Source organism: Pleurodeles waltl, chromosome 1_2 (genome assembly GCF_031143425.1).
Source record: "Pleurodeles waltl isolate 20211129_DDA chromosome 1_2, aPleWal1.hap1.20221129, whole genome shotgun sequence".
Lineage (NCBI taxonomy): Eukaryota > Metazoa > Chordata > Amphibia > Caudata > Salamandridae > Pleurodeles > Pleurodeles waltl.
In genome coordinates this window covers 260,457,117-261,033,832 of record NC_090437.1, presented here as the reverse complement: position 1 = coordinate 261,033,832, position 576,716 = coordinate 260,457,117, and positions in this window count along the sequence as shown.

Genomic DNA, 576,716 nt, shown 5'->3' with positions numbered 1-576,716 from the left:
ATAATTTCAAGAATTTTGTGTTTTTCTAAAATTCTGAAGTGACTAAATTATGCTGGTTCTCGTAGTTGTATGTTGTTTGCAGTAAAAGTTTACTACAATTGCGAGTTAGGCAAACAGGCAGAATGTGAGCTACTTTTTCTCTATCCAGTTGATTTTTTGTGCTTTTTTAACAATGAAGTGCATCACGAGGTCAAAAGTGATGCAAGGACAACTTTCTTGTTAAGTGACAGTTCTAAATGGCAGATTTGCATTTAATGTAATCATTAGTAATTTCCCATAATTTTCCTGAAACTTTGCATAATTATGGAAAAACAAATTACATGAATATCACACACTCTAAATGTTAGAGCAAATTTGGTAGCAAGTGTTCCACAGATCTCAAAGGTGGTCCAATACAGGCAATCGAGCTTCTGGTGACAAAGGAGGTCATTTATGACCAGCGGCTGCTCCTCTGCTATGGCGGAGAACCGTCGCCCCTGCCAGAAGCAGCAACTGCAAAACTTAAAAAATAACACAATAATAGACAATGTTTATTATTGTTTTATTGTCAGTAGCATGAGAGCAACATTAGGATTGGCCGCAGGAAAGACTGGTGCTTGTGCCTTCAGTGAAGGCCCTGAAGATCGATGGTGCAGCCTGGCACGGCGGGGAGTCAGGCAAGTTTTTTTTTTTATGTCATTTTTAGGGTTGAGCCTGTGTCGCATGCGCTTGCGCATGTGTTTCGCTTGCGAGACGCTTTAGGAGTTAGGAAAGAGCTCGGAGCCCCGTCCACTTCAAGTCAGTGTCTTTCATTGCTGGTTTGTGGGCTTGCCTATTAAAATCCGCTTGCTTTCATTTGTGGAAGACATGCATATGGCATACCTTTTCTGGTGGTTAGCCCTCCTCGAGCGCAGCGACCTAGTATTGAAAACATGCAATGCTTGCTGTTTCCCGTCAGGTTTGTGGACTACTTTTTATCTTTTGTTCACAGCACGATCTCGCTTGCCAGAAGTCGAGCGCTTTGTATAACATCGACCCTGTTACATAGTTAATTGCACTTTTGCTGGTTACGTAGATAATTGCACTTTTGCCGACAGGTTTCACTACAAGTGAACTGTAGCAGATTGATCGCGCTTTTTTTTTTTTCCATTCAATGTGGCAATAAAAATTCACTTGGGAGTTTACAACTGCTAATAGCTGTAACTCGGAGAAATGTGAGACCCTATTGCATTGCAAATGCTTGATTTGTTTTGTCACCTCCCTCCCATGCACCGCCTGACCACTTTAGCATGCCATGAGCCGTGACTGTTTAGAGCTGAGACATAGTGAGAATGTAAATGATGTTTGGTCTTCTACTTCATCATATCAGCATCAACCTCTTATATTGTTACTCTCGATGGATGAAGGGAATACCACCTGGCTATTGCCTAGGCAACCATTATAATAAGTCAGTGTCCTGAATCAGGATTAGTTCCTAGATCTGTCTAGTTATTAACCTGCAAGATTTACCAATACCAATCTAACCTTATTAAATACTGGCTGAGGTGATCTATAAACCAGGCCATAAGTAGTGCAAGACAATCAGCAACTCACAAGGAATAGCGCAATCAAGTAATGCCATAAGAATTATAGCAGACATGTATAAACTGAGAAAACAAAGAAAAAAGTAGGACCATGAAAACTGAACAGGAAGATTTAAAAAATACAGACAAATAAATAAAAGTACCAGCGATTGACCTTGACAACAAACCCATAAGCACACCCCTCAGAATTAATTACTGATGATATACCAACATGAATTATGCCATGCAGTGGCATCATTTTACTTCTGAGTGTGGGAGCCAAGAGTTTTACGAAAGTTCTTGACAACAGGTTTCTTTCACTTTACTTTATTAATTAAAGGGCATAATAGTTAAAATTTTAAAATTCACAGTGCAAATTTCAAAAGATGCCATAAAATCATGGAAAAAAATATTTTACAATACAAAATCTAATACTAGATGAAATCCATAAAAACACATAAACTTTTTACAATGCAAAATCCTTTCTGGGTATAAGTATAAGATAGCCAAGCTTTACCTATAACCATAAAACCTGTCCTCTAATATTGATTTGTGTAAAATATACTTGACCAATAACTTTGATTAAAAACCATAAACTATAAAAGGCAGGTACCAAGCAGCTACAACCTTATTGCCTTCAGCCCATGTGATTTTGTATATAATAGGTTAACATACCGCAAGGCCTCAGCCTCATACCCTACCCTCAATTTAGTTCACCTTACTTTGGGCATCCAGTTTTATGGAGACCTGACTTAAAAATGTTATTCATCTAGCATTTAAAATAATGTCAGTTGACTTAAAACTAGTGATTACTGCTTGCCTACACATATGTATATTCCTCAGGTTAAAAGCATCCTTAAGATATCTTCTGTGATCTTGCTTTAAGCCTTGGCATATGCAGATCCAGTGTATAAGGTTCCTAACGACACACCCACATAGAATTCAAGGGGAATTTAAACCAGAGCCTTCTCAGGGGGTAGTAGCAGAACCTCCTGGGAGAAGGCCAAATCGATATTTAATGAATAGATCTTTTTCTTTCTGTGACCATCCCAACTCCAGATACAGCTAGTATTTCATGGTTTTATACTCATTTATTATTACCCCGGAGTGGGATCTGACAGCTAAAAAGACCCTAATCCATACCCAAAGCCTTTTCCTTAATAATACGATTAATAATTTTTAAAAAAGTATTGTGAGCTAGATTCTCGTCTCACAGAGAATTGGCCCCCAAAGTATCTAAGGCTTGGTCTAGATAGACCCTTTTCCATTTGCCTGTTGAACATGTTTTCAGATTTTAATATAGGCACCCTGTCTTGCAAATAATTGATTCATATACCTAAATTCCAGCCTAATTTGGCCCTGAGATGCATTACCTGGGAGATGAAAAATTGCTCTAAATGCCAATTATCCCATTCAGGGTAGCTGCATCTCTACCCCTCAATGCTTCACTACCATAAGAGATACTAGGAACTAGTTTGGCGGATATCACCTGAAGAAGAGAATGATAGCTAGGACTGTCTAGTTATCTTTGCACGGTACGGAAAGCAAACAATAGCGCATTCCCTTTTTGCGTTAAATTGGTTTTCATGGGAGTAAAAGACCACCTCTCATCGCATATTACCCCCAAGTATCTATAGAGTTTTACTTGCTCAAGTTCATGACTTTGAAGGTACAACTTATACGTTTTGTGTATTCTTTTACTTATTTCCATATTTTTTGTTTTCTTCTCGTTTGTTACCATTCCATTTTCCTTCGGCAAATTCTGCTATTTTCACTATGAATTGCTGTAATCCTAACTTGGTATGATTTAGAAGGATTACATCATCCACATAGAGCAAGTTTGAGATATATAGGTTCCCAATCTTTGGAGGGTGCACATTTACCTCATTTAGCATAGTGGTCAGATCAGATACAAAAAGACAAAAAGATTAAAAAGATAGGGCACAAGCACACAACCCTGTTTAAGACTGTGTTCATTAATATATAACTGCGATTTAATATGTCACGTGGACCCCTGGTCTGATATCTTGGAGAGAAAATTATATTATTTCTACCCCCGGGCAAACCCGCTGGTAACCTTCTATTATGGTATCCTGGCTGACTTCACGGAATTGTCCATGCTGGGTTTTCTTAAAGTTAAGTAGGGTCCTCTCCCTATTAGTCCAAGCTCTATAGGGGATGCCTCTGCTGTGGGAGATATATTTTAAAAAACATTATCAGTTAGCATCGCCCTAAGATTCCTCCTTTGTCCCTCTTCTGTCGAGAATTCAGTTTTGGTCCCTTGTTTTTGATCTCTACAGCTGACGTCCTGGTCTACTTGGGACTTTATTTTTCCGTGACCTGGGCTTTCGCTATTTAAAATAGCCACTATCTCCCCAGAGCTGGAATTAGCCTCCGGATGGCCTAAAGCAACATTCCTCACTTTTTGAGTATTAAATGAAGGAAAGAACTTGGATGTTGGTTGACTGCTCTTATTACTTGTTTTGTTCTTTAAACTACTTCCTTTCTTGTTATTGATACTCAAGGGAATTGTAGTGTTAGTCATAATTTCACAGGATGCCCATGAGACACCCTTCAACTTTTTTCTGCAGTTAAGTCTGCCAGTTTTTGATCAATCCCGGAAACTGATTGAGCCATCATTTTTAGTAAATCTGCCTTCAAGTCCATTTTTGTAGACTGGTAAGATAAGGCGCCCAAAGTCAATTGTGATGTTTTGAAAAAAATGTCGCACACCTTACTTTAAGGAATTCTGTATAGGTTTAGGGCGCTTACTACGTTCTCCTTAACTGGAAACGTTTAATAATTGGGCTTGAGATAAAGCAGTACCTCCTAGAAGTGGCACATTTGTATGGCTATTCAATGTGCTGACCTGCGCTACATGAAATGTACCCTTGAACTGAGATGAATCACCATCTTTAAGGACACTAGGAAAACACTTACTTGAGCTGGGAAGGCGTGGTACCTGTTACCTATACATCCACTGTCCATATTTGGGGTGGGGGCCACACTCTCAAGGGCTTAAGTAGTAATCAATGAGTAAATGTTGCTGCAATGTACCCCCCCAACTTCTTGGTTTGTCATCCTGTTTAGGTTTTCCACAGCCTTCTTTATGGTGACATTCACCTCTAGAGGAATCAGGGTTCGTCTCTCAGTGGGGCCTTTAGGCATTGTGGGAGATGGCGATACAGAAGGCGATCTTAAAGTGAGTAATTCCAAACCGGTAATAAAACACCAAGCATTTTCTATGGATGGTTAATGGGAGTACCCAGGAAGCTTTTCTGCCGCTCCCCCTCATCTTCTAATCCAATTTGGCTCCTATATTGATATTTCAAATTGCTCTTGCTTACTTCACATTTATTTGGGGACGATTGGATTTGAGGAGCACCTTGGGCCATCGAAATGGAGGGGACTGTAGACTCGCTTAGGGCACTTACCAACTCACCTTGCACCACTGACCCAATTTTATCCCCTTTTAAATATAATAAGCTACTTTCACTCTTTATTGGGAAAATGGGTTGAGGAAGGGATGTTTGAACCTTGGTGGTAGAGAATATCGCCTCTACTGGGTTCAGCAGGAAATCTTTACTGCCTTACCAAACATACAAGCAATGGGGGAAATCAAGGTCTGACGTTCTGTCTCAATATTTTTCGACCGCTTTGACTTTGCTGATTGCAAGGTTGGAGATTTTTGTTTCCTCTTGTTTCTATTTGCTAATGGATGAGATGACTTCTTTTTTCCATGAGCGCATTCTCCCGTTTAAGGAGAGTTAATTCCTTAGAGAATGTGATTACTGCCTTAGATGGCTTTCAAGCTGGTAGTCTCTAGGAAAAGTCGTGATTGCAGGTTGCACTAAAATGCTCCGCCTGACCTCAAAAAGTCGAGGGGCACGAGCATGCAGGGGACGTAAGTGGAAGGGGATGGGGTGTAGGTGTAGGAAAGTTATGAAGATATTACCACCTCTAGAAACCCTTCGGTCGCAAGCTGTACCATTTGGATTAGAGCCGTTTCCGGAACCACAACCTCAGGAGCTTGACGCCTACCCCCTCCACACTTCACACACTTTGCACAACCTGTGAAAACCTTTAAACCCTATCAATCCACAAACACAGCCGAAATTAGGCTCAGCGCAGGCAGAACAGTTGATTTGCTGTAAACTCTGTGGTCTCTGTGGTCTATCACTCCACACGCACCACACTTCCTCCTCCTCAGGCCCACTGCTTACCTGAGTTACTGCATGTCAGGGAGGCCCCAAAGACCCATGCGGGCACCTGCAGATGCAGTTATGTATCAGTGAGCCGGTGCTAGACAAGGAGGTGGGTGGGGGTGGATAGGGGGCACCTGCAAAAATTACCAATACTTTTCCAGATCTGCTTCAAGACTTATTTGGCGTACTGGTGTTGGCACCTGCTCCTCCCCATCTTCCCATCTGCGTCCTCCCAGCAGTAGTAAAGCAGGTGATTACGTAGTTTGGGCAGGATACAATACTGCCGATACTGATGATATTGTGGCCGCTGTGGTGCTGTGGTACCACGTTTAATCAAACCACTCCAGCGGTGCAAATCATGTGAATTGGACCTGTATGGCGAGTGGGTGGACCAGGTGGGGAGCGGAAAACAGGCAAACAGGCAGGAGTCGGTGGGAGCGGGGGCAAACCTGGGCTGGGCTGGTTAAAGTTTGGCCCCCTAAAAAGCCTCACCCAGCCGCTGGTAGCGTGACCGACCGGTTGCAGCTGGTTGTAAGAGGGCCACGCTCTCCTCTCAGCCGCGCTTTCACCCCAGCCGCCTCAGCATCACCTCAGCTGTGGCTCAAATCCCAGTCAATACAGCACCGGAAAGCCACATCGGCAGCCCGACAACTCAACGGCTTGGCAACATGACAGCCGGGCCGCTTGCTCCTTGCTCCCTCCTCTGCTCTCACCCTCCTCTGCCACTCCTTCTCCTCTGTAGAGCTTCCACTTCTGGATTATGCAACAGGTTCCCCAATTAAAAAAAATAAAAATAAAAACAAAAGCAGGTTTCTCTCAACTGTGTCTTTATTGATCAAATCTGAATAATCATTTTTGGGCCACACAGATCCAATCAACCTCACTTATGTTGGCATGCCTATAATTGTAACTGTGTGAGTCTTAGCTTTGTGGCCTTTTACTGGCAAGTGTGCTGGCGTAAAAAAAATCCCAATTGTCTTTTAAAGAAAACAAGGTGGTGGTTTTCTTTGCAGCACAATCATATACTAACATAAATGAAGAAAGAAATGAAAAATTAGAGAAAAAGATATGCCAACTAAATGTAAAGGGTATGTGCTTCAATAAAAAAATAAAAAAGTTTCACACTAGTCTGCCATATTGGAACAATAAACAAATTATATAGTATATAGAATGTAATTTCAAGATGATGGCAGGGTTTTGAAGCTTGTAGCAGTGATGCCCGGTGCTCTGCATGAGAAAGTTGTGAATCAGTAGCAATGGTAGCAATGCTGCTGGTACTCTTATTACTCAATAAGCACTAGTCTGCAGTTAGAGGTGTACTGCTGGGGGATGAACTAAAGAAATTTTTTCCTGAAGTCAAGCTCCCGTAGATGCAAAGCAACACAGAGTAAGTAATCAAAACAATGGTTGTAACTCAAACTACCTGACATCCTAAAGACAGCGGTTGTATACAAGGCAGGGTCAAACATTAGCAACACAGCCAATGGCTGAAAAGGGCTGATCCACTCCCCAACTGTGTGAATGTTATTCTTACGGGCTGACCCAATACATAAATGAGTCTGTCTGAAGTGGCTAATCCAATGCTCAATTTCCCTTAGTAAGATTATCTATTATTTTTCAGAATACACGAGGCTAGTTAAATAGCTAAAGCAATCTTTTCTTCAGACCTAAAACACATAGAAATAGATAGAACACAGGGAGCAGGAGTGCAGTGGGTCCTTGGCTCACTTGCATGCGACATACAGCCCTGATCAAGAGCATAAATATCTTCCCTAAAATACATAGAAAAAGGGTTTCTGCAATGCCAATGTATGTTTCATTTAAAGGCATAGAACAAGTGTTGTACTGCAGTGGTAGCCACTCCAAGCTTCCTTCAAAGACATGGAGCAAGTGTTGCACTGGACAGCACCATTTAACACCTTCATTAGTTACAGTGAATAAGCAGTATTTTAGACATGGAACAAGTGTAACGAACAGGAGTCAGTTGCCTGAGTGCAAGTTTCACTCACATGCATAACAAGATTTTCACACCCAAAACAGGTACACCACCAGGCAAGACTACTCACTTCCCTCACACTCATAGAACATATACTGTCCTGGTCAGAAACAATGCAAATTTTCCTCAAATGCCACTTTAATAAGGAGCAGCGTATACTAATCATTTCAGGCTCAGGAATGGGAGAGATAACATATAAAGTGCTACCAAGAATTCCTTCCTAGCCTATGTCATTTTTGCACTGAATTAATCCAGAATAAACATTGGTCCAACAATATTCAGAGAGTTATTTTTTATTTCTGTACAAAACTATCTTTGTTGTCTTTATATTTCTTTTATCAACTTAGCAGTAAAAACATAACAGTAGTGAATTTCTCAACATAACAATACAACTCATAACTTGAGCAGTTTACTAAAAATATAATACTTAAACATCCGAAAACACCAGGCCTTTCTCTCATTCACACCACACACCCAAAATCCCACACATTCAACCAAATAGGGACATTCATCTGCCCCCAGTAATTTTTAGGTGTGATAAATTGGTAGAGACCACCTTCTTCAGGACCTATGCTCAATTGTTTTTTTCACAACACAACAAAATACAAGGAGTCTGCTATTTACAAATCACACACTTACAGTATCTCTTAGTATCTTTTACTCTGTATTTGCTTGTTTCTTCTAATTTATGAATGCCTGCATATCCCTCAATACCCTGTGGTGAATTGCTAGAGACTATATTTAACCAGTTCTTCCATAGTACAGGACTTCAGTCGATTGTGTCCTTGCTCACATTTCTTCATGGAACCACATTTCAAGGCACCACAACCTGCTGATAATAAGTGCTCTTTCTAAAAGGCTATAGCGACCTGCAACTTTTAGACACTTAATTCAGGGATCGACCTTCATCTGCCCCATCACTGAATCAAGAACAGCTTCCCTCACATGCAGAGAGCATTGACAGCATCTGCAACAGCAATCCAAGTTTGTGTGTAAACACATACACACACACAGGTCCAGACTTATCATACTTTCATGCAACACAACCTAGCAAGACAACTTGCTGTTTGAAAGGGAAAGGGCAGGAATGTGCCGTATTTAACATTATATGGCACATTCTTGTCCTGTCGTTGTGCTGGATCATAATGTGCTGCCTTGTACCGGCCCTCGCGCCATGGTCCAAGGGTGCCTGTGCTGTAAGGCAGTATTGTTTTTGTGCAGGAAGGGGCACCTTCCACTTCAAAAACAATCCTCAGAGTCATTTCCCTCTTGTGTGCTGCAGAATATAACACACTTAGACAGAGGAAAAAAGAGAATAAATAAGGATAATTCTCATTCTGCCCCCCCAGGAAAGGTGAAGAATTTTGGCCTATTCAAGTTTAACAGTATTGGTAAATCCTGCAATGCATTCAATTCCCATGCTCCACCCATGAAATGCCTCCCCAGGGCAGAGTAATGCAAGGCAGCAACTTGCACTGCCTTGTGGTACTCCAGACTTATCAAGCAATGCAGGGCCACACAGGTGACCTTGTATTGCTAGGTAAAGCTGATTGACGGATTGCATTGCCCTTGTGACACCCTGCATGACTCAAGGGCATTAAAATTCCTTGATAAATCCGGCACACAATGTGCAGCATTTGGCATCAGTGTAAGTTCCCCTTACAGATAGCACAAATACAAGATGGTCAGCAGCAATGCAAGCTAAGATATTCTCATTTGCAAAGCATGCATCACACTGGAAGCAGCATAAATGCTTATTGCAGTAACAGAAAGCCCAGAGTAAAATATATATATAGAAGTGGGTGAGCCACTGAAGTCTGCAGTCAGATGCAAGGTTCTGGTTCAGCCAAAGGCCCTCATGAGCCCTCAATCACAATATTAACTGAGCTTTCATGCACAAAGAATGACAGGCAAATATTACATTTTGATGGCAAACAGGAGCAAGAAAGGGATACCATTCTAGTTGCTGATTCGCACAGTGTGAAATCAGAAAATCTAGGATCAGACATGGTTTGATCACTTGACCAAATTGTGTGATCCTAGATGTTAGACCTGAGAGCCTTAGGGTGGTCACCCCTAACTTGGTGCCTGCCTCCCTCCACTTTTTGGACACAGTTTTTGCTGGTTTAGGACTCTGTGCACTTTACCACTGCTAACCAGTGCTAAAGTGCATATGCTCTCTCCCTTAAAACATGGTGACATTGGTTAATACCTACTTGGCATATTTAATCTACTTGTAAGACCCCAGTAAAGAGCACTACATGTGCCCAGGACCTGTAGATTAAATGCTACCAGTGGGCCTGCAGCACTGATTGTGCCACCCACATAAGTAGCCTATTAACCATGCCCCGGGCCTACCATTGCAAGGCCTGGGTGTGCAGTTTCACTGCCACTTTGACTTGGCATTTAAAAGTACTTGCCACGCCTTAAACTCTACTTTGTCTACACATATGTCACCCCTAATATAGCCCTAAGGTAGGCCCTAGATAAGCCATAGGGCAGGGTGCTATGTAGATACAAGGCAGGACATGCACCTGTGTAGTTTATACGTACTGGTAGTGTAAAACTCCTAAATTCGTTTTTACACTACTGTGAGGCCTGCTCCTTTCATAAGCTCACATTAGGGCTACCCTCACATACTGTTTGAGTGGAAGATTCTGATCTGAAAGGACTAACAAGGTCATATTTAGTATGGCCAGAATGGTAATACAAAATCCTGCTGACTGGTGAAGTTGGATTTAACATTTTAGAAATGCCACTTTTAGAAAGTGAGCATTTCTCTGTACTTAAGCCCTTCTGTGCCTTACAATCCACATCTGGCTGGGTTAGTTGACAGCTCCCTTTTGCATTCCACTCAGACGAACCCCACACACAGGATGCTCTGTCACACTTGCATACATCTGCATATTGAATGGGTCTTCCTGGGCTGGGAGGGTGGAGGGCCTGACACTGACATGTCAAAGGACAGTAGCCTGCCCTCGCACAAAGGACTGCCACACTCCCTACTGGGACCATGGCAGACAGTATGGAACTGAAAGGGGACCTTGTGCACTTCTAAGCCACTCTTTGAAGTCTCTTTCACTTCAAAGGCACATTTGGGTATTTAAGCAGGGTCTCTGACCCTACCAACTCAGACACCTCTGGACAAGATACAACTGGTGAAGAATCCCTGAACCAGAACCTGCAACCTGCCTAGAAGAACTGCCTGGCTGCCCAAAGGACTCACCTGACTGCTTTTCCGCAAAGGACCGCTGCCCTGCTGCCTTGCTGTCCTCTGGCTCTGCTGAGAAGTGCTCTCCAAGGGCTTGGATAGAGCTTGCCTCTTGTTCCCTGAAGTCTCAGGACCAAAAACACTTAATTTCTGCAAAAGAACTCCTTGTGAGACAAAAATCGACACACAGCCTGCAAGAAATGACACACAGCCTGCACTGCGGTGAGAAAAGCAGTGCACGCCGAACCGGATCGACGCAGCCTGACTGCCCGAAGAGGAAAATGACACAGCGCCAGCGTTGTGACCGTAAATTTCGCACACGGACCACTGGATTGACTCAAAGCCATGCCGGAATGATGCAGCCCGACTTTCTGAGAGGAATCGACGCTGCACCTGCCATGCAGCAGAAATATCCATGCAACGCCCACCGGATCGACGCAGCCCCTGTGATTTTGTCCTGCACGCCCAGGATTTCAATGTATCATCCCGAGGCGTCCGAAAACCCCACAACCCAAAGAAGATCCCAGCCTACACGCCCGAAATCGACGCATAGCCTGCCCTGCGTGAAAACTCCACAACACATCACCTGTGTGCGTTGGAAAAATCAACGCACACCTCCCCGTTTTCCACGCGCTGCGGTCTCTTGCGGAGAATATGAACGTAAACCAGGTCTTTTGTGCTTGCAAGAGACAATTGTTGCTTTTTAAAAGACTAAAGACACTTTATATAATTTTTACAATGATATCTCAACGTATACTTATTGAATCTTGATCGTTTTGTCCTGCATCTTACCAAATAAATATTAAATATTTTTCTAAACACTGTGTCGTGTATTTTTGTGGTGCTCTCCTGTCTTATTGTATGATTTACCGCACAAATACTTTACATATTGCCTTCTAAGTTAAGCCTGACTTCTCTCTGCCAAGCTACCAGAGGGTGGGCACAGTCTAATTTGGATTGTGTGTGACTTACACTGACTAGAGTGAGGGTCATTGCTTGGACAGGGGGTAAAGTGACTGCCAAACAAATACCCCATTTCTAACACTAGATAATAATTTTCATTGTGCATAAGAATGTGTGCTGTACAAAAATCTCTTGTGTTTGACTTAATGAACTATAATGTAGCTTCATGCAAAATAAGAGAGTAGTCCAAATATAGGGTGCACATGACAACTGACGTCTTGCCTCTTAATTCACTAATGGTATTGTTGTTGTGGTGAGGACACACATGTGTCTAAGTTCTTGTTTAATAACTAGCACGTTTACTAATAGCCTCTAAATGCAGTAATATAATCTGATGTATTTAGGTGAAACACCTGTTAAAGAAGTTCACTTTCTTGAATTGGGAGGACACTTTATCATATTTCTACGTAATATTTGTTGTATGATTTCCATGACAAATGATCCCATATTTCAGCACATGTCTGGGCTATTAGAGCAAAAGTGGCTACTTAGAGCCAAGGCAGGCTATTAAAGCCAAGGCAAACATTTGCCTCAGCTCTCTCTGGCAATTTGTTGGCTCACCCACCTCTGCTACAGTACTGTATATACAAGGGTTCCTCATCAGTACCTCGCTCCGGAGAACAATGTTATTTTTTCCAAGATGCTGGCTGGCTTCCAGGTGTCTCAGAAGGATAACTATTCCTAATTCCAGTTTTGATAGGGTGAGTTGTGCCCTAATAAGTAGTTTTAAAGTTACCTGCACTTTTTAGCATAAAATGACCGAAACAAACAACATTAAGGGGCATATTTATACTCTGTTTGCGCCGGAATTGCGTAATTTTTTTTGACGCAATTCCGACGCAAACCTAACTCCATATTTATACTTTGGCGTTAGATGCGTCTAGCGCCAAAGTCCATGGAGTTTGCGTCATTTTTTAGCGTGGACACCTACTTTGCGTTAATGATATGCAAGGTAGGCGTTCCCGTCTAAAAAAGTGACTCCGAGGCATGTGCGCTGTATTTACACTCCCTGGCAAAATTCACGCCCGGGAGTGGGCGAGTCAAAAAAATGACGTCCAGCCGCTTTTGTGCCATTTTTTAGCGCCTGGACAAGGCAGGCGTTAAGGGACCTGTGGGCTCGGAAGGAGCCCAGAGGTGCCCTCCCATGCCCCCAGGGACCCCCCCTGTCACCCTTGCCCACCCCAGGAGGACACCCAAGGATGGAGGGACCCATCCCAGGGACATTAAGGTAAGTTCAGGTAAGTATTTTTTTTTAAAAAAATTGTGGCAAAGGGGGGCCAGATTTGTGCCCCCCTACATGCCACTATGCCCAATGACCATGCCCAGGGGACAGAAGTCCCCTGGGCATGGCCATTGGGCAAGGGGGCATGACTCCTGTCTTTGCTAAGACAGGAGTCATTTTGATGGGGGTTGGGAGTCGAAATAAATGGCGCAAATCGGGTTGAGGCAATAATTTTGCCTCAGCCTGACTTGACCCATTTTTTGGCGCCCAAGCTCCATATTCCCCTACGCCGGCGCTGCCTGGTGTACGTCATTTTTTTCCACTCACACCAGGCAGCGCCGGCGGCTAACGCCGGCTAACGTCATTGAATAAATACGGCGCTTCAGAATGGCGTTAGCCGGCGCCAATTTTTTTGACGCAAATCTGCGTTAGCGCAGTTTTGCGTCAAAAAGTATATATATGGCCCTAAATGAATTCCGTTTTCCACTTGCAGCACTTTGTCTTAAGTAAGTCTCTGTTGTTTTACTAACTGCCATTGTATACCCTCCACCTGTTAAAGCAAAGACAAGGATTAAGGACACTGTCTTGTCTTCAGAAGAGACTCAGAAGCATGGCTTTGGGCATACCCCTTCTTCGGCCTCTAGTTGTGGCAGGCAGCCAGGGCTGAATAGTACACTCTGCATTCCTGAAGCAATACACAAAGAACAAGATTTGTAAATGAACCACACCCATTTAGTTGGGCATTTGTACAGATATAATATGTAGCTGGTGTTGCATTTAGGAGCACACTGAAACAAATACATTACTGAAGCATAGTGTGGTATCACACAGTCATTTACAGACAGTAACATTTCACAGCTGTCACATGTTGAGGAGATTCCCAACGATGAAGCATACCGCAGTTGGTAGGTGAGGGAATTTGTCTTTAAAAAAGGACATTTCCATGATATTGAGGTTAGCTATTTATTTCACCCTTTTTGGGTGGTTTGAACAGACCCAGGTGTTTTTCGTTTCTTACATGGTTGTTTTATGACTGTGGCCACCTGCTTGGTCTTTAAATCTCCCTCTGCCCATTTGGTGGTTTTGTTGAAACAGGCACCACCAACATCTCAAAAGAGAACAACAATCAAAGGGAACAAGGAGCTCAGCAACAGTTATGGGTGTTTATGGTCCCAATAGGGTTAGATTAGGAATAGAGAGAAAAAAGGCTGGATGTGATGTTCCACGTAGAAGTGGTGCTTATTGTTGAGTTTAACTAGTTTTTTGAGATGCGTGACCAAGAGGTGACAAGTGGGCAAGAGTTGCAGCATGCAGGGGAAACTTGGTTTAACATACAGCTTCAAAAAGAATGGAAAATCTGACAGTTGATGTAAAAATATCAGTGATAGGGGCAATATAGGAGAGGGGCCTGGAAAGTCTTGGTCTTAAATAAAATGTGTCATTCTTGCTGCCAATTACTAAGTGAATGGTTGGCTATAGGAATGTCTCAACATTGCTGTTGTCTCCAAGGAACCTGACTGTGTCTGAGAGTGTCCAGGGCCATTCTGTTCGCCTAGTGGTGAGTACTGCAGAGGATGTGTGTGAGTCTGGTGTGTTAGTTCTTGCAGAATGTGTTCACACCATATGAGATACAAACACACACCTCCATGTACAGCAATCATTCTGTTTGCTGTTCAGGGGATTCTTGTGTCTACTGCATGTACCCCTTTTACCCATAAGCAGGTTGTTGTTGAAGGGACAAGTGAGAAAATGTCCAATGTCCATGGAAGGACATCCAGTAAATCGACTGGCTATATCCACAAGGGCCCTGATGTTTTAGATAAAATGCCACACATTCCACTGGCAAGTGGCATCGTATGGAGGTGGTAGCAATTGCAAGACATGAGCACTGTAATAATTGCCTTTTCATAGTACCTACATGTCCCTTTGTTGAGTTAAACATGAGGTAGGCAGTCCATAGTTATCTAGGTTATGAACCCATCAGTTAATTGCCATGTTGTTGAAATGAGGCATGTCTCTATAGACCCAGTCACTACAGATTAGCTAGATCTTTAAATATGTCAGAATGAAGTCCTTGATCGACTCGGTCAGCTTTTTTTTTTTTCATCATTTGCTCTTGATCCCTACGTTCCTCTGCGTTTTTTTCATTTTAGGCTGAGATAGGGGCACTCCTAATTTCAGATTTTTTGCTCTCAATAAACACTGTTGTCGTAATTTAGTACAGGGGAAAAACCTTAAACTAGTTTTGGCAATCTGCATTCTCAATGGTGTACCCCTTGCCCCTTTTACTGGTATCCTCCAATGGTGCTCACTGTGCCACTGGAATCAAGCTACACCTGACTGAAGTACCCCAATCAATTCAACACTTTCCTGGGTTGCTTATGTTCCAGTTCAGGGAGGACCTGGCTTATCGATAGTGGACTTTCCATTGTGGTTGTTGTCCTAAGAATCTACTTGGGTTCTAGTGACTTTGTTGTATTCCTGTGGCCATCTTTGATCTTCATTTGTTAACTCTCTTCATGGTCACTATTTTTGATAGTTCACTATTTGCACACTATGGGTGATTCTGTGGGCTTCTGGCTTTATAACTCGTGTTCTTGAATTTTTGATTTTTCAAGCATTTTTTGTGTGTTTAACATATCTTGGCTTTCTGGGTCTTGACCTTTTTTCACGATGGCTCATTTTCTTGGCCACTCGGTCTATAGTACCAATAGACATTTTACATATTTTACACACCATTGATGTGTTTCTGGTGTGGGGATTGGCATTAATTTCAGAACAGTTATAATTATGTTTTGCTTATGTACATTATTCAATATTGTATTTTTGCAGCCTAGAAAAAGTCATCTTCAATGAAATACATGTTGGCTGCATGCTTCTTTTAGAATAGAACATTTTCTTCTATACTGGACTGATGTACTTACTGGACTGACTGGATGCTCCTTCTCCATTGTGAGACTAATGTAACCTGCTGTAGGTGCACTTTATGCCTAGTCTTGAGTTTCTTTTATTCTGGTATGAGAAGGTCCTGACCAGCTCGTTTGGCTAGACCATTCCTATTGGAGCTGTGCCAAGACTGATTTGCATGTGACTAGGTCCAAACCGAAGTGGCATGGTGTGCAAAATTATGATGGATTGGCATATGGGCCCAAGTAACTACCAGTGCCTAAGATTAATTTAAGGATTTTTTTGTGTTCTGTTTACTTTTGTGTACACTTATTGTTGAAGAGACAGAGGTTTCATAGCCAAGATAATAGGGAAGTGACAGATGAATCAAGGGAATGGCAGCCTGAGAAGAATTTTGGGGCACAGATTTAACCTACATCCAATCCAGCACCATTCACAGATGAATAGAAGTGTGCCCTGAATGCTCACCCAAAGATTAAAAAGAGACCCTAGCAAAGTCCGTCACATACACCACAAAATTAGAACAAATGTGTTCAAATATTGAATTGCAAAGTATGACACAGCATGCATTCCAGTTACTAAATAGAGATTCTTACTATTCCCTATTTTTAGATAACGATTCGTTGTTTGCAATTCATTTTAATCTTGAATAGCGAATCGGTGTTTACAAATTCCGAACATCACAGTATCTGCAAATGATGACATCACAGATCCATGAACTGTTCCAGCAGCACTAATTAAACGCCTGAAAGAGGATCCGATTTTTAGAGCCTTTAAAACAGTCAAAGGGGAGAAAATGTATATATAGGAGGCACAGGGGGACGTTAGCAGAAAAAAAAGAAAAGTTAATGACAAGGAGTTGGAAATCTTTATCGAGGAGTGTGTAGTAGAGAATGAGTTCCAGAATCAATCAAAAAATAAACCTGAAGTCAAATCCAGCCAAAATACATGCTGTTGCGGTGACTAATCAAAGTCTGGAGGAGAATAACATATGGTTTAGAACAAAAGAAAAAGTATCCACCAGGAGACAGGAGGCAGTTACAACAGGTGGAGGACCCGGCACATCGAAAACACCATCAGTTTTGGAGCAACTCATCGAGTCAACTCTCCATTCTCAAGCAGTGTCAGGAATTTCTAATATTGACTCTTGAACTCCAAGAAAGAAAACTGCAGGCATATATATTTTAAATGCTTTATTTTTTTTTAAAATTTATCAATAACGTAGAAATGACATAACTTACAAAAAAACAAAAGACCTTGTCGAATTTTACAAAAGCCTTTAACAGAGAATTTTCTGTAATGTTTTCCATGTTTTTTCCTGAAGCTTAACATTAAAAAATAATTTTCAATGCACGCAAATAAAAATGCAAGCACCCATAAGATGCAGAATATTGCGTTACATAATTCAAAAATAAGAATGCAATTCAATATAATACATTAAATAAATGTATATGTATCTTATTTTGAATTAAATATTAAATTAATTTAAGTATAATGAATTAGATAAGGCCACGAAAAGTAAAATGTTTAGACTTATTGTGTATTATTAATCACAGACAGTTATTTATAGACATAATTTGAATTTATATTATATGAATTACATTTATTTTTTTATTGAAAAAGTTAGCAAAATATTTTACAATACATTTTTTATTTATTTATTAAAAAATATTACCAGTAAATTGCATTTATATATAATCTTTAAAAGTCAAGACAAATTAGTTTGTTTTAACATTATTTCCCATGGTGTACTATTTAGAATCCCTGCATCCACCATTTCAATATGAGGTTGTGATGCCAGACTTACTCCAGGTCTGAGCTAGCGTCCATTTACTACTATTTTGACTCTTTTTGACTTGACTGATGAAGTGCAGGCTGTGAGTAGCGATTGGCTTACTTATTTGTGGCAGGATGTCTGTCCCTTCTTAAACCCCTCCCCAGTGCCTCCTTACTCTTCACTGAACCCCTCCTATTTAGTAGTAGGTATTCCTCTCTTCCAGCCACTATACTGGTGTCCCCCACATTCATTGTTAAGTAGTAAACTTAAATGTGCACGGTGCTCCCCTAGAAAAGATAGGAGCTGCATTAGGAGCTGTGGAGTGGGGGATTTATACTCAAATTCTTGTGAATTGCAGTTTTCTAGTAAATACGTAGTGCTCCTGTAGTAATACTTAGGTACTACAAAATTCTGTTTGTGAATCAGGCACTAGGTTGCCTACTAATAATGAATCTGAAGTGAGTCCATAGACCTGTTCCCAATGTTTCAGCTGTAGAAATTGCTACATATACAACTAAAGATCAATATGAGATAGAGTAGAGACACTAGACAAACAGGGTCTGCATTAGTAGCACACATACCAGTATGGACTCCAACTGCATCACAATATCATGTCCTTGAAAAAGCAATAGTAACATTTAAAAAAACATAGGGCAACATGTAAGCTTAGTAAAATGTTTAACAAAATGAACAAACTGTATGAGTGCAATAACACTCACATATTAATCAGGCAGTAATGATCTCTAGCATGCCATTACATTGGAGCAAAAAACAGGCATAGGCAAATGCATAGTTATATGCACCTATAGGCTTTAAGTCTCTCAGTTAAAAAGTTGGCATATGCTACAATGACAAATTGTAGATGCACCTCTATTATGTAAGTATAACGTTATGTCAGAGTAGTGATGTAGCAATACTTCTGACACAAATATTACATAGACTTGAAGAAATACAGACTAACAAAAGGTTCATGCAATGCAGTGCATCAGCCAACATTGCTGCACTGTGTTTCATAAAAGGGAGAGAGCAGACCAGTGAATCAACTAAGATATGGCACTGTTTTTCTCTCTGCACTAGTGCACATTTGGCTGCCAGGTGCCAATACACACCATTGTCCCACAGTGCAAGGTTGTGTGCACTCTGTAAGGAATTGTTGTAAAGTGCCCTTTTTGAATGGTAACACCCTCACTTTTTGCTGCTTGATGCAGTTGTTTTTGAGGCCTGCTAACTAGACCTCAGTAAGTACGCAGTAGGTCGAATTGCAAAGGCCAATTTTTCATAGACTTTAACATCCCTGTATCTCCCTAGTAATCGGTACCAGTGGCACTCAGGGCAATAGCTGTAAAGGGGTCACCAGGGCTGCAGCATTTAAAATGTAATGCTACCACGAGTAACCAGTGTTCCATAAGATAACATAGACTAGCATATGGGCACTTCCCAGATGTCCTTCTTTGTGATGGCCTAGCCGATTCCCCCTATGTTTGGTATCAAACATCCTGCTTTTTAACCGTGAGCATGATGCCCATGCTCATGATAAACTAGTGTGTGTCCAGGTGGCACCCTTAGAGGGTGCCCACCAAGTTACCAAGCCTTCTGCTGTTTTGGCAGCTGTCTCTCTAGCCTCTGCCACCACAGAAAATAGTCTGTCCTCCTGCTGGTTATGCTAGCATAGTCCACAGAATGGAGACAAAGGGCCTGGGCAGGCAGAAGGTCACATCTTCTCACTCCCAGGCTAGCTAGTGTGAAAAGGTAATCAAGGCAGTGAGCCTTGAATTCTAATTACTTCTTCCCCAGAGGAGGACAAAGACCTGTCCAGCCCGACAGGTGGGGAAATTAGCTATGGAGGAGACATACACCCCCAAAAAGCTAGCCACACATTTAGGGTAGGCTAGGAGTTCTGTACAGCCAAGGAAGGGTTCTGCTATCTTGACAACCCTGGCACCAGAAAGTTAGTTCCATTTTGTAAAGAAGAAGAGGCACAAAGAAGATGTCTTCACTGACAACAGGACCTGGGCTCCAGCTGCAGCTCTAAAAGAGGACACAAAAGTGACCTAAGGAGACCACCACTGGAACTGAGAGACCAACATGTGCCCGAGGAGAAAGCTCAGTAGTCCCAGCAAGAGGGACCCCAGTGAACATGAGAAGCCAAGAAAGACTACCCTGTCTGGTGGTACCAGTCCCCTGTAAAGTGCTGAAGTAAATGCCATGCTGAAGTCAAAGAAACTCAGTGTCCAGCATCCATAGAGTGGGAGAGAGAGGTCTCTGCCAACTTTCAAGCCTCTGCTCCCCCCTGGATGACCTCCAACCGACAAAGTACCAGTGGACCACCTTTGCAGCTACAAAGGCTTGTTTGTGACCAAACTGGAAACTGAGAGCCACTTGGACATCACTGACTCCAAAGCAGACCCCAAGCATAGAGACCAATGTCAGCAACGACCCCTCCCTGGTGGTTCTGCACCCTGAAGAGACTAACCTTGAGAGGAGCAGCAAAGCATCTTTGGCTTGACCTGCTCCCGTGATTGACAGCTAGAAGCCACCACTGCACCCAGAGCCCCTGGATGTGGTGGTGACATTCCAACTGTGAGCACACCCATGTACCCGTTTGCCAAGTGGTGCAAATAAGCTAGCAGCCGCGAACCCAGTCAGCACCAAGGACAGCAAAACCACCTCTGCACCCAGGATCCCTGAGCAAGGCAATAAGAAACTGACTGTTGACCCTTGGTCTAGGGCCCCACAGAACCTTGAGTCCAGGTGGGTTTCCTGTTACTTTACCTTAGGCCGTGAGTTATAATTAATTGAAATAACTCTAACTATATTTCTGGAATTTGTGTGAGTAAATTCAGAACTTAACTATAACATCTGTGTAAAATGTGGTTTCTTCAGTGAATTTCTACTTTTTTTAGTATAAATTAATTTTCATTACTAGACTTTAATCCAAACACTGCCACACATGGCTTTTGGTCATGTGCAGCGGGCGTTGAATGTAGGGCCTGGCCTGTGGCTAGTCCTTGCAGCCAACCCCCTAACCACCCAACCCAATGCGGCCCATGGCCTTTGTCCATGTGCAGTAGGAGCTGGCCACAGAGCCTAGATCTCTGGGTGTGAGAATAGGTGTGAGAGGGTGTCTGCTATGAGAGTGCAAGTGAAGTGTCAGTCTTGGTGTTAGAATGGGTGTGAGAGGGTGTGTGTGGATGTGAGAGTGTCTGTCTGGGTGTATGAGTAGGTGTAAGAGGGTGTCTCTGGGTGTGACAGTGGGTGTGGAAGTGCCACTGAGTGGGTATGTGATTGGGTGTGAATGTATGAGTGAGTCTCTGAGAGAATGCATGAGTGTCAAAGTGAGCCTATGAGTGAATGTGTGGTGTGAATGGTTCTGTGAGTGGGTGCGTAAGTGTCTGAGTGGGTCCGTGAGGGGGTGGGTGAGTGTGGAAGTTGGTTTGTGAGTGGATGTGTGAGTATCAGAGCATGTCTGTGTGGGTGTGTCAGTATTTATGTGAATGACTCTACCATAAAGAAACCTCACCTGCCCTTTTCTCCAACTAGAGTCCACAGCTTTGCAGGAAATATCTACTCAAGTGGAGTTCTTTCTGTCTCCTTGGGTAAATGTCTAGTATGTATTCTACACGACAGCTGCATAATGGAGCACAAGGAAATGTCACTAGTGACCTTCTATGCAATTGGAAATGTGATTGTTCCACCTTCAAAGATGTAAATCTCCACCAAATCAGGGTCCTTCTTCTTAACTATATGAAGTAAGTGATTCTGTGTTTTGTGACAATGTCCTCATCTTCCTTGGCATCAAGAACATGCCATCAAAATCAGTGGGAAATGCACTGGGGCCCTTTCGGAAGCTGTTCATCATCCTGGGTGAAGACATATGCATACTTCTATGGTTGACGTGTGGGGCCAGGTGGGTGCAGTTTCCAGCTGATTTGCACATTTGCATACTCAGAGCAACTTAAGGAGAGAACCATAAGAGAGGGGGCCTAGCAGCCCCCCTCACCCAGCCATTTTCAGACCCCGAGGACCCCAACTCACGGGACCCACTTCTATTCAAAGGTTAAGGGGGTCTCATACCTTGCAGGGCACCCAGTGTGCAATGGCAGCAGGGGAGCCTGAAGGCCCTTGCGTTCCCAGCCAGATCCCAGCCTCCAGTAGGAGCCGACATTGCTTTTGCACACAGGAAACTGCTAAACATGCAGCTCCCTCTCTGCAAAAGGAATTGTTTCCTCTGTTTCCCTACCTGCATCTCTGCATAGAAAACCTATGCTTCCAGCAGGCAAGAGCACTTTGACAGCCTTCGCCCCTGTAAGCAGAGTGTTTGATCTGACTTGGTCAGAGCTGTCAAAGCTTCTGCCAATTTAGAGCAAACATTTATGTCTTGGGGTGTGTACCCCAGGACATAGCAGGAGCTGGCCTTGGGGGAGTGGTGGTCCCCAAGGCCACTATTGACTCCATGAGGGGGCCTTGCAGCCCCCTCCGATGTTAAACAGCCCCAGGGAGGTAGTGTTCCCCATGGCTGGGGGTCCACGACGGGCCCCCTTCCTAATTCTTTTTCAGCCCTGGGGAGGTGGAGTTCTCCGGGACTGTGCAGGGCCATGCGGGTCCCCTGCATTCATATCACATTTAGCCCCGGGTAGGTTACTGTCCTTCGGGCTCTTGGGGGGGCCATATGGGCCTCTCCATATCAAATTATATTGTGGCCCCTGCACATTTGTCTGTGATCACCCAGGGGAGGTGGTGGTCCCCAGGTCTAATACAAGCCCTAAGTGTGCCCTTTTCTTAATCTATTCACAGATTTTCCCAAGATTTTGTTTTTTAAACAATTGCTTTTAACCTTGTGAGGTCTGTGGGGGACCCCTAGACCAAGGCTAGAGGCTCAGAGTGACCCTACCCTGGTTCTTTTTTTTTTTTTTTTTTTTGGGAGACTCGGCTGAGTCCCAAGATGTCTGCCTACACTTCCTTGTTCAGTGTTGGCAGCCAATTAGATATCAGCACTGGGACAGTTGGATCCCCGGATTATCCACGTTACCTAGATATATATATATTTTAAAACTCTAATATCTCAAAAACTATTCAATGGATTTACACCAAATCACATAACCTCTCTTTGTGGACTACGAGCTTGGTTTCTGCCAAATTTGGTTTAATTCTGTTCTGCGGTTCGGGGTGTAGTCGTGTGCAAACATTTGAAAAATCCAATTGACACAGAATGGGGAACAAGTGTTTTGTGATCCCCCTTATTCTTGATTCCCGTTTGACAGATCACCCCAAAACTTCCAACACAGCAGCTGAACCAACCGAAGCATACTTTTTGAAGATTTCGTGAAGATTCGTCAAACAGCATCAAAGTTATTGGCAAAACAAAAATCACTCTGTCTATGGAAAAAATGGTCCTAACTAGAACTAGCTACTTGCAACCACTATATATATATATATATATATATATATATATATATATATATATATATACATGTATATATACGTGTATATACTGTATATATACATATATATATATATACATATATATATATATAAGTGTATATATATGACCTTATGTTTATTTTCTCTAATATTTATATATAATATAAAAGTGTTCATTTATACTAAGATGTAAATGACACATGTTGTGTTCTATCTATCTATCTATCTATCTATCTATCTATCTATCTATCTATCTATCTATCTATCTATCTATCTAAAATATATCTAAATGTTTATATATGTAAAACAGCTATGTAGATATACCTTGCAACAATGCTTATGGGCACCTGTGTCCTCTAATGCATAAAGGCATCTTATTTATCTGTGTGGTGCCATGCTCTGCTCAGGCAAATGTTTGTTTTTTTAAGTCACTGTATGCTACTCACAAAATAAATGCACTTTTAGCATCAGAGAGGGCAGGAATTCTATATATTTATTAATTTATCAAGATATGTCACATTCCTGCTCTCTCCCTACAATGGTGCACTGAGTTCTGCCTAATATGCCAATGCAGACACCTTTGCACCAAAGTGCAAGGGTGCCACATTACACTGAACCCTGAATTTTTTTTGTGCAGGAAGGGTACATTTCTCCACAAAAAAGCAATCCTTATGGGCAAGAAGGACAGCAAGAACCCTTGATAAATCTGGATCCTAGGAGTAGTGGTGCATGGTGTCAGCCTGATAGGGAAAGTGTTGCACAGTAGGAGTGGAGTGGACGTCAGGTGAATAAACTGCCTGGATTAAGTTCCAGTGTGAGCAAGTCAGGTGCTTGGTACTTGATTGGGCTGATTTAAGAAGGGAGGCTGAATCCTGTTTTTGAAAAGTAGTTTATTAGTAAGGACAGGTAGGTACCCACACTTAATAATACTTAATTATAGTATAATAACTCCACAATCACAGATAAGGTTCAGTTAAGGTCTCAATCAATAAATTAACCCTTGCTCAGACCTTGGTAGATTGGCTCACAAGCAGTCAGGCTTAGTTTCGGAAACAGGTGTGTAAAGGATTTAACATAAAGAAAACAGTAAATAAGTAAGACACAACACACAATAAAAATCCAACTCCAAATTATAAAAATAGGAAATATCTTTATTTTTAAAATGACACAGAAACAACAAAATTCCAATGTAGGGAACCAGAGATAATATTTTTTAAAGATTAAATGTAAAAAGATTTCTAGTGGCTAAAAGCAAAAACTACCAACCACAGATATCTGGTTGCGCTTGACCAGAGCAAAGTCAAAGTTTGAGGCTGACCGCGATGGAGCCCACGTCGGATATACTGAGCGGTAGGCCTTGGTCAAATATTTATCTTCCGACTTAGGGCCACATTTAGAAGTAGGTGGATGGAACACGTCATCACAAATGTGACAGATATCCCGTCCACCGCATTATCATCCCGTCAAGACATAATGGGATCGGCAGACGGGATATCCGTCACTTTGTGAAGGAGTATTACCCTCTACCAACTTCTAAATCAGGCCCTTTTTGTCTCATCGTCAATCGAAGCTCCTCTTCAGTTCAGCTTGCGAGATTATCGGCTTGGTCCTGGTCAACTCCTGGAAGTCTCATCAATGAAGAAAATGAACACCAACAAGCAAGGAGGCATGGACAACAAAGAACACATGCAGGCCTATGGACACTGGCTACACAAAATGGCCGCCAGCCACATGGCATGGAGAACAAAGACAAAATGGTGACAACACACATGCACTGGCCAGACAAAAGGATGGGCACTAGACCTGCAAATAAAAGGAGGTATGGTAAACAAAGAATAAAACACTACCATAAATTAATCAATGCCAAAAATAAAAATTGTCCAGCAGCACACATCTACCTAAAACATAAAAAATACCTTTAACACGTTGTAGAGAAACATGAAATATGAAAAACACACTTTGCAATTAATCCAAGGCCATCCTTATATCCTAAATGATTGAAAACAACATATACCACAGAAACTGTTGCTTTATAATACCCGTAACTTAGTACTGGCCCGATGGCCCATGGGCAGGCTAGGTCATATGGTAAAATGAGTAATCAATGAATCAATCAATCATTTGTAAAGCACCACTCTATCACCACTTGGGGAATCAGGGTGCTGAGGGTACTGCATCTGCATCGAGAAGCCAGGTCTTGAGTTGCTTTCTGAAGACTGCTAGGGAGGGCGCCATTCAGAGATTGAGGGGGAGGTCATTCCAGGCTTAGGCGGTGATGAAGGAAAAAGTAGGGGCCCTGCTGCAACTGCAATGCATGCGGGGGACTTGTGCGAGGCAGAATGAGAAAAAGCGCAGCTGTCTCAAGGGAAGATGGAAGGCCTGATGAAGGCTGATTTTAGGATGGTCCCAGTTTGTGAAGGGCTTTGTAGGCGTGTGCGTGTCTTGAACTGGCATCTTTGTGGACAGGGAGCTAGTGGAGTTTCCTGAGGTTAAGAGTGATGGGAGTACACTTGGAGAGTCCCAGGATGAGTCTGGCTGTTGTATTTTGTATTTTATTGACTCTTCTGAGGAGCTGGGAGGGGATGCAGGTGTAAAACGCATTGCGGTAGTCGAGGAGGCTGGTGACGAGGCTTGTGTGATGAGATTTCCGTTGTGTATTGGGATCCATCTAAAGATCTTGCAGAGCATGCGGAGGGTGTGGAAACAGGGGGAGGTGACTGTGTTGATTTGTTGTTTTATGGTCAACTGGTTGTCCAAGATTATACCGAGGTTGTGAGCATGGTCACTAGGTGTGGGAGTGGGTTCAAGTTCTTCCAGCCACCAGTTGTCGTCCCAAGAGGAGGTGTTCTTTTCAAAGATCAGTACCTAAGTTTTGTCAGAGTTCAATTTGAAGCAGCTCCCTCATCCAGTCGTCTACATTGGTCATAGCATTGCTAAGTGGGTTTTGACATTAGAGGGGTCTTTGGTGAGCGAGAGGATGAGCTGGATGTTGTCAGTGTAGGAGTTGAAGCAGAGTCTGTGGGTTCTGATAATGTCTGCAAGGGGGAGTCATGTAGATGTTGAACAGCATGGGGACAAGCCATGATCCTTGGGGCACACCGCATATGATGCTCTTGGGAGTGGAGGGGAATTGAGGTAGGCAGACACTCTGGGTGCATCCTGAGAGGAAAGGGGTGATCCACTTGAGGGCTTGTTGTTGAATGGCAGTGTTGGGGATTCTGTCGATGAGTAAGTGGTGGGCGACTGTGTTGAATGCTGCCAACAGGTTGAAGAGAATCCAAACCACTGTTTGTCTTTGGTTGAGGAGGGTTCTGATGTCGTCTGTTGTGGTGATGAGCTCAGTCTTGGTGCTTTGGTTGGCCTGGAAACCTGATTGTGATGCTTCGAGAAGGTGGTTCAACTCTAGGTGGTTGGTGAACTATCGGCTGATGGCCTTCTCAAATACTTTGGCTGGATATGCGAGTAAGGAGATTGGCCGGTAGTTCTTGAGGTTGCTGGGGTCAGCTGAGGGCTTCTTTAGGAGGGGTCTGATCACTGGGTGCTTCCATCCATCTGGGAAGGATGTGTGTATATGGAAATGCTGAGTAGGTCAGTGAGTTCTGTACTGATTATTTTGGATCCAAGGTTGAAGAGATGGTGGGGCAGAGCTCGGTAGGTGCCCAGCAGTGGATGGAGGACATGATGGTAGTGGTGGTCTTGATGTTGAGTGGAGACCAAGTGGTTGTGGCTGGGAAGGGGTTTGCCAGTTTTTTTAGGTTGTTGAGTCTGGGCAAAGTGGGTTGGGGGTTAAAGTTGTTGTAGATATTAGCAATGTGGAAGTAGTCGAATAGTGAGTCGCAGGGTTGTTGGGAGGGGTGTACTGTGTTTTCTGTGGCAGGCGGGTTGGAGAATTCCTTGGTGATCTTGCATAGTTCCTTGGTGTGGTTGGTTGTGGCGTCAATGCGGTTGGTGATGGCTGTTTTCTTGGCCTCCTTGATGCGGGGTAGTAGTCATTGAGTGCTGATTTGTATGCGACCCTGCCAGAGGGGTCCTTGGATATGCACCAAATTTCACAAACATGGAGAAAAGTTGCTTAACTGGGCAACCTTTTTACCTAATGAAAACTAAAAAAGTGATTCAAAAAATTAGGCCCGTACTGCAATTCCTGGCTACCCATAATCAGATTTAAATACTGAATAAAAAAAATAAAAAGGTACAAGGGCTAGTTTATGCCCTCTATCAAACAACAACCTTAGCCAAAAGTTTTTAATTTACTAGATTGACAAAAACAAAATCTTAAAAATCCAGTGGTATAAACTCCAGGAATTGTAGACAAGGAGAGTGATCCTTTGACCTCAAAATTTAAAAGAAAAGTGACTTGTGGGTGGACAATGCACTGGAAGGGGCCTTGTGGACACAAAAAGGGTGTGGGAGTCTCTGTGGCACTTCCTTCCTGTTAAAAAAAGTAAATAAAAAAGTGTGCTTAGTGCTAAAAAAGCACCTGAACTGTCCATTAAGGTATAATATATCCACTCTGAAATGTATGTTTGATTTGATTTAGCTGTTTCTTAATATGGAAAATCTAGAGAAGCGGTCTGACCACCCACTACCTCCTGCATTAATAAAATGTAGCCAGGAGGCTCCCTGGCAACTGGAAATCATACAAGGGGCCATCAAATCTCACTCTCGCAAGCTCACTTTATTGAGTCTCGCATTTTTACCCATTGTCAATGCATTGCTCAAATGGGAGTAAAATTCCTCTCCTACGTGCAGCCTTGCAGTAATTGCAGAATTTTAGGCAAAACTCTGTGTTAAAGAGTAACATGGAGGGACCAAAAGTCTGCAAATTCCACAAGCAGAATGACATTTTCCACCCACCCTTAGAAAAAATAAAAATATTATAGTATGAAATAAAAATTTCAGTTCACAGTCTCATTATTTGACCATTGAAAATTATATATTTTCAACTGTTGTTTATGGTAACGAAATGCAATTAAATTTAAAATATAATAGTAAAACATTATTTGCAAGAATAAATAAGGTGTTGGTTTGTTCTACCTAAAAAATTATCGTAAATTACAATAATTGAACATTGCTAACCCTCAACGTATATTTATATGGAAAAAATATGTATCTATATATTATAAATTATCACAATTGTATAATAACAAATGATTGATACATTATAAATGTGTACTTACGAAGCAACCATCCATCTGCAAACATTTCTTTAGCTAGGTGTTTATTTTATGTACAATAATTAAAAACATGGGAATTATGGATTCTTCCTGGAAATAGAACTACAATATCTGTTATGAGACAAGAGGCTTTACAAACCACCTGGATATTTAGGGACTGGTCACATTTTCTATTGTAGTCATATTCTGCTGGTGGATACATGAGGTTTTCTGATTAATATTTCTAACTACAGATTCTTCATAGTTAGAATATCCACAGGCCCCAGACTGGACCCGGAAGATTTAAACAACATTGCTCCAGCGTTCTGGTAGGTTACTTCATGCAGCTCAGTACCCACTTCGCTATACCTTGGAAGTGGCAAATGGAGCTGCATATAAGTGCCACACCTACATGATGATTTCAGTTCCTTTCTTTCTGAATTTTTGAATACTCATTGCCAATTTTTCCTTATCAGTTGATTTTTTTCTTTTTTTGTGGAAAAGCTTATTTTATCCAGCGTGTAAGGGAACTATGTTCCTCCTAAAACTGCAGGGTCCAAGGTTTGTAGTGACTGTCACAAACACATGTCTATGACAGATCTCTACAAGGTGTACCACTGATGTTTGGGTTCGGTGCATGATTCCAAGTCCTGTGTGAGGTGAAGCATTAGGAATCCAAGGACAATAAGGGAATGTGAAGCAAGCTGTACATCACTGAGCACTGACTAAAGTCTCAGAAGTCCTACTTCTGTTTGATATCATGGGTGTGGACCAGTTCCCTATCTCAAGAAGCTCCTGCATCAGTTTGTAGTCAAAGTCTATGTCTTCCACTAAGTCGAAATAAAGTGGAAGCACAAGAAGACCAAGCAAGATTCATCCCAATCCCACTGGTCTCGGCTTGAGAAGTGGCCAGTACATCAGGGTGTCTTGCAGTCTTGCTCTTGGTCCCTTGAAAAAGAGTTTATTCTGCAAATGACCCCAATGCATTGTGAGCTTCTGGGTGAATCTGCAATGGTGCAACAAATTGAGGGCTGTAAGGTGCCCACTGGCATTTGTCACTCCTTTGGGCCCCAAGGACTCACAGAGGCCCCCAGGCAGCATACTACAAGTGGCCACCATTGGCACCATCTGTGCCTTCTGCTCTGATGCCAGTGCTGACTTCCATTCTTGCACCGAAATCCATGCCGGTCCCTGCAACACTGATACCAGTACCAACACTGTCAGTACCAAAGACGACCCCCTTCCCATCATCCACTCAGAGTCACAGTCAAATCCATCTTGAGACGACCGAGGCTGTGTCTTAACACTGTACGACGCATCCCGCCCCAATTCGTCCTGAGTCAAGCAGGATCATGCCTTTGTGCTGGAATCATGCCACATCATTCCAAAAACGTTTCGGTTCAGACTTTGATTGAAGCCTATCAGCCTTTTGGGATGAAAATTATGATGTGGGGGAGTTGTTTTCCAACATCTTGGTGATGACAATTTAAATCAGATTTACAAGATGCCAGTGGTTCGGACATTTCCCTGGACACTGGATTACATTCTGCCGCTGGCCCACCAATAGAAGAAAGCACCTACTTTGACATTGCAATGAGAGGTTTGTGTCTTACAGCTGCAAATTGAGGAAATCAAAACCAAAGTACTTACAAAGTTTTACCAGTAGGACAAACTTTGTGAGAACCATTACGTCTGTTTAATGAAGCCCTAACACCCTTATCGGTTCCTGGACCAAGCCCTGTTCCTGTCCTCCAGTGAACAGACAGAAAGCCAGACTTCACAGGAAACCCTGAAGTTTTGATGCAGCGTCCTACACAAGTGTGTTTAGTGGTTCAAGTTTCCACCAGTAGGGTGAAATCCAATTCTTTTCCAATGACTTCTACAGCTTCAACTGGACATTAATGACTATTTGGGCAGAGCAGTTGGCACTAGTGTGGTGCTTTGGTTGCTCACTTAGATGAGATCCATGGGCTTCTCTGAAGACGTAGAAGCCTCTTTAATGGACATGCCATTCAATGGTTCGCATAGTTTTGGTGTGAAGGCCGATTCGGCCCTGGAATGCATTCAAGAAAGCCAGGCCAGGGGTGTTTCTGAGGCCTTTCTATGTCTGCAAGAGAATATCCTCAAAGGTTTACCTCTTTTGACACTAGTCCAGAGGATTGGTGTACAACCCACACCAATGCTCTCCATTCCTGCAACAGCCACCCTGTCCTTTCAGGGACAGGGCTGGGGATCAAGCAGACAATGCCCAGGTCATCAGAAACAGCAAATTTCTCAGTCTCTCACTTCTCTGACGTCCACCTCCAAACCACTTTAGTTTGCCCTTTGTGTAACATGACCACCATGTGGGATGCAGGAAAAATTATTTCCACCACAGGTGGTAAACCATTACATTGGACATGTGGATTCTCCAGATCATCCAATGAGGCTCTTCTCTGCTGTTTCTTTTTGACACACTGTGTAATCCACCCACATCAGAGAATCTCTTAGAGACACACTTGTCTATTTTGCACCAAATGAGTCACTGGGAGGGTTTTTGGTTGTTAATCCTGATATATCCTCATACTGAAAAAGGATTGAGGCCTTTATCTAATTTTAGATCTCTGCCCTCTGAATACTTTCTTGCGGGTTGACAAATTTAAAATGCTTATGCTGTCCCAGGTTCAGTCTGCCCTGGATGATGCCCTGGGTGAGTGGATAATGGATTTGGACCAGCACAGTACTTACTTTCATTTGTCCTCCCTGCAGTCCCACCAACACTACTTGCAGTTCAAAGTGGACCAGGAACATTTTCCATTTGCTGTCCTCCCCTTCAACTCACCTGTGCTCTTTGGGTGTTCATGAAAGTAATGTTGGCGTTCACAGCACATTGTTAGAGGTTGGGGATCCCAGTTTTCCCCTACCTTGACGAATGGTTAATTAAGGTAGGCTTGCCACAGTCCAATGTATACCATCACCAGATGACACCAAACCTACTGACATCACTGGGTTCATGATCAATGTGCTATGGTCATACCTGGTTCCTTCAAAGGAACTTGTTTTTATTGATGCCATTCTGGATATAGTGCAGTTGTGGTTCTTCTCTCTACCACCACATGTCCAGGACCTTTGGCCTATGATCTTGATGTTGCAACCTCTGTCCTGTAGCTAAAGAAAGTTGCATTCTGCATCCTACTTGTCAGCTGTGCCAGGTGGCACATGCTGGCTGTCCAGTGGAACTTGAAGTCTCGGTGGGCCCAGCATGAGGGTAACCTATCCGATTCCATCCAGGTTTCAGAGGAGAATGCAAATAACCTGCAGTATTGAATTAACCACAATTGATCCAATGGCATACCACCCTCTCTGCCACGCCCATAGCTGATGGTAGAGACCGATGAATCACTGCTGGGATGGTGACATCATCTTATACAGGGAGTTGTAGCCGGCACCGTGATCTACTGTTACAATTTGAGGAGAATCCCAATGATGAAGGTTGCCACCTCTGGTGGGTGAGGGATTTTGTCCTTAAAAAGGATTAATTTTGTTCAGCTAGGTCTCTAATCTTTTCTTAGACCCGGGAATTTCTTTGTGTGAAACACTTGATCATCTGTACGATCCACACACCCAATTACATTTGGGAAATTTGCAATAGTATTAAAAGGCCCATTTGTGTGTTGCAATTCAGCTGGGATTCGAGGAAAAAAATATGCAAACTCACTTTGTAAAACACAGCATCTAGAAATTTCTCAAATATTCTCAAATGTGATATGTCCCCAACAAAGGCTGCTGTGAGCTGAGAAGGCTCAGATGCAAGGAGGTAAATGCTACATAAAAGTTGAATGTGTGGAGGGATAGCCACACTACTCTGGGTGGACTTCCTAAACAGTCCACAACCTAGATGTTGAATGTTTCTTACGTTTAATTTGAAATTCAGTAAATGAGATTTGCAAGTTATGAATTGCATGGTACGAAAACTGAAAATCTTTGGTTTGTTATTCAATTGTAGATAAACTTCATTTTACAAGTCATGTTTAATCAAAGACGGCCTATTTAACAGTTTCTTAAACCTTTGTGTAGCTGATCCTCAGGTACCTGAGAGAATGGAAACGTTCAGTTCCTGTGACTATTATTCATGTAGTTGATCTGAAGGTTCAATTGGTTGTCTCTGTTTCTTTGTCCATCCACTCCGGATCACCATCAGACCCCTGCCTACACCACATCTTTAACAAAGCAGACACGGCCATCGCACCACACCTAGGGAAAGCCATCAACATCTCCTTCGAAACTGCAAGATTCCCGGACAGCTGGAAACACAGCAAAATCAACGCCCTTCTCAAGAAACCAAAGGCGGACCCCAAGGACCTGAAAAACTTCCAGCCCATCTCTCTGCTCCCGTTCCCGGGGAAGGTCATCGAGAAAATCATCAACACTCAGCTCACTCGGTACCTTGAAGACAACAACATCCTCGACCCCTCCCAGTCCGGCTTCAGATGCAACCACAGCACCGAAACCACCCTCCTCACCGCCACAGATGACATCAGAAGCCACCTCGACAATGAAGAAACATCAGCCCTCATCCTCCTAGACCAATCAGCCGTCTTTGACACCGTATGTCACCACACCCTAAAATCCCGCCTCCACGCAGCAGGAATCTAGGACCAGGCCCTCGAATAGACCGCATCCTTCCTCGCCGGGGGACCCCAAAGAGTCCGCCTCCCCCGTACCAACCCAAAGCCTTCAACATCATCTGCGGCGTACCCCAGGGCTCATCCCTCAGCCCGACGATGTTCAACATCTACATGGCCCCCCTTGCACAAGTGGCCCGTCAGCACAACCTCAACATCATCTCCTACACCGACGACACCCAACTCATCCTCTCCCTCATCAAGGACCCGCACACCGCCAAAACTAACCTCCACAAGGGACTAAAAGCCATCGCCGACTGGATGAGACAGACGGCTAAAACTGAACTCGGACAAAACAGAGGTCCTCATACTTGGGCGCACCCCCTCCGCCTGGGACAACTCATGGTGGCCGTCCACGCTGGGTCCCCCACCGACGCCCACCGACAGCGCACAAAACCTCGGCTTCACCCTCGACTCCTCACTCTCCATGTCAAAGCAGGTCAGCGCCATCTCCTCCTCCTGCTACCACACCCTCCGCATGCTTCACAGAATTTACAAATGGATCCCAACAGAAACAAGAAAAACAGTAACCCAGGCCCTCGTCAGCAGCAGACTCCACTACGGCAATGCCCTCTACACAGGTATCTCATCCAAACTCCTCCAACGCATCCAAAACGCCTCCGCCCGACTCATCCTCAACATCCCTCGCCACTGCCACATCACCCCCCACCTAAGAGACCTTCACTGGCTCCCCGTCAACAAGAGGATCACCTTCAAGCTCCTCATCCACGCACACAAGGCACTCCACAACACCGGACCATCATACCTGAACAACAGACTCAGCTTCTACACCCCCACCCGGCATCTCCGCTCCGCTAACTTCGCCATCGCCTCCGTCCCTCGCATCCAACGCAAATCTTCCGGCGGCAGATTATTCTCGTACCTCGCCGCCAAGTCCTGGAACACCCTCCCGCCAGATCTACGATTGACCGAGGACCTTCTTTCCTTAAGAAAACTACTCAAGACTAGGCTCTTCGAGCAGTAGCAGCACTCCCCCCCCCCAGCACCTTGAAACCCTCATGGGTATGTAGCGCGCTTTACAAATTAATTGATTGATTGATTGATTGATTGATTTATCCCCAGACTAAATTGTCTACATGCTTGATCATCACCTGACTTTGCCCTGTCCAATATTTTCCATTGATCATGATATTCAGAGACTACTTCTGTAATCCGCCATGATGCCTAAAGAACATTCTTTTTTTCATCTGTGGTGTGTATAGAAGCAACATGATCTTAGAGAATGAAAATCTCGTCTTTTGGAGTCTCTTTTGGAGTCTCTCCATGTTTCCAGGAGACAAACTTTCTCTTTTGCCAGCAACTATTGCCACAGCCACACTGAAAACATGCTCAGAGAATAGGCTGGCTACAAGGCATGACAGAAATTGTATTGCCAGCCTCCTGTGTTCTGATCACTGTCCCAATTTCCCATAAATATATATACATGTCTCACGATTTAGTGAGAAACGTGTTTGGTCATCCTAGTACTCCTATGACATCTTCCCTATTATCATAGTGGAAATAATATACCTCTATAGTATCCTGCATATCTGTGCTTGATGTAAGTCCCGGAGCTTGTAAAAACTGATCAAACATACATGATCTTTCACCTGATGCTTGTGATATTGAATTTTCCTGCCCGAGGGTAGAGCTCCAAAAGATTATTTTAACAGTGGATTTTGCTGTTGTGAACCAGAACTACTATAGATGATCTTGACAGTGGTTTTGCTACATGCTAATGAGGCACCAACACAGATTGTTGAGTTAAATGAAGAGAGCACTTGAGTTCTCCTTTATTCTAGATTTTGCAGTGTTTTAATCCTGAAGTTGAGAAACTTTCTTGAAGATCTAACTCATATAAATAGAGCCTCCCTGTGCCAAACAGAGAGTGAGACAGTCCCTTTCTATGATAGATCTAGTATAGTGGCACTGATGTGCTCTTCAAAGTACATTATCTCTTGTTGCAGCCTGGTATTTGTCTCCAGATAAATGTGTAAGCTGTTGATCTAGTACCTTCAACATTAACATAGTTAAATATTTTTCCTCCTTACGTATTTTGATCTGCAGCAAGTACAGCAATGGGATGACTTGGTTCATTGTACAGTGTTACCTATTGAATTCCAGTGTCAAACCTCATGGATCAAAGCCTTTTGATGCAACACTCTATTACCCCCAGTTTGTCAACTTCCAATGGCATGAATATGACATTCTACTTTGGACATTAGACGATGTATGTATGAGTGTCATGCACTAGGTGTTAGGTTTTTAAAATGTAGATACAATTTGCCAGAAACAGAAAAGAACTGGATGCTGACATTATTGGTTATATTCAAGATCTACAGAAGTCAAGTAGAACCTATAAGTTACACAAGATAACGCATAATTAGAATCACACAGAGTTTCTTAGTATAATATAATTTTAGATTTAAGGAATTACCAGTTTATATCAAACATCAGAAATGTGGTTATGCAGGGAATAGTGACAAGGTATAACTATTCACCGTTAGAACTCAGCATAAATATTTTTGTTGACAAATTATTTAAGAGATCTCATTATCTTTTAGCTATCCACAATATCCTATTGACATTCATGACCAAAACAAGTGACGATTCAGAGTGATGGAGTCCTGGGTTGTGTTTCTATTTTCTCTCTTGTCCAATTTCCTCACTTCTATCACTGCCCCTCATATTCTTATGTGTGTGGTCAGTGATCTGAGTGCTGAGCACAAGCATGCCTCTTAGTGATACAGCAGGTGCAATGGCCACAGGGTCCCCGGTGTCAGGCGCCCCAGCATGTTTTGACCAGCTGCATTTATTGAAGAAGCCCACTATTTTTCATTTTTATCAGTCTGCCTGGGGCCCAGATCTCCGTTTACACTTCTCGGTGGACTAGAAGGGACAAGAATAGCTCTGTGAGGTGGGCAGGGTGGGAGAATAAATGGGGAGTGCAGAATGGATAAAACAAAAAAAGAGAACATAGAAAAAGGATAGATGCAAGAGGAATCCACAAAAGATTTAAAAAAAAGAATAAAAATATAAAAATATATAAAATATAAAAAGAAAGCAAAAGGAAGGGAGAGCAAGAGGACATGAGAGCGAGGAAGGAAATATGCCAACAAAAATGATAACTCAAGAGGGGAGATTCACTGTAGAGCGAGAAAGGGAAAGAAAAATGTGAAAGGTCAGAGAAAGATAAAGACAAATATAAAAAAAGGGAACATATAGAGGTTATAGGAAGGAGGATAAAGTAGAATGGACATAAGAAAATGAAAAAAGAGAAGAAATGGAGGAAAACATTGTAGTGTAAAAGATACTAGGGAAAGTAAAAAGTGAATGAAAAGTGGTAAGGGTCAGAAAGATACAGAAAGGTGATGAGGACAAGCAAGAGAGCTTGGAGAGTAGAAAGAAACAGTCTGTAATAACAGGAGGAAGGAAATGAATGAATGAGAGAGAAGTGAAAATAAGTTATACATCTGAGAGAGTAGGAGTGGGAGGACAAGGAGGTTAAAAAGAGCTGAGGAGAAAAAGGGTACAGCTTAAATAGGAGAGAAAGAAAGGACTATGATGGAGAAGGAAGTGTAGGAGATGAATAGGGAAAAGAAGTGGGTAAAGTGGACCAAAGAGAGAAGAAGAAGTGAGAAAGGGAGGAAGGAAATAAGAACATGTAAAAGAAGAGGGTGTAGAAGTGACCGAGAAACTGATTAAATTTAAGGCATATTCATATGTGGGCATACTGTGTCGCCAAAACAATGCCTCTGACTTGTGCCTCATCACATACATCTGGCAATTATGAGTTAATCCACAGGGGATGGGGAATAACCATGTGGAGCCTGTTTCTCTCAGTCAAATTCAACACATAGTGCACAATTCCATGTGGATTGCTGTGAGCTTCTAGCACCTGCTCTGAACAAGTGGTACATGGAAGTGTGGAGGCCAGCATGAGGTAGGTTTGGACTCAGCCTGTGGTGAGGAGATCAGAGAACTGGAGGCACTTTAGAGGAGACCGTTATGTCTTCCCATGTGCTCTAGGAAGGGATCAGGCAAGGGCCTGGTTCGAGCTGCTCTTGCAGCTCAGGTTTCATGTGAATAAACTGGCTGGATTTCCAGCCGGTAACATTCAGGCCCTGCGTTCCCACACACATGAACTCCAGGTATGGAGAAACAGAGTCCGTTATAATCTGGTAGCGGTGTATCCCACCAAGTGTTACTGCTCCGTCCTCCTTGCAATCAGAGCCCAAGGTGAAAGAGATGAGGAAGGAGGTAAAAGATTCAAAGAAAAGATGCCATGAACATTTTTTTATGTACGAAGCAGGTTTTTCCCGAGATCAGGAGTGTGTGCAATATTGCATTTTAGGTTATTTATTGTGTAGCTCTGTGTCAACATACACTCAAATATGTCGATACATTCGGTCCCAGATTTACTATGAGCTCAAACTATGCAGGACAGCAAGCAAAGTTGCTGCTCGTAAATTGGTGAAAGCAGAACTGTGCCATAATTACAAAAGAACTGGTGCAATTCTGGTTTCTGCATGTCCTGGAGCACTTTCTGCAGCCATGCACCAACACAGACAGCCTTGCGCCATTATGCAAGGGTATCTGCGTTGTCTGCAGAACAAAAACTATACTTTAAGACTATTTCTCTATATGTATGTGCTGCAGAATTTAGAAAGCATTCAAAGAGGAAAAAAAAGAAATAAAGACATTTCTCCTTGTTACATCAGTCTCCGATAAGAGCAAGATTTTAGCATCCACCCATGTCTACAAGTCTTCGAAGATTTGGATTTGCATTAAAATACATTGGTGGATGCAGAGGAAAAACACATGCATCACCCACATTACGCCTTCCTAATAAAAGGTAGCCCACTGTGTTAGGCTATTTTTTGTTGCAAACCAACACAAATCTTCATTTATTTTGGGTGATAAATCCAGCACAGGATTTAGCATTAGGTCTATGTTAAAAAAGTATGGAAAACTGAATACAAAAGCTTTGTAAATCTGGGTCGCAATCTACTGGGTTTTTTGAGTGGCTCAAATGTTCTTAAAACATAATAATTTGAGTGTGTACGTTTTGTCCTTTCTAGAATATACCTATATTACTGTTGAAAATTATGTTACATTGGATGATTTAGGTAACCTGTTAACCAACACTTGAAATTAACTATTTATCCGAGGGTATCTTTTACATACAAAGCAAAAATTATTGGCTTCGCTCACATACTAATATGCTTCCATTTTATTGTATTGTACAGCATGAGCCAAAAACAACACTTTTTTTCTTCTCACAGGTCCTACTCTTTGTCTTTCGAAATATAGCTCTATTTTTGTAGCTGCTGCCTCTGCAACTATGAGTGTTTCTATCCAGTCACCCAGTCCCTGTCTTTTACAACTAAAAACCTACTTCCTCTAAGAGCTTCCATTCTACAAAAAAACCTCTATTTTCATCCCCAAAATTTTTTCGCCTTCACTCAGATAGCTGAAAAGCTTTCTCACCGATCATGGGATGGACATCAGACAAAATCGTCCCATATATGGTTTTTGGACCTTATTTAAAGAAGGATGATAAAAAAAAAAAAGTAACGATAATTAAATTACCTCCATAGATATAACTTGCATTGCAGGTTTCTCCCCTGGAAGAATTACCACAGCCTTAGTGATCGTTCTGTCAGCGAAGAATTTTCTTGAAATTATGTTTATGCAAGACGTTACATTTTCACACTTTTCCCATGAATATACATTATCACGATTCTCTAAATCACGATTCCTTATTTTAGCATCAATCATTTCATCCTTGGATATTAATGGGTTCCTTCTCGGTTATATGTTTTTGCTGAAATGTATAAAATAACAACACGACTGGGGATTATTCAGGTAAGAACCAATATAACACGATGTGGTGAGAAGCAAACTAATCCTGAGCTTAAACAGGTCAGTATTTGGTGAAGCGAACATTGCAAATCATGTCTCAAGTACCACTGATGTGATTTATTCACGCAAAATGCCAGACAAAGGAAATGCTATGCTTCCAAGACAATTTATGAAATTCGTTCCTTGGCACACAGGCCTTTTCTCTCGTTGGCCTATTTGTAAGGAATTTCTAACATCCCAGGGGATAGTAGAACGTGTGTTCATGCAATGCATCAATGTGCAGCATTACTAGTTAACAAATCTACTGAACAACGAACATTTCATTTCTTGGCATGTTTCACGACGTTGTTCTATCGACAGGGTAATGTGCTCTTTGGCCAGAGGATAATTAGTTAAGACTGAAATTTTGTGGACACCCGATAAATATTCAACATGGACTTCATTAAGAGATCATTTTTCTATCTATGTCACTTTAAATACTGATTAAATACGCACATACTTTACTTCCTTCAAGGCAAGAATTGAATACATCGAATGACTTTTGAATTTTTGAAGACAAAGGAATTCAGGAACGGGACGGCCATACTGCCACTCTGGCAGTTCCCTGTACGCTGCAGGTAGTGGACTGCTTTCAGAGGACGATGGGCTGCCTTGACCCAACAATGCCCTCAATGCACCTGTTGGAAAATGGGTTATTGGTAGGGCAGGTAGGTACCTACACCTAGCAACAAGCCACAAACCTCCACAAAAGTACAGTTAGGTCTCAGTAAATTAATCCCAGCTCTACCCTTGGTAGCTTGGCATCGAGCGTCAAGGCTTAACTTAGGAGACAAAGTGTAAAGCATTCAAATATCACAAAACAGTAATTAAATAAAACACAGGAAACAGTTTAAAAATCCAAAACCAATTTATAAAAATAGCTTATATTTTTATCTTTAAAATGACACAAAAACGATTAAAATCGGTTCAGGGGAACCGGAGATATGAATTTTTAAAGTATTATTATTTTCTAGCGCTTAGAAACAAAAAGCGCCAATCGGGTCATCTGGTTGCACCAGGACCGGGACAAAGTCGAACTTTCAGGCCGACCGCGATGGAGCCCTGCTCGGCTACAGGTCGCGGGAGGCCTCGGTTAAAAAGTTACCTTCTGACTTAGTCTTTATTTTGAAGTTTTTCTTCACCGGGACGAACCTGCCAGTTGGATCCGACCTCCTGGAGCCCTTGTCCGGATACGCGAAGTCGGTTTCCTCGGTGGTGATTTTTACCTTCGGACTTAGTCGTTTTTTCGAGATGAAAATCCTTCGACCGGGGTAAACCTGGATCTTGATCCGACGTCCGTGGAGCCCTTCTCGGATACGATGGCTGGAAGGTCCCGGTCAACTTTTTACATTCGGACTTAGTCTCTTTTTTGGATGTTTTTCTTTACCGGGACGAACCACGAAGTCAGGCCGGGTCGCGGTTGAGGCAAGCCGGCTAGAATTTCCGCGTCGGGTCGGTCACTTTATGGAGCTTTTTTTCCAAAAATTCTCCAATCTTTTCCAAACTTCTGGGGCTTCACCCAGATGTTCTTTTAAGGTTCTTTTGGGGTCCACAGCTCACCCCAAGGGTCCAGAAGTTCTGTGATGGTCCTTGGGAAGTGCGGACTTCAACTCCCAGAATGCACCTGGCGCAAACTCCTTTTTGGCCACTGGACAGTGGTCAGCTGGTCACTTTTTCAGGAGTTGGTGCAGGGGACTCTGGTTAGCAATTTTTCACCTGTAGCAAACAGGGAGTCCCTCCTTGAACCAGTGGAAGCCAGGCAAAGTCCTTCTTGTGGTGAAGCCCAAGTGTGCAGCTGGTGCAGTCTTTCTGAGTGCAGGGTCCAGGTGCAGGCCAGGGGTCCAGCAGGGCAGTCCTTCTTCTCCTTGTAGTTCTTTCTTCTCGAAATTTGGTGGGGATCTCAGGCGTGGGTGCAGGTCTGCCAGTTTTATCCTTGCTCCTGGGTGAAAAGCAGGGGGGCCCTGGTCCTCCAATCAGGGACAGGGTCGTCCCCCTGTGATGACCACTTCCTGGGAAGTGTGGCAAAAATCCATCCCAGAAGGCAACAGTCTCTAAAAATCCAAAATGGATGAATCTGATTTTTAGAGGAGAGATCTGGCTGAGCCCACCCACTGGTGTGGCTAAAAATCATAAACACACCCCTCTCCTGCCCTCTCCTAATCTAATCAAGGGGGCACCTAGCTGTCTGGGGTTGCAGGATGTGGGGGTGTTTCTGGGTGCTCCAGATGTCCTTCTCTGCCTTTGAAGACCAGTTTGGCAGCCCTCCCCCTTCCTGCTTCCCCATCTGCTGAGGGGAGATTCTCTCCCCCAAGCACATTCCTTTGTGTGAAGTCAGGCCACTTCACACCTCATTAAAGTAGCCTGGCAGAAGCTGCTGCAGGCTGGCCAATCAGAGCACAGCAGCAAAAACAATGCAGAGCTGAAATTGGCAACTTTTTAGGTAAAGTCTAAACTTTTTACCTGCACTAGTTATATTAAATCCAACAACTGGAAGTTGTGGGATTTATTATAACAATCAATTTGATACCAAATTCTTGGTATGTAACATTTAAGGAGACTTTAAAATTTAAAATAAAGTCTGCCCATTCTAGCCTATGAAGGCCATTTACTTCAATGAGGGAAAAACGAATTTGGCTGTTTTTACCTCACCAGGGCTTATAAATCTATTTTTATAAAGTCCCTGCTTATAGTTACATGGCACCCAGCCCTAGGGGCACATAGGGCACACCTTAGGGGTGACTTATATGTAAAAATAAGGTAGTTTAAGACTTTGGAAGTACCTTTAATTCCAAAGTCGAATTTGCATATAACTTTAATTTAAAAGCAGCCAGCAAGGCAGGCTTGCTTTTAAAATGACACTGGGCACCTCAGCAATGCACCTAGGTGTGCACCACCTATGCTGTGGTCCCTAAACCTACATGCCCTACCATATACTAGGGACTTATAGGTAGGTTAACTTAGCCAATTATAATTAGCCTAATTTGCATATCCATTTTACACAGAGCACAGGCCCTGGGACTGGTTAGCAGTACCCAGGGCACCATCAGAGTCAGGAAAACACCAGCATAAAGTGGAAAATGGGGGCAAAAAGTTAGGGGGCCTCTGCAATCAGCCCCAGTTTCTCACAGCACCATTCTAAGCACAGCTTCTTGTTAACAGTTTTGCCAGAAATTATTTTTGGTTTCAAATCCGAACGTGATGGAACGTCTACGGAGATGGCCTTGAGTGGTAGTGCATCCTTCTTTCATTTTCTTTGCACTGCTTCTGTGAAACCCACAGGATGCTTTCCAGTGGCCGAGAACAACCCCATCACTTTAGCCTATCACTACTAATCATGCCTAGGATCAGAGGAAATAACCACTACAGACCACATGTGCAGTTTGATCTATTTCATTCTTTTCATTTGACAAATGTGAAGAGGAATGCTTAGTGAGGTAAGTAAGAACGGTCGAGTCCACATCAAAGGTAAGTTAAGTAGCTTTATTGGTAAGCACGACCTAGCGTCCAGCCATTCTGGAGAAACAGGTTCAACTGTCATCTCCGGAATGCTCAGATCGCTTGCATTCTGGAGAACGCGCCAAGAACCCACACACAACATATCCTCTTGCCTTCACATAAATAATATAGTAAAGGAAATAACTAACATAAAACTTAAAACAGAGAACAAATTGTTACGTCATAACAGAGTCTTTCAAATAATTAAACACTTGTGAGACATAATCACTTCAAAATAGAATCTTTAAAATAACTAGGACACTTGGGAGTCCTCATCAAATGGTCACGAACAACTCCCTTTGTTTGAGAATTCTCTCTCTCTTGAGTTGCACTGGTACTTTGTGATTTGCCCTCTCCAGCCTCAGAAAAGGTACCGTGACTCACACCAGAAGTAGATCCTCCTTCATTGCTCCTTCCAGCATCAGAATCAGTACTGTGACTCACATCAGAAGTAGACCCCCCATCATCACTCCAGAAGAAAGAGCTAGGACCTTCATCCTCCATCTGACTCAAAACACCCTTTCCCTCCTTCTGATACAGGGCCTCATTTCTCACATTCCACTTCTCCCCTCCTTCAACCTCAACTTGAAATTTCCCCACCTTCTTCACACAAAAAGGGCCTCTGAATCTTGAAACACCCGCCCTTACTTTACCTGACCTGACTTTGACCCAGTCCCCCACCATCAATCCGTGTTTATGCTGACAGGGCACACCTGTCTTACCACCACCACCCGAAGCAACCTACTCTTGAAAACAAGAAGGAATCAATTTCGACCCCATCGGTCTCCCTCTCATCATTCGGAAAGGAGACACACCGGTAGCACTATGAATCGTGAAGCGATATGCTCGCACCACATCAATTATCATTTTCTGCACACTACAATGATTAGCCAAAGCTAATTGTATAGTTCCCTTGATTACTCTGTTAATTCTCTCAACAATTCCATTACCCTGTGGGTAGTATAGAGACGTCCTGGTGTGTCACACTCCACAATTCTTCAAAAACAAACACATCTCATTAGAAGTTAATTGAGTGCCCTTGTCCGTGATAAGGACCCTGGGGATACCTTCCTCCATGAAAATATCCTCTAAAACTTTTATAGTTGTGGTCGTGGTGACATCACGTACAAACCTAACCACTAACCATCTTGAGTGTACATCCACAACTACAACTGCGAAACGCATTTGAAAGGGAACTTCCAATAAAGGACCCATGAAATCCAAACAAATTGTGTGCCAAGGTTTCTCCGGATCTTCAATATGTCCTTCCACCCTCCCAACTCCTACTTTCAACCTCTTCTCACTCTCTTTGCATAGTTTACACTGTTCCACCCAACACTTAACCTGTCCATCCAAACCTGGCCACCAAACAATTTTCTTTCAATCTTCTACTTGTCATCCCCTGACCCAAATGACCCTCATGAGCTAAGGAAAATAACTTAAACCTCAACCCAACCGGTGGAACGAAACGATCCCCCGCATCAACATGCTGTCCCCACAACACGACACCTCATCCAACACATCCAAAAAAGGCCTAACAGACAGCGGAAGAGTACTCTCCCTACGAATCCCTAAGGAGACTAGTCTAAAAACGCATTTAAGACAATCATCAGCTGCCATCTCATTCTTCCATTCGTCCAGTGTAAATGTACCTAAACCCCATTCAACAACATTACAGATAGAAGCCACGGCATCATCCGTATCACAAGACTTGACCGACTGAGCATCCACCTTTTCCCAGTCAATGGACAACTTGGACAGACAATCTGCCTGAACATTTTTCCAACCCTGAACATACTCAACAAGATACAGATACTCCTGCAACCTTGCAGATAGTCTTGCTAACCTCGCTGACCCCCTCCCCGCACCACCAGCAGATAATATTCTTAATAAGGGATTGTCATCACTCCTCAAAGTAAACTCCAACCCCCTCAAATACGTTCTGAAATATTCCGTGCCCCAGACAGCGGCTAAAGCCTCATGCTCAGTGACAGAATAGTTTCGCTCCGTTTGTGTCAGGGTACGAGAAGCAAACATGACTGTCTTCTCTTGTTTTCCATGTACCTGTGATAATACAACTCCTAAACCAGTGCCACTGGCATCCACAGTCAAGATAGAGCGTAAATTAATATCAAAAGCTGTCAAAATACCTGCATCACAAATCTCATCCTTAATTCGATGAAAACAACTCATCTGTTCATCAGACGAAACAAACTTACTCCCCTTCCTCAACAACTTCCTCAAATTCTCAGTCTTGCTTGCAAATTTATTTACAAACTTGGAGTAGTACTCCACCAGTCCTAAAAAGGACCTCAACTGATCTTTGTCAGCTGGTTCAGGTGCAAATTTGGTGGCATCTAAAAGACTTTTCTTAGGTTTAATACTACCTTTAACAATAGAATGCCTGAGGTAGTCAATTTCCTCAACCAAGAAAATAAATTTTTCCTTATTTAAGCTGAGACCAGATTCTCCAATGATCTTGAGTACTTTTCTGAGAGTGACATTGTGCTCATCAACTGTTTCCCCCATCACAAGTATATCATCTTGAAAAAATAATACATCCTTCATACTACCAAACATCTGACCCATCAATCGCTGAAACACACTCGCTGCGGAAGCCAGACCAAAAGGCATACGAGTAAATTGGAAAGTACCTTCCGGAGTGACAAATGCAGTGACATGCTTAGAATCAGGATGAAGCCTAATCTGATGGTAAGTACTCCTCAAATCTAATTTGGAGAAAAACTTGCCATTTTTTACGCAGATAATACCTCATTTATATTGGGTAAAGGGTAGGTATCAACCACAATGTTCTGATTCACAGACCTCAAGTCTACACACAACCTAACCTTCCCATCCGATTTCCGGGTAATAACAACCGGAGAAATCCATGGAGAAACTTCAATGGGTTTAATGGTTCCCTCCACCAACATGTTATTAATCACGTTCTTGACTTCCTCTCTTACTACAAATAGTATCTTGCAAACTTTATGCTGAATAGGGTGAGCATCCTCCCTCAACACTATCTTATGCACATAACCTTTTAAACATCCTTATTCTTTTTTAAATACGTCCCCAGCCCCCTCCAAAATGTCTTCCAAATGTATGTTTTCCACCAACAAAACCTGATTGGGCGCTCTGGGACTGATGACAATGTTGAGATCATATTGATGCATCCAACCCAATATAGGTGGACCCTCAACAGACACATAGATTTTTCCAAGAACTTCCCTTCCACCAAAATGAATTTCCTTCAACATATAACCCAACAAATGAATTTCCACCCCTTGATATCCACCCGGGGATATATCTTTCGGTAACAAGTCTTCTTTCCTCAAAAAACGCTTAAAAAAGCTCTCAGGGATTATGGTGTACAACGAGCCAGAGTCCACCATGAGATTTAGTTGAACTTCCCCAATTAAGAAAGAAGCTGTAGGCCTAGAGCATCGACGATCACTCCCACTCACCCTCACAGTGGCATCTTTTCCAACAACAAGTACCCTGTCCTCACAAGGAGATTCACAGCATTCCTCAACCAAATGTATGCTTGATCTAGATTCTTTAGCACCACAGTTATTTTCTCTGCACACACGGGCATAATGTCCTCTGCGACCACACTTACGACACTCCTTATTGACAGCAAAACATTTCTTGGAGTCCCCCAAATGCAAAGTACTACCACACCTAAAGCACTCCCTCCCCTTACTGCTGACAAACACATTTTTTTTGTTGTAGTTCCAGTTTCTGGCCGTAACATTGTAGAATCATTTGATAAAGCCATAACTTCCACAGTTTTCTCTTTCCTTTCTAATTCCTTAATATTCCTCCATTACTTTTGCCAAGTCAATCGCTTCTTATAGCATGGGATTGTTTGCTGCCCATATAACCTCTCCTGTATCTTTTTATCGCGGCACTGCACAATGAGTTGACAACATATTAATTCATCTGTCATGGTGCCAAACTTGCACTTAACAGATAATTCCCTCAACCGCGACACCAAATCATCAATAGACTCGTGATGATCTTGAGTATAAAATTTGTACCTAGCTAAAACTAAATTAGTCTCTTTTGCGAACCTGTTCACATACCTTTTAATCGCTTCTTTATACACATAATCCATAGGTTGACCATTAGGCCCCATATAAGGAGGAAGATATTTAAAAATCCTTTGGCCCTCACACCCCAAAGTACTCAAAAGGATAGCTTTTTTCCTTTGAGGTGAGTAACCCTGACCATCCAAGCAACAATATAATTCTCAAGCATTTCTATCCAATACTCCCAAGGAAGAATTGGCACACCTGGAACAGGTAGAAATAAAGGTGGTGGAGAAATATTGGAGTTAGAAGCCATCACAACTATGATCAAACAAGTACTAAAACAGAAAGAACAAAGTAATACAGTGAACAGAATAGCTGTGCTATTAAAATGTGGTATTTGTGCTGGTATTTGGTATGTGGTATCTGTGCTATTTCACAATGCGGCCATTACATGTACATTAGAAAAACCAGTACAAAGTTCTCACAGTATTTTATTTTATTTTCCTTGTGTCTTTCGAAGTGCCCTTCATCCAGCCAGCAATTCCAAAGTAACAACCTGTAGCCAGCAACTTCAAAGTGGCAGCCTGTCTCTATGGAACAAGCAGAGCAGAAAAAACTGCCCCACCTCCAACGAAGCGCGTCGATGCAGTGAAAGGCAAGAATACTTCCGGGTACCTCCCAGAAATCCACTTCCTGCACCAGGAGTTCCGGTTTTAGCAAGTTGTTGCACCGGCTCCCAGGGCGCCTGTACTTATCAGGAGATGACATGCCGGTGACACCCGATAACTGCGCCGGCTCAAAAATGAAAGGTGACGCGTCGGCATTGATCCGCCGACATTCCGTCAACGTCGTTGACACACGCGACACCGTCCGCTCCTCCAGGAAAAAAACACGTTGATCCGTCAGCTCCTCGAAAACACCACGCCCTCCTTCAACTCTGCTCGTCACTGGCACACGGGACGGTGGTGATCCACACAGCAGGAACCGGCGGCAGTAACAGGATCAGGACCCCAAAAGCGAAAAGCAGGAACTGGATGTAGGGCTGACCTAGGTTGCGCTAAGCTCCTCGTCGCCAAACTGAGGTAAGTAAGAACGGTCGAGTCCACATCAAAGGTAAGTTAAGTAGCTTTATTGGTAAGCGCGACCTAGCATCCAGCCATTCCGGAGAAACAGGTTCAACTGTCATCTCCAGAATGCTCAGATCGCTTGCATTCTGGAGAACGCACCAAGAACTCACACACAACACTTAGCTGCCGTGAAAATTCAGATAAAGGACCCCCTAAGGCCTCCTCCATCCATGGCCTTCTGAGTTTTGCCAAGCAAATTATTATGTCTGTTTTGGGCACTCTGAGTCATAATCATGAGGGTGTCTATTAGCACTGCAGAGACCTGCAAGTCTATCCGCCAGAAACGTGCAGGACTTATTTGGGAATGCAGGACCTGCAGATACACAAACAAGTTTTAGTGTATATGACTGGACGACTGGAAATGAAACAAAAATGCTTATAGGACCCACACACTGGGGGAAGGGATTGTTGGCAAAAATATAGTGGGGTCTTGAAGAATATAGCAGAGAGATGGGATGTCATTAGAAGTTGGGTAAGTGATGGTCATCTTAAGGTCTCTCAGTAAAAACCTAATAGTAAAGGCTTCTGCCTGACTTCATTAATCAAATCAGTCCACATAGTAAGATAATTTTGAGTATTAAGATAGCTACTGTGGTCACCTATGCATATCCTGCATTCATCAGGGCCTGAGTATGGTGAATTAGTTGGATGGTTTATTCCGGTGGTTCCCAACCTTTTGACTTCTGTGGACCCCCACTTTAACATTACTAGAACCCTGGAACTCCCACTGAATCATTATTGGAACTAGGGGACCCCTCCACTGAGTCATTACTGAAAGCTAGGGACCATAATGTTGCAAAATTATTTAATTTTCTAAGCAGTCATGGACCGATTAAGGAGTCTTAATGGACACCCAGGGGTCCATGGACCACAGGCTGGGAACCACTGGTTTATGCACTTCCTGCAGATGCCTAAATAAAGCTTTTTATCTCAGTTCTTAATGCTCATAAATTAGTTGAAAATGCTAAGTGGCTGTGTGGGCATGTGACCTCCTAAAGTAAGCTTAAGTGACATGTTATAGGGCAGTGACAACTACTACCCTCAGAAGTCGACTTGAATCTTTTGACTCATTCAGGAGAAATAGGATCATCAAATCAAACAATAAGAACCAATAGCTGTGAGAAAACTGGGCTGATTGCAGAGGCCCACAAACTTTTTGGCCCCATTTTCCACTTTTTGCTGGTGTTTTCCTGACTCTGATGGTGCCCTGGGTACTGCTAACCAGTCACAGGGCCTGTGGTCTGTGTAAAATCAATATGCAAATTAGGCTTCTTATAATTGGCGACGTCAACCAAGTCCCTAGTATATGGTAGGGCATGTAGGTTTAGGGACCCCAGCATAGGTAGTGCACCTATAGGTGCACTGCTGAGGTGCCCAGTGTCATTTTAAAGGCAGGCCTGCCTTGCTGGCTGCTTTTAAATTAAGGTTCTATGCAAATTCGACTTTGGAATTAAAAGTAGTTCCAAAGTCTTAAACTACCTTATTTTTACATATAAGTCACCCCTAAGGTGTGCCCTATGTGCCCCTAGGGCTGGGTGCCATGTAACTATAAGCAGGGACCTTATAAAAATAGTTTTATAAGCCCTGGTGAGGTACAAACAGCCACATTAGTTTTTCCCTCATTGTAGTGAATGGCCTTCATAGGCCAAAATGGGGAGACTTTATTTTAATTTTAAAAGTCCCCTTAAGTGACAGATACAACGAGTTTGGTATCATATTAATTGTTATAATAAATCCCACAACTTCCAGTTGTTGGATTTAATATAACTTGTTCAGGTAAAGAGTTTTAAACTTTACCTGAAAAGTTGCCAATTTCAGACCTGCATTGTTTTTGCTGCTGTGCTCTGATTGACCAGCCCCTGGCAGACTGGCCAGGCTGCCTTGATGAGGTGTGAAGTGGCCTGGCTTCACACAAAGAGATGTGCCTGTGGGAGTGGATCTCCCCTCAGCAGATGGTGAGGCAGGAAGGGGGAGGGCTGTCAAACTGGTCTTCAAAGGCAGAGAAGGACATTTGGAGCAACCCAGCAACACCCCCACATCCTGCAACCCCAGACAGCCAGGCACCCCCTTGATTAGATTAGGAGAGGGCAGGAGAGGGGTGTGTTTATGCTTTTTAGCCACACCAGTGGGTGGGCTCAGCCAGATGTAACCTCCAAAAATCAGATTCAGCCATGATGGATTTTTGAGGAATGTTGCCTCCTGGGATTGATTTTTGCCACACTTCCCAGGAAGTGGTCATCACTAGGTGAAGGACCCTGCACCTGAATGGAGAACCAAGACCCCTTTGCTTTTCACCCAGGAGCAAGGATACAACTGGCAGACCTGCACCCACACCTCAGATCCCCATCAGATTCCAACAAGGAAGAACCGAAGGAGAAGAAAGGCTGCCCTGCTGGACCCCTGGCCTGCACCTGGACCCTGCACTCTGGAGGACTGCACCAGCTGCACACTTAGGCTTCACCAGAAGAAGGAATTTGCCTGGCTTCAACTAGTTCAAGGAGGGACTCCCTGTTTGCTACAGGTGACAAATTACTAACCAGAGTCCCCTGCACCAGCTCCTGCCCAGTGGCCAAAAAGGAGTTTGTGCCAGGTGTATTCTGGGAGTTGTAGCCCACACCCCCAAGGATCACCTCAGAGCCTCTGGACTCTTGGGGTGAGCTGTGGACCCCAAAAGAACCTTAAAGGAACATCTGGGAGAAGATCCAGAATTTGGAGAAGTTTGGAAAACTTTTGAAAAAAAGCTCCATAGAGGGACCGACCTGCCGCGGCAACTCTAGCCGGCTTGCCTCAACCGCGACCCGGCCTGATTTGCAGGTTCGTCCTGATGAAGAAAATCTCCATAAAAGAGACTAAGGTGGTCATTCTGACCGCGGCGGGCGGCGGTCGCCACCCGCCATGCGGTTACCGCCGAATGACCGCAGCGGCCATTCCAACTTTCCCGCTGGGCCGGCGGGCGACCGCCAAAAGGCCGCCCGCCAGCCCAGCGGGAAAGCCCCTGCAACGAGGAAGCCGGCTCCGAATGGAGCCGGTGGAGTTGCAGGGGTGCGACGGGTGCAGTGGCACCCGTCGCGATTTTCACTGTCTGCAAAGCAGACAGTGAAAATCTGTATGGGGCCCTGTGAGGGGGCCCCTGATTGCCCATGCCAGTGGCATGGGCAGTGCGGGGGCCCCCAGGGGCCCCACGACACCCGTTCCCGCCATCCTGGTCGGTGAAAACCGCCAGAAACAGGCTGGCGGGAAGGTGGTCGGAATCCCCATGGCGGCGGTGCAAGCACCGCCGCCATGGAGGATTCCCTGGGCCAGGGGAAAACTGGCGGGAAACCGCTTGTTCCCCAATTCTGACCGCGGCTTTACCGCCGCGGTCAGAATAGCCCAGGAAGCACCGCCAGCCTGTTGGCGGTGCTTCCGTGGTCCCCGGCCCTGGTGGTCATGGGCCGCCACGGTCGGAATGACCCCCTAAGTCCGAATGTACAAAGTTGACTGGGACCTCCCAGTCAGCATATCCGAGGAGGGCTCCAAGGACGTCGGATCAAGATCCTAATTTACCCCGGTCGAAGGATTTTCACCTCGAAAAAATGACTACGTCCGAAGGTAAAAATCTCCACTGAGGATTCCCGCGACGCATATCCGGAGAAGGGTTCCAGGAGGTCAGATTGGACTGGCAGGTTCGTCCCGCTGAAGAAAATCTTCCGAAAAACGACTAAGTGCGAAGGTAAACATTTGACCGAGGCCTCCCATCGAGAGACTTTGCCCCGGTCGAGGTGCAACCAGTTGACCCGATTGGCGCTAAATGTTTCTAGTCGCTAAAAAAAACAATAATTCTTTAAAAATTCATATTTCCGGTTCCACTTATCTGATTTTATTCGTTTTTGTATCATTTTAAAGATAAAAATATAATCTATTTTTATAAATTGGTTTTGGATTTTTAAACTGTTTCCTGTGTTTTATTTAATTACTGTTTTGTGATATTTGAATGCTTTACACTCTGTCTCCTAAGTTAAGCCTTGTAGCTCATTGCCAAGCTACCAAGAGTTGAGCTGGGTTTAATTTACTGAGACCTAACTGGACCTAAGTGGAGGTTAGTGGCCTATTGCCAAGTGTAGGTACCTACCTGCCCTTACCAATAACCCATTTTCCAACAATAGCCATTTACAACAACAATGTGCAAATCATAGTCAGTAATTTCCACACACTATGACCTATGTGGCCATGAATTACCATACCAATTTAGTAAAGTTTAAACAGTTATTGCCCTTAAATTAAGAATGCTAATGTCATATAAATAATACGCAAAACCAGATTATAATTAGTACAGAAACAACACGGGTTGCCCAAAACGTCTAAGGAGTCTTAGTCTGATAAAAGCAATCCCCATTAAACAACCCATTAAACACTCCAAAACAATTATACAGAATAACAACAGAATTATTTGTGAAATAGCAACAGATTTCATTCGTTGAGCAGTTGAATCAGTCATAATCAATTAATAAACAAACATTTTAAAATATTGGGTCAGACATCCTTGCTACCAAATTCTAATTCGAAAAGCATTTGTGGGGCTGGTCTTTGACACATGCAAAAATCAAAATAAGACTACAATTAATTTGGAAAGCATCTCAACTATGGCTTTAACAGAAATATGCAGTTGGGTTTCTAAGGGAAAACCTGCAAAAGAAAAACAAATGGACATTGGTTGTACCTCTCTTTTAGAGACAGCAGTTAGCAGAGTGTTTGTCAGCAGGTCTTCAGCATTTTCAGGAACATGGAAAGGTCAACAGTTCAGTAAAGTTAAACTTGAAGTATTTGAACTGTTTCAGTCATAAGTCATCTATATGGAACTGAGCATAACGCTACATAACTGCATCTGAACATAACTGGAAGAATTCTGAACAGCATCATCTAGAACTTTGCCTAATTAGAGTCCCAAACATTACTAACTAGACTCCTACTGGACAAGACTATGCTGTTTGACAGTGAACAACCAATTGAATTTCATTTCTTCTTCAGTTTGTAACTTTCCTCATGGCTTCCTCAAGATCCGCCCATGTTGACGCTCCTTTCCAGTCGCCAGTTTTGGCAGAAAAAATAACATTGTAGAAAACAGCACAGAACATGAAACTTTAGCTAATATTACTTCTTACCGGAAACTAAAACCAATTGTGAAAACCTTTTCACTAGTCATCACAAGGAAGTACATAATGAACAGAGTGAAAAAGGAGTAGATTTCCACTGTGAGCTTTCAATGGAGCAGCTAATAAACAATGTTTGCAAAACAACTTCCATGTAGTCAGCATAACATCTCAACACTACGCTTGTAGAAAAATACTAAAGCTTAGGCCTTTTAACTAATGCTACACATGAAGAATAAAATAATTGTAATAGTCACACCATATTTAGTACATTATTTAACTAATCAATAATAATTGTAAATCATTAGTTTTGATCATCAATAATAATCATCAAGTACAAATGGTTGTGCTTCATCAAAATATATTTTCAAAGTTATTTATTGCTTCACATAGAACTCAAGATGGTGGATATTATGTCAGCCATATTTCAAACATGCACATTTTACTTTTCTAGCACAAGTTTCTCTGATTAGGCTTTTTACACTTTTCATATAATGTGTTTATTCATATTTTATTAATAATGTTTGCTCTCTAACAGCTATTACAAACCTTTTCATGAAACCTGCATGTCACAAGCTCATATCCCAATTAGATTTCTCATTCTGTCAGTTTCTGACAGAGATTCTGGTTTAACATGCAGGTCTGTATACCAAGTTGCCCAAAAATACCTTAGTGGGTTACTTGCTCCCTGCAAACATCTGAATACAACCTGCAAGGCAACGATTTGAATTCCTGCTTTTGTCACACAATGAAAACATGAATACCATAAAGTTGACTAGTAAACCAAACCTATAATTGAGTTCCAAAATCAAAATCCATTTACATATAGTGTGCCTTATAAATCAACATTATAATGTCATTGCCGAGACAGATTTACATGCCTGATGTAATGCAGTGCTTGGGACACTAAAACTCATTCATTATTTGATTTATCTCACAGATACCTTGTGAAATGACGTGTAATGCACCTCTTTCTTTCCCTAGACAGGCTATTGAATCTAGAGGCAAGACTGAAGTGCACTGACATATATGTTGGTAAGATGTAAACTGCCTTTGGCATTCACAACTATCAAATAATAACAAAAGATTATGTTTCATTTTAAATGTTGTCAAAACCTTAAGGTAGTTCACTCCCTCCCATATACACTTCAATTCACCTAAAATACTGACATGGCAATTGCACCTTATTTTCACAATGTATAAATGTAAACATTGTCTGTTATGTCACGGAGAGAATTACATATACTAGCTGATCACTCTTCTCTATAGTATTTGATTGTAATGTCTAAGGTTATAGCCACCAAATATCCCAAAAAACTATGTTTTGTTGTGACAGATTCAGAAAGTTCCCAAAAAAATCAAGTGTTATTTTTTGTTTTATTTTTTTTCACAGAACTGACTCCGAAGCATCACTGACAGGTGGAACAGCTGCAAATATGCTATCTTCTTCCTCTGGGAACAAAGAAACATACGGCTTTTGTGAGGCCTTTGTCAAATGTAGAAAGAATTGTGACTTTATCACGACACGTTCCATCTGCTTTGAAAGTAAGGAGCAACTAAGTGAAAAAAGTTTATTTTTGTGTTTTATGACAAGTTGCACTTTTATAATGTTCCAAATAATAAATGCTAGGCAATAAAGAAACTGTAGACCTTAACCTTTCCATTATGTACTTAGAGATCAGTATTCTTATCGAAGCTACACCATCACCATGTTTTTAAGAAAAGCTTCACTTTCTCATCAGCTGTAAAGAATGTTTTTCGTTAGAACATTATGACTCATTCTGTAGAGGTGTCGTTTGTCGGCTGTTATGGAACATGCAGGCAGGAGCTGCGTGTACAGATCAGCTACAAAGAGCGCCACTGAAACACATTACTGAAAAAAAAATACATGGAAAGCTGAAGTGCCTATGTACATGCAACTCCACGCAAAATGTAGTAGAGCGACAGTACAATGGCGCAGATTTACAAATGTTTTGCACTATTTTTTTTACCAGCGCAAAGCTTGTTTTTCTTTGAAAAGCTGCCTGAAAGTAACTCAAAGCACGGGGTATCCCATGGATAGAATATGGGCGTTGCCATGCGACCACTCATGGTTTTTAACACAAACCCTATCTACTAAGAATAGTAGACAGGGTTTTGCAGCAAAAATGTCACTTTGTAAGAGGCGCTTCGAGGGGAAATGCTTTTATTTCTTTCCACTTTGCCTTTGTGGTGCACTGTACAGCACACATCCGAAGTGAGAAAAGTTTTAAAGTTAGCCTAAACATAGAGTTTTGTAATAGAAAGGCACCCTTCTAGTACAAAACCTACTCAACACTCACACAGACAACATAAAACTGTGGTGCAAAGTTGTGTGCATGGTGCTTGGCTGCTTGATTGTGAGCCGTTACTAGGGAGAGAGAAGGAGAGTGCAATATGAAGCTTTCATTCTCCCTCCCCCACACAAGCAGCAACTTTGAATGCTCAGTTTTGTTCCATGACATCTTCCTGAAATATAAATTGAAAACTCAAAACTGTGATTCACAGAGCACTATGGCCACCTGCTGCCCTCTAACTCCCCCACACACTAACATGAGTTACAGGGTTAAATTCAAGTATTCCAATTTAAATATTTTTTATCAATCTGCTATAGTGCAAATCGGCAGGGTCAAATATAATTTTGGGCATTTGCCAATTCCCAAAAAAGATTTGTGCGAGGGTGAAATGTGCAGCGTGTTTGCAAATTGCCTTTACACACATATGTGTCTCAATACAAAATCTGCAGTCCCGGGTCTTCCAGGAACTCTGGAAGGCACAGTTTTTTAAGAGAACTCTCCATGCACCAGAGGATGTACTGGCATCTTTTCCTAGTGCACCTCTTGATACTCAGTAGTAGAACTGAAATATCACGGGGCTGATGCAACAGAGGGGACTGCAAACACAATTTGGAAATGTCTTATGGTTGCGTCATAAATCAAATGTTTGATTGCTGGACTGTAGAAATATGGGGCTTCATTGTAAAAGAAGCTAGTTGCAGTGCAGGTTTTCCTTTGTGCTTTTGCAATGCTCTCCTTTTAAATTCAATTGATGCAGAAAGTCTGTTATTTGCGTGTTTTATTAATCTGAACTCTGCCTTTGACCGTGTGCCTAGAACTCGCTTTTAGGAAAACTTGAAGGGTTGGGGCCTTCCCTGGAGTCTAATGAACACACTGATGGACTTATATTGTCTAAGGACCCCGCCAGCGCCAAGACCAACCTACAAGAGGGTATGAAGGACGTCGCAGATTGGATGAGGCTCAGCCGCCTAAAGCTGAACTCTGAAAAAACGGAAGTCCTCATCCTCGGCAACACCCCGTCCACCTGGGACGACTCCTGGTGGCCCACGGCCCTCGGCACCGCACCGACCCCCACAGACCACGCCCGCAACCTCGGCTTCATCTTGGACCCTCTTCTCACCATGACCAAGCAAGTCAACGCCGTGTCCTCCGCCTGCTTCCTCACCCTCCGCATGCTCTGCAAGATCTTCCGCTGGATCCCCGCTGACACCAGAAAAACCGTGACCCATGCCCTCGTCACGAGCCGCCTGGACTACGGCAACACCCTCTACGCCGGGACCACAGCCAAACTCCAAAATCGCCTGCAACGCATTCAAAACGCCTCGGCCCGCCTCATCCTCAACGTACCCCGCAACAGCCACATCTCCGCACACCTGAGACACCTGCATTGGCTCCCAGTCAGCAAAAGGATCACCTTCCGACTTCTCACCCACGCACACAAAGCCCTCCACGACAAGGGACCGGAATACCTCAACAGACGCCTCAGCTTCTACGTCCCCACCCACCTCCTCCGCTCCTCTGGCCTCGCACTCGCTGCTGTCCCTCGCATCCGCCGCTCCACGGCGGGTGGGAGATCTTCCTCCTTCCTGGCGGCCAAGACCTGGAACTCCCTCCCCACCAGCCTCAGGACCACCCAGGACCACTTCGCTTTCCGGAGACTCCTAGAGACCTGGCTGTTCGAGCAGCGATAACCCCCCCTTTTCCCCTAGCGCCTTGAGACCCGCACGGGTGAGTAGCGCGCTTTATAAATGTTAATGATTTGATTTGATTTGATTTGATATTCGGGTACTTGGGCGCAAGGAAAAATTGGAGAGGGTAGCCAAGTCACCATTAGATTTCAAACCGCAAATGGATTAAAACAAGGATGTGTACTAACTCCTATGCTGTTTAATTTATACCTTGCAGACTTGGCCCACGCCCTTGCACCCCTAAATAGTCATCTGCCAATTTTGGCCAGGGAAGGAATAGCATGGCTACAGTATGCAGATGACATAGTTTTACTCAGTCAAACATCAGTCGGACTACCGCACTGCATTCAAGCACTTAGTATATATATTACTAAGCAAGATCTGTCATTGAACTTGAGCAAAACTAAGGTTGTCCCTTTGGTTGATACGAAGTTCAAATCTTTTGCGTGGTTCATTAATGGAACACAGATGGAGGTTGTCCCCATATACAAATACTTGGCTTTCACCGTGGATCATCTCTTGACCTTTAAACTGCAGCTTGCTGCAGTTCAAGCTAAGGCCCACTCCTTGACCTACAGATTAAAATTATTAAAATTAAAGCTGAGTTGCCCGTCATGTAATCATCTGCTTTCTGTTATGGCAGCTCGGCTAATGCCCACTGTTACTTATGAGAAAGAATTAATGCTGTGTAAGGAAGCAACTTTCTATAACCAAGTTCAAACGAAGGCTAACAAATCAGTATTTCATATCCCACGTTCAGTATCCCCTGCTTAGGTACGCTCAGAATTTGGTCTGAAAAATTATGAATATCAGAGTAAATAGTCCCATTTTAAATTTTGTTGGAGATTGCGAGCAGCAGAGACTGGTACCATCAACAACCTATGCTGGATTGAAATTGAGGAGCAACAGCGTTGTAACAATAAAGGCACATGGGGTTATCACTTCAACAACTCTATTAAGGAACTAGGCTTGCAAGAAGCATGGGCCATGAGCCTGGGTAAAGTGGAGTTTTACCGGAAGGCAAATACTGCCACTTGGTTGAGGTCCTCAATCACTGACAAACACATGCTCTCAAGAAGACGACATGCCTGGACCATATTGACATCATTCAAATCTCTACAGGCTCAGGATTCTCTAGCAGTACCATTTACCCAGACATTGAAACATAAATTTATGCTTTTGCGATTTGGTATAATGGAAACCAAGACATGGTCCCTTCATGGAGACAGCGAGCACAGTCACATTCTTGTTGACTTTGCGGGTACAAGCAAGAGCCACTTGTACATGTTTTTGTATGTGCCCTGCGTTGTCAGAATATAGGAGAATGTACTTGAAAAATATTTTTAGGTCACTGAACATACGCTCATGCAGGCTGGCTGTTGTCATTTGGTTAAGTGGTATTTTAATCCCGTTTTCTTGGGGGATTAAATTCATGGTTCAGGCCCATAAAGAAATTGAGAAAATAGCTGAGTAGATAGTGGTGCCTGGCATTGTCGACATGTCTCCATTCTGATGAGTACCTAAATGGTAAATCTTAGTATATTCGTCAGTTATTCGTTATTAGTAAATTAGTTTACATTTTGTATCATCTTCCTTTATGAATTCAACTGTGTTTTTATTTTAGTAAATAGGATGCACTGTCACTTTTTCATGGATGCAAGTGCTTGAACTTAAGACCAACAAAGCAAAGATGAAACTAGTTGAGTAGGTCTATTTATGCCTGTAAGCATTTTTAAGCCTAATATTTAAAAAAATGATTTAGTATTAGGAACAAACCAAATTTTGTATGTGTATTCATATTTTAACTCAAGAGCATGTTTGAGTGTTTATAATATACGAATATATGATTAGCGTTAGTTTTAATTAACTTGGCTAGTAAATTATTTAAGAACTTGGTTATTTACGATTTATGATGCAGAAAGTCTTTGTATTGCAGCAAATTGCCAGCCTCATTAATGTTAATGAACTGTAAGTATTTTTGTCATTGCTACGACCTTTTAGAAATCTGTGATGGAGGCCTGAAATTTGAATTTTTTTCCCTTCTTTGTCCCTCAAAAGTCCAGAGGCTACAAACACAAAATAAATATACATTCTGTTAATAGCATCGGGGGATGATGCAGTTGTCTACTCGGCACCCCACTCGGGCAATGCCCCAAGATCTGCGTCCACATTTGCAAAGTGGAAGCTGTACAAAAGGAATGGTGTTTGCTTGATTGATTAGAGGAAACTGTTTGAGGGGCAGAAAAACAGCTTGTCGTACACCCCCTATGTTTATTGCATCAAAGGCTCAAAGGGCAAGATGGCATCCACAGTGGTCTTCAGTGACTGACATTAGGCTGCTCTATCAAGATCCTATGCCGTTTTTACCTCAGCCGGTGGTTTGTAGAAGTAGAGATAGAACATGTGGAAACCTAGCTCAGTGAACACCACAATTGAAACAGGGGAAATATCCATTGTCATATCCCTGTGCATAAGCTAAGCAAGGAGGGAGGGAAGGGAGGTTGACAATAATATAGGCTAAAAAATCTGAAACACTCCCTTTGGAGTTAACAAGGTCAAAAATGTTGCACAGTACTTATATCGAACACTGTTACATAGAATCTGAGGATTGGTTGAAACTCTTCAATATTTTTGAAGACTTAGGTAAGAGAGTAACACAGAACATCAATTATGTCTTGCTTGCAACTGACACCTCCGTTGCAACATCCACAGTCCATTATAGCTACACCTCACCATTACATACATACATTCCACACTCAGCTCTACCTCCACACATTCCATTTACATTCTGCAAGAATAGCACAAAACTCTATCAAACTCTTGAAAAACTGAAGAGCAGTCATCATTGGTGATGCATATTAAAGGCCCGTCCACTTAGAAGTGCTTTCATGTCTGGAGGAAATGGACTGTACACACAGTCCACACACAGAGTGCCACATGTTCATAATAGAGTTTGACAACCTAATGGTTCTTAGGTCTCTGGAGGAACTGTGGTAGTAAAGTGCTAACCACATAATGGGCTTCATGGTGTTTTATGAGTCTATTCTGGCCTTTCTGACCCAAAAGAGATTCCTCTAGGACTTCCCCACAAGGGCTAGGGTTCATGGTATCACCATATTGGCCACTTTTGCCCTTTTCATTTTCAGCACTTAAGGACTGAATTCTAGAGTCTTATAAATGTGTCAGCTGCATTTTTCTTTATAAGGAAACCTCCAATCAGGTCATTCGGTCCCACCCTACCCCTGAGTTAACAGACAATCAAATTTTTTTGTAATTTTTTCCTACAGGACTCTGCAGTAACAGATAGCTATACATTTTGAATTTTGACTTCTCAAAAATGTCTGGCCAGACTTATGCAAAATCAAAAAAGCATGCTTTCTAGGTAAAGATTCAGCGTTCTTCCAGTCTGTGTAATTCTGTTAATCAATGTTGCTGTAGATTTGTGGCCACTAGGGCACCCACGGTAAAAGAAATGTAAAGTAATAGTTTATTATCCTACCTAAGTAGGTCAAACATGTGCCATGAAAGGCAATCCTGCAAAAGCACACTGTGGGCCTCATTTACGAGGCCTGTGGTGCAGGGCGGCACAGCACATGGCCTACTGCATCACCCTGTGCTACTGGGAAAGGGCAGAAATGCCCGGTATCTACAAGATACAGCCCATTTCTGTCCTCTTTTCCTGTGCTGGTGCACAAATTGGTGCCTAGCACCAACGCAGGCACCCTTGCACCATGGTGCAAGGATGCCTGCATTGTGGGGATGATTGTTTTTGTGCTGGATGGGACACCTTCCTGCACAAAAAATAATCACAAGAGGTGTTTTCTGCTTTCTGGGTAAAGATTAAGCTTTTAGCCTATTGGTATAATTATATTCATCCAATTTTGCTATAGGTTTCTGGACACCGGGGCACCCACAGCAAAAGAAAAATGGCTAGCTCTCATTGGTATCCAGAATGGGTGCTGGCTGGGGAGCCAGTAGAAGCTGTGGGGGCCTTGAGAACCACCCTTAAATACCCTGTAAGGGCTTTTAAATTATATTTTCTGATTTCTGTTGTCCCCTAGAAGGTCCCTAAAGTAACTATAACTCATACCCTCACTATGCACTGCTTGTTACCCCACACATTACATCACTCTTGACATGTACTATGACATCACTGCTAACATCAGTGCGACATCTGAAATGACATAATAGATAACACTGCCCATGGCAGAGTACCAAGTTAGGGCACAAGTTATATTTACTTGAGGTCACTATATCTGCTGAAATTCAGTGGTTTTGTTAGTTAAAAACATTATGTTGTAGCTTACATTTTCGCGTAATTGTAGCTTTCCTTTAACTTTTTTTTCAGTGAATTTTACCACACTTCAATACACTATATTTTAGAGAGTGGATATATTAGACTGTGCATTCTGTCCACCTGGGTAAAATTTATTTTTTGGTTTCACCCCCGTTTTCTCATTACATAGTAATGTAGTTTAGTTTAAGTTAAGTTTTTCCTATGTATATTTTTTTTTATATAAAAAAGAGCAGAGAAATATTTTAAAGAAGTGATAATCCAAGAGCACATAATTTGTTGAAGATGAGGCCTGATTCACAAACTGCACTTTGCAGCAGATTAGTTCTATTAAAGTAGTGATACAAAACTTACTACAAAGTGCTGTTCACAAATTGCATTTTTGTAGAAACTTACACTTTTGAGTAAATTTACAACTTTTCTGTATTCATGAGTTGTGCGTTTGTAGTAACTTACACTTTTCTGTTAAATCCATACCAGCATTACTTTCTATGCAGGGTATTTTATTACCAGTAATGAGCTATGTGTAGTGCTGGACTTACTACAAAAATTCAAGTTACTATAAAAGTGCAAGTTACTGAACAAGTGCAGTTCGTGAATACCAAACAGTAGTAAACCTTTTCAAAAACTTAAAGTTACTCAAAAGTATAAATTGAATGTTATGAAAAGACCGGAGGCTCCTATTATGCAGTAGTCTTTTCTTTATTTTTAGTAGCAGCTCCAGTCAAGAACAACTACAAATCCCATAAGGCAAACACAAATTACCCAATGGGAAAACAAAAGTACCGTAGTTTATAAGAATGCACCAATCACAGACAGTTCCATGTAATAATACCTATCCTGACTGAAAACAGCCCTCTTTTCTTGCTGCTCTTCAGTCCTGATCCTGAACTGTCCTGCGGCGCTCAGTGCCTCTGATTCAGTTCTTCACAGCTGAGACCGTTTTTCTTTCTCTTCAGCTCTCTGAGCTTTCTACTCGGATTAGCGAGTTCAGCCCTGCCCGTAGGCGGAGCCGGGCAGCACTTTTTTATAACCCTTGCCTGCCCCATTATAAGATTTTGCTGGATTGTGCTGTCACCATGAACAGCGCTCAGTCCCATTTCTCTCAAGATGAGGAGGAAGACGTCCTGAAGGAAAATATGAATGATTTTATTCAAACTTCTGTTGATCAGGCTATGGCTGCCTCTTGGCAAAAACTCTCAAAAAAATTAGAGAACTCTGTGGTAAATCTGGTGTCCAAGACCATGCTGGCCCTTTCTGCGGGGAAAAGCAGAAAGCATCCAGTCTCTTAAAAAATTTAAAAATGATGCTAACTGGAAGTGACAAAGTTTCACACATGGCAGAGGACGTGATTCCTCAAGGGCCTCCTAACAAGAAGGGGTTAATATCTAAGTCTGTCCGAAAATGCATGGTAAAATCCAAACACCTAGCTTCCCCTATTAAAATAACAAAGATTTTGGACACAGACGATGAGATGAACGACCCTGACTCGGATGTGGATAGTTCCGACAAGGACGTTGGAGAGCTTTTCTCCCCTCCTCCACACAAAAAATTCAAACATTCTTCAGGGTCCAACACGATTCTTGATTCGGAAGGGGTACCTATGTTTGACCCATGTGATATTGAACACCCAAATTCCACAGAGTGGGTCCCCCTCAGATCATGTGGCGGACTACGTGACTCCCAGACTTCGAACCCCTCTGGATAAACAGGTTGGGGCAAAACTGAAGTCAGAATGTACCCGACCCGCTTTATCATCAAAAATTACGGTGACACCTGCGATTGACACCTCACTGATTACGTTCTTCACTAAATATAGCAAGGACCCCGTAAAGGGGTAGATAAAGCTTGGTCCACGTGCCAAGATAAATTCTTGGACATTGTGGGTCCCCTGACCCGCATATTTGATATGGCGGAATCAGCCCGGCTGGAACATGTGACCATTGACCCAGAGAAGCTCTCTTTATGGGCACAACGTGCAGTTTGCTTGTTGGGGAACGCTAATTCCTCCATCACTCATGTATAGAGAAAAGGACTCCTGCTCAAGCTGGATCCAAAACTGGTCAACCTAGCAGGTTCGGATCCAGGTGTAAAAGCGGAAGGCTTGCTGTTTGGTGATTAGTTCATAAAAGAGCTCAGCTAGTATGTGGCAACCTTCTCCTCGCTAGACAAGGCGCAGCAATCTTTAAAAAAGATGTTTGCTTATCGGGTTTGCACCAGGGCTGGCAGAGGTAGGAACCGCTTTGCCTGCCGGTCCTACGCCAACCAAGGTTCCCGTGGTCCCTACCCTAACAACACCTTTCAGGACTACAGGCCACAGTTCTACCTCCAAAAAAGCAGGGGCTTCAGGGCTAAAGGAAACTGCAACACCAGATACGCAGCAGGGGTCGCATTGCTCAATGCCTGTTAAAATGGGAGGATCCTACAAGAGATCCTTGAGTTTTAAATACAGTGCAAGGTTATGTTATAAAACTCTTTTCAAAACCTTTTCTAGAGAGTTTCCCTCCTCCTCCTCAGTTTTCGCTTCAAATGACAGATTTAATTTAGTTAGAAATCCAATCTCTTCTGCAAAAGCAGGCAATTGTTCCTTGCTCACTAGATTCCTCAGGCTTTCTCAGCTCAGTTTTTCTAGTTCAGAAAAAGAACAAAAAGATGCGCCCAGTCATCAATCTGAAACAGTTCAATCAGTTTGTTCTATATCGTCATTTCAAGATGGACACCATTCTTCATTTCAGAGATACACTACTCCAAGGAGATTGGTTGGTAAGTTTGGATCTTCAAGATGCATATCTTTTGGTTCCCAGGAATTTCTTCAATTCCTATGGGCAGGTCAGTATTTTTGTTTCACTTCTCTTCCCTTCGGCCTTTCTTCTGCCCGTGGTGTTTCACAAAACTAATGAAGCCGGTAGCGGCCTTTCTCAGAGCTCGAGGCATTTGTCTGGTGATTTACTTAGACGACATTATGATCATGAGTCAGTGTCGCACTTTGCTGCTGACTCAGGTTCACCTTGCTTGCACTCTGTTAGAGGGTCTGGGTTTTATAATAAATTACGAAAAATCTTCCTTGAATCTGATTTAAAAAATCGAGTTTCCAGGTTTTTTAGTGGATTCCGTATCAGCTACTCTCCTTCTACCATCATCAAAAATCAAATCCATAAAGTCCGAAATTCTCCTGATCCTACGCAGTTCTCATTTATCCCTCAGATCTTTAGAAAGGATTGGAGGTCGGCTCTCTTCTTCAATCCAAGCGATCTTCCTGGGTCCTCTGCATTACGGCGCGTTACAAAGACTAAAAATCCATCACCTACAAAATGGTCTAGCTTATTCAGATGTTATCGCTCTAGACCAAGATTCACGTGCAGAACTCCAGTGGTGGATAGACCATTCAGACGCCTGGAACGGCAGGACTATCTTTGCATCAGCCCCAGATCTTGTATTAGAGTCAGATGCAAGTCTGTCGGGATGGGGAGCCTGGTGTGGTACAATCTCGACTGGAGGCTCATGGTCTCTAGAGGAGTCAAAACTGCACATAAACGGTTTAGAGATGCTTGCTGGCTCCTTTGCAATCAGGAGCCTCGCAAGAGACAACATTTCTTGTTCAGTACTGCTTAGAATGGACAACATTTCAGCGGTGCGCTACATCAATCGGCTGGGAGGCACAAAATCCAAACCTTTAGCGGAATTAGCAAAAGGGTTTTGGGAGTTCTGTCTTCAAAACAAAATCTCTGTTCAAGCCGAGTATCTTCCGGGCAACCTCAATGTAGTAGTGGACTGGTACTCCTGTTATTTCCGGGATTCCAGTGACTGGATGCTCAACTCGCAGGTGTTCAACATCCTGCTCCACAAGTGGGGCCCCTTCCATATAGATCTTTTTGCATCACGTCGCAATGCTCAACTTCACTTCCACGATTCTTCAGCTGGCATCCGGATCCCCTAGCTCTGGCCTTCGATGCGTTTACTCAGGATTGGTCATCTTCCCTCAATAACGCCTTTCCTCCTTTTATCTTGGTTCCCAGAGTATTGGCACAAGTCAGACGTCAACGACCTTCCATAGTCCTCATAGTCCCTTACTGGCACTCCCAGGTGTGGTTCCCTTCCCTCCTGGAACTGTCAATCGAAACCCCGCTCCTGATACCCTCCTTTCCAGATATCCTGTCCAACCCCCAAGGCCTCCGTCACAGTCTCATTCTTCAAGAGTCGCTGGTCTTATCGGCTTGGAAAATTTCGGGGAATCCCGATCTAGCGTTTCTATTTCGGCAGAAGCTGCAACCTTTATTGACCGGGCAACAGCTCCTGGGACAAAGAAAGCTTATAGATCAGCTTGGTCTCTCTGGCGTGGCTGGTGTTTGGGAAGACAAGTTGATCCCTTTACAGCGGATGTGTCTATGATGGTCAACTTTCTGGCGGCGGAAGCCAGTAAGGGTAAGTCCTTCCGCACTATTAATTTATATAGGTCAGCGATTTCTTCTGCTCACGATTACTTTCAAGGAAAGCCTGTCGGTGAACACCCTTTGGTCTGCCGTCTTTTAAAGGGAGTAAAATGTTCTAATCCACCAAACCTAAATACAGTTCTTTATGGGATGTTAATGCTGTGCTAAAACTGTTTGTTTCTTGGCCTGATAATTCTTTGCTATCTTTAAAACAGTTGTCGTCTAAGCTGGCCATGCTTTTATGTTTAGTATCTTTCAAACGCTTATCTGATGTTAGAGCCCTAGATGTTACCACTCGTTATTTTACTCCCTCTGGAGTTATGTTTAATGTGTTGAGACGTACAAAAACTAACATCTCTTCAGTTTTTTATCCCTTTTTTCCCGATCATCCAAAACTCTGTGTGGGTCAATGTTTAAAAGTTTATGAACAATGGACAGCCGATCTGAGAAACTCCTCCTCTACCCAATTGCTAATCTCCTTCAGAAAACCTTACAATCCTGTGTCCTCTCCTACTTTGGCTTGCGGAGTCCGCTGGATTATGTCCTTAGCTGGTATTGATACCTCTGCGTTCGGAGCGCATTCAGCTAGAGGAGCCATGGCGTCCAAAGCTTTTTGGGCCGGTTCTCGTTTGGAGGATATTCTCAGGTCGGCTGACTGGTCTAATGATAATATTTTTTACTTTTTTATTGTAAACCGATTCAACATACCTCTTTAAATGATATTGATACGCTTTAAAATTGCATAAAAGGAGCCTCCGGTCTTGTCATAAAATGTAGATTTTCCTAGTAATTTATGAAAGAAAGTCTTAATTTTATTAAAGACACGGAGGCGAGTATTATCCTGCCACCACAAATTCTAACTCTGTGATTTTGTTACCCTTCCTTTTAGCTTCTACATCAACACAGCAAACTTCCTCCTAGAGACCCTTTATGTACGGTGTCCTCTTCAGCGTTCCCTCTCAAGGACTTTCAAGGGATGGATCGTCACAACCTTCCGGTCTTCCTCCAGAGACTTTTGTTCTACTTACAAGAAATGTTATCGCTCTGTTTGGCGTTTTGTATTTTTTGTTCTATTTTTCCATTGTTTACTTCTCATTGAGTTTCGCACAAGAAAAGAGGGCTGTTGTCAGTCAAGATTATTAGTACATGGAACTGTCCGTGATTGGTGCATTCTTATAAACTTCTTTTGTTTTCCCATTGGCTATTTTCTGTTTGCCTAATGGGATTTCTAGTTGTTCTTGACTGGAGCTGCTATTAAAAATAAAGAAATGACTACTGCATAATACTCGCCTCCATGTCTTTAATAAAATTAAGACTTTCCTTCATAAATTACTAGGAAAATCTACATTTTGTGACTCAGACACTAAGGGCCTGATTTACAGATTGGAAAATGATGTAACTCCATCACAAATGTGACGGATATCCTGTCCACCGTCTTACAATTTCATTATTTTCTATGGAGATTGTATTATGGTGGATGGGATATCTGTCATGTTTGTAATGGAATAACCTGTCGGCCAAAGTCTAAATCAGGCCCCAAGTCTTCTAGTGCCATGGCTACAACTGTCTGGCTGTCTCATGTATAGTGGTGCAGGGTGTATGTTTTGGTCCGACTTAGTGAACAAGACATGTTGTTGGGGGGGGGTCTTTGTCACTGATTTTTCTTATAGCACTCGCTACCTTAAGAGAGCCTATTTCTAAGCACTCCAATGGTGCCTGATTTACAAAGGTAAGGTACACTTTTGAGTATGTTTACATTTTGTAGTACATTTTCTACATTATGGTCAAGATTCACAAAATGCACTTTGTAGTATGTTTTGTAGCAATAAAGTAGTACTACAAAACTTACAATAAAGTGCTATTCATAAAGAGCAGTTTTGTCATAGCTTACACTTTTGAGTAACTTTACTATTTTTCCACATTCACAAATTGCAGTTTTGTAGTAATTTGTACTTTTGTAGGTACTCTCTACCCCCTGAGGCGGGGCTTAGCAAGATGGCCACATAGAGGCATCCCACCGAAGCTCCCATCCCAATCAGAAAATTCCACTATAATCGTGACCCCATAGCCTATAATATTAAAAAAACATCGGACGAAGAGCCTGAAGCCCCCCATGGAACCTGAGTCGATTCCCGCCCTCTCCTGATCTGCGAACAACACCCTTGGGCCGACGAAGATCGTGCAGACCCAGGGGGTGACCAATGAGAAGGGAGAGAACAATGAGGAGCGGCGGCCAGAGTCCAAACCCGGTCAGGCTGGTTATTTTGGTGCCAGCCTTCAGTGGAGAGCGATACGCCCGGCTGTGAAACACAGGTTGGGTGACTGCGGAAGGAGAGATGAGGCTGCTTGGAAGCCTTGTGATGGGGAACGTGCACAGCAGCAGGCTCAGTACATCCTGAGGCCTGAATGTAGGTGGGGTCCCAGCAGCGCCTACCAGCCCCGACACAAATGATCAAGACTTCACCATAACAGAGTTTTGGGCTGGAGCAAATACAGAAGTCCTTGCCTAAAAAGGAGACTCTGGCCCAAATCCCAGTGCTCCTGGTGTTATATAAAAGAAAATATGCAGTGGGGCCCTGTCGAACTGCATGGCAATCATAAGGTGAACAGCGATGGGTAAAGCTGTAGTTCTTATGGGTGATAGTAGAGGGACACAAACACTTTTTCTTGAACAGACACATGTTCTCTGTGAGGGCTGAACAATAGTGAAAAAGGATCACTGCAGCGGATGCTTGAGGGGGTGAGGAGAACTGTGTGCAACCAAAGGTAGAGCTTTCCGGGAGGGGGGGGTAGATTAACTGAGTGGACTTGCAGGAAAAGTGGATAAGTGCTTGGAAGAATGACGCGAGGGCTATGAGAACTGACCTACCCTCCTCAAAGGAAAACATTCCCTCACTAGGAAACACAGCAGCACATGTTTCCTGCACCGAAATGCTGAATCTTTCTCTACCCTGTCTAGCGGTGCAGGGGAAGTGGTAGTGAAGACAGGGCCCCTCTTATGGTTCGCCACACTCAGGCTATGGTTCCTGGGCTTTGGGGCTGCCATCGGAGATGGGAGCTCTGGTGTGATGCCCAGGCGATGACCTGAGACATCCTAGATGACAACACAGTGAGAAGAAAAAGGGGGAAAAAAATAAACATTTATGCGTTGTGACGCAGTGATGGTTCAGGTGAGGTGAGGAGCACGCCCCCGATTTGGCATGGAGCTCCCAACATGGGCGAAGAAAAAACAACCAAGGGAGCTCAATCAAATAAGATCATGCAGTCCACTACCCCTGTGCTTGGACCGGGCACTGTGAGAGGGCAGGGGCCCCCAACCCAACTGGTACCCTCATAAGACACTGCCAAAATGCTAGAGGCGATCAAGGGGACCCGAGAGGCACTTGAAAATAAAATGGACACTATGGCAATGGACATAAATCACCTCCGACTAGACCACCATAAAGTAGCAGAGAGAGTTACACACGTGGAGGGGGAGGTGACTACACTGTGAGCCACAGTTCAAGAGTTGCAAACAGTGGTACCCAAACTGAAAAAAGAGGAGGGTGGAAGATGCGGAAGGCAGGTCACGCTGTAATAACCTTTCACTGGTGGAGTTTCCAGAACGAGCGCAGGGACCATCTGTGGAACTATGTCTCGAAGACTGGATTGTCACTGCCCTGCAGCCTATACACTCTAAATTTTTCATGGTGGAGAGAGCACACAGAGCACTGGTCCTGGTCCTGAGACATGGTGCGCCACTGCTTGCAGCTTTAGTGCGCTAATTTAACTACTGAGATAGGGATCTCATCTTACAGCATGTAAGATCCCGATGCCCCCCTAACTTTGAGGGTTTACCCATACTTATGTTTCTGAATTACACAAGGAGAGCTAAGGAGCTCCAGGGATATTTGCTGGTTGTCAAAAAGAGATTGAGATAGAATAATATCAACTACAGTCTCCTTTTCCTAGAAAAACGGAGGGTACAATATGGTAAGAAGTGAACTTCTTTGAGAATCTGGTTGGAGATAACCTAAGCGGTGGAGGGCTTGGCAGCCTTCCTGTTCCTCTCAGAGAACTGAAAGCCAAGACCGAGTACCACCAGATACTGAGGTATCTGAGTACAGAGTACTGATAACAGAGGATGGAAAATGTTCTATTGAAAATTACATTGAAATGATCCCGGACCTCTTCTTCACTTTGACTCATCTTTCAGACACTCAAAACACAGATTGTTTGCCCGGATAACCACTATGGGGGAGGATTTGACTTAACTTACCTGACTCCTCCTATGGGGGCTACACTGTTTGCAATAACATAATTACCTTTTCTGAGATTCCTGTATGGTATATATACAAGGGCATCTGGGGGATGACATATAAAATGTTTGGGATGGGACAGTTCAGGACTGGAGTGCCCCAGACTTGCTGAGCTCTGGTTGGGCTTGCAACGAAGGGACACTAGTGGTGTTGGACAGATTTTTTAATAACATATGCTTTCTATTGCATAGTTACAGTTCAAGGAGGGACACTTGGGGTGGGGCTTCTGATCCTCTAGGTAATTGGTACACCGGGAGGGTTCTGCAGCTACTGCCTGTTGGTGGGGGAATTGTGGGACGGGAAGGGAGTTTTCATCTTCAGAGATGTTAAGGGTTTATACTGCTCTTTGTTAACAGATGCAGGATGGTTCCTTTTGTTATTACCAGACCAGGCATGGTACAGCTTTGCATCCATTGAGGGAGACTACCCATTGGACCAATCTGCACCCTCTCCTCCTCCCTGTGTACCCCACACAGAGAGGGAACCCACACTACTACCTAACTACACATGACAAACTTAGGAACTACCTATACAATCTTGACATGGAATGTGTGAGGTCTTAATAACCCCACTAAGTGAAGTAGGATCTATGCCTTTCTGAGGCAGTATGGGGTAGCTGTAGCTCTCTTACAAGAGACACACCTCTGGGGAGGCTGTCTTAAATACTTGCAGAAAAGGTGTTGAGGCCAGATTTTCACCATGTCATATTCAGTATGTGCAAGGGGAGCCCTCATCTGGGTTGCACAAGGAATCCCCTTTAAACCATGCAGATCACTATTAGATGAGGGGCAATGCTATGTCATACTGGAATGATTGTTAAATGCTCATCATATATGCATTGTTAATGTTTATGAGCCAAATACCGATGATGGAGAATTTTGGGGCTCACTGTTAAGGGCAGCCCAGATTCTGTCCTCAACTGAAATAATTATGTTGGGAGACTATATCTGCGTGCTCAATGGCAATATGGACAGATCATCCTCTAAAACTAATACTAAACCTTGTCTGACCGCCTCACTTCACTAGATCATACACACACACTTGGATTGACAAATGTGTGGTGCCAATATTACACGCACACAAGAGCCTATTCCCCCCCAACAATGTCGTACAGTCGCCTAGATTACTTATTTATTAGTGCAACATCTGCTCATTCCATAACATATGTGCATTAGCTTGCGAGGTACCTCTCTGATCACTCCCCACTCCATGCTACCTATACACTAAAGAAACAGCCCCCTAGGATGCCCCTTTGGTGATTACAACTTGAAGCACTAACAGACAACGCCTTTCAAGCAACAGTCCAAGAGATATTAACACAATATTTCTTTGAAAAAATAATAAAAATTGTTTGTTGGGCCACCTACCAGATACCCCCCCAAAAAAATCACTAGACGCCATACGATCCTAGGTCTAGTGGTCGCTAAAAGACACATTGCTCATTCCTCATCCCTGGATGAACATGACCTGGAGAAATCATCTCCTGCACTGGGAGGGGGAGGCACACCTGAGTAAAACTAGAACTGATTCAAAGGGAGAGGAGGCATTGATGGCCTGGGTAGCCGTGACACAAGCACTATTACATATCCAACTCACAAGGCCAGGATGCCACACTGGAATTAGACTCAGGCAGTGATTAACTACTGAAGATGCCCAGTTAGATTTCCATGTGTTAAGGCTCACACCTTCTCAATAATTAAGACATTCAGCGGGGAAAGTGGTAGTTGCCTCTCCTAGGACACAAAATAGTCAAGATTGCGGGGTCAGGAGGGGGACTGAGTACTGCAAAGTACATGTAATGCTGTGGTCTGGTGTTATCAAGTTTGAGATTTCTTCAAGTGTCATGAAATAATAGTTTTTCCTATACATAGCCAATCCCAATACATTATTTGTAATGAAATTATAAATGTCAATAAAGATTTATTTTTTTTAAGCTGTCAACTGCCATTATTTTCTATGGTAGGTTATTGTAGTACCAGTGGTTGGCTGTGTGTTGTGTTGGATTTACTACAAAAGTGGAAGTTACAACAAAAGTGCAATTTGTGAACATTAAAAAGTAGTAAAGTTACTCAAAAGGATAAAGACCCCTCCTTGACATTGCTTTAACCACTATTGTCCTCCCTAATCCCATCCCTTTAGTAGTAATTCTGCTTGTTGTCCCTCCTACTCTCCTGTATCCCTCCTATGTTTTCTACTACAATCCAAACTTATATGAGAAGAGGCTCCACAGTTGGGGCAGGGAATTCCACACACATAAGTACTACAAAGCTAAATTTGTGAATCAGGTCCAACATGTGTACAGATGAGAGACTAAATCATAAGGAGAGTGAGAGGCCAAAGATTCTATGTAATTCCAATCCAATAATTAAGTTACTTTCTTCGTACACATGACTCTCTAAAAATGGCAATAGTAAGCTGAGCAGTTTACCCAATGGTGTGGTTGAGAGAGGGGGACTCAAATACAGCTTAAAACAGTACTGTCAAATATGTGACTTTCCTGGAGACTAACAGATTATTTTAGAGGGCAGAATAGAATGAAACAGTCAAAATAACTTCATGACTCACTGTTCACATCATGTATATGCTTTGCTTCCCCCACACCCACCTTCCCCGCCTCCTGCCCGTGACACTCAAACCTGCTTACATCAGTACCACCCTCGGTCAGACAATACTTTTTGGCTCCTTGGAAAATGTTTGTGAACACCCCTGAGCTATGTGGAGCTTTGGACATTATTTTCAGGGTTTGGTGGGGCTGGGGGGGAATCATCATCCAGGCTTCTGTTTCCTAAAAGTTTGAATTGTTACTGGTGACCATGTGTTTGTTTTTCTCAAGTTATTTTGTGTAAGGTAAGGAGGCAAGAATATGGCAGGGCTTACTGCAATGGTCCTCTCTCCCTATTACTAATTTGCCTTCATCTGCCTTGCAGGTTCCCTTTAGTTTCTATTGTAAGGATACTAAGAGCACAGATCACATTCACAATGCAGACTACTTCTTTTGCCATGGTTAGGTTCAATTGCAGTTTATGCTGCATTACATTTTGTCCCACAATCAGATTGATTTATGATACAAACAACAACTTTGTGTATTCAGTGTATTAGGAAAAACATGCATACCATGCTATTTCACCCTATTTTCATGCTTTGATGTAGGAACCACCCAAAGAGACAAACTTGATATTGCAGTGTTAAATAGTGCCTTTTAAATGTAATACTACTGTAACATAGTTGTGTTGTTGTCATATATTAAAAAGACAAATGGCTGTGCTTATTCACATTGGTCTCCTAAGTAAGAACACAGTCAGAGTGTATCTCCGTTTTGCTGCTCTCCTGGGCCAGGAATTTCCCCGGTGGACGGAGGCCCTTGAAGGCTGTTTTTAACACCAAGGCCCCTCTGGGTGCCTCTGTTATGTTCTGCAGCTCCCCAAGGATAATTGAACAGGCACAATGAAGCTTCAAGAGGAAGAGAAAGAAAGGGACGGAAGGGATTGTAGAGAGGAAGTGATCAGAGAGGCGAAGATGGAGAGGAGAGAAGGACAGAGATAATGGATGAATAGAAAGAGAGAGATTTTGCATGGAGATGAATCAAGTGGGGATGGTTTGAGCATTTTTTTGCCTAGGCTGCTTTTGGTTCCCCAGTTGATTCCTGCTGCTGTCCTTCAGTCACATTTAATATGGAAAAAAAACTGTAGGAAAACATTCTGTTAAGAGGAATCTGGCTTACTAAAAGCCATATGATGTCACTTCCTCAAAGCCTATTTTACATGTATCCTCTATCTGTTCATGTAACAAAGGGGATAAATTACAGTATAAGGTATGCCTGTCAAGCTGCATTAAAGGCTGTCTTCAGTTACACAAGCCCAGAAGAGGCTACCCCACCATATTTAAACTTGGCCCGCCCTATTAGTTGAAAATGTAGCCAAAAACACTCCTATTGACAAAGCAGGTGCATTTCTAGCTAATATGAACTGCTTGGGCCCCTTCTTTTGTTTCATACAATCAAATACCCAACGTATAATTTTTTACTGCATTGCAGAACAATAAGATATGATCCTCACTCACAGCGAGACTTCTTTCAGCATGCGATGGTCATTGTTTGTTTGCACGTTGATGACCACTGTGCCTTTCATAAAAGAATATAGGAAGCCCACCATAAACAGGCTAGGACAACCAATTCTACATGGGTGGCCGGGTGGCTGATGAACCACTGGCAAATTATTTTTGACGACATAGTCAGCTGTGTCTTACTATTGAAAGTAAAGTTGTTCTCATTATTCTAAATGAGACAGAAGAGCTGGAAAAAAAATTGAACAGAAAATCCCCCAGTTTAGGAAAGATATCCACTTCCACTCACCCCTAGTTGAACCACAGAGTGTCCTGACAGACCAATATATATATATTCTCTTCTAAATTTATCTCACATATGTGGCTTAACTACATGCATACATTGTGCCTGAAATGAAAATTCTGAATTTTAACGGCTGTGGGGGAGCATTCCCGTGAATCCTATTATTAACATCTCTTCTGATTTGCAATGCCAATGGGTGAATGAAACCCATTTAGGCAGCTGAGGTGTGGGTCTCCTGGGTCTAGGATGTTTGGCACCTGCCAGAAACATATCCCTACTCAGGGTAAGCTGGCAACTGACCTTGTAAGACTAAGGTACTCTTCAGTGTCGACCAGCTCATGGAGCCTCTGTGAGAGCTGGTTAAAACTTGTTCAGATACCTGGGGATATGGTCCCTCACTGACCAGAGCCACCACACTTACCCTGGGCAGGCTGGCGCTCTGTGAATAGTTGGTTGGTGAAGTCTGCAAGGGTTCCTGGTGCCCCCTTCCATAGAAAGGCATCTGGGAATCGGCCAGATCCACCTTCCCTACTGTGTTCAGACTTTCACTACCTCCTGGGTTTGCCCAGTTTAAATATATCCACCTCTTATATATTGTCAGCTTTGACATTTCACTCTCTTGGTAGATCCTGTCAATGATGAGATGAGTTGTGCGTGTGCCTACTCTGTGTCCTGCTTATCAGCTGCCTGTTCTTGTGGTCTTTTATACAAAATGTCACCAGCCAGGCAGATTGTCAAGGCCCAACGGAGAAATGTAAAAGACAAGTCACAAAATGTGTGTATAATTACTTGCAGAAGTCGATTACAACCTAAGAGAAAGATGAAATCTAAAGAGAGAAGGGGAAAATAGTATCAGGGGAATTCCAAGATGGCTGATACAATACATTCCCCAGTGCCACTCTTGTTGTTCCTGTCGTCAGTGAAGAATAGAATCTTAGGCTTGTGCTAACCATGTAACTCTAGACGTTAGTGAGGAGATATGGTCAAGCGCACCTTTCCAAATGTGTCCACGTCCCAAGATTAGTTAGGGTAGTGCTGTCATCATATCTGGCTTTGTTTTGTTAGTTCATTTTTGATTTCCCTTTTTCCGGCATTGACAGGCATGGGCGAAGTCAGATGACGTAGTGTCTCAGCTTGGAGTCGGAGTTAAAACAGAGCAGTGCTTCTTCTTTACACCTCCTCATGTGCACCAGAGATGCTTGCCAACAGTCATGAAAAGCTGATATTGAGGAAGTTGGAGAGATTACTGTCTCTCAACTAACAGAAGTCTTCTGTGCCGTTTCTAGGAGAACAGCAAGTCTTGTGAACTTACAAAATATGAAAAGACACTTACCAGGGAATGCTTTTGAAGTATTCTTCCTTGTGGCTCCTGCAACTTGCCAAGTGATCACACAAGTACCCCCCACAACGGAAAAAATAGTGATAATTAAAATTAGTGCATAAATGAAGTTGTAGTTGAGTCGTATACCTTAAAATGTAACTGCATAGAGAATTACTAGAAGGTTTAAATAACCAGTTCAACACTCAGATATATCAAAAGCAGAAGAGGAGCGATAGCTTTAGACTTCTGGGCTAAATAGTAGATAAACTGCTACAATAGAAGTGGAAATATTATTAGCAACCGTAGATAGGAAGATTGAAAACTCTTATAATAATGTATTTTCTCTTGTAGTTCCAGGCTCTTGCAAAAGAATGCAAGTCATTATATTGATGCAAGAAATAGGAGAGTGAATACAACTAAAAGAGAGAAGAACAAAACCAGAAGACAGGATAGCCTGTCTCTTTTTCCCCATCTCCTTTCCTCCTTGGGAGTCTCCTGTTATCCGGAATATTGTGGAGTGTAGTGAGATTCCTGAAGTGCCATTGGGACTAGTCAACATTCTGCTCCAGTGTAAATTGTAAGTAAGAACTTTAGTTTCCTGACAGAGTACAGTACCCATGTTAAATCTTGCACCCAAGCAGAATGGCGGTAGGTTTTGATTAAAAAAATATGGGATGAATTCTAGAAGCCATACAAAAAGAATTAGTGACAGAGAGCAAAATAAAAACCTCGGAGAAGAGTTAGTAGCCTGAAGGAGAAAAACATCAGATTTGGCTATAAAAATGAGTGGAATAATTTATCGGACTAGTTTCTGGTAAACATCATCAGTACTGGAAGGTTCTGGTTCTACTTATAACTCTGTACCTGGAGTTACCACACAATTTGTTCACTCCTCCCTAGTGATACCCTTAGCTCCTCCCAAATGTTTAGTGTGGATCTTCAGAAGGCACAAATCATTTTGACCCAATGTTCTCTTTATTTTATGTGTCATTCTTCAATTTTTCCAGATGCACAACCTCGAGTGGCCTTTATACTCTCATATCTAAGCAGAGATGCAGCATCATTGTCTATGCCATTAGTTTCAAAAGATGATTCTGTACAGACATAACACAAGCAGAAGAGGAGCAATAACCTTAGTCTTCTGCGGTATGTAGTAGATAAGCTGTTACAATAGAAGTAAATATATTATTAGCAATAGTAGATAGGAAGAATGAAAATGCTTATATTAATCCTCTTGTGGTTTCAGGCTCTTGCAAAATAATGCTTGCAAATATATTAGTGCAAGAAATAGGAGAGTGAATACATCTAAGTGAGAGAAGAATAAAACCAAAAGATCAGATAGGCTGTCTCTTCTTTTCCTCATCCCATTTGCCCCTTTGGGAGTCTTCTGGTGTCCAATGTACTGTAGAGTGCAGAGAGGTTCCCGGAGGAGCCTAGGGACTAGCCAATTCTAAGTAAGAGCTTTGGTTTCCTGACACAGTTAATTCATTTTTCACACCTCTACCAATATTCAAGGACATGAAAATGCAGTAGGTCACCTCTTGATTCCTTCCTTCTCTTCTAAAGTTGTGAGAAAAAAAATCCCTGTAGGAAGAGCAATTGTAAGAGGAATTACGCTTCACCGACTCCTTCATGGAACAATTTTCTTTGGAAACGTGGAGTTTACTGCATCATCCAAGCATCAGTCTTCGGTGAATTTTTAGGTCTAGCCTAGAGAAACCTTTTTTATAATAAATTAAAAACATAATAATAATAATAATAATACCAAATACATGAACGTATGGTCAGGTTCTTTCAGCTATTTCTCTATTGGAGTGTCATTTAGGTTTAGTCTAAGCCCACAGGTCAGCTTAAAGAGCAGCATACACATTAGATTTTGGGTCATATGCCTGAGGCCATTAGCTTTGTTGACAGTGTCATTCATATTTTAGACCAGCCTTTAGGAGAGGTATTAGGAAATTGTAATGGTAGTCATTCTGGGATGACAGCATCCCTCTTGTACAAGTAAATGTGGGCATGTGAAATGAGTGAGGCAAATGCAATCCTCTGAGACTGAATATTGGGCTGCCTACAAAGCCAACAGCAGCTGCTGTGTGGCTCACCCCAGGCATCATTGGAGTCGATATAAAAAAAAGGAGTAGCAGTGCCAATCAGCAACCCTGATAGCTACAAAGGAGAACGTGTCAATGCAGCTACAACTCTGGTTTTCTCTTTCTCCATTACTAGCAGCATGATGTGACAGCCAGGTCAATGCTACCTGCTGGAACTGTCCTTGGCTTCTTTATGTCACTATCCTGAAAGGAGTCTGACACAGGCATTGCAGTTAGCAGTAGCACCACAGCTGCCAAAGCAGCATGGGCCTTTTGCTGACTCACTTCAAATGACCAGAAGTGCAATGGTATCCCACAGTGTACAGCCCTTCTTTAAGAGCCAAATATTTTTCAAAAATATATTTTACAGTACTTATATTACATTTTCTTTGCACTTTGTGGATTAAGTCTTGGGTGACATTTTCTTGCTTTGAAATGTTCACATATCACTAATTTTGGACTTTGGGTTGATACGCAAGTGTATAGAGGGCTTCAAGGCAGCTGTGGGATTGAGCGCGGTCTCTGTCCATTAAGCAAGGCACAGTTGTTGCTGGGGTCCCTCTGGTCTCAAGTCACTGCTCGGTCTGAGCTGCCTCTGTAGCCATCATCAGATGTTACTTCCAAATTACACTCATAAAGTTTCCTGCTACTGATAGCTACCTCTTGCCTCCTTCCTAACAGCACTATTATCTAGTGCATATCTTTACTAATACAGTGCGGGGCAGGCTCTGTGATAAAATACATATAAAACAAATTCATAGAAACCTCATGGAAGACAAAATCCGGCGCACCAGTCAAAGGTAAAAGCACCCCAGGGACTTGAGCACATTGTGGCTATAGGAAACACTTTTCCAACCCACGTTAGCCACATGGTTTAAGGTATTGATAGCTCAATGACTCTAAAGTTCTCATTGAGGGTTAAGGGCTAAGGTTAATTCCCTGTACAAAACGTTTGCACATGGTTCAGATTTTTACGAGATGTGTGATAACTATATAACCCTTGCAGTTTCGTCTTGATAATTTCTGGTTAATCAAGCCTGATTATGTTTATTGAGAGGAAAAGCCCAGAAAAGGCAAAAACATGCAGAATTAAATGTGTTAAACACTTTGGCATGTAATGCCTTATTTTCCTGTTGAAAACTCCGAATAGGAGGTAATTTCCATAGAAGTTGAATATCTCACCCTTGGTTAATGGTAATAAAAGAGGTATTTTCTACCCTGTCATTGTACGTCCATTGTGATTCTTGCTAGTCCTTGTACATTTAAAACATTTAAAGGTAGCGGTTAGCACTGACATACTTCTCTAGTATTAACGTTTTGTGTGTAGAAGGGATTACTTTTTCGTTAGCTAGGATAAAGCACTGACTTGATATTGATTTAGTAAATGATATTTTGGAACATTGCACTCTGATTGTGTAAGTCTCATTATCTTCCTATAAAACCTTGGACTGCTCTGCCTAGCTATGACCAGGGTTAAGTTCCAAAGGAGTATACTCAGGGTTCAGTTTTCAATGTAACAGAAGATAGACTCCAGGACAACAGTGGAAAGTGAATTGATACAACAGGAGCACAGTAGACATGTTTGCCCTGTTGCTCACAAATAGTACCCATACAGACAGTCATAAATAACGTTCCAACTGTAAAATACACACTTGCTGGCTAGAGAGAGCTTCTATGAGACAACATACTGTTCATTCACTCTACAGATTCTACTGTCTGACCTCATCTGAGCCTCTTGCTGATATTTATCTTTATCTGTATTCACACAGCTGCAGATGGAGAGGGATTGAGAGAGCTCTTAAAAATCAGACATCTTTAGGTTTAGACAGTTAAGCTCTGTAATATTGGTTTAAGAGTTAGCCAGCAAGGTAGTACCTGAAACTGAAACTATCAAATAAAGGTTTGCTTCTTGGAGTATTCACTTTTATTCAGAAAACTCAGATTTCCAGGGTCATACGTTTTGCTTTCCTTCTGGACAGCTACAAAACAGAAGACCCTAGAATGTTGCAAATCACATATCTTTTCTCCTAATTACTCCTGTTTATCAAACTTTTAACATTTTGTTTCTGTTTGGCCCATTTCTGCTGGTAGTAGCCAGAGATTTATTATTTTATCTGTAAGGCTTTATTATGACATTACTTTGGCCCACTCATTATACAATCAACAGAAAGTCTACAGGCTCTCTTTATAGCAGAGGTTTTCGTTATGCACTGTTGACAAATATTTTCACACATTATGCTGATGTTTAGTATTCTGCTGCTACCAGCATTCATGCATTTGCTGAAAGTGTTTGTGTACTTGTAATTGCAGTAGGAACAGAATAACCAAAGAACTGTAATCAACTAGCACCATTTAGCACTATTTTTCCGAAACTTGACTAGGGAACGGCGCAATTGGTTATCTTTTAAACTTTGTGTTAAATAAGTGCTATTAGGATGAGGCCTATGGAACTGTTTCAGTGTGTTTTTAGAATACACCATTTGCTACCACTAACTGAAAACTCCCAGTAGCTAAACTTAAAATTCGACATCCTGTTAGGTCTCCAAACTCAATGTGTCTAAGAGTGCCAGATTTGTATTTTTTTCTTCTGAAATGTCTTGTATGTCACATGTTGTTCAGAAAAATAGCACCACATTTAACTCAATGCACCAAAACAGAGAAGATTGCCCACAAATACTTTTGACTTGGGCATTGAAGTTGGGTCTGCAGCTACTGGTCAAAGTGATAGTCCACTCCTCCCGAAGTTAGAGCCTGGTTGCGCTCCCGAGTGCAGAGCAATACTACACAATAGTATGCAATGCAACATTACTATGCAATATTATATTATACAGTGCAACAATACTCTGTAGTCAAACATTATAAACCACAATATTGCACAATACACTAATATACAGCAATGTTGATTTACTGTACCATTTTAACTTTACAATATTATGTAATTGTATTATAGAAAGTGTTACCATGCATTGCAAAGCACCATGCAATACAACAATGATATTCACTGCAATTCTAAACAATGCAGTATAGTATACTAGGCAACTATACCACCCGCAACCACATTATAGACTGCAATATTACTATGCCATACCATGCTATGCATTTCAATGTTGTAAAACAGTATAATACAGTGTAATGTAGTGCAATATAATGCAGTAAGAAACAATATACCAGTCCAGATGTAATTTTTGTATTGACACAATAGTGCCAAATCTTGCCTTTCTCACATAACAACTGATGTCTGAGGGCTCAGCCTATAGTAGAGATGTAACCTGTCTGCACCCGCCAATCTATTCATTCACTCATCCATTCATCCTGCCATCCTCCCATATCACTCACTTCTCATCCATACACTCACCCATTCATGAGCTTAACCATTTATTAATAATTTACTCATGAAGTAACTCATTATTCTCATCTTCTCCCAGTCACAAGTCCAACAACACAAACATATTTGCAAAGTAAAAGATTTGCTTATAAAATAAACATAACTAATAGCTTTGCCGATGCTTGCTCTTACTTTGTTTATATGTCTTTTACTCTCTTTTTAATCTAGCTGTTTCTAGTTGGTTTCAAAGGAGTTTGATGAGGTCTTCAAAACGTGCCCTAAATTTAGTTTCCTTTCTACAAGCCGTATTGTGCCAATTGTGGGGCTCCATTCATTTTGCTGTGTTGTGGTTAAGTACCTTAAAAAAAGGGTGCCATCATTTGGTTGATGTCTTTCAAATATATAATTTGATATTTTCATATTGACTTTCAGGTTGACAAATTCTCTCCAAATCTGTCACAACTGTTGCCAGCATATTGTGGCCTAGGTATTTTCTAGCATATTATGACCTAAATATCATTTTCAAATATATTGCATCATTAGAGGTAATAATAGACCATCATTACCCAATGGAGAGGTATTTTTGTAAACAATATTTAAGCCACAATATATGTCAGACAATAGTTTTGTTCTCAACATTCTGACGTACAACCATGTACATTCACAATGGGCTGAGAAATCATAATTTTATATACTCCATTCAATGGTTTTGAGGTTGTTACTAATCTATAGCTTGACTTCTCCAATAGAACTGCAGACAATAGCAATATTTGCCCAGTAATTCCTCGGGTCCAATACTATTAATATGTAGCCTTCATCACTTTCTAGCGCAGATTCAACCCCAATGTCACAAATTATATATCAAGCTTCATTGCTATTAGCTGAATATTCAAATGAAATTTACATAATTGATGGAAACACATTGCTCAAGAAAGAATATCTTGAACTACCAAATACATTCATATTCTTGATGCACACCCTTTGTTATAATCCTATGACTCCAAGCATGCATGATTAAATGTGGAAAATCACAAATAAATGTTCTCTATAAAATACTGAAGAAATCAGCCTATCTCTAAAAATAAATGCTTCTTCCTTTATCTTTCCAAGATATACTCTTTCTCATGTAATCCTCTTTTGATGGAGGCATCTCAGATTTAAAATTCTGGTCTATCAGTCACTTTTGGCCAAATGAACATCTGGTGCCCCCACCAATGGGGCCATGGCTGAGAGAAGTGTAATCTTGTGCTAAGAGCGAGTACATTTTCCCCCCATAGCAGGAACATATAGTTTTATTTAGATTTCCCATCACTCACATACATGATGGGTTATTGCCTGCATTTAAGACCCCAGACAAAAAGAGGCTAGCATATCTACCATTGTTACATGCCACTGCAAAATTGGAACCCTCGTAGAGAGTGAAAGAACTCAGCACTGAATGGCAGAAATACACCTTGCTGGCTGTCCTTCATCACTAAGCCAGGAGCTCTGTCTCTTCCAACCCCAAATAAGTGCAAAGTAGGTTATCACTTGAGAAATTATTAATGTTCACTGACCTCACCCCTTAAGCTAACATGACAAGACCTGGCCTGGTCTGTTGTATAGTATTGTTTGGTTTCATTTTGTCGATTTGCACACACAAATGGTCATTGAGTTTGTAAGCATGGAACATTTACCCTCACATTTCTTGAACTGATGGCCACAAGCCATTAATACTGTGCTTAATATGTACTCCATATCCAGGTACTTTCTCTTAATTGATAACAATAATAATGGTTTTAAGCAAAATAATTTGTTTTAAAAAATAACAATAAAAGATGGAGATCAACAAAGTTCCTTCAGCTGACAGAGGTAATCCAGGATGAAGCCAAGCAATATGATATCTATTCCAGGGGAAATGTCACAAAGTGTGATTTTATTAATGATATGTAACTCTTGTACCTACAAGGATCCATTCATTGAACATCATGTCTTTCCAATCCATAAACATCTTGAGCACTCTTTTTACGTTGGAAAAAAACATTTGATCTCTTGTAGGTGATCTACATTTTTGATTGTCTAAATATATCATTTTGTTTTTTGACAAGATCAGATTAGACCAGCACTGTGAATCTTCAACCATAGATAGGTAAGTACTATAGAAACCCTTCAATGCAATACAGTTACAGATTAGGGTGTATTTCTTAGTTTGCTCTTTGCCCGTCTATAGCAAATATATTTAACCCACCTATCTCCTACCAGAGTGAACATTCTCATTTTTTATTCCAAAATGTATTTAAATGAGTCCACCAAATTTAAATTTGTTACCCTTTCCAAACTCTACAAAAACTATTGAGCATATATATAAAATCACCTTTAGTACTGTAGCTCCAATTTCTCTTGAGGTGAGACATTCCCAAGCAGCATTAATTGATCCTATTAGTGAATGTCCCCAACATTCCCAATTCTGAGAGCCAAGTAATTTAGAAGCAATAGAGGATTGATTCAACCAAATTGCAAAAACATTCATATTGTGCTTTTGAATGCATCCACTTCCAAAACCTGCAACAGATATGACATCCCACTTAGGAATCTAACTTTCTAACTAGGAATCTTTACTTTCTTGAACAACTTAAAACCACTGGCTTTTCCGGGAGTACTGAAAAAATGTAGAGTTCGTTTTTCGACCACATAATAATGTTCTACCTGAATGTGGGATTCTATCTTCAAAACTTTCAGGACTGGGTCTATCAAACCAATATAATTCCATGGTTCCAGATCGGGTTCTTTAAAAACACCAGGACTGCGGATAACACCACTGGCTCTCCAAATCCACTCAACATTGCTTTAAAGTCTATAAAATGCTTTTGATAGCATTGATAGGTCAAGGATGTGGCAGAAACTAAGCAATTGGGGTCTTCCAAAAAAAATACTCAAAACTATCATGGCCCCTTCTTCGAACAATTGGGTGCAAGTTAAACTTAGTGAAGAAGGCACCTTGTCTAAAAAGGTTCCCAATAATAAAGGGCTAAAACAGTTATGTGTTTTGGTCTCCATTGCTTTCAATATATTAACTGCAGACATAGCATCCGCTCTGACCAAGAACCGCCACACTCGCATTGACTCTCAGACCGCTGCACTCTAGACGGTCCGACCGCCCAATTACAACTTAGGCAGGCGGACCTGTCTAATGACCGCCGTCTCTGCCAGGATCATAGATCCCGACGAGGTGATGGTGGTCAGGCTTGTAAACAGCCATTGTAGCATTGAACTCAGCCCACTTTCTGGCAGCCTTTTCATGGTGGGGACCCCACCATTAAAAGGTTGGTGGAATGCCAGCGCTGGGGGTCGCAGGGGAGGCCCTGCACTGCCCATGCCTTTGGCATGAACAGTGCAGGCCCTCCCACCCATTTGGTTGGAATGCTCACTGCTTGCTTTGCAGTCAGCGCACATTCTGAGGGTACTGGAGTGCTAGGATATGGACCACAACTCCTTTAAAGGGGCCGAGGCCAATATCCAAGCACTGTTCCCACGTATTCCAATGTTCCTGCCAGTGGGAACTAATACACATGGGGGGGCGCCACTGCCATGGTTGTAGCATCCTCCCCATGGCTTTGGTGGTCCCATGGTGGGACTGCCAAGTTGTAATCAGGGCCTTAATAACCAACCGTTCTATGTCATGCAGTATGCTGACAATACAGTTCTGTTAGAGTTTTCAGCCATCGGATTACAATTCCCACTTAACAGTTTAGCTGTCTACTGCAATGGCAACAGTTAGAAATAAAATCCAGGAAAAAGCTAAATAGTCATGTTTACAATGCTACATAAGCATCAGTCTTGGTTGTGGTAATTTGGAGACCACATCATCAATACCATAACCTTATATAAATTCCTTGGCATTAAGCTTTGGGCCTCAGGTGTATCTAGTCTTCATAAAGAAACTGCAAAAATGAGCCGCAGGGACAGCCGTCGATCTGCCCTTACAAGCCCCTCATTGTTGCCTTGTTTACAAGTAATAAAAGATATGATTTTAACTTTCCGTGTATATGGCCTGGAAGTGTTCCCTGACAAATATGGCATAGTGGCTAAATTAGCAGTGTTGGAAAATGGGTTATTGGTAAGGGCAGGTAAGTACCTACACTTAGCAATAGGCCACTAACCTCCACTTAGGTCCAGTTAGATCTCAATAAATTAAACCCAACTCAACCCTTGGTAGCTTGGCAACGAGGGACATGGCTTAACTTAGGAGAAAAATATATAAAACATTTAAAAATCACAAAACAGTAACTAGGCAAAACGCAATAAAAATCCAACACCACTTTAGAAAAATAGGCTATATTTTTATTTTTAAAATGACACCAAAACTAATATAAATGCATAAGGGGAACAGGAGATATGTATTTTTAAAGAATAACAGTTTTTTAGCACATAGAAATGAAAAGCGCCAATCGGGTCATCTGGTTGCACCTCAACCGGGGCAAAGTCAAAGTTTAAGGCCGACCGCAATGGAGCCCTGCTCAGCTACAGCCCACGGGCAGCCTCGGTCAAAAGTTTACCTTCGGACTTAGTCGTTTTCTTGAAGATTTTCTTCAGCAGGACCAAGTCGCCATTCCAATCCGACCTCCTGGATCTCTTATGCGTCGCGGGAGCCCTCAGTGGAGATTTTTACCTTCGGATTTCGGGGCATATTTATACTTGTTTTGCACCGAATTAGCTTTTTTTTTTACGTACATTTGGTGCACCTTTAAAAGGGCCGAGGCCAATATCCAAGCACTGTTCCCACGTATTCCAATGTTCCTGCCTGCGGGAACTAATACGCATGGGGGAGCGCCACTGCCATGGTTGTAGCTTCCTCCCCATGGCGCCTTAAAAACCAACTGTTATATGTCATGCAGTATGCTGACAATACAGTTCTGTTAGAGTTTTCAGCCATTGGATTACAATCCCCACTTAACAGTTTAGCTGTCTACTGCAATGGCAACAGTTAGAAATAAATCCAGGAAAAAGCTAAATAGTCATTTTTACAAGACTACATAAGCATCAGTCTTGGTTGTGGTAATTTGGAGACCAAATCATCAATAACATAACCGTATATAAATTCCTTGGCATTAAGCTTTGGGCCTCAGGTGTATCTAGTCTTCATAAAGAAACTGCAAAAATGAGCCGCAGGGACAGCCGTCGATCTGCCCTTACAAGCCCCTCATTGTTGCATTGTTTGCAAGTTATAAAAGTTATGATTTTAACATTACGTGTATATGGCCTGGAAGTTTTCCCTGACAAAAATGCCATAGTGGCTAAATTAGCAGTGTTGGAAAATGGGTTATTGGTAAGGGCAGGTAATTACCTACACTTAGCAAAAGGCCACTAACCTCCACTTAGGTCCAGTTAGATCTCAATAAATTAAACCCAACTCAGCCCTTGGTAGCTTGGCAACGAGCGACAAGGCTCAACTTAGGAGAAAAATATATAAAGCATTTAAAAATCACAAAACAGTAACTAGGTAAAACACAAAACACAATAAAAATCCAACACCACTTTAGGAAAATAGGTTATATTTTTATCTTTAAAATGACACCAAAACTAATAAAAATGGAGAAGGGGAACCAGAGATATGTATTTTTAAAGAATCACTGTTTTCTAGCACATAGAAACGAAAAGCGCCAATCTTGTCATCTGGTCGCATCTCAACCGGGGCAAAGTCAAAGTTTAAGGCCGACCGCAATGGAGCCCTGCTCAGCTACAGCCCATGGGCATCCTCGGTCAAAAGTTTAACTTCGGACTTAGTCGTTTTCTTGAAGATTTTCTTCAGCAGGACCAAGTCGCCAGTCCAATCCGCCCTCCTGCAACTCTTATGCGTCGCGGGAGCCCTCAGTGAAGATTTTTACCTTCGGATTTCGGGGCATATTTATACTTGTTTTGTGCCGAATTAGCATTTTTTTAACGTAAATTTGGTGCAAAACTAACACCATAGTTATACTTTGGCGCTAGACCGGTCTAGCCCCAAATTTATGGAGTTAGTCATTTTTTGGACGTGGAAACCTACTTTGCGTAAATGAGATGCAAAGTAGGCGTTCCTGTGCAAAAAATGACTCTATGGCCCTAGTACCATATTTATTCCCTGTGCTAAAATCACGCATGGGGGTGGAGGGGTCGAATAATGGTGCAAAGCGTGCTTTAACGCCTGGATCAGGGTAGGAGTTAGGGGACCTTTGGGCCTATTTCCATGTGGAACACCATGGAATAAGCCCACAGGAGCCCTGCCCAGGACCCAGGATCAACCCCACCCACACCAGAAGGACAGCAGACAAACCTGTAAGTCAGGCTGGGTTGCGGTTGGGGCAAGCCAGCTAGAGTTGCTGCGGCGGGTCGGTCCCTTTGTGAAGCTTTTTTTAAAAAGTTCTCCAAACTTCTCCAAATGTCTGGATCTTACCCCTGATGTTCTTTTAAGGTTCTTTAGAGGTGCACAGATCACCTCAAGGTTCCAGAAGCTCTGAGAAGCTCCTTGAGGGTACGGACTACAACTCCCAGAATTCACCTGGCTCAAACTCCAATTTGGCAAATGGACAGTGGTCAGCTGGTCAGTTTTTTCAGGAGTTGAAACAGGGGACCCTGGTTAGCAATTTTTCACCTGTAGTAAATAGGGAGTCCCTACTTGAACCAGTTAAAGCCAGGCAAAGTTCTTCTTGTGGTAAAGCCCAAGTGTGCAGCTGGTGCAGTCTTCCATAGTGCAGTGTCCAGGTGCAGGTCAGAGGTCCAGTAGGGCAGTCCTTCTTCTCCTGTAGTTCTTTCTTGTAGGGATCTGGTAGGGAACTGAGGTGTGGGTGCTGCTCTGCCATATTTATCCTTGCTTCTGGGTGAAAAACAGGGGGATCCAATCAGGTGCAGGGTCCTTCCCTCTTTGATGACCACTTCCTGGGAAGTTTGGCAAAAATGAATCCCATGGAGCAACATTCCTCAAAAATCCATCATGGCTGAAACTGATTTTTGGAGGCTACATCTGGCTGAGCCTGCCCACTGGTGTGACTAAATATCTAAAAGATACCCTTCTCCTGCCCTCTCCTAATCTAATCAGGGGGGCACCTAATTGCTTGGGTTTGCAGGATGTGAGGGAGGTGCTGGGTTGCTCCAAATGCCTTCCCTGCCTTTAAAGAACAGTTTGGCAGCCATCCCCCCTTCCTGCTTCCCCAGCTATTGAGAGATGTTCTCCTACCCCAGGCACATTCCTTTGGGTTCAGCCCAGGCTACTTCACACCACATCAAGGCAGCCTGGCCAGGCTGCCAGAGGCTAGCCAATCAGAGCAGAGTAATATAGGGCTTAAGTTGGCAACTTTTTAGATAGAGTTTAAAACTCTTTACCTGAACAAGCTATATTAAATTCAATAATTGTAAATAGTGGGATCTATTGTAACAAGTAATTTGATACCAAACTTGAGGATTTGACACTTAAGGGAAAAATATAAATTAAAACAAAGGGCTCATTATGAACCCAGCGGTTCAGACCGCCAATATTATAAACACAGGGAGGGCCGCCTGTGGGTGCCCTCTGCTACCGCCAGGCTACTGCTGACAGGCATCCTGACGATGACGGATATCACTATCCGACAGGGCAGCACTGCCCTCTGCATTATGAACCCTGCTTCCCCCAGCTTTTCTCTAGCGGGTTCCCCCATGCACTTCAGATGGGTAGTGCAGGGGCCCCCGCGCAGTGCCCCGTCATGCAGGTCACTGCCTGATTTATCGGCAGTGATCTGCGTGACAGGTGCTGCTGCACCTGCCACACTGAGGCATTGACGACAGGTCCATGTGGAGCCATTGGCAATGTCCCAGCCCTGCATTCTGCTGGGCCAGCGGGGGGAAACACTGTTTACGCCCGCAGACCCAGCTGAATGTTTGTTATGTGGCCAGTGGGGTCTCAAGGGGCCTGGCGGTCTATGAAAAGACCGCCAGCATGAACACGGCGGGGTTTCCCGCCATGTTCATAATGAGTCCCAAAGTCTCCCCATTCTAGCCTATGGAGGCCATTCACTACAATGAGGGAAACACAAATTTGGTAGTTTTACCTCACCAGGGCATATAAAACTATTTTTATAAGGTACCTGCTTATAGTTACATGGCACCGAACCAAAGGGGCACATAGGGAAGACCTTAGGGGTGACATATATAAAAATACGGTAGTTCAAGACTTTGGAAGTACTTTTAATTCCAAAGTCGAATTTGGATATAACTTTAACTTAAAAGCAGCCAGCAAGGAAGGCCTGCCTTTAAAATGACCCAGGGCACCTCAGCAGTGCACCTACTGGAGCACTACCTATGCTGGGGTACCTAAACCTACATGCTCTACCATATACTAGGGACTTATAGGTAGGTTGAAATAGCCAATTATAATTAGTCTAATTTGCATACTTATTTTGTACAGAGCACAGGCCCTGGAACTGGATAGCAGTACCCAGGGTAACATCAAAGTCAGGAAAACACCTGCAAAAAAGAAAAAAATGAGGGCAAAAAGTTAGGGGGCCTCTGCAAACAGCCCTGTTTTCTCATGTGCAGCAATTGAAGCTTTTTCATCCAATATATGACTGCCTAAATACTCTAGGAAACCACAGTTGTCTTTACAATTGGCTTCATACTCCAATTATTGGCACAGAGGGTGACACTTCTGAAATTGAGGTTCAGACTAAAGCAAGCAGACGCTGGTACTTTCAAATTCCATTTAGGTGAAGAGATATTCAAACTATTTGTATCACCCTGGCAAAAAGTGATTGCAACATATCAAACCAACTTATAAATGACAACTCCTTGAGCTTTGAATATCTCTTATGTCTCATTTAAAAGCCTTTTATAGAAGGCCATTAAAAACCAGTCAAGAAAAAATTAAATCCTTACACTGAAATCCAAGTCTCACAACTGGTTTATAGCAAGACCTATGGGGAGGTGAATCTGCAACCTTAACTGTGACTCTCCAGGGCAAAAGCATACAAATTAAAGTTTTTACTACTGGCTTGTTCCATGTGGGGTAAATAGCCCAAAGCTGGAAATTTACACGGGCAGGAGATTCCTGTTGCTTCTGCCCTTACTAGAAGGTATCAGTGGCTCACAAAATGGGCTCCTGCTCCAGATTTGAATAGCAAAGGCAATTGTGCCTTAAGACATTATTTCGGGAACTGAATGTTCACTTATGACAGGTATCAACTGAGCATTATTTTCAGGGGAGGGATTGCAGGTTGACAGTTAGCATTTTGTGAAGTTCATAAATGCTGGGGCTGCCTGAAGCACCCTATTAGCAAACTGGTTGATTCCTCAAATACAGTACACCAGTGACTCCTGATAAAATGTACATAACCATGCAACTTGGTCAACATTTTAGAATTGTATTCTTTATGTTTTAACTGTTCGACACATACTTGGCTTACATTAATTGTTTGTGCCAGAGGTATGAACTCTATGTGTTTTAAAGGTGTGAATGTTTTTAAATAACTATCAAATACAGATATGATTTATTATTATTATTATTTTAGTATTAGTAGTAGTAGTAGTAGTAGTAGTAGTGTAGCAATAGTAGTAGTAGTAATACTAGTGGCAGGAGTAGTATTGTTATTAATATTATTATTGCCATTTTTATTATTATTGATGTTGTTGTTATCACTGTTATTATATTATTACTGTGATGTTGGATTTACCATAATATCCTCTGAGGGTAGACAGTAATCACCTGTAATACTCCAATGTGTCCCAAAATGGTTGAAAGGTCAACACAACCAATCCCATTGCAGAGACACACAAAATTGCTAAATTGTTTTAAAAAAAGCATTACATAATAAGTAATATACTGGAACAGGTCCAATCATTGGACCAATTTTGATCATTCTAGACAACCATCAGTGGATAATGTATGGTTTGACTCTTTTCCCCATCAGCCTTAGGGTGGACTTCTACTAAACATTTTGCCTTCCCCCTCTTATGTTTGCTGAATTCGTTTTTGCTGAAGTTAGGACTCTGGGTACGTTACCTCTGCAAACCAGTGCTAAAGTGCATATGCTCACTTCATAAAGCATGAAAACATTGTCTTATAGCCAATTGACATATTAATGTATTTATAAATCCATAGTAAAGTGGCACTACCTGTGCCCAGGGCCTCTTAATTAAATACTACTAGTGAGTCTGCACTGATTGTGCAACCTATTAATTATAGCACGCAAAACATGTCTCATGCCTGCCATTGCAGCCTGTGTGTACAGTTTTAAACTGCTATTTTGATAAGGTGTATTAAACCTTTTTGCTATTTCCAAACCGTCCCTTTCAATACATATGACCCCCAGGGTAGGACCGAGCAGAATTATGATTCCTCGACGAATTGGCAGAATGTAGTAACTCAGCATTATGTTTGTAACGCAGAGTTCCTGCCAAATTCTGCCAATCGGTGTGTGGTGGAATAATTCTGTCATTTGTGCCTTACGATGTTCAGAGGAACAACACAAGGCTCCATAATGCATGCTTGCTAGCGCAACTGAGAACTGGCAGCCCCTGGTGTGATTTCTAATTGACATGGAGCCTTCCATTGCCATTTTGTAACACTAGCAGTCGCAAGCAGTCCTGGCTGCTTTTCAAGTAGATTTTTGACTCAAGAAGCAGTTAAATCAACTCAAAAACATCTTTTTGAGTTAATATTCTACTCAAGCGGATAGTTCAGGTAGCTTTTTTTGTGCAAAAAGCATTTTTATTTTCAACAGAATGGAAGTGCCACAAAGAGTCCAACTTTCTCTTACTGTTCAGAAGTCTCCTTGGATTTTAAGGAAATTGTTTTTGTGACATCACAACAAATAAGTTAAAAAACTTTTGGATGAGTGTGTTGTTTGGTAGAGGGCATGCACCAGTATATATGTGTACCTTTTATTCAATTTTTTATTTGATTGTGGTTTAGTGGGTGGCCTGGATTTTCATTCAGTTCTGTAGCTTTTATAAGGGAAAAAGATTCTATGGTTAAATACATATTCTCAATGTTTGTGAAATTTGCAATATTATTTATTTTACTATGTGGTTTAATCTGCCCATGGGCCATTCAAGCCAGTACTAGGCACTGGGTACAGTAAACAACTGTATCTGTCGTATATGGTGTTTTAAAACTTACATGATTTAGTTCAGGAATGGTACTGAAATACGTGCAAAATGTTTTTGTTTTGTATTTCACATTTTCTTTCTACAAAAAATGTACTTCATTGGGACATTAATATTGTGATGCCTTGGGAGGATGTGTGTTTTTATAGCTGACTTAATTTTCATTTTTGGCATTGCTGAATTGATGGTAGTGTTTTCTTCATAGTTTACTGTGCCTCAGTTGTCTGGTCAGTGTATGTGTGTATGCCATAGGCTACCATTTTGACTTTCATCTCCAAGCCATGTGGCCAGCCACAATTTTGTGTAGAGAGTGTCCATAGGCCTGCATGTGCTTTTTGTTGTCAATGCATCCGTGCTTGTGACCGATTGAACCTGTGACCAGCGGCCATTTTATGTAGCCAGACAGTGTGCTTTTGCCGTAGGTTTCTATGTGTTCTTTGTTGTCAATGCCTTCTTGCTTTTGTTTGTACAGGTTGCTGAAGGCCATTTTGTGAAACCAGCAGCGTGTTAAATCATTTTATTCTAGTTTTCAAAGCCACTTTCTAGGGAAATTGATAGAAGAGGGCTGTGCCTTTTTGGTTTGTTTTTACATTTGTTTTACTTTTTTCCAGTTATCCCTTTAAGGCACTCGAGAATCATTGTAGTATTTTGGATAGTGTTTATATCATATTAATTGCATTTTTGCATTTTCCCCTACACCTTCATGGCTCCCAAAGGATTTCTCATAGTCCCTAGTGGGACACCAACAATTACCTTTTTTTGCATTATTAGATTTTTCCCTACACCCCTACCATAGTTTTCCTAGGCTATGGGTGGCCACCAGAATTCACTTTTTGAAGGGTTATTCCATTTTGTCCTGCACCTCCTAACTGTCAAAGGTCTCTTAGGCCATATATGCACACTAGCCTCTCAATTTTAAGGATTATGAAATTTTCCCCTGCAACCCCTGCCTACCATATCTGCACACAAGCATTCATGTTTTTTTAAAGATTATTCAATTTTCCCCTATACCCCTTATGTGCCATAGGTCTCTTGGGTCATAGGCACACACCAGCATCAATTTCTTTAAGGATTATTCCATTTTATTTGCACCCCCTCCCTGTCATAGATCTCTTAGGCCATAGGCACATCCACCTGCCTGCCATTAGTGCCTCACCTTAGCGGTACATAAAGCAAACTTTGAAATCTGTATGCTGTTGTTAATCTAATTGATATATTATGTTATGCTTGGATTAGAATGGATGCACTATTGTTGTTAATTATTTGAGATAACCTCACTAAATTGTATCGTCTGTATGATTAATTCCAACAGCAAAAATGTCATGCTTCACTGAATAGTCTTGTTTGTTTGCCTTTGGTGCACAAGATACATAACCCACAGTACTGCTAGAAAGAAGGCCAGCACAAAGTAACACCACACCACACCATCTAAGTCCTTCTCTGCCTGCAGTTAAGTGCCAACTGACAAAGCTTGAAGGTGGGCCTAAAGAAAGTTATTCCTGCCACAAAAGTGGCCAGTAAGGAGGAAAAGAAGAAGCAGATGGCCACACCTGGTGTGCCACTCTCAACCTTTTTCAGGAAACATGGAGTGCCTGCAGCACCATCTTCTAGGCAACAAGCTGGGAGCATCACTCCTGCATCAAATGCATCACCTCAACCTAAGTACACGTTGATGTCTGTCAGCAAGGCAACCACTCAAATCATGGTAGTGAATCTGAACTGGATTTGTCTCAGCTGGAAAGCCCCCAATCATTGTGGGAAACTGAGTAATGTAGAGAACAGGAGCCACAGCCATCAACAGTTATTCCTGAATTAGTAGCAGAACAGGAGGTTGAGTTGTCTGCTGAGCAAGATGTAGCTCTTGAACAATTGGCTTCCCACTCATCAAAAGAGAAAAAGAAAGGGTAAATAATTATTTTCTTCAAGCCCCTTTTCTGATGATCTGGACATGGATTGAATCCTGGGTGAATTTGAAACCCACCACAAGAGACAAGGGATACCCTTGAAGTCAGCAAGGATGGCAGTATGATGAGCCAAGCAATACTGTTGTTGCATCTAATACAGGACCAGTTAAAAAAAGGTGTTGCAAAGGTTCGGTGGTGTGAACAAAGAAGCATATAGTTGTTTCAGAGGTTAGGGCCAGATGTATCAAGCTCCTGGTTTGCATTTCTTAAATAGCTAATTTTAGGAAATCGCTATTTGAGAAATGCAAAATGAGATGTATGAAAGTTGGGATTTGGTAATAGAGATTTCTTAAAAATCGCAATAGCTATTAGCGAATCGCAATTAGGGAAAGGAACTCCATTCACCCTATGAGCCTGTAGGCCAAAAGGTGAATGGTTTTGCATTTCTGAGTTTGCAGATTCCTGTTAGAAATTTGCAAATTGGGTAATGCAAATCCCAGGGTGCTGGGGACCTAATGCCCCCTTTAATGCACCTCCAAAAAATTGTGTGGACATGTAAAGCGCACACATTCCCTACTGGCATGTGTGCGCTACATGTCATTTTTAAAAATCCATTTGTAATGCATTTGAAAAAATTGCACATACTTACCGCCAAACATCGATTCATGGTAATTGCATTTCCTAAATGGCAAATTCATATTTAGGAAGTGCATGATACATGTGCACTGGTAATCGCAAATAGGTATTTTCTATTTGCGATTCTCTATTTAGGGAATCGCAATTTGAAATTTCCAAAATGGAATCGCAATTTAAGGGAATCCCTATTTTAGCGATTCCTAGAAATTGTACTGCGAATGCCTTTCCTACATTCTGAAAGGCATTTTTGCATTTGAAATGCAAAAAGGTTTGATACATCTCGCCCTTAAATCTTTACTTGGTTGTTAATACAAGGCTGCAAAGTGAGATTCTGGCCTACAACAAGTAATTCTGTATCGCAATACTTGAGCCACTTTACAAAACAATACTGGACGCTTTCATTTCTTTTTCAGAAGAGGCTAGGTCACAATCCAAGATGTGGATTGTTCAGCAATCAAGAGACCTTGAAGAAGAACGCCTGAAGTTAGGCAGAAGCTCTGGTGTGTAAACTTCATCTTCCAGGGAGGACAGTGCTGTTGTCTCAGAGCAGCCAGCACCAGCAACAACACCAGAAACAGAATTCGATCCAACCTCTGAAAAAGCTCAGTTTCAATAGGCATGGCATAAATCAAGTGCAGAGTGGAAGGCAACAGAGGTTGAGCAAGTGGCAACACTAATGACCATTCAGAGGATGGTCCAAGACTATCTACATGACCCAAAAAAGGTCTACGTGGATCAAAACTAATTAGTCTATTGGTATGGGAAAATGTGCCAATGATCAGAGCATACCAGGCTGGAAGTAAAATATCAAGCTTGTCCGGTAGCCAGTGTGTCTGATGAGTATGTGTTTAGTGCAACAGGCACAGTTGTCACAGTCAAAAGGACCAGTCTCTTACCACAAAATGCAGAAACATTGACCATGATTAAAATAAACCAACAATTCATACCAGAAGATTAGAATATTCCTGAAAGAACATAGGAGGAGAAAGAGGAAGATTGGTCAGATTCAAGTGTCTTAGCTGATCAATGTCCGGGCGAACCTGAGTTTGAGGATGAACTGTACTTCCCTGACTGAGTAGGTTACAATAGATTTTTCACATTATCATCAAAGTGTTTCAAAAAATAAATGGATATTGTTAGAAGAACACTTATTTGCTGGTGTCTGACTTAAGTAGTCACACCATTGATTTGCATGTATAGACTGGATTGGAGTTGGACCAGTGTGCACAGAGGAAACCTCCCCAATTCACTTAAGGTACAGCAAGACAATGCCTCATATTCCCATCCTTATTTTTTATTCCCTAGCTAGTCTGTCCCAGTAAAGATCATTAATTTATAAGAATGCCATTATTTGTTGCTTCCATAGGAAAAGAGGAGGGACAATAGAAAAATCTATACTACCCTGCTTGGATCAGGTAGCTATTGTACCAACAAGTGATATATATTGAATGACTGAGTGATGATGTTTAATGTGGTGGCAGTCAAGGGTGTCATTCAACTTATTTGTAAGTGTGATTGCAACAATGTAGATTTTCCTAGTAATTTATGAAGGAAAGTCTTAATTTGACTAAAGACACAGAGGCGAGTTTTATGCTTTTCTTTTGTTGCTTTAATTCAACAGCAGCAGTCAATAACAATACATAAACTACAAATCCCAGGTGGCGAAATATATGTGAAGCGAAACGTTGTCCTTAAGTGATAACCAATCATTGTAGTGTGTACAGTATAATGACATCACTTGACTGCGAACAGCCCTAATTTATTGCACAAGAAGTTAAAAAGAATGAACTAAAGGTAAAATAGATAATAAAATTAATAGAGCCATAATGAGAGAAAGACGCTCATGACAAAAATTAATCAATCCTGGAAATGGTAAGTTGCCTGGAAGGGTGGAATGAACAGGATTCCCCAGGAAACTTGAAGAGGAAGCAGCTCCATGAGAAGAACCAACCTGAGAATCAGTAGAGTTATGAGGCCGGTTGAAATGGAGTCGGAGTCACTGTAAGGGTGGGAAAAACAATGAAGTTAAAAGATTGTGGAGGGATAATACCCGCCTCCGTGTCTTTAATAATATTAAGACTTTCCTTCATAAATTACTAGATAAATGTACATTTTATGTCAAAACTAGAGGCTCCTATTATTCTTTTTTAAAGCGTATTAATTACAGAAGAAGCATTGTCCACAGGTTTACAATAAAATACTATAAATACATTGTCATTAGACCAATCAGCTGATCTAAGAATGTCCTCTAAATGGGAACCAGCCCAGAAAGCCTTGGAGGCCATGGCTCCCCTGGAGGAGTGGGCCCCAAAAGCGGAAGTATCAATACCGGCAAGGGACATGAGCCATCTGACCCAACGAGCCACAGTAGGGGAAGACACAGGTTTGTAAGGTTTTCTAAAAGAGATTATGAGTTGAGAAACAGAGGACATTCTTAAATCGACAGTTTTGTGTTCATAAACTTTTAAACATTGCCCAACACACACTTTGGGATGATCAGGAATATAGGGATAAAACAGAGACGTGAGGTTAGTTTTGGTACGCAGATTCATAGTGAATAAAACACCTGTTGGAGTAAATAGACGATTAGAAATATCTAAAGCTCTAACATCAGATAGCCTTTTGATCGAAATGAGACAAAACAACATTGTTAGTTTTGCAGAACACATCTTTAATGAAAGAAGAGATTTATCAGGCCATGACAAAAACAAATTCAAAACAATATTGACATCCCATAATTGACTGTATCTGGAGGGAGGGGGATTAGAGAATTTTACTCCCTTCAAAAGTTGGCAAATGAGAGGATGTTCTCCCACTGGTTTTGCATTGATATTATGAAGGTTTGGAGAGATTGCTACCTATAGAGATTGATAGTGCGAAAAGATTTTCCTCTGCTAGCTATTGCTGCAAGGAAGCTAATAACAAAGATTACATCTGTTGAATGGAGATTGATATCTTTTCCCAGACACCAGCTGTGCCATGAAGACCAAGCGGACTTGTAAGCTTTTGTAGCACTTGGACCCAGAACTGTTTGATATATCCTGAAGCTTCTGATGAAATGAGAGGGAAAGATTGGTTATTCTGGAAATCTTCCACACAGAAAGAGTAAGAAGATGATTTAACACTAGGTTGTGAGGTCGATTAAGGGGGTCCAAAAGTAGATGGGGAAAGAAAGGGGTGAGAAAGGGAAAGTCTATGGACAACTCTAGAAGGGTTGGGAACCATACCTGGGACTGCCAAAACAGAGCTATGAGCACTAGTGTTGCCTGTTGATGCCTTACCTGCGCGACTAATCTGCTGATCATGAGGAAAGGAGGAAATTCATAATTTAGGGAAGGAGACCAATGCTGTAAAAAGGCATCTAAGGCTAACGCTAATGGACCTGGGTGCCAACTGTAAAATTGAGGAAGTTGGGATGAACAGCAAACAGATCTCTTATCAGCGGACCCCATTTGTCTTGAATTGACTGGGAAATCGAGGGATGGAGTTTCCAATCGATTGAACCCCAAAAATGCAGTGAGTGCTAATCCGCTAAAGTATTGAGATTGCCTGGAAGATATTCTGCTTGAACAAAAACTTGGTATAAGAGGCAATATTCCCAGAAGGGTTTGGCTAGCTCCGCTAAAGGTTTGGATTTTGTCCCCCAAAATGGGTTATATACTTTACTGCTGAGATGTTGTCGATCCTGAGGATGATAGCACAACGAGCCCTGTTCTTTGCAAGGCTTCTGATTGCAAAGGATCCGGCAAGCATCTCTAAACAATTGATTTGGAACCTTGACTCCTCTAGTGACCATGTACCTCCAGTCGATATTGGACCACAGCGGGCCCCCCAAGCTGTGCGGCTTGCATATGATTCTAATCCAAGATCTGTGGCTGATGCTAAGATTGTTTTGCCGTTCCAGGCATCTAAATGGTGATTCCACCAATGAAGTTCTACGCAAGAGCCGTGATCTAGAGAAATGGATTCTGAATACGTAAGACACTTCATAGATCTTGGATTTTTAATCCCTGCAGAGCCCGATAATGCAAAGGACCTGGAATGATGGCTTGGCTAGAAGAGAAGACCTACTATTCAAGCAAGAGATCTGAGAGAAATGAAAGAACTGCGTAGAATCTGAAGAATTTCTGATTTTATAGATTTTACCTGAAGACAACCCCCTATAGGAGAAAGGCCAGAATGTACACTCACCTGTTTGGTTAGAGTATCTGGAACCTCTGCCACATAAACCCCTGCCTCTTTGTTGGTAGAATTGAGGCTCGTATTCGAGCAAGAGATCTGAGAGAAATGAAAGAACTGCATAGAATCTGAAGAATTTCTGATTTTATAGATTTTACATTTGCCAATGGGAGATGCAGAGTGGCAGAAACCAAATTTATTTCGATCCCAAAAATTCTATCTGTTGGGTTGGAGACAGAAAAGATTTTTCTTTGTTGAGTATGACTCCTGGATCTTCTAAAAGAGAGCAGGTAAGGGAGATGTGGGATTGAAGGGAGAGAATAGTCTGGTTCACTATGAGTATATTGTCTAGATAAATTATGAGTCTGACACCCTGAGCTCTGAGAAGAGCTAACACAGGTTTCATTAACTTTGTAAAACACCAAGGTGCTGAAGAGAGACCGAATAGAAGGGATGCAAAATGAAAGTATTGGTATAGCCACTGAAATCGAAGAAATTGCCCGTAATTCGGATGTATAGGAACAGTGAGATATGCGTGTTGCAAATCCGAATGAACCATCTAATCATTTTGAAGAAGGGTGTTTCTGAGATGAATAATCATTTCCATTTTGAAATGGCGATAAACTACAAATTGGTTGAATTATCTGAGGTTGATTACCGGCTGCATCTTTTTGTCTTTCTTCTGAACTAAGGAGATGGAGCTGGGAAAACCTGAGGAGTCAGGTTGCCAACGGGCAATAGCTTGTTTTTGGAGAAGAGACTGTACTTCTAGCGAAATGAGGTTGAACTTTTCTGTTGAGAACCTTGGCGGAAGAGGATGGGAAGACTGAAAAGGTTCTGAGTAAAGCTCGATAACATAACCATGAGCTGTGTTTAAGACCCAAGGGTCTGCTGTGATTGATAACCATTTTGGAAGAAAAAAGTGAAGACAACCCCCTAAAGGAGAAAGGCCAGAATGTACACTCACCTGTTTGGTTAGAGTATCTGGAACCTCTGCCACAGAAACCCCTGCCTCTTTGTGGGTAGAATTGAGGCTTGTATCCCTGGTAGGAGGTATTATAGCACTCTCTGGAACCCTGGTTGTTGTGACCACGGCTGGCAAAGCGGTACCTTCCTCTGCCAGCCCTGGCAAAAACCCATTAGGAAAGCATTTTCTTCTGGGATTACTGGCCTTTATCCAATGAAGCGAAGGTGGAAACGTATTTGCTCAACTCTTTTACAAAAGAGTCATCGAAAAGAAGGCCTTTCTCCTTGATACCTTGATCCTCTGCGAGGTTAACCAGTTCCGAGTCTAATTTGAGCAAGAGTCCTTTTCCGCGTTCATATGTGAGAGCAGAATTAGCATTACCCAGTAAGCAAAATTAATGTTGGACCCAAAGCAAAAGTTCTGCAGGATCGATGGAAATGTTCTTCAATCTAGTGGCCTCTGCTAGGTCAAAAAATCAAGTAAGTGAGACAACCACATCCAAAGGTTTGTCCTGACCAGAGGACCATGCTTTGTCCACACCCTTGTGAGGGTCTTTGTCAAATGTGATAAAAAAAAATAAAAGAGATTGATTAATGGTATGGGTAACAGCGATCTTTTGAGGGAGAGAAGGACTAGGGCTTTCAGATTTTAACTTGGACCTGGTTTGTTTGTCTATGGGAGAACGTAATATGGAAGATATGTATTCACCAAAGTGATCTGCAGGTATCCACTCAGTAGAGTTCAGTTGGTGGATATGACTGGGATCAAACATAGGGACTCCATCCTACTCCATGACAACCTTAGGTTGAGAAATATCATGATGTGATATTTAAGATTTCTTTTTTGGAGGTGGAGATATCAATCCTCCATTATCATTGTCAGATAAGTCATCATCTGAATCTACATCAGGCAAATCATCATCCATATCCGGAATAGAGGAGACCAAAATAAGGGGTTGAAATGTGTTTCGCTTTTGCTGTACATTCGGCAGACATTTTTTCTTTTTCATGTATATTACCCTACTTGGAAGGAGGCCTGTGAGGAGCCACGACATCTGCCTTGCGTGAGGAAACATCACCAACCAATAGCGCCAAGTTATGATGTTTGTTAGATTATAAACTGGCTAACAGGCGCTTTCTGCTTTCTCCAGCAGATTTGGCCAAAATTGTCTTAGACATCATACTGCAAACAGATTTTTCCAAATTTTGTGCTATTTTGTTCATAGAAGCAGAAACTGCCTGTTGTACAGATGCTTGAATAACATTATTCAACTCATCTTTAATATTATTCTCCTCCTCTGGAGCATCCTGAATTAAAGGAGAACTGTCAATTTCCATTGTAAAGTAGAGTGTTAATGAAATGTAGAAAATCAGCAGGGAAAGGGTTAAAAACTCAAAGGAGTGGACTGAAGAGGCTAAGCTCCATCTATGGGCCATGATAAAGAGGAGTTGAATAGGCATGGTTGAACAAGCTCTCGCTGCCAGCCTGAGGCAGAAACCTCAATATGAGGGATAAAATGGAGGAAAACCTGGGGAAAGTGCACCAACACTGGAAACCTGGCGAGTGTGGTAAGTAATAGAAGTTTGTTCATCAGAAGCAGCATAAAATGGCAACTGCTGTCTGAGGAACGAAATAAACAATCTAAAACAGATGAGCGCGAGGAAGAGAGTGCTCAGGACAGTGCAGCATTGTGCCGTCTAGGCAAAGGAAAAGGCAATAAAAAGACGGTGGGCCTCGTGCACCAGCTAAATTACAGCTAACTCTAAATAATTAAATTTACAATAGTGATTACAATAAGTATCATAAAAACACAAGGTGAAGTACTTAACTTGACTACGAGCAGCAAGAAAAGATGGCTGTTCGCAGTCAAGTGATGTCACTATGCTGCACACACTACGATGGTTGGCTATCACTTAAGGACTACATTTCTCTTCCCATTGGCTTATATATTTCTCCACCTAGGATTTGTAGTTTATTTATTGTTATTGACTGCTGCTGTTGAATTAAAGCAAGAAAATAAAAGTATAATACGAACTTCTGGTTTTGACATAAAATTTGCAATGTTTGGGGACCTATAGGTAAACCTGCCTTAATGTGATTAGCCCATTCACACTTAGCTAGACCTTTTTGCATAGTCCACTCCTTGCTGTAAATGTTTTGGGGGTTCTTCAGGGACCAGACCTGTCACTTTAGTTAGCAAATGTGCACAACATGCTCAAATTATTTTTTTCTCATTAGTGGTCAATAAGAGATACAGAAGGTAGAACAATGATATTAACTATATTAACTGGTATGCTATACAGCATCATTATTAGATTGCTGGGTCCTGCAAAACTTCATCAACTGAAGTTTTCTGTTCCCAGAGTAGTGCCATACTGATGCAGGGTATAGTTACTTGCTAGACTGCAGAAAGAGGTAAGCAATTTACTGAAGAATACATACAGGGCAACAGACTTCAGGTAGGGAGATTCTAGGGGGTAAAGTCAATGTATAATGCGTGACAATGTGAGAGGGCAGCTTCTTCTTGTGTCAAAACCTCAATGCTTACTATGACAACTATCAAAGAAAAGACAGATAATGACAGAGAAACAAATGTAAAGATGATTCATTATTTATATTTTTAAAACTTTCCTTCAATACCCACAAAAGGACCACCCCCTCCTCAAGAATACAAAGTCCCTTTCACCTTTGCCCCAACCTCCCTCCTTTTCTACCCTCTCAAATCACAATATGCCCTCCCACCAAAACAAAAAATCTATAAAAAGGGCTTTGAAGTCACCCAGATCAGTGGAGATGTTGGCTATTTCATGAGCCAAGTTCTACTGCCCAACCCGGAGCAATGCCGCCCTGTGCCTCAGATGCACCAATTCAGGTAGGGCATTGTGAAGGAAACATGATAATGATGAGTCCAACAAGGGGTTTAGGTAGGGGGAAATGGGGGCAGTGGGCCCAGCTCATCCTCCCCTTCCTGTAGGACCACCAGCTGACAATGGTCAGCAGCCATTGCTTCCAAATTCTGCTGACACAGCCAGGGGGCTATCTACTGCTGTGATGGTACCGGCGGTTGCTGCTTATTGCAAATGCTAACAGCTGGAGAATATATATCAAGAAAGTAAGAAGAACAACAAAGACACGAATTGTGATGCTCAGATCAAACACTTGTTTATACTGTCTATAGTGGCACAGAACAGAACAGTAGCAGAACATTGCTGGTCTTCTATGACCACTAAAATCTCATTTGGATGTGATGATATTGATTAGTCACACAGTCTGTGCCAGAGTTTTCCCATTCATGCATCACATCATAGCACTGACTGCACAGGATTAAGCCAGAACACCAACATAATCAAAACATGATTTTTGTTTAGAGTATTTCATACTGAAACAGAAAAAGCAATTTATGTGTGTTAATAAATTAATTGCCTGGCATTAATAAACATGCCATATAGATATATCTATATCTGTATCTATCTATATCTATTGATCAATCTATATATGTCTTTATATCTATATCTATATCATCTCTATATCTATACGTGTATCTAAATATCTATATATATAGTTATATACATCTATCTATATATCTAAATCTATCTATATATAGTCGCCTGTAGCTTGTTATAGTTAGGACCATTTTTTCCACATACAGAGTGATTTTTTGTTTTGCCAATAACTGTGGCACTGCTTGACAAATCTTTGCAAAATTTAAAAAACATATGCTTTAGTCGATTCAGGCTCTGTGTTGAAAGTCTCAGAATGGTCCCTCAAGTGGGGGGTGAGAAGAAGGGGGTCCCAAGACACTTTTTCCCCATTCTATGTCAATGGGATTTTTCAAACTTTTTAACACAAATCCAATTAAAGCAGATTTGGCAGAAAGGTAGCTCTTGGACCAGAAAGCATGCTTTTTGTGATTTGGTGTAAATATGTTCAGTATTTTTTGAGTAATAATGGTTCTGATATCTGATTGGCTGCCAACACTTCCTTCAGGGGAGTCCCACAAAAAAAATTAAAAAATGAAAAGGGGCCAGAGTAGGGTAACACGAAGGCCCTAGCATTGGCCTAGGGGTCCATCATGGACCCCGCTGGGGCCAAAAAGCATTTTTTTTCCCAAAAAATCGATCTGCAGATATTTCTGAGATTTTGTTTAAAGTAAAAAGGGAAGTCTCCTGCCCCTTTCTTTTACTTTTCCCAAGGGTGGGCCAGATCCCAGGTCATTGGGGGCTTCAAAAAGGAGGGGAGCATATGGGGTCCCACTCATAAGGCTTGCATTAGCCCCATAGACCACCACCTCCCCAGGGCGATCAGAGATAAAAAAGTGGGGGGCTGCTGCCCCACAGACAAGGGGTAGCCACCTCCCCAGGACATATAGTGAATGAGATGCAGGGGGCCGTGCCCTTGGGACACAGCTGGTTGCTAACAGCTCCAACCCAGCAAAAGCTAATATATCTCTGCTTTCTTCAAGTGCAGAAATCGGAGTTTTCAGCTGGTTCCCTACAGGCAAATATGTGTACAGGGTATCAGATGAAAACATTGCTTTCAAAATCAGGGAACTGCTATTTTAAGCAGCTCCCTGCTTGCAGAAGCAATTCTGGGTCCTGTATGACACGGATAGCCAGTTAGGATCATGGGGGTCTTCAAGTGAGGGCAGTGGGGGTTGGGTGGCTTTAGGGGTTGGCCATAGGGCCTGGCTGCAGGCCATGCAGTCAACCTCCGCTGCGCCGAAGACTTGCGCGGCTGTGGTTAGATTCACATATACTACTTAAAATTACTTTACATTAAATAAACCTTCAAAATTCACCTAAAAAAACAAAGGTTACAGAGATGATTTAATTCGGTGCTGAATTTACTCGCACAAAATCAGAAAAATTCAGCAGTTATAGTTAGAGTTATTTCAAGTAACTATAACTCGCGTCCTAAGATAACTATAACTCGCACCCTCGCCATACACTGCTAATTACCCCACAAATTACAGCACTCATGACATCTATGATAACAACATTGATAATGTCACTGTAACATCTGAAGTAAAATTATTGATCAGACAACTGTGCATGGTGGGGGCGCAAGTTATACGTATCTTAGGACATAAGTTATAATTGCTTGTAATAACTATACCTGCTGAATTTCCATAGTTTTCTGTGAGTAAGGATCAGAACCTAACTATGAAATCCCTGTAACCTTTGTTTTTTTTCTGTGAATATATATATATATATATATATATATATATATGTATATATATATATATATATATATATATATATATATATATATATATATATATATATATATATATATATATTTATGTATATATATATATTCCAACTCCCCAGGGCATTAAAGTGATTATGTGTGGGGGGTGCGTTTGTGTAATTATGTACATTTTGTGTAAAAACATACAGATTATGCCCAGGGGACCACCACTTCCCTGAGGTATTTACGTAATTATAAGCCTGGTAGCCATGCTCCCCCCACATCCCTGGGGAACACCACTTCCCCAGTGCATTTAAGTAATTATGTATGGGGGCCGTGCAGCTCCCCCCACAGCCCCAGGCGCCACCACTTTCCTGGGGTTAAAAAGGTTGCTCGAGGTGGCCATGCAACCCCCTCAAGGAGCCATTATTGGCCCTTGGGACTGCCACCCCCAGGGCCAGCTTCTACTATGTTCCAGGGTGCCCACCCCCCAGGACGGAGCTGTCTGCTGTGGCTTGGCAGAAGCTTTACAACTGCCATCAAGTCATAAAACACACTCTGCTCACTGCCAGGGAGAGATGTCAATCAGCTCTCCCTTGCTGCAAACAGAGACTTCATCTGTCTCCCTGCCAGTGGAGATGCAGACTGGGACACAGAGTAAACATTGCTCTCACAGAGAGGGAGCTGCTTTAGCAGTTTCCTTCCTGTGATAGCAATGCTTTCTCTAGCAGGAGGGTGGGATCCAGTTGGGACCATAATGGCCTTCAGGCTTCTCCCACAGACCCCAACATTGAGGATGGGTGAGACACAGCCAAAGGCCATGCACCGTGGTGGTTGGATTAAGGTAGAGTAATGAAAATTACATTAAAAACATCTATGAAAACAGCAATGTAATATTTGCAGTAACATTTTCTGTAATATTTTCAGTCAAATTTTTGCTGAAAAAACTTTGCATGGGGGGACACAAGCTGTGACCATGGGGGCCTTGACGCTCCCCACAGTTACATTGCACATAGGGGTGCACCCAGGAGACATGGCCAGACCCCGCGGGATATGGTCCCTGGGACAGAAATAAGCCTGGGGAGCGGGGGCCAAGCAGTCACCTCTCCCACTGTATTATGGTGGGGCCCAGGGAATGGGGTCCCCGTTAATAAACTTGGTTGTGGGAGGGAAGCAACATTGCCCCCCCCTCACCCACTGAATTATGGTGCATCCTTGGGGGATTGGGTCTCTGGGGCCAAAATTGGCTGTGTGGCCCCCTCCCCATTGAAGTGTGGTGGGTCCTGGGGGGATTGGGTCCCCAGGACTGATATTGGCCTGGGAGAGGGGCCGCCCTCCCCCACTAAATTGGCCCCATCACCTTAGTAATATGCAAAGATCTTCCTACCTTTTGCCAGGATGATGGACAGCTTACCAAAGGGTGCCCAAGTGGGTTTCCTGTCGATTTTGGTGGTGCATTCTTAATGCTGAGGGATATGAGGGCATCCCCACCAATCAAAGAAGCACATACCTCATATAGCTAAAAGGAAGATCCCTGGTTTGGTGGAGACTCAAGTCTTTGTATTCTTGTTGTCCTCTCTATAGGAGGATTCATGTTATCACAGACGTCTGGAGAAATATGCTTGAGGAACAATCACATTGACAAATGCACACAAGGTAGATAGAGACATTTCATCGTGGTCCAATAGGCAGCTGTAGTGTACAATATATACTTAACATTTACCCAACAAGGTAGGACTTACTAACTAACCAGTAGAAAGTACTCCCATTAGGTAGACATATTGTGCAAAATTGCAAACTCTCTTTGCATAATTGTGTAGGTGAGCTTCCATCCTGGTCATCATGTTAATTTCACAGATTTCACTCTGCCAAATCAATTGGGAACACCCTGCGCACACATATTAGGTCTATAGTGAAGGGCGCCTTCTATAACCTAAAACTCCTCAACAAAATCAAGCCTATTCTCTCCCCAATAACCTAAAAATCGCCATACAAGCACTGGTTCTATCCGGTCTAGACTATGGGAATGCTGCCCTCACAGGCGCACCAAACACATTCTTAGCCCCCCTGAGGAACTCTAAACTCAGTAGTTGGAATGGTCACTGGAGCAAAGAGATACTTTCACATCTCCCCATCTCTGAAAAATCTAAAGTAGCTAGCAATCGAAGCATACTGCTGCTTCAAAACTGCTTGTCTCACTCACAAAGTTCCATACACTTGCAAACCAAACTACCTCACATCTAAAATCAATAAAGCAGCCCAAATGGAAACATAAGAAGCTTCAACACACTTCTCATTATCCCTAAAACATAAACAGAAAGCCTTTTCTCACTCTTTCTTGAGCAATGCACCCAAAATCTGGAATTCTCTCCCAGTTCATAGCAAAACTAACCCCTCCTTCATGAGCTTCGAAAGTCAATTAAAATAATTACTCCACAATAAGCACATTATTCATATTTATGAGAACTCTTAACACATAAAGCATAGCAACAATATTATGCCCATTTCTCTTCTGAGGTCCTTACAATGTCTCAATGCTTGTCACTACAATTGTACTGCATTATTTCTTTTGGACTGATCATGATTGGACTCATAAAACTACAATCATAATGTATTCTGAATGACTGTTATGGAATAACTTGTGATTCTGAAAAGTACTCCAATACCTTCAGGTCTGCCAGCACTATATAAAACACTTAAAATAAAAATAAAACAGAAATTAAACCACAACAGAAAACACCTTACAAATTTAAATGTAGTAGATGTCCCGGTTGACGCTCTACTTCTGGAAAGGACAAATTATCATAACTCCTGGACATGATGAAGGCAAGCAACTGTGTGTTCTCAGTGAGTCCATATTGAAAAACAATCTGAAATTCTTCATGCAGGTGAATGCAGCTTTGATCTATTGGAGCATAATCTGTATGTGACTGTGACAAGTGGGTTCTTTCTTGTCCTCTCATAGTGTGAGTAGAGTCAGCGGTTCTCCTTCTAAATTGCTACTAGGATGCAAATGTGTTAATCACTATGAAGATTTGCCCGCTTGGCCCCGCCCTGCTCACATTAGTAGTATGCAAAGTAGTAGTACGTGACACTCTGGTGGTGCTAAGCACTGCTCAATATTTACAAGGAGGTGTGACTCCACTTTTTTGTGGCGTTATGACTCCTTGTAAATATGGGCCCCTCCTGCAGTTTTACGCATCAGAAGGGTGTGCAATGGGTGTTGAGATCAGTGTTCCACCGCAACACCCATTGCTTTTGACGCTGCCTCAGATTTACGAGTTGTCATAAACCTGAGGCAGCGCCCAAAACTAACGCCACCGCAGGGCTGGCATTAGCTTGGCAAAGCGAGGAGGAATGCTTTTATTCCTGCCTGTTTTTTGCTTTTTCTATGTGTGCTGCATTGTGCAGCACACATGCAAGAAGCAAAATGCCATGAACGATTGTTAGCATGCAGGAAGGGACACCTTCTCGTACATAAACAATCATTCAAAATTACACTTTCGTACTTTTATGTGTGCTGCATTTTACAGCACACAGAGAAGTGCTAAATCCCCATTATAGATTGAAGGGACACATTCCTGCACATACGCAATCTATCCCCTCAATGCAGACACCCTTGCACTATGGTGCAAGGATGTCTATGTTGGCACTAGGCAGCTTAATTTAGCACCAGTGAAGGGGGAATCATAGGGGTACGCCACATTCCTCTAAATGCAGCACACTTCTGCAATTCTAAAGTGGTGCATCACTGCTATTTTTGGTGCAGACTCATGCTGTGACACCACTTGAACATAAATCTGGGCCTTAGTATGCAAAGGTCTTTCCACCTTTTGCCAGGATGATGGACATCTTACCAAAGGGCCCCCCAGTGCATTTCCTGACGATTTTGGTGTTGCCTTCTTGTTACCGAGGAAAAAGAGGATATCCCCACCAAGCAAAGAGCACTTACATTCCATAGCTAAGAGGAAGGACCTTGGTTTTGGGGAGGTTTACATCTTTGTAATCTTGTTGGCCTCTCTATAGGAGGATTCATGTTATCACAGAATTCTGAAGAAAGATGCACAAGGAACAATCATATTGCGAATCGCACACAAGGTCGCTGGAGACATTTCCTCGACGTCCATTATGAAGCTGTAGTGTTTAAAATTCACTGTACATTTACCCAACGAGGTAGCACTTACTAACTAACCAGTAGAAAGTACTTTATTGGAGAAGACATTTTGTGCAAAATTGTGGACTCCTGTTGGAATAACGGGCAGGTGACTTTCCATTGTGGCCAGGTCACTCATGCAGGTACTGACACACCCACACAGGCAATCACACACTGACTCACAGATGCTCTCAGGCACTCACTCAGACGCTCATGCATTTACTCACAGACCCACTCAGAGACTAATGTCTTCACTCACAGACCCGTGCGGACACCCACACACTCACTCAAAGACCCACTTAGAAACTCATGCACCCACTCACAGACCCACTCAGACATTCACGCTCCCATTCACAAACCCTCTCAGACATTCATGCATTTTCTCCCAGACCTACTCAGGCTCACACACCCAGTCACAGACCAACTTTGAGACTCATGCACTCACAGATCCACTCAGAAACTCATGCACTCACCCACAGACCCACTCAGAGAGTCATTTAGCCAATCAAAGACCTACTCAGACACTCAGGCACTCACTCCCAAACCCACTTAGACACCTACACACACATTCACGGACCCACTCAGAGACTCATGCACCCAATCACAGACCTACTTAGATACTCAAAGACCTACAGCCAGACCCACTCAGACACTCTCACACCCACTCACAGACCTACTGAGACAGGTATGCACTCACTCACTTTCAAGGTTTAATGGTTACAGTTAGGAAAATAAAATTAAAACAACATTAAAGATTCACTGAAAAAAATAAATATTTCAGGGACATTATACTTAGGCTCACATTTCACTTGTACAAAACCAGTGAAATACAAACGTTATAGTTACCAGAGCAAACTATAATAAATTATGTCCCTGCAATGCACTGCTTATGACCTCACATATTACATCACTCATGACATGGTCAGTGACATCACTGATGACATCAATGATAACATCATGCAGTGAGTGTGATTGTTTTCTAAAAGTTATGAGTGTTAAGCATATATTCCAAGATACTACGAAAATGGTACACTTTCTGTACTACTAAACAGTGAAACCATATATTATATGAGTAGCTGTGTGACTGCATGTATCTGTGTGTGAGTGGGTGTCTGAATGCCTGTATGGATGTGTGAGTGGGTGTGTGAGTGCCTTTATGGGTGTATATGTATGCAGAAAGGTAGATCTTGGTCAGAAGGATCTCCTTTTGTGCTTTCATGCAAAGCCATTCTGTAGTTTTGGAGTTGTTGAAGTGCGGGCAGTCATTTTTGGACACAGACTAAGATGAGTCCAAAGAAACAAGTAAAATAAAAAAACTGGTGGGGGGTGGGGTTTGGATACCCCTACCAACTAGGTCTGGTGGAGTGGTCTCATAGAGACCCCGCCAGGTGCCAAGACTTTTTTTAATTTCTGCTGTAGATCAACAAATCTGCACCAAACAAATTCTAAAAATATCCAGCTCTCCATGCTGCAGCATTGTTCTTGCTCTTGGCATCTCCTCATTTCCCTTATTCTCACTGCTTTTTTCCATGCCCACTCCCTGCTTTTCCCTCAGTTTCAATCCAAAGTGCTTTGTCCTTCTTTTTCACTCGTTTTCACTGCTTTCTCCAAGTTTTTCTTCCATTTTTTCTGTGCCCTCCTCTTTCTTTTCCCTCATTTTTCACTGCTTTCTCCTTCCTTTTCACCCACTTTTTGTGTGCCTTCTCCTTGCTTTTCCCTTGTTTTCACTGCTTTCTCCTTGCTTCTTCCCCCATTTATTTAATCATCTTCTCCTTGTTTTTCCTTTCATTTTCTCTGCTTTCACCCTGCTTTTTCCCTCTTTATTTGTGTACTTTCTCCTTGCTTTTCCCTGCTTCTCACTTCTTTCTCCTTGCGTTCTCCCCCATTTTTTGTGTGCCTTCTACTTGCTTTTCCTTAGTTTTCACTGCTTTCTCTTTGATTTTTCCCCCGTTTTAGTTTTGCCTTCTCCTTGTTTTTTCCTCACTTTCACTGCTTTTTCCTTGCTCTTTTTCCTGTTATGTGAGTGCCTTCTGTTTGTATTTACTTTGTGGCGTGTGCCAGGCCCTGCCACCAACCCTCTGCTATACACAGCCAAAGGCTGTGTGCTGCGTGGGGTGGGATGCATGTGAAGGGTCAATCTCCCACTGCACTATGCCGAAGGTTGTTGATGAAAAACTGTGAATGATGGTGGGGTGAGCTTACCTTAGGGCATGAGTTATAGTTACTTGAAATAAATCTAACTATAAAAGCTGAATTTCTATCGTCATGTGCATGTAAATTGACTGCCAACACTTTAACCAGGAGCAGTTGGCAGTCATTTTTTGGGACTCTGTATCAGCCAAGCCCCCCAAAAAATTAATAAAACAAAGAAAGGGGATGAGTAGGATAACCCTGAAGCCCTAAGTCTGGTGATGGGGTCCCCCAGGGACCTCATCAGGGCCAAAGATTTTTTTTTTTTTCAGTGAAACTGAGGATACCAGGAAATAAAAAAATAAAAAATCAATTGCCCATGCTCATAGCGCCCCCCTCTTCCCAGGGTTGTTTTGGGCCCCTGAGACAGCAATCTCCCGGGGGCCAGGCCGACGTATAATTGTTTGGAAGGGGGCATGTGGTCCCTCTTTATAAGCCTTTTTAGGGCCCCTCTTTTGTCCCTTTATGGTCCTGTTGACCATCACCTCCCCAAGGCCACAGCAAATTTAAAAAGGGGTGGAGCAATGCTGCCCCCTGCCCTAAGCTATATTCGCCCATGGGGCCACCACCTCCCTGGAGCATGGTCAAATTATAACTAGAAGGGGGGGCATGCAGCTCCCCTCCCAGGCCATTTTTGCACCCGCTGAACACCACCTAACTGGGCCATCCCTACAAACAGAAAGGAGAGGGGGAGGGAGGAGCACAGCTCCCCTCATGGAACCAGTAATAGCCCTGGAGATAGCCAACCTCCAGTGCCTGCTCCTTATGTCTCGAGGTGCCCACCTTTGGGACATAGTAGTTTACTGTTGCTTGATGAGAGCTATAAAAGCTCCTGTTAAGCGGTAACAAACTGTAAGTCTGCCCCCTGCAGGAAGGAGCATGAAAACTGATGGAAGAAGACTTTTCATCTGTTTTCAGTGGCCAGAAAACAGATGAAACAATTTCTCCTGCACACAGGGAGCAGCATTTCTTGCAGCTCCATACAAGTGGGAGCAATTGGACTGTGGGGGAAATAAGGCACCCTAGCAGTCCAGAAAAGTGCACACTGGGTGCCCTGGGTGGGTCCAGGGCACTCAGTAAGAAATGACTGGGCCCTGAGAGATTGGATCCCTGGTGCCAAAATCGGCCTAGGGAGAGGGGCCATGTGCCTCACCCTCCTCTTTGTTTTTCAAATTGGCCAGACCCTTGGGTTGTCATCCCCTGTACCCAATTTCACCAAGGGAGAGGGGACGATTGCCCCCCCAACCTTAATGAATTGGCCAGGTACTGGGGGAAGGGGTCACTGGGGCCAACATTAGCCCAGAGAGGGGGACCATGCAGCCCCCACTCCGTCCAATAATTGGCCAGGCCCCAGGGTATGGTGTCCTCAAGACCAAAATCAACCCAGGGAGAGGGGCTACATGCCCGGCTCCTCTTTTTCAATTTTGGATTGGCCGTGCCCCAGGGGATGGATTTCCACGGGCCAAAAATCATCCTGGGGAGGGGGTCCACACACCCACTCCCCTTTTAGTAAGGCAGGAGTGGGTGCATAAGGGGGCTTGTCTGCAGGGCCAATGGCCATGTGTGGCATGGGTTTGGGTGCCCTCAAGCTGCAATAGCTGCCCACAGTCCCCAAGCCCCCCCCATGCACAGCGTAGTGTTGGATTACAATATGGTAATTTTATATTGAAAAAGCTTAGATCAGAGGGATTTTATAGTTAGGAAATATAATTCTATAAAACCTTAAGAATTCACTCAAAAGTCAAAGGTTAGGGGAATGTTATAGTTAGGGTCAGATTTTGCACACACAAAACTGTAGAAATTCAATAATATTCAATAGATAGTTATACTTATCTCATGACGCTATAACTTGTGCTCTACGGTAACTATAACTTGCAAAATCGCCGTGCACTGCTACTTACCCCCATATGGCATCACGATTGCCTCAATATTGACATCTTATATGACATCATTTAGAATATAACTCCTACATGTTTAAAACACATTATTGATGAGAAAATAGGAGCTCAAGTTTTTAGGCAACAAAAATATAATTTGCTCACTGAGCCCTGCAACCTCAAAACCCAGCAGGTCAACCTGGTCATACTCCCATTGAGGACTTATACCCAGTGGGGCATCAACTGCTGTTGAGTGCACTGGATCCCTGTGCTTCAGCTGACCTGGTAGGCCTAAGGCAAGCAAAACTACACTTTAAGCCAGATTTCCCTCATGTGTATAAAGTTCTGACACTGCAGATAAACCAGTAAACCCTACTGACCTTACCTACAAGAGATCACTAATATTATAAACCCTATTCCAAGTCAATGTCTAATTTACCATGTGATTAATGTGGCTATAGTACAAGTAGTGAAACTTGCTCACAGGAAAAAGTCCAAAACCAATTGCCAAAAAAAAAACAATCTGGACATACTAAATGGGTGGAACCCATCTTCAACAGAACCCTAAAGAAATACCTAAACCCCCTCGTTCTAACTTGACCAGTAGGAGACATGGATTTTGAAAGGGACTAATCTGTTTCCTATCAGTAGAGAAATACCAAAATGACATTCATGTATAAATAGCCCTTTCTGGTTCTTAAGAGATCCTGACTGACCACTATCTACTGATATCCACTGAATGGACAGCTAATAAAGACAGCATAGAGGAATTGAGTTGACAATACTAATTAATTTGTCTCTCAATAGGCAAATGTTCCCTCTCTCAGTACCATAAATTACAAAAAAGTGACTGAAACTTTATGTTTTAGTGATTTATTTATATATATTATTCTCAATTAAGACATTTTTGCACGAGGGTGCAAAAACAGACAATACTAGGGAAATTAGTTGAAGAGGTAACTTTCCAAACCTCTGCAGATTAGTGCATAACTGGGCAAGCGATGCAGGTCTAAACTCAAAGAATGCATCTAAACAACCTACTAATGCACTTGGCTCATTTAAAATGTAGGACCTTGAGCTAAAATGAGCCTTAGACTTAAAGATCTTCCCAGGTAATAACTAACCATCAGATTAGCCTGAAACCTTGGATCCTGAATCCTTGGATCTGTCTAATGAAAGCTTTGTTCACCACAATAAATACTTACATCAAAAATGGTACATCACTGGAAGCCACTGGAAGCCAGTTGAGACACACTCATGTAAAGTCCACATACTAGTCTAAAGCCATTTTTATTGGTTGCTATAGAACTTAGATCAATGGGTTAAATGGTTTTGGAATTTTCCAAAGGTGATCCAACAAGGTACTTATGAATGTGGCTTGCATAAAGGTGGACAGAAAATGAAGAACATGAAGAACATTATGTACCATATTGTGTTCCATAAAGATAAATGCTCAAATGATTTACACCTGGGCCCTTAAGGGAATATCTTGATTGAGAACCAGACCCATGTCATGTTTAACTGAAGAAACAGTGATGAGAAGCAGACCAAGCTGAGTGGACCAGTATCTGGGTCACAAATAAAACATATCTCTGACAATAACCAGAACCTCAGGGTTTTGTTGCTGGTAAATTACAAAAACGTTTTAAAAAAATAGTCAGTTATTTGTCAGAAGAGTCTAAAAGTTCTATGCATTCCTAATCCATGTATTTACTTGGGATAAAAAACAAATGTATTTAATTGTAAAAAGTAGTGCCGGTTTACCTGATATAATACCATTTCAGCATTGGAAAAAACAATGAGTTTAACTGTTTCATTTCACAATCTATAGAATGAAGCAGTGACGATGCTATGGCCCATACTCTTACTTCTCTTCTTGTGATGGAACTTTTTGGGGCTATTTTGGGATAAAAGAGAGTTAAAACAAACCCTTCAAATCCATCTACAGTGTAACCTATTTGGCCACACATTAAATCCAGCCAGACTGATGTAAATGAATCTCAGAAACATGTTATATAAGCACAGAACCATCGAAGGCAAGGTGAAACTTTGAATGATATTAAATCGTACAAGCATAAGGCATACAAGAATTTCATTTGAAGAAATATAAAAGATCAGAAACAAAATCTGATGATCAGAATAGAAGTTGAGGTCCTTTTGCCTAACCATTGGAGAAACTAGGTTATTCTAAATACCCTAAACTAAGCTCAAGAGAAATCATAACTAAGTCCCAGGAAATATAGAAAAGTGTCAGATAGAAAAGTGTCAGCATCACAAAAACATCAGTAGAAGTAATGATAGACAGGTGGTGTACGGCATAAAGCTACACAAAGTATTAACCAGTAGAAAGGTCTTTACCCCTCCAAATGTCGAGGGAATCTGCTCTCGTATAACTAGGTGAATACCAATTAAACCTACAGAACCCAGAGGAAGTCCACATCATCAACACCAGTAGTTTTCCATCTTCCTTGTACAGTTGAAATTAACAACTCCTCTCGACTCTCACATCACGCAAACTGGGCATCAGGACATCCTTGAGTGTCTCTCAGTGTCTGGTACACAAACAGGAGACTCTTCTTCTCGGTTTGTTAGCGCTTCTTTGTCCTTGCCAAAGTATCCTCTGGTACCCCACTATATTCAGCAAACAACATGACTTTCATTAACTGTAGTCTCTCACAAACACACCTGCAAAGAAAAGATATGGTAAAATGAGCAAAACTCTACACTGAAGGTTAGACACAAAATCAAATATGTCAGGTTTTTGTTTATGCTAACTTTATAAGGTATTAATGCACATTCAAAATACATGATTATAAGTCCATCTTCAAATTATAAATGGAGACAGGAATAATAAATGAAACATTATCATATGCAGTTATAACACATTACATAATTAGAGTACATGAGTATAAATGTATGTATCAACATGTTAAAATCAAAACTTTAGTACACACACATATATATAAACTTCTAGTCCTCTACTCTGAACACACCTTCAATATTACAATTTAGATGTTCTACTTGGCATTAGTAACGTTAAAGCACGCAATATATGTATTGTTGAATATATTATTATGTCATTCCTTTAATGCATGATGGTGCAACCAAAATTATTAGTTAACGATCCCCCCTCTGATGACAAATTAAGTCATCACAACCATGATAAAACCTTCTAAGGTGTCCGACTATAACCTTGTAGTTTTCTTCAGTTTCCATCTAGACTCTTCCAAATGCTTCATGTCATCAGAAAATTTACACCAATTCTCTTCCAGCTCAACATCCGCTCTCTTTCCCTTCTTTGCCTGTCTAAATTTCATCATCTGAAAAATTCTACAACCCACAACTGTGACTATTGCACAATTGGCAATAACCAACAGCGATTTCAAAATAGAACACACAATTCCAGTTCTCAAGATTCCAAACCATCTGTCTACTGTAGCACATCCATCTATGATAGCTTTCCGTGGACCTGTTGCTTCCAATTCATTCAAATACTTTGTCAACCCAGAAATGTTCTGAATGTGGTTCTCTAAATCCTTACTTTCATCTGGGATATAAATACAGCATTGCTGGACTTTTAGAATCCAGCAACCTTCACCCTCTTTTGTAAGAAGAAAGTCTAACGCATCTGTTCTGCACAACCACAGATCTTATTGCTACCATCTCAGTATTTATAAACAGCAAGGAATTGGCTGTACTTATTGCCAATACATCCACTATGGTAGATCATTTTCTAATTTTCAAATCATTCAGAATTATACCTGCAGACAGAATCAATGCACCACTTCTCCAGCACTAGCACCTCTTCTAGTTTTAGGTTTTGTTTCCCATTCAGGATCATCAAAAAGTTCCACATAATAAATCTTCGGAAATACTATACCTAAATAACATGTACCATACCATCCATTGAGCAACATAAAATATACATCCTTTCCTCAAGTGAAGTATACTCCAGGAATCAAAGGACCACATACATCAAAGACTGCCCTTATCGCTGCCACCGACGACATCAGGAGCAGGGTCAACAAAGGGGAAACCGTTGTCCTCATCCTCCTCGACCTCTCCGCAGCCTTTGACGCCGTCTGTCACCACACACTTCGCACATACCTCCACAACACTGGAATCCACCACAAAGCCCTGGACTGGCTCACATCCTTCCTCTCTGGCAGAACCCAAAGAGTCTGCCTCCCCCCATTCCTGTCAAAAGCCACCAAGACCATCTACGGAGTCCCCCAGGGATCCTCACTCAGCCCCACCCTCTTCAATGTCTACATGGCACCGCTCACAAACATCGTCCGATCCCACGGCCACAACATCATCTCCTACGTGTACGACACTCAGCTGATCCTCTCTCTCACGAAGGACCCGCAACCACCAAGAACAACCTCCAAAACAGACTTCATGCCATCGCCAACTGGATGGAGGCAAGCCACTTCAAACTGAACTCGGAGAAGACTGAGATCATCATCTTCGGCTCTAACAAATCAGCATGGGATGACTCCTGGTGGCCTGCCACTCTGGGAGGCGCCCCAATTCTCACCACCCACTCACGCAACCGCTGCTTCATACTGGACTCATTGCTCACTATGACCCAGCAAGTCAACGCCATCCCATCCTCATGTTTTAACACCCTTTGCATGCTTCGCAAGACCTTTAGATGGATCCCCATTGAAACCAGAAGAATCTTTACCCACGCCCTCGTCAGCAGCAGACTGGACTACGGTAACGCTCTCTACGCGGGAACAACGGCCAAGCTCCAGAGAAAACTTCAGCGTATCCAGAACACCTCTGCACGACTCATCCTCAACCTCCCTCACCACGAACACATCTCAGCACACCTCAGAGACCTCCACTTGCTCCCCGTCAACAAAAGGATCATCTTCAAACTCCTAACCCACGCTCACAAAGCTCTCCACGACACCGGACCTCTCTACCTCAACGAGTGTCTCAACTTCTACATTCCGACTCATCAGCTCAGCTCCACCAACCTCGCCCTCGCCACCGTCCCCTGCGTCCACAGCACCACAGCCGGCGGCAGATCCTTCTCCCACCTTGCCGCCAAAACCTGGAAATCCCTCCCCGTCAACCTACGTCTGACCCAGGACCTCCTGACCTTCAGGAAGCACCTCAAGACCTGGCTATTCGAGCAGTAACACCCCCTTCCAGCGCCTTGAGACCCGACCGGGTGAGTAGCGCGCTTAACAAATTACTGATCGATTGATTGATTGAAGGATCCTTTTGGTCTAAAATTAATTCACTCTTTCCTCTAACCTCAAAGGTGTGTTCACATTCACTTTTTTACATTAACAATGGATCTCAATAACTTTTGTCTGTGAATATGCACAACTTTCCATTATGCTGCCAATCTAAAGCTAATGCTGGTTGGTTTCTCTTCACCTGATGCTCAATTTATTTTCTATTCCACCTATGATGTCTCTTAAGGTCCTTATCTGATTTAGAGTTTGGTGAATGGCGTTTACTCCATCACAAGCATGACGGAGATTCTTTCCGTCATATTAGGATTTCATCATAACCTTTGGGAATCATAATATGGCATAATATGGCAGAAAGGATATCTGTCACATTTATGATGGAGTAACCCATCCACTAACCTCTAAATCAGGCCCTTAGATTTTAAAGATAAAAATGTCTTCCCTACTTCTGTTATGTCACAAGTCAAATTATGTCTATGGGGGTCATTCTGACCCCGGCGGGCGGCGGGAGCCGCCCGCCTGGAGGGAACCGCCAGAAGACCGTACCACGGTCAAAAGACCGCAGCGGTCATTCTGGGTTTCCCACTGGGCTGGCGGGCGACCGCCAAAAGGCCGCCCGCCAGCCCAGTGGGAAACAGCCCTCCATGAGGATGCCGGCTCCGAATGGAGCCGGCGGAGTGGAGGATGTGCGACGGGTGCAGTGGCACCCGTCGCGTATTTCAGTGTCTGCAATGCAGACACTGAAATACAAAGTGGGGCCCTCTTACGGGGGCCCCTGCAGTGCCCATGCCATTGGCATGGGCACTGCAGGGGCCCCCAGGGGCCCCACGACACCCCTCACCACCATCCTGTTCCTGGCGGGCGGAACCGCCATGAACAGGATGGCGGTGAGGGGGTCGGAATCCCCCATGGCGGCGCAGCAAGCTGCGCCGCCATGGGGGATTCCCAGGGCAGCGGAAAACCGGCGGGAGACCGCCGGTTTTCCTGTTCTGACCGCGGCCGAACCGCCGCGGTCAGAATGCCCAAAGGAGCACCGCCAGCCTGTTGGCGGTGCTCCCGCGGTCCCCGGCCCTGGCGGTATTTACCGCCAGGGTCGGAATGACCCCCTATGTGTGTATGCTATGTCTAATGCTGAGAGAGATACAACACATTTAGCTGCAATTTCTGCACCTTTAAAATAAGGATTTTTCTTCAGATGTTTAAACAGAAGAACTTTTGGAGGAACTATATAATAGTTTGAAAAATAATATTGAAGGCTACCCTTTCTATAAAATATGTTCAATAAAACACTACAGAAAACTCCATAGGTCAAGGGAATGTGATGATAAGTGATGACGATGACTTCTGATATGGAAGCAGGTGCTTGTGTACAAACGTAGCAATCCCTTGCACCCATAGTGTCAATGTACTAATAAACTAACTTATAAAAAACATTTGCTGAAAGATGTCCTCTAGTAGTGTCCATGTGCAAATCATTTTCATTTAGTGGCACACACACACCTGTGACACAAAGTTTGAGCCATCAATCTCAACATGGGATTAAACCATGTTTGCCTAAACAATAGAAGCATAACATCTTTACCAACATGAGCTGGATCATGGAAATGCATAGCCATTGGAGGCAACAAACTATTTGGCAACACAGGTCTTCCATCCATTGAATTCCAACTATCATGATTTTATTATCAGTAGGATATAGGGTCTATGGGGCACTTGTAGATCTAATGTTATCTATACTAGAATGTGTAGGTAAGCTCAGTCCCATAAGCAAAATGATTATTACTATAAATGTTCCAACAAACACTTCTTTCAGTATGTATCTACGTATAGTAGTGTTAATGTTTCCAGTTCCATGATTTCTCTAAATTCAGGCCTGTTATAATAAAATGCAGCAGCAGTAATAAGGACTACTTGGCAAAGCAGAAAAATCAAAGTCTATATTATGAAATGCAATAAATGTATTTACTAGGTCTTCATGAGTCTTCCTTATCCCTACTCCATTTTCTTCTAAAGGACAACCCTCTCTTCTTCTGCAGACTCGGGGCACGGTACTCTTCTTAATTCCCTAGCAACATTAATGCAAAGTCTCTAAATCAGGCACAGTTCAAATTCACTAATAATCACATCCAGAGTGAAATGCCTCTGTCTATCCAACAGCACAGAAAACTCAAAGTAGAATTTTAGCACAATATTCAGTTCAAGGAAGATCAATTTGATCTGCAGCGTTACCCCAAAACTCCCAAAAACCTGTCTCTCTCTCTGTCATTTGCAGCAAAGTATGTCTATTCTGGTGAAGAATACCTCCAACATGTCCCTATAGTTCCCCTTACATCTTCTCAGTGCCAATCCTTTGTTTTAACTTTCACTCAGATCAGAGATCTCAGCATCTTCATGAATTGTTTGAGGCACACACACTTTGGGTAGATTCAATTCCTCTCTATCTTGCTTTCCAGGCCAAAGGTTTCCAGATTTCTCTCATTTTCACAGCACTAGGTCCTTCAGAGTCTGAATCTGAAGTTGACTCATTCGTCACTACAGGACAAAGCTCTTCTGTTTCATTTCCAACTGTGACTCTCTCCAGAACCCCCTGAAACCACGCATGTGCTGTTCAGGTTCTGTTTGAGTCCCAACAGCTTGACTAACCTGCTTCTGTTGTCTCTCTGTCACCACTGGCACTTCTAGGACAGGTGCTGTCACATAAAGGGGACACTCAACTCTGCAAGTATGGAAAGCATGTATCCAGTTGGGGAGTCCTAAAATGTTTAGCAGCTGTTGTTGTCCCCAAGATGACTTGATATGACCCACGCCAATGAGGCTCCAAACACTTCTTCCATACAAGTTTCTTCACCAAGACGCATTTGCTGGATCTGGGGTCATGGCACTGTTCCTGATGTAGCAAGGCTGTTGCTGCTCTGACCTGATGAGACAGAATGTGTCACATCAGCTAGTCCTCTCCAGTAATCAAGGATCATATCATCTGTAATGTTCACAAGTGCATTTGCAGGAATAGTTGGCAATTTCATAGACCTGCCCATGAAGATCTCGTGGGGAGACTGCCCTGTCTTCCAGTCAGGTACACTGTGAAGATTCAACAACACAAGAGGCAAAGCATCAGGCCAATTCAAAGATGTCAAAGCACATACTTTTGCCAGTCTTGATATCAGTGTCTCATTAAACTGTTCAAAAGGACCTTAAGCCTCAGGCCTATAGCTGCTCTGTAGTCTCTGTTCCACTTGCATTGCTGAGCATAACTATCCCTGGAACTCATTATTAACTAGAGTGTCTTGCTCTGACTAGAGAACTCAGGAACCCAAACCTCAGAATCAGTTCTCTTTACAACTATTTTGCTACTGTGAGACTCTTATTTCTTCTAGTTGGGTAAACTTCAACCTAATGCAAGAAAAGACACACAACCACCAAGACATATCTCAGCCTGTTACACACAGGCATCTCAATAAAGTCCTTTTGATCTTCCTCTGTGACTTCATGTTATTGCACCTCTCTTCTCAACATTGTTCTGCTGGCACACAACACATCTGTGACACAATGCTTCAGCCATCAGTCTGAACATGGGATTGAACTACGTTTGCCTAAACAATAGAAACATAACATCTCTACCAACATGAGCTGTGACATGGAAATACATAGCCATTGGAGGCAACAAACTGTTTGGCAATACAGGTCTTTCATTCATTGAAACCCAACTATCATGATCCTCTATCTTCACATAATCTGCTCTGACTCAAATCTGCTCTTCCTCCTGTGACACCTCTTCCAGAAGCCTCTTTTCCCACGTGTCTGCAGTTGTTAACAAAAAGTTGTTATTGATCTTATCCATTAGCTCATTGGTATATTCTCCATTAAAGATACAGACATCGTGTGCTCAGTACTTTGGGACCTCATTAGCATATTTATTGCCCAATACTACATGATGATTTCCACTATGGTGTGCTGGACACTTCACCACTGCAACCTGTTCTGGCATCTGTAGCACCTCAACAATATTTCTCATATATTTACCATTCAGGTTTGGGGATCCGGAAGACATCATAAACCCCCTTTGGGACCATACCTGTCTAAAGTGATGTACAACACCAAAGCTGTACTGACGATTGGCAAAAATTGGCACTTTCAGCTGGTCTGAAACAAAGCATGGTCTAGTATGAGCAATTGATCCAGCTACTTGCAAGGAAAATATTCCTTGAAGCCAAGAAACTTCAACAACTCCTCAAATTGTACAGACTGCAAAGGAAGCTCTCAAACGTCTTCCATTATCTTGTACACATTAGCCAACCACATACAGCACAGAATCAGACTCAGGTAGTGGCTCATTTCATATATTTGATTTCTGCGGCTTGCATTGTTCAGTGACATCAAGTTAGTCTTGCTCCACTTCACAATCATCATTTTCATTGTCTGGTACAGGCAACAGTGTAGCACGATTTAGAATAGCACAGTGCTTGACAGACACATTTTACTGGCAGCACAGAAGCTATGGAATCAAGAGTAGCAGAGAAATAGTACACAGGCCTTGTGGCATTTCTGTGTAACTGTGTAAGCACCAAGATAGTGCAATCCTAATCCTACATCTCACTGCAGAAAAGTACAAATGACTTATTGTAATCAGACATTCCAAATGCTGGGGCACAACAGAGACTTCCCCTCAGCTCTAGGAAGGCAATCAGGCAATAGTTATCCCAGGGTGTTCTTGTGTGTCAACCACTGCAATGGCTAGGCCAATTTGGAAAAGTTGGGTTTCCCCTGTTGATAGTAGCCCACCATTGACATAAACATCCTGACTTCTCTCTGGGTATTTGGCAGATTCATTTTCACAATTGCCGAAATCCTCTCTTGTGACACTTTCCTTGCTCCTTTCTCAATGTGATGACTGAGATACTGGGCCTAGTTCTCACAGTATTGCAACTTGTTTGGGGTCACTTTAAGTCCATTCTCAGCTAAGTGGTTCAACAACGCAATAATATCTTGCTTACAGGCTTTTTTAGAATTTAACGCCACCAGTAGGTCGTCGATATATATTGACCAGGAAAGAGTTGCAAGGCATGACCAAGGACTTTAGATTCTTCTTGAGAATCTGATTGAAGTTGAAGAGACTCTTGTGGGACTCTGCACCATGCCAAAACATGACTACTGAGGTAAAATACAACGAGGAACTGTATGTCCTAGTGCAAGGGTATAGAAACAAAAGCCTGACACATATTGATAACCTAACCATTCAGCCTCACATGGAGTCTGAAACACAATCCTTGCTGATTTTCGTGCCACTAGACAACAGGGAAATACAATGTTGTTCACCTTCCTCAAGTCTTGGACGATGCAATATTTCACACTTGGCTTCTGTAAGCCCATAATGGGTGAATTGCATGTACTCTCCATAATCTCTTTCAGATCAACTTGTTGGATCATAGATTCATTTACTGAGGTAATCCCAGCAATCGTTTACAGGTTCAAGTATATTGGGGTGTGCTTTGGTTCTCTGCATTCTTTCACTGTGATTTTAATGGGTTCAACTCCTTTGATCAACCCGATGTCCTTTCCTGAAAAATCCCAAACCTCAAACTGACTGCATCCTAAGGTCTGGAGGCAAGTCATCAATCGCCAACATGTTAAACAATGCAGTTTAGGAATTATCATTCAGTTTGAAGGTGGCATCCTCATCATGAGTTTGTATTTCTACACCTTTTGGTGTACAATTGATGGCACAGTTAAGCTTGCAAAGGAGATCTCTCCCTAAGAGCCTCACTGTACAAGAACCACATAACACAAACCAGTGATTCTCCCTACAGGACCCTATTTTCAAGGGCACTTCTGATATTTCTAGGGTTGTTATTTTTTTATTCGCAACTCATTTAACTTAGATCATTTTTCTCAAGAGGGGGTAGGTCTGGGACTTCTACTGTCTTAGAGTGGAGCGGGTAGCACTAGTGTCAACCAAGAATGACACAGGGTGGGCATCCACTTCACCATCTATGAATGGTCTACCACCAAGACTGTGCCAAAAATGCAATCTTTCTCTCCCCTCAGGCACTATCAGGCTGACTGATCGGAGCCATAGTTCTAGCATGTCGTGAACATTGGAAACTGTTGGAAGGGTATTTTATTTTAAAATGCATTCAGATTCATGTTGGGAACTTGATTAGAATTCAATCTGGGGCCATTCACAATTTGCTGTAGCTTCGGTGTTGTAGAACCTGCATTACAGGAGCTTGTTGTACATTCAAATTCAGCCCTCTCTGTCCCTGCACATTTTGTAGCTATACAGGATTACCACTCTAGGGCTGTTCAAACCCTGAATTCTGGAGTTGATCAGCTAGTTGAAGATGACATTCCCTCTTCTAATGCCCCAACGTGTTGCAAAACTGCCAAGGGTTGGTCTTCTTCTTATAGCCACATCCATCCCTGTACTAGGGTCAATTGGAACTCCCAGACCTCTTTCCTGCACCACAGTTGTTCCCTGCTGACACGTTTCTTGCATACCACCAACATTCCCTACAAAAGGTTGAATCTGACTACTTCTCTGAGAAACCTTCATCTGAGCAACATTTAACTTCTCCTTCAGTTACTTCTGTTTCATTTCTATTTCTTTACACATCTCAAAATTATATCAACTGATTTATTCCGCCAACAAATCACATGATGCTGAATCATCATGCTAATTTCAGGTCTCAATCCGATCACAAACCTCAAAATAAAATGCCCAATATCCATTGGATCTAGCATCACCATTCCATTGTACTGCTTGAACACCTGCAACAATATCTCATATTAAGCATGAATTGACTCTTTAGGTTCTTGAGTCGTTCTGTCAATTTTGTTCCAATCAATATCTTTGGGTGACATCTTTGACTTTAAAAATGTCATCACCTGCTGATACTTTTTAATCACCAACAATGAAGGGCCTTTCATCACTAGGCTCCTCAGAAGTTCTGACTCAGGCCATTCAACAGCTATCTTACATTCTGCCCACAAATCACTTGGAACCACAATGTTAAACAGATTATTCAAATCAACCCACAACACTTGTGAAATGTTCACAAAGCTCTCAAGCTGCTTTTACAACTCTATTGCCTTTTCGCTCAGCTTTGGAAGGTCATTATTGAATGATGAATGATGTAAGATGACTTCTACTGCAAGGCACATGAGCATAACCTCTACCAGGTACTTCTCTCAACAGGACATTTGTGCTCACAACCCCTCTTACATGAGAAGGTGGTACTCCTGTTTGTTTCCTTAGTTCTTTCTTGCTTGCACATTGACTTTGCCATTTATCTAGATCATTCAATTTTTTAATATTTTGAATTAGCTTATAATTTGATTTTCATCCCTGAAGTTCGCTATGTCTTTCTCATTAAAGCATACACAATAACTCTTCTGCAAGGCCTTGGTTTTGTTCAACTCCATCTCATATCTTTGAACCAACTCAGATTGTTTGACAAATTACACATGCATACAAGTTTGTTTTCTTGGTAAGATTCTAAACAAGACATTTCAAGATACCCACTAATCATCTCATCCAATTCTAACTTTCATTTATGCACATCCTTCAAGTTCTCTGTCACAGGTAACTGAATCATTCCTGGGCTTAACATCATACGAAGGAGTATCAGCATTAGAAGCCTTCACCCACTAGCCTATCTACTTAGCACTGGGACTCCAAGACACTACGGGCCTTAGACATATTCCCATTGCCACAGGTTCTGTTACTGGCATTTAAAGGCTCTTCCCATATGGGTGCCCCAGAAGTTGTCAGTCTCTGAATGCCCTAATGGAACCGTACACTGTATGATTCAAAGTTGAATCAGCACCCGTCAAACATGGAGAGCTTATTGATATTAGAGAAACATATCTTATTGTATCAGAACTTGCTGCAGTATTGCCTGAACCACGTGCCGCACCAGGAACAGCCAAATTATAAGTTGTCTTTCCTGGTAAACCGGGCTTGTATATGGGAACCACAGAACCAATAGTAACTGAGACAGTAAGAGCATCACTGAGGCTTAAAGAGTACACTCTTCAAAGGCAAGTCCCAAAAGCTCCAAAAGGAGATGCAAAGAATCCAGAATGCCACCACTAGAATTATCCTGGACATCCCTCACCACAGCCACATCTCTGAGCACCTAAGAGACCTACACTGGCTCCTGACCAACACAAGAATCACCTTCAAGCTCCTCATGCACACCTACAAGGCCCTCCACAACATTGGAAAGGCATAACTCAACAACCTCCTTGCCTCTCACACGCCCACTAGACAACTCAACTATGCTCACCTGGCCTTGGCCACATCTCACAGATCCACAAGACTACAGCCGGAGGAAGATCCTTCTACTTCACTGATAAAACCTAGAGCTCTCTTCCTCTTTATCTCAGGCAATCTCGCACTCTGTCTCCATTCAGGAAGGACCTCAAGACCTGGCTGTTTTACTGAATTGGCCATCCAGCTCTTCGACTAAGCCGCAGATCCTCCCCACCCCCACACTAGTACCTTGAGACCTGAATGGGTGATTAGCCACGGTCTACAAGAACCCGGATTGATTGCTTGATCAGCAGTGTTTGGGATAGGAGGGTTAGCAGAAAAACACATTTCTGTACTTTCGCTCATCAGTTCACAATGTGCACTTTGCGGAGCAACCCCCACTGAACCAGAATTCACATTTATTGGATCTTATTATACATGGTAGACGTCCTTCCAAAAATACATCTGAAAGGCTATCACCAGAAGTATTGTTACTGATCTCTCTCATATCATCTGCTTTTTTTCACTTTCCATTCTTCACCTTCTTTTCCTTTTCTTTTCCTTCTGTCTTTCAAATGTGTCACTGATTAAGGCTGGGCACAATCTAACTCCTCCAATCATATCAGTTCTCCACTTCTTTTGTTCAGCGTCCCATCTAGCATTGGCATATATACACACTGCCTTTTGAGCTCTTCACTGATACTTCTCTTTCTCTCTAACATGAGCAGCATGTTCCCAAGCATTTAGTGCCTCATATTAAGCAGATCTAGGAGGTGGTTTCATCTCACGTTATACTCTCCTCAAGTTTTCAATAATTTCCAGATTAAATGTGCCATAATGTGGAAATCTCAATGCACCTTCTTTTTTGCGATCTTGTGCCAGTGACCTAGCCAAATACATGCGTGGAGCTCTACAATTATTTCCATACAATGACCTGGGGTATCTTTGGGAGGTGCCTCTTCTCCTTCTGTACTAGGTACAGGCACATATCCTCTAACCAAAATCTCTCATGGCTGTAAAACAATTCATTTTTCAATCAAAATTCAGATTGAACTTTGTACTGAACCAGGAAATAACTTTTATCCACAATTCTCGTTCAATAGCAGCAACCAATCACAGATCAACCCCTTATGACGTAGACAACCAATACCAGCACGGCCTACACCAACTGACTAATAGCTATGTGGCACACTGTAACATCAATCTTGTCCTTGCAGCGGCTCACCCTCCTTTACAATCTGCATGCACGCACTCTCCTAAGTGTTTATCATACGTAACAAAATACAATACAAATAACTTTTGACTGCTCCACTGAAGAATTGACGGTATTCAGTCACCCGAGGGACAACAAGCACTTCAAACTAAACCTCGACATGTGGGGTATTATTCAGATTGGTACAGATTGACCCAGTCCATTAGGATCTACTATACCAACCATGCCTCACATTCAGGCTAAAGTAAGTGTCCCTATCTCAATTGTGCCATCAACGATGTCTCAAGACAAGCACCACCAAACTTAGCTGACAAATTACAATATATTTTGTCTTTACCACTTTTTAATACTTTCCTGGGATCTTAGGTCACGAGGAACCCACAAACATGTAATTTAAAATGTCTCCACAAAACACCATCCAAACTCCCAATGCACCACACCCTAAGCAAGAACCACTGAAATTCAGCACTCTATTGATACTCACTACTCCACTGAAGTGATTCTTTCATGAATCACTAGAATTCCACTGATCTTCCAAATTCGGGACATGGGCACTAGAGACTGGGCTCTAGGGACTAACTAATCTAGAATAAAGGTTGTAGCTCTCCTTACTCAACTCAAACCATCCTTACTCTGCTACCTAGTGATGATGCTCAGGCCTATATTCTTACTTCTCCTCTTCTGATGGACCTTTTTGAAGCATTTGAAGGGTAAAGGAGAGTTAAAACAAACCCTACAAATCAATTATCAGCGTAACCACTGGGCCATACGTTAAACCCAGGAGAAGAAGGATGATGTTCAAAGATTTATTACAAGTCTGAAATAAGACTGATATATGTGAATCTCAGAAACATGCTATATAAGTACAGAATCACCAAACGTGAGGTGAAACTTTGAATGAGATTAAATTGTACAAGCATAAGACATATGAGAATTTCAGCTGAAGCAATACAAAAGATGAGAAACAAAATATGATGATCAGTATAGAAATTGCGGCCCTCTTGCCTAAGTTAATTTAATTACCATAAACTAGGGAAATCAAGGAAAATCCTAATTAAGTCTCAGGAAACATAGGAAAGTGTCAGCATCTCAGAAACTTACGTTTTGATCGAGAGGTAGTGAACAGCTTAGAGACACTCAAAGGAATAAAGAGTAGAGAGGCCTGTTCCCCGCTAATTCTGCTTTCGTCTAACAGGGTTTAAACCTTCAAAACCTTTGAGTAGTCCACTTCATCAACACCAGGAATTGGGCATCAGGACATAATTGAGTGTTTCTCTGTATCTGGTACACAAACAGAAGTTAAAACTCATTTATCCCTGACAGAGTATCCTCCTGTACCCCATTATCTTCAACACACGTTTCATTACCTATAGTCTCTCACGAATGCACCTGCAAAGAAAGAATATTACAATGTGAGCTAAATTTTACTTTGAAGGTTAAACACAAGAAATCAAGGGGCAGATTTAAGGAAAGTGACACTGCACCCAGTGCAGTACCACTTTCCCTGCATCTGTTAGGGCCCCCTGCCGCCACAAAAGTTTAGACCTTATTGATGTACTGTTCAAGGTTAGCACCAGAATTGTGGTGCTAACCCTGAACAGTACATAGGGGCCAATTGTAAACAATGGTGTGCCCCCTTTTAATGCCTGCTTTGAGCAGGCGTTAAAAGTGCTGAAAAAAATGACTCAAAGAAATTTTGTAGATTTCTTTATGCCAATATTCCGGCCCCCACTAACAGGGGAACACCCCCTTTGCATACATTATGCCTGGCGCAAGCATAATATAGCATAAAGGATACTAAGCGGCCCAATGCATGCATTGCACCACTTTGGAAATATGGTGTGAGGTAAAAGTCACCTTAGCACTGCCTTACTGTAAAAAAATGACACTAAGGAGGTGCTAAAATGGAGCTAGGCTCGCTTAAATCAAGGCCCAAATATTTTAGGTCTTTTGGGTATGCTAACTCAATAAGGCATTCGAAATATATGATTATAAGAGCATTTTGCAATTATAAATGGAGACAAACTTATAAATGAAATGTGATTATATGCAGTTATACAAATATTACATCATCAGAATATATGAGTACAAATGTGTGTGTACTGCATTTCAGCATGTTATCATTAAAACATTAAAAGACATGTATATTTGTAAACCTCTAGTCTTTTACTGTGAATGCACCTCCAGTAATACAATTAGGTGCTCTACTTTGCATTAGTAACGTTAAAGCACACAATGTTTGTAGTGTTGATTATATTATGTCACTCCTGTTAGAAATGGGATCTTTGGTTGGCAGTCAGGTTACCCCCATCAAAGCAAGGACCCTTACCCTAGTCAGGGTAAAGGAGAATCACCCTCAGTTAACTCCCACTCACCCCCTTGGTAGCTTGGCATGAGCAGGCAGGCTTGACTTCAGAAGGAAGGTATAAAGTATTAGTAGCAGCACAGACAGTAACTCAGTAAAAACACTAAAAGATGACACAACACAGGTTTAGAAAAATAGGCAATATTTATCTAAACAAAGCAAGACCAAAACAACAAAAATCCAACATACACAAGTCAAGTCATGAATGTTAAAAAGAATAAGAGCCTTAATCCTTAGAAAACAGTGAGAACGCTGTTATTTCACAAAAGTACCTGGGTAGCACCCAAATAAAGATGCACGGACGAGTGTGTGTCAAAAGAGGTCAGCGATGCGTCGATTTCTCACTCACATGTGAGAACGTGCATCGTTCCTCCTCCGGTCTGGTCGGTGTGTGTCGTTTCTTCTCTCCCGCAAGAGAGCGATGCATTGATTGGGACAGGCACATCAGGTCCGGGCAAGCTTTGTGTTGATTTTCCGCACCCAGGAATGTTACATTGAAATCCGGTCGGACGGTGTCAAGAAACCACACTACGCTGGGCTTGCGTCATTAACAGCAGCTGCTGCGGAGGTAGCGTGTTGTTTCTCCAGCCGCGTTGAATGGATCTTCCAGCCACAATGCAGTTGGAGTATCAATTTTAGCCTTGAGGCTGGCAGCACATCATTTTTCAGCCGTGAGGCGGGTGGCGCGTCAAACGTTTCCCTCCACGGTGCTCTTTGCATGGAGTTCTTTCCTTTCCAACAGCTACACCTTTAGAGGGCCCAGAGGCAGGTTAGGGCACCACTTGGCAGGCAGGACTCTCAGCAGAAAGCCCTAAGTGCTGGCAGAGAGAAATCGTTGTTGTCCCTGAGACTTCAACAACAGGAGGCAAGCTCAGTTCAAGCCTTTGGAGATTCTTCATCAGTGGGAAGTAACACAAAAGTCAGTCTTTGTCATCTCTCAGATAGAAGCAACTACTTCAGGCCAACCCAGCAAAGCACAGTCACAGAGAAAGGAGCAGTACTCCTTCTCCAGCTTCTCCAGCTTTTCTCCTTGGCAGAGGTTCCTTTTGGTTCCAGACGTCATCTGATTTTTTGGGGGGTTTTGGGTGCTCTTCTTATACCCCTTTCTGCCTTTGAAGTAGGCCTACTTCAAAGAGAAGTCTTTGTTGTTTTCAAGATCCTGCCTTGCCCAGGCCAGGCCCCAGACATACAACAGGGGGTTGGAGACTGCATTGTGTGAGGGCAGAGGCAGCACTGTCAGGAGTAAGTGACCACTCATCCCCTCTACCCAGATGGCCCATCAGGATATGCAGGCTACACCCCAGCTCCCTTTGTGTTCCTGTCTAGAGGAGAGGTGCACACAGCCCAACTGTCAAACTGACCCACAATCCACAAACAGTCACAGAGTGGTTTAAGCAAGAAAATGACTACTTTCTAAAAGTGTCATTTTCAAACACACAATCTGAAAACCAACTTCACTAAAATATGTATTTTTAAATTGTGAGTTCAGAGACCCTAAACTCCAAATTTCTATCTGCTCTTAAAGGGAATCTGCACTTTAATAATATTTAAAGGCAGCCCCCATGTTAACCTATGAGAGAGATAGCACATAAATACACTTGCACACGTAATATTAACGCAAAAAACAATTCTAGTTTCAATTGTGTATGCAGATCTTATTACACATCTAGTATAAACAAAAACAGAATTCTAAATGTTGCAATTCAATCTTCAATCAAATCTTCCTTAAATAATAGTTTTGTACAATTGGTTCACAATATTTGTGTTTTCTCACAGTCCAAAAATAATATCTCCAAGTCCATAATAAATGTCCTATATGGTTGATTCCAGAGTTACCAAAATTAAGCCAGCATTTTTCTCCTTGGTCCCTATTATCCAATCATGTCTCCTATATAATTCATTTCACAATACCATTCCGTCCAGGAAATTGCTGGACGGAATGGTATTGTGAAATGAATTATATAGGAGACATGATTGGATAATAGGGACCAAGGAGAAAAATGCTGGCTTAATTTTGGTAACTCTGGAATCAACCATATAGGACATTTATTATGGACTTGGAGATATTATTTTTGGACTGTGAGAAAACACAAATATTGTGAACCAATTGTACAAAACTATTATTTAAGGAAGATTTGATTGAAGATTGAATTGCAACATTTAGAATTCTGTTTTTGTTTATACTAGATGTGTAATAAGATCTGCATACACAATTGAAACTAGAATTGGTTTTTGCGTTAATATTACGTGTGCAAGTGTATTTATGTGCATGGTAGACAACATAGTATTGTCTTTATAAGGGATGTTGAGGGTCTGATCCCAGTCATTTGCACCGTACGATATTGTTAAGTATAAATATTATAGAGTTAGAGCAGGGAGCGCTTATTACTCACTCTTCACCCTCTTTTTTGATGTCTATGAGAGAGATAGGCCTTGCAACAGTGAAAACCGAATTTGGCAGTATTTCACTGTTAGGACATGTAAAAGACATAAGTACATGTTCCTCCTTTAACATACACTGCACCCTGCCTATGTGACTACCTCGGCCTACCTTAGGGGTACCTTACATGTATAAAAAGGGAAGGGTTAGGTGGGTACACTTGCCAAGTCAAATTGGAAGTTTAAAACTGTACACACAGACACTGCAGTAGCAGGACTGAGCCATGTTTACAGGACTACTAATGTGGGTGACACAGCCAGTGCTGCAGGCCCACTAGTAGCATTTTATTTACAGGCACTGACCACCTCTAGTGCACTGTTCTAGGGACGTACTAGTAAATCAAATATGCCAATCATGGATAAGCCAGGGTACACATACACTTTATACAGGGAACACTTACATTTTAGCACTGGTCAGCAATGGTAAAGTGTCCAGAGCAAACAAAACCAGCAAACACAGAGTCCAGCACCCACAAACAACCTGCGAAGCAGAGGCAAAACATTAGTAGCGACCATGCAAAGGACGCCAAGTCTAACAACTCCTATAACACTTAATGGTGCAATTAAAATTATGCCGTACCAGCAGATAATCCTCCTCAAGAATGAATCCAGTTGGATTAGGATGAAATTAATCTAATGCTGACATTAGTAAGTCTGAGTGATATAATAACATGACTCAAATTTCCATAATGTGAATTAATATGTTTCTCTGCTGAGGATGTTTGAAATTTTTTTGCTTTTGTTATTAAATTCATTTATTCATTTGAAATGTGGCTGACCCGCATATTACTTTCTAATATATTTTTTAAAGAATTGAAGTAACCTTTTATTCATGGAAGAAATTACTGGGGATATGTGTAGTTGTAAAGTTATTTCTCTCACAAACTTCCTATATTTCCTGTGAATAATGTGAATATTGCCAACAGTTTTTGAAACTATCCATACATACATTTTCATTTTAAATTCAATACATTCTCAGCTACTCCCTTTGATTCTCCTCTACAAGAAAGAAAATGCTAACATCCTTCCTTTTTCAAGTTCACAAGAAAAATGTTACTAAATGAACTTGAGTAAAGCAACATATCTCCTTCAGTGCCAGTTATCATTTGATACGAAATACAGGCTTTAGTAAGCAAATATTGATATTTTGCAATACATAGAAAATGTGTGGTCTTTTTTGGAATTGGAAAGGAAGTGTAGTCCCAATGTTGTTGTTCTCTTCACATCATCTATGGTGGACCACTCAATTCTGTAGGAAAATCCTTTAAGCTTTTGATGATACATTTCAATCTGCATCAAGTTCCCTGAAGTCAGCACCTATAAAGGTATTAATCTAGTGGCATATTTATGAGAGGATTGCAAGCCAGACTCAAGCCTCTCACCCATATCTATGAGGCCACACAAAGCCACTTTGAGTGGCTTTGCATGGCCCCGTAGATAATGAGTAAGACAAAGCAGTGCAAGCCGTGTGTTACCTTATTCTGCAACAGTTAGGCATTCCATGGGCATTGCAGTGGGTTTTGCCACACAACACCCATGGATTTTGTTGCTGCCCCAGATTTACAAAGTCACATAAAATTGAGACAATGTCAACATCAGGACAGTACGCGCTCTATGGGTGACGTAAATGCAAAACCCCAGTCCTTATGCAAGGGCATATTTCATGCATTGTGTTTTTATGCAGTATGCTAACCTTTTGCATTGCAGAGCTTTTGCCTTGAAAAGTAATTAATGCTGTTTGTAATACATTGTTCATTTGCAAGGCTTTTTTGCAGGATTACAGGGTGTGGTCCTTATTCTAAGACATTCTAGAAGCCTTTCCTGCAGCATGGTTGGGTGTAGCTCGTGGGCAGGGCTTGGCTCTATATAAGGGAGCCAGCCCAGCTCCACGTGCTCACTTTTCAGAGGTCCCGGTGCAGAGCAGCAGCATTTCCCTGAGTTCCTGTCCCAGAGGCCTATCAAGTAATTTCCAGGCCTGCCCTCATTTATTTGGTGATCTTCAAGCAGGGCGGTAAGGCAGAGGTCGGGTTAGGCCCCCGACTCCGTTTCCAGTGACATTCAAGTTTTGGGCCTAAACATAAAATCGCGTTTGCGATTGTTTTCCTGGCATTTGGCTCTTGGCATTCAGATCGGCAGTGTGTGCGATCATTTCATGGCCTTTGATTCTTGATGTTCGAATCGGCAACAGTGTGCGCGATTCATTTCTGGCATTTAACTCTTGAAGTATAGATCAGCAGTGTGTGCAATCATTTTCATGGCATTTGGTTCTTGATGTTCGAATCGGCAACAGTGTGTGTGATTCATTCCAGGCATTTAACTCTTAAATTACAGAACGGCACTGTGCGCGATCGTTTCATTGCATTTGAATCTAGATGTGCAAATAGGAAACAGTGTGCGTGATTCATTCCTGGCGTTTTAACTTTTGAAATACAGATCAGCAGAGTGTGCGATAATTTCTAGACATTGAAATCTTGATGTGCAGTTTGATTAAGGTACATACTAATTCCTGAACATTTGAGTCTTGGAACTCTTAATCAGAGTGTGACGTAGCAGTGTTATTCATGATTCTAGTACAGTTAATTCATGCAGAGAAAACCAGGTGCTCTTTGATTTTTGTTTTAATGCAGTGATTATTATAAGAACTATTTGGAGAGCATTTATTGTTCAAAATATGATATGTTAATTCTGGAATGTTCAAATGAAACTTTGCATAAACTTTCTTGATTTCCAGGTACCTAGATTCCTGAGGCCTAGTCATAGTGAAGCTTTAGGCCATTCATGTTTTCAGTATAAGTGTTATTTGAAACAAAGCTTATTGAAAGTCATTGTGATTAATCTTGCAATTGTGTTGTTTAACTCTTGCTTCCACAGGTCTCCTTCCCCGCTGTTCCCAACCCAAAACCCATTCCCCCACTTGGCCATTCTTTAACTCTGTGTTATAATAACTAGTGGAGTTTGGAGCTGCCAAGAGGTGGACATGTTGGGAACATGCGCAAGACCCGAGGATCTGGTCTCCTTCACAGGCAGCGCCACAACCTCATGCCTCCCCAGAGCAGGCACACATGTAAATAGGAAAAAACTAAATAAATGAAAATATTTCTCCTCATTTTTTCCTCTTTCCATGTCTGTTGCAGAATGCAGCACACATGGAGAGAGGAAAACGCCTTCTGTCACAAAAACAATCCTGCATGCACCATGGTGTAAGGGTACCTGCATTGACACTAGACAGACAATTGTGTGTCAGCAAGGGGGAAAGGACAGAAATGTACCTTATATAATAAATACAGTGCATTTATGTCCTTTCACAGTGGTGTAGGGTAGCACAGCAAGAAGACTCGCGGTGCTGCCCTACTCCAGTTCCCAGTAATTATGGGCCTTAGGGTGTAATTCCTGTCTGCACTTCAGATCTTTTATGTCCCTACAGTGTGAAATTAAAAGACCACTGAGTAACGCTTTCCAGGAGTAAAAGATCAGTCAATTAAAAACCCACACTGTGGATATCATTTTTTTGGAACCCTTGAAATTTTAAATTCCAGACATTTAAAATGTTTGCAGAATGTAGACACACAGATACCTGTACTTTCATTGCTGTGAAATTATCTGAGTTCTGCAAAATATGCTTCCAAGGAAACTTTTCCCACTAGATATCCACTAAATCTCAGAAGTTCTTTCACAGTGACTGGTACTGTCTCTCATATTGGAACCCCTAAATGAGGTCTCTTTTCCTTGGCAGGTTATCTGTGGCAGAGAGTCACAGCAACATTGAATTTTCTTCCCACTACCAGCAGTGAGCGTCAGTCATTAGTGCTGTGACTTATTGTTTTAATGCACAAACACAGCTAGGCAACTGAGAGAAAATGAGGTCGACAATGGGATTTTTTCTTTATTCATGAAAAACAAAGTATAGCTTTCTTTCGTTTGCATTGGAAGATTCCACAAAATATTGGTATTTTTGTTGTTGTTGAATTCTTGGAGTCAATTAAAAAGATTGAAAGGTATGGCCTCACACATTCCCTGGGTGTCCTGCTTTATCATCGGCCATCTTTGCTCGCAAGAGAATTTTTCTAGTGTTGCGCTGGCTCACCCAAAGAATAATCCAGGGGCAACGGGTTTCAATGTCAAATTACTTATAACTATTGATAAATGTACAAACTGAGCATCTTCCACATGAGTAGTGGTCGGTGACATGATGGAGTTCCTATAATGTCTTAGCCTCAAGGTTCTGTTATTTTGTGTGTACCAAATGTGTCCTCTCAGTTATCAATGTCTTCCTGGAACTTCCTACCCAAGAAAAGGATCTGAACCTCCTGCTTCATTGGTTAATTCAGCCCTATGCATTTTATGCAGAGAAGCTGCCCTTGGACTGACAAACCATGCAAAGAGACTCAGTAAAAAAATTAAAACAAATTGGTGTTTATTATTATTCCCCCATTTCCCTCAGAACTACGATATCAATACTTAGTCTGAATGTTTTTGAAAAACAGATATGAACCCCTAAAGGCTTTTAAATGTCTGAACTTTGAGACTGAGGGGGGGCATTTTAACACTGGCGGTAAAAACTGCCTACCGGTGCAGGGACATCCGCTAAAATACCACCACCGTGGCTACCATCCGTCCGCCATAAGAAGGGGGGAAATCCAGCAGTGTTCATGGTGGCAGACGGTGGTAAGGTAGTGCTGCTACCACTAGAACCTCCAGGCCAATAGAATGCCGTCAGCCGTATTATGACAAGTAGTACGGCCTGGCGGTGTTCCACTGGTGGGGCGCCGCTGACGGTAGCAGTGCCCCTTCCTGTTCCCTGCTGGAAGACCACCTTGCTCAGGGTAAGTCAGGCTTCTGACAGGGGATGGGGGTGAGAGGATGGGGAGTGTTGTGTGTGTGTGTCTGAGTGTGTGCATTAAAGTGTTAATGAGTGTGTGAATGTGTCTGTGTGTGGTGTGTTGTTTGCGTGGTTATATGCGTGTGAGTGAATGTGTATGATAATGTGTACGAGCATGTCTGGAATTATGCGTGTATGAATGTGTGTATGCCAGTGTGAGTGATTGGGTGAATATGTGGTGCATGTCTGCTGGTGTGTGCATGTTTTGGGTTGCTGACATCAACAACATGTAAGTCCCTAGTATGTAACAGGGCAGGGGAGTGTAGTCATACATTTGGATACCTGTACTTGAGCGTGCACTGATGTGTAGCCTGCCATCCCTATTTGACAGCAGCCCTGCCATGCACACTATGGGGTAGATTTATACTTTTTTTGTGCCGCATTTGTGTAATTTTTTTACATAAAAGCGGTGCACACTTATAAAATATAATTGTATTTTGTAAGTTTGCGCCACTTTTGCGTCACAAAATGACGCAAATGCTGGGTAAAAAAAGTATAAATATGAGCCTATGTGCTAAAACGGAAATCTGTGCAAAACTGTGTGGTGGGGAATTGCACAGTCAAAGTGTATGTGCAAAGAACATTGGGCCAGATGTAGGAAAATGCCAATTTGCGACTTGCAAATTGCGAGTCCCTGCGACTCGCAATTTACAACTTGCAAATTGGTATGCAGAACGGTGTCTCAGACACCGTCTGCGAGTCGCTATGGGGTCGCAATGACCCACCTCATTAATATTAATGAGGTGGGTCGCAAATTGCGGCCTCATAGCGAGTCTAGGCACTCGCAAACATGGAGGCCTGCTGTCGTCAGCAGACCTCCATGTTCGTGACTGCTTTATCAATAAAGCAGTTTTTTTTTTAAGTGTAGCCCGTTTTCCTTAAAGGAAAACGAGCTGCACTTAAAAAAAAAACCAAAACCTTTAGTTTCGGTATTTTTTCAGGGCAGGTAATGGTCCCTTGGACCACTACCTGCCCTGAAAAAATTGTTTTGGGTCCATTCGCAAAGGGGAAGGGGTCCCATGGGGACCCCTTCCAATTTGCGAGTGGGTTACCATCCACTTGAAGTGGATGGTAACTGCGATACCATTTGCGACCGCATATGCGGTCGCAAATGGTATTGCATGCCACTCCGAATCGCAAATAGGAAGGGAACACCCCTTCCTATTTGCGATTCTGAAATGCATATTGCGAGTCGGTCCCGACTCGCAATATGCATTTCTGCATAGGGAAATGCGATTAGCGCGTCGCAAACGGCAATTTTTGCCGTTTGCGACTCGCTAATCGTTTCCTGCATCTGGCCCATTGTCACAAAATGCAACCATAATACCCCCCTAGGTGCCCCAGGCTCTGTGTAGCCCGCAACTTTGAGCACGGGCAAATGCAAAGATGCATTGTAGTGCCTGGTGTTTGGGGAAACCACCTCCTATCACTTACATACAGTAGAGCTGTATCTAGAGAGGGTAACATACTAGTCACTGATATGAGCAAAAATATTGTTCTGAAGGAGCACTATGATCCATGAATGGATCATGAAGATTGTTGAACTGATATCCCTATAAATACCACAGTAGCCAGCATTGGAAATCACACATGAAGAACACAAACCACTCACATGCATGGTATGATAAACACATCCATGGCACATGTCTGTCCTCCACATCCAAACACGTGCCTGCATGGGGAACTGTAAGTTATCCATGTTGCGTAACAGCCTGATGTATGCTCTGTGGGGCACACATTAGATTGTCATACAAATGCACTGCCATAGTGGTGGGTTAGCTGGCCACAATCCAGGGAAACTCAACAGCATCCCTGGATATACAATTAGCAAGGGTGTCATGTGCCTGAACATGTTGAGTACATGAGTCAGCTATCCTAAGCAGTGCGGGTACACAAACTGTGGAAATAATGTGCCATCTATGTAGTCTGATCCCAATAATGCATGCCCCTCACATATGTACACACACAGTAAACATATTGCACACATGGGAAGACAGGAGGTTGGTTAATAGTGAAGTTCATGTGGAGCTAGGGGCTTGTAATTGAGATCGCCACACTTCCCAGCACCACACATTGTAACCACCCCCTCCTTGTGTGACAGGCTGCTGTCTGTACTTTGGGACATAGCACATATTGTTTGACATATGTGCAGTCCTACATGTGAGTGAGTGGGCCACATCCCCTGGCTAGTCCCTGGCATCCCTGTGGGTAAACTAAAAAATGGACTAAGGTACCAGCACATAGGGGCATATTAACAAGAAACTGGTGCATCAGCTCCAATTCACCTGTTTCCTTGCACTGCCCTGCGTCCCCTAAGGACACCATGGTAGCTCTGTATTTACAATACAGCGCACCATGACGCTCGTTAGCAAAACTGTGCAAACATTTTGGGTGCACTTGTGGCACTTTGTTGGACTAGTGCCAACAATTGTTGTGCCAGTCCAATGAGGCTCAGGTAGGCCTACAGGATAAAGCACCAGTGTCAATTTAACCTCTGCTGTAGGCAGGCATTAAAAAGTGAAGCTAGAATGGCTGTGAAATCTTGTAAATTTCACTGCACCATTTTTTGTGGCCTCCCTACTGGGGAAAGCCCCATTGAATACATAATACCTGGCACATGCTAGCATTGCACTGCTTTGTAACTATGGCGCAAGAGCCGCCATAGTGTAAAAATAAATAATGCTACAACAGCGTTAAAGGGTGCAAGGGCTTATAAATATGCCCCATTGTTGGCACATGAGGCAATCTCATGCATTTGTCATGTCCAGAACTCATAGTAAATGTGGCCCATGCATTGTCTTGTCCTAGTAAGGCATGTACCATCACCCATGTAGACTTACAAGACATAGCTCAGACACATGGAAAGAGAGGAGTATATTGAACTAAATTATTCACAGGCAGCACAACAATCCACATAACTCAAAACATGTAAAAATAAATTCCACAGGACAACATGCAGCTTTACACATTTACAGTTCTTGCATCAAAAAAATTGATGCATTGTCCCAATGGTTGTTTTATGCGGCGTTGCATCTGCCAAAAATAACACATCCCATGCGACACATCAGAGCTGCCTTATGTTGCGTTGTCATGCAACATAAAAATTCACGCACTGGTGTGTAGTATCAAAACAAAGGTCGCATTGTCAAGAACATGATGCATCACCACAGGAAGTGAGGTAATGGATCTGCCATGCTGCACACCAGGAACCACAAAGTTACTTAAATTGTCTATTACAGTCACAATCTTTTTGTCTGTGTTGGAGAGGTGGTGTAGTTTGTGAGCTGTGTGTGAGAGTGCTGTTGGAGGTGTCTTTTGTGCTGTCTTCTGTCTCCATATTGTCCCTGACATATGTTTTGTCCTGTATATTTGTTATTTGTATTGTGTTGTGATTGCATTGTCAGGTGTTTGTCTTTGGGGTGCTTTTGACTGTTGGGTTAGTTGGGGGTAGTTTAGGGTTATATTTGTTTTGTTAAGGGAATCTTGGGTTTGTGTAAGGACATGTCAGGGAATGAAGCCATATGTCAAGGAAAGAAAGCGTTTGTCACCTCAGTGCCAATGAAAAGCGTGGATTAGTTGTGGGGCATAGTATTATTTTTTCTCAGGAGGTAGGTTTGTGGGTAATTCTTTTTTAGTATGATTGGGGGTTGATGTCTTGGATATGTGTGTTGAAAAAAAATACAAAAGAACCCAAAAAATTAAAAAGAATTTAAAAAAAATATGATTGTTAAGGCTATACATTTAGTTAGTCAATATTTAGCTGTAGTTACTGTTGTCTTTGTCTATAGATGTATTTTAAGGGGGGGTTGATGTTTATCATGTGGTGTTAGATGTATAGAATTAGTTAACATAAGATAAGTTAGTTGTAGAAATAAGTTAGGATAAGATAGTGTAGTTTAAGTTAGTATAGGCAGCTTTAGTTATTTTAGGGTTTTTAAGCTAAAGTTTGTTGTTTGATTGAATCTTGTTTTACCTACTGTATGGCCTCCATCATGATTTACTGTCTAGGTGGTAGTTTGTCTGCACAGGTCATGTTAGGCACATGCCTTTGCTAACAGTATTTTTTTTTTTTTTTTTTTTTTTTTTTTTAAGTTTCAAAAGTTTTATTAAGAATATATAAGGCGGTACATACAGCATATAAACAAACTGTTTAGCTTTCAAAACATTGTTTTTGTTCGTTTACCACAATTATTTCCATTGTAAGCATATATACATGTACTGTCAGGTAAGTAAAAATTCCCAGTTGCATAGTAGAGTTGTGTACCCTTATTTTGAAGAAGAGTGGAAAACAGGTGGGGGGGGTGGTGAGGGGAGGGGGAGTGAGGATAGGGTTGTGTAGGAGGGGTTGGTCTTGGTATAGGGGAGAGACAAAATAGTATATGAAATGGGAAGGGGGAGAGAAGGGAAAGAAAGAGGGAGAAAGAGGAAGGGTAATCACGGGGGAGTGTAGAATGAAGAGACTCGAGGTAGGCAGGGGGTCTTTGAATCCTGAGACTAGCTTGTTCAGGCCTAAGAGTAGATCGTTCTGTACTTCTCCGTCTGTAGCAAGTTATTATCTAGGGGTAGATAATATGTATGATAGATATGGTAAGGTCGGTTAGAGAGTGTCTACGTCTTATATGAGTTGATTTCTCAGTCCTTGTTTGTGTTAGGAAGCGACTTGTATTACTATGTTGGGTAGTTCAGGGTCTCGGGCATGTGACAAAATTGGAGGCCTGTGGATTGATAGAGAGAGAGAAAAAAGAGAGAGAGAAGAGAGGATAGCGTAGCTAGGGAGAGAGAGAGGGGGCAGTAGGAGATTAAATGTGTTTCCGGAGTCTAGGATTCTCAGAGGGTGATTGGTAATTAATATTCCCTAATCATTGATCATTGAACATTGATCATCCGTTGGTCATCCACCAGCCGCTTCATGGTCTCTTCAAGAATGGGCGCCAGACCTCCTCAAATTGTTCTGCTTGGTCCTGTAGGTTATAAATCACTCGTTCATGGGTAGCCGTTTGATACATGGCCGTCATCCATTCCATGGGTGTGGGGGCAATGCTAGATCTCCAGTGCCGGAGTATGCATATTTTGGCCGTGGCTAGCGCCGTGTGGATTAATCGTTTATGTGCCCGCGATAGGGAGGGATACGGGCGAATGTCATGTAGAATGATAAATGCTGGTGGGGTCGGTTTTGGTATCTGTATGAAGTCCGATAAGGCGAGGCGTACCGCGTCCCATAGTGACTGTACCGTGGGGCAGTGGCATAAAATATGAAGTTGGTCGCAATATGGCTCTGTGCATCTCCAACAGTTCGCGTGAGGTATCAGCCCTGCCCTGAAGAGTTTAACGGGGGTCCAGTACCATCCCTGAAGGATTTTAAATAGGCAAAATTTCAGGCGTGCTTCACGTACGCCCCTGTCGAGGGCTTCTAGTATGTCTGGCCATTCTTCGTCCGTGTAGGTTATCTCTAGTATGTCCTGCCACTTTAAGCGTAGTCGTTCAAGTAAAGGCTGAGAGTAAAGGTGGTTAGTTAATTCGGCATAGAGGCCAGCCAAGACGCCTTTTTGTCGGCCCCATTTCTGAAGATAGGTGACGATGGGTGAGGTTTTGAGCAGCCACGGGGGGGTTCCTAATGTTCTCCGCATACAGTGTTTGAGCTGTAGATATCGCCACTCCTGGTTACTTTGGATACCGAATTCTTCCTGGAGGGAGGCGAATGTGCGGAAGCTATCTCCATCTATTATGTGAGATATAATGTGGATACCTGCCTCGGACCATTGGGGCCATCTGAGAATAGTCCCTCCTATTTTAATGCTTTTATTCCCTGCTATGGGAGCCTGAGTATGCAGGGAGGGGTGTACTCCTAGTAGTCGATGGGCTCTGCACCACGCTGTGTTTGTAGCCTTGAGGATGGGGTTAGTTAAGGGAACGTGGTCGGCGTATGTTCCTCCCATCTCCATATACTGTCCATATAGGAGTTTCTCTGTGATCACCCATTGCGGTGGATCGGCTATATCCGGAAGCGTATATATTAGCTGTGAGAGTTGTAGGGCCAGAGAGTATTGTTCTACCGAGGGTAGTCCTAATCCTCCGTAGAGCCGTTGTGCCAGTATTATTGCAGGTTTCAGTCTTGGGCGTGAGGAGCCCCAGACGAAGGCCCTTATGGATGCGTCTATTAATCGGAGTGAGGAAAGAGGTATCTGTAGGGGAAGCATGCCTAACACGTATGTGAAGCGTGGTAAGGTGACCATTCTGACCGCCTGTGTCCTGCCCCACATGGACAGGCCCAGTAAGGACCATTTGGCAAAGTCTTGTTTCATTTTAGATATAAGGGGGTCTATGTTGTCCCTGACCATATGTTCTAGACCTCTGTTAATAAACGTTCCTAAATATTTAAGGCGGGTCGGGGTCCATTTGAATTGAAGGCCATGTATCGCTGCCCTCGTCGTTATGCAGGATAATGGGAGTGCCTCACTTTTATCCCAGTTTACCCGATATCCGGATAGGGATGCAAAGTCTTCTGTAGTGGAAAGTAGTGCTGGGAGCGAGGTTTCTAGATCGGACATTGTTAACAGAATGTCGTCTGCGTAGAGATATATTTTGGATATGCCCCCGGTGATATGGATCCCTTTTATTTGGTGAGAATTTCGTATGGTGGCAGCTAGGGGTTCCATGGCCAATAAAAATAGAAGTGGCGACAAGGGGCACCCCTGGCGTGTGCCCCTTCCGATAGCGAATGGGTCTGACATGATGCCCCCACAGTTAACCTGTGCTGTGGGGTGGTCATATAATAAACGTACTTTAGAGATAAATTGTTCCCCCAGGCCAAAATGCTTCATGGTTGTGAATAGGTAGGGCCACTCAATGCGGTCGAATGCTTTCTCCGCGTCTAGGGACAGGGCTAGGGCTTCGTCAGGTAATTGTATGGATTCTAACAGTGTATGGCAAAGAGTTCGCATATGATTTCTGGAGGTACGGCCTGGTACAAATCCTACTTGGGTATTGTGAATCAATGATGGTATCACCTTGCGGAGCCGCACTGCTAGAACACTGGCTAGGAGTTTGACATCCCCATTCAAAAGGGAGATAGGACGGTAACTGCCGCAAAGAAGGGGGTCTCTCCCTGGCTTAGGCAAGATAACAATCGTGGCTTTATTGGATAGAGCGCCCAGGGAGCCTTCTTGACATGCTTCCGTCAGTGCTTCATGTACTGCGGTTATTGCCTCCTCCCCAGCCCATTTATAGAATTCCGCAGGGAATCCGTCCTCTCCTGGTGATTTATGGTAGGGGAGGCTTGTTATAACTTGGGTTATCTCTTCTTTGCTTATGTTACCGTCCAAGAGGGCCCTGCCTGCCTCAGACAGACGGGGTAGATTGGCCGCGGCAAGGAATGTCTCCATTTGTGTTTGATCTGTCGTTGTTTCAGGAGTGTATAAATGTCGGTAGTACTTGGCGAACTCGTTTACAATGTCTTGTGGGCGAGTTAGCACTGCTCCTGAAGAAGATGTTATGGCCGCAATGGCAGAGGCTGCCTCTCTTTGTCGGAGCTGCGCCGCTAGGAGGCGACCTGCTTTTTCCCCTTGTTCGTAATGGCGTCCTCGCAATTTTTGCAGTGCGTATTCCGCCTGAGATGTATAGAGTTCATTGTGTGCCATGCGGGCCTGTTCTAAGGCGTGTCGCAGCCTAGGGGATGGTTGGGCGGTATATTGTTTAGTGAGGTCCTGTATCGTGGTCTCTAAGGTGGTTTGGCGGGCTATTCTGTCTTTGTTGGCCAGTGCTGCATCTCGCATCATATTCCCTCTTAGGGTTGCTTTTGCTGCCGCCCATAGGATCCTTTTTGAGGATACAGTGCCTGAATTCTCGGCCATGTATGTGGTTACATGAGCTTTTAATTGTTCCTTCCCTTGTGGAGAGCGATATCTGTGTACAGCCAGTTGCCATGGTTTACGACCAGAGAAGGAGAGTCCCACCTGGATCCGGATTAGTATTGGGGAGTGATCTGAGAGCCCGCTGTCTAGGATACAGGTGTCTTGTATATGAGGGATTACAGTGTGTGATACTAAGAAATAATCCAGACGCGATTGGGTGCCATGGACGGTGGATAAGAAAGTACATTCCTTATCTTTCGGGTGTTGTATTCTCCAACAGTCCACCAGACCGACGTCAGTGGTCAGGTCTGTCAGAAGCGCTCTGTCGTGATTGTTACATACATCGACAGGGCCTGTCCTATCCATTATGGCGTCTTGGACGAGATTCCAGTCTCCCCTAATTATGTATCGAGTAGTTCCGATTTCTGTCAGGAGGCGATTTCGCTGTAGAAGGAATGGGCGTTTTGGGCCGGTTGGTGCGTAAACGGATCCCACGCATAAAACAGTGTCCCCTAGTTTTAATTTAGCAAATATATACCTTCCTTCCGTATCATTCCAGGTTTTAATGATAGTGACCGGGAGGGATTTACGCACTAGTATCGCCACTCCACATTTGCGGGGTCCGTTACTTCCAGATTCCTGACTCGTTGGACGGCAGCTGAAGGCAACCCTCCCTACCCAATCCCGTTTAAGTTTACTGGATTCCAGAGTGTCAAGGTGAGTCTCTTGAATCAGAGCTATATCTGTTTTTTTGGATTGAAGATAGGACAGTATCTTTTTACGCTTAACATAGCTCGTCATGCCGTGTACATTCCAAGAGAGTATGCGTAATGGTCGCGTCGCTTGAGGGTGGGGCTTCGACATATTGGATAATTGTGAGTAAGTAAGCACCCTCGATCCGGGGTTGGTGTTGGTGGGGGGGGGGGGGGAGGGGGGGTGGGAGATATTGACTTAGTAGTTAGAGTGGGAGTTGTGTTTCGATATGATACGGTGTTTTATTTTATTTTATTTTATACGGGGGTTAGTAGCTGGTGGAGGCCAAGGGAATCCTCTGGAGAAGAAAGAGAAGAGAGAGGAGAGGGTGAAGGAAGAGAGGTAATGTAAGTAGGACGAGAGCCAGATGGAGGGGAAATATGAGGGAAAAAGAAGGCAAGGAGAAATGAGAGGGAGAAGAAAAGAGGGAGAAGGGGGGGAAGGGATGGATGCGTGTGCTGAAGTTGAGATTGAGAGTATAGCAAGAGAGCGTGCAATTTGGGGGAAGAAGTGGAGAAGGGTAGGGATGAGGGAGGTTAGGAGTCCAACCTCCTTCGTTCGTTAGGTCTGTAAACGGCGGGACCGATTTCTCTCGGAGCTCTCGTGCCGTCGGGCGGTCTCGATCGGGGGGGGCGAAGGGGGGAAACAGCAGACAGCCAGTCATCGATATGTCGGTGATAAGGAGGGGTGGGGGGGGGCACACAGCAGTGCTTATGTTTATGTATCGGGAAGTGGGTCTGTTCATCGGTGGTTAGTGGCTAGTGTATTAGTTATATAACTAAAGTGTATATTGGCAGAAGTAATGATCGGTTAATAACTATAGTACCTGAGCGGCGCTGGAGAGGAGGGAGGGGGTGTCGGGTGTTGATGGGGTATGGTGTTTAGGATGTTGTGCCTAGTACTTGATGTTGTATGGTATCGTAAGGTGTTTTAGGAGTTCATAAGATAGGGTCGTAAATTAAAGTAGGGACTGGGCAGACAGAAAGACCGAGACCGGCTGGCGAGGGGAGGGGGGGGCAGGGCAGAGGAGGGGGGGGGGAAAGAGCTCAAACAGAGTATTATAGTTCTCGCGTATGCATGGGTACATAAAGATACCAATATACAGTATAATATAATACTTCCTGAGCATTTCTTTTCAACTATAACACTGCCTCGTCTCGTCTCGCCTTTCAACTTGTTCAATGACATATTAGGTTGATCAACATAACATATCCTGGCATCTTATCACATTATCATGTTAGGAGCCATTATGCCAAACGTCTCTCTATTAATCGTAGGATAGGTAATGAGTGTAGCTGAGCCCCGGGTTACGCGAGGATAGTGCGTATCTCATCCTATTACTAGCTCCTTGCCGTGTATTATTACATCATAATACTGACCTACTAAGGTCTTACTTGGTACGTGCCACCATCATAGTCGTTCTGTTGTTGATGATAATTTAAGATAGTAATAATGATTAGGATGGGGGTAGGTACGAACATCTGGGGAAAAGAATAGCTAATAGTTTATAATTTACATTGTGATGTTATAATGTGGTGTGGAGTGGCAGTGTAGAATGTCATAATATTTCGCTTTGTTATGCGGTATTATGTTGTATTATGTCCTCGTGTTCTATTTTTTTTTTTCTTTTTTTTTTTCCCCCAGTTTCTTATTGTAGAATAAGGTAAAGTCAAGTAGTGGGAGCTTTGATATGTTTCAGGTTATATCGTATTGTGTGTCCCTGTATTGGAATTAATTTATCTTTGCGTGGTCTAGTCCCATCCCTTGGGGTGATAATGGGGGCTAAACGGTTCTAATGTCGGCGCTGGTCGAGTGTGGTGTGTATTAGGAAAGTTTCACATACTTTGTTGTTTACTACCATGAGATACTTTATAGTGTGTGGAATGTAAGGTAAGTTCCATGATAGTTAATTAGTGTTTATTTTTTGTTATCTGTTTAATGCCCCTGTTACCTTGTTACCTTGTTATAGGGTTATAGGGTCGGGACCGGGCCCTTATTCAACATACAGTGAGTTGGTGGGGTCTGATCCCTGTTCTAGTAATCATCATCTGTTGTGTATTGAGGGCAAATAACGATTTACTGGTAGTTTCCATTATAGGGTCTCGGCTCTAGTCATAAAGAGCATAGATTTTTCATGTATCTGGTTTTAACATTGATACTAGCAGTCTTAGACAATTACAATAGTAATACACATATGATCTGGAAAGGTACTCATCCTTCCGCGGAGTCTATAGTTGTTATTTTCGACTCTCTGGCGATAGTCCCATAAGTCGTCTTGTCGCGTTACCTTCTCAAGAAGACCCAGTTGTAGGCTTTAAAGGGGAGCGGGATTTGTCTCTTTCCGATAATTGGGTGTGGGTTACTACTGCGTGTCAAATCTGACCCCTGTCATCATATGATCTAGTTAGTCTCTCCATGTCTCTACCTCTATGACTGGCTCCGGTGTCGTGTAGAGCCGTCTTCACCTTTTCTATTCCCGAGTGGGGGGTTTCGGCCCTATCACTGCCTCCTACAATGTCATGCTCACTGTCTGTGTTGTAAGAGTCCATAGGCTGGGATTGGAAAGAGTCAAGGAAGAGTCTCAATTCGTCGGGGTTATAAAAGTCCTTGGATACTCCATTTTTTGTAACCCACATTCTTGCAGGGTCAAAGAGACCGTATTTCATCTCTAGTTTGCGAAGCCAGGGTCGTAGGGCTAGGAAAGCCTTTCTACGTTCGTTGGTTTCCTTGGAGTAATCGGCGGTTATTCGGATCTCGTGCTGGTCTATTCGGAAAGGGCCGTGGTTGCGTGCTACTTGGAGTATTTGTCGGGTTTGATTATGCCGCAGCAAGCATGCGATGATTGGGCGGGGCCTTGAGGAGTTGTCAGAGCGTTTTGGGCCTATCCTGTGTGCCCGTTGGAATTCTAGCGGCGGGTCAAAGTCCAATGAAATCATTTTTGGAAGAGTGGAGGTCAGAAAAGTCTGCATATCCGAGCCTTCTTCGTTTTCCGGGATCCCAAGTATGCGGATATTGTCTCTCCGGCTCCTGTCCTCCATGTCCGTTAGTTTGCTCCTGAGGTAGATGAAGTCTTGTTCTCGCACCTGAGACGTGTTGATCTGCGTCTCTAGTGATCCCATGCGTTGTTCTAGCCCTGTCACTCTAGATTGAAAGCCGGCAATGTCAGATCGCATGGATTTGGTTTCTAGTGTCAATGAAGTTATAGAGGCGTCCATCCCCTCTATGCGGCGGCTGACGGTGGTGATCTCTTGTAGTATCCTGTCCATAGTCGTGGATTGATCTTTATCAGGCATCGTGGTGGACTCGTTTAAAGGTGGCGATGTTTGAGGGTTTATCTTCGTGGGGGTTAGGCGTTTGTGTTGTAGCGCTTCTGAGAATAATAGTTGCCGTGCAGGCTTGCTGACAGGTTTATGGTTCGGTTTGTTGCCGGGCATCGCCTCAATTGTCTACAGAGTCTGACCACGTGGGGCCCGAGATTCCCTCCGTAGATTCCGATAAGGATATAGATGTTCGGTGGCTTACACTGGTGTCAGTCCACTCCCTTCTCCTGTATCTCTGTTCTCTTGGCTCCCTCTGGCTCTCCTCATCTCCGGTGCCCCCCCAGTCGCTCACCCCTCTCCTCCCCTCGCCTCCACGTGCCTCCCGTCGTGCCCCTCTGCCCTCCTCAGTATTAGTTGTCTGGAGGGGGGGGGGGAGAAAGTTTATTATCTCAGCGGGAGGGTTTTTGTTGTCCCTCTGTGGTGGGAAAGAGGGGAGAAGTCGTGCCTCTGCCTCCGGCGATGCCGTTCTTATTTTGAAGAGATTCGATCCTACCTCTCTTTGGGTTTCTCTCCCGGCTGTCGAAGGGGCCGCACCCCTTTGCTGCGTCTTCCCGTCTCCCTGTGGGGGGGGGAAGGTCCACGGGTGTTTGTTGGCGTTGTAGGGAGATGGATGCGGGTCGTCACGGCTCCCGCAGTCCCTGCGGCCTGTTCAGCTTGCTCCTTGCTGCTACGGGCACGCCGTCCGCGGTCTTCCGAAGACGCGACTCCGCCCCTTTCTCCAGGCCTTATCGGCCTGGGGCGAGTCGCGAGTTTCCTGCCTTGCGTCCCGCTCCTACGGGGTCCCCGGACATGGTTCCGTGTCGCCGCTGTTGTAGGGGTGGAGGGGCACCGAACCCGGTGTGTTGTCCGGCTGTCTTCTCGCCCCCGTCGCCCCTCCGGGACCGCCTCGGCACGGAGCTCTCGCTCTAAGCGGCCATCTTGTTTCGTGGCCCGGCCACGCCCCCGCTAACAGTATTTTGTTACATGTGTGACTGTATGTGTCCCCTATGGTCAAGTACCTGTCAGGTTGGCAATGATGTCATATCAGCAAATCCAGACAACATTCAGCAATGTACATGACACTCTGAATTTGCATGGATACACACCCCAAAACAGGTATTCATACAGCAATTCTCTGTATTGTGAAGTAATGAGACCTGCATTGTCATTAAGTTGTTGTCATTGCACTCCCCCAAATCTAGATTTTGTTACTGAGATACCCATGGCTGCCCCTCACAGTCTTATACATGTATCATTTATTTGTCACATCACTGTTTTACTGTTGCTACAATGCTTGCTTGGCTGCCCAGCCACTTGTGTAGTGATTGGTGTTAGCTATCGCAAAACATACATGCTAACTGTCACATATTATGCTTGTAATGCTCAAGTGAAGCTTGCCAGTCCACATAGCTATCAATTACCTCAATCATGTTGCAGTCAGTGTTTGTGGCTTTGTGTATGTCACAAATCCACACATATCCCTTAGGCAGGTACTCAGGGGCATATTGAAAAGCCCCTAGCTCCACCAGAGAGTCTCTTTTGTGATGCTCCAGTGTCACTGTGCCCTTTCACTTATTTACAAGGTGCCATTAAGCCCCTTTGCATGGCTTAACACCGCATTGTATACATAAGTCCCCCCAACAGATATTTCTATGGCAGAGGGGCGTGCAATGGGTGTTGCTGTGGGCATACCCACGTAACACCCATTTCTTTTGACACTGCCTCAGATTTACAATGGAATGTAAACCTGAGGCAGTGCTAAAACAACTATGTCACCTCAAGGGTGAGGTTGGCATGGCACAACAGGGAGAAATACTTTTATTTCTGCTTGTTTTTGCTTTCTGTATGTGTGCTGCATTGTGCATTACACATAGAAGGAACAAGGAGCCATTACTGATTGATTATGTTCAGAAAGGGACAACCTGCAACTAAGGCACCCTTGCACTATTTTGCAAGGGTGCCTGCATTGGTTCCAGGCAGCTGAATCAGCACTACCGCTAGGGTAAACACTTGGGTGTACAGTAGTGTATTACATATGGGGCAACCCTGTGCTTTGCAAATGACCAGCTTTGCACAGCTACATTGCTTGCAGGACCGCACTACACCATTTTGTTGTGAATAGACCCTTCAGTGCATTGGCTTCACACAATGGATGAAGTTACTGCCTTAGAAACAGATTCAACGCAAATGTTGTATTAACTGAATATATTTACATGTGCAATAATCATATATGTAGTACTGTACAGTACACAGAAAAATTACCCCATGAGAGATCGCAAGCCATTGGATGTCCAGGCAGATTCCGGGTGGGGGAGGGGGTTGTATGTGTAGGAGAGTAGTGCATCAGTGACGAAATGATCACATTGCCATTAGGTAAGATTGGCCACAATGACAGTCCACATGTGTGATTGGTCAACAGTGGGAGATTGAAGAGGGGATGTTGATAGTTGTTGCAAAACTGGCATGATCTTAAGCACAAAGCAAAAGAGAAACTGTCCATGTGCCACAGACTGGAGCTATCCAGTGGTTTTGGGAGTGAATGATGTTTCTTCCACATCTTCATCCTCTAATGTGTACGGTGCCTCCCATTCCAAGGGTGGTGCTGGTGTTGAAGTGGAGGGAGGCACAAACACGTATGGGGCAGGAAATGTGGATTCAAAGGTCCCGTCAGCTGTCATCTGTGGAAAGATGAAAGGCATCACTGCAGCAAGGAGGTACTGCTGGTTTCGCAACACAGCAGCAATGTCAGAGTGGTCGGCAGCCAGGTTGCCACTGAGGGAGGCCAGCATCCACTCCATGGCTCCGGGACAGTTTGTATAGCCTACAGCCTGTTGTCAATCATGCTGGTGCCACTTTGGGAGGGCATTTGTTTGAGTCTCTTCCTCAGAACACCAGTGCTGGAGTCCACAAAGCAGAGAGTGGGTGCCTCTGATGGCAGCAAAGTTGTCCTCATTCAAACTGAGACACCTATGGACTCCCACTAGGCTCCCCGCCATGGACCTCATCCCTAACCACACCTGCTGTGCCAGCTCCCGCTGGACTCCTACCGCTGTAGTTTGAAAAATGATGTCTGGGTCCTGGGAGTCCAGGGTATTGGGTGAGCTGAAAGGTGGTGTGTATTCTCTGTTGGGTGGTTCTTTTAAAGATCCAGCAATGCTGTGTGTCCCCCCTGTGACTGGAGATGGTGTCTGGATAGCAACCAGGCTCTACTAGAGAGTGTTGGGAATGATGTTTTGCAGCTGGTCATCATGAGGAATGGCATCATTCTCTGCAATGTGATGGAGATATGTCAATGTTGATCCGTACTATCTTTTCACGAGTCATCAGGTTGTTAATCATGGTGCCTTTTTTACATGGCACAGAGCCACGCATCAAGTCCCTCATTTATGGTTCCCTAGAGGCACATTGTGCCACCCACCAGGGCATCATTTTTGGAATGTTCCCCTCTCACAATATGCCAGTCCATATTTACAAGTCCAGTCAAAGCCATCTTGCGTGGCTTTCCATGAGCTTCTGCATAAGGACCCTTTTCTGGCATTACACTTCATGGCAGTTTCAAGCCTTGGGTATTGCTTGGGTGGTTCCTAAGCAACACCCATGGAAGCGTACATAATCCGTTGCATTGCCAGATGAAGTTTGGGTATGTGTCACACTCCTCTGCCAGTCCACATGTGTTGTAAGAGTGATGCAAGAGGGAGATTTGTCCACTTGCATCCTTTCTGTCACCTCTTGGTATGTGTGCTGTATCCTGCACCATCCATAGTAAGATGCAACCACCTCTTGTATTTGTGTTTGTGCAAGAAGGTGCCCTTTCCTGCAAATCAAAACTCATCCCTGCAACAAAGGCCTCCTTGCAGCATGGGTGCAAGAGTGCCTGCTTTGCACATAGCCAGATGGGTGCACACATTTCCAAACATCATAAAGTCAGATGCCATACGAAGTTAGGAACACACAGATAATCAGAATACAGAATGCACAGTGAATCATAGTGATCAAGTGCACCTCAGGCACACAACTGGACACGTTACCGGCTAGCCCACATTGTGTCCATGCAAGGTTGAGGCCCACCTTAATTTATTATCAGGACCTTATTTTTGACTCCATGACAACTGTTCACACTTTTCACCCCAAAAGGAATGCTGTTAATATTTTATTGTACCTAGAGAAATGTGTAAAATACTACAAAGAAGTAATCTACTTTGAAACAGTCCTCAGGCTCCTACTTTTATAGATGTTCTTCCCTGCCATAATGATTAATTAAACCAACCTTTCCTGTTTTGCCAAATACCTCTTGTCTTTTGTTTTTTCCATGTAAATTCAAATTTGAGCAACATTTGAGGGAGCCAGATAGGAGCTGATAGGTTCATTGGACCCACCTGCAACCAAAGGAAGGAGAACCCACCCGCATGGATTCACTTTTGCACAACAAAAGAGATGAGCAGATGTCGCTTTTGATTGGCAGTTCTGCTGAAACTGTGGGGGGAAGCTGCCATCATATGGGTAAGAGACTACATCCGAGCCTTAGTCCTACCAATGAAACCAAACAAACACAAATGATGGACGGAATGAGGAACCAATCAAACATTCATCCCAGACACAGATCTGGGTTTAATCCATCAATTATTTTGTTCACCATGCCACCCCAGATTGGACCCAGCCATAGGCAAATCAGTCTTGACCCTATTCCCCATGGGAACAGTCCAGCCCGATCTGCCAGGCCAGGTCCTCCCTGGACTGGAATCAAGCATCCTGGGACCGGTTTCAGGGTTTAACCCTTCATCAGCCAGGTTAGCTTGAATCCAGTGGCACAGTAAGCCCGGGATCCACATCTGGGCATATCCGGCACACTTATGGTGACAAAAGCAAACAAACACAAATGATGGATAGAATGCGGAACCAATCAAACTTTCACCCCCAGTCACAGATCTAGGTTTAATCCATCAATTCTATAGCTTACCATGCCTCCCCAGCTATTTTTGCATTAGTCCTACCAATTGGCATATAGCAAACTGAGATAATAAGTAACTTGTGGAAGACACCTTTTTTGATAGCAGGCTAGGAAAGGTGAAATGTTGTTTTAAATATTGTTTTGTCACTTGGACCACTGGGCGTGACACAGGTGGTAGGCATACGCCTCAGGTGTGATATAGGGCTGGCACCTCAATTTTGTGAGGTGTCCATTGCTTGTTTGTGATACAGATGTTAGGTTTGTCCTCTGGGTGTGACATTGGTTGGCTGCTTGTCCCCTGGGTTTTTATATAGGGTTGATCACTTGCCCCCTAGGTATGATACAAGAATGATTGCTTGTATCAGTAGGCATGATATAGATGATACGCATGAGCTCTGGGTGTGGTATGGGGCTAATACATCAATCTTATTTTTAGTTAAAAAAAGGGTTTCTCAGTGTCATCAGTTTCTTAACTGCCATGACACCGATGGCACGCATGACCCCTGGGTGTGACATAGGGTGTGATTCGGACATTACGGAAAACATATAGCTGACAGTTTTGTCTTTATTGTAATTGAAAATGTATGCATTTTTTTAAATTGTGATGCTAGTAATTTGAATGCAACTATGTTTTGTCTTGAGCATTGTGTTTTGTTGATGACTCAATGTGCTATGAAGGCACCGCTAATTCTCACAAACTACTATTTGATGCCAAAGTAAGGCAGGGTTATTTTGATGCCAGATTTCATGAAGTCTGAATTACCAACTGCAGTTTCTTCTAAATTTGAATTAACATCTGCTGTTTCTTTTAGGTTGTGGCCCTTCAAATGCTTTGATATTTGTCTTTGTTAAATGGTAATGTTTATGCATGTGTGAATAATCCTGAGTTCTTTAGATCTAGCAATTCCTCTGTACATATTTCCCTACTACCCAAGTAGAACTGGTAATCCCGATGTACATATTTCCCAGTTACCAGAGTAAAAGTTAAGATTCCCTAAAAACAGAAAGGTTAAACACGTATAACTTAAGATTCCCTAAAAATCATAAATAGCTAGAAGAGTAACTGTCCTATAAAACTGCCCTAATTATTATGGAATCGCCACTAAAGAACAGGCAAAACTGTTTTCCCACAAAGGTTCAAAAATGTAACAAGTTTTGCCACGAATGGCACGCACATACCAAGGCACACGTGTTTCAATGGCCAAAAGAGGGAACCTTTGACACTAACATAATTGAACACATGAGAACACATATACGGACTAAATACGAAGGGCAAAATAAGGACAGCAGAGAAGCATTATTAGGATATGGGCCATAATTGAGGCGGTCCAGACTGACAACACTACACACAGTCAGCAAGGAAGGAGTCAACACCCCCTCTACCATATGCAGGAATCGAGGTGCACTCCCCGATTCCTGCTATCCCCGCATTGGGTTACACCAATCCGCTGGTTGAGGGAGCAGAAGGGGCCCCTATGAACAACAAACTGTTAAATCTGGGCATGATGGACTAAAGGGTCAGCAAGCCCAAGCAATTCCATTTCCACCACAGTCCAGCGCTAGAGTTCCATGAAGTTCAAAACTCTGTCTGTGGCATTCAGCCCATTGAAACCCTCTAGGCACAGAGAACATGCACTCCTACTGGTTCCCGTGAGCATACTTGAGTGACAGGGATATTCATAGCAGTTCAGGACACTAAGACAACTAGTGGGGGTGAAGAAAGTTGCCCCAGTCCTCCGGGATCGGAAGATGAGGGAGGAGCTACAAGGTATGTTCAGGTAGGCGAGGTAACAACAGAAAGCAAGTTTGAGGGCAGGTCCTGACCAAAAAGAACAGTACATAGCTCAGAACATAGGAGGCTGTTTCGGTAGGATTTAGAGGACAGAACCAAACTAAGGAGGGAGAGAGAGAGCTCACACCTTGGAAGCACAACGAGAGAGAAGAGCAGCATACCCTCCACTTAAGGAGAGGGGGGTAGGTACAGAGTCCCACCTGAGGAAGAGTTTGAGGTGGAATTAGGGGAGAGGCATTTGGCTGGCATCCAAGCCTCACCAGAACATGAATGTAGGAGAGGGGCTGACCAGGAAATAAGAGACCATGATAGACTGATGCATACTCAACTTAGACACAGGAGAACCAAGATTATACCTTTACATGAGCACAAGGGGAGCAGCAGTGTAGACGTCTGCTGCTCCTAATGAATGGTCTGGACAGACAAACTAACCCCAAGAGAGATGGTGGCCTCAGAGGAAGGTGAGATCTTTGTGTGACCATGTTGTCACCTGCTAGCCTGCTGGATTGAAGGAAGTGTGCAGTACGATAGGCCCTGGCAGGAGGAGGGATCCTTCGAGCCAGAGGACATAGCTGTTTCAGATGACTGCACTCGGCATGGAGGGGGAATTCCCAAGTGGAACTTCCCCGGGCATAAAGGTTTGTCTAAGAACATTGGAACAATATGGATAAAGATGGATAAAGTATGACCTAAGGACCAAATCGCCACCATTGTTGGATGGGGTGGGTAAATGGATCTCATGTTCTGAGAAGAACACCATGGGAATAAACCTAGCTATAGGCAATGTAAAAAGTCTACTAAGTAGTCTTTTCAGACAGCAGGCTAAAACAGTGTTCGCCAGAGCCCGCATCCCAGCAATCATGCTGACAAACACGGAGCATGACAGGGTCACACTCAATTTGAAAAGACACCAAATGGGGACGGCCCTGAAGAAAATGTACCCGGACTGTCTAGATGTAGGAGGGTTAATGGCAGAAAATATGAAGCTTTGGGGACCATAACCAATTTTCTAGATAGGATAAGAGAACTATGTGGACATGACAGCCAGGGACCAATACAGACCCCCAGGTCACATTCTTTTACAATATACTCAAAAAAGGGTTGTCCAGCAAATACAACACAGATTGGACAGCATAGTGGGACTAGACACCAAACTCCAGTGGAAGATATAAGCTCACATATAACACTATCACAAAAAGAAGGAAGGAAGGAAGGACAGAGAAAGACAGAAGCAAGCTCAGGAAGGCACCACTCAGGGCTGCTGTATGTGTTTTGTGGATTGGATATCCTCACTAGGGTCTGCCATTCAGGGTGCCAGCAGGAGCATAGACCCTCCTCTGCTGCTGATCATCCAGAACATCATTGGATGGCCACACTCCAGAAGGAGGGCAATCGAATGAGGGGGATAGGGTGGCTCTCTGACGAATGCTTAAAAGCAGGCTCCCAGGTCCTCGCATCCACTATTCACTTGGGGGGGGGTTCCAATCACAAAGTTGAAAGGACACCGTTCTCGGACATCCAGCCTGGGACCAAAAATCCCTTCATGGTGCATGGTCCCAACAGCGCCCCAAAAGGTTAACAGCCTCCAGCTAAATGGAGGCCCCTCTTTGGTTCCAAAACAAAGCTGTTCTTCTGTGTAGGGAGCAGGCTTTCAGTATGGTTGGGATAGTGAAGACCCCATAACCTCTACAGCACATGCACTAAATTAACAGATTACAAAACTCTGCATGGCCTAATATCTCTCCCTTTCAATCCAGAAAGCAAACAAAAAAAAAGAAACAAGTTGTAACTCAACAGGAAATGAAATGTTAAAACAATACTCTCCACAAATATAAACACAGAATAGTAATCAACATGTTTCTAAAGGGCAATGTGTGATACTACTAAAGTTCCTTCCACAAGACATCAGACCAAAACTTTCTGTGACTGAGCTCAGTTAAGCAACTTGGTCATATCACTTTACCTCTTTTTACACCAAAGACTTGCCACAATGGTGACATGACAGCTCACATTCACATTACTTACATTATAATTCCTTCACAATACCAGTCAGGTGGGGGGCTGGGGGAAGAGGGCCCATATCCCATAGTCATGTGGGGAGACAAAGCACAGATGAATGTGTTTCAGCATTGTCATTACACAGGGTAGCATCTCTCAACTAGTTCCTCAAGGTGGGCTTGGGTCCCTCATACAATAGCAACACCCCTCTTGGCAGGGAGCAGCAATGAGTTTTCCTACCGCTTTGGGAATTTGGACTACATGCCTGAGTAATGCTATGTTACGAGGTGAATGAAAAGGCTCCTGAGACTCAATAATTACCACACAGATTCTTCCTGGCAATCCAAAGACAGTATTTAGTAACTTTTGTGACAGGGAGAAAAGCACTGCAGTTTGCACTTCTTTCCTGCAAGTCCTGCCTCTATGTTTTTTCTCAAATGTCTGTTCACAGACAGGTTTTTTTATACACATCAATACTTTAATTTATTACACATGACCAATCATAAAGAGCTCGCAAGTGTACAGATTAAAATGTAAAAACACTTGAAAACATGTTAACCCACAACCCTGAATTCCTAGGCTGAGTCTTTTCTCGCTCCTTATTAAACATTCGAGAAAGGTTTATGACCGAGCATTCTTTGACCTAAAAGTAATTTATTTGAAGTGTGTGCTGACAGCATTTTGTGTTTGGGATTTCTGAGTGTCTGAAATTTGGTTTCTTCCCTGCACCCATTGTAAGTCACTCACCTGTGTGCTTTGGGCTAATTCAGTTATGTACCCATGGTCTAATCAGTCTGCAATCTGTTTGTAGGCATGGAGAGTATGCCGAGGACTTGTGTGCTAATATCATAAATACTCACATGTTGGTTAGACATTGGTTGGCCTTTAAAAGATTTTCCCTTTCATGTTCCTTATTCCACTACATCCTTCAATTAACCTTTCACCCTGCTCGCGTCGGTGTGGGGGTTGGACCTAAATTGTTTTTTGATTGTGAACAGCAGTGTCGTTTCTAATTGTGCTTGATGATGCATGATGTTTTCACATTTCATATTTAAGTTAGTGTGCTTATTTTTTATGTGTCCTACAACAGCTACCAGTGGTGAAAAGGTGAGCCTCATTTTATCAATTTGAGCAATTTCTTCATAGACCCTGCTCTATTACTCATGATATGCCAGGACAGTGCCAAGGCCAGAGAATAAAATGTGCACCTAGGTGGGTCGACTTTCTGACCAAAATCGCCCTTTCAAACAACCACTAAGTGAGTGCTAAATGGCCAGAAGGGAGGGTGCATTACATTAAAAATCAGGACATGTAAAAGTTAAGTTCAAAAATGTCCTTACCATGACAATGGCCTAAAAGCTATTTTCACTGTAGTGGGGTTTGCTGCTCTATATGAAATCATTGGGATACATCATTAAAAGTAAATACAATTATGTCTGTTTATAAGAACCAGATAAAAATGTCTTTGCCGGACCTTTGAGAATATTTATTAAAAATGCCATTAATTGGTAAAGTTGGATGAATACCAGATCTTTTACAAAAGGTACTTTTATAAAGCTACCTTGAATTTGCATAATGACTTCAGAAGCCTATGCCTGAGCTTCTAACTCTCACCCAGGAGCCAAATAGCTCCTTGTTGAGGTGTGAACTGGCTCCCAGAGGTGAGACAAAGTCATTGGGTGTGGGCAAAGATTGACCTTCTGTTGATAGGATGGCATGGGCTGTGCCCACCCCTTTGCATATCTTCAAAGGATGCTTACTCTGTCATTGGCAGTTGTAATTGGGGCTGCCTCTCATTTGTCCTCCTAGCTAGCTAGACTTCATTCCCAGTGGGGGAAGAGCTTCCCCGAAAACCAGTTTTGGATGACCACAGAGTGGCCTTATTTGCCTGGCCACACCTTTAAGGTAAACACGGCTCTCTGAATAGGAGAAGAAATAATCTGCATGTTGAATTTAGATGGAGAAAAAAGGCTCTGGGATTGTTTGCATTAGGGTACATAAGAACTGCTACAAAAGATGGTAGGGTTACCCCCAGGAACATTTTCCTTACTGATCAGGAAGTACCCCTCACCTACAAGCTAATGTCGGGCATGAACGTGACACACCTGGACACCTTCTTCAGTATGCCATTGACCTATGAAAGACAGAAGAAAAACAGCACCAGTTGTTGAGCCCTGTGAGGAGAACTTTAAGGGATGGACCTGCTTCCACTTGTACCCAGGACAAATAACTGGAATCTATGGGTTAGTTGGCTGACCTTCTGATAAGCTACAAGGACACAAGAGCTGCAAGTAGACCACCTCCGCAGAAGAGCCCAACTGACGAGTTTCAACTGAAACTGCCCTGGAAACTAGTGACGGCTTTTGAAGGAGTGAGTCCTGATATCCAAGTGCTGTTCGGGAGGTTCTAAAACCCTTTTCTGGTGCCAGAATGTGCTCCTCCTGCACAACCCTGAAAACTGGGGACTTAAAACTTTCTACAAATATTTGACTCAAGAACCATCAAGGGGCAGGGACCTACTTACCAACTGATCCACTGAGGGTGCATAATGGTGAGCCTGACTTTCCAGTAGCTCCCCCTATGTTTTCATCTCAACATCAGACTCTGTCAACCCTGAGTCTGATTAGACTCTATTTTGCAACTCCCTTGGCACCCCTTGTAGATGAGTACCCAATCAATGCCAAAGATCTAGAGGGCACAGAAACATGAACATCTCCTGCCAGAGCTTTTCCTGCCTAAATCAACAGTATCACTGAGGCTCCATTTCAACACCTGATACCATTGATGCTGAAGCCCCTTCTTTCAGCGTAAACTGCCTGGTTTCTCAGAAGGCTGTCGCCTTTGAGGAGGTAACTTTTGTACCACCCTGAACCTGCTCCTTGTATCTGACCCACACTCCATCACTGTCAGCATGAAAGCTTACCCTTATCCCAGTCTAGCGCATCCAGTTACCTACCCGCTTTTTGGAGTTATTTTTATTTAAAACTTTAAAAGTTCTTATCTCCAGTACCTATTATAGATTTTTTGTCATTTTTACATAATTTTATTGATTAAAATATTCTCTGTTTCTATGAATTAGAGTAATATTTATGTTGTGTTGTTTTTTTCTTTTTATCTGTTTAGGTACTTTTATATGCGGTACACATTTCCTTAAATTATCCCTCTCTGTTCTTTGCTGCAGCTACCAGAGGTTGAGCTCAGGTTTAAATTTCAGAAACCTTTACTGGTCCTAACAAGAATAATGCCATTATTTCCTGTGGTTGACTACCATCCACTTCAACTAATAGTCACCTTTGTCACAGGAATGAATAGCAATGGGCTTACTATTGTGTGGTTGGAGTTTGCAATAGCCTGTCCAGCCCTAAATCATTCCCTATTTTCCCTAAACTGCTCCCATTTTGTAGTAAGCATTCTTCGATTTCCAGTAATGCCCATTGTACTGCACACATTTACACTTAAATCATAGGTGGATATCGCCACCTAGAGAAGATGGAGATTAGGAGGAGGAGATCTCCCCATTTAAGTTTGTGGATACTATTTTGTAGCATGGGAGTGGAAGCACTGCATTACTACTATAAAATGCAGTTTGGGAATCAAGCACATGGTGTATCAATGTGTATCACTAGTTCATAGATATGTACTCCATAGAGCAGGGTAATAACACCACCAGTCTACCTCTTAGTTATGCCCATGCCTTTATTTCCCATACATGCCCCACAGCGGGGGCTGCATAACACATCTACATGGCTGTTGTAGGAAAGTCCTCCTTTTTGCCCTGGTCACTTCCAAACATTTTCGACAGGTACTGGTGGTTACTGACTCTTGATTGACTGTGCCCTGGGTACTGCTTACCAGTCCCAGGGCCAGTCCTCTGTGTAAAGTGGATATGCAAATTAGACTAATTATAATTGGCAAAATTAACCTACCTATAAGTCCCTAGTACATGGTAGGGCATGGAGGTTTAGGGACCCTAGCATAGGTAGTGCCCCATAGGTGCACTGCTGAGGTGCCCAGTGTCATTTTAAAAGGCAGGCCTGTCTTGCTGGCTGCTTTTAAACAAAAGCTACATGCAAATTCGATTTTGGAATTAAAAGAAGTTCAAAAGTCTCAAACTACCTTATTTGTACACATAAGTCACCCCTAAGGTGTGCCCTATGTGCCCCTAGGGCTGGGTGCCATGTACCTATAAGCAGGGACCTTATAAAAATAGTGTTATAAGCCCTGGTGAGGTAAAACAGCCAAATTCATTTTTCCCTCATTGTGGTGAATGACCTCCATAGGCTAGAATTGGGAGACTTTATTTTAATTTTAAAAATCCCCTTAAGTAACGGATACTACAGGTTTGGTATCAAATTAATTGTTATAATAAATCCCACAACTTCCAGTTGTTAGATTTAATATAACTTGTTCAGGTAAAGAGTTTTAAACTTTATCTGAAAAGTTGCCAACTTCCGCCCTGCAGTGTTTTGCTGCTTTGCTCTGATTGGCCAGCCTCTGGCAATCTGGCCAGGCTGCCTTGATGATGTGGGAAGTGGCCTGGCTCAACACAAAGAGATGTGCCTGAGGGAGGAGATCTCCCCTCAGCAGTGGGGGAAACAGGAAGGGGAAGGGCTGCCAAACTGGTCTTCAAAGGCAGAGAAGGACATTTGGAGCAACCCAGCAACACCCTCACATTCTGAAAATTAGGTGCCCCCTTGATTAGAGTAGGAGAAGGCAGGGGTGTGGATTTTTAGCCACACCAGTGGGTGGGCTCAGTCAGATTTAATCTCCAAAAACCTCCCAGACAGTGTATCCGAACAGGGCTCCAAGGACATCAGATCAAGATTCAGGTTTGCCCTGGTCGAAGGATTTTCACTTAAAAAAAACAACTAAGTCAGAAGGTAAAAATCTACACCAAGGGCTCCCACAACGCGTATCCGAGGAAGAGTGGCAGGTTCGTCCCGCTGAAGAAAATCTCCAGAAACGTCTAAATCCTAAGGTGAACTTTTGACAGAGGCCTCCCGCGGGCTGTAGCCGAGCCAGGCTCTATCGCAGCCATTTTAATTAGAACCGCCCTCTTTGGCCAGGAACAGTGGGAGAGTTATCCAAGATTTTACCCTCTCCTCAAAATTGGTTACACAGGCCCATAATTATCTTCTAGCACTATCTTATTTTCTCTGTTTTTTTTGATCCGTAGAAATAGCACCAAATCTGTCTACCAGTGAAGAGGATCATGTAGCACAAATCTCCAAGTAGCCAGCATAAGCAGGTATATTTCTGTATTTTCTTTGGTTGATGTTGGCGCCATAGTGAAGCCAAAGCTGTACAAGCTCCCTGATGACTGGTGCCAAGTTCATCTCAGGGTATTTAAAAACTGGAGGATGTCATTCTTGTAGAGCAACACTAGTAGTTTCCTACTTGTAAAAGCTTGTTCAATCAGGACATGGCACTCTCTTAGCCAACCTCTGAGTCATTCCATTGCGGCCAACAATGACAGATGTGATGGGGGCACTACTATTGTATACTATGACTTATTGGAAATGAGAAAGACAAGCTTCAATTAATGTTGCTATTAGTCATGGGTTTTGAAAGCAGTCATTTTAGCAAATTCATTAGGTAGCCCTCATGTGCCCCAAAGTGGTTTGCAACCTATCCCCAAAAGAATGTTATAGGCCCTAAATTTTGCTCAAAGTGTCAGTACCTCATCATAAAAGAACGGTGTGCCAATATGGGATCATAGATATTAATGAGAGTGAATACGGTGTCTACAATTGAGCCATGCTATTACACCTGTCTATCCCCTGGATAGTAATTAGATTCTCCTAGATTTAAATCTTGTCAACTGTGTATCTACATAGCTTCTCCCAGAGGTAGGAGCTAACGGATACAAAATAACTAAACATATCCCATCTGATAGAAAAGTGCTGTGGCCACGACCTGTCAAGGTGCATTACCTGTTGGAACTCACATCAATTTCATGCCTGTCTAGGCAAGCTATCACTCTTTTTGCCTTCGTGGGGTTGCTCAAACCATGGATATTACAGCAAATGAGTTCAAGTGTGCAGCCAAAACCAAAGTGTTAATAGCGCATACCACATTCTAGTAGTGGGGTAGGCAGTAATAAGAGACAATCTGCAACAAAAACACAAAAAGATAACCCCAAACCAATCAACCCTTCACCCACTCTAATTGTCTGGTAGCAGTGACCTGGCATTCAAACTCCTCCCAATAACAATTCAGTATGTAATGTGGTACACACATGAGGACACAGTTCAGTTGCAACCATCAAAAGTCAAATTAGAACAAGAATGAGCATGCACGGTGTACAGTTACACATGCATTATGTTATATTAAAATAGGCAATGATTACACAAATGTGAACTTCTATGGAGCAATATCAGTTACTGTTAAGTGGGTTATGAAGTTGGTGTTAATTAGCTACATGCTCAGAAAAGCTACTGGAATCCATATTAAGAATGAAGAGCATGGGAGCAAAGATGCAGCCTTATGGAATCCTAAAAGTCAAATAGATTGATGGCAATGTGTACATCTCCATTGGGATAAGTTGCTGACAGACATGGAAAAAAGTGAACAATCTGTGCATGATGATCTGGTGGAAAGATACTGTTGTTTGGTGGAGTTTTGTGGTTAGCAGTATCAAAAGCACAACTTTCCAGTTTTCCAATGCATGCTTAAGAAGCTCACCCAGTCCAAAATTTTGCTTTGCTTCCTACTAGTTTCATCCATGTTTAATCCCAATTTATATATAGGGAAATTGAGGCATCTCTAAAAGATATTAAGCGACACAGCAGCTTAAAAGTGCAATATCAGAGATAAAATGTACACCATAAACTACCTAGACAAGGAACAGTTCTCTCCTTCAAATGTGGCTGAAGTCTGAAATCTGCATTGGAGGTTGTACTTATTGTGGGAGTGAATTTAAAGTGTTACTGCATTTTCTAAAAAAATGCCCAAGAAGTGTTAGACGGTGATAAGGAGTGAATTAATTTGACATCAAGATTGAGATGAAGTTTGTTTTGAATAAGGAGAATGCATATGGCGTTTAGTAAAGGGTTATATCTTCCTGTTCAGAGGGAGGTGTTGCCAAAGTTTAGACAGGCTTTGGGTAGTAAGAGTGACAAAGTCGATCATTAATTGGGGTGTTTGTAAAGCCTCACTAAGTAATAATGTGACTATTTTGTACGATGTCCAAGTTAGGTTCCTCTCAGTACATGGTAGCTTTAGCACAGAGAAGTGTAGCTTAACTCAAAGAATACAAGTGTAAGGCATTTATCAATACCAAAACAGTCAATAAGTAAGAAACACAACACAACAAAAATTCCACTCCTATTTATGAAATTAGTACATATATTTATCTTTAAGTAGACACCAAAAGAGAAAAATATGATGAAGGGAAGATGAGGTATAATTTTTTCCAGGGTTTGGTTTAAAAAATCACTGCTTTTCACTCAGTAGTAGTCTTTGAGGTTCAAATGCAAGGGTCTGTGGCAAAGTCAATGTTTCAGGCAGACACCCGTGGAACTTATGGTCAGACGTTGGTGCCGGGTTGGTTTCAGCCAGGATTTTACCTTTGCACTTAGAATCTATTCTGGCTTTTTTCCTGTCAAATGTGACATCGTCAGGATCATCTGCAGCTTAAGACTGGATCTGCTCTTGATTTTGTCAAGCATGCGAAGTCCAGAGGTATGGTGAAGTCTTGGTACTTGATGCAGTCAAGGATCCCTATAAAGCGGCAATAAGGGTAGTCTATAAGCCTTGGAATTTGTGCCTAAAAAAGCAGTATCTCTTGCCTTTGGCTTGCAAGTTGCAGTTCTGTGTGGGCAAAGAATACAATCTAGTGCCAGCAAAGAAACCAGGATCTGGTAAGCACCTATTATGGGCTGGACTCAATCTTAAAGGCTACACAAACAGAGGCCAGGGCAAGTCCAGTAATAACTGTTCAGCTTGGCATTTTGCAGACACAGGATTCCTTCATTTATATGCCCCTGATGCTTAAAAGAAGGTTAGCCAACTAGCACTTGGAGTCCTCTTACTGGTCCTTGGCATGAGTGGGAGTATGTGCAGCCCTTAAGGACCTCTCACCACAAAGTCAACAGTATGAGCAGTCCTTCTCTTTCTGAAGGTCTTTCTTGGCTCAGCAGGTACAGTTTCCATTGGTGCAGCATTTCTTTCTGATGGCCACAGGTTCAGTAAATACAGTCTTTATATTGTTTTTTCTGAGTCCAGCAGTGTTCTGATGCTGCAAGCCAGGCCTGGCACTTTTATGCCAATTTTGAGTTTATGGTTAGGGAGGTCTCCCTAGCCAATAGGGCTACATTTCATATGGGTAACCCTAAACCCTCTTATAGCATTTCCTTTGGGATTTGCATTAAACAATCCCACAGTGTATCTCTGCCCAAATCCAAAATGTCTGTACCCTTATTCTCTGGGTCAGAACTAACGGTATACCCCTGAGGTGTGTCGAGTTTACTGAGTCATCCCTCCTGAAAAAACAGTTCTACAACAGGTTTTCCACCTCTGGAGAAGATGCCAGACTGTCTATCCACACCAAGGAGTGGGTAGGATAAAGTGTGAATTTAATTTGTTCCTTTGAAGCTGTGTCATTTGTGTCCCCGGTCCTCTAGCCATCTTGCTAGAGAAGTTCACACCTGCTCCCACCAATATCCCTACTCCTCCTCTTTCCATGGAGCATTTCACAGCTTCTCACAGGAGAGCAGCAAACTGTCTGAGGAGACAACTGCTGAATTTAATCAGAAATGGCTATGAGAGCTTTGAGGCAAGAAAATTGTGACTTTCTAAAGTCGCCTTTGCATTAAAAGTTACTTCACATCTGACTTCAGCATTAATGTAAGAATTAATTAGACATCTTAAAGTACTATTTGAAATGGAAGTTAACCCTTACTGCATAAGCTAGTGTAACTCCATGTTTGCCAATGGGACCACCAGCCTTTCTACAGTGAAATCTCCTTTTTAATATTTGGTACACTGCCTTATGGCTACAAAGGCCTTTCCAATAGGTGACATAAATATTTTGAAGGAAGGTTTTGACCTGGCATAGGGTTTATTTTGTCATTTTGGGTTGGCAGTTTAAAAGCTGCCCAATGAGACTGCAGTGAGAGACATAGAGCCATGTTTTCACTTTGTCACTGCAGTGGTGACACAATACGTTTGCAGTCCACCAGGCACATGTAATTTGCTATCCCTGGGTACACTTTATTCCATGTACTAGGGATTACAGGTAAATTACAAATGCTGATCAGAGATTAGCCAATTGTACATACACTTTGGGTGTTCAGAGCACATACACTGAGACCTGGTCGGCAGAGTAAAAAAAAACAGCAGACCAGTCCAAACATTTCAGGGGGAGGGATGACAGTGGGTATTTGAGTAAAATTAAGGGCCTCATTTACGAGGCCTTAGCAGCACAATGTGCCACTGGAGTGCCATTTTTTGTACGCTCTTGTGGCGCACTATGCTGGCTTGTAGTTCTAAGGCCACGCAAAGCCACCTTGAGTGCCTTTTCATGGCCTTGTTAATATAGACCCCTTCCATTCATAACACTGCGTGAAGGTGACGTTCCATTGGTGTTGTTCTGGAGTTTCCCACAGCAACACCTATGTAATCAACAAAATATGATACATTCCCAGACTTATAAGTCTGGGAATGTGTCAACTTAGGGGAGGGGTTAAAGTGGCAGAACAGGGAGAAATACCATTATTCCTCCCCATTTATTCCTCTTTCTACGTGTGCTGCATTCCACAGCACACATAGAAAGAGAAAAACATAATTTGTGATTGTTTATGTGCAAGATGGTGTCCCTTCCTCACATAAAAAATCATCTCTGCAATGCAGGCACCCTTGCGCCTGCGTTGGCACTAGTTAGCAATTTGTGCACCAGCCCAGGGGACAAGGACAGGAATGTGCTGTATCTCATATCTACGGCACAATCCTGCCCTTTTGTTTTGATGTAGGGCAATGCAGCAAAAAGGCTTGCGTTGCTGCCATGTACCAAAACGGAGGCCATGAATTTTCCTTATAAGAGGTGGCTTCGAGTGTGTGGAGCAAGCCAGGCAGGTCATCTTGGCTAAGAATAGTTATTGGAGGGGGTGCCATGTGGGTATATCATATTGAATATAAAGTAGGGTGTCACAGGCATTGATGGGTATATAAATCATGTGACTTGTGTCGATGATTTTGTTTGCCAACAAATACTTGATGTCAGAAGCTTTCAAATGTTGATAAGAGGTGATCCTTGCAAGTAGGAAATGTATTTTATGAACTGTAACTGCACGTCTCTCACTTTGAGCTTGTGAGATAGTTTGCAGAAAATGGTCTGATTTGGCACTTGTATTGAATTGATTGTGTGTCATGCATTCAAAATCCAGTGTGTGTATGTCTCTCTGGAATGTTGGAACTGACTCTACTTTCTTACATACCCTAATTGACATTGACTCACAGCTGTTTTAAAATCCGATCCAATAAACTGGAATTGCACTTTACTTTGCCTAATAGGGACTGCCTATCAAATGTTCTTGTTGGAAAGCAGACAGATAGCAGCAGAATAATTACGATGATTGCAAGGCACCCAATAAAAAGAGGAAAGTTTTATTGGACTCCTTGAGTGCAGTAAAGGCGACTGTGATAGGACCAAATATTTTTTCATGCCGAAAAATTCCAGAAAAATAATTTCTAAAAATAGGTTTATTGTAAGCTATTGCACACCATGGGCTGCAAAAGTCATCAAAGGACAGTCACTTAAAAAAATTAGGGGGGATATTTATGAGCCCTTAGTGCCACGGGCGGGCCACTTTACAAGACGCTCCGGTGGTGCTATGCCCTGCGCCGTATTTACAAGGTGGCGTTAAGCATGGAAGGTGTGTCCAGTGGGTGTTGCTGTGGGCGTACCACGGCAACACCCATTGAATTTTGACACTGCCCCAAATTTACGTATTTTTTCATAATACTGAGGCGGTGCCAAAATCTAACACCACCCCAAGGGTGGCGTTAGCAAGGCACAATGAGGAGGAATACTATTATTCCTCCTTGTTTTTTGCTTTTTTTATGTTTGTGGCATTCCGCAGCACGCATTGACAAGAGAAAAATGCCAGGAATGATTGTTTGTGTACGAGAAGGTGCCCCTTCTTGCACATAAACAATCTTTCAAAATTATGCTTTGGCACTTCTGTGTGTGATGCATTCTGCAGCACTCACAGAAGTGCCAAATTACCATTAGTGATTGTTTATGTGCAGGAAGGGACCCCCTCCCGCACATAAACAATCAAACCCCTCAATACATACATCCTTGCATGATGATGCAAGTATGCCTGAGTTGGCGCTGGCAGCTAAATTTAGCACCAGCACAGGGGGAAATGTAGGGCAGCGCTGTATTCAAATAAATACGGTGCATCCCTGCATTTCTTAAGTGAAGCAGTGCTGCCAATTTTGGCTCACCACCGTGCTGCACCACTTTTTACTAAATCTGGCCCTTACTCTATAAAAGAACTATTATGCAGGGATGTCTCCTGTCACCAGGCCACAAAATAGCAATTTGTTTAAGAAATTAGGAATTCTTAATTTTGTCTTCAATTAAAAAAGAAGAACAACTTTAGAATGGGATGGCTTCCTTTAAATGGAAGCAAAACAAGAAATTAGGTCTGCTGACTCAATCTAAACAGCCTGTTTCCCAAACCATTAAATAAAGACAAATGAGACATGTCTACATATGGTGCCAGATATCAGTGCAAGACACTATCGAAATTCTTGTATTTGTAGAAAATCCCTTCTTGATTGTAAATCAATTTGAGGAAGGTTCCCTGACAAATATAGGGATGTAAAAAATAAGAGTCACCAGTCAAATGCCCAAATCCATTTTGGCACTCCATTCCTAAATGTGATATAATATTAGTCAGTTTTATAATTTAAAATTGTGACTGGATTATTCTGAAAGTAAATTCAAAGAAATCTTGCCCATATGTACAAAAAATAATTGAAGACGGCTTGTGCGTCTATCAAAGATAAGTAACCAGTACAATGGTAGACTAACCTAGTAACAGATTTACTTAAGTTCATGCAAAGCCACGCTGCATGGAAAAAAATTGCATTGTCTTGCATAAACTCACAAGCATTGCAGTGTCATATTTGAAATCATTGTACAGTGGTGATATCATTGCCAAAGAAAACACAAATACTTCAGCAATACCGTGATTCTAAGCATTGAATTTAAGAAAAAAGGCGATGCATCCAAAGCAGCACCTCTTTTTTTGTGCCTCCCTAACGCCACCATGTGTGCACCATATTTATGATATGACGCACTGGGCATTAGGAACAATAGCTTCAACATTTCCGAAGCAATTGTGACGCTTTGCTCCAGTAATGTCAAAAATGTTTACACTAGTGGAGTAAAGTGCAAGGAGGTCCATTGGTTACAATGGGTGCATCCTTTTAATGCCTGCTTTCAGCAGGCATTATAAAGGAAGTCAAAAATGACAAAATGAAATCTTGTGACAGAACGCCCCTTTGCATACATTATGCATGGCGCATGCATAATGTAGCGCAAAAGGTTACAAAGTGGCGCAATGCATGCATTATGCCACTTTAAAAATATGGCATAGGGAAAAGGCCACCTTAGCGTCGCCTAAGCATAAAAAAATGATACTAAGGTGATGCTAAAGTGGCACAAGGGGCTCTTAAATCTGCCCCTAAATGCGATCTAGTATTGCACAATAGTGCAAAGACTAATAGACCAGTATCACACGTAACTTTTGCACTCATTGCTGACCTTGAGTACAGTTCTCTTCACATTGATGACAGACATCAGGACATGTGTTGCACACTACAAAACCAGTCAGTGCTAACCATCCCAACATCTGCACACATTTTTTACACATGATTTTACTTGATGCTAGTTCTGCACACAATGCAACGTCAAAAATAAATGTGTGCAATTAATAGACAAGGAATTATGTTGACATCAATGGGGTTGTTTGCAGTTTCCACACTATAATGACCACTTTACACATGCTACTAGGGGGTGTTCCTTTTGCAACAAAACAACATTTAGGGCCTGATTTATATCTTGGTAGTAACCGTCCAACCGTCGACTTTTCAACTGAAAACCTGACTACCACCATAACCGTCCATTCACCATATTTAGAACTTGACGGTCCCATAGCTGAAAGCCTGCATTCAAATTGTCGCTTCCCATCCCACTCACCGTTGACAGCGCCATAGGCAATAGTGGCTAATGGCTAGACACCAGCTAAAGTTACCTTTGAGCAGATTTGGTTGACTTTTCCAGAAAGGAAAAAGTGGTGGTCCAACCTCCAAGTCTGAGTTGGCAGACTGGCGGAAAGAGGGGTGAAAACCCACCTTTTTCTGCATTTCGCCTCCATCTTTGACTTGACACGACTAAACAACAACCTCTGTCGATGTTACCACTGGACCATGGAGAAAACATGACCCTCCCATGTTGGACATGAAGGAAGAAAACCTGCATTTGCTGTGTACGTTGGGAGGGACCACTGCACATGAGCATGTGAACACTGAAGATATACATGTCACAGTAATTTTTAAAGTTACTGTGACGTGTATATGTCGGAGACATGAGTGGGTCAGACATGGGTGGAGACACACTTGTACACAACACATATAGCACACATACACAGCCTTCATTATGATGTCAGTATTCATTAGCAAATGAATGATGGCATCAAAATGACAGTACATTTGCAGCTGTCAACTGTGTCCATGTGTGCACTTTGCCAGGAGACCTGTACTTGTCTTGTTGTGCTGCAAGCTGCGTGTGTATATTAGTATGTGTATCTTTTTGTGTGATGTTAGTGGCTGGTTGAGGTGGAAGGAGCTGGAGTGGTGCTGTCATTGTGTCACTATGTGTGCCACTTGCTTATGGCATTGCTGTTGTTGTGTATGTTGTGTTGTGGGTTGTGTTGCTGCATGCAACATTGAGGTGAGTGGTGTGGTCGTTGTCACAATGTGTGCAGTTGTGATGTTGTGTGAGACTGTTTGTGTAGATGAGTGTGTTGTTGTGTTGCTTTTTGTGGTTGTGTAGTGTGTGTGTTTGCAGTGTCAATGCTATGTGCTTGTTGTGCATTGGATGTCTGTCAGTGTGTGTTTGTGGCAGGTACACGTTGTGTTTTGTTTCCATGGCAATTGATACAGGTGTGTATGTGGTGTGTTCTATCATGTGTAATGCAGGGGTTCATTTATAGTAAAGGTAGAGTGAGAGTCTGTGTGATATACCTCTATTCCATAGCCACTGTCATTGTACTATGTCCATTGAGTCCTATGATGTCCTCCCTCCGTCAGAGAAACCGCCACCAGCACACCGTCTAAAGAGCTGTAACATCTAGATACAGTTGGTGGAAGACCGTTGACTTGACGGTCTTCTCAGATCCATCACCGACACAGCTTAACTCTGAGACAGCCAAGATCTGAATCAGGCCCTTAGTGCAGTGCTAATGGATTCTTTTACCCAAAAACATATATAGACCCTCACGATAGCTGTACTATTTCATGCTGGGAGATAGCACTGTGTCAGACTGCACATCTAACAATTTTGAATATCTTCAGACCCAGAATTATCTGGTACACAAAAGCGGGACTTCATAATTACAAAAATTAGAGAAACCGGGCCTGTCAGTCCAACTGCAGGTGCAAGGTCTGTGAACATCATCACAATCCAGGCACCACCCATTCCCTACAGTAGAACAGTGAGAAAGCAATGTTTTCCCAGCCATGCACAAGTCTGCTTTGCATCTTTTTCCCCATCCCTAATGTCCATGGGCCCTCCTTTCTCAAACGTTCTGCCTGCTCAGAGCAGACAGGAAATATCAGTGTGTTCCCCCAGGAGTTAGAAAAATGTGCCTAGACAAGGACCTGGTAACATTCGGTTTAGCAGTTATACCCAGTCTTGGGGAAAATGCTTGTGACTGATGGAAGTTGATGCAGGAGTAATGGCTGGATTTATGCATACTTGTTCCTGATACTCCTCCACCACCACTCCATGATACTAAATACTAACAAGGGACTTTGATTGGTTAATTGATCATTGCTATGATATGCCTCACTTTATGTCATAAAGGCAACACTGTAGTAAATCTGGACTTTACACCCGATGAAAAATTGGTAACTCCCTGTGCCCAAACCAAACTTGGCCTCCTTACATTCACACACACATTCTTGTTTCCTTTCAATGTGGATTTCTCATCTAATACACACACCTTGCAATTCACAAAAAGAAAATCCTGCAGCTGTTTCTGAAATGTTTACAAATGGTAAATTAAATTTTTTAACAGCAAACAAATGATTTTAAAATCAAAGAATATTGAACTCTCAGGGGTACCACTTAATACAATATTATTATTGCCTTATTTTTATAATGAAAGGATTGCGCAGTCTACCCGTGCTGGGGTTGAGGAAAAACAGCAACTTTCAATTGTCCTGAATCCTAATTTTCTAGCAAACATTACATATTATTACTTATACACACAAAAATTGACCTTCTATTTACTTTTGTTAACCATGCATCCATTATCATACATGCGCCAAGATTTTAATAAACATATGTCTAACTTCTAGTGTTAAGTCTCTGCAGTAATATGTAGATGGCTGATAGAATCTTGCATATCTTTGATAAGCCCTATAATCAGTTATTCTGCATTCTGCCAGGACCTCATCTAATCACTGATAGCACCAAGCCCCATATTCAACACAAGGCACACTTTCCCTGTCTGCACCACAGCACATCTTTCAAAACGTTTGCCTGGAACAGATGTGGATAGTGTGTCCTAGTATGATGAATGCTCTGCCCTGGAGCAGGCAAATACTCAGACTACCCTGGGGGCAGTGCATTCAGTGAAAAAAAGAGCAGCTTCTTCCAAGCTGCTTCCTGTTTCTCAGTGCAGGTGGCAATCTACCTGCATTTCAAAGGAGGTGTGGAGATCCCCCTGCTGGCAAGTGAAGTGAGTGATTGCAACTGCGTTCATGGGATATCTGGGGGGTCCACTGGACCCCCTTCCCTCCCTCCAGAGGGCCGCCCTCAGGAGAGAAGTAACATCCCACAACCTGTTTCTCTCACACCTACTAAAGGCATCATTGCCTCTCTTCCAGAGTCCATAAAAAAAGCACAAGTGCCAAGACTAAGTGAGTCACTCATTTACAAAGTTCATGCCCCCATTCAAATGAGGGAATGCCTCTTCATGGTAGGGCTGGTGATGCATTTGTGCCATCACTATCAGTACTACAAAAAGGGTCACCCAAGTATCTGCAACCCCTTCTGTAATGAAAAAGCACATATTCCCCTTTTGCCTCCAGAACATTTTGCATAATATGGTCCCAAAACTGACCTATGCAAGACAATGGCCACTTTGGATAATCTTTGACCTATATATTTTGTATTTCAAAAAGTTATAATTTCAAGATTATTGAACCGATCGTAAACCAAATGGCTCTACGACTACCCTATTTATTTATTTCCCATGGACCACTATTGGATTGGTCCAGACTTTCTTCCAAAAAGAAAATATAACAAAGAGGTACCATGCAGTGAATTACTTTGCAATTCCAATTATGCACCACATCTACAAAGCGAATTGTCAATTTTTATGTGTTGTTTTTCCATTAGGTGCATACCTGTTGTTCATGCACAAAAATTCAATGTACTCAAAACAGTTGCCTTAACTATTATCCACATTTTGTTAAAAATGTAAGTGGTTACACTTCTGGTTAAATAGGAACATAACATAACCAAATATGAAATTTATGAAATTGAGTGAGTCAGTATGTTAAAATTTAACTTTCCTAGCAATGAAAGTAATATAGGGATGAACATTTTAAGAAAGTGATCATGCCATTTTGCTTGTGCAATGCTGCTGCCTTCTGGAAGCAGGATCTGTCATACCATTATAAGTATTGTATCCTCCTAATGTATCTACTAGATAATATCCTTGATGCTCCAATTAAATAATTAAGAGGGTTGAGATGTAGGAGTGCTAATGTTTGAGGCTTCAAAAGGCAGAGTCCAAGCTAATATAGAAAACCTTGACAAGACAAGATTTAAAGTAAAACAAAAATGTGAGGTTTATTCCAAATTAATGTCAATACAGAAGGCAAAAAATAATTAGTATTGGGGAAAAAGTACATCTTTCAATAGTTATTCAAACTAATGCAAGATGATCAACATACACTCTATCTCCAAAGCAAGTAAATAGCAAGACCGCATACAGATAATCATGTGAGCAGAAATAGATTCTGCCTCTAAGTAACAGGCTAATGACTAAGGACCTGATTTAGATTTCAGTGGACGGATTACTCATTGACAAATGTGATGGATGTCACATTCACCATATCACAAGTGCCATTAGATACAATGCACTTGTAATATGGTGGATGGCTTAGCCAGCATGTTTGTGGTAGAGTAACTCATCTGCTGAATTCTAAATCAGCCCCTAAGCCTTAATCAAGAAACAGGCTGGTATAGCACCTGCTCTGCTCAGTTTAATAGGTAAAGAAAGCCTAAGTATAAATCAAATGACAGACTAGTGTAGAGTCTGAACAATTAGAAAGACAAGATAGAACTGGCACATATCCAAAAAACATAATTGTTTAAAGGATTTTAGACACAAAGCCAAAAACATGAAATGGTGTTTTATAATGTAATTGGGTCAAACTAGCAATGTATCACTTTCGCAAGTCAATTAACAACATAGGATATATTCAATAAGATATATGTAGACACACCTACTTTGCTACATATCAATAAGTGAGGTGTGGAAAGAAATGAAGGAAATGACAGCGCATTTACAAAATACAGAAAAGCAATAGTTATTTCAGCTAATGAATTGTCCACAGAAAAGAGGGGATCAAAGGGTATTACAGTTACACAGTCAGAAATATACTGAGCATTGCATTTCTGAGAGGATCACACATCAATACAGTTTATTAATTCAGAGACCATGACCTAGAATGAAAAAGCATGGAGCAATCTTTAGGTACTTGTTTGGATTAACTGACTTTAATGTGAACTTATTCCAAAATACCACAATATTTCTTGTTTAGAGTTGATTATACCATGCACTTTTGTTGATTACATATTGTTTATTTTTATACAATCTATTCAATTATATTTACAATTGGCTTTGTTATGTAACAGCATCTGTTTTCATTGTCTGGTGAGAAACACCAACTGTCACCTTGAATATTTTAAAAGCAACACTGTTAAATAAACTGAACAGATGCTGTTTCAGGAAATTATATTTCGGTTATAGTAGTTTTTAAGTAATTGCTATGAATATCACAGCACTTGGGATGACTTGTTCCTTTTATAAAAGATTCCTTCTGCTTCCAGTCCATTTATATATAGCATGTACTGCAATTATGTTCTGCATGTAATTCTAACTGTAACAGCACAGTCTTATGCAGACAATTAAAAGCTGATGTGATGGTATCTGTAAAATCTGATTTATTAAGGATTTTTTTTGTAATCATATTTTCGAAAGCCAATTAAGTGTTATTAACGCTGAACTTTACTTATGAAGATTCATGTATTCTGAGTGTTGGATTGTGTAGAAAATGTATTAAATTTAGAGAAAAATAATGCACGCATTTGAACCCGCGCCCACCTGAGTGGCCGCCAATGTTCACAAATAGCTAATTAATGTAAAATGTTGAGCTTATGTTTGACTAATGTAGAGGTGCTCTTTCATTTGCGGATGTGTATGCTTTTTAGCAAATAGACACATTTGCTGTATCAATATGTGTCTATTTGTGCAGAGATTCTACTGGCATTCAGGATTCCTTTGTTATGCGATCAACCGCGATCAAAGTTTTTGCAGTTTGTGTTATTAAAGCATAATTCTAGGAAGAAACGTGTATCCTGTGACCTTATAGTTGATAAATCGGTGTCTGTAAATATTTTGATTGCAAAATGTGTAATATCAATGGGCCACTAGTACCTTGAAGCTTGTAGAGACTATAAAAATGTCTCTGTGCTTGCCTTATCCCGTGTGACTTTCGATGGTTGGGCTTGGTGGAACTTCTTTTGATGTTGACCAGGCCTGTCGAAGGTAGAGACAAAACATTCTAAAAGTTTGTTTCTCCATGCTGTCATTTCACTTTTAAGATAATGTGTACGCAAGAAGGTACCTTAGAGCTAGAGGAAAACTTCAAATGCATAAAGAACCTCCAAATACTGTTATAGGCCAGAACAGATAGATGACAAAGAAATCCAGAAAAAACCCAAACAGATCAGAAGGAAACAGAGCTGAAAGAACCTCCAACCTGGAGCTAGCAAAAAAGGGAAAAAAAAATCAAGGACAAGCAGGTGAAGAGCCAGTTGAACAATCAGAATTCAGGTGCATCACATTACAGTGAAGCACAACTCCTTGCCTCTTTATATACTGTCACAATAAACAGAAAATATGAACAGGAACAGGAAATTGAGAGCAGGATTCAAAAGCAAAAGGTAGAAATAAATTAGGACTTCCACTGAGAAATGATTTGCTAGAAGGTTCTGAAATGGCTGAACAGCTGCAATGTCGGTATACTTGTTCTGTAAAGGGGTTGTTGCCAATGCTTATTTTAGACTTTGCCAGTGTGCATCTACTGGATTACTGGCCTGAAAAATTTGGAGTTCTCAAGACTCAACCGGATCTAAAGGAATGAGATATGATGGCACCTCCTCCAAGTGGATAGATTGTGGGCATAACCCACTCACAGCACATCAACTAGGAACTGACCCCCAAGTCCTGCACCGGACAAGAGCTGTTCCTCACCAACCCCAAACCAGCAAGAATTATGCATCCCAGAGTGGTGGCCTTTGACCTACTTGGGTCGGTGTGTCCGACAATATCATTTGAGGACTTTATGTTTTGAGCATTCTGTAGCTTGAGTGTATCCACAGCTTGAGCTAATGCATTGTACAAAGGTTATTGTGATGATCCAGTTCTATCTCTGATGACTGCCTGGATAAATCCAGTAGCACATAATCAGTGTGCATAAAGCAGCTTCCTCTCTGCTGATGTGGCATGTATTGCTGGGATGGAGGTAAGTGGGTTGATAGCAGGCTTAGCAGTTTGGTAATGGTCAGCCAGAATTTCTATAGGCATTACTGTATGTTGTGAGCACTGTCTACTGCTGGTTTCACAAACCTGTTTTTCCAATTGTCTCTCCTTTTAATTATGTTTCACTTTTGTGTAACAGATGCTTCTCTCTGTTCCCACTTCTTTGCAGTGGAAATGCTTTTGCTTGATTTTCAGGGGATTTCCAATTTTTAGGTGTGAGCGTCAAATGGCAGCTTTGTGACACATTTGTTTGTTTATCCTTCACTGCTCAGTGGAATCTTTTACTTTCCTTGTAGATTATTGCCATTGAGATGCAGTTACATTTTAGGGGCTTAGGTTTCTGTTGGTGAACCTTGTGAAATTGGTGCCATCTGCCATTTTGTAGAATGTAATGTTGCTTTTTGTGCATTACCATGGTGGTCATTACAACCCTGGCGGACGGTGTTAAAGCGGCGATAAAACCGCCAACAGGCCGGTGGTAAAAAAAGTGGAATTATGGCCGTGGCGGAAACCACCAACAAAGACAGCCACTTTAACACTCAGACCGCCACGGCAGTACAGACAAACAGCACGGCGGTCACCGCCAACAGACAGGCGGAGGACAATGTACCGCCCACAATATCACATCCTACCAATCCGCCACCTTTTCCGGAGCGGATACACTGCGGAGAAAAACACGGCGGAAACAGCCATTTCAAAGGGAAAACGCTCACCTCTACACATTCCACGAAGAACGAGGGCACCATGAGACAGAACTCCATATTCTCCCTGCGATAGTCTTCCTGCTCCTATACGAGGATCATCAACGCTGGCGGCAAAGACCACGGTGAGTACTGCACCTACGACATGGGGGGGGAGGCAAAAACACAGGGACACACACAACCAACATCCCAACCCCCACCCGACCCTCACCCACTACAACGCACACACCAATGCATATCTATACAATACAGTAACAACCCACCCCCCCCGGAAGAATGCAAAGACAAAAGGAAATGAGTTGAACCATTGTAATATTTCAAAATACAGTAATGCAAATATATACATATATATATATATATATACACATTAAACAAAATATACACCACGATTAGTAGTGCAGGTATTGCACCATTCATTGTCCGTGGACCACTGGGCCCAAAATGCAAGGGCTAGGCCCACACAAGATACCCAATCAAAATGGAGAGAACACTGCAGGGGCATCAGATAGAAATACAACAGGCACCTCAGGGGGAAGGGAAGAGGGGGCACCTCAGCCGGATGAGTGCACGACGCCAGATCCACGAGAGGGCTCCATGCCCATTGATGTATCCTGGGGAGTGCAGAGCCACAGTCTCTCAAGTCTCTGCAGTGGGTGGGTTGCCCACTGTACCATCCTGGGGAGTGCAAAGCCACAGTCTCTCAAGTCTCTGCAGTGGGTGGGTTGCCCACTGTACCATCCTGTGGAGTGCAAAGCCACAGTCTCTCAAGTCTCTGCAGGGGGTGGGTTGCCCACTGTACCATCCTGGGGAGTGCAAAGCCACAGTCTCTCAAGTCTCTGCAGTGGGTGGGTTGCCCACTGTACCATCCTGGGGAGTGCAGAGCCACAGTCTCTCTAGTGGATGCAAGTCTCCACTGGTTCTGGAGGGGGCTTTGTGCCAAGAGTGCTTCATCCTGCCAAGGACTGAGGAAGTGGATGTATCTCTCCACTGGTTCTGGAGGGGGCTTTGTGCCCAGATTGCTTCATCCTGCCAAGGACTGAGGAAGTGGATGTATCTCTCCATTGGTTCTGGAGGGGGCTTTGTGCCCAGAGTGCTTCATCCTGCCAAGGACAGACGGAGTGGATACAAGTCTCCACTGGTTCTGGAGGGGGCTTTGTGCCCAGAGTGCTTCATCCTGTGCAGGACAGATGGAGTGGATGCAAGTCTCCACTGGTTCTGGAGGGGGACTGGTGCCCAGAGTGCAGCACACACCCCGTGACGGTCCCATTAGCGTCACTGCCCCTGCCGCAAATGGGCTGGCGGTGCATTCCATGGCGGTCTTTGCCCTGTTCAGCGGTCCCTGGCCTGTTCAGTGGTGCTTGCCAAGGCAGTCCTTCATTGCCCAGCAGGGCTGTGGCTGGCGGTCCTTCATGGGTCAGCTGGGCTGTGGCTTGCGGGCCCTCCTGGCCAGCTGGGCTGTGGCTGGCGGTGGCCTCCTGGGCAGTGACAATGGGGCTGGCCTCCTGGGCAGTGACTCTGGCGGTGGCCTCCTGGCCAGTGACGATGGGGCTGGCCTCCTGGGCAGTGACTCTGGCGGTGGCCTCCTGGCCAGTGACGATGGGGCTGGTGGTGGCCTCCTGGGCAGCGGGATGATGGCGATCTTCTCCGCCGTGCTGCTCCTCCCAGAGTTTGTAGATTTCTTCTGCCCCTTCCCCACCTTGGGAGGAGTCACAGCTGAGTCGACACTCCCCCCGGGACCCTTGTGAGCGGCTTTGCTGGCTGGAGTCTTCCCCCTCTCCTGCCGGGCACTGTCCAACTTCTGGTGCTTCACAAGGGGGGGACTGTCTGTGCTGTGGCTCCGTGCCACACTGGCTCTCCTGGTGGCCGGTGCACTCCACATACCTGTAACAACAGGCACCACTGGTCCCGGGGATTTTTTGGCTGAGGTGCTAGTACGGGACCTATGAGTTGGAGGGGGGGTGGTGGGAAATAGGTTAAGGGGGGCCAGGAAAAGGTTTTTGGAGACTCTGGGACGGGTAGATGGAGGGGATTTGGGAGTGGAGGAAGAGGTGGTGGTTGTAGGAGGTGTAACTTTTGTCTATTTGGGTTCAGGTGCATGGGCTGGAGGATGTCGTGAGGTGGATGGCTGTTGGGTGGGTGTGTGCCTGCGTTTGTGTATCTTTCGTAGGGGGCGTCACAGACACACTGGGAGATGACACAGGGGACGTGTAAATGGTATTGGGGGTGGTAAGTGCACGTGATGTGTGGTGGTGGGTGTGCTGGTGCAGACATAGTGGCTGTAGTGGTAGTGCATGTAGGTGTGAGTGTAGACGAGATTGGGATGGAGGAGGGAGACGAGAAGGAGGGGGACACAGTGGAGGCAGTGGATGTTGGTGTGTCTGTATGTGTGTGATGCTTGTGTGAGTGCCTGTGGGATGTGTGGTGCTTATGTTTGCCTGAGCTTCCCTTGTGTGTTGAGGTGTGTGCAGGCTGGTCTGATGGTGTGCTTGGGATAGGCTGGGGTACAGGGGATTGGGTCTGGGTGGAGGAAGTTGGAGGGGGGAGGCTAGACACAGGGGCAATGGCTGCCATCAGTGCTGAGGCCAGAGTTTGCAGGGTTCGATGAAGGGCAGCCTGACCAGAATGAATGCCCTCCAGGAATGCATTTGTGTGTTGCAATTCCCTTTCTACACCCTGGATGGCATTCAAAGTGGTAGACTGCCCGACAGTGAGGGACCTGAGGAGGTCAATGGCCTCCTCACTGAGGGCAGCAGAGGTGACAGGGCCACTGGCTGAGGTGCCTGGGGTGAAGGTAATGCCCACCCTCCTGGGTGAGCGGGCATGGGGCACATGCTGAGGGGCTGCTGGGAGGGCGGTGTTGGTAGGGGGGGTGGCGGCTGTACCTGTAGAAGTGGGGGGTACAGATTTTGCCGCCACCACAAGGGAGCACCCATCGGAGGACGAGTCTGTGTCGCTGGTTGCAGATCCTGTGACAGCCGTGGTGCTCCCCTCACCCTCCGTCCCACTGGTGTATTCTGAGTCCTTGGTGTAGCCCTCCATGGCCATGTGGGATGGAGCTCCCTCGTGCTCCAGTGCCACTGTACCTCCGCCTGATGATGCTGATGCACACAAGAACAGGGAGACCACAAAAAGGGGGGGACGACAGAAGAAAGACAGGTTGAGTGCATGGCTTACTGCTACCGTTGGCGAACAATACAGACACAGCAGCCCCCTGCACTATGTCGCGCTATTGGGCTCTACAGATGCAATTCCTGGGATATGGCCTACATGGCTATGGATGACATCTGCACACACAGATGACACAGGGGTATGAATACCTGTACTTGGCACTCTACAGAGGTGGGTTGGGGTGCCACATGGCCTGCATTACGGAGAGGCCTAGCCCACGGAACTCGCCCTGGCCTAGGGAAACCCACAGCCCTCCTCCCCCACCCAGACACCTTCACTGCGCACATAGTCCGCTGAATGATGTTGTACTCACCCCCTTGTGTCTGCTGTGATGCCCTCAAGCGCCCATCCAACTCAGGGTAGGCCACCGCCAGGATCCGGAACATCAAGAGGGTCATGGTTCGACGGGCACCCCTCCCACGTTGGGAAGGCCATCCCCAGCTGAGCCTCCGCCGTCTTCTTGCTCCAGCGGCGAATGTCCTCCCATCTTTTCTGGCAGTGGGTGTTCCGTCTGTGGTGGACCCACAGGGTCTGGACGTCCTTGGCGATGGCACGCCAAATATCCTTCTTCTGTTGGGCGCTGACCTACATGACATGTACAGGGGAAGAAGAGAAGTCATTACCAACTGCACCGTCTAAGTGAGTGGCCCACATCCCTACCCTTGCCATGTGGCACATGCATTCACAGTCCTTCATGCCCGCAGAACTATGCCCCCTTCATTCTTACAACCAGCCCTCTCCACACAGGCATAGCCCATACAACGTGCTCGCTGTGTACTTACCTGTTGGTCTGGAGGACCGTAGAGTAGTGTGTACTGGGGGAGGACCCCGTCCACGAGCTTCTCCAACTCCTCTGCAGTGAAGGCAGGGGCCCTTTCCCCAGACGCACAAGCCATTGTCTTTTCCAGACCGAGGTCACATCAGCACTTGCAGTGTAGGTCCTCTCCTGTCGAAGATCATGTATTGAGTGATTGAACAGATAGAAAATGGCGGTCACGTCCGCGGCGGTCACGTCCGCGGCGGTGCGTACCATCACTGCCAGCGTACATCGTCATTGGCTCCAGGGACCCATAGGGTCCAATGTTAACCAATGCAGCATTGTGCCGCGGTCTTCGACCGCCTACCGCGACGGTGTACAATGGCAGCGCAGTTACCTCACATTCCATTGTCCCACAATAGAGGTCAGGCAGCCACCATTTCAGGGGCCCACATGGCCTAATTACCAACTGCGTCACACAGACCTAGGCCTTGTCTCACAACACAAATACAGGTCACATTTTGTGTTTGAGTGGTGTTCTGTGTGGACTATGGGTACATACCTCTGAGTTGTTTGACTCTGTGGTAGCTGTTGTCCTTCCTAGGCACCGTCCGCTGGGACATGTGAGGAGATGGCGGAATCCTCCGGTCTACCGACCGCTGGTGGACCTGTCGACAATGGAGGAAAGACATTTGATAATCACCTACAGGTTTGACTGTGCCACAAACCAGGAACTGTGTGCCCAGTTGGAGCCTGACCTGATGTCAGCAGTCCGCCATACCACAGGAATCCCCGTCAAGTGCAGGTGCTATCAGTGCTCCATTTCCTTGCAAGTGGGTCATTTCAAACAACTGTGGCCATGGCATCAGGGATGTCCCAGCCTATGTTTTCCAACGTGTTGTCCAGAGTGTTGTCTGCCCTGCTGAAACACATGCAGAGCTACATCGTTTTCCCTCAGGTGGAGGATTTGCCTACAGTTAAAGGTGACTTCTATGCCCTTGCACATATCCCCAACATCATAGGTGCCATTGATAGGACCCATGTAGTTCTGGTCCCCCCCCCACCGGAGTGAACAGGTGTACAGGAACCGGAAGAGTTATCATTCGATGAATGTACAGATGGTATGTTTGGCAGACCAGTACATCTCCCAGGTAAATGCTATGTTCCCTGGCTCTGTGCATGACGCCTACATCCTGCGGAATAGCAGCATCCCTTATGTGATGGGTCAACTCCAGAGGCACCGTGTGTGGCTATTAGGGGACTCTGGTTACCCCAACCTGTCATGGCTACTGACCCCAGTGAGGAATCCCAGGACCAGGGCAGAGGAACGCTACAATGAGGCCCATTGGCGGACTAGGAGGGTGATCGAACGCACCTTCGGCCTCCTGAAGGTCAGGTTCAGGTGCCTCCATATGACAGGTGGTTCCCTATTCTACTCACCAAAGAAGGTGTGCCAGATCATCGTGGCCTGCTGTATGCTTCACAACTTGGCTTTGCGACGACTGGTGCCTTTTCTGCAGGAGGATTGTCCAGATGACGGTGTTGTGGCAGCTGTGGAGCCTGTGGACAGTGATGAGGAGGAAGCAGAGGAAGAAGACATTAACAACAGGGACTCAGTTATCCAGCAATATTTCCAGTGACACACAGGTGAGAAAACATTCCTGGCTACTACAAGTACTTTCTCACTTCTACCTCTATCCTGTCTGTCGATTTCAACCAGTATATGGTCACTGAGTTGTGCATTTTTCTTACGGTTTCACAGGTGTGGTTTCCAATGTGTGTCATCTGCTTAGATTCCTCATGGACTTGAGATGTGTGGCATAGGTATGTTGACATTACATTTGAAAACGCATTGTGTCACTGTCATTGCTAATACACATTTTCAAAATCACAGACTGACTCCAGATTGTTTTGTGCTTCAAGGGTGTTTATTGAAGTGCTAAATATTGGAGGGGGGTTGTAAAATGGTGAGGGATGATGGTGGAGGAATGTCCATGGCAGAGTCCAGTCTATTAGTCTCACAGGTGCATTGCCCATATGGGCATAGGAAGTGGAGCTGGGGCAGTTCCAATATGGACAGGGTTACAAAGTGGGACAGTAGGATGACAATCAGGGTGGTCTCATTTCTTGGCTGGGTTCTTGGCATCGTGCTCTGTCATGTTCCTGGTTCTCAGGGACCGCTTACGGGGTGGTTCTCCGTCTGCAGGGGGTGGGGTGCTGGTGTTTTGGTCCTGTGGCGGTGCCTCCTGTCCACTAGCGGAGGTGGTGGGCAGTTCATCGTCCATGCTAGTGTCAGGGGCCCCTTGGAGTGCCACAGTGTCCCTCCTGGTGTTAAGTATTTCCTTCAGCACCCCTACGATGGTGCCCAGGGAGGAGCTGATGGTTCTGAGTTCCTCCCTGAACCCCAAGTACTGTTCCTCCTGCATGCGCTGGGTCTCCTGAAACTTGTCCAGGACCGTTGCCATCGTCTCCTGGGAGTGGTGGTATGCTCCCATGATGGAGGAGAGGGCCTCGTGGAGAGTGGGTTCCCTTGGCCTGTCCGCCCCCTGTCGCACGGCAGCCCTCCCAGTTCCCCTGTGTTCCTGTGCCTCCGTCCCCTGGACCGTGTGCTCACTGCCACTGCCCCCAGGTCCCTGTTGTTGTTGGGTTGGTGGGTTAACCTGGGTTCCCTGTAGTGGTGGACACACAGCTGATTGACGTGTCCTGGGGACGGAGGTATAGGCCAGCTGGGTGGGTGCTGTGCTGGTGTTACCAGAGGGTGGAAGGTCTGTGGTGGGCTGTGCCTGTGTGAGGGGAACCGATTGTCCCGAGGCCCACGATGGTCCGGGCTGGTCATCTGGATCCAATTGGACAGAGCTGCTGTCATCACTGTGGGCCTCCTCTGTGGGTGGGGTGGAGATGTCTGGACCTTCCTGTCTGGTGACGTTGGGTAGTGGTCCTGCAGTGGTGTAAAAGCATGATTATTGCATCTGTGTGTGCCATGGTGTGCAATGGGTGGGTGACCGTGCACCCCAGTGCTAGCATTCCTGTGTGGGGGCTTGTGTGATGATGGTTGAGGGGGGTGTTATGGGTATGTGCAGTGGGCATACTTTAATGATGGGTGGCCCTGCTTTGTTTTGTCATGCAGGGCTTGGTGTTGGGATGGGTGGTTTGTGTTATTAGTACATTTGTGATGAGTTGGAGTGATAGGGGAGGGGGCGAGGGTGGGGGTCTGTGATAGCATGCAGGTAGGGTGGGGGATATGATAGTTAAGATTTGACTTACCAGAGTCCATTCCTCCACCGACTCCTGCGAGGCCCTCAGGATGCAGAATAGCCTAGACCTGCTCCTCCCATGCTGTTAGTTGTGGGTGAGGAGGTGGGGGTCCGCCGCCAGTCCGCTGTACCGCCAGGTGGTGTCTTGAGACCACGGAACGCACCTTCACCCGTAGGTCGTTCCACCTCTTCCTGATGTCGTCCCGATTTCGTGGGTGCTGTCTCACTGCATTGACCCTGTAGACTATTCTTCGCCATAGCTCCATCTTCCTAGCTATGGAGGTGTGCTGCACCTGTGATCCAAATAGCTGTGGCTCTACCCGGACGATTTCCTCCACCATGACTCTGAGCTCCTCCTCCGAGAACTTGGGGTGTCTTTGCCATGCCATGGGGTGGTGTAGGTGATGTGTGGGGTGGTGTGTGTGGTTATAAGTGTGGTGATATGTAGTGGTGTGTGGTGTTTTGTGCGTGGAAGTTGTGTGGGTGATGGTGTTGTGTGCCTGTGGCTGCTAGTTTGTTGATGGTGGTGTCTCTCTCTGGCCTTCTCTCTGTAATGGTGGTCGTAGGGGTTTGTGGGTGATGTGGGTGTGTGTTGTATGTTGTTTTGGGTGTGTGGGAGTGGTGTGTGTATCAGGTGTGTGTATTTTAAAGCGTGGCGATGTGTACCGCCAATGGAATACCGCAGTTGAAAGACCGCCACGTGGATTCGTGGGTCGTGATAGCATGGGCGTATTTCTGTTGGCATGACCGTGGAGGTTTTGTTTTCGCCAGTTCATCACTGACCTTTGGTATGGCGGACTTGTGTGGGTGTCTGAATTTTGTCAGATTTCGAGATGTGGGTCGTTATAGCTGTGGCGGAATTCCGCGGCTGCGGCGGTGTGTTGGCGGTCTTTTGCACGGCAGTAAGCGGCTTTTACCGCCAATGTTGTAATGATCCCCTATTTGTGGCGTCCTCCCCAGACTGGGTACTGGCCAATAGGTGCGCCATACATTGAGCCGAATGTTACACATTTTAATTCTTCTGTGTGTAACTGCAAACTTAGCATTCCGAACCAAGCATTCCACCCTAACAACTGCCTCACACTTCTATGGAGTCATTCGGAACCAAAAGGGTTCCATGATAAAACTCGCAAGACACTACATTTCACCCTCTGTTAAATAAAAAATTACATTGTTTTTACAAATATATAAATATGCTAGAACTGGGGTTACTGGCTGTCAGAGTATGCACCATGTACAAGCAGGATCCACCTCTTCTAGACCAGGTACGATAGATAAACACTTAGAGATAACCTGTGTTCAGCCTCTAGTAGCTTGGCACGGAGCAGTCAGGCTTATCTAAAGAGGAAATGTGTAAAGTATTTGTGCAACACACACAAAGGAACAAAATGAAAACTCCACAAAAAGTATTCCACACAGGTTTATAAAAATAGGTAACAATTTTGCGAGTACATAAAGACCTAAACAATGAAAATCTAATCAGTAGCAGCCGAGGTATGATTGTTTAAAGAATATGCCAAAAATAGTGATTAGAAGTCAATAGCTGTTGGAAATAGCGTCTTGAGCTGGAAGTCAGTTTACACCCTGTTCAACTTGGGACCCTCACTCTAGTCAGGATAAGGGAGATACACAGCTCAGATAACCCCTGCTTACCCCCTTGGCGGCTTGGCACAAACAGTCAGGCTTATCTCAGAGGCAATGTGTAAAGTATTTGTACAACCACACACATTAACACAGTGAAAACACCACAAAAGGACTCTTCGCCAGTTTAGAAAAATAGCCAATATTTATCTACATCAAGCAAGATTAAAACAACAAAAATCCAGCATACACAAGCAAAGATCCACATTTTCAAAGATTAAACTTCAATATAGTGCTTAGAAACACAATAGCTCCGTCTGTGGCTGTCACAATGTCGTTGACAGAGTCATTTCCAACAGTCCAATGCCACTTGCCTGTAGGGCGCCGCCGTGAACCTCAAGTAAAGTACCTTTGAAAACTAAGAAAACAAGCTAGCACACGGAGTTGAGGAGGTGAGACGTCACTGGATCCTGTGCGGCAATGGCTCCTTACTGCACAACACGGAAGGTGATGCGGCATCGTGGTGAGGCATCGGTTCCTTGCGATCTGGTGGGATTGATGAATCCGGCAGGTCAAGAAGTGGTGGGGCGACCTCTCGGGGTTGCGGTCACACCACAAAGCCACAGGCGCCACAGCAGAGTCTGGTGTCAAAGATGTCGGTGACACAGCACTCAAGACTCACGAAGTTGTGAGACTTCAGAGGGGCTGCTGCGGCGCAAGCATCCGGTATCAGTCAGGGTCATTGCACTCCAGTGGGGACCAGGGATTTGGGTTGCGACTAGCAATGCGGCGGCATGCAGCAGCACCAGTTCTGGAGTCGTCTGGAGTTGGTGAACCTGGGTTTTCTTGATTTTCTGGCAAGCTTTCACTCCCATAGGCCCAAGAACTGGATCTGCACCACTTGGCAAGTCATGGTCCTCAGCAGGAGTACCCAGGTACAGAAGTCTTTGCTGTCCCTGAGACTTCTTAAGAGGAGACAAGCTCAGTCATAGCCCTTGGAGAAACTTCAAAAGCAGGATACACAGCAAAGTCCAATCTTTGTCCTTTCCCAGGCAAAAGCAGCAACTGCAGGCCAACCCAGCAAAGCACACACAGCAAAGGGGCAGTACTCCTCCTCACTGCTCTTCAGCTCTTCTCCTTGGCACATGTTCCTCTTGATCCAGAAGTGTTCTAAAATTCTAAGGGTTTTGGGTCTACTACTGGTACTCATTTCTGCCTTTGAAGGAGGAAAATTTCAAAGGAAAGTCTCTGTTCACAAGATCCTGGCTTGCCCAGACCTTGTTCCAGACACACTCCAGGGTGTTGGGGACTGTATTGTGTGAGGACAGGCACAGCCCTTTTCAGGTACAGGTGTCAGTTCCTCCCTCCCACTCTAGCCCAGGAAGACCCATCAGGATAGGCAGGACAGACCTCAGCTCCCTTTGTATCACTGTCCAGAGGAGATTCACAAACAGCCCAACTATCAGCCTGACCCAGATTTGGATTCCACAAGCAGGCAGAGACACAGAATGGTTAAGCAAGAACATGCCCTCTTTCTAAAAGGGAATTTACTAACTAGCAATTTAAAAACTTAGGGCCTGATTTATAGTTTTTTAGCACTGCATTTGTGACATTTTTGGACGTAAAAAGCTGCACAAACTTACAAAACATAATTGAATTTTGTAAGTTTGTGCACTTTTGAGTAAAAAATGATGCAAATGCAGTGCTAAAAAAGTATAAATCAGGCCCTAACTTCACTAACAGATGTATTTTTGGGTTGTGAGTTCAGAGACCCCAAATTCCAGATTTCTATTGGCTCTCAAAGGGAATCGGCTCGTTAAGGATATTTAAAAACAGCCGCCATTTTAACCTATGTTACCTTGCAATAGGGAAAATTTGATTTATCAGTATTTCACTGTTAGGACATGTAAAACACATCAGTACATGTCCCACTTTAACATACACTGTACCCTGCCCATGGGGCTACCGAGGGCCTAACTTAGGGGTGCCTTAAATGTATGAAAAGGGACAGTTTAGGCCTGGCAAGTGGGTACACTTGCTAAGCCGAATTGGCAGCTTAAAACTGCCCACACAAACAATGCAGTGGCAGGTCAGAGCCATATTTACAGGGCTACTAATGTGGGTGGCACAAACAGTGTTGTAAGCCCACTAGTAGCATTTGATTTACAGGCCCTGGGCACATCTAATGCTCTTTACCAGGGACTTTTGCCCTTTTACACATACATTTTACAAGAGTACTTGCACTTTAGTACTGGTCAGCAGTGGTAAAATGCCCAGAGTACCAAAAACAGCACACAATCAAAACATGGGAAGCAAAGGCAAAAAAGACAAGGGAGTTCACATCAAGGATGCCAGGTCTAACAACCACCATCACCACACACCACCACCTCATCAGAACCACAAAAAAAAAGTGCATTGAGGATCACATCAACGCCAATGCACACAATAGCAAAGAACTCTTCACTGAGATCAAAGAATTCACCAAACCCAGCACGGACTCCCCTGACATCCCCCCTCTCAAAACCTCTGCGACAACCTCACCACCTTGTTTCACCACAAGATCTTACACACCTATGATAACTTCACTACCCAAAAGCCACTCACCCCATCCACAACCACCACACTCAAATACCATAACTCCCTGGTGACCCCGCTCAACTGGACCACCCTCTCAATGGACAACACCCTAAAGATCATGAGAACCATCCACTCCGGATCCTCCTCTGACTCGTGCCTCAACCACATCTTCAGCCGAGCAGGTGCCATCATTGCTCCCGAACTATGCCACACCACCAACTGCTCCATTGAGTCTATCACCTTCCAGGAAGACTGGAAGCATGCAGAAATCAGCCCACTGCTGAAGAAACCCTCTGCTGACCCAAAGGACCACAAGAACTTTAGACCCATCTATCTTCTCCTGTTCCCAGCCAAGGTAATTGAGAAGGACATCAACACCCAACTCACCAAATTCATCAAAACCAACTACACCCTGGACTCCTCCCAATCAGGTTTCCGAAGCAACTACAGCACTGAGAGTGCACTCCACTCAGCAATGGACAAAATCTGTACTCTCCTCAACTGAGGCGAACCCATAGCCCTCATTCTCCTGGACCTCTCCACTCCCTTTGACACTGTCTCCCACACACCCTCTGCAGAAGACTCCATGATGCCAGCATCCAGAGCAAAGCAGTAGAATGGATCCACTCCTTCCTCCCGGCCAAACCCTGAGAGTCAGGCTTCCGCCATTCTCCTCAAAACCGATCGAGATCTGCTAAGGAATTCCTAAGGTGTCTTCTCTGAGCCCCACCCCTTCAACTTCTGGATGGCCCCACTCGCTAACATTGTCAGAAACCACTAACTCAACATCATCTCATATGCTGATGACACCCAGCTGATTCTCTCCCTCACCAATGAGCCTACACCTACAAAAATTAATTTCCACTATTATATGAAGGCAGTCGCCGCATGGATGAGGGACAGCTACCTGAAATGCAACTCATACAAAAATGAGGTCCCCATCCTGGGTTTCACCCCCTACATTTGGTTTGACTCCTGGTGGTCCTCAATGCTCAGAACCCTCACTCCCACCAACCACGCACACATCCTCAGCAGTCCGATGCAACTTGCCTCCTGGACTCCTCGCTCTCAATGAACCACCAATCAATACTGTCTCATGCTTCCACACACTACACCTGCTCTGAAAGGTCTTCAAATGAATCCAGATCGATTCCAGGAGAACAGCCCCCCTGGCGCTCATCAGCAGCAAGTTAGACAACGGCAACACACTCTATCTGGGCACCACCCTAACACTCCAGAAGAAACTGTAGAGAATCAAGAATGACTCAGGCAGACTCATCCTGGACATACCCTACTACAGCCTCACCTCCAGTAAACTAAGAGACCTTCACTGGCTCCAAATCAATTAATGAATCACCTTCAAGCTCCTCATACACGTCTACAAGGCCCTCCACAACATCAGACCTGCATACCTCAATCATCACCTGACCTTCCACACACCCACCAGACACCTCCTGCTCCACCAAACTGGTCCACCAGAACCCCAAGGACAGGAAAGAACTCAGCTAGAGGAAGGTCCTTTTCTTACCTCACTGCAAAGACCTGGAACGCTCTTCTGTTACACCTAAAGCAATCACCTTCACTACCTCAAATCAAGAAGGTCCCCAAGACTTGGTTCTTCAACTGACCTTCCACTACTCCCAGCACCTTGCGACCCTGACGTGTTATTAGCCACACTTTACAAGAGCCCTGATTGATTGATTGATTTCACTATTGAAAGTTGAGTACTCAGCTAGGCTGTAGGTAGGCCACAGAGCAAGGTGGTCTGTACTTAAAAGATTAAACATGTCCATCTACGTTTCAATGAGGTAGACATGTATTTGCAGACTCCAACACTCACTTATATATGCAGTGTCCAAACCATACTACATCTCACATACCTGTTAACAAAATGATAGATCCACTGACATATCCAGTTGGATACTGAGAGACCCACTTATACTTTCATGCAGACAAACCCACTTTAGTTATGTCTCCAGCAACAGTGCAGCTGGTAGAACAGTCTGTAACATACACCTGTATTAACCATATTTACTTAAAAATCTGGTGTAACACTGAAAGAGGTACTGGTACACTCTGTCAGATAAGTAGTGAAGTACTGACACAATCTATTCACCCTGCTACACAAATAGTCATTTAAGCACAGTTCAGGTATACTATTACACAGTCTAAGACCAGGATTTAAGAAAAGTTAGCCCTGCCTCTGCGCCATTATTTATTATGAAAAAGCAGGGCTAACCCAGCGCCATATTTATATTTTGTAACTAGAGCAGTCTAGCGACAACATTTTTGACTTTGTGTTTTTTTTTGGGAGCACCACCTCACCTTGGGTTGTTTTATGACAATGATATGCAAGATAGGCGTTCCCTCCTGAAAAAATGAAGCTAGCCCGCTAGCGCCATATGTACAATCTGATGGAAAAACAGTGCTCGCAAAAAAAAGGGTTAAACAAATCATGCTGAGTCTGATTTGTGTAAAAATTTTAATGCCACATCAGACCAGGCATTCAATGAGGGTCACCCACTACTGCATAAGGAAAATTCACAGAAGAAACATTGGCAAGCTACTGGACAACATGGACCTGTTACTGCTACAGCTTGGCACCCGTAAAAGATGACAGCGACAATGCCAAGTGCCACCCGCACCACCACAGCAACCTCAAAACACCACCACAGCAGCCTCAAAGGCAGTGCAGAAGGTGGGAGAGGATATTTTGCCAGTGTGCAACCATCCTTACCCTCAGGGAAGAAGAGGTGAGCAGACTCTACTGCCTTATAGGAAACTACCAGGAAACTACCAGCTTTCTTGGCATGTTACCCCCATTTTTATCTGTATGTCAGTATGTTTTTGCCTGTCTCACTGGGATCTGGCTGGTCAGGACCCCAGTGCTCATAGTTTGTGGCCTAATGTGTGTGTTGTCAGTAGTGCTTAACTATGTCACTTAGGCTCTGCTAACCAGAACCTCAGTGCTTATGCTCTCTCTGCTTCTAAAACTGTCACTATAGGCTAGTGACTCGATTTACCAATTTCAATTGGCACACTGGACGCCCCTTATAAGTCCCTAGTATATGGTACCTTGGTACCCAGGGCATTGGGGTTCCAGTAGATCCTTATGGGCTGCAGCATTTCTTTTGCCACCCATAAGGAGCTCAGACAAACCCTTTCACAGGACTGCCACTGCAGCCTGCAGGAAATAGTGCACATACTATTTCACTGCGCTAAAGTAACTTATTAGTCACCTAAATGTCTAACCTTCATTTACTGAAGGCTAGTTGTAAAGTTACTCAGTATGAGGGCACCCTTGATCTAGCAAAGGTGCCCCCACACAGTCCAGGGCCAATTCCCCAGACTTTGTGGGTGCGGGACGCCATTAAACGCGTGCACTACGTATAGGTCAAAACCTACATGTAGCTTCACAATGGTAACTCCAAATATGGTCATGTAAGGTGTCTAAGATCATGGATTCGTCCCCCCCATTCCAAATCTGGTATTAGGGAGCCAATTCCATGAATCCTGAGGCCTCCACCATGGACCCCAATACTGCCAAACCAACTCTCTGAGGCTTTCACTGCAGCCACAGCTGCTGCCACCTCCCAGACATGGTTCCGCCCTCCTGGGGTCTGAGCAGGTCATTCCCAGGAAGGCTGAAGAAAGCATTTCCTTTGGGAGGAGGGTATTACACCCTCTCGCTTTGGAAATAGGTGTTGCAGGCTTGGGAGGGGTAGCCTCCCAGAGCCTCTGGAAATGCTTTGAAGGGCAAAAATGGTGCCCTCCTTTCCTAATCCTGTCTACATTGGTTCAGGGACCCCCATTCCCTGATCTGGCACGAAACTGGAGAAATGAAAGGGGAGTGACTTCCCTGTCCATCACCACCCTAGGGGTGGTGCCCAGAGCTCCTCCAGTGTGTCCCAGACTTCAGCCATCTTGTTTTCCAAGGTGTGGGAACACTCTGGCGGCCTCTGAGTGGTCAGTGCCAGAAGGTGACGTCATAGACCACTCCTGATAGGGCCATACCTGGTTAGGCAGCCAATCCCCCTATCAGGGTATTTAGGGTCTCTCCTGTTTGTTTCTCTTCAGATTCTGCTTGCAGGTTTCCATCAGGAATCCTCTGCAACCACTGCTTCACCCTCTGACCTCGGATCAACCGCAGACTGCTCCAGGAACCGCGGTAACTGCAACAATGTATCCAGAATGGCTACTTCGACTCTGCAACTTCAGCTCCAGCCAGCAACTGCAAAATGTTCCACTGAGTGCATGCTCTGGGGACTGCCTGTTTTCACCCTGCACCAGAAGGACCAAACAGATCTCCTGTGGAGTGACAGAGTTGCTTCCCTGCTCCAGCAGGCACCTTCTAAGATGACGACCGGTTCTCTTGGACTCCTTTCCTGGGGACGAGCTTGCTCCGTGGAACACAGGCAGTGGACCTCTTCGATACAGATTGTCCTGAGGTCCTGCTGTCCAAATTTGGAGAAGGTAAGAGCTTGCCTTCCCCGATTGTGATAGTGGCCCTGTGCACTATGTCATCTTCACCTCCTGAGGCCTCTGTGCACTATTTGCAAGAATCAATTGTGCACAGCCTAGCCCAGGTCCCCACCAGTCTATCCTGTGACGCTGAACTCACTTAGTTGTTCTCTGACGGCATGGGACCTTCATTTGTAGTGCTGCAGCAACCACAATTTGCACTTTTTTGTCCCCATGTCCTGGGACCTCCGTGGGTGCTGTCTGGTCATCTTTGAGTTCCTTCCAGTGTTGGGAGCCCCATCTGCCTCCTCAGTCCGACTTGAGGCCCCCAGGTCCCTCCTGGGTCCAGGCAACACCATTTTGATGCAATCCTTGACATTGCTTGAACCAAGGCTTGTGGGATGAATACAGCGCTGCAACTCACCTGCATCCAACATCTCCAGGTGGGACATCCTTTGCATCATGCAGACACCCACAGCCATCTTCTTTGGTGCTAATACTTCTTCCACCCCGAGAATCCTCTTTTGCACCATCTTCTAGGTTGGCAGAGGCTCCTGTCCTTCCTGGAATCTTCTGAGATTTCTGGACTTGGTCTCCTCTCTTTACAGTTCTTCAGGTCCAGGAATACAGCATTTGTTGCTTGCAGTCCTGCTTGGTTCTTGCAATTACTCTAATCACGACTTGTAGTGTGTCCTAAGGAAACTTGCAATACTTTACTCCTAATTTCCTGGGGTCTGTGGTGGGGTATTTTACTCACCTTTGTGGTTTCCTTACTCTCCCAGTGACTCTTTACACACTACTGTGTTGCCCCTAGACCTATTTCCCCCTATTGCATTCTATGGTATTTCCTATTGTTTGCACTATCCTATGACTATTTACTTACCTTATTTTGGTGTCTAGTGTATATATTGTGTATAATACTTACCTCCAGAAAGAGTATTGCCTCAAAGATATTTTTGGACTTGTGTCACTAAAATAAACTACCTTTATTTTTGGTAACAGTGAGTATTGTCTTTACTTGTGTAACTATAGTGGTATTGCAGGAGCTTTGCATGTCTCCTAGTTCAGCATAAGCTGCTCTGCTACAGCTCCCTCAATCAGCCTAAGCTGCTAGAACACTACTACATTTCACTAATATGGAATAACTGGACCTGGTATAAGGGCTAAGTACCCAAGGTACCCACTTCGAACCAGGCCAGCCTCCTCCACGCCTCCTCCACCAAATTGCTCCAGACATCATAGCAAGAGTGGAAAGTCACTCAACAATTCCACCCATGACCAACCTCCTGGCTGTCCTCCACATGCTGACCTCAGGATCATTCCATATCACTGCTGCATAAGTGAGTGGTATCTACCAACCATCCCTCTCTGCCTTCCTTCTGAAGGTCCATCATCAGCCTCACACCCCACCACATCTCGTTCCCCATACCCAGTAACTACAGCAGAAGACTAACCAAGGTTTATTTCGAATAGCTGGCTTCCCGCATATGCTGGGTGCAATGGACTGCACCCAGGTCCAACTTGTCCCTCCTGCTGCAATCAAACACCTCTACAGGAACTGCAAAGATACACACTCTATCAATGTGCAGGCCATTGTGGACCACCAGGGAATAATCTCCAACATGCTTGTAAAATATCCCGGCAGCATCTATGATGCCTACATCTTTAGGCACTCAACTTTCAACCATGGATTCCAGGATGGATAATATGGCAATGCCCTACTTGTAGGTAAGGCATCATACAAATCATAACACAGACATCACACCAAACTTGTAGTACAAACAATACATACACCACACTAAACACACATGGATAGGGAACCACAGATGTACACACTACCATACATATGCCACATGCCACACTACAGTACATTCAATACACATCAATGCATATCACCCTGACATAAGTCCATATCTACAGGTCCCTGGCTCCATCTGACTGACACATTATAGGACGGACAGGTGGAGCAATGTCCCCTTTGAGTACAAAAGCTGGTCTCAAACCTCTACATGTGTCCCTAGGTTGACAACAAAACAAAGATCCTTCATACATAACACTTACCAAGGAATAGCTCAGCTATGTGAATTGCATCGGCCAACTCACATGTTTGCACTGCCATACATTTACCATGGTGTAGAAACCTCAGGCAGCACAGATATAATTTGCCACCCGAGTGGTGCCAACACCATCTACATAATAGCAAAACATAACAGACATACTCATTATTATATTTAACTTTCCCTTACGTGGTGCATAGTGCAGCACATATTGTTATACATCATTGCCATCAATGAAAGATCATGTGCAGGACTGGACACCTCACACCACACCAACAATTATACCAGTAAATCCCACATCTTCTTACCATGATACAAGGTTACTAGCAGTGGACTGCGGCAGCTGAATTTCTGACAATGTACAAGGAGAGGCCAGAAATGCATATGCATGAGGAGAAAGGGGATTTAGCAGGGCTAGACTCCAAATGCTCGGCAGTGCAGTAAAGCACATCATGCCCTGTCCTGTCCCACAGGTGTCTAAAAACTATTGCATACATCACAATACATCCCATAAAACTGTGCCACACTGGGCATATGAACCTCATGCACACACGTATGCCAGCCAGCAATTGCCAACAACAACACTTTGTGCAAGAGAGGTATTTCAAGGCCAGCACAAACAAGTTTGACAGAAGCTAGTGATAAATGACAGTATCTGTACCCTGGGTCTACAGGTATGACCCAGTTCCACAATCTATAAATGACCTAATCATGCATTTTAGGAATAATCTCACCTATTTAAAAACCTGTAAAACCATGGCAAATTATGAGAGATGTCCTACTCAAACAAGCTGCCAGTCCCCAGTATGTGATAGGGCAAGCCTGACATCAAGATCCCCAAAGGTAACAAAACATTCTTGGCCATGGGATCACAAATGTGCATGTCTGCAGGGGACTGCGCATCGCAGCACTGATGATCCATCATGAGGATGGCAGATCATGACCCAACTCACCCCCAATCCCCAGAGGAGGTTACATTGACTTTTGGCACAGTCAGGGGCCCACTAATTGTGCACAGTGAACTTAGCTGAGGTGACCACCGTCAACCTGTGTCAATACATGCAACAATTGGCCTGTGTGGGCAAACACAATGCCACAGGAGCACTGATGACTAGGGTACCATCACTACCTGTGAGCAGCCCTGCCATACAGATTGTATTCAATTTTGTAAATCTGGCAATGAAAACAAAGTTTTAGTCATTGCACATTCCAAGTTTATGTTGTTAACACATAACACCTACATTTTTCCACAAATGTCCCACGTAGGTGGAACATGCTTGGTGCCTTCTATTTGCGTATGGACAAAAAGATACAATTTACATGAGAAAATATGTATGTGTCACTTGATTACTTATGGGATTAGGTGGCCAATACAAATGTTCCCACATTGGGAAACATAGTTAACACAGATATGAGTGCACAGCCTTGAGACAATGGCCTACATATATCACTGCTGGAATTGAGAATTGGTATGTGTCAAATCCTTAAACAGACCACTGCAGCATGCATCACTTATCATACATGACACATGTCTTTTCACACACAAACATGTCACATACATATCTACAATAAATCATGTCAGCACAGCATCTCCAACATTTTGCGTGCATGGGGAACTATATGTTACATGTGTTGCATGGCATCATGAGTGTGGGCCTTATAACACACCAGAGTGTGGACATACGTGCATTCACATTATAATGGCTTACCATATGTTATCCTAGCCTTAGTCAACAGCATTCTTTGATGAAACGTTATCAAGGGTATCATATGCATGAACATGTATTGCAAATGGCCCATCCTATCTTATGCTGTATTTTGGAATGTATATTTGGAATTCTGACATGACAATGTGGTGGACTCACAAAATGAGTAGCATCACATATGTACACTCAGTACACATGCGTAAACATGTATGTGGAAAAGGTATTCATACACATGCACATTTACAAACAGTATAAGTCCTCCCATGCATCAGACACGTCTACAAACATATGGTACCACATTCTTATGTTACCAGTACACAGTGAAATGCACATGCATACACATGTTGCCATACCATACAAACTACATAGATGTATAGTCCCTGTAACAAAGTATGTGAATCTGGTGCACTGTCAGTCTTTTCTCCAAAATCCATGCATGCCCGTTATGCGCCAAACAAATGACACATACTGTATTTCTCCATACATCTCAAATCACTAAAATGATGCCTGGCACCATGTGTGTCTACTTTAAATCATCTTGTCTTATCAGCCTTCCCTCCAAAATCCATGCATGCCAGGCATGCGTAAAAAAATGACGCATACCATAGTCCTACTAACATCGCATATGTCAAAAATGATGCCTCGCACCTTCATGTCAAATCTAAGTCGACAGGCCTTGTCAGTCTTCATAGAAAATTCAACACATGTACGTCATGCATCAAAGGGAAGAGCCCATCGGATGAGTGGTGATGAACTGGGAGGGTTCATCTGGTTAGTGTGCCACTAATTCCCCAAAATGGTGGCTATAGGTGGCCGGGTCATCATGGGCTACCCAAAAGAGGCAAGGAAGCTGCGATGGGGGAAGATTTGTAGGATCTTCTCGGTGGAGCGCACAGACTACCAGCTAAAACACCAGTAGGCAGACCTCTTTGCCCTTGAAGGGGATCTCCTGGATCACCTATTGATTCGGGTTGGCGGACTTGTTGGTAAGTGCCCCTTATACATTGCAACATCCTCATTTGCATGTGTATGACAGTCAGACATAAGGATAACTGTAGCATGTCATGATAAGGGTGAGGACAGAAAGTTTTGTGTCTCAACCAAACTGCATTTATGACAGGTCAGCAATGCACCAGTTGCAGACAATTTATACATTCCTCTCTGTGTACCTTGGGTATCGCATATACATAATGAAGTGCCAAAAATGGTACACACATGTGCAATGGTGCAAGGGTTCATGTTGTCCAGGCACAGATGTACATGTCCATCGTGGGCTTTACAAATGTGGAAGTGTTGTTGTGATGTTTAAGTGATGACAAACATGACACAGGAGTATTAGTACTCATGGGTGTGTGTGTTCCTTGAGTCATGCATGTGCAGAGTGACATGACAAGAACACAAATGTAAGAAGGACTAATTGTCTCCTAATTCAACATCAGTGTCATAGTTTTTTAAGGCAATGCCACTGATGGAGGTTAGTATTATCTAATCATATGTCAATAGTTGTGCAATGCAACCATTGTGGCAGTTTAAAAGCCTGGTTCCACACAATGGCAGCGTCAGACTTGAAGAATGCAAGGTGTGTACTACTGCCGTAGGTGGCACACAAAGAACGAACCTTTAAATTAACTTGGTTCCACTGTGCCATTTTTTGGAGTTAGCTTGTATTTATGCCAAAGGCAGGGTGGTAAAATGACAATTCCAGCGTTATCAAAATGTCTAATTTCACTTAGCAGGTTTAGCACCTTCAGGTATGGTGCAAAGCATGCTAAGTGCCACCATAATGTCATAGTTTACAATGTTGGTGTCCTGACATGCTCCATGGTGTGCCATATGTTACATACAGTACACACATGATGGAGTTATGTGGCAGTAGCATGAGGTTGAAAAGAGTCAAGTACATGAGTGATTGCTCCATTTTCACATAGATTAACTACAAAGTTCTAAGCTTCTGCCAATAGACAGTATCCTGTCCCCAAAAAATGTGCAACATATGTATCAGAGACATATATGTATGTGTGCATTCCATATCTTTACATATTTTTGTGGGCTAACTATGTCTTTCTGATAGACAGGTAATAGATGGCAGTTGTTCATTCCTAACACTAACCTAACTAGCTCACTCATCTGAACAAATATGTGTAACAGTTGTCCTTGCTTTTATTTGTTGAACAACCACAAAGCTATGCTTTCCTGTCATGTCTTGCAAGTGGACCTCCACCCTACACTATTGGAGAAGTTTCAATGTTTGAAGACCCCGATGCAGCCAGTAAGTGTCACCTTCTATGTCACATGTGTGGATCCAGGGTTGTGTGTGTGAGGTGTGCAATGCCATGTTAAAATTGCATGTGTGTGTCAATTAAAACACCATCATCTATGCTTGGGTATCGACATCATGTCTGATGGTATATTGAGGATGTGAAATGAGTTGAATAATACACAGGTGCCAACGTGTGCTGCAATGGATTTGTGGGTCTTAGGAAAAGCTCATTATGCCCACAAACACAGGGGTGTCAGTCAGGATATGCGTCAGAGGTGTTGGCTTTTAGAAGTGCATGGATATTGCCAATATTTTTGTCACAGCACATGTTGCTGCACTGTGTGTCACATGTTGCACTAATGTACTCGGGACATGATACAAGTTATGTACAATTTATGTATAATTTATGTACAATTTATGTACATGTGTTGAGGTCTCCAAAGGGCTTATCAATGAGACACTTGCACCACCAGTGATTCACTACTCTTCAGAAATGAAATGAGGCACCGGCTGTGCAAGGAGCTTTTTGTGAAGGTCCACAGTCAGTGGAGTACACATAAAGATTTCAGCTCTTCTCCAAATAAATGTGTGACATGTCTATGCATTGTAGCAAACAAGATGTGTGCAGATTAACTTACATGATCTACCCATCATTATAATTATGAGCAAGCATGATCACATCTCATGTGTATGAGATGTGCATGGTGAGGGTTTACTGGTTCTTAGAAGATGTAAAAAGCTCATGCACAGATAGGGTACAATTTAAGAAACATGGTGCTGCACCCAGTGCAGAGCCACTTTTCCTACTCTCCATAGCACACCCCTACTGCCATCATGTGCGTGCCATATTTGAAATTCGACACACCATTTAGGAGGGTCGGATGCTATAGTGTAAAAATGTTTGATGCTATTGATGTACTGTCCAGGATCAGCACAAAGTAATTTGGCACTAACCATGAACTGTACATAGGGACCCATTGTAACCAATGAAGTGCCCCCTTGTAACACCTGCTGTGAACAGGTGTTAAAAGTTGCCAGAATAAATGATGTGAAATCTCTTAGATTCCCCTATACCATTTTTGCACCCCTCTTCCCCCCACCAGTGGAACCCCTTCCTGCATACATTATGCCTGGCCAAGACATAATGTGGCGCAAGGGGTAACACAGTGGTGCAATGCATGCATTGCACCACTTTGCTAATATGGCACAGGCCATGTGGCCTTGTTGGGCCACATCAGCGGCACAATTAATATGATGCTAATGTAGTGCAAGAAGGTGCTAGTCCCTCCTAAATCTGGGCCCTAGTGTGCTACATTGGATAGCTGTTGTCCCTGTGACATAAACACAATACCCTAGATGCCTGGTAGGCTGATTTGTATGGGCTTGGGCTTGACATTGTTGTAGTATGTCTGGTGTACAACATGTGTCATCTGAAGATGCAGCATACATTGCATGGTTGTTCTTCCTCTACATAAAGAAGTTTTTGATCACATGTTCTCCTCATGTTTTAGCAGGCACAATGACGCCCAGCACAGAAGAGTGCATTTGAAAAGAGGGCCAAACATTTCTGCCACATCTGTGAAGTCCAGACAGGTTACGGCAAGATGGCCAAGAGGTACCGTAGGGAGAAGGCATTGGTGTCGTGGCTGGCATTTCTACATGGGGAATTAGCTAAACAGCCTACAACCAGCAGCAAGAAAGGTATGACCTCAACACCAACAGTCAGGGGTGCCTCAGCAGGTCCCACCCCACCCGCTCCACATCCACAACACATACTACACCAGTAGCCCAGCAACAGCCACCACCAGCTGCCACAGGCTCCACCTTTGAGGCAGATATGTGGAAGGACATGGCAGAGGTCAAGGCAAGGTTTTCACACTTTGAGGCAGACAATACCCATAACTACAAACTCTTGAAATACATCAAGAAACTATAAGTGTGGACAGTGACCGTTTCCTATTTCCTGTCCTTCCCCTAGTTTCCTTCAAAAAAAGTTTAAGTGGGTTGTGGTGAGTAGGCGTAGGTTAGGCAGCATAGAATAGGTTAGTTGTAGGACATAGTTAATATAGTTAGGGGGTGTGTTTTTGGTATTTTTTGGTTTTGAGGGATGTTGGAGGGTTATGTATAGGTCTCTCTGTTAAACAATAGATAGCTGTAGGGATAAGTTAAGATAAGTTAGTATAAGTTAGCTCAGTGTAGCTTAGTGTGTAGTTTAGGTTTTTAATAGGTAGTGTTTTTAATATCAACAAATCCTGTTAGTTTATGACAATAATGATTGACTGTCTGGGTTTTATCATGTCTGCACAGATCATGTTAGACAAATGCCTTTGAGTATGTATTCAGTATTCATGTACATGTGTGACTATGTGCATCCCCTATGACCCAGGACCTGTCTGACTGGCAGCGGTATGACATCGGCTACTCAAGATACTTTTCAGAGCCATTCCTGACACTCAGATTGTGTATGGATACAAATTCTTAGACAGGTAATCATGCAACATCAATTGTTAGTAGTAAGGTCTGTAACAATCAGTCTTGAAAGGTTTAGCACATTAAACTCCACCTTATTTGTGAAATGGATACTGGTACACTAACGTCAGCCCCTCACATTCTTACATATGCCTATTTTATTGCCCACACCAATGTTGTACTGGTATAATCATCAGGGAAATTTCCACACACTTGTGATCTGAACCACACATGCCATGTGCCAACTTGCATGGAGACCTGTTTAATACAGGCTTTGAAGACTACGGAAGTCGGTTGTAGTCCACAATACTTTCCGTCACCTTAATCATGCTTGAGTCCTAGTGTGTGTCTTTGTGTCTGACAGAAAGCCACACATGTCCTTTGGTTCTGTAGTCATTTACATAGCTTCACACAATGCGTACATTTGTAACAGTTGATGGAACACTGAAAGAAGCAGGAAACGTGAATATGAAGATTTAGTTACATGTGCAAGTTTTGTTTCCAATGATGCATAATGTACTGTTTACTGACCCCATGTGAGGGACATGTCATGAGACATGTGTAGGAAAGGTAAGCATTAATGAGAAGGTGCCCAAGTTAACAATTGGTGGGGATTGAGACAATGACAATCCATGCATGATAAGTCAACAGTGGTAGAGTGAAGAGGGCACGTTGCCAGCTGACACAACACTGGCATGATCTTAACCCCTTAGCTGCTGGGCCTTCCCCCTCCCCCCTGTGCTGAGCCCTTTTTTGGCTCTTAGGAGGAGATCGCACTAAGGCCTTCATAACTTTTTGTCCACATACGCTATCCATGCCAAATTTGCATCCTTTATTTGTAACATAGTAGGGATTCTAAAGGTTTCCAGAGTTTGTGGGTTCACTGGAGGAGACCAAGTAACTAGAAAAGTTAGTTTTTTCCGAAAAATGGGAAAGGAGAGCTGCAGAACTAAGCATGTGGTGTTCTCCCTGAAAATGATACCAACAAAGGCCTTGTAGTGCTACAATACCCAACTTCCCAGCTTTCAGGAACAGGCAGACTTGAATCAGAAAACCAATTTTTTCAACATAATTTTGCCATTTTACTGGGACATACCCCATGTTTACAATTTTTGTGCTTTTAGCCTCCTTCCAGTTAGTGACAGAAATGGGTGTGAACCCAATGCTGGATCAGGACAGCTAAACATTTCTGAAAAGTAGACACAATTATGAATTTAGCACAGGTCGTTTGTGTAGATCCTACAAGATTTTCCTACAGAAGATAACACCTGAAATGAAAATATATTGAAATTCAAGTGAAAAACAGCCCTTTCTCTTCATGCTTTACTCTGTAACTTTTTCCTGCGATGTCAGATTTTCAAAAGCAATACCCTGTTACATCTACTGGAATCTTCTGGTTGCAGGGATATATAGGGGGTCATTCCGACCTCGGCGGTAAAAGTCGTTTACCGCGCCCACTGGAAACCGCCACGGTCATTCTGACCCGCAACTGGCAAACCGCCAAAAACCCGACATCAACAAAAGTCCGCCACACCAAAGGTCAGCGGGAAACTGGCGATGACCAAACCTCCACCGTCACGCCAACAGAAAATGCCCATGTCATTCCGACCCGCAGAGGTCTTTCAACCGCGGTATTCCATTGGCGGTACACACCACCGCGCTCAAAATACACACACCTTTACAAAACACTACCACATTGGATAATTCAAAAAATACACACACCTGAGACACATACACACACCACTCCCACACACCCAATTAACTATAAAACACACACCCACATCACCCACAAACCCCTACGACCACAATTGCGAGTGAAGGACAGAGAGAGAGAGCACAGCATAGAGTACACCATCACACAGAGGCAAATCACAACATCACCCACACAATGTCCACGCACAAAACACCACACACCACCACACTCACCACACTCTACAACACATACACCACCCCTCACCTCATCCACACCACCCCATGGCACCCCAAAGACACCCCAGGTTCTCTGACGCAGAACTCAGGGTCATGGTGGAGGAAATAGTTCGTGTAGAGCCCCAGCTCTTCGGTGCACAGGTGCAGCACACCACCATTGCCAGGAAGATGGAGCTATGGAGCAGAATAGTGGGCAGGGTCAACGCTGTGGGATAGCATCCACGCAATCGGGACGACATCAGGAAGCGGTGGAACGACCTACGGGGGAAGGTGCGTTCCATGGTACCGCCCACCCTATCACGACCCACCAATCCGCCACCTTTTCCGGGGCGGGAGCCCCGCCGATAAAAACACAGCGGAAAAGACCACGAACGGGAAAACGCTCACCTTTATACACTCCACGAGCAATCTGGACAGCATGGAACCCGAATTAAACATCCTACCAGCGATTGTCTACCTGCTCCTCTACCAGGAGCACGAACGCCCCCGCAGGAGACAACGGTGAGTACTGCACCTATGACACAGGGGAGGGGGGAGGAGAAAAGATTACGGGCACACACATACGCGACCCCCCCCCCCAAATCCCCACACACCAATGCAGAGCAACAAGACAGATTTACACCCCCCAAACCCCCTGGAATAATTCAAAGACAAAATAAAATGATCATTAAAATAGAAGTATATTAAAGCATATTTGAACTTAAGTGAAATATGAGATTTTTGAAACATATAAATCACAACATGAACAATGTATACATAGTCCAAAAGTCCGGCACATATTGGCTACATGCCATTGTTCGTGGGCCAATGTGCATAAACACATGGGCAAAGCCCACACACGAGACCCGATTCCATTGGAGAGAACACTGCTGGGGACTCAAATAAAAAAAACACAGGCACCTCAGGGGGAAAGGAAGGGGGGGCACCTCAGCCACATGAGTCCACGACGCCAGATCCACGAGGGGCCTCCATGCCCACTGTACCATCCTGGGGAGTGCAAAGCCACAGTCTCACAAGTCTCTACAATGGGTGGGTTGCCCACTGTACCATCCTGGGGAGTGCAAAGCCACAGTCCATCTGGTGGATTACAGACTCCACTGGTTATGGAGAAGGCATGGTGCCCAGAGTGCTTCGTGAAGCCCTGCCCGACACAGATCCGGCCCTGCCAATGGGCCAGCGGTGGTTTAGATGAAGGGCCCAGGGGAGCGGTGTTTGAGATGAAGGGCCCAGCGGAGCGGTGCTTGACAGGAAGGGCCCAGCGGAGCGGTGCAGAGACGGCGGGGCATAGCAGAGCGGTGCTTGAGATGAAGGGCCCAGCGGAGCGGTGCTTGACAGGAAGGGCCCAGCGGAGCGGTGCTTGAGATGAAGGGCCCAGCAGAGCGGTGAGGAGACGGCGGGGCCCAGCGGAGCGGTGCTGGAGATGAAGGGCCCAGCGGAGCGGTGCTTGACAGGAAGGGCCCAGCGGAGCGGTGCTTGACAGGAAGGGCCCAGCGGAGCGGTGCTTGAGATGAAGGGCCCAGCGGAGCGGTGCTTGACAGGAAGGGCCCAGCGGAGCGGTGCAGAGACGGCGGGGCCCAGCGGAGCGGTGCTTGAGATGAAGGGCCCAGCGGAGCGGTGCTTGACAGGAAGGGCCCAGCGGAGCGGTGCTTGAGATGAAGGGCCCAGCGGAGCGGTGCAGAGACGGCGGGGCCCAGCGGAGCGGTGCTTGACAGGAAGGGCCCAGCGGAGCGGTGCTTGACAGGAAGGGCCCAGCGGTGCAGAGACGGAAGGGCCCAACGGAGCGGTGCTTGACAGGAAGGGCCCAGCGGAGCGGTGCAGAGACGGCAGGCCCAGTGGAGCGGTGCTTGACAGGAAGGGCCCAGCGGAGCGGTGCAGAGACGGCGGGGCCCAGCGGAGCGGTGCTTGACAGGAAGGGCCCAGCGGAGCGGTGCTTGACAGGAAGGGCCCAGCGGAGCGGTGCAGAGATGGCGGGGCCCAGCGGAGCGGTGCTTGAGATGAAGGGCCCAGCGGAGCGGTGCTTGACAGGAAGGGCCCAGCGGAGCGGTGCTTGACAGGAAGGGCCCAGCGGAGCAGTGCTTGAGATGAAGGGCCCAGCGGAGCGGTGCTTGAGATGAAGGGCCCAGCGGAGCGGTGCTTGACAGGAAGGGCCCAGCGGAGCGGTGCAGAGACGGCGGGGCCCAGCGGAGCGGTGCTTGAGATGAAGGGCCCAGCGGAGCGGTGCTTGACAGGAAGGGCCCAGCGGAGCGGTGCTTCTCACGGCGGGGCCCTGTTCAGCGGTGCTTCTCACGGCGGGGCCCTGTTCAGCGGTGCTTCTCACGGCGGGGCCCTGTTCAGCGGTGCTTGTCTTGTGTTCCTAGGGAACCAGCTCTGGGCAATCATTCCTGCTCAGTCGCCATCCGACCTATCGCTTGCGGGGCCCTCCTGTGCTGGACTCCTGGGCCCCTGGGTGTCCTCCGTCACACCCCAAATGGGGCTGGTGGGGCCCTCCTTGGCAGCTCGCCTGCTGCGGGACTTCTTCGCCTTGCTGCCCTTGCCCTCCTTGGAAGAATCTCTGGGGCCCTTGCCTCCCTTGGAAGAATCTCTGGGGCCCTTGCCCTCCTTGGAAGAATCTCTGGGGCCCTTGCCTCCCATGGAAGAATCTCTGGGGCCCTTGCCCTCCTTGGAAGAATCTCTGGGGCCCTTGCCTCCCTTGGTGGATGGGCCAGGTGACGGTGCAAGGCTGGTGTCCTTGGGGGCAGCAGTCTCAGGCCTGTGGCGCCGGCCCTTCCCTTTTTTGCTTCTTTTCCCAGGGGGTGGGCTGGCTGTCCCCTTGCTGCTGGCCGATGTTCCTGCCCTAGGAGCTGGTGGACTCCAATAGCCCTGAACGATGGTCCTAGTAGGTGCAGGGCTTGTGGTGGCTGAGGTGCTGGTTGGAGTCTTACGAGATGGAGGGGGTGGGTCAGTTGTTGGAAAGAGGTCAAGGTTGGAAAGGAAAATCAATTTCGAAAGACAGGGATGGGTAGTTGTAGTGGGTATGGGAGTGGAGGAAGAGGATGTGGTTGTAGGAGAGTCAAGTGTGCTGTGTTTGGGTGCAGGTGCTTGTGACAGAGGCTGTCGTGAGGTGGATGGCTGTTGGGTGGGTGGCTGCCTGCGTTTGTGTGGTTTGGAAGAGGGGGTGACAGACACACTGGGAGAGGACACAGGGGACGTCTAAATGGTAGTGGGGGTGGTGACTGAACGTGTGCGGACTGTTCTGGTGGGTGTGGTGGTGATGGACGTACTGGCTGATGGTGGTGTGCATGCAGGTGTGAGTGGAGACATCACAGGGAGGGAGGAGGGAGACGAGGAGGAGGGGGACACAGTGGAGGCAGTGGGTGTTGCTGTGTCTGCATGTGGATGTTGCTTGGGTGAATGCTTGTGTGATCTGTGGTGCTTATGTCTGGATGAGCTGCCCTTGGGTGTTGATGTGTGTGCAGGCTGGTCTGTAGGTGTGTCTGGGATAGGCAGAGGAACAGGGGAGTGGGACTGGGTTGAGGAAGTTGGAGGGGGGAGGCTAGACACAGGGACAATTGCGGCCGTCAGTGCTGAGGCCAGAGCGTTGAACGATCGCTGATGGGCAGCCTGACCCAAATGAATGCCCTCCAGGTATGCATTGATCCGATGCACCTCCCTTTCTACCCCCTGGATGGCATTCAAACAACAATGAGCGTCTGGAGGAGGTCAATGATCTCCGCACAGGGGGCAGCAGGGTTAACTGGGACAGGACCTGAGGTGCCAGGGGCGAAGGAGATGGCCGGCTTCCTGGCCGAGCGGGCACGGGGCGAAAGCTGAGGGGCTGCTGGGAGGGCGGAGCTGGTGCGCTGGGTGGCTGTACCTGTTGTTGCAGTGGGCACGGATGTTGCCGCCACCACAAGGGAGCTCCCTTCCGAGGACGTGTCGGTGTCGCTGACGTCTCCACGGGTCCCCGTTGTGGAGCCCCCCTCGCCCTCTGTCTCACTGGTAAACTCGGAGTCAGTTGCAGGGCCCTCCGGGCCATGTGAGATGCAGCTCCCTCATGCGCCGATGCCACTTGTCCTCCGCCTGATGATGCTAATGCACACATGAACAGGTAAACCACAAAAAAGGGGGGGGAGAAGAAAGGAAGACATGTTGAGTGCATGCATTGGCGGCACCGTTGGCGGAGAGGACAGACACAGAAGCCCCCTGCACTACGCCGCACACTCGGGGTACACTACTCAATGATAGTGACTTGGCCTACAAGTCTATGGAGGACAAATGCACACATAGGTGAGCCCGGGCCATGGATAGCTGTACTTAGCACCCTACAGATGTGGGGGGCGGGGGCACAGGGCCATGTCTAACGGAGGGGCCTAGCCTACAGAAAACGCCCTGGCCTAGAGATAGCCACAGCCCTCCTCCCCCACCCAGACGCCTCCACTGTGCGCTAATATAGCGGAATGTGCTGATACTCACCCCCTTGTGTCTGCTGTGATGTCCTCACGCGCCCATCCAAATCGGGGTAGGCCACCACCAGGATCCAGGACATCAGGGGGGTCAATTGACGACTGGCACCCCTCCTACGTTGGGAGGCCATCCCCAGCAGAGCCTCAGCGGTCTTTCTGCTCCCGCGGCGGATGTCCTCCCACCTCTTGCGGCAGTGGGTGCCCCGTCTGTTGTGGACCCCCAGGGCCCAGACGTCCTTGGCGATGGCACGCCAAATGTCGATCTTCTGATGGGCGCTGACCTATGTGACGTGTACAGGGTTGAAAAATAAATATCATCACTTTTCTGCATGGTCGATGTGCGCGGCCCCCCCTCCCCAACCTTGCCATGTGGCACATGCTCTCATCTGTCGTGCGTTGCACTCCTCATTCGCTCCCCTCCCCACCATCTTACATCCACCCCACTCAACACAGGCATAGCCCATACTACGTGCTCCCAGTGTACTTACCTGTTGGTCTGGAGGACCGTAGAGTAGCGCATACTGGGGGAGGACACCATCAACAAGTTTCTCCAATTCCTCAGATGTGAAGGCAGGGGCCCTTTCCCCAGTCGCAGCAGCCATTGTCTCTTCCAGACCGAGTTCACAGCAGCACTTGCAGTATAGGTCCTCTCCTGTGGATGATCAGGTCTCGAGTGATTAAGCAAGTAGAAAATGGCGGTCACGCCCGCGGCGGTGCGTACCGCGGCGGTGCGTACCGCGACCGCCGGCGCACATCGTCATTGGCTCCTGAGACCTATAGGGTTCACTGTTAACCAATGCTGCTTTGCGCCGCGGTCTTCGACCGCCTACCGCCACGGTGTGCCACGCCAGCGCATTGACCTCACATCCCATTGTCACACTTCACAGGTTAGGCAGCCGCCATTTCAAGGGCTCACATGGCTGAATTTCTACGGGGTCACACATGCCTAGGCCTTGCATTGCCACTCATACAAGCCATTCAATGCATAGCGAATCGTGTAATGTGCAAGCTGTGGTTACGTACCTGTGGGTTGATTGACTCTGTGCTCCATGTTGTCCTTCCTAGGCACCGTCCGCTGGGACTTGCGAGGAGATGGAGGAATCCTCCCGTGTACAGACCGCTGGTGGACCTGTCGACAATGGAAGAAAGACATGTCATACTTACATACAGACTTGACCGAGCCACTATACAGGAACTGTGTGCCCAGCAGGAGCCAGACCTGATGTCCCCCATTCGCCAACCTACAGGGATTCCCCCTCTGGTGCAGGTGCTGTCAGTACTCCATTTTTTGGCAAGTGGCTCATTCCAAACAACAGTGGCCATATCATCATGGATGTCTCAGCCTATGTTTTCTAAGGTTTTGTCCAGAGTGTTGTCTGCCCTGCTGAAACACATGCGGAGATACATTGTTTTCCCTGAGGTGGGGGATTTGCCTACAGTGAAGGGTTATTTCTATGCCCTTGGACATATTCCCAACATCATTGGTGCCATTGATGGGACACATGTGGCTTTGGTACCCCCCAGAGAAAGTGAACAGGTGTACAGGAACTGAAAAAGTTATCATTCCATGAATGTCCAGGTGGTCTGTTTGGCTGACCAGTACATCTCCCATGTAAATGCCAAGTTCCCTGGGTCAGTGCATGACGCGTACATCATGCGAAATATTAGCATCCCTTATGTGATGGAACAGCTACAGAGACACCGTGTGTGGCTAATAGGTGACTCTGGTTACCCCAACCTGTCGTGGCTACTGACCCCAGTGAGGAATCCCAGGACAAGGGCAGAGGAACGTTACAATGAGGCCCATGGGTGAACTAGGAGGATTATAGAAAGAACCTTCGGCCTCCTGAAGGCCAGGTTTAGGTGCCTGCATATGACAGGGGGATCCCTAGTGTACTGACCAAAGAAGGTGTGCCATATCATCGTGGCCTGCTGTATGCTTCACAACCTGGCTTTGCGATGCCAGGTGCCTTTCCTGCAGGAGGATGGTCCAGATGGTGGTGTTGTAGCAGCTGTGGAGCCTGTGGAGAGTGAAGAGGAGGAGGACGACGGGGACGACACAGACAACAGGGACACAGTGATACAACAGTATTTTCAGTAGCACACAGGTACGAATCAACCCCACCATTTTACATTTACTTAAAGTCTCCTGCCTCTCTACTGTCTGAGTTCCCCCCCAGTTCCTGTTAACTGAGTTGTGACTTTCCCTTCCGTTTTCAGAGCTGTGGGCCCCAAAGCGTGGCCTCTGCTTTGTTTGCCCATGGACTACAGCTGTGTGACAGTGGTATGTTGTCATCTCAATGTAACTGAACATTTTGGCACAGTTATGTCTAATACAGTGGTTCAAAATACAAGCAGACTCCAGATTTTTTTAGTGCAAGAAGTGATTTAATTCAAGTGCTAAATTTAAGGAACATGATTGTAAAACGGGGATGGGTGATGGTGGAGTAATGTCCATGGCAGAGTCCAGTTCTCAGTCGCACAGGTGCATTGTCCATATGCCTGTGGAACGATGGAGCAGGGGCAGTTCAAGGTTGGACAGGGTGACAATGTGGGACAGTGGGATGACATCAGGGGGTATCGTTTGCTGGCGGGGGTCTTGCAATCCTACTCTGTCTTCTTGTGAGATCTCAGGTTCCACTTGCGGGGTGGTTCTTCTTCTGCATGAGGTGGGGTTCTGGTGGCCTGTCGTTGTGTGGGGGCCTCCTGTCCACTAGCGCCGGCGGAGGTGGTAGGCTGTTCCTGGTCCAGGCTAGTGACAGGGGCCCTTTGTGGTGCCACATGGTCCCGCAATGCGGTGGCTATCTGGGTTAGGGCCACGACGATGGTCCCCATTGCGGAACTAATGTTCCTCCGTTCCTCTCTGAACCCCATGTACTGTTGCTCCTGCATGACCTGGATCTCCTGGAACCTGGCCAGTAACGTAGCCATCGTCTCCTGGGAGTGGTGGTATGCTCCCATTATGGAGGAGAGGGCCTCTTGGAGAGTCGGTTCCCTGGGCCTGTCCCCCCCTGTCGCACAGCAGCCCTCCCAGTTCCCCTGTTTCCCTGGGCCTCTGTCCCCTGGACGGTGTGCCCACTACCACTGCCCCCAGGTCTCTGTTGTTGTTGGGGTGGTGGGTCAACCTCGGTGCCCTGTAGTGGTGGACACACCGCTGATTGACGTGTCCTGGAGACAGAGGCATGGGCCCCCTGGGTGGTAGCTGTGCTGGTGTTCCCAGAGGGGGTTAGGTCTGGTGTAGCCTGTGGCTGTCTGTGGGGAACCGACTGTCCCGAGGTCCCCGATGGGCCGGGCTGGTCATCAGGGTCCAGGGAGACAGAGCTGCTGTCATCACTGGGGGCCTCTTCTGGGGGTGGGATGGACATCTCTGGACCCTCCGTGGCGGTGTGGTGGCGTTCGGGTCCTGCAGGGGTATAAGAGTATGGTTATTGCTTCTGTGTGTGGCATTTCGTGTAATGGGTGGGTGGCCGTGTCCCCCAGTGCTGGCATTCCCTTGTGGGGGCTTTTGTGACGGTGGCTTGTGGGGGTGATGGGTGTGTGCAGTGGGCATGCTTTGGGGATGGGTGTCCATGCTTTGGGGACGCACGCAGGGCTAGGTTTTGGGATGGGTGGGATGTGATGGTGAGCCATTTGCAAGGAGTTGGTGTGATGGGGGTGGGGGTGAGGGTGGGGGTATGATTTGGCATGCAGGTGGGGTGGGGGGAATGGAGTAGTGAAGATTTGACTTACCAGAGTCCATTCCTCCCCCTACTCCTGCGAGGCCCTCAGGATGCAGGATGTGCAAGACTTCATCCTCCCATGCTGTGAATTCTGGTGGAGTAGGTGGGGGTCCGCCGCCAGTCCGCTGTACCGCGATGTTGTGCCTTGATACCATGGAACGCACCTTCCCCCGTAGGTCGTTCCACCGCTTCCTGATGTCGTCCCGATTGCGTGGATGCTGTCCCACGGCGTTGACCCTGTCCACTATTCTGCTCCATAGCTCCATCTTCCTGGCAATGGTGGTGTGCTGCACCTGTGCCCCGAAGAGCTGGGGCTCTACACAAACTATTTCCTCCACCATGACCCTGAGTTCTGCGTCAGAGAACCTGGGGTGTCTTTGGGGTGCCATGGGGTGGTGTGGATGAGGTGAGGGGTGGTGTATGTGTTGTAGAGTGTGGTGAGTGTGGTGGTGTATGGTGTTTTGTGCGTGGAAATTGTGTGGGTCATGTTGTGATTTGCCTCTGTGTGATGGTGTACTCTATGCTGTGCTCTCTCTCTCTGTCCTTCACTCGCAATTGTGGTCGTAGGGGTTTGTGGGTGATGTGGGTGTGTGTTTTATATTTAATTGGGTGTGTGGGAGTGGTGTGTGTATGTGTCTCAGGTGTGTGTATTTTGAATTATCCAATGTGGTAGTGTTTTGTAAAGGTGTGTGTATTTTGAGCGCGGCGGTGTGTACCGCCAATGGAATACTGCGGTTGAAAGACCGCTGCGGGGATTTGTGGGTCGGAATGGCATGGGCGTATTTCTGTTGGCGTGACGGTGGAGGTTTGGTCATCGCCAGTTTCCCGCTGACCTTTGGTGTGGCGGACTTTTGTGGATGTCGGGTTTTTGGCGGTTTGCCAGTTGCGGGTCAGAATGACCGTGGCGGTTTACCGCGGCTGCGGCAGTGTTATGGCGGCCTTCTGGCTGGCGGTAAGCGACTTTTACAGCCGAGGTCAGAATGACCCCCTTAATCTGGTTCTCGTTGGCAATCATGGTGTCCTCGTGTAGCCTATATAAGTTCCCTAACAAGCACTTCAATATTCACTCATGCTTTTAACATTCTGCCACCCAGGGTACTCCGTGATAATGTGGCATATGTTCTATCCACTAGTATGTGCAGTATGGGGACTAAAATGCGCTTTAATTGAACAGAACACCTACCACGTTCTGGCAGTGAATACAGGTTTCAAGCAGGCCATAAGGAAGTCCTTGATTTCCTGAAGTAGATGAAGTAAAATTCTGTGGCTGCTTGACTGACAAAGCAGTGACCCATGGACATTAAGTATCCATGCACAGCCACTGAAACGATTACCCAAAAGCAGCTCCACCTCAGTCGATTTCCCAGAACTTTGCTTTAGTATGATACAGCGTAAAGCAAGTAGGGACACAGAGGCCTGGTTGTGATTGGCACTGGAGACAGCAATACCGACTCTCCTGCTGCTTTCGATGCTCCGAGCACACTATTCAGCAATGACATGGACGATCCTTTTTGGGTGTTGTAGGAATGCGATCAGCAAAGTGTCACTCCTGCAGCCTTGCCAAATCCTCCAGAACATATGAGGTGGAGGCTGCTGCTGCTTCTGTAACAGCAGTGAGGCTTTCAATTACAGACAACTGGAAGTCAAGGAAAGTCAGGCGTCTTTCTGTGGTTGTCTGACGGTAGACAACATATCCATTGTATGTTGCCATCTGGATCAGATAGGAAAACAGTTTCTTATACAGAGTGCAAGTTTTAAGACATGCATTGTATGGGTGATAAACCTGGTTGTTCTTGTCCAATCCGCCCATGTACTTATTGAAACAAGTATACAGATGGGCTTGTGGACTTCGGCCATATGACCCCATACCTTGCTGGGGGAAGTGTTCTCATCATGAACCATAGTGAGCACGTATACATCATGCCTATCCAAGAACTTGACTGCAAACATTTCGTTGGAACGCAATGCAGTACTCTCATGTTTGGAGCTTCTTGCAAACAAGCTCCTGTGGGAATCCTTTGTTGTTACAACAAACTGTACCGCAGACCGCAGTGCCAGTTTTGTAGAGCTTGCTGAACGTCTCTAGTCCTGTATAGATATTGTCCACATAAAGGTTATATCCTTTGTGAAGGAGTGGCTGGACAAGTTCCCATACAATCCTACCTGTGACCCCTAAAGCAGGAGGGCAACATACAGGTCCTCATTACAAACGCGGCGGTAAATGCCACCTACCACCATGCTGACAGCTGCCAACAGACCGTGACCACGGCGGTATTCCGCTACGGGTAGTATGACCCACACTGAGAAATCCGCCACTATGCAGACACCCACACAAGTCCGCCAGACCAAAGGTCAGTGATAAACTGGTGGTACCAAAACCCACACCGTTACGCCAACAGGAATACGCCCACAGTATCAGAACCCATAAATCACCACGGCGGTCTTTCAATCACGGTAAACCATTGGCGGTAGACACCGCTGGGCTCAAAATACAGACACACTAACAAAACTACACCATATTGGACAATTCAAACTACACACACCTGACACACATACACACACCACACCCACACACCCACACCAATATAACATACACACCCACATTACCCACAACCCTTTCAAGGAAAAAGAAGATTGCGAACAGAGAGAGACACAAGCCAGGAGCACCCACTCAATCCGAGCCACAGAACACCATCACCCAGACACCATCCACGCACCTCACACCACACACCCCAACACATCACCCCTCACATCCTCACACATATCACTCACACCACATCCATGGCACCCTAAAGACACCCTAGGTTTTCAGAGGAGGAGCTAAGGGCCATGGTGGAGGGAATCATCCGGGTAGAGCCACAGCTATTTGGATCACAGTTGTAGCAGACGTCCATTGCAAGGAAGATGGAGCTTTGGCGGAGGATCGCGGACAGGGTCAACGCTGTGTGACAGCACCCAAAAACAAGGGATCACATCAGGAAGAGGTGGAACAACCTATGGGGGAAGGTGCGTTCCGTGGTTGCAAGACACCAGATAGCTGTACAGAGGACTGGTGGTGGACCCCCACCTCCTCTCCCACAACTAACAACATGGGAGGAACAAGTCTTGGCAATAATGCATCCTGAGGGCCTCGCGGGAGTAGCAGGAGGACTGGACTCTGGTAAGTCAAATTTTTACTACTATATCCCCCACCCTACCTGCAAGCTATCACAAACTCCTACCCCTACCATCACCCCATCACTCCACCACCTCACATATACCGACTATCACAACCCACCCATCCCAAAATCAAGCCCTACGTGTAACACCAATCCACGGACCCCCATCACAGACCTGCATGGACACTCATCATCACAGCATTCCCATTAGAGAGAACACAAGCCTAAGCTTCCAGGGCTATCCGAACCATACAGGGAAACAAACCCATGCACAAGATGGCACACACAGATACAATAACACTGCATTTTCATCCCCACAGGACCCCTACTCAACGTCACTGGAGAGGAGTTGCCACCAACATCCAGTCTCCACCAGAGGGGGCCCACAGTGATGACAGGATGCCTGGATAAGGATGACCAACCTGGCCCGTCAGGGACCTCTGGACAGTCGGTTACCCTGCCCAAACCCCAACCCACCACAGACCCTCCCTCCTCAGGAAACACCAGCACAGCACCCACCCAGCGGGCCCATGCCACTGTCCCCAAGACACATCAATCAGCAGTATGTCCAACACTACAGGGACCCCAGGCAACTCCACAAACACAGGACAACCAGGGACCTGGGGTCAGTGGCAGTGGGCACACGGTTCAGGGAACAGAGGCACAGGACAACAGGGAAGCTGGGAGGACTGCTGTGCGACAGGGGGAGGACAGGCCCAGGGAACCCACTCTCCAGGAGGCACTATGCAACATCCTGGGAGCATACCACCATTCCCAGGAAACCATGGGCCAGATACTGTACAAGTTGCAGGAGACCCAGCGGCTGCAGGAGGGACAGTACCAGGGGATCAGGAAGGACCTCAAAAACATCTACACCATCATGGTCACCATTGCAGGGCTGCTGGCAAACATAGGCAAGACCATGAGGGAGACAGTGGCACACCAACTGATACTAGCCACACCGAAGTACAGCCCTCCACCTCCGCCAGAGCTAGTGGACAGGAGGCCCCACCACAGGACCTACAGGCCACCAGCACCCTACCCCCTGCAGAAGGAGAAACACCCCGCAAACGGTCCCTGCAATCCAGGCAGAAGCCAGAGAACATTTCCAAGACCCCAGCCAGGAAATATTCTCCTGACTGTCACCCTTCTGTCCCACCCATTGGACAATACACCTGTGATACAAAGAGACTGGACTCTACCTGGACACTCCTCCACCATCACCCCAGCCCATTGCACAAACCCCTCTGTACATATGAACACTTAAATAAACACCCTTGGAACAAATACAAATATGGAGTCCATCAAATGATTGAATCACTTATTAGTACAACATTCTGAAAACATTGCAAGTCATATGTACAGTCATTTATATATTGGTATGACCTTTAATGGGCAGCAGTAATCATACCAGGAGCCAGAGTGGGCCACAGAGATCTAAAAATAGAGATGCCAAAGGGTACAGTAAGTGGCCATAGACATAGGGAAATCAGGCTGCCATGTACAATGTCCAACAGAAAACTGAAATGTAAAGTGAAGGTACAGTGTCTTACCTGTGTGTCACTGGAAGTACTGTTGAATTATATTACTTCTTTGTCCACATCTTCTTCCTCTGCCTCCTCTTCCTCACTGCCCACAGGCTCCACCACTGCCACAAGACCATCTCCAGGCTCATCTTCCTGCAGAAAAGGCACCTGGCGTCTCCAGGCCAGGTTGTGCAACATGCAATATGCAACGATGATATGGCATACCTTCTTGGGTGAGTAGAACAGGGATCCACCTGTCAGATGGAGGTACCGGAACCTGGCCTTCAGGAGGCCAAAGGTTCTTTCAATTATCCTTCTTGTTCACCCATGTGCCTCATTGTAACGTTCCTCTGCCCTTGTCCTGCCATTCCTCACTGGGGTCAGTAGCCATGAGCGGTTGGGGTAACCAGAGACACCAGCAAATATCGAGGGATACCTGTGAGACACACACTAACCCTTAGGGACAACCCCATACCCTGACACCAACTTATATTGTGGGGTGACCTTGGGCTCACCTATTAGCCACACCCGATGCCTCTGGAGTTGGCCCTTCAAATATGGAATGCTGCTATTCCTCAAGATAAAGGCGTCATGCACTGAGCCAGGAAACTTGGCATTTACAAACACACCATCTGCACATTCATAGAGTGATAGTTTTTTCTATTCCTGAACACTTGTTCATTTCTCCGGGGGGGGGGGGACAAATGCTACATGTGTACCATCAATGGCACCAGTGATGTTGGGGATATGTACCAGGGCATAAAAGGTCAGCTTTCACTGTGGGCAAATCCTCCACCTGGGGGAATACGATGTAGCTGCGCATGTGTTTCAGCAGGGCTGACAACACTCTGGTCAACACGTTGGAGAACATTGGCTGAGACATCCCTGATGCCATGGCCACTGTTGTTTGGAAGGAACCACTTGCCAGGAAATGGAGCACTGACAGGACCTGCACTACAGGGGGGATACCTGTGGGCTGGCAGATAGATGACATCAGGTCTGGCTCCAATTGGACACACAGGGGGTCATTCTGATCTCGCCGGTAAAAGGCGCTTACCGCCGGTCAGAAGACCGCCATAACACCGCCGCGGCAAACCACCACGGTCATTCTGACCCGCAACTGGCAAACCGCCAAAAACCCGACATCCACAAAAGTCCGCCACACCAAAGGTCAGCGAAAAAATGGCGATGACCAAACCTCCACCGTCACGCCAACAGAAATACGCCCATACCATTCCAACCCACAAATCCACGCGGCGGTCTTTCAAACGCGGTATTCCATTGGCGGTACACACCGCCGCGGTCAAATTACACACACACATAGAAAACTAAGCCACATTGGTCAGTTTGGAATACACACACCTGATACAAATACTAACACCACTCCCACACACCCAACACAATATAAAACACACACCCACATCACCCACAAGCCCCTACGACCCGAAATCATTGACGAAGGCTAGAGAGAGAGCACAGAATAGACAATCCCACAACACAGAGGCACACAACACCATCACCCACACAGAATCCACGCACCAAACACCACACACCACCACACGCACCACACTCATCACCACAAACACCACCCCACACCTCAACCACACCACCCCATGGCACCCCAAAGACACCCCAGGTTCAGTGACGCCGAACTCAGGGTCATGGTGGAGGAAATAGTCTGTGCAGAGCCCCAGCTCTTCGGGGCACAGGTGCAGCACACCACAATTGCCAGGAAGATGGAGCTATGGCAAAGGATAGTGGACAGGGTTAACGCGGTGGGACAGCATCCACGCAATCGGGAGGACATCAGGAAGAGATGGAACGACCTACGGGGGAAGGTGCGTTCCATGGTATCAAAGCACAACATTGCGGTGCAGAAGACTGGCGGCGGACCCCCACCTACTCCCCCAGAATTTACCGCGTGGGAGGAGGAAGTCTTGCACATCCTGCATCCTGAGGGCCTCGCAGGAGTAGGCGGAGGAATGGACTCTGGTAAGGCAAATCTTCACTACTGCTTCCCACCCCCACCACACCTGCATGCCAAATCATACCCCCACCCTCACCCCCTCCCCCATCACACCAACCCCTAGCAAAAGGCTCACCATCACAACCCACCCATCCCAACACCAAGCCCTGCATGCGACCACAAAGCATGGACACCCATCACCAAAGCATGCCCACTGCACACACACATCACCCCCACAAGCCACCCTCACAAAAGCCCCCCACAAGGAAATGCCTGCACATGGGTACACGGACACCCACCCATCACACGAAATGCTACACACAGAAGCAATAACCATACCTTTATACCCCTGCAGGACCCGAACGCCACCACACCGCCACAGAGGGTCCAGAGATGTCCATCCCACCCCCAGAAGAGGCCCCCAGCGATGACAGCAGCTCTGTCTCCCTGGAGCCAGATGACCAGCCCTGCCCATTGGGGACCTCTGGACAGTCGGTTCCCCACAGACAGCCACAGGCTACTCCAGACCCAACCCCCTCTGGGAACACCAGCACAGCTCCCACCCAGCGGGCCCATGCCTCTGTCTCCAGGACACGTAAATCAGCGGTGTGTCCACCACTACAGGGCACCCAGGTTGACCCACCACCCCAACAACAACAGGGACCTGGGGGCAGTGGTAGTGGGCACACCGTCCAGGGGCCAGAGGCCCAGGAACACAGGGGAACTGGGAGGGCTGCTGTGCGACAGGGGGGGACAGGCCCGGGGAACCGACTCTCCAAGAGGCCCTCTCCTCCATCATGGGAGCATACCACCACTCCCAGGAGACGATGGCGACGGTACTGGCCCGGTTCCAGGAGATCCAGGAACTGCAGGAGGAACGGTACATGGGGTTCAGGGAGGAACTGAGGAACATCGGTTCCGCAATGGGGACCATCGTCGTGGCCCTTACCCAGATCGTCACCACATTGCGGGACCATGTGGCACCCCAAAGGGCCCCTGTCACTAGCCCAGGCCAGGAACAGCCTACCACCTCCGCCGGCGCTAGTGGACAGGAGGCACCCACACAACGACAGGCCACCAGAACCCCACCTCCTGCAGAAGAAGAACCACCCCGCAAGCGGAACCTGAGATCTCACAAGAAGACAGAGTAGGATTGCAAGACCCCCGCCAGCCTAAGATACCCCCTGATGTCATCCCACTGTCCCACATTGTCACCCTGTCCAACCTTGAACTGCCCCTGCTCCATCCTTCCCCAGGCATATGGACAATGCACCTGTGCGACTGAGAACTGGACTCTGCCATGGACATTACTCCACCCCCACCCATCACCGTTTCCCAATCATGTACCTATATGTAGCACTTAAAATAAATCACTTATTCCACTTAAAAAAACAGGAGTCTGCTTGTATTCTTAACAAATGTATTACACATAACGGTGCAATAATGTCCAGTTACTTTGTGATGACAACATACCAATTTCAATAAGCTTTAGTCCATGGGCAAACAAAGCTGAAGTCAGGCAGTGGATCATACAGCTCTGAAAAGGGAATGGAAAGTCACAAATCAGTTAACAGGAACTGGGGGGAAACACAGACAGTTGAGACGCATGAGGCCTTAAGTAAATGTAAAATGGGGTGGCTGATTCTTACCTGTGTGCTACTGAAAATATTGTTGTATGACTGTATCCCTGTTGTCCGTGTCGTCCCCGTCATCTTCCTCCTCTTCACTCTCCACAGGCTCCACAGCTGCTACAACACCACCATCTGGACCATCCTCCTGCAGAAAAGGCACCTGGCGTCGCAATGCAAGATTGTGAAGCAAACAGCAGGCCACGATGATCTGGCACACCTTCTTTGGTGAGTACATGAGGGATCCCCCTGTCATATGCAGGCACCTAAACCTGGCCTTCAGGACCCCGAAGGTCCTTTCTATGATCCTCCTAGATCGCCCATGGGCCTCATTGTACCGTTCCTCTGCCCTGGTCCGGGGATTCCTCACTGGGGTCAGTAGCCACGACAGGTTGGGGTAACCAGAGTCACCAATTAGCCACACACGGTGTCTCTGTAGCTGTTCCATCACATAAGGGATGCTGCTATTTCGCATGACATACGCGTCATGCACTGACCCAGGGAACTTGGCATTTACATGGGAGATGTACTGGTCAGCCAAACAGACCACCTGGACATTCATCGAATGATAACTTTTTCTGTTTCTGTACACCTGCTCACTTTCTTTGGGGGGAACCAAAGCCACATGGGTCCCATCAATGGCACCAATGATGTTGGGGATATGTCCAAGGGCATAGAAATCACCCTTCACTGTAGCCAATTCGCCCACCTCAGGGAAAATAATGTAGCTCTGCATGTATTTCATCAGGGCAGACAACACTCTGGACAAAACCTTAGAAAACATAGGCTGAGACATCCCAGATGATATGGCCACTGTTGTCTGAAAAGACCCACTTGCCAAAAAATGGAGTACTGACAGAACCTGCACCAGAGGGGGAATCCCTGTGTGTTGGCGGATGGGGGACATCAGGTCTGGCTCCAGCTGGGCACATAGTTCATGTATAGTTGCTCTGTCAAGCCGGTATGTAAGTATGATATGTCGTTCTTCCATTGTCGACAGGTCCACCAGCGGTCGGTACACGGGAGGATTCATCCTTCTCCTCGCAAGTCCCAGCGGACGGTGCCTAGGAAGGACAACATGGAGCACAGAGTCAAGCAACCCACAGGTTCGTTCACACAGCTTGCACAGTACACAAATCGCTATGCATTGAACGGCTTGTATGAGTGGCAATGCAAGGCCTAGGCCTGTGTGACGCAGTAGAAATCATGCCATGTGGGCCCTTGAAATGGCGGCTGCCTGACCTGTGAAGTGTGACAGTGGGATGTGAGGTCACTGCGCTGGCGTGGCACACCGTGGCGGTAGGCGGTCGAAGACCGCGGCGCAAAGCAGCATTGGTTAACATTGAACCCTATGGGTCTCAGGAGCCAATGACGATGTGCTCCAGCGGTCGCGGTACGCACCGCCGCGGTACGCACCACCGCGGGCGTGACCGCCATTTTCTATCTGATTAATCACTCGAGACCTGATCATCCACAGGAGAGGACCTATACTGCAAGTGCTGCTGTGACCTCGGTCTGGGAGATACAATGGCTGCTGCGACTGGGGAAAGGGCCCCTGCCTTCACTTCCGAAGAATTGGAGAAACTTGTTGATGGGGTCCTCCCCCAGTATGCGCTACTCTACGGTCCTCCAGACCAACAGGTTAGTACACAGGGTGCACGTTGAACGGGCTATGCCTGTGTTGAGTGGGGTGTATGTAAGATGGTGGGGAGGGGAGCGAATGAGGAGTGCAACGCACGAAAGATGAGAGCATGTGCCACATGGCAAGGTTGGGGAGGGGGGGGCCACTCACATTGACCAGGCAGAAATCTGATGCGATTTCCTTTACCACCCTGTACATGTCACATAGGTCAGCGCCCATCAGAAGATCGACATTTGGCGTGCCATCGCCAAGGACGTCCGGGCCCTGGGGGTCCACAACAGACGGGGCACCCACTGCCGAAAGAGGTGGGAGGACATCCGCCGCGGGACCAGAAAGACCGCCGAGTCTCTGCTGGGGATGGCCTCCCAACGTAGGAGGGGTGCCAGCCGCCAATTGACCCCCCTGATGTCCCGGATCCTGGCGGTGGCCTACCCCGATTTGGATGGGCGCGTGAGGACATCACAGCAGACACAAGGGGGTGAGTATCAGCACATTCTGCTATCTTTGCGCGCAGTGAAGGTGTCTGGGTGGGGGAGGAGGGCTGTGGCTATCTCCAGGCCAGGGCGCATTCTGTAGGCTAGGCCCCTCCGTTAGACACGGCCGTGTGCCCCCGCCCCCCACCTCTGTAGGGTGTCAAGTACAGCTATCCATGGTCCGGCCTCACCCATGTGTGCATTTGTCGTCCATAGACCTGTAGGCCTAGTCACAATAACTGAGTAGTGTACCCCCATTGCGCGGCCTAGTTCAGGGGGCTTCTGTGTCTGTCCTCTCTGACAACGGTGTTGCCAATGCATGCACTCAACCTGTCTTCATTTCTCCCCCCCCCATTTTCTTTGTCTTCCTGTTCATGTGTGCATTAGCATCATCAGGCGGAGGAGAAGTGGCATCGGCGCACGAGGGAGCTGCATCTCACATGGCCCCGGAGGGCCATACAACAGACTCCGAGTACACCAGTGAGACGGAGGGCGAGTGGAGCTCCACAACGGGGACCCGTGGAGACGTCAGCGACACCGACACATCCTCGGAAGGGAGCTCCCTAGCGGTGGCGGCAACATCCGTGCCCACCGCCACAACAGGTACAGCCGCCACCCAGCGCACCAGCTACGCCCTCCCAGCAGCCCCTCAGCCTTCGCTCCGTGCCGGCTCGCCCAGGAAGGCGGGCATCTCCTTCGACCCAGGCACCTCAGGCCCTGCCCCAGTTACCCCTGCTGCCCTCAGTGAGGAGGTCATTGACCTCCTCAGGACACTCATTGTTGGGCAGTCTACCCTTTTGAATGCCATCCAGGGTGTAGAAAGGGAGGTGCATCGGAGCAATGCATACCTGGAGGGCATTCATTCGGGTCAGGCTGCCCATCAGCGATCGTTCAACGCTCTGGCCTCAGCACTGACGGCAGACATTGTCCGTGTCTCCAGCCTCCCTATTCTGACTCCCTCACACACCCAACCACACAATAACACCCTCACCAATATCCACACAACACACCACTCACAACGCACACCATGGCACCCCCTAAGCACCCACACTTCACAGATAGGGAGCTAAGAACAATGGTGGATGAAAAACTCAAGGTCGAGCCACAAATCTTTGGGGCACAGGTCCAGCACACACCCATCACCAGGAAGATGGAGTTATGGCAGATCATTGTCAACAAGGTCAATGCAGTGGGAAACCATCCATGCATGAGGGATGACATCCGCAAGAGGTGGAACAACCTGCACTGGAAGGTGAGGTCCATAGCATCCAGGCACAACATTGAGGTACAGAAGACTGGAGGCGGACCCCCACCTACATCCCCGACTACCCCGAATGGGAAGAAAAGGTACTGGCCATCCTGCACCCTGAGGGCCTCGCTGGACTCACTGGAGGAATGGGCTCTGGTAAGTCATCTACAATTACCACATATCCACCACACCTGTAATGCATGCACCACCCCACCCCTCCAACTACCACCAGGACCACTACCCCACCCAGGCCATAATCACTACATCCAGTCACCCTGCATGCCCACAAACCCACTAACAGGCCCACATCCCTCCCCCTGTGCACAGCCCCCTACCCTGCAAGGAATCATAATTTCACTACACCACCCACAATGCACCTCCACGTCCCATGCAAAATGCAATGGAAACCACACTGTAGGTCCCTGCATGGCCCAACAGGGGAATAAACTGCACCAAATAGGGCAGAGCTGGGCATCCTTATTCGAATTAGTACATGTATCATACATGTCCATTCACCCCACAGGCACCACCACCTATGCCATCGGGACGGAAATGTCAAGGAGTGCAAGCGCCCCACAAGGAGACAGAGGCCCTACTCAGGACACTGGAGAGGGAAGTGTGGACAGTGAGGAATACCCTGGCCCATCACACAGTCCTGGACTGTCACCCTCCAGCAGCCCCACCCAGGATACCACTGACACCCCTACCACCCAGCCACCAACATCAGCTCTGGCCAAACAACCCCCCACCATTGTCTCCAGGCCACAGACTGTTGGAACACAGGTACAGAGGCCAGACTCTCCAACTACTAACAGGCAGGATGACGATGGCCCCAGTACAAGTAGTACTGCCAGACCTGTGCAGGGGCCACAGGCACAGGGGGCTAGGCCTAGTGGGAGGGAATCAGTGGCCCAGGGGAGAGGCCAAAGGATGGATGCTACAGCCCAGGAGGTAATCTCTGAGGTCCTGGGAGCATACCATCATACACAAGACAGGATGGACCAGGTCCTGGTCACCCTGGAACAGAGTCAAAAGCTGCAGATAGCCCAACATCAAGAGACCATGGAGCAGTGGAAACAATTGAATGCCACCATGGCCCCTATAGCAGGGGTGGTGCAGTACCGCTACCTAACCCAGCCTGAGACACCCACAAACCAGGAAGCCCCTAACACTGCCCAGGACACAGACAAGCCATCAACATCAGCAGCAGCAACTGGACTGGTAGCACTGGCAAAGGACACACAGGAGACCAGCACCCCTATCCGTGCAGCTCAGCACCAGACACTTAAACGGTCCCTCAGACCCAGATATGGCACAGGAACACCTGCCAAGACCAATGCCCCCACTAAGAAGTGGCTCTGACATGGACTGTCTCCCAAGTGTGCCACTGTGCCACCATCCTCACCCCCCAATAACAACATAACAACTTGCAAGGGACAGATGGGCCTATACCCACTGCCACCAATTGCTGAGCCCATGTACCTAGTATGGACATCCACCATTAGCCCACTCCCTATCTCTATAAAGCGCACCATTGCATTTAGGACACCAAATAAAACACATGTACACCAATTTGTATGTCCCCTGTCATAATTATGAATCAATTGTAAATGTGAATGCATTTTCCAGTAAATTCCATAATCAGACCTTTATTGTAGGAATGGCACCCCATGCACAACATTGGCCCTCATTCCGACTTTGACCGGCGGCGGTCGCCGCCGGCCTGTCGGGGGCCGCCAGAATACCGCTGCGCGGTCAAAAGACCGCCGCGGTAATTCTGACTTTCCCGCTGGGCTGGCGGGCGGCCGCCTTCAGGCCGCCCGCCAGCCCAGCGGGAAAGATGCTTCCACGATGAAGCCGGCTCGGAATCGAGCCGGCGGAGTGGAAGCTGTGCGACGGGTGCAGTGGCACCCGTCGCGTATTTCACTGTCTGCCAAGCAGACAGTGAAATACTTGTAGGGGCCCTCTTACGGGGGCCCCTGCAATGCCCATGCCAGTGGCATGGGCACTGCAGGGGCCCCCAAGGGCCCCGCGACCCCCCCTACCGCCATCCGGTTCCCGGCGGTCGGACTGCCGGGATCTGGATGGCGGTAGGGGGGGTCGGAATCCCCTCGGCGGCGCAGCAAGCTGCGCCGCATTGGAGGATTCAATGGGGCGGCGGTACACTGGCGGGAGACCGCCAGTGTTGCCGGTCCGACTGCGGCTTTACCGCCGCAGTCGGAATCCCCATTGGAGCACCGCCGGCCTGTCGGCGGTGCTCCCGCGGTCCTCCGCCCTGGCAATCTTTGACCGCCAGGGTCAGAATGACCGCCATTGTGTGGAGTAAACACAAATGTGCACCGTGTTTGTCTCCATGGCACATGTCACCTTATTCTTCAGGTAACAGTGTTAATGACTACAGACCCCATATCCCCATAGTGAATAAGTCAAACATACATTATGCATTGCATACAACATCATCAGTGAACAGTACCTCATAGTCACTGGAAGTATAGTTGGATCAGCTGGTTCCTGGAGTTGACATCTTCCCCCTCATCATCCTCATCATCCTCACCATCTCTCTCATCCCCTCTCAGAGGAAGCAGGTCTGGATATACAACACCCTCCTCCTCCAGTAGGGGGATAGCTTTCCTCACAGCCACGTTGTGCAGCATACCACCACTGTTCTACACACCTTCTCAGGGCCACGTCACAGGGAACCCCCAAAGAGTTGGAGGCAATGGAATCTAGCCTTCAGGAGACCTATAGTGTGCTCATTCACCCTCCTCGTACGTCCATGGCCCTCATTGTAATTCCTCTATGCATCTGTCCTGCGATTTCTCACAGGTGTCCGGAGCCATTGCATGATGGGATATCGAGAATCACCTGTAAAAGTGTTTGAAACAGGATTGTAACAAACTGCCACTACTTGCAGACAGCCTGGTTGTCAGCTATGTACAGATCCAGTGTCATGCACACTCACCTATGACCCATACTCTGACCCCTTGCAGTTGATCCATCATATGTGGTACACTGCTGCTTCTCAGGACAAATGAATCATGGACTGATTCTGGAAACATGACATTCGCATGTGATATGTACTGGTCTACAGTACACACCAATTGTATGTTCATTGAGTGGAAGTTTTCCCTGTTTCTGTACACCTGTTCATGTGGATGCCATTGATGGCACTTATCACATGGGGAATGTTAGCAAAGGCATAAAAGTCAGACTTGATGGCAGGAAGTTCAGCCCTTTGTGGAAACTTTAAATATGTCTGCAGGTGTACTACAAATGCATCCAGGAATTTGGACAGGATGAGGCTAAACATTGGCTGAGAGAACCCTGCACCCATGCCCACTGTCACCTGAAATGACACTGTAGCCAAGAAATGGAGTACAGAGAGCACTTGCACTATAGTAGGGAAGGGACACTGATTATGATTAGCCGGTCTCAGTACTGGATCCATTAATGCATCTAGCTCATAGATTGTTGTACAATTGACTCTGTAGGTGACAATGATGTGACGTTCCACCATGGTCTCCAAATCAACAAGAGGTCTGTACACAGATGGGGCCCTCCCTCGCCACATTGATCTGTACCTGGAGGGAGGAGAGAACACATGTGAGGGACACACATACATTTGCACAACATGTTGTGTATGAATAACTGCTGTACAATATGTAGGTTACACACACAAGCGATGTATGATGTACAACTGTAGGGACATGTATAAGTAATACATCTGGACTGTTGTGGGGAACAAACACTCATGTGGGCATGCGACTTAGGGCTGAGGTACATAGGGCCTGAATGGGGCCCATGATCAGGAAATATCTGTGTGGTGCTAGCAAAACAGCAGCCTCCTGCAGCCTCCTGCCATCCAGATATGTAGGAGTGGAAGTGACCTCATTCCGCTGGCAGTTGTTGTTATGGCATAAGGCGGTGTTCACCCCGTGCACCCATTCATTGGTTAACATGGTTGTCAATGGGGAACCTGAGCCTATCATGATCGCTGCCGGCGGTGACAGTGGCGGTGACAGTGCACACCGCCGTAGAGCGTAGACCATGACATCACCCCAAGTTCACTTCACTCCCGGATGGAAGTACTCCACTGAGTGTGCTGCTGTGTCCTGACTCTGGTTACTAAAATGGCATTTGGCACAGGGGAAAGGGCCCGGCCTTCACCACGGAGGAGCTGGAGAACCTGGTGGACGGAGTCCGACCCCTGTATGCCAAGTAATATAGGTGACCAGAGGTGCAGGTGAGTAGGCGCATGTCATGCATGGAAGTGTGTGATGGTGGCAGTTGCCTGTATTCATGTGTGGTCGGTATGTACCTACACAGGCATAGATTGTGTGGCAAGTACCGTGAGTGAGGTGGTGAAAAGATCATGTGAAGTGTCCGTCTCATAGGGGACGTATAGTCAGCGGCATCACATGGCCATTTCCTCAACTCTGTTTTTCTTCTCTTCTCTGTGTGTCCCATACAGGTCAGCACCCATTAGAAGAGGGCACTCTGGCAGGCCATCGCCAGGGAGGAGTGGACCCTGGGGGTCTACAACCTGTAGAGCACCCACTGCAGTTAGTGGTGGGAGAACCTGCGGCACTGGGCCAGGAAAACCTATGAGGCCCAGCTAGGGAAGTCCTCCCAACGAGGAAGTGGTGCCCATTGGGCCCTGACCCCCCTAATGTGCAGCATTCTGGTGGTGGAATATCCAGATTTGGATGGGCACTTGAAGGCAGCACAGCCGCAAGGGGGTGAGTAGCAACCCCATTTTATGCCTCTTTGATGGATGTGTTTGGGTGCTGTAGTATATACGCTGTCTAGTGCCAGGTACTCTGACAGGTGTCTGACAGCAGTCCTGCCCCCATGGGCACTGAGATGATTAGGGGCAGGTCTAACAGTTCATCAGGTCCTTGTGTCATGTGGGAGATAAGTTGTGTGCTAGGGTTGTGGCCACTAGTCAGCTGCATAGGCATGACTGTAGTTGTAGGTGCTGCGTGTTAGTGTGTAAGCTGGGTGGGAGTGTTTGTTCACCAAATTTCTATATCCGTTCAGGTATTTATAGATATCTCCCATGTTTTGTCTCCCCACCCCTGTACTCTTGTGTTGTCTGTGTACATCAGCATCATCTGGCGAGCGAGCAGTGGCACCAGGGAGTGGGAAGGGGACCAGTGGGTTGGAGGGCGAGGGGAGTACCACAGGGGAGGCTACTACCACTGGCGGTAGTGACTCTGATACCTCCTCGATGGGAGCTCCCTGGTGGTGGCGGACCCTAGTGGGCCCACCCATTCTTTTTTGTCATCTTCCGCCACCCCCATACCATCACCGCCCTCCCAGTTGCTTCCCACCCAATTGCCTGTGCCCGCTCACCCAGAAGGGTGGGTGTCTCCTTCACCCCAGGAACCTCATCCCCTGTCCCCGTCAGCCCTGCTACCCTCACGGAGGAGGCTATTGACCTTCTGATGACCATCTCTGTATGGCATACAACCATTGTGAATGTCTGGCCTACAGAGATCTTTTCAGGCTCTGTCCTCCTCTTTGAGGGCAGCCAGTGTCCCTGGTCTTTCTGTCACCTCCAACCACCTCTGCCCCTTGCAGCACCCCACTCCCTTCACCCATACAAAGCACACATTTAGACAGCCATGCATACACCTCAACACACAAGAAGCACACACAGAAACACAAGCACCACACTTCCCACCACAGGCATACACACAGCCAACATACAAAAGCACAGATGACAACATCCACTTCCCTCAGTGTGTCCACCTCTCCTGCCTCCCTGTTTGTCACCTCGACATGCACACCCAAAAGCACTGCACCCTCAGTTATTGCTGCTGGCCCCATTCTTGCAGTCACCACAACAGCATACAACCAGTCATGCACCACAGACACCACACCTGCACTCACCACAACGACATTGACTGACACATGCAGCACACTCACCAGACCTGCAGACACCATGACAACATCCATGTACATTGGCAGCCTGTCTTTTCCCACTGTGTCCACCCACACTCCTCCCAAAACACTCAAACGTGCCCAAACACCCACCCAACACACAACAACCACACCTCAGCATACTGTACAGGCACCTGCAACATGTCCAGCACACCTACACCCGTGACCAGCACCCCCTCTACCTCCACTCCCACACCTTCCTCTATGTCCACCCCAACTGCCCTTAATTTTTTTTTGCCTGTCCCGTGTTGACCTGTTCGAACCCATTGGTCCACCCCATCTCATCCCTAAACGTGCCTACCGCCTTGCCCTGTCCACTCCTTCAATGTCAAAGTCCGCCCCAGTCCACCCTTTCCATTCCCGTGCCCCTTCCCCAGTGAACAAAAGCCCCGTGCTTGTCCAGGTCCATCTGCCACCCCAGGTTCCAAGCCTGCTCCCCCACCTTCCAATAGAAAACCCAAGCCCCCTTCACCTCCCAAACGTAAGGCCCCTTCCAGACGTAAGCCCCCAACCCTGAGGTGCCTGGATGCCCCATTGATGTCCCTTTATGGTGGAGTACCATGTGCACATGAGGGAGTCAAGTTCGGGCCATTTGGGCCCTTCAGCCTTCTACAGTTGGACTGGTCAATGGCCTTATTTTGACATTACTTTTTACTGTTCTATTAAAGTTTGTGTGCCCAGTGTTGCTGTTGGCACAATCTGGAGACGTGGTTCATCATTTCATTGTCGGGGTGTGGTGTGCACATGTGTGTGCTTTGGGCAGGTTGTATTGGTCTTGTGTTGGGTAAGTACCTCTTGTTCTGGTGTGTATGGCTTGTGATGGTGTGAGGGGTAGGGGGTGCGTTGCAGGGTGGGTGGGTGGTTGTGTAACTGTGTCCTTTCTTCCATTGTTTATTAGGTTGCGGTACCATTGTCGTCGGTGGTCACGGTCATAGAGGTATATGGCAAGGAGCAGCACTGGCATGATTTCCAACTCTCTCTCCATGTCAGCTTCATCGTGTTGTGTGTGTCTACGGTGAGTGTTTCCTTTTATATTGTTCTTTTCCGCCAGGCTTTGTGTGGCGGTGGTTCCCGCCCCGTAACTAACAGTTGTCTTGTGCTTCATTATTTGTTGGGTGGGTGGAGCCTTTCTAATGGCCTGTGGTTGCCTCTTCCATCGATGTCAGCACTCATATGCTGGCGGTGAGTGGTTTTCATGCTGGCTGTTTCTCATGTGCTTCATTAATTGGCGATCCGGACCGCCAGACTGTTGTTGGTAGTTACCGCCACCGCTGGCGGTGCAGTCTTTCCCGCCATGTTCATAATGACCACCTAAGAGTGGATGGAGGTGGGCCAGGTATTTGTTTGTAATCAGCAACTACAAACCTATCATTGCTGTCTCATTCTCGGAAAAGTACTTTTTCTCCTAAAAACAGGCAGGTTTCTTTCACACCAAATAACAAAACAGCAGTAGGATGGAAGTGTCCTAAATTTGATACTTTAATAAGAACCTGAGCTTTGGTTGAAATCAGTTTTTATGTGGTTTTGTAAAATGACTATTTGGTGTGTTGAATTGATTTCAGGTATAAGAACTTAGTTTGCCATGTGTCCTTTTGACCTTCACTACAATGTGGAGTCCTCCACCCTGAGGGTGGAGTCTCCGCACCAAGAGTGGAGACTCTGCAGATGTGGCATAACCTCCACCACTTGTTCAGAGACAGTACTACATGTGCAGGGACTCTGGAGTTGTAAAGATACTACACATAAAACTGGACTTGTAGTTTGTCAATACCTAAAAAACTGTAACCTTACACAAAAGTTTTAAGTTTGCCTTATGAATCAGGCTCAGTAACAATCAGGAATCATATCACCATTACTTATTGCTTAAGGGTACTGCAGATGCCCGATTATTCCCTGTGCATCCACCAAGTAAAATCTCCAAGAGCACAAACATGGTCTATAGCACATAGAAATGTTTTCTAAAAGATACAAATAAACTGTGTTGAGAAAAAATAATTTGTAAAGGAGAACTTTCAGGAAGCCTACATTCAGCTGTTGGCTGCAACTCATTGATTGTCAGAAAAATAATTAAAGAAAAACAGACTGATACATTATATCGTATACTGGCAAGGAAAGACAACATTCATAGTTTTATGTGAATTACAGTTTTGGAGAAGATGATGAAGGAAGCAGTTCCAAACAGAGCACAATACATCTCTCTCTGATTCTCTGGCAGGAAACCAGGAATTATTCTTTGCAAGCAAAGTAGGGATATCTTGTATCCCACTTCCATTCTAAGTAGGGTTTCTCATTCTAATAACTAAAACATTGACATTTAGAGGGTAAACCTGTTTCATTTTGTGGTTACTCACAAAATCAAGTGCAATATAACTCCTAATCTTTTAATTCTCTGGTTTTCTTCAACTGAGTCCTAATTTCCATGGAAATTCTCTGGAGTTCACAGAATTTTGTCCTCTACAGCCTCTCAAAGATGGAGGAAGCTTTTTTCACATCTCTTTATTAAGGTTATTAAAAACAGAACATATAGGACAATGCCCACAAATAAAGCATGCATTTTGAAGAAATAACATAGAATGAACAATAAATTGGCCAACTGTTTGAGACCCTGTCTCAGTCAATTTACAAACAATTTACATTTACAAACACTAAGAGAGTTTACACAAAACACATTCCCGAGAGAGGTCCAATTAGGTAACAGTGACACAATGGCTCACAGCATGCCCTTAGTGTTCACTCCATGCATCAGAAAAAGGGGGAACTAGAGAATGTAAACAGTTGTCTCTGTAAAAATCCATATGAACATGTTCCTCCCTTGGGGTCTTTCACAGTTCATATACTGATAACCCTTACCTAAGGTAAATATAATCTCTAGAGTGACATTAATGTATTGTGGGAGTCTGTTTGTAAGGTCAAAGATTAGGGAGAAGGAGGCCACCCATCCCTCTGCAGGGGATATGTGCCCCACCAGTCCTGTTTGAGGTCATAACTGCCACCTCTGCCTTTGTCCACTGCAGTAGATTTGAGAGCCAGCTCCCAATGTCAGTCACTTCACAAGACTTCCACGCCATAGCTACTTGTCTTCTGTACAAAACAAGGGCTAAATCAATAACCTTAGGGCCAGATGTATCAAGGCTTTTGCGCCTCACAAACGGCATTTTTCGCCGTTTGCGAGGCGCAAAAGCCTCTACACAATGCAGAAACGCATTTTTGCGAGTCGGTTAAATGCGTTTCCGACTCGCAAATAGGAAGGGGTGTTCCCTTCCTATTTGCGGCTCGCAACCCGATGCAAGTTGATTTGCGACCGCAAAAGCAGTCGCAAAAGAACTCGCAGTTAGCATCCACTTGAAGTGGATGGTAACTCATTCGCAAACGGGAAGGGGTCCCCATGGGACCCCTTCCCCTTTGTGAATGATCACAAAAATATTTTTTCAGAGCAGGCAGTGGTCCTATGGACCACTGCCTGCTCTGAAAAAAACCAAAAGAAAAGGTTTCGGTATTTTTTTCCAAGTGCAGCTTGTTTTCCTTTCAGGAAAACGGGCTGCAGATGGAAAAAAAAAACTGCTTTATTGAAAAGCAGTCACGGACATGGCGGTCTGCTGTCTCCAGCAGGCCACCATCCCCGTGAGTGCCCAGACTCGCAATGGGGTCGCAAACTGCGACCCATCTCATTAATATTAATGAGGTGGGTCTTTGCGACCCCATTGCGAGTCGCAGAAGGTGTCTGAGACACCGTTCTGCATAGCAAATTGCGTGTTGCAATTTACGAGTCGCTCGGACTCGCAAATTGCAACTCGCAATTTGCAACGTACCTACATCTGGCCCTTAATTATTTATCCCTCTTGGATTTAGGTCTGATGCCTAGAGTCTAATGGTATCTTCTGGGATTGTGTGACGAAGCGCCATTCAACACTGTTATTACTCTATGTGCTACCTTATGGGAGAGTATTGTGTATGGGGGGGAGGGAGAGCAAAAGCAGTGGATCATCATGCCCATGTCCCCACTTCAGGGCCACAGTACCCTGCAGCGCATTATGAGTTGTATATTGGCCCACAGGTATCCCATATGCATTCCTCAATTTATGAAAGGTGCCCAGGGAGCCCTCATCATAGAGATCTGACAATAAGACTATGCCCACTTCCTTCCACATCATGTTGCCGTGTAATCATGTGTAAATGATGGTCAAAAGATGGAGAAGAAGTGTATAGGGGGCCAATAACCTTACTCTGTAAACATAATTATGCCAACACTTATATGTAATGTGCATCTGGTGAGTCATGTAACGTGTTGCATCACAGGCAGTTGACAGCCAGATAAGGTTGTTTAAACCCCCAGCATATGCAGGACATCGATGGGCAAATTTGCAAGCACCAAGTGCTGCCAGCACATCACTTTTTGTGACACACTGGTGGCGCACAGTGCAGTCCCATATCTACAAGGCCAAGCAAAGCCACTTTGCACGTCTTTCCATGGCCTTGTAAACATAGTGCAAGGCAATGCAGTTGCTGTGTTGCCTTAGAGTGCATGAGGGAGGCATACCATGCGCATTGCAGTGGCTGTTCCCATGCAACACCCATGGGTTTTGACGCACTTCTAGATTCAGAAGAATCTGTAAAACAGGGAAGGTGTCAAAACTGTACACCTCCTCAAGGCAGGTACAATAAGGATAAATATCTTTATTTCTCCTCATTGCTTTGTCTTTCTATGTGTACTGAATTCTGCAGCACATATAGAAATAGGAAAATGCCTCTCTGGATTGCTTTTGTCCCTTCCTGCACAAAATCAATCCTTCCAACAATGTGAACACCCATGCACCATGGTGCTAGACAGCAATTTGTGCACCAGTACAGGGGGAATGTCTATATGGTATATATGTACTTGCAAGTATTTAAGGCCCTCATTATAACAATGGCAGTAAAAACCACCTACTGCAGTGGTGAGTGCCACCAAAATACCGTCACTATGGCTACCATCCTTCCGCCATATTATGATCACTGACGGACTTCCGCCACAAGAAGGGTGGCAATCAGGCAGTGATCATACTAATGATGATAAGCTGGCGCTGCTACCACCAGCACCGCCATGCCTGTTGAACGCCGACAACTGTATCATGACCTGTGATATGACCTGGTAGTGTTCTGATGGCTGGGCGGTGCCGGTGGTAGCAGTGCACCTTCCCTGCCCGAAGACCTCCTCGCCCAAGGGAAGTCAGGCTTTTGACAGGGGATGGAGGTGGAAGGGTGAGGGGTGTTTTGTGTCTGTATCTGAGTATGTGCATGAATGTCTGAGTGTGTGTGTCAATGCGTCTGTGTGTGTTGTGTTGATTGCGTGGTTGTATGCGTGTGACTGAATGCTTGTAAGAATGGCGAAATGAGTGCGTGTCTGCATGTCAGTGTGATTGTTGTAAGAATCTGTGTATGCCAGTGTGTGTATGAATGCATATATGCCAGTGCGTGTATGAATGCTTGTATGCCAGTGGGAGTGATTGGGTGGATGCGTGGTGTGTGTCTGTGGGTGTGTGCATGTATGGGGGTGAAGGGGAGTGTGAGGATTGTAGGGGGTGGGCAGGCGCGAGGATCGGAGGGGGTGGGGGGGTGTGAGGATTGGAGGTAGCAGGGTAAGTTTGGATGGACTGTCAGGTATTGGTTGGGGGTTGGGGAAGCCTCCTACTGGTGAAAGGGAAGGAATTCCCTGTCACCAGTAGGGCCTACCGCCATGGTTTTCATGGTATTGCTAAAGTCACGAAAACCATGGGGGTAGGCAAGCTCATAATGCCACCGGCGGTACTATGCCGGCCACAAGGGTGAAAATTGACATTTCCGGTCCGGTGGCTGATACCAAAATGGCTGTACGAGTGGAAAAGTGGCGGGTTGGCTGCAGCCAACCCGCCATTCTCATAATGTGGCAGTATGTACCACCATCCTATTGGAGGTACCACCACACATTTTCACTCACCGCTGGGGTCATAATGACCCTCTAAGTGTCTTAAAATGCCACAAAAGTCCAGACTGCATCACAGACCCCTCTGGTGATCAGGTATTGAGGTTAGAGGGAACATGACAGATTCAGGGTCTGATTTAGAACTCAGCAAAAGTGCTCGATATCCCATCTGCTGAAATCTAAATCCCATAGCTTATAATGGGATTTAGGTTTCAACGGACGGATATCTGTCACCATTGTGATAGAGTAACCCACCTGCTGAGTTCTAAATCACGAGCTTAGTCTACTTAATTCTGAGGCCCAATATATCCATATCTGTCCAGAGTCTCTGTCAAGTTTGGTAAGGAGATGGCTGCATTGTGTAAATACATCAGGGTGTTGTCCACATACAGGCATAGCACATGCCACTCACTGAAGTTCTTTATGCCCCATTGTTGGGCCTTCATGTACAATAGGCACACCAATGGCCTCCATTGCAATGGAAAATATCAATGGTGACAGCAGACACCTCTGTCTAGTATCCTTACCTGTGTCAAAACATTCTGAGATCACATGTCCAGTCTTAACTCTCACTTAGGATGACAATATAACAGTCTCATCTATCCAATAAAGTGCGGAGTCAACCCGATCCTTTTCACCACTGTCATTAAATATTCCCATCCAAGTTTATCAAATACTTTCATATATCCAGCTGTCGTAGGACACTTACCATGGGGATAAGACTACTTGATTTAAGGCAGCAACACCACCGCATGTGGGTGACTGAGTCTGTGTTTACAAATGGCAGCTGTCGGCCTGACTTTTTTGGCTAGCTAGGACCATCTCACCCAAACCTATAAAGTAAAGGTTATTTATGGCAGCCTAAAAACATGACACTCTGACTCCTCAGGGAAGTCATGGTCGACAGATAATACCCCTTTCTCTCAGTTACACAAAGCCTCAGACATGTGATGGCATACAAAGAGATACAGGATAAGCTTCAATGTATTTATTGAAGTGACTGCATTCTATTATTAAAAAAAACATGAGCTGCAATTATTAGGAGGATGAAACACAACACAACACAGTGATGATTGTGACCATTAGAGTGAAACATATAAACAGTGCCAAGAACTTGACATACTCATGAGATCTAATTATTTCTACCTACACCCTAATTTCTGAAAAGCATAGCAGTTTAAGCCCTTCTGCCCATCCCGGTGTATGAAAGGAGCCCAGACCCCATACCTAATGGGAAACATCCTTTATGCCGACTTTTTTATAACGAAGTCCTGGTTAACGAAAGCGGAACAACGCTTTCTTTAACCACGACTTCGTTATTTTGTGTCTTAACCATGCATGTCCTGAACAACGAACATGCATGGTTAAGGTACAAACAAGGGAGTCGGCTGAGGAGGACGACGCAGATGAGGCGACGACTCAGGTAAGTGGGGGGTTTTAGGTTTTGGGGAGGGGGTGGGGGGTCGGGGGTTTTAGGTTTTGGGGTGGGGCGTTTTTGGTTTTGGGGAGGGGGTGGGGGATCGGGGGTTTTAGGTTTTGGGGTGGGGTTGGGGGGATGGGGTGTTTTAGGTTTTTGGGAGGGGGTGAGGGGTCGCGGTTGTAGGTTTTGGGGTGGGGATGGGGGGGTGGGGCATTTTTGGTTTTGGGGAGGGGGTGGGGGGTCAGGGGTTTTAGGTTTTGGGGTGGGGTTGGGGGGGTGGGGCGTTTTTGATTTTGGGGAGGGGGTGGGGGGTCGGAGGTTTTAGGTTTTGGGGTGGGGTTTGGGGGGTGGGGTGAGGCATGCAGGATCAATGGGTGCCTGTTACTAATGACTTTACCAGGAATGCCTTTACAACGAAATATCGTTGTTAAGGCATTCGTGGTAAAGGCATCAATAGTAACAACGAGGTCGGTGTTCCGACCTCGTTGTTTAGGCACCCGTTGTTTTGTCAGTCGGCATTCCGTCGTACAACCATACCTAACAGAAGGCAAGGCTCTCCCTGTTGTTCTGCTGGCAGTCCACCTGGTTGGCTAGAAAGACAAGGCCAACCTCGGCGAGGCTGTCGTTGAAGCAGTGCACAGCATAAGATGGCTGGAAGAAATGCCCCTCTGCCCTTCTTAGGCCTATGTGTTTGTTCCTCTGAGAACAGGCCTGATGAAATGGTATGTCTATGGTTAGAAGGCTGACTCTGTAACTCTTGGAGCAGCTATACTGGGTGATGTACCGTGTACAAATATGACAGCCTCGAGCAGGGCACACAGTGAAAGGTGTGCAACGGACACATAACTTTAGGATGTCTAAGAAAGACAGCTGATAAAATAGAAACCAACAAGCTGAAAAGTGAGGTGTGCTAAATTATAACCAAACAAATAATAGCAAATAAAATGTGTGCTTGTCTTATAGACACAGGCCATGGGCCTAAAGGCTAAATTATGGGTGCCCAATCTATGCGCTAAAAGAAACCCACAACACAGCGATACAATTTTCATCAACCCCAGTAAAAGCAGGATGTTTAGAAAAGTGTTGAGCTCCGGTATGAAACGATATTGATCTGTGTGGATCAATGTATTACTATTATATACTAATATGTCAGCATTTTGCTCAAGATTTTATAATCCGGGGTAAGAAGCAACATCGGTCTATGTGATTTCCCATCTGTTGGGTTCTGTCCTGGCTTAGGAAGTACCACTATCATGGCCTCTCTGAGGAAGTCAGGTAGCTTACCCACCTCATGTGCCTCAATATACATTTTCAGTAATTTTGGTAGAAGTGTAGCATACATAACATTGTAATTGATGGGGAATTCATTGGCGCCCAGAGTTTTCTTTAGGGCTATTTGTGTGATGGGCAGAAGCAACTCTTCTATCTGGACGGGGCATTCAACTCTTTGTGATGTAGTAAGTCTAAACAAGGAAGAGGGATGACAGACAGGTAGTCTTGTATTTGGGTAGTTGTCAAGTGCATGTGTGCTGTGGACAATGCACAATAATATTTCATTGAGGCTGTGCTCATGGCTGTTTGGCTGTTTTATATGGTGCCACCAGCAGACGTTAATAGCTCATTTTGGGGTTTGGGTTGTCATGCCTCAATATCTAGCCCAGTACTTGCCTGTACGCTCACTCTATCCATGTTGACGGATTAGATATTCCAATGAATCTAGTTTTCCGAGGTGCACTTCAAGGTCATCATGGGTAAGCCGAAGGTCTCATTGGACTCCGAGCCACTCAGGCTGCGTTTGTGTTTCGAGTTCAAGAAGACTTGAGTCATGCTCCATTGTCAAGAGATCTGTGTGCAGAGATTATTTAATGCCCCAAGTAGTGGCAATGCAGTTTCCATGCATACCCCACTTTGACCGCAAAATAGTAGGGGGCATATTTATACTCCGTTTGCGCCGGATTTACGTCGGTTTTTTTTACGCAAATTCGACGCAAAACGAACTCCATATTTATACTCTGGCGTTAGACGCGTCTAGCGCCAAAGTCCATGGAGTTTGCGTCACTTTTTAGCGTGGACACCTACTTTGCGTTAATGATATGCAAGGTAGGCGTTCCGGTCTAGAAAATTGACTCCGAGGCATGTGCGCCGTATTTACACTCCCGGGCAAAAATAACGCCCGGGAGTGGGCGGGTCAAAAAAAATGACATCCAGCCGCTTTTGCGCCGTTTTTTAGCGCCTGGTCAGGGCAGGCGTTAAGGGACCTGTGGGCTCGGAAGGAGCCCAGAGGTGCCCTCCCATGCCCCCAGGGACCCCCCCTGTCACCCTTGCCCACCCCTGGAGGACGCCTAAGGATGGAGGGACCCATCCCAGGGAACATAAGGTAAGTTCAGGTAAGTAATTTTTTTTTGTTTGTTTGTGGCATAGGGGGGCCTGATTTGTGCCCCCCTACATGCCACTATGCCCAATGACCATGCACAGGGGACAGAAGTCCCCTGGGCATGGCCATTGGGCAAGGGGGCATGACTCCTGTCTTTGCTAAGACAGGAGTCATTTCAATGGGGGTTGGGAGTTAAAAAAAATGGCGCAAATCGGGTTGAGGCGAAAATTTTGCCTCAGCCTGACTTGCCCCATTTTTTGGCGCCCAAGCCCCATATTCCCCTACGCCGGCGCTGCCTGGTGTACGTCATTTTTTTTCACGCACACCAGGCAGCTCCGCCGCTAATGCCGGCTAACGTCATTGAATAAATACGGCACCCGCATGGCGCTTCAGAATGGCGTTAGCCGGCGTTAGATTTTTTTACGCACAACTACGTTGGCGCAGTTTTGCGTCGAAAAGTATAAATATGGCCCTAGGTGTTTTGTGTAAGTATGTCATTGTTAAAAGGTGGGTCCTGCAGCGCAGCCAAGTTAAGCCTCCAAGTTAGTATATTAGCCCAACCCCTCGGCCACCATAGCATCGGCTCAAAGGACAGTGGTCCTACAATGCAATGCACCATATTCTCTGCTCTGCTTAGTCACAGGCCAAATAGTTCTATACAGAGGAATAAGTCTGGTCTCTTGTGTATATTATAGACAGGTGAATAAAAGGAGCATTCTGCATGTTCTAGATGCAACAGACGCCATATGTCACACACTCTTACGCTGTCCCTCCAGCGTTAGATGTGACCAGTTACCACACAACAAAACCTGTTCAAAAGAGGTGGGATGGATTTATTTTTGTTCATGTTGAAGTCACCTCCTCAGAGACAGTGGGGCTACAGATTGCCCATAGGGACTAGAGTTAAGCTCTCCAGGACGATGGAATGTTGAATGTTTGGTGTATGTGCTGTTATAAATATCAATGGGGTACCACATACCTGCCTTTCATATCAGACCTAAACAAATGACACTCCTGGAGAAATCCAGATCAATACACCATGTGCATAAGCTGGAAAGGCAGTGCTCTACACCTGCCCCCTCCAGATATCATGTACCTTCTGTAATTATGACTGTATGAGGTTGGTCGCAACCTACAAGTAACTTATATGCATGCAGTGTTATTGGAGGTATGCTTGCAGCTGCTGTTTCTTTTTTGAGGTGGCCATGCCCCACACATTCCATGTCAGTATAAGTGGGTGGTGAAGGGTCAGTAGGGTTTTACATTGAGTGTGAGCCTGTAAGCTATTGACTTTCCTCCCAAGAGGCAGAAATGCTGGCAAGTCAAAGTATAGATTTCCACATGTGCCACTAGTTCCCTTAGTGGTGCCAAACAGCTAAGCAAACCAACAGAATAGCAAGTAAAACCTTCCAGAGCAGCTCAAAAACAAATGCAAGGACAACCACATACACAATTCCCCACCCGTGGCTGGGCCTCAATTGTGCACCAAGCCAAATAAGAACAGCATAATCATGTAGGCCACAGTAGCCTTTACATTAGTACTCATGCCTAGTTCGGAAAAACAGGGGTGCATGGCAGGGCCCCTTATCAGTCTGGTCAAGAAGCCTCTGTTCGCAGTAAAGATTCTCCACTGCATTCACACACCTAATCCTCCTGCAGTTGCCCACAGGGGGCAAAAACAGCAACTCTACTTGTAGGCAGTTAACCACAGACTTCAAGGTCTATTCATCACACTAGGTCATCTGCCAGTCTAGGTATCAAAGCCTAGTCCTGCTTATCTAGTTACCTAGAAGATCCATTTCCTCTGTCATCTGATTCAGAATCTATACAATGATCCCATGATAGGGCTGCAAATGATCTTCTACTATGATGAAGTATCTCATCCACCACTTGTGCCCTCTCTTTAGCAGTCTGTTTGTGTGTTGGGTGGAGGGTACTCTGTTGTCTCTGTTGCTGTGATACCTGGGAATCCTATTCAGGCATCATAGATTTAGAGGGCATTTGCATAGGATCCTTTTGAGTCTAGCCAGGACCACCTTTCCTCAGGCATTTCGGAAAAGTGTGTTTTGTCCCCCTTTATTACTCTCAGCCTGGCAGGGAAAAGATGAGTTTTAAAAATGGGGTCTTTGGTTGGCAATCAGGTTAACCTCTCTCTAAGCAAGGACACTCACTCTAGTCAGGTAAAGGGGAATCACTCTCAGTTAACCCCTGCTCACCCCTTGATAGCTTGGCAGGAGCAGGCAGGCTTAACTTTAGAAGCAATGTGTCAAGTATTTGTACCAACACACACAGTAATACAGTGAAAACACTACAAAATGGACACCACACCAGTTTAGAAAAATAGGTCATATTTATCTAAATCAAACAAGACCAAAATGACAAAAATTAAACATACTCAAGTCAACATATAACTTTTCAAAAGAATAAGGGGCATATTTATACTCCGTCTGCGCCGAATGTGAGTCAAAACGTTTGACGCACATTCGGCGCAAACCTTGCCCCATATTTAAACTTTGATGCCCGAGCCCTCGGACATCAAAATCCCACTTTGTGAACAATGTTCTGGATGCGGGAAACCGCCTTGCTTTAATTATATGCAAGGTAGGCGTTCCCATCCAAAAAATTACAGAAACACCTGTGCGTCGTATTTATGCTACCGCGCAAAAATCCTGCACGGCCGGGAGGCGGAGGCGGAAAATGACGCACAGCCCGATTTGCATAAAAAAGTAACACCTGGGTCGGGGCAGGTGTTAAAATGGGGCAAACACACCTGTATTTAATGAAACCACACAAAAGCAACAGCAGAGCAGCAAAAGGAAGGCATGGAGGTGCTTCTCATCCAGCGTGCACGCAGACGCATAGCACAGCAACAACAACAGCAGCTTCCACAACACCAGCAGGGACCCCAAAGGCAACGCAGAAGGCAGGAGAGGATATTCTGCACCAGGACAACCCTCCATGGCCTCAGGGAACATGACATCATCCAGAGGTACAGGTTGAACTGGCAAGCCATTCAGCAGCTGCTGCGCAACATTGAGCCACAGTTGTCACCCAGCTTGCGGACTCCCCGCACCATCCCACCAGAAACCAAGCTGCTAGCTGTACTGCACATGTTGGCAAGTGGCTCCTTTCCAACCACTGGCGCCCTGGTTGCTGGGATCTCACAGCCATCATTCTCTGCCTTCCTGCCCAAGGTACTGGATGCCATCATCACACTCACACCCCGCCACATCTGCTTCCCAAACACACTGCAAAAACAGGGGTTTTACCTCATTAATGGATTTCCACACGTCCTTGGTGCCATTGACTGCACACATGTACGCCTTGTGCCACCTGCTGCAAATAAACATCTATACCGCAAAAGGAAGCACACACACTCTATCAATGTGCAGGCCCTTGTGGATCACCAGGGATTGATCACCAACATCGTGGCAAAGTATCCTGGGAGTGTACATGATTCATTCATCTTCCGTCACTGTACCATCAATCAACACTTCCAGGATGGACTATATGGCAATGGACTACTTGTTGGTAAGTACAGAAACCTACTTATATACACACTGCACAGCAACCCTCTAGGACAAACAACACATACACCACGACACCGACATGTGAACAGGAACACACTGAGGTCTTGACACCGCTACGCATGTTTGATAGGTCTGCAGTGAACTTGTCACACATGTGAAATTAGTGTACAGTCAAATGTTAAGACGTCAATGATCACAACGTATGGAGAAGTTTGGCTAATTGTCACCTTGCAAAATGTAAGAGTCTCACTGATGTTTAAATTAATCCATTGCATATGTCTAAAGGTATGGGATGTCCAGGTTACATAGATGCTAACGTGTTACCACTGTCAATTTGAATCTGTGTATGGGACTATCATCTTACCACCAGTGAAGGCATAGGGAAACCTGTAAACACAAGTCACCATGCTAGGGAGTACCCACTGTACTGCAACTCCCAAAATATACTGCTGAGAACCGGTCAGCAGGCAAACACTCATTCAGCCAAGGAAACAACCCAATGCTGATGGTACATCCTGGAAGCCTAGGAATCCACACAATAACACAAAAGAACCACAGACAACACAAGACCACTACTGCCATGCAAGGTGATACTAATGGGGCAAGCTACATCAACATGATCTCAATCATTTTATCTTTCAGCTGATCAGGGGTATGGGATCTAGCCATGGATTATGACACCATTTGGCAACCCAAGCAGTACAGCAGAACGTGCCTACAATGAGGCACATAGGAGGACATGCACCATAGTCGAAAAGACCTGTGGCATCCTGAAGTCGAGATTCAGGTGCCTCAACATCACTGGTGGCAGCCTCCTATACTCACCAGAAATGGTCTGCAAGATCATTTTAACATGTGCCATCCTGCACAACATTTGTGTACGAAGGAACATTCCCCTATTAGAACCAGAGCCACAAATGCCTGAAGAGGAGGAAGAGGAGGATGCTAGTCAGCAACATGAGGGGGACCAACCAAACACAGCTGCAGGATTGCGTAGGCGCCAACATATTGTCAACAATTTCTTTTGAATCAACTCACCATCACCACTGTATTAACACATGTAAATAAACACCTATAATAATCACCATATCATGGTCTGGGTAATCATTTTTGCTCACCTTTATCTCTAACTATCAGAACAAGAGTGTAGCCTCATGGAGCATTGCTGATATACCGATCAGGACACAGAAATTTCCAAAGCAATTGTGATGCGTATTATTCAACAGTCACATTCACACACACTGTAACTGACATATATCCTATACATTTAACCTTTGAAGGGCAATAGCAGAGGACCACACCTATTTCACACATACATGTTGGCAACATGATTCATTGCAGTACATGGCACACAACTAAGACACCATCAGTCAATGATGGAACAAAACGCATCATACATGAGGCAGGGGATGTGCAATTGCAACAGTAACATTAATTTATGGCCACACCCTTGACAGCAGTAACTGTTACATCACCTATCTTTGCAAGGACCGTGACTAGAATTCCATATAAGCAGAACATAGAGAGCACAAGCACCACACCTATGACAAGCATTGCGCACATGACATTCCATGTACATGTCAGCCCATGTCCTAAGGTTCCCAGGCAGGTCGCTCCCCTCACCGCCACGTAGCCCCCAGTGTGACCGCTCTCGCTGCCGTGCCCTGACTGCCTGTGCCTGCCTTCTGTGACCGAGCGCCAGTGTCCTCTCTGATTTTGTGCCCCGAGTGCCTGTGTCCACTTTTTTTATTCTGTACCCCGAGTGCCTGTGTCCCTGGTATTGTTGCCCTGATTTGTTCTCCCTTACTTTTGTTGCCCTGACTGTGCTCCCTTTTACTTTCTGTTTCCCTCGTCTCGCCGCGTCACCCCCTCGCCGCCCGTTTTCCCGCCGCTGCGTCCCGGTAGCTCCGCCCCCTTGCACCCCATTGGCCGCCCACTCCCACCTCCCAGCTGCTCCTCCCTCCCTCTTCCCCTCATATGGAGGCCGCGCAGCGGTAGAGAGAACGACCTCTGACCCTGGTTCCCAGGCAGGTCGCTCCCCTCACCGCCACACAGCCCCCAGTGTGACCGCTCTCGCTGCCGTGCCCTGACTGCCTGTGCCTGCCTTCTGTGACCGAGCGCCAGTGTCCTCTCTGATTTTGTGCCCCGAGTGCCTGTGTCCGCTTTTTTTATTCTGTACCCCGAGTGCCTGTGTCCCTGGTATTGTTGCCCTGATTTGTTCTCCCTTACTTTTGTTGCCCTGACTGTGCTCCCTTTTACTTTCTGTTTCTCTCGTCTCGCCGCGTCACCCCCTCGCCGCCCGTTTTCCCGCCGCCGCGTCCCGGTTGCTCCGCCCCCTTGCACCCCATTGGCCGCCCCGCTCCCACCTCCCAGCTGCTCCTCCCTCCCTCTTCCCCTCATATGGAGGCCGCGCAGCGGTAGAGAGAGCGGCCTCTGACCCTGGTTCCCAGGCAGGTCGCTCCCCTCACCGCCACGCAGCCCCCAGTGTGACCGCTCTCGCTGCCGTGCCCTGACTGCCTGTGCCTGCCTTCTGTGACCGAGCGCCAGTGTCCTCTCTGATTTTGTGCCCCGAGTGCCTGTGTCCGCTTTTTTTATTGCCCTGACTGTGCTCCCTTTTACTTTCTGTTTCTCTCGTCTCGCCGCGTCACCCCCTCGCGCCCGTTTTCCCGCCTTCCGCGTCCCGGTAGCTCCGCCCCCTTGCACCCCATTGGCCGCCCCGCTCCCACCTCCCAGCTGCTCCTCCCTCCCTCTTCCCCTCATATGGGGGCCGCGCAGCGGCCGCGCATCGGGCGCGCCGAAGGCGCGCCAAAGGCAAGCCCATCCGCGCCTGGACCACGCCCAGCGCCAGACCCCCTGGCCCCTGCCGCTGCCAGCCTACCCGCCAGACCTACGACGCCGCCACCCTCCTTGCACTCAACACCAGCCGGATCCCCGGGTGCTGCCGAGCCGCCCCAAGACGCACCCACGGACCCTTCGCCTGCCAATCCTGCAAGTTCTCCTGCATCCGGACCCGCACCGCACCCGTCAAGCCAAGCACCAGCAGCAACCACCTGAAGTGCATCCTGCTCAACACCCGCTCCATCCACAGACACGCCATGGAACTCTGGAACCTGCTCGACACCACATCTCCAGACGTCGCCTTCCTCACAGAAACCTGGATGAACGCCTCCTCAGCGCCCGACATCGCCATCCCGGACGGATACAAGATCACCCGGAGGGACCGTGTCAACCAGACAGGAGGAGGCATCGCCATCATCCACAAGAACACCATCCGCATCACGACCAACTCCGACGACACCCTCACAGCCGCCGAACATCTTCACTTCCAGATACACACCGACCCCAAGACCACACTCAGAGGCACCCTCATCTACAGACCCCCAGGACCCCGCACACAATTCAGCGAAGACATCGCAGACTTCATCAGCCCACACACCCTCCCCTCCGCTGACTACATCCTCCTAGGGGACCTCAACTTCCACCTCGAGAACAACAACGACAACAACACCACCACCCTGCTGGACAACCTCGCCAACCTCGGACTCAAGCAACTGGTGAACACCCCCACCCACTACGCCGGACACACGCTTGACCCAGTCTTCTCCTCCAGCAAGTACATCTCCTTCAGCCACTCCACCGGACTCCACTGGACAGACCACAGCTGCGTCCACTTCAGCTTCAGAAGAACCACGACTCACCACCACCCACAACAGGCTCCCCGCAGGAGCTGGAACAAGATCACCACCGACCAGCTCTCCACATCACTGAGCCAGAACCCTCCCGCCAGCTCAGCGGACCCCAACCAAGCAGCCAACAACCTCACACAGTGGATCACCAACTGCGCTGACAACCTCGCACCTCTGAAAACCCATCCCATCAGGCCCAACAGCAAGAAAGCCTCCTGGTTCAACAACGACCTCAAGAACTCCAAGAAGAACTGCTGCACCCTCGAGAAAGCCTGGCGAAAAAACCCGACTACAGACAACATGACCGCTCTCAAGCACGCCTGCCGCAAACACCACCAGCTGATCCACACCACCGAGAAGACAGCATTCAAAGAACGACTAGACAACAACGCACACAACAGCAAGGAACTCTTCAGCATCGTCAAAGAGCTCTCCAACCCCAGCGCCGGAAACAACGACATCACTCCCTCACAAGACCTCTGCGACTCACTCGCCTCGTTCTTTCACCGCAAGATCGCCGACATACACAACAGCTTCGGCGCACAGACCACGCACCCAACCACCAAACCGACGCCCCCCAACACCACCCTCCGCGCCTGGACCCCGGTCAGCACTGAAGACACCATCCATACGATGAACACCATCCATTCCGGATCACCAACCGACCCATGCCCCCACCACGTCTTCAACAAGGCCGACTCCGTCATCGCACCCCATCTCCGGGACATCATCAACTGCTCCTTCAACACCGCCACCTTCCCGGAGAGCTGGAAGCATGCCGAACTCAGCGCCCTCCTGAAGAAACCATCAGCAGACCCCACCGACCTCAAGAACTACCGCCCCATCTTGCTCCTCCCGTTTCCGGCCAAAGTCATCGAGAAGACTGTCAACAGACAGCTAGCCGCCTTCCTCGAGACTAATGGATCCCTCGACCACTCGCAGTCCGGCTTCCGAGCCAACCACAGCACCGAGACCGCCCTCATCGCAGCCACTGACGACATCCGAGCCCTGCTCGACAATGGGGAAACAGCGGCCCTCATCCTCCTGGACCTCTCCGCAGCGTTCGACACTGTCTGCCACCGCACCCTAGTGCAGCGCCTCAGCAACATCGGAATCCAAGAGAAGGCACTAGAGTGGATCATCTCGTTCCTCGCCGGAAGAACCCAGAGAGTTTGCCTCCCCCCGTTCAGATCCGAGGCCACCAAAGTCATCTGCGGCGTACCACAAGGATCATCACTCAGCCCCACCCTCTTCAACGTCTACATGAGCCCCCTCGCAGCCATCGCACGCCAACACAACCTCAACATCATCTCCTACGCTGACGACACCCAGCTGATCCTCTCCCTCACCAACGACCCAGCCACCGCCAGAACCAACCTGCACGAAGGGATGAAAGACGTAGCCGAGTGGATGATGAACAGCCGCCTGAAACTGAACTCAGACAAGACGGAAGTCCTCATCCTTGGATCATCACCCTCTGCCTAGGACGACTCCTGGTGGCCCCCTGCCCTGGGCAGCGCACCCAAACCAACGGACCACGCACGCAACCTAGGCTTCATCCTGGACTCCTCCCTCTCGATGACCAGACAAGTCAAAGCCGTCTCATCATCATGCTTCAACATCCTACGCATGCTACGAAAGATCTTCCGATGGATCCCCACCGAAACCAGGAAGACGGTCACCCAGGCACTCGTCACCAGCCGACTGGACTACGGTAACACCCTCTACACCGGAACCACGGACAAACTAAAGAAAAGACTCCAACGCATCCAGAACGCCTCCGCATGCCTCATCCTTGACATCCCCCGACACATCCACATCTCCGGACACCTGAGACCTGCACTGGCTCCCCGTCAGCAAGAGAATCACGTTCCGTCTCCCCACCCACGCACACAAGGCCCTCCACGACCTGGGCCCCAGGTACCTCAACAACCGCCTGACCTTCTACACTCCCACCCGCCAGCTACGATCGACCAGCCACGCCCTCGCCGCCGTGCCATGCATTAGAAAAGCCACCATGGGAGGAAGATCCTTCTCCTACCTGGCAGCCAAGACTTGGAACTCCCTCCCCATCCACCTCCGTCTGACCCAAAACCACATCTCCTTCAGGAAGCAACTCAAGACCTGGCTGTTCGAGCAGTAGCGGTTCCCCCTCCCCCAGCGCCTTGAGACCCTCCGGGTGAGTAGCGCGCGTTACAAATTTCTTGATTGATTGATTGATTAAGTCCTGACACACCCATGTTCCTGGTCTCACCCCACCCGTCTTAAGAGGTCCCTGGAATGGTAATAGGTGTACCCAGATATTCCCTCCTCTACACACACACACAGACTAACAATATTAATCCATTGTGCTTCACCCTTTAGTATGGTATGCCGTAGTCATTGTACATCTGTCTGCATGGACGTCAGGTTAAATAATGCACTGGCTAGTAGTCTCTAAGCCCTGTTCTCACCTGTAGTTTGCTTCCCATGTGAAAGGTACTGTTGGCCATTTGAACTCAAATCTCACCTACAGGACTTGTGAGAAACTGAATCAGCACACACCTATGAGCACCTCCATGCAGACTAGCCATTTGAACATCCACTGCCTTTGCAGATGCTTGGAACAGCATAGAAGCTGCCATTTTTTCAATTACACTGTTATGCATGCTAGAAAAATAAGCTGTGTAACTCAGCCCTCAGGCTTATGTGTCACCTTCCAAAACACAGGACAAACACAGTTTTCTATGTCAACTGTCTTGTTCTTCCTCCTACCAGTCTTAGTCAGACCACTGAGCATGTACCTTGTGAAATTGCTGGATCCTGATTGACCCTGCATCCTGTCAGCCTGACTGGCACCTGTCTGTGCATTACCCTAAAGGTTCCTTGTGGCTACATATGTATCATACTTGCTTTCCCAACCCTCACATTCCTCTGGGGATATTTTGTCAGGTGATTCTTCAATGCATACTCAAATAAGTTATTTAAAGTAATCTGCTTATTTATCGTACCATAATTGGGAACTTGTCTCCAAATACCCAAATCATGGCCTATCCCTTGTCTGGGTCTCATGTATGCATGAGCAACAAAGTGTGACAGTGTACCATGGCCGTATGCAGGGATTGGGTATGGTGCCTCCAGCAGAACCAGCAGCCTCTGATAATGTGCGTGAAAAGTCCACACTTGTTAGGACCCTGACAGTTCACACGCTGATTCTTTTTGCTCACAAAATATTGATGGGCTGTGCATGGTGAATAGCTGCAAGATTAATCAACACAGAGACTAGGATGTTCCCAGATGCAGTGGGAATTTTACAGGCCAACCTGTGTACAAATGTTGTAATTACACCTGCTGGTACAAGACTCCTAAAATATGATCTCACTCAGCACACCAAGGTTGCCCTGTTGACAGTCTTATAACACGTCTGCAGTGACAGAGTGGGACGACCTCCATGTGGGTTCTTATATCCTCATTGGCTTTACTTCCTTTGATCTCTGAAGGATACTCAGTAGATACACGATTAGCCGCCACTGACTCATGACTAGACCTGGATGTAACTTTGGCAACATAGACCCCAAAAATATACCAGATCAACATTGGACCATACACATGAACCAGACACCTCTGTGCTATTGATCACTGGAAATATGTGGCCACGTGCTGCTTGGTCTGCTGGTCTGCCACTGCCACAGGAGAGTTGTGGCTCTGTCATATGACCACAATTGTGGCATGATATTACAATTGTGGTTCACCTTTGGCTTTCCGTGTCAATAACACGGTACCCACTTAGTCAGCACATGCACCTGACTCATGGTGTGTTCACCAACAAGTGCCTAGGAAGCAGTATCCAAAATTCCAGGACATGTGATGGGCAAGTTTTGGACCAATTAAATGAACAAGCATCTGCTATCTATTCGGTGCATGCTTTGTCATTTGTGGTGTTTACGTTACCCAAAAACTAGAAAGTGCACACAGCAGATATTGCTACATGTATGACTAACACATGTCCTCTCTCATTTCCACACTGACTTGCATTTGAGGGTTGGACACATTGACTCCACATTCATACAAGCATATTTGCAATAATGCATCTTGTGATGCTCACACAGTGGGTCAACAACAATATTAGTAGCCAATGCACACACATTGAGCCATAGGCATTGAGGTATTGTACTTATGTGCGTCACCTTGCTATCCTCTCCTGATGCCAAACATGCCCAATTTGTGCAATACAGATATGTAGGCCACACATTTGGCCATCTATTGCATCAGTCAAGTGTGAAAATCCTGTACTTGAAGTAGCGGATCATGGTCCTCAGTAGTATGATGTGTCACATGTGCCCATACACTGTCATGACCAAAGTGGGTGCAATCAGCCTATCTTAGTATTGTCACAACTGTAATATTACATTAAAATGGTAAAATGACCCAAACCCAGTTAATGCCAGAAATTTTGCTGCATACGTGTCAAAAAATGACACACATGCATCAAAAAATGATGCTTATGGACAAAAAAGACGCATAATGCCCTGAAATAACCATTGCCCCTGAGCTGTATCTTCCACACTGTACCTCAGAAAATTGGTTAAGTGTGAAACTATTTTCAAACATATGAATGCAGGCTCAAATCTACTGCTGTGTGTTGAAAAAAATGACACGCAGACTGTATGCGTCAAAATATTTTGATGCATGATGATAAAAACGTCTGCCATTTTAAGCAGGAAGTGATGTAATAGGATATCCTGTTTACAGATTATGTACAGTGGGTGTACTTTCACTTTCAATTTGAAGTCTGTGCTATTTCCTGACTGTGTGGCTGTGTCTCAATTTGTCTCTGTATATTTAGTGAAATTGTCTCCTGTGTGGTCTTTTTATTGTCTTTTGGTGAATAAAAACTTGTTGTAGTATCCTGTCTGAGTGTTTTTGTGCTCATTTGTGTTGTAAAGTATTGTCTTTGTTTTGTTGGGAGTCTGTTGTGGGTAGTTTGAGTTTGGGTATAGTTGGGCTGTGTTAGTTGTTTATTTGAATTTTTCCTGTTCTACTTTCCCCCTATTCTCCTTCGTTCCCTTTTATCCCCTATTTCTCTTTTGCTACAAAGATGTTGGGTAGTCCTTGTCTTGGCAAGATGGGAGAGGAGGAGCTGAGTGGATTCATATGGCTGGTGTGCCATTTCCTACCCCTAATGATTGAGGCAGGTGGGCGGGTGATACAGCGGTATCACACTGAGGCACGGAGGCTCAGGTGGGCAAAGGTGTTGCATCATCTGCAACGGATTTATCAGTCACCAAGAAACGACCACCAGCTGAAGCACCGCTGGGCTGACCTTGTCTCTAGGGAGCAAGATCTGCTGGACAACCTGGGGATTGTGATTGGTGGCCCTGTTGGTGAGTACGAATCATGTTAATGTGCACGTTCAAATGCTCTGTAGTAACATCAGCTGATTTTAACAATATCTGCCGGCAATGTTGTTGAGTGTGTGGAATGCTTCTGAAACATACAGGGTCATATTTCTACTTTGCTAAGGACCACAATTACTAGCTGTTAGGAAGCAAGAGCACCGCAAACTTACTGAATACATTTGCATTATGTAAGTTAGTGCTGCCTTTGTGTCAAACAGCAACACAAATCAGGAGCCAATTATGTATAGATACAGGCCACAGTTGCCTGTGAGGTATAGAAATTTCCAAATCATTACCATCATTTGTTGACACAACAGCTAGACTGACTTTTGAAACACAACATGAGGCTGAAAATGAGTGCAGGCTTCACATCAATTGATGATAGCAATGTGGCCCGAACATATGTCTCAGGTGTGTCTGGTGAGTGTGTAAGGAAACTGATCATGGAAATTCCAAAACTCTTAGGGATTATTGTGTCCCTCCTTCATTTCGGATACATGTCTGATCTGGATTTGGACACATAGGGAACAAGTTCTAGCTGCACTCAGCTAACATCTTACACTGGTATTTGGAGTTTGTAGTGACACATTTCGATTAGGGATGGCTGGCCAAAGGTATGCACATGGGTTAATATCTCTATGGTTGGTGCTACTCATCATAGCTGTGCCACATCAAATGAAGAAACTGTAACAACATGAGGGCTAACAACTGTCCCTGCCCCTCTGTACATTGTACCTGTGTGTCATAAATATGTCATGGTCACAATGGCTGGTTGACTGGTAATGCAGTCCTCACAGAAAGTGGCTTTGGATGTCTCTCATGGATACACATGAAGAGACAAATACACTCCATTATTATGTCTGCTCACTAATGAAGGAGCATGTTTGCCAACACATGATAGTTAGGGCCACTGCATGTATGCAGATATGTGTGTATCACTCACTGGAGACCCATAGTATGTACATGTTAGCCGTGCTATGTAGGATGCAGTATCATCATGTCTGAGAGGCTTTACTTTCTGATGTAATCTTACACATAGTATTTGTCTTTGGAATTGTTGTACAATGCACAGACATTGAGCACATTTCTCCCTTCCATGCGTTACAGGTGGACCAGCACCCTACACTGTTGGCGAGGTGGCTCGATTCGAGGACCCAGACAACTCCAGTAAGTGTTGATGTGTGTGTTATGTGTTGTGTTTGCTGGTGATGTGTGATGGACTCCTGTGTGTTGGACACATAGCAAGGTGTGATGCGCTGGCCAATAAGTTGATTTGTTCAATGAGTGGAATATCATTTTATCACCATCTTTGAGTTGGCCAATCCTTAGCCTATTGTCTTATTTAGGTATTCTAGGTCAGTCCTGTAGGCACGGCAATGTGAATAGGGATGAGTCATGTGGATAAAACTTGAATCAGAAAGAATTGCACAGTACCAAATGAGTGAATTAGTCAGCCAGTCAGACACAAATTCTCCCAGAATGGGGCTGCCAAATGCTTACCCACAGATGTCTACTTCCCAATTCACTAATGTACTTATTAAACTGTAGGTTAAACTTCCTAGCAACATGTAGCTCCACATGTAGTGCTACGAGTATGTGGCACTTGAGTGCAATGGCCTAGGTGTGCATGCAACTCATGGCCAGGGGTGTTATTGCATCTCTGTGTTTGTTGTAAGTCATGGCTTACTGGTAGTAAATGATGTGGTCAAAGGTCTGCATTTCCAAACATGAGTGGCAATGGGATTGGTCAAGGCTTTACTGTCTCCCATTTGGAGATCCTCCTTACCTGTGGTGTGTGTGCTGAGCCAAACACATGTCAATCTTTCCTACGCTTCCTGGGAGTCCTTGTTGTTAGAAATTATTAGTTGTTACACCCCCCCCCTCAAACACAGGCATAGGTTTGTGAATAGTGTACCTAGGACTGATGATACAAGTTTGGTACACAGACATGTAAATCAGTGAATCACTTGTCTGAACCTAGTATACACACTCATGTTTAGCACATGATTACTATACTGGCAAGTCCATTTACAACTTGCAGATCATGTGGCCCTAGATTTCCATCCCGTACAATGACATTTGTAGCCCTGGCAGTGGTGGAGGATGTGCAGCATGATTGTTAGCTGACAACTGGCCGAACATAGATGGCAAATTCATTTCTGTTGTTACCCATCTTGTAGGGTTTGGATGTGCTATGTGTGATAGGACCTTTGTAGGCTGGCTTGCCATGTACTTCCTCAGGGACAATCAATGATCTGTATGATGATATGAGCTGTTACAAGTAAAATAAATGTATTGTCTGATTTACTTCTTGTGACATTTCACACAATGTAATACCTAATGTTAGATTTTCCATTTGTTTTAACAGCTGCAAATATGACACCCATCCAGGTCAGGGAGTTTCAACGGTGGGCAATGAGGTACCAACACATACTTCAAGTCGAGTCTGGGTACCAACAAATGGCCAGCAGATATTGCCATGAACGAGCCTCCAGAGCATGGAGGGCATTTCCACAAGGTGGACCTTCTTTGCTTACCACAACCACCACCAGCACCACCACCACTACCACCCAGGTGGCTCCACCAGCAGCTGTGACCGTTGCAGGAACATCCACAGCAACTGCTCCAGGCCCAAGCACAGCACCACCTGCAGGGCAGACACAGCCATGGACACTACACGGCCCCATACTTCCTCGGCTGGCACCCAGACCACCGCAGCTGCAGCCATTGACCCTGCTGCTTTTGGACAAATGCAGCAAAAATTGGACCGTGTCCCCAGGAAGATGAGCTGACTGTGGCAGGAGGTGCGACAGGTCAACCGGCGGGTGCGTTCGATCAAGAGAACCCTCCGGAGGGCCAACCTGTAGATAATTAGACGGACATGATTCCCTCCCCCCTTCATCTTTCCTGGTTCTTATACTTTGTGGGTTTAGGGGGCTTACTTAGTGTTAGGCTAGTATAGGATGTTAGTTTAGTTAGTGTTAGTGGGTGGGGGGTCCAGAATATTTCTACTGTTTATTTTTAAGTGTGTGGGTGGGTGGGTGACGGGCAATGTTGGGGTTCTTGTGTGTTTACAAAAAAATATATAACAAAAAAATTTAACATTAAAACAAAAAATTACAAAAAATATATATTTGTTTAGTATAGGTTAATATGTGTTTAGGTTATTATCTGTTGTCCTCCATGTGTCCCGTCTCATAAGGGGGGGTGAGGGGTTGATGTTTAGAACGTTTCGTTAAATGTGATAAGTAAGTTTTGCTTAGGTTAGTTAGGGACCGTTGTGGGTAATGAGTAGTTAGAATAGATTAGGGTAGGTAAGGCTTTTCCCCCAGTTTTCACTTCTGTTTTTACTGTTAAATAAATATGTAGGTAACCCTTTATAGCATGTGTCACATGCTTGTAGATCAGGGACCTGGCATGAGTGTACAGTGTTTCTTTTGTATTACATTTTGTGTCCTATGCTGCTAACAAATCACAACTGAGCTGTAACATTGGCAGCTACCCCAAAGCTACTTAGCAAAGATTCGGCCATTCATTGCAACCACCAATCAGAGTTACTATGGATCCCAAAGTGTTTTTTTTTCGTAATGTATGTTTTCAATATCACATACTGTGCTTCCAGATTTAGGATTGGGGACACTGTGTTATGTCTGACTGCAGTCTCATGTCCAAGGAAACCCTTATAACATGAGTGGTAATAAGCTCTGTTGTAGTATAGTGTACATAACTCACATAGATCATTTGTTACACTGTTCAGCATGATTACTTATTTGGATGTAAACTCATACACCTCCGTTCATGCAGTTTGGTGAGTGTTCGTTTATATTTGTGGGCAATGTTACACATGTTAGTTTTGCATTGAAGCAACATTTTGAAGGGACTATTTTATGGTTTAGATATCCCTTGAGGAAGCGTTATTCTGTCCAACACAGCATTATGGTGTATAGTTTCTCTTTTCCTCAGAAATTACCCTCAGGAAGGGCAGAGTATGGTAGAATCCAGGCCACTGTGCATAGTTATCAGCCCACATTATTTCAGGACAGTTGTATTGACAATCTATGATATTTGACAGAAGGCAAAATTCAGTGATCTACTGCACGGTTGATGTGTCACATTACACAGAGACAAAGTGGTTGTGTAGATGCTATTTATTTAAAAGTGCTGTAGTGCTATATGTACAATGTCCATGATTGTAAGTCCATTATAGTGACATCTTCCATTGTGATCCTAGTGATCAAGTGCAAAAGGACGTGTCATTGGACATGCTGGGGTGAAGTGTCAGAAATGGCAGAGGGACAGGACTTGCCAATGAGTTATTGAGAGACAATCACTGGGCAGGCTGACAAGATAGACAGTGGTTTGCAGAACAGTGCTTGAGTACAGTTGTTGCAAGACTGGCATGTTACAAAGCGCAGAACCTTGGTAATAGGTGGCCATGTGGCAGGGACTAGTGCTTCAGTGTACTTTTACTTGTGAAGGTGATCTGTTCCTGGTTTTCATCTTCTGATGTGTGTGTTACCTCCTCTACCCATGTTGGTGGTGGTTGTGAAGGGGCAACACACACCTCAGTGTGTGTAGACGTGGAGTCAGACATCCCGGTAGCTGCTACCTGTGGGGGTCTTAAGGGCAGTACTGTTGCAAGGAGGATCTGCTGGCTCTTAAGAATGGCAGCCACATCACAATGGTAGGCAGCCAGGTCGGCCCTGAGGGGTTCAATGTTGCATTCGTGCACGTGTTGACAGAATTGCTGTTGTAGGTGTTGGGTCAACTATATTACAGCTGTGCTGATTTCCTTCAGCCTTTTTTCTACTTCCTGCAAGATAGTTAACCCTTGCATAGCTGCTGCCTATTCTTCAGTTGACATCATGCACGAACGCACCCCCTCTAGGCTGGCTGCCATAGTTTGCATCCCCACCCGCACCTCCTTGACCAGCTCCTACTGTACTCCAACTACAGTTCGCTCAAAGCTGGTGCCAGTGTCGTCAGAGTTCTCAGCTGTATTGGAGCTGGCAGGTCGTACAATTGGGGTGGTGGGTGGATCCTCTGCGATGGCTGCTGTATCTGTGCTCCTCCTTGTGACTGAAGGTGGGGTCTGGAGGGTTTCAAGGACCTCTTGGAGGGTCTGGTGGCTGATGTTTGTCAGCTCGTCATCCATGTCATCAGGGTAGTCCTGGACAGGCATATCCATCGTCCTCTGTAATGAAATATGGTACAATTAGTGTGTCTGTGTTGTGGCATTTGTGATGTGACATGCCTGCCTTGTGATGCTTTTCACATTGTGATCTTGGTTCCTGTTCATTGCTCCAGTCTTTCAGGTGGGCATTCTCCCAGGCCTGTGCCCCACCTGCATGTCATGTGTATTGTCGTCAGTTTGTGGACTTGTCAGCATCATCTCCTCTAGGTGTTGGTTCTGGACAAATAGTGAATTGCCACCTACTTGTCCTACTGAACCCTCCCCCTACTTCCATTCTCATGGTGAGACCTTTCACTGGCTGTGGGTTCTCTTATGGCACTAGCAGCACACTTAACAATCTGGACCTGCCCCAGTCTGATCTTTCAAATCCACCTATATGTTGTTGAAATGTAGCGTATACTATGCATAGCATTGTTATGGCATGATATGGATGTCAGCATTGTAATGTGTACAGCTGATGTTGGGAAATGTGTGGTACATTGGATTGCCCTGATAGTTGTAGCAGTGTCCTATTTCCTCCTCTGACTTTACAGGTGTATTTCAGTGACCAGTTACATGTGTCCTCCTCCTCAATGCTGTTGTCTGAGCAGTATGACATTTGAGATATTGCATTGTGACCCAGGTACAGGATGGACCCTGACATATGCAGCATGGGTGTGACATTAGTGCTGTGTACCTCCTAATGTTGATGACATTGGCTGATGTTTGCGGCAACTATGGGCATTCACATTTGACAGGACTGGAACATTTGTCTTGTTTCAGGGCATTGTTAACGTTGTCATCCTAAACCCTCTAATTTGGGTGTGTATGATCCATGGGGACGTTACTGCCATTGGCTACTTGACCAGCAAAACACAGCTTCTCTCTGTCGTGGGTCTTGTGTGGGTCCTCCTGGATGGTTCCTGGTCTGTTGTCGTCTTCCTGGGGTCTGTACAGGCATCTGGGATCCATTTTGGCTCTCCTCTGCTGAAATGGCTGTGTTTGCAGCGAGTTTTGAAGCTATTGCGTCAAAAAACGCCACATATCCGGTTTGCGGTGTCGTAAATCGTCTCACAGTCATTTCCGCCGCGTTAACGTCATTTTCCTTTATGACATGACGCTGTGGTGTGTGTCAAATAAAATGACTCACACCTGTGGTTTGCGCCGTCGTGCGTCAAAGTATAAATTTGATGCCCGTACGGTGCACAGAAATGGCGTTAGCCGGCGCTAAACGCAGTTTTGCGTCAAAAAGTATAAATATGGGCCTAAGAGTCTTAGGCCCTCATTACGACCCTGGTGGTGGGTAATAAAGTGGTGGTAATACTGCCAACAGGCTGGCGGTAACTACCACCAAATAATGACCATGGCGGTGATATCTCCGATAGACAGTCAATGTACCACACCGACTGCCAGGGCTCAAACAGCAGTCACCACAGCGGTAGCCACCTACAGAAGGCGGAAGACAAAGTTCCGCCCACCATATTAAGACCCTGAAAACTGCGACCTTTTCCAGGTTGGTACCAACGCCAACAAAAGCCTGGCAGAAATAGAGCACAAAAGTGAAAGGACTCACCATTGGAGACACAGGGAAGAACCACGCCGCCATGGAACCTGAACTGCAAGTTTTACCGATGATCTTCTATGTTATGCTCCACCACAAACACCAACACCGGTAAAGACGATGACGGTGAGTACAGCCATCTAGCACACAAGAGAAGGAGGGAGGAAAACAAGAGTGACACACACACGCACCACACAAACCCAAGACACACAAACCATACACACAACCAGCTGCATTACAAAAATAATTTAACCCCGAAAACCTGCAGATTAATGCAGTGACAACAGGAATTTACGAAAGTGATTGTAATCAGTTCAACATCAAAACCAATAATCCAATTTGGCCATGAAACAGATAAGTACACTTGTATAAGAAAGGGTCACTGCCAAGTCCGTAGTTCAAAGGGGCCACATGGCCACAGGGCACAGTCCAAGGCCCATCTCAAATCCTGCACCAATCCGGATAGAACACTGCAGGGGCATCAATTGTCAAATAGGCAGGCAACTCATGGGGAAGGGGGCACCTCAGCAAGATGTGGAAACAAGCCCCCTGGTTCAAGAGGGGCAGCATGCCCTCTGCTTTGTCCTGGGGAGTGCAAGGCCACAGTTTCTGGAGTGGGTGTTTGGCCCACTGGTTCTAGAGGGGGTAGCCCACACAGTAGCCCCTGGAGGGTGGACTACATGGTGTCTGCTGGCAGTGACGGCTGCATGCTAGTGGTGGTTGTTGGAGACTCCTGGGCAGCCCCTGCACTCTGTGATGGCTGCATGCTGGTGGTGGTTGTGGGAGGCTTCTGGGCAGCCCCTGCACTCTGTGATGACTGCATGCTGGTGGTCATTGTGGGAGGCTCCTGGGCAGCCCCTGCACTTTGTGATGGCAGCACATCCACAGCTGGTGGTGGGGGCCCTGTGACATCTTCTGGTGTTGCCGGTGTTATGCTGACAGCTTCCACTGGCGTAGAGTGCCTCTTCTCACCTTTCTGGCAGGGGTGGATGGGCTCTTCCCCCCTCAGCCTGGTAGTGAAGGCTCCTTCCCCTTCTTTCCTAGCTGGTGCTAGACTCTTCTGTTTTATCCCAAGTTGTGCTGCCTCCTTCCCCTTCATTGTTGTAGCTCTTTTATCACTACCACCATGAGTAGGTGGTGCTACCACTGTCCCCGTTGACTGTTTGGCTGAGGTGCTGGGCTGTGTCCTTGCTACCCGGCCCATACGTGCAGGACGGGGGGTAAGGAAGAGGTAAGGTTGGGCAAGGAAAAGCTTTTTAGGGACGTTGGGGCAGGAGGAAGGAGGAGTAATGAGAGTGGAGGATGAGAGAACTGGTGCATGGGCTGTATGCTGTTGTGAGGTGGATGGCTGTTGGGTGTCTGAGTGCTTGCGTTTGTGTCCTTTAGGAGGGGGGCAGACACAGTGGGAGAGGACACAGGGGACACGTGCTTGCATGTTGTCGAGGTGTCTGCCAGTGAGGTGTGTGTTCTGCTTGGTGTGGTGATGATGCTGGTAGTGGATATTGATGTAGTGCATGCAAGTGTGAGTGTGGACGTAACTGGGTGGGAGGTGGAGGAGGAGGAGGAGGAGGAGGGGGAGACTGTGGAGGTTGTGGATGTTCTGCAACTGAATGGTGTTTGTGTGAGTGCCTGTGGGATAAAGTGTGGTGCTTAGTTTGCATGTGCCACTCTTGGGTGTTGTCTTGTCTGCATGCTCGTCTGTCTGTGTGCTTGGGATGGGTTGGAGTTTAGGAGAATGGGACTGGGAAGAGGAAGTCGGAGGGGGGACGGTAGATACAGTGACAATGGCTGCCACCAGAGAGGAGACCAGAGCCTGAATCAATCTCTGTTGGGCCGCCAATCCACCATGAATGCCTTCCAGGAATGCATTGCATTGCTGCATCAGGGCTGCCAGCCCTTGGATGGCATTCACAATAGTTGACTGCCCTTCAGAGATGGATCTCAGGAGGTCAATACCCTCCTCACTCAGGGCAGCAGGGCTCACTGGGGCAGGGCCTGAGGTGAAGGAAATGGCCACCCTCCTGGGCGAGCAGGCACGGGCAACTCGCTGAGGGGCTACTGGGAGGGCAGTGCTGGTACGGGGGTGGTGGCTGGACCTGCCACTGGGGTGGTCACAGAGGTGTCCGCAACCACCAGGGAGCTCCCATTGGAGGAGGTATTAGAGTCTGTGTTGTCCCCTCCAGTCTCCACTGTGGTGCTCCCCTCGTCCTCTGTCCCACTGGTTCCCTCAGCATCGGTGGACTGTGCCTCCAGAGTCCTGTGGGATGCAGCTCCCTCTGTCGATGGTGCCTCTGCTCCTCTGCCAGATGATGCTAATGCACAGAAGGACAGGATGACAAAACAAGAAAGGGGGGAGAGAGATGAAGGATACACTGGGTCAATGACTGCAACAACACCACAGTTGGCGTACACAGCACCCTCACACACAGGGAACAGGCCTACCCACTATGCATTGCACTACAAGTGAATTGGCTAGTCACTAAGGAATGAGGAGGTGCACACACCACCAACTGCAGCACACATGGGAGCCACGCAGCCCTGCCAAGAAGTAAATACTGACAAACCAGGTAAGCAGTATTTCACATTCAAACCCTTGGCGACCAGAGGACCTATGCTGCTCTGTCCTATGGGCACCCAAGGACACACAACCACCACCAGGATACCACCTCACCAGCCGTAAGTTGTAACCCCCTTGTGGCTGCTGTGATGCCCTCAAGCGCCCATCTAGCTCTGGGTATGCCACCGCCAGTATGCAGGCCATTAGGGGGGTCAGGGTCCGATGCGCACCCCTTCCTTGTTGGAAGGCCATCCCCAGCTGGGCCTCCATGGTCTTCTGTGCCCAACGTTTCAGGTCCTCCCACCGATTCTGACAGGGGGTGCTCTGCCTGCCATAGACCCTCAGGGTCCTCACCTCCTTTGCAATGGCACACCATGCTCCCTACGTTTGATGGATGCTGACCTGCAGAGACCTGCAGAGACAATACAGACAGGAGAACACCATTAGACAAACAGGCCAGCCTTTCACACAAATGGCCCCCCATACCCGATCCCATCAACATTGGCACATACATAGCCCAGCGCACAACAGCCCACAACACTGACAGCCCATCAGAAAAGGGACAATCAGAGGAAAGACATCACACCATCTGCCTTGTATAGGGTGGATAGTGTAGTGCTTTTTTGGCATGCATCAATGCCAAGAAAACATGGCAATGAAGAACAGCTAGAAACAAGAATGCCACCCACATCCTGGAAGATTTCTTCCAGGATATAGTGGTCATTAGTTTTTTGTTTTTTAAAATCCAATTCATACTTTGGGAGTTTTTCTTTGAAAAACAAAAAACTGAGAATGGTTTGGTCTATGAGCAGACAAATCCGATGGCAGCTGTACACCAAACTTTTAGCATATCGAAAGGAACCACTATGATAGTGATTCCTTCCAATGTACAGAAATGACTAAAGGGGTGGAGGTCATCTTTAAATCTGGTGGGTGGAGTACCTTCGGGATGGCGGTGGTAATGTCCTCTGCATTCTCAATAGACTCCACTCCATCCGCCATCCGTAAATCTGAACTTACCTCAATTACAAACATACGCCTATGAAATACATATGTTTTTTTAATTACATCTCTTTAATAATATGAAGGCAATGCACAATATAATAATTTATATTTCATTTTGTGCATTGTAAAAATAGCATACTTTTTACAGCTTCATAATGCATATTGCTGATCAAAACAGGAATCACATGCTAAGCATTTTTTTTTAGACTAATAAGAAAGGGAAAAATAGGTGCTTACCATGCTGCCAATGAAAACAGGATTACACTATGTTATATATTACTAATTACCATTAATTAAAATATGATTATGATTTCAATGTTTAGATTAGATAAGTACAAAGAGTGTCTGCATATGAAATGTTCATGTTTTGCATTCCTTAATGAGTTTCCAAAGGGTACCTGCTATTACAAGAATTTATGAAAAACAGTCCAGAATTTAAAACATTTAAAACTGGAATGTGTACTGTAAACCTGTGGAATAAACATTTATAGATCAAAAATCATCATGATTTTCAATCATTAATGAAATAGATCCCATTATATATCCCTTAACTTTCAAAAATCACACATGCACTTACACACAACTTTCTTACTTCCGCACAGCTCACCATTGTTCAAGTACAGGGTGGGCAACTCTCTGCTAATGGCTGAATTGACTTTGTTAAGCACTCCTTCACACTCTATGAGGATTTTGGCAATCTGAACAATACTGGTAACAAACTGTATTTTGAGTCATGAGAGTTTTATTTCTAACACTGGCAAATAGAATTGACTTGTGGTTTGTGTTTTCTTCTCAATTTCCTAAGGTTAGCTTTCAAAACCTTTACTAAGCGAAACTTCTCCTATAAATCATAAATTTTTTATGTATCACTCTCCTTGAAAAACAGAGAGTTAAGAGAATTAAGAACAACTGTTCTTAATATGGGTATTCACTGCTTTGATGCGGGAACAGTGGTACAGTTGCTTTGTTATAAGGGAAACAGTCTTTTTCGCGGTGTTCCCCTGTAGATACCAAACATCTCCAGACACTGGGCTTAAGCAGCAAAATGATGGCTAGCAGTATCATCTGCCTTCTTTTGCCTCTTGCAGGTCCTACTGATCAAGAGGATGTGAGCGAATTTGGACAGCATTCTTCCTTCATTAGGTGCTACATTCCCTTTAAGCTGGGGGTCTCTGCTGACCTATGCTGTCAGGAAGTTGAAAATTGTTCTGACAAAACTCCCAGAGAGCTTGTCAGCACAATACCAGATGTCAGCAGTGAGCACTGCTTCAGCAGGGAGGGGAAGAAAATGTATTGAGGGTGCTGGACTCTGGATGAAGGCCAGGTACTATATTCTTAATACCTGGGTAGGGGTACGAGTGATAGAGGCATCTAGAGAGAGAGAGAAAGAAAGAGGGAGATAGTGTGGTGCTAGTGGGATGGGAGAACACCAGGTATTGTTTATGTGGGTGGAAGAGGGGATGGTAAATGCTCAAGGTGGTAGAGGAGGGTGACTAAGCACCACAGTGCCCTAAATTGATAGCCATTTCTACTGGGAACATACCTATACTCTCTTATTAGAAATGCCTCTCCATTTAAAGGTCTGTAACACCAGGTATCTACTTTTAAAATGTAGCTAGGGGAAGGGACCAGTGACAAAATGTTAGTGGAGTGAAGGCAAGACATATTAGTGGAGTGAAGGCAAGACATATGTAAAATGAGGCAGGGAGCTGAAGCACATATGCCATGTTTTGCACAGCTCCCACCACACACACATGATGAGAGCGGGGTAGAAGAAATAGGGTCATACCTACTAAAACATGGTAAATGGATACCCGTGACTGAGGGAGATGATTTGTTATGTTTCTCAATGACATCATAGGTAACCTGAGCATCCCTCTCTATTTCGTTGTCTCTTAGCTATTAAAATATCTGATATTTCTCTACAAACAAAAAATAACAATACTTTTAGATGACTTTTGATAGAAATGGGGCCTTTGGTTGGCAATCAGGTTACCCCTTGTCCAAGAAAGGACCCTCACCCTAGTCAGGGTAAGTCACACCAATCCAAATTATCCTGTGCCCACTCTCTGGTAGTTTGGCACTGAGCAGTCAGGCTTAACTTAGAAGGCAATTTGTAAAGTATTTGATCAATAAATCATGCAATAACACAGTATAAACACCATAAAAATATACCACACAGGTTTAGAAAAAAATAGAATAATTATCTTGTTAAAATAAAGTCAAAACAATCAAAATTTGATAAGTACATGTTGAAATATGAATTTCAAGAGCTATAAAATAGTTGTTTAGATAAGAAATGAACAGTTATTCTTGATGTTTCAATGTACCTGGTGTGCATCAAAAACTTACATTAAGGGGATCGCAGAGGAGGAGGTTGCGTGGAAAAATAGAGGGTGTGCGTTTTTTTTCTGTGCTCACGGATGATGCGTTGTTTCTTTGCCCGAAACACGGGACTTGCATAATTTCTTCGACATGCAGTCTAGGTTCCTAACTGTGGTGCAGGGATCTTCATTACACCGAGGGACGATGTGTGGAAATCCTGGGAGTGCATGGCAAAGTCACAGGCTTTTGTCATTCCAGTGGTGGGTTGAGTCATATTTTCTGTCGCACGGCAGGCGCTGTGTCGATTCTCCATCCGAGAGTCATGCTGCATCGTTCTGGCTCGGCTGTGTGTTGATCGAGTGGGCTGTGCAGCAAATTTCCGGTCGCAACTCAGGTGCTGCGTTGATCTTCACTCGTGAAGTCGGGCTGTATCGTTCCGTTTCGGCTGTGCAGTGATTTTCTCGTCATGGTGCAGGCTGTGTGTCATTTCCAGCAGGCTGTGCATTGAATTTATGGCCCACAAGGATTTCTTTGCAGAAGTCTTTTTGGCCCTGAGACTTCTGCAACAGGAGGCAAGATCTAGCCAAGTCCTTTGAGAGCACTTCTCAGCAGAGCCAGAGGCCAGCAAGGCAGCAGAGCAACAACAAGGCAGCAGTCCTTTACCGAAAAGCAGTCCAGGTGAGTCCTTTGGCCAGCCAGGCAGCTTCTCTTGGCAGGTTGCAGGTTCTGGTTCAGAGTTTCTTTCCCAGGAGGTATCTTGACTAGAAATGTCTGAGTTGATAGGGTTAGAGACCCGGTTTAAATACCTAAACATACCTTTGAAGGAGGCAAGGATCAAGCTTGGGGAAGTAGGAATTCAAGTTGATGGGATATTGGCTCCCCACCCGGGGATCCGTCCTCTGGTTCAGCTAGTGAGTGGGGGGTTAGCGGTTAGCCTGTCAACTGTTTTGGCCAGCCCAAATCATGGAGGAATGTATCGCTAAAGTCAAAGACATTGTTCTTGAGGAGCTCACCCATGTTTTAGTGTGCATGTTAGCTACTGAAGAAGATCTCAAAGACAATAAAGTTTTACTGCCTTCTGATGTCCAGGGCCCGAGGCCTCCCCTTACTAATGAAAAGGGTGGAGCATCCAACAATCGGAATTCATGGTTGGACTACACTAAGAATTAAACTATATGCAGTAATAAATGTAAATGACTTCAGTACCTTGTCACCAATACTGCCCCAAGCACGTGTGATTTAGTAGAGTTGCATCGATCAGACAGGGAGCTGAGGTGGCACAGCCAGCTAGCTCTCAAAATACCTTTTTCTGTAGAATGGTTTGAAGGTTAAAATGGTGATCAAAGGTCTGATCAACAGGTTGAAATCGTGCCTGGCAGCCCTCAGCAGACAGATGGAAATGAGAGAAGTAATAGAAATCAGAGGGTGTCTAATGTAGTAATCATTATCCTACCACGAGCCTGCTGCTCTTATATGGCAGCAATGGTCAGTGTTCCAACTCTGACCACTGGTACAATTGAAATACTGGCCCAGTACGGAGAAAAATTCTGCACTGGCTGCATTGCAAGTTTATACTTCCAGCTGCCAAAGCCAAACGCATTTTGATAACAAGGAGAGTGAGATGGATTGGTCCTCTGAGAACGGCATTTAAGAGGAATTGTGTTATTATTAATTTTAAACAACCTAGTCAAGAGGGATGAGTCATTGAAAACATCAACATTGCTCATCCCTTTAGACGAGAACATTGCTTTTTCCCCTGGGCTTCTTCTATCACCATCTGTGTCGAGCCCCAGCGATGCCTTTTGATCGATGACATGATCAGCTGCCCACTACTGACTGGCTATTTCCTGCCACCATTTTGTTGCCTACTAGGTTCCATATTTTGAGCTCTCTGCAAGAGAATGACTGACTTTGTACTACTGAGGAACTTTTTAGCATTATGGGCTGCTGTGGAGTTAATCGGTGGGCCGGGATATTGGGCTCATGTTTTACTTGTGTGCCTACTCCTGCCACTTTTGTTCCTACTAAACATCATGAAGCAACTACATTGAGTAACACAGAATACTTAAGTCCCCATAATACATCCTTGGAAGTTACGTGCTATGCTCATAGAGGGTATGTTATTTCACTATGTGGAATATTTGTGGACTCCAAAGTAAGCTGGTTTTCCTAGACTGCCTCCATATTATCACAGACTCTGATGTATTTAGGAGAAGTGACCCAATCTCCATCAGGGTGGGCTAAAGGGGGCTTGCAGGTTTTAATTTCAAACATGCTATCCATTACCACTAGGAAGGTAATGTCTGTTTTATCTTATGTTCAACTCCCCTGGCTGTCACCAAAATAAGGCCATGGTTTGATTGTGGTAAATTGCTATAACAATGTTTTTGATTCCACTCGTAGTAATGTCCGTGCATTAGATGCACGACTGGAGGTGTTCTTACAGTCAAGTCATTCTAAGTATATTATTCTCTGGGTAGGTGATTTCAATAATCAGAAATGGCCCCTCCCAATGAAGCAGGTGTGTGGTATAACTAATGTTGAAGGGTTTGGAATATTGCATTTTGATCACTCTGGTTACTGGAAAGTACCAAATTCTTTAATTTTCAAGTATGATCTTATACTTCTGGAAAGTAGTTGTGGGAACACTAGTGAACATATTCCTTCAGTAATTGGCAGAGATACATACTCTATTATTGACCAAGTCTTGATTTTCTGCTCTGCCAGGAATTTGGTTAGTTCCATCAACATTATTCCGACAGCAGTGAGCAAACACAATCCATTAGTAGTTTCCTTGACAATCCAGGCCCAAGAAGTTAATGGAGCTGCCTGTGTTACAAATGTTATCCCAGTCAGACCTAACAGTGTTGAGATTAAATGGTCAAGAATCAATCCATGTATAGTTTTGCAGAAATTGGTAACAATGAATCCTGATGAGTTCAGTTACTGCTTACATAAGGAAGGGGACCATGACTGGTTACTGGATGCCTTTGAGCAGATTACCAGGTCAATTAGTTCATTACTTATATAACCCCTAGGACCAGGTAATGTGAAAAAAAGGAAATGGTTCAATCATCAATGCACTAAGGCATCCAAGCTGTTAAGGGATGCCCTTCATTATTGTCCTGGGGATTCTTCGGCCATTAAGTCTTTACATAAAAACTATAAGCAGGCACTTACCACAAGGAAGAGGATACCACAGGAGGAGGCCTGGTGAAATCTACCCAGCATTGCTGAGACTAAACATAGCATATTGTTCTGGTGTAAATGTTCCTTTCTTAAAGGATGATTAATTGCCCAAACTTGCCTCTTTTGTCCCCTGCAAAGCATGGGTTAATCATTTTTCAGAATTTTTTTCATCCCAATTAGAGGGTGTGTTATCAGGTAGGGTTCTGAGAGAATTGCTTAAGACAGCTGCACAGGGGACTCCCTGTCCCACAGCACCCTCACCGCCAGGGGGGGCAGAGCCAAGCATCACGGATGCATTTCAGCTTGAAGGATTCCTGCAGCGCGGGTTAAAATTGCCGCACAGGGGACTCCCTGTCCCACAGCACCCTCACCGCCAGGTGGGGACGGAGCCAAGCATCGCGGGTGCATTTCAGAACCGAAGGATTCCCGCAGTGTGGGTTAAGACTGCCGCACAGGGGACTCCCTGTTCCACAGCACCCTCACCACCATGGGGGAAGAGCCAAGCATTGCGGGCGCATTTCATCGCCGAAGGATTCCCGCAGCGCGGGTTAAAACTGCTGCAGAGGGGACTCCCTCTCCCACAGCACCCTCAGCACCAGGGGGGTGGAGCCAGCATCGCAGATGTATTTCAGCGCCAAAGGGCAGGCCCGTCCTTTGCCCATCAGTGACTGGATGAGACCAGGCCAGGCCACCCCTCTGAGCTTCGAGCAAGCAAAAGCATGCCTGGTTAATTTGTAAGGGGAAGTTCTGGCAGCCTTTCTCCAGAGAAGTGGTTACGCTTGTTGCTTAGACACTTGCTGATTTCTGATTAAGGCCTGTAAATTACCAGCCAAAATGGGGAAAAGGAAAATCAGCCCACATAAGGGCTCAGCTGCTTTAATCCAACCATCTGTTACTTGCTACTTATTATCCATTATGGGGTCTATTAAATCTGAACTTGTTCAAGTAGAGGAAAAGGTTGGGGCTCTTCGGAAGTCAACTCAGACACCGCCTCTGGAGCCTAAAGTATCCATAAAATCCATGAAAGGGGCTCAGGTACATATGAAGGCCACCATTTCTGACACTTCACCCCCTGGAATATGTGCTAAACCTGTGAAAGCTCCAACAGTTTTGGGGCACAAAACACAGACTGCTCGCAAGCTATCTCCCCACCTTTGAAAAGGAGGAAAGCAGGAGGAAAGCCTAGAAATACAAAGCGAGTTTCTGGGAATAAAAGGAAAAGCTTTTCCCTTCTGGGGAAACCTGCTAGTCGTTTGGTAGCTCCTGATATGACAAGCGAGCGTAGTATGAAGGAAGTTCTCCTGAATGATTCCACTCATATAATTGATTCTATACTCAAACCTTTTTGCCTAGCTTTGGAAGAGAAGCTCATTAGTTTGATAACTAAGAGACTGGATTCTCTCCATACTAGTATGTCAAGTATGTTACTACAGACTATTAAAGGATCACCCAATCTTGGGCTGCTGCACAATCAAGATGTGACCCACAGTAATGGAAGTCTACCATCAAACTCCTCACCAAATGATACGTGTTTACCTTTGGTTAAAGCTCTAGATGGCCCTGATACTATACACATGGAGTCCAAGCCAAGCCCAGAAAATTGCAATGGGGCACTTCTTGGATGCCGATTTTCACCCCGCTTTTGTTCAAATAAAATCTGTGAGGAGCCATTACAACTACCCCCCGCCTGTGCCCCGTATGTTTTGGTTCCAGTAAGTGTTCCTTCCTTGGATGCCAGCCATAATGAAGAGACCCAAACTCTAATAAGGAAGTCTGCCCACTGGTTGAGGACTAAATCAGGTTACCATGGAGATTCACACAGTAAGATTCTCATGGCACACAGAGTCAACTGGGTTGGTACATCAAAGAAAGCATACAAGGGCGATTGTGTTGTGATTAACTTTGCTAATCCATATTTAGTAAAGTGCCTGCTGGCATACTTGGCTCATCCTGTTTTGACCAAGGAGGGGATCCAAGCTTACCACTTAAGCCATTTCTATGTTCCCCCAGCAGTGTGGCGCGATTTTAGTTCTGGGCCACTTTTGCCACAAGTCCAGCCTACTGCTCATACTACTCACCGTTGTCCGACTCCAAACCTCTTAGATGAAAATGATTGACTCTTAAGTACCAACAGACTTATGAGGGTCCTCTTTACGAGTGAAATTGAAGGAGCCCTGTTTGATACTTTCTTAATAGAGGTTGGTATTAATGAAGTGGGCGCCTCCCCTGGTGTTTCTGCACCAATTTCTACTAGGGAAGACCGGGAGGCGGGACCAGTTCATAAATCTCTGAGTTTAATTAGTTGGAATGTTGCAGGGCTCCGGTCTAAGTTAAGAAACGCTGACTGGCTGAACCTCATATCCATGTATGACATAATCTGTCTGCAGGAGACCTGGTCAAAGGACCCCTTCTTACTAGACGGTTATATATCCTTACATCAACCTGCCATTGCCTCCTCAGCTGGAAGGGCAAGTGGGGGACTTTTAGTTCTCATTTCTTTACAACTACCAAAAATGGAGGCAACTTTAATCTGGTCTTCCTCATATTTTATGATAGTTTTACTCCTGATCGAGGGGAGATAAGGTATGTTACTAATACATTTTTTATAACAATATACCACATAGCCTCAAGGTAACAGATTTCTTGGATTTCTCCAGTCGGCTTCAAAATAAAGATCTAACCCTGATATGGCTAGGAGACTTCAATATGCCCCTTATCAGGAAGCCCCACATGTCTGCAGCAACCCCATAGAGAGTAGAGATGTGACAACCCATTTCATTCACTCAAACCAAGGTGAAGACTTAAATTATTTTATGCATAAGTATGATCTCGTATATGCAAGGGAGAAGGCCCCTGTAAACAAATTTTAAAAAATCCTATATTCACAGGGAATCTTACAGGGAGTATTATTGATTTTATCCTCATTAACTCTTCAGATTTTCATTTAATTCTTGATTTCAAGGTAATCCTACATTGCGCAAGTGACCGTAATCCCATATGTGTCAATTTATTTTACAATTTTAAATCGGACATTTCAAATAGGGAAGTGATTTGGAAACCTGTATTCAAAAGAAATCCTGGAGTTCGAATGAAATAGGAAAAGGTAGACCCTAAGCATTTTAACTAGAAAATTACTAAACAAAAGTTAGATTCCATTAATTTTTGTTTGTCACCTCATCCAATGCATGAGCATATAGTACTGGAATACGAGCATTTAAGTAAAGCAATTTCTAAGGCACTGGTAAGGGATAGGATTCCTTGGGCCATGAGGCACATCGATGGTTTAATTCTGCTTGTTCAGCTGCTCATCAAAATTATAAAAAAGCCCTCGGGTCTGTTCCCTTTTCCTGTAATTTAGTAAAACTTGCTAGGGGTCAGTATAAGTCAATACTAGAAGAGAGGAAAATGGAAATTAGAACCAAAGCATGGGACAATCTTTTGGAAGCTATGGAATTGAGGGACACATCCAAATTTTTAACTGTGGTAAATCACCCTTTTATTTCTGGACATGAAATGCAGGCTGATGACTGCCTAATTCCAGAATCTGTTTGGGTGAATCATTTTTCAAGGGTATTTCAGCCCAGTAATGTTTCGAATTCGGGAGGGGCTGATAGTATCGACTCAAAGCCTGTGGAATCTATTGCGAATACCATAGATTTATCTTTCGTGCACCATGAAGTTATTACAGCAATCAATCGTCTAAGGTCAAGTAAGGCTCCTGGTCCTGACGGGGTTCCTGCGGACCTCTTTAAATCCTTCCCAAATCTCTGGGGACCTTTAATTGCAAATGTTCTAAGAAGCATAGCAAAGAGTAACATTCCTTCCTGATGGAAGGTGGCTATAATAATCCCTATATTTAAAAAGGGTAATAGACAAGATCCATCGTGTTATAGGCCAATTTCCCTTATAGATTCAACTGCTGAGATTCTGGGGAGTGTGCTTCTGACACAGTTAGAGGAGTGGGTGACAGAGGCAAAGATCCTCTCCCCGATCCAATATGGATTAAGACCCGGCCTAGGCATTGTAGAACAAGCACTTAATTTACATCTTATTCTCAATAAATACGTTACTGGCAAGAAGGACTCTATTCACATGGCATTTGTTGACCTGTCGAGTGCCTTTGATCTGGTTAATAGAGGCAAACTCTGGCAGATCATGGAAACCATAGGGATCGATCCTCACCTGCCGGAACTAATAACGCTTTTACACACTGATTTACTGGTCTCAGTGCAATACGGTATTCATGGTGAGAGAACTGACCCTTTTCCAAACACACGAGGAGTACGACAGGGCTGTATCCTAGCGCCATTTCTATTTCTGCTATATATAAACGGGCTTTATGATTTTTTTGTAAAAAATGAGTAGGATTTCCCTAGGATGGGACCGAGACAGCTTCCAGTAATACTGTAAGCTGATGATGCGGTTATAATCGCGCGCACAGCAAACGGTCTCCAAAGTATGGTGGACCTCTTTTTAACTTTCATGCAAGATCTTGATCTGAAAGTTAATTATTCAAAGACATATGTCATGACTTGTGGTCCTCGAAATACAAGGTCAAAAAAATTCATTATGGGAGGAAACATCATGAACAAAGTTAAAGACTTTTGTTACTTAGGTATGCATGTGAGTTCCTCTATGCTATGGAACACTCATCTCAGAATAAAGACTCAGCAAATGGTGAGAAACCTTGAAGCAGTTTTCCGCTTTGCCCGTAAACTGGGACACAGACCAGCATATCAGATTTCTGTGCTCTATAATTCTGAATGTGTTTCAGCAGCCACATATGGGGCGGGCATATGGGGCTATATTAAATCAGATCAGCTCCAACGGGTCGAGAACAAATATGCCCATAGACTATTGCAGGTACCTAAGAACGTAGCAAATATTATTTGCCATCAGGAATTGGGCTTAGGACACATAAAGGATCTGATTGCGGTTGCCCCCCTCTTACTATGGGTCAGATGCTGGAGTAATTTGGGGGCTGTTCTGGAACAAGACTGTTTGTCTGATTGTTTTCATTTGGCTAAAACAAAAGGAAACCCCTGGTTTTTACATCTGCAAGCATCCTTTCGAAATTTGGGGCTTGAGCCCATGTTCCTTGAGCCAAGGTCTTTACCAACAAATGCAAAAGAGCTGATGAAAAACCGGCACAAGTATGTTCTTTGTAATCTTTGCTCAAATTGAATTTAATTCATTTCAGAGTGGCTTTTCCTAAACAATTTTTTTGGCAAAATGAATTTTCAAATTGCCCCGTGATGCTAGATCTAAGCAGAGCACATGTCACTTTTTACTATTTTGTACATTATACACTGCACCTAGACATGTTTTCATTTTGCCCAGTTTACGTAAATCAAAATTTGCATCTCATAAGGAGTCTTTGATTTATGTTAAAAAATTGTCAACTATTCAAATTTGCTATTCTGTACTAAATTTTATTAGGTCTGCTATCACCATTAGGAAGCGATATGAACAGTCCGATTAGGCTGTATTTTTGCATAATCCAGACATGGACAAGTTCACAAAATTAATCTACGATTTTAACCTAACTAAGTACATGCTATTTTTTATATTTTGTAAATTAGTACTGATTTTTATCTGTTAGTTTTGTGTTTATTTTTTTAGGATATAACATGATTCTGAACTGCATTGACATGCTCAAATTCTTTTATATATTCTGCAATCACTATTAGGAAACGATATAAATAGCCTGATAAGGCTGCATAACTCAGATATAGGTGGTCATTACAACATTGGCAGTAAAAGCCGCTTATCGCCGTGCAGAAGACCACCAACACACCCCGCGGCCGCGGAATTCCGCCACAGCTATTACGACCCACATCCCGAAGTCCGACAAAATTCAGACACCCACACAAGTCCGCCACACCAAAGGTCAGTGATAAACTGGCGAAAACAAAACCTCCACCATCACGCCAACAGAAATACGCCCATGTTATCACGACCCATGAATCCATGCGGTGGGCTTTCAACCACGGTATTCCATTGGCGGTACACAACGCCGAGCTCAAAATACACACACATCTCCAAAACACCACCACATTGGACAATTCGAAATACACACACCTGATACACATACACACACCACTCCCACACAAACAATACTATATAAAACAAACACCTACATCACCCACAAACCCCTACGACCAAAAATTTAGACGACGGCCAGAGAGACAGCACAGCATAGACAACCCCACCATACAGAGGCACACAACACCATCACCCACACTACTTCCATGCACAAAACACCACACACCACTACATATCACCACACTTATCACCACTTACACCACCCCACACATCACCTACACCACCCCATGGCACGGCAAAGACACCCCAGCGGGCCCATACCTCCGTACCCAGGACACGTCAATCAGCTGTGTGTCCACCACTACAGGGAACCCAGGATAACCCACCACCCCAACAACAACAGGGACCTGGGGACAGTGGCAGTGGGCACACGGTCCAGGGGACAGAGGCCCAGGAACACAGGGAAACTGGGAGGGCTGCTGTGCGACAGGGGGCGGACAGGCCTAGGGTACCCACTCTCCACGAGGCCCTCTCCTCCATCATGGGAGCATACCACCACTCCCAGGAGACAATGGCAATGGTCCTGGCCAAGTTTCAGGAGTCCCAGCTCCTGCAGGAGAAACAGTATTTGGGCTTCAGGGAGGAACTCAGAACCATCAGCACCGCCCTGGGCACCATCATAGGGGTGCTGAAGGAGATACTTAACACCAGGTGGGACACTGTGGCACTCCAAGGGGCCCCTGACACTAGCATGGACGAAGAACTGCCCACCACCTCCGCCGGCACTAGTGGACAGGAGGCACCGCCACAGGACCACCACACCAGCACCCCACTCCCTGCAGACGGAGAACCACCCCGCAAGCGGTCCCTGAGATCCAGGAACAGGACAGAGCCAAGACCCCCGCCAAGAAATGAGACCACCCTGATTGTCATCCCACTGTCCCACTTTGTAACCCTGTCCATATTGAAACTGCCCCAGCTCCACTTCCTATGCCCATATGGGCAGTGCACCTGTGAGACTAATAGACTGGACTCTGCCATGGACATTCCTCCACCATCACCCCTCACCATTTTACCACCCCCTCCAATATTTAGCACTTCAATAAACACCCTTGAAGCACAAAACAATCTGGAGTCAGTCTATGATTTTGAAAATGTGTATTAGCAATGACAGTGACAAAATCCGTTCTCAAATGTAATGTCAACATACCTATGTCACAAATCTCAAGTCCATGAGGAATGTAAGCAGATGACACACGTTGGTAAGCACACCTGTGAAACTGTAATGGAAATGTACAACTCAGTTTCCATATACTGGTTGAAATCGACAGACAGGATAGAGGTAGAAGTGTGAAAGTACTTGTAGTAGGCAGGAATGTGTTCTCACCTGTGTGTCACTGGAAATATTGCTGGATAACTGAGTCCCTGTTGTCAATGTCTTCTTCCTCTGCTTCCTCCTCATCACTGTCCACAGACGCCACAGCTGCCACAACACCGTCATCTGGACCATCCTCCTGCAGAAAAGGCACCTGTCGTCGCAAAGCCAGATTGTGAAGCATACAGCAGGCCACGATGATCTGGCACACCTTCCTTGGTGAGTTAGAATAGGGAACCACCTGTCATATGGAGGCACCTGAACCTGGTCTTCAGGAGGTCAAAGGTGCGTTCAATCACCCTCCTAGTCTGCCCATGTGCCTCATTGTAGCGTTCCTCTGCCCTGGTCCTGGGACTCCTCACTGGGGTCAGTAGCTATGACAGGTTGGGGTAACCAAAGTCCCCTAATAGCCACACCCGGTGCCTCTGGAGTCGACCCATCACATAAGGGATGCTGCTATTCCGCAGGATGTAGGCGTCATGCACAGAGCTAGGGAACACAGCATTTACCTGGGAGATGTACTGGTCTGCCAAACATACCATCAGTACATTCATGGAATGATAACTCTTCCGGTTCCTGTACACCTGTTCACTCCTGTAGGGGGAGACCAGAGCTACATGGGTCCAATCAATGGCACCTATGATGCTGGGATATGTCCAAGGGCATAGAAGTCACCTTTAACTGTAGCCAAATCCTCCACCTGAGGGAAAACGATGTAGCTCCGCATGTATTTCAGAAGGGCAGACAACACTCTGGACAACACATTGGAAAACATAGGCTGGGACATCCCTGATGCCATGGCCACTGTAGTTTGAAATGACCCACTTGCAACTAAATGGAGCACTGATAGCACCTGCACTTGAGGGGGATCCCTGTGGGATGGCGGATTGCTGACATCAGGTCTGGCTCCAACTGGGTACACAGTTCCTGGATTGTGGCACAGTCAAACCTGTAGGTGATGATCAAATATCGCGCCTCCATTGTCAACAGGTCCACCAGCGGTCGGCACACCGGAGGATTCTGCCATCTCCTCACATGTCCCAGTGGACGGTGCCTAGGAAGGACAACAGCGAGCACAGAGTCAAACAACTCAGAGGTATGAACCCACAGTCTACATAGAACACCATTCATACACAGAATCTGGCCTGTATTTGTGGAGTGCAACAAGGCCTAGGTCTGTGTGACGCAGTTGTGAATCAGGCCATGTGGGCCCCTGACATGGTGGCTGCCTGACCTCTAAAGTTGGACAATGGGATGTGAGGTAACTGCGCTGGCGTTCTACACCGTCGCGGTAGGTGGTCGGAGACCGCGGCGCAATGCTGCATTGGTTAACATTGGACCCTATGGGTCCCAGGAGCCAATGACGATGGACGCCGGTGGTGATGGTACGCACCACTGCGGAAGTGACCACCGTGGCCGTGACCGCCATTTTCTAGCTGCTCAATCACTCGATATCTGATCTTCAACAGGAGAGGACCTACACTGCAAGTGCTGCTGTGACCTCGGTCTGGAAGAGCCAATGGCTCGTGCGTCTGGGAAAAGGGCCCCTGCCTTCACTCCAGAGGAGTTGGAGAAGCTTGTGGACGGGGTCCTCCCCCAGTACATGCTACTCTACGGTCCTCCAGACCAACAGGTAAGTACACAGGGAGCACGTTGTATGGGCTATGCCTGTTTGGAGAGGGCTGGTTGTAAGAAGGAAGGGGGCACAGTTCTGCGTGCATGAAGGTCTGTGAATGCATGTGCCACATGGCAAGGCTAGGGATGTGGGCCACTCACCTTGACGGTGCAGTTGGTAATGACTTCTCTTCTTCCCCTGTACATTTCATGTAGGTCAGCACCCACCAGAAGAAGGATAATTGGTGGTGTGCCATCGCCAAGGACATCTGGACCCTGGGGGTCCACCACAGACGGAGCACCCACTGCCGGAAAAGATGGGAGGACATTCGCCGCTGGAGCAAGAAGACGGCGGAGGCTCAGCTGGGGATGGCCTCCCAACGTGGGAGGGGTGCCCGTCGAACCATGACACCCCTGATGTTCAGGATCCTGGCGGTGGCCTACCCTGAGTTTGATGGGCGCTTGAGGGCATCACAGAAGACACAAGGGGGTGAGTACAACAACACTCAGCGGACGTTGCGCGCAGTGAAGGTATCTGGGTGGGGGAGGAGGGCTGTGGGTTTCCCTAGGCCAGGGCGAGTTCCGTAGGCTAGGCCCCTCCATAATGCAGGCCATGTGGCACCCAAACCCACCTCTGTAGAGTGCCAAGTACAGGTATACATGCCCCTGTGTCATCTATGTGTGCAGATGTCGACTATAGCCATGTAGGATATATCCCAGGAATTGCATCTGTAGAGCCCAACAGCGCGGCATAGTGCAGGGGGCTTCTGTGTCTGTATTGTCCGCCAACGGTAGCGGTAAACCATGCACTCAACCTGTCTTTCTTCTGTCGTCCCCCCCTTTTTGTGGTCTCCCTGTTCTTGTGTGCATCAGCATCACCAGGTGGAGGTACAGTGGCACAGGAGCATGATGGAGCTGCATCCCACATGGCCATGGAGGGCCACACCATGGACTCGGAATACACCAGTGGGACGGAGGGCGAGGGGAACTTCACGGTGGTCACAGGATCAGCAACCAGCGACACGGACTCGTCCTCTGATGGGTGCTCCCTTATGGTGGCGGCAAAATCTGTGCCACCCACTTCTACAGGTACAGCCACCACCCCCCCTACCAGCACCGCCCTCCCAGCAGCCCCTCAGCCTTCGCCCCATGCCCGCTCACCGAGGAGGGTGGGCATCACCGTCGCCTCAGGCACCTTAGCCCCTGCCCCTGTCACCTCTGCTGCCCTCAGTGAGGAGGCCATTGACCTCCTCAGGTCACTCACTGTTGGGCAGTCTACCATTTTGAATGCCATCCAGGGTGTAGAAAGGGAATTGCAACACACAAATGCATTCCTGGAGGGCATTCATTCTGGTCAGGCTGCCCTTCATCGAACCCTGCAAACTCTGGCCTCAGCACTGATGGCAGCCATTGTCCCTGTCTCTAGCCTCCCCCCTACAACTTCCTCCACCCAGACCAAATCACATGTACCCCAGCCTATCCCAAGCACACCATCAGACCAGCATGCACACACGTCAACACACAAGGGAAGCTCAGGCAAACATAAGCACCACACATCCCACAGGCACTCACACAAGCATCACACACATGCAGACACAGCAACAACCACTGCCTCCACTGTGTCCCCCTCCTCGTCGTCTCCCTCCTCCCTCCCAGTGTCATCTACACTCTCACCTGCATGCACTACCACTACAGCCACTACGTCCCGCACCAGCACACCCACCACCACACCACGCTCACCTGCACTCACCACCCCCACTCCCATTTACACGTCCCCGGTGTCCTCTCCCAGTGTGTCTGTGACACCCCCTCTCAAGATACACAAACGCAGGCACACACCCACCCAACAGCCATCCACCTCACGACAGCCTCCAGCGCATGCACCTTCATCCAAAGTCACCAAACGTACACCTCCTACAACCACTACCTCTTCCTCCACTCCCAAACCCCCTCCACCTACCCGTCCCAGTGTTCCTAAGAAACTTTTCCTGACCAAGCTTGACCTCTTTCCCACCCCCCCACCCCCACCAAATCATAGGTCCCATACTAGCACCTCAGCCAAAAAATCTCCGGGACCAGTGGTGCCTGTTGTTACAGGTATGTGGAGTGCACCGGCCACCAGGACAGCCAGTGTGACACGGAGCCACAGCACAGCCAGTCCCCCCCCTGTGAAGCACCAGAAGTTGGACAGTGCCCGGCAGGAGAGGGTGAAGACTCCAGCCAGCAAAGCCGCTCACAAGGGTCCCGGGGGGAGTGCTGACTCAGCTGTGGCTCCTCCCAAGGTGGGGAAGGGGCAGAAGAAATCGCCAAAGTCTGGGAGGAGCAGCACGGCCGAGAAGACCGCCATCATCCCCGCTGCCCAGGAGGCCACCGCCATCCCAATCGTCACTGGCCAGGAGGCCACCACCAGAGTCAGTGCCCAGGAGGGCAGCCCGATCGTCACTGGCCAGGAGGCCACCGCCAGAGTCTGTGCCCAGGAGGGCAGCCCGATCGTCACTGGCCAGGAGGCCACCGCCAGAGTCAGTGCCCAGGAGGCCACCGGCAGCCACAGCCCAGCTGCCCAGGGGGGCCCCGGCAGCCACAGCCCAGCTGCCCAATGAAGGACCGCCAGCCCCAGCCCAGCTGAGCAATGAAGGACCGCCATTGCAAGCTGCGCTGAACAGGGAAAGCACCGCTGAACAGGTCAGAAACTGCAAACTCAAGCACCACTGAACAGGGCAAAGACTGCCATGGCAAGCACTGCTGAACAGGGCAAGCACCACTGAACAGGTCAGAAACTGCGAACTCAAGCACCACTGAACAGGGCAAAGACCGCCTTGGCAAGCACCGCTGAACAGGGCAAGCACCGCTGAACAGGTGAGAAACTGTAATCTCAAGCACCGCTGAACAGGGCAAGCACAGCTGAACAGGGCAAAGACCGCCATGGCAAGCACCGCTACCCCACGGGCGGCAGGGGCAGTGACGCAACTGGGACTGTCACGGGGTGAGTGATGCACTCTGGGCACCAGTCACCCTCCAGAACCAGTGGAGACATGCATCCACTCCGTCTGTCCTTAACAGGATGAAGCACTCTGGGCACCAGTCCCCCTCCAGAACCAGTGGAGACTGTTATCCACTTGAGAGACTGTGGCTTTGCACTCCCCAGGATGGTACAGTGGGCAAACCACCCACTGTAGAGACTTGAGAGACTGTGGCTTTGCACTCCCCAGGATGGTACAGTGGGCAACCCACCCACTGTAGAGACTTGAGAGACTGTGGCTTTGCACTCCCCAGGATGGTACAGTGGGCAAACCACCCACTGTAGAGACTTGAGAGACTGTGGCTTTGCACTCCCCAGGATAAATCAAAGGGCATGGAGCCCCCTCGTGGATCTGGTGTGGTGCACACATCCGGCTGAGGTGCTCCCCCTTTCCTTCCCCCTGAGGTGCCTGTTGTATTTCTATCTGATGCCCCGGCAGTGTTCTCTCTGTTTTGATCAGGTATCTGATGTGGGCCTCGCCCATGTAATTTGGGCCCAGTGGTCCACGGACAATAAATGGTGCATTACCTGCACTACTAATTGTGATGTATATTTTGTTGAATGTGTATATATATATCTGTATATATTTGGTTACTGTATTTTGATATATTACAATGGTTGAACTCATTTCCTTTTGTCTTTGCATTCTTCTTGGGGGGTTGGGGGTTGTTATTGTAATGTTTGGATATGCATCGGTGTGTGTGTTGTAGTGGGTGAGGGTCGGGGTGGGGGTGGGGGTGGGGGTGTTGTGTGTGTGTGTCCCAGACTTTTGCCTCCCCCTCCCCTATGTCGTAGGTGCAGTACTCACTGTTGTCTTCGCCGCCGGCATTGATGATGGTCATATAGGAGCAGGAAGACTATCGCAGGGAGAATTTGGAGTTCTGGTTCCATGGTGTCGTCGTTCCTCGTGGAGTGTGTAGAGGTGAGCGTTTTCCCTTTGAAATGGCTGTTTCTGCCGTTTTTTTATCTGCGGTGAATCCGCCCCGGAAAAGGTGGCGGATTGGTAGGTTGTGATACTGTGGGCGGTACATTGTCTCCCGCCTGTCTGTTCGCGGTGACCGCCAAGCTGTTTGTCTGTACCACTGTGGCGGTCGGAGTGTTAAAGTGGCTGTCTTTTTGGCGGTTTCCGCCATGGTCATAATTCCCTTTTTTTTACCGCTGGCCTGTTGGCGGTCTTACCGCTGCTTTAACACCGTCCGCCAGGGTTGTAATGACCCCCATAGTCAAGTTCATTAAATATACTTTCGATCCTAACTCAAACAAGTATATGCTATTTTTTATAACTTGCATATTGCTGGTTTTAATCCGTTAGATTTGTGTCCATGACTATAGGACTTAAAATGATATTGAATTGTATTGACATGTTCTTAACTGTCTTTTTTATACATCTTTCGATATGTGTTTTTAGTAATATGTTTAATTTGTTTAAAATGTATCTGTACTTATATGGCAACTTGCTGAATAAAGACCTTTTTTGACTTGACTTTTGCTTAAGACTCAGACCTCATTCTCCATTACCCTGTTGGAGGTTTTGTATACAATAGATACGTTTGCTGGGGGAAAAGTGTCAGGACCGACTGGGGTATCTGTTAATGCATTTCTCTGAGAGAGTTGTGGGGGCCCATTTTGACCATGGTACTTAACACAGCTATTGAGTGTTCAATTCCCCCCTCTTGGACCATATCAATTATAGTACCTATCTTCAAAAAGGGAAGCAAATCTGACCATGATTGCTATTCTCTATCTCTCTCCTGGATTCCTCAGCCAAGTTAATGGATAAGGTCCTCTTGTGTAGAATGGAGTAATGGACAGAGAATAATTCTATCATAACCGAAGTGCAAATGGATTCAGGAAAGGACGAAGGAGCAATGTGCCAATCATGAATTGCTCACAAGGAAGTATACTAAAATTTAAGGAAGGTTCCCTTTATCTAAGCAGTGCCTTTGACCTGGTAGGCCATTCAATTCTTTGGACCATGCTAATATCTTTTGGAACCCCAAGGGATATAGTTTTTTTTAAAAATCTGTTTTTATTTTAGTTTGAGAAACTGCAAACCAACACGAACATTCAACACAGGGCAGGTTACAGTAAAGCAAGATGTTTTTGATGTATAATGATGCCTGAGGGCGCATACACCAGAGTACCGTCAGTGAAGTTATAACCACAACGGACCCTAAATCCTAACGGAACCATACATTAAATAACATAAGCATGTAAGAGTATATCGACTCCATATTTGGTCAACTCTTGTTCAATGAGGGGGGCATGTGTCCTCGTCCCCATTGCCTCATCACTTCTTACAGAACCTACTTCCTCCCCACCATTGAACTGCTCCAACAGTGCACCCCAAGCTGCCACATCAGCAAGTGCCCTCTCATCGCTGCATGTCATGCGCATATGTTGTTCCTCCGCTGCCCCCCACTCCAGCAAATCTTTCAGTCAGCCAGAAGTCGCAGGGGTCCACTTACTCATCCAACCAATCGATACTCTACGCTTGGCTTGTACCAACGCTAGCTGCACCATCTTGTACACAACCCCCCTACCCTGCAGCCTACGCACCACTCCCAAAAGACAAGTCATTGGGGTTGCCTCCAATTCAAGTTCCGTAGCCTCTGCAATCGCTGCCATCACTTCCTGCAAGAAAGCATAAGCCGCACTACAGGACCTGGCCAGGTGCAGGAATGAAGCACCAAGCCCACCACAACGAGGACAGCATGCTCCTCGACCTCGGTCCATCTTATTTAGTTTACTGGGAGTGATATTAATTCTGTGCACAAAGTTGAAATGCAATAGTTTAAACCTGTGATTACATGACACCGTCCGGACCAACTATAAGGCACATTCCAATCAGCGTCCTCTATGGGCAGCCCCAAGTCAGTCTCCCACGCCTTATGTCCCATGCATATCACACCCGGTTGATCGTCCTGCAGTGCCTTGTAGAACCGAGTAATCATGTGTGTATCCTCGCCCCAACTAAGCAGTCCATTCAGTACTGAGGAGGCCTTAGGGGCAATCGGGAAACTGTCCTAGATTTCGCTGGCCACACTTTAAATTTTATCATATTGCAGAAACTGGCCAGAACCCAACTCAAACAGGACCTGAGCATCAGTAAATGAAAGAAATTCACCACTAGGGTACAGGTCACCAACCCCCTCGCAACGACCCGACCTCCAGGCCTCTACCGACATTGTCCTCGCCATATCCCGAAATGGAGACAGATCCCATATCCTTAATTGCCTGTCAAAGGGAGCCTGTCGGAGCACCTGTTTCACCACCTGTTCCCATGTCCCAGCAGTAGTCCTTACCAGGTATGGCGTGGAGGGATCAGATCTGTCCCCCGACATGAGAATATGCACCAATGACCACCCATCATACACACCAGCATACAACTTCTTTTCCCAACTATTAACCTCTGACATCCATATAGCTGCACACTGCAGATGGGCTGCATAATAATAATATCTGATGTTGGAGATTGCCAGTCCTCCCTCCTCTAGGTCTTTCTGCAGGACGGACAGTGCCACCCAACTTCGCCGGCCTGCCCATACTAGGGGAATCAACAGGCTATCCAAGCTACAAAAAAGCTGCACAGGCAGCGGATACAAGGAGTTCTGTTCCAGATAAAGGCACCGGGGCAAAAACACCATCTTTGTGACCCATAACAGAAAGAGGCAATTTATTCCAGAGATAAACCATTACTACTCGCTCAACATTGTGTTTATTGTACGCATCTACAGAGTTAGTGACCCAGATACCCAAGTACCGAAAGCACTCAACTTCCCAGCGTAACCCAACCTCATGAATCTCAACCTGAGGAATCCCAACAAGAGACCCCAAGGGAAACAGGAGCATTCTTTTCATATTAATCTTGAGACCAGACACAGCCCCAAATGCCTGCAACCTCTGTAGCAGCACCGGCCCCAAAACGCGGGGATCCTGCACATAGACCAATGCATCATCAGCATACATGGAAATTACGTGTGTGGCCTGACCTCCAGAATCCCCCACAGCACCATCTCCTCATGAAGCCAGATGGACAGAGGTTCCTCTGCCAGAGCAAACAAAAGACGCAAGAGCAGGCATCCCTGTTGTGTATCCCTGCAAATCTCCCAGATGTTCGAGGTTTCTCCCCCCCCCCCACACGCACTCGAGCTGTTGGGGCAGTGTACCGTAGCTAAACCCAAGCGCAAAAGACGGGGCCAAAACACATGCCCTGCAATACCTCCAATAGATATCTCCACTCTTTTGTATTAAATGCTTTTTCCAAGTCAAGAGATACCAGCGCCAATTCTGTCTCCATTCCCTTAGTCTCATGCAGGACATGTGCTAGATGATGCAGATTATAGGACATACTACAACCCGGTATGAATGAACCTGCATTGGTCTTCGTGCACCAGACCCTGAATCATCCTCTGGAGCCAAGAGGCCAAGATCGTGCAGAGTATCTTGACATCACTATTTAACATAGTTAGCAGTCGGTACGAGGAGGGATCAGCAGCATCCCTCCCCGGCTTGAACAGCAAACACACTATACCCTGACGCATGGTGTCTGGTAACATACCACGCCCCGCGCCTCCTCAAAAACTTCCCCTGATCAGTCAGAAAATCCGCAGGCATACGCCAACCTCGATCTGTGCAAGCAGCCGTCTCTCCCCATTGCAACTGCAGCTGAACTGGCATGTGATCAGACAAAAACTGACCCAAATGAGTAACATCCAGGACACGTGAGCTGTCGAGACCACCCAACAGAAACCTGTCTATTCGATAATAAGTATCATGTGTTCTGGCATGACAAGTATATTTCCTACTGTCAGGGTGCCATTCCCTCCAACCGTCCCAGAGACCCAAGTGTGCCATCACATCTGTAAGAGATTTTACCACCAGTGGTTTGGTTCCCAGTTTTGGCGATAGATGATCCAACCCCCCATGTAACACACAATTATAGTCCCCCGCCCAAACCAAGGGCTTATCCACACTGTCCCCCAAGATCTCAGGTATTCTGGAGTAGAAGGAGGAACTGTCCATGTTAGGAGCATACATATTAAGGATAACAATGGGTAGACCATCTAACATGCCCTCCACCAGCACATATCGGCCCTCCACATCCACCTCACTGTATAAATGGGTAAAGGGGACCCCCGGGGCCACCCACACTGACACCCCACGTGCATAAGAAGAAAAGGAGGATGAAAACATCTGTCCCGCTACTTCTTAGCAATTTTATGCGCTTCCTCATCAGTCATGTGAGTCTCCTTAAGACAAGCAATATGAACCTTGTGCCTTCGTAGGAATGAGTGAAACCTGTAGCGTTTTGTATAACTTTTCAAGCCCCTGACATTCCATGTCAGCATATTAATATGATGACCCATGGCAATACAATGTGGTTCCTCCATGCGTAGGACGCAGCCCACTCTGTGTTACCCCCTCCCGCAATGAGACAAAAGAAAGATAGATTGCACATCTCGGTCCAATACCCGCACTGTTGAATGAACAGTAAACATGAACAAACCTCCCACCACTCCCAACTCCACCCCGAAATACAGTAAAACAACCAAAACAGACCACACTGTAAGTCCAGTCCATAAATGCTGCCAGGACGGCAGCCTAAACCCCAATTTACCATAACAAATGGCCTACCAAAACTGTGGAGTGACCCCCCCCCGGCATCAGTTCACAAAAGTACCCGGAACACCCCAGACCTGAGTTCCAAAAATGCTAGCAGTGCCCCGGAATGCCAGGCACCACCCAGTCCACCCGCATAACCTTTTCAGGACTGACGACAAGCAGCACCACAGCAAGAATAACAGTCAGGTCGTTCCGGCATCCCCATCCGCTTCCAATTCCTGCTCCAAAGCTGCACCCCCAACCGATTTAACAGGCACCACTGCATTGTTCCATCTCACTGTATCTCCACTCTGTGACTTGTTTCCACCAGCTGCCCAGTGCCATGTGATCTCCAGTCCGAGTTTTCCGCTCTGGAAGCCCATCGGGCGACCCCTCCAGATCCCTCTGTTCTTCCCGGAGCCACCTTGTCCCACATCTCCAACCATCGCCACACCTCCTCTGGGCGATCGAAAAAGTGTGATTTCCCGTCCGACAAGACCTTCAAACATGCCGGATACAAGAGCATGTATCTAATGTTCATGGCTCGGGGCATCGCCTTGACCTCCATGAACCCCTTACGAGAGTTCTGCACCTTGTTTGTGTAATCAGGATAGATAGAGATCTTGCAGTTCTCGTATAACGCTTTATCCGACTCACGTGCAGCACGCAGAACACAGTCCCGGTCCTTGTATTTAAGCAAGCGGGCAATAATGGCTCTAGGTGGCGCACCAGGCCGAGGAGGCGTGACAAGGGGCCTATGTGCACCCTCCACCACAAAGACTCCAGATAGCCCAGTTGGCTGCAGCACATCTCTGATCCAGTTCTCAACAAAGGATTCCATGGCAGACCCCTCTGCGTGCTCCAGAAAGCCCAGCAACCTGACATTGTTCGGCCTGGACTTCCCTTCTGCATCCTCCAGCCACGCCTCCAACTGTCCGACTGTGGAGGTGGACTGCACCATTTGCTTTCACAGCGTCACCACCTCAGACTGTAGCTCCGCAATGGAACCCTCTGCCACCTTCACCTTGTCGGACACCTTCCGAAGGTCCCCAGGAACAGCTTGACCTCCACCGCCCCCGTCTTTATATTACCCTCCAGTGCCACCTGGGAGCCCTGGATGGCCACAAGCAGCTCCGCTTGTGTTGGCTCTAGCAGCATCTCCACTCACCACCAATCTCGCTGCACGCTGCGGGAGAACCACAGGGGTAGTGTACTGTTCCATAGTGTTGCCCTGTGATGCATCCGTCTGATTATGATGCCCCATATCTCTCCTCGCCAGGTCCAAATGCAATTGGCAGGCACGCGCAGAGGCCTGACAACAAAGCACCACAAAAACAGTGTCCGAAGCTCTCCACTCCTTTATGGACCACTGTCCAGCCAAGCAATAAGATCAAATGGCTGCGAGTCTCTCCAGCAGCCCAGGATCAAGCAGGAAACAATCTCCAACAAGGTCAGTATATGTTCAATAGCACAGCGGAATGGCAAAAAAGCGTAGAAAAAGAAAAACTGAAACAACTCTGCTAGGATGTCTAGGGGCACCTCTGGGTACTCTCACTGCAGCACTCCAGCAGTGTGGTTCCGTAGGCCCAAATGCCCCAGGATGTCACCCCATCACTCCAGGTCCTCAGGAGGATGCCACCACATGCCTCTCAGCTTGGGTGTCCATCCCCCAAGCCTGCGGCCACACAGGCCACCCCAGGCGAGGCAGCATGAGAAGCTGCCTGACCCGCAGGCCCTGCCCAGCAGCGAGTCCAGAAAGGAAGCCTTGCAGCCCCGTGGAGGTCCTTGCCGTTAACGTCACCACCAGTAGGCCACCCCTCTTGCTGCAGGTCTGACTGACCCCCTCCTGCACCAGCCGCGGAGGACGGCCACCTCACAGCCCGAAGTTGGCTCCTTTACATATCAGAGGGGGGGCATCCACATAGCGCCTGCCCCCGAGTCCACTCTGCCCACCGCCAGCCTGCAACGCGAGCCACGCGGCCCAGCACCGCACCAGCATGGTGCAGCAGGGTCGGGCAAGCGCCGCCGCAGAAACAGCACCGACGGACCCAAAGAAAAGTGATCTAGACACGCCCTAGTCCACCAGACGTCCCCCTGATCCCGAAGAACGTATCCTATGGCCCTGGGGTGCCTCAGGAACGCAGCAGGATTTTGCCAGGGACGGCAGTGCACTAGAAGCGCATTCCGTCGGCCTTGTTCCTTGGCCACGCCCCCCAAGGGATATAGTTAGTTTTCTTGCACAACTGTATGAGAACTTGTATTTAATGGTTCAGTACAGCCCAAATGGAGAATGCTCTTCCTTGTTTAAGATTAAGATTAGAGAAGGGTGAGTATTGGCACCATTCCTGGTTTGACTTTTTATTAATGTGCTGGATGGTTACCTTTGCACTATGCAGGCTGATGCACTTACTGTTGCTGGCCACCCTGCTATCATGGATGCGAGTTGATTTACAGAAACTGAAGGATGCCTTTGGATATTTTATGGAAGCCAGGAAAATAAAGATGAAAAGACAAAACTTACACAATGGTTAATAGGATCCTATTTAGTAAGAATGGATCTTGGACACAACAGAGTCAAATATGTGAGGGAGTATTTGTGTTTGCGTGTAAAATTGGAAGCAGGCCATTCAGGGACATGGCTAAAATATATAAGGTGACAGGCTGTCTAATGTTACGCTTGGTGGAGGCCTGTGGGGTTCTGCTCCTTGCAATTCCCCTCAGGTAGAAGAGAACTCCTTCCTCAAGTGCCTCCACCCCTGCCTCCTACTTTATAGTCCATAAGTAGGCTGGGCTGAACTTTTTGAAAGATTCACTCTTACTGAAATCCCTTTTGCTTTGGCACTATATTTGGGCAAATACAGAAACTGGTTTTACTAGATGTATTATTCTAGACTGCTTAGCCCTATTTTACGCTCTTAGAGTCCCCTGTCTTTCATATATTAATGAATTGTTCAATCAATTGTTTAATATGTGAGTTAAGCACGACCCTCAAACAACGTTTTCCTTAGAGAAGAGTATATAAAGCTTCCTTCCAAAGTTATGGACAGGAAAGTAGGATGCATGATGAAGCTAGAAGACAGCCTGTGTTTTCGTATATGTGAAATGGCTTTTCTAAACGATGCCAACCCCATTTGAGCTGGGTGACCAACATTCAGCATATTTTAATTAGACTGCGGTTGGTCACTGTACATCATTTAGTTGCCTTTCCAGAAATGAAAGCATGCATGTTAGTTACGACTACTTGTTCTTGTGATGGAGTTTCATTGGAAAGCACACAGCATTTCATTTTATTCCGTGGCTTTCATGAGGGCTTGAGAAGACATTTAAAATCCATCTTTTTTGGCACAGAATTATAGGGATTATAAAATAGCTTTACGCCATATTCCGGCACTTAATAACTATCTAGTCTTCAGTACTGCACTTTACTTATGGGTAGCAATACATATTAAGAAATGTTTTGTAGTGAATATGGATTGGATAGCTTTGGTGTTTTTATTCATTTTATTATTATTGTTCTTAATGTATTATATTTATTGATAACGTGTTTATGTACTTTTATGGCCATTGTAACTGTGCCGAATATAGATCTTTGAATGAATGAACTTGAATATTGAAAGATTTGTTTTAATTACTCAGCTCGTTTTGACAATTTTGACAGTGTTTTATTGGTGGCACATTGAATGAGTTGATAGAACACAGATGAAAAACAAATTTTTAAAGAGGCAATACTGTGGGTCGTGTCTCTTGGAGTATTAGTCCTATTTAAGTTAAATAGAAAGTATTTATTGGATACCTATGGGGATGTGAAGTAAAAGATGGCAAAAGATTGAATTAGCTTTGTGATACGTAGATTACATTGTAATCACTTTAAATCCCATTTGCTTCTTTACATTCCAAACACTAACCATCCGTCTGATTTAGAAAAGCTGATATATAACTGAGAAATGCACTGAACCAAAGTGCTTGCAGAATCCCACTGTATATTAATCAATATCTAGGAGGGGTTGTGTTAAAATAGCCATAAAATATAAAAAATAAGTACTTCATGAGAAGTTCTGAGGTACAAAATTTGATCAACTCTTCTGTAATAAGTAATACAAAGAGGTTTTCAAGAAGGCTGTGCCTATCGAATGATGAAGGGATGTTTGGGAAATCCATGTATAGAAAAGTTCTGCAATGTTTAACATTTTGCATTGATTTTAAAGTTTTTCTCTCAAACGTTATTAAGTTGTCTTAACCCTTGATTACGAGGGAGTACTTTACAAAGGGGACCTTCATCTTCATCATATGTAATACATTGGGGGTCATATTTATTAAAAAAATAATTAGGGAAAGGACGGGAATGCACTGTACTTAACATGGTACAGCACATTCCTGTCTTTTCCATGTGCTGCCGCACAATGTGCTGCCTAAGGCCAACTCAGATACCCTTGCACAATGGCGCAAGGGCACCTGCGTTGTTGCAGGATTGTTTTTGTGCAGCAAGGGCCAACCTCCTGCACAAAAAAACAATTCTGAGAGGCATTTTTCACTTTCTATGTGTGCTGGAATGTAGCACACATAGAAAGAGGAAGTAACAAGGAGAAATATAGATATTAGGGAGGGGTAGCATTCTGAGGCATTCCAGATTCTAACAGCAATGGTAAATCTGGGAAGGCTCCAAAATCCATGGGCGGATGCATGGTAACACCCAAGCTCCTCCCATGGAATGCCTTCCCAGAGCAGGGTAATGCAACACAGCAATTTTGGCTGCATTGCATTTCTCTAGATTTATCATGCAAAGTGGCCTTGCATAGCTTGATAAATGTAACTTAAAAGTGGCAACACAGGACTTTAATAAATATGCCCCTCAATTTATTTGTGGTGTTAAATGTTAACTACATAATTGACTAGTATTTTATTTGGAACCTTTTGCTTCTGGGAATCCCTTTCCATTTTTACAGCCCATTAATAGTTTTGCTAAGTGAGCAAAGCCAAATATTGATGATTGTATTGATGAATAGTGCACAGGAGATGGTTATGTAAATAGTTAGTAGATCTAAAGCCAGAGGATGTATTCTTTGCACTTTGCTTCATTGCTCAATTGCACAATGCTGTCACCTGGAACACCTACTTGCTGTATCATTGTTTACATGATATGATATGATGTATCTGAATGAAACTTTTCATTCATTTTCCACTTGATGAAATATCATCCTATCATGAATTTTTCGTGATAGTATAATTTGCCCACTGAAGGAAAGTGGAGTAATATGTGGTGTGGTTCTTCGTCCTCACCATGTAGTACTCTCACAATACCCCAAAGATGGTCCTTGAATTCACACTAGTAAATTCTTAGCTCAGTCCTGGTATGTGGAAAACAGCAGTTAGGCGTTACTTAAAGGAACATGTGCTAAATGTTAGACCTGACAGCCTCAGGGTGGTCACCCGTAACTTTTTGCCTGCCTCCCTCCACTTTTTGGTCACTGTTTTTGCTGGTTTTAGGAATCTGCGCTCTTTACCACTGATAAACAGTGCTAAAGTGCATATGCTCTCTTCCTTAAAACATAGTAACATTGGTTAGTACCCAATTGGCTTTTTAAATTTACTATAAGTACCTAGTAGTGTGCACTATATGTGCCAAGGGCTTGTAGATTAAATGTTACTATTGGGCCTGCAGCACTGATTGTGCCTCCCACTTAAGAAGCCCCTTAACCTTGTCTCAGGTCTGCCATTGCAAGGCCTTTGTGTGCAGTTTCACCACAAATTCGACTTGGCATTTAAAAGTACTTTCCAAGCCTAAAACTCCCCCTTTTCTACATATAAGTCATCCCTAAGGTAGGCCCAAGGTAACCAATAGGGCAGGATGCTGTGTAGACAAAAGGCAGGACATGTACCATGAAGTTTACATGTCCTGGTAGTGTAAAACTCCTAAATTCATCTTACACTACTGTGAGGCCTGCTCCTTTCATAGGCTAATGTTAGGGCTACCCTCATATATTGTTTGAGTGGTAGATTCTGATCTGAAAGGAGTAACAAGGTAATAATTAGTATGGACAGAATGGTAATACAAAATCCTGCTGAGTTGTGAAGTTGGATTTAACATTACTATTTTAGAAATGCCACTTTTAGAATGTGAGCATTTATCTGCACTTAAATCCTTCTGTGCCTTACAATCCACGTATGGCTAGGTTCAGTTGACAGCTCCCTTGTGCATTCACTCAGACAACCCCAAACACACAATGCTCAGCCACACTTGCATACATCTGCAAATTGAATGGGTCTTCCTGGGCTGGGAGGGTGAAGGGGCTGACACTTACATGTCAAAGGACAGTAGCCTGCCCTCACACAAAGGACTGCCACACCCCCTCAGACACTTCCTGGAGAAGAAAACCTGAACCAGAACCTGCAACCTGCCAAGAAGAACTGCCTGGCTGCCCAAAGGATTCACCTGGACTGCTTTACTGAGAAGGACTGCTTCCTTGCTGTTGCCCTGCTGCCTTTCTGCTCTATGTCTGTGCTGAGAAGTGCTCTACAAGGGCTTGGATAGAGCTTGCCTCCTGTTCCCTGAAATCTCAGGACCACAAATACTTAATTCCTGCAAAAGACCTCCTTGTGCAGTGAAAATTGATGCATAGCCTGCAAGAAATGACGCACAGCCTGCATCATGGTGAGAAAATCACCGCACGGCAAACCAGAAAGACGCAGCCTGACTTCGCAAGGAGAAGATCGATGCAGCGCCAGTGTTGCGACCCGAAATTCGATGCAAAGCCCACTGTATCGACACAAAGCTGAGCCAGAACAACGCACCCCGGCCTCCTGAGAGAAATTGACACAGCGTCTGCCGTGCGATAGAAATTTCCAAGCATCGCCCACCGGATTGACGCAGCCCCTGTGACTTCGTCCTGCAAGTGCCGGATTTCAACGCATCATTCCTGGGTCGTCCCAAAACCCCACAACCCAAAGAGGATCCAAGTCCGCCTGCCCGAAATTAACTCAAAGTCTTCCCTGTGTGGAAAATAAAAGACACATCGCCTGTGTTTGGCCGGAGAAATCGAAACCTTACAGTTTTCCATGCATCTCCTCCTTTGTGGTCCCTTCCGGAGAATTTGAATGCAAACCAGGTACTTTGTGCTTGCAAGAGACAATAGTTGCTTTTTGAGAGACTAAAGACACTTTATATCATTTTTACAGTGATATTTCAACGTATACTGTTTGCATCTTGATCGTTTTGACCTGCATCTTATCAGATAAACATTATATATTTTTCTAAACACTGTGTGGTGTATTTTTGAGGTGTTCTAGTGTGTTATTGCATGATTTATTGCACAAATACTTTACTTTGCCTTCTATGTTAAGCCTCACTGCTCAGTGCCAAACTACCAGAGGGTGGGCACAGGATGATTTAGATTGTGTGTGACTTACCCTGACTAGAGTGAGGGTCCTTGCTTGGACAGGGGGTAACCTGACTGCCAACCAAAGATCCCATTTCGAATACTAAGCATTTCAAAGCACCAACATGGACCATAAGTAATTGACACAACTCAAAGGAAATCCGGCACCAATTAATAAAAATAGAGATTATTTTTATCTTAATTTAGACACCAAAATGAACTGAATTGCATAAGTATAACCAGAATTATGAATTTTAGATGCACAATTAAGTCACAGCAAAAATGTCATTTAAACATTGCATTGAAGTCTATGGAGAAATACCACTGGTTGCAAAACAGTCCTTAAAAAGCGAGTTACGTGGAACCCTTGCAGAGTAAAGGTTGTGCAGTCCCTAGGACCAGATCACAGCAGTCAGTTTGTTTTATCTGGCCTGTGGCGTCCGGATGCGGAGTTGTCCTGGCTGTCTATGGTACTGACTGGGACTCTTGGTGGTGCTGATTTGATCACTTACAGGACGGTGATGACAAAGGGGTGCAAAATCTCAGCTAGGGATGGGTTGCAGATGTCAGATTCTGGCTGCACGATGTGCCCTATAGTTGCAGCTGTGAGTGTGCGGGTCAGTTAGTGGACTTGCAACCAACAATTCTTGGTAGCAGTAAAGTTCGGGAAAAGCTTTGGGAATTTCACTGGGTCAGGGGCAGTGACGAAGCAGTCTGAAACTTTGGGGCAGGTGAGACTACAACTCCCAGAAGATACTGGGCCACCTAGATTTCATCGATCCCCCAGACCCTTTTGCCTGCAGTTTGCAGGGGACTAGTGTCACTGGTCCAAGGGAGACTGAGGGTGCTTCTGGCTTCCACAGGGTCCCTTTGTTTGGGAGTGTTGAATTTCAGCCAAGGATGAGGGTCATTCATGCAGTTCCTGTTCTGTTTCCTCAGTGACAGAGCACCCCTTGTTTGCTTTGTTGCAGTGGGAAACATCTGGTTGTTGGTGATGCTGTGTTCCTCTTTGTCCTTCTTCGAAGTTGGTCAATCAGATCTGAGGTTCAGGTGTTGGGGGGTCCCTGAAAGCGGGGATTTAGGGATGTCAGGGGTGTGGAGGTTAGTGGCCAATGAGCAGCTAGTTTCTACTGCTAATCCGCCCCTGAGGTGATCACATCGGTTGGGGTAGGTCACCTTTTTCCTACCCAGAACCTCTTTTCTGCCACTCCTAAGATGGCAGAAACCAAAACTTAGTGAAATGAGCAGGCCTCTCACCCTAGAGGTGTGGTCACCCTGCTGTGGGTGAGCAATGTCCTGCATATCTAATTTCACGCCTGACCACAAGCAAATGTGTGACCCCCTTCCTGCCTCAGCCTTGGTACCTGACTCCTGGAATTGTCCACACTACCTGGGAGGAGGTCAGAAACCTGTCTTAGTGGCAGCAAGTCAGGAAAAAGCACAGGCTGACTGGCCAGAGAACAAAGAAGTGAGGGAAACAGGTGGGCAACCTCTGGGGTGCCATTTGGGTGCATGACAGCTGTCACCTGACACCAGATTCATGGTGGGGGAAAGAAAGCAAGTTTTTTTACACCAAACCCGGCATATCTAGTGGGTGCCATAATGGAGCAGGCAATCCGGGTCTGCCCTGGCTTAAGTCCCATGTTATCCTATGGACATGTCTGCACTTACAGTGTACTTTAATGGCAAAGACACTATGGAGACATATAAGCACATGCATACATGCCTACACCTTAAATATAAGGCACAATGCCTCCTGAGCTGCAGAGGTCTTCCTTTGGGGTGTCTAATATATATGTAAGGCAGGGCATGGGGCTATGCCTCACATGGTGAGTGCACAGTGAACCTCAAACAGTTTGCACTGCTCTGGCACTCTGCAATGGCAGACCTGTCATCAGCAAATTGTGTGCATCACTCAGAATGGCACAAACATGTGGTGCAGCAATGGGGACACCTTTACCACCTATGCCCTGTGTACCCAGGGTACCATTTACAAGGAATTTATAAGGGGATAAAGTGCTTTACAATCAGGGAGTTACCAAGTCAACAAATCGATTTTGGGAGAGAGCACAAGCACTGGGCCTGGTTAGCAGGCTTCCAGTGCACCAACAGAGTGATACACAACAGCATTAGAACAAAAATGTGGGGGGTGACCATACTAAAAGGGACTCTTTCCTACAGCCACCCTCTGACGATAACCAATTCTCTCCTTAGTGAATCCAAAGGGACCCCTGTTTATATTTTTACTAGATTGACCAGGTTTTGAAGTATACTGAGTTACAATTTTTGTTTCATGACTTATTTCAACAGGAGCAACAACAGCAGAGGCACGATCATAATGATGGGACTAGAGAGGGCCAGCCAGCCTGGCATAGGACCCTGAGTCCATGGTATCCCTGTACCTTGCTCTAGTTAGTCTGGATGTAGTCGCATCCATTTCTCTTGAGGTTTTCTTACAGAATTACAAAAATAGTGGATAATGGAATGCCTGTACTCCGCATCCATGGTGAAGTACCTAGGATTTATGATTAAAAGCACAGTATCATGCAAAAGAAGAAAAGTAGGTAGAGATCAGAGAAACTTGACCAGAAGAGCCTTTTCCAAAGCCAGGGTCCCACAGTATACAGGGACAGCCAAGAGGGGCCGCCATACCATTATTAAGGTCACAGTAAAAGGTAGCAGGAGCAAACACAGGAGCAACAAAGAATGGGCTAAGCTAGTTTAAAGAGGAAATAGAAGCAGTGGCAGCTATGAGTCTCACACAACCGCCATCAGAGTTAGGATTGTGGATTTTTCGACCCATAATATCAACTTACTACTGCGAGAAACAGGTGTGTCTGATTCTATGTTGTCATTTGTTTGGTGTCTGTGTTGGGAACATTGGGGTTTCCACAGGAATGGCAGAAGGAGTACATGGCAGAAATGTGGTGATTATCCTGACAGATGTTTCATTTTTGGGTTCTGCAAAAATTCACAATGGATTTTCATGCTGAAATAGTGCACTTAATATCAGTTCTACAGATGCTGGAATGAGTGACTCAACTGGGTTTGAATGGACCCCTAAACATTTTCATAGGGTCAAAACATGCAAAGGAAGGTTTATTTACATTTAAAAAGTTATTTTCGCTGTGAATAACCAATGAAATGATGGTAAAATGTACAGCTGCACATATTTCGCCATATTTACTCTTAGAATACAGTCCACATGTGTATGAGTTGGGGAGTCGGAGTGCAGCTGAAAATCTAGATTTCTAGGCAAATGCCTGTGGATTTTCTCTCAATCCAGAAAATATGGAAAATAAAACAATCTGAGGCAGAATCCTACAATGCAGAGGTTATAATTTTTTTGTGAGTTGGGCCCATGTAGTTTCTAGGGTCAAGTGCGCGCAAGCTCCCTTGACCATGTTGCAATCTCTCTGTGGGCTTCGAACCATGCCCATGTCACCCCGTCACTTTCATTAGTTCCTGGGCTTGCCTTTTAAAAATCGATTGATTCCATATGTGAAAGGCATACATACCTCAAGCGTTTTCCGGTGTTTAGCCCTCCTCGATCGCACTGGTAAATTACTGAAAACATACGGATCCATGTTTTCCGTATGGTTTCTAGACTACTTTATTTTTTCATTTCCAGTGTTGTGCGATCTCGCTGGACAGAAGTCGAGCACTTTGCATGACATTGACCCTGTTACATGGATTCTTGACCTTTGTGGTTACCTGGATAATTACACTTTTGCCGGTAACTTGGATAATTGCACCTTTGCCGATAAGTTTCACTACAAGCAAACTTTTGTTTCCTTTTCTGTGTCTCCTTCACACTCATGGCAACCACTGGCTCGCATATGTGAAACTGTTTCACTTTTCATTATTAGTTAATGTGCAAGAAAAGTCTGGTTAGGAGTTTGCAAACCTAATAGCTCTAACGCGAGCAAACACGAGTCCGTTGCATTGCAAATATTTGTTTACCTAGTGTGCTTATTTAAGAATGTCTTTGCATGTACTTTTCTATCCTTCCATTTCAAAGATAAAGTCATTTTAAACATGTATATTATTTAACATTTTGCATTTGAAAACATACGAGGCCACAGTATGCAGATCTGAGCAATTAGATATTTTAGACTTCTAAACCTGAAATGTAACACTGATAAGACATGTTAACTTGTAATAATCAGCAATCTGTTGTCAATATTAATTGTTTACATAATTTTCAAATAACATATTGATTATTGGCATGCTTGTCAAATTTTTATAGGGTACTGATGAATTACAGGTTAATAATTTAAGTTTCCAAGGACCGTTTTAACGAATTGTACTTTATTGTAATTGATTACCACGACATAAATGAATGCTAATAGTTAATTTCATTAAGCACAAGCTCTAAACGGCATTCATCTTAAATTCCAAAAACTTAACTGCTGATTCCTTTTTAATGGCATTATTCTTCAACATGTCTATATGGTAGCCATACCGTCACATGAAAGCGTTACAGCAACTAATGGAATACAATCACTGCCTCCATAAAAATGTTAACATTGATTCATACTACCTTACGCCTGAAGAAAAGGCACTTTAATAATCCCAGCTCGGTTCCCTTCGACATAAACATGCTTCATAACACATACAAATTATTTTCATCATATAAATATGATAATTTATCTTTTGTGTAAACATGTCCTCCCAGGCCCGATCTCAGAAGGTTTAAGTAAATCTAGAAAAAAGAGTTCACATTTCACGAATATTTACTCAAGCTTTCCCATTTACAAAAAATAAAAATAAAGCATGATTCGCAGATCTATGTAGAAGACTTTCACAAAGATAGTTCCTATGATTGATTAAAAAAAAAAAACACTTACTAATGCAGCGAACTACTTTGCAGATTCCCATGCATATGCCTACCCCTAAGGATGAACTACTTTTATCAGGGGAAAATGTATATATTAACATCATATTTTTCTTTTTTCTTCATGGAGCAATCATATTCTGTTTGAAGCAACTCATTTCACTGCATGTGTATTAAATATGGTGGTGTTCATAGGTTTTGAACCTAATTTTAACCCTATTACTCTGGCCTCCTTCTCAGTAGGAATATCTGTTCAAAAAAAAGATTAGAAAATCCATTAAACAAGTTTGTTATTACGCACAATTTTCAAACTTTGTCAGTGTCCGCTATAGTGCCTGGCATGATTTAGAATTAAATCTTTCGGACTCCCATTTGCTAGTCTAGAATGTAATGAAAGATGCTACAACTGGCAAAGAGATAGGGAAAAAGTAAACCAAAGAAGAAAGGGAAAATTGGCTGTGCGTGCCACGTGTGCCTTTGTCGAAAAGCAGACTCAATGGTTGGCGTATGTGGAGTCAAAGTGCAGCTCCAGCCAGTGTGAAGTGTGTGAATGGAAAGAAAGCTTCATAAAGAAGCCTACAATCATTGGTCAAGAAGCTACCACCACAACTATACAGAAAGGTATAGTGCTGCGACGCAAAATAAGGTTATACATTGTACGGAGAATTAACACTGAAGGCAGATATAACCAGGCTTACAAAGGGCAGTAAAAGGCAATCATAATTTGTTATATATTATTACAAATATTAGGGATAGCTGAGAGAACAAGTAAAAAGAAAGCATACTGCTATTACTATTACTTGAGTCTTTATAAATGGAACATTAGGACAACAGCACTTGGCGGGGATACCCAAGAAGAAGCACTGGGGTTGTGCTTACTGAGCTGCCCAATACATGAAGTGGCACAACGTCAAAAATGCCAGGTGGCTGTTCATATCAACTCCAGATGTCTACAGGATGACAGATCTCCAATGAAGACCAAGAAGGTCAAAACTTTAAAGACTGCCCTGGATGACTCAGAGGTTGAACCATCATTGGGCCTCAGTGATGATGCATATTCCCCGAGACAGCCAACAATGCCTGACAGTGCTCCAACACCCTGCGGCAGCCACTCTAATAACAGGTATAATGCTGCTGCATTCATGAAACAACCACCACCTTGATACCTCCAAAAAAGCAAAATATTGGCAATAGATGGATTGCCTGGCTAGAGACATTTGAAGATTTTCTTGATGCACTTGAAGAGAATGAAAACAGGTGGATTATCAAATATCTCAAAAATCTTGTTGGTGATGGTGTGAAAGAAGTCATAAAAATATGCTGAGACCTGAAGAAGAAGTCACATACAGTCAGATTAAGAATGCGTTGAATCTTAAATTCAATCCAGTGCCAAGCATTTATTATGAATGATGACATTTCAGTCAAGAGCGTCAAAGAGTTGGTGAAACAATTGATGGATTTGTGGTAAGACTTGACACACTCGTCAGACACTGTAAGTTCAATTAATTTAATGAAGAAGCCATGCAGCTTAGATGTATTGATGGATGCTTGTCCAATTCATTCAGACAACAAATGCTGAGAGAAACACTTAGGGGCAAATTTAAGAAAAGTGGCACTGTACATAGTGCAACACCACTTTTCTTGCAACCCTTAGCAACCCCTAACACCACCATGTATGAGCCGTATTTAAAGCACGGCGCACCATGGCAGTAGTTAGGGCACTAGCGTAAGAAATGTTTGACGCTAGTCTGGAGCTTTGCAGGATTAGCATCAAACATTTTGACGCTAATCCTGTAAAGCTCATTGAGGCCCTTTGCAAACAATGGGGTGCCTCCTTTTAATCCGTTAGATTTCTTTGCATAATTTTTTCGGCCCCCCTAATGGGGAATGCCCCATTTGCATACATTGTGTCAGGCACAGGCATAATGTAGCGTAAAGGGTTACAAAGTCACAAAATGCATGCATTGCACCACTCTGTAAATATGGCACTGGGATTTTGGCCTCGTTGGGCAACATTAGCATAAAAAATTATGTTAATGTAGTGCAAGGAGGCGCTATGGGCTCCTAAATATGCCCCTTAGTCTGGTGCAAGTGTAGGTAACTGCGGGAGATGGAGGCCGGAGGTGCTCAGAGCAAGTCAGTCATGAGGGTAAAAGTAATCCGAAACAAAAGACACAAGGGGCCTGATTACGACCTTGGCGGGTGGGATACTCCATCACAAATGTGACGGATATCCTGCCCGCCATTTTACAAGTTTCATAGGATATAATGGAACTTGTAATATGACAAACGGGATACCCGTCATGTTTGTGACTGAGGATCCCATCCGCCAAGGTCGTAATCATGCCCAAGGAGATCTATACGTATAAAGAAGTTGTGTTTCAGATGTGGATTTTCATTTCCACATGAAGGAAAGTGTCCTGTCAGTGGACAGATAGGCAAAGGCTGTTGTAAAGGTAACCATTTCATGATGATGTGTAAAGTGAAGAAAAAAGTAAGTACATCACTGCGTGAGGACAAAAGGGCCGCCACGATGTTCCAGAACCAGAAGCAATGTTCAGTACATGCCCACGAGGCCTAGCAGTGACATCAGTTGAGGCAAATAGATACTAAATGTAGTTGATAGTCATCTAACTCATTGTCAAACAGGTATTCTGGCTCAATAATAAGTGAAAGTGAACAATGTGATTGTGCCTTATCGATGTTTACCTCAGAGAACGGTGCACATGTCTGACTGGTTGAGTGTGAAGAAAAATGTCAGTCAAAGAAAAGTCGACATGCCAAAGCAACAAAATCATACAAACACCCTCCAAAGATTACAGTGAAAATAAATGGATGATCAATAACTGTCATTACCAATGATGCATTGATAAATACAATGCCTGAAAAGAAATACAATGAAATGTCTCAGTCGAAGACCAAAGTGCATATTTGTGCTGCATCAACGCCCATTAAAAGTCAAGGTTAATTTATAGTGACAGTGAAACATAATAAAGCAAAGGTACAAGCTACAATCAATGTGCTTCAAGTTCCTGTTTGCTCAGTTTCAGCATGGCTGCTGACATAAGACTTTGACTTATATGAATGCTCATCACAAAATAGTAAGTCAATTCCATTCATTGTTTCATGGGCTAGGAATGTTAAAGACTATGAAAGTAAGACTGGACATTAAAGAGGATGTCTGTCCTATTGCTCAGAAACATAGAGGAGTTTCTTTTCATTAAATCATTGTTTAAGCATGACATTTTTGAACGTTCCATTGGTCCAACATCATAGGTTTATTCCATAGTAGTAGTTCCCAAAAAGGACAGTGAAGGGGCTGTGCACATATGCATTGACTTGAGCCAGGTAAACAAAGCAATTGAACAAGGACAACGTCCAGGGCCGCACATTGCTGACATGATAACGAAATTGAACAGTGCCAAGGCCTTTTCTCAACTTTACTTGAATAAAGGTTATCACCTGTTGGAGCTTGAAGAAAACTGCAGGTACATTACAACCTTTTCAACACATGTTGCCTTGTTAGTTGTAAAAGTAGTAGGCCCTGAATTAGAATTCAGCAGATGGGTTAATCCATCACAACAGTGATGGATAGCCTGTCCACCGAAATCTAAATCCCATAGCTTATAATGGGATTTAGATTTCAGCAGATCAGATATCCATCACCGTTGTGATGGTGTAACCCATCCACTGAGTTCTAAATCAGGCCCTTAGGGTTGGTGTGTCATCAGCTGCAGAAAGTTTCCAAGACGTCATTTGATGCACTATACAGCCTATTTTGAATGTATTCAATTGTTACCATGACATATTAGTTATCAGAGCTACACAGAAAGATCATGATAGAGCTCTCACACAAGTATGTCAATTACTCAGTGATGCAGGTTTAACCTTGAATGCAGGACAAGTGTGAGTTCAACAATGCAAAACTGAAATTCTTCGGCCATTTCTTTTCTGATGGGGGTATGATGCCTGATCCTTCAAAAGTATATGTTTTTTCAAATGCTGAACTCCCACAAGATGTTTCAATGGTACGTTATTTTCTTGGAATGGCCAGTCATTGCTCCAGATACATACAAGACTTTGCCATTGTTAGTGCTCCATTATGAGTTGACGGAGAAAAAAGTTCATTTTCAATGGTCACAAGAATGTGAGAAAAGTTTGAAGAGCATCAAACACGACATTGAAAATACTACAGAAAGGGTGTACTTTCATCCAAAGCTTCATGCATAGGTTGTGGTCAATGCTAGCCCGGTTGGATTAGGCGCTATCCCTGCACAGCATAGTGGATGCCCAAATGCTTAATGGCATGTTGTGGCCTATAGTAGTAGATGTTTGTGTCAAGCAGAACATGCTTACTCACAGCTTGAGAAAGAAAGTTTGACTGTGGTATGGGGTTGTGAACATTTCCATGTATTCCTGTATGGAAAACCTTTTACGCTGGTGACTGATCATCAAGCTTTGCTGACCATTTTTGGCAATCCAAAAGCCAAGATGCCTCCTCTCATTGAACAATGTGGATAAGGATTGTGAAAGTATGATTCTATAATTGTGCATCATCCAGGAAAAGACCAGAATCCTTTACAAGGTCAAAGAACTCCATACAAGACGGCTGAGGCCTACATTAATTTCATTGTCACTTCAAGCATGCCAGCGGCTGTATCGTTAACCCAGATTGTCACTGCCACAGATCATGATAGTGACTTACTGAAGTTAAAAGACATAATTGAACATCAGTTGTAGCACAAACACATTCAACCTCTCAAAATGATGGTGAATATAAAAAATACAAAAATGTCAAAGATAAATTGTTCATAACTCAGGAAGGGATTAAACTATGAGGGCACAGGATCCTGATTCCAGAGAGTCTGCAACAAAAAATGACTGAAGTCGCTCATGAAGGACATTGTGGTATTGTTGCCACAAAGACAGCTCTCCTAGGCCGAGTTTGCTTTTCATACTTAGATAAAAGAGTTGAAAAGGAACTAAGGCCCTATCAATCAAGGTTACTCAACATAGTCTGAACATGTCAGAACTCCCCAAAATGTCTGGGAGAGAAAATCCATTGATTTCTTTGGTCCGCTTGATAATGGACATCATTTAATTGTAATTGTAGATGAGTACTCACATTTTCCTTTGGTTGAAGATCTCTCATCAATGACTCATAAATAAGCAATCAAAAGGCTTGATGACATCTTTGCGACATGGGACATACCTACTAGTCCACTGTTCAATAGTAAAGATTTGAAAGATTTTTTGGAGCATCTGGACATAAAGCATCAAAAGATTACACCTCTATGGCCACAGGCCAATGGACTTGTTGAGCAATTTATGAGTACACTAAAGAAAGCAGTGCAGCATGCAACTATTGAAAATTTCAATTTGAAAATAGTATTGAATTCTACTCTACGAGCTTATCGTTCAACACCTGACACAACCACAGGTGAAAGTCCTGCGACTTTGGTGTTCGGGAGAGCAATAACAAACACGTTACCTCAATGGACCACCGAGAGAGATAAAAGTGAAAACATGAATCGTGCAAGGGACTTGGGGCCAGATGTAGCAAAGGTTTTTACCCATTCTGTGTCTATGGGAAAAAGTGTTCGTACCAAACAGAAAATAAAAGTGTATGCAGCCAAGAGGCACCATGCAAAAGACATCTAATTCAGAAAAGGTGACTTGGTGATGGCTCGACATATGAGCAAAAAAAATCTGATGCTTCTTATGATGCTTACCCTTTCAAAGTGGTGTCTACCAAAGGACACATGGTGACTGCCCAGAACCCTAAAAAGTATATTACCAGACTCCTCTCATCTTAGGCCTATGTTTCATTGGTCTTCAACTCAAAATGGTGAAAGAAAGACTAACTCTGAAAGCTCAGTGACTGTTGCTGACCCCTTACCATAATAGGCAATCTCTGACACTAAAGATGACAGTTTACAGCTTCCCGTAACCAGATTGGGTCAGATGATCATAGCGCCAAGAAGATTGATTGAAGAGATCTAGTTGTACATGTTTCCATGCTTCTATGTGTATGTTTAATGATTTTATCAAAATTTAAAATTTTCATTTAACAGAAATTGTGATTTGGGGCCCCATGTACAAGAATCTGACGTCTTGTCATTGATGCTTCAGATTTCTTGTGCCTGCAGCACATCCCCTAATGACGCAATGAATGCTCTGTATTTACAATACAGAGCTCCATGACACATGATTTCACAGATGCGTCAGAATTTCTGATGCATCTGTTGGTGCTAAACTGAGGCATTGCTGGAGTTGAATCATTTGACTGATGCAATTCCAGCAATGCAAGAAAAGTCCCATGGGAAAAATCCCTGCATCAAATTTGTGCCTGCTCTAAGCAGTCAGTGAAATTTTGACACAGTAAAGTTATAGAATGAGGCAATGAAAAGTTGTAAATTTCACTGTGTCAGTTCTACATGTTTTTTTCTGAATAAATGCTTACCATGCATACATTATTCGTGACGCAGGTAAAATGTGTTGCAAGAGTTTCACAAAATGACAAATTTGTCCCATCACCTCAGTTTATAAATATGGAGCAGTGTAGTGCACTGTTAGTGCCACCGCTACATAAAAAAGAAATGAAACAGCGGTGGCACAAAGAGCATGTAAATGAGTCCCTAGGGACATATTTAGGAGCCCCTAGTCCCACCTTAGCATCGCCATAGCATACTTTTTTTTTTACGCTAAGGCAGTACTAACGTGGCTTTTTCCACGCACAATATTTTTCAAAGTGGCACAATGCAGGCATTATGCTACTTTGTAAACCCTTGTGTCACATTATTCCTGCGCCAGGTATAATTTATGCAAGGGGGCGTTCCGGCACTAAGAGGCCCACAAAAATGGCACAGGGAAATTTGACAGATTTCCCGGTGCTATTTTTGGCATCATTTTTTACACCTGCTCTGAGCAGGCGTTAAAGTTAAAATGGTGCTCCCACAGAAACCTATGAGCCTCCTTGCACTTTGCTACACTAGTGTCAAATTGTTTGACACTAATGTAGCAAAGCACCAAAAATGTTGACGCTATTGTGCTAACTACACTAGTTTTTTAAGGAGTACATCTTACAAGCTTCACAGAGATGTTTTAAAGCATGAGCAATGTAGACAATTGCCCATGCCACTACCTTCCAAGTTGCACAGTAGGAAATTTAAATATTTTAAACTCCTTTCTTTTCTCTACCTTCCTTTACTGCTGTCTCTTTACCCAGTGTGATGTTAAGGATGTTAAGGATTTTCGGGGTCCTCAGAAAGACATATTTCAACTGTTTTTCTTTCTGAAAGTTTGTTGATATCATGAAGACTATAATCATCAGCACAAAATGGAGTAATTTAGACTACAGTTAGCACAATAGTGAGTAATAAAATTCAAAGTTGTTACAGATATTTCTGGTGCAGTGCCCCAAAAATTCCTGAAGATAAGAATGGAGCTTCACAGTCCCTACCTACCCATGAATAGCCTGTGCTCTGCCTTCACACAAAGGGTCTAATGACCTTGCATTTTCACTTCAGCCAGTTTGGAGCCAGGGCAGGAAATGCATGGAATTCCATGAACTTCAATATCACTTTCTAAATACTTCTTCCATCTTTCAGAACCAGGGCACGCGGCTATAAAGGTAGGACATCGGACACCAATTCTTCAGTACAATTCTGGACCTGTTGTTACTCTACCAGGAAGAAACATTTCTGTTGCTATAAAGACTTCAACTGTACTGGATTAGTGCCCTAAATGAACTGCTCGCCTGCTATGCTGACCTGATGTATTCTTGCCTGGGGAAGAAGAAATGGACCTGCAACTTCATCTTGATTCTTGGACCCCACAGTGAATAAAATGGCTAATCTGCTAGCCTCCTGATCTGAACCTCAGGGACACAAAAGGCTCCCCAACCAACACCCAGACCAAATTGAATTGAGTCCTGACTCCCCATCTGGTGCCTCTCAGGTTCTGGAACCTTAGTACTGCTCACTGGCTCTTGAAACAAAGCTATTGGACTCCTCACTAACACAACTAGGGCAGTTCACACCGACACTGCGCCGCTTGCACCAAAATTCTGCATGAGTGTCCATTAGCCTCTCTCCTCACACAGCAAGCATTGATTGCACGTAGAAGACCAACAGCTCAAAGAACAAGCCCGCCCAGGGTTTATTGGACCTTTTTTATACATTTATGTTGGATCTTGATTTGAAAGTAAATTATTCTAAGACTTTTGTTATGACATGCGGCCCACGTAATACAAGGTCCAAACAATTTACCATGGGTGGACATATTTTAAATAAGGTAAAGAATTTTTGTGATTTAGGTATTTATATGAGTTCCTCTTTGTCTTGGAAGACTCCCCTTAATTTTAAGTTCCAACAAATGACAAGGAATAATGAAGCGATTTTTCGCTTTACTCGCAAATTAGGTCACAGACCTCTTGTTGAGATGAAAACACTTTATAACTCCAAGTGCGCTGCAGCAGTCTTATATGGGGCAGGTTTTTGGGGCTATAACAAAATACCCTCCCTCCAAAGTGCTGAAAATAAATTCCTGCGTAGACTACTGATGGTACCAAAGTGCATAGCAAACATCATCAGTAATGAGGAAATTGGTCAATGTTTTCTGGAGGACATGGTTTCCATTGCCCCATTATTGCTCTGGATTAAATGTTGGCTGAATCCAGTGGCAAAACTTGCTCAAGACTGTATTTCTGACTGTTTACAGTTGGACAACTCAAATAGGATTCCCAGGCTTGCGTTTTTGCGAAAACCTTTTGAGAAGTTAGGGCTCAGGTATATGTTTGAAGAACCCCAACTGTTAATTATAAATTCTAGGTCTGTCTTGAAATCAACTTATTTTGGGCATACATCAGATTTGAGATTTTATAGCTCCCTGAAATTGAAATCTTTTTACCCTTATATTCGGATTGCTACGGCTCCATGTCTGGAACCTTATCTGATTTGGTTTTCATGTTCTAAAATTAGCTCTCTTTTAACCTTTTTTAGATTTAATCTGATTAATTTTAAGGTAGCCTTTCCTAAAGAATGTATTTGGCAAAATAATTTACCACCCTGCCCTTGTGATTATAAATCAAAGCAGAGTACTTCCCATTTTGTTCTTTTCTGTTATTTATATGCTATTCCTAGAAAGGCCTTTATGTTACCCATTATATGTCATCTAAGACCCATTCATTATCAGGATGCTTTATTACACTTCCAGAGATTGACAGATATTCAAACCTGTCATCATGTATTAAATTTTGTTTATATATTAGGAAAAGGATTACTTTGATCTAATCCCTATACGTTTGTGAGAGTTTTGTTTGCATAACATTATAAGGTAGTTGTTAATAGTTGCTGTTCTGAGATAACATCTGCAAATTATGTATTCTTGGTGATCTCAAAATTGTGTCCAGTACATTTATTCGCCATCTGTCGAGGGGTTTCTGGATTTGTCATTTATATGTTGTTTTTAGATAATGTTTTATGGTATTTAAATGTGTTTTATACTATTTATAGATTTGTAATTTGTGTCTTTGTATGTACTTTTATGGCAACCGCCGAATAAAGTTCTCTGACTGACTAACTGAACAAGCCTGCCCATGCACAATGCCCTCCTTTTTGGCCACATCGCACACAGTACTCTCCTCGCTTCCTGTGACCAACTCCAACGTGAACAGAACTCGTAGCACAAAATTTGAGAAGTTAAAACCTTAGCAGGAATAATCCTGGGACTGTGTCTGACCCACACTCCAACACAGTCAGCCTGAACTTTTGACTTTGACCGAGTCCAGCGGACCAGATGGCCGCAGATGGCATTTTATGCTTTTAGGACATATCTTTTGCTTTATTCTTTAAAACATCATAACTCTGATGTCACTGTCATTTTGGTCTTGTTTTATTTATGAAATTGAACACTATTTTTCTAACCTGGTGTGGGATAAATTTGTGTGGTGTTTTCACTGTTTTGCTGTCTTAAGTGGTGCATAAATACTCTATACATTGCCTCTAAGCTAAGCCTAATTGCTCTGTGCCAAGCTAGCAGAGGGTGAGCACAGTTTAATTTGGCATTTGCTTGTGCCTTACCCTGATTAGGCCTCCTACTTGACCAGGGCTAACACCTCAGTCAACGAGTAACCCAACTTCTAACATATGGATAACCCTGCAAAACAGGTTATGGAGCAGACTGCTTCTAGATAGTGCAGCAGCAGTCACAGTAGTGCATCACAGACTCTACAGACGTTTCTGGTAGTGATTCCAACTTATGAGTTCATATGCGTTAATACTCCAGATAAGATGAAGATTTAAAACCTCCTGATAGAGTTTATATTGTAGAGATGCAGCTTGAAAAGAATATGTGACACAACTTTAAAGCTTCATCCTGCCTGTGTTTATCTGAATAGTATGACATGAGACTAGCCAAAGATATCTAGCCTACAATCTCCATTAGGGAAGCACTGTGAGGAGAGAAAGTAATTAGAGTAGCTTTTTCTCCCGTATTACCTGAAGTAATCAGTGAAAGTTACACCATTGATTGGGCTGTTAAACAGGCTTTACCCTTATACAGAAACTAAGCAAGATTGGATGAACACTCTATGGCATATTTATAAGAGGGTTGTATCACGTTTGCACCATACAATGTGACACATGTATGACCCAAACCTCTAAGTCAGATTTCTGAAGCCACGCCAGCAATCTGGAGTAAGGCAACACAGTGCAAATTGCTGAGCTGCCCTACTTTGCCTTGGGTAGGCATTCAATAGGCATTGCAGTGGGTGTTCCCGTGTACCGCCCGTGGATTTTGATGCATTCCCAGATTTACAAGGCCTTATGTTTAGTTTGCTGGTTTTACAGAGCACATGGCTACCTGGAGGCATCTCAGTGTAGGACCCCGAAGAAACCAAAATGGACCTATGCTGAGAAAAATAAAGTCTTCACTTTTCCACGAAAAGAGAGTTCCGATTTGTCTAGTCGAAGTTTCAAGGGAAGGGAGTTCCATGTGTTGGCTGCTCTACAAGCAAAGGATCTGCTTCCCCATCTTGCTTTCTTAACATGAAAAGTGTTAATTAGGATGTTTGGAGAAGATCTAAGCATTCTCTGAGGATTGTAGGGTGTTATGATTCATCTAAAAAGAGCTGGACCTTTTTTCTGAAGGGCTTGGTGCACAATACACATGGCTTTAAAGTTAATCCGTTGTTGAATAGGAAGCCAGTGAAGGCAAACTAAGGCTGACTTGGCAGAAAGGTGTCTGGGAATGTCCATGAGTAAGCAGGCAGCTCCATGTGTACTACCTGCAAGCTCTTTAATACATAAGTGGGAGAGCTCAGGAATAGAACATTCCCCTTGTCTAGACGTGACAGTGTAAGGTCCTGAATAAAAAGTCTTTTGGCAAGAAAAAGAAGAAGCTCAAACATTTTCTTAATAAGTTGAAGCAGGTGTTGGTAAGTTTTTTGGAGAGGAATTATATTGTAAGGCAAGAGTCCAGCCAAAAACTTAAACCTTTAATGGTTTCTTTTGGCGGAGGAGGACTTTAAGCCCTTCTGCGGTTGGAATAAGGGACTTAAGTAAGGAAAAATTTCCAACCAACATTACCTCAGTTTTTTCGTCATTACGTTTAAGCTTGCAGTCTGCCATCCATGTGGCAGCACCTGGTAGACAGGAAGATAGATCGGCTTGTTCGGAGTTGACATTAGTAGAGAAGGAAAAGACAAGCTGAGTGCCATCTGCATAGGATGTTAGGGATAGGCAATAGGGTTCCACGATATTAGCAAGTAGGGACAAATAAATATTAAAAAGAGTAGGGCTCAGGAAAGAGTCTTGAGGAACCCCACAAGTAAGAGGAAAAATATTGGAAAGGAATGACCTATCCAGGACTTGGAAGGACCTTTTCTCCAAGAAGGAGGAAAGCCATTTAAAAGTGTTACCCTCAAATCCTGCTTGGAATATTATTTAAAGTTAAATCTTGTGATCCACTGTATCAAATGTGTTGCTCAAATCTAATAGAATGATTGCTGCAAATCCACCTGCATCAAGTCGTTGACGAGTGTCTTCTGTCACAGCCAAAAGGGCAGTTTCAGTGCTATGTTGTGGTCTGAAGCCCATTTGGGTGGGATGAAGAAGCTTATGTTCTTCAAGGAAGCCTGTCACTTGCTTATTAATATGTTTTTTAAATTATTTTGGATGCTTTAGGGAGAAGAGCAAGAGGTCTATAATTATTAGTTAGAGATGCATCCAGCTTAGGTTTTTTCAGTAAAGGCTTGATAACCTCATGTTTCCAATTTTGCGGTAACTTACTGGCTGTAAGGGAGTCATTAAGAGTATTGGTTAAGACAGGCACTTTGACATCCGCACCTAAGGCTAATATAGACAGAGGGGCAGGAAGCAGAGGACATCCTGAGATTATATTGAGTTTTTATTGCACAGTTAGCTCCCTACTAAACTACTTAACAATGAGTTTATATTGTACAGATAGTTCCCTACTAATTCTCCAGTCAAAGGCTGAAAGACCGGGAGAATGGGTCTGAGAAGATGAAATTCATCCAGCTTGAATGTTTATTAGAAAAGGTAGCCTGACTGTCAAGGATTTTCTTTTGAAAGAAACTTGCCAGATTATTGCTGTGTTCCTTGGAGGCTTCTGTTAAATTAGTAGGAGATGGTTCATGAATCATTTCTTTAATTAAAAAGATCTCTTTAGGAGAGTTGGAGGATTGTTCTATTCTTGAAGCATAAAACGCTGCCTGGGCAAATTTAATTTCCATGTGGTAAGATATAATTGCGCTCCTATATTCAAGTTTAGAGGCTTCGTTGTAAGTTTTCCTCCATTTCCTTTCCAGCTGCTTACACTCCTTTATTGAGTGCCGCAGCTGAGGAGAAAACCAGGGTGATTTCTTTTTCCCAGCATTTTTAAGAACAGTCTTAGTCAGTAGTATAATGTCCAAAGAGTTAGAGATCCATTTATTGAATCTCTCTGCTCAGCAAGGCTCAGTAACAAGAATGTTCTAAGGTGTGTTTCCAGTCTCTACGTCTCAATAAGACACATATAAACCTGGGAATGCACCAAAATCTTAAGCCTTACCAGGAGAGTCATAACAAGGAAAAATATCTTTATTTCAAATTGTTTCCTATTTCTATGTGTTTTGCATTCTGCAGAACATTTAGAGAGAGGAAAAGGCCTCTGGGGATAATGTTTGTACAGGAAGGTGTGGCTTTCGGCACAAAAGCAATCCTTCATGAAACGCACTGTGGTGCATGTGTGCCTGTGTTGGTGCTAGGAAGCCCATTGTGCACCAGCGCAGGGGGTAAAAGTCAGGAATGCTCCACAAGAGTAAAATACAGCACATTCCTGCCCTTTCCTTGTGATGCAGTTCAGTGTAGCAAGGTGACTTGCTGTGCTGCACTGTGCCACTTTCTAATAAATATGCCCCTCTATTTCACATGTTATTCCCTTACGCAGTGACCCTCAAGCCATAGTCTTGAAAGCCACAAGCAATACAAGGTATAAAGGAAATATCAGAGCAACTGCAATATCAACACATAAAAGCGCCTTGTCTTTCATCAATGAACCTGCCCTTTTTTCATGTTTCCAAACCGGACAGATCCTACAGGATAGTTTTAGTCTATAAAAAATTAAACAGACATACAGCAACATACGCAGAGCAAAATGCACACAGAACAAGTTTAATGACTTGCCTGGTACTTGAAAAATACTACTCACCCTTGGACATCTCCAATGGGATTTCAGTCAGAACATAGGCCCTCATTATGACATTGGCAGTGACTGTTAAAGTAGTGGTAATACTGCCAAAAGGCTGGCAGTAATTACTGCCAAATTAGGACCATGGCGGTGATACCTCCCATAGACCACCAATATCCACACCAACCGCCAGGGCGTAAACACCACTGATCACGGCAGTAGCCATCAATAGCCAGGCGGAAGACAAGGTACCGCCCACCATATTATGACATAGCAAACCGCCACAATTTCCGGGGCGGTACCAATGCCATCAAAAGCCTGGCGGAAACACTGCATAGAAAAAGAAGGACTCACCTTCAGAGAGACAGAGAAGAGTGCCACCGCCATGGAACCGGAACTTCAAGTCTTCCCGATGCTCTCCTATGCCATGGTCCTCCTGGAACACCAACGCCAACGAAGACGAGAACAGTGAGTACAGCCGCCTAGCATACAAGGGAGGGAGGGAGGTAGGGAGGAAAAGGAGAGTGACACACACACATGCACAACACACACCATTCACACACACACACACACCATACACACAGCCAGCTGCAGGGTAAAACCAATGTCACAGAACCCAGGTATAATTAAAAGAAGGACCACATTGAGGTTTAAGTGACACTGTAATTTGATGCCAACAGCCACCATATTGTCTATGCGAAAACAAAAGCATGCATCAATGTACAGAAAGGGCCAATGGCCAGTCCAAGGTACAAAAGGCCCACATGGCCACAGGGCACAGTCCAAGGCCCAACTTGACTCCTGACATTATCCAGACTCCACTGTGCAGGAGCATCATGTTGGAAATGGGCAGGCGCTTCAGGGGGAAAGGGGTTGGGGTGGGGGCAGCTCAGCTGAAGTGGGTAACATGCCCACTGGTTCTGGAGAGGACTCCTTGCCCAATTGTGCCTGGTGGGGAGTGTAAGGCCACAGACTCTGAGTGGCTAACATGCCCACTGGTTCTAGAGGGGGCTTCTTGCCAGTTGTCCCTGGTGGGGAGTGAAAGGTCACAGTCTCTGAGGTCATGTCCACTGGTTCTGGAGGGGGCTCCTTGCCCAATTGTCTCTGGTGGGTGACCCACATGCCCTCTACTGGAGGTGAGGGCTACTCTGTCTCTGCTGGAGGTGAAGGTTCCTTGTCCACTGCTTGTTTAGGTGTTACTCTGGCTGCCTCTACTGGAGGTGAGGGCTCCTTGCCCACTGCTGGTGGAGATGTTTCCCTGGCTGCCTCTGCTAGAGGTGGGGTCTCCTTTCCCTCTGCTGGTGGGGGGTGCCTCTTGCCTCTCTTTATGATGGAGTGGGAACCTTCCCTTTCTTGGATAGCGGAGTGGGAACCTTCCCATTCTTGGGTGGTGGAGTGGGACCCTTCCCTTTCTTGGGTGGTGTAGTGGGATCCTTTCCTTTCTTGGGTGGTAGAGCAGGATTCTTCCCTTTCTTGGGTGGTGGAGTGGGAACCTTCCCTTTCTTGCCTCCCGGACTAGGAGGTGCCTCCACTGTCCCAGGCTCCTGTCCCTTTGTTTTCACCACCCTAGTCCTCCCTTTCTGAGGTGGAGGTGTGCTCACAGTAGGAGTGGCAGCCATCACACTCTGGGTCCCCTTTGTGCCAGCAGCTGAAGATTGGATGGGAGCAGTGGCAGAATGTTTGGCTGAGGTACTGTGCAGGGTAGTTGGGACCCTACTCTTATGGGCAGGACAGGGGTGGAGGGGGAGAAAGAGGTCAAGATGGGCAAGGAAATGCTTCTTAGGGATGTTTAGACGGGATGTAGAAGGAGGGATGGGAGTGGAGGTTGAGGGAGTGGTTGTGGGAAGTGTACATCTGCTGAACTTGGGTGCTGGTGCATGGACATGGTGTGTGAGGTGGACTGCTGTTGGGAGTCTGAGTGCGTGCACTTGTGTCTCTGAGGGGGGGGCAGACAGGGTGGGAGAGGACAAAGGGAAGCGTGGATGGAAGTTGTGGAGGTGTCTGCAAGTGAGGTGAGTGTGCTGCATGATGTGGTGGTGGTGGTGGGTGTTGATGCAGTGCATGCAGATGTGAGTGCGGATGTGACTGTGAGGGAGAAGCAGGAAGAGGAGGGGGAGGCAGTGGAGGCAGTGTCTCTTGTTTATGTGAGTGCTTGTGACCTGAAGTGTGCTGCCTATGTTTGATTGTGTTACTCTTGTCTGATGTTTTGTGTGGATGCTTACCTGTAGGAGTGCATGTGATGGGATGGGGTTGAGGAGACTGGGACTGGGAAGTGGTAGCTGGAGGGGGGACGGTAGGAACAGGGACAATGGCTGCCATCAGAGAGGAGGCCAGAGCCTGAATCGATCTCTGATGGGCCACCAAGCCACCGTGGATGCCCTCCAGGTATGCATTGCATTGCTGCATCTGTTATGCCAGCCCCTGGATGGCATTCACTATGGTTGACTGCCATACAGAGATGGATCTCAGGAGGTCAATAGCCTCCTCACTGAGGGCAGCAGGGCTCACTGGAGCAGGGCCTGAGATGCCTTGGTCGAAGTAGATGCCCACCCTCCTGGGTGAGTGGACATGGGCCACTCGGTGGGTGGCTACTTGGAGGGCGGCACTGGTACAGGGGGTGGCGGCAGTACCTGTAGCTCGGGTGGTTCCAGAGGTGTCCACCACCACCAGGAAGCTGCCATTGGAGGAGGAATTAGAGTCAGTTTTGTCACCTCCTGTCTCTGCTGTGGTGCTCCCCTCGCCCTCTGTCCCACTGGTTCCCTCGGCATCTGTGGACTCTGCCTCCTGGGTCCTTTGGGATACAGGTCCCTCAGTCACCGGTGCCCCTGCTACTCCGCCAGATGATGCTAATGCACACATGGCCAGGATTACAGAAGAAAATGGGGGGGGGGAGAAAGGGAGCACTGGGTCAATTACAGCACCAACACCACAGATGGATTACACACTACCATCACACACAGGGATCAGGATTGGGCACTATGCATCATACTGCCATTCATTTGGCTGGGTACCACAGCAAGATGAGAGCCAACCACCACCAACTGCACCCCTCCTGGGACACACTAAACCCTGTCTGATCTGGAATGCCACCCAGCTGGAATACAAGATTTTGCTATACACCCATTTACTTTGGCCTGGACCACGCAGCAATGTCTGAGCTGGTATAAAGAGGTACCCACTGACTGAAACCCACCACCAGGGTCCCATGCCAGCCAACAAAAATGGTAGTCACGCCCACTTTACTCACCCCCTTTTGGCTGCTGTGCTGCCATCAAGCACGCATCCAGCTCTGGGTAGGCCAAAGTCAGTATGCGGGTCATCAGGGGAGTCAGGTCCAGACGGGCACCCCGCCCTTGTTGGGAGGGTATCCCCAGCTGGGCTTCCGCAGTCTTCCTGGCTCAGCGTCTCAGGTCCTCCCACCTTTTCCTGCAGTGGGGTCTCCACCTGCTATAGACCCCCAGGGTCCTCACATCCTTGGGGATGGTATGCCACAATTCCTTCTTCTGATGGCCACTGACCTGCAGAGGTAATACAGACAGGAGGACACCATTAACCATACAATCCTGCCTGTCACACTACATTTCCATCTCCATTGGCACACACATCACCAGGAGCCCTGCATTTACACTACCACCAGACATACCTCACATCTTGCTGCATGCATCGTCCCCATGGTGTACTCACCTGTTGGTCTGGAGGCCCATAAAGCTGTTCATACAGGGGTAGGACCCCATCCACCAGGTGCTCTAACTCCTCTGAAGTGAAGGCAGGGGCCGTTTCCCTGGTCACACGGGCCATGGCAGGATCCAGACAAATGTTACTGCAGCACAAATAGTGTAGGTTTTGTTCTGTGGAAAGTCAGGAATCAAGTAAGGTTATAGATAGAAAATGGCAGTCATGTCCGCGGCGATGTACACTTGCACCTCCGCCGGTGATCCTCATTGGATGCTGTACTCCATAGAGCCCCATGTTAGCAAGTGAGGAATAGCACGGCGGTGCAAGACCGCCTTCCAGCATAACCACCAACGCTGGCGGAGTTACATCACTTCCACCTGTCCATACTTACAGGACAGGCAGTCACCATTTTATGGTGATGGACAACATTCAGAAATTGGAAACTGCGTCATTGCTGTGAATTGTACATACATTGCCATTCAAGTTGTCCGATTACATACATGCCCAGTTGCACTGGGGTGGTGATTCTATTGTTTAGTTTTTGATGCCCTTCCACCCTTGCATCCCTTAGATACCTACCACTGAGGAGGAACAGAAGGAGAAGGCAAGCCCCCGTGTAGAGAGCCCTTGTGGACTTGGCTGCACTGGAGGAGAGGCAAATAATACTGACCTATAGACTGGACAGGGCCACAATCACAGAGCTGTGTACTCAATTGGAGCCTGATCTGATTTCAGCTATCTGTCATCCCACTGGGATCACCACTCTTGTGCAAGTTCTATCAAAGCTCCATTTCCTGGCAACTGGTTCTTTCCAAGCAACAGTGTGCTTGGCAGCAGGAACGTCGCAGCCAATGTTCTCAATAGAGCTGGCAAGGTTTTTGTCTGCCTTGGTCAAACACATGGGCAGCTACATCGCTTTCCCACAAGTGGAAGATTTGACCACTGTGAAGGCTAGATTCTATGCCATGGGACATATTCCTAATAATAATGGGGTGATTGACGGAACACATATTGCATTTGTTCCTCCCTCCGCCACAATGAACAAGTGTTCAGGAATCGGAAGAGTTTGCACTCACTCAATGTGCAATTGGTGTGTCTGGCGGACCAGTACATCTCCCACATCACTGCCAAGTATCCTGGGTCAGTGCATAATGCCTTCGTCCTGAGGAATAGCAGCATCCCAAATTTGATGACACAAATACAGAGGTTCAGGGTGTAGCTAATAGGTGACCCTGAGTCCCCACCCAAGATATGACAGTGTATGCCTTCTGATGTTGACCCCATACCACTGTGTAAGGCTAATGTTCGTCACTCAATATTTGCAGGCGACTCTGGCTACCCAAACCTATTGTGGCTTCTGACCCCTGTGAGGAATACCAGGACAGGGACCGAGAATCATTGTAATGATGCACATGGGCAAACCAGGCGAATCATAGAATCTACCTTCAGCGTCCTGAAAGCCAGGTTCAGATGTCTTTACCTGACAGGTGGATTCCTGTGCTACTCCCCTGAGAAGGTCTGCCAGATAGTGGTAGTATGCTGCATGTTGCACAACCTGGCCCCCAGACGACATGTGCTTAATCTGCAGGAGGAGGAGATTGGAAATGCCCCTTTGGCAGCAGTGGACCCTGAGGCTAATGATGATGAGGAGGCAGAGAATGAGGATGTGGACAACAGAACATCAGTAATACTGCAGTACTTCCAATGACAGACAGTTAAGACAGTGGAACTGAACATTCCTCTAAATATTTATGTTTTCAGTGTGGCTGTAGCAGGATGCAGTCACTTCCTTTGCATCTCAACTGACTGTCATCTATGCCTTCTCTATTTGCACATGTTGCTGTTATTACTACTGTACACTGATGTCATGACTACAGACCGCTACAGCTCATTATTTGTATCCTATACCAAAGTGCATCAATTGCACAAAATGTAACTTTTAACATAAGTGCACATTTTCATCACATAAAGCACTATCACTCAAGTTGTGTCCAACGGTGTTTATTGTAGTGCAATTAATAGAAGGAATAGTGCAATGGAATGGGGTGATGGTAGAGGTAACTCAAGGGTATAACCCAGTCTGTTTGTAGCACAGATCCAGTGTCCAAGGGGCCATAGGGAGGGGAGCAATGGCAGTTCAAAGTGGACAAGGCAACAGAGTGGAACACAAGGTAGACATTCAGGAGGGTCTCATTTCCTGGCTGTGGTCATGGTCTTAGCAAGTATCTCTTGCATCTGTCTGGGTTGAAGGGAACATTTGTGGGGTGGTTCACCTTCTGCAGGGGGAGGGGTGCTGGTGGCCTCTGGGTCCTCTGGTAGGGCCCCTTGTCCACTAGCTGCAGCAGATGTGGTGGGTTGTTCAGTTGACTGGCTAGTGGAAGGGGCCCGCTGGTGTGCTGTAGATTACATCATGATGTTGGCCATATCTGCCAGCACTCCTGCTATGGAGACCATGGTGGTGTTGAGGGTCTCCAAATCTTCCCTGATCTCCTGGTGGTGTACCTCCTGTAGCCGCTTGTTCTCCTGCATGTTGTTAAGAATCTGGCCCATCTTGTCCTAGGATTGTTGGTAAGCCCCCAGGACATTAGTGAGTGCCTACTGGAGAGTCGGTTCCCTGGGCCTGTACACCCCCACGCTGCACAGCTATTTTCCGAGAGTCCCTGTGCCTGTGTCCCCTGAACGGTGTGCCCACTGCCACTGACCCCAGGACCATGATTGCCTTGGCTGTGAGGTGTGGACTGGGGTCCCTGTACAGGTGGGCACACTGCTGATTGATGTGTCCTGGGGACAGAGGTGTGGGGACGCTGGGTGGGTGCTGTGGTGTTGGATACTGAGCGGGAGGCTCTGTGAGGGTATCTTCTGTTGGTGGACTGGATAGTCATAACACCTCCTCCCTGCTGGGATTGGCTGGGGCACCTATGGGGATGTAAGTGATCTATTATGCTTCATGTCTGTGGCATATTGTACACCCCTAGCGTCCCCAATATCGTTGCTGTTGCCCTGCCATCTTTGTTTGTGTATGGTGATGTATTATGGGATTGTTAGTTCTCCATGTTGTGTATGCTTTGGTGATGGGTGTAAATGCAGGGCTGGGAGGGCTGTACATACATTGGTATGGCATGCAGGGCTTGGCATTGAAGTTAGTCACATGTGTAGGTGTACTGTGTGGGATGGAGTGGAGTGATGGGAGTCAGGGTGAGTGGGTAAGATGGCATGCAGGTGTGGGGGGTGATAAGTGGTAAACATTAACTCACCAGTGTCCAGTCCTCTGGCTACTCCAGTGAGTCCCTCAGGATGCAATATTGCCAGGACTTGCTTCTCCCATGCTTTTAGCTGTGGGGGAGAAGGTGGGGGTCCACTGCCATTCCTCTGGATGGCAAGCTGGTGCCTTGCTGCCACAGAACGTACCTTTCCCTTTAGGTCGTTCCACCTCTTCCTGATTTCATCTCTTGTTCTTGGATCTCTTGTTCATGGCGTTCACCCTGTCCACGATTTTCCGCCATAGCTCCATCAATAGAGATTTGCTGTACCTGTGCTACGAAGAGCTGTGGCTCTACCCTGACTACTTGCTCCACCATGACCTGCAAGTCCTCATCTGTGAAATGGGGGCGCCCTAGTGGGGACAAGGGTGTTATGTGTTGTGCAGAGGGTGTTGAGTAATGTGGTAGGGTATGAATGTGGAGTGCGTAACAGATGTGTGGTGTGTGTGTGTAGTTGTCTCTGTGATTTTTGTGGCTACTTATTGCAGTCTTTTTGTGTTGGCAAAGGGTTGTGTGTAACATGGGCGTGTGTATAATAGTGCTGTGGGTGGGTGTGTGTGGTGTGTGTATCAGTGTCAAGTGTGTGATTTTCGTTTTGGCCAATGTTGTGTTGTTTTGTATTTTGGTGGCCATTTTGACCGTGCCGGTGTGTACCTCCAATAGTTTACCGCCGTTAAATGCTCGCCGTGGTGATTCATGGGTCATAACATGGTGGACGTTGTTTTATTGGCGTAATGGTATCAGTGTTTGTACCGACACTTTAACATTGACCTGGCAGATATGTGTTTGTGGCAGTATTCTGTCGGTTTAGTGTGTGTGTCATAATATGGCGAATGGATGTTTGCCTCCGCGACAGTATGTTGCCGGCCATCTCTGCAGCGGTAAGAGGCATTTTACCGCCAATGTAATAATGACCACCATAGTGCCTAAAAGTGGGAATCTAACTGCCTTTAATTTTGACGGGGCGCAGTTCTTGCTTACTTGCTTGCCTATGGGATATAAAGACAGCCCTGGGATATAGAAAGTCAATCTAAAGTCAATGAGATTCAGGGGTCTTGCATCACTATTGTCATTCGAGCCTCCAAATGAAGCACTGTCACCATCACTGAGTGCTTTGGAATTGCAACCATTTGATGTTCATTTCCTGTGCTAGCTAAAGACAATAAGAACACCTTGACAGTTTTTCTTCACAACCATACATAAACTGCATGTGAACTCATTAAAGTTGAAATATTCTCAGAGGAGGACCAAGAGCATCTATTGATTCTGCAGAAATATCTAAATAAATTATTTTTCTTTTTTTTTTTTAAGCCACACCATTTTTAATCACCATATTGAGTACCATTCCTGATCTGTTTATTCACCAACACACATCTCTCTTAAACCTTCATAACTCTTTACTGTGCCTTTAGAATGCCTTTTATTTATTATAACATTGTGAATGTTGTTTTACTTGAAACACATCTGGTTAAAAAAAAGTACTTATGCAAAGCTTATTGCATTGTTTCCTACTATTTTATGGATCATAACTTTGATGCAGTTACCTTTATATATATTCGTGTTATGCTATGTGACAAATGTTATGAAATTAATTTAGATATAGAGCTTTATAACATTGTTCTGAAAGAATGGATTTCCCTACAAATTATGTAAATCCCTTTACATGTTCCTGCCCCTACAAAATTCAGGGTTAAACGTCTCTAAAGCAGAGCTCCTTTTTGACCAGGACAAGACTCAATTTTCTCTATTTTTGCATAGTTATTGACATTTCTGCAGTTTATGTCGTCTGTGCTTATCTTTCCAAGAACCTGTAAAAGTGTCAAGTTATTCAGTCTTGGGTTTGGGAGTGGGGTCCTTTGGCTTGGGTTTTGGTTTGGGGGGGTTGGGTTTTGCCTTTTCCTTTGGGGGAGGGCCCTTTGCCGTATATTTTGGAGGGTTGGCCTTCTGTCTGGTGGGGGTTGAAGTTTTACAGGAGGAGGGCCACGAGCACGACCGGGTGAACATGAGAGGACTGGGAGTTTGAAGGACTGGGTTTGGGGAGGGTAACAGGGGACTTGGTGGAACTAAGAGGTGGGACAGTGAGAGGGAACTTTGAAAACTCTTAAAACAATATCTCTTTTTGGAACACAAGGGTGGTCATGGGAAAACATTTGGGAGTGGAGGAAGAAGGAGTGGTTGTGAGGGGTGTACGTGTAGGTGTCTTGGATGCAGGTGCATGGTTGGAGAGCTATGTGTGTGCTGGGTGTCTGTTGGGTGGGTGACTGCAGGTGTTTGGGGAGGAGGGGGGAAGGAGATGCAGGGAGATGCCAGGGTGAATTTTTGAGCGTTTGTTGGGGTAGTACCTGCAGGTAAGGTGGATGTACTGCATGTGGGGATGTTGGGAGTCGTTATGCGTGTACATGTGGTGTTTGGGTGGATGTATGTGGATCTGCTATTGCGGTGACGTGGGTATGAGGGGACTTGTGGCTGGTTTTGGGAGCGTTGTGGTGATAGCAGGTTTGAGTGATGTAGTGTCTGTGAGGGAGGAAGTGGGGGGGACTCTATGTAGGGAGTGGATGTTGTGTCTGCATGTGTGTGTTGTCTGTGTGCATGGTGGTGGTGGGTCCTGTGACGCTTGTGATTGTCATTGCGAACCGTGTCTGTTGAGGTGGATGAAAGGTGAGCTGACTGTGTGCTCTGGATGGGTGTGGGGGGAGGGGTGTGGGATTGGGCACAGGTAGCTGGAGGGAGGGACGGAAGATGAAGGGCTGCTGACTGCTGTTAACAAGGAGGCCAGAGCCTGAAAGGATCTCTGCAGGGTAGTCTGGGCATTGTGAATACCTTCCAGGTGGGCACTGTTCTGCTGCATCTGTGATGCCAGTCCCTCGATGGCATTCACAATGGTTGCCTGTCCCCCAGATATGGACCTCAGGAAGTCAATAGCCTCCTCATTGAGGGTAGCAGTTCTGACTGGGGCATGGAGCAGGCACGGCCAACTGGGTGGGGAGCTACAGGGAGGGCGGTGTTGGTAAGGGGGTGGCAGACAAGGATGGTGCTGGGCTGGTCCCAGATGGATCCGCCACTGCCAGTGAGCATCCATTGAAGGAGGAATCTGAAGAGGATTTTTTAGATCCAGTCTCCCCTGTGGTATTCCCCTCGCCATCCGCCCCACTGGTCCCCTTGACTCTGCTGATATCAGCCTCCTGGGTAACTTGGGCTGCAGTTTTCTACCTCGTCAGTGCCCCTTCTCCTTGGCTTGATGTTGCTGATGTACACAAAGGCAGAGGAGAAGAAGGAGGGTGGGAGACACAGAAAGTGTAGAATGGGTCAGTACTTACCATTCATTCACACAGAGCAACAACTTATCATTCTGCTGGTATGCCAAGGCAGGACATGTCTTTATATTGACAAGCATAACAGTGGGAATTCATAGGAGAAACCAAAGCTATGCAGAAAAAAACCTACTAATGTGGGAACATTGGCACACATTTGACTTCAATATAGGTTTAACAATGCACACTTGCGGAGTACGTGCCACATTCCCATGGTCGATTATCTTGAATATACTATACTATGCAAACCACCATTATCATGCATGGGTAGGTAGCATGCCCCCATATCCATGTACAATGGGGTCAGTTAGTACTTGGCCTCCTGCAGTATCTACACATTCAGGTAAAGGCAGCTGATTGATAACTCAGAAATTAGCTCTGTCGTTTGGGAAGAGCACTACTGATGGCAATGGCTTAACACCTCATGTATACTGATGCTGATGGAAGGGGGGCAGGTCTCTCCAAATATGTTAAGGGTGCCCAGACAAACCCAAATATGGAATCAGTCACCTCATAAGTCACTGTCTGCATGATATCGGCACACATGCTCAAAACAATTCTTGCCAGGGTGGATGATACCGATAGTACATGTGCATTTGTCAATGATCCAAACTACTTTTTACTACTAGTAGGATACCCAAACCCATACAAGCCAAATATTAGTGAGGTGTGAGTGTGTACTTACCCCCTTGTGGTTGCTGTGCTGCCCTCAAGTGCCCATCCACCTCAAGTTAGGCCACTGCCAAATATGGGCCATTAGGGGGTCAGGGTCCATCAGGCAACCCTCCCTCACTAGCAGGACATCTTCAGCTGGGTCTCAGCAGTCTTACGAGCCCAGTGTCTCAGGTCCTTCCACCGCTTTCTGCAGTGGGTGTTCCACTGGCTATGGACCCCCAGGGTCCGCACTTGCTTAGCGATGCCACGCCAAATCTCCTTCTTCTGATCGGCGCTGACCTGCATGGATGACACAGACAGAAGGAGAAAGTCATGTAGAGTGGCATCACAGCAACAGCAGTGAACTTCACACATCAGGCACATCTCATGCCCACACTGATGTGTCTTAACAGTCCAAAGCAATAACTCATTGCCACCTGCAGGCATCCACTCTGTGTGCATCGTCACAACGCCTTTCAGCCTCACACATACCACAATCAGACATGACAGTATCAGTGGGCTCACCTGCTGCTCTGGTGCCCCATACAACTGTCCATACAGGGGTGGGACCCCATCCACTAGCTTTTCCAACTCCTTCTGGGTGAAAGCAGGGGCCCTATCTCTTGCAGGACGTGGCATTATGGCTCCCAGAGACAGTACACAGCAACTCACGCAGAGGAGGTCTTGCTTGCATGAATGTCAGGAGTCAAGTGAGCTATACAACAGAAAAAGCCGGTCACAGCCACTACGTACATGACCGTCACCGACAGCAGTGATCTTCATTGGCCTCAGTCTCCCATACACAACAATGTTATCCAATGAGGTGTTGTATGGTGGTTGCGACCACCTACCACCATGACGACTAACGCCAGCCGAATGAGGTCACTTCCGTATGTGCTGTGCATGCAGGACAAGCGGCTGCCATTTTACAGGTCGTATGAGCATTGTAGGTGAATTTAGAAGTGTGTCATGGATGATATGTAATGATGACACTGCATATGACATAGCATAGACTGACTATGTCCCCACATCAAAGCTTACTTCACACATGTGACATTAATGAACAGTGTAGTTAGATGGACTGATAACAATAAAAGGACATGTGCTGTCACTTGCTGTATCATAGACGGAGTACCCATATCTGTATGGTAAAAATGTTGCACACAGCTAATTACCTGTGGGAATAGGGTGTTGTTAAATGGACGTGTCAAATGTTTTGTGTGTGGCAAGTTGTATGTCTGGGGCTACAACAGTAATCTAGGATGGCACACACGTTCAGTTTACATGCTCCAATGGATTGTGTAAACTTCTGCGTTTTGACCACTTGAATATTGTTACAAGTACAGTGTTTGATGGCATGTTAAATGTCGACTTCAACCTGTAGCTTTTCCTCTCTCCTAATCCTAGAATGGTGAGAATGAGACATGCACCGGTGTACTGGCCCCTAGTCTACCTTGCTGCTCTGGAAAAGAGACACATCATCCTGACAATTCGTCTTAACCATCATACCATCTTGGGACTGTGCACCCAGTTGGAGCCAGATGTTGTGCCTGCCATTCGTATTCCCAATGCAATCCATCCCACAGTACAGGTCTTATCAGTGCTACACTTCCTTGCTTTGGGCACGTTCCAGATTACAGTAGGTTTGGCAGCAGGGATGTCAAAGATGATAATCAGTATTGAGTTGAAGAATGTACTTTGTGCTTTGCTCAAACACCTGGACAGCTACATCATGTTTCCCAAATGTGTGGAATTACCCACTGTTAAAGCTGACTTCTATGATATGGGACATGTTCCTCATGCAACAGGAGCCACAGATGGCACCCACATTGTTCAGTTCCCTCCCAGGGCCAATGAACAAGTGCACATGAACAGGAAAAAGCTTTACTTCATAAATATCCAGTTGGTGTGTCTTGCTGACCAGTATGTCTCCCAAGTGACGGCCAAGTTTCCTGGATCTGTTGCATGACTACTACATTCTGGGGAACAGCAATGTCCCACACATGTATGTGTGCAATTGTAATGTCACCTTTCATCACAATCTACCCTGTGTCCCTACTGGTATTGTGATAGGTCCAATGAGGCCCACGGCAGAACAAGGCGTGTCATTGAGTGGACCCTTGGGCTACTGAAGGCCAGATTCCGGTGTCTACACGTCTCAGGAGGTGCCTTGCTTTACAGACCAGTAAAGTTCTGCCAGTTGCATGATACACAAACTGGCCCTGAGACATCACATTCCATTACTTGATGTAGAGGAGGTGGCAGCTGGACCAGTGACTAATGATGGTGACATAGATAGTGATGAGGAGGCAGATGATGAGGATGTAGCTGACTCTATAACACAGTTGATCCACTAATACTTCCAATAAAAATCAGGTATGTGTGAACTGTATTGCATGTGTACTTACTCCTGTCTGCCTTGTGACATTGATTCTCCTGGTGTGTGCCATCAGGGGAGGTGTTACTGTTCAATTGTCAGAGCTAAGTTTCCATGCTGTTGCCTAGAATCACATCTTAAACTCTTTGGCCATGTTTTATGTTCCCAGTAATGCAATGTCAACTACAAAAGCACTGCCAACCAATGCAGTACTATCAGTTTAGCAACTTATCCTCACTGTACACAATGGACGAATGTGGTACATAACTAACACTGACAGTGGACCTTGGCTTTAGTTGTGTTATATCAGTTGTGAGGGATCAAGTATTGGGAATGCATGTTTTGCAAACGTGGATCTGCCATGGTAATCATGGTTGACATTCCACTTGCCAATTCGCACTAGGGAATATGACAATGTCCTCATGTGTGTTGAGTGGGCAACATTGACTCCTATTCTGATGGTTGTCCCTGTATTGCTACATTTGCAGATCACTTACGTTGTGCTACTCTGGTATCTGGCTGGACTGGTGGCTCAGTTGACACAGGATTACAGTGTCTGTCTGTTCTACCATCAAACTAGCTGCACATAGCTCCCCCTTCTGTCCATCTTACAGACTTTTGCAGGTAAATGAGTTCACTGAAATTACATGCTGTACTACAGATACACCTACTTGTCACAATAAAGACATGTAAGCAGTAGCTGTGCTCAATTATGTTTATTTTGTTTCACAATTGCAATGAGTGAAGAGTGGGGTCATGGTAGATTAATTTATCAGAGCAGTTGGCTGAGCTGTGGGTAGTACAGGTCCAGTAGCCAAAGGCCATGGGAAAATGAAGACATGACAGTGGACAGTCAACAGGGTATGTCAGTGGCAAACAAGACAGAATGTTCAGGAGAGGGTTACTTCCTGGCAGTGGTTTTGGTCTTGGCATCAGGTCCTGCAGAATGTCTGGATGGATGACCTCATTTGCGTAGGGGTTCCTCAGCTACAGAGGGAGGGGTGCTAGTGGCCTGTGGGTCCTCTGGCAGGACTTCCATTCCTCTAGCTGCGACAGAAGTAGATTAGTCAGTTGATATAGGCCATTGGAAGGTGTCTGCTGGTAGGTGAATGATGCATGCTGGATGGTTGTTAGTTCTTTGAGCACCCCTGCAATGGTGGCCACGATGACATTGTGGGCCTGCCACTGCTGCAAGGCCTCCTGGTGGTATTCCCTATGCAGCCTCTGGTTCTCATGAAAGTTGGAGAGTATCTAGCCCATTTCATCCTGGGACTGCTGTTATGCTTCCAGGACATGGGGGATGGCCTCCTGCATCCCCCCTAGGGTCCCCATCAATTGGCCCACAAGTGCCCTACCACTGCCCCTGGCCTCCTGTGTCTTGGCACCCGGTGGCCACTCCCAGTTACACCAGGACCTTCATCGTCTTGGGAGTGAAGGGTAGACTTTGGTCCCTGTACTATAGGGCACATTGCTGACTGATGAGTATTCAAGAAACAGGATTGGAGAAAAGGGGTTGGCTGTGCTATTGTTGCTACAGGGTGGGGAGCTCAGATGTGGGTAGGGTGAGGCTGGGGTTGGTGGACTGACCAGTTGTCCCAGAAGGGCCAGGTAAGTTGTCAATGTCACTGGGGCCTTCATCCTGGGGAGGGCTGGATGTCTCTGGCATCCTCTGCAGGGTAGCAGTGGCAGAGGCACTTGTGGATGGAGAGGGAGTGAGTTACATTGTGGAAGTATACTTGTTCATATCATTGTCTGATGCATTTGGTGGCTTGACTTGCTTCCCAGTGGTGGCAATGACAGATGTGGCACTGCAGACATTGTGTGAGGGTGAAAGATTGTGAAATTGGTTCCATGTTCCATTGAGGGTTGTGAATAATGGATAGCTTTGCTGTCATTGCCATGTAGTGGTACACAGTCAAAGCATCCAGTTGGTGTAGCTGGTGCGAGGGTTTTATGTGCAGGTGCTCCACTGTGAAGTGGGAATAATAGCTTTTCATGTATAGGGAGTAATGCATTGTGGGAGTTGTAGTGCTTGCATTGTAAGTGCTATCCTTGCACTAGGGAGGGACTGTGTAGGGATAGTGACGGGGGTGGTGTGCCATGCAGGGGAGGGGTATCAGGTGATTAGGGGTAAGTAAGTATGGGATGGGGAGAATTGGGATATGATAGGGTGGTGGGGACACATGCTGTACAGGAGTTGTATTGTATTGCATTGTAATCGTATTTATATAGCGCTTACTACCCCTGACGAGGCGTCAAAGCGCTTTTCGGTGAGTAGCATGCTACTCTGGAACCCAACAAGAATTAGTGATGGATTAGTATCGGGAAATAATGAGTACAGTTTTAGTATTAATATGAGTTAATTTGAGCCGTGGATATGAGAGTTTGTTAGTTAGATTGACTGGAGTAATGGAGGGGTGGAGGAGGAAAGAAATCCAGAAGTGTTAATTGTGAGTATATCCTTAATTTACCCAACCCAAAGGCTTGGGATGAGTAAAGGAGGATGGAGGAGGGACGAGTATGTGGAAGGGTTAGGGAGAGCATAGTAGCAGGGTGAGATAAATGCGGGAGAAGTTAGTAGGCTTGTGTGGGAGGTCACAGTAGTAGAGTGAGGTTTGGTGAGTTAGATGTGGAAGCGGAGAGAAGAGCTTAGGCAGAGTTATTTGGGAGATGAAAGTAGTAGAAAGGATTTGGGATGATTCAGAGTGAGAATGGAGGATAGTTTGATAGAGACATGACATATGATGATAGGTAGATAAGTGTGATAAGATGAGAGCAGGAATCCATAGATATCTAGTATAACAACCCACCCAGGAGCCATGCAATGACCCACGAACATGCCAAGCACAGAAACAACATATACACATACATACATACATACATACATTGTTGTTGGTGCCAGGGGAATGTTAGTGACTTATCAGAGTCCAGTCCTCCAGTTATTCCAGTCATGCCCTCCGGATGCAGGATTCTCCTCCCATGATGTGAACTCTGGGGAAGAAGTTGGGGACCCACCACCAGTTTGTTGATGGCAATTTAGGCGGTCATTCCAACCCTGGCGGTCCGAGACTGCCAGGGTAGGGTACCGCGGATGCACCGCCAACAGGCTGGCGGTGCATCCAGGGCAATTCTGACCGCGGCGGTACAGCTGCGGTCAGAAACGGAAAACCGGCGGTGTACCGCCGGTTTTCCGCTGCCCAGAGGAATCCTCCATGGCAAGCTGCGCCGCCATGGGTATTCCAACCCCCATACCGCCATCCTGTTCCTGGCGGTTTTGACCGCCAGGAACAGGATGGCGGTATGGGGTGTCGTGGGGCCCCTGGGGGCCCCACCATGATTTTCAGTGTCTGCTATGCAGACACTGAAAATCGCGACGGGTGCTACTGCACCCGTCGCACGCCTTCAACTCCGCCGGCTCCATTCGGAGCCGGCTTCCTCGTTGAAGGCGCTTCCCCGCTGGGCTGGCGGGCGGCCTTCTGGCGGTCGCCCGCCAGCCCAGCGGGAAAGCCAGAATCACTGCGGCGGTCTTCTGACCGCGCAGCGGTGTTCTGGCGGGGGTACTTTGGCGGGCGGCAGTAGGAATGACCCCCTTAGTGTCTTGATGTCATTCGACCTTTCCTTGATGTCCTCCCTTGTGCATGGACGGTTGCCCACTGAGTTTACCCTGTTGACGATGCTCCTCAATAACTTCATTTTCCTGGCTTTGGATGTGTGCTGGACCTGTGCTCCCAACAGTTGTGGCTCTGCACTGATGATTTAATCGACCATGACCCTCAACTCTTCGTCTGTGAATCGTGGGTGCTTTTAAGGGGGCATGGTGGTATTGATGTTGTAGGGTGGTGTTGTGCACAAGGGTGATGTGTTTGGTGCTTGAGGGGGTTTGTGAGATGCTTAATATTGTGTGCTGGTGTGTTGTGGAGTTTGTATGCAGTTGTGATGTATGTATAGTGTTTATGGTGCAGTTGTATGGTGTGTGATGAGTGTGAAATGTATATATATCTATGTTGTATCAGTGCTAATTTGTCAGTATGTGGGTCGTCACTGTGTTTGTCTGTGGTTGTAGTTGCAAAGGGTTGTGTGGGAGTGTGTTCTATAGTGGTGTGTGTGGGTGTGTCAAATTTGTGTATGTGTCTCCAGTGTGGTTATTTGTACAGTCAAATGTGGTCTGGTGTTCAGGCTGAGGTGTGTTTTTGACAGCAGTGGTTTGCACCATCAATGGTTTACTGCTGTGCTGATTTGTGGTTTGTGATATGGAGGGTGGAATGTTGTCGGCGTGGCAGTGCTGGTGTTGGGACCGCCTCTCTCCCAACCTCAGTTGGCATGGCAATCTGGGATTTGTGGCTGTTTTTGGGTGGTCTTCCATATGTGGCTCGTAATACAGCGGTCAGGATACCACCAACACTGGTGGTATTTGTGGCGGCCTCCACTATGGCGGTTTTCCGAAAAGTCTGCTGGGCTCGTAATGAGGGCCCCAGTCTCTACAGCTAAAATCCACAATAAAACTATTTCCAAGAGTGTTACACCAGCCCTAGAAATCTATAATATGAAGGCTCGAGGTGCAGCCCTTTATGCTTGTGAAATAGGGGATTTGCAGTTAACCAAATTCTTATTACAGCTGAGAATAGGTTTGTAAATCGTATTTTGGATTGCCAGCAAGCACCCCAATGAGACCTCATTTTGATTTGGATGTTACTCAGAAATTCAAGTGTAGAATGCTTGTCTACTGGCACTGATTTTGGTCAACAGTAGAGATAGGCTCCTATTGTGTGGGTCTGAAATACCTAGGGCCATATTTATACTTTTCGACGCACAACTGCGCCAACGCAGTTGTGCGTCAAAAAATCTAACGCCGGCTAACGCCATTCTGAAGTGCCATGCAGGCACCGTATTTATTCAATGACGTTAGCCGGCGTTAGCCGGCGGAGCTGCCTGGTGTGCGTGAAAAAAAATGACGTACACCAGGCAGCGCCGGCATAGGGGAATATGGAGCTTGGGCGCCAAAAAATGGGGCAAGTCAGGCTGAGGCAAAATTTTCGCCTCAACCCGATTTGCGCCATTTTTTTTAACTCCCAACCCCCATTGAAATGACTCCTGTCTTAGCAAAGACAGGAGTCATGCCCCCTTGCCAAATGGCCATGCCTAGGGGACTTCTGTCCCCTGGGCATGGTCATTGGGCATAGTGGCATGTAGGGGGGCACAAATCAGGCCCCCCTATGCCACAATAATAAAAAAAAAAAAATACTTACCTGAACTTACCTTATGTTCCCTGGGATGGGTCCCTCCATCCTTAGGCGTCCTCCTGGGGTGGGCAAGGGTGACAGGGGGGGTCCCTGGGGGCATGGGAGGGCACCTCTGGGCTCCTTCCGAGCCCACAGGTCCCTTAACGCCTGCCCTGACCAGGCGCTAAAAAACGACGCAAAAGCGGCTGGACGTCATTTCTTTTGACCCGCCCACTCCTGGGCGTGATTTTTGCCCGGGAGTGTAAATACGGCGCACATGCCTCGGAGTCAATTTTTTAGACGGAAACGCCTACCTTGCATATCATTAACGCAAAGTAGGTGTCCACGCTAAAAAGTGACGCAAACTCCATGGACTTTGGCACTAGATGCGTCTAACGCCAGAGTATAAATATGGAGTTAGTTTTGCGTCGAATTTGCGTAAAAAAACCCGACGCAAATCCGGCGCAAACGGAGTATAAATATGCCCCTCAATGTTTCCAACTTGTGTACATAAAGTTCCACGGATGATGTTTTTTTTATTGCTCTTTGGAAAATTGGGGTTAGTCATTTTTTCGGCTTCTCCTAAAGAGCTGTGAGCAACTGCAAAAGTTAGGCTAAAAGAAATCTACTGGGAAATCGCATCTATATAAACAAATCTAACCAGCTGGGGCTCCCTGGAAAGGGATTTCCTAGATGTAAAACCACTGCCATGGTATGAGCCTACTATAGGTGAAATTACCACATCCCCAGCTCGCAAACTGTACATTCAGTTCAGGTATATGTCACAATGTTGTAGACAATTGTCAAGGGAAGCTCCAGGGGATGGTCTATGCCCAGTCTGGCGAGAGGCTTTGGAATCATTACCGAATATATTGCTTTTCTGTTCTGTGGACCGACTCCAAAGAAGAAAGTGGATAGCCCCCCAGCACAACAATCTGGGCATAGGACACTATATGGAGGCACATAGAATCCTCAAAACTGATCTAAATAGAATGATGTTTTTTTACAATTGCTAGATTTTTATTATGTGCATGGATTTGGGTTTCCAAATGTATTCAAGCATCCCAAGAAAGGGTAGAGCCTTTGTAAGTCATCTAAAAGAGAGTGGTTTGCTGGAGTGGGATAATCACATTATAGTCTAGCATTTTATTGCAATTTTGCACCTCTTGGTAGAGGGTAAAGCTCCCCTTTGCTCATCCCATTTTCACTTTTTTTCATTTTTATGGAGTCAATCTGTTTTTAATTTTCCAAAATGTCATGCAGATTTAGACTTGTCTACCTGACAATGTGTACTTTATTATTGAACAATTTCTTCTTGATCTCCAATGACACTTTGCATGTCTTTGTGAGAATGTTGTATTTGTCTTTTATGTATGTTGTACTTTTATGATCTTGGATATTGAAATAAAACTAGTACATGCACACACTTTCACCAGCCCACCAGACACCTTCGCTCTGCCTCATTCTCACTCATGCACACTCTGCATATCCACAAAAGCAAAACTGGAGGTCACTCATTCTACTACATCACACCCAAGACATGGAAGTCACTGAATTCCACAAAAAGTTGCAGACCAGACTCTTCATATAAACAACTTGAGACCACATACCTACACATCTTGACCAACTGCCCTGATACCTTCTCAGGTGAATAGTGGGCTATACAGATGAACATACCATAAAATAACATGCAACCCAGGTCTGTGGCAACCAAATGTGTGCTCCCCAGTTGTTATCATCCAATCACCAGCATAATTAATCGTATTCCCTTGCAAATTTTCCAGAACCCATGACCTCGTGCCCCATCTGAGTGGCAGGATACAGTGGGATTTGAGGATCCTTATCTTTCCGAGGACCTATAAAAGTGTCAAGTCATTCAGGTAATGACTTTGATGAGACTACTGATGGGCACACAATAACCTCAATAGAACATGTGATGGAACATCAGTCTGAGACAAGTGCCTTGTTAGCTCTATTTCAAGGTCCGATAATCCTAATAACATAAACAGTGTTGTGATAAATTGGGCTGTTGGCTGAGTGGGGTATTAACCCTTTTCAACTAACAGCCTCAATTCCTGTCAGGGTGAAGCACAACAATCACTAAAATAACCTGTGTTTAAAACTTTGGTAGTTTGGCACAAAACAGTCATGCTTAACTTAGAGACAATGTGTAAATGAGTTATGCAACATACAAACAGTAATAAAGTGGAAACACACCACTAGAAACATCAGAAAACAATTTAGAAAAATAGAGTGCATTTAAAAAAATGATTTGACACCAAAATGACAAAAGTCCAATTAGAAGAACCAGTCTTATGCATTTTTAAAGTCTAAGGTAAAAACTAGTGTCTAAAAGATCCCAGACATCTATTTGCCCGGGAATGTTCTGAGAAGGTAAAGTTCAGCAGGGCAAGGCTGCTGGCGGTGTCTAAGGAGGAAACATCATAATGGAGGAGCTGCTGACTGAACTTACTTTTTGTTCAGACTTTGGCCCTCATTATAACATTGGCAGTAAGTCCTGCTTACCGCCATGCCGACTGACGCCAACATACCGCAACCGCAGCGGTTTACCACTACCCATATTATGACCCACACATAGCAATCCGTTGCTATACAGCTACACACACAAGTCCGCCAGCCCAAAGGTCAGTGATAAACTGGTGGTATCAAAACCCACACCGTTATGCCAACAGAACTACACCCACAGCATTTTTGTAATTGTAATTGTAATAGTATTTCTATAGTGCTTACTATCCCTGGTGAGGCGTCAAAGCACTTTTCGGTGAGTAGCACGCTACTTCAGAACCCAGGAGGAATTAGTGGTTAGTTTAGGGAAATATGAGTACAGTTTTAGTATTATTATGAGTTATTTTGAGCAGAGGATATGCGAGTTTGTTAGTTGGATTGACTAGAGTAATGGAGAGATAGAGGAGGGAAGAATCCAGAAGTGCTAATTGGCAGTTTATAGTAATAGGATGAGCTTGGGATGAGTAAAGGAGAGATGGAGGAGGGAAGAGTCTGTGGAAAGGGTTGGCGAGATCATAATAGCAGGAGGGGCTCTGGATGAGTCAAAGGTGAAGTAGGGTTGTTTGGGAGACCATGGTATTAAATTGAGGTTTGGAGTGAGCTAGAGGTGGAAGAGGAGGGAAGAGCTTAGGCAGGGTTATTTTGGAGATGAAAGTAGTAGAATGGGTTTGGGATGAGTTAGAGTGGGGATGCAGGATAGATTGATAGAGACATGACATAGGTTGATGGGTAGACAAAGTAAAGCTTACAAGAGAGTAGATTTATATTATTTTTATTCATTTATAATTTTATATATATATATATATATATATATATATATATATATATATGTGTATATATATATATATATATATATATATTTATATAAATATATATATTTGTCCACCAAACGATACGAGGTCAAACACGGCACACACAGGAAACCTTGTGTTGGTTGATTTAATCTTACAAAAGAGATGAATATCCCAAACTGCACCAACGTGTTTCAACCACCAAAGGTCTTGATCACGGTGAGTGAGTGGTCCATTAACCACTCCATTTATAGTTTCTCCTAGTTTCTGCCATTATGGGGCATTCTGGGAAATGTGTTATAGCACATTTTCTCATTATATACAAATGACCATGTGATAACACCAACAAAAATCTTTTTTACATCCCACTTCCCCAATATTCAAACAAAATGTGAATTAACAAATATTCAACATATTAAAACCAAATAGCTATTATTGTTAACTGTTGACCTTTTCTTTTTTTGCATGCAAGCTCTCACATTTTTTTACATCCAAAATCTAACATTTTTTGGGGGGGATTATTATTTTTATTCTGCCTCCTTTCTTTTCTCTGACCAGGACTTTACTTTCCCTATGATGTAAAGCATATGTGTCTCCAAACTTGTCAATGTTTATATATTTATATATATTTCTGTATTCAAAATTCCTAGCTACACGTTGAGTCGAAAACAAGGACCATTATGGTGGTCATTACAACCCTGGCGGTCGGTGTTAAAGCAGCGGTAAGAAAGCCAATAGGCTGGCGGAAAAAAAATGGAATTACGACCGTGGCGGAAACCGCCAACAAAGACAGCCACTTTAACACTCCGACCGTCACGGCGGTACAAACAAACAGCGCGGCGGTCACCGCCAACAGACAAGCGGGAGAAAATGTACCGCCCACAGTATCACAACCAACTAATCCGCCACCTTTTCCGGGGCGGATTCACTGCGAACAAAAACACGCCGGAAACAAGACCTCCAAGGGAAAACTCTGACCTCTGCACGCCCCATGAGGAACCAGGACGCCATGGAACCAGAGCTCCACATTTTACCAGCCTTTATCTTCTTGCTCCTCTACCAGGAGCACGTATGGCGGCGACAAAAACCACAGTGAGTACTGCACCTATGACACAGGGGAGGGGGAGGGAAAAAACAGTGACACACACACGCAACACCCCCACCCTCACTCACGACAACACACACACTAATACAGCATGATACATTACAGTTACAACCCCCTGGAAGAATGCAAAGACAAAAGGAAATGAGGTGAACGATTGTAATATATGCAATATATATCGCTGCTGGTGGTCCTGTCTGAGGCAGCGGGGCTGCTGCTGGCGGTCGCCTCCTGGGCAGCGAGGCTGCTGCTGGCAGTCCTGTCTGGGCCAGCACGGCTGCTGCTGCCGGTCGCCTCCTGGGCAGTGGGGCTGCTGCTGGCGGTCCTGTCTGGGCCAGCGGGGCTGCTGCTTGGGGTTCGCCTCCTGGGCAGCGGGGTTGATGCTAGCGCTCCTGTCTAGGCCATCGGGGCTGCTGCTGGCGGTCCTGTCTGGGCCAGCGGGCTGCTGCTGGCGGTCCTGTCTGGGGCAGCGGGGCTGCTGCTGGCTTCTCCGCCGTGCTGATCTTCCCAGACTTGCTGGGTATCTTGTGCCCCTTCCCCCCCGGAAGGTGTCGCAGCTGACTCCACACTCCCACCTGTACCCCTGGGAGCGGCTTTGGTGGCTGTTGTCTTCCCCCTCTCCCGCCGGCCACTGGCCAGCTTTTGATGCTTGACAGGTGGGGGACTGTCCGTGCTGTGGCTCCTTGCCACACAGGCTGCCCTGCTGCCTGGTGCACTCCAGAATCCGGTGACTACTGGCACCACTGGTCCCGCCGATGTTGAGGTGCTAGGTTGGGACCTGGAGAGTCGGGCCCTAGGAGACTGACGGGGTGGGGGAGGTGAGGGAAAGAGGTCAAGGCTGGACAGGAAAAGTTTCTTAGGAACACTAGGATTGGTATCTGGAGGGGGTTTGGGAGTGGAGGAAGAGGTTGTGGTTGTAGGAGGTGTATGTTTGGTGTCTTTGGGTGAAGGTGCATGCGCTGGAGGCTGTCGTGAGGTGGATAGCTGTTGTGTGGGTGGGTGCCTGCGTTTGTGTACCTTGGGAGGTGGTGTCACAGACACACTGGGAGAGGACACAAGGGATGAGTGAATGGTAGTGGGGGTGGTGACTGCAAGTGAGCGGGGTGTGCTGGTGGGTGTGCTGGTGATGGAAGTAGTGGCTGTAGATGTGGTGCATGCAGGTGTGCTGATCTCTTAGAACTACATCAGGGGGGCCCTTTCCCCAGACGCACGAGCCATTGTCTCTTCCAGACTGAGGTCACAGCAGCACTTGAAGTGTAGGTCCTCTCCTGTCGAAGATCAGAATCAGGTATTGAGTGATTGAACAGATAGAAAATGGCGGTCACGTCCGCGGCAGTGCGTACCGTCACCGCCGGCGTACATCGTCATTGGCTTCTGGGACCCATAGGTTCCAATGTTAACCAATGCAGAATTGCGCCACGGTCTTCGATCGCCTACCGCGACAGTGTACAACCCAGTGCAGTTACCTCACATCCCATTGTCCCACTTTGCAGGTCAGGCAGCCGCCATTTCAGGGGCCCACATGGCTTTATTTTTAACTGCGTCACACCTACCTAGGCCTTGCCTCAACACTCACACAGGCAATATTCTGGTTACGAATGGTTTTCTGAGTAAGCTTTGTTTACGTACCTCTGAGTTGGTTGACTCTGTGCTCGCTGTTGTCCTTCATAGGCACCATCTGCTGGGACATGTGAGGAGATGGCGGCATCCTCCGGTGTACAGACCGCTGGTGGACCTGTTGACAATGGAGGAAAGACATGTAAACATCACCTACAGGTTTGATCGTGCCACAATCCTGGAACTGTGTGCACAGTTGGAGGCAGACCTGATGTCAGCTATCCGCCATCCCACAGGAATACCCCCTCAAGTGCAGGTGCTGTCAGTACTCCATTTACTTGCAAGTGGGTCTTTTCAAACTACAGTGGCCATAGCATCAGTGATATCCCAGCCTATGTTTTCCAACGTGTTGTCTAGAGTGTTGTCTGCCCTGCTGAAACACATGTGGAGTTACATTGTTTTCCCTCAGGTGGGGGATTTGCCCACAGTGAAAGGTGAATTCTATGCCCTGTGACATATCCCCAATATCATAGGTGCCATTGATGGGACACATGTGGCCTTGCCCCCCCCGCAGGAGTGAACAGGTGTACAGAAACCAGAAGAGTTACCATTAGATGAATGTGCAGATGGTGTGTTTGGCAGACCGGTACATCTCCCATGTTAATGAAAAAATTCCCTGGCTCAGTGCATGACGCTTACATCCTGCGGAATAGCAGCATCCCTTATGTGATGGGGCAACTCCAGAGGCACAGTGTGTGGCTATTAGGTGAGCACCTGGAACCACATAAGTGGGAATAGTTGTCTGGGGATATCCCTACAGGCTAGTGTGTGTCTAACAGTTGTCCCTCGCCATTTGCAGGTGACTCTGGCTACCCCAACCTGTCATTGCTACTGACCCAAGTGAGGAATCCCAGTACAAGGGCAGAGGAATGCTACAATGAGGCACATGGGCGAACTTGAAGGATTATAAAGCGGACCTTCGGCCTCCTGAAGGCCAGGTTCAGGTGCCTCCATATGACAGGTGGTTCCCTATTCTACTCACCAAAGAAGTTGTGCCAGATCATCGTGGCCTGCTGTATGCTTCACAACTTAGCTTTGTGACGACAGGTGCCTTTTCTGCCGGATGATGGTCCAGATGGAGGTGTTGTGGCAGCTGTGGAGCCTGTGGACAGCGAAGACGAGGAAGCAGAAGAAGAGGACATCGACAACAGGAAATCTGTGATCATTCAATAATTCCAGTGAGACACAGGTAAGAAGACAAACCTGCCTATTACATGTACTTTAACACTACTACCTCTCTACTGTCTGTCCTTTTCACCCAGTGTATGGTTACTGAGTTGTCACTTTCCCTTACGATTTCACAGATGTGGGTCCCACTGTGTGAACATCTGCTTTGTTTCCTCATGGACTAGAGCTGTGTGACATAGGTGTGTTGACATTACAATTGAAAGAGCATTTTGTCACTGTAATTGCTAATACACTATTTCGAAATCATAGACAGACTCCAGATTGTTTTGTGCTGTAAGGGTGTTTATTTAAGTGCTCAATATTGGAGGGGGTTGTAAAAGGGTGAGGGGTGATGGTGGAGGAATGTCCATGGCAGAGTCCAGTCTATTAGTCTCACTTCCTATGCCTGAACGGGCATAGGAAGTGGAGCTGGGGCAGTTTGAGAATGGACAGGGTGACAAGGTGGGACAAAAGGATGACATTCAGGGCGGTCTCATTTCTTGGCGGGGGTCTTGGCATCGTTCTCTGTCTTTGTCCTGGATCTCAGGTACCGTTTGCAGCATGGTTCTCCCTCTGCAGGGGGTGGGGTGCTGGTGTGGTGGTCCTGTGGCGGTGCCTCCTGTCCACTATCGCCGGCAGAGGTGGTGGGTAGTTCATCATCCAGGCTAGTGTCAGGGGCCCCTTGTTGTGCCACAGTGTCCCTCCTGGAGTTGAGGACTTCCTTCAGCACCCCTACGATGGTGCCAAGGGTGGAATTGATGGATCTGAGTTCCTCCCTGAAGCCCAAATACTCTTCCTCCTGCAGCCGCTGGGTCTCCTGAAACTTGGCCAGTACCGTTGCCATCGTCTCCTGCGAATGATGGTACGCTCCCATGATGTTGGCGAGGGCCTTGTGTAGAGTGGGTTCCCTGGGCCTGTCCTCCCCTTGTCGCACAGCAGCCCTCCCAGTTCCCCTGTTTCCCTGGGCCTCTGTCCCCTGAACGGTGTGCCCACTGCCCCAGGTCCCTGTTGTTGGGGTGGTGGGTTAGCCTGGGTTCCCTGTAGTGGTGGACACACTGCTTATTGACGTGTCCTGGGGACAGAGGTATGGGCCCGCTGGGTGGGTGCTGTGCTGGTGTTTCCAGAGGGGGCAAGCTCTGTAGTGGCCTGTGCCAGTGTGAGAGGAACAGACTGTCCTGAGGTCCCAGATGGGCCGGGCTGGTCATCTAGATCCACTTGGACAGAGCTGCTGTCATCTCTGTGGGCCTCTTCTGTTGGTGGTGTGGACATTTGTGGACCCTCCTGTGGTGTGATGTTGAGTAGGGGTCCTGCAGGGGTGTAAAAGCATGATTATTGCATCTGGGTGTACCATGGTTTGCAATGGGTGGGTGACCGTGTACCCCTGTGCTTGCATTCCTGTGTCGGACCTTGTGTGATGATGGTTTAGGGGGCCGTATGGGTATGTACAGTGGCCATGCATTGGTGATGGGTGTCCATGCTTTGTTGTTGCATGCAGGGCTTGGTGTTGGGATGTGTGGTTTGTGATATTGGGACATTTGTGAGGAGTAGGAGTGATGGGAGTGAGGGCGAGGGTGGGGGTATGTGCTGGCATGCAGGTAGGGTGGGGGATATAGTAGTTAAGGTTTGACTTACCAGAGTCCATTTGCACAGCTACTCCTTCGAGGCCCTCAGGATGCAGACTAGCCAAGACTTGCTCTTCCCATGTTGTTAGTTGTGGGGGAGGAGGTTGGGGTCCGTCAGCAGTCCTCTTCCTGATGTCATCCCTATTTCTTGGGTGCTGTCCCACTGCATTGACCCTGTCCAATATTCTTCGCCATAGCTCCATCTTCCTAGCATATGGAGGTGTGCTGCACCTGTGATCCGAATAGCTGTAGCTCTATCCGGATGATTTTCTCCACCATGACCCTGAGCTCCTGGGGTGTCTTTGCCGTGCCTTGGGGTGGTGTGAGTGATGTGTGGGGTGGTGTGTGTTGTGATATGTGGGGTGATATTTAGTGGTGTGTTGTGTGAGGTGCGTGGATGTTATGTGGGTGATGGTATTGTGTGCCTGTAGATGCTTTGTTGTAGATTGTAGTGTCTCTCTCTGGCATTCTGTCGCAATTGTGGTCGTAGGGGTTTGTGGGTGATGTGGGTGTGTGTTTTATATTGTATTGGGTGTATTACAGAGAGAAGGCCAGAGAGAGACACCATCATCGACAAACTAGCAGCCACAGGCACTCAACACCATCACCCATACAACTTCCACGCACAAAACACCACACACCACTACATATCACCACACTTATCACCACACACCACCCCACACATCACCTACACCACTCCATGGCACGGCAAAGACACCCCAGGTTCTCAGAGGAGGAGCTCAGGGTCATGGTGGAGGACATCGTCTGGGTAGAGCCACAGCTATTTGAAGCAAAGGTGCAGCACACCTCAATTGCAAGGAAGATGGAGCTATGGAAAAGAATAGTCGACAGGGTAAACGCAGTGGGACAACACCCAAGAAATCGGGACGACATCAGGAAGAGGTGGAATGATCTACGGGGGAAGGTGCGTTCCGTGGTCTCAAGACACCACCTGGCGGTTCAGCTTTGGGACAGCACCCCAGAACAAGGGATGACATCAGGAAGAGGAGGAACGACCTACAGGGGAAGGTGTGTTCCGTGGTTGCAAGACACCAGGTAGCTGTACAGAGGACTGGTGGCGGACCCCCACCTCCTCCCACACACCACTCCCACACACCCAATACAATATAAAAAACACACCCACATCACCCACAAACCCCTACAACCACTATTACAGAGAGAAGGCCAGAGAGAGACACCACCATCGACAAACTAGCAGCCACAGGCATTCAACACCATCACCCATACAACTTCCACACACAAAACACCACACACCACTACATATCACCACACTTATCACCACACACCACCCCACACATCACCTACACCACTCCATGGCACGGCAAAGACACCCCAGGTTCTCAGAGGAGGAGCTCAGGGTCATGGTGGAGGACATCGTCTGGGTAGAGCCACAGCTATTTGAAGCACAGGTGCAGCACACCTCAATTGCAAGGAAGATGGCGCTATGGAGAAGAATAGTCGACAGGGTAAACGCAGTGGGACAACACCCAAGAAATCGGGACGACATCAGGAAGAGGTGGAATGACCTACGGGGGAAGGTGCGTTCCGTGGTCTCAAGACAACACCTGGCGGTTCAGCTGTGGGACAGCACCCCAGAACAAGGGATGACATCAGAAAGAGGAGGAACGACCTACGGGGGAAGGTGTGTTCCGTGGTTGCAAGACACCAGGTAGCTGTACAGAGGACTGGCGGCGGACCCCCACCTCTTCCCCCACAACTAACAACATGGGAGGAGCAGGTCTTGGCCTTTCTGCATCCTGAGGTCCTCGCAGGAGTCGGTGGAGGAATGGACTCTGGTAAGTCAAGGCTTTACTAATATATCCCCCACCCTTCCTGCATGCCATCACACACTCCTACCCATACCCTCACCCTCAGCACTCCACCAACTCACATATACCCCACTATCACAAACCGCCCATCCCAACACCAAGCCCTGCATGCAACCCCAACGCATGGACACCCATCACTAAAGCATGCCCACAGCACATACCCATACAACCCACTAAGCCATCATCACACAAGTCCCCACATAGGAATGCAAGCACTGGGGTACACCGGTCACCCACCCATTGCCTACCATGACACACACAGATGCAATAATTAAGCTTTTACACCCCTGCAGGACCACTACCCAACGTCACCAGACAGGAGGGTCCAGATATCTCCACCCACGCACAGAAGAGGCCCACAGTGATGACAGCAGCTCTGTCCAACTGGATCCAGATGACCAGCCCGGACCATCGTGGGCCTCGGGACAGTCGGTTCCCCTCGCACAGGCACAGGCCACCACAGACCTTCCACCCTCTGGTAACACCAGCACAGCACCCACCCAGCGGGCCCATACCTCCGTACCCAGGACACGTCAATCAGCTGTGTGTCCACCACTACAGGGAACCCAGGATAACCCACCACCCCAACAACAACAGGGACCTGGGGGCAGTGGCAGTGGGCACACAGTCCAGGGGACGGAGGCCCAGGAACACAGGGGAACTGGGAGGCTGCTGGGAAGGGAACCCACTCTCCACGAGGCCCTCTCCTCCATCATGGGAACATACCACCACTCCCAGGAAATGATGGCAACGGTCCTGGCCAAGTTTCAGGAGACCCAGCGCAAGCAGGAGGAACAGTATCTGGGGTTCAGGGAGGAACTCAGAACCATCAGCTCCGCCCTGGGCACCATCGTAGGGGTGCTGAAGGAAATACTAAACACCAGGAGGGACACTGTGGCACACCAAGGGGCCCGTGACACTAGCATGGACGATGAACTGCCCACCACCTCTGCCGGCGCTAGTGGACAGGAGGCACCGCCACAGGACCACCACACCAGCACCCCACCCCCTGCAGATGGAGAACCACCCCGCAAGCGGTCCTTGAGATAGAGGAACAAGACAGAGCACGATGCCAAGACCCCCGCCAAGAAATGAGACCACCCTGATTGTCAACCCACTGTCCCACTTTGTCACCCTGTCCATATTGGAACTGCCCCTGCTCCACTTCCTATGCCCATATGGGCAATGCACCTATGAGACAAATAGACTGGATTCTGCCATGGACACTCCTCCGCCATCACCCCTCACCATTTAACTTCCCCCTCCAATATTTTGCTTTTAAATAAACACACCTAAAGCAACAAGATCTGGAATCTGTCTGTGATTTTGAAATAGTGTATTTGCAACTACAGTGACAAAATGTCCAGGAATTAGTAATGTCAACATACCTTTGACACACAGCTCTAGTCCATGAGGAATCTAAGCAGATGACACACGTTGGGACCCACACCTGTGAAACCGTAAGGGAAAGTGACAACTCAGTGACCATACACTGGGTAAAATCGACAGACAGGATAGAGGTAGACGTGTAAAAGTACATGTAGTAGGCAGGAATGTTTTCTCACCTGTGTTTCACTGGAAATATTGCTGGATGACTGAGTCCCTGTTGTCAATGTCTTCTTCCTCTGCTTCCTCCTCATCACTGTCCACAGGCTCTACAGCTGCCACAACACGCCATCTGGACCATCCTCCTGCAGAAAAGGCACCTGTCGTCACAAAGCCAAATTATGAAGCATACAGCAGGCCACAATGATCTGACACACCTTCTTTGATGAGTAGAATAGGGATCCACCTGTCATATGGAGGCACCTGAACCTGGCCTTCAGGAGGCCGAAGGTGCATTTGATCACCCTCCTAGTCCGCCCATGGGCCTCAATGTAGAGTTCCTCTGCCCTGGTCCTGGGATTCCTCACTGGGGTCAGTAGCCATGACAGGTTAGGGTAACCAGAGTCCCCTAATAGCCACACCCGGTGCCTCTGAAGTAGACCCATCACATAAGGGATGCTGCTATTCCGCAGGATGTAGGCGTCATGCACTGAGCCAGGGAACATGGCATTCACATGGGAGATGCACTGGTCTGCCAAACATACCATCTGTACATTCATGGAATTATAACTCTTCCAGTTTCTGTACACCTGTTCACTCCTGTGGGGGGGGACCAAAGCCACATGGGTCCCACCTTCCAATGTAGGCAAATCCTCCACCTGAGGGAAAACGATGTAGCTCCGCATGTGTTTCAGAAGGGCAGACAGCACTCTGGACAACACGTTGGAAAACATAGGCTGGGACATCCCTGATGCTATGGCCACTGTTGTTTGAAAAGACCCACTTGCAAGGAAATGGAGCACTGATAGCACCTGCACTTGAGGGGGGATTCCTGTTGGATGGCGGATTGCTGACATCAGGTCTGGCTCCAACTGGCTACACAGTTCCTGGATTGTGGCACGGTCAAACCTGTAGGTGATGATTACATGTCTTTCCTCCATTGTCGACAGGTCCACCAGCGGTCGGTACACCGGAGGATTCCGCCATCTCCTCACATGTCCCAGCGGACGGTGCCTATGAAGGACAACAGCGACCACAGAGTCAAACAACTCAGAGGTATGTACCCACAGTCTACACAGAACACCAATCATACACAAAATGTGGCCTGTATGTGTGTTGAGAGTAGGCCTAGGTATGTGTGACGCAGTTGGTAATTAGGCCATGTGGGCCCCTGAAATGGCGGCTGCCTGACCTCTAGAGCGGGACAATGGGATGTGAGGTAACTGCACTGGCGTTGTACACCGTCGCAATGCTGCATTGGTTAACATTGGACCCTATGGGTCCCAAGAGCCAATGACGATGTACGCCGGCGATGATGGTACGCACCACCGCGGACGTAACCGAAGCGGACGTGACCGCCATTTTCTAACTGTTTAATCACTCGATACCTGATCTTCGACAGGTGAGGACCTACACTGCAAGTACTGCTGTGACCTCGGTCTGGAAAAGATAATGGCTCATGCGTCTGGGGAAAGGGCCCCTGCCTTCACTGCAGAGGAGTTGGAGAAGCTCGTCGAGGGGGTCCTCCCCCAGTACACGCTACTCTACGGTCCTCCAGACCAACAGGTAAGTACACAGGGAGCATGTGGTATGGGCTATGCCTGTGTGGAGAGGGCTGGTTGTATGAAGGAAGGGGGCAGAGTTCTGAGTGCATGAAAGACGGTGAATGCATGTGCCACATGGCAAGGGTAGGGATGGGGGCCACCCACTTTGATGGTGCAGTTGTTAATGACTTCTGTTCTTCTCCTGTACATTTCATGTAGGTCAGCGCCCACCAGAAGAAGGATATTTGGCGTGACATCACCAAGGACGTCCGGACCCTGGGGGTCCACCACAGATGGAGCACCCACTGCCGGAAGAGATGGGAGGACATTCGCCGCTGGAGCAAGAAGACGGCAGAGGCTCAGCTGGGGATGGCCTCCCAACGTGTGAGGGGTGCCCGTCGAACCATGGCCCCCCCTGATGTTCCAGATCCTGGCGGGGGCCTACCTTGAGTTGGGTGGGCGCTTGAGGGCAACACAGCAGACACAGGGGGGTGAGTACGCTATCATTCAGCTGACTGTGCGAAGTGAAGGTGTCAAGGTGGGGGAGGAGGGCTGTGGGTTCCCCTAGGCCAGGGTGAGTTCCGTAGGCTAGGCCTATTCATAAGGCATGGCCCTGTGGCCCCCCACCCCACCTCTGTAGAGTGCCAAGTACTGCTATTCATGCCCCAGGGTCATCAATGTGTGTAGATGTCATCCATAGCCTTGTAGGCCATTTCCCAGGAATTGCACTGTAGAGGCCAACAGCGCGACGTAGTGCAGGGGGCTGCTGTGTCTGTATTGTCCGCCAACTGTAGCGGTACACCATGCACTAAACCTGTCTTTCCACTGTCCCCCCCCCCCTTTTTTTGCAGTCTCCCTGTTCTTGTGTGCATTAGCATCATCAGGCGGAGGTAGAGGTCCACAGGAGCACGAGGGAGCTGCATCCCACATGGGCACAGAGGCCCACACTACGGACTCAGAATACACCAGTGCGACGGAGGGCGAGGGGAGCACCACAACAGTCACAGGATCTGCAACCAGCGACACAGACTCGTCCTCTGATGGGAGCTCCCTTGTGGTGGCGGCAACATCTGTGCCCCCCACTACTACAGGTACAGCTGCCACCTCCCCTACCAGCACCGCCCTCTCAGCAGCCCCTCAGCCTTCGCCCCGTGCCCGCTCACCCAGGAGGGTGGGCATCACCTTCGCCCCAGGCACCTCAGCCCCTGCCCCTGTCACCTCTGCTGCCCTCAGTGAGGAGGCCATTGACCTCCTCAGGTCCCTCACTGTTGGGCAGTCTACCATTTTGAATGCATCCAGGGTGTAGAAAGGGAGTTGCAACACACAAATGCATTCCTGGAGGGCATTCATTCTGGTCAGACTGCCCTTCATCGAACCCTTCAAACTCTGGCCTCAGCACTAATGGCAGCCATTGTCCCTGTGTCTAGCCTCCCCCCTCCAAATTCCTCCACCCAGACCCAATCCCCTGTACCTCTGCCTATCCCAAGCACACCATCAGACCAGCCTGCACACACCTCACCACACAAGGGAAGCTCAGGAAAACATAAGCACCACGCATCCCACAGGCACTCACGCAAGCATCACACACGTACAGACACACCAACATCCACTGCCTCCACTGTGTCCCCCTCCTCGTCGTCTCCCTCCTCCCTCCCAGTCTCGTCTACACACACACCTGCATGCACTACCACTACAGCCACTACGTCCCGCATCAGCACACCCCCAGCACAGCCCGCTCATGTGCACTGACCACCCCCACTACCATTTACCCTGTGTCCTCTCCCAGTGTGTCTGTGATGCCCCCCACGAAGATACACAAACACAAGCACACACCCACCCAACAGCCATCCACCTCACGACAGCCTCCAGCGCATGCACCTGCACCAAAATCCACAAAACGTACACCTCCTACAACCACCACCTTCCTCCACTCCCAAACCGTCTCCAGCTACCCGTCCCAGTGTGTCCCAAAACCTTTTCCTGTCCACCCTTAACCTATTTCCCACCGCCCCCCCTCCAACTCATAGGTCCCGTACTAGCACCTCAGCCAAAAAATCTCCGGGACCAGTGGTGCCTGTTGTTACAGGTATGTGGAGTACACCGGCCACCAGTGCAGCCAGTGTGGCACGGAGCCACAGCACAGCCAGTCCCCCCCGTGTGAAGCACCAGAAGTTGGACGGTGCCCGGCGGTAGAGGGGGAAGACTCCAGTCAGCCAAGCCGCTCACAGGGGTCCTGGGGGGAGTGTGGACTCAGCTGTGACTCCTCCCAAGGTGGGGAAGGGGCAGAGGAAACCTGCAAAGTCTGGGAGGAGCAGCACGGCGGAGAAGACCACCACCATCCCCGCCGGGCAGGAGGCCACCGCCAGCCCCATCGTCACTGCCCAGGAGGAGGCCACCGCCAGCCCCATCGTCACTGCCCAGGAAGAGGCCACCACCAGCCCCATCTTCACTGCCCAGGAAGAGGCCACCGCCAGCCCCATCGTCACTGCCCAGGAAGAGGTCACCGCCAGCCCCATTGTCACTGCCCAGGAAGAGGCCACCGCCAGACCCATCGTCACTGCCCAGGAAGAGGCCACCGCGAGCCCCATCGTCACTGCCCAGGAGGGCCCCACAAACCACAGCCCAGCTGACCCATGAAGGACCACCAGCCACAGGCCAGCTGGACAATGACGGACTGCCATGGCAAGCACCGCTGAACGGGGCAAGGACCGCTGAACAGGGCAAAGACTGCCATGGCAAGCACCGCTGAACAGGGCAAGCACCACTGAACAGGGCAAGGACCGCTGAACAGGGCAAAGACCACCATGGCAAGCACCGCTGAACAGGGCAAGCACTGCTGAACAGGTCAGAAACTACCAACTCAAGCACCACTGAACAGAGCAAGCACCGCTGAACGGGGCAAGGACTGCTGAACAGGGCAAATACCGCCATGGCAAGGACCGCTGAACAGGGCAAAGACCGTCATGGCAAGCACCGCTGAACAGGGCAAGCACCCCTGAACAGGTCAGAAACTGCCAACTCAAGCACCGCTGAACAGGACAAGCACCGCTGAATGGGGCAAGGACTGCTGAACAGGGCAAAGACCGCCATGGCAAGCACCATTGAACAGGGCAAGCAGCGCTGAACAGGTCAGAAACTGCCAACTCAAGCACCGCTGAACAGGGCAAGCACCGCTGAATGGGGCAAGGACCGCTGAATGGGGCAAAGACCGCCATGGCCAGCACCGCTGAGCAGGGTAAAGACCGCCATGGCAAGCACCGCTGAACAGGGCAAGCACCGCTGTACAGGTCAGAAACTGCCATCTCAAGCACCACTGAACAGGGCAAGCACTGGTGAACGGGGCAAAGACCGCCATGGAAAACACCGCTAGCCCATTTGCGGCAGGGGCAGTGACGCAACTGGGACCGTCACGGGGTGAGTGCTGCACTGTGGACACCAATCCCCCTCCAGAACCAGTGGAGACATGCATCCACTCCGTCTGTGCTGCACAGGATGAAGCACTCTGGGCACCAGTCCCCCTCCAGAACCAGTGGAGACATGCATCCACTCCGTCTGTCCTGCACAGGATGAAGCACTCTGGGCACCAGTCCCCCTCCAGAACCAGTGGAGACTGTCATCCACTTGAGAGACTGTGGCTTTGCACTCCATAGGATGGTACAGTGGGCAAACCACCCACTGTAGAGACTTGTGAGACTGTGGCTTTGCACTCCCCATGATGGTACAGTGGGCAAACCAACCACTGTAGAGACTGAGAGACTGTGGCTTTGCACTCCCCAGGATGGTACAGTGGGCAAACCAACCACTGTAGAGACTTGAGAGACTGTGGCTTTGCACGCCCCAGGATGGTACAGTGGGCAAACCAACCACTGTAGAGACTTGAGAGACTGTGGCTTTGCACTCCCCAGGATTGATCAATGGGCATGGAGCCCCCGTGGATCTGGCGTTGTGCACTCATCCGGCTGAGGTGCCCCCCCTTCCCTTCCCCCTGAGGTGCCTGTTGTATTTCTATCTGATGCCCCAGCAGTGTTATCTCGGTCATGTTCAGGTATCTTGTGTGGGCCTCACCCATGCATTTTGGGCCCAGTGGTCCACTGACTATGAATGATGCAAAACCTGCACTAATAATCGTGGTGTATATTTTGTGTATAGTGTGTATATATATATATATATATATATATATATATATATATATATATATATATATGTATATGTTTGCTTACTGGTTTTGATATATTACAATAGTTACACTAATTTCCTTTTGTCTTTGCATTCTTCCGGGGGAGTTGGTGGGTGTTACTATAATGTATAGATAAGCATTGGTGTGTGTGTTGTAGTGGTTGAGGGTCGGGTGGGGGTTGGGGTGTTGAGTGTGTGTGTCCCAGTTTTTTGCCTCCCCCCTCCCCTATGTCGTAAGTGCAGTACTCACTGTGCTCTTCGCCACCGGCGTTTGTGATCCTCGTAGAAGAGCAGGAAGACTAGCGCTGGAAGAGTTTGAAGTTCCGGCTCCATGCTGTCCTCCTTCCTCGTGGAGTGTGTAGAGGTGAGCATTTTTCATTCGAAATGCCTGTTTCCGCCGTGTTTTTATCCACGTTGTATCCGCCACGGGAAAGGTGGCGGATTGGCCTGTCATAATAGTGTGGGCGGTACATTGTCGCCTGTCTGTTGGCGGTGACCGCCAAGCTGTTGGTCTGTACCGCCGTGGCGGTCTTAATGTTAAAGGGGCTGTTTTTAATGGTGGTTTCCGCCACAGTCGTAAGTGCTAAATTTTTACCGCCGGCCTGTTGGCGGTCTTACCTCCAATTTAACACCGTCCGCCAGGTTTGTAATGACCACCTATATTTCCTCCTTTGTCTGCCGGTTTTATCACTATACCCTGATTTGCCAACAAGTTCTTTAAAGCCTCTCGTTGTTCTTTCGTTAGACTTTCTTGTGCTTTTCTATTCCCATCACATTGTATTTTTTCCAAATCCATCAGAACCAGATCATAAAAGATGTCAATCTTGTTTCCCGGTGCTAAAACTGGACACAATTTGGATCTGGGTTTAAAGTTTGTATTCTCCCGTTGTTCATAATCAATTCCCAATGTCTCAAGTATCTGTGTTCCCGACAACATATCATCCTCCAAATTATGCAGTAAATCATAGTCCGTTTTCAAATCAGATTTTTGCTCAATTATCATATTTGATTTCCAACTTTCTTCTATTGATTCCATTGTCACATTCTGTTCATCATTCACTTCCATTTGTCCTATTGAATTGATATTGTTCATCTTTGTAAAATATTTTGCTAATTTCAATTTACGCATACATTTATATAAATCAATCCTTGTTTGTACACAATCATAATGTTTTTTCTGGACAAAAGCTTAGACCTTTTTGTAACACACTTTTCTCAATATTCGTTAGTTGGTAATTTGAAAAATTTACAATAAAATGTTCCTCCTTTTCTTCCTTTATTTCCTCGTACTGCGTAGCGTATAATCTTTTACTCTTTCTTGTACTCCTTCTCGTTTTCCGGTGTCTTTTGTTGCTTTTGTTTTTGGTCCTCCTCGGCCTCTTCCTCTGGTCCTTGGTGTTTTCTGGTCTAGATATACTAGTTTCATTTCATCTAAAAAAGTGGTCTTTTTGACACTCGTGCTTGATCGTGCTTGATCCTTTTCCTTCACTCTGATTTGTCTCAGATCCACTGTTTTCCGTACCTTCCACTTCCTCTAGGTTAAATGTACCGCTTCAAAATATCAAACCTTTTGGCGAAGGTCAAAATACGACCTGTTGCATAAGCTCTATGCAACATAATAGAGCGCACTTTGATGGGGGGAATTTGCAGGAAAATAAATATATATATAGACATTTGTTCTTTTTTCTTTAATTAATTATTATTATTATTATTATTGTACTTTAATTAACTTATCTAAAATTTGAATTTTATTTACAGATTTATTTTTATTTAATTTTTCTCTTGTACAGTAGGATTAGAGAAATAAGTAGATCTGTAAATACATAGTAAGGAACTATATGTTCAAGAAATATAATAATGGGTATAATAATATGAGAAGAAAAGTAGTATTATATAAACACAGACTTTCAAGATTTGTAATATTTGAAGTAAATTAATAAGTGTACTTTTCTAACATTTATTTACCTTTTCTCCAATGTAAAGTAAGTATGTTAATTTCACAGTAATCATGATGTGGCAAGGGAGCTCATTTCACAGTCAGCATGCTCTTTAAAGGTATGCATTCTCACAGTAATAAAAACAAATCAGGTACGCAATGCATGCTTACTCCACAGCAGGAATGCCCAGTTCAGTAAGGGTGTACAGTTTTCAGTGACCATGCTGTTTTCAGTAAGCTGCTAGGGTAGGCATGTTCATTTCATATCAAGCATGCTACATTCAGCAGGAATGTTCATTCAACAGATAAGTATGTCTGTGGCTATTCTTAAATATATTACCTTGTTACTTAAGCTGGGTTTTGGAAGTCTTTCTAAATGCTGCAAACTTGTGTTTTTTTAATACAGACTATTTATGATTAAATATAGCATGACAGTCAGTCTTCAGTGTCAAGCTTTGAAGAAGGACACTCCCATGGATTATGCATCCCCTGATTTTGTAGAACCGGTCATGCTTTGTACTATTGGTCACAAGGAGGATTCCCACCTACAGCAGGCCCAGTACCAAGGACATGTTAAGGCTTTTGGGGACCGCAAGCTAAACGATTTTTGGGGGCCCATGTTCAGAACATCTTTGAATTTATGAACCAGTTTCATCTCTGTCACGCCCTCTTTGGGCAGGTAACACGTCCAAGTTCTAAATGTGTTTACATCTAATATTTAGGGATAGCGACGTGTTTTCGATATTTAACACATCAGCAGCTCAACAATATTACTGCAAATAATCTGCGGCACCCTCCATTTCTCATGTGTGAGGTCCTGCAAAATGTCTGTAAAAGACACTCAAACATCACCCACATTGAAAATGAATTACAGGAAAATTATATTTAAAACTTAGCTGTTTAAGAATTATTCAAGGTCTTTGGGGTTAGACTCTTCAGATCAGAGCTGGCTGTATCAGGGGGACGTCCGAAAGGCTGGGGCCCTGGGCCAGAGCTCTCTTTGCTCATGCCTTAAAACATCTCTCCCTAGCACAAAAATAGATTGATTCCCAGTCCATGCAGCGTGCGGCTGGCTTGTGACCCACAGACAGCCCAACACGCACGTGCATGGCTTGTGACGATCAGACAGCCCAGCCCGCGTGCACCTCCCCTGCATCAGATCCAATTTTGCATCCGAGTCTGACATCTGCCGTGCTCGCACAATGCACTGGAGGCCCCCTTGGTAAACACAGAAAAGTAACTACCAGCGACCGCTGCGCACGGATGTTACTGCGTGTTTGCTTATCCTGGCTTTGTTGTGCATCCTTTATAGTGCTGAAGTATAGATCCTATTCCGGCAAAGGGCGAGGTGCATGAATCCGACCAGAATCAGACCCCTGCGCGAGATAAACAGACCTGCACCCGAAACAACTGAGGTGCCTGAGGCCGAGATCCGAGGGAGGAGGCCCAGGCCCTGACCCTGAGTTGAGCCCCATGAATCACCCGGGCGGACATTCAACCACGGTAAACCATTGTCAGTCCATACCACCGCGCTCAAAATACACACACACATACAAAACAACACTATATGGGACAATTCAAACTACACACATCTGACACACATATACACACCACACCCACACACACACCACTACAAAACACACACACACTACATACAACACTTTACGACTCAAATAAATTGACAACAGAGAGAGCACCCACAGAACCAGAGCCACATAAAACTATCACCCAAACACCATCCACGCACCTTATAGCACACACCCCAACACATCACTCCACACACCCTCACACACACCACAAACCTACACCCACAGCACCACAAGGACACCCCACGTTCTCAGAGGAGGAGATAAGGGTCATGGTGAAGCAAATCATCTGGGTTGAGCCACAGCTATTCGGATCACAGGTGCAGCAGACATCCATTGCAAGGAAGATGGTGCTATGGCGGAGAATCGTGGACAGGGTCAATGCCATGGGACAGCACCCCAGAACAAGGGATGACATCAGAAAGAGGTGGAACGACCTACGGGGGAAGGTACATTCCGTAGTTGCAAGACACCAGATTGCTGTACAGAGGACTGGTGGTGGACCCCCACCTCCTCCCCCACAACTAACAACATGGGAGGCGCACGTCTTAGCAATACTGCATCCTAAGGGCCTGACAGGTGTAGCAGGAGGACTGGACTCTGGACTTTGGTAAGTCAAATCTCTATTACTATCACCCTCCATACCTGCATGCCATCACATCCCCCCACCCCTACCCTCCCCCCATCACCCCACCACCTCACATACACCCCACCATCACACCGCACCCATCCCAATACCAAGCACTGCATGCACCACCAATGCATAGATATCACTCACAGCCCTGCATGGACACCCATCACTAAAACATGCACATTAGAGAGAATCACCTAGCCCACAAAATCACTACTCACACATGGCAAAGCTAACAGGGCAATCATAACCATACAGGGCAACACACCCATGCATAAGATGTCACACTCAGAAACAATAACACTACATTTACATCCCCACAGGTCCCTCACACAACGATATTGGAGAGGAGGTGCCAGCAACATCCAGTCCCCCCACCGAAGAGGCCCACAGTGATGACCGCAGCTCTGGATGCCTGGATCTGGATGATCAACCTGGACCCATCAGGGATTTCGGGACAGTCAGTTACCCAGGCACAGTTCCATACCACCACAGAGCCTCCCTTCTCAAGAAACACCAGCACAGCACCCACCCAACGGGCCCATACCTCTGTCCCCAGGACACGTCAATCAGCAGTGTGTCCACCACTGCAGGGAATCCAGGCAACCCCACAAACACAGGATGATCAGGGACCTGGGTTCAGTGGCAGTGGGCACACGGTTCAGGGGACAGAGGCACAGGACAACAGGGAATCTGGGAGGACTGCTGGGCGACAGGGGGAGGACAGGCCCAGGGAACCGACTCTCCAGGAGGCACTCACCAACATCCTGGGAGCATACCACCATTCCCAAGAGACGATGGGCAGGATTCTGGACAAGTTGCAGGAAACCCAGTGGCTGCAGGAGAGACAGTACCTGGGGATCAGGGAGGACCTGAAGGACATCCACACCACCCTGGTTACCATTGCAGGGGTGCTGGCAGACATGGCCAACAACATGAGGGAGGCAGTGACATACCACCGGGCCCCTGACACTAGCCACACCGATGAATTGCCCTCAACCTCCACTGCCGCTAGTGGACAGGAGGCCCCGCCACAGGAAGAGCAGGTCACCAACACCCCTCCCCCTGCAGAAGGAGAACCACCCCGCTAATGGTCCCTGCGATCAAGGCAGAAGCCAGAGAACATTGTCAAGACCTCTGCCAGGAAATAAGACTCTCCTGATTGTCACCCTTGTGTCCCACTCTGTCACCCTATCCACCTTGAACTGCCATTCTCCACTTCCTATGCACCCTTGGACAATGCACCTGTGATGCAAAGGGACTGGACTCTATCCTGGGCTTTCCTCCACCATCACCCCAGCCCATTGCACATACCTCTCTACTTATTAGCACTTAAATAAACACCCTTTGAAAAAACTACAAGTATGGAGTATGTCAAATGATTTAAGTATGTAATTGTTTAACAAGGTTTAAACACTGCAATACAACTGTACAGTAATGTATACATAGGAATGACCTGTAGTTCACTGCAGTCAACACACCAGGTGCCAGAGTGGGGCACAGATATCTGAAAATAGAGATGCCAAAGGGTACAGTGAGGGGTCATAGAATTGGGGAAATCTGCCTGCCATGTACAAATTCAAATACAAAACTGTCAATGTAAAGTGAAGTTAGTGTCTTACCTGTGTGTCACTATGACGCAGTTAGGTGCCATGGCCTGCCCCCCCAAAATAGCGTCCGCCTCTCCTGTGTGGATGGACATGTGGAAATGAGGTAATGCTGCTGACATTGTGTGCCATTGCGGGAGGCAGTCAAGTACCACCATGCAACTCCTCATTGGGCCCGGACGTGACCGCCATTTTCTATCTGTTCACTCACTTGCTACCTGACCTTCAACAGGGGAAGACCTACACTGCAAGTGCTGCTGTGACCTGTGTCTGGAACCTACCAGGGCTTGTTTCACTGGGGAAAGGGCCCTTGCCTTCACCGCTGCGTAGTTGGAGAGACTGGTGGATGGGGTCCTACCCCAGTACCGAATGCTGTATGGGCCTCCAGACCCACAGGTGAGTACACTGTGAGAACGATGCAAGGGGCATGGATGCACGGAGAGATGTGTGTGAGGGTCTCATGTGGGGGGGTTGGTGGAAGGGTTCTGGGCAGCATGCTGCATATATAGTGGGCAATGTCTGTGCGTAAGGAGATGGGAGGGCAATGGTGGGCCATGAGTGTAACAGTCCGGATGGTATGACTGATACCTTTTTCTATGTTTATTTTTGTGCAGGTCAGCGCCCATCAGAAAAAGGGTATATGACATGCCATCGCCAAGGATGTGCGGACCCTAGGTTCTACGGCAGGCGGAGCACCCACTGTTGCAAAGAGTGGGAGGACATGAGACGCTGGGCAAGGAAGATGGCGGAGGCCCTCCTGGGGATGGCCTCCCAACGAGGAAGGGGTGCCCGTCAAACTGTGACCCCCGTGATGGCCCGCATACTGGCTGTGGTCTATCTGGAGCTAGATAGGCACTTGAGGGCATCATAGCAGCCACAAGGGGGTGAGTACAGTTTCCCAATATACTACTTGTGCATGCTGTGGTGGTCTCTGGTTGGGGGATGTGGGCCTGTGGGTGCCCCTAGGCAGGACTTTGCAGGGTAGGTCCCATGTTAGGCAGGGGCTGATGAATACTTCCTCATACCATGCTAGTAGGCATCCACTACTAGGCAGCAGTCTGTGGGTGTCAGGTATGCTGCTATTAGTGTTAGTTATTCCAGTCCATGGCCTGGTGACTAGCATTGTGACTGGTAGTGCTTTGCCTAGTGCGTAGGGCTGTTCCCTGTATGTGTTCCCTGTGTGTGTGTGTGTGTGTGTGTGTGTCGCCAACGGTAGTGTTGTTGCTGCCATTAACCAAGTGTATCCTTTGTCTCTTCCCCCCCTTTTTGTTTTGTCACCCTGTGCTTATGTGCATTAGCATCATCTGGCAGAGGAGCAGAGGCATTGCCGACAGAGGGAGCTGTATCCCACAGGGCCCAGGAGGCCAAATCCACTAACGGTGAGGGCACCAGTGGGATGGTGGGTGAGGGGAGCACCATGGCGGAGACAGGAGGGGACAGTTCGGACAGTGATACCTCCTCTGATGGAAGCTCCCTGGTGGTGGCGGACACCTCCGTGCCCAGCCCAACTACAGGTACAGCCGCCACCCCGTACCAGCACTGCCATTCCAGAAGCCCCTCCGTGTGTTTCCAGGAGGGTTAGCATCTCCTTCACCCCAGACACCTCAGGCCCTGCTCCAGATAGGCCTGCTACCCCAAGTAGGGAGGCTATTGACCTCCTGCGATCCATCTCTGCTGGGCAGTCAACCATAGTGAATGTCATCAAGGGGCTGGCAGGCCATTTGCAACAAACAAATGCATTCCTGGAGGGCATTCACTCTGGCATGGTGGCCCAACAGAGATCAATCCAGGCTCTGGCCTCCTCCCTGATGGTAGCCATTGTGCCTGTCTCCAGCCTCCCCCTCCAACTTCCTCTAGCCAGTCCCATTCCCCTCAACCCCAACCTATCCTAAGCACCCAGTTAAACCAGTATGCACCCAAGATAACACACAGTAGTGGCTCAGGCAAACACAAGAACCACACATCATCCCACACGCACTCACACAAACACCATCCAGATGCAGATATACCAACATCCACTGCCTCTACTGTGTCCCCCTCCTTGTCACCCACCACCCTCCCAGTAGCGTTTCCACTCACACCTGCATGCACTCCATCCTCATCCACTACCCCATCACCATCACGCCTATCACTACACACCCCTTACTGGCAGTCACCACCCCCACATACATGCACATGTCCCATGTGTCCTTTCCCACTGTGTGTGTGTCCCTCCTCCCAAAGTACACAAACGCAAGCACTCAGACACCCAACAGCCATCCACCTTACAACAGCATCCATCCCTTGCACCTGTACCCAAACACAGCTGATAGACATCTCCAACAACCCCTCCCTCTTCCTCCACTCCCAAACCTTCACCCTCTTCCTGTCCCGGGGTCCCTAAGAAGCTTTTCCTCTCCGCTGTTGACTGCTTTCCTACCTCTCCCCCCGTCCTTCACATTAGGCCAGGATGGTCAGAACCCAGGGGAGCACCTCAGCCACCAAGTCCAATGCCACAGTAGTGTCGGCAGCTACTGCAGGTGGGAAAGGCTCCAGGGAACCAGCCATCAGCACTGACAGTTTGCCTGCACCAGCTGCCAAAAGGAAGGGCAAGGAGGCACCACCAGCTGCCAAGGGGAAGGGCAAGGATGCACCACCAGATGCCAAGGGGAAGAGCAAGGAGGCACCACCAACGGTTAAGGGGAACGGCAAGGAGGCACCACCAGCTGCGAAAGGGAAGGGCAAGAGGCCTGCACCTGCAGGCAGGAAGGATATGAGGCCTAGTGCTGGGACTGATACTGAGCCCCCACCACCAACCATGGAGGTTCAGCCGTCCAAGGCTGCAGGGGAAGGGCTGGAGCCTCCCCCCACCACTGGCATCTCAGCCACCACCACTGCCAACAGCACCGTCACCAGCAGCAGCAGCCCCAGTGGGCAGCCCCCTGAGGCTGCAGGGAAGGGCTGGATCCTCCCCCCACCACTGGCATTTCTGACACCAGCACCACCAGCAGCAGCAGCCCCAGTGGGCAGCCGTCCTAGGCGGCAGGGGAAGGGCTGGAGCCTCCCCCAACCACTGCCTACACCACCACCAGAACCACTGCCAACAGCAGCAGCCCCAAGCCCCAGTGGGCAGCCGTCCAAGGCTGCAGGGGCAGGGCTGAAGCCTCCCCCCACCACTGGAATCCCCAAAACCAGCCCTACCACTTCCACCACTGAGCAGCCGACACTGCCGGCGGGCAGTGTGTAGTCCTGCCTCCATGGGCTGTAGTGCGTTCTGGACCCTGCAAATCCTGTAGGTGTTACACCCAGGTGAAAGATTGTGACCTTGCACACCGCAGGTGCTGTATCACAGGGCACAAGGCCCACTCCAGAACCAGTGGAAGAAGCCATCCATTCACCCCATCCTTGCCAGGATGAAGCACACTGGGCACATGGCCCCCTCCAGAACCAGTGGAAGAAGCCATCCACTCATCCCCTCCTTGCCAGGATGGAGCACACTGGGCGGAAGGTCCCCTACAGAACCAGTGGAAGAAGCCATCCACTAACCCCCTCCTTGCCAGGAGGAAGCACACTGGGCACAAGGCCCACTCCAGAACCAGTGGAAGAAGCCATCCACTCACTCCCTCCTTCCCAGGATGAAGCACACTAGGCACAAGGCCATCTCCAGAACCAGTGGAAGAAGCCATCCGCTCACCCCCTCCATGCCAGAATGAAGCACACTGTGCACAAGGCCCCCTCCAGAATCAGTGGAAGAAGTCATCCACTCACCCTCTCCTTGCCAGGATGAAGCACACTGGGCACAAGGCCCCCTCCAGAACCAGTGGAAGAAGCCATCCACTCATCCCCTCCTTGCCAGGATGAAGCACACTGGGCACAAGGTCCCCTACAGAACCAGTGGAAGAAGCCATGCACTAACCCCCTCCTTGCCAGGATGAAGCACACTGGGCACACGACCCCCTCCAGAACCAGTGGAAGAAGCCATCCACTCACCCCCTCCTTGCCAGAATGAAGCACACTGGGCACAAGGCCCCCTCCAGAACCAAGAGGCAAACCACCCACATGAGAGACTGTGTCCTTGCACTCCCCAGGACCAAGCAGTGGGCAAACCACCCACTAGAGAGACTGTGGTCTTGTACTCCCCAGGACCAAGCAGTGGGCAAACCACCCACTTGAGAGACTGTGGCTTTGCACTCCCCAGGGCCAAGCAGTGGGCAAACCACCCACTTGAGAGACTGTGGCTTTGCACTCCCCAGGACCAAGCAGTGGGCAAACCATACACTTGAGAGACTGTGGCTTTGCACTCCCCAGGACCAAGCAGTGGGCAAACCACCCACTAGAGAGACTGTGGCTTTGCACTCCCCAGGACCAAGCAGTGGGCAAACCACCCACCTGAAAAACTGTGGCTTTGCACTCCCCAGGACAGAGTGATGGTCATGTTGCCTCCTCCAGGACCAGTGGTGTTGTACCATCTTCCGGCTGAGGTGCCCCCCAATTCCCCGTTCCCCTGAGGTGCCTGTGTGTTTTCGACCTGATGCCCCTGCAGTGTTCTCTCCATGGTGTTGCATGAGTGAAGTGGGGCGTTGGCCTATGTGATGTGGCCCTGTGGCCCACGGATATTGAGGACTGGGCAGTGTCCCTCTATTTGTATATATGTGTACTGTTTTGATTTTGAAGCACAAATTTCTATTATTTGATCTTATTACACTTTTATCAATTCCTTTTGTCCTTGCATTATTCTTGAGTGATACTGGGTGAATATGTAATGTTACTGCATCTGTTTGTGTGTATGGTGTTGGGGGTGGGGGTTTTGCGTGTTGCATGTGTGTGTCAATCTATCTTCCTCCCTCCTCCCTTGTGTGCTAGGCGGCAGTACTCACCGTGGTTGTCTTCGCCGGTATTGCTGTTCGTAATGCATGAAGAGGTATAGCAGCATGGGGAAGATGTGCAACTCAGGCTCCATGGGTTCGTGGTTCTTCCTTGAGTCTCCAGAGGTGAGTCCTTTGCCTTCTGTGTACAGTTTCCACCATGCTTTTGATGTCGTTGGTACTGCCCCAGTTAAGGTTGCGGATAGGCCTGTTATAATACTGTGGGCAGTACATTGTCTTCCGCCTGGCGGTTACCGCAGCAATGCTTGTTGCTACCACCATGGCGATCGATGTGTTAAAGTGGCTGTCTGTGTGTGGGGTTTCCGCCATGGTAATAATTCCATTTTTTTTACTGTGGCCTGTTGGCGGTATTACCGCTGCTTTGTCACCGACTGCCAGGGTTGTAATGAGGGCCTTAGTCACTAATTTGGAAGTCCAAAATCGCTGGCAGTATGAGGCTGAATAGTGTAGCTGTTGAGAGTTCCATATAGCCCAATACACATTTGGTGAACTGCTGTGGAGAACAACATAAAAGGAGCTGCTGCGAAGTCGGACCGGCTAATAATGCACCTTTGGTAGGTAGACGAGCAGCTTTGTCCCAATGTTTTCTCAGTTTTCAGGGCAGTTTTAGACAAGCCCCATGTTTTGGTGTTTGGCTCTCTGGGTACCATTATCACCACCACCAGGGTTAAAGGACTGAAAGGGCACCATTTGGGGATTCAGAACTCACTCAGACTGGGTCCTGGTGTAGGTTCAAGCTGAGTGGAGCCTTTTCTGTCCTTGAGACTCTGAAGCAGCATGTTGTGCGCCATTGCGGAAGGTGGTCGGGAACTGCCGTGCAACTCCTCATTGGTTATTATTGGGCCCTATGGAGTACAGTGGCCAATGGTGATGTACGCCGGCAGTGACTGCGTGCACCGCTGTGGATGTCACCACCATTTTCTATCTGTTCACTCACTAGCTACCTGACCTTCAACAGGAGAGGATTTACACTGCATGTGCTGCTGTGACCTGTGTCTGGAACCTACCATGGCCCATGTGACTGGGGAAAGGGCCCTGCCTTCACCTCGGCAGAGTTGGAGAGACTAGTGGATGGGCTCCTACCCCAGTACGGACTGCTGTATGGGCCTCCAGGCCAACAGGTGAGTACACTGTGAGCACGATGCATGGGGCATGAATGCATGGAGTGGTGTGTGTGAAGACCTTGTGTAGGGGGGGTGGTGGATGGGCCCTGGGCAGCATGCAGCATGTATGTTGGGCCATGTCTGTGCGTAAGGGGATGGGAGGGCTATAGTGGGACATGAGTGTAACAGGCAAGACGGTCTAAATAATACCTTTCCCTGTGTATATTTCCTCTGCAGGTCAGCGCCCATCAAAAGAAGGGTATATGGTGTGCCATCGCCAAGGACATGCGGACCCTGGGGGTTTACGGCAGGCAGAGCACCCACTGTTGGAAACGGTGGGAGGACCTGGGACGCTGGGCACAGAAGACGGCAGAGGCCCAGCTGGGGATGGCCTCCCAATGAGGAAGGGGTGTCCGTCGAACCCTGATCCCCTGATAGCCCGCATACTGGCGGTGGCCTATCCGGAGCTGGATGGGCGTTTGGGGGCATCACAGCAGCAACAAGGGGGTGAGTAAAGTGTCCATTATTACTACTTACGCCTGTCAGGGTGGTATCCGGGTGGTGGAAGTGTGCCTGTGGGTGCTCCTAGGCCAGGGCTGACATTGCAGTGTAGGTCCCATGTTGGGCAGGGTTCTAATGTGATATTCCTCCAACCTAGCTAGTAGGCATCCACTACTGGGCAGGGGTGTGTGGGTCCTAGGTATGCTGCAGTGGGCGCTATGTGTCCCTCCCATAAGTTCCTGATGTATTATCTGGTCCTGCTTGACTGTCACCAAGAGCCTTGCTGGAGAAGTGCCAGTCCCAACGTTAGGAAACCTAAAAGAAAGAAAGAAAAAAGAAAGAAAGAAATAAAAGAGATATCAATGATACTTTACAGCTGCATTTGAAGACTGTAATGGGTTAGCGTTCAAGACCAAAGTTCTAAATGTACGCCTGTAGAATTCTCTGATTAAAGAAAACTCTGCAAACGCAGATGAAACTTTAATCTCAAATTGTGGTGGTGAACTGAATGCATTCAAAGGCACAAACTAGATGATAATATTTGAACATTTCTTTGTCATTGTAACAGAAATGAACAGCGATCATTTTATTGTACGAAACTGATGTTTACAAGTTGCCTTTCTTGTCTAAGGTTTCATTGTGATGCACGAGCTGTGCTTTGAATGAAAGTGTAATTGCATGTACTCAAGTAAAGAAATAAAATTGCAAGAAATTCAAAAGTAATAATTTGCAGAAAGATTATCCATCAGTAATCTATACACTTAACCTTAAAACAGAACGAGTCAAAATAAATCACTTTACTGGTTTGAATGTCTAGCACTGATGCTTCGGAAGCGAATCCACCTGAATCATGAGTATGCAAGTTTGTGAAATGAATCAAACTCAATACCTGGAACGAAGAAGACGATTTCAAACGCTCTAAATAATTAGGAGGAAAAGAAGGAAACAGGGTAAGAGGCTTCTGTTAGTAAGAGTCAAGAGGCACAATTAGGCATACAGTGTAAAAGAGGATCTTGTAATTTTGATCCTAACCTCTCACTTGCCCTTTTACTAGTTACCTGAAATCCGCTGTAATACCAGAGAGTGCGTATCTCCAAGACATCAGCAAACCAGACATAGCTGAAGATTCCTAGATGGTGCCAAAGAACAGTACAGTCTCGGTTCGTTCCATAGTCCTTTACACTTCCCCACATCTTAATTATTTGAAGGGGGCACCAGGGTTTGGAAGCTGACTTGGGAGCTCTCATCTCAGGTTAGTGCTTACTTTGACAGGAGCATTGTTTTAGCTGTCTGTTGGGAAATAACTTTTCATGAAAAAAAACAGTACTTTCTGGAGGCTTGGGTCAGACAACTGCTTATAATTAATTGCCTTTCTTGTCAATCCATTTTGCTTGAATATTATTACATTAATTTCTTTCCTCTTCTTGTGTTTGCCCCAACCCTGGACTATAGCTTCATTACCATCCTTTTTACTACATGACTTTAGCAAGATGGCTTCCTCTGGTTTAGACAAGCCAGATTTTTCACTTTTTGATCACTCAATTTTTGAACGTTTACTGTAGATGAATTCCACCACTTGAGTCTTGAGCACAGTAATTACATGATAATTGGACTACATGTATTTACTGCCATTGCCTGCCCTTTAACATATGGCTGCTGCAGCACTGCTAGGATAAGGGGCCTTGAGTGGTGTAAACATTAACAGACTGCTCCTGTGAGATTACAGTCATGCATAGCCTGGTAACCACACAGCTAGCCTGGTACAGAGGGGACTCTGCAGAGCTAGATATTGACCAGAGGTGGGGCTTAAAATATTAGTGGTAACTAATAGGTATAGTCAGTGCGGTTTACAGTTTTATCTGCAGTGATACTGTTTTTTACACAGAGGGGGAAATCTGCTTTAAAGTGCAATTTTGCTTTCCTGTATCCTTCCACTACTCTACACTTTTTTCTTTTGCTTTCTATACTCAATGGGAGTGCATGTGTTTCATTGCTCTCTTTCCTTTCCCTTGATCCACTGCTTCCCCCTCACAACACTGCTCCCCCAGCTAGGCTTTTGTTTCCCCTCCAGACCCTGCTCAGCTTATTATTTGTATTTTATATATATATATGCCAACCCCTTTCCCAGCATATCACTTGCTAAGAAACACCACTGACCAGCCTTAGTGGCTAATTTTATTTTTATGTAGTCTAATGTCTGGGAGTCATAACATGTTGGTGAAAAAGACAACCTAAGATCAGCTGACCTCAGCTCGGTGGACCATGAGCCACACTTCCAATATCTAGATGAGGAAATAGCCTTGAATGGATGCCCAGCCCGGCCTCTTTCTCTGCATCATCCAGGAGTTGTGTTTGCAACCTGCTTTGTTAGTGTGTCTGCACACAGACAGAGACAAGCTATCTTTCTGCTCAGCCATCCCCAGTGCTTAAATGGGGAGCTGTTGACAGAAATCTGCAAAACTGGTCATCCCTTACCCTCGATCATTAAAAAAGACTCCCCGAATCAACCTCCATGTCCGGTTACACCAGGTAACCCTAACTAGTGCAAACTTAGGGGGTCATTCTGACCCTGGCGGTAAAATCCGCCAGGGCCAACGACCGCGGGAGCACCGCCAACAGGCTGGCGGTGCTCCCTTGGGCATTCTGACCGCGGCGGTACAGCCGCGGTCAGAAACGGAAAACCGGCGGTGTACCGCCGGTTCTCCGCTGCCCTGGGGAATCCTCCATGGCGGCGCAGCTTGCTGCGCCGCCATGGGGATTCCGACCCCCATACCGCCATCCTTTTTTCCTGGCGGTTTTGGCCGCCAGGCACAGGATGGCGGTATGGGGTGTCGTGGGGCCCCTGAAAACCCAGAATAACCGCGGCGGTCTTTTGACCGCGCAGCGGTATTCTGCCGGCGGGACATTGGCGGGCGGCCTCCGCCGCCCGCCAAAGTCAGAATGACCCCCTTAATCTTTTATTAGAAAAACGTTTCTGTGTCCTGTCTGGCATGGTGAAAGCACACCCCAAAACACATACTCATTCGCTCTTTCTCTCTGGCATTCACTTATCTGAAAGAGGCCTGGTTTTCAGTGTGTTTAGTGGTCGTAACCAGTGGTGGCTTCCACTGAATAGGGGTAGCAGGGCAGGGATTAAAGAAAAAAAAAAAAACATTTAAAAAAACAAAACATTTACCTGGGCAGTTCGGCAGATGCATTTGTCTCCTCCGTCCTCCTCTTCATAGGGAAGCACACAGGCTTCTAGACTCCCCTCAGCCAATCATGACACTGCTGTCATCAGCCTAGTTCAGCGCTCACAGAGGGAGTGGCACCATGTGCACTTTCTCCTCCTGTCTGTGAAATACAGCCAGGTGGAGAAATGCAAAGAACTCATGTCTGTTTGGCCAGCAAAACATGGCCGGCCAAACAGACATGCGCACTTAAGGTGCACACACCACTACTTCTCCTTCTAGCCACTCCCCATTTTGGCTCAGCAAAAAATAAAATGATAATAACCATCAGTTATTATCATTTTATTTTTCCTCTGCTAAAAGCAGAGGAGTCGCCACTGGTTGTCACATCTCTTCTCATGGGTGCACATTATTACCTGTGTGCTTAACCACTATATAAACATGTTATTGCTATACATTTATGTTGAAATGGGGTTTCTAATTGGCAGAGGTATACACTCTTGTCTAAGTAGGAACCACAATCCTAGTCAGGGTAAGTCACATACAATCCAAATTATCCTGTGCCCCCCCCCCTCTGGTAGATTGGCACTGAGCAGTCAGGCTTAACATAGAAGGTAATGTGTAAAGCATTTGTGCAATAGATTATACAGTAACACAGTGAAAACACCACAAAAATACACCACACAGGATTAGACAAATGGTAATACTCATCTGAATATAATAAGGTCAAAATGACAAAGATTCAATTAGCACAAGTAGAACTAATACTTTTCAAGTTTGAGAAGAGTTTAAAATCTTAGAAATCAACAATTGTCTCTTGGTTACACAAAGTACCTGATTTATGTCAAAAATAACATGCGCGGAGACCAAAGAGGAGGAGATGCGTGGAAAAATAAGGTGTTCCGATGTGTCACAGAGGTTGTGTTGCTACTTTCCAAACTGCAAGGGGCTTATGTTGTTTTTTGGCATGCAGTCTTGGTTCCTCACTGCGAGAAAGGGATCTTTTTGATGACCAGGGACGATGCGGGGAAATCCTTGATGCGCTGGTAGAAGGCACAGGCGTTGTGTCAATCCGGTAGATGATGAGTCAAATTTTCCATCGCAAGGCAGACGCTGCGTCAAATTTCCACTCAGAAAGTCGTCTGCATCATTCCTGTTCGGCTGTGTGGCGATTGCTCAGTCGCAAAGCATACTGTGCATCTTTTCCTGGCAAAGAGTGTGTCAATTTTCGGTGCACAAGAAGTTTTCTGAAGAGATGAAGGGGCATATTTATACTCCGTTTGCGCCGAATTAGCGTCGTTTTTTTAGACGCAAATTCGGCGCAAAACTAACGCCATATTTATACTTTGGCGTTAGACGCGTCTAGCGCCAAAGTATGAGGAAAGAGCGTCATTTTTTTGCGTGAACGCCTTCCTTGCGTTAATGAGATGCAAGGTAGGCGTTCCCGTCTAAAAAAATGACTGTGCCGCAAATGCGTCGTATTTATACTCCCGGCCAAAAATGACGCCCGGGAGTGGGGGGGCAAAAAACCCCGCATTTGCGCCGGATTTTAGCGCCTGGGTCAGGGCAGGCGTTAAGGGACCTGTGGGCTCAAAATGAGCCCACAGCTGCCCTCCCATGCCCCCAGGGACCCCCCCTGCCACCCTTGCCCACCCCAGGAGGACACCCAAGGATGGAGGGACCCACCCCAGGGACATTCAGGTAAGTTCGGGTAAGTATAATTCTTTTTTTTTTTATTATTTTTTTTGGCATAGGGGGGCCTGATTTGTGCCCCCCTACATGCCTCAATGCCCAATGACCATGCCCAGGGGACATAAGTCCCCTGGGCATGGCCATTGGGCAAGGGGGCATGACTCCTGTCTTTACTAAGACAGGAGTCATGTAAATGGCGTCTGGGTGTCGTTAAAAATGGCGCAAATTGGGTGGAGGCGATTTTTTGCGTCAACCTGACTTGCACCATTTTTAAGACGCCGTAGCGCCATTTTTCCCAACTGGTGTACGTGGTTTTTTTCCACGCACACCAGGCAGCGCCGGTCTGCTTGCGCCGGCTAACGCCATTCAATAAATACAGCGCCCGCATGGTGCTTCAGAATGGCGTTAGCCGGCGCAAAATTTTTTGACGCTAAACTGCGTTAGCGCAGTTTAGCGTCAAAAAGTATAAATACGGGCCGAAGTCTTTTTTGTCCTGAAACTTCAGAAAACAGGAGGCAACCTCCATCCAAGCTCTTGGAGAGCACTTTAGGGGAGGGCAGAGGCCTTCTCTGCAAAGTCAGAGGACAGCAGAGCAGCAGAGCAAAAGCAGGGCAGAGGTCCTTCTCAGCAAAGCAGTACAGATGAGTCCTTTGGGCAGCCAGGCAGTACCTCTTGACAGGTTGCAGGTGCCGGTCCAGAAGTGTCTGAGTTGGTGGAGTCAGAGACCCAGTTTATATACCCCAAAATGCCTTTGAAGTGGGGGAGACTTCAAAGAGGGGTTTTGAAGTGCACAAGTTCCCCTTTCAGTACAGTTCTGTCAGCCAGGGTCCTGGTAGGGTGTTTGGCAGTCCATTGTGTGAGGGCGGGCAACTAGCCTTTGAAATGTAAGTGTCAGACCCTCCACCCTTCCAGCCCAGGAAGACCCAATCAAGCTGATGAGTGCAGGTGTGACTGTGTGCCCTATGTTTGTGGTTGTCTGCGTAAAATGCACAAGGGAGCTGTCAACCAGCCCAGCCCAGACATTGATTGGAGACAATACGGCACAGATGTTTTTTAAGTGCAGAGAAATGCTCACTTTCTACAAGTGGCATTTCTAAAATAGTAATATAAAATCAAATCTCACCAATCAGCAGGATTTTATATCACCACACTGGACATACAAAATATGACCTGGTTATCCCTTTCTGACCAGAAACTACCACTCAAAAAGTATATGAGGGCAGTCATACTGCTAGTCTATGAAAGGAGCAGGCCTCACAGTAGTGGAAAACGAAATTAGGAGTCACTAACAGGACATATAAAACACATAGGTATATATCCTGCCTTTTACCTCTATAGCAACCTGCCCTATGGGTTACCTAGGGCCTACCTTAGGGGTGGCTTATATGTAGAAAAAGGTGGAGTTTAAGGGTGAGAGCCTATGCACTTTAGCACTGGTTAGCAGTCGTAAAGTGTGCAGAGTCCTAAAGCCAGCAAAAATGAGGTCAGAAAAAGAGAAGGAGGAAGGCAAAAAGTTTGGGGATTACCCTGCAGAAAGGCCATTTCCAGCATATCCCCCTTCCAGCCTGAAGCCAGGTTACCCTAATTAACACTCTGATGGACTTCCCTGCTGAAGGCGATAGAACATGGACAGTGGCCCACTACTGCAGGGGCATTTGCAAGTTCTACACCTTTCTGAACTCAGTGAGGCTTCTGTGTCTATACTCTCTGGGGCCACTGAACTGACACATGGGGAACCCTTCTCCTCATCTGAGGACCCCATCTGTGAAGCTCCTAACTTTAATTTGTTTACAGATGCAAATAGTACCACCATGGCAAACAACATGATGTGGCTGTCCATTCCTTGGGTCTGACTTATGTCCCCAACCCAGTGAAAACTCTGTCCACAAGGACAGTAACCACAGGATACCACCTGCAGCTGTCAGTGTCAGGAGCCAGGCCCCAGACAAATCACTGTTAAGTGAAGATCCTGAATGGGGCCTTTGGCTCCCAAGGGGCTTCTGAGGCATCTCAGAATGGGGGGCAGTAGCCCCAGGGGTCTTGCACCCCTTCTCCATTCTGCCTCCCACCAGTTCCTGGGTGGTACCCTGACACTGGTCACTCAGCCCAGGGTCTGTATCCTGAAGCTGAACTGGGGACAAGGGTGAGTCCTTCCTCACTTTGCCCTTCCCTATGGACATCCGTCCCCTCCTTTGAGGAGTGGTACTGCCAGACAACTGAACTGTCAGGGGACCCTTATAGGGCACCCCTCTCAGCTCACCTGGCACTGCGGAGCTTCCATCAGGGGTCGGTCTCCTGGTACAGACCAGGTTACCCTGCTTGGGTCCCTTATGGGAACAGTCCAAGCACTGGGGCTGGGAATAGGGTTCCCTGGGCCTCTGCCCACCCCCATCTCTCCTCCTACCTATAGAAGGGACATGGGACCCTTTCCCCCCTTACCAATATGGGACCTATCTGGGTCACTATGTCCCTCCCCCCACTCTGTTGAGGGGAACCTAAACCACTCTCCTTAGGATCACTCCCAAATGCCTTTTCAGACACTCTGGTACTCACCCAGAGGTCTGCCTCCTTTGCAAGTTTCCTGGGGTCAGAGAATTTACAATCAACCAAGTGCTGGCATAGCTCTGGAAAACAGTGACTGAACATGTGCTCTCTGGCAAACAAATTGTACAGCCCCTCAAAAGTGTTTACCACACTACCCTTCACCCAACCATCCAGTGCCTTACAAAAGTGTCCTACAAAATTCCCCAGGACTGGTGAGGCAGTTTCCTACTGCCCCTGGATCTCAACCTGCACTCCTCTGGGGTGAAGCCATATCTCTTGACAAGGGTCTCCTTCATAGTTGGATACCTCAATCTGTCTCTCCCATCTAGGGCCAGAAGGGCATCCCCCCCTTACTAGGTGGATGCCCCCATAGGACAGCCCTCCAATCTTCCTCAGGGATCCTGTGCGCTACTAGGGTGACCTCATACACCTCAAACCACTTGTCTATGTTCTCCCCTCTCTGAAGTCAGGTATCACATTTCTGGGTAGTTTGTCCTCTTTCTCAGCACTGGACATTGTAGTTTTGCTGCCACCACTGGACTGCACTTGCTGTGCTTTTAAGACCAGTTCCTTCAGACTCAGTTCATGTGCCATCTTGCTCTCTGTCAAAGCCCTCTCAGCCTCAGCTCTACTCTCCTCTGTCAGTGCTTTGTCAGCCTCAGCTCTTCTCTCCTCTGCAGCCAGTTGAGCCAGCTGCAGCCTTAGGTCCCTCTCGGCCTGTCTGTCCCTAAGCTCCTCAGGGGACAGGCCATAGGGGGAAATACTGCTTCCCACATATGATCCAGTAGTGGACTCACTCTCTGTGGGTTCCCTTTTCTCCTCTGGAGCCACTGCTAACTAATTTTTCTCCTCCTCCTCAACATCCTTCGGAGGGCCATCACCCCTTTGGTCCTTGGCTGCCTGTTCCTTTTTCCAGCTTGCTTCCTCAAAGTCTACAAAGGCATCCAGCAGTTCCTGCTTAGCGGATCTCCTTGACACAGTCAGGCACCTCTCTCTGCAGAGCTCCCTCAGCTCAGCCTTGGTGAGGGATTCAACGGGGACTATATATGACTCATCGTAGTCTTCTGTGAAGCTGGAATCCGTTTCAGGCTGTACTAAGGTATCACACGCACAACACAAACTTCCACGTTTACGAAGGAGAGGTAGGATTCAAATATGAAAAGAAAAATACCAAATGGAGAGGAAAAGGAGCAGAAAAAAACTACTTGTAATGACCTTTAACTGTCAGTAGGTAGTAAACACTTATCTACTGTATGCTACTGCACAAATACAAGTCCCATCCTCACCACTGATCACCAATGTTAGAAATGGTGTCTTTGGTTGGCAGTCAGGTTACCCCCTGTCCAAGCAAGGACCCTCACTCTAGTCAGGATAAGTCACATACAATCCAAATTATCCTGTGCCCACCCTCTGGTAGCTTGACACTGAGCAGTCAGGCTTAACTTAGAAGGCAATGTGTAAAGTATTTGTGCAATAAATCATGCAATAACACAGTAGAACACCACAAAAATACACCACACAGTGTTTAGAAAAATATATAATATTTATCTGATAAGATGCAGGTCAAAACGATCAAGATGCAAACAGTATACGTTGTTTAGAAAAATATATAATATTTATCTGATAAGGTGCAGGTAAAAACGAGTAAAATGCAATAAGTATATGTTGAGATATCACTGTCTGTAAAAGTGATAAAAAGTGTCTTTTGTCTTTTAAAAGCAATAAATGTCTCTTTCAAGCACAAAGTACCTGGTTTGCGCTCAAAATCTTAGCAAAGAACCACAGAGGAGGAGATGCGTGGAAAACGAGGAGGTGTGCATCGATTTTTCGGGCCACACACGGCAATGTGTTGTTTAGTTTTCACGCAGGGACAGCTGTGCGTCGATTTCCGGTGCTCGGTCGTGGATCCTCTTCGGGTTGACGGGTTTTTGGACTTCCTGGGGACGATTTGTGTATTTCCGGCACTGACAGGACGAAGTCACAGGGGTTGTGTCTATCCAGTGGGCGTTGCATGGAAATTTTTACCGCAAGGCAGGTGCTGCGTTAATTCTCTCTGGAAGTTGGGCTGTGTTGTTCCGGTTCAGCTGTGTGTCAATCCAGGGGGACGTGCATAAAATTTCCGGTCGCTACGCTGGCTCTGTGTCGATCTTCTCATTGCAAAGTCGGGCTGCGTCGTTCCTGTTTGGCATGCAGTGAATTTTTCAACCCGATGCAGGCTGTGCATCGTTTCTGGCAGGCTGTGCATCGATTTTTGCCACACAAGGAGTCCTTCTTGCAGCAGTGAAGTCTTTTTGGTCCTGAGACTTCAGGGAACAGGAAGAGAGCACTTCTCACCACAGCCAGAGAGTAGCAAGGCAGTAGGGCAACAACAAGACAGCAGTCCTTCACAGAAAACAGTCAGGTGAGTTCTTTGGGCAGCCAGACAGGTCTTCTTGGCAGGATGCAAGTTCTGGTTCAGGTTCTCTTCTCCAGGAAGTGTCTTGTCAGGTAGAGTGTCTACCTCAGAAGTGTCTAAGTTGGTAGGGTTGGACACCCTGCTTAAATACCCAAAGGTGCCTTTGAAGTGGGGGAGACTCTAAAGAGTGGCTTAGAAGTGCACAAGGTCCCCTTTTTGTTCCATCCTGTCTGCCAGGGCCCCTGTAGGGGGCGTTGCAGTCCTTTGTGTGAGAGCAGGCTACTGTCCTCTGACATGTAAGTGTCCCAGCCCAGGAAGACCCATTCAAAATGCAGATGTATGCAAGTGCGGCTGAGTATCCTGTGTTTGGGGTGTGTCTGAGTGAATGCACAAGGGAGCTGTCAACTAAACCTAGCCAGACGTGGATTGGAAGGCACAGAAGGATTTGAGTGTAGAGAAATGCTCACTTTCTAAAAGTAGCATTTCTAAAGTAGTAATATAAAATCCAACTCTCACCATTAAGCAGGATTTTGTATCACCATTCTGGCCATACTAAATATGACCTGGCTACTCCTTTCAGATCGGGACCTACACTCAAACAGTATATGAGGGTAGACCCAATGCTATCCTATGAAAGGAGCAGGCCTCACAGCCGTGTAAAAATGAATTTAGGAGTTTTACACTACTAGGAAATACAGAAAACACATGTTCATGTGCTGCCTTTCCCCTACATAGCACCCTGCCCTATGGGATACCCAGGCCATACCTTAGGGGTGGCTTATATGTAGACAAAAATGGAGTTTAAGGCTTGGAAAGTACTTTTAAATGCCAAGTCAAAGTGGCAGTGAAACTGCACACACAGGCACTGCAGAGACAGGCCTTAGGCATGGTTAGGGGACTACTTATGTGGGTGGCACAACCAGTGCAGCCCACTAGTAGCATTTAATTTACGAGCCCTGGCCACATGTAGTGCACTTGACTAGGGACTTAAAAGTAAATTAAATAAGCCAATTTGGTATGAACCAATGTCACCATGTTTTAAGGAGAGAGCAAATGCACTTTAGCACTGATTAGCATTGGTAAAGTGCGCAGAGTCCTAAAGCCAGCAAAAATGAGGTCAGAAAAAGAGAAGGAGGAAGACAAAAAGTTTGGGGTGGCCCTGCAGAAAGGCCATTTCCAACACCTTCCAAACATAAATAGGCCTGATTTAATTAAAGTGACACCCAATGTATTGTGATGTTCTTTTTGGTATAGGGAGAGGGGTACTGTGATTGTGGTGATCATGACTTTTTAGGGGTCAAATGAGATTTCAGAGTGTCACCATGGTATCTTTAATCTACCTGATGTATAAAATTATTAAGAAGGGGCATATTTATACTCTGTTTGCGTTGGATTTGCATCCATTTTTTTCACGCAAATCTGGTGCAAACCTAACTCCATATTTATACTTTGGTGCTAGACCCGTCTAGTGTCAAAGTTATGGCGTTAGCATCATTTTTTGCTTGCAGAAAACTGCCTTGCATCAATGAGCTGCAAGGAAGGCGTTCCTGGGCATAAAATGACTGTAAGGCCTTTGCGCCTTCTTTACCCTCCCATGCAAAAATGATGCATGGGAGGAGGAGGGCCTTAAATAATGGCGCTAAGCCTGTTTAGCGCCATTATTTAATGCCGCAGTCAGGGCAGCCGTTAGGGGACCTGTGGGCTCATTTCCATGGTCAGAGACCAATGAAGCAGTCCACAGATTCCCTTCCATGCACCCAGGGACACCCCCACCCGCACCTGGAGACCACCCAAGTATGGGGGGACCTATCCAAGGTGAGTCCAGGTAAGTATCTATTTGTTTTTTAAAGTGGCATAGGGGGACCTAACTTGGGCTCCCCTACATGGCACTGTGCCCAATGGCCATGCCCAGGGGACATAATGGCCATTGGGCAGGGAGGCATGACTCCTGTCTTTGCTGAGACAGGAGTCATGTCCATGGGGGTTGTGCATCAAAAAATTACGCTAGTCAGGTTAGAGTCAATCTTTTTGACGCTAACCTGACTTGCGCCATTCTTTAACGGTACAATCTCCAGTCTCCCCTCCGCCGCCCCTACCCCGTTAGTGTAAAAAAAAATTACGCTAACCAGGCTTTAGCACCGGCTAGTGTCATTCCTTAAATATGGTGCCCAGCTGGCATCTAGTAATAGCGGTAGCCGGCCGTAAACCTTTAGACACATACCTGCATTAGTGTAGGTTTGCGTCAAAAAGTATAAATCAGGGCCTTAGATAGAAAAAGCACTGGCTGGATGATCATTTATTGAGTGTTGTTATATTGTGACAGACAATGATGAATGCTGGTCCACAACACCTCCACTGAGTAGGCTTTGGACTTCTCTGCTTCCCTACACTGAGAGAGTCAATTGCTATAATGGGGTGCTTGGTTTCCAGTAAGGGAAATTTATGGACCTATTACTTGTGCATGGCTCACATCCTACAAAACTAATAACTCAATTTCTTACATCTTCTGTTTTGGAATTGTCCCAAGTAGCTCCATTCTAGGATGCAGGTCAGAGTTTGGTCCAAGATGTAACAAGCAGAAATTACACCTTCAGTCTCAGGCCAATATCCTGGGACTGTATAAAGGATAAAGGTGGTGAAGATGGAAAATAGGTTTCCTGATTTAACAAGGCTAATGTTCAAGTGGCATGTAGCTAGGTTGTAGGAGGTGATTCAGCCACCTTCTGTTTGTGCATGGATGAGGGAGCTACAACATGGGGTTGCTGCCAAAGATAAAAATATGCTGCACAGACTGATCAGGGGAAGAATGGGGATCACTACATAGGATACAATGATGGCCACACTAAAAGTCACCCCAGAGTTTCTGCAGGGTATAACTCTCTTTTTATCAATATTATGAGAGGATACTACCATGGCATTGAAGGAATAGGCACTCCTTCCCTGTACTAAACACCATGAAGATCTGTATTGATATTTAGTTCAGGTTAAAGTTACAGCTTCCTTGCAAGTCTGACACCACTATGTACCAGACTAACACTGTGTGCTTGATATCAGTGCCTTATGTTTAATAAGTCTAGTTTTGTTCTGATCTATGGACGATAGGAATATTTGAACATACATTGTAGCGAGTAATGAGAGACGCTACTCGTAGAACGTTGTACAATGCATATTTATCAAATGCCCATAAAAACTTTTAAAAAGGCACAGACTACAGAGCTCAGCATGCGAGCTTCAAGAAGGGACCCCCTGTAAGCTGCAGGTACCAAGGAGCTGCCCACAGTCCCCTGCATCAAGTTCTTCAAGAAGAGCCCAGATGACCAGTGTCCAGTGGCCATTTGAGGATTCTGACCTGGTGCATTCTAAGAATTGTAGTCCCAACTCAAAAGGAGCAACTCAGAGCTTCTGGAACTTTGGATCAAATTGTAGACTCTTAAAGGACCTGGTCAGGAGATCGCTCCCCCACGTCCGCAGCACCACCAAGCTGTCCCCTTGTCCTTGACCCCGCACATGCAGCCGATCGCGTGTTCGAGGCCCTCCACCACCCACAGGCATCCGCCTGCGCCTCATCCCTGGTGTCTAGTGGGCTCTGGTAAGCGTCACTCGACTTGTGCTTTTGTGCCTTTTTAACTTGTGACTCGTTTTTTCTGTGCTTCTGTACCTTTTTAACTTTGTGACTCGTTTTCTGTGCCTTGAATTATTGTGCCGCTATTGTGACTCGTTTTTTCTGTGCTTCTGTACCTTTTAAACTTTGTGATTCGTTTTCTGTGCCTTGAATTATTGTGCCACTATTGTGACTCGTTTTCTGTGCTTTTGTGCCTTTTTTTAACTTTGTGACTCGTTTTCTGTGCCTTGAATTACTGTGCCGTTCTTTTTTCAGTTTTATTCTGTGCCTTTTTTGCCGCTTTTGCCCCTTGTGCGCTCCCCTTGCCGGCTCTCCCTGAGCCGCTTTCCCTGCCTCCCTGCGGCCCGCCCCCCTTGCGCCCCCATTCGCCGCTCCCTCCCATCTCCCAGCTGCTCCTTCCGCCCCCCCTCCCTTCTTAATGGCGGTCGCTACGCATCGAGGGTGAGCAACCTCCGACCTGATTTTGGTCAGGAGATCGCTCCCTCACGTCCGCAGCACCACCAAGCTGTCCCCTTGTCCTTGACCCCGCACACGCACCCGATGGCGTGTTCGAGGCCCTCCACCACCCGCAGGCATCCGCCTGCGCCTCATCCCTGGTGGCTAGTGGGCTCTGGTAAGCGTTACTAGACTTGTACTTTTGTGCCTTTTGAACTTGTGACACGTTTTTTCTGTGCTTCTGTACCTTTTTAACTTTGTGACTCGTTTTCTGTGCCTTGAATTATTGTGCCCCTATTGTGACTCATTTTTTCTGTGCTTCTGTAACTTTTTAACTTTGTGACTCGTTTTCTGTGCCTTGAATTATTGTGCCGCTATTGTGACTATCTGTGCTTTCGTGCCTTTTTTAACTTTGTGACTCGTTTTCTCTGCTTTCGTGCCTTTTTTAACTTTGTGACTCGTTTTCTGTGCCTTGAATTACTGTGCCGTTCTTTTTTCAGTGTCATTCTGTGCCTTTTTTTGCCGCTTTTGACCCTTGTGCGCTCCCCTTGCCGGCTCTCCCTGAGCCACTTTCCCCCGCCGCTGCCTCCCTGCGGCCCCGCCCCCCTCGCGCCCCTATTCGCAGCTCCCTCCCGCCTCCCAGATTCTCCTCCCTCCCCCCTCCCTTCTTAATGGTGGTAGCAGCGCGTCCGCGCTGCTGGCGCATCCACGGTGCTGGCGCGCCGGAAGCGCACCAGAGGCAAGCCCGTCTGCGCCCGTCCGAGCCTGGACCGCGCCCAGCGCCACACCTCCTGGTCCGCGAGTTTCCCACGCCTCCAGACGCCTCTACACAGCCGACCAACTCAACACCCTCAATCCCAGCCGCATCACAGCATGCTTCCAGTCCTCACCAAGGAACATCCACGGACCCTTCTCATGCAGCAGCTGCAGATTCACCTGCGACAGAACAACGAAACCTACAAAGACCGGAACAAACCACCTCCAATGCATACTCCTCAACACCCGCTCTGCACGCAAGCACGCCATCGAGCTCTGGGACCTGCTCGACTCCACCGCCCCAGACGTAGCCTTCCTGACCGAGACCTGGTGGAACGACTCCTCGGCGCCAAACATCGCAATAGCCATCACAGACGGCTACAAGATCATCCGAAGGGACCGCACCAACGGAATCAGAGGAATAGCCATCGCCCACAAATCCACCATCAAGGTCTACACCCACACTGACGACACCCTCAAGACTGCCGAACACCTACTCTCAGAGGAACTCTCATCTACAGACCTCCCGGACCACAAGCACCCTTCAGCGAATCCATCGCCGACCTCACCAGCACCCACGCACTCACCTCAACGGATTACATCCTCCTCGGGGACCTACATTTCCACCTGGAGAACAACAACAACACCAACTCCACTACTCTGATCGACAACCTCACAAACCACGGCCTCAGACAGCTCGTAAACACACCAACCCACTTCGCCGGCCACACGCTTGATCCCATCTTCTCCTCAAGCGCCCACGTCACCTTCAACCACACCACCGTACTCCACTGGACCGACCACCACTGCATCCACTTCACCTACAAGAAACATACCGAGCACCATCGCACCCAACTACCACCCCGCCGATGCTGGAGCAAAGTTAAGGAAGACCAGCTTACCAACACCCTCGCCCAGAACCCACCCGCCGACCCCACCAACCCAGACACCGCCGCCCACAACCTCACTCTGTGGATCAACGATTGCGTCAACATCCTCGCGCCAATCAAGAAACCCACCAACAACCAAGCCAGAAGAAAAGCTGCCTGGTTCACCAACGAGCTCCTAAACTCCAAGTGCAACTGTCGAAAACTAAAGAAGGAATGGCTCCTCAAACGTCTCACTGCCCACAAGTACGCCACCCGCAGACACCACCAACTTCTCAGACAAGCCAAACGATCCCACTTCAAAGACCACCTGGACAACAACGCACATGACAGCAAAGAGCTCTTCAGCATCGTAAAAGAACTCTCCAACCCCAGCGCCAACGTCAACGTCAACGACATCCCTCCATCCCAAGAACTCTGCAACGCACTGTCCACCTTCTTCCACCAAAAGATCACCGACATCCACGACAGCTTCAACGCCAGACCCCACCCCCGAAAGCTCCACCTGTGCAAACCGCCTGACCTCCTGGACCAATGTCAACGACACAGAGACACGCAAGATCATGAACTCCATCCACTCAGGATCTCCGTCAGACCCCTGCCCCCACCACATATACAACAAGGCCGACTCTACCATCGCCCACCATTTACGCAAGGTTATCAACATCTCCTTCGAAACAGCAACCTTCCCGGAAAGTTGGAAGCACGCCGAAATCCGCGCCCTCCTCGAGAAGCCCAAAGCAGACCCCAACGACCTCAAGAACTTCCGACCGATCTCCCTACTCCCCTTCCCAGCGAAGGTGATTGAAAAAATAGTCAACACACAACTAACCAGCCACCTCAAAGACAACAACATCCTGGCTCCCTCCCAATCCAGCTTCAGACTAAACCACAGCACTGAGACCGCCCTTCTCGCCGCCACAGACGACATCAGACTTCAAATGGACAATGGCGAAACATCAGCCCTCATCCTCCTGGACCTATCTGCCGCCTTCAACACAGTCTGCCACCGCACCCTGAAAACACACCTCTACGAAATCGGAATCCAAGGAAAAGCCCTCGACTGGATCATCTCATTCCTCTCCGGCAGAACCCAGACCAGAGAGTCCACCTCCCCACCTTCCGCTCCGAAGCCACCGACATAATCTGCGGCGTGCCCCAAGGCTCATCCCTCAGCCCGACGCCGTTCAACATCTACATGGCCCCCCTCGCACAAGTAGCCCAACAATACAACCTCAACATCCTCACCTATGCCGACGACACCCAGCTCATCCTCTCGCTCACCAAAGACCCGCGCACAGCCAAAACCAACCTCCACGAGGGAATGGAATCGATTGCCGAATGGATGAAAAGCAGCCGTCTGAAACTCAATTCGGACAAGACGGAGGTCCTCATCCTAGGACCCACCCCCTCCACCTGGGATGACTCCTGGTGGCCTACCGCACTAGGAACCCCACCAACACCAACCAACCACGCATGCAACCTGGGCTTCATCCTCGACTCCTCCCTCACCATGTCTAAACAGGTCAACGCAGTCTCCTCCTCTTGCTACAACACATTCCGCATGCTTCGTAGGATCTTCAAGTGGATCCCGACAGAAACAAGAAGAACAATGACACAGGCCCTCGTCAGCAGCAGGCTAGACTACGGCAACGCACTCTACACAGGCATCCCAGCCAAAGATCTACTACGCCTCCAACACATCCAAAACGCCTCCGCCCGGCTGATCCTCGATGTACCCCACCGCAGCCACATCTCCCACCACCTGAGAAACCTTAACTGGCTCCCCGTGGACAAGAGGATCACTTTCAAGCTTCTTACCCACGCTCACAAATCACTCCATCACCGGACCAACCTACCTGAACAACAGACTCAGCTTCTACACCCCCACCCGTCAGCTCCGCTCCGCAAACCTCGCCCTCGCCGTTGTCCTCCGGTGGCAGATCTTTCTCAAACCTCGCCGCCAAAACCTGGAACACGCTCCCTAACAACCTGCGACAGACCCAAGACCTACTTACCTTCAGAAGACTCCTCAAGACCTGGCTCTTCGATCAGTAACAACAGCTCACCCCCCCCCCCCCAAACAGCGCCTTGAAACCCTCACTGGTACGTAGAGCGCTTTACAAATTCAATGATTGATTGATTGAAAAAGGACCTCCGGAAGAAGATTCATAAGTTTGGAGATGTTTGGAGCAACCGTTGTAAAATACTCCATAAGTTGAAGAGGTCCATTGTGGGAGCTGTAGTCCCAGGTGGCAAACCAGAGCCTCTGAATGCTTGGCTGGTGCTGTGGACCACTTTCCTGAATCAAGAAACAACTATGAAAGTAAGTGTAACACTATTACCTTGTGGGTGGCCTGAATTCTGGACTTTGTCCCTGTCCTTTTTGACAACTTTTTAACCCTTTCAGCGCTAGTTGCTTCTAAGCGCTAGATATACGTTTTATCATTTAGAATTCATATCTCTGGTTCCCTACATTGGATTTTTGACATTTTAGTGTCATTTTAAAGATAACAATATAATCTATTTGTATACATTGGTGTTGGATTTTATTGTGTTTTGTGTTCTACTTATTTACTGTTTTATGATTTGTAAATGCTTTACCCCCCTTGTCTCAAAGTTAAGCCTTCTCGCTAGTTGACAAGCTACCAAGGGTTGAACTTGGTTTAATTTATTGAGACCTAACTGGACCTAAGTGGGAATTAGTGCCCTTTTGCTAAGTGTAGATACTTACCTGTCCTTACCAATATTCCACTTTCCAACAGTATCCCTCACTCCTAAAACTCAAGTTTGAAAACCCTTTTTTCCTTATGCAGAGCTATTGTGCCCACCCAGAGGTGTAGCCAGGGAAGTGAGCAATCCCCTCCATTTTCTCCACTCAAAACCGGCTTTGGATGTAGCTTCTCTCCCATTCGGTTAGGAACCAGCCTGACTAGTGTGGGCTTTGGGACAAAGTCTTTCCTTCTTTAAGTCTCTTCTTAAACTAAACTATTGATGGGCAGGCCTCTATCCCTTTCAAGCTGCTGAAGGTCCTCACCAACTGTCCTTCCTGTGCTGATAGAGATAAAATGTCCTATACCCACTCGAACCTTTCACCAGGCTTAAGGCACTGTTTAACTCTGAAAACAGCTGTCATTTCATATTAATGTCAAGCACTGGCTGAGCACCTGTAAGCAGGCTAATGCAAATTAGTCTTCAAGAGCTCAGACGGTGAAAGGTAACTATCTAAAAGATATGCTTCCTAAATATGTATAAAAAATCGAACTATAATTAATTGAACCTTTAATAAATATCAAGAAAAGTCCTTGAATTACTTAATTGGCCATTTCCTTAAAATAGCTGGAGTTCACACTCTGCTCTTTGACGTACTCTAGTACCCAGATACAGCTCTGTCTGTGAAAATAGCTTTTGGGGACTAGACTTCTGAAGAAACATGTCAACTTTAATTTTGCACATGTTCCACTTTTAAATATCAGGCAGCCTACCTTGTGGGCAGCAAGGTGTATTTAGGGGTGGCTTAATAATATTTAAAATCAGGGTTTGACACCTGTTGAAAAGGGTTATTTTGACAGGTTTGGCAGTGGATTTTGAAGCTGACACAGTCAGGCCAAATAGGGTAGACCTGAATCCATACTCACAGGTCCACCTTATGAATGGCACAATAGTTGACACAGATGGTATTTAACTTCCAGGGCATGTGTTTATTTCCTACACTATATACTAGGGACTAATAGGCAAGCTGAATATGTCGATCAAGGATAGGCCAAGTTAACCATTTTTAAATGTGAATCATATATACTTTACTGCTCTTTAGTAAGGGTATGATGTGCAGAGTTAACAAAACATCAAACATAGGGGCAATAACAATGCAAACAATCCGGGGCTACCATATAGGAAAGACAGATTCGAGACAAGTGGAAATAGAAAAACATTACGAAGCTTCAAAATTTGTACTTGTGTATGCATTATCTTTCTTTTGAAACTGACACGTTTTGTTTTATCTGAACTCAGGTGATTTAAACATAAATATGAAAGTAATATCTTAATGGTATGGCACGCATATATTACAATTACTTTCTTAAATATGTTGAACTTTAACAGACTGCCTGATGTACACTTCCTCTACTTAGTAAGAATTAAACTTCTTTTTCACTTGAAATAAATAATATTGCTGATTTGTGAACTTTACACTAACATGCACGCTTCTGAAATGTGAAATGTGCAGCAATATTTATTCTGTGATCTACATATAAATGGCGTACAAATCCTAACCATCACGCTTTATTAACCTCAATTTCAATTCCTTTTTAAAACCTTCCAAAAAGGCTACAGACAACCACTCGTAAATAATTCTAAAAGCAAATGTGATCAAAACAGGTGGGAAAGCTATGAAATAGTGCATATGGATAATCTTCAAACAGAAGCTACAATTTGTCTCGTTTGCGGTGCCGCTCTTACTCAAGTCACAGATTTCATAGATTTACAGTATAAATGGACAATTCACTGTCCATTAGCGTGAAATCCTCTCTTTACTTAGTTCAAAGTACGACAATTTGTTCCTGAAGGCAAGCAGAGTAGCGTGCATCGTAATTTAGAAGCCATTACTTATGGTTCTAAGAAATGTAACATCATGTTGCTAAAAGGTTAATTACATAGAAGTACAGTTCTTACGTGGAAAGACATAACAACTGTATCTACTTTATTCAGACTTCTTGCCCCGAAATGTAGCCACTCATTGTAGATTTCATGACTAACGACATCCTCTGCCAATCTCTTATGGTCGCAGACTGCTCTATCCACAGTTACAAAGTTGCCTTAAGTTTAAACTGTAAAAAAACGATAAAAGTACCATTCATTATTAACTGTGATTTAGAGTAGGCAGCATTTTTCAAAGCACACATAAAATTACTTAAGAAAACCCCTGACATGTTTCTATTATGTGCAGTATGTTAATGCTTCATACATAGGCCCTCATTATGACCCTGGCAGTGTTACACCGCCAGGGCCAACGGGGGCGGGAGCACCGCCGACAGGCCGGCGGTGCTCCCTTGGGCATTCTGACCGCGGCGCTTTGGCCGCGGTCAGAAATGGAAAACCGGCGGTCTCCCGCCGGTTTTCCGTTGCCCATTTGAATCCCCCATGGTGGCGCAGCTCGCTGCGCCGCCATGGGGGATTCTGACACCCCCTACCGCCATCCTGTTCCTGGCGGTTCGCCCGCCAGGAACAGGATGGCGGTAGGGGGTGTCGCGGGGCCCCTGGGGGCCCCTGCAGTGCCCATGCCAATGGCATGGGCACTGCAGGGGCCCCCGTAAGAGGGCCCCGCTAGTATTTCACTGTCTGCATAGCAGACAGTGAAATACGCGATGGGTGCAGTAGCACCCGTCGCACCTTCCCACTCCGCCGGCTCGATTACGAGCCGGCTTCATGGTGGGAAGGTCGTTTTCCCCTGGGCTGGCGGGCGGCCTTTCGGCGGCTGCCCGTCAGCCCAGGGGAAAAGTCAAAATACCCGCCGCGGTCTTGCGACCGCGGTACGGTATTTTGACGGCGGGACTTTGGCGGGCGGCCTCCGCCGCCCGCCAAGGTCCGAATGAGGGCCATAGTCCCTTCTTTCCCATATTTCAGGGTATAATAAAAGGTCAAATTATACATTTTCCTGTGGGAAATACTTAAATAAGTTCTATGCTATTTTAAAGATATGTGATTTCTCTTTAGTTTACTGTAATGTATTTCTTTTCATTAATGGCACCAGATGAGTGCTGCAGCCCACGAAAATAATTTACTTTGCAGGCCCTGGTACAGGTGATACCATATACTAGGGTCTTACAAGCAGCATATTAAATATGGCAGTCAGGTGAATACCAATTTTATCAGGTTTGCCAGTGATCCATATCACTGGAAGGTGCTTCAGGAGACTAGTGCCCCAATCCTCTGGGCCTCTGTGCCTTTCCAAGGCCACCTCATAAGCCTCAAACCATTTGTCAGTAGCATCCTCCAACACACAGCTACGCACCAGGTTTGTCTTTATTTGGATTTGTTTACCTCTCCATCTCAACTGCTACCATCTTCACTGGACTCTGAGACCTGTCTAACCATCCTGTTTAACTCTTTTTGGCTCACTTCATGATCCAACAACATTTTCTTTCACTCCAGAGTGAACCCTTTCTCTTCCAGGGCCCCTTTTAATACTTGTAAGAAAACTGTGCCACTTTTTGCCCCCATTTAAACCCCTGGATGCTGTTTTTTCGACCTGCTAACCAGGCCCCAGTGTGTGTGTTCTCTCTTTAAATTGTCATGTCAACATGGTGAATTCCTGATTGGAAAAACTGTTTCCCTTTGTAAGCCCCTAGTAAATGGTAGAGAGGGAATAAGTGGTAAAGGGGTCCACAGGGCTGCAGCACATGGTTGTTGCACCCTAGAGAGCCCAGGCAAACTACTGATGGCAGGCCTTCCATTGCAGACTGCCAGAGTGGTGTAAACTACTCAAGATCGACTGTCCCCTCACCATGAGTGGCACAGTCCCAAACACTACTTTACATATGTGTCAGACACTCCTAAGGAAGGCCTCTGCAGCACATGAGGCAGAGTGCATTATATTTGAGGTGCAGGCTGCTATAGCATCCTTTCCATTAAGGTAAACTATAAGTGCAGGCTGGTCCATAGGACAACATTGGACTTAAGACCTGATTGAACAAGGCTGCTAGCTCCATTATGGTAGCACCCAGATATGTTGCATTTGGTGTCAAACAAAGTGCCTTCTTCCCCTCAACACAAATTCTGTGTCAGTGAGCAGCGGGGAAAGAAACCCAGGTGGTGCACTAGAGTTTGCCCACCTGTTTGTCACCCTCCTTTCTGCTCTGGCGGAGCAGCTCATGCTTTTCCCCACACCTACTGCCACCAAGAAAGAGTTCTGACCTCCTACCAGGCTGGCTGGGCACTCCCAAAGGTCATAACAAAGGGCTGGGATGGCCAGGAGGTCATACTTCCAGCCCCAGCAAGGTTAGTGAATAGAGCCGTCAGGGCAGTGAGCTTCAAAGGGTGCACCACCCCGACAGCTATCTGTAACGTCCTCCATTGAGGAAACATCCCGTAACCTGCTCCAGGCACAGTTGATCGGGGACAGGAGAAAAATTAGGTATGCAGAACTTTGCACAGCCCCAGCAGGCTGGCCTCACCTCTAGGGTGAGCAGCACAGTCCATGCATTCAATTTAGATTTTTGCCATCTTAGGAGTGGCAGAATATATGTTTCTGGATAGCTAAAGGTGCCCTGTCCCACAGGATGTGGTCACCTCAAGTGGCAGAGGCTGTAGGAGCTAGCTTCCCACTGGCCACTAGTCTCCACTGCCCTAACTCTCCTAAATCCAGGATTAAAGCAACACCCCTGATATCAGAACCTCAGATTTGATGGACTAAGTTCAAGGAAGAACACACAGAAGCCCTGCATCACCGACAAGCAGGCACTGCCCACTGCTCCAAAGCAAAAGAGGGAAACTCTGTCCCTGAGCCAACAGACAGGGAACTGGGTGATCGACCTTCATCCTTGGCTGAAATTCTCAGCAACATGGACCCCTGTGGAACGCAGAAGTACCATCAGTCTCTCTTGGACTGGATTCAGTGACCTGCAAACTGCAGGTAAAAAGACGCCCTGGAACCAAAGAACTGCAGGCCATCTGGCTCCCCAATGAATTAACTGGATCCAATTGGAGAAGTGCATTGTGTGAGTACTACACTCCACTGGACCTCCAGACGTCTCCAAAGCATTTTGCTGTGCTTATCACTACCAATGCTTGTTGGTCACCAGCCAGGCGACTCTCCCCTTAACTCGACACTGAAAGAGGAGAGCACTGCCCAACACTTGTGACATCAGCAATGACCCCCACAGCTGAGTTTTTGCATCCCCTTTGTTGCAACAACATGCGTATGGTAAAATCAACACCACCACGAGCCCCATTCAGTACCAAGGACAGCCAAGACAACTCTGCATCCGAACACCACAGATCTGGTAGAAGTAAACTGACTGTAGTGGCCTGATCCCAGGTTCCACACTAGCTTAGCCCTGCCAGTGCTCCCAGCAGCAAAACCCCAAAGTGTTTATTTATCACAAGTTGCTTCCCTGCCATTGACTTCAACACATATCCCTTTCAGCGCCATGAATAGCTAGGACAACCCTGCACCCAACACCACAGGCCAGGTAAAACTGCTCTGACTGTTGTGATCTGAGGGACTGCACTAACTTAGGCCCATATTTATACTTTTTGACGCACAACTGCGCCAACGCAGTTGTGTGTCAAAAAGTTTACCGCCGGCTAACGCCATTCCAAAACGCCATGCGGGTGCCTTATTTATTGAATGACGTTAGCCGGCGCAGCTGACTGGTGTGCGTAAAAAAAAATGACCCACACCAGGCAGCGCCGGCGTAGGGGAAAATGGAGCTTGGGCGTCAAAAAATGGGGCAAGTCAGGTCTGAGGCAAAATTTTGGCCTCAACCCGATTTGCGCCATTTTCTTTGACGCCCAACCCCCATTGAAATGACTCCTGTCTTAGCAAAGACAGGAGTCATGCCCCCTTGCTCAATGGCCATGCCCAGGGGACTTCTGTCCCCTGGGCATGGTCATTGGGCATAGTGGCATGTAGGGGCGCACAAATCAGGCCCCCCTATGCCACAAAAAAATACGAAAAAAAATACTTACCAGAACTTACCTTAACTTCCCTGGGATGGGTCCCTCCATCCTTGGGTGTCCTCCTGGGGTGGGCAAGGGTGGCAGGGGGTGTCCCTGGGGGCATGGGAGGGCACCTCTGGGCTCCTTCTGAGCCCACAGGTTCCTTAACGCCTGCCCCCTCCTGTGCGTCAAAATGACATCACAGTATAAATATGGGGCACAGTCCTTAAAGTCATTTTTTAGAAGGGAACGCTTACCTTGCATATAATTAACGCAAGGGTGGTTCCCCCTTCTAAAAAATGACACACATAGTGGAACTTTGACGCCCGCGGGGTCGGACGTCAAAGTATAAATATGGGGCATTGTTTGCGCCGAATGTGCGTCAAAGATTTTGACGCACATTCGGCGCAAACAGAGTATAAATATGCCCCTTAGTCTCCCAAAGGTTTAATGCAACTCGACCTTTAAGTGCATTTTTGCAACATATGACATTCTTCCCTTTGACTTCAATTCAACATTTAAATGCCGTTCCTGCAGTGATTTTCTATTGCTTATGAAATCAATATCTCCAGTTCTGCTGTAACTATACTGTTTATTGTGGTATCTAAATGTATATGAAAATAAGCTCTATTTGTATACATTGGTGTCGGATTGCTTTCAGGTATGGTCAATTGCAAATTGTCAATTTTTGTGCTGTGAAACGCCTAACACGTGATCCTCTAAGTAAAGCCTGACTGCTCTTTGTCACACAACCAAGACTGAGTAAGGATTTACTAGTGTGAAACCAAGGACCATCTCTGGGGTATTTGGAGAGTATTACATGGTGAGAACTAACCCCATACCACATAATACTCCATTTTCTTACACTACTGCTTCCGCTTTCCTTTCCTCCATTCCCTTGGTAATCAGTTGCATCTTTAGGGCCCTCTCTGACTATCTGTCCTCCAATTCTTGCTGGATCATGCCGTACACTGACCCAATGCTCTCTGCTCTAGGCAAACAGGGGACCAAAATCCTATGGGACTTTCTCTTTCCTCTGGCTCTGGGGCCATTACGAGGGTGTTCTGTGCCTGCATGATGTAGACTGTGTTAGACCCATCAGCCTTAGAGTGGTCCTCCTTCAAACATTTTTCCTGTTTACCTCCAATTTTTGCTGAATTAATTTCAGTTTGCCTTAAGACTCTGTGCACTTTATCACTACTAACCAGAGCAAAAGTGATTGTCCTACATGCCTAAACATGGTATAATTGGCATAAACCAGATTGGCATATTTAATGTACTTGTCTCTTGTAGAGTGGTATACCTTATACCCAGGGACAGAACATTAAATCTCACCAGAGGGCCTGCAGCACTTGTTGTGTCACCCTCTTAAGTAGCACTTCAAAACATGTCCCAGGCCTGCCATTGAGGTCTGAATACAGTTTTAAAATACCATGGCCCGTATTTATACTTTTTTTGCGCCGCATTTGCGTCGTTTTTTGACGCAAAAACGGCGCAAACTTGCAAAATACCATTGTATTTTGTAGGTTTGCGCCGTTTTGCATCAAAAAGCGGCTCAAATGCGGCGCTAAAAAAAGTATAAATACGGGCCCATATCACCTTCACAATAAAACCTGCTTCCCAAGCCTTAAACTCCGGTTTTATTGTATATAAGACACCCCTAAGGTAGGCCCTATGCAACCCATAGTAGAAAGTGCCATGTAATTAAAAGATTGGACATGTACTTTTAAGTTTGATATGTCCTGGTAGTGAAAACATCCTAAATGCATTTTTCAGGACTCTGAGGCCCTCCCATCTATGAAGTAAACATTGGCAATTCCTTATTACCTTTAATAAGCTGTAATTTCCAATTGGGGGGGTTATAGCTATCTCATGTTTGGTATCTATGGCATTGTAATGATGAACGTTCTTTAATGTTAAAGTCATATTTTTTATTACAATTATGAAAACGCCACATTTAGAATTTGGCATTTTCCTGCTCTTAGACCTTTGTGCATGCAGCTGTCTTGGGTCACATGAATGGGTGTAGCTGACAGTTAAACCTTGGGAAAACTTCCCATATTGTCACACAATAGAGCAGTGGTTCCCAACCTTTTGACGTCTGTGAACGCTTACTTTATCATTACTGGAACCCCACTGAATCATTATTGAAATCCGGGGACACCCCCACTTAGTGATTACTGAAAGCTAGGTACCCAATCTGTTAATATAATTTAATTTTCTAAGCAGTCCCAGACCCCTTGAAGAGTCTTCGCGGACCCCCAGGGGTCTCCAGACCACAGGTTGGGAACCACTGCAATAGAGGAATTAAGTGTGCTTCAATGGGCCATCTGTTGACAGGATGGAAGCTGAGCCGAGCGCAGACCAATTTACAGTTGAATGGTCTGTGCTCTGCCTTCACACAAGGGGCCTAAAAATCCTTTATTGTCAGTGGCAGTCAGCTTGGAGCCAGGGCAGAGGTGTCTAAAAAACTAATGCACTACAAAGAACCTTTCCAGAAGCTTCACCGACCTTCCAGAAAATGGCCACTAGGGTAAAAAAATAGAACCTTCAGACCTACTCTTCAGTTCACTACTGGACCTCTGTGGAAAGACTCTCAGAGGACTGTCTGCTGCTTTTACCTGCTGTCTACTCTGCTAGCTATGCTGCTTTACCTGGAGGGACTGTTTTGCTGTCTGGAGCCTGCCTTGAACCCTCAAAGGCTGACCCTGCTATTGAGCCCTAATCTTCACCACGTCTTTGACCAAAGGCCATCTGTTGATGATGCTCCCTCCTTGGACACCTCCTGCAGCCTTGCCCTGCTGAACTTTACCTTCTCAGGCACTTTTTCCCAGAATTTCTTTCATGTCTGAAGGAAAATGATGACCATGCCAATCCACTTTCTGTATCCGAACCACTCTCCATCACAATCAGCCATACTTTTCGACTTTGGCCCGGTCTCACATGACTGGATGTCTGCAGTTGGAACTTTGATCTTAAGGGCCTAGTTTTTACTAGAAACATTAAAAAAGCATAACTCCAGTTCTACTGATTGGATTTTTGTTGTTTTGGTGTCAAATAATCTATTAAACTAAGTCTGAATGCTTTTTTTGTTCCAAGCTACACAGGGTTAAGCACAAGTTAATTTAGTGACTTTCTGTGGTTCACCCTGCAAGGAACTATGGACTTCATTTCAAGTTTGGCAGATGGGGAAGCTCGTCCACCAAACTCCCAACAGGCTGGCCGCCATTCGTTGCGACCACACCGCCGGACCTATTATGAGTTTCCCACTAGGTCGGCGGCGTTAGCCTAGCAGGAAACAGGCTACAACATTGTCTCCAGGCTCATAGCTAAGCCAGTGGCAATGCTGTAGCCCGCAGAGTACACCAGCACCCTTGCAATGTTCACTGTCTGCAAGGCGATGGTACAGGGCAAAGGGGCCACTGCACTGCCCATGCCAACTGTTCTCTGCCAGCCTTTTCATGATGGTGTTACCGACATGAAAAGGCTGGCAGAGAACAAGATCGTTATCCCCAGGGCAGCACTGCATGCAGTGGTGCCCTGGCGGATTATGAACTCGGCACCAGTCAGGCCGTTGGGATCTTGGATCCTGGTGGTGCTGGTGGAACCCTAGAGGCCTTAATGTGGCCGTCGGACTGCCACAACGTCGGCAGTCCTGACTGCCACTGTGAGGCTGACAGTCTGAAGACCACTAGCTTCATTATCAGCCCATATGTATTTTGTTTTACCAGGGCTCACACAGTTGTCAACCAACAATTCAATTTCTCAAAGAATACAACATCTGAACCTCTACCCAGGCTCTGAGAGATAACTGGATCTCAAGTTTGTTGAAGCCTTTAGTTAGCTAGAGCCCCTTTTTCTTACACAACTTAACTCATACCGTTGTAGTAAATCTTCAATATAGCAGAGATCCACATCCTTTCTTGCAAAAATCACAGATGCAAAATATGAGTAAAGGAGTGAAATTTAGGAGAAAGCAAAAAACCGCAAACTAAAAATAAAACAATTAAAAACAAAAATTGATTTTGATCACTGAGCGGCACAGAATGAACACACATACTGGATCCCATTGCTGAATACCAATGCAAGCAATTGGAGTATTAGTTGAGGGGGGAGGAGAATCTCATATAATATTCACATTTCATTTCAGGGTGAATATTTAAAGTCACTAAATAAATCCATGCTGAACCCTCTGGTAGCTTGGGTCAAAGTGGTTATCTAATATGTAAAGTACTCCTGAGGCATTCAAACAGTAATGTAGTGAAAACACAACACAAGAAAAATGTCAAACTAACTTAGAGAAATTGAGACATTTTTAATAAATAAAATGACACCAAAACAACAGAAAAAATGGAGAGATGGATGTTTAAATTCCGAATTAGCACAAACCACCATTTGTGAGTATGTTGTCATGCTATACTTGGTCAAAGTAAAAATTTAATGACCACCACAATGTTACTCAGATTGAATGAAAGGGCCAGGTTCATCCCAGTGAAAAGTTTATCCTCTAACTTAGAAAGTCTTATGGAGAAAAAGATGCTGTCAAAGAGTTGTCAGATTGGTAAGCTAGATCTGAAGTGAGGTGTTATACCCAGGGGTGGGGTGACTGTGTGTTGTTGAAGAGTGTGGACCCAGTGTGGTTATCTTCAAAGGTTTGAAAGTCTGAGTGAGTGAAGTCCAAAGTTCATGCCATGCAAGGCCTCAATGTTAATTTAATGCTGTTCATCATTGGTCCCCATGAGGCCCTTTACATTTGGAATTAGGATCTTTTCTGGAGGTGGGATCTCCTTCTGGAGGCAAGCCAGCAACGTGATGCCAAATGGTGATTCAGCTTCAACAGCTGCTGCTCTGAAAGCTACCCCATTCTCCTTTGGTTCTCCAGGAAGAAAGTTTACAAAAAGTTTCTAAGTCCCACTTCTTGTAGTTTGGGGGCAGGAGCAATACACACTAGCACCAGCCAAGGGTCCAAGACCTAGGGGCACCATTTGGGTGTCAGGAAGCACTCCCTCAGAGGCCAGAAGCATCCAGGGCAGATCCAGTTAATAAGTGTCTGTTGAACAGTTGCAGGGAAAGGGGCCTCTGGAAGCTTGCTGGGTCCCAAAAGCTTAAACAGTAGGTCATCCAACTAACACTTGGGGTCATTGCTGGGCCCTCAGTTCAAGACAAGCAGGTCCAGTCTTTCTTCAGGATCTTCAGACAGCAGTATTCTAAGGAGAGGTCAATGGGGGTCTATATTTATGCCCACCACCAATCTGTGGGTGGGGACAAACCGGTTGTCCACCCTTAAACAATTTCTAGTAGGTTCCTTCCCTCTCACTGAGCTTGGAGCTAGCTTGACTAGAGAGACAAAAGGGAGGCAGGACTAGCTTTAAGCCACAACTGACGGTAAAAAGGTAGACATCCTCTGAATCTTAGGAAGGATTTAGGGGCAAACCCCCGGACATCGTGTCAAGGGAGGAGACCTCCTCCCCAAAACCAAAGCCATGTGTCTACTATGAGAGAAATGCACATCACATTACAGATTAGCCATCAGGGGACAGCTGGAAACTGACTGGAAAGCTATTTTTTTCTAAATATATAGGCCCTCATTATGACATTGGCATTAAATCCTGCTTACCGCCATGCTGATGGCCGCCAACATCCCGCCGCGGTGGTGGATATCCATTCACCATATTATGACACACACACACCAATCCGACAGAATACTGCCACATACACAAATCTACCAGACCAAAGTTCAGTGCTTAAGTGGCGATACAAACACCAATACAGTTACGACAACAAAACAATGCCCACCACATTATGACCCACGAATCACCACGGCAGACACTCAATGGCGGTAAACAATTGGCTGTACATGCCACCACTCTCAGAATGAGCACCCATATACAAAACAACACTACATTGGCCAATATCAAAAAGACACACCTGCCACCCATACACACACCGCACCCACACACCCATCCCACTATAAAACACCCACCCACAATACCCACAACCCTTTACGAATACCAATTGCTACCAGGAGTCTGAGAAAAAGGACACAGGTAAAACTAGACACACACACACCACTCACACCCAACATCTCTTAAGCACTCCACATCACACACCCCACCACATTACTCAACACACTCTCACCAACACACACCACACAACACCCATGGCACCACAAAGGCACCCCGTTTGAGTGAGGAGGAGTTAATGGTCATGGTGGAGGAAATTGTCAGGGTAGATCCACAGCTCTTTGGAGCACAGGTACGGCAGATTTCCATCGCAAGGAAGATGGAGCTATGGTGGAGAATCTTGGACAGGGTGAACGCCGTGGGACAGCACCCAAGAACAAGGGACGATATGAGGAAGAGGTGGAATGACCTACGGGGGAAGGTATGTTCCATTGCAGCAAGACACCAGCTAGCCATACAGAGGACTGGCAGTGGACCCCCACCTCCTCCCCAACAGCTCAAAGCATAGGAGGAGCAAGTACTGGCAATACTGCACCCTGAGGGACTCGCTGGAGTAGCCAGAGGACTGGACACTCGTAAGCCACATTTACTACCTATCACACCCCCATACCTGCATGCCATCTCACACCCTCACTCCCATCACTCCACTCCATCCAACACACTGCGTCTACACATGACTAACCCCAATGCCAAGCCCTGCATGCCATACCTATACATGGACACCCCTCCCAGCCCTGCATAGACACCCATCAGTCAAGCATGCACAGCATAGGAAACTAACAAACCCACAATACATCACCATACACAAGCAAAAGCTGGCAGGGCACACCAACGATAGAGGGGAAGCCAGGGATGTACAAATTTCATACACATGAAGCATAATACATCATTTACATTCCCACAGGTACCCCAGCCAATGTCAGTGGAGAGGAGGTGCCACCACTACCCAGTCTCCCAACAGAAGATGACCCCAGTGATGACAGTAACTCTTGACTTCAGGATCTGGAGGACCTACCTGGCCCATCGGGGACCACTGGACAGCCAATCACCCAGCACAATCACAGTCCACCACAGAGTCTCCCCCATCAGAATCCAACACCACAGCACCCATCCAGTGTACCCACACCTCTGTCTCCAGAGCACATCAATCAGCAGTGTACCCACCTGTACAGGGACCCGAGGCCATGCCATGCCCCCAAGACAAATCAGGCACCTAGGGTTAGTGGCAGTGGGCACACCGTTCAGGGGACGGGGCACAGGAAAACAGGGAAATTGGAAGGACTGGTAACCTAGCGTGTTAGTAGTTACTTTCAGACAGGGCATTGTGGGTCCCAGGAGTGCTGCAGGTGTCCTCATGTTGCCTTGGTGACTAGCCATATCACTGGTAGTGCAATGCATGTTGCTTATGCCTGTTCCCTGTGTGTGACAGTGATGTGCATGCCAATAGTGGTGTTGGTGCAGTCATTGACCAAGTGTATCCTTTGTCTCCTCCCTTTCTTGTTTTGTCATTCTGTCCTTGTGTGCATTAGCATCATCTGGCGGAGGAGCAGGGGCACCAGCGACATTGGGAGCTGCATCCCACAGGACCCAGGAGGCAGAGTCCACTGAGGCCGAGGGAACCAGTGGGACTGAGGGCCAGAGGAGCACCACAACGGAGACAGGAGGAGACGGCACAGACTCAAATACGTCCTCTGATGGGAGCTCCCTGGTGGTGGTGGACACCTCTGTGACCACCCCAGCTGCAGGTTCAGCCGCCACCCCCATACCAGCACCGTCCTCCCAGTAGCCCCTCAGTGAGTTGCCTGTGCCCATTCACCCAGGAGGGTGTGCATCTCCTTTGCCCCAGGCACCTCAGGCCCTGCCCCAGTGAACAATGACGCCCTGAGTAAGGAGGCTATTGACCTCCTGAGATCCATCTGTGTTGGGCAATCAACCATTGTGAATGCCATCCAGGGGCTGGCATCCCCGATGCAGCAATGCAATGCATTCCTGGAGGGCATTCACAGTGGATTGGCGGCCCAACAGAGATCGATCAGGCTCTGGTCTCCTCTCTGATGGCAGCCATTGTCCCTGCTCCTACAGTCCCCCCTCCAACTACCACTTCCCACTCTCCTGAACACCAACCCATCTCATGCACATAAACAGACGAGCATGAACACAGGACGACACACAGGAGTGGCACAGTCAAACACAGACAGCACACTTCATCCCACAGGCACTCACGCAAACACCAGACACTTGCAGACACAACCACATCCACTGCCTCCACTGTCTCCCCCTCCTCCTCCCCACCTCCCTCACAGACACATCCATACTCACACCTGCATGCACTGCATCAACATCCACTTCCAGCATCCCCACACTAAGCAGCACACACCTCACTAGAAGACACGTCCACAACATCCATGCACGTGTCCCCTGTGTCCTCTGCGACCCTGTCTGCACCCCAAAGGACACAAACGCAAGCACTCACATACCCAACAGCCATCCACCTCACATCAGAACACTGCCCATGCACCTGCATCCACGTACAGCGAACATACACCTCCAACAACCACTCCCTCTACCTCCACTCCCATTACGCCTCCCTCATCCCGCCCCACCATCCCTAAGAAGCTTTTCCTTGCCCAACATGACCTCTTCCCCCCGTCCTGCCCATAGGAGCAGGGTCCCAATGACCCAGCCCAGCACCTCAGCCAAACAGTTCATGTGGACAGTGGTGGCACCACCTAGTTGGGGTGGCAAGTCAGTGAAGGATCCCACTCCACCAGCCAGGAAGGTTAAGGATCCCACACCTCCTGCCATGAAGGGGAAGGAGCCCGCACCTCCTGCCATGAAGGGGAAGAAGCCCCCGACCCCTGCAGGAAGGCTAAGGAGCCCTCACATCCTGCAATGAAGGCGAAGAAGCCCTCAACCCCTGCCAGGAAGGGTAAGGTTCCAACACCTCCTGCCATGAAGGGGATGAAGCCCTTGACTCCAGAGGAGGCTCTCAGGGTGACACCACCATCAGTGGTTACAGGGCCCTCACCACCAGCTGAGGAAGAGCAGCCCTCACCTCCAGCAGAGGCTGCCCAGGGGGCACCTCACCTGCCAACACAGTGTAGCCCTCACCTCCAGCAGAGGCTGCCCAGGAGACACCTCCACCTGCCAACACATGGCAGCCCTCACCTCCAGCAGAGGCTGTCAGGTTGACACCACCACCGCCACCACCAGTGGTCACCGGCCCTCACCACCAGCTGAGGAAGTGCAGCCTACTTCTCCAGCAGAGGATGCCCAGGAGGCACCTTCACCTGCTGAGACAGTGCAGCCCTCACCTCCAGCAGAGGCTGCCCATGAGGCACCTCCACCTGCTGAGATTGTGAAGCCCTCACCTCCAGAAGACACAGTGCAGCCATCACCACCAGTGGAAGCAATGTAGGCCACCCTCCAGGGACTGCTGTACAAGGGCCCCCTCCAGAAGCGGTAGGTAGTTCCCCACCTGAGAGACTGTGACCTTGCACTCCCCAGCAGAGAAAAATGGGCATAGAGCCCCCTCCAGAACCAGTGGGAAAGTCACCCATTCCAAAGACTGTGGCCTTGCACTCCCCAGCAGAGAGAAATGGGCATAGAGCCCCCTCCAGAACCAGTGAGAAAGTCACCCACCTGAGAGACTGTGGCTTTGAACTCCCCAGCAGAGAGAAATGGGCATGGAGCCCTGTTCAGAACTAGTGGGAAAGTCACCCACTCCAGAGTCTGTAGCCTTTCACTATCCAGCAGAGAGAGATGGGCATAGAGCCCCCTCCAGAACCAGTGAGAAAGTCACCCACCTGAGAGACTGTGGCTTTGCACTCCCCTGCAGAGAGAAATAGGCATGGAGCCCCCTCTAGAACCAGTGGGAAAGTCACCCACTCCAGAGACTGTGGCCTTTCACTCTCCAGCCGAGAGAAATGGGCATGGAGCCCTCTCCAGAACTGGTGGAAAAAGTCACCCACCTGAGAGACTGTGGCCTTGCACTCCCCAACAGAGAAAAATGGGCATGCAACCCCCTCCAGAACCAGTGGGAAAATCACCCACTCCAGAAACTGTGGCCATGTACTCCCCAGCAGAGGGAAATGGGCATGGAGCCCCCCCAGAACCAGTGGCTTGTTCCCATATTCAGCTGAGGTGCCCCCAGCCCCCATCCCCCTGAGGTGCCTGCCCACTTGTAATATGATGTCCCTGCAGAGTTCTATCCGGATGAAGTCAGGATTCGAGTTGGGCTTTGGGCTATTCCGTGTGGCCATATGGCCCTTAGTATTTTGGACTGGGCATTGGCCCCTTGTGTACATGTGTACATATCTGTTTTTCATACAATTGGTTCTTTTGGTAGCTGTTTGCAATTAATACATTCTAATTACTGCATTCTTGTTGTCCTTGCATTATTCTGCTGTGTATTGTGTGCCATTGTTTTTCCTCTGTAGCTGGTTGTGTGTATGGTGTGTGTGTCGGGTGTGTGTTGTGCGAATGTGTGACTCTCTTGTTTTCCTCCCTCCCTCCCTTGTGTGCTAGACAGCTGTACTCACCGTTGTCGTCTTCGTCGGCATTGGTGTTCCAGGTGGAGCATGACGAAGATGAGCATCGGGAAGATTTGCAGTTCCGGTTCCATGGTGGTGTTGTTCTTCCCTGTGTCTCCGATGGTGAGTCTTTGCTCTTCTGTGATGTGTTTCCGCCATGCTTTTGATGGCGTTGGTACTGCCCCGGAAGTCCTGGCAGATTGCAGGGTCAAAATATGGTGGGCGTTACTTTGTCTTCCGCCTGGCTGTTGTTGGCTACCGCCATGGTCAGTGGTGTTAACACCCTGGCGGTTGGTGTGGTACATTGGCTGTTTATGAGAGTTATCTCTGCCATGGTCATAATTTGACGGTAATTACCACCAGCCTATTGGCAATATTACCGTCACCTTATGACTCACCGCCAAGGTCGTAATGAGGGCCAGAGTCCTTGTTTGTCAATTGGTGTATGGGTTGTGCAGAACAAGCCAAGGGATTCTTAAGATCATGACATGTTTAGGTGAGGTAATGCGGTCAAAGTAAAGAACCTCGTGGTGTTTTTCAAAGGTTAACTTCAAAAGTCCAGTGACGAATGGTGCACTATCTACCGTATGCACCTGTTCTGGTGATTCTTTGAAAATTCTGTGAATTATTTTTTCATGCAATATACCACTTTTCAAGAGTGTCAAAACCCTTTCAGACATTCCAACTGCATAGGCAAAAGAAAAAGTGAAACCATCTGTTCTCTTGAGGCACAAATTCTAAGGCTACTAGACTTCCCTGTCCTCTGCCCTCTTAAAGAGGATAGGATCTGGCATTTTCGATGCCTTCTTGGGGAGAACAAGGCAACCACAAATTAAATGTCCCAGTGATCCACAATACATACAAAGCCCTTGTTTCTGTTGGAGTTGTCTCTCAGATTCTGAAAATGTTCCACAAGCAAGACTGATTTTCATTGTTTTTTTACTGGAGGCCATAGAAGATGGGAGGCCTCAACTCTTCAAATGTGTGGTTTAACACTTTTCTGAGGTGGTTTAGTTTGGGTTCCTTGATGTGATGTGTTTCAGATCTTCGTTCTTACAGACTGTGATCAATGGCAAATGCATCCGTCAGCATTGACCTTGTCTCAGCTCGAGCTGAATGCACTAGTTCATCCTTCATCTCTTCCCAGTGACCTGGGCGAAAAAGGGTGGTGAATGTCCATTCAACTTACGTAGTCTTAGAGTTCTTAGAGGTCAACTAACAGAAAGGGTGATGTAGCTTAACACTTCTTGATTGCCTTGCTGGATATCACAGAGATCTTCTTCAGTTGAGTACTCTAGGTCTGGTCTCTCAAAAATCTGTTTAAAGGCTGGACCGGACGGAGCACCGACAAGATATCTTACATTGTCTTGATCTAGTTTGAATTATGCAGGTTGAAAAGAAAGAACATAGTCAATTATCCAAAACTTCTTTTACTTTATTTGGTTCTCCAAAAAATGGGGTGTAGCTGAAGAAACTGTAGGAGCATCAGAAACTCTAGTGGTTAATGCTTGATGAAGCACCAGGACTCATTCCTTATTTGTTGAAATTCCTAAGCCTGTTGTTGAACAATCTGAACCAAGGCTTGTGCCAGGTCTGCCTGTCTAGCTTGAGTCAAGTCTTGTGTGGCATCCATGCTATTACGGCCACAACTGGAAGCTGGGCATTGCAATCAGTCAGGACTCTCAGGAACGGAACTTACCACAGTTGGCCTGGGATGGCAAGTAGATCTTACACCCCAGTTCTTAACCATCTAGGTATGCCAGAGATATGCAGAGCCCCTTCCTGACGCAATATGCCATGGCACAGTAAGCACCTAAGCAGATAGTGCCTTCCAGAAGGAGCCCCAAGGAGAAATAATCCTGAAAGAAAAAATCCTCCACCAAAGGTGGAAGGGCTCTAAGATGAAAATGGACAAGCGGACAGGTACAGGTCACAGAAGAGCCACTGAGAACACTGACAGGAAAAACCCCTTACAGAAGTGAAGAGTACCAACTGGAAGGTGGAACACACCAACAAGAGCGTGGAACACACCAACAGGAGCAAAGATGACCAACAGGAGCACGAACCACAACAACAGGAGTGAAGAAGTATTCCACCCACTTTTACACCCCAGGATGAGAAGGTATATCTGTGAATGGCACCACCATATTGGTTTGGGAAGAAAACTAAGGAAACCAATGGAGAGGCGGCTGCCACCATGGTTAGGAAAGCTGAAAAATGATGAACTTACCTAGAAATGCTGGGAAGGAGGGCTATGGTGGTTTCGAGCATGGCCACCAGGGAGAGGATTGACAGAGACTGCACCGAATGGCTGGCTAACGTGAACAAATGCTCATGGCTACTAACAGTGGCTATAACCTCAGATACATATGGTGCAACATCACATAAAATATAATACTCTTAGAGCTCAAAACTGCACTTAGAAGTTTTCCAAAGAAAATGTTCTTAACACCATTTGTACCAAGTAACGCCAATGAAAATCGAGATTTTTCTTAGAAGACTCGTTACACAAATCAGGCTTGCATTTTTCTCTAACACTCATTCACTTTACCTGTGTACAGACAGTTACAGGGAGTAAATACTAAAAGGTCTCCCAGTTTCACCAATGGATCTTGCTGTTTTGTATGTCATGTTGGATCTCAAGTCACATCAGGATGTCTTTTGATTCTCCAAGAATAAAAAAGCAGGGAAGGGCAAGAGGTAGGACTGCCCTGTTGGTATCACACATAAATGAAAGAGCTGGATAGACCACCTTTGGTCTGTGAGGTTCAATTCAACACTACTGCTGATACAGGTCTCATCCTTTCAGTGAAGGCTCTGGTAGGTCCGAGAGCTGCTTGTGTATTCACAGATGTGAGCATTTTAAAAACTCATATTAAATCAAATGGTTAAATTATAACCCAACCAATGAAAGATCACGATTTTTAGTTTCATTCAACACTACAACTACGGTGTCATTTTCGTGAAGACGGTTGTCACTATAAGGATTGTCACGATTCAAAAAACTTCTATAGGCAGAAGTGTTTCAATAGATACTCCTTGTAGGCACCATATTAACCTCGCATGGTGGAATACATGCCACAGTTAATCAGATGTGTATGAGCAAGAAATCTATCTGAGTTCCTAAAGGTGTGCTCTCCTGCTGGAGTACAAGAACCCGCTTTTTCATTCTTTTATCTTACTATTTTGGAAATTACACCTTTTTACTCTTCGTAGCAAAATGCTTTAGTGACACACAATTCCACCAGCCTTGCTTATTCTGCCATTAGCATGGATCGACGTCCGCCGTTCTTGCGAAACTTCCTATAAATATTGACACTTCAAAATGACCAGGAGGCGTTCTTGGAGTTATTTTGCATTGTGCAAACATCCTCACAAAACTTAAGTAAATCTGTCCTTGAATCTGCTTTTGGGACCGTGGAGGGGGCTTCTAAACTCTAGCAACGGAATCTGGCATTGAGCATTGAATGAAAACAATGTACTTGCTTTCCAAGCAAAAAAGTAAGCAGCAGAACGTATCTTTCAGTATGACCTCTGGCAGAACCGTTTATTTGACTTGGAGAACCATTTTATTTGATCTTGGCTGTAAATATTAGTATGTGTGAAGGAAACACTACATATTGGCCACTAGAGAATGTCAACTGGGTAATGTAAATGTATAAGTAGTATAAGTTGTATTCCTTAAGCTTGCATTGCATAGTTGTCATGACAAGCTGTTAAAATGACAGTGATGAATGATTGGAATGTAGAACATGGAAGGGGAAGAGCGTTACTCAGTTGTGCCTACCTGTTGTATGGGCTGGTCATTAAGCTTCACAATAAATAAGGAATATATAAACAGCAAGAGATGTAAAGTTGTGACTAAAAGAATAAGATGGACATTTTAGGTAAAAAACAAAAAAACACAGGGTACATAATCCATGGTTCTTTAAGTCAAAAAGTGTTAGGGATTCCAAGCACAATACTCACAAACTGAAATACAAATTTAAATCTTGGTGTGATGTATTTCTCTTCAGACAGCATCGAACATATTTAATTTTTTCACTTAAATATTGTATGTTCTATTTTATTCATTCCCATTCACTTCTGCAAACAAAATGAATTTTTTCAGCATTTTTAAAGCTAAAAGAAATGTCATGCGTTCAATAAAACATGTTTTTTGGGTACCAAGATTTACAGGCCCACTGTGTACTTATGAGTAGTTGTCAGTTTCAATGCAAAAATGTGTCTTCTGGGGAGAAAGGCTTTAAATACAGGGCTATAGGCTCCTCATGAGCTAGGCATCACTCTTGCTTCGAGTGGCCCGTGTTCACAGTTTTAATAGAGGTACTTCACGGCTGAGATAGGAGTGTGGGCTTTAAAACTTAGGCCAAGTTTGGTAAGATTTTACACAATGTAGCACAGCAAGAGAGGTTGCTGAACTTCGGTGTGAGAAAAGAAAAGATCAGAATTGTGTCCTATCTAGGAAGATATGGCGTACTTCTGTTCTCTCTTAACTCCGGTGCACTTCTGTCTAGTGCCAAAGCAGGACCCCTTGCATCATGTCACAAGGGCGCCTGGATTGTGATCAAAATAGGTTTTGTGCAAGAGGCAATACCTTCCTGCACAAAAACTATTCTTTAAAAGCGAATTTCTCTTTCTCGTATTTCTCTTTGTATGTTTGCTGCAAAGAGGAAGTAACAAGGAAAAACATATATATCTCCTTGTTACCCCAGCCTTGGAGTGCATACCATTTTGGCACAAACCCATAATAACAACTCGCTATAAATATGGGCTTGTGTCAAAATACATGGGTGAATACATGAGAATGCCCACGCACTACCCATGTATCACCTACCTGATGCAAAGTATTTCAGTGCTGTCTTGCTTTACTGTTTTTTGCAAAACTATGCAATGCCACGCAAATCGGGCTTTCGAAATCCCAAAATAAATTTTGTGTCAGCCTGGGCTAAAAAAGTGATGCAATCCAAAAACAAGATCTTTATAATTCTGGGCCTCAGTGCAGTTTGAAAATAAGGGACTGAAAAGGCAACATTATTAGTAGTTCACAACACTATTGCAACATTTTTTTTCAGCCCATAAGGATCAGATCTGTCCCTAGCTCTCATGGAAAAATTCAACTCTTGTTGTAACTGCAGCAGTTAATAAAGCTCATGGGTGCAGTATTATTCATTCAAATAATTTAGGAAAATTAAGCGTCCACAGTTTCCTCATGTTATCACATTGTGTATTTCCAAAGCTATTTTAACATTTCCATCTTTTTTACTTTCTGCCTACATTGCTGCATGCCATGGATTTCAATTAACTACCCAAAACCCCACATATAGGTGATGGAAGAAAGATGGTTTCCAATTGATAATACTTATTTTTACTGGATCCGGATGAAGAAGCCACTTTGTTATTGCTGAAGCAGATGTCTTAATTAGAAAGTTTTAATGAAATGTTTATGTATTTTGAATAATGATTTATGTAGAAAAATGAATAACGTAGAAAATGTATGTGCACGTTTGAAATTGTGACCTCGGAGAATGGCCACCAGTGTTCACAAAATGTACTAAATTATGACTAATTCATATAAAATATTGAAAAATGTATTAGATTAATGTAGTAATATGTCATATCAAGGATTATGAATTATGTTTTTGCTTATTAATTGTAGGCCTTAACTTAGTGAGTGTCTTGGCCTAGTTTTGCCAGGCCTCCTGCAGAAGCTGTATTTCTTAGCGTTTAATATAAAATGCTGAAATAGTGAACTAACTGAAATGCTCATTGCATTAATAAAATGCTTAGCAGAAACTTTCTTTGGGAACCGATGGACAGAAGATGAGGTCTCTAGTAATGTATACAAATGTGTGTAATGTGCATGAGATGTACTTTCCCAGGATGCGAACAATGAAGACCCTGACTGGAGATGAAGATGCAACAATTTTGATACCTGACGAGCTGGATAATGAAGACATCGTAAAGCAGACCAATCAACGACATGTGAACTGTGAAATATTAGAATTCATAGATTTGGTATATGGGCACTATTGGGAAGAGTAATAACGTAAGATTAATTGACCAGTTGGAAATTGGGGTATAGTTTGGTGAATTTTGATAGAACAACATTACAGAGGGAAAAGACTTCAGACCTTATTCAGATTTACTGCGATATTGGGAAGAGGAGATTCAAGATTCTGTCATTAGGCCCATACTCTCTGACTGAGAGCCTGATGTGTTGCTGATCGATTGATGACCTGAGGACGAAGACTAATACTGCTTGCTGACCCATGCATGGATAGGTAGATATGACAATGATTGAATTGCATTTTTATGCCTTTTCTTTCTAGGTACCAACTGGATGTTTTAATACTTTCTTTAGGTAGATGCTTTCCATATTTGTGTTCTAAATTGTTTTGCATGAAGCCCCACATGCTGATGCTAATCTGGGTTAATTGAGGTTATTCACATGCTGACTGATGAATTGTAGAGACAAATGGTTGACGGACTATTTTGCTGAACTTTATGGACATCATAGCTGTGCTTAAATGGGTTTTACTAATGCTTTGTGTTGATGCATTGAAATGTCTTTTGATTCAAGCTTTGATTAGATCATGTTTTTTATGACTTGTTGATTAGCAAGAATTATTAAAATAGCTTGATCTGAGTTGATAATTAAGATTCATGACTTAGGCCCTCTTTACAACCCTGGCGGACGGCGGTAAAATGGAGAAAAGTACTGCCAACAGGCTGGCAGTACTTTTCCCCATAATATGACATTGGTGGTTTGGCTAAAGCCAAACCTCCAGTGTACCACTCCGTCCGCCACGGCAGTAACAGCCGCCGGGCTGGAGACTTCAGTCTCCAGCCAGGTGGCCGTCACTGGCCTGCCCGCAGAATTATGACTCCGCCTACCGCCATGGTTTTTGTGGCTTCCTTACCGCCACAAAAACCATGGCAGTAGGCATTATCAGTGATGGGGAATTTCTTCCCTGTCACTGACAAGGGACTTCCCCCGCCCTCTCCTCTTTCCCAGGTTACCTCCCCACCACCCTCCCACTCCAGACCATCCCGACATACACCCACCTTCACTCACCATCAAACACACGCATATTCACACCCATACCCACATTCATCCACGCATGCATACATCCATTCACACACACTGACATACATACATGCACACACACATACACACAAGACTACATGCACGCATTCATACCTCCATACATGCACACTTGCATCCAACACGCGACACACATCCACGAACACACATTCACACACACACCCATACACACACAACACCCCCACACCCCTCCCCTGTCAGAGCACCCGACTTACCTGATTTCAGGGGGTCCTCCAGCAGGAGACGGGGGGCTGCTGCCAGCAGCAGCGTCCGCCAGCAGAACACTGCCAGGCCATATCATGTGTCATGATAAGGTCTGCAGCGGTCTACTGGAATGCCGCTGTTGCTGGCAGCGGCGCCACCTTACCACCATCCGCCGTCATGGCCGTAGCCGTAATTCTGCCTTCCTTCTGGTGGAAACTTGATTTGGCTAATGATTATTGATTTGACTGATGATTATTGATTATTGTGCATTGATTATTGTCTCAGTACTGAAACTATGGTAAGAACACCTTAAACAAATCAAAAGGTTCATCGACCTATATGCGTCCCCTTGTAAATGTACTTATTAAGGACCGACGCGCTAACAGTTATGATAGCAGACTGATGGTTTGTTTCTTTAAGGGCTTGCCATAGGTGTTTGGTGCAGTGTGACAGGCGTTAATAGTTTTGGTGGGGAGACCGATGGTTTAAGAGCTTGCGATAGGTGTCCAGAACCGAGTGACAGCTGTTAGCAGTTTTGTTAGGAGACTGATGGACAGGTGCCCCTAGTTATGGTAATAGTTTAAAGGTTGATTCATTCGAGAATTCAGTATTATTGAAATTTGGATTTTGTTTTTCAAAATGGCATTTGTAGAGAGAAAGATGTTCCCTTGAGTATAGAAATGACTTTCCCAGATCCTTGATCCTGCTAGTAGTGTTGGGTATGTTCCCAGCATTCCAGTGATAGAGTGAGAGAGATAGGTTGTGCTTGCACAGCTTATACAAATTGTGACGTATGGGAGGATTTGGGGAGTTTGAACTTTTAGTAGGAGTGTGCGTATTTTGCGGTATGAGAGTAGGGAAGTCATCGAACTTCATATGTGTGTGGCGCTCTGTGCTCAAAAAGTGTCCATGTGGTTGTTGATGTACGGACCCTGCGTGGTCTAAGACTCCGGAGTATATTGAGAAGTGTATGAGACACTTGGTTATATGTTGTAATCTGTATGCTTTAGTAGGTTGATCAGGCGTGGTCAACGAGTCAGTGTGTATGTTAAGTGGGCAAGAGGAAAATTTCAACTGAGATCTGGCGAGTCCTATGTGCACCAGGACAGACACATTGATCAGTTGAGAGTAAAATTTTGCTTGCAAATCCAGGAGACCGAGAAAGGGGAATAGCTGCATGAGCGAAAGGGCCATCAGTGAAAATCCATAGGGTTTCTGAAGCGATTGTGTTACCTTTCCTATAGTAATCCAGTAGATTTGTTTTTTGTTTTTGTTTTTTGACTAGTGCTCGCAATAAATCGCATTAGTTTTGTGTGAACTGAAGTTTAGGGGGAAGAGCCGCAAGACTTTGTCAGCCGCAGTACGTGTGAGTGTGACGTCACTGGCGCCGTGCTGGGATAGGTCGGTTAGTGAGAAGGGTTGCGCACGGATTGGCAGCCATCCACGAGAGGCAATTGGTTGAGAACGTGGTTGAGAGGAATCTTGGGAGTAAAAGTCAATTCCTGATTTGATTATCAATAAATAAAAAGTAGAAAAGATTACATTTTTCAAGGCATTGAAGAGTGTCCTATAGGGAGATGCGTACATTAGGGCGATTGTAGGAGAGCCTACACCGCCAGAGGGTACTCCGGCTTACATTGTAATGGAGGAGTGACGTGTTGCTCCATATCTTTGGTTCAAGCAGTGGTGCAAGTTGACAGAGAAAAATGGGAGCTTAGCGTTCCCTGAGAATGGGACGTTTAATTTGAGAATTTTGGAGCAATTGCGGATGGTACTATATGAATCGAAGCCCCTTCTGAGACCAGCAAAGTTTGAGGCATTAGCAATTTGAGAGCTGGTAGCTAGACAGCAACAGCAATTGAAATTCGAAAGGAGAGTAAGAAAGGTAGAGAAGTCATTAGCGGAACATGATTGGATTGGGAACAGAAGAAATGGAGATCAGTGATAATGCAGGATGTTAAGTTGTTTCCGGCAATTAAGCAGGACGATGAGATGGAAGGAAAGAAAGCAACAAGAAAGTCTAATAATGGTTCATCTGAGAGTAAGGAAGCTAGAAAGTCTTCCATAGTGGAGGAGGACTCTGATGCTGAAGATCTTGTTACACAGATAATGAGAGATCGACCACCACCGTATGCAGTGCATGATGATGGTCCGAGTACTAGTGTTGGCGCAACAGCCCCAGCACAGGCAATGGAAACAGTGGGCACAGTGCAGGATAATACTAACAATACACAGGGTGTGGTGCAAGGACCTAATGTGTTGGCTACTCCAGTAGTTCAGGCACAGATGAATCTGCCACCTATAAAGAGAATTTATTGTGATGTGCCTGTCTTAGAGACAACTTCGAACATAGTGGTACCTACGGAGCAAGTGGTTACAAGACCACTGTTGGTTCAGACTGGACTGAATCCAATTTTGTTGCCCCGGGTACAGTTGCTTGGGATGCAGAGGTTTACGGCAATGACAGGGACACAGTCAGACTTGACTCAGGTAATGAATCAGAGTATGGGAGTTACTCTCTCACGGTGTGCAGGTGCTAGAGCAGCCCCAGATGCAATATCGATGCTGATCACTGTTGGTCCAGCTGTACCAATATTTGCACAGAAGAAACCAATTATGAATGAACAAGGAACAATGTCTCAGAGTCTAAGGAGGAAGGGACCAGATGAACAAGTGCAGGTAGTCTTATCTATGGGTCAGTCTTTTGATGGGTCGAGATCATCGTTGGATCTTAGTCCACTTGTTACACTTCCAGATATTGTGAATGGACCTAGTGCAGGTGAGAGCCTGAAGTTATTGACACCGCAGACATCAAATGCAGTGGTACAACAGGTGCCACCGGTGAACGCGAGTAACATTTTGTTACAGGGAGTGACAGCTCAGCAGTTGACTGACTGGCTAGACAAGCTGAACACCCCACAGAATACTTCCACACGTGAGGAGCAGATCAATTGTGTCAGATTGACCATGGAAGCAGGCAAACTGGTTGAGGGAACAATGGGAGTGAATAGATTAGAGTCCTACACCGAAGCAGAGTTAAGATACTTATGCCCGAGAATTACAAGAGAGGTGAGCAAGATACATCAGAGAATAGCAGACTTGGCAGAGAAGCATGGCGTGGAAATCGAGAAAACTAAGCATTTGATGAGAAGCTACAGATTAGATTTTGAAGCAAAAGATTTTGAACACATGAGGTCTGCCATAATGAAGGCACACCTTAAGGAATTATTGCAGAGTGCTCAGGTTTGGGGAGCATTAGAAAAGTGGGAAGGCAAATGGGTGAAGAAAAGAGATAAAAAGAAAGGAGATTTATTAGAAGTGACCAAAATTGTATAACAGGACAAGGATCTGGTAAAGATTTTACCAATGAGGGAAATTCCAGGGGGAAATTTTGTTCATGTCCCTTGGAGTAGCAGTGATATTCTGTCAGTCACAAACGATTACCCAAAGTTGAGGGAAAGCAGGTAGAGTGGTATCAGCAGACAGATAGATTTGTGAAGCTCTCGAAATGTTTGTGGGAAGACTTAAATACCTTACTGGAAACAGTGGTTCCAGCTGATCTGTGGGTTGAATGTAAAAGAGCTGTAGATTGGCTGACAAGTAAGCAGGAAAGAGACAAGAGTACAGGTGCACCATCTCCTGAGGTAATGAAACATTACTACAAGGTGATTGAGTTCCTAAAGACGAGGATTTCACCCAAAAACAATGATTGGCAGAGAACTGACAGGACAGTGCAGGAAGTGAAGGAATCGATACATGTGTATTATGAGAGATTGTTGAAGGCGTTCAAGGATTATAGTGGCAAGGAAGCAATTGAGCCGAAAGACATGCTGCATTTTGTGTTCAGATTTGTGGAAGGATTGAGACCTGAGATAAGTCAGATGATTAAGAGTCATTTGATTGGCTGGTAAGCCAAACCGATAGATGAGGTGTTGCAGTATGCAAAATACTGTAGTAGTGAAAATGAGTTGAAGCAGAAAAATTTCAAGAAGAAGGCGATGGTGATGCAGATTAAGGCAGCTCAAACAGGAGCACAGGGGACTTGTGCAACAGATGCCACAGTAGTAGGGAAACGTCATGTTCCAGTCTCAGATGAGAGGTAGGGGTTGTGGAGGCAATGTGAATTGTGTTCTGGATTTCAATACTGTAGTGGTTTAGAATGATGTGCAGGGAATGAAGAAGCTATTGCCGTGTCACATATACAGGGCCTTGGGACACTGGAAGTGGGAGTGTCTGATGATGGTGCAGGAGGGTATTGTTCATCAACGTAACAATGTCAACGCATTTCAGAATATGAGAGGACCGAGATTAAGGGGTCCTAATCCAAATTTTGTAAATAATGTGAATCAGATGCAGAATTTTCAGCCTATGCAACAGATACAATTGCCCTGTGCACAAGTGTCACAGTTGCAACCGATGCAGCAGCAGGTTCCCATGGTGCCTAGACAGCAAATGAAGATATCTCAAGCACCAATGGAGCAGCAACAGGTGATGCTTTCTCAACAGGTCACAGGTCAGAGACAAGACAGAGGTAGTAATGCAGTGCACCAATTCCTGTTGCACAGTGAGAATGAAATAAATTGTGACTGAATGAGTGATAGTTCTGATGAAGAGCAATGTGTGCTTGCAACTTCTCTAGAAGTAGATCAGAGAGGACCCTATGTGAGAGGAAAGGTTATGGGTCACAGAGTCTCATTTCTGGTAGACACAGGAGCTACACGCTCTACTGTGAGAAGTGCAAAAGTTCCTAATTTGTCCCTTTCAGGTCGAACAGTTCAGGTTGTGAGAGTAGCGAATCAGTATTTGACAAACCCAATTACAGATTCAGTGCAAGTTGAGATTGGCAATTTCCAGGGACTGCATAAGTTCGTAGTCTGCGATTCAAGTCCGGTATCCCTACTGGGAAGGGACGTGCTATGTAAGACAAGGTGTTTGATTACTTGTTCAAACAATGGAATTGAGATCCAGACAAATAGTGATGATGAGGAAGACCCAGCCCTAGAAATTACAAATGAGAAGTACCCCTTGATTGAGTTTTTCCCGATGTTCACAGTGAGAGAGCTTCATTCCAATTTGCAGGGAACAGTGCAAGATAACTTGTGGGATTTGACAGGGAAAGAAGTGGGATTGATCAAAGGAGTGGAGCCGATTAAAGTCACCTTAAAGCTGAATGCAATGTTTCCGCAGCTTCCCAGTATATTATGCCACAAGATGTCCTAATGAAAGTGTCACAGATAATTGCAGATTTTGTGAAGCAGGGAGTTTTGAAGGAGGTGTTGATCAGCCCATGTAATTTACCAATAATGGGTTTGAAGAAGCCATGTGGAAAGGTTCAATATTTGAGAAAAATAAATGAAATGGTGGTCAAGTAATGTCCCGTAGTGCCCAACCCAGCTGTAATAATGTTCCAGACTCCATGCGATGCAGAGTGGTCCACAGTGGTTGAATTGTCACAAGCATTCTTTTCTGTGCCTCTTCATGAGGATAGTCAATTTCTCTTCAGTTTCAAATTCCTAGATCGAGTCTACTGCTGGTGTAGACTTCCTCAAGGGCACACAGAGTCACCATCCTTGTTTAATCAGATCTTGAACAACAATTTGGAGTCATTAGAATTACCTTTCCAATCAACTCTGGTGCAATACATTAATGACTCATTGATTGCATTCAGGACAAGGGACGAGTGTAAGAATGAATTGATTGCCCTGTTGAGTCATTTGGGAAAGTATGGTCATAAAGTGTCGCCTTTGAAATTGCAGTACTGTCAGAAGGTAGTCAAGTATTTGGGACATCAAATTGAGAAAGGGTCGAGGAAAATATCCAGAGAGAGGATTACAATGATACTGCAAATAAACTCACTGATTTCACAGAGAGATGTTAGGATGTTCCTGGGAATGGTGGGTCAATCTAAAAACTATTGCAGAAGTTGACCTATAAGGATATCACAGACCCCATAGCGTTAGATGAAGATCAGATGAAAGGGTTCACTAAACTGAGAGAGTTTGTGCAGAGTTCCAGCATTGGGTATGCCTGACCCAATGCTGGTAAATTTGAGCCACATTGGAAGAGCAGGAGGTCCGTTCAGCAGAATACAATTGGATTTCCTTGAGCTGCCTGCGTGTTGAGGTTTGAGATATGTGTTGGTGATTGTGTGCATCTTTAGGCATTAGATTGAAGCGTACCCTACACAGAGAAATGATCGCCTCACAGTAGCAAAATTGTTGCTTAGGGAACTGATACCACGTTTTGGATTTCCGATCTCTTTAGAATCAGATAGGGGAATGCACATCAATAACGAGGTAATTAAGCTATTGTTTGCAGCATTAAACATTGAGCAGAAGTTGCATTGTAGTTACTGGCCTGAAGCATAAGGACTAGTGGAACAGATAAATGGTACCTTGAAGTCACAAATTGCAAAGATGTGTACAGCTACGAATCCGAAATGGCCTCATGCATTGCCTTTGGGGTTGATGTCAATGAGAAACACACCTGACAGGAAGACAGGATTGTCACCCCACGAGATTCTCATGGGCAGAGCAATGAGGTTGCCAGCAGTTCCAGCAAATGTACTTGTCAACATTGCAGATGATATGGTGTTGGATTAATGCAAGGGTCTGGCTGATGTAGTCCGCTCTTTTTCTCAGCAGGTGGAGGACACCACATTGCCACCATCCATGATCCAGGGCACAACCTGAGAGCTGGTGACTGGGTTGTTCTCCGAAAACATGTACGCAAGACGTGTTTGGAGCTACTTTGGAAGGGACCGTATCAAGTTATTTTAACGACTAAGACAGCTGTGAAGTGTGCTGGGATCTCAAACTGGATTCACACGAGTCACACGAAGAAAGTGTCATGTCCACTGCATCATGAAGAAGCGTTGTTGAGAGTACCAAAACCTTGAGACAATTTACAGCACCTGAACAAGAAAAGTAGCAAGGAAGAACCAAAGCTGAACATGATCTCATTGAAGATGGTTCTATAGCTCCTGTGAGAGACGAAGGTGAAAATCTCCAGGAGGGTGCTGAGGAACCTATTGCAACTGAACCAGCAGAAGAGCTTAGTACTGAGGGAGCTCTCCCAGAAACAGATGATTCCGAGAGACAAACAGAGCAAGTGTCAGACCAAGAAGGGGAAGGAGTTGAGCTGGATCAAAGTGATCTGACTCCTCCTGATCCGGTTGCAGGTCTGTCAAGAGAAAACACCACAGAGAAAGAAAAAGATTTGATTTCAATCCTGAAGAGAACATTAACAGAGGGTACACGAAAAGGAGATAAGTGGCCAAATTTGTAATTAGAGAAAAGGGAAGAGGTGATAGTTGAACCAACAATAGAGGATGAAGTAGATGCTACGAGAAAGGAAGAATTAAGTGAAGGAGAGTTGAATGGTGATCGAAAATTTAAAAGAAAGAGAATAGCAGGTCGAAGATATGCAGGTCCTGAATGAGCGTATGCAACTTCAAACAAATGGCAACAAGAGTTTATGGGGGTCATTCCGACCCTGGCGGTCCATGACCGCCATGGCGGAGGGCGGCGGAAGACCCGCCAACAGGCTGGCGGTGCTTCCTGGGCTATTCTGACCGCGGCGGTAAAGCCGCGGTCAGAAAAGGGGAACCGGCGGTTTCCCGCCGGTTTTCCCCTGGCCCAGGCAATCCGCCATGGTGGCGCTGCTTGCAGCACCGCCATGGGGATTCCGACCCCCTTCCCGCCAGCCTGTTTCTGGCAGTGTCCACCGCCAGAACCAGGATGGCGGGAACGGGTGCTGTGGGGCCTCTGGGGGCCCCTGCACTGCCCATGCCACTGGCATGGGCGGTGCAGGGGCCCCCTAACAGGGCCCCACAAAGATTTTCACTGTCTGCTTTGCAGACAGTGAAAATCGCGACGGGTGCCACTGCACCCGTCGCACCCCTGCAACTCCGCCGGCTCCATTCGTAGCCGGCTTCCTCGTTGCAGGGGCTTTCCCGCTGGGCCGGCGGACGGCCTTTTGGCGGTCGCCCGCCGGCCCAGCGGGAAAGTTGGAATGACCGCCGCGGTCTTTTGACCGCAGTGCGGTCATTCGGCGGTAACCGCATGGCGGGCGGCGACCGCCGCCCGCCGCGGTCAGAATGACCGCCTATGTCTTTTTGTTTTGATAGGGAAGTTCTGAGTCAATATTTTAAAGTTACTTGAAGAAGATTGATGAACTGAACTGTTGAGACAATCTGAGAAATATTTTTTTGAGAAGGAGACTGTTGAAAGTAACCAGAAAAGACACCGATAACCTGATTTGACTTTTTGAAACCTGATCTGACAAGCTGCTAACTGATTTTGACAAGGAGAAGGGTTCCTGGAAGTGAAACTGATCTGCTGAAAGAATTCTCTTTTTTTGATTTTTGATGCAACTTTTTGAAGTTACTTCTGCTTTCTGATTCTTTACAGATCATGGCTGACGTAGATAAGCAAATTAGGGATGTTAAGCACTGTAAATATTTGAGCATTGGTTTGGCAATTATGTGTGGGATTTTGTTTATAGTGTTGATTGTGGGTATGTCTGTTCTTGATGCGAAAGTAGCCAACCATACTTCTGCTTTTGAGACTACTACATTAACGGCCTTAGAAAGATTCAAGTTAGACAAAAAGTATTTGCATGACTTTACTAATGTTCAAGGAGAACTTTCTTCTAATGTTTTCTATCTCTTGCTGAGTGAGTATGTTGAGACAATGGATGTGAAGGATTGTCACGCAAATTCCTTTATCAGTTGAGGAAGGAGTCACCTACCATAGTCTTCCACTAACATATGGGATAAGTTGTAGTCTGTTACTAACAAGGTTCTAAAACCAGGAGTACATTCAGTATTTCTACTCTAATCATGACCTTGTGTTTTAGTTTATTCCTATTATTAGATACTTGAGTAGAGTAGCTAAGGATAATGAAATATAATTAGTTAGAGGATTCTTTGAACATACACTAACATTTGGGACAGCTTATGCTCAAAAAAATAATCTTTCATGCTTGCTTACACCTTTAGATAAAAGCTTCTTAGATCATACTGATGACAGAAGGAAGGCATTGAAAGAGAAATTAGAAAAAGGCTTGGAGAAAAGGTTCAAAAAATGATTATGCTCACACTGCAATTAAAACGTGAGGGAACTTAGCTTCAGATGCACTACACGTAATGAAGCTTTGTGTATATAGACGCCTACATCGCAGACTGACACTTTATTTGTAGGTACAAGTGAATGTAGGCATGTGTTTTTGTTTCAAAGTAAATGGACATTTATGCTGAATAGGGAGGACCCTGCGATTCCGGGGATAAGTTATGTTTGTGGACCTAATGCTTATTACAGTCTTCCAACAGGATGGTACGGGACATGTTATTTGGGGATAATATTTCCAAAGATTTACCAGATGGAGGATTTGAAAAAGTTTCCAAAAATGACAGAATTGCATCATAAGAGACAGAGGAGGGAGACTTCTTCTGCGATAACGGGAGATATAGTTGGTGCGGTGATTCCTTCTGTGGGAGTCATCCTGAATTCAATCAAGATTCAAAAGTTGTCTACTATTGTGGATAACATGCTGACAAATTTTTCAGGGGCTATACTCCTGATAGATACTGAATTGGCTGCGGATAGGGCTCTGACTCTTCAAAATAGTCTTGCTTCAGGCATTCTTTTAGCGAAAAATGTCAGAGTCTGTAAAATGATTAACTCTAGGCATTGTTGCTCTTACGTACCTAACAATAGTAAAGACATAAGAGACTTACTAATCTGACTAACGCAAGTAGTGATTTGAAGGAGTTGATAGAACCAGGTGTTTTGGAAAAGGTTGGTAAGGGGTTTGCTTCAGTGGGAAATTGGCTTAGTAGTATTTGGAATGGGGTACTATTGAAAATAGGGAATAATAATTGCCATAAATTGCTTATTAGGAGTATGGGGATTATGTAAATCATGTAAACAAATTAAATTAAAAGGGTCTAAAAACAATCAGAGGAGGGAAGAAAAGAAAAGGGAAATAATTTATAGGGAAAATTCAAGGAGAAGACAAAGGGGGTCATTCTGACCCTGGCGGCCGGTGGCCGCCAGGGCCACCGACCACGGGAGCACCACCAACAGGCTGGCGGTGCTCCCACGAGCATTCTGACCGCGGCGGTTCAGCCGCGGTCAGAAGCGGAAAGTCGGCGGTCCCCCGCCGACTTTCCGCTGCTCTGGGGAATCCTCCATGGCGGCGGAGCGCGCTCCGCCGCCATGGGGATTCTGACACCCCCTACCGCCATCCTGTTCATGGCGGGAAACCCGCCATGAACAGGATGGCGGTAGGGGGTGCCGCGGGGCCCCTGGGGGCCCCTGCAGTGCCCATGCCAATGGCATGGGCACTGCAGGGGCCCCCGTAAGAGTGCCCCGCAAAGTATTTCGGTGTCTGCTTTGCAGACACTGAAATGCGCGACGGGTGCAACTGCACCCGTCGCACCCCTGCAACTACGCCGGCTCAATTCTGAGCCGGCGTCCTCGTTGCAGGGGCATTTCCTCTGGGCCGGCGGGCGCTCTTTTGGAGAGCGCCCGCCGGCCCAGAGGAAATGTTTGAATGGCCGCCGCGGTCTTCTGACCGCGGTGCGGTCATTTGGCGGCGGTACCTTGGCGGACGGCCTCCGCCGTCCGCCAAGGTCAGAATCAGGGCCAAAATGTTGAAGAAATTAAACTGAAAAATAGTGGGTAGAAAATTTGGTGTGATGACATATTTAGTCATCAGAGGAAGGATTGCTGAAGCAGATGTCTTAATTAGTAATTTTTAATGAAATGTTTACGTATTTTGAATAATGACTTATGTAGAAAAATGAATAACGTAGAAAATGTATGTGCATGTTTGAAATTGTGACCTCGGAGAATGGCCATCAGTGTTCACCAAATGTACTAAATTATGACTAATTCATATAAAATATTGAAAATGTATTAGATTAATGTAGTAATATGTCATATTAAGGGTTATGAATTATGAAGGGTTTTTGCTTATTAATTGTAGGCCTTAAATTAGCGAGTATCTTGGCCTAGTTTTGCCAGGCCTCATGCAGAAGCTGTATTTTTAGCATTTAATATAAAATGCTGACAGAGTGAACTAACTGTGAAATGCTCATTGTTTTAATAAAATGCTTAGCAGAAACGTTCCATGGGAACCAACGGACAAGAGATGAGGTCTTTACTAATGTATCCAAATGTGTGTAATGTGCATAAGATGTACTTTCCCAGGACGTGAACAATGAAGACACTGACTGGAGACGAAGATGCAACAATTTCGATACCTGATGAGCCGGATGATGAGGACATCGTAAAGCAGACCAATCAACGACATGTGAACTGTGAAATATTAGAATTCACCGATTTGGTATACGGACACTATTGGGCAGAGTAATAACGTATGATTAATTGACCAATTGGAAATTGGGGGATAGTTTGGGGAACTTTTATATAACAATGTGATAGAGGGAAAAGACTTCAGAGCCTTATTCAGATTTACTGTGATATTGAGAAGAGGATATTTGAGATTCTGTCAATGGGCCCATACTCTGACTGAGAGCCTGATGTGCTTGCTGATTGATTGATGACCTGAGGACAGAGACTGATTCTTCTTGCTGCCCCATGCCGTGGATAGGTAGACATGACAATGAATGAATTGCATTTTTATGGCTTTTCTTTCTAGGTACCAACTGCGCTGCTTTAATACTTCCTTTAGGTTGATGCTTTCCAAATTTGTGTTCTAAATTGTTTTGCATGAAGCCCCACATGCTGATGCTAATATGGGTTGATTGAGGTTATTCACATGCCGACTGGCGAATTGTAGAGACAAATGGCTGATGGACTATTTTGCTGAACTTTATGGACATCATAGCTGTGCTGAAATGGATTTTACTAATGCTTTGTGTTGACGCATTGGAATGTCTTTTTGATTCAAGCTTTGATTAGATCATGTTTTGTGCGACTTGTTGATTAACAAGCATTATTAAAATAGTTTGATTTGAATTGATGATTAAGATTCATGTCTTAGTATTGTTAATATAAGGGAAATAAAACTTACTAAACTTACAATTAAAGGTGTGGTTATTCATGGCTGAAGAGCCATGGTGCGTGAAATTTACTGACTCCATTGATTATTGATTTGTCTAATGATTATTGATAATTGTGCATTGATTATTGTCTCTGTACTGAAACTATGGTAAGAACACCTTAAACGAATCAAAAGGTTCATCAACCTATACGCGTCCCCTTGTAAGTTTACTTATTTGGATCGACCCGCTAACATTATCTAGTAAGCAAGTAATGTCAAATGAAAGAAATGTGTATTGGCCGAAAGACAGTTGTATTTCCTTACTTTTGTAAAGAGCTGCAACATTTAATCATACTGTTAGAAATGGGGTTTCTAATTGGCAGAGGTTTCCATCCTCTCCAAGTAGGGAACACCACCCTAGTCAGGATAAGTCAGATACACACCCTAAGCTGACCTGTGCTCACACTCTGGTAGCTTGGCACAGAGCAGTCAGGCTTAACTTAAGGGGCAATGTGTAAAGTATTTGTGCAACACGTATAATACAGTAAATCAAAGAAAACACCACAAAAAGACACCACATGGGTTGAGAAAAATAGAGAATATTTATCTGAAAAAAATAATACCAAAATGATAAAAATACAATTTTTACTTTCCAGGTTATCTGTTTTTAAGTAATGGGTAACTCTCATTACTGAAAGCACTTGTAGTTCGCAAGCATTATGTTCCTGGTCCACGTGGTGGATCGCTAGGCCCCATATTTATACTTTTTTAGCGCCGCATTTGCCCCACTTTTTGACACAAAAGAGGCGCAAACCTCCAAAATACAATTGTTTTTTGTAAGTTTGCGCCGCTTTTGCATCAAAAAGTGGCGCAAACGCGGCGCAAAAAAAGTATAAATATGGGCCTCGGTGTCCACAACAAGCTCCTACATACTGTCGTGCACGACAGGCACTAGTTGAAGCGTTCAGCATGAGACGCTTGGGACCGGGCTGTGCAGGGGATCTCGGTCACCGGTGAGGGTGAAGCAACTTTTATCACCTCGTGGGTCTGGAGAAATGATCACAGTATCTTCTCTGAGCTGGCAATGTCAAGGTGAGGGCCTCATGGTCCAGGCATCGGAAGGCAAGGTATCAATGGGCCATTGCCAGGCTGATCATGCTCCACACAAAGCCAGGGAAGGTCCAACGGCCTGATGCAGGGTAGAACCACACAACTGCAGTGAACAGCAGAGTCAAGGCCGCACAGAATTGACTTCTGCTTTCTGCTCTCTGGGATGAGGTGAGGATAGTGCCTTGTCTCCTCAGCAATGCATCTGGCGAGGGAATGATGCTGATAAACTCCTCACTGCCTCAGCAATGCACCAGGGAGGAATGCAGCTCACTGGCTCAGCACGCACTGATTGCACAGAGGGACATGAACAAGTGAAACAGATTTTTCATGAAGCACTCCCTTCTGCACCACCTAAAGTGCCTGGTCCTTAACAAAGTAGAGTATTTACTTGGCTCAAACACAACTGGTCAATCAGCCAAGCGCTGATCATTTTCAAGCCTGACTGCTGGACTCACAAGGTGCAAAGTCCCACGGCAGGGACAGAAAGGAGGAAGTCTTTTGTATCTCAGAGACGTCAAGAAACAAGGCAAGCCAGCAAGCCCTTTGGGCCACTCTGGGTTCAAGGGAGATGTCTCCAGCTTTTGCCCTCAGCAGGACAGAGATCAACATGCAGAAGGGCAGTAGGACATCTCAGCAAAGCAGAAAAACAGTTCCTCAGAATAGTCAGTCACAGCAAAGTGGCAATTCTTACAGCACAGAAGACTTTACTCAATTTCCCAGGTCCAGTATTGTACTGATTTTCTAGGGTCAGAGCCCCAGTTCTTATACCCAAAAGTACCTTTTACGTGGGTGTGACTTCAAAGAAGCTCCTTGATGTGAACAAGTCCCATCTTCATCCCAGCCCTGGCTCCACACTATCAGTTGTGGGTTATAAGCCCCTTTTGTTGGGTCAGGCCACTACCCTTTGAAATGTAAGTGTGAATCCCTCCCATCCTTCCTGCCCAGGAAGACCCATTAATATGCAGATGAATACAGATGTAGTTGAGTGTCCTGTGTTGTGGCTGTCTGGAGGGAATGCACAAATCTAGCTGTCACCCACCCCAGTCCAAATGTGTATTGGACACAGGCTATCAGGCTCACAAAGAAGGGAAAAAAGAGAAATGTCAGCTTTCTAAAACCTGCATTTTAAAGTGGTAATATTAAATCCAACTTCACCAAGTAAATTGGATTGATCATTAACATTTCAATGATATGAAACATGATGCAGCTACACCTTTCTGATCAGAAATTAAAGCACAAAAGTATATTAACGAATTTCTAATGCTGGTCTCTGAGAGGAGTATGCCTCACAGTAGTGAAAAACGACTTTGGGAGATTTTCATTCCCAGGACATGTAAAACTTACAAATACATGTCCACTTTAGGGGTGACATATATAATAAAAGGCGAGCGTAAGGCTTGGCAAAAGGTTTAAATGCCAATTCGAAGTGACAGTGAAACTTCACACACAGGCCCTGCAGTGTTTTATGGCTACTTAAGTGGGTGGCGCAATCAGTGCTGTAGGCCCACTAGTAGCATTTAACGTACAAGCCCTGGGTATATGGTATACTACTTTACAATGGACTTATAAGTAAATTAAATATGCCAGTTGTGGATACACCAATGTTACCATGTTTAGGGGAGAAGCATATGCACTAAAATGTAATAGCAAAAACAGGAAAGGAGGAAGGCAAAAGGTTTGGGGGTGACACTGCACAAAGAGCTATTTCCAACACATACATATTGCATGTTGAAATGTATAAACCTCTGTACGTGCTCACACATTTTGCAGCTGGCTTTATTAAACTTTGTTCAAAGTTGATTTTTTACATAAATGGCTTTATTCTGGTTACATCGTTTTTATATTTTAACATACACACAGGGTTTCCTAAATGTTCCTTGCCTTTTTGGCAAAGTCTGCATTTCTAGCTTCATGTCTATTAAAACTTAGCACAATATTTGATTTAGCAGGATTATATTGCTGAAGGCCTCAAGGCTCAACCAAAGAATTTTCATGGAATTACATTTTTTTAGAAGAACCGGAATTTTACCAAAGGAACTGCTTTATGAGTTTAGAACCAAACACATTAACCCCTTCGCTGCCAGGCCATTTCCCCCTAAGGTGCCAGGCCTTTTTTGGCTATTTGGGGCAGTTCGCGCTATGTCCACATAAGCTATCCATGCCAAATTTGTGTCCTTTTTTCCAACATCCTAGGGATTCTAGAGATACCCAGAGTTTGTGAGTTTCCCTGGAGAACACCAAGAAATTAACCAAAATACAGCAATTTGTTTCTTTTTTTAAATGGGAAAAAAGGGCTGCAGAAGAAGGCTTGTGGTTTCTTCCCTGAAAATGACATCAACAATGGGTTTGCGGTGCAAAAATCACCATCTTCCCAGCTTTCAGGAACAAGCAGACTTGAATCAGAAAACCACATTTTTCAACACAATTTTGGCATTTTAATGGGGCATACCTCATTTTCACTATTTTTGTGCTTTTAGCTTCCTTCCAGTTAGTGACAGAAATAGGCGTGAAACCAATGCTGGATCCCAGACACCTAAACATTTCTGAGAAGTAGACAGAATTCCTAATTCAGCAAAGGGTCATTTGTGTAGATCCTACAAGGTTTTCCTACAGAAAATAACAGCTGAAATAAAAAATATATTGAAATTGAGCTGAAAGAAAGATTTTTCTCCACACTTTACTCTGTAACTTTTTCCTGCACTGTCAGATTTTCAAAAGCAATACACCATTACGTCTGCTGGATGCCTCCAGTTGTGGGGATATATAGGGCTTGCAGGTTCATCAAGAACCCTAGGTACCCAGAGCCAATAAATGAGATGCACCTTTCAATGGGTTTTCATTGTATACGGGGTATACAGCAATTCATTTGGTGAAATATAAAGAGCGAAAAATAGGTATTAAGGAAACGTTTGTATTTCCAAAATGGGCACAAGATAAGGTTTTGAGAACTAGTAGTTATTTGCACATCTCTGAATTCCATGTTTCCCATACTAGCATGTGAATTACATGGCATTTCTCAAATGGACATCTTTTTCACACACTGTCTTACATTTAGAAAGAAAAAAATCTCCCGAAAGAAATGGTACCTCACTAGTGTGGGTAGACCTAATGCCCGCGACAGGAAATGCAACATGGGAACATGACATTTTTTCATTGAAAGCAGACATGTTTTTTGGAAAGTGCCTAGCTGTGGAGTTTGGTATCTAGCCCAGCCGGCACCTAGGGAAACCTACCAAACCTGCATTTTTCAAAACTAGACATCTAGGGGAATCCAGGATAGGGTGACTTGTGGGGCTCCCACCAGGTTCTGTTACCCAGAATCCTTTGCAATCCTCAAAATGTGGCAAAAAAACGCTTTTTCCTTAAATGTCGATGACAGAAAGTTCTGGAATCTGAGAGGAGCCACAAATTTCTTTCCACCCAGCATTCCCCCAAGTCTCCCAGTAAAAATGGTAACCCACTTGTGTGGGTAGGCCTAGTGCCCATGACAGGAAATGCCTCAAAACACAACATGGTCACATCACATTTTCCAAGAAAACTGACCTGTTTTTCGCAAAGTGCCTATCTGTGGATTTTGGCCTCTAGTTCAGACAGCAGCTGGGGAAACCTAGCAAACCTATATAATTTTTAAAACTAGACACCTAGGGGAATTCAGAATGGGGTGACTTGTGGGACTCTCACCAGGTTCTGTTGCCCACATCCTTAGTAAACTTCAAAATTTGGCAAAAAAAACCCACCTTTTCCTTTCATTCCGGTGACAGAAAGTTCTGGAATCTGAGAGGAGCCACAAATGTCCTTCCACGTAGCAATCTCTCAAGTTTCCCAATAAAAATGGTTCCTCACTTGTGTGTGTAGGCCTACTGCCCCCAACGGGAAATGCCCCAAAGCACATTAAGGACACACAACAGTTTCCCAAATAAAAACTGACCTGTTTTTTCCAAAGTGCATAGCTGTGCATTTTGGCCTCTAGCTCAGCCAGCACCTAGGATAACCTAGCAAACCTGGACATTTCTGAACCGAGGATGGGGTAACATTGTGGTGCTCTCACCAGATTCTGTTACCCAGAATCCTTAGCAAATCTTCAAATTTGGCAAAAAAACACTTTTTCCTCATATTTCGGTGCTGCAAAGTTCTGGAATGTGAGGGAAGCCACAAACTTCCATCTACCCAGTATTCCGCCAGGTGTTCCAATAAAATTGATACCTCACTTGTGAGGGTAGGCCTAGTGCCCGCGAAAGGAAATGCCCCAGAGCACTAGGTGGACACATCAAAATTATCAAATACAAAACTACCTGTTTTTGTTGGGGGCACGTGCGTTTTTGGTCCTGGGCTCAGCAGCCATCAAGGGAAACCTACCAAACCCAAACATTTCTGAAAACTATACACCCAAGGGAGTCCAGGAAGGTGTGACTTGCGTGGATCCTCCAGTAATTTCTTACCCAGAATCCTCAGCAAATCTGAAATTTAGCTAAAAAAAAATCACATTCTTCCCACATTTCTGTGTGGGATCACAGCAACGGCACAAATTTCCTACCACCTAATGTAGTCTCCTGGTAAAAATGATACCTCACTTGTGTAGGTGGACCTAGTGCTTGTGAAAAGGAACAGCCAAAAACAGGTCGCAAATAAGGGGAAACCCAAGCGGGTCCAAAAGGGTAGTTTGAGAAAAATGTTTTTAGACTGACAAGTGGGGCAGATATTTTATCGGTATAGATGCGACAATGCTGGGTGGTAAGAATTTTGTGGATTCCTGCAGATTCCAGAAGGTTCCATCACAAAAATGTGGGAAAAATTTGTGATTTCAAATAATGGTGGAGGTTTGCAGGGCATTGTGGATAAGAAAATGGCGTGAGTGCATATGAAGGTCACCACCATGGACTCATCCAGATGTTTAATTTTCAGATGTGCCTAGATCTCGTAGATTTTTCTAGATGGCAGTGTCCCAAAGTCCAAAAAGTGCAGCCCTCTCTATTCCAAATGGGACGATTTTTAGAGTTAGACAAGCTCTCATGGCCCAAATGTAAAACCATAAGCCAAAATAATCAAATGTCCTCTTGCTTGCCATTGGGATAAGATCTTTTGGTGTGCAGGCTGAGAGCTGAAAGACTTTTACCCCTTCAGTTTGGGTGGGGGCATAACCATGCCCATACTGGTTGTTAGCCATCAACCCAATTTTTTTTTTTAATTACTTGGCATCTAGTAGGCTTTCTTCCACCCCGGGGAGTGGATCGGGGGTAATTACCACAACTGCCCACCGGTGGGCAGAGCAACTTTGTCCCCATTTATTTGGAGTGGAGATATGGCCATACACTCTTTATTTTAAAAAAAATCTTCCCTGGTCTCTGGTGGTCCTTCTGTCCCCCCTTGGGGGCAGATGGGCCTTACAAAAATACGCTGATCTGCCCCCAAGTAGGGCAGAAATGGCCAACAGTAATGTGCCCCCATACGGAGCGACCCTTGCCTAAGAAGCTGCCCCTCCAAACAAAACACATACCAATCCCTGGTGCATAAGCGGTTTCAGCCCCCCTAGGGGCAGATGGGCCTAATAAAAATGTGCCGTTATGCCCCCGAGGGGGGTAGAAATTAACTTAGGTAAATTTGCCCCACAGGGGAGCGACCCTTGTCTAAGGGGTCGCTCCCCATCTGTAACAAAATCTTTATAAAAAATTTAAATGCCTGGTGCCTAGTGGTTTCTGGCCCCCTTGGGGGCACATTGACCAAAATGGCCTAAAATTATTTTGCCCCCTGGCGATTGACCCTTGCCAAAGGGGTTGCTACCCTGGGGTTAAATTGTCACGAATAAAAAAAAATCCCGGGTGTCTAGTGGTTTCTGCCCCCTTGGGGGCAGATTGGCTTGAAAAAAAATAGGTTGGTCTGCTCTCATGGGGGCAGAAATGGCCTAAAATAAATGTCCCCCTTCAGGGGAGTGACCCTTACCTAAAGGGTCGCTCCCCCTGTGTGAAATTGACCTAAAAGAAAATCCCTAGTGTCTAGTGGTTTCTTCCCACCTTGGGGGCAGATTGGCTCAAGGAGTCACTCCCCTTTATAATTTTTGTAAAAAATAAATTAAAAAAACTCTCTAGTGGCTTCTGCCCCTATCGCCCTAATTACAATAGGCTACTACTAAAAAATAGTTGCCCCCCACGGGAGTGACTCTTGCTCAAGAGGTCGCTCCCCTTCTTCATTTTTGTAAAAAAAAAAAAAAAACTCCCAGGTGTCTAGTGGGTTCTTGCCCCCTGGGGGCAGATCAGCCTAATTAAAATAGGCCGATCTGCCCCCAGAGGGGGCAGAAAAGGTCTAGTAATATATTGCCCCCCTGGGGAGCGACCCTTGCCAAAGGGGCTGCTCCCCTTATACATAAAAAAATAAAAAATCCCTGGTGTATAGTGGGCATTTCTGCAGCTCGTTCACTTCACAATCGGGCTGCAGAAATGCTCACAGAGGCATGAAAGGAAAGGCCTTTCCTTTAATGTCTCTGTGCTGCCCCCAGCCCCAAGATTAGAAGAGAAATGCAAAGCATTTCTCTCCGATCGTGGTGGAACCTGAGCTTCCAGCACAGTGGGGGCGGCGTCTGGTGAGGTCAGCGCGCGATGGGGGGTGGAAGGGGAAGAGATTTCCCTTCCATCCTTGCCCATGGGAGGGGGGTGCCAGGCCATTGGAGGGAGCGCTGGTGCTTCCCCTGAGGGCCCTTACAAGGATGTAAAGGTTACGTCCTTGCACCCGAGTGGTGCAGCCAAGGACGTAACCATTACGTCCTGGGCACCCAAGGCGTTAAACATGATTGGAACTGATGGGCAGTTTAAAAAAATTTATTATTTTTTGTGCCTGAAGTTTTATTCTATCCTTAAAGGCAAGCTTATTAAAGAGAGCCAATATTTAATATATCATTGTTTTTATTTTTATTGTCTCCATAATTTTCATCCAAACACTACGCCATTCATTTTATCAAAGTATTACTTGAGTCTGACAAGAATGCCACTGATCTCTCCTTTCATCAAAGTTTACTTCTTAGCTAGGGGAGCTGCTATAAAGGCATTGATTAATGCTTGGCACTCAGCCCTAAAATTGACCAGAAAACAGGGATTACATGCTTACCAAGAAGAACACTGATACAGAGCACTGAACTGTTTTCCTGTCACAAACAGTAGAAGACAATGAGTAGAACAATACATTTTTTTACTATCCATAGAAGCAAAAATATTGATGCTTCTGACAATCAGCCTTGAACGATTTTGATAAAAGGGTTTGAAAATGCATACTCACTGCTAAGGAACGTCTTACAAAGCATATGTTAAAACATTATTGAACGCTACTTCCATGCATATTGAATGGCACTAAACTATATGCCGGACTTAGAGTCTGATGGAGAGGGCATCCTGTTGCAGTGGTGAAGGGATACCCTCAACACCAAACTGAAGGCCCACTTGCCTCACTTACAGTCAGGCAGACCATTAGTAGTTCGATAGAGGAGACTATTCCATCTCTTCTGCTGAAATGAACCCCCTACTGCCCAAAAGAATAATGGCCATCAGAGATTTTGCACATTGTTCGCCCACTCTATTTAGAGTGGTAGGTCACATTGAAAGTTTCTGCTGTCTGTCATCAGCAGCTAAACCGTGGCTGGAAGGGACAGTGAAAACTATAAAATTACCCCCACAGCATGGGAGGAAAATTCTCCTGCCAAGGGGGGGTTATTGCTTTTTTATTTATTTTGAAAACAACAAAAAGCTTTTTTTAAATAAAATAAAACAGCTCCATCATGTTGATGGTGCAATCTATCAAACTTTCAATGAATTTACAGGAACCACTGCAAAGGCAGCTGCTGTAAATACAGTAGATGTCTGCTGGGCTGGCGGGCAGCTCTAAATTTGACAGGCTGAGTACTATCACTTTGGTGGAAGTAAAGTACTCCTCCATGGCAACGGAACATACTCCACCCACCAGAGTTTAAATCGAGCCCTGAGTTTCAATGTAGAAAGTACATCCTGACCTTGAACAAAATCAGTGCATGAAGACAGCTTCAAAAGAAAATAAAGAAAAACCAGGAGGAAACCAAAGGCAGAAGAAATTAGCTTCTTGTTAGCTAATGAAAATACTGTTCAGCTTGGACTCCCAAGGTCCCCAGTGACAAGATATTGTAAATCCATGGATAAAAGAAATCCCTAAACACCCAATGATTATCAGAAAATGGGTGTTGATGAGGAGGACAGGAGAAAATAATCCCCTACAGAAAGAAAATGGTTTTATTACTTGTAGTTAGGAATATTAATAAACCATGAACCTCAACCCTAAGGGCAGTGGAGCCTCTTTCATACAACTTCACAATTACATGACATGGCAGTGGTTTTCAAAAGCAGGTGCAAACTTTTACAAAGGATGGGTATCAGTTGTTATTGAGTGTTAGAAATGGGGTCTCTGGTTGGCAGTCAGTTTGCACTCCCTCCAAGCAGGGACCCTCACTACAGTGAGGGTTATGGAGATACCCACTTAAGATAGCCCCTCCTCGCCCTCTTGGTAGCTTGGCACAAGCAGTCAGGCTTATCTCAAAGGCAATATATAAAGTATTTGTACCAGAACACACAGTAACACAGTGAAAACAACAGAAAAATGACACAACACCAGTTTAGAAAAAAAAAACAATATCTATCTAAATCATACAAGACCAAAATGACAAAAATCCAAAAAACTAGTCAAGTTAAGATTTTTTAAAGTAAAAAGAGCCTTACTCCACAGAATACAATGGATATGTTGATGTTACATAAAGTACCTGGTTTAAATAAAAAATAAAGCTGCACGGGCGAACGTGCATTGGAAAAATCAGCAATGCATTGGTTCCTTGCTCGCAAGTGAGGCCGTGTGTCATTTCTTCTCCGGTCGGGTAAGCAATGCATCATTTTTCTCTCCCGCAAGAAAGCGTTGCGTTGATTTCTGGATGGGCACCTTGGATCCCGGCAGGTTCATGTCTATTTTGACGCCCCGCAATGATGCGTGCAAAATCCTGCCGCACGAGGATGAGAATCCACTCTGCGTGGGGTTTGTGTCAATTTTAGCAGCTGCATATGGGTGTTGCATCGTTTCTCCAGCCCCGCTGCAGGTGACGCGTTGATTTCCCAGCTGCGATGCAGGTGTTGCGTTGATTTCAGCTACATGGAAAAGCAATTACACATAAAAGTTACACAGGGAGTACTTGCACTTTAGCACTGGTCAGCAGTGGTAAAGTGTCCAGAGTACCAAAACCACCAAAAACAAAGTCCAGCACACAGTCAAAACACAGGAAGCAGAGGCAAAAAAGACAGGGAGGTCCACGCCAAGGATGCCAGGATTAACACTGAGATACAGTTGCACAAGAAGATAGTGATCAGGTACAGAAGGTGGATCATAATAGTGGGAAAAGAGACACTAAAAATTTGTTCCACAGTTAAGACTAGCAGCATATAACATGCATTAAATCCATGAACTTTGAAGAAGTTTTCAGCAAGGTCTTGAAAGCACTGTATATTTAGGGTGTTGTGAGAGCTAGTCCAACTGTGTTTCTGTCTGGAACAATACAATCAGCAAAAGAAAGTAAGTTCATTATCCATTCCTACACGTTCGTTGCTCCTTGTCTTGAAAACCCCCAACTCTAGAAATAAACTAAGATGCATGTATTTCAGGCATAAAGTTGATAATGCAGAAATGAAGCTTCTCCCACATTCAAATTATATAGTTCCTGTACTTACAGACACAGGGGCATCAATGTTAGCATTGTTTGGATTCATGACATCATTCGGACACCTTGCTGGCACATTAATTTAAAAACATTGAGAATGTGTTGCTTTCATGAAATAGCTTCAGAACATTATATAACAATAGAAATGATGTGGAAAGATCATGTAATGTGCCTGAGAATAACTTTCCCAACAGACCACAGTACCATTTGTTACCTAACTTGGATCCATAGATATTCAAATATAAATTATATGTGGACAAATGGCAATTGCTACCCTTGTGAGTGTTGGCTCAACTCAGCTTGTTAAAGATAAAGGAACTATCTTCATTTTGGTACATGTGTCTGAATGAGCGATTGATCTCCCCTCTAAAGTGAAGTGTCATAAACTATCAATGTCTTCTCTCAAGAGTGTGGATCTTCATGTGAAATAAATGTTTCCAAGACTATCTAACACAAAGGAGATTTCTGCTTATCAGAAACCTCCAAAAGAGGAACTCTCAAACCTCCAAAGTACAGGAATTTAAGAGCTCCATTTCACTTACACTGTCAAGAAAAGCATCAATTTGTGAGTACTGAAAAAATGGAAATGAAAGGATAGTGCTTGAGGTGTTTTAAGCCCTGACACCTGTTATATGTATGATCGAGCACATCCCCAAGGGTCCAGCGATGTTTAACGGGATGAAATGTAACTATAATTCGGAAAGAGAGGTGTTGAACTGGTGAGACATGTTCTTGAAAGCTGTTTTGCAGTTTTCTTCAAATTCCACTGCGGCTATCATGTTACCCTTTCAACCTTGTTTATGCACCCAGAAGGTAACGAAACGCTCACGAGCATCTGTTAAAGATGATAATCTTCTGTTAAGAAATGCTCATTTAATTGAAAACAATGAAATCAAAAGAATCCTGGGTGCCTAATTGTGTACGAATTAGGGGGCATATTTATACCCCGTTTGCGCCGAATGTACGTCAAAAATTTTGACGCACATTCAGCGCAAACGTTGCCCCATATTTAAACACTGACGCCCGAGCCGGCGCAAAGGAAAATTCCGCTATGTGCGTCAGTTTCTGGAAGCGGCACCCCGCCCTGCGTTAATGACATGCAGGGTAGGCGTTCCTGTCCAAAAACCGACGCACACAGCCGTGCTTCGTATTTATGCTTCCGGGCAAAAATGACTCCCGGCTGGTAGGCGGAGCTAAAAAATGACGCAAAGCACGAATAGCGTCAAAATTTAACACCTGATTCAGGGCAGGCGTTAAAATGGGGCAAACACACCTGTATTTAATCAGAACACACAGAACAAACAACAGAGCAGCAGAGCAGCAGAGCAGCAACAGGGAGACATGGAGGTGATTTTGATTCAGCGTGCACGTAGACGCAGAGCCCTGCAGCAACAACAGCAGCTACAACAACAACAGCAGGGACCCCAAAGGCAGCGCAGAAGGCAGGAGAGGATATTCCGCCCAAGAACAACCCTGCATGGCCTCAGGGAACGGGACATCATCCAGAGGTACCGGTTGAACTGGCAGGCCATTCAGCAGCTGCTGAGAAATATTGAACAACAGTTGGCCCCCACTTAAGTAACTCCCCGCACTATCCCAACAGAAACAAAGCTGCTTGCCGTACTTCACCTGCTGGCAAGTGGCTCGTTTCAGACAACTGGTGCCCTGGTTGGTGGAATATCCCAACCATCATTATCTGCATTCCTGCCAAAAGTACTGGATGCCATCATTCGACTGACACCCCTCCACATCTGCTTCCCTAACACACTGCAGAAGCAGCAGGAAACTAAACAGGGGTTCTACGCCATCAGTGGCTTCCCGCACGTCCTTGGTGCAATCGACTGCACACACGTACGCCTTGTGCCACCTGCTGCGACTGAACACCTCTACCGCAACAGGAAGCACACACATTCCATCAACGTGCAGGCCATAGTCGATCACCAAGGATTGATCAGCAACATTGTGGCTAAATATCCTGGGAGTGTACATGACGCATTCATCTTCCGTCACAGCACCATCAACCAACACTTCCAGGATGGACGGTATGGCAATGGACTACTTGTTGGTAAGGACAAAAATCCTACTTATATACACACTGCACAGCAAACCTCTAGGACAAACAACACATACACCACAATAGCAACACCTAGACAGGAACACACTGAGGTACTCACATCACTAGCCATGTTTCAGAAGTCACCATTGAACCTGTCACACATTTGATTTTACTCTACAGCTTAATGTGAAGACATTAATGAGTGTGGTTGCCTAAATGTCACCTTGCAAATTGGAAGTCTCACAATAACCTGTACACTAATACATTGCATAAGTTTTAAGGTATGGGATGGCCTGGGTACTTTCACATGAACGTGTTAACTGCACTTTCATGTTTCAACTCTGCATGGAACTATCATCTCACCCCCAGTGAAGACACACGGACACCTGTATGACAAGTCACAATGCTAGGGAGGGCACACTGTACTGAAAAAACAAATACATACTGCTGACAAACGGTTAGCCAACAAACACTTGCTCAGCCAAGGCAAAAAACTCAATGCAAAAGTTTTCACCAACAACTATAGGTGCTCACATTAGTACACAAAAGAGTCACAGACAACACAAGACAACTACTGCCATCAAAGATCTGTACAACAGTGCCTCCTACATCTAATTGATCCCATTCTGTGTTTTTCTTTCAGCTGATCAGGGGTATGGCATCCAGCCTTGGATAATGACACCATTTGGGAACCCAAATACTGCTGCAGAGCGGGCATACAATGACGCCCACAAGAGGACACGCAGCATTGTGGAGCGGACCTTTGGGATCCTAAAGTCAAGGTTCTGCTGCCTTGACATAACTGGCGGTAGCCTACTCTATTCCCCAGAGATGGTCTGTAAGATCATACTCAGTTGTGCCATATTGCACAATATTTGTGTAAAAAGGAACATTCCCCTCCTTGAACCGGACCCAGACATGCCTGAGGATGACGAAGAGGAGGATGCTGCCCTGCAACAGGAGGGGGAACAACCTAACACGGCAGCAGGAGTGCGTAGGCGCCAACAGCTTGTCAATAATTTTTTTTCATAATTTCTTATAACAACTTGTATTGCACAATTGTAAATAAACACAGATAACAAACACCACATCATGCTTTGGCCTATGCATTTCTGACCACCTTTAGTTTGAAATTGCTGAAGAAGAATATCGTCTCATTGAGCAAGAATGCTATACCAATCATCACACCAAAAATAAACATCACAAATGTATGCACAGAGGGTAGGATGTGACATGATACATTACCATACACAGAGGCCAACAGGAGTACAAATGTGGCAATTACACATGCCTGATCCAGACACCTGAGACAGTCTCTCACCCAGGCCAAAAATGTAGATCATTTGAAAGTCTCATCACACGGGTTCGGAGACATGGTGGGACCATCCATGTGTACGTGACCATGTCATCAATAGCTTCTCTCAAGTGTGTGATATGAGCAATACCCAATTGGAACAACATTAGCTGCCACTAACTCATGAGGAGAGCTTGAAGTTACAGTGACAACATACACCCAGACAGGTGATATTGGATCCACATTCCCACACACATGTACACATATGTCATCCAATCAACCAAATATTTAAAAGCAGCCCATCACAGTAGTGTCCCAGTTTGAACCTAGCAGGAAGAATGTACCATGCCACTAAAACCAGGTAATGCCTAAAGGGCCACAGACATCAACTAAATATTTGTCATCAGCACATGAGGAACGCTGAGAATTTGCAAACATAGTCATTGGAAAATGGTATGCCAGATTGCTCCAACTCATCAATAGTGCAAACGTCAAATGGGCTAATGAGATGAATGAATGGTTAACAGTGATTCATACCATATGGCCTTACATTAGCCTGCTGCTGCAGGTTTGGCATAACAGAACAAATAAAAGCCATGGATACATTAGCTAATCTAGATGGGCAAATCCTAGGGTGCTGGGGGCCTAAGTCCACCTCTACCGCCCCACAAATATAAGGCACATGTGTGGGCTACATGTCAAAAGTAAAACAAAAATCAGAAACACAAATTCATAATGGGACATGGTTAGCCCCATAAAAACTGTAAGTGACTATTGCACTCCCTGTTCGAACTATAGATAAAAGCATCACCATCATAATTGTGGACACATTTTGGAGAAGGAATACATCATGGTATCCCATCCATCATTCCAAAATAGCCATCAGCAATTACCCAAAATATGTGGACAAATATGGTTAATACATTATTTAACGTATCATAAATATTACAGTGTGAATGCCTTCTATACATACAACAATGGACATGTGTCATAGCTAACCACAAATGTGTATCACATAGCACCGTTTGGCCATGACAAATCACCTTCCCCAAGTTTAAAAAATGAAGACATAATTTAAAAATTGCTCAAATATCTACGCATACAGCATGGGCGACATAATTTTTTAACGTACAGGAGTGCACAGAATGCAGAGTCAAATATACATTTTCATAAATGTTTCTCATATTTAGCCATGAAATTATAATTGTCATATCATATTTTTTGACTCTGCATTATGTGCACTCCTGTACGTGGAAAAAATATGACGCCCATGATGTATGCGTGGTAAATTTGACGCAACATGGACAATATGTTGGACATCTCATGTACCTTATTAAATTATTAATTTTCATATCATATTTTTTGACTCTGCATTATGTGCACTCCTGTACGTGGAAAAAATATGACGCCCATGATGTATGCGTGGTAAATTTGACGCAACATGGACAATATGTTGGACATCTCATGTACCTTATTAAATTATTAATTTTCATATCATATTTTTTGACTCTGCATTATGTGCACTCTTGTACGTGGAAAAAATATGACGCCCATGATGTATGCGTGGAAAATATGACGCAACATGGACAATATGTTGGACATCTCATGTACCTTATTAAATTATTAATTTTCATATCATATTTTTTGACTCTGCATTATGTGCACTCCTGTACGTGGAAAAAATATGACGCCCATGATGTATGCGTGGTAAATATGACGCAACATGGACAATATGTTGGACATCTCATGTACCTTATTAAGTTATTAATTTTCATATCATATTTTTTGACTCTGCATCATGTGCAATGTTATGTGTCATAAAAAAATGACGCACATTGTGTATGCGTGAAAATATGACGCATAACGGGAAAATAAAAACGGCGGCCATTTTATGCAGGAAGTGATGTAATAGGATATCCTGTTTACTAAATCTGTACTGGGAGTTAACTTTCACTTTCACTTTGCAGTCTCAGATTTATCTAGACTGTGTGGTTGTGTGAAAGGTGTTGTCCTGTGTTTAACTGCTTTTGTGTCCTGTGTACCTTGTATTTTGTCTTTTTGTGATCCTAGTCTTGTTGCATAATATTGTCTCAGTCTGTTTAGTCTAGTTTTGTCTAATCCTGTTTTTGTTTGTATTGTCTGTGGGAGTCTGTTCTGGGTAGCATAATTTTGGGGTTAGTTGGGCAATTTTTCTCATTTTTCTTTTTTCTTCTCAACTCTACCTTTCCCCATTTCCCACTTTTACTTTATTATTTCATTTGTCTAATTTTTTCTGTAAATATGTCAGGTAGGCCTCGCCTTTCCAGGATGGGTGAGGATGAATTGGGGGGATTCATTTGGCTAGTTTGCCATTTCCTCCCACTGATGCTGGAGGCTGGGGGCCGTGTGATACAGGGGTATCACACGGAGGCACGGAAAGTCCGGTGGGGGAAGGTGCGCCATCACCTGGTCCAGGTGTATGGGAGCATGCGGAATGACCATCAATTAAAGCACCGCTGGGCAGATCTGATATCCAGGGAACAGGACCTGCTGGACCACCTTGGAATCAGGATTGGTGGCCATGTTGGTGAGTACAAATCAATTACATGGGAATAATAGAAATCTGTGTGGGGACATGTGATGATAGTTACCCAATCTGCTAGATAAGTAGCTGACTGTGTGTAATGCTAGGGAAACCTAGGCCCATGTTTATACATTTCTATCCCCGATTTTGCGCCACATTTTCACGCAAAAACGGCACCATCTTTCAAAATATATTTGTATTTTGCTAGTTTGCCCCATCTCTGCGTCAAAAAATGATGCAAATGCTGCGCTACAAAAGTATAAATATGTGCCCTAATGTGTATTTGTTGCACAATGTGTAGGAAGACCAATGCTAGCAGTCAGATGGCTCATGTTTTCAACACATACCAGATGCCAGTAGCTGTATGTAATGTAGTGTTGCATTTGTGTCAGACAAGTGACACGTTAATGCCTCTATTTGTACTCTACAGGTCATATTGGCCAGTGAGTAAGTCATGTAGAAACAACATACCTACATATGTTGACGCCATAGCTAGACAGAAAATTTGTAACCCATGATGATGCTATAAATGTGTGTTGCCTTCACGTCACATGAAGTTAGATATGTTGGCCACACATATGTCACATGTGTGTCTGGTTGCTGTGTGTTGAACATGTCCACCTAGCCTGTTTGATTGTGAGGGGTCATGCAGTCCTCAAGTAACCAGCTTTTGGATGTCTCTCTGGGATGCACATGCTGAGATGTATGGAAGACATTATTGTTGGGGCATACTAATGGAGGGGTATCTTTGACAACACCTGACTGTCCTGGCAACTGCATGTGTGTAGTAGGGTGTGTAACTGTAGCAGGAGACTCATCCAATGTTAATGTTGATTACAAATTCATCCCTGCAGTATGAGCATGTGGGAAAGTGTATCATTACCATGTCATATTCACACAGTGTCATTGTAACTGCAATTATTTGTCAGTGCACCCAGTCTGAGTATATTCTTCCTTTCATGCTTTACACGTGGACCAGCCCCGTACACCGTGGGAGAGGTGGCACATTTTGAGGACCCAGATACCTACAGTGAGTGTGGCCTGAGTGCTATTTTTATTGTTTGCTAGTGATGCATGATGGACTACTGTGTGTTCAACAGAATTCATGATTTGATGCGCTGGCCGTTCATTGGCATTGTTGCTTTAGTGGGATATCAAATAGCACTTCTATTTCTGTAAACCAATACCTAGCCATCTTTCAGATTTAGGGGCTGTAGGTCATTCCAGTTGGGCCGCAATGGGGAATGGGATGAGTCATTTGGAATACACTGGTCAATGTAAGACTTGGTCGGGGACTTGGCATGAACTGAGTCTGCATATCAGACTGACATTCTCCCATATAGCTTTGGCAAATGGCTTTGATGAAAAGTGCATCTTCCTAGTTGAGGATGGACTGTGTACACTCTAGGTTGGATCTTCCGGGGGCATGTACTGCCACAAGGTGAACTAGAAGTGTGTGTGACTTGAGTGCAATGGCCTAGGTGTTCTGTCGACTCATGATAATGGGCGTTCTTGCTCCTCTGTGTGTGTTGTAAAACATGCCTCACTGATAGTATGTGATGTTGGCCTAAGTCATGGCATTTTGACATGTGTGGACCTTAGATGTGACAATGTTTGGCTGACTCCAACGTGTTGCTAGCCCTTCATAGGTGTTGTGTGTGAAGGCACATTCTTGTTGAACTTTCTACAGTATACACTCCTGGGTGTGCATTGAACATGGGATTGTTGGTTGTTATTCCCACACCACCCTCAAAGACTGCCATGTTAATGTGAAACAGGGTACCTAGGACTGTAGCAACCAGTATGTTACACGTACTTGCGACCTTTTGCGACTTGATTTAGAACCTAGGGCCAGATGTAGCAAACTGTTTACAAGTTGCAAATGTCATAAATTGCTCTTTGTGATTTGCAAACGTCTGTTTGCTATTCAGAAATGTATTTTGTGATTCTGAACATACTTGCAAAATGCTTTTCCAAATCGCAAATAGGAAGGTGTTTTCCCCTCCTATTTGCGACTCGCAGTGGTATGCAATTCCATTTGCAACCGAGTACGTGGTCGCAAAGGGAGTCGCAGTTATCATCCACTTGAAGTGGATGGTAACCCACTTGCTAACTGGAAGGGGTCCCCATAGGAAACCTTCCCCTTTGTGAGTGGACCTAAATAATCATGTACAAAACAGCCAGTGGTCCAAGGGACCACTAACTGCCCTGAAATAATCCAAGATTGAAGATTTTGTATTTTTTTCTAAGTGCAGCTCGTTTTCCTTTCAGGTAAACGGCCTACACTTGGGAAAAATAACCTGCTTTATTTAAAAGCAGTCACGGCCATGGAGGTCTGCTGTTCCCAGCATGCCTCCATCCCCATGAGTGCCCATAGTCGCTAAGGGGGCGCAACTTGGAACCCACCTCATTGATGTTAATGAGGTGGGTCTTAGCGACCCCATAGCGACTCGCAGACGGTGTCGGAGACAACGTTCTGCATTGCAAATTGCTAGTCCCAATTTTCCATCTTCCTACATCTCGCCCCTAGTGTACACATTCGGTTATGGCCCATGGGTTCAATATTAGCACACAACTAATTACAAATGGCATTGAGTGAGGATTGTGATAGTTATCACATAGAGTGACATATCTAGTGAAGTCAGTATGCGGAAGAGGTGCAGCCATAACGTCAGATTCCTTAGGTATAATTTGGATCAGTAGTTTAGGGTGATGTCATCCATCACGTAGAGACATGGAAGTGCTAGGTGTGATATGGCCTTATGTATGCATGCTTCACATGTACTTCCTCTGAGCCTTTCAGTGAACTATGTTGTGACAATTGCTGCAACCAATACATTTCTAGTAATGTACAAATAACCCATTGTGCTATTCCACCCAATGCAATTCCAAAGGTAAATATTTGCCTTTTCTCTTCACAGCTGCAAACATGAGTGCCGCAGATCGCAACCATTTTGAGAGGCGTGCCATGAGATACAGGCACATCCTGCAGGTGCAGTGTGGGTACCGGAGGATGGCCCGCAAATATCATTCGGATCGGGCCTCCGGGGCGTGGTGGGCCACACCACAGGCTCCCCCTACATTGCCACCAACAGCCACCAACACCCAATCCACCAGGTCTCCCCAAGTGGCCCCAGCAACGTCGGGAACAATAGACCCTGGCTCTTCCTCCAGACCTGGACCCAGCCGTGTTGTGATACCAGGACAGTCCAGTGGGCAACCAACTCCTGCCACAACCTCAACCTCCGCCGGCACACAAACAACCTCAGCCCCTCCTGTGGACCCAGCTGCCTTCCTGGCATTAAGTAGAAAAATGGACAAGCTTGTCAAGAAGGTGGACAACCTGAGCCAGGATATGGGCTATATTAAAAAAAGGGTACGCTCCATCAGGCGGACACTACGGAGGGCGAACCTGTAGGACTTTTGCCCTGTAGAACTTTTACCCCTCCCCTCTCTCCTCTTACCTATTTTCTACTGTTAGTTGGGTTTTGGGGATTAGTATTAGGTAAGTATAGGTAATTAGCTTAGTTAGTGTTAGGGAAGAGGGTGGGGGGGGTCCTTATTCTTTCTATCTGTATTTTTTGTGTGGGTGGGTGGGTGAGGGGCAATGTTGGGATTCCTGTTAAAAAAAAAAAAAACAAAAAAAAAAAACTTAAAAAAAAAAATATATATATATATGTTTGTTTAGGATAGCATAGTATGTGTGTAGGTTAGTAAGTGTTGTCCTGCATGTGTCCTGTCTCATAATGGTGGGTGGGGGGTTGATGTTTAGATCGTTTCGTTACATGTGTAGAGTAAGTTTAGCTTAGGTTAGTTAGGGACAGTTGTGGGTTAGTAGTAGTCAGGTTAGATTAGTGTAGGTTTACCTTTCCCTTAGTTGCCTCTTGTGTTACTCAATAGAAATAAATATATAGTTAACCCTTTACATGATGCGTTAGGTGCTACTTTATCATGGCCTTGACATCAGTGTAGCTGAATGTTTTAGTATGATATTTGTGTCCTATGCTCGCCATCCCCAAGAAATTGAGGTTTAACATGCCAGCTACCTGTGTGCTAACTTGGTAAGTATCCACCATTTGGGAGACCCACCATTGGTAGTGTGCATTAATCACCAAGGTTTTGTGTTGGTATGTATCCTACTTCACAAAGAGTGCTTCCAGACTTGTTATTGTGGGTAAATTGATAGGTCGGACAGCAGTGTGAAGTTCAGGGAGATCTTTGTAGATAAGGAGTTGTTCACACTCTTGTCTTGTTGCTTTCATTGCTGACCTACATCATGTGTGTACTGATTCTGCATGACTTTCCTTCATGGAAGTATACTCCGTAAGGGTGAATGATGCAGTGTAATTTGTTAATGTTTCCTTACATTTTGCAGCATTATTTCTTATTTTAGTATTGCATGGTGCATACATTTCTCAGCCATCATTAGTTGTCTAGAATAGCTATAGATGGTGCATCATTCTGTCCAACACAGCATGATTGTGTGGGGTTAGTCCCTTCATCAGTTATTTTCCTAAGTATGGTAAGGCTATGATGCAATCCTGGCCACTGCACAGATGTTTCAGAATACATGAAATCAGGACAGTAGTATTGAGAATCTACATGGTTGCCACACAGGCACTTTGGAGTTAGGTAATGCACAGTTGAAGTGTGAAATAACACAGAGACATAATAGTTGTGCAAGTGCTATTTATTTATAGGTGCTGTAGTGCAAAATGTCCATTCACCATGTTTGCTGAGTCCGTTCTGGTGCATTCTTACATGGTGATCCTACAGAAGGGGTGTGGATGATGCTCCTGACATGCTGGGGTGATGTCACAGACAGTGCAGAGGGACAGGAATTGGCAAATAGTAGGAGAGAGACATTCACTAGCAATGGGGACAAGTCATACAGTGGATTGCCGAACAGTCACTGAGTGTAGTTGTAGTGAGACTGGCATTTGACAAAACGTAGGACCTTGGTCCAAGTAGGCCATGGTGCAGGGACTAGTGCTTCCGGGTACTCTTCCGTGAGAATGTTATCTGTTCCATGTCTTCTTCTTCTGATGTGTGTGTTGCCTGGTTTGTCCTTGTTGTTGGTTGTGAAGGGGCAACACACACCTCAGTGTTAGAAGACATGGAGGCAGACATCCCGGGGGCTGCTCCCTGTGGAGTTATGAAGGGCAGTACTGCAGCAAGGAGGGCCTGCTGGTTTTTGAGAATGGCAGCCACATCACGATGGTAGGCAGCCAGGTCGGCCCTGAGGGGTTCTATGTTGCATTCGTGCACACGTTGACTGGATTGCAGTTGTAGTTGTTGTGTCAACTGGATGACAGCTGTGCAGATTTCCTTCTGTGTTTTGACAAGTTCCTGCAAGAGAGATGTTCGGCCTTGCATAGCAGCTGCCTGATCAGCAGAAGACATTATGCACGAACGCACCCCCTCAAGGCTGGCTGCCATAGTTTGCATCCCCACCCGCACCTCCTTGGCCAGCTCCCGCTGTACCCCAACGACGGTTCTTTCGAAGCTGGTGCCAGTGTCGTCAAAGTCCTCAGCTGTGTTGGAGCTGGCTGGTCTTACAATTGGGGTGGCGGGTGGTTCTCCTGTGGTGGCTGCTTCTTCTGTGCTCCTCCTTGTGACTGAAGGTGGGGTTTGGAGGCTTTCAAGGACCATTTGGATGGTCTCCTGTGGAATGGGCTCGTCATCCATGTCATCAGGGAAATCAGGGACAGGCATATCGGCAGGAGATCCATGTTCCTCTGCAATGAAACAGGGTACAATTAGTGTGTCTGTGTTGTGACAATTTTGCACTAAGATACAAGCCTTTGGATGCCTTAACTTTGTGCTCTGTTTTTGTCTTGGTATCTGCTGTCCTTCATATGGGCATTGTTGTAGGCCTATGGCCCACCTGTGTGTCACATGTATGATTTGGAGCTATCAGACTTGTCTGCCTGATCGCCTCTAGGTGTTGGTTTGTCAAAATTTAGGAATAGGCATGTTTTTGTCCTACTCCTCCCTCCGTGTTTAACTATTCTTATGGAGGGACATTTTGTTGGGTGGGCTCTCATTATCCTACATGAGATTACTGGCTATCTAGGCAGCAGGATAGCTAATGGTGTGGGGGAGTAAGTCTGACACACTTGTAATTAACTCTGTCACCCTGATTCTTTCTTTTTGCTCTGGCTAACTAGCAGTGCCTCTGGTCTCCCACAGCAAAGGATTGTTTAGACATCCGAGCGCATGACATCTTTGGAACTTCTCAGGGAAGTCGTGGTCACTCAGATCCTACACAATTCTCTCTTTTCCAGTATGTTCTCATACACAAATGACAAAGACAGTATTTGTTTAATATGATGATTTCATTGTACAACTGACTTGTACATATTTAGGTGTGAGCCACAATAACCCAAACAATACAAACTGTTAGAATTGAAATAGTCAGCAGGAGAGTAAAACATTTGTACAAAGCTATCATGCAGCCTAACTGTTTCTACTATCCCTCTGCTTGTTCTATTATAGCACAGCATGTTAAGCTTGGAGCTTGCCTGTCTGAATCACTGGGGAGACATCATCCCTCATATCAGAGCAATGGCCTGTGATCTGGTTCTGCATCTGCAGCAAGGCAGGCACGTCTAGTTGTGGTTCTCTGTTTGGAAACTCCCTCTTGCGTGTCTTGGGACAAGTAAGTGATTTTATAAGTCATATGTCATCGTGATGACAAAGTGTCCCTACGCAGGAATGCCAAATCTTAACCCCTACCACGTCTATCGGCAATGTACCAGACTGTATCCTTGACTGGGGCACAGAGTGAATATGTTCTGGCAAACTCCAGTGCAGAAGTAGGCAAAACAGTGTGATTTGACTAATTAACAACACCGTAGGACTGGCTATTTGCTAAATTAACTGATAGGAAGGCCAATAAAAAGCATTTAGTTCAAAGTGCTCTGAGGCTCTTAGACGTGAGCAAATGAGTAAAAGTACATTCAGGGCAAGGTGCACAAAGGCCTAAAGCCTGAAGCTAATGCGCAAAGTATACGTTACACTTACAACACTACACTTTGACTGACTGTGGGTGTTGTGAATGCCCTGGCAGCACACTTGCCTCTCAGGACCTGCCCCAAACACTTTTTATTCACATTGCCCGAAATGTACATGTGACGTGGCATATCCTATGCATGTCAATGTTAGGATGTGGTATGGATGTAAACATTGTTGATGTTTGAAGATGAAGTTGGGTCATGCATGTTTAATTGGATTGGCCTGTTTATCGTATGAAGGTTCGATTTGGTTGTCAGACTGTGCAGGTGTGTTTCAGTGACCAGTTGCCTGTGTCCCCTCCTCAATGTTGTTGTCTGAGCAGTATGACATTAGTGATGTAGCCTTGTTAGCCAGGCACGTGAGAGACCCTGACGTATGCAGCATGTGTGTGTCCTTAGTGCTGTGTGGCTCCTATTGCTGTTTACCTTGGCTTATGTATGTGTCAAGTATGGACATTCGGCATTTGAGTGTACTGGTGCCTTTGTCTTATTTCTATGAATAGTTGCAGATGTCATCCTCACCCCCTAATTTAGGTATGTATGTTCCATGGGGAGGTTCCTGCCATTTGGTACTAAAGCTGCACAGAGATGAGAGGTGTTATTGTCAACTGTTGTGGCAGTTACATTGCAGTTGTTGTTTTGGCTACTGCATTACTGATAGGGACCTAGTTGATGTAGGATAGATTTTGCAAGACAAGTGCCTGGATGTGAGTTTGACATAGTGGCCTTCCCACCTGTCGCTGCTTTCCCTTGGCTCTATTGTTGTACTTACAGGATGGCCCCATGGGACTGTTGTTGGTGCTGTATTTTGACGTGCCCCAGATTCAGTCTGTGCTGGCCATGCCCCCCTGCCATGCCCCTTTACCCATGCCACTTCATATATGTGCTGACTTACATGCATTGTGTAGTAGGTATCCCCCCCCCCTGCTTACAGTCCCCATTATTGCATTTTAATTCCCCATGCGACTTACCCTGCATGTGCGTTGTGTCGTGGTAGTCTGCGCTGTCCTGTCCTTGAATCCCTGTGACGATCTCCTCTGGGATGACGGCTGCGACCATCTCCTCCATGTGGTCCAGGGCCTCCTGTTGTGCTGGACTCCCCCCTCCAGTCTGCATTGCTGCCTTCCTGTTCCTGGCCATTTTTTCTTTTGTCCTACGTGTGCAGTCATGCCAGCGTTTCTTACACTCGGTGACTGTGCGGCGTTCTTCAGCCACACTGTTGATCTTGTCCACAATTTGTTTCCATATGGCCTCTCTCCTACTGAGTGGCAATTTAGAGGTGATGAACAATTGGTGCTGGTGTTCCGTCACCTCTTTCACCAGGATTTCCTGCTCCTCTGCACTGAAGCGACACTTTCTTTTTTTTCTAAAAATGTCCTGGTTCCGGTATGGATCCTCCTGGCTGGTCCCTGGTCTGCTGTCATCCTCCTGGGGTCTGTACTGGCATCTGGGATCCATTTTGGCTCTCCTCTGCTGAAAGGGCAGTTTTTGCGCTAAAATTTGACGCAATAGCATCAAGAAAAACAACGCTTTCCGGTTTGCGCTGTCGTAAATCGACCCACAGTGATTTGCGTCGCGTTAACGTTGGTTTCCTTTACGACGTAACGCCGCTGTGTGCGTCACAAAATAATGACTCCCACCTGTTGGTTGCGCCGCCGTACGTCAAAGTATAAATTTGACGCCCGCACAGCGCATCGAAATGGCGTTAGCCGGCGCTAATTTTTTTGACGCAAAACTGCGTTAGCGCAGTTTTGCGTCAAAAAGTATAAATATGGCCCTTGATCTGAATTTCAACCTTTGCTGCATCACAGAATCTTAGTAGAGCACACTTTTGTTCAGTTAAGATGCTCAAATTGACTCTACCATGAAAAATCTCCACTTCAAATGCAAAAATACAGCAAATATTTTACTGCGTATTGGATAATGTTTTGGGTGCATATATTAATTGTAAAGTATTAACTTGCTGTTTTTTATGCGTGCATCATTATTCTCATTACCCCATTTCCATAAGTCTATGAACTTTTTTGTTTCATTTTCTTTTTCTTTTAATGTTTTAGATCATGCTTACTAACAGTGTTTTAAGTTTGCGTGTATTATCGCTGGATGGTGATTTGTATACTGTTGAACATGTATGGCACAGAACTATTATGTTATCTTGAATATACTGTTAATTAAAATAGTACTAATTAAAAATATTTTATTGAAATTTGCATGTTTTTTCTGTTTAAGAAGCACAGCACATTGGATATTTCCATGATATAATCCCATTCAGTCCAAGATATATATTAACTATTGTGTAGTAGAGAACGAAGCACGCAAACACAACACTCAGAGTTTGCTGACGTAATAAAATTTAGTGCCAGGATATCCTTGACACAATATCATCTGACATAAATATTGGGGCATATTTAAGAAAAGTGACTTACTACCGCCTCCATGTGTGCTGCGTGTTTAAAATATGGCGCACTCTAGCGCAGGGTAGGGAGCAATAGCGTTAAAATGTTTGATGCTTTTGATGTACTACTCAAAATGTTGGTGCTAACCCTGAACAGTACATAAGGGCCCATTGTAACCAAGCAGGTGTTAAAAAACCTGGAAAAAATGATGCAAAACAACTCTTAGATTTCTTTGTGCCATTTTTGTACACCCCCCCCCAGCAGGGGGACACCTCCTTTGCATAAATTATGCCTGGTACAGGCCTAATGTGGTGCAAGAGGTTACAAAGTGGCGCCATGCATTCATGGCACCACTTTGTAAATATGGTCCAGCGTTTTTGGCCATCTAACGCCACATTAGCGTAAAAAACAATGATGCTAATGTGTTGTTAGATGGCACTAGGCCCTCTTAAATCTAGGTAATTGTGGCTAAATATCATGTACAGAAATATCATTCTACTGGCAATAAGAACAGAACATTTACATGTAATGATATTTTTGTAAACTATATTTAGTTAAAAATGTGTATGTTAGATAATATATCTGTAGATGATATTCTAGCATACAATCTTGTTCCAGTAACAACTGTTAATGTTAGTTTGAAAAGGACTTAACACTGCTCATCCAACGAATAGATAGAATGTATCTCATGCAGCTGTACCCAGGAAGACATTTAGGCCCTCATTACAACCCTGGTGGTAAATCCTGCTTACCGCCGTGCTGAAATCTGCCAACATACCGTGGCAGCGGCGGAAATCCGCTACAGGTATTACGACCCACATCTCGGAATCCGCCACAATACAGACACCCACAGAAGTCCGCCACACCAAAGGTAAGTGATAAACTGGCGATAGCAAAACCTACACCATCACGCCAACAAGAATACGCCCACACTATCACGACCCACGAATCAACAAGGCGACCTTTCAACCGCGATAATCCATTGGCGGTACACACCGCCGCACTCAAAATACACACACATTTAAAAAACACAACCACATTGGACAATTCAAAATACACACACCTGATACACATACACACACCACACCCACACACTCACAACACTACAAAATACAAACCTACATTACCCACAAACCCTTACAACAACATCTTTTGGAAAAATCTGAGAGAGAGAGAATAGCAAACACAACACCAGCATCCACAGGCACATAACACCATCACTCATACAACATCCACACACCTCAAACAACACACCCCAACACAACACATCACACAGCACAACAAACATCACCTCACACATCACCCACACCACATGATGGCACCTTAAAGACACCCCAGGTTTTCTGAGGAGGAGCTCAGCGTCATGGTGGAGGAAATCATCCGGGTAGAGCCACAGCTTTTGGGATCACAGGTGCAGCACACCTCCATTGCTAGGAAGATGGAGCTATGGCAGAGAATCGTCGACAGGGTCAACGCAGTGTGACAGCATCCAAGAACACAGGATGACATCAGGAAGAGGTGGAACGACCTATGGGGGAAGGCGTGTTCTATGGTATCCAAACACCAGATTGCTGTACAGTGGACTGGCGGTGGACCCCCGCCTCCTCCCCCACAACTAACAACATGGGAGGAGCAAGTCTTGGCAATACTGCATCCTGAGGGCCTCGCAGGAGTAGCAGGAGGACTGGACTCTGGGAAGTCATATCTTATTTACCATATCCCCCACTCCACCTCCATGCCATCACATACCCCCACCCTCACCCCCATCACTCCAACACCTCACATATGCTCCACTATGACAACCCAGCCATCCCAATACCAAGGCCCTGCATGCAACCCCTGTGAATGGATCCCATCACCAAAGCATGTCCAGTACAGATACCCACCCAGATCCCAAAACAACAATCACACAGGGCAAACACAAGAACACAAGCACAGGAGTAGAGGGTAACTCACCCAATGCACAATATGGAACACACAGATGCTAAAACTATGCATTACACCCCAACAGGATCCATACCCAACATCACCAGACAGGAGGTGCCAGACATAGCCAGTGCCCCACAGAAGAGGCCCACAGTGATGACAGCAGCTTTACACGCCTGGATCAAGATGACCAGCCCGGCCCATCAGGGACCTCTGGACAGTCGGTTCCCCTGCCACTGTCACAAGCCACCACAGACCCTCCCCCCTCAGGAAACACCACCACAGCACCCACCCAGCGGGCCCATGCCACTGTCCCCAGCACACGTCAATCAGCAGTGTGTCCACCACTACAGGAACCCCAGGCAAACCCACCAACCCAAGACAATCAGGGACCTGGGGTCAGTGACAGTGGGCACATGGTTCAGGGGACAGAGGCACAGGACAACAGGGAAGCTGGGAGGACTGCTGTGCGACAGGGGGAGGACAGGCCCAGGAAACATACTCTCCAAGAGGCACTCTCCAACATCATGGGAGCATACCACCATTCCCAGGAGACCATGGACACAGTAACGGCCAAGTTTCAGGAGACCTAGCGGCTGCAGGAGGAACACTACCTTGGGATCAGGGAGGACTTGAAGTCCATTAACACCACCCTGGTCACCATTGCAGGGGTGATGGCAGACCTGGCCAACACCATGAGGGACACAGTGGGACACAAACGGGCCCCTGACAATAGCCCTCCACCTCTGCCGGCGCTAGTGGACAAGAGGCACCACCACAGGACCAACAGGCCACCAGCACCCCACCCCCTGCAGAAGGGGAACCAGCCTGCAAACGGTCCCTGAGATCCAGGAACAAGACAGAGAACATTGCCCCACCAGGAAATAAGACCCTCATGATTGTCACCCTTCTGTCCCACTTTGTCACCCTGTCCACCTTAAAATGCCATTGCTCCCCTTCCTATGCCCCCATGGACAATGCACCTGTGAGACCAAGAGACTGAACCCTACCATGGACATTCCTCCACCATCACCCCAGCCCATTGCACAGCCCCCTCCACTTATTTTCACAGAAATAAACACCCTTGAATCACAAATCAATCTGGAGTCAGTCTGTACTTTCACAAATGTGTAATTGCAACCTCTCAGAAATATAGCAATATCAATGTACATGTTTACACACCAATGTTCCACAGTTGTTGGCCAGCAGTAAACATAGCAGAGGGCACAAAGTGGGACCCAGATCTGTGAAATGGAAAGGCAAAGTGACATGTCAGGGTCCATACACAGAGGTAAAAAGGCAGATTTATGCTACGTCCTACAATCATATGAGATGTGGGAAGCAGTGCCATCCTCTTACCTGTGTCTCACTGGAAGTATTGGATGATGATGTTGTTACGGTTGTCAACATCTTCTTCTGCCTCCTCTTCTTCACTGTCCACAGGCTCCACAGCTGCAACAAGACCACCATCAGGCCCATCCTCCTGCAGAAAAGGCACCTGGCGTCGCAAAGCCAGGTTGTGCAACGATTATCTGGCACACCTTCTTCGGTGAGTAGTATAGGGATCCACCTGTCAGATGGAGGCACCGGAATCTGGCCTTCAGGAGGCCGAAGGTGTGCTCTATTATTCTCCTAGTTCACCCATGTGCCTCACTGTAGCGTTCCTCTGCCCTTGACCTGGAATTCCTCACTGGGGTCAGTAGCCATGACAGGTTGGGGTAACCAGAGTCACCTGCAAATATTGAGGGATAACTGTTGGACAACCTCCAAACATTAGGGAATCTCCCACACCCAGACACCTATTTAAACTGTGGGGACCTTGAGCTCACCTATTAGCCACACACAGTGCCTCTGGAGTTGCCCCATCACATAAGGGATGCTGATATTGCTCAAAATGTAAGCGTCATGCACAGAGCCTGGATACTTGGCATTCACATGGGAGATGTACTGGTCTGCCAAACACACCTTCTGCACATTCATTGAATGGTAGCTTTTCCGGTTTCTGTACACCTGTTCATTCCTGCGGGGTGGACAAATGCCACATGTGTACCATCAGTGGCACCAATGATGTTGCGGATATGTCCTAAGGCATAAAAGTCACCTTTCACTGTGGGCAGATCCTCCACCTGAGGGAAAATAATGTAGCTGTGCATGTGTTTCAGCAGGGCAGATAACACTCTGGACAACACGTTAGAGAACATTGTCTGTGACATCCCTGATGCCCTGGCTACTGTTGTTTGAAAAGACCCACTTGCCAGGAAATGGAGCACTGACAGGACCTGCACTAGAGGGGGGATTCCTGTGGGATGGCGGATAGCTGACATCAGGTCTGGCTCCAACTGGGAACACAGTTCCTGGATTGTTGCACAATCATGTCTGTAAGTGATAATGATGTGTCTGTCTTCCATTGCCAACAGGTCCACCAGGGGTCTGTACACTGGAGGATGCCACCATCTCATCACCTGCCCCAGCGGACGTGCCCTATGGAGGAGAACAGTGGACAGAGGGTCATACACCACATAGGTTTCACAAGGCTGTTTTGAACAATCGTGAAATTATCTCTATGTGCCTTTGTCTGTCCATATTCCTGGCCTAAATCAGTGTGACACAGTTATTTGGCCTGCCATGTGGCCAACTGAAATGGCAGCTGCCTCACCTTTAAGGAGGGACAAGTGGAAATGAGGTAACTGCTCTGGCGTTGTGCAGCGTTGCGGTAGGCGGTCGAATACCGCTGCGCAATTCAGCATTGGTTATCATTGGGCCTATGGGTTCCAGGAGCCAATAATGATGTACGCCGACGGTGACGGTACGCACCGCCGCGGATGTGGCCGCCATTTTCTATCTGTTCACTCACTTGATACCTGACCTTCAACAGGAGAGGACCTACACTGCAGGTGCTGCTGTGACCTGTGTCTGGAAGCGACAATGGTTACAGTGTCTGGGGAACGTGCCCATGCCTTCACTGCAGAGGAGTTGGAGAAACTGGTGGATGGGCTCCTCCCCCAGTACACGCTACTCTACGGTCCTCCAGACAAACAGATGAGTGAACCGTGTGCATGGTGGATGGAACATGATTGTATGGAGTGTCGTAGATGGAAGAGACAGGGGTTAGGGACCGGCCAGCATGTGAGGATGTTGAGTGTATGTTTTGCGGGGACAGGGTGGGAGGTTTGTGGCCAATGTGTGAGAAGAACTGTATGGTAAAGTAACATCCTTTTTAACTTCACTATTCCTCTAATGCAGCGCCCACCAGAAGAAGGGTATTTGGAGTGCCATCGCAAAGGAAGTGCAGACCCTGGGGGTCTACCATAGATGGAGCAGCCACTGCCGGAAAAGATGGGAGGACCTTTGCCGCTGGAGCAAGAGGACGGCGGAGGCCCAGCTGGGGATGGCCTCCCAACATGGAAGGGGTGCCCGTCGCACCATGACTCCCCTGTTGTACCGGAGCCTGGCGGTGGCATATCCTAAGTTGGATGGGCGCTTGAGTGCATCACAGCAGCCACAAGGGGGTGAGTACACTCTCATTCAGCTGACTCTGCGCGCTTGATGAGGTGTCTGGGTGGGGGAGGTGGGCTGTGGGTTCCCCTAGGCCAGGACAGTTGCGCAAAGTTAGATCCATTGATTTGCAGGCTCATTTCCACTCCAACCCCAACAGTGGTATTTGCCCTTTAAACCTAGTCAGGCTCCCATGGGTTCCATCTGTGCATGAAATGGGTCTAGACAGAGTCCCCCTAGGGCATGTGCTTTTTCACTGCACTGTTAGTGCATGGCTTACTGCATAGGGCTGATCCCTGTGTGTTGTGTCTGCCAGCGGTAGTGGTGTTGCAGGCATTGACCTTGTGCCTCCTCTGTCTTCCCCCCCTTTTTGTTTTGTCACCCTGTCCTTATGTGCATTAGCATCATCTGGCAGAGGAGCATTGGCATCGGAGCAGGAGGGAGCTGCAACCCACATGGCCCTGGAGGGTGAAGTAACGGAGTCAGAAGAAACCAGTGGGATGGAGGGAGAGGGGAGCTCCACGGCGGGGACAGGAGCATACACCAGTGACACCGACTCCTCCTCTGATGGGAACTCCCTTGCGTGGTGGGCACCTCTGTGCCCACTGCATCAACAGGAACAGCTGCCACCCCCCCTCCCAGCACTGCCCTCCCAGCAGCTCCTCATTTAGTTTCCCGTGCCCGCTCACCCAGGAGGGTGGGCATCTCCTTCGCCCCAGACACCTCAGGCCCTGCCCCAGTCAGCCCTGCTGCCCTCAGTGAGGAGGCTATTGACCTCCTGAGATCCCTCACTGTTGGGCAATCAACTATTTTGAATGCCATCCAGGGTGTTGAGAGGCATTTGCAGCAAACAAATGCATACCTGGAGGGCATTCATTCTAGTGTGACGTCCCAACAGAGAGCATTTCAGGCTCTGGCTTCGGCACTGATGGCAGCCATTGTCCCTTTGTCCAGCCTCCCCCCCTCCAACTTCCTCCACCCAGACCCAATCCCCTGTACCTCAGCCTATCCCAAGCACACCATCAGCCCAGCATTCACGCTCATCAACACACAAGACTGGACATGTCAAATATAAGCACCACACATCCCACAGGCACTCACACAAGCACCATCCACATGCAGACACACCAACATCCACTGCCTCCACCGTGTCCCCCTCCTCCAAGTCCTCTTCCTCCCTCCCTGTCTCATCTCCACTCACACCTGCATGCTCTACATCTTCATCCACTACCTCCATCACCAGCACGCCCATCACCACAAACCGCTCACGTGCAATCACCACCCCCACTACCATTCAAACATCCCCTGTGTCCTCTCCCAGTGTGTCTGTGAGCCCTCCTCCCAAACTACACAAACTCTTCCTGGCTAACATTGACCTCTTCCCTACACCTCTGCCCCTGTCCTTCCCCAGGGCCAGGCTGTCCTGGTCCCAGCCCAGCATCTCAGCCACCAAATCCTCCAGCACTGTGGTCTCAGCAAGTCCGGTCACATCGCGGGCGGTACCCATCAGGGCTGCCAGTGTGCCACCTAGCGAGGCCAAGGATCAGCCCATTCCGCCACCTGCCAAGGTGAAGAAGGTGCCCACATGCCGGAGGGAGAAGCCGCACCAACCACCAAGCAAGGGCTCCTCTAAGCCAAAAGGGGACAGTGCCAAGGGACCAGCAGCAACATCAAAGGTGGGGAAGGGACACAAGGTGAAGGGCAAGTCAGGACAGGGCACGGAGCCTCCGGCTGAGGGACCAGAGTCACCCCTTCTGTCAACCAGAACATCAACCTGTATGGCGGTGGACACCGCCACCTGCACATTGCTGCCTCAGCAACAGTCCCCAGCATCATCCCCAGTGGGCAGCCGTCCTGCTGTGTCCCTCCAAAGGTGCTGACACATGCACCACCGCCAGCATCTCCACCACAGACACCGCCGCAACCACCGCCACCAGCCCCGCAACGTGCTCAGACAGTGCCACCACAGCTGACATGGCTATCATCCCAAATGGGCAGCCGTCCCAGGCTAGAGGAGACGTCCTGGACCCTGCACAGCGTACATGAGGCATGACACCCAGCACTGTTTGTACCTGCAGGTGGCAGGCGAAGTCACAGCAGGGTGTAGTGGGTCTCTGCCTCCATGAAGTATCATGTTACCTGTTCCCAGGCAATCTCGTGGCACACACACCCAGGTGAGGGAATGGGACCTGCCACACTGCATGTGAAGCACTCTGGGCACAATGCCCCCTCCAGAACCAGTGGAGAAAAGCATCCACTTCCCAGTCCTTGGCAGGATGAAGCACTCTGGGCATTAAGCCCCATCCAGAACCAGTGGAGATATGCATCCACTCCCCCAGTCCTTGGCAAGATGAAGCACTCTGGGCACAATGCCCCCTCCAGAACCAGTGGCGATATGCATTCACTCCCCCAGTCCTTGGCAGGATGAAGCACTCTGGGCACTAAGCCCCCTCTAGAACCAGTGGAGATATACATCCACTCCCCCAGTCCTTGGCAGGATGAAGCACTCTGGGCACTTAGCCCCCTCCAGAACCAGTGGAGAATGACATCCACTTGAGAGACTGTGGCTTCGCACTCCCCGGGATGAAGCAGTGGGCAACCCACCCACTGGAGAGACTTGAGAGACTGTGGCTTTGCACTCCCAGGATAAAGCAGTGGGCAACCCACCCACGGGAGACACTTGAGAGACTGTGGCTTTGCACTCCCCAGGATAAAGCAGTGGGCAAACCACCCACTGGAGAGACTTGAGAGACTGTGGCTTTGCACTCCCCAGGACAAAGCAGTGGGCAACCCACCCACTGGAGAGACTTGAGAGACTGTAGCTTTGCACTCAGGATAAAGCAGTGGGCAACCCACCAACTGGAGAGACTTGAGAGACTGTAGCTTTGCACTGCCCAGGAGCAAACTGTGAGCATAGAGCCCCCTTGTGGAGCAGTGGCGTCAACCGTTCTTCCGGCTGAGTTTCCCCCCCTCCCTCCTCCTCCCCCTCAGGTGCCTGTTTATTTTCAAGCTGATGCCCCAGCAGTGTTGTCTCCATTTCGAGTCAGGTATGTGTGTGCTTTGCCCATGCATTTTGGGACCACTGGTCCACGGAAAATGATTTCATTACTATCCGGACCTGAGTAGTTGGTGTACATATTTGTATATACTGATATTAAGATTTGGGCTATCTGATTTTTCAATGATTACACTTGTTGCAACCATTTCATTTTGTCCTTGCGTTCTTCCTGGTGGTGACGGGGTGTATATGTAATGTTGCTGTATGTATTTGTGTGTATGGTGTTGTGGGTGAGGGTGGGGGTGGGGGTTTTGCATGTTGCGTGTGTGTGTCACTCTTTTTTCCCTCCTCCCCTCCCCTATGTGCTAGGTGCAATACTCACTGTGGTCGTCGCCGGCATCTTTGCTGATCCTGATACAAGAGGAGGTAAACCAACATGGCAGGAGCTGTAACTCTGCTCCATGCTGTCCTGGTTCCTCGTTGGGTGCTGAAAGGTGAGTGGTTTCCGTTCCACAGACTGTTTCCGCCATGCTTTTGATGGCGTTGGTACCACCCCGGAAAAGGTGGCGTATAGGCCTCTTGTAATACAGTGGGCGGAACCTTGTCTTCCACCTGTCTGTTGGCGGTTACCGCCGCGGTGTTTGCTTCTACCGCTGTGGCGGTCGGAGTGTTAATGTGGCTGTCTATGTTGGCGGTTTCCGCCATGGTCGTGATCTCATTTTTTTTACCACCGGCCTGTTGGAGATATTACCGCCGCTTTAACACCGACCGCCAGGGTTGTAATGAGGGCCTTAATTCACTTCCAGTTACAAAAGTTTCGGGGTAGACAAGGATGGCAATAATTTCTAAAGAGCTACCAATACAAAATTGTTTCAAGAGTTTTAGCATAATGAAAGATATGGATATGATCACTGGATAAAATCACAAAGCTAAAGCAGCTAATGGTGTTCTAATGCTCAGCAGACCTATCTCCTTAGGTTCTGAAATGCAGGGGATGTTTCTGCAAATATATTGAGAGCTAAAGATCACTAAGGAACATAAAGCATACAGAGTGCACAGATCACAGTCAGTAGTCAGTCTACAATGATTTTAAGGGAAATCAGCTGCCACCCAGTTTTCAGCCTATACCAATGACCGATGGATAACACCTCTCAGCACAATAGTAGCCAGCCTGTTTCATTAACATGGGAAAAAAAAGACATCAAGCAGCCATCAGGATCCTGTATCTAATTATTCAATACAGAACCACACAGCACCAAGATCTCTTCAACACCCAATCACCACCATCAACCAAGATGCGAATAGCAACACTTGGCATCATTGTGTCCTCTTTCAAAATGCGCGACAGTGCATGCCTTATGGAATCTATGCCCTGGGAATTATGCTTTTCTGCCTATTCCACCAATACATGATTCACAGCCTACATTTCAATTTGAACAATCTGCACAAACAAAATCTACTGGCTATTGTGAAGGAGAACACCAGAACAAAGTTATGGGTGTTTTATGAGACAGCAGTAAGTAGTCATCTCAGTTTGCAACATTTTGCACCTTGTAAGATGTTTGTTTTGATTGCTGCTTGTAAAACTAGTTATCCTTCTGAAACAATTTTGCTTCACTTCTTCTAAGGCCCATTTGGTTTGTATTTGCAATTGGTGATCTCTGGTGATTTCCTTTTCACACAATGCAGTAGGCCTGCACTGTTTTCAGTTTGTTGAGTCCTTTTGAAAACATTCCTTCATTCTGAAGAAGGCTGCATTTGGCATTATGAGCTGCTGGAACAGTTGTCCTTAAGTAATGAGCTTACTTAGAGGCACTAGCCTCCCTTCACTTTTCAGGCACAGTTTTTTCTGGTTTTAGGACGATAACCAGTGCTAAAGTTCATCTGCTCTCTCCCTTAAAAATTGTAACATTGGTTCATCCCCAATTGCCATATTTGATTTACTTATAAGTCCCTAGTGAAGTGCACTACATGTGCCCATGACCTTTAAATCAAATGCTACTAGTCGGCCTGTAGCACTGATTGTGTCACCCACCTAAGTAGCCCCTTAACCTGGTCTCAGGCCTGCCATTACAAGGCCTGTGTGTGCAGTTTCCCTGCCACTTCAACTTGGCATTTAAAAGTACATGCCAAGCCTTAAACTCCCCTTTTTCTACATATAAGTCACCCCTAAGGTAGGTACATGTCCTGCCTTTTACCTACAAGGGCAGGGTGCTTTGTAGGTAAAAGACAGGACATGTACACATGCCTTTTATATGTCCTGGTAGTGGAAAACTCCTCAATTCTTTCTCCACTACTGTGAGGCCTGCTCCTTTCACAGATTAACATTAGGTCTGCTATCAAATACTTTTTGAGTGGAAGATTCTGATCTGAAAAGGGTAACCAGGTCATATTTAATATGGCCAGAATGGTAATAGAAAATCCTGGTGAGGTTGGATTTCATTTTACTATTTTAGAAATGCCACTTTTAGAAAGTGAGCATTTCTCTGCACTTAAAAACCATCTGCACCCTACAGCCTTTCTCCAATCAATGTCTGGGCTGGGCTGGTTGACAGTTCCCTTGTACATTTCACCCAGACACCCACTGGAGCTGTCTCTTAGCTACGGTAATGCCAGGGAAGCAATGAAATGACTCATCGAGGTAGCTGGTTACCTAACTTCAGCCCCATTAGAGAAAATCACTTTGATATAGGTGTGGTTGGCATGCTGGTCTCAGGTTTGCAAATCTCTACACTAGAAGGCGCTGCCACAGATTTCTGAATTCTTGTAAAGCTGGGGCAGCTTCAAAAGCAATGGGTGTTGCAGTGGAACGTCCACAGCAACACTCATTGCACGCCCCTCTGCAGCAGAAAACTGCATTGGAGTGGCCCTTACTTACAAGACAGCGTTAAGCCACAAAAAGTGGCTTAGTGCCACCTTGTAAATATGTTGCAGTGCACAGCACCACCGGAGAATCACAAAACGTGATGCTCCGGTGGCACTAGGGGCTTCGAAATATGGCCCCATATTTCTTAATGTTAATAAAAGAACATAAATTATATACTTAGCTTGTGATGTAGCTGTAGGTGAAGGACCTGATGTGATACTATTGCAGGTCGACATAGATATATTTAACGGTTTACCAGCATTTTTATTGACGAAAGATCATTCTAATTCAAATAATATTTTTATTTCACAGTAACAGCTGAATTTTCGCACATTAAATCAGGCATCAACAAACACCTCCCTAGTTATTATTAATTATTCTATCGTTTGCCTGATACTTCCCTTCATATCAGTGTTTAATTAAAGGTAAAGGGTTGGTACTAGGTCATGGTTTGATGTGGAGAATAGACAATTCTAATGTGAGTGCAATTAAAAAAATCTCGATTAAAAACGATTTTACCCAGCAGCTAGTGTTTTCAGAAAATGTGAGAATCTCGGAGCTGTCTCTTAGCTACGGGTAATGACAAGGAAGCAATGAAATGACTCATCGAGGTAGCTGGTTTCCTAACTTCAGCCCCATTAGAGATGATCACATTGACATTGGTGCGCATGGCATGCTGTTCTCAGGTTAGCAAATCTCTACACTAGAAGCTTTTTAAACCGTTCCTAAAAAGTTAATTTGATGACAATAACTCAGACTGTGAAAGCCGTTCAACCTTTTACAGAATGTTCTAAATAAATGCAAAGGGATAATGGCAGTACAAGAAAAATATATTGAGTGTTTTTTTAACGTGTAACCACCTGTGGGGGCCACCTGCTCTCATTCTTTTGAATGCTTCTGACGTCCACTCTCACTTTAGGAGTTTACGGTGTTTATAAATACAGTACTTTTTCACCTCTTGTGGATTATATTTGCTATTTTAGTTGTTGATGCTGTCATCAGTGCAAGCCATACTTTTAAGGGCTGTTCTGTTTTAGGATTGCATTCTGGTGTAATAGTTTCTGCTGGAGTGTATACCATTTTTTGCTGCAGTATGGGAAAGCATGAAGGGAAAAGGAGGCGCTGTCCCCCTTCATCATCATCGTCTTCTTCATCGCCAATGGCGAGTCCTTTACAGGCGCCTCCCACTAACGTCCGAAGGAACTGATTTTACATGCTTTAAATGCTTTACAGAAAAAGATAGCCGGGTCTCATCCTGGAGGTGCGCAGGAGTTGTATTTGGATATCTATAGTTCTGATTCACCAGATGACTCTTCATTAGGCTTAATTGAGTATAAGGGGGAATATGTTTCTAAGGACATGTTACCGGGAAATCTTCCTCATGTTAGTGTAGACATGGTTTTTCGTGATGAGGAGATGGCCAGTACATCTAAGGACACATTGCTACCACAGTTCAAAAGACTACCTTCTAGAGCTCTGCCTAGTCATCCTTTTGTAATGGTCGTGCTTGTAAATGAGTGGAATGATCTGGAATGCATTATTGTGTCTCGACTCATTCCTAAACTGTATCTGTTGCAAAATATGCATGAGCAACTGCCAGAGACAGTGCATGTGGATTCTATTGTGGCCAGCATGGTGGGTCGCCCATCCATGGCTGAAGAGAATGTCCTTAACCCCTTCGCTGTCAGGCCTTTTCCCCCTCAGGTGCCAAGCCTTTTTTTGGCTATTTGGGGCACTTCGCGCTTAGGCCCTCATAACATTTTGTCCCACATAAGCTACCCATGCCACATTTGAGTCCTTTTTTCCCAACATCCTTGGGACTCCAGAGTTTGTGGGTTCCCCTGGAGGAGACCAAGAAATTTGTAAAAAAACAGCAAAAAGTTTTTTATTTATTTATTTATTTTTATTTTTTTTAAAGGGAAAAAAGTGCTGCAGAAGAAGGCTTGTGTTTTTTTCCATGAGAATGGCATCAACAAAGGTTTTGTGGTGCTAAAATTACCACCTTTCCTGCTTTCAGAAACAGGCAGACTTGAATCAGAAAACCACATTTTTCAACACAATTTTGGTATTTTACTGGGACATACCTCCTTTTTACTATTTTTTGTGCTTTTAGCCTCCTTCCAGTTAGTGACAGAAATGAGTGTGAAAACAATGCTGGATCCCAGACAGCTAAACATTACTAAATGTAGACACAATTCAGAGTTCAGCAAGAGATCATTTGAGTAGCTCCTACAAGGTTTTCCTACAGAAAAAAACAGCTGAAATTTAAAAAAATGGAATTGAGGTGAAAAAACAGCCACTTTTCTCCACATTTTACTCTGTTACCTTTTCCCACAATGTCAGATTTACGAAAGCAATATACAATTACGTCTGCTGAACTCTTCTGTAGGTTCATCAAGAACTCTAAGTACCCAGTGCCAGAAAATGAACTGCACCTAGCAATGGGTTTTTATTGTATACCGGGTATCCAGCAAATCATTTTGTGAAATATAAGGAGTGAAAAATAGATATTATGGAAACCTTTGTATTTCCAAAATGGGCACAAGATAGAATGTTGAGAAGCAGTGGTTATTTGAACATCCCTGAATTCCGAGGTCCCCAAACTAGCATGTAAATTACAGGGCATTTTTCAAATAGTTGAGTTTTTTAAACACTGTCTTACATTTGGAAGGAAAAATGTACAGAAAGACAAGGAACAATAACACTTGTTCTTCTATCCTGTGTTCCCCTATGTCTCCCAATAAAAATGGTACCTCACTTGCGTGGGTAGGCCTAATGCCCGCGACAAAAAACGTAACATAGACATATCACCTTTTTACATTGAAATCTGACCTGTTTTTTGGAAAGTGCATAGCTGTGGATTTTGGCCTTTAGCTCAGCTGGCACCTAGAGAACCCTGCCAAACGTATAAATTTTTGAAAACTAGACACCTAGGGAATGGAGAATGGGGTGATTTGTGGGGCTCTCAGCAGGTTCTGTTACCCAGAATCCTTTACAAACCTCAAAATGAGGCAAAAAAAACAATTTTTTCCTCACATTTTGGTGACAGAAAGTTCTGGAATCTGAGAGGAGCCACAAATTTCCTTCTACCCAGCATTCCCCCAAGTCTCCGGATAACAATGGTACCCCACTTGTGTGGGCAGGCCTAGTGCCCGTGACAGAAAATGCCCTAAAACACAACTTAGACACATCACATTTTCCCAAAGAAAACAGACCTGTTTTTTGTAAAGTGCATAGCGGTGGATTTAGGCCTCTAGCTCAGCCAGTACCTAGGGAAACCTACCAAACCTGTGCATTTTTTAAAACTAGACATCTAGGGAAATCCAAGATGGTGTGACTTGTGGGGCTCTCGCCAGCTTCTGTTACCCAGAATCCTTTGCAAACCTCAAAATTTGGCAAAAAAAACCTTTTTCCTCAAATTTCGGAATCTGAGACGAGCCACAAATTTCCTTCCACCAAGCATTACCCCAGGTGTCCCAATAAAAATGGTACCTCATCTGTGTTGGTAGGCCTAGTGCCTGCAACAGGAAATGCCCCAAAACACTATGGGGGTCATTCTGACCCTGGCGGTCATGGACCACCAGGGCCAACGACCGCAGAAGCACCGCCAACAGGCTGGCGGTGCTTCCGGGGGCATTCTGACTGCGGCGGTAAAGCCACGGTCAGAAAAGGGAAGCCGGCGGTTTCCCGCCGGCTTCCCGCTGCCCCAGGGAATCCTCCACAGCCCCTTCCCGCCAGCCTGGTTCTGGCGGTTTTCACCGCCAGAACCTGGCTGGCGGGAACGGGTGTCATGGGGCCCCTGAGGGCCCCTAACAGGGCCCCACATAGATTTTCAGTGTCTGCGTGGCAGACACTGAAAATCGCGACGGGTGCAACTGCACCCGTCACACCCCTTTCACTCCGCCGGCTCCATTCGGAGCCGGCATCCTCGTGGAAGGGGGTTTCCCGCTGGGCGGGCGGGTGGCCTTCTGGCGGTCGCCCGCCAGCCCAGCGGGAAACTCAGAATGACCGCCGCGGTCTTTTGACCGCGGTACAGTCTTCTGGCGGTTCCCGCTAGGCCGGCGGCATCCGCCGCCAGCGGGGGTCAGAATGACCCCCTATGTGGACACATAAAAATTATCGAATACAAAACTACCTGTTTTTGCGGGTGGCACCTGCGTTTTTGGTCCTGGGCTCTGCAGCCATCTAGGGAAACATACCAAACCCAGACATTTCTGAAAACTAGACACCCAACTCCAGGGAGGTGTGACTTGCGTGGATCACCCAGTGTTTTATTACTTAGAATCCTCAGCAAACTTCAACTTTAGCTAAAAAAACACATTTTTCCCACATTTCTGTGTGGGATCAATGCACCGGCACAAATTTCCTATCACCCAACGTTCACCTCAGTCTCCTGATAAAAATGATACATCTCTTGTGTAGGTGGGCCAAGTGCCTGTGACAAGGGAAGAGCAAAAACAGGTCGAAAATGAGGAGGAACCAAAGCAGGTCCAAAAGGGCAGTTTGAAAAAGAAAGTTTTTAGGCTGACAAGTAGGGCAGAATTTTTATCGGTATAGATGTGACAATGCTGGGTGGTAGGAATTTTTAGGATTTCTGCAGATTCTGGAAGGTTAATCACAAAAATGTGGGAAAAACCTGAGATTTCAAGCAAAGTTGGAGGTTTGCAGGGCATTGTGGGTAAGAAAATGATGCGGTGCATGTAAAGCACACCACCCCGGACTCACCCAGATGTTTAGTTTTACAGATGTGTCTAGGTCTTTTTAGATTTTTCTACATGGCAGCATCCCAAAGTCCAAAAAGTGCAGCCCTCACCATTCCAAGTGGGACAATTTTGAGTTAGACATGCTCTCATGGCCCAAATGTAAAACCAAAACCCTAAATAATCAAATGTCCTCTTGCTTGCCATGGGATAAGATGTCTTAGTGTGCTGTGGTAGAGCTGAAAGACTGTTACCACCTTCAGTTGGGGTGGGGGCATAACCATGCCCATACTGGTTGGTAGCCACCAACCCACTATTTATTTTAAAAATTCCTTTACATCTAGTAGTCTTTCTGCACCCCCCCCGGCGAGTGGATCGGGGTAATTGTCCCATCTGCCCACCAGTGGGCAGAACAACTTTGTCCCCATTTATTTGGGGTGATGGTATGGCCATACCCAGACCCTCTTTTTTTGAAAAAAAAATGTCCCTGGCCTCTGGTGGGGGGCTAAGAAAAATAGGCTGATCTGTCCCCAATGGGGGCAGAAATGGCCTAAAATAAAATTGGCCTCCAGAGGAGTGACCCTTGATAAGTAGTCGCTACCCATTGGTTAAAAAAAAAAATCTGTGGTACCTGTTGGTTTCGGCCCCCATTGGGGGAGATCGGCCTAATTAATATTGGCTGATATTACCTCCTGGGGAGCGACCCTAGTCTAAGGGGTTGCTCCCCTTATCAGTGTAAACAAACTGAAAAAAAAATCCCTGGTGTCTAGTGGTTTCTGCCCCCCTAAAGGCAGATCGGCCTAAGAAAAATAGGCCGCTCTGTCCCCAAGGGGGACAGTAATGGCTAAAATAAAATTGTCTCCCAGGGGAGCGACCCTTCCCTAAGAGGTCTCTCCCCATCTGTAAAAAAAAATACATCCCTAGTGCTAGGTGTTTTCTGGCCCCATCGGGGACATATCAGCCTCATTAATATAGGCTGATATGCCCCCGGGGGGCAGAAAAGGCCTAATAAAAAGTTTCCCCCTGGGGAGCGACCTTTGCCCAAGGGGTCGCTCTCCTTATCAATGCAAACAAAACAAAAAGAAATCCCTGGGGTCTAGTGGTTTCTGCCCCCCAAGGGCAGATCAGCCTAATTAATATAGGCCGATCTGCCCCCGGGGGGAAGAAAAGGCCTAATAAACAAATTGCCCCCTGGGGAGCGACCATTGCCTCATTATAAACAAAAACAAAAAAAAACTGGTGTCTAGTGGCTTCTGCCCCCCCGGGGGCAGATCAGCCTAATTAATATACTCTGATCTGCCCCCAGGGGGGTAGAAATGGCCTTAGAAAAATTGCTCCCCCTCGGGGAGCGACCCTTGCCAAAGGGTCACTCTCCTTATGCCAATTTAAAAAAAAAATCCTAGGCGTCTAGTGGCTTCTGCCCCACTTGGGGCCAGGTCGGCCAAATCAATATAGACCGATCTACCCCCAGGGGAGGAAGAAAAGGCCTAATAATAACATTGACCCCTGGGGAGCAACCCATGTCTAAGGGGTCGCCCCCTTATAAACATCATTAAAAAAAAACATCCCTGGTGTCTAATGGCTTCTCCCCCCGGGCCGATCGGCCTAATTAATATAGGCCAGTCTGCCCCTTGGGGGGACAGAAGTGGCCTTAGAAAACCTTGCCCAAGGGGTCGCTTCCCTTATATGCCAATAACAAAAGCAACAACCTTGTGGTGGTTAGTGGCCATTTCTGCAGCACGATCGCTATGCGATCGTGCTGCAGGAATGCTCAGAGAGACATGAAAAGGGAAGGAAAAGCCTTTCTTTTGCTTTTCATGCCTCTCTGACCTCTGCCCCCATACCGAGGAGAAACAAATCTGCTTCTCCCTGGAATGCACTGTAAGCATGCTTCCAAAGTGATGGGACGTGACCTCTGATGAGGTCAGGGCTTGATCGCCCACTGACATTATCAGATGTCACTGGGGGGGTTGGGGTGGAAGGGGAAGTGATTCCCCTTCCAGCCCTGCTCTGGGGGTTGGAGGGGTGGCCCTTGAGTGGAGCGCTAGCGTTTCCCCAGAGGCCCTCTAGCAGGACATAATGGTTACCACGCCACCAGACGTAACCATTATGTCCGTGGTGGGGAAGGGATTAAAGAGGGGAGGATAAGAAGGTTGACTTGGCATTGAAGAAGGCATTCGTTGGATCTCATCTCGCCATCTGCTCTTGTAGTTATGGGGCATTGCTATTTTACTTAAAGGCTTTGTTCACGGTTATGCAAGAGGGTGGGCATTGTTGTGATTTGTTGGTATAGGAGGCTGGCCCTCTATGCATAGACAGGCACACTGTGCAAGGGGACAAGGCAACCACACCTTGGTTTCCAGGGTTAAAAACTAGATCACCTAATGCTCTAGGTTTTTAAGGGAGCTTGGTCGAGCAGTTAGGACAATCTTGGAGAAGTGCAAAGCATTGTTGTACTCACAGTATCAATCTTGCAACTCACACGCTCAAAAGAATAACTCCAGACAAGCCTATGAAAATACTTCTGATTTTTATGTCATGTTTAAGACCATGATTATCAAAGTTGGTTAAGTACGTTTTGAGATATGAATTTTTGGAGTTTGAGAAAAGTAGTCTTTCTGTTTGTAATTGCGTACCATAGGAATCAATGGAAGCTCACCTTTAAAAATACATATAAAAGTAATCGCTGGGCACACTATCCCAGCTGGAGATATTTGGGTGGCTCCTGGTGGGGGCAGCGGGAGATGGTCTCTAAAGCTGGTGCACGGCCCCTGCAGGGGGCCATTTGGAAAAGCATTGCACAGGTAAGTTTGAAGATGGTTGTTTGGGGTCCTCTTGGAGTGCCGAGGTCACAAGGGGTAGAGGACCCATAGGGCACAGCAGGTTCTTCAGTGCAGGGCACTGGGTGGCCAGATGCAGAGCGAACCAGTGAACCAGGAGCTGTGCTGAAGGATGCTCTCAGAAGCAAGAGGTAAGTTGGTTCAAGGATTGTTTACAGGACAAGGGAGGGCACTCTGGTGGGAGGTCCAAGGTGTTTCTGAAGTCCTTCGCCTGGGGCTTCCTCCTGGCCCTTATTGAGCCCCAGGTGGGCTAGTTTTCTTGGAGTCCGATGTTAGCTGACCAATACCCAGGGTATTGGTGTGGTTCAACCACTGGAACATGCAGTGCCACCAGCTTGGCACATTAGCAGGGTTTGTCCTCACGGTCATTGTTGTTTTGTTTGGTTCAACTGCAGTGTCAGGTTTGGGAGTTAGTGGTTGGTCAGAGAAGTGACTCTCACTGGCTTGCTCTGGGGTTCTTTAGAGTTTTCTAGTTGTTCATCAGCTCCTCAGCAGCGATTGTCGGGTCCTGAGTGCAGCAGGCAGAGTTTGATGCATTGTCTTTGTTTCAGCAGGTCCACAGTTCTTGTGCCTTGGATCATCTTGGTGCTGGTTTATTTGTCCATCTAATATGATTTCCTGGTCTAGGGATACCCACTAAATACTCTATTTAGTTGGTATTTTAGGGGGAATCTGGTAGCGACCAATGGGTCATCTACCTTTGGGTGGTACATCCACTAAAGTGACACTACCTTTGGGAAGGGTCACTTCCCTATCCCTGAGGCCTGGGGGTCAAATTTCAAAGGCGGTTTGCCACCAGGGAAGTGCACATTTCTGAGGGAGAGGGTGTTGGCAGCTCTACCCAGAAAGGGCTTTGTTATACAAATCAGAGATCTCCCTCCAGTTTAGTAGATTCGATGCCTGGAGGTGGCTGTAGATTGGATGTCTGGAAGTGGCAGGCTGAATCGGACAAGTCAGCAACCATGCCAGTGTAGTTAGCCTTTGCAGGGGGCACCTCTAAGGTGACCACTGGGACCCTTAGGGATAAATCCAATACTGGTACCAGTTTGGATTTATCATTCTGAGTTGTTTGATACCAAACAACCCAGGGTTCAGAGTGTCCATCATGTAGCTGAGAAACTCATATTGACCAGTGCTCAGCATCTGTATTAAAATGGCTGCTCTGTTCACTTGCTATGTCCCAGGTTTGGCAAGGACACAGTGGGGGCATATTCCTCATGCAGCTTTGCCCTCACATATAATATGGTGCACCCTTTCTTAGGGCTGTAAGACCAGCCAGATGGGTGTCTTAGCCATAGTGTATGCAGTGTATGGTGGACAGATCCCACAGGCAGTGTGCCTTGTTGAGCTTGTGTTTTTGGCTTGCACCAGGACACACAGCCTGCAATGGTAGTGCTGGGTTCATCTGGGTGCATGGCCCTAGAGGGTGGCAAAATCAGTGCTGCTGTCCTCAGAGGCTTACCATAAGAGCCCCCATACCCTGGATACCTAAGTACCTTTTACTGTGGACTTATAGTGGTAGCTAAATGTGTATACAATTGGGCCAATGCATAACAACACTTTTAGGGAAAGAGCTCTGGCCCAGGGAGCCTGGTTAGCTGGAGTAGTGGGCACTACAATTTCTAGGCTGCATCATACATCAGGCAAAAGAGGCCCTTCTTCACAACTGGAGTCTAAGGAAAGGCAGACTGAGTTTCTTTAAGATATTGCATTTGATTTGGTCTGGACATCTGCTCTCTCTTTTAGGGGCACGCATTGCGTACATCTGTTTCTGAAAGGGTGAAACACTGATTCTGTGCAAAGGTCTATGGATATGAGGCTGCCATTTATGGGACCACGCCTGTTTGGTAAAGATGTGGAGGATAGGCTACATAAGGATTTTAAGGAGTGGAAGAATTATTTTCCCTTTAGAAAACAGCAGCAGAATACACAATCATGTCTTTCTTCAGCCAGGTCCTTTCGTCAGCCTTCCCATAGGCAAGGGAATACAATAAAAAGTGAGACGTTCGAAGGAAAAGGCTTCCAAGGCAAGTTTCAGAAGAAACCCCACAAAGATCCAGGGTACCCTAATCAGCGTTCCTGACTATGCCACCACAGTGGATTCAACTGGCGATATACCGGAAGTTGGTGGGAGAGTTTATCATTTCTTGGTGTCACACAACTTCCAACAAGTGGGTGCTGAGTATTCTGGACAGAGGTTATCAGATCGAGTTTGTGCCCCTTTCACCTTTGTCAGGGATGATTCAGACACCGCTTCCAAGGGATTCACTCAGAAGAAACTTATTGATGGAAGGGATCTGTGTGCTTCTCCTGAAGAATTAAATTGTTTCAGTCCCAAAAGCACACAAGGGACAAGGCAAGTAGTCCATTGTGTTCTCAGTCCCAAAGGTTACAGGGGGTTTCAGGATAGTTAGCAACCTCAAATCCCTAAGCAAGTTTGTTTGGAAGATACAATTCAAAGTGGAAACACATCAACAGGTCATTCCCTTGATTCTGGCTGGCTTTGTGATGACTACTTTGGATCTCATAGATGCCTATCGCCATGCTCCCATGGCCTCAAGGTCCCAGCAGTATCAGAGATTTTCTCTGATACGTCACCATTGCCAGTATTGTTTCCTTCCAGTTGGCCTCCAGTCCTCAACTCACACAGGGCCTTTATCAAGGTGGTGGTCCCTCTGGTGGCTCAAAATCATCTTCAGGGGATCTCTGTGTTGCCTTACCTGGATGACTGACTGCTCCAGGCCCCATCTGTTCAGATGATGCAGCAACATTTGGACTTGATAATAGGTACACTAAAGGACCATGGTTTTCTCTTGAATATTCCAAAGTGCAATCTCGCGCCCTCAACAAGAATCACATTCACAAGGGGCAGAATTTGATTTCACTCTGAACAAGGTATTTCTTCTTTAGTCCAGGATTCACCTTCTGCAAGGCCTGTTGACCTCTCTCTTGTCTCAAAGGACTGCCTATTTGTTTCAGTGTATGGAGGTAAATGGTCCCATGGCAGCCTCTGTCTTCATAGGACCATGAGCCACATTGCATCTCTGACCATTACTATGGCACCTTCACTGGTTTGTGACATTTCCCATTCAAGATATGACCATTCAGGATAAGACCATGGAGATTCCAGTGTCTCCAGACATTGTTAACAGCCTGCAGTGGGGGTTGAACTCTGTGAATCTCACCACAGAAATGAGGATGTATCCTTCTCCCCCCCACAGGGGAGTCAATCATGGCAGTTCTCTGGGTTGGGGTGTGATGATGGGGCAATGGTCTGTTCAGGCTCGATGGAGCAGATCAGAGGCCATGTGATCCTCCAATTGGAAGGAACTGTCGGCAGTGGAGAGGGCCTCTAGTATTTTGAGCCACACCAGTCTAATTGCAGTATCCTGGTTCAAGCAGACAACACAGTCACCATGTCATATGTCAATCATCAAGACAACACACACAGCCAGTTGTTCAATCAGGGGGCATGTCCGTTGGCGACTTGGGCAGAACTTCATCTCCATTCCCTTTCTTCTCAAATATCGGGGGTGTGGACAATGTGGGAGCACATGCTTGGAGCTCCATGTTTCCATCATCTCAGGCTCTACGTCTGTCCACCAGGGTGTTCCGCTTGATCCGCCTGAGGTTTGGGTGTCCAGAAGTGGATATATTTGCTTCCAAGGCCAATGCCCTCCTACCAATGCTCTGCACCAGGGCTCCGTAAGTGGGGCTTTGGGTGTAGATTCCTTGTCAACCCCATGGTCTCCAATGTTTCTGTATATCTTTCCCCTAATTCAGTTATTTCGGCTGAAGATCCAGCAGGGGAGGACACAGGTGGTAGTGATCCTATCTTAATGACCTCGGAGGTCATTGATCCTGTTATTGAAGAATTTAGCCATGGTTCCTCTTTGGATCTTGCCTCGGATTCCTTCCCCTCTGTGGTCACTCAGCCCGCAACAGGTGATTGCTCTAACCTTAGTGGTTTGAAGGTTGAAAGGCAGACTCTCGAGAGGCAAGGTTTGCTAGCTTTCATTATTTTGGTGGTCCAGTGTTCGCATAGACATTCTTCTCTGTCTTCTTATTCTAAGCACTGGACGACTTGGTGTTCTCTTCATGATCTTTCTCCTGCACCTTGTACAAATGCTTCTGTTCTCAATTTCTTTCTGGATGGCTTTCATATAGGTTATGCAGTCTACTGTAAAGGCTCAGTGGCCACCTATGAGAGCCTTTTCTAAAAATGCTGGGCTTTTGGTTGACAGATTATTTCAAAGGTTTTCACTCACGTCAGCTGCTGTCTAACCTGCTATTCTGATGTGGGCTCTTTCTCGGGTTCTTCATGCCCTTAAAACCTCGCCTTTTTAACCTCTATCTACTGTGGATATAAAGTTCATGTCCTTTAAGGTGTCTTTTCTGGTGGCAATCACATCATCCAGACAGCTAGGGGAACTTCATGCACTGAGGTGTTCCCTTCCATATTTGTGGCTCATGGAAGATGCAGAAGTGTTACGGTTGGATTCTAGATTTATTTAAAAAGTTAATTCTACATTGTGGGCTTCTCATAAGTTGATTTTGCCTTCTTTCTGGTCTTATCCTTCTCCTGAGGAACAGGTGCTGCAAACTCTGGATGTTAAATGTGCATTATCTGTGTATGTTGACAGATCAGCTGCATTCTAACTTCTGATAGTCTCTTTGTCACTTTTGGTCTTGCAGGGCATGGGAAAGGAGTGTTTTAGATGCCCCTGAGTCATTGGATTAAAGACACAATCTCACTGGCATATCGGGGTTCTGACGTCCCTTGCCCTTCCAATGATCAGGCGAGGTCCACTCAAGGAGCTTCATGGGCTGCTTTTAAGGGAGTATCCTTGGACGAGATCTGTCAGGCTGGGTCTTGGGCTTCTGAACACTTTTATTAGACATTAGTTTCGATCCATGTTCCAGGACATCTAGTAGACATATCTTTTATCTGTATCCACATATTGTTTGGTCACAAAGTTGTGTAGTCGCACAGGCTCTGTCATTTTAAATGAGTTTCCTTGTTGCTGCAAGAAATGAAGAAGGCAGTCAAAACATTTTTATTAAAACATTCTCCTCTCTTTCCTACAAAAATCACGTTGAAGAACAGTTTACAATGGTCCATAAATTTTGAATTTGTCATCTCTCTGGAAATATTGTAAATAGAAAGGACTTTATGGTAAACTAGCTGCCATTGAACAACATATTCACTTTTACGTGTCTGACCAACAATTCATTTGGAGCTTTTCTTTGATCTTTGGATCATCTGTTCCAGTTTCGATTCTGGAGCTGCAGTATTGAACCTTCCATCTCTGTCCTTCACCACAAAATGTCATAAGATGAATTTTCAGTAGAGTTATGGTATTTCCACCTCTACCTTCTTCACTCTTTCCAAATACCAGGACCAATACCTCAAGTAGTTCATGCAATCAAATTCATGTAACACAGTAATCAGTGACTCAACAATCTTCAGAGCAGCTCGCAATCGCCTTCTCGATCAGCATGTACCAAGTTTTTCACTAGAGCTATCATTTGTAAGACAATCCTCCTCAGTACTTGCAAAGTTCTGATTTTTCTTCACATTCTTTGACAAATTAGACATACTTGGTTTTCAGGTTTTCTGATTTTGAACAGAGTGTTTTGAACATTGCCTGGCTTTGCATTATGTCTTTTTAATGAATTGCACCCTGTGACTTACTCACTTCTGAAATAAGATATGCAAAACCTAATTTGTCATTCTTGTTACAGAAAGTATTCCAACACAATGTTTCTATAGCCTCAGATATCATGAGCTTACCTTGTAACAAACAAATATAGGGGGTCATTACGACCCTGGCGGTCGGAGACCGCCAGGGGTAATATAGCGTCCGTACCGCCAACAGGCTGGCGGTACGGAGGCCCTTATTACGACCGCAGCGGTAGCGCCGCGGTCGCACCGCCGGGGCCGGCGGTTTCCCGCCATTTTAGCCCCAGCGGTGATAATCCGCCAGGGCAGCGTTGCAAGCAGCGCTGCCCTGGGGATTATGACACCCCTACCGCCAGCCTGTTTCTGGCGGTTTGCACCGCCAGGAAGAGGCTGGCGGTAAGGGGTGTCCTGGGGCCCCTGGGGGCCCCTGCACTGGCCATGCCACCGGCATGGGCAGTGCAGGGGCCCCCTAACAGGGCCCCGGCCAGCTTTTCACTGTCTGCATAGCAGACAGTGAAAACGCGACGGGTGCTACTGCACCCGTCGCACGGCCGCAACACCACCGGCTCCATTAGGAGCCGGCTCCTATGTTGCGGCCTCATCCCCGCTGGGCCGGCGGGCGCAAACTTGGTTTGCGCCCGCCGGCCCAGCGGGGATGTCGTAATGGGGGCCGCGGGAGTGCGGCTGCATTGGCGGCCGCACAGCGGTTACCGCTTGCGCCAAGGTCGTAATGACCCCCATAATGAGTTCCGCCCAATACTGACTGGACAGTTTTGTTTCAAAAGATTTCAGCCTCAATAAGTATATGCCACATTCACTGAGATATCTTCCTGCACACAGCAAGCCAACTTTTGACATGTGGAAAATGCTCATCATTACATAAAGGTCATCAAATTCTACAGGATAGGTCATAAAATGTCAGCTACAATACGGAAAACACCTTCTTTATAGAAAGCTGGCAGGGTGGGCTGTGTTCAAGCTGAGCATGCACATTTTGGAATATTTTTTAGAGCTGGGTACACTGTTGTGTAGTTTATGACTGGAGATGATATTGCTGGTAAAAACTCAACATTCTTCAGTGGAACAGTATTCTGGGAGATCAGAGAATGAATTCCAGCCCACGGAGGAATTGGCTTTTCTTCAGTCTGCACCCAATAAGCTATATGATAAATTCAATCAAATCAGCTTTACAGACTGGAACATCGGGTAGAAGAAGATTCATGTCCTTAGTGTAGGAGGCTGGCCTGGTTTGTAGTGGGAACCTTGGGTACTTACACCTTACAGCAGGTCCAGTTATCCCTTGTTAGTGAACGTAGTAGTATTCTAGCAGCTCAGGCTGATAGAGGTAGCTATAGCAGAGCAGCTTAGGCTGAACTAGGAGACATGCAAAGCTCATGCAATACCACTTATAGTTACACAGTACTTATACACAAGTAAAGACAATACACAGTGTTACCAAACATAAAGGTATTTATTTGGGTGACACAGTATCAAAAATATCTTAGAGACAATACTCCTTCTGGAGGTAAGTATTCTACACAATATATACACTAAACACCAAAATTAGACAAGTAAAGAGTCATAGAACAATGCAAACAGTAGGAAATCCCATAGAATGCAATGGGAGAAAATAGGTCTAGGAGCAACAAAAACCATATACTAAAAAAGTCAACTGTGAATCACGAATTCCCCCTAGACAAGTGTAGTGTGTTCAGAATCGCTGGGAGAGTAAGAATACAGTAAAGGTAAGTAAATTACTCCACCCCAGAGCTCAGAAAAGCAGATGTAAAGTACTGCAAGTTTCCTTAGGACACACTACATCTCATTTTTGGGATTTTGTAGCAGCCAACCAAGTCTGCAAAGAACAACTGCTGGATTATTGGAACTGAAGACCTGCAAAGGAAGGGGACCAAGTCCAGAAGTCAAAAGAATTTCCAGGAAGGACAGGAGCCCCTGCCAACCCAGAAGAGGGTGCAAAAGAAGAGTCCCCAGTAAGTAGACAACTGCAGAAATGCACCCTAGGAAGATGCCAGCGGGTTTCTGCATGATGCAAAGGATTTCCCACAGTGTGAAGTTTGTTGCAGATGAGATTTTGTGTTGGAAGGCGCCAACAAGCCTCAGCTCTGACAAAAGTGCGTTTTTCATCAAAATGGTGCTGGATGGACCCAGGAGGGACCTGGGGGCCTCAATTCTGTGTGAGGAGGAAGAGGGGTCTCTCAGCACTTTAGAAAGCCATCAGAAGCCAGCCAGCACCCCCAGAAGCTACAGGATCTGGGTTCAAAGGAGGTGCAGAACACAGTTGATGCATCACAACAAAAGAAGGTCCCACGCTGCCGGAGAACAACGCAGTGAGTTGAGCATCACAGGGTGAAGTGCTGGGGATCCGGGCCAGGCTGTGCATGAAGGAATTTTGCAAAGAGTGCAAAGAGGCCTCAGATGGTGAAAAAGACACAATACAAAGGGATACCGTTGTTCTCAGGGAAAGCAATGTCTTACCTCCTCCAAATTACGTCAGCAGGACCTCAGGAGAGTCTATGTCGATGATGTCCACCCTCTGCATCCTTAGGAGCATGCTCGTTGCTGTGAGAGGAGTCCCAGGGTACCTGTTGTCATCTTGGAAGGTGCCTGCTTCGAGCAGGGGAGTGACTCCGTCACTCCACAGGAGGTTTCTTTGGTTCTTGTGGTGCAGGATGAAGACAGGGAGTCCCCAGAGCATGCACACCATGGAAACTGTTGCAGTGGCTGACTTAGAGCTGAGGTTGCTGAAGAAAATTGTCTCTTGTAGACACTTTGTTGCAGTTACAGCGTTTCTTGGAGCAGGCTGCGGTTGATCTGAGGTCAGAAGAGTCTGAAGTTGTTGCAGAGGATTCCTGAAGGAAACTTGCAAGCAGAATCTGAAGAGAACCCACATGAGAGACCCCAAATAGCCCTCAGAGGGGAATTGGCTCCCTTACCAGGTATGGACCTATAAGGAGAGGTCTCTGACGTCACCTGCTTGCACTGACCACTCAGAGGCCTCAAGAGTGCCCCCACACCTTGCAAAGCAAGATGGCTGAAGTCTGGGACACACTGGAGGAGCTCTGGGCACCACCCCTGGGGTGGTGAGGGACAGGGGAGTGGTCATTCCCCTTTCCTTTGTCCAGTTTCATGCCAGAGCAGGGGATAAAGGGTCCCTGAACCGGTGTACACTGGTTTATGCAAGGAGGGCACCATCTGTGCCCTTCAAAGCATTTCCAGAGGCTGGGGAGGCTAACCCTCCCCTGCCTGTAACATCTATTTCCAAAGGGAGAGGGTGTACACCCTGCTTTCAGAGGAAATGCTTTGTTCTGCCTTCCTGGGACTGGGATGCCCAGACCCCAGGAGGGCAGAACCCTGTCTGTGAGGTGGCAGCAGCTGTAGCTGCAGTGCAAGCCTCAGAGAGCGGTTTTGGCAGTACTGGGGGTCCATGGTGGAGCCCCCAGGATACATGGAATTGGCTCCCCAATACCACATTTTGAATGGGGGGACAATTCCATGATCTTAGACATGTTACAAGGCCATATTCGGAGTTACAATGGTGAAACTACATATAGGTATTGACCTTTATGTAGTGCACACGTGTGATGTCGTCCCCACACTCACAAAGTCCCGGGAAATGGCCCTGAACTATGTGGGGGCACCTTTGCTAGTGCAAGGGTGCCCTCACACTCAGTAACTTTGCATCTAACCTTCAGCAAGTGAAGGTTAGACATATAGGTGACTTATAAGTTACTTAAGTGCAGTGAAAATGGCTGTGAAATAGTGTGTGCCATATTTCACGCAGACTGCAATGGCAGTTCTGTGTAAGGGTTTGTCTGAGCTCCCTATGGGTGGCAAAAGAAATGCTGCAGCCCATGTGGATCTCCTGGAACCCCAATGCCCTGGGTATCTAGGTACCATATACTAGGGACTTATAAGTGGGGTCCAGTATGCCAATTGAAATTGGCAAATGAAGTCACTGGCCTACAATGAAAAATTTCAAAGCAGAGAGAGCATAAGCACTGAGGTTCTGATTAGCAGAGCCTCGGTGACACAGTTAGGCACTACACAGTCATACATATTAGGCTACAAACTATGATCACTGGGGTCCTGGATAGCAGGATCCCAGTGAGACAGGCAAAACACACTGACATATAGGTTTTTATCTATGAGCACTGGGGTCCTGGCTAGCAGGATCCCAGTGATACAGTAAAAACACACTGACACACACTCACAAACAGGCCAAAAGTGGGGGTAACCATGCTAGAAAGAGGCTAGTTTCTCACACTCAGCCACTTTGAAACATTCTGGTAGACTGGGACATGTTGATGGCTTGTAGTGATTTTGCACACATTGGCAAGGCAGTTGGGTTATAAGTTTTCAGCTTCATTTGTTTATGCTTACAGCTCACACAGCTAGTTTTCCAGCAGCTACTTCATTGGTATAGTCTTGAAAAAGCATCATGGCAGTATCATGTGTGCTGGATGTACCAGACAAAGAAGAGCTGTCTTCAAAACAAAATTATCAAGAGCAGCAATTATAAAACCTTTCCTGATAAAGTGACGTGGAAGTGGTGTGTTGTTGGATTCATAAGATTTTATAGCATGAGCTGCTAAGAAGTCCATGTCCCATGTTATGTAATAATAACTTGTTGATACACCAATCCTATTCATTGAAGTGATTATCCGTCTACTTTTGCAATTGTCACAGATTGTAGGGGCAGTCATCATGTGTAATGGAGTTTACTTTTTGCTTTGATGTAATTCATAAAATATGATTTGGAAAAGACAGTACATTTGCACAACATAAGCCTGTCAGTTAATGAGATTATCTTCTAACTCTTCTTCACTTATATCTTCGAAGCCATCAACTATGTTGTCGGCTTCTGTTCCAAACTCAAGAATTTTAGTTTGTAACAGTTTTGCTTTGCTGATATTAAACAATAATATAAAATATGTTAAGACAACATCAGGCGTTCTTGTTGACTCACATGATTTGCAGAGCTCTGGAACATCACAAAATGTGTCATTAAATACAAAATATAAATCTTTCAGGACGTTTCTTAAAATTGTTCCTGCTGATTTTACTGCATCTTGTGATCGTATTTTAGCAGCAAGAACTTCAGGAGTCAAATCATCTAAGAATACCATAAGTGGCTCATTCTTTGTGTTAGACTGACAAAAATGAATTCTGTCTTTGTACATTCTCACCAGAAAAATCTCAATTTGATTATTATGGATTAATACAGTTTAATCAATGATGACCATTATTTCTCAGATATCAATAAGTGTGAACACATAGCCAGCACTCAAGAAGGCTTTAAAACTTCATTAGCTGTTTAAAAAACTGCAAACTTAAGTGAAGGGTGGTGGTTACGTTGCTGCTTGGAGCTCATTGTCCATTCATATTTTTGAATGTATGCATGTATGCAGTTTGGGTCGGTATGCAAATCTGCTGCACATAAATTCACCCTGCTGTTTAGAACAGCTACTTGACTGAAAACCTCATCTTGGAAGAAACTAGCAGGAGATAACACCATGTTTCCCTTTTGAAACACACATACTCTATACTGCGTTCTTTCAATCCCTTTGGTCCTAGTTCTGACTAAACCACAGATAACACATTGAAGATCCTCTGCTTTCTGATCAGTTGTTGGCGGTGGACTAGGGTTAGCTATCGATCTTCTAAGTCGATGGGCATTGGGTTTGGTTGTCGTTGCTGTCTCAGAATACTAGGATTCTTGTTGTAATTCACTGGTTTCTGCTATTTTTGACTCATTTTTTCCAGACTTTTTTCCATTGTATACAACTTGCAGCACTTGTTGTTACAATGATACAATATTTGATCCTCTTCATCCATCAGTTTCAATTTTAAGTGAACTCGGTCTTGCTGTATTTCTGCAGCATGTTTAACTCTCTTCTGCCCAACCACAGTGGGTATTAGCTTTTCATTCAGATTAGTTTGGCATATGACACATTTGTCTTTGTTGAAGGAGTCCTCAGATCTTCTAGTTAGCAACAGTTGTCAGGAGGTAACGATCCTCTGCTAGCACCTGCTTTGCTCATGTTTACAAATTTGAATCAACAGAAAAACTGAAACAAAAACAATATTAAAATAAATTACCAATAGGATGGCTAAACTCATCGTTAGAGAGCCATCATTTTGGAAAAGGGCAGAAGGGCTCATCTGAGGAGTTATTTTATGTCTCTATAAGATGACTTGACCCCCAAATCCTATCTTTTGACACCAAAATGGAGAATATAGGTCTCATGGTTCCTGATATATTACACCATAACTGCAACACATCTGCCATTTTCAAAACTGTCATCCAGAAAAAATCAGCCTGAAATAGGAATGTCTGCCGAAGCTAAACTACTTCTCTAATGATACAAAAACAGAAATCAAAAATGAAAATCGCTGGACTACAATTTTATTTATGGAGATATTTCAAGGGGTCAGGACTATGTTCTTAGATAGTGTTAGCCTCTGTAAAAATGTTAAAATAATAACATGTGTTGCTGTCCACTGCTTTACCAGACACATAATTCTGTCTTGGCCTGAAGCATAATTCCAGTGGTCTTGTTTATTAGTAATATTGACAAATGCCCCACTGTATAAACACTGCATGGTACAATAAAGCAACAATATTCTGCAACTCTACATTATCCAGAATTCCTTGAGAATCAGAGACTACAAATGGGCAGGGAAACAGATGAAATACCTTCAGCGTCTATATCATTGACATGTTTATGTTTAAGGATGATAAAACATATATGCAAGTCACTTACAACACGAACTATATAATAAAATAAATTGGCATCAGCCATCATATGGCTTCTGTTTATCCACCAAATGTATGTAGTCTTTCTCTGGGTACAGTTCTGCAGTGGCAATGCACATGAATACTAAGGATAAACATCTTCCATGTTTCCCACTGTAAATTAATGGTGCTAATGTCTCCCATTGTGCAACTAGCCAACAGGGAGGGTACCCTTCAAATTAGGCTTGAAAGAAGACATTATTTGGACCCAGAGGACTGGTCATGAAACAGGAGATCTTCCTCAGGCAGTAATGACAATGATAATTATGGTTTGTCTGACTCCGGGTTGATTTAAAAGAAAAATCACTTTAAAGCTGCTGGAAGCCAACCTAAAGGGATGCTTTAAAGTGCTTTAAAGTATCTGAGAGGTGTAGCACACAGAAGTGCACACAGTGTAGTAGGATTTTGCAGTGTTTATATTTACAAGACATTTCTGTGTTTATATGCATTAAAGTTATAATCAATAGTAAACAGTGCAATATTTAAGTCGAGGAGCACCCTGTAAAGACCTTAAGAGGATAGTACACCATGTTGCCTAGGATTAAAAAATACCTCCTGAATGTTTTGAGAGGAAATTGTTTGCCGTTACCAATATTTCAAAGTCACTTGCAAAGGTGTAACTCTCCGTCTACATGAAATTCAGCAAATTCTGGGGACACCTCACAAACGCATTCTTGAGTAAAAGAATCAGTACACCTGTAATGCTAATTAATGTACTTTTGAATGCCTTTGTGAAATTACCTCAACACATCTTAGATCAGGATAAAATGGGATTATGCAGTGAATTAACTAAATAGAAAAGACTGTGTCCTATTTCAATTTTCATTAATAGGGAATTGGACATTTTTGGACCAAATTCACACATGCATTTATGAGTACATGAAGTAGCGCACTTTCTTAAATGCCTTTTTGAATTGGCAGTGAGAGAAAGGCTATTCGCCAAAAGGCCACACTGACATATTATCCAATTGCGACAATCTATATTTACATGTTCAGATATGCAACAATATAGGTCATCAGCCCTTAAACATAGCTGTGGACAGATTTAGCATGAAAGATAAATTTGACACTGAGAAAACCATTGTGTTTATTCTAATCATCCATGGATTACTTTGATGAAACATATAATGCCAAGACCTTATCCAATTTTAATATTTCTCAACAGAAAGTTCCCAGTATACAAAAGTTCCACTAGAACAGCCATCATGTGTTTCGCCTGCTTTCTAGTTTGCAGGACTAGGCTTTTAAAGTGTATGGTTATGTCAATTCAATAATACAATTCACATGCAGAAAAAAAGTTTTTACCATGATGCAAGACCAAATTATAGTTTATAGAATATGTAAATATAAGACGTTGCAAAAACAAAAAGAAAGAACATTGAAAAGACATTACGTTAATGACATGATCTAGTCACCTGTATCAAAAATTGGTTTAGTGAAGACACTCCGTTCTGCAAAAAACAGCACGCCTGAGAATCATCAAAAAATATTAGGTAGTGTGTCCATGTCATGCACATTGTGTTGGGGTAGCTCGGTGAGGGATCAAGCAAGAAAGTGTTAATGAAGTAACTGTTAAATCTAGGCATTCCTGACAACTTCAAATTTTAAAATTCAGGGGCACGGGTAAGATTGATAGTAGTCAATTCATGAAGAACAATGAGCAAAATAAGGAGTACCTACAGCAAATTTCAGGTAAGATGATCAAGAATAGGGTTTAACTGTGGTTCACCACATGTATTTGCTCCAAATATCATTGATGTCTAAAAAATACAGGAAGGATAGATTGTATTGGGAGCGGTGCTTGTTCAATAATACAGTTGCCAACTTGATCAAAAAAGAGAAACTTAGGGGCATACTTAAGAGCCCCTAGCGCCATTCTAATGCTACATCAGTGTAATGTTTTTACGCTAATGTGGGATTAGAAGTCCCAAAACGCTGCACCATATTTACAAAGTGATGTAATGCATGCATTGTGCCACTTTGTAACCCTTTGCACTAAATTATGCCTGCGATGTTAGGTGGGACCGAAAAAATGGTACAAGGAAATCTAAGAGATTTTCTTGCTTCATTTTTTTTCAGCACTTTTAACGCCAGCTCAGAGCCCAAGATAGCCAATGGTGGCAGTAGACCAAGACCTAGGCACAATTTGATGCTGACCACGATGGAGCACAGGTCGGATACACCAACCAGTTGGTCTAGGGCAAAAGATTTTACCTTCTTACTTAGGGCCTCATGACGAGTCTGTCGGTCTTAAGACTGCCAGACTCTCAGTGGCGTGCGGAATGCTGCACTCCTGCGGCTCAACCACCAGATAACAACCCTGGCAGTCAGACCTCTAGGCGACCACTGTCAAAACCGGGACCATGTTTTTTGACAGAGTGGCAGCAGTCAGAGTTGTGGTCAGCCACGACGGCACTGAGTTCAGTGCAACCATGCTGATCATGAGTCTTTTTTCTGCCAGCCTTTTCCTGGCGGGGTCCCTACCATGAAAAGGATAACAGAAAGCCAGTGCTGGTTTGGACAGTTCCGGGCCCCCCCTGCCAGCACAATGCACTGCAGATATTGCACATTCCAAGTGCGAGGATGTGCCACCGGTTTCAGTGATGAAAATGTTGTAATACAATGTTTCCGCTGGTCAGTGCAGTGGAAACATTGTAATACAACAGTGGGGAGGCTGCCAGTATGACAGTAGCCTCCTTCCCGCAGCGTTGGTGGCTGGCTCAGTCTAACCACCAAAGTTGTAATCAATCCTTTAGTCATTTGAGCCCCAATCCAACAAAGCAGTACATTTTAAAGCCCCTAGGACCCTAGAGGAGGTACTTTGATGCTCACAATGTGTCATGGAGAAACCAACATCAGGGTACAGTCAAGGTTCAGTTGCTACTTGTCAGCTGGGCATTTGCAGGTAGGGACTCTTGTAGCTTGATGTATCACTCGTAGCTTCACTAGGACCCTCTGCATCAACTTCTTTGTCCTGGGCACAGGAGGGAGAGAAGGTCCCGTCCTTTAGGACTCTACTCAAATCTCAGACAGCAGGTCCAGTCTTCTTTTGATCTTTCCCAGATCCAGCAGTGTTCTAAGGTGGATGCCTGGAGAGGCCACATTTATGCCTGACATAAGTTTGTGAGTGGCATTGACCTTCAGGCAATCCCTAACCAATGGGTATGGGTTAGCTGGGTAAACCCTACCTACTTTGGGCATTTTTAAGATGCTGAAAGTCTATTGCCAGACAACATGGATATGTGTGTGGGGAATGCACTGTGATAATCCTAGTGTCCTCCCACATCTAAAACTGAGATCTAGTTTGAAGCAGGTCCTCTACCCACAGCAAACCCAGAGACGGTAGAGCAAAACCGAGTTTTCCAGCAACCAGAAAGTGTATTCACAAGAATTGTCTTGGCATCCCATTCTTGGCAAGTAAAGCACACCCCTACTGTCAAATGCAAAACCCCACTAGACCTATCAAGCATGTTATGACACTCCAGCAGGATTTGACACTGTAATGCTCTAAAGAAGCACAACTTTTTTGGAACTAGTCTGGATGGGGAAGACAAAGGATCGGGGTAGGCCTGAGTATTAGCTACATCTGCATGTGACAGAGTAGGCCTCTTTGAAGTTAATCAAGTTCCTGGGCCCAGCCCACAGGCTGTCATTAACTCCCCCACTACACCAAAGGCCTTTATCCGAAATCTAGGAACAATTTAACACCTTATAAAGGGGACAACTGAAATGCTAATTAATGGCTGGCAGATGTGGGAGACCAAATTGCAGATCAGCTCTAGAAACTCTAGGCAGGAGAAAGGTAACATTTTAAAACTTTTGTTTTGTTAATATTTAGCAAGAATCCAACTTTGAATTACATTTTTGATAGCTATTAACAATAGTGGCTTAATTGTTTTTCAAGCTAACCCCATTACCAACACAGTATTAGTATTTCATTTTGCAGCCAGGTTTGTTTTAGGCGTACTACATTGTACATAGCTTTTGGATCCTTTTCAGAGTAAGGACATTTGTAACATTAAACTTTACACATCCTACTTTTAAATACCGCATATCCTGACTTATAAGCAATAAGATCTAATTAGGGGTAACATTTCAATATTTATGGGGAAGAATTAGGCCTTCCAAATGGGGTTATTTTGACAGGTCTAATTTGCAGTTTAAAACTACACAGTCAAGCTACCGAAGGTCGGCCTACAATCATGTTTAAATTGTCAATGTAGTAGATGGCATAATCAGTTAGGGAATGATAGGTCCTAAACCCCCTTCAGAACTTACCATTTGAGGTATATGTGCAAACATATCTAGAGATTTGTTCAGAAACAATTAATTTCACAGATCAATTCTGTGACCTACAAGCATCGGAGAACTGACTGGAGTCTGGGCTGGCATTCAAACCAGACAGAGTCATCTCTTTTGGAATGTTTGTAAAGTTGCCATTACATTGCCTGAATGACAGCTGATGATCTCAATTCGAAGGCTAAGTTTGATATCCGACCCTCATTTTATCAAACCATTGAAACTCAAGGAGCAGCTGAAAAGGAGTGTCATTATTTACCGATGACAAAGTACTAAATCATCTAGACCCATAAAACAACAGGGAAGAAACAATCTTCTCAGAGTCTACATTATTCATTTGAATTAGCTAGGCATGGGTGAATTATCATTAGGCAGGCATTGTCATGCATAATTTACACCAATTCTCATTATGGTTGTTACGCAAAATGAATGAGAGCATGATATTAAACCACGTTTTATAATTGAGACTTTGGGCTTGATTTAGAGTTTGTCAGAGGGGGTTACTCTGTGACAAACATCATGGATATTCCATCTGCTGTATTACTGTCCCATTATGGGCTATGGAGATCATAATACAGTGGCGGGGATATACGTCACATTTGTGACACAGTAACCCATCCGCCAAACTCTAAATCAGGCCCATTGTTTGGGTAAAAATCCCCTTGCAGAAGCACATGAAGAATGTGAGTGACTAGAATGTGAGAGGATGTTGTTCATGTCACTTAGGGGGTGATTCTAACCCTGGCCGTCGGTGTTAAAGCGGCGGCCAACCCGCCAACAGGCTGGCGGTAAAAAATATGGAATTCTGACCCTGGCGGGAACCGCCAACACAGACAGCCACTTTAACACTCCGCCCGCCACGGCGGTACAAACAAACAGCGCGGCGGTCACCGCCAACAGCCAGGCGGCAGACAATGTACCGCCCACCCTATCACAACTCACCAATCCGCCACCTTTTCCGGGGCGGGAGCACCGCCGATAAAAACACGGCGGAAACAGACTACGAACGGGAAAACGCTCACCACTACACACTCCAGGAGGAAGGAGGACAGCATGGAACCCGAATTAAACATCCTACCTGCTCTCGTCTACCTTCTCATCTACCACGAGTACGAAGTCCGGCGCAGACGACAACGGTGAGTACTGCACCTACGACACACAGGAGGGGGGAGGACGAAAGGTTACGGGCACACACATATGCGACCCCCCCCCCAACTATGTACACACCAATGCAGAGCAACAAGTCACAGTGACACCACCCAAACACCCCTGAAAAATGCTAGGACATAATCAAATTTGGAATAAATATTTATGTACCAAAAAGCTCCTGAAAAATATCGTACAACCATGAAAGATATTCACAAGAAAACAAATGACATACACATCAGTGTATAACTGAAGTAACAAGTCCTGCACATCCTACGAATTCATCATGTCCGTGGGCCAAAGTTTTGAGAAACAAGGGCAAAGCCCACACAGGAGACCTGAGTCCTTTGGAGAGAACACTGCAGGGGCATCAGATGTAAAAACTACAGGCACCTCAGGGGGAAGGGAAGGGGGGGGCACCACAGCCACATGAGTCCACGACGCCAGATCCACGAGGAGCCACCATGCCCACTGTACCATCCTGGGGAGTGCAAAGCCACAGTCTCTCAATGTCTCTACAGTGGGTGGGCTGCCCACTGTACCATCCTGGGGAGTGCAAAGCCACAGTCTCTCAATGTCTCTACAGTGGGTGGGCTGCCCACTGTACCATCCTGGGGAGTGCAAAGCCACAGTCTCTCAATGTCTCTACAGTGGGTGGGCTGCCCACTGTACCATCCTGGGGAGTGCAAAGCCACAGTCCCTCAATGTCTCTACAGTGGGTGGGCTGCCCACTGTACCATCCTGGGGAGTGCAAAGCCACAGTCCATCAGGTGGATGACAGTCTCCACTGGTCAAGGAGGAGGCATGGTGGCCACAGTGAACCATAAACAGTGATTGAGACGGCGGTGCCCAGCGGAGCGGTGCTTGAGAAGAAGGGCCCAGCGGAGCGGTGCTTGAGACGGCGGGGCCCAGCGGAGCGGTGCTTGAGAAGAAGGGCCCAGCGGAGCGGTGCTTGAGAAGAAGGGCCCAGCGGAGCGGTGCTTGAGAAGAAGGGCCCAGCGGAGCGGTGCTTGAGAAGAAGTGCCCAGCGGAGCGGTGCTTGAGAAGAAGGGCCCAGCGGAGCGGTGCTTGAGAAGAAGGGCCCAGCGGAGCGGTGCTTGAGAAGAAGGGCCCAGCGGAGCGGTGCTTGCGAAGAAGGGCCCAGCGGAGCGGTGCTTGAGAAGAAGGGCCCAGCGGAGCGGTGCTTGAGACGGCGGGGCCCAGCGGAGCGGTGCTTGAGACGGCGGGGCCCTCTTCAGCGGTGCGTATCTTCACGGCGGGGCCCTGTTCAGCGGTGCTCTTCTCCACGGCGGGCCCTCTTCAGCGGTGCTCTTCTGCACGGCGGGCCCTGTTCAGCGGTGCTCTTCTCCACGGCGGGCCCTCTTCAGCGGTGCTCTTCTCCACGGCGGGCCCTCTTCAGCGGTGCTCTTCTCCACGGCGGGCCCTGTTCAGCGGTGCTCTTCTGCACCGCGGGCCCTGTTCAGGGGTGCCTATCTTCACGGCGGGCCCTGTTCAGCGGTGCTCTTCTGCACCGCGGGCCCTGTTCAGCGGTGCTCTTCTCCACGGCGGGCCCTGTTCAGCGGTGCTCTTCTCCACGGCGGGCCCTGTGCAGCGGTGCTCTTCTCCACGGCGGGCCCTGTTCAGCGGTGCTCTTCTGCACCGCGGGCCCTGTTCAGCGGTGCTCTTCTCCACGGCGGGCCCTGTTCAGCGGTGCTCTTCTCCACGGCGGGCCCTGTTCAGCGGTGCTCTTCTGCACCGCGGGCCCTGTTCAGCGGTGCTCATCCAGCAGGTCAAGGGAGCCAGACCTGGCCTGGACTCCCTGCTCAGTCGCCCTCGGACCGTGACGTTTCTGGACCCTTCGGGGACGGACTCCTGGCCTCCTTAGTGTCCTCCTTCCCAGCTGGGATGTGACATGTGGAGTCCACCTTCTCCGCGCTCCTGCTGCCCTTCCGCTCCTTTGATGGGGCTCTCGGGCCCTTGCCTCCCCTAGATGGTGTGGGTGGTGAAGTGGCCGCACATTGCTCCTTGGGGGCAGCCCTGTCGGTCCTCGCACGGCGGCCCTTGTTTTTGCGGGTCCTCTTGCCGGGGGGGGGGGCTGGACGTGCCCTTGCTGCTGATCGATGTGTCACTGCTGGCAAAGGGTGGGCTCCAGAACCCATGCACAACAGTGACACCCGAAGCTGGGCTGGTGGTGGCTGCGGTGCTCTTGGGACTCTTTGAAGATGGAGGGGGGAGCTCATCGGAGGGAAAGAGGTCAAGGTTAGCCAGGAATAGTTTTTTAGGGCCAAGATAAAGGGTAGGAGAAGTGGAGATGGAAGTGGAGGAAGAGGAGGTGGTTGTAGGAGAGTCAGGTGTGCTGTCATTGGGTGAAGGTGCTGGTGCTGTAGGCTGTCGTGAGGTGGATGGCTGTTGGGTGGGTGGCTGCCTGCGTTTGTGTGTCTTGGAAGAGGGGGTGACAGACACAGTGGGAGAGGACACAGGGGACGTGTAAATGGCAGTGGGGGTGGTGACTGCACGAGTGTGGACTGTACTGGAGGGTGAGGTGGTGATGGAAGCACTGGCTGATGTTGGGGTGCATGCAGGTGTGAGTGTAGACGTCACAGGGAGGGAGGAGGGAGACGAGGAGGAGGGGGACACAGGGGTGGCAGTGGCTGTTGGCATGTCTGCATCTGTGTGTTGCTTGGGTGAGTGTTTGTGGGATCTGTGGTGCTTGTGTCTGGATGAGCTGCTCTTGGGTGTTGAGGTGTGTGCAGGCTGGTCTGATGGTGTGGATGGGATAGGCTGAGGAACAGGAGACAGAGAAAGGCTGGAGGCAGTAAGAAGAGGGAGGCTGGAAACAGGGACAATGGCTGCCGTCAGTGCTGAGGCCAGAGCAGTGAACGCTCGTTGATGGGCAGCCTGACCCGAATGAATGCCCTCCAGGTACGCATTGCTCTGTTGCACCTCCCTTTGCACACCCTGGATGGCATTCAAAAGGGTCGTCTGCCCAACAATGAGCGTCCTTACCAGGTCAATGAGCTCCGCACTGAGGGCAGCAGGGGCAACAGGGGCAGGGGCTAAGGTGCCTGGGGCGAAGGAGACGCGCGCCTTCCTGGGCGAACGGGCACGGAGCGAAGACTGAGGGGCTGCTGGGAGGGCGGGGCTGGTGCGCTGGGTGGCGGCTGTACCTGTAGAGGCGGGGGGCACGGATGTTGCCGCCACCGCTAGGGAGCTCCCATTCGAGGACGTCTCGCTGTCGCTGCTCTCACCAACGGTCCCCGTCGTGGTGCTCCCCTCGCCCTCCGGATCACTGGTGCCCTCGGTGTCTGTTCCTGGGCCCACCGGGGCCTTGTGTCCTGCAGCTCCCTCGTGCTCCGATGCCAAATCTCCTCCGCCTGATGATGCTAATGCACACATGCACAAGAAGATGAAGAGAAAGGGTGGGGGAAGAAAAAAGAAGACCAGGTTGAGTGCATGCAATGTCAACACCGTTGGCGGAGAGGACAGACACAGGAGCCTAATGCACTAAGCCGCGCATTCGGGGTACACTACTCAGTACTACTGACTAGGACAACAGACCAAGAGACGTCAAACGCGCACATGGGAGATGCTGGACCTTCAATGGCTGTACTTGTCACCCTACAGAGGTGGGGGCCGAGGGCACAGGGCCATGCCTAAGGGAGAGGACTACACTACAGAAAGCGCCCTGGCCTAATGTCACCCACAGCCCTCCTCCCCCACCCAGACGCCTCCACTGCGCAGAAAGATAGGAGAATGTGCTGATACTCACCCCCTTGTGTCTGCTGTGATGTCTTAAAGCGCCCATCCAATTCAGGGTAGGCCACCGCCAGGATCCGGGACATCAGGGGGGTCATGGTGCGACTGGCACCCCTCCTAGGTTGGGAGGCCATCCCCAGCAGTGTTTCTGCGGTCTTCCTTGTTCCGCGGCGGATGTCCTCCCACCTCTTGCGGCAGTGGGTGCCCCGTCTGTTGTGGACCCCCAAGTTCCGGACTTCCTTGGCGATGGCACGCCAAATCTCGATCTTCTGATGGGCGCTGACCTATTTGACATGTACAGGGTGGAAAGGAGGAAATCATCAATGACCTGCATGTTAGATGTGATTGGCCCCCCCCACCAACTTTGCCATATGGCACATGCTCTCATCTGTCGGGCGTTGCACTCCTCATTCGCCCCCCACCCCACCAACTTACATCCACCCCAATCCACACAGGCATAGCCCATTCCATGTGCACCCGGTGTACTCACTTGTTGGTCTGGAGGACCGTAGAGTAGCGCATACTGGGGGAGGACCCCATCCACGAGCTTCTCCAACTCTTCAGACGTGAAGGCAGGGGCCCTTTCCCCAGTCGCAGCAGCCATTGTATCTTCCAGACCGAGGTCACAGCAGCACTTGCAGTATAGGTCCTCTCCTGTGGATGATCAGGTCTCGAGTGATTAAGCAGATAGAAAATGGCGGTCACGCCCGCGGCGGTGCGTACCGCGGCGGTGCGTACCGCGGCGGTGCGTACCGCGACCGCCGGCGCACATCGTCATTGGCTCCTGAAACCCATAGGCTTCAATGTTAACCAATGCGGCTTTGCGCCGCGGTCTTCGACCGCCTACCGCCACGGTGTGTCCCGCCAGCGCATTGACCTCACATCCCATTGTCCCACTTCACAGGTCAGGCAGCCGCCATTTCAAGGGCCTACATGGCTTAATTTTGACTGCGACACACAGGCCTAGGCCTTGCATTGCCACACATACACGCCTTTCAACCCATTGCCATTCTTTAACTGTGCAAGCTGTCTGTACGTACCTGTGGTTTGCCTGACTTTGTGCTCCATGTTGTCCTTCCTAGGCACCGTCCGCTGGGACTTGCGATGAGAAGGAGGAATCCTCGCGTGTACCGACCGCTGGTGGACCTGTCGACAATGGAAGAACGCCATATAATACTTCGATACAGACTTCACCGTGCCACTATCCATGAACTGTGTGCCCAGCTGGAGCCATCCCTGATGTCCCCCATCCGCCAACCCACAGGGATTCCCCCTCTGGTGCAGGTTTTGTCAGTCCTCCATTTTTTGGCAAGTGGGTCATTCCAGACCACAGTGGCCATGTCATCTGGAATGTCTCAGCCTATGTTTTCTAAGATTTTGAGCAGAGTGTTGTCTGCCCTGATGAAACTCATGCGGAGCTACATCATTTTCCCAGAGGAGGGTGACTTGCCTACAGTGAAGGGTGATTTCTATGCCCTTGGACATATCCCCAACATCATTGGTGCCATTGATGGGACCCATGTGGCTTTGGTACCCCCAAAAGACGATGAGCAGGTGTACAGAAACAGGAAGAGTTATCATTCTATGAATGTCCAGGTGGTCTGTTTGGCTGACCAGTACATCTCCCATGTAAATGCCAAGTTCCCAGGGTCAGTGCATGACGCGTATGTGATGCGAAATAGCAGCATCCCCTATGTGATGGAGCAGCTACAGAGACAACGTGTGTGGCTAATAGGTGACTCTGGTTACCCCAACCTGCCTTGGCTACTGACCCCAGTAAGGAATCCCCGGACCAGGGCAGAGGAACGGTACAATGAGGCCCATGGGCGAACTAGGAGGATCATCGAAAGGACCTTTGGCCTCCTGAAGGCCAGGTTTAGGTGCCTGCATATGACTGGGGGATCCCTGATGTACTCACCAAAGAAGGTGTGCCACATCATCGTGGCCTGCTGTATGCTTCACAATCTGGCATTGCGACGTCAGGTTCCTTTCCTGCAGGAGGATGGTGCAGATGGTGGTGTTGAAGCAGCTGTGGAGCCTGCGGAGAGTGAAGAGGAGGAAGACTCAGAGGACGACACAGACAACAGGGACAGAGTAATAGAACAGTATTTCCAGTAGCACACAGGTAATAATCACCCATGCCATTTTACATTTCCTGAAAGCCTCCTGCATCTCAACTTTGTCGATTTCCCCCCAGACCTATAAACATGATGTTTGATTTTCCCTTCCCTTTTCTGTGCTGTATGAGCCACTGCGTGACCTCGGCTTGGTTGGCCCATGGACTAATGCTAAGTTACCTCGGTATGTGTAATTCACAATGTTAATTATACGTAATTGATATGTAATGTCTCATACATTTGTAAATAACACAGGCTGAGTCCTGATTGATTTCAGTGCAATGTGTGATTTATTATTAGTGCATAGATATTGGTACATGATAGTGAAACAGTGATGGGTGGGGGTGGAGTAATGTCCATGGCGGAGTCCAGTTCTCAGTCTCACAGGTGCATTGTCCATATGCCTGTGGCAGGATGGAGCAGGGGCAGTTCAAGGTTGGACAGGGTGGCAATGTGGAACAGTGGGAGGACTTCCGGGGGTATGTGATGCTGGCGGGGGACTTGACATCCTACTCTGTCGGTTTTTTTGATCTCAGGCTCCTTTTGCGGGGCGGTTGTTGTTCAGCAGGAGGTGGGGTTCTGGTGGGCTGTCGTTGTGGTGGGGCCTCCTGTCCACTAGCGCCGGCGGAGGTGGTAGGCTGTTCCTGTTCCTGGCTAGTGACAGTGGCCCTGTGTGATGCCACATGGTCCCGAAACGTGTCCTCTATACGGTTCAGGGCCTGGACTATGCTCCCCATAGCGGTTGAGATGTTGCTGAGTTGGTCGCTGAACCCCATGTAGCGTTGCTCCTGCTGTGCCTGGATCTCCTGGAACCTGGCCAGTACCGTCGCCATCGTCTGAGCGGTGGTAGGCTGCCATGATGGTGGTGAGGGCCTCTTGGAGAGTGGGTTCCCTGGGCCTCTCCTCCCCCCCCTGTCGCACAGCAGCCCTCCGAGTTGCCCTGTTTCCCTGGGCCTCTGTCCCCTGGACGGTGTGCCCACTCCCAGTGGTAGACACACCGCTGCTTGACCTGTCCTAGAGACAGAGGCATGGGCCCGCTGGGTGGGAGCTGTGCTGTTGTTCCCAGAGGGGGTTGGGTCTGCAGTGGCCTGTGTCTGGGTGAGGGGAACCGACTGCCCAGAGGTCCCCAATGGTCCAGGCTGGTCGTCAGGTTCCAGGTCGACAGAGCTGCTGTCATCACTAGGGGCCTGTTCCGGGGGTGGGATGGACATTTCTGGTCCCTCCTGACCGGTGTGTTGTCGTTCGGGTCCTGCATGGGGTAAGAGGGTATGGTTATTGTTTCTGTGTGTGCATTAGCTTGCGTTTTATGGGTGCCCTTGTCCCCCAGTGCTGGCATTCCCTTGGGGGAGGTGTTGTGAGGGTGTTTTGTGGGGGGGGGTGATAGGTATGTGCAGTGGTCATGCTTAGGTGATGGGTGTCCATAGTTTGGGGGTGGCATGCAGGGGTTGGTGTTGGGTGGGTTGTGCTGGGGAGACATTCTCAGGGAGGATGTGTGCTGGGGGGTTGGGGGTGAGGGTGGGGGTTAGCATGCTGGGGGGGGATGAAGTGGTTGGCCTTGTACTTACCAGAGTCCATTCCTCCGTGTACTCCAGCGAGGCCATCGGGATGCAGGATGTTGAGTACCTCTTGCTCCCATGTTGTGAATTCGGGTGGAGTGGGTGGGGGTCCCCCGCCAGTCTTCTGGACTGCGATGTTGTGTCGCGAGACCATCGAGCGCACCTTCCCCCGTAGGTCGTTCCATCGTTTGCGGATGTCCTCTCGATTTCTGGGATGCTGTCCCACCGCGTTGACCCTGTCCACGATCCGCTGCCAGAGCTCCGCCTTCCTTGCTATGGTGGTGTGCTGGACCTGTGAGCCGAAGAGCTGGGGTTCCACTCTTATGATCTCCTCCACCATGACCCGGAGTTCTTGGTCCGAAAAGCGTGGGTGCCTTTGTGGTGCCATGGGGTGGTGTGTATGAGGTGTGGCGTGGTGTATGTGATGATGTGTGTGTTGGTGTGTGGTGCTTTGTGCTTCTATGTGGTGTGTGTGATGTTGCGGTGTGCTTCTGTGTGTCTGGCTCTCTATTCTCTGATGTGTCTCTCTCTCTCCTTCGTCTCTGGTTTTTGTTGGTAGGGGTTTGTGGGTGATGTGGGTGTGTGTTTTATATGGTATTGGATGTGTGGGAGTGGTGTGTGTATGTGTTTCAGGTGTGTGCCTTTCAAATTGTCCAATGTGGTAGGGGTTTGTAAAGGTGTGTGTATTTTGACCGCGGCGGTGTGTACCGCCAATGGAATACCGCGGTTGAATGACCGCCGCGTGGATTTGCGGGTCATAATGGGATGGGCGTATTTCTGTTGGCGTGGCGGTGGAGGTTTGGTCTTCTCCAGTTTACCGCTGGCCGCTGATGTGGCGGACTGCAGTGGAGGGTGGATTTTCGGAGGTTTTGCAGTTGTGGGTCAGAATGTCCGTGGCGGCTGACCGCGGCCGCGGCGGTATTGTGGCGGCCTTCTGACCGGCGGTAAGCGGCTTTTACCGCCGAGGTCAGAATGACCCCCTTAGTGATTACGGGCCTCATTGTGAGTCTGGCGGTCTTAAGACCACCAGAATCGCAGTCTTAAGACTGCCAGAATCGCAGTGATAGTCGGACCACCACACTCCTGGTGGTCCTACCACCAAATACCATCAGGGGACTGCCACCACCGCCTGGAAAATGGTTCCATGGCCAGCCACTGCAGCACTGAGTTCAGCGCCACCGTGCTGATCATGAGTCCAATTTCCACCAGCCTTTTCATACAGGGACCCGCCATGAAGAGACTGCTGGAAAGCCAGTGTTGGGGGCTTCAGGGTGGTCCCTGCACTGCCCACGACCATGTTGTGGGCAGTGCAGGGGACCCCCTGCCGAGCACCCTCACAATGCACAGTGTCTGCTCCAGCAGACAGTGTGTATTCCGAGGGTGCTGGGAGCACTATCTTTGTGAAGGCATTGGCCTAGGTTCCATGAGGAGCCGATGCCAATGCCACCATACAGTTTCTACTGGGCTGACTGGTGGAAACCTCTGATTTTGGAGATTTCTGCCAGTCAGGCTAGTGAAAACCTTGCAATCTGCCTGGGGGGAGATTGCCAGCTCCACAGCGGTCTCCTCTCCATGAGGTTGGCGGGTCGTCTGTCAACTTCGTAATGAGGCCCTATGTTTTTTTTTGTTAGGTCAAACTTTGGTCCTTGAATCAAAAAGAGTCAAAAATATGCATTTCATGCGAAAAAATAGTGCAAAATGCTCAATCTGGTATTTCATATTTTAATGTCATTTCATGCCTCTATTTTGGGAATTGTCTGTAATTTCCATAAAGAAAATTATACAAATTTCATCCAGGGCTAGAATTAGTCTCTTGCTTCCCTCATGTTTTATTAAGGTGATCTTAAGGCTTGAAGCAAGTTAGTAACATTTTTTTTCCTATATGTAAGACACCTTTTTTTTAGCATGCAAAAAAACACCCAAAAATAGCAAAAGTTTACCATTCCAGCTTGTCCACTTGACCATACCACTTTGTTTTACTCAGTGAACATCTGTCAACTTTGTTTTTTCAGCAATTACATTTCATACAATTGTTCTAACTATAGTTATGTAGAGTTACCAAGCCTCTCTGCCAGCCCACATGAAGGTGGCTACAAAGAACTGTCACTGATACAGTGGTGTGCATTGATTTATTTTTTTCTGAGACAAAATATTAACCTTCCCACACTCATTAGACTGCTGAAAATATTAACTGGTAAACAGAAGCAGGCCAAGTACATATGACTCTCACTTGACATTATACATTTCAAATCAGACTACCTGATCTCAAAACACAACTACCACTCTGTCTCTGTTATAAAGGGCAATATTCAATGTAGAGAGCTAGGTCCAAACTGCCTGTGTTTTCATGGGTCATTTCCTCAATGGACTTGAGCCATTCTCGTTTTAAGGCATGGGACACTGCCTGTGCCTCTGCCTTCCCCAGCACCCCAGGTAATTTACAGGAGGCAATGGTGTTGGGGAAAAGTGGACTATAGAGAGAGGAGAGTGAGGGAATGTGATGGGGAGCTAAAAGGATGAAAAATTGGTGCGGGTTTGAACATTATGCCAGGGCTGCTGCTGTTTCACAGTCTGGCCATGCAGGGCACACTAATAAAACATCTCAACTTTGGAGCTTCTTCGACAATAGGTTATTGTAACTTTCTAAAAGCCAGTGACAAATTCCACAAGAGCATTATCCAGGAATTATGCACTCCACCATAAGGGCATACTTGCTATCTCTGGTACTACCACAGTATTGTGCATCAAAGGATGTTTGTATCACAGAATATTCTGGATAAAATATTGCAATACAATAATATCGCATCAACAAAATCGAGAAAGAAATATTGAGTATACATACTTTCTATATAAATTACACCATGGACCACAATACCATCAGAGAAGTTAAGTAAATTGAAATATCCAGCTGTATATCATTATAGGAAATTTGTTCAAAATATTACATTTTAAAATAATATTAGCATAAAAACTGAATATACAAATATGTTAAGATGTTAATGTAAAATAATAATATACATGCATATATACTACACACATATATATATATATATATATATATATATATATATATATATATATATATATGGATATGTGTGTGTGTCTGTTTGAAAATGGGTTATTGGTAAGGGCAGGTAAGTACCTACACTTTACAGTAGGCCACTAACCTCCACTTAGGTGCAGTTAGGTCTCAATAAATTAAACCCAGCTTAACCCTTGGTAGCTTGGCAAAGAGTGACAAGGGTTAACTTAGGAGACAAATGTGTAAAGCATTTAAAAATCACAAAACAGTAAATAAGTAAAACACAAAACACAATAAAAATCCAACACCAATTTATTAAAATGGATTATATTTCTATCTTTAAAATGACACCACAATGATTAAAATCAGATAAGGGGAACTGGAGATATGATTTTGTAAAGAATGAATGCTTTCTAGTGCTTAGATGCAATCTAGCGCTCAAAGGGATACAAAATTTCACAATGGAATGGAACGAAGCCCAGAGTTCAGGCCACCCACGAGGTAACACTGTCATACTTACTTTCAAAAGTGTTTCTTGATTCAGGAAAGTGGTCCACAGCACCAGCCAAGGGTTCAAAGGCTCTGGTTTGCCCCTTGGGATCTGGGACTACAACTCCCACAATGCACCTCTTAACTTATGGAGTTGCTCGAAACATCTCCAAGCTTCTGGATCTTCTTCCATAGGTCCTTCTTGGGTCCTTGAAGTGTCCACAACTTGATCAAAGGTTCCAGAAGCTCTGAGGGGCTCCTTAGGAGTTGTGACTACAATGCCCAGAATGCACCTGATCAGAATCCTCAAATGTCCACTGGACGCTGGTCAACTAGGCTCTGCTTGCAGGACTTGATGCAGGGGGACTCTGGGCAGCTCCTTTGTACCTGCAGCAAACAGGGAGTCCCTCCTTGAAGCGGTAGAGTGCAGGCAAAGTCCTTTTTGTGGTGAAGCACAAGTGCAGAGTGCAGTGTCCAGTTGCAGGTCAGGGGTCCAGCAGGGCAGTCCTTCTTCTGGTGTTCTTTCTTATAGGGATCTGGTAGGCATCTGAGGTGTGGGTACAGCTCTGCCATATTTATCCTTGCTCCTGGGTAAAAAACAGGGGGGGGTCCTTGTTCTCCAATCAGGTGCAGGGTCCTTCCCCCTGTGATGACCACTTCCTGGGAAAATCAATCCCAGGGAGCAACATTCCTCAAAAATCCATCCTGGCAGAAACTGATTTTTGGAAGTTGCATCTGGCTGAGCCCACCAACTGCTGTGGCTAAAAATCTTAAACACACCCTTCTCCTGCCCTCTCCTAATCTTATCAGGGGGGCACCTAATTGTCTGGGTTTGCATGGTGTGAGGGAGATGCTGGGTTGCTCCAAATGTCCTTCCCTGCCTTTGAAGACCAGTTTGGCAGCCCTTCCCCTTTCCTGCTTCTCTATCTGCTGAGGGAAGATCGCCTCCCACAGGCACATCCCTTTGTGTTGTTCATCCCAGGCTTTTACACCTCATCAAGGCTGGCCAATCAGAGCAAAGCAATACAACGTTTGGGTAAAGTTTAAAACTCTTTGCCTAAACAAGTCATATTAAATCCAACAATTGTGAGCTGTGGGATTTATTATAACAATTAATTTGATACCAAACTTGAAGTATCTGACACTTAAGGGGACTTTATAAATTAAAAAGAAATATCCCAGGTCTAGCCCATGGACGCCATTCACTACAATGAGGGAAAAACAAATTTGACTGTTTTGCCTCACCAGGGCTTATACGATTTCTATGGTCTCTGCTTATAGTTACATGGCACCCAGCCCTACGGACACATAGGGCACTCCTTAGGGGTGACCTATATGTAAAAATAAGGTAGTTTAAGACTTTGGAAGTACTTTTAATTCCAAAGTCAAATTTGTATATAACTTTAATTTAAAGGCAGTCAGCAAGGCAGGCCTGCCTTACAATTACACTGGGCACCTCAGCAGTGCACCTATGGGTGCACTACCTATGCTGGGGTCCCTAAACCTACATGCCCTACCATATACTAGGGACTTATAGGTAGGACGACATAGCCATTTATAATTAGCCTAATTTGCATATTTATTTTATACAGAGTACAGGCCCTGGGACTGGTTAGCAGTACCTAAGGCACCATTAGAGTAAGGAAAACATCAGCAAAAAGTGAAAAATGGGGTCCTCTGCAATCATCCCTGTTTTTTCACTCTATCTATCTATCTATCTATCTATCTATCTATCTATCTATCTATCTATCTATCTATAGATATCTATATGGATATATATATATATATATATATATTTACAAAGTAAGACTCAGCACAGATATATATCAAATTATAGAAGAAGGATGAGTTTTCCTGATTGTCTTTAAATCCTTATATCACATCCTATGAAAATAATTTTCATCAGCCATGTCCTTCTTTCTTTTAATTGACTTTTTATTGATTCAATTTGTAATTATCCATATTTAACTTCATGTACAATGAATAGATCATAGCCAAAATGTCTCATCCAAAATGACTTCTTCAGGGCTAAAAGAATATACAAATATGAATAATCAATAGTTTGATATAAAAAATAAGTTTAAATGACAAATCTTTAAAAATATTTACATTAGATCTTTGCAAAATATTGCATTTCAAAATTATACCTTCAATAGATCTAATATTTAACGAATTATCCTGTCGTCTAGTAATTTATTTCATCTATATGGATTAGAAATCATCCAAATATGTGTGCTAGTTCAAATAATTAAACAATCTCACCTGTTTGATATTTATCATGTGTTATTCTAACCCAGAGGCAGATGGACAGTCATAAGGGGCTCTAGCTAATCGTGAAAATGTTTATGGGCAAATACCCCATTATATCAACATTCTCGGCCTAACATTTATCGCACTACGGCCCTAATAATTGGAACCACTTTCATATAGGCATGTCGATACATGTTGCATTTATCTCGTATAGGAACTTACGCATACTTCATTTGATATAACATTGTTGAAAAGCTCTATTTGTTTAAACACAAGAAAACTATTGTAAGAGTTATCATCATTAAAGATAAGGTGTCATGGATAAGCTCATACCTCATGAAACCAAAAGGGCATTCTTCGAATCCCATTACATTGCGACGACAGAGAAGCAAAGATTCCCAGAATAAAACTTGCCGCTTTTATAACGCCCATATGTTACTAACACCTGTGTTCATTTCTTTTTGGCGCTAATGTCAATAATACAAATTTAACAGACATCTTAAAATGGTCACATATTCACACAGATGGCATTGCTACACACAATCTTATCTTATATCAAATCAGTACACTTGATAATTGAACTGTACAGTTGGAAAATACTTACTTACATCTCACTTTCAACTTATATTTAGAATTCATATTGCTCTTATCGTTCTTATCTTTTCTTGGCGGACATTTTGAAGTGTGTTATTTACTGATTGTAAACCATTATTTTATTACTCACACACAGCAGCCATCTTAAACTGTCTTATGTTCTAGTTGCCACTCTAAATTTCAAATTGAAGTCCCAATTAATGACAAATTATCCAGATCACAATGATATGATCTGATTCATAAACGTAATTCTAAATCAATACATTTAACAATTGAACTCCATAGGTCAAGATTGTTTGTCTACATCTCACTTTCAAATTATATTTTAAGACCATTTAAACCTTATTGTTCTTATTCTTTCCTGGAGGCCATTTTGAAGTATGTTCTCCACTAGTTACAAATCATTTCTTATTACTCTCATATGGCAGCCATCTTAAGCTGTTGTAGATTTTGGATGCCACTCTAGATTTCAAATACTGTTCTTATTTCCTCAATTCATATGTGTCCTTTAAAGACCAATCATTTTAAATTATATCACATGTCAATATAAAGTTGCACCAAATAAACTCATGATGATCCTATTTGTATCCCACATCCATAATAGATGCATAAACTATTAAATATGATGCAATAACACTTCAATTGTCAAATCTTTACTTGACTGAAATCAGGAGAATTTAAACCTCCTATCCATATGAAATATACGGTGGCCATATTGAACTGTTTTCTCACATAATTAACTATTATGCACTCTTTTATACTTTTATCCATGCCAGGATCGCATTAGTATGACATGTCTCAATCCTAAATGTCAATCTCATGTTCAATTAGCGACCAAGGGCCAGATGTAGGAAACTAGCAAATTGCAACTTGCAATTTGAGAGTCTGTGCGACTCGCAAACTGCAAGTCGCAATTTGCTATACAGAAAGGTGTCTCAGACACCTTCTGCGAGTCGCTATGGGGTTGCAAAGACCCACCTCATTAATATTAATGAGGTGGGTCACAATTTGCGCCCCCTTAGCGACTTTGGGCACTCACGGGGATGGAGGCCTGCTGGGAACAGCAGACCTCCATGTCCGTGACTGCTTTTAAATAAAGCAGTTTTTTTTTTCCCAAGTGTAGCCCGTTTTCCTTAAAGGAAAACGAGCTGCACTTAGAAAAAAAAAAAAAAAAAACTTTAGTTTCGGATTTTTTCAGGGCAGGTAGTGGTCCCTTGGACCACTGCCTGCTCTGAAAAAATCATTTTGGGTCCAGTCACAAAGGGGAAGGGGTCCCATGTGGACCCCTTCCCGTTTGTGAGTGGGTTACCATCCACTTCAAGTGGATGGTAACTGCGACTCCATTTGCGACCACGTACGCATACCAGTGCGACTCGCAAATAGGAAGGGAACACCCCTTCCTATTTACGACTGGGAAATGCATTTTGCGAGTCCGTTCCGACTCGCAAAATGCATTTCTACATAGCAAACACGCATCTGGCCCCAAATGCTAAAACGCATCAGTTCATTGACATACAGAAGTCCTGCCACATTGTTCATAGCACCCAAAACCTTAGAGAAATAATGGACAATATATAAAACTTAAATATATATATATATATATATATATATATATATATATATATATATATATATATATATATATATATATCAGACTCTAACTTGTCACTAACCATCCATGATTATTCTAAAGTTTAAATTCCTAGGAAGTAATTAAATTCATTATTCGCATTTAGTCCTTCATTCACAGTCCGCAAGTGACATTTACATCTTGCTTCAGCTTGCCTTAACGCAAGTTCCCTACTTCTTCCTCTCTCACATTGAGGTACATGTTCAATGCCATGTACCCAAATTTGAGTATTTGTTGAGGGAACCTGCTGTATATGAATGGCCACGGGATATTTAGCTTCTACATTTTTTATGGCTCTCACATGTTCAAGAACTCTTACTTTGAGACTTCAAATACTACTTCCTATTTACAGTTTCCCACAAGGGCACTGTATCACATACACCACATACGTGGTATTACAGTTAATAAAAGAATCAATGGTGTATTCAACCTGGGTATTATATCTGAACTTCTGTATCCTATTAACTCCCATTTTACATATTGAGCGTCCTCCACAAATATAAAAGCTTGATGGTCTCGCTGGTAACCATGTCTTTACTTCCATTTCACTTGTGTCATCTTTTACATAACTAGGACATAAGATGTCTTTTAATGTCTGACCCTTACGATACACCACTTTTGTTTTTTTAGGTAAAGCTCCTTCCGACAAAGTTAAAGAATTTAGAATCTGCCAGTTTTTCTTGAATACATTGAAAATATGATTGCTGTACAAATTATATTCCGTGACAAAACATATTTCCCATTTTGTTTCACTGTACCTGATTTTATTCACACTCTTCTTATGATCCTCTTTCAAAATCTGTTTTCTATCTACTCCCTTGATTTTTGTTTTAGCCCTTCTAAGGACATCTTCATCATAACGTATGTTGCGAAATTCTAGATCTATGGCCAGTAATCTCCTTTTATATTGTTCATCTTGACTACAGTTACGTCTGGCCCTTACCATTTCACCATGTGGTATTGATTCAATTGTCTTCCTACATATGGATAATTACAAATTGAATCAATAAAAATTCAATCAAAAGAAAGAAGGACGTGGCTGATGGAATGTTATTTTCTTAGGATGTGATGTAAGGATTTAGAGACAATCAAGAAAACTCCTCCTTCTTCTATAATTTGCTATATATCTGTGCTGAGTCTTACTTTGTATGTATTGCGTCCTTGAGATGGTGATTGAGGACTAGGGAGCTTATCCACTGGACTTGTGCACTTTATCTTGTATACTTGATTTATTCTATCACAGGAAGTTGTGTGGCATCTTCTGCCTCGGCTCCAGTAAAATATATATATATATATAAACATTAATAGTTTAAAACAATATAACAGTATGTCCACAATTAAAAAATTAAAACAATAAGTAAACAGTTAAAAATGACATAAAATATTATTATTAAAAACAATGAAAAAGTATATATACATATCACAAATGATGCAAAAACATAAATCAAATGAAATTCAGAATTAAAATTAATACAAAATTGATCAAATCAAAATATAATTAAATTAAACATTATTTTTTTGTAAAGTATTTTAAAAAAGAAAAATGAGTATAAAACAAAAAAATATGAACAATTAAAATTAAACAATAGTAGGGAATCAAATGAACTTTAAAGGAATCAGATTTACAACTCTAACTCCAAAGTAAGCAACAGGTGGAAAAGTGTTGGATGTTGGAGTGGTCAGATTTACTATTACTACTCCAACATGAAAGTAAGCAGTGGAAGTGTTAAACTTTGAAGGGGTCATATTAACCATTCCCACTCCAACGTAAGCAAATTCAGGGAAAGTGGTGGACTTTATAAAAGTTACATTTACTATCCCCACTCCAATATGAGCATCAGTAGGGAAAGTGTTGGACACTCCAAACTAAGCAACAATATGGAACGTTTTGGATTGAGAGAGTTAGGTTTAGTATTCTCACTCTAAAATGAGCAAAAGAAGGGAAGGTGCTTAATTTTGGAGAGGTCAAATTTTCTAATCTTACTCCAATGTAAGCAAAAGCAGGAAAAGTGTTGACATTTGGAAGGATTAGATGTAGTATTCCCACTCCAATCTTAACAACAGTTGAGAAATCATTAGTCTTTGAGCGGTTAGATATACTATTCCCACTCCAATCTGAGCAACAGTAGGGAAATTTTTGGACAGTAAGGGGTTAGATTTACAATTCAAACTGTCAAACTTAAAAGACATACAAAACAAAAGAAACATAGTTAAAAAAAATTACAATATACTCATTAAATACAATGTAATTACATTTCGATAATACATAGTTTAATTACTAATGAAAATGACTGAAAAATATGTAAAGTAATTACTCTTCCCTCCATAATGCCCAAAATAAAAATTGAAATTAAAAACTGTATTATAAAAAGAAACATTATTAATATAGGATTAATACCTAAATAAAAGTAAACAATGTATACATATAAATTAACTTTACAAAATTGTATGATTGCATAAACTGGTCAAACAATTAACAATTATTTAAACACAACATATAATTAATGTATCAATCATTCCATTAAATCATTTTCATACATAATTAGCAATAATAGTTTAAGCTTCATAAAAAAAACACATTTGAAATGAATAGCAATAATATTTAAAACAGGTTTCTACTCTAATTCTCTACAAACGCAACACCTTGCTACTAACTTAATAATGTCTAATTAAATTTAAATTTGACATTAAACTACAATCCATACTAAAAAATGAAATGTAAACATTAATATATTACTAATATCGTATAATGATATAATTACTATTGTATATTGAATGAATTGCAACTTATTTTTATTTTGCTACTTTATATCAAACAATATAATGCACAATATTTAAAAAAAAACATTATTAGATGCAAAAAATATATTCTTACCTAATATATTTAGTCCTATGATATTTTTTAGTTGACAATATCTTTGAAACAATATTCTTGCATCACAATATTTTTCAGTATTTTGGTGGGGTAACTCAAAGAGCATTTCTGACTCAACTCAGTATGCATTTTAGGAATTTGTTACAAACCTAAGCCCACTCCGTTAAGTGAGTTAAAAACCATTCAACACAAATCTTCACCACTTTTCCCAGGAGGGCTATTAAATGATAATTACCTGGACCTTTTCAAATAGTTTTTTTTAATTATTCTTATTTCAATATTTATGTACAGATCAATCTACAGTCCAAATGAACTAGGGTCTGGCATTGTTAGGTTCAATGTACAATTAACTGGTTTCAAAATATGCATGGCACAAATAATTACATATAAAACTGACTCAGAAAACAAGGAGAGTGGGAGAGGTTGAGTGATGGGTTGAAAATGAGAGAAACAGGAGAATCGTAAGTTGTGAGTTGAAAGTCAGCATTTTCTCATACAGCATACAGTTGCAATTTCATTAATAACATGAAAAAGATCAAAGTTCTTGAACATCGTGTTCATACAGTTGTGAATCATTTGTATTCTGGAACTAAAACATGAAGTGATGATGAGTGAGCAAAGTATAGAGACGGAGGGATGGTCAGTGGCCCCTGATTCATGAAATACCATTAATATTCAGTCTTATAAGAAAAGTAAGAGACACATTCCCTATAACAGGTACCAGAGAATAGTATTGCTATGGAGTATGTTCCTACTTTTGGAAAGCTAAACCTTCGTGAACGTCACAAATGTTCAATGATTTTTTTCAAGTTTATACTCTGATCATTATATAAATAAATTAGTCTCTTGTGGCCTGTCAGAACAAGCCTCTTTTCACTAGTGGGGTTTTGTGATGTTCAGAGATGTTGCAAACCACTGTCTCTAATGTAAGGTATTTGTGCTATGTTTTTAAATATGACAAGAACAGTAGTAATCTTAAATTCATAACCCCAGAGATCTTTATGATATCATGGATTTACAGCCAAGAAGACTTCAGAGACTGACATGACTAAAGAGTGTGTTAAGTGTTACCTTTTGTTTGTGCTACTCACTCGAGTAGATGGCTCTCTAGTCTTTTGCTCTGGTGGGATCTCCTTCCTTCTCTCAGCCTGTTTTGTAAAAACTTGCCCTTGGCATGGACTTTTTGGTAAACAAATAGGGTGTCTTTTTTTTTTATTGCCTTGCCACATACACTTTCATTTTCTATTTGGTGTTTAGGGGGGTATTTTTAACCTTTTGACTGTATCTATTTTTACGCACTTGGTGCTCCTGTCTCTGCTTCACTCTGAGGCGAGAATAGGCAGTCATTTTGTTTGTACCACTCCCTCGAGCAGTTGATGCTCGAGTCTTTTGCTCTGGTGTGATCATCTTCCTGCTCTTGGCCCATATTCTACAATAATGCTGCCAGGTGTGGTTGTGCTGCTTGCGCACCAAAAGCAAGCCCTTCTGTTATTATCCATGCCTAAATGGGCCCAGGCACCAAGAACGCTGGTTCTTCCCCCTCAGACCAAACAACATTTTTGGCTGCTCAACTTCTAGGTTTGCGTCCTATAATGCTAGCGGTCTGTACATCCTCTATGGTCATTGATATCCAACCTTTATGCTGCTGTTACTCTGATGTTTGTAAAGGTAGCTGAGCCCGTAGCAAGGAACAGTATCTACCATCCCATAGCTTTTAGTGGGATCTCTGTAGCTGCTCCTCATACGGACATTAGAAACATTACTTATCACTTTTGTATGCTCTAATGTCATTCTCAGGCGAAGCATCATAGAGAAATTTTAAATTTCTTAATTGACTATATGCCAGAAGCATTTTTTCCTATATAAACTTGCCTGAATGAAGCTTCTGTGCCTGAAATTATCACTTCTCTACAATCTGATAACTGTACTGTGAGGCATGACTGCAAGAATAAGAAGGGAGGTATAGTTACAATAATTTTTAATTCACAGTACCAATGTTAAATTGAAAATCTGGCATTTCCAGACTGTGAGTGAGTCTTATCTTCTCATTGAGTTTGACAAAGATTTTCAAATTTTCTGGTTCCTTGATTTACCCTTCTCCTGGGCCGGTGGAGAGGTGGTATTCATTGTTGGTGGAAATGCTATTCTTAAATGCCCTCATTCTGATATTTTAGGTGATTTCAGTATATTAATTTTGGTATTTCTAATTGTAGCCTTGTTTCTTTTCTGCTGGGTGATTTTGAGATCTTAGATCATTAGTAATTAACCAATTTGCCTACTCATAAAGAAGGGCATTTGCTAGATCCTCTTTTCTCTATAGCATCGGTTGACCACCCTCTTCCTCTTATCTGGTCTGATCACTGTGCTGTACCAATTTCAATTTTGGCTGCTACCCACAGGGAACGCACTATGGCCTTTTTTTACTTTTTCTAGACATTGGTCTAAACTCAATTCAGCAATATCTAGTTCCTTCATTCATGTGACTTTGCCAGAGTTGGGCAAGACTGTAGACTCTGATGACATTGATACTGGCTGCATCAATCATTCAATTTAATGATTCTGCTCAAACCAAACTTTAACTCTATGTTCCCACCCCCCTGCTCCTTGGTTTAATGACTTGTTACTTGGGTGAAAAAAGAGTTTTAAATGCCTGGAGCAGGTCTGGTGTAAAAACTACCTTGATGAGGACAAAATCAAGTACAAGCTGGCTATGAAGGATTAATATAAAGGTGCAAACAGTTAGGAGCGCACCTGCCTAACATCCCAGCAATTAATCTGCCCCATTGCATCATGGTAGATGTAGTTTCTTCAAAAAACGAACTCCATTAATTTTTAAATATTTCACCTCTAAGTAGGTACAGCCTTTACTGTGCATCTCTGGACACATGTGTTTCTGGGTTAATCCCTTCTTCAGCAGAGAACAAATTTGCGGGGTGCTGGAAATGCTGCCATTAATCACCCGGTTTCAATACCTCTTCACTGGCATGCTGGTGCCTGCTCCAGAGCTCGTCAGCCCAGTAGCTCAAGGGAGCCTTTTTAAAGTCACAAACAGTTAGGAGCGCACCTGCCTAACATCCCAGCAATTAATCTGCCCCATTGCATCATGGTAGATGTAGTTTCTTCAAAAAACGAACTCCATTAATTTTTAAATATTTCACCTCTAAGTAGGTACAGCCTTTACTGTGCATCTCTGGACACATGTGTTTCTGGGTTAATCCCTTCTTCAGCAGAGAACAAATTTGCGGGGTGCTGGAAATGCTGCCATTAATCACCCGGTTTCAATACCTCTTCACTGGCATGCTGGTGCCTGCTCCAGAGCTCGTCAGCCCAGTAGCTCAAGGGAGCCTTTTTAAAGTCACAAACAGTTAGGAGCGCACCTGCCTAACATCCCAGCAATTAATCTGCCCCATTGCATCATGGTAGATGTAGTTTCTTCAAAAAACGAACTCCATTAATTTTTAAATATTTCACCTCTAAGTAGGTACAGCCTTTACTGTGCATCTCTGGACACATGTGTTTCTGGGTTAATCCCTTCTTCAGCAGAGAACAAATTTGCGGGGTGCTGGAAATGCTGCCATTAATCACCCGGTTTCAATACCTCTTCACTGGCATGCTGGTGCCTGCTCCAGAGCTCGTCAGCCCAGTAGCTCAAGGGAGCCTTTTTAAAGTCACAAACAGTTAGGAGCGCACCTGCCTAACATCCCAGCAATTAATCTGCCCCATTGCATCATGGTAGATGTAGTTTCTTCAAAAAACGAACTCCATTAATTTTTAAATATTTCACCTCTAAGTAGGTACAGCCTTTACTGTGCATCTCTGGACACATGTGTTTCTGGGTTAATCCCTTCTTCAGCAGAGAACAAATTTGCGGGGTGCTGGAAATGCTGCCATTAATCACCCGGTTTCAATACCTCTTCACTGGCATGCTGGTGCCTGCTCCAGAGCTCGTCAGCCCAGTAGCTCAAGGGAGCCTTTTTAAAGTCACAAACAGTTAGGAGCGCACCTGCCTAACATCCCAGCAATTAATCTGCCCCATTGCATCATGGTAGATGTAGTTTCTTCAAAAAACGAACTCCATTAATTTTTAAATATTTCACCTCTAAGTAGGTACAGCCTTTACTGTGCATCTCTGGACACATGTGTTTCTGGGTTAATCCCTTCTTCAGCAGAGAACAAATTTGCGGGGTGCTGGAAATGCTGCCATTAATCACCCGGTTTCAATACCTCTTCACTGGCATGCTGGTGCCTGCTCCAGAGCTCGTCAGCCCAGTAGCTCAAGGGAGCCTTTTTAAAGTCACAAACAGTTAGGAGCGCACCTGCCTAACATCCCAGCAATTAATCTGCCCCATTGCATCATGGTAGATGTAGTTTCTTCAAAAAACGAACTCCATTAATTTTTAAATATTTCACCTCTAAGTAGGTACAGCCTTTACTGTGCATCTCTGGACACATGTGTTTCTGGGTTAATCCCTTCTTCAGCAGAGAACAAATTTGCGGGGTGCTGGAAATGCTGCCATTAATCACCCGGTTTCAATACCTCTTCACTGGCATGCTGGTTCCTGCTCCAGAGCTCGTCAGCCCAGTAGCTCAAGGGAGCCTTTTTAAAGTCACAAACAGTTAGGAGCGCACCTGCCTAACATCCCAGCAATTAATCTGCCCCATTGCATCATGGTAGATGTAGTTTCTTCAAAAAACGAACTCCATTAATTTTTAAATATTTCACCTCTAAGTAGGTACATCCTTTACTGTGCATCTCTGGACACATGTGTTTCTGGGTTAATCCCTTCTTCAGCAGAGAACAAATTTGCGGGGTGCTGGAAATGCTGCCATTAATCACCCGGTTTCAATACCTCTTCACTGGCATGCTGGTGCCTGCTCCAGAGCTCGTCAGCCCAGTAGCTCAAGGGAGCCTTTTTAAAGTCACAAACAGTTAGGAGCGCACCTGCCTAACACCCCAGCAATTAATCTGCCCCATTGCATCATGGTAGATGTAGTTTCTTCAAAAAACGAACTCCATTAATTTTTAAATATTTCACCTCTAAGTAGGTACAGCCTTTACTGTGCATCTCTGGACACATGTGTTTCTGGGTTAATCCCTTCTTCAGCAGAGAACAAATTTGCGGGGTGCTGGAAATGCTGCCATTAATCACCCGGTTTCAATACCTCTTCACTGGCATGCTGGTGCCTGCTCCAGAGCTCGTCAGCCCAGTAGCTCAAGGGAGCCTTTTTAAAGTCACAAACAGTTAGGAGCGCACCTGCCTAACATCCCAGCAATTAATCTGCCCCATTGCATCATGGTAGATGTAGTTTCTTCAAAAAACGAACTCCATTAATTTTTAAATATTTCACCTCTAAGTAGGTACAGCCTTTACTGTGCATCTCTGGACACATGTGTTTCTGGGTTAATCCCTTCTTCAGCAGAGAACAAATTTGCGGGGTGCTGGAAATGCTGCCATTAATCACCCGGTTTCAATACCTCTTCACTGGCATGCTGGTGCCTGCTCCAGAGCTCGTCAGCCCAGTAGCTCAAGGGAGCCTTTTTAAAGTCACAAACAGTTAGGAGCGCACCTGCCTAACATCCCAGCAATTAATCTGCCCCATTGCATCATGGTAGATGTAGTTTCTTCAAAAAACGAACTCCATTAATTTTTAAATATTTCACCTCTAAGTAGGTACAGCCTTTACTGTGCATCTCTGGACACATGTGTTTCTGGGTTAATCCCTTCTTCAGCAGAGAACAAATTTGCGGGGTGCTGGAAATGCTGCCATTAATCACCCGGTTTCAATACCTCTTCACTGGCATGCTGGTGCCTGCTCCAGAGCTCGTCAGCCCAGTAGCTCAAGGGAGCCTTTTTAAAGTCACAAACAGTTAGGAGCGCACCTGCCTAACATCCCAGCAATTAATCTGCCCCATTGCATCATGGTAGATGTAGTTTCTTCAAAAAACGAACTCCATTAATTTTTAAATATTTCACCTCTAAGTAGGTACAGCCTTTCCTGTGCATCTCTGGACACATGTGTTTCTGGGTTAATCCCTTCTTCAGCAGAGAACAAATTTGCGGGGTGCTGGAAATGCTGCCATTAATCACCCGGTTTCAATACCTCTTCACTGGCATGCTGGTGCCTGCTCCAGAGCTCGTCAGCCCAGTAGCTCAAGGGAGCCTTTTTAAAGTCACAAACAGTTAGGAGCGCACCTGCCTAACATCCCAGCAATTAATCTGCCCCATTGCATCATGGTAGATGTAGTTTCTTCAAAAAACGAACTCCATTAATTTTTAAATATTTCACCTCTAAGTAGGTACAGCCTTTACTGTGCATCTCTGGACACATGTGTTTCTGGGTTAATCCCTTCTTCAGCAGAGAACAAATTTGCGGGGTGCTGGAAATGCTGCCATTAATCACCCGGTTTCAATACCTCTTCACTGGCATGCTGGTGCCTGCTCCAGAGCTCGTCAGCCCAGTAGCTCAAGGGAGCCTTTTTAAAGTCACAAACAGTTAGGAGCGCACCTGCCTAACATCCCAGCAATTAATCTGCCCCATTGCATCATGGTAGATGTAGTTTCTTCAAAAAACGAACTCCATTAATTTTTAAATATTTCACCTCTAAGTAGGTACAGCCTTTACTGTGCATCTCTGGACACATGTGTTTCTGGGTTAATCCCTTCTTCAGCAGAGAACAAATTTGCGGGGTGCTGGAAATGCTGCCATTAATCACCCGGTTTCAATACCTCTTCACTGGCATGCTGGTGCCTGCTCCAGAGCTCGTCAGCCCAATAGCTCAAGGGAGCCTTTTTAAAGTCACAAACAGTTAGGAGCGCACCTGCCTAACATCCCAGCAATTAATCTGCCCCATTGCATCATGGTAGATGTAGTTTCTTCAAAAAACGAACTCCATTAATTTTTAAATATTTCACCTCTAAGTAGGTACAGCCTTTCCTGTGCATCTCTGGACACATGTGTTTCTGGGTTAATCCCTTCTTCAGCAGAGAACAAATTTGCGGGGTGCTGGAAATGCTGCCATTAATCACCCGGTTTCAATACCTCTTCACTGGCATGCTGGTGCCTGCTCCAGAGCTCGTCAGCCCAGTAGCTCAAGGGAGCCTTTTTAAAGTCACAAACAGTTAGGAGCGCACCTGCCTAACATCCCAGCAATTAATCTGCCCCATTGCATCATGGTAGATGTAGTTTCTTCAAAAAACGAACTCCATTAATTTTTAAATATTTCACCTCTAAGTAGGTACAGCCTTTACTGTGCATCTCTGGACACATGTGTTTCTGGGTTAATCCCTTCTTCAGCAGAGAACAAATTTGCGGGGTGCTGGAAATGCTGCCATTAATCACCCGGTTTCAATACCTCTTCACTGGCATGCTGGTGCCTGCTCCAGAGCTCGTCAGCCCAGTAGCTCAAGGGAGCCTTTTTAAAGTCACAAACAGTTAGGAGCGCACCTGCCTAACATCCCAGCAATTAATCTGCCCCATTGCATCATGGTAGATGTAGTTTCTTCAAAAAACGAACTCCATTAATTTTTAAATATTTCACCTCTAAGTAGGTACAGCCTTTACTGTGCATCTCTGGACACATGTGTTTCTGGGTTAATCCCTTCTTCAGCAGAGAACAAATTTGCGGGGTGCTGGAAATGCTGCCATTAATCACCCGGTTTCAATACCTCTTCACTGGCATGCTGGTGCCTGCTCCAGAGCTCGTCAGCCCAATAGCTCAAGGGAGCCTTTTTAAAGTCACAAACAGTTAGGAGCGCACCTGCCTAACATCCCAGCAATTAATCTGCCCCATTGCATCATGGTAGATGTAGTTTCTTCAAAAAACGAACTCCATTAATTTTTAAATATTTCACCTCTAAGTAGGTACAGCCTTTCCTGTGCATCTCTGGACACATGTGTTTCTGGGTTAATCCCTTCTTCAGCAGAGAACAAATTTGCGGGGTGCTGGAAATGCTGCCATTAATCACCCGGTTTCAATACCTCTTCACTGGCATGCTGGTGCCTGCTCCAGAGCTCGTCAGCCCAGTAGCTCAAGGGAGCCTTTTTAAAGTCACAAACAGTTAGGAGCGCACCTGCCTAACATCCCAGCAATTAATCTGCCCCATTGCATCATGGTAGATGTAGTTTCTTCAAAAAACGAACTCCATTAATTTTTAAATATTTCACCTCTAAGTAGGTACAGCCTTTACTGTGCATCTCTGGACACATGTGTTTCTGGGTTAATCCCTTCTTCAGCAGAGAACAAATTTGCGGGGTGCTGGAAATGCTGCCATTAATCACCCGGTTTCAATACCTCTTCACTGGCATGCTGGTGCCTGCTCCAGAGCTCGTCAGCCCAGTAGCTCAAGGGAGCCTTTTTAAAGTCACAAACAGTTAGGAGCGCACCTGCCTAACATCCCAGCAATTAATCTGCCCCATTGCATCATGGTAGATGTAGTTTCTTCAAAAAACGAACTCCATTAATTTTTAAATATTTCACCTCTAAGTAGGTACAGCCTTTACTGTGCATCTCTGGACACATGTGTTTCTGGGTTAATCCCTTCTTCAGCAGAGAACAAATTTGCGGGGTGCTGGAAATGCTGCCATTAATCACCCGGTTTCAATACCTCTTCACTGGCATGCTGGTGCCTGCTCCAGAGCTCGTCAGCCCAGTAGCTCAAGGGAGCCTTTTTAAAGTCACAAACAGTTAGGAGCGCACCTGCCTAACATCCCAGCAATTAATCTGCCCCATTGCATCATGGTAGATGTAGTTTCTTCAAAAAACGAACTCCATTAATTTTTAAATATTTCACCTCTAAGTAGGTACAGCCTTTACTGTGCATCTCTGGACACATGTGTTTCTGGGTTAATCCCTTCTTCAGCAGAGAACAAATTTGCGGGGTGCTGGAAATGCTGCCATTAATCACCCGGTTTCAATACCTCTTCACTGGCATGCTGGTGCCTGCTCCAGAGCTCGTCAGCCCAGTAGCTCAAGGGAGCCTTTTTAAAGTCACAAACAGTTAGGAGCGCACCTGCCTAACATCCCAGCAATTAATCTGCCCCATTGCATCATGGTAGATGTAGTTTCTTCAAAAAACGAACTCCATTAATTTTTAAATATTTCACCTCTAAGTAGGTACAGCCTTTACTGTGCATCTCTGGACACATGTGTTTCTGGGTTAATCCCTTCTTCAGCAGAGAACAAATTTGCGGGGTGCTGGAAATGCTGCCATTAATCACCCGGTTTCAATACCTCTTCACTGGCATGCTGGTGCCTGCTCCAGAGCTCGTCAGCCCAGTAGCTCAAGGGAGCCTTTTTAAAGTCACAAACAGTTAGGAGCGCACCTGCCTAACATCCCAGCAATTAATCTGCCCCATTGCATCATGGTAGATGTAGTTTCTTCAAAAAACGAACTCCATTAATTTTTAAATATTTCACCTCTAAGTAGGTACAGCCTTTACTGTGCATCTCTGGACACATGTGTTTCTGGGTTAATCCCTTCTTCAGCAGAGAACAAATTTGCGGGGTGCTGGAAATGCTGCCATTAATCACCCGGTTTCAATACCTCTTCACTGGCATGCTGGTGCCTGCTCCAGAGCTCGTCAGCCCAGTAGCACAAGGGAGCCTTTTTAAAGTCACAAACAGTTAGGAGCGCACCTGCCTAACATCCCAGCAATTAATCTGCCCCATTGCATCATGGTAGATGTAGTTTCTTCAAAAAACGAACTCCATTAATTTTTAAATATTTCACCTCTAAGTAGGTACAGCCTTTACTGTGCATCTCTGGACACATGTGTTTCTGGGTTAATCCCTTCTTCAGCAGAGAACAAATTTGCGGGGTGCTGGAAATGCTGCCATTAATCACCCGGTTTCAATACCTCTTCACTGGCATGCTGGTGCCTGCTCCAGAGCTCGTCAGCCCAGTAGCTCAAGGGAGCCTTTTTAAAGTCACAAACAGTTAGGAGCGCACCTGCCTAACATCCCAGCAATTAATCTGCCCCATTGCATCATGGTAGATGTAGTTTCTTCAAAAAACGAACTCCATTAATTTTTAAATATTTCACCTCTAAGTAGGTACAGCCTTTACTGTGCATCTCTGGACACATGTGTTTCTGGGTTAATCCCTTCTTCAGCAGGGAACAAATTTGCGGAGTGCTGGAAATGCTGCCATTAATCACCCGGTTTCAATACCTCTTCACTGGCATGCTGGTGCCTGCTCCAGAGCTCGTCAGCCCAGTAGCTCAAGGGAGCCTTTTTAAAGTCACAAACAGTTAGGAGCGCACCTGCCTAACATCCCAGCAATTAATCTGCCCCATTGCATCATGGTAGATGTAGTTTCTTCAAAAAACGAACTCCATTAATTTTTAAATATTTCACCTCTAAGTAGGTACAGCCTTTACTGTGCATCTCTGGACACATGTGTTTCTGGGTTAATCCCTTCTTCAGCAGAGAACAAATTTGCGGGGTGCTGGAAATGCTGCCATTAATCACCCGGTTTCAATACCTCTTCACTGGCATGCTGGTGCCTGCTCCAGAGCTCGTCAGCCCAGTAGCTCAAGGGAGCCTTTTTAAAGTCACAAACAGTTAGGAGCACACCTGCCTAACATCCCAGCAATTAATCTGCCCCATTGCATCATGGTAGATGTAGTTTCTTCAAAAAACGAACTCCATTAATTTTTAAATATTTCACCTCTAAGTAGGTACAGCCTTTAATGTGCATCTCTGGACACATGTGTTTCTGGGTTAATCCCTTCTTCAGCAGAGAAGTGTCTTTGGTGTTTAAATTCCACAATTTTCCATTGCCTGATTACAGGAAATAGTCCAGTTGGCACTTATCAATAATAACTTTATTCAGCCAAAGTTAGACAAAAGATGTATACATTTTTTTTTTTTAAACATACAAATAAAACACACCGGACATCCTACAAAATAGCATAAAAATATATTACAGACCAAGAACAGCTAAAAATGACATACCATCTTATAGTACAAAGGAAGAACTACTACTAAATGCACAACATGAGTGCCACCTTTGGCTGATATGGTAGTGGGAGTTCATTATTGGCGATGTGAAGGACTGCCTTCATCCAGGAGGCAAGCCCTCCACTGATTTCCTACACCTCATTGCTGCTTTGAGAACGGAGCTGAACCTAAAACAAATATCAGGGCTGCTTAAAAGCTGAAGGTAAAGTAATACTCCGTCATATTTTCAGTGCTGTAAAGATTTTAATATAGGTTTAAGAAAAGGGCAAAATATAGAGTTAAAAACCTTACAGAAAAACTTGAAATGCTTCAGAGCTTGATCTGAAAACCATCACATGGTCAGCACGGGAATGATCCTTTCAGTGAGGTGCAGTGCTCCCAAAAATACACAATTCCTACCCTAAAATGAAAGAGGCGAGATCTCTCCCAGCATGTGAAATCTAGGGTCAGATACAATACAGGTTCAGTAGGTGCTAGACACCTATAGTAATCTCTCGCAGAGCTTTTACCCATATCATTACACAGCCTCTGTGATTGGTAAAGTTTCAAAAAATGTTGCTTAATCTTCACCTTATCATCTCTTTTTTTAATTGAGGGATCAGTGATCATGGTAGATAAGTCCATGGCATTTAAGGTTCTGAAGATATAGTCCAACCAGGGAATTGAGATACCTTTATCCAAATTAAGGCAATCAATTATGACATCCTTTTATAAACTGGTCCCAGAATTAATCCATACACTAACCAATAGCTACAGTGGAGCCAATATAGCTTTATCTCTAATATATTGTAAGCTTCGGTTAGAGTTCATAATAAAATGTGAGTAGGAGGGAGGAAGAGGAAGTAACTGCTGGCAAGTTTTGATTTCTTCAGCTTGAAGGGAGGTAATGGTATGATGTCCTCAAACCCATGCTCCATACAGAGCAGCAGAGGTACAGTGGATGTTATATATATTAAAAAGGTGGGAATGGTCCCTTTCCCTAAAGACCAAGGTAGATTGAGTATTGCACCATTTGCCCTACTGAGCTTCAAGTGTGAACTAATAAGTTGCATTTGCCTAGATCACCTGGAATTACAAATGATCCCTAGGGAGATGAACTTACTCGTGCTACCAAGAGATTGCCCTCTTATTATAAGTTTGAGTATGTTTTTCCTACCTGACCCACAAATCATAATGTGTGACTTCCCAAAGTTTGTCACCAAGTCTTGGCTAATAATAAAAGAAACAAAGGACTCAATTAATGTCCAAAGTGCTTCCGGCATCTGTGCTTATAAATACCACATCATCAGCATGTAATAGTACAAGTATCTGTGTGTGGGCAATCTTAGTAAAGTCATTAGAGACCTTGATCAAGGAGGGACACAGTCCATTTATATAAATAATAAAGAGTAGCAGGCCAGAATGCACCATTGCCCCACACAACTCAGGTGAGAAGAAAAACAACAGATATTTAACAATTCGGGCAAATTCGGCCAGAGTGGCTGCTAACCAAACACCTTGCGGTATAGCCCATGTCATTTTTTCAGAGGTGGAGGTGGCTGCACCTGTTATTTGGTGCAGCGCCCTCTCCCCTACATGCTGACAGCAGATGCCAGGCGGAGAGCAGGTATGGCCTGCGGGAGCATTGGCTGCTGTGGGAGAGGGTACACCTGTATGTGCAGAGGAGAACTGAAGTCAGGCCCACCCAGTACTGCTGGGTCGACACCCTTGACCGGGGGCAGGACTTGCTGGATCTGCTGGTCATTCAGGTTGGTGGGCTTGGTGAGTAATAATTTATTTGTTGTGCCCCTCATTGGCAATATTTTTTTCAAATATCATGGTGCTCACACTGGGAAATAAGTTAAGTTTACGTAATGTTACAAATATTATGTGATTCAATTTGAGTGACCCAGGTCCTTAGTGCTACCTAATTGTACTCATCACTGTAGGCGCTCATTTGGGCTGATTACTTAGAAAGTCATGCAGACTCCTCTGTCCTGCACTATGATAGTGGTAGTAGTAGAAACTGAGTTGGCCTATCACAGGATGTTGTGAAACAGAGATTATTCATTGAAATGCATTAGTAGTTCCAAATGTAGTTAAGGATATTTGGGCTAGAGCTTAGGTTTAGAAAATTAGGAATAGTTCAACTCCATAATAGTATTACAGGTGAGCTGATTACAATGTTTCCTTTGCTGTCAAAATATTTCCATTACCCCTAATATATTTTTGTTATTGTCCTACATCAGCACCCAAGGGCAAGAGGAGGGTATTGGGGAGCCACCAGCAATGCTGTGTTTCAGCTCTGTTGGATCCAGTAAGTCCCCCTGTTAATATTATTTCCCTAAGTGTTACCTCTCCCCATTTAGGGTAATTTTCTCTTGTTGTTTCATAGTGTGACTGTTTTTTTAAATCCTCTTCATTCTATTTAATGTTTGTTAGTTCTTGTTATCCCTGCATTATCCTATTTTCTATATTTCATGTTTCTGTAGCTAACTTCCTCCTGTCTGTACTAATGCTTTCTACTGCTTTGTTATTAAGCGTTCCCTCTCCTCTACCTTATACATCTTGTGTACTGGTACGGTAAGACTAAGAGAATAGTTTTTAGGTACTCTATTGTGAAGATTGCAGACCCAAGCAAGCTATTATGTGCTTGTTTGTTGAGAAGGCTTTCTTTTTCTTTCTCATGCTCAAGCAGTAAAACCAGAGAGAGGCCATTTTCATGGTCATGGTGACCCCTCCAATGTTATATTGTATTCATTATTCAGTATACCTGCAGTTTCACTGACGGTACAACATGGCAGGAAAGTTGTATAAGGATGGTACAATTGCCTTTGCCAACCAAAACCACATGTCCTTCATCAACCAATTAATTCTACCTCTTTGTTGCGCTTCAAATGACTAACGGTCATTATAGATCTGACCCTCTATTATAAGAAGTTTTGGTTGGCTTGACTACCTGGCTTTTCTCACATAGTCAACCAACAAAATGCTGAAGTGATATTTTCAATAGAAGAGAAGATACTCCTAACCGCACTGTAGTGATGTATTGGGGTTGTATTATTTGTTTAAAAAAAAAGAGGAGGCATATCTGGCATCTACAATGTGTAATGATGCCACACAGACCAGAAGTGCTGAGGCCAGTGCCAGTGTGCCAGACAAAATAGAGGTTGGAGGGGGAATCCCAGTGGTGGCAGTGAAGTGCGGTAGTAAGTTGCATTGCTTGATTATTGACAATTACTACAATACTCACTATATTTGTTCAGTGTTGCAGATCTCACCCATCATTATTCATGACCTCCCTGCTCATGGCATTTCGTGATCCCTTGCAGCATGGTTCAATTACGTACTGTAGTGTTGGCTGTGCAATGTGTGTCTGCATCAGTTAATGCAGCATTTACAAAGTTTTCAATGCACTGCAAGCTGAAATTAAAACAAGGTATGTTTCCCTTCCCTCCCAGTGCCCACTCAGTCATCTCCTAGTACTTCACTCCAAAACAATTGGCATATCCAGTCTTGACATGTGCTGTACTTTTCTGGCCAAGTGGTTTGTATAATTAATGACTTCCATAATTAATTTATTCCTGTTCAAATGTTTCCCTTTTTGATTTGCATCAACTATAGTGAACGACTAAGCCAGAGCTTAGGCACATGATGATGAATGGCACCCCATTATTCTAGAACAAAACCTCTAACTTACCCTGCCGTGTAGTAGGTTAAGCTTCCTTTCCTTACTGCCAAGTAACTGTGTTTAAAAAAAATAATTTGTGTTTGACGGCAAGGCCAGGTAGTAAAGTGGGATTTAGTGCCTGTGATTTCATAATTTGCTGATGGCATACTCTGCAAGGAATGTGTCCAATAAAATCCATATAACCCATTCAGTGTATCATTTTTCCCTCTGCCTGGTTACATCAGACATGATATCCATTTTCCCATGTGTTATACATGAAGCATGTGATGTATTGTTAGACCTGACAAGCTTAGTGTGGTCTTCCCCTAACTTTTTGTCTGCCTCCCTATATTTTTCTCATCTCACTTATGCTGGTTTTAGAACTCTACACACTTTATCACTGCTGACCAGTGTTAAAGTGCTTGTGCTCCCCCCCTAAACATGGGAACATCTGCTGCTACCAACATGGCATAATTAATTTACCTATAAGTCCCTTGCACAGTGCACTAGATGTGCCCATGACCTGTACATTAAGGCCCGTATTTATACTCCGTTTGCGCCGAATTAGCGTCGTTTTTTTCGACGCAAATTCGGCGCAAAACTAACGCCATATTTATACTTTGGCGTTAGACGCGTCTAGCGCCAAAGTATGGGCACATAGCGTCATTTTTTTGCGTGAACGCCTTCCTTGCGTTAATGAGATGCAAGGAAGGCGTTCCCGTCTAAAAAAATGACGGCGACGCAAATGCGTCGTATTTATACTCCCGGGCAAAAATCACGCCCGGGAGTGGGCGGGGCAAAAAACCCCGCATTTGCGCCACTTTTTAACGCCTGGGTCAGGGTAGGCGTTAAGGGGGCTGTGGGCTCAAAATGAGCCCACAGGTGCCCTCCCATGCCCCCAGGGACCCCCCCTGCCACCCTTGCCCACCCCAGGAGGACACCCAAGGATGGAGGGACCCATCCCAGGGACATTCAGGTAAGTTCAGGTAAGTATAATTTTTTATTTTTTTTTATTTCTTTTGGTGGCATAGGGGGGCCTTATTTGTGCCCCCCTACATGCCACTATGCCCAATGACCATGCCCAGGGGACATAAGTCCCCTGGGCATGCCCATTGGGCAAGGGGGCATGACTCCTGTCTTTACTAAGACAGGAGTCATTTAAATGGCGTCTGGGCGTCGAAAAAATGGCGCAAATCGGGTTGAGGCGATTTTTTTGCCTCAACCTGACTTGCCCCATTTTAAGACGCCCTAACGCCATTTTCCCCCTACGCCGGCGCTGCCTGGTCTACGTGTTTTTTTTCCACGCACACCAGGCAGCGCCGGTCTGCTAGCGCCGGCTAACGCCATTCCATAAATACGGCGCCCGCATGGCGCTTCAGAATGGCGTTAGACGGCGCTAAATTTTTTGACGCTAAACTGCGTTAGCGCAGTTTAGCGTCAAAAAGTATAAATATGGGCCTAAATGTTACTAGTGGGCCTGCAGCACAGATTGTGTCACCAACAGAAGTAGCCCCTTAACCAAGTCTCGGGCCTGCCATTGCAAAGGCCGGTGTGTACAGTTTTACTGCCACTTCGACTTGTCATTTTATATTCATGTGAAGTCTGCTCTTCTCATAGGCTAGTATTGGAAATTCCCTTATATACTTTTGAGTGGTAAATTCTGAGCTGAGTGGACTAGACTTATCATATTTGCTATGGTTGGAATACTAGTAAGAAATCCTGCTTACTGGTCAAGTTGGATTTTCCTTTACTATTTCAGAAATGCCACTTTTAGAAAATAGGCATTTTTATGCACTTACTGCCATCTGTGCTTTACAGCCTGTATCTAATCCACACCTGGTCTGTGCTGGTTGACAGCTCCCCTTGTGCATTCAACCTAGACAGCCATTAACAGGATAATCAGCTACATCTGCATTCATCTGCCTACAGATGGGTTTCCCTGGGCAGGAAGGGTGGAAGGGCTCTCACTAACACTTCAAAAGCCAGTGGCCTGCCCTCCCACAAAGTACTAATAACCCCCCACAGGGCTCCTCACAGACAGGGCTGGGTTGAAAGGGGATCTTGTGTACTTCAAAACTACTCTTTGAAGTTTCTCCCACTTCAAAGTCACTTTTGGGTATATACATTGGGTCTCATACTTTACCAAGTCAGACACTCCTGGAACTACAACTGGACTGTCAGATGAACTGCCTGGTTGCCCAAAGGATGCATCTAAACTGATTTGTTGGGAGGACTGCTGCCCTACTTGTTGTCCTGTTGCCTACTGGCCCCTGACTCTGCTGGAATGACTCTGCCTTTCCTGCAAGTGCTCTCCAAGGGCTTGGATTGAGCTGACCTCCTGTTTTGAAGTCTCAGGGCCACAAAGGCTTCAGTAAAGAGAAGAAAATCTCCATGCATCGGAAAATCGGTCAAATGCCTGCAGAAATCGACGCAGCACTGGCCTTGTGGCTGAAGAATCAGCGTATCACCTACCGGATCAATGCAGCACCTGCTCCTTCTTACCAGTGCGTCAAGGATTTTCAAAGCATCCTCCCTGGGCATCAGATATCCGCACATCACAGTGAGGAACCAAGGCTGCACTCCTTGAAATCGACACTACACCTTGCAGCATAAAAAGAAATGACACATCGCCTGTGCAGCGCCAAAAAATCACAACACAACACATTATTTTTCAATGCTTCATTATTTTTGACGCATCCCAGGTACTGTGTGTTACAAGAATACAACTACTGATTCTTAAGGATTGAGACTCATTTAAACTTTTAAAAAGTGATATCTTGACTTGTGCATTTTGGATTTTTGTTGTTATGGTCTTATATTATTCAGATTAATATAACCTATTTTCCTAAACTGGTTGAGTCTTTTTTGTGGTGTTTTCACTGTGTTACTGTATAAATTAATGCACAAATACTTTACACATTGCCTTCTAAGTTAAGCCTGCCTGCTCTGTGCCAAGCTACAAGAGGGCGAGCACAGGGTAATTTGGATTGTGTTGTGACTAGGATTGGGGTCCCTACTTGGACTGAGTACATACTTCTGCCAACTGGAGACCCCATTTCTAACATGCATATTATTCATGTGCCTATTTGGAGTCAGAATATAATTGAAAGACATTTGGAGAAGAGCAAGGCCATTAGAATTAAAGTAAGATAATTGTCCATTGCAACTGCTCCTGCTGCAAACTGCAGAGAGTAGCAAAGTAGTACCTTTCGCACTAGTTAGCACGCCTTCATTAATTTACCACAACAAAAATACTTGTACTCATTAGTGGAGGATGCCTTAATCATTAATGAGAGTTAATGCATTTTTATTTTTCCACAAAAAGGCAGTCATTTTGAACCTGGCAATAATGACTACACCGACGGCGGTGGTGGTAACTACTGCCAACAGGCCGGCGGTACAGACTGCAAAATAATAAAGCATAGGAGAAACAGCCAGTGGCCCATCCGACCACTGCCATCTTGGAAATACCGCCGACGACGGCAGAGGCCACCTCCAGGCCGGCGTAAGGGCCCAACCCGACCAGCATATTATGAACACTACACTGCGATCAGTTCCTGGGTGGGAACCACGCCACTCAAAGCCTGACAGAAATTACCAATATAAAGGGAAACATTCACCGTAGGCCCACAGAACACGCCAATACCAACATGGAGCTAGAGTTGGAAACAATGCCAGTGCTTCTCCTTGCCATATTCCTCAAGGACCGTGACCGCAAGACGAAGATGAGGATGGTAAGTCCCCGAGCCTAGCATAAAAGGGAGGAAAGGGCACAATTACACAACCACCCACCCCACCCACACCGCAACGCACACCCAACCCCTTTCACCACCCCAAGTCATACATACCCTAACAAAATATACTTACCAGACACAGGCCAACAAATACCTGCACCAATGCACACACCTGGGCACACCACACCCCCACAGTGAAACGCAGCACAACGGCTAAATTTAGCACCAACATGTCTGCTAAGCAGCAAATTTTAATTAAAAAAAACTATTTACAAAAGGCCAATTGACAGTGGCCAGTACAAAGTCCCAGTAGGGCAAAGATAGCCCACACTTGACTCCCACGATGTAAAGCAACACTTCACTGAGAAGGGGCATCAATGGGGCAGCCAGGCACCTCAGGGTTCAGGGGCAGGGGGTGGCAGGGTTGGGGACTCAGATTTGGAAGGGGGGGTCTTAGGCATAGGTTCTGGAGGTGGAGTGGGGTTTGGGCTTGACCTTGGGAGGAGGAGGAGTGGGCCTGGACCGGGGGTGGCAGAGGGACCGTGGCAACACAGCATTCTTCTTCTCTGGGGAAGGGGCATGGGAATGGGTAGGGTGGACTGCAGAGGACTTGGATAAGGAAGGAGTGGGTTTCAGGAGTCCAAAAGAATTTTTAGGAACAAGACAGGGTGGGCCAGTGGGTTCGAACAGGTCAACATGGGAGAAGGAAAGCTTACAAGGTACAGCTGGAGGGGTTTTGGAGACAGGTTTGGGAGTGGAGGATGAGGTAGTGGAGGTATGAGGTGTAGGTCTGCTGTGCTTGGGTGCAGGTGCCTATACAGTATGCCCATGTTTGGTGGATGTGTGTGGATGTCTGGGAGTGTTTATGTGTCCTGGGAAGAGGGGGGTGGACACAGTGGGGGAGGTGGATGTCGCTGTGTCTGACTTTGAATGTTGGGTGTATGCCTGCATGTGGTGGGATGTGTGGTGCTTGTGTTTGTCTGTATGCTTCTTGGGTGTTGATTTGGGTTCATGGCTGTCTGGATGTGTGCTTGGGACGGGAGAAGGGAGTGGGGTACTGGAAGGGGTGGAGGTTGTGGGAGGGGGATGGAAAGACCAGGGAATCTGGCTGCCGTCAAAGAGGGGGCCAGAGCCTGAAATGATCTCTGGAGGCCAGACATGGCAACGTGAATGCCTTCCAGGTACGCATTGCATTGCTGCATCTGGGATGCCAGCCCCTGGATGGCATTCACAATGGTTGTCTGAACAACAGAGATGCTTCTCAGGAGGTCAATAGCCTCCTCAGTGAGGGCAGCAGGGCTAACAGGGGCAGAAGATGAGGTGCCTGGGGCGAAGGAGACGCCCACCCTCCTGTGTGAGCAGGCATGGGCCACATGCTGGGGAGGTACTGGGAGGGCGGTGATGGTGTGGCGGAAGATATTAAGGAATGGCTGGGCCCAGTAGGCTCTGCCACCACCAGGGAGCTACCATCGGAGGAGGTGTTTGAGTCACTACCTCCGGTGGTAGTTGCCTCCCCCGTGGTACTCCCCTCGCTCTCCAACCCACTGGTCCCCTTGGTGTCGGTGGACTCTGCCTCCTGGGAACTGTGGGCTGCAGCATCCCCAATCGCTGGTGCCTCAGCTCCCTTGCCAGATGATGCTAAAACACACAAGGACAAAAGAGCACGGGGAACAAAACAAGAGAGAAGTAGGTCAAATCTAGATCAAAAATACCTGTTGGCACACATACACCCCCACCCATCTAACACATTAACCCAGCAGGTGGAATTTTTCACCTAAATGTGCCCCTGACTGCTAGGCAACATCCCACAGTATACTACATGACCATCCTGGCCCTCTACTCCGTAGCACTTTGCAATGGGACACACTGAGAGATGTTGGCAACACAACAAATCTGCCAATCCACAAGGCTACATCTGAACCAATAGCCCAAACAGGGGACTCCTCACAGGCCTACATTCCCAGCCATATCTACCTAAGGACACTATTCCACGGACGTAGAGGGGGGCAGGACTACAGGGACACAACTGTCTATGAGCCTGCCACTACAATGCATGCACCCCAGGGCACCTAACTACACTCAGCATAGTAGCATTACATTACTGTAGGTACTCATCCCCTTGTGGCTGCTGTGCTGCTTTCAAGCGCCCATCCAAATCGGGATAGTCCACCGCCAGTATGCAGGCCATTAGGGGTGTCAGGGTCCGATGGGCACCTCTCCCACTTTGGGAGGCCATCCCCAGCTGGGCCTCTCCAATCTTCCTGGTCCAGCGGTGCAGGTCCTTCTACCACTTCCTGCACTGGGTGTTCTGCCAGTTGTAGACCCCCAGGGTCGGCACTTCCTTGGCGATGGCTTGTCACATTCCTTTCTTCTGATAGGCGCTGACCTGTATGGGAATCACAGAGTAAAGAAACAGATGTCAGTGTGGGTGCCTCGTACACAAATGCCATGCCAGTTCTACCTCACATGGCCCATGGAGACAATAGCCAAGATGACAACTGCCAGACACATCATGGGTAAGCATCCACACAGCCACCAACAACGCCTACAGGCATCCACCATATTCACACACGTTCAAGGAGGACTAATAGCAACTTACCTGAGCCTCTGGTCACCCATACAGCTTTGCATACAGGGGTAAGACCCTGTCCACCAGCTTCTCAAGCTCCTCCACGATGAAGGCCGGGGCCCGTTCCCCTGTAACCCGTGTCAATACTAGGCCCAGATTCAGGACACAGCAGCTCACGCAGTGGAGTTCCGTTCCACTTGAGGTGTAGGAGTCAAGAAGCAAGGGCATGACAAAATGGCGGTATTTACCACGGTGGTGTGCACTGTCACCACTGGCGGTGATCGTGATTGGCCCTGCTTCCCCATAGATGCCAATGCTATCCAATGAAGAGGTTCACGGTGGTGAACACCGCCTACCACCATGACGACTAATGCCAGTGGAATGTGGTCACTTCCTACACTACACCACCTGTAGGGCAGGGGGTTGCCATTTTGCATACACCATGTCTTCATAGTCTGTCCGGGATCCTAATCCATGTCTCCATTCCCTCTACCCTTGGTCGGGTAATGGTATAATGAGCGATCCTCACCCTGGATTCATAGTGGGATGCAATGCAGAATACACACCACACCAGACAATGCCCAGAGAGGATTACCATGTTCTCTGCGTCTGTGTGAGGGGCAATAGTGTTGCATGCACAAGTTGAATTGTGTAATATTGCGACTGAAGTGCATGTGGCAAATCAATCCCTCTTTCCCCCAATAGGCACAGACCTATGTGGCGAGGGAGGGCACCATCTGTTTACAGACCCCTGGTTGATCTGGCCACCATGGAGGAATGTCACATCATCATCACTATCACTGGAATGTCACATCATCACTGCCACCATCCTGGAACTCTGTGCACAAATGGAGCATGTGCTGATGCCAGCTAATAGGAATCCCCATGCCATCACTACAACTGTGCAGGTTCTATCTGTGCTATATTTCCTGGGCACAGGCTCATTCCAAGAGTCAGTTGGCTTGGCAGCCAGTATATCTCAGCCAATGTTCAGCCACGTCAACATTTCTGAATTCCTTCGTGCAACACCTGCAGAGTTATGTCCAGTTTCCCCAAAGAGCTAATCTCACCTCCATCAAATCTGAATTTTATTCATTTGCAAATATTCCCCATGTGATAGGTGCCATTGATGGTACCCACATAGTCCTCCTACCCCCAAGAGTAAATGAACAGGTGTTCAGAAATCGTAAAATCTTTCACTCCATCACTGTCCAATTGGTGTGTACAGCTGATCAGTCCATTACTCATGTCAATGCTAGGTTCCCAGGATCAGCCCATGACTCCTTTGTCCTGAGAAACAGCAGTGTGCCCATATGATGGGACAACTACAGGGGACAAAGCTTGGCTCATAGGTGTGTATGACACTGGATCAGTTGCATAGCTGACAGTCAGCCTATATGCAAGTAGATTTTGTGTGTTTCAACCCTATTTCGCCCACTTTTGCAGGGGATTCTGGCTACCCAAACATGTAATGGCTCCTGACACCTATGATGAATCCCAAGACAGATGCTGAAATCCGTTATAATGAGGCACATGGTCGCACTAGGAGGGTTATTGAAAGAACTATAGGACTCCCAAAGGCAAGATTTTGCTGCCTTCATCTCTCTGGAGTGTCACTGTGCTATGTTCCTGACAAGGAGTGTCAGATAGTGGTGGCCTGCTGCATGTGGCACAACTTGGCTCTGAAGAAGGCTATTCCACTACTGGATGAGGTGGTTGCTGTCCAGCCACCCCTGCCATCTCAGAGGATGGATGAGAGTGATGGGGACGAGGAGGGAGAAGGCATCAACTCCAGGACCCAGCTAATCCAGCTATACTTCCAGTGACTCTCAGGTAGTGTTCGATGTTACCAATGGGTTTACTGCATTGTTTCAGGGTGACTTATGTGCAACGTGCTGTGGTGTCCCTTACCAGTGATGTGTAGGCCTCATGTTTAAAGAAGGAGATGTGTGTTACAGCAATGGAATGTACAGTGTGACATACTTGGAACACTGCAGTCTGTTAGACCCCCTTCTGCCAAAAAACAGCATTATGATGTAAACCGCCAATTATATTCACATTTGAATTGTTAGCACATACATATGAAGGACAGATATTTTGAGTGCACATGTTTTTTTTTTATTGAAACAAAACACATTCATGACTGATGTGACATCGGAAGGGAGTGGGCACATGGTGTACAGAATACTCAGGTACATTTCCACGACTGTTAGTTGCACAGGAGCATACTCCATGGGGCCATTGGAAGATGGTGCAATGGCAATGGCATGTTGACAAGGTATCTCAGTGGCACACAAGGGAGACAGTTCAGGGCAGCGCCACTTCCTGACGGTGGGCTTGGTATTGGCTGGTGTTTCACAGGGATGTCTGGGTCTAAAGGCACGTTTGCGAGGGGGAAGCTGGGTTGCAGTGGAATGGGTGCTGGTGTCCTGTGAGTCCTCTGGCGGTGCCACCAGTCCACTAGCAGCTGCTGATGTGGATGGCAGGGCATTGTCCTGGCTAGTGTAAGGGGCCTGCTGGTGGGTGGAGGACTCAGGCTGGCTGTTGTACTGGTGCTGCAGCACCCCTGCAATGGTGGCCATGGTAGCATTGAGGTGTTTCCATTGCTCTATGACCTTGTGATGGTGCGCTACCTGCAGCCTCTGATTCTCCTCCGAAGTGGCCAGGATCTGGCCCATCCTGTCCTGGGAATGGTGGTATGTTCCCAGGTCCTCAGCAATGGCCACCTGGGCAGCAGCATCCCTCCTTGGCCCACACCCCTGACCCACTGCTCCTGTCCCAATGGCCCTAGCCCCCTGTACCTGTGTCCCCTGCACAGGACTGGCAATCCCGCTTGCACTGGGCCCATCATCAGCCTGCCTGGTTGTGGGTTGAGAATAGGGTCTCTGTACTTGGGGGCAGCCAATCCATGGCCTGGAGACACTGGTGTGGGGGCGTTGGGCCAGAGCTGATTGTGGTGGCTGAGTGGTAAGGGTGTCAGTGGTGTCCTGGGTGGGGCTACTGTGGGCTGAGTGTCCAGGGCTGTAGAATGGGCCAGGGTTCTCCTCTGTGTCCGGATATCCCTCTGCACTCTCCTGAGTGGGGCCTTCATCTTCAGGTGGATTACTGACATTCCTTGATGTCTCCATCGGGGTGGCATGGGTGGTAGGGACTGTGGGTGTCAGAACAGAGATGTGGATGTCCTGTACTTTCATGTCCCTTGCAGCTCTGCTTAGGAGTTGTTGGTGGTTCCATTCCCATGTGGTGGCATGCAGGGTCCCTTGGTGTTCTTTTGGATTCATTTGGTAAGGGGGGAGTGGTGCATTCTGGGTGTTGTGGTGCTCCTGCCATTTCATGCATCTGTTTTTGACTGAGCACAGGGGGCTGGATAGTGGTTTGTGTGGGGGGTTGTGGGAATGCGGGGGACATGGGTAGATGTGTGTGTGGGTGTTAAGGGCTGGGTAGGTGATGGGGGCATGGTGGTAGTGAGAGGGATGGGGTGATACATGCATTGCAGGTTTAGTTGACTTACCTGAGTCCAGTCCTCCAGGGAGTCCAGTGAGGCTCTCATGGTGCAGGATGGCCATGACCCTCTCCTCCCAGTCGTTGTATTCGGGGGAGGAGGTGGGGGACCACCGCCATTCTTCTGTACGGTGATGCTGTGTCGTGATGCCATGGAACGCAACTTCCCCCGCAGGCCGTTACATCTCTTCCTGATGTCATCCCTTTTGCGTGGATGGATTCCTACTACATTGACCTTGTTGACTATCCTCTGCCATAGCTCCATCTTCTTTACCATTGGCATCTGCCGCACCTGTGTCACAAAGAGCTGCGGTTTGACCCTGAGTATTTTGTCCACCATGGTCCTCAGCTCCCTGTCGGTGAAGCAGGTGTGCTTAGGGGGTGCCATGGTGTGTGTTGTGGGTGATATGTTGTGTGTGTGACTTGTGTGGTTGTTGTTTGTATGTGAGTTGTGGTGTGGTTTTCTGTGGTTCTGTTGACGTTGCAAAGGATTGTGGGGTGTGTGAGTGTGTCTTATAGTGATGTGGATGTGCGTCAGGTGTGTGTTTTGAAAAATTGCCAATGTGTGCTTCTGTTGTTGGCAGTTCCCATTTCTAAGCGTGGTGGTCATTACCGCCAATGGCCGTTCGACATCCACTGTCCGCCATGCTGATTTGTGCATCATTATTTGGTGGGCAGGGAATTTGTAGGGATGGTGGTGGCAGGGTGCTGTGTCCTGCCTTTCCACTGTCGCTGGCGGGCAGTGGAGGTTGTAAATCTTTGGGCCGACTCTTTTTTTGACATCCTTATTCGGCGGTGTGCAGCTGACGGTCTTTTGTTCACCATCAGCACAGTGGTCGGCGGTGATTACTACCAGAATCATAATGAGGGCCAAAGTGTCTGTTTGGTTTTTTAGGAAATCCTTTACAAGAAAAAAACACTCTGTTTTCTTTATTGTGGTGTTATGCTTCATTAATTCCTTTCAGCCAGTCAGTGCTTTTAGGTGAGGCATGTTGGGTAAATTCATCTCCCTGTGACTCTCCTAAACACAACAAAGATTCCAGTGGGCCTAGGAGACCAATACCAGCAATATGCTGCTAATGTGCCACCATATAATTTTAAACAAGTGTTTGACAAGAGCTTTGTTCACAATTTGTCTTTTTTTTCTTTCTTGATATAGCTACTCCTGCTGGTCCACCACCACCACTGACATGGCAGAATATAGCAGCCAGGCTATGGCAGCAGAGGTTAAAGGCCACTCAGATGTCGTACCGACAGCTGGAGGAGGAGGAGTGTGAGGCACATGCCCCTGTCTCAGGCACCAGTTCCTCCAGTCAGCAGCATGTACCTTCATCCTCCAGGCCAGGTCAATGCCAGCGCTGTCGGCAGCTGCCAGCTGCCCGCATCTGTACCATAATTGCTACCTCCCCTCGGACAGCTTGTTCCAATGCTATGTGCTTTGTGAGCTGGGGCACTTGGGTCATCGGATAGCACACTTGAAGCCCAGCATCAGAAAGTATGAACCCTCATAGTGAATCGTCTAACCTAGGTCTTTTTTTTTATTTTTCTTTGGTGGGAGGGACTTTTGTTGTGGATGGTGAGAGTAGGAATTTGAAAGGGACTTTTTGGTCTCTCTGGACTTTAGATTTTTTGGACATTGGTTGGGGATGGGGTGATTTGTTTGGGGAGAGGGGTAGGGCTGTTGTTGGTGGAGAGGGTAGGTTTACTTCTTTTCTTGAAACTCAGGTCAATAAAAGATTATTCTTATACCTTATGCCTGGAATTTTGTTTGTGTTTTACTTTTACTTTGCGCTGTTGCCGCACCATGTTTCAGATTATAAAAGTGTATACCAGTGTTGGAGGCAGCACATTCTGATTGGCTGAGGTAACACCCTAGCTCGGCAAAATCTGCCAGTCCCATCACCCTTGGGCACCTCCCCTGTCTCACCCTTTGACAGCTTGGCACAGAGCAGTCAGGCTTGTCACAGAGGAAATATGTAAAGCAAAGACACAGTACTTCCCAATAAGAACCACACTGCGTGGCACAAAGGAGACTTCATATCTATTGGCAACACAGTATGGTTATAAAGTAACTCTAGGCCTAAGCCCCAATTTGCAATGAAAGTCACAATATGAGGCCCAGCTGTGTCAACCACTAACTGCTGTATGTACACATGAAGCAAACAGTACATTCACTGCACACACCCACATAAGGTGCCAAATGTTGTCAGCACAAGACCCACTCTGTTTCCCTACAATCAGTGTAACACATAAATTCAGGGTGCAACCCGGTTACCAACATTAGCAGCAAAATTTACATACAAGGTTTGCAACACTTGTGCATAGCACTGCAGCCGTGGCAACACTAGTAAGCTCCCTGACAGGATAACCGTGACCAGCAGCCCCACAGTACTGCCTTTGCATTTACTCCCGCACATACATTCTGCACTGTCATGCGGAGCCACAGGTATCCGTTGGCATGTTCACTCACTCACTTGTACCACTCATTTCTGCCAGCCTAATGCTGGGCCCTGATATCCGGATAGTGGATGCCACTATCTTTGCAAGCAACCTGGGTCCATAACCACCCTTCACCCATCAACCAGCTTAAGCTATCCCACTCCTCCAAAAACAAAAGATTGCAACAACCATTCGCTGGTTACTGGGCCGCTCACGACTAAGTCACAATTCTCAGGGTTCCTGGGTCAAAGTGGGGGAAAGGAAAGACAACAGCTGGTAAACAATTAAGGTTGAGTTGTTCGGGCTCCCCGCCGGAGGTTCACTCAGAGGTCCGCAAAACAGAGGTGGATGGTGACCGGGGCTGCCATTAGGCACCAAGGTGCTGCGCCAGACAGTTCAATGTTACCAAATAGTTACCATTTTCAGCACCTTCGGAACAGAGACTCTTTCAAGGCTTGTTGATGTGAGTCACCCTTGACAATTGCAGTTGCATACGACAAGTTACTAGGCACGTACCTCTTGCACCAGGAGATGCCACGTCAGGGACATGAAGACTCAAGTGACCCCAGAGAGTTATGATCCCACGTAAAAAGTGTTCAGCGCTGCACTGCCACAAAAAGGAGGCACAGCATCAGCGGTCCATTGATCTGAGTCACCCTGACCGAACGTTCATTCATAAGCCAATTTCCGATCTGATACCTCCTTAGGCAAAGGCATCAGTCTGGTGCATGATGACGAACTGAACCAGACACTCCCAGACTCTCCCACAAAGGATGTAAATCCTGCACCCCTCTGGGAGGCACAAGGTCTGGCACATGATGACTTGAGTCACACTAGACCATCATTTGGTTTGCGTACCTCTCATGAATGAGGCACACTGTCTAGTACACAATGACTTTAATGCAAGTTGAGCTGTGCCATTCAAAGCCAAGTACAGCACGACTCGGGTTGTACCCCCACCTACACAGGTTGTAAATTATCAACATGGCCGCTCATAATAAGCATGCAGCTGAGGCTCACATGAAAGAAATGTGACATAATCGACAATAGCACCCCCCCCCTGAGTCCTGCAAAAGGTGATCCTGTTCAAACCAACAACATGTTTCACCGTGCAGTGGTCCACATAATGAAGGGCCACTCACCTGAAGTGTGTGAAGTCCTTGGCAAGCACTGCATCACGCAATTCTGGTCTCTAGATGCAATAATTAGGCCATGCTAATGCCTCTGCTGACAGGTGAAGTTTAGCATATGGTGTAGACCCAGCAGAGGGCACCGCTCTCTACATATTAACGGTTGTTGAAGTAAGTCCCTCTCAGGAGGTATTTGATGTCCCTGAGACCTCCTCAGAGAACAGGGGGCAAACCAACCTTCCCTTGGAGAATTACCCCTCAGGATTCTACACAGAGACAGACAATCAGCCTCAGGCCAGTCTTTAAGCAGGAAGGGGAGCGTGGATCCTCTCTTCAAACAGTTATCCTCCTGGGTACAATAGACTCCTCTGGCAGTGTGCCCATGGGGTCCAGCAGCTCCAGACCTGTGTCGCTGTAAATGTTACTTTGCTTTGTAGATGGTGAGTTGGAGGTGGCTCACAGGTTTTTTTCTTTGAGCCACTGATGTCTTCCCTAAATTTCCTCCCTGAGGCTCTAGAATACAGATCTTTATCTTTAGTGGGGCCATGCACTGGCTCCGAGAGGCCAAGTGTCAAAAACTTCTCCCCCCCAAATCTATCTATTTAGGCCCCAAATGACAGGGATCTGTTATTCTTGATGCCCAAGTTTTCTTGCGGTCACCTGAGGAATGCACAGATTTGCTCCACCCCTATGACCCATAGAATGCAGCCTAATGTATAAGACACCAGAACCACTTTAGAACCTAGAAATGCCCACCTCCCAGCTATTTCTAGTGCATTGATGACAAAACCACCTTTACCATCAGATGGGGTTTGTCATCCAACAATACTAAACATCATAAGGCTGCTCTCCGGCAATGCAATATTTCAATATTGCAGCAAGACTCAATAAGACTCATTTTCCAATGTTACCATATGGGCGGAGCAGCGCTCATATGTAGTGCGAATAGCCATGGGCGTTCTACACTCTCTGAACACATATGCACTGGTTCATATACGTGCCTGCTAGGGCATGTGGGGCACTTACATTAAAGCCACTGCAAAGGTGCATGTATGCCAATACTGGTCTTCTCTTTCAGGCTTGGTTTCTATTTTAGGGTACCCGTGCGCAAATGTGCACACACTGTCAAGTGATGCCAGCTCTCGTACCTACATAGTTAAACCCTCATCATGGCAACACCTGAGTGCAAGTATGCACACATTGGTAAATTGTGCCTCTCTCATTTAACTGTATGATGCCCTGGTGCAAGTAGGCACCTTGAGGCCAGCTATGCCAAGCTCCTCATATATATGAACTCCCACTTGCACATGAGCATAGAGAGGCCCCCTGGCCTGGCTCATTATATGAACCGGCACCCCTTGACAAGGGTCCCCCCTCGACAAGCAACATACATGAAATCCCCCATCATGTAATTGTGCCCCCACTGTCCTAGAATGGCAGGCTCAGTGCCTCTGAAGGACCCTAGGCCTCTGTGTACACCCTGAGCCCTGCCATGGTGGGACCCACAGATGTTGGTCGGCGCCACTTTCCCTCCAGGGAAGGACATGAGTGTGCACTTCTGTCCTGCCCATACAGGGAAATAGTGCCTAATGCCCCTGGCCATTAGTAGAGGACTGGCCCACCCTTATGGATGTGGCTGACCCCCCCTTTAAATAGGAAACACCCACATAGGGGTGCTGCCCTACCTGGACAGGGCACAACATTTGTGTACCTGCCCTGTCCTCTGTCTACTACCAGCCTCACCATCAGGGCCCTCCACTCAGAGTTGTCCCCTGCATCAGGACTGCCACCATGCGGATAGGTGCACTAGTGCCCCTGAAAGCCTCTTCCATAGGCCTAGGACATGGTTATCGGGATCTTCTGGGGGACGGCACATCCAGTGCACATCCTCCTAGTAGCCAATGCCGTATCCGTCCCTGGTATGTGATATGCCTATTTCACAGGGCCGTCCTGAGTACATCACCTCAACCATGTCCCTATGCACCTCTTCTTATCATAGGTAGGAAGGAGGCACCAACTTTCTCACTGCCAGACAGTGGGGAAGTACCCAAAGTCCTAAGGTACAGAGAATCAGCAAAGAATGAAAGAATAAAAGCAAAAGGTTTGGGGAAAATTCCTTCAGCAGAGCCATGTCCAACAGTTAGTAATACCCTCGTACTACTACCCTGTAACCATATTGATCATTAGGGGGTATGCTGCCATTGGCTATATTGCCTACAGCAACCTAGATAAACAAGAACTTACTACATATCTGCAGTAGAAGTTAGATACTTACAAACTAAACAAGTTTACTTCACTCCATAGCTTTCTTACTTGAATAGAAAAAGCAATGGCTGCTACTTTTCTCTCTTCCTTACTGCAGGGTTTCCCAAGGTGCCTTCATAATGGTAATAGTAGTGCGCTGACAGGGAAGGCATCACTAGCGAGTTCCCTTTCCAACATAGCTGACCTCCAACTGTTCGATTAATCAAAAGGCTTAACCATCACAGGCAACTAAATCGAAAATAAAACACAGAGTTAGTGGGCTATATATTTATATCACAGCTTTGGAAAGACTGATAGCAGACTACCACCACCATGATACTAAAGAATACCAGATTTTATAACAAAAACTAGCAATAGTAAATTATTCTGAGCAATGGGGGAGTATGGCATTTAATTAAAACTAAAGCTATAGCATCCGTGTGTCAGGAATAGTGTTCTCAATGTCTGGAGTGGACAAGGCTAAGCATTTCCTCAACACAAGGCCTGAATGGTGATGTTGATGTTGAAGAATGATGTTCTTCTACATCTAAAATGTATGCATCCATAATTGGGTGGTTGGGTAAGTGGGGCTGGTGTGGGCTATTGCTTGTGCAAATGAAGATCCTGCAGTGAGCTGGTGTTACATTTGGTGCAAATTAAGTCACATCTCAAGAAATCACACATCCCTGGAGAAGAGAGTTAAGGGTTTGAGGAATGGATGGGAAACGGGATTTGGGGAAAGGTGTGACAAAGATAATTACTACACACAGCAGTATTCATCAGGGTGATGAGCATCACATTGTCATCAACCTGTTGTGGAAAGAAATGAAGGAATGAGTATGATACAGCTCAGTTAAATGTATTGAAAACACTCCTTCAGCCCCAGGGACCCATTAGATGTCTAAATGTTCTGTCATCCAGTACAAATTATGGAGGAGTGAATTGAACCCACCCAGTTCTGAAAATTATGATTGTTAAAAGAAAAATGATATTGCATTTCCAAACTATGCTGTGTGTCTGCATTTTTCTCAGAATCGTCCAGTACTCTTGGGTGCCTGGCTGAACCGGTCTGGTAGGCAACAAGAGTGTTGAGCATTCACCTTTCATTTGTGCAGGAGAGGAGAAGGCCTGCAGATTGTAAAACAGAAACTGTATTGTTGATTCAAGGAGAAGGGCAGAAGGAAGTTAAGCTTCATGGAGAGTGTACCAAGAGCAAAGTAAGAACACGTTCAGTAGTAGTGTAGCACACACACTCAGCAGCATTCCCAAATTAATGCACCACTCTCCACAGAGTTGAGTATTAGGCTTCAGAGTTATCATTATCATGGTTTTCCTTTGATGTTGATAACTTCCTTCTTCTGGCTGTTGAGGTAGTCCCGTCCTAAGTCCTTCCATCCTCCTCCTGACTCCAAGTAACTCCTTCCCACTCCCCTCCTGAGTGAGATATACCTGCAATGCACTGCTGTTGAAGAACAAGTAGAGAATTAGAATTGGAGTATTTTGTGGAGATTTGAGTAAAGTAAATGGTCTGGCCTCTGAAAAACCAAAAAAAAGAAGTCGACCCTGCAGGTGAGTTTGAAAGGGCCAATCATCTTCAGGAAGAAAAAAAATCACTCATCATTCAGGCCGCAAACATTGCAAATCATGTAAATCAAGCTTACAAGTTATAGTTGAACATCCTCCCCTGCTGTCTGCCACCACATGAATCATAAATCATCACTTCTTAATATGTTATTCACTGGTGCAATAGTTACCTGTTCCAATCTAAGCATGGTGGTAGGCATACAATTGTATCTCCTTTTGGATAGAAGGAACAGATCGGAATTTTGCAGTCTTGTTTATCAAATGATCTTCTGGGGCAGCCCTTCTAAGTGATGAAAAAAAGAAGGGTCATAGGAGTGGACCCCAATGGTTAATTTTTGCTATGTAAAGTATGTTTGTAATGGCCAATCATCTCTGGAACAAAACGGTCATCCATCATGAAAACCCCAAACATTAAAAATCATCTCAATCAAGTTTATAAATTACAGTTGAACATCCTGCGTCACTGTCTGCCACCACATGAATAATCAATAAGCACTCACAATCACTGACTCATTGTTACAATAGTTGTAGTTAGCTCTTCCAATCCAAGCAGGGGTAGGTTAGCAAGTAGGTACACAATTACATATTTGACGCAGGCAACACATTAGAATGTGGTAGTGACACTCTTGTAAATCAACAGCCTCCTGGGGAAGCCCTTTTTAGTGATGCAAAAAAGGATAGGCATGCAAGGTCAGCAGGCTTTGTCTCCAATGTCATGAAGGAACTGAGGAGATTTTTTCACTGAACACTGGTCCAACTGCAATCTGGCAATATATATGAATAACAAATGGTGGGGAAGCCTAAATCTGACACAAACATAATGTTCTACTACTTTTTCAAAAAAAGAAGTTTCGATGAGAAATAATTAACAACGTTGCTATGGAGGCACAGGCATATTCAGTCTGCGGAAACAAGTTTGTCTTCAAACTTAGGTGGTTCATCCAGATGTTGGTCAGCTAACACACTTAAATCTGACCATCCTCTTCCTCCTCCTGTGGTGTTTCGTGAACAGTGTAGTCAGGTAGTACTAAATGCTGGTTCATTTTGATCATGGTTAATCTCTCCACATATTGAGGTGAGAGACCGGTTCTTCTCACTGTAATAACAGTGCAAGCTACTCTGAACACACGTTCAGCAGACACGCTGGCTACAGGACAAACCAGATGCTTAGTTCCCAGCCTGCTAAGATGTGGCTATTGGTGCATAGTCCCAATACATTATACCAAAGGGTTTTAATCCACATGCACCCATTTGTGTGTCGTCCAGTAATCCTGAATCATCCTCTGAATGGTCATTAATGCTGCCACTTGCTGGACCTCTTTAACCTTCACCCGTCTGCACTGGACTTAAGGCCTGCCACTTGAAACCAAACCAGTGCAGTGGACTTAAGGCCTGCCACTTGAAACCAAACCAGTGCAGAGGTTGGGTCTGATTCTTCTGTTGCTGTTGTTGCTGGTGTTGGCTGCTGTGCATTCTGCAGCATGCATAGAAAAAGCAAAATGCAAGACTTGATTGTTTATTTGCAGTAAGGTGTCCCTTCCGGCCCATAAGCAATCATTTGAAAATTACGCTGTGGCACTTCTGCAGAACACACAGACGTGCCAAATCGCCATTAATGGTTGTTTATGTGCAGGAAGGGACACCTTCCCACACATAAACAATCAAACCCTTCAATACAAACATCCTTGCACAATGGTGCAAGGATGCCTGCATCGGCGCTAGGCAGCTCAATTTAGCGCCAGCCCAGGGGACAACACAGAGGTGTGCTGTATTCAAATAAGTACAGCGCATTGCTATGTTGTGAAAATGACAGAGTGTGCCGCTGCCAATTTGGATGCAGCGTTAAGCTCTGTCATTTTCTTTTAAATATGGGTCACTGTGCATCATGGAGCACTTACTGTATGGCATGGTGTCTCACTCTCCATCTGACTCTGAGTCTTCCTGTGCCATTGTGAGGTCACAGAGATGGTTGATTCTGGTGCACTACTGGGACAGGGCTACTTTGCCTGAGGATACCACTCTCTTCTTCCTCACCCTCTGTGATTTGATTAGCTGTGGCTGATGTTTCCCCAATCTCCTCACTTCCATCAGCAGAACCATGTTCAGCAATTTTATTAAAGTGCTTCTCCCACTGGAATGTATGTTGTTTTTTCATATGGGTTGTGTGGCCTCCAGTAACATAATGTGAACCAGGCTTACCTTGACGAACACTTGTGTGGGACATGGAGCATATTGTAATGTTATTTGACTTTGATAATAGTAACAAATTCCCAAACTGGGGAGAAGTAGATTCTTATTGAACCAGTGCCACTTCCTGAATAAGAGCTGGAGGTAGGTGGGTATATGATGCAGCATATTTAAACGGTGGGACATGTGCTATCTTTGTTGACAAGTCCTGATAGTGAAATACTGCTAAATTCATGTTATTCATTATTGCAAGGACCATCTCTCCCATAGGGTATCATGGGGATTACCTTGAAATGTCTTTTAAGTGTAACCTTTTATTGGGAAGAGATAGAGAAATGGAGTTTGGGATCTCTGAATTCACAATTTAAAAACACATCCTTTGGTGAAGTTGGTTTTTAAATTGTAAGTTTGAAAATGTCACTTTTAGAAAGTGGGCATTTTCTTGCTTAACCATTCCATGCCACTGCCTGTCTGTCTGTGGAATAAATATCTGGTTCAGTATGACAGTTGGGCTGTTTGTGAATTCACTCTAGACAGTCACACAAAGGGAGCTGAGGTGTGCCCCACATATCCTGATGGGTCTTCCTGGACTAGCGTGGTGGGAGGAGCTGAAACTTGCACCTGAATGGGGTTGTGCCTGTCCTTACACAAAGCATTCTCTAACCCCCTGGAGTGTGCCTGGGGTCAGGCCAGTAAAAGCTGGGTCTTGTGCACTACAAAGACTTTCCTTTTAAGTGTGCCTACTTGAATGGCAGAAATGAGTATAAGTACAAGTGTTCTGAGCCCACAACTTTAGAACACTTCTGGACTGAGGACCTTTTTCCAGGAAGAAGAGTTGGATGCCGTAGGAGGGATTGCTACTCTGCCTGCTGCTTTTTTGTGCTGGCCTACTGTGTGCTGCTTCTGCCCTTGAAGTGAAAGGACTGGACTTTGCTTTCGATATCCTGCTTTCCAAGGTTCTCAAAGGGCTTGAACTGAGCTTGCCTCCTGTTAAGAGGTCTAAGGGACATCAAACACATCACCTGCAAGTGCCTGGGCTCTTTTTCTGAGACTCCTGACTTGCTAAGTGGTGCCGAAGTGTCAGTGTAAGCTGGTGACCGGAAGGAGAAAATCCACGTGCCGACACACTGCAGCAGAAAAATTGATGCAGTGCATGTCCCGTGGCTGGAGAATCAATGCAGTGCCTGTCTTGTGGTTGCAGAATCGACGCAGCACCTGGTTCCACGTGGCTCATTCAACACAGCGTGTCTGAATTTTCCACTCATCATCCCTGGGGTGTCAATTTCTCATTGACCACACACTGCAGTAAGCAACCGTGGCTGTGTGTTTGGAAATCAACGCATCGCCATTCCTGTGCGGAAAGAATCAACGCATCATCTCCCCTGCCATTAAGGAACTGATGCATCGCCTCTCCTGGGAGGAAAGAATCAACGCTTAACCTCTCCGGTGAAGTGAGAAACCGAAGCATTGCTTTGCTTTTTGGCGCCTCACGTCCTCTGCAGCCCGTTACAATCTTTGTTTTTAAAGCATCCCAGGTACTTTGTGCTAAAAAGATACAACCATTGATTCTTATGGATTAAGACTCACTGAAACCTTTAAAAAGTGATATATTTACATGTGTATGCTGGGTTTTTGTCATTTGGGACTTGTTATACTCAGATAGATATTAGGCATCTCTCTGAACCTGTGGGGAGTACTTTTGTGGTATTTCCACTGTGTTAGTGTGTGTGGTTGTACAAATGCTTTACACATTGCCGCTGAGATAAGCCTGACTGCTTGTGCCAAGCTACCAAGGAGGCGAGCAGTATTTATCTTTACTGTGTGACTCCCTTACCCTGATAAGAGTGAGGGTCGCTACGTGGACAGGGTACAAACCATTGCCACCTAAAGACCCCATTTCTAATGCCTTGCCTCTCCTGGCATCTCCCGGACTCTGCCGGGATTCACTCCATCTCCCTATCAATGTCATCAGAAGTGGTTCTTGGAGAAGATGGTAGAGTAGTACCCTTCCTTTTTTCTTGCTGGAGACCTATGAGCCATTGATTCTAAAACAGGAGGTTCTTGCTTGGCATTAAGCTTGACCCCCTGTTCTGCTCCAACTTCGAGAAGATGTACTATTGATGGCTGTGGCTGCTGCCTACTTTGCTTTGTTTCCCTAAATGATTTGCTAATACTTTGAGAAAAGGATAAATCCAATTCAACATCACTGCTCATGGGCGTCACCCTGATTGCAGAGGCTACCTCACTGACAGACATGGTCTTGGGCTTAGGTTAGGTTGGTGCTGTTGATGCATCAGTGATGGATCAGTGATGGTCCCAGGTTCCACCCCAGGGGTTAGTGAGGCAGGCACACGTCTCCGAAAGAGGTTGTGGTCAGCACACCACTGTTGGAAAGCTCCTTCTTCTCACTGACCACTTTCTTATGAGCAACTGTCTTTGGGACCATCATAAAGCTCTCAGTTGGCAGTGGTACTAAGATACACAAGCGGAAGAGATTAGAGGGCTGACATAACTGTACAGGCCTTCTCTTTGGCAGCACTGAGGATGATGTGACATCTCTTCTCTTGTGCAACTAAAAGCAACCAAGCAAGGAAAAAATGTAGTTAGCAAAACGTAGCATTTTTGCAGATTGAAATAGTACAGACAAATGCAATATTAGTGCAGTTGGCTAACTATGTCACAAATACCAATTTAATCAATGATTGTAAAGTCAAACCACACCACTACCCACACCACAAAATTTAATTTGAAATGAGGCAACACAGCATGCAGATATAGCTTGTTGCCTTATCTCCACCTGTTTTAAAGGAGACACATGTGGAACTTAGAGAGAGGTGCATGGGTAAATGGAATGATCCTTAAAAAACCTATGACAGCAAGGTGTTCCAAGGGAAGCAAAATAATCATTAAAAAATGAATTATTCTGCTGATGTGTCTGCAGTACACCGCAGCCAGGGTGTCCAGGAGGAAATTGAATTACCAGACACCTAAAGACACTGTGGGCCTGATTACAACTTTGGAGGAGGTGTTAATCTGTCCCAAAAGTGACGGTAAAGTGACAGATATACCATCAGCCGTATTACGAGTCCATTATATCCTATGGAACTCGTAATACGGCTGGTGGTATATCCATCACATTTGGGACGGATTAACACCTCCTCCAAAGTTGTAATCAGGCCCTGAATGCCTTAGTGTGGCTGTGCACCCACAGATAGAGGAATGGGTGGATGGATTGATCAAGGCAAAATGCAGAACGAAATAATTTGAAAGAATAAAAAAAATTATAACATAAAAAAAAAGAAACTGAACATTTTTACAAAACTTGAAATTAAAAAAAGAAATTGAAGTAAAAAAATAAATTACAAAAGTAAAATAAAAAACACAACAAAAAAACAATAAAATAAAAACTTAAAATATAAACTTAAAATAAATAAATGATCAATAATTGCGAATGTTTGAATGGGAAGACAAGAAGAAAAAAAACTATTATGAAGAAAGGACAAATGCAACATAAAAAATGCAAAAAAGCAATGTTCATCAGAATCATATTCTTTTAGTATACGTATACTACAATGATCCCCAAGTATATCAATATTAAACTGGTATTGCATCAATCCATGCTCACCTACGGCAAAAGCACACTGGTGGATGCACAACATGCCTGCCTGCCACATGGTGGAAAAACAACAACAAAGAGCAAGGAGGCATTGGAAACAAAGAAAACATGAAAGTCTATGGCACAGGCACACTGACTGGATGCAGAAAATGTCTTCCAGCCACATGGTCAAACAACTAAAATATGGAAGCATGGGGAATAAAGAACATATGCAAGCCTATGACAAAGACACACTTACTGGATGCACAAAATGGCCGCAGGCCACATGATCAAACAACAACAACAATTAGCAAGGAGGAATGGGGAACAACAAAAAATGCAATCCTATGGCAAAGGCATGCTAGCTGCATGCACATAAAAGCTGCTAGCCACATGGTTAGGCAACAACAAGAGAGCAAGGAGGCATGGCAAACAAAAAACACATGTAAACCTCTGGTAAAGGCACACTGGCAGGATGCACAAAATGGCCACCAGACACATGGTCAAGCAATGAAAACAAGAAACAAGGAGGCATGAGGAACAAAGAACACATGCAAGCCTATGACAAAGGCACACTGTCTGGATGCACAAAATGGCTGCCAGACACATGGTAAAACAATAACAAGGAGCAAAGAGGCATGGAAAAAAAACAAATGCAAGCCTATGGCAAAGGCACACTGGCTAGATGCACAAAATGGCCACCAGCCACATGGTCAAACAACAACAAGGTGCAAGGAAGCATGGGTAACAAAAAAGAAATGCAAGTCTACGGTAAAGGAACACTGGCTGCATGCACAAAATGGCTGCCAGCCACACGGTCAAACAACAAAGATCAAGCAGACAAAGGAGAACAAAGAACAAATGCAAACCCATGGCAAAGATACACTGGCTGGATGCACAAAATGGCAGCCAGCCACATGGTCAAACAACACTTGCGAACAAATAGGCATGGAGAACAAAAAACACATGCAAGCCTATGGACTTAGACTACACAAAATGGTCCATGACCACACAGCATGGAGAACAAAGACAAATGTTGGTAGATGACAAACACACACACACACACACACACACAGACACTGGTCCTAAGGAGGTATGGTGGTAACACTGGAGAAAACAATAACATTAACTCAGCAATGGAAAACATGAAAATTAACTGAGCTATAAAGGTTTCACAAAAACACACATCCTATTATGACATCAAATACTACCCCACAACATATACACTTTTTGCAAAAAAGATGAAAGACAAATACTGAACATTTTTATTGGAATCCAAAGGCATCCCTATATGAAGTTTTAAAAACATATACCACTGAAACATGTATTTCTCGCACTGATGACTATTAGTACTGGGCTTACTGTCTGATGGCCCCTTGGGAATCTAGGCCACATAATGAAATAATATTGAAAAATGTTACAAACATGTAGAAAAGGTACTGAGTTGTGCAACAATTTCCTTTACAAAAGATGAAAAATCAATGCAACACAACATAAATAATAACTAGACCCATACTTAAACTCCTTGCCACCCACCACTAAATACTGGTGCATGCCGAAGCAAAAAACAACACATTTATACAATAGTTTTTTAACTGACTTGTGTGATTCACAAAAACAAGGTTTTAAAATGCAAAGGTATATCCAGGAGACAAAGAAAGTGATCCTTCTACCCAAAATCCAAGTGAAAAGTGACCAGGAGAAGAACAACTCCAGGTGTACTGTTTTGGTCTTCATTGCAGCCAGAAGCAGTGTGAGCAAACACAAAGTCTTGCATGTGCACCTAGAGTATCATGAGAGAGGCAAAAACAAATCTTGCACGCTTGAATGAACTACGATCTGGGCCAGATGGTGGAATTCGGGAACTCCGTGCTACTCTGTGTAGCGCAAAGTGCCCGAATTCCAAAAACACCACCAGTGGAGCAGAGTTCTGCACCTGAGCATAATACAGATGGGGCAATGCTGGATTCCAGATGTTTCCATCACAGAAATGTAGGAAAAATGTGATCTTCAGGCAAAGTTGGAGGTTTACAGGGCATTGTGGGTAAGTAAATAGTGTGGGGTGCATGTGATGCACACAATCCTGGACTCCCCCAGATGTCTAGATTTCAGAAGTGTCTGGGTCTGATAATGTTTTCCAGGCAGCAGCCTACCCAAGCCCAAGAAGTACTGCCAGTGCAAGGGGTACAATATCTTGAGTTAGCCAAGCTCTCCTGGCGCATAAATGAAATCAAAACCCAAAAGAGTCAAATGTCCTCTTGCTTGCCTTTGGGATGAGATGCTTCAGTCCTCAGGGGAAGCAGAAAGACTGTTGCCCCCTTTAGTTCTGGTGGGGGCATAACACCCACATGGTGGTGGACAACCCCTACCCCTCTTTTTTCAAAACATGTTTCCCTGGAGTCTAGTGGACTTTCTGCCCGAGGGCAAATCAGAGGTAAATACCCTATCTGCCCCAGGGAGGGGGCAGAAAGGATGTGGCCACTTTTGGAGGGGTAGAGCCATTGCCAGGCATAATCTAGGCAGCCCCCACCCCTAGATTTCTAGAAAAAAACATCCTTGGTGTCTAGTGGGAGTTCTGCCCCATCGGAGTCTATTGCGCTATCTACCCCCCAGGAGGGCAGAATGACTTTAGCTACATTTATTTTGAGTGTGACATGGTCATGCCCATTGTGGGCACCACCCACCGCTATTTTATTAAAAAACAAATCCCTGGTGTCTAGTGGGCTTTCTGCCCCACGGGGACAGATCAGAGATAGTTACACCCAACTGTGATGGAGGGGTCAGAAAGACTGTGCCCATTTATTGTTATAGGGTTGGGGTATTGGCATGTGCATTTTGGGCAGACCCCGTCCCTTCTCATCATCAGAAACGTTTTCCCTGGTGCCTAGTGCGCTATTGCCCCCGGTGGTGGGCAGAAAGATTGAATATAAACAAAATATTATGGGGGGAGCAAATGCTCTTGTCCAAGGGGCTCCTCTCCCTCCCTGGTGTCTAGTGGAGGGGATCCCTGATTGAGAATCATACTTCTTGGGCAATTCTCAAACAGGGATCCACTTGAGAAAGGTACCATTGAAAAGGGGAGATACTCAGCTTTCCACAGATACCTTCTTCATCCTTATCAGTGCTCGGAGAGCTGAGATAGCCCCATGGGCACATTTTCAGAGAAAATTAAAAGAGCCATAGGCCCATTTCCCAATAGTTTTCTGAGAAATTACAGCAGCGTGCCAGGTGCACTGATCATCATTTACCTGAAAACAAAAGAACAGCCTTGGAAGATGGACAAGCTATTCCCCAGCTCTCAAGGCTGTTTTTTCAGCAGGAAATCCTCTGGTGTTCGCATTAGAGGAATTTCCAGTGCCACATGCATGAGCAGCCGAGAGCTGTCCAATGCACACAAGTACTGCGATGTCAGAAGGCTCCCGGCCATTAGACACACTCATCCAGTTAAAGTCTTTCAAGATGTTTGCAGGTGTATGGTAATTCTCCATGGTGAACATGGCTACTGTTGCATGCCGCTGAACACCCTGAAAAGTTTCTTCAGCACTGAGACATATAGTGGCTGTTGCCTAACCCCTGCAAAAGAGATCCAGTGTGCAGTGATATAATTGCAGCACATCGTGATGGAGCGCAGGATCAGCAACTGTGGCAAAATAGGTTCAACTGGGAACTTTCCATTTAGGGCAGATGACCATCACAAATTCAAAAAATCCCACTACTCCCACAAAAGAAAAAGAGAGGCTGTCCAGCACTAACATTTTTGCAAGCTTCTCATTGTATAAATGTCCTTTTTGGTGGTTGTGGTCATAGGGCACCTCCTGCCTAAACAATGCCTTAATGGTAGACTGGATTTTCTTCTTTTCTGGGGCCACTGATGCAGGAAAATTCAGAGAAGTAGGAGGTGGTATACTCAACGTGTATCTTGGGGCAGTCACTGTATGCCGTGGTGCCTCCATCTGATTCCTGTGCCATTTTGAGGTTACTGAGGCGAGTGATACTGTGTGAGATTGTGCACTGCTGAAGACAGGGCTACTTTGGGTAAAGATGTCACCCTCTTCTTTCTCATCACATCCCACCATGATTGGAGCTGATGATTCCCAACTCTCCTCACCTTAACCACCACCACTTGCAGCTAATTTTTAAGGTGCTCCTCCCACCGGATTATGTGATGTTTTTCATATGGGTAGTTTGGCCTCCAGTACCATAGTACACACCAGGCTTACCTCAACAAACACTCGTATGGCACATGTAACATATTTTAATGTTATCGTCCTGTTTGCTAATCCTAATAAAGTCCCAAACTGGGGAGGCAAACTGTATTAGTTCCAGTGCCTGAACAAGAACTGGATGTAGGTGTGTATGTCGTTGATTGCCTTTCTGCAGTGCATACTTCTACAGAGGTAGGGATTGCTGTAGGTCTCAACAGAGGCCTTATAAATATGGGACCTGGTGCTGATGGGAGTACCTTTGCCACATACGTACCCTGCAGATTGAATAGGAAAGTAATGTCAATATCCTCTGTGGCAGCTTCCATAACAATGGCCATCTCATTGTCATCCACCTCATCCCCTTCCATAATTCTAAGGCTTTCAGAAACTTTTCTTTTCCTTTGCCTCTCCTCGTGTGTCTCAGACTTTGCCAGGGTCCAATCCATGTCCAGATCATTAGAAGATGATGGAGTACCTTTTCTTTTAGTTGCTGGAGGTCTGGGAGCCAATGATTTTAAAAGAGGAAGTTCTTGCTCGGCAGGAGATGCAACTTCCTGCTCCAATTTCAGGAAGATGTACTATTGCAGCCTGTGGCCACTCTGCTCTTTTTCCTGAAATAATTGGATACTACCTTGAGAAAATTCAATTCAACGTCATTGCTTGTTGGCGTCACAATGATTACAGTGGGTGCCTCGCTGAAAGACATGGCCCTGGGCTTAGGTTGGGGTAGTGTTGTTAATGGAAGTGTGCTGCTCCCAGCTTTCTCCACAGAGAATGGTGTGGCAGCACAAGTTTCTGGAAAAAGGTTGTGATTGGCATGCCAGTAGTGGAAAGCAGCTTCTTTGCACTTGCCTCTTTCTTGGCAGCACCTTTCTTTGGGACCATATTAAAGCTGTCTGTTGGCAGTGGCACTGAGCTTCAGAAGCAGAAGAAATTGGAGGACTGATGTCATGTGTTGTGTGGTCATGTGACTTTGTACCGACCTTCTGTCTGGCAGTACTGTGGGTGATGTCTCTTCTCTTGTGCACCTAAAAGCAAACAAGCAAGAAAACATTTAGTGAAATGTGGCATTGCTGCAGTTTGAATTATTACAGACAAAGACAATATAACTTAGTGTGGTTGGTTTCTTAAGTTATTATCCTAAATAATTAACAATATATCCAACCATCCAAACCACACCACCATAACATACAATAACATAAAATGTAATTCCCAATCAGGATAACAACAAACAGATATAACTCTTTGCTTTAAGTGCATCTATTCTAACCGAGACACCTGTGGCAGTCAGGGAGGTGCATGGGAAAACAGAATAATCCTTAAAAAAGTAAGGCTGATATGTGTTTATGACATACAGGGAATCCAGGGGGAAATGGAATAATACCTAAAACAATTGATGCTGTTGTGTGGCTTTGTGCCTATGGTAGTCAGGGGGTAGATGAATGGGGGCAAAAAGCACAAAAAAAAAAAAAGAAGCAAAAAGTTAAAAATATTCAAAAAAAAAAAAAAAAAAAATTTAAAAAACAAACGAAATAAAAACAAAATGAGACACTTAATAAATATACAAAAAAAAAAAAAAAATTAATTGCCGATGTTTATACTGACTGTACGACGAAACAACGACTGCAAAAAAAACTACTGCCTTAACAACGAGGTCGGAACACCGACCTCGTTGCTACTACTAATGATTTTACCACGAATGCCTTAACAACGATATTTTGTTGTAAAGGCATTCCTGATAAAATCATTAGCAATAGGCACCATTCACCCTACATCCCTCACCCCACCCCCCCAACCCCACCCCAAAACCTAAAACCCCCTGACCTCCCACCCACTCCCCAAAACCAAAAACGCCCCACCCCCCCAAACCCACCCCAAAACCTAAAACCCCCTGACCCCCCCACCCACTCCCCAAAACCAAAAACGCCCCACCCCCCCAACCCCACCCTAAAACCTAAAACCCCCTGACCCCCCACCCACTCCCCAAAACCAAAAACGTCCCACCCCCCAACCCCACCCCAAAACCTAAAACCCCCTGACCCCCCACCCACTCCCCAAAACCAAAAACGCCCCACCCCCCCAACCCCACCCCAAAACCTAAAACCCCCTGACCCCCCACCCCCTCCCCAAAACCTAAACCCACACTTACCTTCACCAAGTCCCTTCTTTGTACCTTAACCACGCATGTTCGTTGTTCAGAACATACGTAGTTAAGGCACAAAAAAACGAAGTCGTGGTTAAAAAAAGCATTGTTGCGCTTTCGTTAACCACGACCTTCGGAAAAAAAAAGTCGTAAAAAAGGATGTTTCCCGTTTATACTACGGGAGTATGAGAATTCCATTGGCAGGCAAAGAGGTACAGGTGAAAAATGCAAAAAAATCATGTAATATAAAGCACTGCTCATCATAATCATATTCATAGTATACATACATTACAACGATCCTTAAGTATATTATTAAACTGATATTGAGGAAATGTGGAAAAATGAACAAAAACAAAAAGCCATAGCTCTCTCCAACAAATCTTTCTAGAAAATGACTTTGAAAACTGAAATACTTAAAGGGTGGCTGTACAAAATGACTGTTGGCCACACGGTCAAGCAACAACAGCCTGCATGAAGGCATGGAGAACATAGAACACATGCAAGCCAGTGGCAAAAGCACACTGACTGGCTGCACAAAATAGCTGCCAGCCTCATGGTAAAACAACAACAGCGAGTGAGGAGACATAGAGAACATAGAACACGCAAACCTATGGCAAGGTATATTGGCTGGCTACGCAACATGGCTGCTGGCCACAAGGTCAACCAACAACAGCCTGCAAGAAGGCATGGAGAACAAAGAACACATGCTAGCTTGAAGCAAAAGCACACTGACTAGCTGCACAAAATGGTTGCTAGCCACAAGGTCAACCAAAAAGCAAAGAGACACAGAAGACAAAGGCCACATTCTGGCCTATGGACACAGACTACACAAAATTGCCCCTGGCCACCTGGCATGGAGAACAACGACAAATGGCCGCCTATGGCAAACACACTTACACACACACTGGCCAGACAAAGGAGGCATGGTAACATTGAAGAAAACACTACTATTAATTCAGCAATGCCAAACAAAAAAATTAATTGTGTTTTATAAATTGTAAAACACACATCCTCCTATGGTATCAAATATTACACCACATATACACATTTAACAGAAAAACTGTGAAATACAAACAATAACCCACATTTTTCATTGAATCCAATGCCACCCCCACCCTAAATAATGTTTTAATTAAAAAAACATACAACGGGCGTGGTCTGGCCACAGGAGAATATGGCCGCCTGACTACCGAGCTCCACTTCCTGGTGAGTGCTTGAGGGCAGCAGCAGATCGGACGGGCCTCTGGGGCAACCTTACATCCTCCCTCCTTCACCCGGGATGAAAGAGATTACCAGCAGCTGGGACCAGGGGCCTCAAACAGTTTGGCAGCTCTGTAACGTGACGGGGAGGCTTGCGGAGTTATCGGAGTCAACAGCTGCAGGCTCGATTTCAAGAGGGGCGTGGTCTGCCATTGGGGAATTTGTTCACTTGGGGGTGGCGGAAGGACTGACGGGCCACCGAGGGAGCCTCACCTGTAACTCCCCCCAGACAACGGAGGTCACCATGGGCAGAGACCGGGCGCTTCCGGCTGATTACCAGCTCTGTAGCGTTGCAGAGTAGACAACATCCTCATCCGAGCAAGCAGCCGTGGGCTCAGTTTTAGGTTTTGACCACATGCCTTGGGGGCCATGGTGGCAGGCACTTAGAGACCTGCAGGGGAGGCCTCACACGTGATTGCCACGCTTTGTGAAGTGCCAGGAAAGCCTGCAGCCTGAGCTGTGGAAGCTGTGCGGGCCCGTTTTCCAGCATCCCTGGAATCCTTAAGACATCTTCCCTCCCAAGGCCTCCAGGCTTTAAGGACTCTCAGCGGCCACACACTCCAGTGTTCTGGTTAATGTGTGCATGCACTAGCAGAGACATTACTGGAGTGGTGCCTTGAGTGCTTGACGCATTGCTGTAAATTCATACTGTCCACGCATCCTGCTCCCCCTCCTCCTTTTTACTGCATTTGTCTCCCACCTAAAGGGGCCTACCGGACTGGAGGCAGCATGGATGGCAAAAGGCCAGACTTGTCAGACACATATCCAAGCCTCCCTCGCTGTCTTCACCCAAAGGTCACCACCTCTGCCTGGGGTGGGCATTCTAGAGATGATTGCTGGCGGGTGGGGTCAGTCAACGTTCTGGGGCATCCTTGCACCTTCTCCTCCTCCCCAGAGGATAGCAACAATCTACAGGATGCTGTGTTGGCCGCCTCAAGGTGGTGCCTCCTAGCTCTAGATTGCCGGGGATGCATTTCGCATGGAGCACCTCTCCCTCCGCAGCATGAGCCCATGGATTCCTCTACTGCCAGCCCCGACAGAATCCTCACCTAGCCACTTGTACAGGGAAATGTATTAGGGTACTACTCCCCTCCCCTGCACCTCACTTCTCTTTCCACCTTCAAGGGACAGAGCTGGCCTCTAATAGTAGCCAGGGGCGCCAAGGGCGCCAGGGGCGCCAGAGGCGACTGCTCTTCTCCGGCATCTTTTCTATCATTGGCCTGTGGACCAACGGTCCTCAACTCCAGGGTCCGTACTGATATTGTTGTAACCTTCTCTGTCTACATGATCCTTGGTACTGGTGAGCCCTACTACACTTTCTTTTCATGATGGGACAAGAACCACTAGGCGATACGGCTACTCACTGTATATCCAATATAGTTGGAATTCTTTGAACAGCACCCGGGCTCCCACTGATGCTGCTGATACTCTGACACTGGGCCTCTGGCTCTGGGGTCTAATGGTCCCCCACTGACTATTGATGGCCCTTCTCTGTGGAGATGCCCTCCGGTAAATCATCTGGTAAACCTACGTAACAGCTAGTCTTCTCAAAAGCTGTCTCACAACCGTGGCTAATGTCCTCAACTTCCGTCACTCCTGGCCCCAGTTCTGTAGAGGCTCCAATGGATTCATGCTCAGACACTGCCATGGAGCTTATTCTGCAGGAAATCTCTGCAGTAGGCCGTCATCTGGAAGCCATGGATTCCAAGATTACAGATCTTTCTGTAGACTCTAAGTCGATCCTGCAGTCATAGCCGGCTTCCAGGACAAAGTCACAGAATTAGACCATCGACTGTCTACCATTGAAAGTAAGATAGTAACCCTGCCGGATATTTACCCAGTAATACAATTCCTTCAACATAAACTCACAGACAGGGAGGAGAGGAGCGAGAGGGACAATGTCCACTTGTTTGGCCTGCCAGAGAAAGAGGAGGGCACGGATCAGGGGGCTTTTCTTAAGGACTTCCTCCCTCCACTCACTTGTCTTACTTCAGTGAGCCCTCAGAGATGGCCTCCTCCACAATAACATTGCCGAGATGCCCTGTCCACCATAGTGTGCTTTCCACAACACAAATAGGTCCGCCAACTACTGCTAGCAGTGAGGGCGCATGGCCCATACTGCTACAACGGTCAAGAGATTCTTATTGCTGCGGACGTCTCCTGTGAAACAAATGAAAAAAGGAAAGCATTCCTTGCACTTAGGCCTCAGCTGCGCCATCTGAACATTAAATTTGGGCTCTTTGAACTGAACCGGCCCGCATATGGATAACAGTAGATGGTAAATTCCAGGGACATTTTTGATCCTATAGCCCTACGTTCTTTTTTGGATGGCCTTTCTGCCCAGCCCATGGACCATGAATCCGCGGACCTGCTGTCAAACCCCTCCACTCTCAGTGCCTTCACGCGACCCACGGACACGGACCCTGGCTCCCTCTGCACCTACTTTGTGAGACCACCGAGGTCTCAGGATGGCACAGACATGGCTCTACAGGCGGTGGCAGACATTACCCAAGGATTGCACAGCAACAAATCAGGGTCCCTCTTGAAGCCCCTGCCACCTGCCGACTGATAGACTGATATGTCTCCTGGGGACATTTGCTGGACCGCCTGCAGACTGTCACCGGACTTCCGGAATGACCATCCGCTGAGCACTGAGCATCATGCATATATTCCTCCACTATTCTGTCATTGCCATCACTGTTCTTAACCTCTTAGCTGCTGGGCCTTTTCCGCCCCAGTGCTGAGCCCTTTTTTGGCTATTTGGGGTAGTTCGCGCTTAGGCCTTCGTAACTTTTTGTCCACATAAGCTATCCATGCCAAATTTGCAACCTTTTTTTCCAACATCCTAGGGATTCTAAAGGTTCCCCTGGAGGAGACCAAGAAATTAGCCAAAATACACATTAACAATTTTGTTTTCAAAAAAATTTGAAAAAAGGGCTGCCGAAGAAGGCTTGTGGTTTTTTCCTTGAAAATGGCATCAACAAAAGGTTTGTGGTGCTAAAATCACCATCTTCCCAGCTTTCAGGAACAGGCAGACTTGAATCAGAAAACCACATTTTGCAACACAATGTTGGCATTTTACTGGGACATACCCAATTTTTACTATTTTTGGTGCTTTCAGCCTCTTTCCAGTTAGTGACAGGAATGGGTGTGAAATCAATACTGGATCCCAGAAGGCTAAGAATTTCTGAAAAGTAGATACAATTCTGAATTCAGCAAGGTGTCATTTGTGTAGATCCTACAAGGTTTTCCTACAGAAAATAACAGCTGAAAAAAAAATATTGAAATTGAGCTGAAATAAACAGCCATTTTTCTCAGCGTTTTACTCTGTAACTTTTTCCTGCAATGTCAGATTTTTTAAAGCAATATACTGTTACGTGTGCTGGACTCTTCTGGTTGCAGGGATATATATGGCTTGTAGGTTCATCAAGATCCCTAGGTAACCAGAGCCAATAAATGGGCTGCACCTTGCACTGGGTTTTCATTCTATACCGGGTATACATCAATTCATTTGCTAAAATATAAAGAGTGAAAAATAGGTATCAAGAAAACCTTTGTATTTCCAAAATGGGCATAAGATAAGGTATTGAGCAGCAGTGGTTATTTTCCCATCTCTGTATTCCGGGGTGCCCATACTAGCATGTGAATTACAGGCCATTTCTAAATTAGATGTTTTTTTACACACTGTCTTACATTTGAAAGGAAAAAATGTAGAGAAAGACAAGGGGCAATAACACTTGTTGTGCTATTCTGTGTTCCCCCAAGCCTCCCGATACAAATGGTACCTCACTTGCGTGGGTAGGCTTAATGCACGCAACAGGAAAGGTAACATGGACACATCACATTTTTACAGTGTTTTTTGCAAAGTGCCTAGTTGTATATTTTGGCCTCTAGCTCAGCCGGCACCTAGGGAAACTACAAAACCTAGACACCTAGGGGAATCCAGGATGGGCTGACTTGTGGAGCTCTGATCAAGTTCTGTTACCCAGAATCCCAGAATCCTTTGCAAACCTCAAAATGTGGCCAAAAAAACACTTTTCCCTCACATTTCGGTGACAGAAAGTTCTGGAATAAGAGAGGAGCCACAAATATCCTTCCACCCAGCGTTCCCCCAAGCCTCCCGATAAAAATGATATCTCACTTGTAGGGGTAGGCCTAGTGCCAGCGACAGAAAATGCCCCAAAACACAACATGGACACATCACATTTTGACAACAAAAACAGAGCTGTTTTTTGCAAAGTGCCTAGCTGGGGATTTTGGCCTCTAGTGCAGCAGGCACCTAGGGAAACCTAGCAAACCTGCACGATTTTGAAAACTAGACAGCTACAGGAATACAAGATGGGGTGACTTGTGGGGCTCTGATCAGGTTCTGTTACCCAGAATCCTTTGTAAACCTCAAAATGTGGCCAAAAAACACTTTTTCCTCACATTTCGGTGACAGAAAGTTCTGGAATCTGAGAGGAGCCACAAATTTCCTTCCACCCTGCGTTCCCTCAAGTCTCCCGATAAAAATGATACCTCACTTGTGGGGGTAAGCCTAGTGCCCGCAACAGGAAATGACCCAAAACACAACATGGACACATCACATTTTGACAAAGAAAACAGAGCTGTTTTTTGCAAAGTGCCTAGCTGTGGATTTTGGCCTCTAGCTCAGCAGGCACCGAGGGAAACCTAGCAAACCTGCTCAGTTTTGAAAACTAGACACCTAGGGGAATCCAAGATGGGGTGACTTGTGGGGCTCTGATCAGGTGCTGTTACCCAGAATCCTTTGCAAACCTCAAAATGTGGCCAAAAAAACATTTTTTCCTCACATTTCTGTGATAGAAAGTTCTGGAATCTGAGAGGAGCCACAAATTTCGTTCCACCCAGCGCTCCCCCAAGACTCCCGATAAAAATGACACCTCACTTGTGGGGGTAGGCCTAGTGCCCACGACAGGAAATGCCCCCAAAACACAACATGGACACATCACATTTTGACAAAGAAAACAGTGCTGTTGTTTGCAAAGTGCCTAGCTGTGGATTTTGGCCTCTAGCTCAGCAGGCACCTAGGGAAACCTATTAGGCCTGCACAGTTTTGAAAACTAGACACCTAGGGGAATCCAAGATGGAGTGACTTGTGGGGCTCTGATCAGGTTCTGTTACCCAGAATCCTTTGCAAACCTCAAAATGTGGCCAAAAAAACACTTTTTCCACACATTTCGGTGACAGAAAGTTCTGGAATCTGAGAGGAGCCACGAATTTCCTCCCACCCAGCGTTCCCCAAGTCTCCAGATAAAAATGATACCTCACCTGTGGGGGTAGGCCTAGTGCCCGTGACAGGAAATGCCCCAAAACACAACATGGACACATCACATTTTGACAAAGAAAACAGAGCTGTTTTTTGCAAAGTGCCTAGCTGTGTATTTTGGCCTCTAGCTCAGCAGGCACCTAGGGAAACCTAGCAAACCTGCACTGTTTTGAAAACTAGACACCTAGGGGAATCCAAGATGGGGTGACTTGTGGGGCTCTGATCAGGTTATGCTACCCAGAATCCTTTGCAAACCTCAAAATGTGGCCAAAAAAACACCTTTTCCTCTCATTTTGGTGACAGAATGTTCTGGAATCTGAGAGGAGCCACAAATTTTGTTCCACCCAGCGTCCCCCCAAGTCTCCCCATAAAAATTATACCTCACTTGTGTGGGTAGGCCTAGTGCCCGCGACAGGAATAGATCACACAATGGTCAATGTTGGTACTTACATGAGGCAACTGTTGACCCTGGGGTGATCAATTCCTTACGCAGGCACTAGGTATAGGCACTCAAGTGGGGTAGTGTTTTATCAGGACAGGTGAGGAATCACTGGGTGGTAGGAATTTTGTGGATCGCAGCATATTCCTGTAGTTTGTGTGACAGAAATGCAAGAAAAATAGAGTATCTATTCAACATTTCAGCTTTGCAGGGTATTCTGGGTAAGAAAACTTTGGGGAATCCACACAATCACACCTCTGTGGACTACCCCGGATGTCTAGTTTGCAGAAATGTTTGGGTTTAGTATGTTTCCCTTTATAGCCGCCGAACCAAGGACCAAAAACACAGGTGCCTGCTTTACAAAACCAGTTTGTTTTGTGATAGATAATTTTGATGTCTCCACAATACAATTTGGGCAGTGGGATTCGGGGCTGAACTAAATTGGGGAGCTCCCAAGAGAGCACCCTCTCTGTGCTTGCCCCCGCATTCACCTGCTCTCTGGGTTGGGCTAACCCACTATTGCCCTGTTGCACAGACTGTGCTTGCGAAGGGACAACAGGACTGCCCTCATCACCTCCCTCACAATTTACTGGAAGGAGTTATCCAATGGGACTCCTCCAACTGAAAAATCACTCCCAGAGTCTGCGCCATTGTCCTATCCCTGAGATACTGTCACAGTATCTGCTGTCTCAGTCTCTGATCCTATGTCAGAGCTGTCCTCTATAACTAGAGTGACGTCAGCAGCAGTCATCAATCAAGATGCCATCTCTGCTATTGGCTAAACTGTTGCTCTAAAACACTAGCCTACATAGACAGTCACAAAATTGATGGTGTGTGTGTGTGATATGTGCAACAGTAAAGGCCACCTTACCTGCGCTTCTTCCCTCAATCATCACGTTCTTTCAAGACACTCAAACACATTGTCACATACCATTCGTCACAGTCCTTAGCACCTCCTGCGCCCAGTCCACAAATCATTATTGGTGCTCCCACTCCCATGTCCTCCTCCTCGGATTCCCTCATTACCACTCAGCAAACGTGCTCTTCATCTCTCCATAGCCACCCCCCACCCCGCACATACATTTCATTTGTATTATAGCGCAGGTAGTGGCTGACTTTACTAACGTACTCAGCTATTTACTTAAAATACAGATTTGCTCTTTGCAGTAGTCATATAAACCTTCTGCGCTTCTTTATGGCACTAAAACTGCCACTAGACAAAAGTCTGGTCCTTTTGTAGCAGAAACATAATCACAAGACTTACTTGACTTCTTTATTGCTGCTTAAAAGCTACAGTTAAAATGCGTCAGTTGAAGTATGTGCACTGCTTTGAAGACACAAGCTGCAACTGCAAGACAACTGGTGGCAAATATGGTCTATATATATATATATATATATATATATATATATATAGATCACTTTTATATGTGGTTCTGGTTTTCCTGGGGGCCGATTGCAGCCCCCAGGGAAACCACACATGCACTGACAAAAGTGATATATATATATACATATATATATATATATAGATAGATAGATAGATAGATAGATAGATAGATAGATAGATAGATAGATAGATAGATAGATAGATAGATCTTTATATAGATATATCTATCTACATGAAAAATCTCTATATAGATATATCTATCTACATGGAAATATATATATATATATATGTATATACACATATATATATAGATCAATATATATATATATATATACACATATATACATATATATATATATATATATATATAGATCTATCTATAGATATATCCATGTAGATAGACATATCTATCTACATGGATTGATATATCTGTATACATATATATATATATATATATATATATATATATATATATATATATATATCTCTATAAATATATCTGTATTTTTTTTTTTTGTTGTAGGGTTTCCTTGGGGCCAAAATGGCCCCCAGGGAAACCCTACAACTACTAAAATAAAATTGCCCCCACAGGGGGTCACCCTGCCTATGGACGACCCCCTGTCAATTTTTTTTTAATTAGCCCCTGGGGGTGGCGCAATCGCGCCCCCCCAGGGGGCCCCAACATCAACATTGAATAATATGGCCCCACAGGGGGTCGCCCTGCCTATGGGTGACCCCCTGTCAAAGTCCTATTTTTTTTGTTGAAAAAATTAGCTCCTGGGGGTGGCGCGATCGCGCTCCCGCAGGGGGCCCCAACATTACATTTTTAAAATATGGCCCCCGGGGTGGGCCGGCCCGTTTTTCTAGGGGGGCCGACCCCCCCAAGTGAAATCCCTGACGTCTAGTGGCGTTTCCTGGCCAGGAAACGCGTTCAGGAAGGCCTCGTATGAAATGGGAGAGTCTCCCCTTTCATACGAGGCCTTCCTGAACGTGGGGAAGGCCGTTTGGGGCCGTTTTCCCCTTCGGAGTAGGAAGCGGCAGGAGTAGGAAGTGGCCCTACGCCCGCTTCCTGCTCTGATGGGGAAAACAACAGTGTGACGTCAGGCGGTTGGGAGGTGGGGGGAGACACGGAAGCTCTTCCAGGCCATAAAAAAAAAAAAGAAAATCATCGGGTACGACGCACCCGAGGATTTTCAAACTGCCTCCTCGGTGTCAGCCACTGGTCGTGACCCGCACCAGGGAGGTAGTGCCGACGCCCGCACTTAAGGGGTTAATATTATTGTTGTTATTGATGTTTTTGCTGTAAAGATTCCCTTGTTGGGGTCCCTTCGCTCGCTCTCTAGATCAATGTCCTTAGGTTCAGTACATGGTGGTTATTATAAATCTACTGCTCTGTTTGCCCCACAACAATTGTTTATTAGTGAACTGTTCTCCTATGAGCAATGTCTGTCTCTATTTTTGAGGTTCTGTTATCCCACAAGGTACAGTGCCCTTCCACCCACTTGTAAATGGAACCCTTGCCCCCTGGCCCCCTCTATATTTTTGAGAATTTGTCTGTACTTCTCTGCCCACATTCCTCTATCCGCAACCAACATTTGCCTGTAGGTACATCTCTGCTGCTTAGGGGGCACATCTGGGGATAGACCATTTCTGTCCGTGTCTGCCATAACCTCTGCTATTACCTAGCTCTACGGGTCCACCTGTGCTTTCTGACTTTCCCCACCTTCATTCTGGTGCTGTAGTTCCCTTTTCTTCCTGTCAGCTCCTTGCCTGCCTCCCCCCTCGTGGTCGCCCGGCTGTGGGTTTCACAGGTTTAGACCGGCGGTTTAACAGAGTTTGGCCCATACAGGGCACCCTTCCTGACTGCATAGAGAACTTAGATTACTTCTCCCTCACTCACTGTGAGCCTTGTAGCTATCTCTCCCATTTCCTCTGTTTTTTTCTGTTTCATGCCCCTCTTTTCTCTCCTTCCTTTTTTCTCTTTCTCTTCTTTGACTGGTTTCTATCTCCTGAGTGTGACCGCGGATCCCTTCCCTGCCTTCCCCTCACTTCTCACCCCCCCTTTTTGTTCTCTTTGCCACTTACTCCAACATAGAAAGTCCGAGTCACCTCCCTGTGTTTTCTAGACCTGGAATTATCTATTTTACTCTTGCAGACCACTATGACAGTCCCTGGAATTGGGACCTCCATGACATTGACGACAGTATCTTGGAATGTTCATGGCCTCATGCACTATATCAAAAGAAGGTCCTATCCTATTTACATCCGAATGTTTGGATATTGTCCTCCTGCAAGAAACAGATCCATCATCCTTAGAATCTGGAAAACTGTGCCGTGACTGGGTGTGCTGAGTGCTCTATAGTGGTAGCTCGCCATCCATGTCGGGAGGCTCTGGCTCCGTGCACAGATGTGGGGTCGCGATTCTTCTTTGCCGTTCCTTACAATTTAAGGTGCTCAAGTCATGGTCCTACCCAGATGGTCGATACATTCTTACCAAACTCAAACTTGGAGATCACACACTTTGCATTGGGTCCATGTACGCCCCTACGGGCTCCAAACATTCCTTCTTTCTATGTTTAAACTGCCCTCTGACAGAGTTCAGAGCCTCCCAATACCTCCTGGGTGGAGATTGAAATCCAGCCTGAGACCCAATTCATGATAGAACGGGCAGCTTGGACATCGGCAACAACGTGGATAGAGCACTGTGGGGAGACATTATATCGGACCATGGGCTAGTAGATCATTGGTGTCTTACACATCCTACTACCTGGGAGTACACGTTTATATCACCGGGTCACAGCGCACAGTCCCGTCTGGACTACTTCCTCGTCTCTCATACACTGGTCCCCATGGTCAGAGAATCCTGGATACTGGAAGCAGCGATCTCCGATCATGCCTCAGTTAGTTTGGCCATAGGCTTGGGCCTTGCATCTCCAGGCTGCAAACCATGGCACCTAAACATATAGGAGGTCATTTTGACCTCGGCAGTCGGAGATAATATGTCGGTAGTACCGCCAACAGGCTGGCGGTACTTACCGCCACATTATGACATTGGTGGGTTGGCTGAAGCCAATTTGCCAATATACCACTCCGACCACCATGGCAGTAGCAGCCGCCAGGCTGGAGATAACAATCTCCAGCCTGGCGGCCGCTATTGTACAACCAGTGGTATCATGATTCTGCCTACCACCATGGTTTCCGTGGCGTTCGTAATGCCACGAAAACCATGGTGGCAGGTCCTATCAGTGACAGGCAATTCCTTCCCTGTCATTGATAGGAGGCCCCCTCCCCCCAACATTCCCCAGACGGCCCCCACCAGCCCTTCATCCACGCTCCACCTCCCTTCCAACCTCCTCCTATGCATACACACACGCAGATACACACTCATTCAGGCCGACATACACGCACACATACATGCATGCATTCATTCACGCACACATCCACACACACATCCAAACATACATGCAGACATGCAGAGTCTAAAAAGAATTTTTGTTCGCATACAGCAACGCTAAGGATTAAAGTATCCGTCACAAAATAACTAATCATGGAGTGCCCTGGTTGCTCTTTTTAGACTCTGCATATTGTTTTATACAGCACTCAACGTAGTCGGTGCTCTGCTACCGCCTATGTGTCTGTGTATTTTCGAAACCCGTGGTGGTTGGGTTTCTGCACCAGGTTGGCACCTAACATATGTTTGTACTCTTGATAATATATTTCTGTATTTACTTTCTGCCAGATGTGCAATGATAAGCATTTAACCACTTTTTCTGAGGAATGTTGACTTAATACATGCAGACATGCATTCACATTTCCTTTCATACAAGCACTCACACACATGAATACACGCACTCACACACATGCAGACATGCCCACAAACAACACCAAACACATACTCTCATTCACACACACACACTCACACATACACCCACACACCACCCCCACACACACAACACTCCCCACCCCCTTCCCTGTTGGAAACCCGAATTACCTGTATCCTGGGGGTCTTCTGGCAGGGGACGGGACTGGGCCCTGCTACTGCCTGCAGCACCTGCCAGCAGAACACCGCCAGGCCGTATTATTTGACATAATACAGCTGGCAGCAGTCTACTGGTGTGGTGCTGCTGGTGTAGCAGCGCCACCTTACCACCACCCGTCTCTATGGCCACAACCAAATTTCCACCCTTCTTTTGGCAGAAATCCAGCTGTGGTCACAATTTGGCGAATAAATGGTTGCCACGGCGATGGTCTTTTGGCGGACGTCGCCACGGCGGTAGGCGGTTTTTACCACCATTGTCATAATGAGGGCCATAGTGCGCTATAGTACTCCGCAGAGCAAAGATCAACCACGTGCCCACGTCTCTGCATACATAACTGAAAATAAAGGTTTGGTCTCTTCTCATCAGGTCTTCTGGGCTGCATCAAAGGCAAAAATCAGAGGACAACTTCTGAGAGACACAGCCCTCGCTAACGCCAAGAGATGCTCTTGCCAACGAGAACTGGAAGGACTTATAGCAACATATACCTGCGATTATACTGTGACTTACTCCCCAGCCACATGCTTTCGTCTTGGGAAGGCAAAGATAGAGCTCAATGCTTAATATTCTTTCCAGGCTACATAGGATGAAGGACAGACACTATGAGCAGGACGAAAAGGCAGGCTGATTTCTAGTGGCTCAGCTGCACCAGCAAGAGACAGCGCTTGCCATCCCTGCCATTCAGGATGCTGACGGGACGCTCCTCCCACACCCACAGGATATAGATGGTGCATTTGGATGCTTCTATTGGGCCCTCTATACCCCTGAAACAGGAATGGATCATGACAGACTGGCTGCATTTTTTGAGGAGGCCAGGATACCTAGTCTCACTGAGGAGGGCAGAGGGCTACCGGGACGAGAGATCAGCAAGGAGGAGATACTGCATGCTATATCCAACGTACCCTACCACAAAGGCCCGGGGGAGGACGGATTCCCAGTGGAATATTACAAATTGGCGGGAGCAGATACAGTGGACTCCCTTTTTGAAGCCTCTTGGGTGTCCATAGCAGTCCTCCCGAAACCAGGGAAGGACCTCTTATTATGTGGCAGTTATCGTCCCATTTCCTTTCTCAACTGGGATGTTAAGATACTGGCTAGCATCTTGGCATCCTGCCCCAAAAAAGTCATTCCATCTCTTATCCATCACACCCAGGTGGTTTTTTGTACCTGAATGCTCCTCCAGGAACCACCTTCGTACCCTAGTACATGCACTCAGGGTCACCATAGACTCCAGAGTGGAGACAGTGGCTCTCTCCCTTGATGCTGAGAAGGCCTTCGATAGGATCGAATGGTGGTATCTCTTTCAGGCCCTGCAACACGTTGGTCTGGGAGAGGGGTTCATTGCCAAAGTCTGTTGGCTGTATGACTCACCCACTGCACAGGTCAATTGTGGGGGATTCTGCTCTGACGTGTTTTCTGTCAAACAAGGTGCCCGGCAAGGCTGCCCACTTTCGCTGCTGCTATTCCTCCTGGCAGTTGAGCCTTTGACAGCTACTATCCAATGTTCACCCCTCATAGCTGGTGTCTCTATCCCAGGAGGCCACTCCACGAACTACTTGTATGCCGACGACATACTACTCACACTCACGGAACTCTCACACTCCCTCCCAGCACTGTGAGCTATCCTGGCAGAATTTGACGCACTATCAGGATATGAAATAAACTGGGATAAGTGTGAAGCTCTACCCCTGTCTCCGGTGACCACAAGTGCAATTCTAAAGGCCTTCCCAATTTTCTGGAAACAATCATGCTTTAAATATCTGTGGATCCCTGTCAATAGGGTGCAGAATAATCTGGAACCTTTGCTCAACCACACCAAATGTGATTTTGAAAAATGGTCCTGATAAGGGCTCTCCCTATGGGAGGGAGTACATACAAGCTGTACTCATGGTCAACCTGCCACGGTACACTTATGTGCTAGGGATGTTACTGCTTTTAGAACCTCTGTCAATGCTCAGAAAGGTAGATACCTGCATACGTAAATTTGTGTGGGTATCTCTTGGACCACGGCTTTCCAAAGCTAAACTCATTGCGCAGCAGGAATGCAGGGGACTGGGATTACCTTCCATAGAACACTATGCGCTGGCTCTTAACCTTTCACAGCTGGCCTTCATGCTTCTGGATGTAACAGACACACCCTTGTGGGTCAAAGCAAAACAAACACTCTTGAATATCCCGCTGGGCCTGGATATGCTTCATGGCTCAAGAGCCCCTCATCCACAACCTGCTCATCTGGTTGTACCAAAACATGCTGCACTCTTGGCGTCGGGCTCACCGACTTCTGGGAGTAGATCCGTGGATTCAAAAACACTCTGGCGCAATGCCTTTTTACACTATAGTAGGGAAAGTAGTAGACTGGGAGGTCTGGCGTGCTAAGGGCATCCTATCTATCGAACAACTCTTATATAATGGGACGCTGAAATAATTCCCGGCATTGCAAGCTGAGTTTAGACTCCCTGACCAATGCTCTTGGCAACACTGACAGCTCTCACACTGTCTCCAGAGCCGATTGGGGACCCGCCCATGAACCCTACACCATTCACCGGTGCTTTGGTATTTACTAAACTAGGGTTCCTTCAGGGGAGTGACGTCAGGGCTGCACAATCTACTGAATCGGCATTTATTCTCACTGGCCCTTTTAACCTCCCTCAGGGCCAGATGGCAAACCCAACTGCAGGTAGATTATGATATGAAAGAGTGGACTGACCTATTGGATGCATGGGAGCAGGGGGCTCGAGAGGCAAGAATGAAATTTTGCCCTTTCAAAACCTTACACAACTGGTACTGGAAGCCTCAGAAGCTTAGAGCAGCTGGACTATTGCCCCACGTGACTTGCTGGTGCTGTCCCCACTCACGTTGTGACTTACTACAAATACTATGTGACTGTTCAAATACAAAACCATATTGGGAGGCACGCTGATAGAAATCTTCCCCCTGGCTCATTCTCTCCTGAAACCCTACTCCTTTTGCACAACACTTGTGATATCCAAGGCCTATCCTGCATACAACTCAGCCTCTTGCATACGGCGCTGATTGCAGCTAAAGTATTCTTCGACACTGGTGTGCAACAACGCCCACCATGCACGAAGAATGGCTGTTGGCATGGCTCCAAACAGCTGCCCATGAAAGTATCATTTACAACTTACAGGATAAGACAGAGGTATTTCTACAAACATGGGCCCCCTTTATCCGACTAGCAAATATTTGAACCTCCCACTCATCCCCCTATCTCCTTCTCATCCCCCTCACCCCCCCCCACACCTCTGCCAATCACGCTTGCCCGCTCGCTCTATCTTTCTCTCTCTTACTCCTTCTCTCTCTGTCACTTTCTCATCCTAATTCTATTTCTCTATTCCTCCTTCTTTCTGGACCATTCATCTTACCTCCCTTTATCTTATTCTCCCTCCCTCCTTCTCTCTCTCTCTCCATCTCTTTCCTTTTTATCCCTCTCCTTGCTTTTCTTACTTACATCCCCTATTCTCCTCTTCTGTATCTCTCCTCCATACATGACCATCTTCATTGTCTCTATAGTAAGATATCAGCTCCCAGCGATTAACATGATCTCTCTGATGCCCCCACCCTCTTTGTCATGTTGTTGAAACTCGCTGCAGCACACACATACACGGGGTCCTGGACCTGTTATTGATGCCCACCACCCCTCCCATCAGGCGAGCAAACATATGATCCTTCGGGCCTACTGTTCCTATGAATTTTGGCATTGAGCCTCGCTCTGTTCCTCCGCCTGTGGTCAGCATTGTCACCTCCTAGTACCTGGACTCTACCAGGACTGGCAAAGCTGGGGGCCTTGCCCATGCCCTCATAGAAGCTTGCACTGATACAGCTCAGTTCTTATATCATTATGGCAATGCAGGTTCTTGCTAAGGTTCCGTCTACTGTTACCAGTCTGGGCATATTGCTAATGGAGGAGGTTTGTTGTTCTGCTCCATTGTTATGGCCCTTTGTTATGCTCTTGTGTAATGTCAATTTCATGCATAACATTGTTTTCTTGTTTGTAATTTTCAATAAAGAATTGCGAAACAAAAAAAAAAACATACATGACAGAAACAATTCTTTCATGCAATGATGACTAGTACTGGACCAACTGGCTGGATGGCCCATGGCAGACTAGGCTATATAGTAAAATAAAAGAATATTGCAAATGCAACAAACATAGAGAAAACATATCGAACTGTGGCACATTTTCTTTGCCTTACAAAAGGTGAAAAAGAAAAGCAAAAATAACTAGGCCACCACTGAACCTCAAGGCCACCCACCACAATTAAAAATAAAATAAAAGTACAAAGAAATACTAATGCATGCCTTATCAAACAAACAACACCCTTATACAATAGTATTTTTTTTAACTTACTTGTTAAATCACAAAAACAAAGTCCTTAAAAATAATGGTATATATGCAGCAGACATAGAGAATGATCCTTCCACCTTGAAATCAAAGTAAAAAGTGACCAGGAGATGGACAAAGCAGGGGGAGGAGCCTACTCGACAGCAACAGGAAGTTGGAGTCTCTTGGGCACTTCCTTCCTGTTGGAAAGAAAAGTTTAAAAAAGGCTTCTTGTATGAAAAAATCAACTTGAACGGTCCATTGGAGTAAAATATCTACTCAAAAACATCTTCTCAATTGATTTAGCTGCTTCTTGAGTAGAAAATATGCTCAAGGTACAGTCATGGTTGCTCGCTCTTGCCAGCACCAAGGTAACAGCGCTGCCGTGGCTAGAAGCAGCACTAGGAGGCATAACATCTCATGGACGCTTGCAAGCAGAATGAAAGTATATTGGCTCTCATAAGCACATGCCAAAAGTCTTGCACCCACTAATGAAAAAAAAAATCCTGTCACGCACAGATAGAAGAATTTAGGGAACTCTGCGTTACTCCGCATAGTGCAGAGTTCGCGAATTCTGCCCAATCTGCGAGCGCAGTGATTGTTTTCTGACCACCATTAATTACGGCTCAGGAGTGGGTTTTCCGGGGCATCTCTTTCTCTAATCATCATGACCATGTCCCCAAAAAACCTACCTGTTTTTAGATAGTGCAGCTTTTTCAAGGAGCTCCCAATCCCATCTGTGTAATACATTTTTTCTGGTCATTAAGATGTTTTTTAATAGATTCCGGGCTTCACAAACTTCGCTAAGGTCTTTCTGACTGTCCAAAAGAGCCTTCCTTAATCTACGGTTGGCTGCAGAATAGTGTCGATCAAACCACCATGGACAATCCAGTTTAAGCCAAATGATTTTTAAAAGTAAGCGTCTGATATACTGGCTTAAAGTTTCATAGAGGACTAACATAACCTTCCCCCTTGCATATGACAGACAGTACAGGAAAGACCCATGCTGTGTCGTTAAGATTGTGACAAAAGTAATCGTCAGTTCCTTTAAGTGCAAAATAAGCCAAAGAACGTAATTTGAGTTTTGGGTGACAGAGATTATCTCTAGGGGATGGCTAGTCTTACTGACTGGGAGGTGCCCTATTGCTAAAAAAGCATTATCGTCCGCCAACTCTGTCTCCATGACAATTTCCTTCAAGAACCAGGTGGTGAAGTTCCTTGTGACAAACATAGTCGACGAACAAGGCCCTCCCTTGCTCTCTAAATGAGGCCATGGCTGGACTATCTCCGCCATGCAAATGCTGTGATAAAGAAATTATTTTCATAAGGATATATTAAAGAAACTCTATTCATTTGACGGATCTCATTTGATAGAAACTGGATATCAGTACATTACTGTGAAGAATATAGGTAACACGCTGTGCAATGGCTGAGGCAATCCTAGAAGGAAGACAACCATGGTCTTGGTAGATGCAAAACGTTTAATTTATTTTCAAAAACGTACTTGAATTACAAATATGCACTATATACAGGGTATGAATGTATTGTGTGAAGAAGTTCACGCATCACTGTGGTATGTGTGAAAAGTGGATTAAAATATATGAATATGGAATAATAACCCATTTTAAAGCAAAACAAAACAAGACTCAAATTGCTATGAGAGAGATGAGTACTTGACGGGTGCAGTCTCTTTTTATAATGTGTCAGTGGAAAAGATAAATGCAATTTGAAATGTCCTCTGTGGAAACTATCATTCTCCATCATTCAGATATATTTCTTAAATTATGACAAATGTTCAGAGACACTTATGAATGACACTAACCAGGGCACATTAGTGAGATCTTTACATCTTTAAGCCATGCACACTAATGCTTATGAGAGTGACATCAGTAATAGTTAAACAAATTGCTGGTAAACATTACATATCATTGATGACTGAGATGGGGACCTACTAGAAAGTAGGTTACTGGTTGACTGGGATGTGAGCCCTGCTCAAGGAGCAACCATGATCCTAGTAAATGTAAATTAGCACTTGTATAGCGCACTACTCACCCGTTAGGGTCTCAAGGCACTGTACTCATACCGCTATGGAACCCCTCCTGGCTTTTCCCTGTGAGGCGCCCACTCCTGAGCACCCCCAGGGTGAAGCCAGGCATCCAAGCGCTGTTAGGGCCGTTGTGGAGATTAAGCAAGCTATTGCCCAGAGTTGCAGAGTGGGACCCATGAATTAGATTAGGCACCGAGGCGAGAATTATCTGGTCAAGGGGAATTGAGCCCAAGACCTGCCGAAGCAGGACTTGAACCCTGGTCTTGAGCCAGATCTCTGCTTCAGGGTCTGCTGCTCTAACCATTGAGCCACACTTCTCCACAGTCAGGGTAAGGTACAAGAAAACTCCAAATTAACCTGAGCTGAACCCCCTGGTAGCTTGGCACAGGGAAATCATGTTTAACTTAGAGGCAATGTGTAAAGTATTTGTGCAACATTTCAAACAGTAGAACAGTGAAATCACCACACAAAAATATCCAGGTTAGAAAAAGAAGAGCAATATTTAATAAATAAAACAGGACCAAAATGACAAAAATCCAATCAGTAGAACCGTAGTTAGGAAATTTTAAAGAAAAAACTGTAAAATAGCACTAAAAAGCATAAAGGGCCAACTGGAGATATTTGGTTGTGCTGGACTGGGTCAAACTCAAAAGTTCAGACTGTCTGCTATGGAGCGTGGGTCGGATACAGTCTCAGATTACACCAGTTGAAGTTTCACCTTCTCAAGTTTTGTGCCAAGAGTCCCATTCACATTGGAGAGGGTCATGTCAGCAAGGAGAGGGTAGCTGACAGTGGTCAGAGTGATGTGAAGAGCAGGCTCGGGATTATGAACATGCAGGCTGGAGCTTCACATTGGCAGTTCACCATGGCAATCAATGGTGGCTGTGTGAAGAGATGGGATGGTCACAGCTTACACTGATTTTTGTGTGAGCTGTACATTTCCTGTGTGAGGAGGCCCATTTGATGTTGCGAAGAGCCCAAAGCTTGATTTTAAGAGCTTGTGATCCACACCAAGGATCCAGGATCTGGGGGGCACCACTTGGGATCAGAAACTGTCAGAAATTGGGTTGTTGCTTGACTGGGGTGGAAGCCCTGGTTAAGCCATAACCACAATCCCTTACAGGGTGAACCACAAAAAGTCACTAAATTAACCTGTGCTTAACACTGGGTAGCTTGGCACTACAAGCAGTCAGGCTTATCTTCAAGGAAAGGTGTAAAGCATCACACAAACAGTAATATGGTGAAAACACAACCCAAGAAAAATCCCAAACCATTCTAGAATAATAGAGTAAATGTTAATACATTTGACACAATTATTACAGTTATGCATTTTTTAAGTTGAAGGTTCAAAATAGTGCCTAAAAGTCTTCATACGCTGAGATACATTTATCTATATCATCTCCCACCACATAACAGGGACCCTTGTCTTTGAGTATGCAGACCCTTGCTTCTCCAATTGGCAGTGCTGGTATACTGCCACCATCACTGTTGGGTCCTGCAGGTTGCCTTGTCTTTATCCCCGATACCCTCATGTTTTTCTTGTGCTCCAACAGCAGTCTTTTTTCAGCTAAGGCCCTATCAGCCTTAGCCTTCTCCTTCTCCAATTTTAGTCTGACCAGTGTGAGTTTCCTTTCCTCTTTTCCTTCCTCCCTACCTCCATCTCCACTTGTGATAGGTCCTTTGAATACACACTGATTCCTGCCCACTCCTGGGTATCCTGATTCTCAGGGGACTCTTCTTGCAGCCCAGGACTCACCTCTGGTCCTGGACTTCATCCTCATTCAGACTCACGTCACCCCAGAATCATCCTCCTCTGTAACTGTTTGCAGCCTCTAGACCCCTAGACCTCTTCATAGGCTCGGGGTCCATCTGTAGATCCAGTTTGGAAGTTTTTCTGCCCACATTAAGGCCCCTCTCCTTGCAGAGCCTTTGCAGTTCAGCCCTAGTGAGGTTGTCAATATTCATCAGATTTATCTCCATGGTAATAGAGGAAGGTAGGACTACTTACATTTGGGAAAAAACTGCCAATTAAGAATAAGGGGAATTTAAAGAGGTCAACTCTGCTGTCAAGTTATGTATTTGGGATTTTTGTGTAACACAAACCACTGCAAGGTACTGCAAAAACACAAATCCTAATCCACTAGGCTGAACACCAATGTGAGAAATTGGGTCGTTGGTTGACTGGGGTGGAAGCCGTGGTCAAGCCAAAGCCACAATCTCTTGAAGGGTGAACCTCAAAATGTCACTAACTTAACCTGTGCTTAACCCTGGGTAGCTTAGCACAAAAAGCAGCCAGGCTTAACTTAGAGGCAAGGTGCAAAGTATTTATAAGCAGACAAACAGTAAAAAAAGTGAAAACACAACCCAAGAAAAATCCCAAACCAATTAAAAAAATAGAGTGCATTATAATAAATTATTTGACACCAAAATGACAACAGTATATTCAGTATAACCAGAGTTTTTAAAGTTATGGTTCAAAATAGTACCTAAACAATCAAAAGCACCAACTGTGGACATGTGGTTACCCAAGACTGGGTTGAAGTCATAGTTAAGGCCTACCACTATTGAGCCGGTTCGGATGCAAGAAGTGGATTGGGCCAAGTCAATGCTTTCCTTCGGACTTAGAAAAAGTTTGAGAGAAAAATGTCTGAGAAGGTGCAAGTTCAGTGGGGCAACGCTGCAGGAGTGTCTGAGAAGGGAGCGTCATCATCCAATGACCATGGAGCAAATCTGTGGTGACGTTTTTTTACCATTGGACTTAATCATTAAAATGGAAGTTGAAAAGATCCAGTGTGGTGGAGAAGAAGGATGTGGCTGAAGACAGTTCCACAAGGTTGGATACCATTTTGGAAAAGGACTGCTGAAATGCACTTGCTGCTGCAAGGAAGAACGTAGGGGAAGAAGCCGCAAAGTCAATCCGCAAAGTCAATCCGACTGACAATGCACCTTGGGTGGGTAGGTGAGCAAGTTGGTCCTGGTCTCCTCCTGGTTCTGCAACCAAATTTTGTCTAAATCCTCAGCTTTGGACATTGCCCATCTGGGCACATTTAGCACCAACCAAAGCCCTGAGAGTGGATGGAGACCTCCTGGGTGGTCAGGACTCACTCAGACTGGGTCCAGGTGCGGGTTCAAGATGGTGGGAGCCTGTTATGTCCCTGTGACTCTGAACAGAAGGCCAGGAAACTAACCCTTGGAGTCACTTGTGGTAGTTCTAGTTGTAGGTGTAGATGCAGGGTTCAACAGCAGGGCTGGCCTCTGAGGGTTCAAGGCAGGCTTCAGGCAGAAATTAAGTCCTTCCATATGCTGCAGCAGTCTGGCAGAGTGCACAGCAATCCTCTAAAAGTCCTTCCACGGGTCCAGTAGTGAAGAGTGGGTCTGATGGCTGTATTTTTACACACTTGTGCCCTTCCCCTAGAAGGCTGAACAAGCTTCTGGAAAGGTTATTTGAAATGACTCCCCTGCCCTGGCTCCAAGCTGGCTGCAGTGATGACACGTAGCAGGACAATACAGGGTTGTTATGACTTTTGGTGGAGACAGGACACAGCCTATTCAGGTGCTAGTGGAGCTGCACCCCTCTCATTCTGCCTGTTGATGGTCTATTGAGACACACCTAATCCCCCTATTATGTGACTGTCTGGGGGAAAGTCAAAACGTCTGTCAGCTATATCCAGTCAAGTGATCCAAGATAGGCTGCAGACACAAAGGGTTATGGGCAACTTTCTAAAAGTGGCATTTTCAAAATTGTAATGAAAAATCCAACATTACCATTGAAGAGGGTTTATTATTACAATTCTATTGGTACCGAACATGCCCTATCCACCTCCTCTCAATTTGGAATTGCAGCTTACTAAAGGTAATAAGGAATCCCTAATGCTATTCTATGGGAGGGGTAGACCTCACAGTAGTGAACAATGGATTTGGCAGTTTTTCAATACCTGGACATATAAAACTTGAAGGCAAATAAAAGGGAAGTTTAAATGCCAAGTCAACATGCCGGTGTGACACTGCATTCAGGCTGGGGTGGCAGACCTCAGACAAGTTGTAGAGTGCTACTTTGTTGGATGGCACAAAACGCATGGTAACATTTAATGTACATGCCATGTGTATTGTACATGTTGGAAAGTGGATTACTGGTAAGGGAAGGTAAGTACCTACACTTAGCAATAGGCCACTAACCTCCACTTATGTCCAGTTAGGTCTCAATAAATTAAACCCAGCTCAACCCTTGGTAGCTTGGCAATGAGCGACAAGGCTTAACTTAGGAGACAAGTGTGTAAAGCATTTACAAATCACAAAACAGTGAATAAACACAATAAAAACCCAACATTAATTTATAGAAATAGACTATGGCCCATATTTATACTTTTTGACGCAAAACTGCGCTAACGCAGTTTTGCGTCAAAAAAATTAGCGCCGGCTAATGCCATTCTGAAGCACCATGCGGGCGCCGTATTTATTGAATGGCGTTAGCCGGCGTTAGCCGCCGGCGCCGTCTGGTGTGCGTTAAAAAAAACGACGTACACCAGGCAGCGCCGGCGTAGGGGAAAATGGAGCTTGGGCGTCAAGAAATGGGGCAAGTCAGGTTGAGGCAATTTTTTCGCCTCAACCCGATTTGCGCCATTTTTTTTCACTCCCAACCCCCATAGAAATGACTCCTGTCTTAGCAAAGACAGGAGTCATGCCCCCTTGCCCAATGGCCATGCCCAGGGGACTTCTGTCCCCTGGGCATGGTCATTGGGCATAGTGGCATGTAGGGGGGCACAAATCAGGCCCCCCTATGCCACAAAAAAAAAAAAAAAAAACACTTACCTGAACTTACCTTAATGTCCCTGGGATGGGTCCCTCCATCCTTGGGTGTCCTCCTGGGGTGGGCAAGGGTGACAGGGGGTGTCCCTGGGGGCATGGGAGGGCACCTCTGGGCTCCTTCAGAGCCCACATGTCCCTTAACGCCTGCCTTTTGCAGGCGCAAAAAAATGGCGCAAAAGCGGCCGTACGTCCTTTTTTTTGACCCGCCCACTCCCGGGCGTGAATTTTGCCCAGGAGTATAAATCCGACACACATGCCTCGGAGTCGATTTTTTAGACGTGAACGCCTACCTTGCATCTCATTAACGCAAAGTATGTGTCCACGCAAAAAAATTACGCAAACTCCATGGACTTTGGCGCTAGACGTGTCTAACGCCAAAGTATAAATATGGAGTTAGTTTTGCGTCGAAATTGCGTCAAAAAAACGACGCAATTCAGGCACAAACGGAGTATAAATATGCCCCTATATTTTTACCTTTAAAATGACACCAAAGTGAATACAATCGGAAAAGGGAAACCGGAGATATGAATTATTAAATAATTAGGCACTCATTATGACATTGGCAGTAAATGCCGATTAACAAAAAGGGTAAAAGCCGCCAACATACCGCCGCGCTAGTGAGTATCCGTTCACCATATTATGACACACACACACCAACTATCAAAATACTGCCACATACACAAATCCACCAGCCCAAAGGTCAGTTTTAAAGTGTTGGTACGAACACTCATACCATTACGCCAACAAAACAACACTCACCACATTATGAGCCACGAATGACCACAGCAGACATTCAATGGTGGTAAACCACTGGCGGTACACACCGGTGTGCTCAGAATGGCTACCCAAATACAAAACAACACCACATTGGCCTAAACAAAAATCACACACCTGACAATGATACACATACCACACCCACCCAAAGCACTATAAAACACACACCCACATCACCCACATCCCTTTACGAATACCAATAATCGCCACAAGACTAACACGAAGACCAATAAGACAACTACACACACACACACCACAGACACCCATCCATCTGTCACACACGCCACAGCCCACACCCCACCACATCACTTAACACCCTCTGCACAACACACACCACACAACACCCATGTCCCCACTAAGGTACCCCCTTTTCACTGATGAGGAGTTGCAGGTCATGGTGGAGGAAATAGTCAGGGTAGAGACACAGCTGTTTTAACGACCTACGGGGGAAGGTACATTCCACGGCCTCAAGGCACCAGCTCACCATCCAGAGGACTGGCGGTGGACCCCCACCTCCTCCCCCACAGTTTACAGCATGGGAGGAGCAAGTCTTGGTAATACTGCATCCTGAGGGACTCACTGGAGTAGCTGGAGGACTTGACACTGCTGAGTCAATAATTACTACTCATCACCCCACTTACCTGCATGCTATCACACCCCCTCACCACCACCCTCACTTTCATCACTTCCCTCCATCCCACACATTGCACCTACACATCTGACTAACCCCAATGCCAAACCCTGCATGCTATACCAATGCATGGACAGCCCTCCCAGCCCTACACCCATCACCCAAAGCATGCACAACATAGAGAATTAATAATCTCACAACACATCACCATACACAAACAAAGGTGGCAGGACAACAGCAACAATAGAGAGGAAGCTAGGGATGTACAATATGTCACAGACATGAAGTATAATACACCACTTACATCCCCACAGGTGCCCCAGCCAATCTCAGCGATAAGGAGGTGCCACGACTATCCAGTCCCCCAACAGAAGATGTCCCCAGTGATGACAGTAACTCTGAACTTCAGGATCTGGATGAACTACCTGGCCCATTAGGGACCACTGGTCAGTTGGCCACCCCAGCCCACTCACAGTCTACCAGTATCCAACACCATAGCACTCACCCAACATCCCCAAACGTCTGTCCCCAGGACACGTCATTGAGCAGTGTGCCCACCTGTACAGTGACCCCAGCCCACACCTCACACCCAAGACAATCAGGGACCTGGGGTCAGTGACAGTGGGGACACCGTTCAGGGGACACAGGCACCGGGCAACAGGACACTGGGATGACAGCTGCACGCAAGGGGGAGGACAGGCAGAGGGAAGTGACTCTCCAGGAGGCACTCATTAATGTTCTGGGGGCTTACCAACAATCCCAGGACAAGATGGGCCAGATCCTTACCAACATGAAGGAGAACAAGCGCCTGCAGGAGGTACACCATCAGGAGATCATGGAGGATTTTCAGGCCCTCAACACCACATTGGTCTCCATAGCAGGGTTGCTGACAGATATGGCCAACATCTTGAGGGAATGAACAGCACACCAGAGAGTCCCAACCACTAGCCAATCTACTGACCAGCCCACCACTTCCGCTGCAGCTAGTGGGCAGGAGTCTCTTGTAGAGGACCCACAGGACACCAGCACCCCTCCCCCTGCAAAAGATGAACCACCCTGCAAACATTCTCTGCGACCCAGACAGAAGCCAGAGACACTTGCCAAGACCAAGACCACTGCCAGGAAATTAGACCCACCCTGTCACCTTGTCCATTTTGAACTGCCTTTGCTCCACTTCCTATGGCCCCTTGGACACTGGACCTGTGCTACAAACAGACTGGAACAATTTCCTGGACTTTCTCCAACCATCACCCCATTCCATTGCACTTTTCCATCAATTAATTGCACTACAATAAACACCCTTGAACACAACTTGAGTGAAAATGTTTTATGTGATGAAAATGTGCATATGTGGAAACAGTAACATCATGTGCTAATGCTCTGAACACTGTGATAGCAAACATTTAATGACCTGTATCTGTCTGTAGTCATCAAATCAGTACACAGTTGTTATATCACCAACATCTGAAAAATGAGAAGGCAAAATGGACAGTTAGTAGAGATGCAAAGGAAGTGAATGCCATCCTGTTACAGCCACACAGAAAACATCAATAATCAGAGGAATGGTCAGTTCCACTGTCTCACTTGTGTGTCATTGGAAGTATTGACGCATAACTAATATTCTGTTGCCCACATCCTCATCCTCTGCCTCCTCATCCTCACTGTCCTCAGGGTCCACTGCTGCCACAGGGGCATTTCCAGTCTCCTCCTCCTGCATGTAAGGCACATGTCATCTGAGGGCCAGGTTGTGTAACATACAGCATGCCATTTCTATCTGGCGAGCCTTCTCGGGTGAGTAGCACAGGGACCTGTCAGATGGAGGCATCTGAACCTGCCCTTAAGGAGGCTGAAGGTCCGTTCAATAATTCTCCTGGTTCGCCCATGTGCATCATTATGACAACTCTCAGCCCCTGTCCTGGCATTCCTCACAGGGATCAGGAACCATGATCAGTTTGGGTAGCCAGAGTCACCTGCAAGTATTGAGGGACAAACAGTAGCCTTACACATTGGTATGGGGTTAACACCAGAAGGCATACACTGACATACATTGGGGGTGAGACAGGCTCACCAATTAGCCACACCATGTGCCTCTATACGTGTGCCATCACATTTGGGATGTTGCTATTCCTCAAGACGAAGGCCTCATGCACCAACCCAGGATAGTTGGCAGTGACGTGGGAGATATACTGGTCAGCTAGGCACACCATTTGCACATTGAGTGAGTGGAAACTCTTCCAATTCCTGAACATCTGTTCATTCTGGCAAATAATATTGGATATATGTCCCATTGCATAGAATTCTGTGCCTGCACAGTGGTCAAATCTTCCACCTGGGAGAAAGCAATATAGCTGCACATGTGTTTCACTAGGACAGACAAAACCCTTGCCAGCAAAATTGAGAACATTGGCTGTGACATTCGTGCTGCCAAGCCCACTGCCACTTGGAAAGAACCAGGTGCCAGGAAGTGGAGCACTGATAGAACCTGCACAAGAGGGGGGATCCCAGTGGGATGACGGATAGCTGATATCAGATCAGGCTCTAATTGAGCACACAGCTCTGTGATAGTGGCTCTTCAAGTCTGTAGGAGAGTATTATGTGCCTGTCCTCCGGTGTAGCCAAGTCCACAAGGGGTCTGTACCCAGGGTCTTGTCTCCACCTCCGATTCCTCCGCAGTGCTAGGTAGCTAAGGGACACAAGAGTGAGTAGGGTGTCACAATATAAACAGTGCAACCACCACCTCAGCGTACATAGAGCAGAAATGATGGGACAATGGGAATGGCAATGTATGTGCAAACAATAGAAATTATGCAGTTCTCGTTCATCTGAATGTTGTCCACCACCATAAAATGGCGACCGCCTGTCCTGTATGTAGGGACAGGTGGAAATGAGGTAACTCCGTCAGCATTGGGTGTCATGGCAGAAGGCGGTCCTGCACCGCCGTGCTATTCCTCGTTGGCTAATATGGGGCTCCATGGAGTACAGTGGCCAATGGGGATCTCCGGCGGCAGTGATGGTGTACACTGCCGTGGACGTGACTGCCATTTTCTGTCTATAACCTCACATGATTCCTGACTTTCCACGGGACAATACCTACACTGCATGTGCTGCTGTGACCTGTGTCTGGATCCTGCCATGGCCGTGTGACCAGGGAAAGGGCCCCTGCCTTCACTTTGGAGGAGTTGGAGCGCTTGGTGGATGGGGTCTTACCCCAGTATCAACAGCTGTATGAGCCTCCAGACCAACAGGTGAGTACAACTTTGGCATGATGCATGTGACAAGGTTGCATGGAGATGTGTGTGCAAGCATCGTGTCCTTTGGGTGGGCTGATATGTCTGGTGGTAGTGTAGATGGTGGGCGCTGGATGATGTGTGTGCCAATGGAGATGAAAATGTGATTTGTGGGCCATATGTGTGACAGGATGGATTGTATGTGTTATGATGTCCTTCTGTCTGTGTTTCCTCCGCAGGTCAACGGCCATCAGAAGAAAGCATTGTGGCGTGCCATCGCCAAGGACGTGCAGACCCTGGGGGTCTACAGCAGGTGGAGCACCCACTGTAGGAAAAGGTGGGAGGACCAGAGCCACAGGGCCCGGAAGACCGGAGGGGCCCAGTTGGGGATGGCCTCCCAACGAGGGTGGGGTGCCTCTCGGAACCTGAGCCCCTGATGGCCCGCATACTGGTGGTGGCCTATCCAGAGATGGATGGGTGTTTGAAGGCATCACAGCAGCCACAAGGGGGTGCTTACAGTGGTTGTTACAACTATAATTGGTAGGTAGAATGGGATACTGGTGGTGGGTGTCAGTTAGTGGGTGCCCCTTAATGTCATGTCAGAGATCGCAGCATGATCCAGCTCAAGGGTAATGGTTGTAGTGCTAGATCTGGTAACCTAGCTAGGTTGCATTCCATGTCAGACAGGGCTTAGTGACTCCCAGGAGGGGTGCAGTTGGCAGGAGTAGGCTCACATCTTGCTGTGGTACCTAGCCAATGGAATGCCAGTGTTATGCATGGTGCTCAATCCTGATCCCTGTGTGTGACGGTAATGTATATGCCATCTGTGGTGTTGGTGCTGCAATTGACCTAGTGCTCCCTTTATCTCTCCCCCCCTTTTTTCTTCTGTCATCCTGTTCATGTGTGCTTTAGCATAATCTGGCAGAGGAGCAGGGGCACTGGTAATAGAGGGAGCTGCATCGCACAGGACCCAGGAGGCAGAGTTCACTGTCGCCGAGGGGACCAGTGGGTCGGGGGCAAGGGGAGCACCTCGGTGAAGACAGGAGGTGACAACACTGACTCTGATTCCTCCTCCGATGGAAGCTCCCTGGTGGTGGCAGACACCTCTAGGACCACTCCAGCTACAGGTACAGCCACCACCCCTGTACCAGCACTGCCCTCCCAGTAGCCCCTCACCGAGTTGCCTGTGCCCATTCACCCAAGAGGGTGGGCATCTTCTTCAACCCAGGCACCTCAGACCCCACCCCAGTCAGCCCTGCTGCCCTCAGTTAGGAGGCTATTGACCTCCTGAGATGCATCTCTGAAGGCAGTCAACCATTGTGAATGCCATTCAGGGGCTGGCATCCCAGATGCAGCAATGCAATGCATTCCTGGAGTGCATTCACAGTGGATTGGTGGCCCAACAGAGATCATTCCATTCTCTAGCCTCCTCTCTGATGGCAGCCTTTGTCCCTGTTCCTACCTTCCCCCCCAACTACCACTTCCCAGTCCCAATCTCCTCAACCCCAACTCATCCCATGCACACATACAGACTACCATGCACACAAAACATCACACAAGAGTTGTACAGACAAACTCAGGCAGCACACTTCAGGCCACAAGCACTCACACAAACAACAGACAGTTGCACATACAACAACATTCACTGCCTCCACTGTCTCCCCTCCTCCTCCTTCCTCACTGTCACATGCGGACTCACACCTACATGCATTGCATCAACAGCCACCACCACCATCACCACACCAAGGAGCACACACACCTCACTTGCAGACACCTCCACAACATCCATCCACACATCCCCTGTGTCCTCTCCCACCCTGTCTGCCCCCTCCACTCCCATCCCTCCTCCCTCATCCCCCCACACCATCTCTAAGAAGCTTTTCCTTGCCCAACTTGATCTCTTCCCTCCCCCTCTACCCCCTGTCCTGCCCGTAAGAGCAGGGTCACAATGACCCAGCCCAGCACCTCAGCCAAACAGTCCACAGGGACAGCAGAGGCACCTCCTAGTTGTGGAGGAAAGAAAGGAAAGGATCCCACTCCACCACCCAAGAGAGGGAAGGATCCCATTCCACCACCCAAGAAACGGAAGGTTCCCACTCCACCAACTAAGAGAGGCCCCCTCCAACAGCAATGGGCAAGGGACCCTCACCTCCAACTGGGACATAGCAGCCCTCACCTCCAACTAGGACACAGCAGCCCTCACCTCCAGCTGGGACACAGCAGTCCTCACCTCCAAATGGGACACAGCTGCCCTCAACTCCAACTGGGACACAGCCACCCTCTCCTCCAGCAGAGGGCATCTAGTCCACCCTCCAGGGACTGTTGTTCAAGGAGCCATCTCCGGAACCAGTGGGCAAGTCCCCTACTTCACAGACTATGACTGTGCACTCTCCAGCAATGTGAAATGGGCATGGAGCCCCTCCAGAACCAGTGGGCAAGTCCCCCACCTCAGAGACTGTGACCTTGCACTCCCCAGCAATGTGAAATGGGCATGCAGCCCTCTCCAGAACCAGTGGGCAAGTTCCCCTCTTCAGGTGAGGTGCCCCCCACCCACCTTTCCCCTGAGGTGCCTGGCCATTCCCAACATGATGCCCCTGCACAGTGTAGTGCGGATTTCATCAGGGAACAATTTGGGCCTTGGACTGTGCCCTGTGGCTATGTGGGCCTTTTGGACTTGTCAATGGCCCTTTCTGAACAGTGACCCATATTTCTCTTGTCACATGGACAACAGGGTGGCTGTTGGCATCAAATTACAATATAAATTCTGGCTAATTGTTTTCCTTGCATTATTATGACGTTTGTCCTTTGAGATTGGTTTTCCTCTGAAGCTGGTTGTGAGTATGGTGTGTGTGTATGTTGTATGTTGTGCATGTGTGTGTCACTGCCCTTTTCCTCCCTCCCTCCCTTTTGTGCTAGGTGGCTGTACTCACTGTCATCATCTTTGTTAGCGATGGTGTTCCAGGTGGAGCATGGCCGTAGGTGAGCATCGAGAAGACTTGAAGTTGCGGTTCCATGGCGGCGTTGGTCTTCTCTGTATCTCTGATGGTAAGTCTTTCATCTTCTGTAACCGCCCTGGAAATCGAGGTAGTTTGCTATGTCACAATATGGTGGGCAGTGCCCTCTCTTCTACCTGGATGTTGATGGGTACCGTCGTGGTCAGTGGTGTAAACAACCTGGCGGTTGGTGTGGTACATTGGCTGTCTATGGGAGTTGTCACTGCCATGGTCTTAATTCAACAGTAATTACCGCAGCCTGTTGGTGATATTACTGCCACTTTAACAGTCACTGCTATTGATATATTGACTACCTTAGTGTTTTTTTGGTACATAGAAACAAATAGCAACAATCTGGTCATCTGGTAGTACCTCGCCCGGGGCAAAGTCAACGTTAAGGCCGACCGTGATGGAGCCCTGCTCGGCTACAGCATGTGAGAAGCCTTTGGCAAAAGTTTACCTTCGGACTCAGTCGTCTTTGGACGAAGTCACCAGTCCAATCCGACCTACCTGGAGGCCTTCCTCGGATGCGCGTCACGGGAGCCCTGGGTAAAGATTTCTACGTTCGGACTTAGACGATTTTTCAAGATGAAAATCCTTCAACCGGGCTGAACCTGAATCTTGATCCGATGTCCCTGGAGCCCTCTTCGGATACACTGCTAGGGAGGTCCCGGTCAACTTTCTACGTTCAGACTTAGTCACTTTTTCGAAGATTTTCTTCAGCGGGACAAAACTGAAAGTCAGGCCAGATCGCGGTTGAGACAACCCGGCTAGAGTTGCTGCGGCGGGTCGGTCCCTCTATGGAGCTTTTTACAAAAAAGTTCTCCAATCTTCTCCAAACTTCTGGATATTCTTCCAGAAGGTCTTTTAAGGTTCTTTTGGAGTCCACAGCTCAACCCAAGGTTCCAGAAGCTCTGAGTTGCTCCTTGAGGGTGCAGACTACAACTGCCAGAATGCACCTGACTCAAACTCCAAATTGGCCACTGGACGGTGGTCAGCTGGTCAGTTTCTTCAGGACTTGACGGAGGGGACTCTGGTTAGCAGTTTATCATCTGTAGCACACAGGGAGTCCCTCCTTGAACCATTTGAAGCCAGGCAAAGTCCTTCTTGTGGTGAAACCCAAGTGTGCAGCTGGTGTAGTCCTTCAGAGTGCAGCGTCCAGGTGCAGGGCAGGGTTCCAGCAGGGCAGTCCTTCTTCTCCTGATGTTCTTCCATGTAGGGATCTGAGGTATGGGTGTAGCTCTGCCATATTTTTTTTTTTATCCTGGGTAAAAAACAGGGGGGGTCCTGGTTCTCTGTTCAGATACAGGGTCCTTCCCCATGTGATGATCACTTCCTGGGAAGTGTGGAAAAAATCTATCCGGGGAGCAGCATTCTTCAAAAATCCATCATGGCTGAAACTGATTTTTGAAGGTTAAATCTGTCTGAACCCACCCACTGGTGTGGCTAAAAATCTCAAACACACATCTCTCCTGCCCGTTCCTAATCTAATCAAGAGGGCACCTAATTGTCTGGGGTTACAGGATGTGAGGGATGTGCTGGGTTGCTCCAAATGTCCTTCCCTGCCTTTAAAGACCAGTTTGGCAGCCTGTCCCCTTCCTTCTTCCCCATCTGCTGAGGTAGTTCTCCTCCCCCAGGCACATCCTTTGTGTTCAGCTCAGGCCACTTCATACCTCATCAAGGCAGCTTGGGCAGGCTGCCAGAGGCTGGCCAATCAGAGAAGGGCACTACAGAGGTGAGGTTGGCAACTTTTTAGGAAGAGTTTAAAATGCTTTACCTGAACTAGTTATATTAAATCCAACAAGTGTAAGTTGTGACATTTATTATAACAATTAATTTGATACCAAACTTGAGGTATCTGAGACTTAAGGAGACTTTGTTAATTTAAATAAAGTCTCCTCATTTTAGCTCATGAAGGCCATTCACTACAGTGAGAGAAAAAAACACATTTTTCTGTTTTACCTCACCAGGGCTTATAAAACTATTTTTATAAGGTCCCTGCTTATAGTTACATGGCCTAACCCTAGGGGCACATAGGGCACACCTTAGGGGTGATTTATATGTAACAATAAGGTAGTTCAAGACTTTGGAAGTACCTTTAATTCCAAAGTTGAATTTGCATATAACTTTCATTTAAAAGCAGTCAGCAAAGCAGGCCTGCCTTTAAAATGACATTGGACACTCCAGCAGTACACCTATGGGTGCACTACCAATGCTGGGGTCCCTAAACCTACCTGCCCTACCATATACTAGGGACTTATAGGTACATTGACATAGCCAATTATAATTAGCCTAGTTTGCATGCTTATTTTATGCAGAGCAAAGGACCTGGGACTGGTTAGCTGTACCCAGGGCACCATCAGAGTAAAGAAAACACCAGCAAAAATTGAAAAATGAGGGCAAAAAGTTAGGGGGCCTCTACAATCAGCCCTGTTTTCTCACAGTATGCCACTTTTAAAAGGTACTTACAGGTAAATTAAGTATGCAACTTGGTTATAAGGCGGCAACGTGACTGTGTTTTAGTGAGAGAGGACAAGCACTTTAGCACTGGTTAGCAAATTGCACAGAGTATTAAGGCCAACAAAGATGAATTCAGCAAAAAGTGAAGGGAAAATAACTGGATGTGACCCTGCAGAGAGGTCCAACAGGAGCTTACTAAAGACAGATCCAGGAGCTTTTGAGGAGCCTGTTATGTCACAGAGGCTCTGATCACAAGGCCAGGAGGCTGGCCCTTGAATTACTCTGGGGTCCTGGTTTGAAGAGGGGTTGCAGGTCCAGGTTTTCTTCCCCAGGCATGGGTGCAACAGGCTAGCCCTTCGATTTACTCTGGGATCCTGGTTTGAAGATGAGTTGCATGACCAGGTCTTCTTCCCCAGGCATGAGGGCAACAAGTATCAGGTCAGCACAACAGGGGAACCGTATCTTCAGAGTAGTAGTCCAGCAGAGTGTCAATCCTTGTAACAGCATAGCAGCCGTTCCTCCTTAAAGAGCATCCGCAGGTCCAGAAGTGTGCTGGAGAGTTGCAGTCTGCGGTCCCTCTGTTATTGTGCTGTCATCACTCTGGTTTCATGATTGCCTTTTTTCTCGGAGGCCACATTTTGAGATTCAGAAATAACGGTAAGCTTAAAGGAGAATTAAAACAGAGTTCATGCACATCTGAGACTGAACAGAGAATCATCTTATCTTCCCCAAATTGAAAAAGTATAACCTGTCTGCCAGGTAGAGAGTCATAAAGGTTTTTAAATATAATACATTCTTTTAGCTAGGTTCATGTGAATAATTTACATTTCTAAAACAATAAAAAATTTAAGAAGAACAATATTGTCACCTTCTGCTGCGAATAAATCTTCGGAAAGGCGTAAGTGAGATTAAATTAATTGAGCGAACACCTTTGCACTTCACTGGGCAAAAGGAAAGGAGAGTGACTACTCCCCTGTCCATCACCACACCAGGGGTGGTGCAAAGAGCTACTCCAGAGTGTCCCTGGTGTTAGCCATCTTGGATTCCAAGGTGTGGGGACCATCTGGGAGTATCTGAGTGGCAAGTGCCAGCAGGTGACATCAGAGACCCCTCCTGATAGGTGCATACCTGGGTAGGTAGCCAATGCCCCTCTTGGGGCAAGTTAGGGTTTCTCCTCCGGGTGTTTCCTGAAGTTTGGTTTGCAAGATGCCTCCAGGACTCCTCTACATCCTCTGCTTCAACTTCTGACCATTGGATCAACCAGAAACAGTTTTCAAGGTGTGCATGCTCTGATGACTGCCTGTCTTCACCCTGCACTAGAAGAACCGAAGGAATGTCCTATGGAGTGACGGAGTCACTTCCCTGCTTCAGCAGGCACCCTTCTACAACAACAACTGGTACTCTGGGACTCCTCTCCTGTCAATGAGCAGGATCCCTGGAACACAGATGGTGGGCGGAAGTGGCCCAGACTGTGCAAAGGTCCAGCTGTCCAAATTTGATGGAGGTAAGAGCTTGCCTCCCTGTGCTGCAACAGTACCCCTGTGTACCGCGTCTTCTGCAGCTCCTTGGGCTTCTGTGCACTTCTTTCAAAAGTTATTTGTGCATAGCATAGTGAATGTCCCTTGCAATCCATCCTGCGATGCACAGCTCTCTGAGTTGTTGTCTGGTGACGTGGGACCCTCCAATGTAATGCTGCAACGACTGCACTTTACATCTCTTTGTCCCCATGCAATGGGACTCCCGTGGGGACTTCCTGGTCTTCTGAGAGCTTTCCAAAGTGCTGAGATCCCCCTCTGTCTCCTCAGTCAGATTTGAGACCCCCAGGTCCTTCCTGAGTCCAGGCAGCTCCTCTTTTACGCAAACCGCGTACTTGCGTGAACCAAGGCTTGTTGGTGGAACCCTGCGATGGAAACAGCCTGCATCCAACAACTCTACGTGGTACATCTCTTTCACCAAGCAGGAACCTGCAGCTATCTTCTTTGGTGCATTGCTGTATTTTTCTTCCGACCGGAGAATCCACTTTTGAACCTTCTTCCAGATTGGCAGGCGCTCCTGTTCTTCCTGGACTCTTCTATGACTTCTGGGCTTGGTCTCTTCTCTCCACAGGTCTTCAGGTCCAGAAATCCATCATTGGTTGCTTGCAGTCTTGCTTGTTTCTTGCATAATTCTTCATCACGACTTGTAGTGTGTTCTGAGGAAAGTTGCTGTACTTTACTCCTGCTTTCCTGGGCTCTGGGATGGAGCACTTTACTTACCGTTGGTGGTTTCCTACACTGCTAGAGCCCCTCTGCACACTACACTTGCCTAGGGTGAAATTCGCCATTCGCATTCTTCTATTTTAGTATATGGTTTGTGCTGCCCCTAAGGCTATTGCAATCTATTGTATTTTCTACTATTTTCACTATTCTATGACTGTTTACTTACCTGATTTTGGTTACTAGTGTTTATATTGTGTATAATACTTACCTCCAGAAGGAGTATTGCCTCTAAGATATTTTTGGCCTTGTGTCACTAAAATAAAGTACCTTTATTTTTGGTACCTTAGGTGCCCATTCCAAACCAGACCAGCCTTCTACATAGACTCATGTGGGTGTGTTGGCCCATGTTGGAGTGCCAGAGCGAGCCTCAGTTACTCTGGAGCAAGTGTGATCTGCAGCACCTGCTTGCGTCCTGTTCCTCTACAGACTGCTGTATGAAGAAGGAGTCAGAGGGGAAAAGTTTGGAAGTTCAATATCACAAACCCAAGCCCTGCGTCCTGCACCATCCTGAGCTGT